The sequence below is a fragment of the Vulpes lagopus genome, chromosome 2 (genome assembly GCF_018345385.1).
Source record: "Vulpes lagopus strain Blue_001 chromosome 2, ASM1834538v1, whole genome shotgun sequence".
Taxonomy (NCBI): domain Eukaryota; kingdom Metazoa; phylum Chordata; class Mammalia; order Carnivora; family Canidae; genus Vulpes; species Vulpes lagopus.
Window position 1 is genome coordinate 43,058,795 of NC_054825.1, and position 555,593 is coordinate 43,614,387.

At 51.5% G+C, this 555,593-nt stretch overlaps 13 protein-coding genes and 2 long non-coding RNA genes across 37 annotated transcripts; 7 read left to right on the forward strand and 8 right to left on the reverse strand.

Annotated features, from left to right (window-relative positions):
• Window positions 1–12,099: 12,099 nt before the first annotated feature.
• On the reverse strand, window positions 12,100–56,560 carry LOC121485499. The gene is made up of 3 exons (XR_005986300.1): window positions 56,504–56,560; window positions 36,024–36,139; window positions 12,100–12,553 (listed from the first exon to the last, which is right to left on the reverse strand). It is a non-coding gene; the product is annotated as an uncharacterized LOC121485499 (long non-coding RNA).
• Window positions 56,561–107,795: 51,235 nt separating this feature from the next.
• On the reverse strand, window positions 107,796–110,944 carry ODF3L1 (outer dense fiber of sperm tails 3 like 1). Its single transcript, XM_041742342.1, has 4 exons — window positions 110,824–110,944; window positions 109,916–110,026; window positions 108,888–109,001; window positions 107,796–108,277 (listed from the first exon to the last, which is right to left on the reverse strand). Exons 1-4 carry the CDS (start codon window positions 110,942–110,944, stop codon window positions 107,796–107,798), a joined length of 828 nt encoding a protein of 275 aa, XP_041598276.1.
• Window positions 110,945–121,780: 10,836 nt separating this feature from the next.
• CSPG4 (chondroitin sulfate proteoglycan 4) lies at window positions 121,781–154,966 on the forward strand. The gene is made up of 10 exons (XM_041743595.1): window positions 121,781–121,980; window positions 139,111–139,274; window positions 140,863–144,402; window positions 145,452–145,934; window positions 146,283–146,459; window positions 147,968–148,166; window positions 148,244–148,378; window positions 148,503–148,669; window positions 151,926–152,109; window positions 152,266–154,966. Exons 1-10 carry the CDS (start codon window positions 121,896–121,898, stop codon window positions 154,053–154,055), a joined length of 6,924 nt encoding a protein of 2,307 aa, XP_041599529.1. The 5' UTR covers window positions 121,781–121,895; the 3' UTR covers window positions 154,056–154,966.
• A 7,660-nt stretch (window positions 154,967–162,626) lies between these two features.
• SNX33 (sorting nexin 33) lies at window positions 162,627–178,991 on the reverse strand. 5 transcript variants are annotated; one of them, XM_041742568.1, is made up of 7 exons: window positions 176,568–178,991; window positions 170,722–170,927; window positions 166,322–166,500; window positions 164,932–164,960; window positions 164,002–164,240; window positions 163,731–163,892; window positions 162,630–163,500 (listed from the first exon to the last, which is right to left on the reverse strand). In XM_041742568.1, the coding sequence occupies exons 1-5, from the start codon at window positions 178,045–178,047 to the stop codon at window positions 164,134–164,136; spliced, it is 2,001 nt and encodes a 666-aa protein (XP_041598502.1). In that variant the 5' UTR covers window positions 178,048–178,991; the 3' UTR covers window positions 162,630–163,500; window positions 163,731–163,892; window positions 164,002–164,133. The 5 variants fall into 5 exon arrangements, with proteins under 5 accessions (XP_041598501.1, XP_041598504.1, XP_041598502.1 ...); XM_041742567.1 differs by having other exon boundaries at window positions 162,627–163,500; window positions 163,731–164,240; XM_041742570.1 differs by having other exon boundaries at window positions 162,628–163,391; window positions 163,731–164,240.
• Window positions 178,992–186,039: 7,048 nt separating this feature from the next.
• IMP3 (IMP U3 small nucleolar ribonucleoprotein 3) lies at window positions 186,040–186,921 on the forward strand. Its single transcript, XM_041742572.1, has one exon. The coding sequence runs from the start codon at window positions 186,090–186,092 to the stop codon at window positions 186,642–186,644; it is 555 nt and encodes a 184-aa protein (XP_041598506.1). The 5' UTR covers window positions 186,040–186,089; the 3' UTR covers window positions 186,645–186,921.
• A 6,884-nt stretch (window positions 186,922–193,805) lies between these two features.
• SNUPN (snurportin 1) lies at window positions 193,806–217,550 on the forward strand. 5 transcript variants are annotated; one of them, XM_041746528.1, is made up of 10 exons: window positions 193,816–193,908; window positions 195,781–195,834; window positions 197,271–197,433; window positions 200,964–201,111; window positions 208,182–208,286; window positions 208,542–208,638; window positions 210,005–210,102; window positions 212,346–212,423; window positions 215,032–215,112; window positions 216,972–217,550. In XM_041746528.1, the coding sequence occupies exons 3-10, from the start codon at window positions 197,276–197,278 to the stop codon at window positions 217,281–217,283; spliced, it is 1,077 nt and encodes a 358-aa protein (XP_041602462.1). In that variant the 5' UTR covers window positions 193,816–193,908; window positions 195,781–195,834; window positions 197,271–197,275; the 3' UTR covers window positions 217,284–217,550. The 5 variants fall into 5 exon arrangements, with proteins under 5 accessions (XP_041602463.1, XP_041602462.1, XP_041602460.1 ...); XM_041746526.1 differs by lacking the exon at window positions 193,816–193,908 and adding an exon at window positions 193,915–194,137; XM_041746530.1 differs by lacking the exon at window positions 193,816–193,908 and adding an exon at window positions 193,915–194,137 and having other exon boundaries at window positions 208,230–208,286.
• A 12,249-nt stretch (window positions 217,551–229,799) lies between these two features.
• On the forward strand, window positions 229,800–305,116 carry PTPN9 (protein tyrosine phosphatase non-receptor type 9). 3 transcript variants are annotated; one of them, XM_041744066.1, is made up of 13 exons: window positions 229,800–230,300; window positions 270,317–270,460; window positions 273,680–273,769; window positions 274,464–274,588; window positions 278,811–278,916; window positions 283,362–283,472; window positions 285,192–285,520; window positions 289,832–289,925; window positions 295,291–295,357; window positions 299,504–299,582; window positions 300,785–300,935; window positions 301,365–301,572; window positions 302,373–305,116. In XM_041744066.1, the coding sequence occupies exons 1-13, from the start codon at window positions 230,238–230,240 to the stop codon at window positions 302,585–302,587; spliced, it is 1,782 nt and encodes a 593-aa protein (XP_041600000.1). In that variant the 5' UTR covers window positions 229,800–230,237; the 3' UTR covers window positions 302,588–305,116. The 3 variants fall into 3 exon arrangements, with proteins under 3 accessions (XP_041600000.1, XP_041599998.1, XP_041599999.1); XM_041744064.1 differs by lacking the exon at window positions 229,800–230,300 and adding an exon at window positions 235,453–235,676; XM_041744065.1 differs by lacking the exon at window positions 229,800–230,300 and adding an exon at window positions 253,048–253,083.
• Window positions 305,117–307,432: 2,316 nt separating this feature from the next.
• On the reverse strand, window positions 307,433–315,771 carry LOC121484613 (basic proline-rich protein-like). 2 transcript variants are annotated; one of them, XR_005986081.1, is made up of 3 exons: window positions 315,376–315,768; window positions 311,572–311,811; window positions 307,433–310,295 (listed from the first exon to the last, which is right to left on the reverse strand). XR_005986081.1 is itself a non-coding variant. In XM_041744067.1 (2 exons), exon 2 carries the CDS (start codon window positions 314,005–314,007, stop codon window positions 312,658–312,660), a length of 1,350 nt encoding a protein of 449 aa, XP_041600001.1. In that variant the 5' UTR covers window positions 314,008–315,044; window positions 315,376–315,771; the 3' UTR covers window positions 312,000–312,657. The 2 variants fall into 2 exon arrangements, 1 of the variants encoding a protein (XP_041600001.1); XM_041744067.1 differs by lacking the exons at window positions 307,433–310,295; window positions 311,572–311,811 and adding an exon at window positions 312,000–315,044 and having other exon boundaries at window positions 315,376–315,771.
• Window positions 315,772–315,901: 130 nt separating this feature from the next.
• Window positions 315,902–386,404, forward strand: SIN3A (SIN3 transcription regulator family member A). 3 transcript variants are annotated; one of them, XM_041744062.1, is made up of 22 exons: window positions 315,902–316,891; window positions 322,319–322,497; window positions 333,479–333,700; window positions 338,847–339,023; window positions 344,078–344,184; window positions 344,895–345,177; window positions 346,226–346,477; window positions 347,356–347,508; window positions 347,650–347,808; window positions 349,572–349,661; window positions 352,333–352,451; window positions 353,045–353,255; window positions 353,561–353,677; window positions 356,603–356,841; window positions 358,265–358,448; window positions 360,076–360,649; window positions 363,401–363,570; window positions 367,330–367,503; window positions 373,913–374,005; window positions 374,798–374,892; window positions 382,736–382,943; window positions 385,210–386,404. In XM_041744062.1, the coding sequence occupies exons 3-22, from the start codon at window positions 333,512–333,514 to the stop codon at window positions 385,438–385,440; spliced, it is 3,825 nt and encodes a 1,274-aa protein (XP_041599996.1). In that variant the 5' UTR covers window positions 315,902–316,891; window positions 322,319–322,497; window positions 333,479–333,511; the 3' UTR covers window positions 385,441–386,404. The 3 variants fall into 3 exon arrangements, with proteins under 3 accessions (XP_041599996.1, XP_041599995.1, XP_041599997.1); XM_041744063.1 differs by lacking the exon at window positions 315,902–316,891 and adding an exon at window positions 317,772–318,139; XM_041744061.1 differs by lacking the exon at window positions 322,319–322,497 and having other exon boundaries at window positions 315,903–316,891.
• On the reverse strand, window positions 383,039–387,590 carry LOC121484615. Its single transcript, XR_005986082.1, has 3 exons — window positions 387,450–387,590; window positions 387,248–387,353; window positions 383,039–383,911 (listed from the first exon to the last, which is right to left on the reverse strand). It is a non-coding gene; the product is annotated as an uncharacterized LOC121484615 (long non-coding RNA).
• Window positions 387,469–400,014, forward strand: MAN2C1 (mannosidase alpha class 2C member 1). Of its 6 annotated transcripts, none has more exons than XM_041744060.1 (26): window positions 387,472–388,118; window positions 388,362–388,487; window positions 389,092–389,215; window positions 390,556–390,626; window positions 391,891–392,068; window positions 392,378–392,567; window positions 393,818–393,924; window positions 394,108–394,218; window positions 394,584–394,676; window positions 394,812–394,928; window positions 395,130–395,225; window positions 395,336–395,481; window positions 395,818–395,941; window positions 396,194–396,315; window positions 396,419–396,504; window positions 396,635–396,790; window positions 396,947–397,057; window positions 397,155–397,296; window positions 397,545–397,649; window positions 397,730–397,886; window positions 397,975–398,118; window positions 398,436–398,545; window positions 398,636–398,715; window positions 398,858–399,006; window positions 399,115–399,224; window positions 399,322–399,536. In XM_041744060.1, exons 1-26 carry the CDS (start codon window positions 387,487–387,489, stop codon window positions 399,467–399,469), a joined length of 3,735 nt encoding a protein of 1,244 aa, XP_041599994.1. In that variant the 5' UTR covers window positions 387,472–387,486; the 3' UTR covers window positions 399,470–399,536. The 6 variants fall into 6 exon arrangements, with proteins under 6 accessions (XP_041599990.1, XP_041599989.1, XP_041599994.1 ...); XM_041744057.1 differs by having other exon boundaries at window positions 396,960–397,057; window positions 397,202–397,296; XM_041744055.1 differs by lacking the exon at window positions 399,115–399,224 and having other exon boundaries at window positions 387,470–388,118; window positions 396,960–397,057; window positions 397,202–397,296; window positions 399,322–400,014.
• NEIL1 (nei like DNA glycosylase 1) lies at window positions 399,966–405,148 on the reverse strand. 3 transcript variants are annotated; one of them, XM_041744071.1, is made up of 11 exons: window positions 405,092–405,148; window positions 404,499–404,579; window positions 403,739–404,188; window positions 402,098–402,217; window positions 401,945–402,008; window positions 401,676–401,775; window positions 401,293–401,420; window positions 400,955–400,982; window positions 400,717–400,778; window positions 400,418–400,583; window positions 399,966–400,266 (listed from the first exon to the last, which is right to left on the reverse strand). In XM_041744071.1, exons 3-11 carry the CDS (start codon window positions 404,170–404,172, stop codon window positions 400,199–400,201), a joined length of 1,170 nt encoding a protein of 389 aa, XP_041600005.1. In that variant the 5' UTR covers window positions 404,173–404,188; window positions 404,499–404,579; window positions 405,092–405,148; the 3' UTR covers window positions 399,966–400,198. The 3 variants fall into 3 exon arrangements, with proteins under 3 accessions (XP_041600005.1, XP_041600002.1, XP_041600003.1); XM_041744068.1 differs by having other exon boundaries at window positions 404,499–404,667; window positions 405,092–405,125; XM_041744069.1 differs by lacking the exon at window positions 405,092–405,148 and adding an exon at window positions 404,952–404,973 and having other exon boundaries at window positions 404,499–404,667.
• Window positions 405,149–405,331: 183 nt separating this feature from the next.
• On the forward strand, window positions 405,332–406,240 carry LOC121477069 (vegetative cell wall protein gp1-like). The gene has a single exon (XM_041731275.1). The coding sequence runs from the start codon at window positions 405,332–405,334 to the stop codon at window positions 406,238–406,240; it is 909 nt and encodes a 302-aa protein (XP_041587209.1).
• Window positions 406,241–410,067: 3,827 nt separating this feature from the next.
• COMMD4 (COMM domain containing 4) lies at window positions 410,068–416,073 on the reverse strand. 2 transcript variants are annotated; one of them, XM_041746578.1, is made up of 8 exons: window positions 415,967–416,073; window positions 412,185–412,256; window positions 411,895–411,960; window positions 411,704–411,743; window positions 411,295–411,414; window positions 411,047–411,127; window positions 410,383–410,559; window positions 410,068–410,297 (listed from the first exon to the last, which is right to left on the reverse strand). In XM_041746578.1, exons 1-8 carry the CDS (start codon window positions 415,967–415,969, stop codon window positions 410,257–410,259), a joined length of 600 nt encoding a protein of 199 aa, XP_041602512.1. In that variant the 5' UTR covers window positions 415,970–416,073; the 3' UTR covers window positions 410,068–410,256. The 2 variants fall into 2 exon arrangements, with proteins under 2 accessions (XP_041602512.1, XP_041602511.1); XM_041746577.1 differs by having other exon boundaries at window positions 411,047–411,148.
• Window positions 416,074–437,614: 21,541 nt separating this feature from the next.
• Window positions 437,615–446,558, reverse strand: C2H15orf39 (chromosome 2 C15orf39 homolog). Of its 2 annotated transcripts, none has more exons than XM_041746140.1 (3): window positions 446,383–446,558; window positions 440,794–443,503; window positions 437,615–439,069 (listed from the first exon to the last, which is right to left on the reverse strand). In XM_041746140.1, the coding sequence occupies exons 2-3, from the start codon at window positions 443,450–443,452 to the stop codon at window positions 438,702–438,704; spliced, it is 3,027 nt and encodes a 1,008-aa protein (XP_041602074.1). In that variant the 5' UTR covers window positions 443,453–443,503; window positions 446,383–446,558; the 3' UTR covers window positions 437,615–438,701. The 2 variants fall into 2 exon arrangements, with proteins under 2 accessions (XP_041602074.1, XP_041602075.1); XM_041746141.1 differs by having other exon boundaries at window positions 438,936–439,069; window positions 440,742–443,503.
• Between the last annotated feature and the right edge of the window lie 109,035 nt (window positions 446,559–555,593).

Genomic DNA, 555,593 nt, shown 5'->3' on the forward strand with positions numbered 1-555,593 from the left:
AGGCCAGCTCTGGCCTGGCCTCCCCACGGGGCCTGGGGCTCCGTCCCATCTTTCTGACAGATGCCAGGGAAGAGAAAAAAGCCAGTGTTGGATGGGAAAGATTACAGGCTGAGCAGCGAGGCACAAAGGGCCCACCGACAACTCACGCCTATTGTCACTTCTGGACGAAATCGGCCATCTCCAGGTAAAGGAGGGAAGGCAGGGGGGATGGGGGTGATTCAGGTGCAGGCCGGGCTGGAGAGCCGAGGCGCGATTCCAGGGTGCCCATGGTGATGGACAGCCTTCCCTTGTGCCCGCAGGACAGAGACCGGCCCCGCGGCAGGGCCACTGCCTACCTGCCCACGCTCAGCGCCGCCAGTTGCCGTAAGCCCATCGGATGAGCTTCTCGCCACCCCCACGCACGCAGGTGGCCTCCTGCCAGCCTCCTCTCGGGTGACCATGTTGGTTCCCCCTCCTTTCTGCCTCCCCAGGCTTGGTGCCTCCTATTTCAAGGGGCCTTCCTGGCTACTCCATTCTGCTCTGCCTCCAGTCTCCGGAGCTCTTCTGGGCCCCACAAAATCAAGCCCATGGCCCTGTAGTGTCTGCCGTGCCCAGCTTTCCCTGTGGTGGCTCTGGTTCTTGACCTGCAGGTCCTGATGTGGAAGGAAGAGAGATCTGGCCTCTTCGCTCCCTCGCCGTCGTGGAGTGTGGTGTAGGGGCAGACACACGGTAGGAGCTTGAGAAGCGGTGCTGACAGACCACCAGGAAATCCTTCCAAAGCCTCCATGCACTGCAGTGGAGGATATTTGGGGGGGGGGGGTCAGAGAGCAGGGCTGCAGTCAGCCCTAAAATGAGAGTCTGTGTGCTCTTGGATCAGTCCCTGGCACCCTCTTGGCCTCAGTGTCCTGGTCTGTCAAGGCAGGGTTTGAGTTAAAATGACCTCTGAGGTTCTGTTCACCTGCTGGGGCCGTGCTGAGCTGGACGCACCTCATGGCCCAACCGTCTGCAGGGGCAGGGAGGGAAAGCAGCAGAGGGCTCTCTGGGGCCGGGCACTGCCGGGCGGCACAGGGCCTGGTGCCCACGCGAGCAGAGGACGCCCAGCCGCAGCTCGGCCGCTAGGGGATCAGCAGTGTAGCCGGTGAGCCACGCGGAGAACACGGTCTGGCGGAGGAGGGGCTGGGAGCGCACACACGCCACCTGTGCACACGCGAGTACACACACAGCGATGTTACGTCAGCGAGGAGCGGCCAAGCCTCACAGGCGTCGAGCTTCTCAATCCAAGTGCCTTTCCAGGCGCTGCCACGCTTGCCTCGCCACCCCCCACCCGAGGAGGAACAGGGAACCCCTCACAGCCCTGTTTGAGATGGGTTCCTGGATCCTTCTCACTTCCAGAGTGTGAGAAGTCATTGCCCGATCCACGTCTTCCCCAAACTGTGCCAGGTGCTTGTCTTCATGAGAGATGAGACAAAGAAGGCATGTGCTATGGAGGAGCGGGCAACGTGCCCGGAGCGGAGAGAAAGTGGGAGCAGGAGGGATGGCAGGAAGAAGGACAGAGAAAGGGAAGGAGGAACAAAGGGAGGAAAAGAGGATGGGAGGAGGGGAAAGAGGTAAGGAGGGAGGGGGAGGGGAGAGAGAAGGATGGGGGAGAGGGAAAAAGGAGGGAGGGGAGAGGGAAGGAGGGGGAAGGGGGGAGGGGATAGGGAAGGAGGGGGGGAAAGTGGGGGGAAGGAGAGAGGGATGGAGGGGGAGGGGAGAGAGGGGAAGAGGGGGGAGGGGAGAGGGAAGGAGGGGAGGAGAAGTGGGAAGAAGGGGAGAGGGATGGAGAAGGAGGGGAGACGGAAGGAGGGGGAGAGGGGAAGAGGGGGAAGGGGAGAGGGAAGAAGGGGGAGGGGGAGGGGGAAGGGAAGGAGGAGGAAAGGGGGAGGGAAGGTGGGGGAGGGGGAGGGGAGGGGAAGAGGGATGGAGGGAAAGAGGGAAGAGGGGAAGAAGGGGGGAGGGGAAAGGGATGGATGGGGAGGGAAAGGGGGAAGGGGAAGGAGGGGGAGGGGAGAGGGAGAGGGATGGAGGGAGAGGGGAGGTGGAAGAGGAGAAGGAGGGGGGATGAAGGAGGGAGGAGGGGGCAGCAAGGGGAGGGGGAGGGGAGGCAGGAAGGGGGGGGGGAAGGCAGGTTCCACTGCTAGTGAAGAGCAGATCTTGGCAGGGCCCGTGCTGGCCCAGCCACCGTCCGCTTCTGAATAATTTCTCCAGCAGAAACTCCGTAATTATGGGTAATAACAATCACTCTGATTTGCATGTACGGAGCACCTTTCAGCCCCAGATCTCCAAGTGCTTTGCCAACATTAATTAAATCATTAGGCACACCCGCCTCCCTGGGACAGGGCGACATGCTCCGCCCAGGGCTCCGCGGGCTCCCGGGCACCCCGTGGCTGGCAGTCCCAGCCTGGCGCATGGGGTGTCCCGGGCGGGGAGCTCTGAGGAGCACGGGCCAGCCGAGTGGCCCCTCGGGCTCTGGGGCCGGTGTCTGGCTGCCCCGTCCATGGGCCAGGGCCGCCCTCTCTGTGCCGGGAGGTGCAGCCTCCCTGCCCCTGCCGAGTGCCAGGCCGTAGGCAGTCAGGTGCCCGGAGGTGGCTCGCCCCGGCTCTGCCCCCGGTCAGCATACACCTCGGGAAACTCAGAGGCTTCCAAGAAACGGTTTCTTCAGCCACAGAAAGGGTATGGAGAGAATCCCCAAGGTGGCTGTGAAGCTCGAGGCAGGCAGTGTGGGTGGCAGGGCTTCGATCCGAGCAGGGCTGTGCACGAGGAGGACATCCCCTCGCCTCTGCTGCCAGGCCCGGGGGAGGGGGGCCGGAAGGCCACAAAGGCACAAACTGTCCTCAGTCCCCAGCCAGGACCCCCTGGACCGTCCTCAGTCCCCTTCAGGAGTGCGGAGATGCCCCAACGAGCTCTCAACAGCAGCCCTATTGCCCAGCCTGGGCCAGGGTCCACCCCGGCCTCAATGCCGGCGGCCCTAGGGACCTGACCAGGCACAGAACCAGGGCCGAGAGGGGACACTGGGGGCGGCAGGCTCAGCCCCAAGAGGCTCAGGCCCCAAAGCAAGGCACAGCCCCTACTCCCGGAGAGTGGCCAAACCCAAGATCGTCCCCTCCCAGCCGGGACAATGCAGATGGGCAAACCAAGGCAAGGGGGGGGGGGGGGGGACTCAGGCTTCGAATTGAATCCTAGCACACTGCCATTTACTTGTGCTGTCACCTTGAGCGAATCACTGCCTCCCGGAGCCTCCATTTCCCGATCTGGGAAGGGACGCAGCAACACCCCCGGCTCGCTCTGCTGCCCACACTCTAGGTGCCAACAAACACAACGGTTCCCGTTAGTTATGCTGTAGTCACACTTCCCATCTAACGCCTTCCCTGAGGTCACACTGAAAAGCCCTTAATTAGACCCTCTGTCTCGCAGCACCAGTATTTACTGAGGTTCTAGTAGGCGCCGGGCTTTCTGCTGCCCACCTTGCTGACTCTCCTCTTCCATGAGGACCCCGGCCCCAGCTGGCCGGCCTCCTTGCTCTGGCCTCCTTCCTGATGCCAAATGTCTGCTCCTGCTGTTCCTTCCACCTGGATCGCCCTCTGTCCTCCCCTCTGCAAAGCCAAAGCCACATTTCAATCTGCCAAGGCCTGCTCCAGCCCTGTCACCTCCAGGGAGCCTTCTCCGACCGGCTCCGTGTGGTTGAACACTTACCCGCCGTCCAAGTTCCTTCTCCCGTCCCTAGGGTGGGACCAGGGGCCCCTCCAGGGCCAGGATAGGCCTCCTCCTTGTCCTGTCTCCACAACGTGACCGAACAACAGCCAGTAGGAAGGTCTGGGCTGCTCCAGGCTGGGGTTGGGGAGACAGAGCCCCGGAGACAAGGAGTGTGCCACCCCGTCCAAGGAGAGGGCCAGGACAGGCCCCGGGCCAGACCCTGCCCGGCCGGGCCCACTTTCTGCTCCGAAGGCTCCTGATCTCCGCGTGGACATCTCTTCGTGTGCTCGGAGCAGATGGCCCCTGCGTGCAGGCATGGAGCACGGTCTCACTGGGGTCCCTGAGGAACACGGGCCCCAAGGTGCTCCGACACTCTGACACCCTCGCTCACAGTCACACACACAGGACGCTAACACATAACAGTCATGCACACGCGTACACACGTGCTTACACAAAACACACAGAGACGCTCGCTCACGGACACACTGACACACAGTAACAGCCACGCGCCTCCGAGCACATGCACACATCGTGCAGGGAAGGCCAACCCGGGGTGGCAGCCCAGGGTCAGCTCCCCCAGTTGAGGCAGCGAACTCACAGCCATTTCCATCCATCTCTCTCTCTCTGTGTCTGGCTTTCACCTACTTCTGCACGTTTTTAAGTCCTAAGAACACTTATGTCCAAAAAAATAAAGAAGAACACTATGTCACACACTAAGTCGAAACATGACTGCAAAGGTGCCACTTGAGGGGCCCGTGCCCAGGGAATGGCCCTGCACCCATGTAGGCTCAGGCCGGGCTGCCCCGGGAGCCCTCTCCACTTCTGTGCCTTTTTCCTCATCAATGGGGATATTGTGTAGACCGAGTCAACATGGTTTTTGACCTCAAAATGCCAAATGGGTATTAGGGTCTCGTGGTGTTTCCCTGTGGGGTGTCCTCAGGGAAGTCTCTATTCCCCCCACAACAAGGGTCCTCGGTGGACCTGGAGCAGCAGAGACGTCACGCCGAGCGCCCAGAGGGAAGGACAGAGGGTACGGAGGCAGCGTAAAGAGGAGTCGCCCTAGAGAAGGAGGAAGAGGAGACAGACAGCCATGGGCCTCTTAGCAGCAAGGGCTGCCTCGCACCACCCGGAACCCGGGGCTCAGCCTGCACCCCGGGCACAGACTCCAGGGCGCCCGCCCCTGGCAAGGAGCCCAAGCTCCAGCTCATTAGCCGAGACCTGCTTATTAATCACCGGGGGCCGCCTCCCCTACCGAGGCTGTGTCAGGCCATAGTAATGCAGGAATAACATTCATTTATTCACCAGCTTCCCACTCAGGAAAAGAGATATGGCATTGTAGGACTGGATTTATCCTGACACCCGGTTTTCAGCAAAGGGAGGCTAATTTAAACATTTATGTCAAAGGCTTGCCCCTCCTTTTTTTTTTTTTTTTTTTTTACTGTGGGAAGGTGAAGGATGGGAGGAAAGTCGAAGCCGCACAAGCCTGCACGGTGTGAGGGGCAGAGGAGACGGAGGGAGAAGGATCTCGGCTGGGTCTCCCTCTGGCATCACCCCCAGCCTCCACCCTGGCCCCGTCCCTGAAGTGGAATCACCACCGGTGGGTGCACAAGCAGGAGTGCAGACCAGGAGGTCCAGCGCCCCCTCTCCAGCCCCGTTCCCTTGTCCAGGGAGCAGGGGCCCGGGCAGACGAGACGCTGTCCAGGTCCCCTGCGGCCGCTGCAGCTGGGTCCTGCGGGCCTCCCCCGGGCATCTCCTCACCCCCCGTCCATCTGCGGGCTCCAGGGAGACAGAAGCCCGCCTGGGCTCTGCTGCAGACACAGCAGAGGGACAGACAGCTGCACCGGAGGGAGCTCGGAGCAGGCTGGGGCCGTGAGGGAAATAGCCCGGCCCTGAGCTCCGGGCCGAGACGCCTGGACTCACACCCCTGTTTTCCCATCTATTCTGGGGACTTGGCCGATTGCTTATCCTCCCTGTGCCCCCATTGCCTCATCTGAAAAACGATGACATGGGTGCCTACCCCACAGGGTCATCGGGAGGACCCGATGGGGACACCATCCATGAGAAGCCCTGGCGCGCCCCCTTGGCACAGAGAAGCTGAGCAGCGATCCCAGCATCGCCGTCACCGGGGGTGGACAAGCAGGAACGGGGCGGGGGGGGGAATAGCTGAGTGAAGTCACTCTGACCTGAGTCCCCCCGGGGCTCATCCCTACTTCTGCTCCGGCCCGGACCTGTCCAAGGTGTCCCAGGGTGGCATCTGCTCCACCCAGCCCACAGCCGTCCCTCAGGTCCCTGCCCCAGGCCGTGAGAGTTCTCCCCCAGAGCCCTGGCAAAGCTCTTCGCAGCAGGGTATGCGGGAAAACAGCAGGTGGGGGTGCGGCCGGAGTGGGTGGGGGGTGCAGCCGATGAAATACGCGGCCCTCGTGTGCACACACTCGCACACACCACCTCTCCCACAGCTTCCTCTCCCCTCTGCGGCCTCCAGCCTGAGTTTACAAGCCCCTGGCTACCCCCAGCCCCCCGGGGCCCCAGAGTGCACTGACACGAAGGGCCCCACTTAGCTCGATGACCAGAGGGCAGCAGAGAGGGGGCATAGCGACCCTTCGGGCCTGCTAACCCCGCACTGCCAGGGCCAACCTGCCCGAGTGGGCCTGGGGTCACAGGTCACAGCCAGGTCACCCGCAGAGCCCCCATCACCTCTTCTGGGGTGCCTAGGGGGCTCGGTCGGGTCATGACCTCAGGGTCCTGGGATTGAGCCTGCCACTCAGGGCCTCAGGCTCCTGCTCAGCGGGGGAGTCTGCTTCTCCCTCTCCCTCTGCACCCCCACCCCAAATAAATAAAATCCTAAAAAAAAAAAAAAAAAGGAACCAATGATACCTACTGCACAAAACGGTTGTAAAGATTAAGTGGGGCCTATGCAGAAGCAGCAAGGGAGAGGCCCGCAGAGACCCCCCAGCACCCCCGCAAGCCGATGCCCCTCCCCTGACCCCATAGTGCAGGGAGGACTGAAAGCAGCTTCCATCCCATGTCCTGCTGGAACGGGAGACCCCATGAGGCAGTGACAGATTGCAGGCAGCGTCCGAGGGAAAGGGACCAGCTTCCGTGGGGGCGTCCACTTGCTCAGAAACCCCGCTCTAACTGGGCGTCCTACTGAAGCATGCTGATTGGTTAACTCTGCCACGTTACCGGAACTCTTCCATTGCTCCTGTGTCATTTATAAAAGTCATAGCTGAACAAACATGCCGAACCCTCTTCCCTGGCCACACCTTCGGGGACCCTGGCATCGGAGCCACAGCCCATCACTGAGAGGACCTGGGTGATGGGGTCACCCCAGAAAGTGACCCCCGGGCCCTAAAAGCCCCCTCCCTCTGTCCCCAAGCCTGGGTGACAGTTCTGAGGCAGCTGATTTTCCTCTTTTTTCCAAAGAGAGCTCGGCAGTGACTCATGCCTGTCTTCCCGGGGCGCCTCCTTCTGTGTGTCACTCAAGCAGGCCTCTCAGGACAGCGTCACCCCGTGGCGGGGGGCCGGGGCCCACCGGGGGTGAGGAGAGGAACACCCGACAGCCCAGGCTGGGTACGGGGGAGGCAAGGAGCTGGTGGGAGCCTGGCCCCTGAGGGGGTCCCAGGCCCAGCCCCCAGCCCCACTGGGTGCGTCTGCCACGGCAAACGTTCGGCCAACCGTAGGGGTCACAAACCCTCCACCACGCCGGTCACTCGCCTGCTCCGTGGTTTTTAAAAGATTCAGAGCAGTCGCCAATTTTTTTACAAATCGCCTGGAAATCTGGATTTCTGGCTCCTCTTGGGAGAAACCTGATCTGGCCACACAGGACCTACAGTGGCAACTATCAGCCAGGAGCCGGGGCCCTGGTTCCCCACAGTCCCACCCGGCCCGCTTCACTCATTTCCATCCCCAGCCGGGCTTCTGGGGCGTGAGACTGCCAGGCATCTGGAGCTGGGGCTGCAAGTCTCTCAGTCTCTATCAGGCCCCCTGCACTCAGCCTGGGACTGGGGAAACCGAGGCACAGGAGAAAGAGGAAGTGAATACATCTGCAGCAGGGTGAGGGGGGCGGGGATGAGGCGCTCGACCCAAGCTAGGAATACAATCCAGGAACGTACAAACCACAGAATTTATTGTCAAAGGTTTTATTCACAAGTATCCATTTTTAATTCATGCCATCCCAGGAGACCGAACGCCTGCTCCGGTGCATGGGGTGGGACCGGGCTCGGGCCCAGCACCGCACTGGGAGGGCCGTGGCCACGGCAGCCGGGGCCAGACTTGCGGGCTGTCCCCGGGGCCTCGCTGACGCTGCAGGACCCAGGGCGGACGCGCTCTGTTCTCATCTTTGGGGACGCGGTGACCGGACTACAGGCCTGACGTCGTCTCCATCCAAACACACGTGATGAGCTAGAAGCTTTCCCGTGCTACGACTACTCTCTCTGGTTTGATATCTATGCTCTAAAATCCCGTTCATTGGGTCCAGGTCAGACACAAGACACGGGAGGTAAATTATCCTCCACTGTCATTAAGGGCTAGAAAGCGAGATTCCGACAGGGCACTGGGGGAGTGGCTGGGGTGGCCCAGGCTGCCTCCCGGCCTCAGGGCCCGGAGCCGACCCCCTGCTTAGCTGCCCGCAGCCCCTGTGTCCGGGAACCGCCCCCCTCCTGGCCCAGTGGTGCCCGAGGAAGTGCGCTGGGCGCGCTCACTGTCACCTCTGCCACGCGCCCAGCCCCGCGGGCTTCCATCACGACGCACGACCTCTTTGTGCCTTGGTTGTCCTGTCTGCAAAGTGAGTATAAGTGATGGAGTGAGGCCGGCCAGGCAGGCTTCTGCCTCCACTTCTCTCACTGCCCCTGAGACCCAGTTCTCGGCTAGGCCCTGCGCCCCAGGCCGGGCCCTTCCCTGCACTGGCTTCACGCCCTCCATCTGTGAAATGGAGCTTTGTGTCCTCTGGAGTCTCTGGTGCCAGCCCTGAAGTCACCTGGGCATGCTTGGCAGTGGCCGCAACAGCCCGAGGCTTCCTGGTCCCTGGCGTGGAAGAGGACAGGGAGAGGGCGGAGGCGGCCCCAGGTGGCCTTGTGAGGTGAGGGGAGGACAGGCCTCCAGGCCCCTGGTGGTGGCCGTTCAGCCCGGGTGGGAGGGGCCGTGACACATCCAAGCGCATCTTGCGCCCAAAGACTCAAGTGCGAGGGCAAGACAGAGTCTCACTCCAGAGAAGCCTCCTCCAGGAGGCCTCCCCTGACCTCCTCCCTCCCTGCGCGGGGACCCCAATCCCCACAAGCCCGCGGGGTAGGTGAGATGGAGCAGACACCTGCGCCTCCGGAGACGAGGCTGAGCGGCACTGTCGGGGCAGGAAGGCCTTGGGGCAGGTCCCCAGTAGTCAAGCCGCCAAGCGCAAGGTCTTTGCCCAAAGGAGCCCCCACCCGAAGCCAGGTGTCTGGCCTACCTGGGGGATGCCCAGTTCCTGGGCCCCCTCTTCCACGAAGCCCCTCTGACCCCTCACCCCAAGAGCCGCACGGCTTCCTCCCGGGGGCCACGCTCAGGCCAGGCAGGCCTGTGCCTACACCTCCTCCCCAGCCCCGCGGGCCTCCTGCGCCTTCTGCGCACACAGCTGCCACCCCCGGCTGGGAGCCCCCCGAGGGAGACCCTCTCTCCGGCCGGCACCCCAGCACCAGCTTCCAGGATGGCGCCCGGCGCCCAGAGGGTGCTGAGCCTGCCCTAAGGGGCGAGTGGGGGACCCAGGGCGCCAAGCACCGGAGAACCGCCCCGAAGGGAGGTGCCAGGGCACCCCCCCCAGCAGGCGGCACCACCCCACCCCGCCCTCCCCCGTTGGCACAAGCTACAGAATTAAGCACAAGTTATAATTAAGACGGGATGTTTGAAGAGAAACATAATCTCCGTTTCCGTGGGATCCGCGGGCACAACAGTAATTAACGTCTCATTAACATTCGCCTAATTAAGCAGTTTATGAAAGTGTATAGATTTGCATACCGCCACACCAAGCTGCGCAGGCGGCAAAATTAACCCCTCAGGCCCGGGCACCAGGAGGCAGCAGGCGGGGCGGCCTAGGGGCACACGCAGGGGGCGACACCCCGCAGCAGAGGCTGGCAGGGGCTGGCCTCCCCCCACCCTCAGCCCTGCCTATGCCCTCCCCACTCCAGCCCTGTCCACGCCCCCTCACCCCCACCCCTGCCAGTGGACAGGTCATTCCTGCCAACACCTTCCCGGGGCCCCACCTCCCCAAGCCCCCACCCACCCCCCCAGCCCTGCCCATGCCCTCCCCACCCCCACCCCTGCCCACTCCCCCACCCCTCGCCCCTGCCCACACCACCTCACCTTCACCCCTGCCAGTGGACAGTTCACTCCTCCCTTCTGGCACCTTCCCGGGGCCCCACCTCCTCCCACCCCTGCCCACACCCTCCCCACCCCCACCCCTGCCAGTGGACAGCTCACTCCTCACCTCGTATATCTGCCCACTCACTGGGCCAAGGTCAGAGTTTCTCAAAAGGCCCTTTCATAAGGCAAAGGTCCCACCCAGCACCAGCCCAGGCTTTGCCTGCCCCACGGACCAACCTCTGAGCGTCGACTCCTCCCCACCCCTGACTAGATCCCACTCCCGCCCCATGCCCCAGCGTCCACACTCTCCCGCTCCAAGCCAGGAACGGACCTTCCACCTAAAGAAACCTTTCCAGCTTCAGGTACTTTTGCCGCCATCGTCTCTGGGCCCTCCCAGGTACCCGAGGGCTGCTTCAGCCTCATTCCCGTTCTAACCAGGAAGGGGAGGCTCCGCGAGGCCCACGCCGTGCCCCCATCACACGCTGCTCAGCGGCAGCACCCCAGGCTCTGTGACCCCAGAGCCCCCTCAGCTCGCCCAGACGGCAAGGTTCCGGAGGCACAAACCCTCCACCGCAGCAGCACCACAGGGCCCCGGCCACGGGAGAGGCGGGCTGCTCGTCAGACCTCTCCTGGATGCTGGTGAACCACCCTCCCAGGGCTGCCTTCACGCCCAGCCCAGTCGCCACCGCTGGAAACAGCCACCTGTGCCAGGAGCACTGCGGCCATCTCCGTTCTCCAACGGAGAAAAAGAAAAGGGCCTTTTAGGATGGTGTCAGGAATCAAGCAAAGCATTTCCATCTAAAGCACTTTGAAGCCTTGAGCAATGCACGCACTTTAGCTGCTCATTAATTATCCTGCTCCTTGATCCCTGCTCCCCCTGCAAGTCCTGCCCACCACTTGCGCACCTATCGACTCCCTGCCCGTTCCAAGAGCAAATTAGGACAACTTTCCTCACTGACAATGTAGCAATCTATATCAAAAGCCTGAAAAATGCTCATTCCCAATAAGCCGTAAAAAAGCATAAGCCATAAAGGTGAGAAATTTGACTTTGTTACAACTTAAATCATCTGTGTGACAAAAGACATCACAAAGGGGAAAGACAAGCCATGGACGGACCAGAAGAGTACACCTGCAGTACAAGCAGCTGACAAAAATATTTGTTTCCAAGCTACATAAAGAACTCAGCAAATCAATAAAAAGACAAATCGCCCCCTTTTTCTAAAAGGCAAAGAACAGCAACAGGCACTTGGTGGATGAGGAGACCCGGAGGGCCAACAACCATGACAAGACCCGCCTCAGCACGAAAGAGTTTCCAGAACCGCCAAGTGAAACTACACAATCTGTGCCCCGCGGTGGGTGGGGACCTAAAAAGGCAGTGCTGAGCGCTTGTGGGGCTGCGGGGCAGCAGGACCTCTCGGGCATCGCCGGGGGCCGAGGACGCCGCTACAGGCATCCGGAGAAATCATCGGGCCTCACCTTGTAGAGCTGAGGATGCACACACCCTGCCACCGAGCAATGCCAGTCCAGGGAAACCCTCCCACAAGCGCACAAGAACACACAATGCCCACAGCCTTATCGGTGAGAGCGATATGGGGAGATGCTCTGAAGGTTCACCAGGAGGAGACGGCCAACTGGGGGGACAGCTCACGGCGGCAGACTGGGCACATACATTCACCCTCACTGCTTTCCAAAACCCCGTTACACCCATAAAGGATCTCTTCTGTACATAAACCCACAAGGACAGGGGATCCCCGGGGGGCTCGGCGGTTTAGCACCACCTTCAGCCCGGGGTGTGAGCCAGGGGTCCCAGGATCGAGTCCTGTATCGGGCTCCCTGTGTAGACCCTGCTTCTCCCTCTGCCTGTGTCTCTGCCTCTCTCTTTGTGTGTCTTTCATGAATAAATGAATAAAATCTTAAAAAAAAAAAAAACCACAAGGACAAAGAATGGAAGAAAAAACAGCAACATGACTTTGGAAGTCGGCAAAGCAAATGGGTGGGTGGTGATTGATTTGGCATAGCTGAGACTGCGGCATCCCAGGTCCCCGTCCTGTTACCTGGCTCAGGAGCTGGTGGCCCCAGGTAAGTAGCAGGTAAACCCCAGGAGCTTCCATCCTTGGTTCCGCCCAGGGAAGGCTGGAAACACCAGGCCAGGTGGAGGGAGGGGCACCACAGAACGGAAGGGGCAGGTGAAAGTGCAGATGCTGATTCCAGGCGGCTGGGGTGGGCCAGCCACTGGGAAGCACGGCTGCAGGGCCACCCACACGCGGGGATGCCAATCAGCCTCTGGTGCCCACTTCTAAAAAGGAGCCACCATCTGACCATCCCCAGACATCGCCAGACCAGCTCAGGGACTTCTGACCATTTTGTTCAAGGCTGCAGAACAGGGCTGGCACACCGCAGGCACTCCATAAATTTCTGCCGAGTGAATTAACTGAGGAGAGCTCTAACAGGAAAGAAAGAGTCCCAAACAAGCCAGCCAACAAGGAAACAGGCAGTGCAGACAGAAGGAAGCCTGAACAGAAAAAAAAAGAGAGAGAGCTATTACTATCTTCGCAGAAATAAAATATAGTATCCCTGAAACAAGAACAGGGTACAGCATGTTTTAAAGAGAACATTCAGCAAATAAAAAGGAATCTCTGAAATTAAAAATTTATGTACCACTCTATGAGAAGGGTGGAATGGTGACACAGGGGAGACCTCCCCGAAACAGCGACAGGAAGATACACAGAGGTGACGAAGGAGGGGAGAGATGAGGAAGTGAGGGGTCCCTCCAGGAAGCATGACACCTGGCTAACTGGGGTTCCAGAGAGAACAGAGACAGGGGAGGTCAGGAAACCACAGGCTTTCCCGGAGCTGGAGAACAGCTCGGTGGATTATCAGAAGCCGGAGATACAGCGGGTCCTACGGGCTGCCAGAAAGACAAAGCCCAGGTGGCCCGCACAGAATCGACGCCCCAGCAGCGGTGCAGCACCCACACCAGCCCTGTAAGCACCAGCAAAGCATTGGCTTTGAAGGGAGGGCGTCCAGTAAAGTTCTGGGGTGCAGAGCTCCAGCTGGAGTTCTATCCCCAGCCCAACTATCACTGGGTGGGGGGAGGGGCGGCACCAGAGTCTCCAGACAGGCGGCTCTCCCAACACCCCTCCCATGCACCTTTTCTGCAAGGCGTTGGAGGGTGGGTTCTGCCAAAGTGAGAGTGGGATCAGGAAGCAAGAGGTCCAGGCCCCGAGAGCTGAGTAACGGACCCCCGGACCCCCGAGCAATGGAGGTGGGCCACCCGCTGGGCCTGCAGCCCGGCCACCCTTCAGGTGCACTGGGTAGGAGAGGTCAGAGGCCTCAGGGAGGATCCTCCAAGGCAAAGCTGATAGAGGACCGCATGTGTTTACTAACATCGAGCACTTTATATTCACTAAACTGAGGGAGAGCGGGGAACTGAATGAGCGGTAAGCATAAAAAACAAGCGCTAAGCCCCCTCCCGCACCCCAAGAAAAATACAATTATCAATGTCAGGGAAAACAGCTAATCAAGAAAGAAAAGTAGGAGCCTCTGGGTGGCTCAGAACTTGAGCATCTGCCTTCGGCCCAGGGCATGATCCTGGGGTCCCGGGATTGAGTCCCACATCGGGCTCCCTGCATGGAGCCTGCTCCTCCCTCTGCCTGTGTCTCTGCCTCTCTCTCTCTCTCTCTCTCTCTCTCTCTCTCTCGAATAAATAAATAAAATCTTAAGAAAGAAAGAAAAAAAGAAAGAAAGAATGGAAGAAAGAAAGAAAGAAAGAAAGAAAGAAAGAAAGAAAGAAAGAAAGAAGAAAGAAGGAAGGAAGGAAGGAAGGAAGGAAGGAAGGAAGGAAGGAAGGAAGGAAGGAAGGAAGGGAGGAAAAGTATCAGATATTGTACGTGGCTCGGCTAGGAGGCTCAGCCAATCAAAAACATGGTGGTGGGGGGAGGGGAGGTGGTCAAAGGGACCTAAATCCTCAGCCTCCACGGTAAAAGTCATTCAGTGACGCCTGAAACTGGAGAAATCAAAGATCAGCTGTATAAGCCGGTTATTTAGAACAAGGGAAGCAACGCACACAAGCAATCCACGAAAAGAATTGAAAGGGTTTGCTCAGAGGGGTGGCAGGAGGCCAGTGAAGGGCAGGGGACTGCAAGGTGTGTCACAAAGCAGTAAAACTGCCTCCTCCCACCTGAGCGGGGCCGTGTCCCCCCAGAACCTCCCCCTGCCCCATCCTTACCTGTGAACCTTCAGTGTCCTGAGCTCCCCCACCCACCTGCGGCCCAGGCTCCTGGTCGCCCCCACCTCTGCCCCTGCTAGGTCTCAACACCTGGCACCCGGGCCCCAAAAGGAGACAAAGCAGGTCCCCGAGTCCTTTCAACAGGGAGACACTCCTCCTCCTCCCCCTCCACCTCCTCCTCCCCTGCTCCCTGGGTGGGGGTCTGCTTCCTGAAGTCAGGGGCCTGCCCAAGCTAGCAGACTGACAAAGAGCTGCTGAGCATCTCCTCGGTCCCAGGTACCAGGGACAGGCCCGGGAACAAGGCGGCCGTGCAGGAAGCAAAGCAGGAAACACAAATTGAAGGGCCACGAGGGAGGAGAACCAGGTCTGTGGAAGGAGACCTCTGGTTCCTTCAGAAACAGTGACGCTGAGGGACCGGCTGGGATGGTGGCAGCGGCACGATGTCCGGGCTTGGAAAGGACAGGAAGGGAACGGGCGGCAAGGAGGGGCGACAGGGAGTCTGCACCCCAGCCTCCCGGCTTTTGCTCCCTACCCACGGCCCTGGCCACGCGCGGAGCCAGGCTTGTCAGAGGGCAGCAGGAGAGAGAAACCATGGCCCGATCCACAAGGGGCGAGGGGTGCAGGGTGTGGGTGCAGGATGCCCTCAGGCGTCTTCGTGCCCTGTCCTTCCTCCTGAGCGTGGCTCTCACTCAGGCCTCTCCTGCTCAAGACCCTTCGGCGGCTCCCGCTGCTGTCAGGAACAATCTACGGGTCCTGCCGTGTGGGCCTGGCCAGGCTTCCGGAGGCACATCGCCGGGTCAGGAGCCGAGGACCACTCAGCAGCGTCCCGATGGGCACAGAGGAGGCCGTCCCAGAGGGAGGCCTCTCCCAGCTGCCACCCGGCCAGCAAGAGCCTCCAGGGGAACCTGCTGCAGCTGGCCTGGGAGGAGCGGGACTCTGCTAAGGGCTCACAGACAGGAAGGGAACCCCCCTGGCCTCTTCCACCCCCAGGCTCCTGCTAAGGGGCCTCCCTCCCCCAGCCCAGTTCACCTGCTGCACGTCCCCCTGAGGTCAGTCCCTCAACCAGCCTCCCATGACCTCGCAGTCTCCCCCGTGACTTGGGCCTTTTCCTTTCCTCCTCCCCCCACTTCCTGCACATAATGGGGACTCTGGGAGATCTGCTGGCCAACAGAGAGGGGACAGTCTTCCCCCCACCCAACTATACCCCAAAATTGGGCTGAACGATGTCAAAACCAGCTAGGGACAAGCATGGAGGCGGAGGGACTGCTGTGGTGATAGGGTGAGTAAGGGAGCCAGCTCCTCAGAACCCCCACTGTGGACAGTGCCCTTGGCCGCCCAAGCTGGGCAGCGCCATCCACTGGCCTTGTGCACCCCCACCCTCACCCCCATCAGATATAACCCCGGGTGCTCTCAGCTGGGGAGGAGTCCGTGGCACCTTTCGCCAGGCTCACCCCCAGAGAGGCAGGCCCTGAAACCAATGCCTTCCTCCCAGGGAGAGAACCCACTAAGTGCTGAGTGCTACGTGAATCTTCATGACGCCCGGAGGATCTGCTCACTGCCGCACTTATCAATGGGGAAACTGAGGCTCCGAGGGGCTAAGGGACTCAGTCGGGTAATACACTAGGAAAGGCAGATTCAGACCCAAGCCCGACTCCACACCCAGAGGCCCTTCCCACGAAGGACACGTCCTCCGCACTCGGCAGGCCCTCGACTTGGCCCGGCGGGCACAGGGCTTAGCTATCCAGGGCCAGGGACACGGGAGGCTGGCACTCCCAGCCCGGCCCAGAGGGGGCACCCAGACACCCACCACCTTCCCAGCCCAGCCCAGCCCAGTCAGAGGGATGGACCTCAAAGGAGTGGACTGGTCCCCATCCTCAGGTCCCCGAAGGGATAAACTGCAACCCTTCCCTGCACTTGGTCACCCAGGAAGCTGACTCCTACCCCAGGCCCTCCCCTCTCCGCCCACAGATACCTGGGTGGGTGAGCCAGGGTCAGAGAGAGGGGAGGACAAGCAGAGGTGGGATGAAAACATCACAGGCCTAAGGGATGGGCAAGCCCCCTTCTAGAGCAGGGTTGAGCCAGGGGCTCAGAGGCTTCCTTCCAAATTCCCTGATGTTTGCAGACCCCATACCTCCAGAGGTCCCTGATGCTAACATCCCACGCTTCTGGAAATCTCATGCTACCAACATGGCACAGCATCCTGTATACGGCCTCCACACACACACCCCAGCAGGAGGCGGGTTTTAACCCACTTTTCTCCTGGAGGACAGGGATCTCAAGGGCCCCAGGGATGAGCGGCGGGCTAGGGTCTCGCTGACGCCCCGACTACGGCCGCTGCGCACACGTCCTCATGCTCACAGTGTCCCAGGTGGGCACAAGTGGGTTTGGGGGGTGGGGGCTGTAATAACAGATTCCTCCGATCCAGCTCTGAGAGCCGTTACTTCCCAGTCCCAGGATTCTCCACGGAGAGCTCTGACAGGGCAGGAAAAATCCCCCACCCGGGCCCTGCCTCCAAGACCCTCACTCTCCAAGCTCGACAGACAAGAGCTCCCAGTTATCCACCGACACCCCCAAGCAGCAGCTAGTGAGGCTGACCTCTGGGCCCTGAAAGCCTGCAGTGGGGCCCAAGAGGTGCAGCGGGCTGGCACTGACCCCAGAAGACGCTGCCCGCCCACCGCCTCCTCGAGAACGGTGTGTGACTGGGCCCATTCCACAGATGCGGTAAGTCAGGGACGAAGACTGCAGGCGTAGCTCCACATCCCGGTACGAGGCGGCTGCCCTCAGCCCGGCTCTGGCTCTAAGCAGCGGTGGGGGCCCGGGCAGGCCACCTGTCGCCTCGACCTTGAGTCTCTCTGTTCAGTGCACAGGGTCATGCCCCGCCAGCCAGGTTTCCAGGTCTGGTGTTAACAACCCTCAGAGGGGCCGCCCTCCGATTCAGGGGCCACAGGGAGATGGGGAGCCCACCTCCCCTGTGAACCCCACCTCCAAATGCCTTTCAAGCAGCCTCCTCCATGTGGAAAGAGGAACCCCGGGGCCCTCCCCTGGGTCGGGGTGACCACAGGTGCTCTGGGGCCGGAGTGGGCCGGCCTTCCCCAACCTGTGCTCCCTGCCCCACTCCTGGGAGTGACCTGGTTGGACTCCCACGCCCCCGAGGTCAGGCAGGAAGACGGGGGGTAAGAGGACACCACTTGGTGTCAACCCAGATTCAGATGTCACACACCAACCGCATAAGCAAATAGAAAATATCATTCAGGGCAGCGCGGGGGGGCTCAGCGGTTCAGCGCTGCCTTCCATCCAGGCCGTGACCCCGGGGTCCCGGGATCGAGTCCTGCCTCGGGCTCCCTGCATGGACCCTGCGTCTCCCTCTGCCTGTGTCTCTGCCTCTCTCTGTGTGTCTCTCATGAATGAATAAATAAAATCTTTTTAAAAAATAAACATGAATGTTTAAAAAAAAAAAAGAAAATATCATTCACGTTTTCCTTCGCCACTGAAGTGGTGGAGGGGGCAAGCCTTTGAACTTCCCTCTACCTCAGTTTCCCCTCCCGTCAGCAGAGGCCATAAGCACGCCCCTAAAGGGAGGGGGACGTGTGTGAGCCGAGGAAACAGGAGGCCAGGAGGGGACCTCTTCCCAGGCCTCCCTCCTCCCAGCCCAACGCCTTGGCTTCCACTTTCGATGCCCCGGATCCACAGACAAGGAGGGGGTGACATCTGGAGTTTAAAGCAGAATTCGCCTCTCATTAAAATGAAGTTTGTCACCTCTGTCATAAACTGTCCCTCTCAGCTGCAGAAAAAGGTCCATTAACACTTTTTTTTATTTTCCTGCTCCAAATGAGGTGAGAGTGGGTAGGTCTGAAAATCCCCGTGGGTGGTATAAAAGCCAGAAAAGCCCTCTCCCCAACCATCTCCAGCTGCCCCCCCCGCCCCCCTCCGCAGAAGCCAAAACCTCATTGTAATTACCTGTCTGGGAGCGGTGGGGAGAGGGCCTTGGGGTGTTGAGGTGCTAATTAGAGGCACCAGCTTGGCCCTGGGGGTCGCCCCCCCCTGCCCGGAGCGGGCTTCCATCTCTCCCTCCCCTCCCCCTCTCCAGCCTTCACAGCTCAACCTCACCTGGTTGTCACAGGGGCCCGGTCCCCGCGGTGGTGGCTCTCCCTCGAGGCCTCGATCTCCACCCCTGAGCTACGGAGCCCGGCCCACATGACTGTGGGCCCCACGGAGCCCTGATACTCTGTTCCAGGGAGGCTCCAGCACAGACGGAGCAGGCCGGCGGGGGCGGGGGGTCGCCTGGAGCCCCAAGTACTCTCAATTCTGAGATTATAACGATGACGGACATTTAATGAGCACCTGCTGTGTGCAGGGCTTGATCCAATGGGCTCGTTCAATCTTGACACCAGAGCCCTGTGGGGCGTCCCTCCCAAAGTCCTTAACAGATGGGGAGGCTAGCCCCAGCCAAGTTAGTGGGAGCTAAGAGGTGAAACCCACACAAAGGCAGCAGACTGAGCCCCCCTCCCACCCACCCACCCACCCCAGAAGCCCAGGCACCCCAGCCCCTGACTCCGGCCCCACCCAGGAAGGAACAGTGATTCCCCAGCTCTCGGCACCTTCCAGCACAAGAGGCCCTGCGAGATGGGAAATATCATCACACAGCGATGCGCGATGCGAAGGGGCAAAGGCACTCGCTGGGGCACGCAGCCCAAGGGAATGAGGAGTTTAAGGAAAGGGCTCTTGGGACGCCCGGTGACTCAGCGGTTGAGCCTCTGCCTTTGGCTCAGGGTGTGACCCCGGGGTCTGGGATCGAGTCCCGCATCCCGCTCCTTATGGGAAGCCTGCTTCTTCCTCTGCCTGTGTCTCTGCCTCTCTCTTTCTCTCTCATGAATAAGTAAATAAAATCTTTAAAACACGTATATATAGGAAAAGGGCTCTTGACTCCACTCCACACTCCTGGAAACTCACTCGGGGCGGCCAGCCCCCCTTCCGAGGCCCTGCCCAGAGCAGAGCTCCCCAACGTCCTCACCCTGAGACCCTACCTGAGAGCCGCTGTGCCCCCTGTGCTCAAAATCCCCCTCCCCAACCCGTGCCCACACTCACACTGCCCAGTTTCCTCAGTTTCCTTGGTGGTCAAGCCCCACCCACCCCTCCCTTACATCTTGAGAGCACTGCTCAGGCTCCTCCAGCCCCCGCAAGCGTATCCCTCCTCGGCCCCAGAGGGATCACGGAGTCATGGGTGGGCGCACGACCCCTCATGAACTCTGCTGGAGCAGCAGGTACACGGCCCCAGACGGGGAGCCCTCCCGGGCCCACTGCCCCTCAAGCACCTTCCAAGGGTCTGGTGTGGGTTTGGGTTCTTTCGGGGGGGTAGGTAGGGGGATGGGTGAAGTAGGTGAGGGGATTAAGAGCGCGACGGTCATGATGAGCACCGAGTAACGAGTAACGTACAGAAGCACCGCAGCGTCAAATCCCTAGATTGTACAGCTGACGCCGACGAACACTGGCCGGTAAACAGCAGTTTAGGTTCCACTCACACCCCGGACAGCAGAGGCCGGCTCCAGCCCCGGACACCGCGCACCCCACACACGGTGCAGTGCCCCCCCCTGGCTCGGGCCACTCGCGTCAGGAAGGCCAGCAGGTGATGGGGCGGACCGCTCCGGGGCAGCCGATGAGGACCAGCTTGCTGACGCCAGGCCGCACCCTGGCCCTGGCCACAGAGACCACGGACTGGCACGCCCGGACTCCAGCCTCACGCTGCACCACCCAGCCCCAGGTGTGCACACAGCAAAGCGGCCCAGGGGGTGCGGACTCAGTGCCCAGCGCCAGGCCGAGCCCCAGAGAGGCGGAGGGCACCAGCTGAGGTCACTCAGAAGCCGGGGCCACACCGGCACCAGAACAGTCATACGCAGCCTGCCCATCCGTGACTCTAATCTGAATCCCCTTCCTTGGACCTGGGGCTCAGGTGGCGGAGCAGAGCCACAGGCCCCAAGCTCAGGTCATGGGCCCGCGGACCTCCTAGAACTCAGGCTGCAGTGCCTTGGGCCTAGAAGGCCAGGCCCCAAACCTGCCCCTCTCTCCATTTCCTCCCCAGGGATCTCCCTCTCAGTCTCCCTGGCCATGCCCACCAAGCTCCGGCTTGCACACTTCTGATGACAGCAAGTTCACTACCACCCGAAGCAGCCTGTGCATTTGTAACTCTAATTGGAATCCCCCGCCCTGGACTGGGCTCTGCTCCAGGGCAGCTGGGCCTCATTGCAGGCCAGGCTTTGGGGGCAGGGTTCTGGCCCCTCGGAGACTTCTGGACAGCAAGAGCTGCCCCCAGCCTGCCATTTCCAGCTTGCAGATCGCAGTCCTCGTCCTTGCAGTGGCTCTCCAGCACCCCAACCGGTGTCTGTGCCTCTCTAGCCTAGAACAGCATTCTGTGGGTGGGTGGTCCCACTCCGTCACTAGAGAGTTAGGGAAGGCCTGTAGCTCTGAACCGTCTCCCTGCCAGCTTGGCTTATCTCTGAGGTCGGCCTGGGGCCAGAGCCCGGAGCCTGGAGGGTCTCCCCCAGACCCCGGCCAGAAGCGGGCACCCTGGTGTGCCCCAGATGCCCAGTTCCCACCCCCATCAGTCCATCAGCATCCCCACTGTGCCCTCACTATACCCGGCTGTCCCTGAGCCCCAGGCCTGGTGAGCTACAGCCCATCCCTCCCTCCCAATGTCCCCGCCACTGCCACCGCGGGCACATATTACCGCGTGCACATCTGTCAGCCTGCGCCCGCCGCCACCACCGTTTCCAGGGAGACAGACTCCGTTTATGACATTATCAGAAAGTCCGGCCCCTCCCTCCCCCTCCCACCTCCCGCCACCGCCTCCCTTTATGAGGACGGAGATTTGGTCTGTAAATACCACCACATGTTTCCCTGAACAGTCTAACGGGGCCTGAGTCCATCGCTGCTGCCGCCGCCGCTGCCACTGAACCACAAACCCGCAACCACGGCAGGTTAACAGATGCATTAAGGCCTCACTCTGGCTGCCCTGGCCAGCCCCTGCCACACCAGGGCCATGAGAGAGGCCCGGCACCCCCCTGACCATGCACCCCGCCCCCCGCCACCCCTGGAGCCCTGAGAGGGGATCTGCTCCCAGCAAAGGCGGGCGAGGGGATGGGTCGCCTGCCCAGGGCTTTGATGGGAACCAGGGAAGGGAGCTGACCCTGGCTGACCACAGCTGCGGGCCCCAACATCACGGCCGCCTTCCTATCCTTGGAGCCACCAAGGCCTCCTCCCAACCGCCCTGCGGGCAGCCAGCGTGAAGAAATACAAACAGAGCCACTGAGGTCACCCAGCTGGTCTGTGAGGGAGCAGGGATTCGAACCCCAAACCACAGACTATAAAGTTCCTCACCACAGTCCTGGCTTCCCCAAGGCCTGAGGGTTAAGCCCTGACATGTTCTAAAGGTTTTCGCGTGTTTCTACGTAATCACGTAATCACGTAAGCCTCACGATGGCCCCAGAGGCCACCACTGATGCACCCAGTGCACAGACAGGACAGTGAGGCACAGCCAAGGCCACGCAGCTCGCAGGTGGAGGAGCCAGGATCCAAGGCCGGGCGGGCTGGCGCAGAGCCTGCGTCAAGGGCTCTGCTTGCAGCGGCCTTCCAGCCTGGCCAGCTGAGGCAGCCCCACCGCCCCCGGGAGACTCCCAGGGCCCGCCCGGCAGAGATGTCCCTCCCCGCCGAGATAAGAGTAGAGGTCCAACACGCTGAGGGCGCTCCCTGCAGCCTTCCCGACCCCCCACGCCCACCAGCACTCCCACCCCTCCCAGGGTTCGGGGAGCACGGAGTGCAGGGCAGGCAGGCGGTGCGCTGTCCCTGCTGGGACTGCTGCCCTCACAGTGGGGTGACCCCGCCCCAGGGGCCTTCCTGCCTCCACACCCTGCAGGAGGGCACGCACCCCGCTCCCCCTGGGCCAGGACACTGAGGACACTCCGCTCACCGCCCCTCCAGCCCAGGCGACTCAGAACAGGAACCTACCCTCCCGCGGTTCTGGAGGGCCCAACTCCAAAACTGGTTTCCGTGGCCCCAAATCAAGGCGTCAGCCGGCTGGTTCCCTCCAGAGGCACTACAGAAGGATCCGGCCGGTCCTTGCTTCTTCCAGCTTCTGGCGACTCTCAAGACCCCCCGGCCTGTGGCCACATCACACCAGTCCCTGCCTCGGGGGTCACACGGCCTTCTCTTACCTATGGTCAGCTCCCTCTGCCTCCCCTTCTAAGGACACAAGTGATTGCAGACGATCAAGACTAATTTTCCCTGGGATGCCCGGTGGGGGCTCAGCGGTTTAGCGCCGCCTTCAGCCCAGGGCGTGACCCCGAGGTCCTGGGATCAAGTCCCGCGTCGGGCTCCCTGCATGGAGCCTGCTTCTCCCTCTGCCTGTGTCTCTGCCTCCCTCTCTCTCTGTCTCATGAATCAATCAATCAATCTTTAAAAAAAAAAAAAAAGACTAATCTTCCCATCTCAAGATGTTAGACTTAGTCACGTTTGCAGAGACTTGTTCCATCCAAGGTAACTTGCCCAGGTTTGGGGGACTAGGACCTGGACACGTCTGGGAGACACCGCGACCTATGTCAACACCCCTCCTAGAAGACCTAGAGGTGCATCCCACTCCCATGATCACAGCTCAGTGCCTCATTTTACCCCAAGCCTGATCCTGCCAGCTTCTCATCTCAGGTAGTACAGTCCGCAGCTACCCAGCCCCCACAACCTGAGGTCAGCACTTAGCGCCTCTCTTTCTCTCACCCCCACATGGACCCCTCCCCGCCCCCCACCAGCAAGTCTTGTTGGGTTTACCTTCAAAATCTATCCAGAATCTGAGCACCCCTCAGCACCCCGACAGCCACCACCCCAGGGCAAGGCCGCAGCCCACCCTCCTGGATTACCGCAACCGCCTCCCCCTTGGGTACCTGCCTCCCACAGTAGCCGGAGGGACCCTGAAAACCCACAGACGTCACTCTGTCCAAACCCTGCAGGGACTCCGGTGTCCCTGAGAATGAAAGCAAAGTCCTTACAGAGGTCTGCAAGCTCTGATCCCGCCTGCTTTCCCATAAGGATTCTCAGCCCTCTCTCCCCTTCCCCTTCCCCTTCCCCTTCCCCTTCCCGCTACGGCCACAGCCTCCCCCCTGCTCTGCACACAGGCCAGCACGCTCCCACCCGGGGCCTTGCTCCCTCCGCCTCGAACGTTCTCTCCAGGTATCCTCAAGGCTCCCTTACCTCCATCAGGTCGTCATCTAAAAGTCACCTTCTCGGTGGGGCACCCCCACCCCTCACAGTTCCCTTCCCCTCTTCCTTGATGTTTTCCTACTTGACATCATCACCAACGTGATACATGTGCCGCTGATGCATCTCATTGAACGTAAGCTCCCTGGTGACAAGCCTCCCAGGGCCAGCCCCCCACGGCTAGTAGGCACACAACACATAACCACCCGTTCATTCGCCCCACAGATAACAAAGAAGCCGGGCACTGAGGACATACTGGGTCCCTCGGAGGACCAGGCATAGCCTCTGACAAGGTCCAGGGTGTTAAGCACAGGGGCAGGGAAACCCAGAGCGTCATGGGAGCTCAGAGCAGAGCGGGATCAACTCAGCCTATGGGAAGGGGAGGTGTTGGGGAGGGCCGTGCTTGGGGGGGGGGGGGCTTTGCAGGATGAGTAGGAGTTTCCCGAGTGGATGAGGAGATAGTTTATGCCTGGCAAGAGGAACAGCAGGTACAGAAACAGAGAACTAAGTAATAAGACCTGTTTGGGGACAAGGGAGAGGACAGGAAAGGAGGCTCCGCAGGGGGTGGAGCAAGGGCCAGGGTCAAAGGGTCTGGGAGAGCAGGGCCAGCGGGGCTGAGCAGGGGTGGGCCACTAAAGCAAGGCTGTGGCAGGTGAGGACGTCGGGAGGGCCCCCTACCTCCCACAACCAATCCCAAGGGGACAGGAGAGCAGAGACAGCCTTGGGGACCGCTCTGGGGCCCCCGAAGTTCATACGCTGAACCCCTAACCCCCAACATGACTGTGTCTGGAGAAAGGAAATAATCAAAGATAGAGGAGGCCGTGAGAGCAAGTCCCCGTCTGAGAAGATCAGCATCGTACAAAGACAGGACGGCAGAAACACGTCTTCGTCTCTGTCCTTCTCCGTCCCGCGGGCACACAGAAGCAGCCCCCGCTAGCCAGAAAGAGGGCTCGTCGGAAGCCGACCGCTGGCACCCTGTGCACCCCCGTGTCCGACCTCCAGCCTCCGGAGCCGCGAGACCCCAAGGGCCGATGCGACGCCTCCCGGGCCGTGGTATTTCGCAAAAGCGGCCAGGCAGGCTAAGACACGGTGAAGTCAAGGGGAGCTTCCTGGAGGAGGCAGTCAGGGGCTGTGCTATGGCTGAGACAGGCCAGACCCCGGCCAGCTGGAACCGCGGCCACACACCGGGCCCCAGCCACAGCTTAGCCTCCCCCCGCCACACAGGGGTGGCTGCAGGACGGATGGAACCTTGCATCTTCCATGAAGCATCGCCAGACTCTCAGAGACGGGGTGGGAGGTTGGAATTTTTTTTTTAAGATTTTATTTATTTATTCATGAGAGACACAAAGAGAGGCAGAGACACAGGCAGAGGGAGAAGCAGGCTCCCTGCGGGGACTCGGGGGAGGTGGGACTCGATCCCAGGACCCTGGGGTCACCCCCTGAGCTGAAGGCAGACGCTCCGCCGCTGAGCCCCACCCCCAGGCGTCCCCGGAAGTTGGAATTTCATGGCTCCTGAGCACAGGCTCCCAGCTTCCCCTTCCCGCCACCAAGAAAGGGAACTCGTCGTCGTCGTCGTCGTCGTCGTCGTCGTCATCATCATCGTCTGGCGGCCCAAGCAGCCAGAAGGCAGTGTGCAGGGGTGCCCCCCACCCCCGGTTCCCACCCTGCCTGCACGTGGAGGCCTGGGCCGGGCTCTGAAGGACAGAGATGATTCGGATACACAGACAGAGAAGGGCTATAAATACACATACATTTTTATAAGACATTTAATTAAAGTGGATTAAAATTAATTTGCTTTAAGAAAATTAGAAGTGCCCTGGAGGATTTCAGAAGTGGGGCCAGAGTCCCCGAATCCAAAGGCTCAAAAGAAATGCCTGGCAAGAGGGCAAGGGGGGCACCCGCTCCCTGAATGTGGGTGGCATCGTCAGGACGAGGTGGCTCGCGTTTACACGGCACCCTGTGCACCACAAGGTGTGTCCACGGGGATGGCGGGCGTGCTCACACCCACTCTCCGGGGGGGACTCTGAAGCCCAGAAAGGGCAGCAGCATCACAAAGTCACTCAGCAAGCCCCACAGGGCTTGGCGGGGCTTGGCGGGGCTTGGCGGGCCGCTCGGGGCCCCTGGGCATTTCACTCCAGCTCAGCACACCCCAAGTCCTGGACCCCGTGCCCCAGGCCCCCCTACGGGGACGGAAAGGCAAGGAAAGCAGCGGGGGGTGGGGACAGGAGGCAGAAAAGGAAAGGACCCGGAATCAACACGCATTCCAGAATTTTAAGCAGTTTTTGGAGGAAAATGAGGCGCAGGTTCAGCTGTAGCAATTTGCTCCAGGGGAAAATTATGTTCCCGTGCTCTATTATACAGAACAGAAGGAACATTTGGTGGGTTGAATACTTGTTAATTTATTTCTCTGTTTGTTAATGGGCCTGACACACCGCGCATGCTCACGGGCGCGCACGTGCGTGTCCCCCCCACACGCACACGCACACGCGGGGCATCAGCGGGAGATGGTGCAGGCTCCCCGGGCCCCGTGCCCCCGGGCCAAGCTGAGCGTCTCCTCCCAGTGGGTCGGCACCGAGCCTGCGGCCTGGACGGGGGCGAGCGGGGCCAGGGGAGCTTCGCCAGGCACGGGGGACTCCGCGCTGGCCCAGGGAGTGCGCACCACTGGCGGCCCGGCACTGGTTCCCCACTCGGGACCGGGTGCCCCCACCCGTGCTGCGGCTCTGGCCAGGCCCTCGGCCCCGTCTACCCACCCAGCCCCGTCTCACCGCCCGGCAGCCACTCCGGCCTGACCCAGGCTCTCCTGCGCCACGGCCACGGCCCCGCGGTCCCTGCCACGGGAGCTACTTCGCTGTCCCGCGTGGCCGCGGGCCAAGAGCACGAATGGCTCCCGGCGGGCTCCTGCTTAGCTCTGTCCAGGCCTCCCCAGGCCCCTGACACCCCCCGGAGGCACCTCTGACACCCTCCGACACCCCAGGCCGTCCGGCCCTGCCCCCTGCCCCCTGCCGCGCCCACTGCCCCCTGTCCACCTGTTCCCCGCCCAGAATGCTGTTCTCAGACTTGAGGTCTCGGCTCCAGTGTCACCTCTTCTTTGAAAGACCCACCTGGACGCCTCCTGCTCCAAAGCCACTCAGCCCCCCAGCCACTCCCTAGCTCGGGCCCTGCCCCCCCCAGTTTCATCGCAGTCTGACCTCATCCGACGCATCTGCGGCCCCCGCTCACCATCACTCCCACGAGAGCAGAGCCCCCCCGCCCCGATGGCAGAGGCGGCGCGTGTGCCAGTCCAGGACCTGGGGCAGCACCCCGCGCTCGGGACGTGTCCCCTTAACGCGCAGGAGGCAAAGAGCGGGACAGTGAGGACCGAATGGGCAGGTGGGCTCTGAGGCAGCAGCTGGTGAGGGGGGCCAGGGCGCCCCCTGCCCAGTACCTCCCGCCCCCGCCTCGAGCTGCAAGGGAGCAGGTGCACACGAGCCCTGCAGAACCGCACCCAAGACCCAGGCCCCTTCCTCTAAACAACTTCAGGAGCCAGTTCCAGGGACCCCAAGGCCCAGAGGTGGGCCCCACAGCCTGCACCACTCACCTGGCCTGTCCCCGTGGCCGCCTGACGGGGTGGTGCAGGGCGGCTTCCTAGGGCCACCGCGGGGGGGGGGGGGGGTGAGCCTGTGTTCTCGGAAATGGGGGACGGGGGTGGGGAAGCTGGGGAAGACCTAAGACTCCGGCGCGGCCTGGGTGCCCGGGTGCTCCTGTCCCTGCGTGGGCCGCACCACAGCCCGGGGTGGGAAGTGCAACCCAGGTCTCCATGGCCTGCACCTCAGAGGGGATGTTCCAGAGCGTGGACTGGCTTCGCCCCCCGCCCCCACCAGGTTGGGCACAAAGGGAGGAGGCTGGGAGAACTGGCTGGGGAGAGCAGCGCTGCCCGCCACCCGGTGCCCAAGGCCAGGCCTCTGGGGAGAAAGCACTTGCCCCAGCTCTGGCAGGTAACTCTGTGAAGAGACTATTTAGCCCCTCCCACCCGTTCAAAGGCCCTGGGGTAGGAGCTCGAAGGCCTCACCAGCTGCCCACCTCCGCATCAACTGGCTCCTGGGGCCGTGGGGCTGGGAGGTCGTCCCTGCAGGTGCACAGGCCTGGGGGTAAGGCTGCCCTAGCAGGACCGCTCAGGACCTCAGCTAAGGAGCGGCCAAGGTGCCTTCCGCTTACAGCTGGCGCACATTAAGAATTATTTCTCTTGCGAGCAAACAATTTGTTACAATCTCCACCGCACGCTCTTCCCGGCTGGGCGCCCTCCCATACATCCTGGATTAATCCCCAAGTCACTCTATTCATTTAGGACATGCCTGAGTGCGCCTCCTCTTTTATTAGGGAAATTTTTTATTGTTTTGAAGCACTCATAGGCTTTAATTCGAGGCTGAGATTTTAAAGCCTCCCTCGGTGACAGTGACGGTGACGAGGAGGCCAGAGCAGGCCTGCGGCTGGAAGGCTCCCTGTGCAGTCCACAGGTCTGTGGGGCCCAGCGGGGGCCACCGGCTCCATGGAGGACGCACGTCTCCTGTCCAGGGAGCCGGGGCTGCAGACCCCAGTGCTGGTGACACCTGCACACACCCTCAACTCTGAGCCTCCCCGAGAGACAACTCCCCACCTCCCCTCCCACACCAGGGCTCCAGGACTGGGGGCTCTCTGGGCCTTGACCTAGATGCCCTCCCATGCCTCTCAGAAGCTCACAACCTGCCCTGTGCTGCTGCGTGCTCTTCGCTCACACCCCCCCCCCCACCACCACGTGTGTCTCTATAGTCCTGCCTGCCCCACCTGCTTCCCGAATCCTCCTGAACGTTAAGGTCTGGCCTCCTCCGGGAAGCCCTCCCTGACTTCCCCAGCTCTTGTCTCCCTTTCCTTGGGTGCTCTAACTTTGCTACCTAAAAGCAGGGACTGTGTCACCTACTCACTCTGCGGCCACCAAGTCCAGGCGAAGCCCACCGGGTACTCCAAGAATGGGCTCATCGAGTGATCCAGGGGGAAGGGCACAGAGGATCCCCACTGATGGAGGACACACCCCCGTGAGAAGGGCATCGTTCCGCCTGTTACACGAAAGCAAAGAGAAGTGAACCAGCCCCACCAAAAGGTGTCCACACAAAGCCCACAGATCCACATTCCACACCGGTCCTCTGTGCCCCTCGCCACCTCAGCTGCACTGTCGTCTATGCCACCCAGGGGGAACCTGAGGTCCAGAGAGGCATGTCACCTGCTCGGGGACACACAGGCAGTACGTGGCGGGGCTAGAACTGAGCCGGCTGCCGGCTGGTCCGAGGGCAGACCCGGGACAGCCCCTGTGAGGTCTGTAGCATCCACCCCAGTCTCCCCGGGGGCCCGCCCCGTCCCCACCCAGAGCATCACTCTCTCCCAATTACTACCCAGACCCAGGGCTCCAGGGAGCCCCTACGGGGCCGGCTGCCCCTTCCCGGGGGCCTGGCTCTCACAGTTCTGGGTATGTGCAGACAGCCTCGCCGCAGCAGCTCTCAGAAAGTAGGACACGCGGGGGAGGGGGACGGCAGGTGTGGGCTAAAAACACTCCGGCCGCCCTCCGCGCCGCCCGGACAGCAGAGCCATGGAGGCAGGTCTCCTCAAATGACCTTGGAGACTCCTGGGGCAGACCCTCTGGGGCTGGGGGAAGGCCCGACCACCCTGCCGAGGGGAGGCCTCACCCAATGTTGCCCGCAGCTCCTTTCTGCTCAGTGTCCTGGAAGGTTGGTCCCCAGACACCCGGGAAGGCCAGCCCTGTTGAGCGAGGACGCCTCTGTGTCAAGGGGCCACCTCACTTTGCTGAGCCTCCGCTCCCTCATCTGCAACGGGGTTCGGGCAACAGCTGCCTCCAACATCCGAGGCGTTCAGGTAAGCCAGGCGGCCTGAGGCTGGCAGGATCTGAGGATGCTCCCCTCCTGGGACCCCCACCACACACTCAGCCCCGCCCAGGACGCCAGCAGGGCAGGTTGGGTGGGGTGCCAGGCTGAAAGCCCAGGGGACACGCCCACCCAGCAGCACACAGCCAAGATGTCACCCGGAAAGCCCAGATCGGGGCAGCAGCCTTGGCACAGGCCCTAGGGAACCTGTGGTCCCAGAAGCCAGGAGGACTCTACCCCCATGTGGCGGCCCCTGCGCATAAGGTTGGGTCCACATGGACCATTCTGGACCCGAGCCTCCTCCCAGCTCCACCTGGCTAGGGAGCAAGGCACGGGATCGGCGGAGGAAGCCGAAGGGGTCCGGGTGGAGGGCACTGGGGGCTTGGGGCTGAGGGGCTTCAAGAAGAGACAGGTGCCCGGCCTCTGCCTCCCCCTGCCAACCCCCACCCCACTGCAGAGCAGAAGGAGCTATAGCCTCACCTGACGCACCCCCCGCCCCAGGGCCACTGCTCCCGGCATCTTCGGCATCTTCGGCATCCAGACCCTCTCCTGGCTGAGCTCAGGCTCCACCCGCCTCTCCAAACCCAGCTCAAGCCCTTCTCTTACTCAGAAGAGCCTCTTGATTGAAAAGGCCTCCAAGGCATCTCGCAAATAAGAATCCTTTAATTGGGAAGTTGTTCACTTCTCAAAGAGGAATTTTAATTTGGCTTCCCCACCATCTTCTCTCCTCGAAACCTGTGGACTGAACACAAAGGCTAGCGAAAGTACCAAGTACCCCGGTGCCCCTTCCAGGACTGCAGGGCACGCCAGGGGCCACCCCCTCTACCCGCTCAGACCCCCAGACCCCCAGCATGACTGTCAGAAGGCCCGGAAGCTCCCCCTTGGGGCCCACCTGCCCCACATCCCTCTCACCACCCCGTACTCCGAGGACAGGGTGGCAGACGGCTAAAGGGTCAGCAGGATGACGGGGCCCGCAGGGGGCAACGTCTGCTGAGTGCCCAGAGCCCAGGACTCTCCGCACAGCCCCTCAGACCCCCACTACCACCCTTCATCACACTGTCCCTGTAGCTGATGACTCAGAAAGACGTTTACCGAGTATTTACTACGTGCCAGACCCTCACGTGCACCCGGCTACTGCTTCCACACAAGGCGGATGCTATTCTTATTCCCAATTTGCCGACGAAAAGACTAAGGCCCAGAAAGCTTAAGTAAACAGCCTGAACTCACATCTTTTGCAGGAGGCAGAGCTTGGACTCGGTCGAAGGCCTTCGACCTTTGCCCGCCTGCCCCACCCATGGCCTGTGAGCTCCTCGAGGGCCAGGAGGGTGACCACCTCATCTCTGTGTCCCTGTGACAGCACCGGGCCTAGCAAGGAGCTGTACTTAATTAAAAGCCTACAGAGTCAACAAATGAAAATGAACAAAAGCAAAGCACCTTCCTATCCATCCTCTCCTTCAAGCCTCACCAGAGGCTGGTGACAAAGTCGGACAGGTAAGATGGGTCCCCTTTCAATCAGGTAGACTGAGGCCCAGCGAGGAAAGCAACTGGCCCAGGTCACCCAGCCAGGGGGTGCAGAGGCCGGGGACTTCCTCCCAGCCCCGACTGTGTATACCTGCCTTCCAGCCGGAGTGCACAGGGACAGACTTGCTGGAGGCACACACAGGAGCCAAGTGCCTGGGTCCCCATCCTGAGCTGAAATAAACCTCAAGGAGCCCTGGTCCTGGTCCTGATGTGGGAAACTCCCCCTCTGTGTCCCTGGCAGCTTGGGGCAGCCTTGACCTCCCCTGGCACACCTCACCCCGTGGCTGGAGATGCTCACCACGGCCACGGCTGCCTGGCCCACTGTGGTCACGCTGTGGAAATCCCAGGCCACCTGCACACCCTTATGAGTTGAATCGTGTGTCCCCCCACCCCGCCCCCATTTACATGCTGAATTTCTAAACCCCAGTGTCTCAGGATGTGAGCTTATCTGGAAACTGGGTCATTGCAGGTGTAATTAATTAATTAGGGTGAGCCTACAGCAGAGTAGGGTGGACCCTTAATCTCAGATGGCTTTGTGCCCTTTAAAAATAAAAGGAGATGTGGACAAGACTCAAGACCCACACAGAAGGAAGATGCTAGGGCGAGACACAGGAAAGACGGCCATCTAGGCCATGGACGGGTCCTTCCCGCATGGCCCTGCAGACACCATGCTTTCTGACTTCCAGCCTCCCAGACCCGGAGACGACAAATTTCTGTGCAGGCCCCACCCGTGTGTGGGACTTTGTGCACCGGACCTAGCAACCTGCGGCACAGACCTACCTGCGCTCTTGTGCTGACCCAGGCCCACCGCAGCAGTGGGGCTCTGGACGGGCCCCGCCTTCCCTACACCACAGTGGGTTCCCGTCCTCCCCAGCACACCGCTCGGCGCACAGCGGGTGCCCGATGAGTGCCTGTTAGAATCAACAGGATGCCAGCATCCACCTTCCACCCAGCCGTGATAAGGATGAGACGAGGAACGTGCCCTGAAACACCCATGGTGATGGCTAGGTCCGCAGAGGTGCACAGAGAGCCAGGCGTGGGGCCGCGACCACGGTGTGAACACAGCGGGAGCTGCTCCTGGCAGGTGGAGGTGGCGGGAGGTGAGCCCTCCATCAAGCCACAGACATCGCCTGAGTCCCCACAGTTTGCCAAGTCCGCCCCACCCCCGGGGCCCTGGGAGTAGGAAAGGAGAGCTTCTGAGTGCCAAACAGCTCCTGCCCCATGTGGAGCCGAGACCCACCCACAGAGGCTTGGGGGAGGCCGGTTCACAAGGAGGGGCTATGTGCACAGCAGAGCTGCCTCCAGGGCCCGGGCTGGCCTGGACAGAATGAGGTCCCCATCCCTGCAAGACTGCAAGGATCGGTCAGAGGCCATGCTCCCGGGCCACCTGCACGCCCCCCGCCTGAGTCTGGCTTGGGCCGGCACATCCCAACCTGGCTGGCCCTCAGAAGTGACCGTGAGGCTTATTGACTATCCAGGTTCCCGGGTTCCCAGGTTCCCCCAGCGACTCTGTATCAGAAGGCCCTGATGGGCCCCCCCTGGGTGGTCCTGATGCAGAGCCAGGCTGGGGGCCCTGGCCCAGAGAGCTCCAGGCGTGGAGCAGGATTCCATTTGGGAAGAACTCTGGTAATGAGCATGGGGCAGGGGCAGTCCTCGGGCAGGACTGAGGCAGGAGAGGATGAGAAGAGCAAAGATCAAGACAAGGGGGGGACGATGACAGCCAAATGACAGGGTAGTGCACGAGGTGAAGGCACCAACGGGCATTCAAAGGGGCCCAAGTGGGCAGGAGAGCTGGGGCGGCGTTCTGGAAGGCGTGGGACTTGGCTGGTGGTGACAGGCTTGGGTCCAGTATCAGCACCTCAGTCCCTGCCCGCAGTGGCCAGAAAAGTGTCACAAAAGAGGGTGCCAACCTTTAGGCCATTTGGGAGGAGTCGCTGGGAGGGGAGCTGGTGGCAGTTTCTCCGGGCGGGTCATTCTGGAGAGCTTGTCCGCAGGCCTGGAGTAAGGGGCACCCCATGGGGGGGTGGGCTGGATCCACCCTAAGCCCTGAGGCCCCCGTTTGAGACCTGGTCCAGCCTCAGGAGCTTTCCGACACCCCCAGAGCACCACCGACTCCCTCTGTCACACACCCAGCCCAGCCCAGCCCAGCCGCAGCCTTACGTGCCCATGTGTGCGGCCGCCCGGGTGCCTGCATCTCGAGCGAACCGCCTCGGAGCACCACTCTTCGTCACCCCTCAAACCCATCCTTGGCCCTCGTTGCTTAGCTCGGTCAAAGGCTGCCCAACCCACCCTGCTCCCTGGCCCTGATCCCTCCCAGCCGCAGCCCATCCTCAGGCTGCCCCAACCAGCCACTCCGCACCCCAGGCCTGGCCCGTTGGCTCTCTCTGGGCAACGCTGGTGCCTCCCCAGCCTTTCCCCCGCGAGCCAGTGAGTGGTAGCCTCAGCCAAGCTCTCGCCGTCCATACTAACTCGAGGCCCTATAAGCCCTATTTCTCAGCCCTCCTCACCACAGGCTGCCTGCAGCCCAGGGCTGGCCGCTCTCCCGGGCCTCTGCTCAGGGGTACCTCAGCGGACGCGCCTCTTCTGAGCACCCTGCAGAGGACCTCTTCTGAGCACCCTGCAGAGGACGGCTGCCGCTTGCCCGCTCCCGGGTTCTGCTCTATTTTTCCCCATGACACTTATTACTCCCTTATGGGAAGTATTGGCTTATTACAGGTTTTTTTTTTTTTTTTAATTTTGTCTACTCTGGAGTCCTGGGGATGGGCCCGGAGGTAAGAGAAGCCTCCCGAAAGTGGCACCCCAGGCCCAGCCTCCCTCCCTGGCCCCCCAGGGTCAGGGGCCATCCCCCACTTCCCACTGAGGGTTAGTTAGGCTCGGGGGACCGAGGGAGGCTCTCGGATTCCGGCGTCATTAAACATTCAGAAGGTGTGTGCGTCCTTCCTGCAGGACAGAGACCAGGCAGGGCTCACCAGAGACAGAGGGCTTGATTTCAATGCCCTGATCCAACCAGTGGGCGGGAAGTCCAGGCCGCGGCATCTGGGCCCCTCGACCTTGCCCATCCTGCCCGCCCCCGCCGCCGCCCCAATCACAGGGGCATGGAGGAGACGACGGGGGCATGGGCACGAGAGGCAGGAGGCAGCAAGGCAAACCCTGGCCTCCTCTGGTGCTTGGAGCTCTGCTGGGTCCGGTGCCAGCCCCTCGGCGCACGTCAGAGGCGCCCTCCCAGCCGTGGCCCTGCTCAAGTCCCCCGAACCCCCCCACCTCTGCACCTTTGCTGAGCCCGGGCCCCCCCCCAACCTTTCTGCCCAACCCAACTTCACGCACATCATCCTGCCCCAGCAGGTGCTCTGTAATGACACACGACCAGAAACAATCAAAATACGTAGCGGAATAGTCACACCCGCAACAGCCGCGCACAGGCTGGAACATTATGCTTCCCTCAAAAATCACATTACAGACGAGCATTTCATGATGGGAAAACGCTCCTGGTGTGGTATTAAGGACAAAAAGCAAGATAGGACATAGAAAGTACAATCTGATCCTAATTATGTCATAAGTACATATTTGGTAAAAGACTGACATGCAAAACACCCAAATGCTCGTGTTTTCTATAGAAAACACATGCTCTTGGTTTTTTGTTTGTTTGTTTGTTTGTTTGTTTTATAACCGGAAAAATAGAACATTTTAAAAGAATCCATTAGCCTTCAGGGCTCAGCCCCAGCAGGCCCTCCGCTAAGCCCCCCAGCTCCGCTGAGGCAGCAGCCTGCACCCCACTTTACCTCCCGCATCCACCCCTGCCCGCTGGGATTCCCACTGCCCGGTACAGTCCCCCCGAGCAGTGCTGTGGCCCCTGATGAGCCTGCGGGTAGGGCCCAGCCTCCCCGCCTCTCTGCCGCCCCTGCCCACAGCCCTCCTACCGCCCTTGGCGGCCTTGCAGATAACCCTGGCCACATCCCCGCTCCCGGGCTCCTGGCAGTAATTACAGGTTAAAGCAGAGGGGCTAATTAGCTGTTCAACCCACCCAGAACTGACTGATTAGCAGGAATATTCTGATAGAGATAACTGGACTTCAAAGCAAGGCCCGGAGTCCAGAAGGAAACCCAGCCATCTGCTCCCCGCCACACCCCACCAGCTTCCCGGGTGGCAGGACAGGGTAGGTTGAGCCTTGGCCGCACCAGAACCGCCACCTAGTCCTTCAGGAGAAGGGGCCTGAGGCCCACTGCCCCGTGGAGCCTTCGAGGGGGCTTCCCCTGAAAATGGCAACGACGCTCCATCCAACATGCCCCAGCCTTCCCTGGGGCTCCTTCTAGTTAGCAAAGTCCCTCCACGGCCTTCGCCTGGTCCCAGAAGCCTGTCAAGAACAGTGGGTTGGCTCAGATAAGGAGAAGTCACTCGTCCAAGGTCACAAGCCAGCCAGAAGACAAGTCAGGAGCACGCCAGGTCCCCCTCCTTGCCCATCCACCGCTTCTTCGGTACTCGCCCCACGTGGGACACGGGAGAGGGCCCATCGCCCCCCGCATTCTGGGAGTCCCGCTCCGCATGCTACAGTCCAACAGGCCACCCTCCGCTCACACACAGCCAAGGTCACCTGGCTGCCCGTCCTCGGCACACGGACACACCTGTGAGCCTGACCCCGCCCGACGGCGTCGGATCTGCAGGCGACTCCGGCAGGAGCTCTGCTACGCTGCGCACGTTGGAGTCCGTGCCAACGTCTCTTGACAGCTTCTTGGCCCCTGACTGTCTCCATCGACACGTCCCCTCTCCCCTTCAGTCATGCACACATCTGGCCACGACGTGACAGTAGCAAGAACAGAGCCCCCCGGCTCACCACCAGTGACCTCCCACACCGCACGGGAACCCAACAGCCGGCGCGTGAACATCCCCAGCCTCTGACCTGCTGTCAGAGCCTCGCCGTAGCAAGGGCCAGCGGAAGGCGGCACTGCCACATTGAACCTCCCAGCCCTCGCTTCACAAGGGGCGGGAGGGGGGGGCACCCCCAGAAAGACTGCTCTTCCGTGGCCTCCCTACAGCCTCTCCCCGGGGCCCGCACCTGCCGCCAAGGCCCATGCTACCCCCAATCGGCCCTGGTCCCCGCAGCGGCCTCTTACCTCCGGTCAGGCAGGCGTTTGGGGAACACAAGTGGGCTGGGGTCAGCCTGGATTTGACTCAGTCGCCCTCTCTGCCCTGCCGGCATGGGAGCCTCAGGGCCTGTGGGCACAGGAGGCTGTAGGAAAAAGAGGAGATGAGCCGTCAGCCAGAGCCAGGCCACGGGGGCAGATCGAGGGGCAGTGGGAGGCCAGGCGCACAGATGGGTCTGACTGCACCTGCCAGGAGGTCAGCAGCCCCCACACACACATACACACACTCACATGCCACCAGCTGGGCCAGGTGGGACCTGGGAATGGGGGGTCTCTGGCCCCAAGTTGAAGGTTATGCCTCCCCACCCATTGGCTCTATGACCTTGGGATGATCAAGTCTCTGAACCTCACTTCCCTTCTTCATAAAATGGGGATACTGGTGCTCCTGCCTGGTCCAGGAGGAGGTAAACAGAGAAGGCCACGCGGCCTGGCACTCAGCGGCATCCAGCCAGCACCTGCCCGGAGGCAGGCCTGAGGCCCACCCTAGAGAGGGTGCGGCCAGAGCAGTAGGGGGCAGGGGCCCTCTCCTGGGGCCTGAGCTCTCAGTGCTGGTTCCCAAGGACCCACCCACCCACCACCCCCTCCTCTCCACCTCTCCTGGTTCTTTTCTTCACCAAAGGTTCTCCAAGGGCAACTTCCCATGAGTGGGGGGAGGGCACTAGCGGCTCCATCTCCTTGGCAAGGTCCTGCCAACAGGCCTGGGGCTGGAAGGCCAAGGAGGCAGGCCACGGAGCCGCTCTCCTGCGTGCCAGCTGTGCGGCCCGGGCTGAGCTCCCTGCCTGGCACTGGTTTCCCCCACCTCTCAGATGAGGCCCCGAATCCCTTTCTGAGCTGTTGCCAAGAGGCGCCCATCTCTTCAGCGCTCTCCAAGTGTGGGACACGTGCCACCGTGAATGCAGGCTCAAGGGGAGCCTAGACGGTGCACGGACAAAGGCTTGTATTCTCCTGGGTATGTGTTTATTCTCCCGCATATTCAAAACAACAACCAGGACTTCACAGATGTGTGGCTTGGAGAGTGCGGGGAAACCCACCTTCAAATGCGACTCAACACAAAGACAGGGATTAGGAGCAGGGACAAGTGGCCTCCAGCACTGGCTCAAGCTCGAAGGTGGAGGGAAAGGCAGAGAGTTGGCGTCTCAGGGGGCCTGGCTCCCAGCAGCCCCCCTTGCCCCTGGAGGGCCAGGATGGCTCCTCCCTTCCCTCCGGGTTCCCCACATGGCACCGTCCATCACAGGCCCACGTCCCCAGGAGGACTCGCGAGGCCTTCCGGATGGGACGCAAGGATGGATGGGGTGCAGAGGTGGTTGCCATCATGTGGGCAGGAGACAGCAAAGGCCTCCGGTCCTTCCCAAAATCAATACCCCATCCAGTCTAAGCTGTGAAGGCTGCCATTTCCCATCTACAAGGCAGGTTAAGACGGAGGCCTCCTTGGAGGCAAGAGTCGTCTTGCTTCAGGGCTGCCCACTTCTCTAAGAATGGGGCTGAGAAAGGGGCCCCGAGCAGGTTTCTGGGCTCACCTGGCTGTCCTAACCTGATAACTGAGCCATGCGGCAGGTGGCCTCTGCTGTAGGGGACCAGCCCTGAACGCTGCCCCTGCTGCCCGCAAGCCCCAGCAGTGCCCTCCAAAGGCCGCTGTTCCTAAAGGACAAGACAGGACACAGCGGTGCCAGCCTAGGACGGTGGGTAAGCGGAGCTTGGGCTCTCTTGGGCCGGGGTCCTCCAGGCCAGGCCCAGCCAGGCAGGGGTGCCCTCGGCGGCCGCCCAAGCTGGCACCAGGTGGACTGGCACAAGCCAGCCAGGCCCAGGCCAATCTGGACAGCCCTGCTCCTGGCGGGCCTCCAGACCACCTGGCTGCCAGCCCTGAGCCCGGTTCCACCTGAGCTTGGCATGGCAAGCCATCCCACGGCGCCGCCCGAAGCCCCTGGCTGCCGTGTTCCAAGATAATGAATGGGCCTCCCGCTCCCTTCTCCCCAAACCTCCCCGAAGCTCCCACTCTCCTCCGTGGCATCACAAGGAGTTGCTATGGAAATGGGACCACAGGCAGAGCATGACAATGATTTGGGGCAGGGAGACGCAGTGGGAGCCAAGCGCTCCCCCAGACCCGGGGCCTGCTTGCCTGCCGAGTTCCTCAAACGACAGAAATCCCAGCTGCAAGGCCCCCGGGCCAAGGGGGGGAGGAGACCACCACAGAGGCTCGGGGCTCCCCCTGCCCTCCCAGCTCCTTGCGTGTTCAGCAGAGCCCGGGGGCCTGCAGGAACCGAGGTCTGGGTGTTCAACAGAGCTGCTCTGTGCCCTGGGGACGTGAGACCTCCACAGAAACCGCCACTCCTGGGTGCCACCAAAGGGGCAGCACCCGGCAGGTGCTGAGCAAACACTGCCATCAAAGACAACGGCACTGGGGGGGGAGGGGGAGACACAGGGGTACAGGCCTGCGCCTGCTCCGGTCAGCATGGTCACAGAGCCGCAGAGCTTGAGGGACCCACGCCCACTGGACAGATGGGGAGACTGAGGGCCAGGGTCACCCAGCAAGTCAGCCAAAAGGTCAAGCCCAGAACCCACATCTCTTCTTCCCCAGACCTGAATCCTCTACCCAACATCCCCAGCTTTCCATCCATCTGTTCATTCACTCATTCATTCATTCTAGTCTTGGTAAGGGCCTATTCTGTGCTTGGTGATTGGGATAAAGAGACGTAAAGGACACCGCTCCCACCTACCACCAGGAGCTCAGAGAGGAGTCAGGGCATCATGGGCAGAAAGAAGGTGCTGGGAGAACCAGGCTTCAAAGCATCTCCCTGGCTTGTCTCCCAGCGGCTCCCTCAGCCCAGCCCCGCCGGACAGCCCACACGGAGGCAACACCAAACCCACCCGGGGCCCCGAGCGCCAGACATAAGTAGGCTGCTCCCCATGAGCACCCCCAGTCCCTAGGGGTGGAGGACAGCGCCCTGCCACACAGAAGGAGCTCCCAGAATGGCCCCGGCCTGCCCCCCCTCCCCCAGGCTAGGCAGCTTCCCTCCTTGTTCCTGCTTTCCTGGGAGCCTCCCTCGAGCCAGACCTTGCACTGGGCTGGGGCCCTGCACAGGGCCGAAAGCAAGTGAGCCCGGGCCATCGGTCATCGCCCTCGTGAATGAAGTCCCCATCCGTGTCCATAACACAAAGATTCTCTCCTGTGGTGTCTGGGTTCCTTGGAGGTGGGCTGGTAGCAAGAGGGCACGAGGGGACACATTCCAGAGCTCGGCTGCATCCCACATGGGCCACGTCTCTCAGGAGCTGGTGCAGACTCCCAGGACCTATTTTACCCAGAGGGAAGCCAAGATCGTGAGGGGTGGCCCCAGGTTGCTCAGCGCCGAGAAGGCACCAGTGAGGACCAAGAGCGGCAGGACGTGAGCGGCCCTGAAAGGGAGAACTGGGCCAGGGCCTGCCTCACCAGCCCCCAAGACTCAGGGTGAGGCTAGGGGGGCTGGTCACATTCCCTGCAGCTTCTCAACCCACTGAGGACACCAGGGCTGCCCCCCTGCTGTGCAATGCGGAAACCACCTGGGGATAGAAAAGCAGAAAGGAGGAGGAGAGCACATGAGAGATACCGCATGACCACGACCCCAAAGCCAGACAGACCGAGGGAAAGGCAGTGATAGAAAAGGAAGGACGGACGGGCCATCCCTTCCTCCCCAGAACCAGTACTGCAGCTGCCAGGGGAAGCTCGCAAAGCAGAGCTCTGCAAAGATTTTTCAGCAATAAAAATCCTTATTCGAAATGAAATCTTATGCAGTGGAGGAAGCCTTTCTATGCCAGACCTTAAATCCAGAAGCCATAAAGTGAAAATTTGATAAATCCGAGTCCATAAACACCTAAAACATCTGTAGAGCAAAAGACACTATGCGCAAGTTAAAAGGCAAGCGAGACACTGGAAGGAAACATCACTAATATACAAAGAGCCGCTACAAATCAATAAGAAAAAAAAAAGACAAAAGAAGAGAAAATTGGCAGTGAATTAGAAATTCACAGAGGAAGAACTCAATTGGCCAATAAAGGTATGAAAAGATGTTCTATCTCACTAGCAATCAGGGAAACGCAGATGAAAGCAACGCGATACCATTTTTTGCCCATTAGATTGGGAAAAATTAAAATGATTGATAACAACCAGTGCTGGCAAGGATGCAGGGAAATGAGCGCTCATAGACCATTAGAAGGAGGGGGGAATTGGCTCAACCTTTGGGAGGGTAATTTGGCACTATAGGATAACGCTTTAAACCCACACGCTCTACAAACTAGTTTTCCCACTTCTAGGAGCTTCTCCTATAGAAACTATAGCAGAGACAGTCACATATAGTCAAGGATGCTTACAACAGTATCACTGGTAAGAGGAAAAAAGAAATTGGAAGTGACCTCAGTGCTCACCAGTAAGGGAATGTTCATCTAAAATACAGCACATCTAAAAAAATAAAAAATAAAATAAAATACAGCACATCTATGCTCGGGAATACTCCGCCGCCCGTCGACAGAGAGAGGCATATCTATATATAACAATACGAAAAAAATCAAGCTGTACGATGCTATTTCAGAACGAGCCCATTTTTATAAAAGCAATTTGTTGGTATATGCCCCAAAAGGCTGGAAGACAACACCCAGATGTTACAGGGAACACCTCCCAGGAGGAGGAGGAGGAGCTTTCACGGGCTCTTATCCACAAATGGTGTTGTTGGATTTTCTTTTGTAATCAGGAAAACAAAATCAATAAAGAGTTAATGGGTTTTTCCTTCAAATCCTGCCTGACCCTTAATATAAAATGCAGATCTAAGCAGTCCTGCTGCTGCGGCTGAAAGGGAAGGGGCCCATCCAGCTCCACCTCTGCCTCCGGAGCCCCAAGGTACCCTCCTGGACGCTGGGGCTCTTGGACCAGGCTGGGAACATAGGCTGGAAACGAGGAACCCGTACCCCCGCCCCCCAATCCAAGGCTGACAAAGCAGAAGGTTAGCCAAGGTCACACAGGCAATCCAGACTGTCTGGGGCGAATGCCAGGGCCCCTGGCTTCTCAGCAGGGCTGCGGCCCTCCGGGGCTGGCACGGGAGGTTTCCCTGGGTGCCCTGGGAGCCTAGGCCGAGGCTCAGGGGAAGCCCGGGGGGTAGGGTGACACCTAAGGGTCTTTGCACAAAACTCCAGGGACGGAGTCTTTGAGGCTCAGCCCCAGGCTCTTACAGGGTTCGCTGTACAAAGAAAAAGGATGGGTGAGCCCGCGGCTACAGGCAGAGGGGCCTGCTGTGTGCGGGTGTGCAGTGCTCACTGGCAGCCAGGCCAAGGTCTGTGGAGATGAGCTGTGGGGGGCGTGCATGCAGTCATGTCTGCATTTAGAGTCAGTGGGATTGTGTGTGTGTGTGTGTGTGTGTGCGTGTGTATTAGGGCACACGAGCAGTCGGCAGAGCTGCACACAGGCCGGAAGCAGGTGCAAAAGGCAGAGACCCATCCGCAGCCGGCCCTCAGCCTCACGCCTGACCCAGTGCCTCCCGGGCTCCCCTTCCCCAGCAGACACAGGCCTCCAAGCCTTTGCGCTTGTTGCTTCCTTTGCAGGGCTGCCTCCCCTCCCTGACCATTCCCCGGGGTCCTCCAAGCGGCCTCGCCCAACAGGCTGGGGTGGGGGCACCTCTGTCCTGCCCTGACCACCCCCTGCCAAGCTGTCAGTGCTGACGGACATGACTTCCCAGGGCCCCCGGGGCGGGTCTTGCTCTCTTCTGCAGCCGGAGCCCAGCCTAGGCCTGGCACAGACAAGGCGTCGGGCTAACGTGTGTGGAGAGAACGAGTGGGCAAGCATGGCCTGGGGACTGCCTAGCTTCCTGTCCTAGGTCAGCAGGAAGGATGACATTATCCAAGTCACATGGGGAATGATTAAAGCGGAAGTTTCTAACTGGGGTCCCCAGGGAGAGGGGACTTGGGAGTCTGTGAGCCTTGAAACTACACAAAACTAGATGTGAATGCATGCAAGTGGCGGCGGGGAGGGAAAAACCTCCTTGGGGCAGAGAGGGCACGGCTGCCCTGGGAGGGGGTGACCTCCTCACGGAAGGGTGAGGGTGTAAGCACGGGCTGGACCAGCGAGGCCCCAGGGAGCAAATGGCAACCCCGAGGCTCCCTGGACTCACCAGGCCTGGCTTCCCCCATCTTACAGCCCAGGCTACACAGGGTATCCTTGCCGGTTCACTCTGCCAGTGTTTTCAGAAGTGCCAAGGTCATGCTGGGGTGGGGGGAGGCTCCAGACCACAGAGCTGAGTGTACAGTCCTGCAGCCCTCCCCCCTGGTGGTGGCCTGTCCTCTCTCCTCCTTGGGTGGGGAACAGGCTTCCCTGATTGCCCCATACGACTAACTGGGGCCCTTCTGGGATGTCCCAGTTACCATCTCCCACGTGACAGTGACCCCAAAAAGGACAGGGCTTCATCATGGGCCTGGCCTGGAGCCAAAGGAGCCCAGAGACCAGCCGGAAATACTGAGCAGGGCTGGCAGCCAGTCCAAGGTCACCCAAGCTCAAGGGAGTTGGTGGCACATGTGGGCCAGGATCCCAGGCTTCCTGCCTCCAGCTGGGCTCACTCTGGGCATAAATGCACCCCGGCCCCCTCCGGGAACTCAGTGCACACCTCAGCACCCCCATGATCCTGCCAGAAAGAGGCAGCTGGCACTGGGGCCCCAACCGATTCAAACACAGGCGTAAAGTGTCCCCCGAGCCTGTTTCCTCCTCTCTAAAACGAGGTACAGGTGCACCCGGGTGGCTCAGCAGGTGGGCACCTGCCTTCGGCTCAGGGCGTGACCCCGGGGTCCCGGGATCGAGTCCTGCACTGGGGTCCCCGCACGGAGCCTGCTTCTCCCTCCACCTGTGTCTCTGTCTCTCTCTGTGTGTCTCTCATGAATTAATTAATAAAATCTTTAAAAAAATAAATAAATAAAAATAAATAAGACGAGGTACAAAAACCTGCCATCCTGCCCCTGTTGTGAGGGTTATGCCTGCATGGATGTACAGTCTGCGCAGAACAGAACAGGAGCTCCTCCTCACCACCCGTATCTGGGCCTCAGTTTCCCCAGCTCCAAGCGGGAAGGTTGCCCCATGTTATTCCCTGGGTCCCGGGGCCTCCAATGCTGGATAGGAAGCCCGCACAGGTGTCCAGCCTACACTGGTGTCAGGGACACCAGCCCTTTGGGAGCTCCCCGCTGGTTTGTGGATGACAGCTCTGGCCTTGGAGCTCCGGCTACCCAGAGCCGAGTATGAAAGCTCCCTGGGGGGCTCCCAGGCTGTGCCTTCCCACTGCGGGCCTCTCGCCTTCGCTGCTGGATCTTGCCCAGCCTGCCTCACTCATTACCTGCCTGTCCCCTCCAGGCACTAGGTTTGCACCCTCTTCCAGGAGCCACAGAAGCCCCAAATGGAAGACCCAATGTGAGCTGGGCAGCGATCCAAGAGGGCTTCCTGGAGGAGACAGGGCAAAGGGCCTTGAATACCCAGATGAGGAATCCAGACCTGGAGGAACCACTGGCAGCTTCAGCCGTCCCTCCCCTACCCCAGTGCGGCCATGGGTGCCCAAGCCCACCCAGGTTGGCCCCAGTGCTGTGTGTCCAATCAAGGGCTTGAGCGGGGAGGGGACTGGGCACGGCTCCCCCTGCCCCTTGGCTGGGTGGTGACTCCATCCCAGAGGAATCTGCCCTGGCCTGGCTGCAAACAGTTTTGCTGCTGGTGAGTGCCTGCTGGCCTGGGAGGAGGGGAGGGCTCCCCACAGATCAGAGCGGCCTCATTCATATTCCGCTGGCCGCTGGCTTCAATATGCTGAGAGACGGGCAGAGGCGGCCCTCCGAGAGGCCCGGGATGATTCCTCTCCGATTCCAATTCGTTTTCTATCATTAATGCTTTTGAAAAGCCCCACATGCTCTGCAAACAGGGAAGGAGCGCAGGGCAGGGGTGGGGAGGGCACCAGGCGGCCTGCGACCCAGTGTCAAATGCCCCCACCTCACCTGCCTGCAGAGAGGGGGCAAAGCCATCCGATTCCCACCTGCTGTGTGGCCCAGGCGGTCCCTCAGGTCACCTGCAGGGTCAGAGGCCGGCAGGCTCTTACCTTGTGAAGGGCCTTGAGGGGGTGAGGGCAGTCAAACCTGGGTGACCACTGCAGCAGAAGGTGAGGAACCGGATGCCTATCCTGGGGGCCCTCACCCGGGTCCAGGAAGGGTGGGGGCCTCTCGCCACAGCAGGAGCAGAGGAGCCGAGCACCGGGGCTGGGGTACTCTCCCCTGTCTGCCTCAAAACCACGCTGCCATCCTCATCACCCCCCGGGCACCAGGACCAGCCTCTCAGTCAGCACCCCGTCCTCCCCCATCCCTACTGCCGGCTCCCCTCCTCACCCTCGGGACCTCATCCAAAGTCCCCACCTCCACGGAAAGCCCTTCCAGGCAACTTGGGCCCACGGGGCAGCCTCCCTGCCTCCCCTCCTCCCCGGCCTGACTCCACCCTCTGGGCTCCAGTGCTGACCACCCACCCCTACCCCCACCCCCACCCCCACCCCGTCTTTGCACAGGTTTTCCTGTCTGGAATTGCCTCCTCCCTGGCCCCGTCCACCTGTCCCACCCCCCCACCCCCACCCCGCTCAGGATGCAGCCCAGGACCCCCCTGGCAGCTTTCTGCACTCCCCCCCGCCCCGTGCCCCTAGTACCCCAGAAGCCACTGCCCTAGGACTCCTAGGACTCAGTAACGCGGCAAATGTGCTGGCCTGGCGGGTCCTGTCCACTCTCTGACTCTCGAGGCCGCCCCGCGCCCCAGGGCCTGGCAAGGTGCCCGGCTCACAGCGTTGCTACCGATCAGCCAACTGAGCTAAACGGAGCGCGGCCGGCGGGTCAGGCTCTGTGCTGGGTGCCGGGGACGCACAGGCCCTGGAGCTGCTGCCAGGGGAGGTGCCGCAGAACGTCTCTTGGAAGAATGACACACGAGCACCTTCTAAATGGGGAAACCGAGGATCAGAAAGGCAAAGGGCCCTCTCCAAGGATGCTTCTGCTTCCCAGCCCACATCTCTCCTCTCTTCCGTTTCTCTCCCAGAATCTTAGCAGCCGCGAGGAGGAACTCAAAATGAAAGGTTAGAAAAAAAAAAAAAAAAAAAGGAAGAAGAAAATGTGGTGGATTTTCCCCCTTTCTCCATAATGTAAAGAAAATTGCTTTTGCCAACTATCACAGCTTAAAAGCAATTAGAGTTTTTGGAGGGGACTCTGGGCACAAGCAGACGCGAGAGAGTGAGCGCCCAGCACAGAATTTTTCCAGCATTCGTTTGTATCAAGCGAAAGGGAAAAAAGGTGTTAAAAGCAGCAATTTCCACAGCAGAGATGGTGAGATAAAATATTTACAGCCTCCAAGGGAGGGGCCTGGGAGGGGCAGGGACCCCCAGCTCCCCACCCTCACTCCACGCTCTGGGAGACTGGAGAAAGGGAGAGCAAAGAACAGAGACAGGGAAAGATGAACGCCCCCCCGCGGCCCTCGGCCTCTCCTGACGGAGGGGAGAAGCCTCCAGATGCCCTCTGCTCTCTCGCCCTGCCCACCGCCCACGGCCCACGGCCAGTAACCAGCCCAGCCACTAGACAGCCGCCCCCCCAGCCTCAGACATGGCCGGAGAACGTCCAGCGCTCCAGGCCGGCCCTGGGGGCCTGCCCAGCCGGGCCTCCCCTCCACCCTCAGCCCCGGATGCCGCCGGCTGCCCTGCGTCTGAGGAGCCTTGCTCTGTTGGCCTCCAGGCCCAGATCAGGAGCCGGAAGGAGAGCACACCACTCCCCTGAGGAGGATACAGACCCAGAGCCGAGGACATACAGCTCTAGGATCCCCACCACGCCTGGCCTCTGAGCCACCCCTTCCTCACCTGGACCTTCCTCCTGACCCTTGGCCTCCTCTCTCCAAACACAGAGCCTCCTTCCTAAAATCCAACTGCCCTCTTTGTAGCAGCAGCACAGACCTTGGTTCATTCCTAGGTTCAAAGCCCAGCTCCTCCCCTCACGAGCTGCGTGACCCCTGCAAGTCCTGCAAGCTCTCTGAGCCTCGGCTCCCTTACCTGGGAAATGGGAATAGTAATCGCACATCCCTCCCGGGGCTGTTCTTAGGATTAAGTGAGGGAACGCATGGGAGGCACCCCACACTGTGACCAACGGGGGGTGTGCAACGAACCTACCCCTGTCCTTCTATGCTCAGTCCTCAACACACCTCCCCAGGCCTCGGGATGGCCCACTTATGTGCACACGGGACCCCCTACCACCCTGCAGTCACCTGATGAACGCACAGAAGGCACACGCCAGCTAGGAGCAAAGGGTGTGGGAGGCTCTGAAGGGCTTCGCACACCCCCAGAAGCCCAATCCTCAGCGCAGCACCAGGGAGCCTCTCACTTGGCTTGCCTGACAAGGATTCCTCCCAAGAAGCCTCCAACAGAACCTCAGCACCTACCAGTCCAGGTACAGCCTCGGTTTCCTCATCTGTAAAGCAGACTCCAGGATGTCCACCTTGCAGGGCAGCTGCGGGCACTAATAAGGGTAACACTGTTGTGCGCCCTGCCCCAGCTGCAGCAGAGTCAGTGTGGGGACGTAGGGTGGCTCTGTCCCACCTGCCCGCCCCCCGGACTCCAGGCACCGTGCTCACCCCACCCCTACAGCATTGGAAGAGCAGAGGAAAGGGCTGGGGAGAGGGTGGCGAGCACCTGCCCCCTCCTTGCTCTGACCTTCCCAGCCCACCTTCCCCACACACACGGGGGCTGAAGGTCCAGCCACAGGCTAACTGCCAGCCCAGACCCTGTCCTCCCGGCCTCACTCTTGGGGCGGAAGGGGCCCCTGACCTGCTCCATTGTACCAGGAGGGGTGATGACACAACCCAGGTCAGCAGCCCCCATCCAGCCGCTCCTCCAAGGCTGGGCTGCTTTCCTCTCCTTCCCCAACTGCAGAGAATGTGCACACTTGACATACCTCTGGTAGCGCCACAGGACCACAGGCCAGGGGTCAGAAAGTGTTTTGATGTCTCAGTCTCTTGCTTTCCCAGGGGCCCCTCCTGCCCCACCTCCCGTCCTCAAGAAATAAGCCCAACAGTAAGCCTGGCACTGATCAGGGCTCTCCCCGTTGTGGGGCAAAGATGGGAGAAGCGCAGGCCAGTCCCAGGCCTGGATGGCTGGGCCTCAGGACACCCCCTTAAGGCCTTCTTCCTGACCCGCACACCCATCCTCCCCTCTGGTAAGTGACTAGATGCGTGTGAACGTGTGTGCGTGTGCTCAGGTGTGGGGGCGGCGCACACACGGGAGGCAGGCCCTGAGAGGGGACCCTGGACCCCCTGGGCTGGCTGACAGCCCTTCCCCAGCTGGACCCGCCTCCCCCCCTTTGTGCAGCGGGAGCGCTGGTCTGCCTGAACCATGAGCCCAGAAGCAGGTGATCCTGGGATCGAGAAGCCAGACACCTGCCTATTGCCAAGACCCTACGATGCTTTTCACTGTGAGCCCTGAGACAAGGGTAACCATGCCTTGTGCCTCGGCTTCCCTTCCTGTAACCCGTAGCAAGAATGGGATCGCCTCTGGGGCTGCCTTCCGGTTCTAACTTCCTCCGATTCCAAACCTGGGACCCTCTGTGATCCTTGCAAAATCAAGAGATACTAAGTCACCAACAGCAGAATAAGGAGTCCCAAGCACTGTGGGTTGCTGGGGGCAGGAACCCCCGACCCCAAGGAGACAAGGAAACCCAGCCCTGCACCTGCCCTACGCTGGCAGGAGACACCCCCCCACACACCCGTGCAGGTGTCCCCAGGGAAGAGTGGGCCCAGCAGGAGAGCAGGAGAGCAAAGGCAGCTCCTCTGTATGGCTAGAGGCAGCCAGGGGCTCCCCCTTTTCTGCACACACGCCAGGAGCTCAGCCCTCTGCTGCCTCACTTCCCATCTGTTCTGAGGATACAGAGGCTGTAGCCCAGCCCAGATCTCAGGCTCAGCCCCGAGCACATCACACACGCCCCGTTCCCTCAGACACCCCCTGAGAGTCCAGACTGGGACCCTAAACCCTCCTACCGGGCCACCCCCTTGCCTTCCCCAGTGCCCCTCCAGGGCGGCTAGTGGGGGGGCAGCCCTGCTTCTCGCGCCGGCGGGAGCTCCCCTTGCTTGCATGGCCAGAGCCTCATAACATTCTCCTAAATTAAACAATAAACAAGAAGTTGTTTTAGATTTTCCTGACGCTGCAGTTCCTGATTAATCCCCGCAGCAAACAAAAGGAAGACAGCAGATTAACCTAAAAGACAGTCACTTCCTGTTTCCAGGAAGAACCCCAGCCTGAGCCAGAGGAACGCCCCCCAAAAAGGGGGGGATCCTGCTCCAGGCAGGGCCATCCCCCTCCCCTCCCTACTCTGCAGTCCTGGGCAGACACCTGGGCTGACTCCTCTAGGTCCCACCTCTCTTCCCTACACCCCCCACCCTGGCCCCCCACTCTGCCGTTCTGTGACCTTGGACAGGCCACAGCCTCTCAGGGTTCAGCATCCTCATCTCTCAAGAAGAAAATGAAAAGAAACCATATGACCAATTGAGGTTAAACAGAAATGCTCTTATTTTTTAAAAGACAGATGCTGAAATGTTTAGGGGTGAAATGGCATGATGTCTATAATTTACTTTAAAATACTTTGGGGGGAAGAAAAGGATAGGGCAAAATGTGGCAAAATGTCAACAATTGTTAGATCTAGGTGAGGGTATATAAGGCTCCCTATTCTATTCTATCTCTCTGTATGTTTGGAAACGTTCCTAAGAAAAAGTCAAAAAAATAAAAAATAAAAAAAGAAAGCCTCGGTGATGTGAGCGAAGAGCCCCACAAACAATGCCCCTTGCTCCTGGGGAGCCTGAAAGGCAGCTAGGTCTCTCAAGTAGGTTAAACATCCCCCCCGCCAGTTCCTTTATGTGGTTTCCCTAGAAATCGCTTTTGCACGAATTCCACAGAGTCCTAACTGCACACGGAGAGGCCTCAGCACATCCAGGAGCCAGACACAGCACTTGGGCGAGGCAACCGTCCTCTCCCACCCACCCCCCCGCCCCCCACCTGCCATCTCCCTGTCCCTTCTGCAGAGCAGGCTGGGGACTGTGATGCTAGCTCGGTCCTCAGGTGGTCACCGCCCTCTCCCAGCCTCAGAAGGCCCCCACCCATTAAGCACCAGGGAGGACAAGTCAGCAACGGCCTGGCCATCCCACTCAAAGGCACAGGGTTGCCCTACAAACAGGCTGAGATCCCTGCCTAACGGATGGGATCACGGAGCTTCAGGGCCAGATGAGCCTGGAGGCTGACCCGAGAAGGCGGGGACGGAGGGAGGCAGGAGTGAGCAAGACTGTACCCCAGTCACCCCTCCTCTCCAGCCCTCCACCCCCACCCTGGCGGCTCAGACAGAGGGTAGCCTGCACCCCCTTTTCTCTGGCTCTTCTCCATGGAGCTTCCGGGACAGGAGTGAACGACCGTGGTCACAATCTCCCAGCCAGGCCCCGCCAACCCACACCAACGCCGTGGGCCCACCTCTACCGACCGAGGGTAGAAGAGTTATCAGGGCCCCAAATAATCGATCACCAATTGCCGAACGCCACGCAATTCACTGGGGAGACTTACATCTGGCCAGTGACAGGGCGCCGCTGCCCCAGCCCGGTGGAGCCTCCAGGGGCAGGAAGGGCTGTGTCTGTGGGGAGCACCTCAGCCGAAAAGCCACCCATCACTCAGGTGCCTTCCCAGTAGATCCCCGGGCCCGGGAGGCAGGACCCAGCGGCACCTGAAGGACGCACCTCATTCCTCTGAGCCCATCTGGCCCCAGCTGCCCGGACTCGCCAGGGACCCAGGATGGATACGCTCCACCCCTGCCACCAAGGCATTCCCGGGCCATGAAGGGCCATAAACCACCGTGGGTCACGGGCCTCCCGAATGCTAGGCCTTGCATACAGCAGGTGCACAGCTCGGAGGAAAAAGCAACTACCTCGAGCCGGGGATTTATACACGGCACATGGGCTGAGTCCCGAGGCGGGTGGGACCTGCAGGAAGGCCCCCCGGGAGGGAAAGCCACAGCCAGTCCTGGGGGAAAGGAAAGCCACAGCGCCCGTGAGAGGGACGGCAGGGCATCCGGCCGAGCGCACAGAGGAGCCGGAGGGAGGTGGCTGGGCGGAGGGCCGGGAGCCCCGGAAGGTGCCGCGTGCCAGCGTGGGTCGGCGTGGGCCTGGGAGTGCGCGCTCCCTGCGGCTGCACGGCCCTGGGGGATGGCGAGGGCTGGCTTGCTCCTCTCTATCCCCGCAGAAGCGACGGCTGCAGCCCGCACAGCCAGGCCCAGAAGCAGCGCCCATGAGTGAATCACTGGACCATCACAGGACCATCAGCTGCAGGACGGCGACTCCCGCATCCGCGTGGAGCAACATGTTTGTAGAAAAATCTGTATTTATGGTTGAGCCTCAGAAACAGCCTTGGGAGGCGGGCCCGGAGATAACCATCCCCAGTTTACAGAGAGGGAAGCTAGGGTCCCAAGAGGGCCAGACGCAGACGGGCCGAGGTCGCAGCGCTGGCCAGGGGGAGAGCCTGCGCCCTCCCACCGTCCCCAGAAGGCTGAGCCCTGCGCCCGAGCGCGGTCCGGGCCTCTCCACTCCTCTCTACTCCGGCCTGGAGGGCGACGGAGGAATGCTGCCCCACGGGGTGGCACCCATGCCACCCCAGCTGCGACCAGCTGCTTGTCACCCTGAGGGCTATCCCAGGATCTGCGACCAAGGCAGAGCCGGGTGGGGGATCTTTAGAACTGCCAGGCTCGGTCCACACGGGCTTCGAAGATAGACCTCCTCGTCCCCAGCCTCTCCCCCCAGGTTTGGGAGGAATACCCGTGAGCAAGCGTCCTGGACCATGAGTCCAGAAACCGGGCAACTCACGGGCCGGCTCTAGAGAGTTCCTTGCCGGTGTCCTCATCTGCGGCAGGGCCGGGCTCTCGACTACCATGCAGCCCCGCCGCCGCGAGAGAACGCCTCTGAACGAGGGAAGGAGCACAGATACGGAAAACCACAAAGCGCATTTTGTTCTGGAAAATAATAATAAGGTTTCTCTCTACTTCAGGACTCACTTCCTTCTCCCAGCAGAGAACACACACGAACCAACGCTTGCTGAGATTCTTGGACGCATCAGGCTAGAGCTGCTACACGTGTTCCTTCCAGGTATGACAACGCCGCACCTACGAGGTGGGTATCCTTCTCCCAGGGTACAGATGAGGAAACCGAGGCTCAGGAAAGTGAAGGGCCTTGCCTGAGCTCACCCAGTGTGGAAGCAGCTAAGCCAGGATTCAAACCCAGGTCCATGCCCAGGCCCTTTAACCACACCAGGCTGATTCCGGGGACCCATCTCCACATCAGATGCACTGTAGCACCCCACGACCTGAGGGCCGCAGGGCCGTCAGAGCTAGGTGGGGCATGCAGGGTGGCTGGCACAGCTGGCCTGGACTAATTGGATCAGCCCTGGGCACGAAGCCGCCTGTCTGACTGCCCTGGCAGATGGGTGCTAGGACTGGGCCATCTGCCAAGACCCAACGTGGACACTGAGGTTCCATTCTGGCCTCCCCTACCCTGACCCTGATGGCTGGCAGTGCCCACATAGATCCAGAAGGCCAGGATGGCAGCCGCTAACCCTCCTTCAGCGGCTGGCGCCTCCCCTATGTGGCCATATGGCCCCATATGCTCCCTGACAGCTGGACTGCCGAACCAACTGCCTGAGGACGTCTTCTGCAGAGGCCTCGAGGCCGTGGCCACGCCACCCACCCCTGCCCGGCAGGCCACAGGCCCAGCCGGGAAAACCCCAAGCCGGAACGCCCTGTCCCCAACCTGATCTGCCACCTCATTCAAGTCGCCCCCCCACTCCCTGGGCCTCAAACTCTTCCTCTGTCAGACAGCAGTGTGACCAGCCCTCGACCCTGTCTCTTGGTAGCCCACTTCAAAGGTCACAGACTTCTATCCAAACTCACCTCAGGTCTCCGGGGAGACACACTTACTCATTTTACAGACATAGAAACAGAGGTCCAGGGTACCTCAGAGACCTGGTCAAGCGCACACAGTGGGAGGGCCAGTACTAGGGGCTGAGTCCTGGACACCTGACACCTCCCTATGCCCTGTGACATACTCGAGGCCTTGCCCAACCCTGGAAGGATGGCCAAATCTCTCCATCTTCTTGGGGTAGGAAGCCAGGCCCCGCCCCTCGGCCATCCTCAGAAGATGCACTGGGGCCTGTCCCCGCTGCTGCCCTCACGACCAGCCAGATTCCCACAGCAGGTGGCCTCAGGACCGCCTCCCTGCCTCTGGCTCTCTCGGGCCAACCCCTCCCACAGCCACCAGAGGGAGCGGTTTAAATCACCAACCTCCAGCACTTCAACCCTGCAACCCCCAATATGGAATCAGCTCTCACTCCTCAGTCGGGCAGTCAGGATCCTCCTGTCTCATGCCAACCTGCTCCATGCGTGCTGCGCCCCTGCACGAACTACTGCATTGCAAACACGTTCCACCCAGGCCTGGTGCTTCCTGCCACGGCGCCATGCTAGGACTGTGCCATCTGCCTGGAAAGCCCTCGCTGGTTCATGTTCTCCATTCATTCGTGTAGTCAACGTATTTACTGAGCTTCTACCAAGTGCCAGAAACATCCGAACAGGTCAAAATGCACCAGCCTCCCAATCCACCTGCGATAACCAGCCGCCAACCCCTCTCGTGTACCTCTGCGGCTGCCCAGCCCACTCGGTCTCATACCCAGGGGTTGGGGTGGGGATACCTGAGTCCCCTTTCAGAGCCCAACCAGGGAAGGACCCAGGCTTGTCATCAGAATCCCCAGTGCTCAGTCTGGGCCTCAAACCAGGAAATGCCCCTAAACGTGGAGTGAGCCCCCACTGCGGGATTCTAGGCAATGGTTCAGTCCTAGAACGGTTCAAGGAATAAGCCCGGGGCATGGTTCTCAAGAGCAGACGTCTGCACCCCAGAAGCCTGTGGAGGAGACTCTGGGTGGCCAGAGCGGCTCCCAGTTCCCCCAAAAGGAGGCTTGAGTGGTCAGGGGATTCTCCCCCACAAATCACCCCAAGGCTCAGCCCACCCAACGACTTATCACTGAATTTATTAGAATATAATATCTTTCTAATGTAAAACATCCCAATGGCAGGATCAGGGACTGGCTGGACAGCAAAAGGAGGGGCCACACTGGACAGGAGGTTTGAGGGGGAGCGGCTCTTCCTGGAACAGGCAGCAACTAGGGGCTGGAAGCACCTGGCTGGGATTCACACCCCTGATAGCACAGACCACGGGCCAAAGGAGTACCCTGCTCTCTCCGTCCCCCTGGCCTGCAACCCCCAAATGGTGGGCTTAGCCTGCAGGAATCCTTTGGTGGGAAGGGGGCCAGAAGAACCAGGGTGGGGCCTCAGGCGAGCCTGGATGGCAGGGGTGGGACCAAGTGGGCACCTGGCCATGCTCCAGCCACCTGGGTGTCAGCCGGAGCATCAGTGGACACACAGGAAGGCAAAAGTCCAGAGCTCAGGGAGCCATATGGGGATGGAGAGGGAGAGAGAGAAACAAAAGAAACAATGGGAAAGAAAGGCCACTGAGCGAAAGCAGGGCAGAAGGGGACTGGGAGAGGCAGGGCGAGGCTCTCTGAGCATGAAACCAGCAAAGAGGCTGAAGGGTCCACTGGCACCCCGACCCCAGAAGGAGCTCTGGTCACTCCTGGGCAACAGCTCTCCCTGCCAACGTGGCCCTGGGAATGAGTCCCGGCTGCCATCAGGTCGGGGGGGGGGGGGGTGTCACAGAAGCCTGAGTGGGGCTGAGAGCTACTCTAGCTTCCTGGACCTAAGGTGGGCCAGCCGGGAAGGAAGTGGTCCCAAGAGCCACCAGACTCCATTCCCCCCAGTGCACATTTACACCTCTGTGGGGGACCCCATTTCCCTGCGAGTGAGCTCCCTGGCCCGAGTGAGCTCCCTGGCCCGCCTGGGGCTCTAGGATGGAGATCTCTAAAGGTCAGGAAGGATTCCAGGGCCCACGCAGGAAGGCAATGCCAGGGCCTAGCCTAGGGTGCCGGTGTGGGGGTGGGGGTGGGGGTACCCCTCCGACCCCCAGAACGATACCGACATCCCAGTGCTGAGCTCCACACAAGCCAGGTTTGCAAACCAGCAAGCAGAGCCCAGGAAGACCCCAGCCCCAAATCCAGGAAGCAAAGGTTAAGGAAGCCGGGATCAAGAGGCGCCGGAAGTCAAGGCAGGGAGAACGAGGCCAAGAGTGGCTGTGCCCATGTTCCTGCCCACCCGGGAGGGCGCTGGTCACAGGCGGCAGGACAGCTGCCCCAGGAGACTCCCAGCGGCAGGCAGCCGGAGCCCTGCTGCCTGCGTGCCCTCGCAGACCCTGTCCACCGCACCAAGACCCAGGGCTAAAGGGTGCCTTCCTGGCACCAGGGGCTACCCTGACCCTAGAGTCCTCCTCACTCCATCTCGGCCCAAAACCCTCCTCTGTGAAATGGAGCGGAAATGTGCCCACGGGCCTTGCATTCTTGCAAGGGGCTGATGGATTCCAGGGGGATGAGCAAGCAAGGGCAAGGCTTAAGCCTGAAAGCTGGTCAAACAAAATCTTACCATCCCCCCGAGAGAGCCGGGTAGGTCCTAGTCCAGCATCACACCCCACCCGCTGACACGCAGGCTGAGGACTCGGCTTCTGACCCCCACCGGCTCCCACGCTGAGCCGGGGGGGGGGGGGGGGGGGCACAGAGCAAGGGCGGCTGGGGAACCCGGCTGCTCTGACCCAGAAACCCAAGCTGGAAGGATGGATTCAAGGGGCAATCAGGGAAGACTTCCCAGGGGAGGAAGAACCTGCCCTGGAAGCAAGGAGCGTTTGTAGAGGGGCAGTCCTGGCCTCCGGGGTGGGGGCCTCCGGTCCACCCTCTCCGGGACACCGTGCAGGGCCGGTCTTGCGCAGGGGTAGGGCTGCCATGTGGGGAGGGGGCCTAGGAAGTCCCTTGCGGCGGCCAGCACCGGCCGGGAGGGGCAGGAGCGTGGGGGGGGGCTCCAGCGTGGAAGGGGCGGGGGCACGGTGGGGGCACAGCCGCGCTACCCTGGAGAGCGCGCGGGGGCACGTCTGCAAGTAAAGCGGGCAAGGGGACGGGGTCGGGGATGGGGACAGGGCCAGGAATGGGGACGGGGCTGGGGATGGGGCCAGGGCCAGGGATGGGGACGGGGATGGGGGACGGGGATGGGGCCGGGAACGGGTATGGGGATGGGGATGGGGACGGGGACGGGGACGAGGACGAGGACGGGGATGGGAACGGGGCCGGGGCCGGGGCCGGGGCCGGGGATGGGAACGGGGACCGGGACGAGGCCGGGGCCGGGGATGGGAACGGGGACGGGGACGGGGACGGGGACGGGGCCGAGGATGGGAACGGGGACGGGGACGGGGACGGGGCCGGGGCCGGGGCCGGGGATGGGAACGGGGACGGGGACGGGGACGGGGACGGGCGCCTCCCCAGGGGCCGAGACGGGCCAGGTCCAGCGACCCCCCCCCCGCGGTCCCACCCGTCCGGCCGCCGGTCCCCGCAGCAGCAGGCGCGGGCGCACACGGCCAGGCAGGGCACGTCTCCGCGCTCCCCGCCCCAAGCCCCGCGCCCTCAGCCCCGCTGCACAGACGACCTTGCGGCCCCGCCCGACCCCGCCGGAGTCACCGGAGCCCGGGCCCGGGAGCCGGCGGAGCGCGGCCGCGGCGGAGGGGGGCGCCCCGGGCCCTCGCTGCGGGCGCTGTCCCCCGGGGCGCGCGGCCGGAGCCCCGCCCTGGGCCGCCCTCCCTCCCCTCCCTCCCCCCGCCCCGAGCGGCTCCGAGTCGCGGGGCCGGCGGGGCCGGCGGGGCGGCGCGGCGGGCGGGAGCGCGGTCACGCACCCGGGGAGCGGGCGCCCCTCCGTCCCCGCGCGCCCCGCCCGCGCGCCCCCCGCGCCCCACCCCCACCGCGGCCCGCGGCTCCCGCCCAATCAGAGGCCGCGCACGCGGCGCCGCCGCCGGGCACCCCCCGCGCCCCGGCCTGCGCCCCCGCGGCCCCCGCCCGCCGCCGCCCGGCCCGGCCGCTCTCACCGTCCGGGGCGCGCACCGGGCGCGCCGCTCCGCTCCGGGCCCGCATGCCCCGGCTCCGGCTCCCGCTCCCGCTCCGGCTCGGGGTCCGCTCCGCAGGGCTCGGCTCCGCGGCGGCGGCGAGGCGGGAGGGCGTGCGCGCGTGTCCGTGCGCGCGCCGCGTGTGCGTGGGGCGGGAGGGCCCGGCTCCCCGCTCCCGGCTCCCCGGCGCCCCCGCGCGCCCCCGCGCGCCCCCGCGCCCCGCGCCCCGCGCCCCGCGCCGCCTCCCGCGCCGCCCAGCCCGGAGCGCGCCGCCCCCGCCCCCGCCCCCGGGCACCCGCCCCCGCCCCCCGCGCCCCCCGCGCGCCCCGGCCCGCCTCTCCCCAGCCTCCGGCCCTCCGCGCACCTGCTCCGCGCCGCGTCCTCCGCCTCCCCGCCGTCCGTCCGTCTGCCCGTCGCCGCCCCCGCCGCCCCTCGCATCCCCGCAGGACCCGGGGCGCCGCCCGCCGCCCGCCGCCCGCCGCCCGCCGCCCAGCCCGGGTCCGGGCCGGGGTCCGGGAGCTCCGCGGGCCGCTGGGGCTCTGGGCTCCGGCCTGGCGGCGGCTGAGCATCGCGCCCGGGCTTAAAGGGACAGCGGCCCGGGAGCACCCGCCCCGCCCGGCCGCAGGTGGGACCCCGGGAGGGCGGGGCGGGCCCTGCTGAGGACACCTGCCGTGCGGAGGGCGGGGTGGAGGACGGCGACCCCTCCCGCGCTGTGACCTTGGACAAACCCTGCCTCCCTCCGGGCCTCCGGGCCTCCGGGTACCCTCCCCTGGAAGGACGTCGGCTCACTTGTCTCCGAGGCCGAGGCCGACACCGGGTCGGATCCACCCAGAGGGAGTCCCCAGGCCGCGGGGGCACGCAGGCACCCCGAGTCCCGCCCACTCTGAGGCTACACTCCTGGGCCCCCCTGCACCGTCACCCCCTCACCGGGCCTGGGCCGCCCCCCTCCTTCTCTGATCTTTCTCTCCTCCCTGGGAACCAAGGCAAAGTTGAGAGGTACGAGGGCGCACAGGGACCCCACAGATGCCCGGAGCTCCTTCACAGCCAAGACCTCCTTGGAGCCTCCTGCCCCCCCCACCCCCCCCCCCCCCCCCGGGAAGTGAAGTTTTAGGTCACCCCTAGGGCTCCCTGGGCAGGCCTGCAGCATGAGCCTTTCATCTTCTGTGTCCCCCACACCTACTTCCACCCCACAGAGTCGCTCACCCTCCTTCCTCCACAGAGGGATAAGTTTTGTCCATTTGCTTACTAAGTACCTATCGTGTGCCGCATCCTATTATGCACCAGGTACTGAGAACACAGGTGGTTTCCACACATGCCCCCCCTTAAAACAAAAAATGAAACAATAGGGGACGCTTGGGGGGCTCAGCAGTTGCAGGTCAGCCTTTTGCCCAGGGGGTGATCCTGGGTCCCGGGATCAAGTCCTGCCTCAGGCTCCCTGTAGGGAGCCTGCTTCTCCCTCTGCCTGGGTCTCTCTCTCTCTGTGTCTCTCATGAATGAATAAATAAAAATAAATATTTAAAAAAATGAAAGAACAGGCGGTATAATGGAGCTTTTAGGGATGGAGGAAGTCCAGGAAAGCTTCTGGAGGAGGCGACATTGAAGGCAGTTATTGAAGGACGGCGAGGAGTTGGCAGGGGAGAAAGCTACCAAAAGGGCAGCCCAGGCCAGGAGAAGAGCACTTGTAAAGACACCGTAGTGGAGGACGAGGACAGGTGGTGACGCGGCGCAGGAGAAGCCGGCAGAGCCTTGATTGAGGAGCTTTGACTTTCTCTGGGCCTCGGCAGGGCTGCCACTTCGCCACCCTAGGCCAAGGGCTCCCAGATCAGGAGCTTTGGAAGCTCTCCTCCTAGACCCGCCCCCAGCCCCTGCACCCAGGGCTGCCGCCAGATGCAGCACAGCCTCCCCCTGCTGACCGGAGCTGGAAGTCGGAGCCCGGGCTTCTGTGCGGCCGTGATGGGAGTCCGGGGAGGGCCAGATCTGGGCACCCACCCACCCAGGTGCCCTGCAAAGACCCCATGCCAGGCACACCCAGTGCCTCTTCCAGCCTCGGTGTCCTCCTCTGTACAATGGGCCACCAAAGAGGCTGGTGACGAATTTGTTAAGAATGATGCACACAGAAACACCTGGGTGGCACAGTCCGATGAGGGGTCTACTCTGGGTTTCACCTCACATCGTGATCTCAGGGTCGTGAGATCCATGTCGGCTCCCTGCTCAGTGAAGACTCTGCTTAAGACTCTCCCCTCTCCTCCTCCTCCTCTTTCTCCTCTTCTTCCTCTCTCTCCCTCTCAAGTAAATAAATAAATCTTGGGGGAAAAAAAAAAAGTTGGGTTCCTGAGTGGCTCAGTTAAGCACCTGACTCTTGGTTTGGGCTCAGGTCATGATCACGCAGCCTCGTGTCAGGCTCTGCGACACGAGGTCAGGCTCTGCGACACGTGTCAGCTTGAGATTCTCTCTCCCTCTTTCTCTTGCTCTGTCAAACAAATAAACAAAATCTGGGAGAAGAAGAAGAAGAAGAAGAAGAAGAAGAAGAAGAAGAGGAGGAGGAGGAGGAGGAGGAGGAGGAGGAGGAGGAGGAGGAGGAGGAGGAGGAGGAGGAGGAGGAGGAGGAGGAGGAGAAGGAGAGGAGAAGGAGAAGAGGAAGAAGAGGAAGAAGAAGAGGAGGAGGAGGAGGAAGGAGGAGGAGGAGAAGAATGCACGGGAACGACCCAGCACACAGTAGGTGTTCAGCGAGTGTCTTTCTTCCCCAACCTGAGCTTGGCTTCACGGCCTGGCCCAAAGGCCCGTGCCATCTTCCCATCCCCTCCTTTCCCGACCTTTTCTCTTCTGCCTTCGCCCCAGACTTCCTGGGGCCTCAGGGGAGATGAGCTCACGGCTGTTGCCTGCTCCGGCTCCGCACACCTCCTGAGGAGTCTTCCCAGGGCCTCCAGGTGGCCCCCAGGGGGGCCAGAGACAAACAGCCTTTCCCCAGAGGGCCTGACATCCAAGCAGAGCAACAATTCCAGTCCGTTTCTCCCACTTCACTGTTCTGGGAGCCACGCGGCCTTTGCGTCTCCGCCCCCAGCCCTGCTGTGCAACGTCAGATAAGCAGCATGCCCTCTCTGAGCCTCGACTTCCTCCTTAAGTATGGGGGCAAGCACGTGAGCCCCAGAGGGGCAACTAAACGCAACCGTAAGTCACTTGTTTTCCCTCAGCAGCCCCAGGCCTCAGCCCTCTATCCGAGAGTTTTACCCAGAGGCAGGCAGGTACAGAGGTCCCTTTGGGACCCCCTTGGATCCTGCCCTGTGCACGTGGCCAGGACCTGTTGCCACCTCCGGCTCCCAGCAGGCTTCGCAGAGAGGCACAGCACGAATAATGAACAGACCCACTCGGAGGAATCAGTGTCCCCACCAGCGCAGCAGCGACTGGAGGCAGGGGCCAGAGGCGGGGGAGGCCAGCGTGGGCAGCCCATGAAGGAGCTGCTGCACCGAACCCCCTGCATCGGGCTGCCTCCTGCCCCGAGGGCTGGGTCCGTGCCCCTGCCCAGGGCCCCTCCTCTGCTCTCCTCAGCTATCTCCGTAGGCCGGCGGGGGAGACCTTGGCAGTGTCCCAGACCCCATCGCCAAGCCAGATCCGGCCGGGGCTGAGTGACCCGCATGGAGTCCCCGGAGGCCGCGGGCATTTCCAGGTTGCCCCTCAGCCAAGCCCAGCGGCCTGAGTCAGGCTGAAAATAGAGAGGGTCACCAAAGATTCAGGGAACTGCCCCCGCCTCCACCAGGCTATTTCTCCTTGCGTCTCACATCCCCACCTCCCCACCTCCAGCCTTTGCCCACAGATGCCTACATACCGCTTGGCTGACACAACCCATCCACCTCTCAAGTCCTTCTGCCCCTAAACAGCCTTCCTCAATGGCCCCCTACCCACCCCAACCTCTCCTCCTCTTGGCTCTTAACTAACCACATGTCGGGAGTCTTCATTCACAAGTTCGTCCTCACACTGATCCTGGCGTCATCATTCCCATTTCGGAGACGAGAATGTGAAGTTCCGATGTGAAGTTCCAGGATTTTAAGTGAGAGCTGTTGTCCTTCATTCTTTCCACAAACATTTCTTTTAAATATTTTATTTGTTTATTCATGAGAGATGCAGAGAGAGGCAGAGACACAGGCAGAGGGAGAAGCAGGCTCCACGCGGGGAGCCCGATGTGGCACTTGATCCCGGGACCCCAGGATCACTCCCTGAGCCGAAGGCAGGTGCTCAACCACTGAGCCACCCTGGTGTCCCTCTGCAAACATCTATCGAGGACTTCCTCGCTGCCAGGTGCTGTGCCAGGTTCTGGGAATACATCCCAGAGCAGTTAGAGTCTCGAGGAAGAAAGAGAATTCAAACCACCATGCAAAGAGATGTGGAATCCCGCCTCAGCCAGTGCTCTGAAGAGTTGTGGGGCTAGTAGGTGGAGGCCCAGGCTGGGCTTGGGAGTCAGGAAAAGGCAGGATGTGGCATTTGACCTAGCACCAGAAGGTTGGATAGACATTAATTTTTAGGAGTAGAGGCTCCAGAAAGAGGGAATAGCATGTGCAAAGGCCCTGCAGTGAGAGGAAGGAGAAAAAGCCCATGTGGTCAGAGCGTGAGAAGAGGGAATTGGAGATGGGACTGCAGGTGTCATGGGGCCGGGACAGCAGGTTCTGGTGGGCCCCATCGGGAGTTGGGAGTTTAGCCTGGTGGCTCCGGGCTGGCCCTGGAGATTTCAAGCAGAGGACGGTGTCCCACAGCTCCTCCAACTGCCTCCCAGCCCATCACTCAGCAGCCTGCACCTACGGACCATTTCTAACCCCTTTTGCTGATGCCCAGCCCCCAGCACATGGTAGGGCATACCGGGGACCCAGACCTGACAGCCAGCTGGCAGCATGGTGGGGGGGACAGGAGACCTCAGCTCAGCTGCCACTCAGATCTAGCCAAATAACTGGGCAATACCTGCCCCGCTTTATCCTCCATAACTGTACAGCGGCGACTGGGCTGCTCCTCTCTACCATCTCTGGTTGGTTCTGGTCACACACACCCTGCCACAAGGGGATGGAAAAAAGATAAAACAGCCAATTGATACCCCCCCCCCCCCCCACCGAGAGCCAGATTCTAATTCCTGGAGGCCCGGGGCCTAGGGTCCAATTCAGCTCTTACAGGCCAACAGTGACTCCCAGACGTGTGGTGGGGGGAGTGGGTGAGGGACTGAGCGGGGGGGGGGGGGGGGGGGAGGGAAGCCCCTTAGATACTCCATTTGGGAAGGGTTGGGGAAGATGAGCTCAGGACCGGAGGAGGCAGAAGCACGGGACCAACAGCAGGCCCCAGGCTGAACTGGATCCTTGGGCCTTTGGTTCTCCCATCTGCGGAAGGGTATACTTCTCTACCCCTCCTAGTCCCCGGGTAGGAGAGAGGAGAAAGGAAGCTGGAGGCCACAGCTCTTCGGTTGGGGGCCCTGACCCCTTGTCAAGCATACCCCTGGGAACCTGACATCAGCACCGTTGGCGGAAACAGACACACACAGCAGGACGGGGGGAGGTTGGGGGTCTGGGCAGAGAGATGGGATTGGAGTCGCAGTTTGGGAGGCCAGTGGGGTAGGGGGGGTATGGGGGCCTGGGGCGTTGTGAAGCTATGGCAGGAGGAGGGGAGCAGACCCACTCTTCAGCTCCCACTCACAGAGGGCGTACTCTGTGCCAGGCCCACCGGCCCTGTCCTCGGGACCCTCCCAGGCCGCGCGCAGACAGGCACTGAACAGCCACATGCAGAGTAAGGCCCAGGCTCCAAGTTCTGGAGTGGGCACTGGTTGGCATGGGGGTTTAGAGGCTGGCGCGGTCATAGAACTGAAAGTCCAGAGCCCCTAGAGCCTGGCCTTGAGCCTCAGAGGTGAGTGGGGAGCCCTGCATTCACCCAGGCTGGCGTCAGCCTGACCTGGCTCTCCCCAGATGGTGGAGGGATGGCTGCCCTTGAAGGAGCATAGGAATCCATGGCGGGGGGGGGGGGGGGGATGTGGGGGTGGGGTGGAAGGGCACAACTGGGGCCGGGTCACCTCTGATTCCCTGGCCCCTGCCACACCCACCAGCACAGGCCTGGCCACTGCCGGGGTCCGGGGAATATATGTTGGCTACATGGATGGTGGTCAAATGCAGAGCGGGAGGGAGGCGGGGGTGTGGAAAAGTGAGAGAGCACCCACACTGTGGAGGGGGGTGCGCTGCTGGGAGGTGGGAGGATGGGGGTCAGGTCTGGTCACCAAGGTCCTTGGATGTCATGGGAGGACTTTGAAGGGCTTTAAGGGGGAGGCAGGTGATCAGATCCGAATTCGTGGATACTCTCTCCAGGAGGTTGGGCTGGAGGGGGTGACACTGAAGGCGGAAGCCTGGAGCAGAGGCTGTGGGGTCGCCCCGGTGAGAAGGTGCAGGTGAGGTGCAGGTGCGGTGGAGCAGTCCAAGGGGTAGACCTTAATGAATTCGAGAGACCGGGCTTGGTGAGCATCTGGAGGTGAAGGCAAGGGAAGCGGGGAGTCCCCAAGGCCTTTTCAGCAGAATAACGGCGGCTTAACTGTGAGCAGACTCCTGCCAGGCTCAGAGCCCTGCTCCAGGGAACCCCCTCGCCAACCTCCCTCCACAGTCTGCGGGGTATGGAGGGCAGCACAGGGCCCTGCCCAGACCCCCGGCAGGCTGGACCCCTCCTCCCTGCTGCTGGGCAAGCAGAGGTCAGGAGGCCACAGGTGAGTGCCTTCCCCTCGGCTGAAGCGAGAGGTCCTCCCCCGAGGCTGGCCCTTCCGTGAGCAGCTGTATCCAAGAGCCGGTCAGAGAGGGGCAGGGGCGGGGGGGAGGCCTGACCCTCTCGCCCCAATGCAGGCCGACCTCGCAGACAGCTCAGGCCCAGGGATGCCCAGGGATCTACGCCGTGAAGGTGTCGCGGTCTGTTGTGCTCCCCTCACTGCCTCCCCACCACGGCGCTGATCCCCATGAACCACTTGCACGCTCATCTCCCTCCACACACTGGTAGTAGCATCCTTATGTTACCCAGGTGGAAGTTGAGGCTCGGGGATGCTAAGTGACTCGGCCACCGTGGCACAGTGGTGAGTGGCAGTCAGGACGGGGCTGGGGAATGAAGGAGATCTGACCCCAGGGAAGGCTGGTCCGACCACAGGCCAGTGTAAGAACTGGGGGGCCTTTCTCCATCAGCCTCTCTCTCCCCATTCTACATATGGGGAAACCAAGATCAGAGAAGGGACCGGACACCCGGACTCAACATGTCAGTTGACAGTGGCCCCCCGAGTATTCCCTAGGGTTCTGCTTTCTCCGACGGAGTGACCCTGTCTTCTGCTGGCCCCCTCTTTCCAAACCCAGCCCCGGGGCTCAGGCTCTAGGACCCAGTTGGACTGACCCCTACCCGATTTCCCAAGGTGGGAATGAGGTGCCTGAGCTCCTAGTTGCAGGGGCCTCTGAGCTGCCCAGAGCTGGCCTGGAGTCGGCTCAACCGGACCAGGCGGGCAGACAGGCATCCGACTGGCACAGCAGAGCAAACAGACGGGAAGGAAATCAATTTGAGTGTTTGATTAATTTTAATTTTTAATTTGCACGGCGAGCAATGCACCCCATTTGACACTGCATACTCCTGCGAGCTGCTGGCACTCCCCGGTGCTGCCACCACTGCAGCTCGCTGTGCCCGGTGCCCTGCCCTCCTGTTAGGCGACGTCTGCTCCAAGGTCGGGGGCACTAATGGGCTTCTGGGTGTGGTGACCGACCAGTTAGGCACCCGAGGGGGGTTCCACGTGTACCTTAGCTGGAAGGTGCTAAGTAGTCACCCACACCACCTGCACCCAAGGGCAACCCTGTACCTAGAGCCAGGTCCGTCTTAAATCCAGGAGTCCCAGCTCTTGTGTTCCGTGAATTCAAGGGTCAGAGCTCTGTTGTCTCTTCGCGTATCTGGAATTTGACCCCACACACGTGGGCTGGGGGAAATGGGTCTGAAATGAGAGAGACTAAGTCCATCGCCTTGTCTGGCTTTTGGACATCCCCTCCCCCTGCCCTGAGGAGGCCTCATGCCCTGAGAGCATCATTCTCTGGGGTATATTGATAACAGAGACCGTGGAGTAAGGCTCACCTGGTCGGAATCTTGACTCTTCCATTAGCTGTGTGACTTTGGGTAAGTCATGTCGCTGAACGTGGCCTTCAAGGACCCTTCTGACTGTGCTTCTGTCCTGTTCCCCTTCAGACCTCACCCTCTCTTGGCATCTATAGAACATGACATTCAGGGGCCTCCTCCAGGAAGCCCTCCCCGATTAAGCCCTCTTTTCTACCCCCCCCCCCCACTACTATTCCCAGCTGCTGGCCCTGCCCTGAGCCTGAGCCCTCTCTGCCCCCTCTTTGGCCCCAAGTACCTCAGCTGTGCCCTGCACCTTCTGTCTGGGGTGGTGCGCTAGAGAGAACGTGGCCCTTGATCCAGATAGCCCTGGTTCAAATCCAAGCTCACCTCCACGCTGGCTGCTTGGGGCCATCCCTTAAATACCCCAAGTCCAATAGATCCCAAACTGAACTCATGATCCCTCCCTAAAGCCACTATTGCCTCTTTTTCTTCCCTTCCTCAATAAACAACACCCTGATCAGCCAATTGCTCAAGCCAGAGAGCCAAGAATCACTGAGACTCCTCCCTCTGCTTCATTGCCTGCATCCTATTCTACCCCAGGTCCTCCATCCCCAGCCTCCACTACATATCCTCTGATAGAGCAGGCAAGGGGGGAGAGGGATTCTCTGTAGTATTTACTCCACTCCGTGACAGGGCTGGGTGAGCCTTCAGAGAACAGCCGGTCCTACCCTCCCGTTTTACAGATGAGGACACTGAGGCCCAAAGAGGAGCAAAGGCCTGCCCTGGGCCCGATGGTGGGCTGCCCATAGCAGAGCCACACAGAGAAGCCAGGGCTCCTCTGTGGCCAGGTGGGTGTCTCAGAGAGGTCATGGTCAAGGCCAGGCCCTGTGACGGTGATGGAAGGGAACCTGAAGCCCTGGAAGTCCTGGCCCACTTGCCCCACAGCCCAGTCCCAGAGAAGCTGCAGGGGAGGAGTGAGGGGCTGGAGCTGTGTTCAAATTCCCAGGCATAATGAATAATCCATTAGTGAGAGTTCATGACAACCAGACATCACTTTGTGATGACTCCATGGCCAGGCCCCTGGACATCCTGCGTGGACATGGCCACAAGACCAAAAGGGAAGGAGCCTTAGCCATGACTGGAGTCAGTGGCTAGTCTGAGTCCCCCTCCTCACCCAACTCGCAGGGCCTGAAATGCCACCATTGTGCCTAGCTCCACTGCAAGGTAATGCGTTCCTGACCCTTAGAAGAGCTGGTACAGGGGTGGGAAGGAGGGCATGAGAAGGGCTCATCTCAGTTAGGGGCGCTGGAGAGGAGCGCAGGGTGCACAGGGCTTTTATTGAGCACATTCTTCCTGCTGGGCACGGTGCAAAGTACTTTACAAATGTCCTCCCTGTGTCTTTGAGGCCCCTTCCGTGTGACCCAAGCATCACTGAACCCCCCTCCAGGGCTCAGTTTCCTTGCCTGCAAAATAAAATTAGTAATAAGAGCCACCTCTAGAAGCAGTTGGGTGGTTAAATAAGGAAAGATGTGTAAAGTGCTTCCTACATTGCTAAACACAAAGTAGATGCTAATTAAAAGCTAATTATAAGTGAGACGACTCATGTGCTAAGACCTAGAACCCTTCCAGTTCACACTTGTCAAATCTTAGCTGTTTATAGAATAAATGTTTCATCACTTGCTACTAGAATGGGGCAGAGCCAGAAGTGGAGAGTGGTGTCTGCCCAGAGCTATGGGATAAGAGTCGTCTAGAAATCCAGGGCATTTCGGCGAAGGCAAAGCCTAGGGAAGGGGTGAGTCTCCAAGAAATGGGCCACCAGGGGCCAGCACCCTCTCTTATCCTTTAAAGTCCTCTCTCTGAGGTTTGGGCCTGGATGAGCTGCCTCCAGAGATTCCCCCACACCCTCTGGAATGGAGCAAGCCAGGAAGTCGAGGAGAAGGGGTGAGAACCTCATCCATCAGGAGAGAGGAGGGAGCGGCAGAGGCCCAAAATGAAAGAGACATTAGGAAGACAGCATGCGACAGCCGCCGCCACGCAGCCCTGACAGCACATGAGCTCAGCCTTCGCCTGCGTGTTCTTATGTCATCCCCTGCACAACCATGCCAAGGGATCATCATCGCCAGACACAGATGAGTCTCTCACATGCTAATAATGACCAAGGTCATTGCCTGTAAGCCCCAGAGGCAAGATTTGAGCCTGGGTCCTGCTGGCTCCTCAAAACCATGCTTGGAACCACCATGAAAAAGGAGCAGGGAGGGAGCTGGTGCCAGAATCCAGCTCCAGCTCAGGGTTCCAGAATCCCTGATTCAGTGCCAAATCCATGCTTCCTCAGACACTCCAACAGCTTACAAGCCCATGAAACATTTGCCTCTTCCAAGTCTGGCCCTACAAGCAAGCTGGGGGGTGCCAGGGCACCTGGGCGGCTCAGTCAGCTAAGCATCTGCCTTTGACTCAGGTCAAAGGAGTCCTGGGATCGAGTCCTGCATGAGGCTCCCTGCTCAGCAGAGAGTCTGCTCTCTATCCCCCCTTCCCATCCCTCCCCACTGTGCTCCCTCCCTCTCTCTCTCTCTCTCTCTCTCAAATAAGTAAAATCTTCAAAAAAAAAAAAAAAAAAGATGGCAGTACCATGGGAAGAATCTGGTCAAAGATTGTGTCAAATAAATAAGTTAATTAATTAATTAATATCTCTTTTTAAAAAAAGAGAGAGCTGGGGCAGAAATGCCTAGATTTAAAAATAATAACAACCAACTGGACTCATTACGTGAAGAAGATTCCTTTTAGTGCTTTGTATATTATGTTTAATTCTCACAGTACCCTAAGACGTAGGTGTTTATCATACCCGTTTTATGGATAAGGAAACTGAAGAATAGAGAAGTTAAGCAATGTGCCCAAATCTGCACAGCCTGGGAGAGGCAGAGCCAAGACTCAGTTTCCAACAGGGAGGCTGCAGAGGCCGTGACTGTGACCATTCACTGCATTGTCCATCCAAACAACCGACTGCTGCCCCCAAGGCCAGAGCCAGCCAGGATGGTGCTGGGGGTAGGATCTGACTTACAACATCCCTGTTTGCACACACTTCTCAGAGTGCAGAAAGTGGCACCTGCGTCTTTGCAGACTCCGCACAGAGAAGCGTGCCGGACTGCCCCTACTTTTGCTTCTGTTCCAGAGGACACAGTCCCTGACAGGCCACATGGAAACATGAGGCCACTGACTTACGAAATGACTTGGGTAAGCCATGTCCCCGGGGCCTAGGCCCAGGTCCCACGCATGCGATGACTTCCCGGGATGAACCTGTCTTGAACTGTGCCCACCTCGGCCACCCACCTCCGGAGTTCGGGGCACTCTCCAGGGTCCTGAAGTACCTCTCCTGCCTTCGGACAGGATGTCGGCAGACCCCACAGGGCACTTGGTTCTCTGAACACGTTCTTTAAAACCAGACAGATGCGTCAACATTTTAGACATGGACCATTACCATAAACACACATGAGGAGCTATGCCTTAGATTCACCACCATCACCACCAAAGAAAATCCTTCTGTGAAGTTCACAAATTAATGCACCTCTCCATCTCGCCTGTTGGTGGCTCCGTTCCCATCTGAATTTTTATGTAAAGGTGGTGCTTCATGAGGTGGCCTGGTCTACTGCCCTGGAATTGGGGTGATGGTGGCAGGAGGAATGCAGCCCAGGTGCTCAGGAAATGTCACCAGCTGCCATTATCACTACCATTATCGTCATCTTTCCTGGGGAGCCCCCGTCCTGCGGGACCCAGATGTGAAAGCACATCCAGGGAGAAGGCAGTGGTCTCCACTGCTGTGCTTGAAAGACGGCCAGAGGACAGCCTTAAGGAGAGGAGGAGAGAGGCCCTCCTTTCAAAGGCTATTCAGCTCCTCTCTCTCCTGAAGTGCCCCTGTTGGAGGACCTGGAAGAGCCCCGCCCTGCCTGTGCTTTCAAGTTAAAAAAGTAGTGTCTTTCTCAGTCTTCACACCCACCATTCCCAACTCTTGATGGGGCAACCTCGTGAGTTAACTCCAGGCCCAATTGATTATGGGGCCATCTGTTCCCTCGACACCTTCCTTCCCTGGGGCCCCCACACTCTACATCTCAGTTCAAAACCAGGCAGCCAGATTCTAGTGATTGAAGAAGGCAGGGACCCTCCCCATTCAAGGAAGGGGCCCAGCCCATGGAGAAAGAACTGTGCCCCCCTACAAGAGTAGAAGATGGGGAAAGAGAAAGAGCTACGCCTTACCTTTTGCTTCCCCCTCCCACATTATCCCAGTTATCCCAGGCTGGAAAGGGCAAGGTCCCAAGGCAGAGGTCCCTTACTCTTGTCAGCACATCCAGACCCAGCCAGCCACAGGACACTGTTAGTCGGTCTCCATTGTGCTCAACTGTGCAGGCTTCCCTGCTAGGCCTGGGAACGTTCAGCTTCCCCTTTCAGCAGACACCCATTAAGTCCTTACTGTGTGCCTGACCTGTGTCAGGAAGTCCACTTACACTTAATCCCAGTTGAGCCTTACGACAGTCTGTGGAAGTAGGTATTTTACAGGCGAGGAAACTGAGCCCAGAGAGATCAGGTTATTTCCCCAAGGTCACACAGCTGAGAAGGGGTGGATCAGGAACTCCCTCTTCCAGCCTGATGAGAGCAGCTCTCCTAGCCCTGCCCCAAATGGTTGATTGCACAGAACCGGCCACAACACAAACCTTTGCCAGAGCACAAGGGACCCTCACGGAGGTATTAAGGAGAAAAGAAAGGTCTGGCCCGGATTACACCTGCTCTGGAAGAAACTGCCCAGCTGGCTCCCTGGGGTTTGGAAGGATAGGCCGTGTGGGCAATGGTCAAGGCGATGGAGGAGGAAAAGCAGTCACACCCAAGACTCCATTCCATCCTTGCTCCCTGCCTAGTAGGAAATCAGGTTCCCGGAGCACAGTTGGGGCGAAGGGGTGGGGAGCAGAGAACGGGTGTGCACCAAGGGGTCCAGGAGGCAATGCGCCCTCCTCCCCCACCTGATCACAGGCCACTCACTTGTCTGGGCCACTGGGAAGACCCCTTCTGAAATGCCAACCTTTCCTCAAGGGGCCAGGGGTTACCTCACCCAGGGGTCAGGTAATGAGAAATGAGCCTGTTGATTTTGCAAGAGAAGCCAAAAGCCAGCCTTTGCTCAGAAACTGCCCCTTATCAAAATGTTAGCCACTAGTTCGATTTTTTCCAAAGTACTTCTTGGGCCAAACATTCACCACCTCTGGCTTATGCCCTTAGATGCTCCCACTGACCAAGGCCCCAGTGGGCACCAATGTAGCAGTTCACAAGCCACAGAGACCCTGCCCATCTCCCCTCATCTGAGCCTCAGGGACTGGAGTCCCTTTTTACAGAGGTAGAAACTGAAGCTTGCAGAGGACAGAGCCCTTGGTGGAGCTGGACCCTCGCACCAGGCCAGGCTTCCTCCTGCCACCCCAGGCGAGTGAAATGACTCCTCGATGTAGCCCAGGAACACATGCAGGCCGTTGGATCAGGAAAAACCTGGGCTCTGCCCAGATGGGCCCAGCCTGAGCATAGAGGGGGGCACCAGGCTGCCCAGAGGAACAGGCCCAAGAGCCTGGGCCCGAGGGCATGCTGGTCTTATTCACCCCCTATCCTCTCCGGGCCCTCTTAAGTGACATTCTATGTGATGGAAAACACACAGGGCCCAGAAGAAGTAAAACTGGGTGGCATGTGGGCCGCCAGCCACCCTGGCAATGAGAACATATGATGGATTGAGTTGGATTTTCTCCATTTGGAGGTGATGCTGGCTCTGCTGTATGTTAGTCTCATCAATATTTTCATCAAGAAGTCACTGCATTGGATACTCTGGGGACTGGCTAGGGACAGGGCTCAGGGACCCGAGGCTACAGGGAGCTGGATCCCAGGACCAAGACTCCAGGTTTGTCATGGGAAGACTGCAGGGAGGTAAGAAAACCCCCGAGTCCAGGACAAGGAGGCACCAACCGGTATCCCTTCTTGGCATGGAACACCCATGCTCATGTGTGCTCGAGGAGTGTGCACGGAAGCACCAGCATGTGCACACATGGTGTGTACACAGGCAGACAGACATGCATACTCTCTCATACACATCCCCAGGCCTTTGCTCACAGTGACCCCACCCAGGACACCCTCCCCTTCTCTCTGAAGTCCCCGTGTCATTTTGAGGGTCCCCTGCTTTCCCAGCCTCTGGAGCCAGAGAGGAGCATCTGGACCATTACTCAGGCCTGAGGGTAATACAGATTCCCAGCCCTGGGCATGAGCCCTGAACGTGCGCAAGAGAGAAGACAGGGTGGGCCCCAGGGACCGGGACAGTGCCAGGACCAGCAGAGGGGCAGGAAGACATCCCAAAGCTTCCGGGGTGGGAGTGCTGCAGACTGAGGAGAGCACCCATCCCGCAAAGCTGGGTCTGAAGGGCCCTCCCTCGGCGACTCCCCTCGGAAGTTCTCCAGAGCTGCACCGGGCAAGGCGCTCTGTCCTCCTGAGTTCCGGCGGCCCTGATTGCAGAGCCCGCTGGACACGCGCCCAGGAAGTCTTAAATCCATCTTCTCACAGCCCCCGACCTCCTGGAGCAGCTCCAGAGCCAGGATTAGACTTTTAAACCCCAAGCCTTTGGAGGTGGGAGGAGCCTCCAGCTCCTAGCAACGGAGAAACCAGATTGAGTGTGATTGGCCAGCTCCGGCTCAGAGGAAGAAACCGGGGACCACGAGGTGGCAAGTCCCTGCAAAGGAAGGTGCTAGGGCCTGTCTGAGCTCCGTTCCCGCCGCTCAGAATCCCCCACACACACACCCAAGCAGGCCGGAGAGGACCATGACCCCGGGAGGTGTCCCCTTGCAGCAGTGGCGGCAGATCCCAGGCAGGGAGGCCCGCCTCAGAGGCAGAGCTCCCTGCAGTAAAGCAAATGTTTTTAGCACCCAGATCCGAATGTTTGCGATCCACCAGGACACACCTGTAAGTACTCCCCAGAGGGCCCCAGCGCCTGTTCACCCCGACAAGTTACTGGAAGGGTGCCCGAGAGCTTCCAAGCTGGAGGGACTTTGGGGATAAAGTAGTCCAGTCCCCATTACACAGATGAAGAAACTGAGGCCCAGAGGACGCAAGGAGGGGGCGCAGGAGGGATTTGTCCTTGGTCACACAGGTACTTTACAAGCAGAGTTGGGACTGGGACCCTGTTCTCCCGACGTCCGCTCGGCCTTGCGCTCTTCCCTCTGCCCGGCACGGGCCTGCAGATCCCTCCCGAGGCCGGGCTCTAATGCACCCGTGCACCTTTGCGTGTGCACCTGGAAGGCTTTTCTCCCGTCTATCCGTCCTTCAGTTTCCAATCCAGAGGTCTCTTGTCCAGGAAACCTCGGATGCGCCCTCTCCAGCCCAGTGCCCCGTGGCTTCCTCTATGCCGTCTCTCAGGGCTCTGGCCGCACCGGAGTCTCTCTGTTTCCCTGCCCGCCCAACCCCAAGGCTGTGACCCCTCAGGCGCAGGGTCCACCTGCTGCATTCTCCCATCTTCACCCCCCGGGGCAGGGCCCAGGGTGCAGCTGGAGGCTGAGAAGGCAATGTCTCTTCAAAAGAGGAATAGGACTTTAGGATTTTAATCTCCTAGTTTGCCTCCAACATAATTTCCATTTTCCACGTTCCCAGTCCTGTGCTTGGTAGGAGAGAAGGGAAATGTGGAGGCCCAAGCCCTGCCCTCAAGAGCTCCCAGACTGCTGCTGGGGAAGAAGAAGATGCGTTAAGTCCTGCTCGGGCATGGTGCACTGAGGGTTATTACGCAGAAGCCTGGGCAACGGTGGGGCAATAGCCCCAGGCAAGGTTAAGAGGGTTTTTGCCCTGGCCTCCGTGCCATGCAGCCCGCAGATCCAGGCAGGGGGCTGTCTGTTCCCAGGTCTTCCCAGCAGTCACGGAGCTAGGAGACGGCTCCCCTGCAGCCCCCAAGTGCCAGCTGCAGGCCTCCAGGGGGCATTATTCGTGTTGTTTTCTGAGTCAGCACTGCCCCTCTGGAGCCCAGCTCTACAGACTCCAATGTGGGTGGCTTCCCTCAGAGCTGGGTGCTGGCACTGGGTGCTCAGGGCAGCCGAGCTGATGGTGGGCCGCAGCAGGAGCTCTTAATCTCACCCTTGCGGCGTCCCCAGCAGTGCTCACGCTGGGCCTGACTGCTGATGGCCAGCTCTGATGCCCCCGCACGGAACTGGACGCTCACAGCTCTGAGCCTCGCGCCTCCGCTGCTAGCCGGCAGCTCCCTGCACGGGCCCACGGTGGCGGGTCTGCAGCACCTGCCGGCAGCCAGGCAGTTGTTAACCAGAAGACCCCCGTTTACTGCAGGCGGGGATTCACATTCCCTAGCACCAGGCGAGGAAGAGCCAGTGCAACAAAGATGAGGGCGGAGGGCCTCTCCACATAGCGTGGCACCATCCGAGGAGTGCCCTCTGCGTGCCACACACCATGGAGCATTTCTCATTCTCATTCTCACAAAAGTCTTGAGAAAGAAGTATATTTGTCCCATTTTGCATATGAGGACACAGAATCAAGGAGGCTCAGGGACTCATGTCCTGCTGACCCTGGAGCTTCCCACCTGTCCCTATAGCCCAGTCCCCGATAACCTTCTGTCCCCAGGAGGTTGTAAAGGCAGCAGCAACTCGTGTCTGGAGTAGCTTCGGCTGAGCCAGTGTGACAACAGGACCGCATTATAAGTGTCCCCTGCCCAAGGCCATGGCCTATCCTTTCCTGCAGCAGACAAGAGCTGTCGCCTGTTGCTGCACACGTGCCAGTGTGGCTACGTGGGCTTCGTAAGACAGTCATGCGGCCTGGTCTTAAACAGGCCTCAAATCTCAGTCATTTGCACAGGAGCTAAGAGCTTGGACCCTGGGGAATCATGTCTCAGCTTGGCCACTTGCCACCTGCGCGACCCGGGGTGAGCTACTTCACCTCTTTGCGCCTCTTCATCTCGACGGTGGGATGATGATGACATCTTTCTCAGACGTAATGGACTTTATATAGAGCATCTTGGGCGTGGTCAGTTCCATAGGAGTGTTAATGTTTTTGCAGCAGGCTTAGTGAGCACCTACTGTATGCCAGGGAGCATGATAGGTACTCAGACTATAATACTAATGAAGACAGGCACAAGTCCCACAAGGGAGTCACAGTCTATCAAGGCTCCTCGTAACTGCGTCTTTGCACAAAGATATACTGACCGAGGAGGCGCCTGGGCTGCTCAATCAGTTGGGCTTCTGACGCTTGGTTTCAGCTCAGGTCCCATCTCAGGGTTGCGGGATGCAGCCTTGCATTGGGCTCTGTGCTCAGCAGGGAGCTTGCCTGAGATCCCTTTCACCAGGCCTACGCTTGGGTCACCCAGATGCTTGCGTGCTGGCTGCCAACGACACAGCCGCCCACAGCAGGGGCAGTGGTGGTGGGTTGTGCCCACAGCCAGTGCTGACAGATCCAGGCGCGAAGGCCAGCCCGAGCCTCTTGCCAATACTGGTCTGGTGCCGTCCAAGCTCGAAGGCCCTGAGCGCCCCGGGACGGGGGCTGGGAGCAGACTTCAGTGGGCCCGTTTCCTTGCCTCACTTGCTGCCCATCCTATCCTGCCCCCACCCACCCACCCTCCTTGGATATCATTCATTTAATAAATCTCTAGCCCTCAGACCTCCTATTCTGGCTACTTCTCAAGAACCCTAAGACATCATCCCCCGTGTGGGCCAGCAGAGCTACATATCCTGGCTCCCCAGGGAAAATACCTGGGGCACAGGTGGGGCCGGGCTGGGGCAGGGACGCTGGGGGTTCTGAGAAGGGAATGTCAGGAATGGGCCAGATCCTCCCTACCCATCTTGGCTCTGTTGGCCCGAAGGAGCCAGGCCAAGGCCCACCTGACCTCCCAGACGCTGTGATTAAATTTTGTGCCAGAGGAGAATTGGGAGCTGGTGCTTTCCCTCCTCCCTTTTTTCCTTTTTTACTTCCCTTTTGCTTTATTTTTTTTTTCCAAAGGCTGAGCCCAAGTTAATCAGATAAATTCCTCTCCAGTCACACCAACAATTTTTCTAAGGTTCAGTCTCCCCAGAGCGACTCATAATTACTCCAGACTGAGACATTAAAGCAAAAAGGAAAGAAGAGAGGGAGAAAAAGATGTTTTTAATTAAAAAATTAATTTTTCCAACAGACCCACTGACAGCTGCCCGGCTGTGGTGCCTCACTACCCCCGAGACAATCCCTCTCCATCCCTTTCTTCCTCATTAAACCTTGAGAAAGGAGCTGGGCCTGGAGAGAGCAGCCCCCTCCTCTCAGCAAAGCTTCCTCTCCCTCCACCTAAACCCTCCAGCATTCTGGTCTCCTAGAAAGTAAGTGGTTGGATTGCAGGATTCTCAGTGGGCACAGTTAGACACAGAGCACTGGCTTTGGAGTCAGGCAGACGCAGGTTCCTATTCACTTAGGACTTGGGCAACTTGGCCAAGCTCCCTGGCCCTTCCCTATTCAAGTGAGGTCCTTAGGCCAGCAGCGTCGACATCACCTGTTAGAAATCAGAATCTATGGTTTCTAATGCCCAGATCACCTGAGTCTGAATCTGTGTTTTAATAAGATCCCTGGTGATTCATATGCACATTACATTTTTAAGAAGCACTGCTTTGGTGGCTGAAGCTCAGCCACCTCCTTTGGAAAATCAGGATAATTACAGCCTCTGCCTTGAAGCTTAGTTTGCAAAGATTATGAAGATGTATAAGAAAGCAGTTCGGCAAACTGTAAAGCAAGAACCACAAACAACACTCACTGCTTATTACTCTGAGCCGTTCTGTTGTGCGGTGTCTAACCTCACATCATCAGTCAGGATGGCTAAGTCCGTGCTCTGCGGACCTACCACGAGCTCCCTCCTTGGGTCTGCAGACCTATAACAGTGACAGAGAAAATTTTTAAAGAAAAAAAATGAATAAGGTGTAACGTAAGGAGGACAAAGGAAACTGGTCCAGCAAAGCCACATGCTGGCTCAGGGACTGGATTCGCAATGCCTCCAAAGAAACCAAAGAAACCTAGGAGCCCTGAGCAGAGTATTAAAAAAAAAAAAAAAAAAAAAAGGAAGGATAAAACCAAAATTTTGGACAATAATAAAAAAAATTGTAAGACTCGGTTTTGCACATGGGACTTCATGGCACTAAAGGAGCAACTGCAAGATCAATGGTTGTAAGGACTAAAGGAAGAAACTACCCTCCCTTCAAGATGAGCCTGCAGAGCACAATTTTAAAAACATCAAGACTGTTACTAAGACAAAATCAACAAAATGTATTGCAGACAAAATAGATAATGGAGTAATCGCAAAATGATTTACCATAAGCCCATTCAGAACCCTTAAGAAACAAAAGGAAAGTTAGCATCTGCAAAAGGGAACAAGAACGTATGAAACAAAAATAAGCATAAATGTAACAAGAATAGATAGATAGATATGAGACAATAACCAATTGGAAATCTTAGAAATGAAATAATATAGTCATTGGAGGGGGGAAGCCCTCAATAATCAAATGAAGTCTAGACATGACCAAAAGAAATTTAGTGAATTACAAATTAATTCTAAGAAATTGACATAGAGAGGGACGCAGGGGGGCTCCGCGGCTGAGCGCCGCCTTAGGCCCAGGGCGTGACCCCGGGGTCCTGGGATCGAGTCCCACATCGGGCTCCCCACTTGGAGCCTGCTTCTCCCTCTGCCTGTGTCTGCCATTCTCTGTGTCTCTCATGAATAAATAAAACTTTTTTTTTTTAATTTTTATTTATTTATGATAGTCACAGAGAGAGAGAGAGAGAGAGAGAGGCAGAGACACAGGCAGAGGGAGAAGCAGGCTCCATGCACTGGGAGCCTGATGTGGGATTCGATCCCGGGTCTCCAGGATCGCGCCCTGGGCCAAAGGCAGGCGCCAAACCGCTGCGCCACCCAGGGATCCCAAATAAAACTTTTTTAACCCTAAAAAGAAAAAGAAAGAAAGAAAGAAAGAAAGAAAGAAAGAAAGAAAGAAAGAAAGAAAGAAAGAAAGAAAGAAGGGATCCCTGGGTGGCGCAGCAGTTTAGCGCCTGCCTTTGGCCCAGGGCGATCCTGGAGACCCGGGATCGAATCCCACGTCGGGCTCCCGGTGCATGGAGCCTGTTTCTCCCTCTGCCTATGTCTCTGCCTCTCTCTCTCTTTCTCTCTGTGACTATCATAAATAAATTTTAAAAAATTAAAAAAAAATACTTCGGAAAGAAAGAAAGAAAGAAAGAAAGAAAGAAAGAAAGAAAGAAAGAAAGAAAGAAAGAAAGAAACTGACATAGAAACCAACTTAGAAAGGGAAGGATATAAAAGATCACCAAGAAGAATAGAAGGTGAGAAGGATTGGGAGGTTCTAAAAAACACCTAGTGGGAATTCCAGGAGAAGAGAGTCAAGAGGTAGAAAAGCAATGATAGTCAAAAATAGAAAACCAGATTCTTTCTGGTTTTAATTCTCTAAAATTAGAGGAAAGGGTAGCTTCTCAGAGTGAAAGTAAACACTGAGAGCCCAGCCCCCTGAGTACGGTCACATCACACCCAGGCACGTGGCAATAAGCGTGCAGAACAAAGGTGAGAACAAAAACCGAAAGGTCGCCAGAGATAAGAGAAACCTCACTGCCCCAACTGACCACGAGCCAGGCAGGCCCTGGCGACAACAGGAAGAAGCCTGGAACCAAGGAGCGGGGCCCACGGTGCAGGAGTGAAAACACACGGAGGGTAAAATTCCATTGGCAGCTAAATAATCACTCAGGATCAAAACAAAATAAAGCCTTTTCAAATATAGAAAGACAGGAAAGTTTATATTTCTTTAAGATTTTATTTATTTATTCATGATAGAGACACAGAGAGAAAGAGGCAGAGACACAGGCAGAGGGAGAAGCAGGCTCCATTCAGGGAGCCCGATGCAGGACTCGATCCTGGGTCCCCAGGATCACGCCCTGAGCCAAAGGGAGATGCTCAACGGCTGAGCCACCCAGGGATTACTGACTGAAGAGTTTATACCTGAGAGACCTTTACTGAAAGAAGTACTAGGAGATGTACTTCAGCAAAATGTAAAGTAAACCTAAGGGACAAAGTGGATATAGAAAACAAGAATGAATGCGGAAAATTGTTTAAAACAAAGTGGGGCAAGGGGCTGCCCAGCTGGCTCAGTCAGTAGGGCATGTGACTTTTTTTTTTTAAGATTTTATTGATTTATTCATGAGAGACACACAGAGAGAGAGAGAGGCAGAGACACAGGCAGAGGGAGAAGCAGGCTCCATGCAGGGAGCCCGACGTGGGACTCGATCCCAGGACCCCGGGGTCACGCCCTGGGCTGAAGGCAGACGCTCAACCACTGAGCCACTCAGGCATCCTGAGCATGCACTTTCTGATCTTGGGATTGTAAATTTGAGTCCCACGTTAGATGGAGAGATTACTTGAAATAAAATCTTTAAACAAACAAAAAAATATATATATGTACACACATACATATATATAACTGAACCATAAAATAATAATAATGACAATAACAACTAGAATTGTGTTTTTCAGAAAATGAATAAGGTGGGCAGCCCAGGTGGCTCGCAGTTTAGAGCTGCCTTCAGCCCAGGGCATGATCCTGGGGTCCCGGGATCAAGTCCTGCATCAGGCTCCCCGGAGGGAGTAAATATATCCAGTAAATATATCTATATTAAAATGTGAGATTAGGGGCACCTGGCTGGTTCAGTTAGTAGAGCATAAGACTTTTGATCTCAGGGTTGTGGATTTGAGCCTCACATTGGGTGTAGAGATTACTTACAAATAAAATCTTTTTAAAAAAATAAAATAAAATGTAAAAGTAACCACTAAAGATTATAAATACAACTTAATGGCTTGTGAGATGCAGCTAAAGCAATATTTAAAAGTAAATGTATAGCCTTAAATGAATTTATTAAAAATATAAAAAATTTCACATGCCACATTGAATTATTTAGCTCAAAAAGGAAAAAAATGACTGCTGGTTGGCAAAGGGGAGGTGGGTGGGAGGATGGGAGAAATAGGGGGTGGGGATTAAGGAGTGTGCTTGTCCCGAGCACACTCGGGACGGTGATTTATGGAACCGTTGAATCTCTATATTGTACATCTGAAATCAATATGGTACTGTATGTCACCTAAATGGTATTTAAATTTTTAAAAAAGGAAAGAAATGGCACCTGGGTGGCTCCATCAGTTAAGCGTCTGCCTTCCTCGGCTCAGGTCATGATCTCAGGGTCCTGGGATCAAGTGCCGCGTTGTGGGAGGGGGAGGGGGGGAGAGTCCCTGCTCAATGGGGAATCTGCTTCTCCCTCCCCCTCTGTGCTCTCTCTCTCTCTCTCATAAATAAATAAATACAATCTTTAAAAACTATGAAAAAAAAGTTTAAAAAGGAAAAAAAAAAGAACAAAAGAATAGCCCAAAGGAAGTTGAAGAAAACAGTAGAGATAGGAATTATTTATAATAGGAAATGAAAAGCAGCAGAGACGTGACTTCACGGATCACATCCACACCGCACGCTTGCAGCTCTACCTGCTATAAAAACCTTCGCTCTAACCTTGCCTATTTTTGAAAGTCATAACTTGTTTGGGGAGCTTTTTCCGAAGGTTTGATGATGGACTTTAGATTCAGGCCTGAATGTTTTGACTGGGGGCAGGGGAAATACTTCTAGGATTCCTACCTCACTCAACGCCCAGTGAGGTGGGGAGGGGAGGGCTGTCACCGTGCACCCTGCGGGACAGCAGCGACTTATTCAGGGTCGTGCAGTGGTTAATGGTGCAGCTAGAAAAAGAACCCAGTCTCCATCCCCCGGCACACTGACTCTTCCCGTATCTCTCCCGGCCCCCTCCAAGCTGCAGAGGAATTGGGAAGTATCGCTCCCTAATGCCTCCTTCCTGGGGCCGATTCAGACCAATATGTGACCCCCCGGGAGATGCCAGAGGTGAGACAACCTCAGTGCCTACCCGGGGGTGGGGGGAGGCCGGAGCATTTTAGGGCCCCTGCACTCTGCACTGGGAAGTGTGCTGGACCTTGGAACCAGGAGAGGGACACACTCACCACAGCACAGTCTTCATCACCTGGTGTTTGCAGGCTCACCTTTGCAGGTAGTCAGAAGGGAGGGGCTGCCTTGCAAGAGCAGAACCTTCTCAGGTGGACAGAAGGAAAGCTCTCGTGCTCCGGATCTGCTTCCAATGAAGTCCAGCCATTCTTTCATTTAAATTTGCCTACTTGGGAAGAAAGGTAAATTGACAGCAACTTCTCACTGGAATGACTCGGCCCCATATTGTGGTTATAAAACCCTCGACTGTAATTCCCTGAGCTGGGAAATGTCCTTCCCCAGAGAACCTGTAGAGCATGGTGGACATCCGTCCGGAGTGATGGGGCTAGAGGTGACATCTGGGCTCTCTGCCCGGCCTGCTTGGCCACCTTCTCTCTGGAGAGGCTGCCCCTTATCAGCTGTGGCCGGGTGGCCTCTGATGTGCCCACAAGGTCTGACCTAACAGTTTGGACTCCGAAGCAACCTTGAGGACAGGCACCAGGCTGCTGCTGGCACAGGGCTGGGGCCAGTAACGTGTTTGCCCAGAGGAGAATGATGCCCCTGTTGCCTGGGGGCCTAGGAGTGAAGGGAAGACAGGCTCCCACGCTGCGGCTGCTTCCGTTCCACCCGGTCCCCTCATACCGTCATGATCCTGGAAGAAAATGCAATCTGCTTTGAAGTCTTCAGAAAATAATAAGCCACAGAGTTGTCAGAGTTGAAAGGAACCTCAGACCGCAAGGGCCCAACCCTGAAGGACCCGAGGCCCAAGGTCACACAAGGAGGGGGAAGCCATCCTGAGTCTGTGCCCCTGGGCTCCGCACAACTCACACAGAGGCCCGGGCCTGGGGACCCAATCTCCGCTGCCTACAGGAGGGCGGGGGGCGGGGGGGGGGCTGCACAGAGGAGGAGGAGGAGGCAGGGAGCGCAGACACAGGGGCAGGAGTGGCATGAAGCCGGGTAGTGGCGTGATGGATGGGGTTGGAGGGGGGGGGAGCTGGAGCGGCTGCTGGAACCACAGCTCCCCTGAGCCCCGTCCCTCCGCGATACGATAATCAAGTGGCCAGGGCTGCAAAAATGCTACGAGACTCCAGAGACATCAGTCTCATCCCGCTGGATTACAGCCCTGTTACCGGCCCCCTGGGGCTACTTCTGTCTCCTTCAGCCCCAGCTCTGGAGATGGAACCTGCCCGGGGCTGGGGGTGCAGTGGGACCGGAGGGATACAGCGGCTCCAGCCCGAGCTGGGAGACAGGTGGGCGGGTGGAGGGGAGACTCACTGCCCCGGGGCCACTCCTGCCAGGGATGTCTGGGGCGACTTCTCTCCCTGAGTCCCAGCCCCAGGGTCCCCTGAGGCTTCGGCCCCCAGGGAGGGGGACAGAGGAAGGAAAGCCTGGGGGCCCAGCACGAGGGTGCAGGAGTGCTCTGGGGCACAGTCCTCACCGGCCATAAAATTCCCCGGTATCAGACGTTGCGTGGCTTCAGCCAGTGATACTCAGAAAACAGGAAGGGCCAGCAGGGTTTCTGAGGGATAGAAAACCTGCCTGGGGGAGGGGAGGCTACACAGGCCTGGAAAGGTTGTCATTCTATTTCTAAACCATTGCACAGGCTCCTGCATGCCCCGGCCCTTCTCCCCATCCTCCCACACTAGGCTCCACCAACACCCTAAGCAGCAGGTGCCGCTCCATCGTTCCACGGAAGACTCCTGAGCATGCCAGCACTTCCCGGAGAAAGTCAAAATCCCACCACGTAATTATAATACTCAGCCATAAACAAAAATGAAATTATTTTTGTTTAAGATTTTATTTATTTATTCATGAGAGAGACAGAGAGAGAGGGGGGCAGAGAGAGGCAGAGGGAGAAGCAGGCTCCATGCAGGGAACCTGACACGGGACTCGATCCCGGGACTCCAGGATCACGCCCTGGGCCGACGGCGGCGCTCAACCGCTGGGCCACCCAGGCTGCCCAGAAATGAAATCCTGATACGTGCTGCAACATGGGTGAAACTTGAAAACATTGTGTTAAGTGAAATGACCCAGACACAAAAGGACCAATTTTCCACTCACATGCGGGACCTAGAACAGGCGAGGTCTCGAAGACAAGTAGAAGCCAGGGGCTGGGGGCAGTGAGGGGAGCAGGGAGGTTACTGCCTCCTGGGTGCAGAGTTTCTGTTTGGCAGGTTGAATAAGTTCTTCAACTGGGTAGTGGTGGTCGTCATACGTCATGGGTACACTGAGCGCTGCTGACCTGTATGCTTTAAAATGGGCAGCCCGGGGGATCCCTGGGTGGCGCAGCGGTTTGGCGCCTACCTTTGGCCCAGGGCGCGATCCTGGAGACCCGGGATCGAATCCCACATCAGGCTCCCGGTGCATGGAGCCTGCTTCTCCCTCTGCCTGTGTCTCAGCCTCTCTCTCTCTCTCTGTGACTATCATAAATAAAAATAAATAAATAAAATAAATAAATAAATAAAATAAAATGGGCAGCCCGGGTGGCCAGCGGTTTAGCGCCGCCTTCGGCCCCAGGGCCTGATCCTGGGGTCCCAAAATTGAGTCCCACGTCGGGGTCCCTGTAGGGAGCCTGCTTCTCCCTCTGCCTGTGTCTCTGCCTCTCTCTCTCTCTCTCTCTCTGTCTCTCTCATGAAAAATAAATAAATAATATCTTTTAAAAAATTAAAAATGAAATAAAATACAATGGTTAAAATGGCAACCTTCACGTTACGTACATATTTTACTATGATAAAATGAAATCCATCATGTGCTGCATGCCCTGCCCCTGCTGCCTCTAATGTTAAGAGGGCATGTGCCTAGAACGGGGGGGGGGGGGGGGGGAGCCGGAAGTCTTGCTGAGCACAGGTAATGCCACCACCACAAGCACACATCTCATCCCCTGAATGACCCTCTGTCCCAGACACTGCCTCCTGTAGGCACCATGACTGGTCATGCCCCCGTGTGTTTGCAGATGCTGTTGCTTTGACCTGAGGTTCCAGCCTCCCCTTCTCTTTCTGACCAACATCATCTGGTTCTTCCAACTCTGCAGATGTGCCACCCTCTCTCTGAATTGCCCTCACCATGCTCCCTGCACAAGCAGAGTCAGGCCCACCCTCCTCTGGGCAAGCACATCTCCCAGCATGCCTGCATCCAGGTACCCATGCTGACTTGTGCTGAATTTATGGGTGAAAAAGATGATGCACCCCCGTGAAGTAGGGCTGGACGGGGCAGCCCAAGACATCAGAGCAAAGGCTCCAATGTCGCTTCCTGTAGGTATTCTTAGTTAAAGCAACAACAAGCCACATGGCTGATCAGAGGTAGAATTTGGGTTACTTCCCCAGCATTTTCCATTCAGATGTAAGGTATGGTTCAAAAGTAGCTGAGGTATTGCTGTAACGTTAGGGTCAAGCTTAATATTAACTTCCCAAGACAATGCAGTGATATTTTGGTCTACTGGCAACTGAGAAAAAAAGGAGGGAGGTAGGAACTTTGAGAAAATCAAAAGAGCAGCTAAAAGCTTGGAGCTGCCCCATCTCTCTAGGGGAATTTTTAAGTGGTTCCAGCTAGAATTTACAACATGGATATTAGTTTAGGAACTTTCTAACCTATAAAAATGATAATCTACAAATCAAGATCTGATTTTCTGTTCTACTCCAGTATTGAGGATCCTGAATTTACATAAATAAGATTACATTCATCAGAGAGATGATGGATGATAGATAGATGATAGACCCATAGAAATAGAGGCCCATATATATGACTAAAAACACTTAGATTTTTTTAATCCTCATAAAATCATGATGAAATCGGCACACCTCCACATCCTATATAGTCGTCAACCCAATACCATATCGGTATCCCTATTGTCCCATCTAGACTGTGAGCTCCTAGAGGGCAGGCCTCCTTGTTTGGCTCAACCCAACAGAGTCTGGCACATAAAAGTAAGAAAATAAATGTCTGCTTTCTAAATTAGTGAGTTAGTCTGTTTCTCCAGCCCCCACCCCAGTACATGGTTCACAGCCGAAGCTTAACATGCACTGGGAAAAAGAAAGGACCTGGCCACCAACACCCTATCCTTAGCTGTAAAATGGCCCTGCCTCCTGTTGTAAGACAAGCACTTGAAAAAGCAGAAGTAGCTGCCCATGGGAGAGCCGCTGTGTCCTTGCTCACTACTCAGCCAGCCAGGGTAGATGGCGGGAAGATGAAAACACTCAGCAGAGTTGCCTCCATTGCTGAGAGGCGATGCTGCCTGGGTTCTGGAGCCTTGAAGGATGAGGCAGGAGCAGAGCCAAACTCTCTGTGAGCTGCAGGTAGCTCACAATCTACTGAAATGTGGGATGATGAAATCCAAGTGAAGGGGCACCTGGGTGGCTCCACTGGTTAAGCATCTGCCTTTGGCTTAGGTCATGATCTCAGGGTCCTGGGATCAAGCCCCACATTGGGCTCCCTGCTCAGTGGGGAGTCTGCTTCTCCTTCTGCCCTTCCTCCTTGCTCATGTGTTCTCTCTCTCTCTCTCTCTCAAATAAATTAATAAAATCTTAAAAAAGAAAAGAAAAGAAATCCAAGTGACATTTCAGGAAGAGATTGTTCATGGTAGCAGTGTTCACAATGGCAAAAAAAAAGTCAGATAATCCAAATGCCCTTTGAAAGAAGAATGGATACATGGGGGTAGAATCATTCCATAAACACTGGCCCCACGATGAAACACAAGAAACCACAGTCACGTACAATAGTACAGATGAATCTTAGCAACATACTATTGAGTGAAGAAATAAATCTCAGAAGATCACTTACAAGAAAAGATCAATGAAACTAAGAGCTGGCTCTTTGAAAAGATAAACAAAATTGACAAATCTTTAGCCAGACTCATCAAGAAAAAAAGAGAGGGGACTCAAATAAATAAAGTTAGAAGGGCAGCCCGGGTGGCTCAGCAGTTTAGTGCCACCTTCAGCCCAGGGTGTGGCCCTGGAGTCCCAGGATCGAGTCTCGCATCGGGCTACCTGCATAGAGCCTGCTTCTCCCTCTGCCTGTGTCTCTCCGCCTCTCTCTCTCCCTCTCTCTCTCTCCATCTCTCATGAATAAATGAATAAAATCTTATAAATAAATAAATAAATAAATAAATAAATAAATAAATAAATAATCAGAAATGAGAGAGAAGTCATAACTGATACCACAGAAGTACAAAGGATCGTAAGAGCCTACCATGGACAATTATGTGTCAACAACTGGACAACTGAGAAGAAATGGATAAATTCCTAGAAACACACAATCTCCAAGACTGAATCATGAAGAAACAGAAAATCTGAATAGACCAATTACTAGTAAAGAGATTGAATCAATACTCAAAAAACTTTCAACAGAAGTCCAGCACCAGATGGCTTCACTGGTGAGTTCTACCAAACATTCAGAGAAGATTTAATACCTATCCTCTCAAACTATTCCAAAAAATTAAAGAGAAGGAAGCTTCCAAACTAATTTTACAAGGCCAGCATCACCCTGATACCAACACCAGACAAAGACCCCACAGAATTAGAAAATTATGAGCCAATACTCCTGATGAACAGCCTCAACAAGATATTAGCAGGCCAAATCCAATAAGATATTAAAAGGATAAGAGTTTTTCCAGGGCAAGGAGGTTCAACTTCCACAAACCAATCAAAGTGATGCACCCCATTTTAAAAATGAAGGATAAGGGATCCCTGGATGGCTCAGCGGTTTAGCGCCGCCTTCAGCCCAGGGCATGATCCTGGAGACCTGGGATCGAGTCCCACATCAGGCTTCCTGCATGGAGCCTGCTTCTCCCTCTGCCTGTGTCTCTGCCTCTCTCTCTCTCTCTCTCTCTCTCTCTCTCTCTCTCTGTCTTGAATGAATGAATGAATAAATAAATAAATAAATAAATAAATAAATAAATAAGATCTTTTTAAAAATAATAAAATAATTTAAAATGAAGGATAAAGGGCACCTGGATGGCTCAGTTAAGTGTCTGCCTTCAGCTCAGGTCATGATCCCAGGGATCCCTGGGATAGAGCCCTGCATCCGGCTCTCTGCTCAGTGGGGAGTCTGCTTCTCCCTTTGCCTCTGTATCTCCCCCTGCTTGTGCTCTCTCTTCCTCTCTCTCAAATAAATAAAATCTTTTTTTTAAAATGAAGGATAAAAATCATATGGTGATCTCAATAGATGGAGAAAAAGCATTTGACAAAATTCAATACCCACTTAGGATAAAAACTTTCAACAAAGTTAAGTTTAGAGGGAACATACCCCAACACAACAAAGGCCATATGTGACAAACCCACAGCTGACATTATACTCAAAGGTGAAAAGCTTCCAGAAGCTCTAGGATCAGAAACAAGACAAGGATGTCCACTCTTGCCACTCTTATTCAACATAGTACTGGAAGTTCCAGCCAGAGGAATTAGGCAAGAAGAAGAAAGAAAATACATCCAAACTGGAAAGGAAGAAGTAAAACTCACTATTTGAGGATGACATGATACTATATATAGAAAACAATACAAACCACACACGCACACACACACACAACTGTTAGAGCTAATAAATATATTCAGTAAAGTCGCAGGATACAAAATTAATATACAGAAATCTGTTGCATTTAAATATACTAATAATAATCTAGCAGAAAGAGAAATTAATACAACAATCCCATTCACAATGGCCTCAAAAAGAATAAAACATGGGGCATCTGGGTGACTTGGTCACTTAAGTGTCTGACTCTTGGTTTCAGATCAAGTCATGATCTCAGGATGGTGGAATCAAGCCCCCCATTAGGCTCCATGCTCATCAAGGAGTCTGCTTGAGATTCTCTCTCTCCCTCTCCCTCTGCCTCACCCCCCTGCACTCTCTCTCTCTCAAATATATAAATAAATCTTTTTTTTTTTTTTAATAAATCTTTTTAAAAAAGAATAAAACATGGGGATCCTTGGGTGGTTCAGGGGTTTAGCGCCTGTCTTAGGCCCAGGGTGTGATCCTCAAGTCCCAGGATCAAGTCCCACATCAGGCTCCCCGCATGGAGCCTGCTTCTCCCTCTGCCTGTGTCTCTGCCTCTCTCTCTGTGTCTCTCATGAATAAATAAATAAATAAATAAATAAATAAATAAATAAATAAAATCTAAAAAAAAAAAAAAAAAGAATAAAACACTTAGGAATAAATTTAACTAAGGAGGTGAAAGACCAGTACTCTGAAAACTATGAGACACTGGGGTACCTGGTTGGCTCAGTTGGTGGAGTGTGCAACTCTTGATCTTGGGGTTGGGAGTTCAAGCCCCACACTGAGTGTAGAGATTACTTAAAAATAAAATATTAGAAAAATGTAAGACATCAATGAAAGAAATTTTAAAAGATGCAAATAAGTGGAAAAATATATTGTGCTCATGGATTAGAAGAATTAATATTATTAAAATGTCCATACAACCCAAAGCAATCTACAGATTCAATGTAAATCAAAGCATCAACAGTATTTTTCACAGAACTTAGAACAAATAATCCTAAAATGAGTATGGAACCACGGAAGACCCTGAATAGGCAAAGCAATATTGAGAAAGAAGAAAAAAGCTGGAAGGATCATGACACCTGATTTCAATCTACACTACAAAGCTATAGCAATCAAAACAGTATGGTATTGACATAAAATCAGACACATAGACCAATAGAATAGAATAGAGAGCCCAGGGGGATCCCTGGGTGGCTCAGAGGTTTGGCGCCTGCCTTTGGCCCAGGGCACGATCCTAGAGACCTGGGATCGAGTCCCACGTCGGGCTCCCTGCATGGAGCCTGCTTCTCCCTCTGCCTGTGTCTCTGCCTCTCTCTCTCTCTCTCTCTCTCTCTCTCTCTCTCTCGATGTCTATCATAAATAAATAAATAAATCTTAAAAAAATAATAATTCAGTTTGACATAAATACAAGTATTTAAAAAAGAAGAAGAAGAATAGAGAGCCCAGCAATAAATCCATACATATGTGACTAATTAATCTACAACAAGGGCGGCAAGACTATACAATGGGGAAAGGAAAGTCTTTACAATAGTGTTGGGAAAACTGGGAAGCTGCATCCAAAATATGATACTGGATCACTCCCTTAAATCACGTACAAAAATTGACTCAAAATCAATTAAAGACTTGAGTGTAAGATCTGAAGCCATAAACTCCTAGGAGAAAACTTAGGCAGTAAGATCCTTAACTTCAGTCTCAGTGATATTTTGGGTGACCTAACTCCACAGGAAAGGGGTGAGAAAAGGAAAGTAGGGGCACCTGGGTGGCACAGTCGGTCATGTCCGACTCTTGGTTTTGGCTCAGGTCATGATCTCAGAGTCATGAGAGGGAGCTTCGTGTCAGGCTCAGCCCTGGGTGTGGAACCTGCTTAAGACTCTTTCCCTCTGCCCCTCCTCCCTCTCTCAGATAAATAAATTAAAAAAAAAAAAAAGCAAAAGTAAGCAAGAGGGACTACATCAAACTAAAAAGCTTTTGCACAGCAAAGGAAACTATCAACAAAATGAAAAGGCCAGCTACTGAACTAGAGGAAATATTTGCAAATTGCGTATCTGATAAGGGGCTAATATTCAAAATGGGTAAATAATTTATACAACTCAATAAAAAAAAAGAAATCAATCTGATTTTAAACGGGCAGACGATCTGAACATTTTTCCAAAGAAGACATGCAGGTGGCCAACAGACACATAGAAAGATGCTCAACGTCACCCATCATCAGGCAAATGCAAATCAAAACCACAATGAGATCTCACCTCACACTTGTCAGAATAGCTGGTATCAAAAAGAGAAGAAAAAGGAGAGAAAAAGAGAGAGAAAGTGAAAGAGAAACAAGAGTTGGTGAGCTTGTAGAGAAAAAGGAATCCTTGTGTACTGTTGGTGGGAAGGCAAACTGGTACAGCTACTAGGAAAAACGGTATGGAGAGTCCTCAAAAAATTAAAAATAGAACTACCATAAAATCCAGCAATTCCACTCCTAGGTATTTACCTGAAGAAAACAAAAACACTAACACAAAAAGCTACATGCACCCCTACGTTCACTGTAGCAGCATCTACAACAGCCAAGATGTGGAAGCAGCCCAAGTGCCCATGGAGAGGTGGATGGATAAGGAAGATGGGATACTACTCAGCCACAGACAGAATGAAATCTTGTTGTCCGTGACAGCACGGGTAGGACCTAAGACTATCATGCTGAGTGAAATAAGTCAGAGAAAGACAAATAAGTGATTTCACTTTGACTGTGGAATCTAAAAAACAAAACAGGGACGCCTGGGTGGCTCAGTGGTTGAGCATCTGCCTTCGGCTCAGGGCGTGATCCTGGGGTCCTGGGATCGAGTCCCACATTGGGCTCCCTGCATGGAGCCTGCTTCTCCCTCTGCCTGTGTCTCTGCCTCTCTCTCTCCCTCTGTGACTCTCATGAGCCTGGGCTCAGTCGTCAGGGGGAAGCAGAGGACAGCCACTTATATTGTACTTTTACAATTTGGATATATGAATCTGACCATAAAAGTCTCAACTGGGAAAAAAAATAAAGGAAAAAGCATGTTAGATTCAGTCATGTTCTTCCACATATGTACTTCGGGGAGCTCATGACCCTAGAAATTTATCACATATAATAAACATATAAACACAAATCATGTGTCTCTCATGAGACACACAGAGGGGGAGAGAGAGGCAGAGACACAGGCAGAGGGAGAAGCAGGCTCCATGCAGGGAGCCTGACTTGGGACTCGATCCCGGGACCCCAGGATCAGGCCCTGGGCTGAAGGTGGCGGTAAACCGCTGAGCCACCAGGGCTGCCCTAAATATAATCTTTTTTAAAGAAAGGAAAGAAAGAAACTGCAAAACTTTTTTTAAAAGCTTAAAAAAAATAAAAATAGAAAACAAAACCAAACCAGACTCATGCATACAGAGAACAGACTGATGGTTGCCAGAGGAGAGGGGATTTGAGAGTAGGTGAAATGGATGAAGGAGTTCAAGAGGTACAAGCTTCCAGTTATAAAATAAGTGAGCTATGGGGCTGTCCTGTAAGCACAGGAAATATAGACAATAATAATGTCATAATTTTGTATGGTGACAGATGGTAACTAGACTTATTATGGTGATCATTTCATAATGTGTATAAATGTCAAATTACTATGTTGCATACCAGAAACCAATATAATACTGTAATATTGTATCAATTACACTTCATTTTTTAAAAAGATCACTTATAACATGACACCCTTTCTGTAAAGTTCATGAACAATTAAAATAAAAGGTGTACTGTCTAGGCTGCACAGATACATGGTTGTGGTGACATTACCCACGCTCCATAAGACTTCTGGTTTTTCCTTCTTTCTAGGTCCAGGCCCTCTTGAAATTAGGGATAGTTTCAGAAGAGCTTTAGCCAATGAACTGCCGCTGAAGTGCTCAGTCACTTTCAGACAGAAACATCAAAGAACTGGTGCATAGATTTTGGTTTTGTTTTGTTTTTAAAATTTTTATTTATTTATTCATGAGAGACACAGAGACAGAGGCAGAGACACAGGCAGAGGGAGAAGCAAGCTCCCTGCAGGGACCCTGATGCAGGACTCCATCCCCGGTCTCCAGGATCGCTCCCTGGGCCGAAGGCAGACGCTCAACCGCTGAGCCACCCAGGCGTCCCTGGTGCATAGTTTTTATTCCCCTGTGACAAAGCAAACCCCAGAACTTAGTATTGAATAGCAGCTATCCTAGGATGGTGGCCATACCCAGGTCCTGTGTCTGCAATGGGCAGAGGTCTCTGCCAATCTGCACTGGTCATGTAGCATAAGCAAGAAATAAGCTCCTGTTGAGTTAAACCACTGAGATTAGGGGTTATTTGTTACGGCAGCATAACCTAGTTTATCCTGACTGATACAGTAATAAGATTGTATTTAGAAAGGCTAGGGAATGATAAACACATAATTCAGCGCAGTGGATACTCTTCCACTGATGGGGAAGCAGGGGGATAAGATAAAGGAGGAGCACAGGGTAGCTGCAAATATTATTAAGGCTCTAGATCTCAGGTTGAGTTCTGAGTTCATATGTGTTCTGCTGTCAAAAAGAAAGCCACAGGCCCCAAATAGAGTCATCTATAGGCCACGTCACCAAACCAGGACTTAATACCTAACCTAACAGCACTCTCAGTCTCCTCCAGAAATGTAGTCTTACCCAATGGGCCAGAAATTTTCCGGCATAACCACAGGGTGATCTGTCACACAGGCCCTCTCCATGCCTCGGAAGAAGATGAGGTAATCCGACCAATAAGTCCTTTCTATCCCCCCAAAAGAAGGTGACCTGACACAAAATCATCCTTTTTCCTGTTTACGACGTCCTTGACCTGCCTTTAAAAATCTTTCCTTTTCTGCAGTTCGATGGAGTTCCTTTCTGTGTGCTACATGGGATGAAACCTGGTGGATAAATCATTCGATATAGCCAGTTTGATCTTTTAAATTACTCAGTTGATTTTTTTGTTGTTTAACATCACTGTTATCGCAAACAAACATATAGCTTCGTAATTAATTAAAGTGGCTCCGCATGGGCCAATAATGAGGGTGTGTCGTAGGCAGGGTTGTGATTAATCCAGTTCTGTGTACCTGGGCTCCATTTAAAAAAAGAAAAGGATGTTGCCTGGGTGACTCAGACAGTTAAGTGTCCTACTCTTGACCTCAGCTCAGGTCTTGATCTCAAGGTCATGAGTTCAAGCCCTGCACTGGGCTCCACATTGGGTATGGAGGCTACTTAAAAATGATAATGATAAAGAAAAAGGAAAAAAAAAAAAGGAAGTGTCATTTGGATACGAGCTGGAAACCCGGCCACAGTACCTGCCCAAGGGGTGCTTGCCTCTCATTTTGTAGACAATGTACACAAAGGAACCAAAGTGTATGAAGAAAGGCAGGATGAGCTCAGAGATGTGTTTCTTTTCCTAATTCCCTGAGGTCCAGGGCCTCAGATTCCTGTCAGCCCCTCCTTTAGCAGTCCCCCTAAACTGTCATTCAAGCCAGCTGGTTGGGAAGGTGGGAGACAGGAGAGTCACAGAGCCTTTGTTCCTGGCAGCTTGTCAAACTTGCCCCAAAGCCTCATTTCAATACATTTGCATGAAATGGTTTCATCCTGGAGGCTCCTCCTCCCCACCTCACCCGAACCCGACCCTTGCAGGCCTGGCTGGGCTGGGCAACCTCACCGGCCCCTAGACCCACCCCAGGCCCCCTCTGAGGATGTCCTACTTACCACAAAGACCTCTGCTCTTTCTGTACGCTGGGCATCATGAATCTTACATGACTCTGTCTCTTTGACCTTGGTGCTAAAATCATTGCATTCAATGAGGAGCCACTCATTTAAGGAAGTTTAAGGAAGAGTTTAAGTTTAAGGAAGAGCAGGTATGGCGGTATTTGCAACTGGAAAGTCACTCTGGTGACCAGCGAGGGACAAAGGTGGAAGTGGTTGGGGTGGGGAGGGGCAGGCCCAGGTGTCGGAGGCACTTGGCGGACCCAGAGCCACTCAGAAGGCGGATTCAGGAAGATGGCAGGGAGTTAGAACTTCAGGGTCCCTGGGGGCAAATCAAGAACAGCCCCACCCCTGCTCCCAACACTGCTGGGGGCAAAGCGGAGGGTCCAGTTCAGAGAGAGACGGACGCTTGGGGGGAATGGCTATGGGGCTGCAGCCTCTGGAGGAGCCTGGGCTCAGTCGTGGCGGGGGGAGGGGGGGGACAGAGGACAGCCACTTATCTTCTCACTTTTACAATTATTTGCATACATGAATTTGACTATAAAAGTCTCAACTGGGAAAAAAAAAAAGGAAAAAGCATGTTAGATATAGTCATGTTCTTCCACATATGAACTTTGGGGAGCTCATGACCCTAGCCCTAGAAATTATGCACCAAGTCCCGCATACAGGTTTCTTCTGAAAAGGGGTCTATATGTTTTCTTGAATTCTCAAGAGTTTGTGACCTGGTAATAACAATTGACATTTATATAATACTATGCTTCAGTCTCTGACCCCCTCCAACACACACACACACACACACACACACACACACACACGTCCTCACAATAACCATATAAGAAACATCCTATTGTGTTAAATAGTAAAAATTCAACAGAGTACATTTTTAAAAAAGATTTTATTTATTTATTCATAAGAGACACAGAGAGACAGAGCGAGAGAGGCAGAGACACAGGCAGAGGGAGAAGCAGGCCCCATGCAGGACTCGACCCCGGGGGTCACGCCCTGGGCTGAAGGCAGTGCTAAACCACTGAGCCACCCAGGCTGCCCAACAAAGTGCATTTTAAACATCTAATTTGCTTTATTGACTCATGGATCAGGCAACATCACATCTATCAAGCAGAGGGGGCTCCAAGGGGTTACAGAAAGCTAGACCAGTGGCAGAAAAAGGAAAATTTTAGGAAAGAACCCATTGTTTTAGGTAATGTCATCCTCCTAAGGAGACCAGAAAGGGTCAATCAGTAAATTTCCTAATTCTGACCAGAAAATGTCGACTGGTTACACGTGCATTCCTGGGGGTCCAAACTACAACAAGCAAGGTTAACCTGATTTACTAGCGTGGGCCTTAACCTACGTGAAGCCATTCGGGGCTTCTGGTTTTCTTTTTAACAACTGTCTTCCCCATTTTACAGATGCAGGGAGTGAGGCACAGGGAGGTTAAGTAAACTGCCGGCGCTTGCTCAGTTCGTCAGATCCGCATCTCCAGAACGTCAACCACTAATCTGGCCTGGGTCCCATCCAATACTGACTGTGCCTAGACGAGCAAATAAGGCCCGGGGATGCGGAAGCCTTCTCCCGGGCCCCACAGACAGACCATGCTGGCCAGCCCGGACGTGTGGCCTCTGTGCTCACAACGCTTCCTACGCCCCTCACCCCGGGAACAGCGGGAAATCCTGGGCCCTCATGGTCACCCCTGCCCACAGCAGGGAAGACAGGCTTGCGCCAGGGCCATCCCAGGAACCAGCTTGGGGAGGGGAAGCCCGCCCTCCTGCCCGCACCCCAGCCACTCCGGGCACCCCAGGCCCCTCTGCAGAGGCTGGCCTGGCCTGGCTGACCCCTCACAGGGACAAGGACCCACGATCTTCGGAAACTAAACCCTGTTGTCTCCCTGGCCTCCTCCGCACTTGTGCCCTGAGCTCCATCAAGGCTGGGGAAGAGCATCGAGTTGGCAACTCAGGTGAGACCCAGCACGTCTAGCCTCAGTCTCCCGGCTCTCGTCCCTGTAGTCCTGCCCTGGCGTGGATTGGTCTCTGCCTCATGGATTGCCGTCCGAGGCCTCCTCCCAGGAGCATGTGAGCCCCTGGGCCAGGCCAGAACCCTTCCCCCAAGGAGCTGGGGGCAGAGGCAGGACCCTGGAGAGGAGCCGCCCGCAGGGTGCCCCCCCCCCAGGAGGCCCGTGAGCACAGGCTGGGTGGCCAGGCATTTGGGACTAGAGGTCATACCCATGTCTCTGATTTTCCTGCCCACCCAGGACTTCGCGCAAGGTCTGCTGACATCACAATAGGATACACGATGGGCTCCCACCAGCCGGGCCTCGGGGCCTGCTCCTTGGTTCTCGGAGGCCGGAGACGCCCAGGAGCTTGCTCAAGGCGCTGCGGCATCCTGGGCGGTGCCAGCGGAAGGGAAGCTCCACACTGGATGGTGGGGTGGACGGGGAGCTTGGAGGGAGGCCTGGTACCTTGAACAAAAGGATCAGAGGGTGTTCTGAAGGAGGGAAGCTGGGTATGAGCAGGCCTCAAGCTGGGGAAGGGTTGAATAGGCTGCGAGGGGGGTGGGGGCGAGGGGGCAAGAACAGGACACGTTCGGGCAAAGCGGGAGATGGCTGCAGTCAGTGGCCTGACGGGCTCCGGGCGGGCTGCAGACGAGAATGCCCCGCTGGGTACGAGTGTCCCCTACTTGTCTCCCCCGGCCCTCCTAGGACGGGAGCCTGATCCAGGGCCAGGTCTCAGCCCCAGAGGGGACTTCGTCACTCATCCTAACCGTGGGAGGGTCAGGAGGCAAGTCTGGGCCCCCTTCCCCCCCCCCCCCCCACCTCCACCGTCAGGCAGGAACCACCGAGTCAGAGCTCTGTTTCCCTACAGTCTTCCCCGGGGTCGAGGAAGAGGCTCCCAGCAGGCTGGCCCTTGTCAGCTCCGCCAGGCCAGCCCACCTCTGGGCACTAGCAGGTGGCACAGACACAGGAGGGGCGGCCCAGCCACCCCTCCGGAGCAGGATTTTCCATGGCTCCAGTGTCAGCCGGGAGTGGGCTATTTTTAGCAAGCTCTCCACAGCAGCAAGCTGTCTCCGAAGTGCCAGCGCGGTCGGTCCCACACTGTTCTCAGCTTTTAGCTCTTGCAGGGAGTGATTCTCGCACTCAGCACGCTCCGATTACTGGAGTGACCTGAGCAGCTGCTGCAGGCCTCCTCATCAGCTGAGCCCACGGGCAGGTGACACAGGAGGAGGCTGCAGGCAGGCTTGGCCCCGCCACTCAGCAGCCCCCCGGGGACCACCCACGGCCAGAGGGGTCGGAGAGGGGGCTGCACTGGCTTGATTTGCTTGATGTACCCGGTGCTTCGGGGGGTGCGAGCACATCCGGGGAGCCCCACCTGCCGCACGACAGCCCTGGAGGGAGGCGGCTGGGATGCACCAGCCAGTGAGGAGGAACTCATTGAGAAGAGCCCCACTCACCCCTTGACAGGGGCGGAAACTCAAATGTGTTCAGAGGGGCTGGGCAGCGCGGGTGGGCTGCTCTGCTTGGAAATGCTTCCCGCAGTTCTCCAAATCCGCAGAGGGTTATAAGCTCACTGCGTGGCTAGGTCTTAGGCAATGTTCAGATTCAGAATCTGTTACGGAATCTCACAGGTTTTAAATGCTGGCAACTAGGTCAAATTTTTAAAAGAATGTTGTGTGGGGCAAACAGAACACATCTAGGAGCCCTGCCTGACCCACTGGCCAGGAGGTGGAAAGGCTGCTGGGAGAGGGTCCGGCTTCCCAGCATCTGCTTTGCTCCATACCAAGATGTGGCTACATGGAGGCCCCTCTGTACCAGAGGGAGCAGCCTCAGGACCCCAGATCCCAGAGGGCGGGCACCACGCTTCGGGCCCAAACAGCATTTTTCAAATGGTTGTCCAGGGAAACCGGCTCCGAGAGCTGTTCCTAGATGTCCCTTATTTATGAGCAAACACTCTGGAAATCTCTGGGCTCAACAAAGCGAAACAGATTTCTGTATTGCAGGCCTTGCCCAGGCCTGTACGGGGTGACAGAGTGCCTTGTGGGTGGCCAGGAGGTGAGGCATATGCAGCACTTCTCGAAATATTTCCACATGGAACTCATTTTTGATGCACACCTATTAACTGTGCAAAGACACTACTACCAACCCATAGAATGTGGTTCTGGAAGTGTGACTCACCACACTAACCCACCCATTCCACAGGTCTGACATCCCCGCGTGGCGGTAGCACAAGCATGGCAGTGGGGCCCGGGGCAAAGGGGAAGCCAGGACCAGGAGGCACCAGTCAAGAGCATGGCTTTGTCTTGAGGGCAGTGGGAGCCACCGAAGGGCTGTAGGCCGGGAGGGACATGCGGACCTGAAAGGTAAGCACTCACTGCTCAGAGAGCTGAGGACAGGGACCAGGCCATGGTGGGGGAGGTGCCGCAGATGCCAAGTGCCAAGGATATTTTGGAAGTGGAGCAAATGGTCAGGACTCTGTGGCTAGAAGGCTGTGGGAGTATGGGGGAGGGAGGAGGTGAGCACGGGGCCAAGAGATGGGCCAGATGGACAGAGCCCAGAGGGAGGCTCCCCTGCACGTGACCTGCCCCACTGCCCATCTCAGAAGGGAGGCAGCTCAGGCGAACTTACACCACCTGTGGTTCCCATGGCAACCATGGGAGAGAAGCAACAGAGCACCTGGGAGAGAGCAAAAGCAGGAGAATCGCACTGGGAGGGGCTGCTGGCCTGATCTGTGCCCTGTGGGCCCCCAGGGCTTCAGAGCCTCGCCACCCCTTCCCCCAGCAGCTGACAGTGGCCAACGGGTGGCCAGGAGAGAAAGGCAGGGCGCGCCTCCCAAGGCTCCTGCTCCCATAAGCCAACTTGGGAGGGTGGCCTGAGTTCTCGCTGCTGCGGTGAACCCCAACATCACTCTGGGTCCTGACCTGTGCCCACTGACTTTCAGTAGCCCGGGCCACTACCTCTGGGAGGAGACGCGGGGCCAAGTCCCAGGCTGCCTCTCCTGCTGCCTCCACAGCCACTAGGCTAATTTTAGCCCTGACTCAAGCTGCAGCCAGGGCGTGGGGTTGGCAAGGGCTGTGTCTGCCCAGCTCTAAATTCCGGCCCTGGGAGCCCAGCGGGAGGGCCGGCTGGCTGGCGGTCCCTATCCCCAGACAAACACAGCACAGCCAATCAGGCCCCTGACACTCCCACCCCCGCTGCCCACCTCCCTCTAAGACTTTCTGCTCTCAGGGGGACCCGTACCCGACAACAGCCACACCCTCAGACACAGGCCCTTCAGGAGCTGGCACTGCCCGCTTTGTGGTCCGTCTGGTTAGGAGTCAGCAACCCCCGCCCGCACACACGCCAATGTATGCCGCAGCATCTCCACACCGTACAAACACAGGGTGTTTCCAGCAGCCCAGAACCACTTGCTAAAATCCTACTGCGGCTCAGATGGAAGCATGCCCGTGGCCTCGGTCACAGCTACTTTCACCCTCCTCCGCGAGCCCACGCTCCTTGCGTGCCCTGTGTGGCTCGCTAGGCACACGGTGTCCCATGTGAGACTCTAAGCACCTGAGAGCGAAGATGAGTCTTGTTCATTGGCTTCCCCATAAGCCCGGCACGGTGCTTGGCACACAGTGGGCACTGCTGGGGTCTGGAGAGGGCGCAGGGGGAGCGCCGCCTCCCAGAGGGGAAGAGGCTGCCCATCTCAGCCACCAGTTTGCCCTGTGGTGACGGGGTCCCGCCCACTCCCACCTCTTGGGAGAACACTGCGCACTCCGGCCTGGCTCCAGGTCTGAGCCCAGAGGACATTCGCTGAGCCCTGGCCTGGGGGGAAACGACTCAGGCCACATTGTCCCACTAAGTGACCTGGCCTGAGACCTTCCACTGATGTAGCCAGTTCACGACAGAGGCAGGAGCTCAGAGCATGTGTGGAGCGGCCAGGGTACAGGGGCCCTGCCACGGCGGAGCCGCAGGAGGGGAAGATGAGCAGACAAGGACAGAGGAAGGCCTCCCAGCCCCAGGCTCAGCGGCAGCCTGACTCCCCCGGAGGCCCCGCCCCCGGAGGCCCCGCCCCCGGAGGCCCCGCCCCCAAGACCCTGCTCCCAGAGGCCCCTCCCCTCGGAGACCCCGCCCCCAAGACCCTGCTCCCAGAGACCCCTCCCCTCGGAGGCCCCGCCCCTGGAGAACCGCCCCCCGGAGACCCCGCCCCTCGGAGGCCCAACCGCCGGAGACCCCGCCCCTCGGAGGCCCCGCCCCCGGAGACCCCGCCCTCGGAGGCCCCGCCCCCAAGACCCTGCTCCCAGAGGCCCCTCCCCTCGGAGACCCCGCCCCCAAGACCCTGCTCCCAGAGACCCCTCCCCCGGAGGCCCCGCCCCCGGAGAACCGCCCCCCGGAGACCCCGCCCCCCGGAGGCCCCGCCCCCGGAGACCCCGCCCCTTGGAGGCCCCGCCCCCCGGAGACCCCGCCCCTCGGAGGCCCAACCGCCGGAGACCCCGCCCTTCTGAGACCCGCCCCCAGAGAGACCCCGCCCCAGAGACCCCGCCCCCACAGGCACCCCGCCCACTGGTCCATCCAGGCTCACCTGGCCCCACCCTCACTCCCCGCTCTAGGTCAAGGCCCTGGGCCAGGTTCCCTATGTTGATGCAGTGTCATCGACCCCCATTAATCCCATTAATCGTGCCCTGCAGGCCGCCCAGGTGAGCCAGGTGAGTGCCCAGTTCCAGGCAGGGAAGCCCAACCTCAGCCGGGACCCTAGAAGGATGACAGCGTGGAGAACTCTGCGCTCTCCCAGGCTCCGCTCTGCTGTGGGAACGGGGCGCCCTGCACCCCAGCCCATCGGACACCCCGTGGGAATACAGGCCACGGGGATCGGGGACCTTGAGGCCATGTTCAGCTCCAGGTGAGGCGGGGAGTCGCCTTGGGGCCTCCACTTGGCAGCGCACAGAGAAGGGTCCAGTAGCGCCCGCCTGAGAGCAGCGGCCTGCACTCCCCGGTCTGATGCAGAGGCCCCCGCTGAGGACTGAGGACCTGCTAAGCTGAGGCAGGTGTGCGGAGACCACCCCCCCCATGACTCTTCTCTCCAGGATCCACTTCCCACTCGCGAGGGTTCCTGACCTACGGTGGCTTCTCTGTCCCCTCCCACAGGCAGGGCCAGAGCTCCCCTGCCTCTACTCAAGTTCACCAGGGCTGGGTACACACCAGGCCTGACACAAATGTGTTTGCTCCCTCCCTCTCTCTGGAGTCAGAAGATTCTAGAAAAGGAAAAGATGGGAGAGGCCCCCCGAAGGCCTAGGATGGAGCAGGCCCAGGAATGACCAGCCCTGCCCGGCCCCCCCACCCCCACCCCGCAGGCAGCCATCCCCGAAGAGCCATTTCTCTGAGAGAAGGGGCCCAGGTGGCAGCCGGCGGTCATAAAGCCATCTCAGAGAGTCCTGATGGCCGAGCGTAAGTGCCCGCACCACCGGGAGAGGCAGGGATGGTAAATGACCGCCGAGGGCTGCGCACCCCCCACTCTGTATTTATATCCGCCTCGGTGCCTGGAAATGGATATTTATGCATTTTCAATATTCAGGGCAAACGCTCCATCACTCAGCGCTGCGGGGCTGCAGCACATTGCAGCAGCCCCGCGGAGACGGTCCTCCCCACCCAGTTGGCCAGAGCAGGGGCTCCCAGGGGAGCCTGCACCCAGAGGTCCGCAGAGCCCCCACCTCCAGCCCCATAGGCCCCCAAGCCAGGGGGAAGCAGGGGGAACAAGCGCGGGCCGGCTTCCCCTTGCAGCCTTGGGACTGACCAGGAGACAGGGTCAGTCCCCACCCCCCACCTCACGGACCAGGAGCCAAGGCTGGGGGAGGGGGGGTTGGGGGCCCAGCAGGTCACGGAGCCTCCTCTCCAGGCCAGGAGTCCTCCCTCCGCGTCCCCAGGCGCACTGACGTCCTCCCAACCAAGCTAAGTGGGGAGTTGGGCCATCTCCCCCAGTCCCCAGATCTTCGTGGGCCTCCTCTGGCCTGCTCCCCTAGAGTCCTCTCTGGGTCTTCAGGACCGTCCGGCTCTCACTGGCTCTGTCACAGTCCCCCACGTTTGCTCCGTCTCTTTCAGCTTTGGCCTCCAGATCTCGTCTCCCGACTGCGCCCACCCCGTCTCCCGCTCACGTCCTCTTTGCCCCCCGACTCCCCGTCTTTGTCCACCCGTGTCTCCCTGATTTGGTCTTGGGGCTGAGATCAGGCATGGGTAGGTAGGGGTGGCTGTCCGGGTGTCCCTCCATGCTGACCCTGAGAAAACAGAGCCCCCCGGCCCCCGGCTCCCCGCCACGGCCCGTGCAACGCAGGTGGGGCCCAAGTCGGGAGGCTCCAGGAGCAGATTTCCACTCAGCAGAAGCCAGTGAGACACGGGGTGAGTCCCCCACCCCCAGAGCTGCGCCAGGGGCCCTGTAAGGACGGTCCTACATTGACCCAACCCTCTGACCTGGAAGGGCCCATCCGGTTTTGGGGTCAGGGCTGAGCGATGTGGTCCCCGGGCCCTGAGAACTTGCCCTGCTCCTACTCCTGCCCGCTGCCCCTTCTCTTCCCTCTCTCGGCATCCGTCTGTCTGTCTGTCCATCCACCCATGCCTCTCTCCCTCTTCTCCTCCCTCTCTCTTTCTGTCAGGAACGCTAAGAATTAATTAAATGTGTCCTCAGCAACTGTCTTCTCGCCTCCCCCAGGGAATTAAGCAGCCCAGCGCCTCCAGCCTCGGAAGCTTCCAAGAAGAACCTCACACTGGCGCCCTGTGGCACGTATGTGTGCGGGTGGGAGCCCCGCGCGCCAGGGAGTCTGCGGAGCCCCCAGGCCTGTGCCATCGCTGCCTCGTGCTTCTGCGGTTCTGCTCTGCTGGCTCATCCACATGTCTGGGCTGCACCGATCTCACCTGCACCTCTGAGTCTGGAGACACATGCCAGGATGCCCACGTGGACACACGCATGGGTGAGTGTCCACGTTCCATCCAGGCATCTGCATGCATGCGTCGTGTGTCCTCAGGCACTTGAGCCCAGGTGTGCGTACACCTCGCTGTTGAATCTGTGTGCTTGTGCAATGCACCCGGGCAGTTTGCTTCAGCGCAAGAGTCTGTCTGGATATAGACATGTACGTCCCTGCGTCCTGCTTGCGTGTGTGCATGGGCGTGCACCTAGGCTGCACATCTAACGGTACGTGTGCACCGGTGGATGACAGTGTCTGTGTGCTTGTGTGTACATGAGTGTGGGTGCCGTGTACATGCACGCTGGCCGCCCCACACACATCTCCTTCCTGTCTCCCCGGGAGCCAGCAGCCTCGTCCCCAGCAAGGACTGTTGTGCTGCATCTCTGGGGTGACGACGGTGGTTGCAGCAGCAGTGGCAGCACAGGTGGCAGGAGCCCGAAGGTAGGAAGCCGGAGGTTGTGCAGGGGAAGGCGCTGGCTAATGAGGCCACCTTCCTTGCCGGCCTGAGAGCTGGTGGCGGCACTAATCATCGCCTCGGTAAGCAGCTCCCCAGGGAAGGCTGCTGCCAGCGTCCTGCTCTCTCCCTCCCCTGGGGCCCCTTTCTCCACCTCTCCGCAGCCCTGAAGATGCTGCAGGAGCCCCGAGTGCCACGAAGAAAGGCAAACGGAGAGGGGAGCCAGCACCTAGTCCCCCCAGGGCACCCAGGATGCCCGCCTGCCCGCCCATCGGCCTGCTGCCAGCAAGCCCACCTTTCAACATACCCCTCTGCACTAGGGCACCATCTCCAGACAGCCCTTGGGGAGGCAAATGTTCTTCTGGGGAAAAGAAGGCCTCCCCATCCCGGCCGGTTATTCCCTTCACAAACAAGCTTGTGACAAACGTGTCTTTTTGAACAATACTTCTGCAAAATGAGCACTAGGCTGGGAGTCAAGTGGGCTGGATGGTAATCCCAGCGCGGCCGTCTCAGAGAACGGTCGCCGGTGAGACCCAGGACTCTCCGCTAGTACACAGAGATGTGCACCTGCTGTTTTCACCATGTGTGTCCGTGCATATATTCCCACATCTGCGTGTGTGTGTGTGTTTGACTAGCACACTGGACCCCTGGCTTCACAAATATTGCTTAAGACAAGGCTAAAATATACATTTAAAGTTTTTTAACGATTTTACTTATTTATTCATGGGAGACACAGAGAGAGGCAGAGACACAGGCAGAGGGAGAAGCAGACTCCATGCAGGGAGCCCAAAGCAGGAGTCGATCCCGGGACCCGGGGATCACGCCCTGGGCTGACGGCAAGCAGGCGCCCAACTGCTGAGCCACCCAGGCGTCCCTCACACATTTGAATTTTAAAGTGAGCCAGTTTCAAGAAAAACATTAAGTAAGTGAGAGTAAAGACTGGCACCTGAGTGTGATAAGAGTCCTGGGAAGCTGCCAAATGACTGCTGCCCTGGGTCAGAGGGTCTCTGAGACCCTTCCATCTCCCTCAGGCAGTGGGTTCAAGGCTCCAGGCCTCTCAGAACAAGAAATACACAGAGTGACCCCTGGTTCCCACTATTGTCCTCGTCATCACCGCGACAGACTGTCCCATGGAGTGGCAGGAGAAGTTGCCAAGGGGGAAGTTGGATGCTCCCTCCTGGCCACAGGCCCCCAAAGACCTCAAAGGACACAATGTCCACAGCTGTGTCCCCTCGGGTGATTCAGGCCAGATCAGGCTAGGGCACGGGGGTGCCCCAGATTGAAGGCGGACGTAGCCAGGGTCCAAGCAGAGATGGCTCGGGAGGGGCCCGAGATGTCCCAGGGGGCCCAGCAGCCACATCCTGTGGGACCCGGGGAGGGCTCTCTGCACCCGCCAGGCCGGTGATTCAGGGATCCCCCTGTTCTGCTCGGGGAAGAGCAGCCTGTCCCGCAGCCCCGAATGTCTCTGTCCTCCGAGGCCGGGCGTGAATCACAGGAATTTACGGCGCAGCCTGGACTGGGATTTATGAGTCTGCCGCAAGCCTGGCCAGCAGGGAGTGGCCGCTGTCAGCCCCCCATTGCCTCTGATGGATGAGGCTGTTTCCTGCCAAGAAAAACTCCCCTCCGTGGCAGGCAGCAGAGGGGAAGGCTCCCAGGCCCAAGGGCCAGCCTGTCCCCCACACCTGGCCCGGACCTGTCCCCTCTCCTGCTCTCCTGGCGCGCGCCTTTTCACACACTGACCCCCCAGGAGGACGTGCACCTGACGGGCTCCACCTTTGCAGACCTGCCCCTGACTCACCCCTTCCCTGTGCCCTTCAAGATAGATGCGTCCCAGGGCCCAAGGCTGGACACACCCGACTCCAGAAGGGACTCTGAATGTAGCGTGCGCGCACACACACACACACACACACACACACACCGCGAATGAGCCTGAGGTCCATGTCCGCTTGCCCAAAACCACACGGCAGCAACGGTGACTCGGGAAGTGGCTGAAACCCGACCCCTCGAGGCCCTGGACTGGTCACGTCAGTGTGGGTCATAGCTGATGTTCACGGTGCCACAAGGATACTTTTCATCTCCCAAATACTTTTTGTTCTCTAGAGAGTGGACGGACTTGGGTTTGGATCCCTCTCCCCCTACTTTGTGTCTGGAAGTCACAACCTCTTTGTGCTTCCTGTCCTGAAAAATGGGCTCAAAAGTAATCCTGACTTTCTGGGGTTGTCGTGAGGTTCAAGTGATTTGATGCAGGAAGAGTCCCGGGACAGAGCTGGGCCCCTTGCAGGTGCTCCCTGGGGGGTGAGGATGGCCCTCCATCATCCCTGAGGACGTAAGGGATCCCACTGCCTGATTTGCTAGGAGAGGGAGCAGTTGAGGGCAGGTTAAAGCCAAAGGAACAAGGAGAGGATGAATACAGGGCCGCGCCGTGAGAGTGGGGCTGCTCCTTGCTGGAAGAAATCCTAAAAGGCTCCCTGGAGGAGGCGGCTTCAAGCAGAGGGTTCAGAGTCCACCTCTCTTGCCCTAAGGCCGCTTGGGAGCTCCCTGAGCAGCACAGGGCTGAAGGGAAGCCCCCTGCCCCAAAGCCAATACCAGCCCAAGCTTCCTCCCTGGGTGCCCTGAGGCCAAGCCCCTCCCCTCTCCAGGCACCTGCCAGAGGCACCTTCCGCCCTGACCCTCCTCAGGCTCATCCCCGCATTACCCAAATCTTGCCACTGGGCCCAGCAGGGAGGGGACTGGGAGCCGCCGCCTTGGAGCCTCCCAGGCCCGGCCCAGGAATGCCCCCTCCGCACCCTCAGCTCCTCCGGGAGCCAGAGCTGGCAGCCACCCCTGGCCAGACGCTGGGTCCTCCCCCAGCCCCCAGGCCAGCCCGAGTTCTCTGCACTTTTCAGACGGGGAAACTGAGGTCGAGAGGTCCCAAGGTCCCAAGGTCCCAAGGTCCCAAGGTCATGGCAGAGCCAAGTTTCCGGCCCTCGTTCCCAGCGGCCAGTGCTCCACGGAGGCCTCGGGAAGAGCAGAGGGGCTGGAGTCCTGGCTCCAGGCCCTGCTGGGGGGCCCTGCTGGGGGGGCCTGGGTGGGCAGCCCACATGCTTGGACTCTCGGCTCTGCAGGTGCCTGGTGCAGGGGCAGCGGTGACCTGCTTCGCATCGGGGTTTCCACGCTCCCCAGGAGCAGCTACCTTATAGCCTGCAGGGGCCGGATGCTCGGAAGACCCTTGCTGCGGGGGGGGGCGGGGGGGGCTCCCCCCGCCCCCGCCTGCACCCCTGCCATGCACAGGTCTTCCTCCCGGAGCACCCCCCACACCCTCAGTCTCTCCATCCGCCGCCCCCCCCACCCCCCACAGCCCAGCCTGGTGCCCCCACGCCCCCTGGCCCGGATGGCAGCCGCTGCTCTCCCCTGCTCACAGGCTCACAGCTTCTCTCCCCCTTCTCTCCTTCCCTGCTCTTCCCCAGCCCGCCTCCTCCTGTGACCCCCTCCCTCCCCATCCTGGGTTTACAATGATGACAGATTTTTTTCTTTCCCTTTTGTCTCTGTTCCTCCCCTTCAGGGAAGCACGTGCCCCTCTCTCCGGACAGACAGACGGACCAAAGAAACAGAGGACAGTGGCCCGCGCCCACGCCCACCAGCGGGCTGCGCACTTGCACACAATCCTCCTCTTGTCAGGCCTCCCAGAACTGCTCTGGTATTTGGGGGGGAATTGGAAATGTCGGCCTTTATTCTAGAGGCTGAACAGGGCTGAGCGGCTGGCGGAGCAAGAGGGAGCAAGAGGCGAGAAGAGGACCAGAGGGAGGCAGAGGGACTCAGCGGGGGACAAGCCGTACAAGGGGACCCAGCACGCGCCCTGCCTGCTGTGGGCCCGGCGCTGGGATCCATGGGGATAGGTGCCCGCTGCACCCCAGCCAGGGACCAGCAACAGAACTGCCGAGGGCGGCGGTGCCTAGCCCAGCCCCGCCGTCCCCGGCGGCCCCTGCAGCGGGCATCTCTGAGCCCTTATCTGAAGGCAGACAAGGGATGTGGCTTGTCTTCATGGCTGGGGGCCCACCCCCAAACGCACCCCGTCCAGAGGCAGGACCCCCGATTGGACGGCTGACCCCCAGCTCACATCCAGATGCTTCCTCAGTACGGAGACCACCCAGCGTCCTCTCCACAGCCCAGCCCACCCCTCTGCACCTGTACGTCGGGGTGCAGACAGGAGGAGGAGGGTATTCTCATTGTTTAGGTTCTTTCTCCAGGGGAGAAAGGGCATGAGTGAGCCTGAGTGGACGGGGGGATAAAGAGGCACCTGGAGGGGGGGTGTGGTGGTAAAAGGTGTACAAGTGTGTGGGGTGGTGTCTGCACATGTGCAACGCGTCTGTGTCCGTCTCTCCAGGTGAGTGCGACATAAGGCCTGTGTTTGAGTGTGTCCAGTATCAGCCGTTACGTATCAAGAGTGAGGTGTGGTATCTGCATGCATGCGTATGCCCGCGCAGAACAGGGCCGCCCAGCTTGTCCAGGAGAGCCACGTGACTGCGACCTTACCACCTTGCCCAGCAGGGGTGACCCGTGGAGGCCAGGCTTCTGCTGCCCCTGGAGAGAAGGGGGGAGCTCTGGTGGGCACCCCACCATTCACGGACCCTCAGCGGCCGTCCAGAGTCTGCTCAGGGTTGGAGAGAGCTGCTTGTCCTCCTCCCACCGAGCCACTGTCTGAACACCTGGAGGGCACGGCTGGGCCTCCACCGCCTCTGGAGCCCGCAGGTGCGGCCAAGGCCAGGTATGGGGCAGGAGCTCAGCAAACGTTTATCAACTGAGTGAAGGATGGTATCTGTGTGACTCGCGTGCCAGCTCCAAAGTCTACAGGAATTCAGACCGCAGACCAAGTGAGCTGCCTCGGCCGCGAGTCAGAAGGGCTATGGTCAGCCCTCAGCCAGGCCCGGAGGCCATGCCCACCAGCCTCCTGCCAGTCACCTGCCCCGTCACCACTGGACGTGGGGACTGCTTTACCGAAGTTCGATCTCAAGCTAAATGACCTTGTCATTCTGCGGGCTGAGGCACAAGAAAAGGCCCATCCATCTTCCCCAGAGGCCTCATCCACTTCCTGGCGGGGCCGTCTCTCTTCCAAACATCTTCATCCTCCAAAGGCTCATTCTGAGTCCTCCAGCTTCCTTTCCTTCCCTTGGGATCACAGACCAGGGGTCAATTCTAGCTTCGAGGCTGATATGCAGGCCCTGCCCGGGTCTGGTGGCAGACTGAGCCCGTCTGTCCCGGACCGGGCCCTGACTCTAGCCACACCCCGAGCCCTGGGCCTGCTCACACACCGAGCCTCGGCCTTGATTTGGAGACAGGCCATTCATCCTTTCCCTGGCTCTGGGCCCCGGTTTCCTCATTTTTCCAATGGAGAGCCTTGGAATAGGATTGGCACTAAGTCCCAAAAGCCCCATTCAGAGGTTGGCCTGTAGCTTACCTGACCCGGTAACACCGGAGAGCAGCAGCCGCTGCCACCTGCTGGCCCCCACCCCCACCCGGTACTTTCAGCCAAGCATCCCTAATTTTTGCAGCCGCCTTGATAAATGGCATTGTCGGCAAAATGACATCTTTCTAATCTGCTGCAAGACAGATGGGTCCCCAGGCTCACTCGCTCTCTCCGGAGCCTGCCCAGAGCAGCCTTCCCTAGGATCAGGATCGGAAACGACAGGACAGGACACACGCCATACCCCAGGCCTGGGGCCTATTGCGGGGTGCGGGTGGAGAGGATTTCTGCACCCAGAGTCAGGTATGGACCCCGTGGGCTTTCCTACAAACCCCCTTTAAAGATACTCAGGGTTGTGACTGTGGTTTTAATATTCCGAAGATAGTCTCTGATCTCTTCCATCCAGAGTTGGTTCTGCAGTTTTTGTTTTTCGATGAAAACCTGAATCTTGCTCAAGTGGACCCCAGCCTCCCCAGCAGGCACCTGCCTGCCCCAAGCCTCGGAGCTGGAAGGGGTGGGGCGGGGCGGGTGGGCCAGGCCTGGACCCATGGGTGAGGCAACACCGCCCCCTCCTGGCTGCCGCGGCCCCTTCTCTCCTGCTACAGGCGCCGAAGGGCGAGGCTGCGTCTGGCAAGCTTAGGGGTGGGGGTGGGGGGCGTGCAGACCCCACTCCCAGCGGTCTGCTCAGCCTCTTGGCCTCTTCCCGGGCGGAGCGCAGCCCCCGCTCTGCTCATCCTGCCCAGGCCTCTCTCACTGCCCAAAGCATCCTGAGAAGAACGCATCCTGTCCAACCGCATCAGGCTGAGGCGAAGCCAGAGCGCCCTCCAGCCGCCCAGGACCTGGCCCCTGGTCCCCCTGCTGGCCAGCCTCCCCAGGCCCCACCCCGCATGCTGTGGTCCCCCCTGCATGTCCTTGCTCCCATCTCTGCGGACCAAGAATAGCCTCCCTCCCACACTGTCTCCACGTGTCCTCTTGTGTCCCTCTGCCTGGAAAATCTCCCTCCACCCCCAACCCCAACCAGGCGACACCTCCCTCCTCTGCCCTGCTCCGGTCCTGGGCTGGGACCACTGTCAGGGATCAGAGTCACCCCGCTGTGGAGTGGCACCTTCCAGACCGATGCTCCCCCCTCATTGTCCGAAGGGCGGGGACGGGAGCTGCACAGGGCCACAGAGCAGAGCAGCAGCAGAGTTCGGGCCCGCACACAGCCGTCCGGGTCCCTCCCAGGGCTCCTCGGAGGACATGTGGCCGCCTCCCCTGGTGAGCCGGAACAGACCTGCCCCCGCACAGAGACCCCTGCAATGCCTCCCAGCACCCCGGCCCCTCACTACCCAGGGCAGGCCCCAAAGGAAGCAGCCGTGTTTGCAAAATGAAAAATTAAATAAGTGAAAACATTTATCTGATGCCTTCTGTGCGCTAGACACACCGGCTCTGCTACGTGAGACCTTAGCAAGCTGCTCAGTTCAATATAGAAAAATACCTTCTGCGGGGAGGGGCGGGTGCAGGCAGCGGGAGGGCCCTAGTCCTGAATGTCGATGACCAGCGGGCACAGGTGGGGTGAGTGCTTGATGCCCATGGAGAAAGCGGGGGCGCAGGGCTTGTGCACAGTCACCTGCTGGGCGTTGTGGGAGCCAGGGCCGGGCCGAGGCGTGCGGTCCGTGGGGTACGCAAATTGCTTGGCCATGCTGTACGTGGGGCTGCGGTTCTGGTAGACAGAGGGCTCGGGCCGGGAGTACGCAGCTGGCCCAGGGCCCCCTGCCACGTTCTCCTTGTAGAACCAGCTCTTGTGCTCCGAGGAAAGACTATAGCAAGGAGCAGCTCGGCTGACAGGGTTGCTGGGCCCCAACAAGAGGGGCAGCTGGTACTGGTTGGGGGCTGGATTGGGGTCCAGCACTCTGTATGGGCACCGGTGGCCGAAGGCATACTGGGGAGCCCTGCGTTCCCCAGGTGGGTGGATCTTCTCCAAGTAGTAATGGCAGGAGGCTGGGTTGGGGCTCAGGCCTGCAAGTGGATGAATGGAGGGGAGGGTTTCAGGTGGGAGCCAGGCTGTCTCCTGGTGTCCGGCTGATGGTGGAGAGCCGAGTGTCTTGGGTAGCCTGACGTGACTTTCCTATAGCCCCTTCGTCGTCAGGCAAGGACACCACCGCCCCTGCATAGGGCTGTGGGCAGGGGAAGGGACCTTGGCCACCCTGACGTGAGGACTGACGCTGTTATCATAATATGAAATCACAAGTGTCATCAGAACGTCACCCTTGGAATGTCCGCATCCTGTTAGCATCCCCGTGATGGCCTCCAGAAAGCATCCTGAAATCACTAGTCTGTGAGCTCGTTAGCATGATGATATCCCTGATGCAACAGGAGCCCCGTGACAGTTTTATCATAACATCTACCCAGTGACATATACGTGTAACGTCGGCTTCAAGACGTAAGCACTGTGATGACACAGACATGGTGACATCAGTGTCTTGATGAAACATTGCAGGAAAATGCCAGGGTCAAAAGACACACCTGGCAAAGGGGAGTCAAAACCCTTTGTCCCTGCTCAGGTGCTAAGGGCGGCCCCCATTCCCCATCTTCCCAACCCCCACGTCCCCCTCCTATCCCGTCTCACGCAGGTTAGAGATGCGCTCCTCCATGGGGACTTGCGGGCAGCTGGACATTCCAAACCGAGTTATTTTGGGATCCAAGAAACAGCAAGGCCCAGAGCTGCAAATGTCCATGATCCCTGCAAGGCAGCCAGAGAGGCGCGGTCAGCCCCAGAGGCCACCCTCGGGTGAGCCGCGACTGCCTCCCTGTGAGATCCCCTGGCCCAGTAGAGAAGTGAGGGCTCCCTTCTGATTCCCTGGACTCCTGGGTGTTTCCCAACCTTGATTTCTTCATCTGCAAAATGGGGCTTTTAACGAGTGGCCTACCAGCCTCAAGAGCTTGCTCAGAGAAATAGATCGGAGAACAGCTGCTCGGCAGCGTGGTCAGCCCCCATCAGGGACTGGTGCCAAAGGGCATAACTGGCACGGGGGCTATTGTTAGTACTAAGAAGGGGCCCAGCCCAGGGCAGGGGCTTCCCTGCTGAGGAGGCCACAGCACGCCAGGGAGGGACCCAGCTGGCCTCTAGATCTCAGCGCCCCGGGTACACCCCTCGACGCCCCCGCACATGCTCTCCTCTCCCTGGCCTTGACCGGCAGCCAGAGCTCTTCTGTGGCTTCCTGCTCTTGCCCTTCCAGCTGGTTCTAAGCCACTGGGGAGCCACCATTCCCACCAGTTCCCCCACTCCCCAGCTATTTCTGCCCAGCTTCTGTGGCAAGTGAACCCACAGCAGCCAGAGCTAAAGGGCCCCAGCCCGAGAGAAGACTCAGGCGTCTGGACAGTGCCCGTGGCCCCTCTAGCTCCCTCCAGGGCCCAGCTGGGAGCTACCCGCAGAGTGGCCTATGGAGGGATGCGCCACCTGAGCAGCCCTGCTGGCTTCCTTCTGGCCCCAGTGGGCCTCCTGGGTGTCCTCTTCAGGGTGACCTCGGTTCCCAGGGTCCCCTGGCTATGGACAGTGGCTCCCTGCCCCTCACTGCTGCCCCAAACATCCAACGATAATAACCCTAAGCCTGAAGGGCTGAAGGGCTGACTGGCACGGGCATGGCGAGCACGTACGCTTCTCCGAGTGCCTGGCATGCAGAGTACAGGCCGGCTCCTGGAACATGGAGATGTCATGGTCTAAGTAGCCCGTGCAGGACGGCCGGAGGTACTTGGCAGGGCCCGGACCTGCAAGGATGGACAGGGCAGCCCTCAGCCTCGACCCACTGGTGAGAGGCAGGGGATGCCCCAAAGGCAGTGTGCCATGAGAACACCAGGGTCCTTGCTCTGCCGACCCACACTGCCACAAACCCCACCATCGAGCTTCCTTTAGGGAAAGACAATGCTCCCAGACAATGCTCCCAGTGTGCCTTAGGCGGGCAATGTGTGATACAAAAGATAAGAGTCACAATTAACCGAGAACTTACTCTGCACCAAGCACCGCAGCGAAGTGTTTTACACCGATTATTTCAGCTAAGCCTCCTAACAGCTCCGTAACGCTAATAGTATTGTGTTTCCCATCTTACAGATGAGAAAATTGAGACTTAGAAATAGTTCACCCAAAGTCACGCAAGCCTGGTAATGTGAAAACCCTGAGACAATCAGCCAACAGAACCCCAAATATAAAATCACGTACTAAACCACCTCCCACGTAGACCAACAATCAGTCATTAACAATGTAGTAAGAATTAGTTTGCTTTCAGTTGAGAGTAAGATTTGAGACACGTGAGGCCGGCCAGCTGCGAGTGAGCTAAATGTTCCTTTGACTCCCTTTTTCCCAGAACTGGCCTCACTTCATACGCCATGCTCCCTCCCACCCCTAGCCCCCTGACAATTCCCCGCAGCCAATACTGCCTCTCGGGTTAAGCTTGAAGGTATGGATGTCTGTGGGCATGGAGGAGAGTCCTGAGGAGCTCTGCGGCTGGGCTACCTTCGGGGGCCTGCAGAGGGGAGAGGCCAAGCTCAGGGCAGGGGCCTGCTCTCACCTCTGATCATTGCCATGATCACGGGGCTCTGCTTTATCTCCTGCCACGAGGGCACCTGAACTTCTTCCTCTGGGTGCTGCCCATAGAACACCGAGTTCCTGGCCCCCTTGGGCAGTTTCATGGCTGCGGCCCAGGAGGGGTCCAAGTGGTCAGCGAGGAGCTAGGCCTGTATGAAGCCTGTCCCAGATGCCCCCCACCAGGCCCTGTGTCCACTCTCTCCCCCACTCGGGAGGCTGCATGGGGGTTGGGAAGGAAGTGGAGCCTCTGGCTTGAGCAGCTGAGGCCGTCTGGGGTGCAGCCAGCCACAGGACCCAGCAGGCTAGAGCTAGGATGACATCATCGCAGAACTTGGACTGTGAAACCCGGAGTGTTTATTTCCCCCAGTTACCGTGGCAGCTCAGCTATAGAACCCTGAAAACTAGGCCCCACGGCTCCCTACTCCCAACCAGGCAACACAGCCTGAGGGTGCCCAAAACCCTGGGTCAGGGAAGGAAAAGGGAGGGGGGTGTGACAGAGCCAGCTTTCCACTCCTGGTGGGTGCTCTGAAGTGGGAGGAAGGAATGCAAAGTGTGCGTGGGTCCTGGGGGAAAGGTTTCTGCAGCCCAGATATTCCCCTGGGGTGGCCCTCTATCCCCTGCCCCTCCCACCTATCCTCCCATACACCCCCCCCCACTCTGGACACGCCCTCCCTTCCAGCTATTTTTCCTTGGAAAAGGATCAAGCCAATTATTTCACACTAAGGTGTGATTGTCTGATAGCTTCCCAGACTCCCACCCCAGGGCATGGTGTCATTAGAGATCCAGTTGGCTCAAGGAAGGCTTGCCCGCTGCTGGCACTTCAGGCAGGGAATGGGAAGCAAATAAGGAGGAGGGAGGAGTGGCACGAGGCCTGGAGAAGCCACTCCCTGTGCCTGTGGCCCAGAGCACCTGGGGTAGGGCAGTGTGAGAGGGAACGTTGAGGGGTAGAGAGGATCCCCAGCTGCCAAATGATTGCCAGATGAGCCCTCAGGCGGAGGAAATGCTGGGGGTGTCTTCACCCCTAAAAGCCCAGGAGGTCTGGGGGCCCCAGGGCCTGCTTGCACCCCCAGTTCATGGCCCGGCCTGGGGATTTGACCCACACCCGCCGGGAGGGGTTTCCGTCTTGGGAACGGATGACTGCTGACTACAGAGGGATGCCTGTCACAGCCCCAGTACATGAATAAAGAAACTGAGGCCCCGGAGGGGGCAAGGGCTTAGCCAAGGTCTCCCATTATGTGAGTAGCAGGGACAGAACCGGGACACAAACCCAGGGCTCTCTGGCTCGCAGCCTCCAATCTAACGGAAACCAGGCCCCACTCGGAGCTCGGGGCGGCCGGCAGGCGCAGTGAGGACGGAGCAGACAGGCCAGACGTGCTGGGCCCCCCAGAAGCCTTGTGGGACTGAAGGGCCCGGAACAGAGGGAAGCCCCCCCACCCCACAGCCGGCCGCAGACCTGCCCTGTGCCCTTCCCATCACCCAGGGGGCAGCTAAGCCTCTGATTTCTGGAACGAGGGGGCCGGAGAGGGCCGGGCAAGGCAGGGACTGGCCTCGGGCCACGGGCAGTGCCTCCTCCTCACCCCAATCCTCGTCAGCTTTTCCTGGAGGAGGCTGCGGGCCTCCGGGCTCAAGCCCTGACGGTCCCCTCAAGGCTGACCGGGGCCCCATGTGGGCTGAGGCCCCCACCCTCGTGATCCAGGGCGCCAGGCGGACTAGAGTCCCAGGATTTCAGAGCCGGGGGCCCTCCTACAACACCCAGCCCTGCTCCTGCCTGCCAGCCCCACGCATGGCTCTCCTGGGTAGCCGGGCAGCCCCGACTCCCGCTCCAGAGGCCCTTTCCTTCCAGTTTAGCAGAGAACCCCCGCCCCCCCTCCAGATGGCCCTCCGTGCTCTGCAGAGCTGCTCCATCCGCCCCTCAGAGTCCCAGGTGAGCGCACCCCTGGCCTCTTTGCTCCCCACCCAGGCAGGGTCCCCTCCCCATCAGATACCACTCCCTGAGGGCTTCAGCACCCAGGGTGCCCCTCTCCAGCCATCATCTCCTCAGGGGGCCCTCTGTCCCGACTCATAAACCTGGAAGCCCTGAGCTCTCCCCCGGCCCGCAGCCTGTCACCCTAACACCCTGGCTGGACACCTTGCGCTGAGGCCCATCCCTACCCAAGTTCTTTGTCCCCACTGCTTGGTCCCCTCCTGCTCCCACTGCCCTCCTTGGCCAGTGGCACTCCTAGGAACCACCACCTCCTGCGGCCCGGCCCCTCCACCAGGTCCCTGGCCGGGAAGAGCGGCTGGTCAGGACCAGGGCCTCTAAACCCCGGCCTTGCCGCCAGGCTGCCAGCACCCGTCTCTGCAGAGGTCACTTGGGTCAAGCCCAGCCCTCCCTCAGCCCCGTGCGCCCCCCTTCTCAGCACAGGGAAGGGCCGCACCAGACCCCAACCCAAACCCTCCAACCATGCCTTAGGCACCCACATTCCCTCCTGGGGTTCAGGAGGACCCACCCAGACGGCCTGCCATCCCTCTGCCTAAGCAGAGCCAGTCCCGTGGTCCCCTCCTGTCATGCTCTGGGGCGGGGGGGGGGGGGGGGGGTGTTGCTGGGGCTTAGAAGCCATCTCCCCAGCCTACGCTCACACCATCTCTCCGTGGCCCCTGTCCCTCTTTCCTGTCCAGACCTCCCCCTGGGAAGCGTTTTCCTGGTTGTCCCTCTCCTGGGCCTCCTTTCACACCTCAGCACCCCAGGGCTTCAGGCCAGCGCCCACCTGGACCCCGAGCTGCCCGGGGAGCTCCCCCACCAGAGGAACCTGCTCCCTCCCTCCCTGGGCGCCTCTTCCGGGCCCCATGGCCCCACGCCCCTCCGCCCCTCCACAAGCTCGCCTCCTGGCTCCTGCTCCTCCTCCTCTCGTTGGCCTATGCCCACTAATCGCAAAGGGAAAAACGGTGACTTTCAGGGAGGAGCGAGGCCGGCAGCCCTCTTCGACCAAGTGAGTGATGGGAGTTAACATTGTCGATGGTGGGGGGGGTGGCAGGAAAATGCAGTGGTCCTCTGGGAGGATGCACCAAGCGGGGCGCAGCATCCCTTCAGGGCTGCAGGTGCAGGACCTGAGCCCAATTGTGAAGAGACCACATAAGCTCAAGTCAAGATGCATTTTACAAAAAAAAAAAAAAACTGGTCTGTACCTGCCGAAAATGGCAATGTCACGAAACACCAAGAAACACCGAAGGAAAGCACTTTCCCCGACTGGTAGAAAGCCAAGAGGGAAGACAATGAAATGCGATACGGCGGCCAGGATGCTCTCTGATTATCAAGGATATTATTGGGGAAATCGGCAAAACAGGATGCAGGTCTGCGGCTGGTTACAAATACGACACCAAGGCTAATCTCCTGACGGCGGTCGCTGCTCGTCTGGTTATGGGAGAGGAGGCCCCTGCTCCCTTGTTCCGAGGAAAGAGAGGAGTGTGGACAGAGGAAGGAGCGTCGTGTCCGCAGCTCACCCTGGAACAGCTCGGGAGAGGTGATGTATATACATAGAAAAGAATTTAGTATCTGGCGAAATATTAACGTTGGGGAAATCTAGGTGAAGAGAGTGGGAAATATTTGTAACGGTCTCCTTGCTTTTCTGTATGTCTGAAATACGTCAAAAAGCTGAAAGAAAAAGTGTTAGTGTCTCAGAGTTCAGTCCTGGGCCTTCCTGTCATTTTATTTATTTTTTTTAAGATTTTATTTATTTATTCATGATAGACATAGAGAGAGAGAGGCAGAGACACAGGCAGAGGGAGAAGCAGGCTCCATGCAGGGAGCCCGATGTGGGACTCGATCCTGGGACCCCGGGATCACACCCTGGGGGGAAAGTAGGTGCTACACCGCTGAGCCACCCAGGATCCCCTTCTGTCATTGTAACCCGCCCTCCTGCCACCAGGGCAGTTGGCCTGCGGGTTCTTTCAGTCCAGGTGAGTCTACTCCAGCGATGCCCAGACAGATGTGCCCCTGGCCCAGGCCCGCGCGGGGGCTCGCAGCCCACCTATCCCGTGTCCTACACGGGGCCACTGGCTCTCTCACAAGCACCCAAAATCAACACACCCAGAGCTTTTCTCCCGAGATGTCACCTGCCCCCCATCTACCTCAATGAATGACGCCACCAGCCGTCCACAAGCCCCAGCTGGAAACCTGAAAACTCGTCACCAACATCTCCCTCATCCTTACTCTGCATATCCAGTCACCCCATCACTCTGGGGAGCCTGGGAGCTCCCAAGGCTGGGCCCTGCCTCTTAGTCTTGTGTCCCCAGGGCCCAGCAGAGCGCCTGACATATATGGTGAGTACTTAAGAAGTATTTGTTGCGCGCCGCCTGGGTGGCTCAGCCGGTTAAGTGTCTGACTCTTGATTTCAGTTCCGGTCATGATCTCAAGGTCCTGGAACCAAGCCCCGCATCGGGCTCCAGGCTCAGTGTGCCGTCTGCTTGTCCCTTTTCCCTCTGCCCCTCTACCTACTTGCCCTCTCTCTCTCTCTCTCTCTCAAATAAATCTTTAAAAAAAGAAAGAATGTTTGTTGAATGAATGAATGAATGAATGAGTCCATCCATTGACTGATGAAGGGAAGGCCCCTCTTCGTGAGAGTAGAGTCCTCCTCCTGGAGCCCCGGTCCCGCACACAGCTGGGCCCCCTGGACTACCACTTACACGTTTATAGATTCTCATCAGTTATCTGCTGCTGCATAACAAGTTATCCCCAAAATGTAGGAGTTTAAGGTGGCCATAAACATTTACTATTGCACGTGGTTTGGGTGGGTCAGGAGTTCAGAAGCAGCTCAGCTGGATGGTTCTGGCTCCGGGTCCCTAAGAGACAGCAGTGGAGGTGTCAGGGCTGCAACCATCTGGAGGGCGATGGCTGCTGGCAGACCCACGTCCAAGATGCGTGGTGAGCTGGGGCTGGCTGCGGGCGGAGGGCCTCGGCCCCTCCCCATCCAGGGCTCCCCGGGCCCCTCCGGTCTCGGTGGCTGGCTCCCCAAACAGGGAGAGGCTGCTATGTCTTCTACAACCCCGCCTAGCTGCTCAGCCCTGTCCAGCGTGGAGGTGGGTGCATGAGGGCTGAACCCCAGAAGGCGGGGACCGTGGAGGCACATCGTGGGGGCTGGCCACCCCAGGGCTCTCGCTATCCAAGGACAACAAGCCGGGGCACGCAGGTGACTCAGTCGGTTAAGCATCTGCCTTCGGCTCAGGTCATGACCCTGGGGTCTTGGGATGGAGCCTCGCATCAGACTCCCTGTGTCTCCCCCCACCAGCTGCTCCCCTGCTGTGCACTCACTCTCTAGGCCAAATAAATCTTTAAAAAGAAAACAAAAAAGGACAACAAGCCAGTAGGGGCTGAAGGGCACGCCTGAGCACCTACGGAAGGCGCACGCCCGGGCCACAAGGCCGCCTTGGGGTGTCAGTCCCGCCTGTCCTTCAGGGCCCCGGCAGTTGTGTGGAGGGCAGGCCCCTGTCAGCCACGGCCGGCCTCGGCCTCACGACCGCCAGGCCCTGCCCTCGGCCGTCTATAAAGCTGCGGCACCTCTCTTGGAAACCGTCGCCCAGACAGCATCGCGGTTGTACGATGTAGGGCCACGAGGAAAGGTGCGGGGACGCGAGCCTCACCTGAGGCCGCGCGGAAGGGGCTGGGCAGGCCCGGCCTCAGCCCCGCTGCCCGCTCAGGCCCATGCCGCGGCCCGCACGCCTCTTCCCCGCCCGCAGGTGCTCACCCCCTCCCGGGGCCCTGCCGTGGCCTCCAAGGCGCCAGCACGCTCACAGATTGTCCATCCAAATGGCTCTTGCACCCCGCGGCAGGCACACTGGGCAGGTAGCCACCACGTACCCTGCATACCCTGCGTACCCGAGGAGCACAGCGAGGGTTAACAGCACGAACCAGTATTTAGAAATAGAACAGCCCCCGGGGAGTCAGCTGTGGCCAGCTGCTCCGAGCCACTGGAGCCACAAGCGTTTGTGGACCTGGTGTGGCCTGCCCAGTGATCGGAGACTCTGAGGGGATCCTACCACCCCTCGCCCCATCTCCCCAGTAGGGCTTGGGGGTGACTCGAAACCCACCCCCAGGGAGGGCAAAGCCCTGCCACTGGGCTCATAGCCACAACTGAGTCCTGAGGATGCCAAACACCACTTTTCGGCTCCTGAATTGTGTAATTGTTGGGAATAGCTGCCTCTCCCCCACCCGCACCCCGGGCCTGGCTGCCTGCCCTTCCAGGAGCCCCGTGGATGCCTCCAGCCAGGAACAGAAGCAAGACCGCCCCTAGCAGAGGCCTCTGGTCAGAAGCCCAGGCCGGGGGAGCCCCTGGCCATGAGACTGCAGGGCTGTGGAACCAAGGCCCAAAGCCTGTGTACCCCCGCAAGGGAGTGGCCTAGGTCCTGTGTCCTTCGTGGCAGAAAGCCAATCCCCTAAGGGCGGGACCTGGACTGCTAGAAGCCCAATGCGGACACCACCCCATCCAGGGCATAAGCACCCGCCACTTACCAGCAAGCTGGCTTTGGCCACAGGTTCCCTGGGTGGAGCCCATGTGGTCAGAGTGCAAAACACAGAGGAACTCGGAGTGCCAGGTGCTGACCAGGGGCAGGACCAAGCCACGGCTGCTGGCCAGAGCCGGCACTGAGCCCAGGAGGCACCGAGGGTGAGAGTGACCAGGAGCGCCTGGCCAGCATCTCAGCGGAACTCACCTGGCGGGGGAGTGCATGATGCCGGGCTTGCTGTTGTCTTGTTCTCACAGAGGCAGATCACTTAGAGAAACTGAGGCAGCACATACCGCAGGTCACTGAAGCTTCAGAACGCTGGAATCCCCCTTCCGCTGAGTGGTGGCCATCCTCCTTCGTTCTTCAGTGTGTCCCTCCCCTGCCCCGAGCGCTGCCCGGGGCTTTGCTGAGGAGTTAGGCTGGGGCGGGGGAAGCACTGGGTCACACCCCCTGACCCAGCTGGTGTGCCCCAGGAGGCACAGGAGAAGCTGGAGATCACTGTTCTGGGGTGTCTGTGGGTGGCATGGAGGACTGGGAGGGCTTCCTGAAAGAGGATGAGATAAGGCCAGGGAGGCAGGGGCAGTGAGGGATGGCCAGCCACCAAGGGCACCTGGCCGGCCCAAGCCAGAGGACTGGATGGCAAAGGTTGGAAGGCAGAGGGGAGGAGGCCTGGGCCGGGGAGGATGCCAGAGAGGCTCTGGTCAGCTCTGCTCAGGTCCTGGCCGTCTGGGCAAGAGACCAGGTGAATGCTCTGTTAACCTGGGAGCCCCGGCAGAGGCAGGTGCGGGTGAGGCCCGCAGTGCGGTGGCGGGGGGGGGGGGGGGGGGGGGGGGGGGGGGGGGATTGTGCTTCTGTCTGGGGCCTGTGTTTCCCTCCCTAGCGGGCAACAAGGCGGGAGGGGCTGCAGCTAATCCCAACTCCAGCCTCGGCTGTGGGCAGGAATCCGTCTGCAGGCTCCACAGAGAAAGGACTCCTGGTTGTGGTTGGTGAATCTGCGTGGTGGAATCGGGAAGATGGGAAGGGGGAAGGAAGGGAGGTGCGGCTGCGGGCTGGTGGGAATCTCCACCCAAGTTTTTGATTCATAAAGAAGCGGAAGCCTTGTCTTCTCTTCTTTCATTTGTAAAAAGAAAGCTCTTTGCATCCAAACAGTGTCTTCCCAGCAGCACCTCAACCCGAGGCCCACATTTGGCCAGTCATTAACCCCTAACGAGGACCAGGTGCATTGCTGACTCGGGGAGAAGGAAAAGCGGTGACAAGTTGTGGCATCAATGGCTGGATCACCACCGTGGCCGCCACCCCACCGCCACCACCGGAGATGAGCTGAGCACAGCCCCGCCCAGGCCTCCTAGGGTGAACCAGATGGGAGTTCTTCCTTTTGCCAAAATCCCCACAGAACAGCAGCACTGGCTTCTTAGTCAGCCCCAGTGCACATTTATTGAGCACCTACTGAATGCAGCTGCCCCTGGCAAGGAAAGTTCAGCCCTCAAGGGTCTGACTTTTCATCAAGGGAGGTGGTGAGTGTGGAGCTGTGTACAAACTGTGAAGGGCAGGAGGGAGGGAGCGCTACAGAGAAGGAAAAGAAAGGACAAGCGTGTGTGGAGCGCCTGCTGCATGCCGGCCTGGGGGGAGGCATAGGAGGTACATGAATGCATTTAATCCTCACTAACCCAGTTCTGCAAATGAGAAAACTGAGCAGCTTGTTCAAGGTTAGACAGCCAAGTAGGAGGGCTGGGTTTCAAACTCAGGGCCCAGGTTCGAGATCAGCTTCACAACCGCCGCACAGACATGACACCAGCACGCTAGCTGTGGTGGTAAGAGCGCCGGGCTTGCCCTCAAAGACCTGGCTCCACCTCTTCATGGCCATGTAGACCAGCCCAAGGCCTTCAATCTCTCTCAGCCTCAGTTTTTTCACCTGCAAATGGGGCTCAATTCTGTTGCACACTATGAAATGTTGTACACATGGTGGCATAGTCACTAGTCAAAGAGAGAGAGCCCAGAGTACTCTAGAAAACAGTATGGTGTTTCCTCAAAAAACTAAAAATAGAAGTAGCATAAGATCAGGATTTCCTTATTTATTTATTTATTTATTTATTTATTTATTTATTTTTAAGATTTTATTTATTTATTCACGAGAGACAGAGAGAGAGAGAGGCAGAGACACAGGCAGAGGGAGAAGCAGGCTCCATGCAGGGAGCCCAATGTGGACCTCGATCCCGGGTCTCCAGCGCATGCGCACACACACACACACACACACACACACACACACGGTGGAATATTACTCAGCCAGCAAAAGGAATGAAATCTTGTCATTTGCAACAACACAGACAGAGCTGGATGGTATTTTGCTAAATGAAATAAGTCAGCCAGAAAAAAGTGAATGCCGTATTGTCTGGCTCATAAGTGGAACCTAAAAAACAAAACAAGCGAACAAACAGCAACTGTAGAAGCAGAGTCATAAATACAGAGAACAAACTGAGGGTCACCAGAGGGGAGGGAATGTGGGGGGTGAGCAGAATAGGTGAAGAAGATCAAGTGGTACAAACTTCCAGCTATAAAATAAATACATCACAGGGATGAAAAGTACAGCATAGGGAATAGAGTCAATAATATGACAACTTGGGGGTCCCTGGGTGGCCCAGTGGTTTGGAGCCTGCCTTTGGCCGAGGGCGTGATCCTGGAGTCCCGGGATCGAGTCCCGTGTCGGGCTCCCCGCATGGAGCCTGCTTCTCCCTCTGCCTGTGTCTCTGTCTCTCTCTCTCTGTGTGTGTCTATCATGAATAAATAAATAAAAATCTTAAAAATAGTATGACAACTTTGTACGATGATGGATGGTAACTACACTTACTGCGGTGAGCATTTTGTGATGCATACATCACTATGGTCTACTTCTGAAACTGATATAACAGTATATGTTGATTATGATTTTTTTTTTTAGATCTGAAATAAAAAATAAATTAGGGGCACCTGGATGGCTTCATCGGTTAAGCATCTATGTTCAGTTCAGGTCACGATCTGGGGGGCCCTGGGGTCAAGCACTGTTGCCCTCCCTGCTGTGTGGGGAGCCTGCTTCTCCTTCTCCTTTTGCCACTCCCCCTGTTTGTGTGCTCTCTCTCTCTCAAATAAATAAATAAAATCTTAAAATTAATTAATTAATTTCAAAAGTTTTAAGGTGAGGAGGAGCTGGGAAGAGAGTGCTGGTGGGGTGGAGTTGGGGTGGGCTGAAGCAGGCAGGTGTGAAAGAGAGTTTTTTTTAAAGATTTTATTATTTATTTGAGAGAGAGCATGAGCCAGGGGCAGGGGAGGGGGAAGAGGGAGAGGGAGAAGCAGGCTCCCCACTAAGCAGGGAGCTGATTGGGACTCGATCCCAGGACCCTGAGATCATGACCTGATCCAAAGGTAGATGCTCAACCACTGAGCCACCCAGACGCCCCTGAAAGAGGGGCTCTGACGAGAGAAGGGAGGGGAAAGCACTCTAGGGGTGCTCTTCCACCTGCCTCCTGAGCAGAGATGCGGAGACCAGACGATGCCCAATGCTGCGACTCAGGGATGCGCGGGCAGTCCTGCAGAGGTGTTGGCCTTTCTCCTCCTGTTTGGGCCAAGAGAGATGCTGTTGCCTAGGAGGGAGTCACGAGGAGCAGGGCCCCAACCTGAAGCTGTTAGGTAGGAGCTAATCCAGGACCAGATTTCCAGGAGGCAGCCCCGGGAAGACCAAACACCCGGATTCAGGAGTTAGGAGGCCGGGGGTCCTAGTCCCGAAGGGCCAGGGACCTATACTCCACCTGGGGTTTTGTAAGAACCACTTCCATCTCTGCACCCATAAAATGGGGCGGTGGGGAGTGGGGGAGGGAAAGAGAGGGAGTCACGCATCTTACAGGGTTATTTTGAGGCAAATGACACCATGGGGTTGAGAATCCCTCCTGCCTTTCGGGAGAGTCTAGAACATCTCTCCTTTACAGACCAGGGAGCAGAGGCTCTGCAGGACAGAGGGCCAAGGTCACGATGCCAGGGGACACAGCAGTGCAGGACCTCAGGCCAGTGCTCTCTGCCCAAATACAGTCCCCAGGAGACCTTAGAGGAAAGCAGCCCCAAAGCAGTCTGTGTAGCCGTAGGCGGCTGTCCTCCTGGGCATGGAGCGTGTACACACACAGGCACACACGCGCGCACACACACACCCCAGGCCTCGCGAGGGCAGGAGAGAGAAGTGAGGGGCTAGCCCAGCTCGGCTCTCCCCCAGAGTAGGTCTCCGGGAGCCCTGGGGTCTGAGCGCGGGGTCCCGGCTCCCCGGGGGCTTGGTGCCAGGTCTGCAGGGTGGGCCGCGGGCTGACGGAGCTGGCGGGGTCATCCCAGCCCTGCCCAGGGAGGAGCAGCCCGGCTCGGGCCCTTTAAGGAAGTTGGGGGCGAGGGGGCCGCGGGGGAGCCGTCCTGAAACCAGAGCGCGGGCTGGCCCTGCCCCGCCCCCGAGTCAAGGAAGGCGGCCCCGCCGGCCCCAGCGCCCGGCCCCAGTCGCAGCAGCCTCCTCCGGTGCCTTCCGTGGGCTCCCCGCGCTCCGGCTCCGCCCGGCCCCACCGACCTGCCGCGATGCGGGGTCAGCAGCCCGTGCCCCCGGGCCCCGCGCTGCCCCTGGCCTTGGCCTTGGCTCTGTGGGCCGGCGCCTCCTCCGCGGGTGAGTAGGGGCTGCGGCCGGAGCGGGTGCTGGGCGGCAGGGAAGGGCACCCGAGGGCCCGGAGGCGTCGGGTGAGGGCAGGGGCCGCGCGGCTGCCACCCCAGGCCGCCCGCAGGGGTCCCACCCGGGATGCAGGCGGTCCCGCGGGGCTCCCGTGGGCCCACTGAGGCTGGCCCGCCAGGTCAGGGTGTGGCTTGTGCAGGACAGTGGGTTTCAGGGGCGCCTCCCGGCTGCACTCCCCACTCCCCACTCCTCGAGGCTTCAGGTGCCCGCGCTGGTGCCCAAAGGACGCCTGGGGACAGCAAGCGGCCAGCAGCCCAGCCTCAGCCGCCCAGGCCAGGAACCCCTGTGCTTGAGGTGGGAACGGGAGAGGGGGCCACCCTGCCCCACCCGCGCAGGGCCCCGCGGGGCCCCAGCCTGCAGCCTCCCCTGCCCCCTGCGTGTCCTTTGTCAGGCAGGTCGGTCGGTACAGTCCCTTCCCCACCTTCCTCCTGCTGTCCTCTCCAGCTCCTGACTCCCCTCCCTCCCCTGCTGACCCAGAAGGCCTGCTTGGTGACAGCCAGGAGCACCCACTCCTCAGCCTCCTGGCACCTTCAGAGGGTCCCTCAGACAGCCCCGGGCAACCCGTGCCACGCTTCCCTGCCCTGGGCGTTGGCGCTTGACCCCAGCAGAGACCGAGTGACAGTTGACCTTCCGAGTGCACTAGGACTCGTCTCCTCTGTGTTACACTCCCAGATCCCTCCAGGGCAGCCTTCTTCCCAGAGGCAAGGCAGGGTCTCCTATGCCCTGGGAACTGTGGCCTCAGGGCTCATCAGTCACTACTGCCCAAGTATGAATCAGTGCTCCAGCCTCCATCTTTCGGGACCATTCCCAAAAGCAACTCTGAGCAGAGGAAGGGCCGGAGTCTCCCTTCCAGGGGCCGGGCCACACCCTTCTCCCTGTCCTATGGGGAAGCCAGCTCTAACAGACAGCATCACGAGGTACCCAGAGGGAAATGAGTCAGGGGGGACCCCCTACTGGGGTGAGTCAGAGCTGGATCCCCAGGCTCTCTGCTCCTCTTCCCAGGGACCCCTTCCTTCAAAGTGTTGGGGCCTGGGTGATGGGCTGGGCCTCTGGAGAGGTGGGCAGGGGCCATCTGAGGTGACTGGAGTGGGCCGCTTAGGCAGCCTGCAGGCTCCAGCTGAGTGATTCCAGCACCCCCTCTCTTTGGGCTTCGACGGGAAGCCACTCTCCAACATCTTCTCAGCATCCACGCTGTACGAGCATTGTGCTGGGCAACGAGGGGTACACAGAAATGGAAGGGCTGAGCGTACACGCATTCCGGAGGCAGAAAGGCAAATTAAAACCCACACAGCAACTCCTGTCATGTCTGCAAAGATCCAGATGAGGAGTATGGAGAAGAAACGTTGACAGGCAAGCTGGGGCAGGCCGGAGGGTGATCCCGGAACCAAGCCTTGGAGGACAGGAAGGGGGTCCATACTCTAGGCAGGAGCTCGGCCTGAGCAAAGGCACTGGGGTGGATACAGGAAGAGCATATAGAGACAGGAAGCCCAGCAGCCTGGTTAGAAGATGTATTGTGAGCACGAGCCAGGAGGAGCCATTGGGCCGGGGCACAGAATCCTTAAAGATCAGAATACAGCCCCAGCTTGTGCCTCCTGGCAATGGGAGCCACCGATGTTAAGGCAGGGGAGTGGCATGGCAGCAGGGGCTTGTCATGTTCAGCCCACCTCTGCCCTTGGGAAGAATTGGGAATGCGGAGGGTATGGAGAGCTGAAGCCTCCCCCTCCAACGAGCCCTCTCTGCACCCCCCCCACCCCCCCCACCCCCCCCACCCCCCCCACCCCCCCCCCCCCGTCTGGCTCAGCCCCATGTCCTGCTCTCTGCACAGGGGTCAGGCCCCTCTTGAGGAAGGCATCACTCCCGTCCCTCCTGGACACCCCGAGCCCCAAAGGCCCTAAAGGTTTCAGGTACCAGAGTGAGGCCCGAGGGGATGCTTTCCCTGCATTTGTCAGCATCCCAGAGCATCTGGGTCATGAGGCCTGGGAGTCGAGCCCCCTGGGAGCCCCCTGGGAGGCGTTGGGCAGAGGGACACGTGGCGGGAGAGACTGGGTTCGAGCCCATGTTGGCAGCCGGGCTCCAGGGAGCAGCAGGAGTCCAGGAGAGCGCAGAGGCCGCAGGGCCAGCGGCTCCCACACCTCTCGCCCCACCTGGCACAGCCGCTCTCAGAGACGGGGTGAGAGGGGGGAGTCTGACTTGGGCTGGGGCAGGAGGACCTGTAAGGGGGGGCCCCTGATTTAGCTGGGTGCGGCCTCGGGGCGTCTGAGAGAACAGGACCATGGAGGCATCCAGGGCAAGGAATCAAGTCTGAGTAGATTGCCCTGCTCCTAGGGATCCCCTGGGGAGCAGCGGTGTGGAGGTGTGTGTGCAGCGCAGAGGCCAGGCCCTTGGCTCAGCCCACCCAGATCTGGAAAAGCTGTTCCAGGAGTGTAGCTGAGCCACCCTCCACTCCACCCCCAGGGCGGGACAGGAGGGTCTTCTGGTGCTGCCGCCTGGAGCCGGGTGGCCAGGTGGGCCAGGCTGCTGGCGCGGTTGCGGGAGGAGAGCGGGTGCGCATGGAGCTCTCAGAGGAAGTGCACAGGCTGCTTCTGGGAACTGGGCGTGCTGCCCAGGAGGGGCAGGCAGGGGAGGGGGTTGGAAAGAGCCCGCAGCACACCCTCACTGGCGCATACAGATGTGGGTGTGCGCACAAGTATGAACAACCGTGTACAGGGCCAGCTGCGCTCACGAACCTGGGCGGGGGCGCCCGGGAGAATGAGGTGTGGACGGGATGGGGGCAGGGGTTGCTGCGCCGTCTGTGGCCCCTATACGCCCTATACGCACCAGGAGCAGGTGCCCGAGGGGCCCCTGGGCCTGGGCCTGCTCCCCTCCTGCTCCCTCTGCTCCTGCTCCCCCAACTCCTGGCTCCACCCAGCTCCCCTCTTGCCTCCAACATTCCCCCTGCCCCAACGTATGCCCAGTTCTGCAGAGCTCTCTAGAGTTAAGACTCTTTCTCCGGGTGCAGCTTCGGATGCGTTTCAAGTTATGCTGTTATGGGTACCACCGACTGTAGATGAGTGATTCGGAATGAACGACAACGGAGCTTGTATGGACGGTTTCTTACTTGGATTCCCTAGAGGAGGGGCGCCTCAGAAGGGTGGGTCGTTCCCAGCGGGGGAGGAGGAGCGGGGCGGAGCTATCGGCTACTTGGACTCCCACCTGCAGAGGCATCCCCAGGGGGAGGCCCACCGTGTGTGCACAGGTGTGTGCACAGCCTCACAGCACCCCCCCCCCCCAGTCAAGAAACATTCCTATTTTAGAGATGTGGAAACTGAGGCTCAGAGAAGTGCAGAGGCACGCTCCGGGCACATAGGTTGCAGTGTTGTCCCTCACCTCCACAACAGCCTGGGTGGGGCCATCACCCACCGGTGGGCCCAGACCCCACCAGCAGGGGAGACACAGCTCACTGAGGAGCCTAGATCTCTGCTCCTGTGTCCCCCTACCCCACCTCTCCAGACACCCCGTACTTTGTGGCAGCACAAGCAAATCCTTTTCAAGAAAGTCCCCGACCCCTTTCGATGGCCTGGATAGCACACAAAGCCGCGTTCGTCCTAGATGTAGGGCAGTAGCACTGAGGTCTGCCATCGAGGTGGCCTGGTGGCGGGGCTCCCCACGCTCTGCGGACCATTCCTTCCCCCTCTGGGCCCTGACCACATTCCGCTGTGCATCCGCCAGGCCTCGGGCCACCGTGGCACTAACCTATTTCCGAGCATGTCTTCATGGCTTGACTGTCACGGTGGGTCATTGAGGCTGCCTCCCCTCCCAGACCTTACCGCAGAGGCCCCCCCCAGCTCCAACCAATCTCCCCATGGTTCGTAGGGAAACAGGGGCCCAGACAGGAACAGCTAGTCTCTCGGGGTCACACACCAAGTCCGTAGCAAGGTGGGGGCTGAGCCTCCCTGCTCTCTGTCCTTGAATCCTGTTTGGGTGGCGGCCACAGCTCCAGCAGCCTCCCACGGGCCCACCTCCCACCCACTCTCCCCAGGGGTCTCCACCGTCTTGCTCCACGCAGGACTGAGCCCAGAGGGGCATGTTGATCACTGAGTAGGATGACACCAAGGGCCCGGAACATGTCCTTTCCCAGATGGAGTCAGGTCAGGAGGCCTGAAGGCAGGGAACAGAAGCCAAGCCCACCGTCCTCCCAGCGAGGCCGTGGACCGGGCCTCTCCTGTCCCAGCATCCCCCTCCTGCCACTCCCTGAACCAAACGGGATGTCCCTGAGCCCCCAGCAGGCAGGAGCCTCCTGGTGCCACACTCCCGAGGGCCCCAAGATACCATGACTGTGCCGGGCCCCCTCTCCCCCTCCGGCCTCTCGGCCTCTGCATTCAGGGCGAGCCCGTGTCCCACGGGCGGTGGAGGAGCTCGGCCATCAGGTGAGAATCCATGAGCCCTGGCACCTGGTTTCTCTTCTCATCCTTCACAACCCGGCTCCAGAACCACCACCCCGGGAGCCTTTCCCAGCCCTTCCTGGGGCCCTGCCCTCCTTCTCCGTGGGCCCGCAGGCCTTTCTGCCCAAGCCGTGACCTCCGTCAGCGTGATGCCCTGGAGGTACACATACGCACATGCGTGCACATGCGCGTGCAACAGTGTTGCTCAGCAGCCTGGCCCAGAGCCTAGCAAGGAGAGCGTCCAGCCCCTCAGCAGCCGTCCCGGGAGAAACCTCGGACTCAGGATTCATGGCCCCCAGCACCACGGCCAGGCAAGCGAGGCCTCTGGAGGCCTGCCTCCTCTCTGGGGACAGGACAGGGCTGGAGAGAGGACACCAACTTCCTTTCCCACCTAAGAGCAACCGCCGCCCACGGTCCAGGAGGGGCCAGCTATAAATATCAGTGGGCCCTGGGCCCCAGACGCTGATTCCCACGACTTGGACCCCTCCCTTCCCCTTCCCTGCGCACAGCAGCTGGGCCAGCCCGCTCCCCTGCAGTTGGAGGCCGGCCAGGCAGGCCTCAGGCGCACACATCCACACAACTTCCCACCATGGTCAGGGAAGGAACAAATCACCCTTTTTGGGTGCCTGGGAGCAGCTAAGAGCGAGCCCCTCCTGCCCCTCGTCCTGACTCAGGCCCACGGCTCCCTCCTCTGGGCTGCGGGGAGGCAGGAGGTCAGGGACACTGGGGAAGGAACATGGCATTAGAGAGCCAAGGACCTCACTCCAGCCCTACCCCTTGATGTGTGACCTTGGGAAGTGACTCAGCCTTCTGAGCCTCAGTCTTCTCTCTCAATGGGGACAAATGATGCCTGCGGCCCATGGGTGTTGAGGATCAGAGCCCTTTGCCAGAGTAAGCCCTCAGCAGGTGCCAGCCCCTGAAGTCCCTGTCTTTGGGTTACTCCCATTGTCCTCTGGACTGGGGGCGGGCCCAGCAACCTGGCGATCTTTGAGAAGGGTTCCGAGGTCAGGGATTGGATGGGGTGGCCTTGTGAGCAGGTCTGTGTGGGACTCAGTGACATGGAAAAGCAGCGATGAGTCCCCAAGGGTCCACCAACCAGCTGCTGCGGGCCAGCTGGGGACCCCTCAGGAAGGGGGAGGGGGCTTTTCAGCCGAGGGCTCACTGGGCTGAGCACCGACCCCCCCCCCCCCCCACTGTAAGGAGAAGCCAGCCCTCCCAGCCCCTCCCCGGCCTCATCCCTAAAGGGCCCTCAGACAGAGATCGTGGCTCCGGGTAGGGCACAACCAGGATGTATTGAAAGAATAACAAGATGAACCCCAGACTGTCCGGAGAGCAGAGGGGTGGGGATGAAGAGAATGAGCAGCGGGAACTGCTGTAGGGCGGGAGCCTAGACATCCACCTCTGCCCTGCCCCCGGGCACACCTGGGGCCCCTCCGGGGTGGGGTGGGGGCAGGGCTGGACACGTGAAGGGACCACCCGGGCTCCCACGGGGCGTTACGGGAGGGACTGCGCCACGGAGGAAGCCCAGACTGAGGAGGCCCCTCCGCCCTGAGCCGCTGGGACCCTTTGGGGGCGCTGGGGGCGCTGGGGGTGCACGTGCACCAGATCAGAGTCCCTGGGGGGAGAGTGATTCCTGGAGACTGCGGTGGGGTGGGGGCCGGTGGGGGGGAGCGTTCCAGCTGGGGGGCGCTTCAGGTGGGGGCTGGGCAGGTCCAGGCCCCAGCTTCGGAGAAGGAACCCCCATCACCAGTCACCGAGCTGGGCTCCGCTCCCCGGATGTGCATGTGCGCCAACGGCATCCAGGCGCCCGCCCCCGCCTGGGCCCCGTGTCCGGGCATCTGATGCCCACGTGCTTCAAGCCATCCTGCTGAGGCCCAGCTGAGCTCTTCCAGGGGCGAGGACTCCGGTGAGGGCCTGACCCCCCAACCGCTCACAGTCCTGGGGTGGGAGAGCCGGCTGGGGACCGCAGCCTTCAGGGTACCTGGCCTTGCTGTGTGGCCTTGGGCAGTCTCTGGCTCCGGGGTCGCATAGCCAAGCCCCAAGGTCAGCTGTAAAGTTCAGAGCTCCAGCTCCTGGAGAATGGGACGGGGGGGGGGGGGGGGGCCTGCCTCTGTGCAGAGAGCCAGCGGCCTGTCTGGGGACGTACAGCAGAGTGGGTTGGCCTGGAAGGTGCTGAAGGGGCTGCCTGGCCTGCCCACGCGGCCTGGTACCTAGAAACCACTCTCCCAGTCCGCGCAGAGCCCGGGGCTCTCCCAGGATGAGGGTAGGGCTCTGCTCCACCCCCGGCTCCCGTCTTCCACCCCCTTGCTCGAGCCCCACCCTACTAAAAATAAACCCAGACCACCCCATCTTGTACCAGCCAGACCCACCCAGCCCCTCCAGAGCCAGTTGAGTCACCGCTCCAAGCTGCTCCTTTTTTTAACCGTCTGAGTCACTGGCTGTGGCTACAGCTACAGCTCCATGACACAGGCCCCAGGCCCCAGGGCCCAGCCACGCCACGGCCTCCAAGGGCACAACCCACAGCGGAGGGAGAGGTCTGGGTAGAGGGGACAGCAGGTGAGGCCAGGCCCCAGCCTCTGCCGTGGGTGGCTAACCCCTAGCGGGTCCCACACCACCTCACCCATCCCCCGGGGACTCCTCTGCGCAGGCCCTGCCCCTATAGCATTTCTCTGCCTCCAAGCAGGTCTGGGCACCCCCCCACATCCCCCCGCTCCCCCGCCCAAGACAGAGGGTCTCCAGGCCCCGGGCCCTGTGGGGCCGGAGTGGGCACGGCCCAGCCTTCTGGGGTGAAGGCAGCAGAGACACCTGCCCCCTGCGCCTCCTCCGGCCGCAGCTCAGGCTCTGCCCACACTGCCCAGAGCACCATGAAGACTCCGCGGCCCAGAAGCCTCCACCTCCAGCCCCTCCGGGCTTCCTTTATCCTCTCCACGCAGACGGCCAAGCTCTCCCCCCATCCCCTGTCCCTTCCCCATGGCTGTCTCTCTGTCTTCGGCTGCCCCGGGTCTCTGACCCTGCCTGTTCCCTTTCCTCGACCTAGTCCAAGTCCGGGGAACCCAAAGTGCTGCGTGCACCCAGCCCTCCGCACACGTGTCCTTCCCTGGGCCTTCCCAGCAGACACACCTCACCTCCACTCATTCCCATAAGGGGCTCTGGGCCCCAGAGACCAACCCTGAGAGGAACTTTCCATCCTCTCACCCAAGTCCCCTCCTTCCCCCGCCCTGAAGCACAGGCTACATCCTGTCGTCCTGTCCCTGTCTTGGGGATGTCAGGATCCCACAGGCACTTCCGTGGAGGCTGAGACAGGGGGGCAGGGGGCCTGGGAATGGCGCCACCCCCGGCCCCTGCCTGAACGGAGCCTGCATAGCCTCAACCCCAGCCCTCTCCTGTCTGGGGCTGCGGCCTCCAGCTATAAATAGGGGCTCCCATTCTATTTTCTTTAAAAACAAGCACCAGACTCTGTCACCATAGGCCCAGAAAAGCACTCCCTGGCTGGGGCAGCCTCCTGCCCCACCCCGAGGCAGAGGAGGACTGAAGGGAAGCCTGGAGGGAGACCAGGCTGGGTCAGCTAGGAACGGGGCAGCTGCCCTCTGGCCCCTTCCACTTCCCACCTCCCTTCACCAAGCGCCGCCAGTCTTGTTCCCAAGACACGCGCTATTAGCAGGGAGCGCGGTGACAGTAGCACAAGTCCCCAGGGCACGGTTGAGAGGTGCTGGCGCCCCAAATACAGAGCCGGAACTGTGGGCTGTGGGGAAGGGCGGGGAAGGCTTCCTTCCGGAAGGAGCAGGAGGGCATTCGCAGGCGGAAAGGAAAGAAGAGCTGGCCCGGCGGGAGGCCCAGCGAGCCTCCTTACAGGTGGAAGAGAGCCCGAGGCTTAGCGAGGCTGGCACGTGGGGTGTCGTCGAGGGAGGTGAACGGGAAAGCCTGGCAGGGCTGGGGCAGGAGGGCCTAGCACCCTCGGTGCCCTCCTACAGTTGGGGCTTGATCCTGGGGCAATGGGGAGCCATCGAAGGCTTCCAGACCCAGGGAGATGACAGAGTGACTCTCATGTGGGGTTAACAGTGGTTGCTGGTAGCAAAACAAGGCAGGAAGTTCATTAAGCCCGGAAGGGATGGTGACCATCTGCCTTGTGGGATGGCACAGAGGAAAAAGCGGGGGAGACGAATCCGAAAGAGAATTCAGGGGCAAGATGGCTGGAACACGGGGAGAGACGAGACAGACTGTCCAAAAGGACTTTGAGATTTCTGCCCGCCAATGGGTGGGTGGTGAGGCCTTCCCTGGAAGGCAAGCAGGTATGGGGAGAGATGACACTGAGTCTGGCTTGAGATGGGTGGGCTTGGGTTTGCAGGGCCCCATGGGTGTTTCTGGTGCAGGGGCCTTGGGGGCATTGGCAAGAGGGCCCAGGGCCCCGGAGAGTTGGTGCTGGAGACAGAGACATGGGTGCCAGAGTGGAGAGCCGGTGCCTGAGGCCGGGGGACAGGAGGCGGGCTGGAGACGGCACAGCGGTGGGCCGAGCTCGGCGGTGCTGACAGTCGGGGGGGTCTGCAGGCCCGGAAGGTGGGGAGTGGGGGGACAGGAACCTATCCCAAGAGGAGCTGGGCCTGCCCGTGGGAAGAGGTCTCAGGCTAGGGATCTCGGGGGGACCGGTAAGCACAGAGGCCACTAGCAAAGACTCTGGGGTTTCCCGGTCCACCCTCCCAGGCAGGCATCCCACCCACGCTGGAAGCTTCTTGCTCAGCCTGCCTATTGTCGGCCGGTAGAAAACCCCCATATGGGCCAAGGGCCACCTCCACGTGATCCCTGTACCCCCTTCAAGCCGATGTTTCCTTCCTCAGCACACACGTGTGGGCCCCCTGGGCGGCAGGTGCCCTGCAGGGATACGGGCACTCCGTTCCGTCCTCGGGAGCTTCCAGTCTGGCCTCTTAGGTCAGAGATGGCCCTGCTGAAGTGAGCACAGCTCTCCACCAGCCACTTCCTGCTAGGCTGGGCTGGGCAGGCCAGGTTTGTTGGTCCCCCCAGCCAGGTGCCCTCCGCACGGGTGAGAAAGCAGAGGCCCAAGAGAGCAGGGCAGCATGGGGCTGGAGGGGATCGTGGGGAGGGCCTGTCCCAAGCCCCTCCTTCCCCCATGTCCTGGACATGGGCCTGCCATCCTGAGATTACCCCGCCACTCTTCCTTGCATTTTAGATGGGGGATCTGCGGGGCAGCCATGGCTTCTCCAAGCACACAGACTCTTGGCCCCGGCCTATGTCCAGACCAACAGTCATTGCTTCCGCAACCCCCACCCCAGCTCACACACTCACTGTCTCCATGTCCAGGCTGCCAGGCTGGGGGAAGCCCCAGGACACCTCCCCAAGGGCCCTGCCCTTAGCAGTTTCTCATCCCAGAGCTGAAGGGGAGCTCAGCAAGCTTCCGCTTGCTTCCTGGCTCTGGTCCAGCCTGAGAGAGGGGGTGGCCCCAGAGCGCCCCGGGGCGGCTTCTCACCCCAGGCCTCTGCCCCTCCATCCTCTTCCCTGATCTCAGAGACCCCAGTGGGTACGCCCAGCATTTATCACTGGCTTGGGGAACGTGCCACACTCAGCCAGCCCTGAAAAAGGTCCCTCCCTGATCTGGCCAAGCCCCCGAATCAGACCCATCCAGCCGCCCCAGGAGAGGCCAGCTGCCAAAGCAGCCCAGGAAAGCAGATGCTCTTCCCTCCCTTCCTCTGCCTTCCCGCCCGCCACTGCCCCCCAGGGAGCCCCGGAGGACAGGAAGGGAAAAAGTGTGTCTCCCAGGCTCGGGGCCAGCTCTCACACCCTCCTGCTGCCGGAGCCTGCGGCAGATGCCCCACTTCCGATGCACACGCAACAGCAGCCCCACACTGCTCCTGTGCACATGTCCCTCCCTGACACGAGGCCCAGTGCAGAGCCCGGCCCAGGAGCTCCAGGCCAGCTCTGCAAGGCTCCTCTGGAGGACTTAGCGCAGGTACAGGCCTCCCCTGGCCTCATTCCCTCCACTATAAGATGGGCTCCCTCCCAGGGCAGGGGGGAAGGGGGAAGGGGCTGCTGAGGGGGCCCAGCGCAGGTGAGGAAGGTCCCTTGCTCTGTTTCTTCCCTCCCAGTCACCCTACCTAGGCCTGGGCCACTCCCATCAGGGTCCCCTGTCCCCCCACCCCACCCAAGGCCAGAAAAGCAGGGGGGGGATGTGGGGGAGGGCCTGGCAATCCACTCAGATCCCTGCACCGGGAGGAAAATTATAAGGTGGAAAAGCCTCTCGGGATTGCTCCACGCTGCAGCACCCCACCCCTCTGTGCCTCGGGCCAGGGGAGCGGCAGGCTTCCACAAAGACTCCATTGAGGCCCTGCTTCCTCCCCAGCCCAGCCCTCCAGCCTGGGTGGATGAGCTGCTCCTCCAGCAAACCGCTCATTTTCCTCCCAGCTTCCTCTGTGCCGCACAAGGCCCAGACTTGGCCTCCTGGCTGGGAGCCCGGAGCACCAGTCAGTGTCCTGTACCAAGTTTAGTGTCACCTCCCCGCTGGTCCAAGGGGTAATCGTCTTTCGGAGGAGATCTCCACATTGGAAATGTTCCCCAACACGTGCCCCTCGGCTTGGGTGGCCAGGAAGCTCTTGGGCAGAGGAGCAGCAGCGAGGCCAGCGTCCAGAGGCAGGACTCGGCCATTAGCTGAGGAGTCCTGTAGCCCCGGGCCTCCTTGGTCTTGCAAAAGCCAGAATGGGAATCAGACAGAAGGGGCCGGCAAGGCGGCTGAAGTCCTGAGTGCCCTGGGAGCGAGGCTGCTGGCTCGAGGGCTCCTGGAGTGAAGAGAGACGGGCCCACCTTGGCCCCAGCTGGGGTCTCCAGTGTTGAGAGATGGGATGTGGCCCATGAGCCCAGATCGGGGAGGCAGAAGAGCCGGGCAGGGGCGCTGCAGGGGTGCAGGGGTGCGGGCATCCCCCAGGCAGCTAGCCCTGGCAGGCAGTAAGCGTCTAGGCCCTCGGGATGCCCTTGTCACCACCGTGAGAGGGGGATGTGGTCTCTGGGACCTGACCTGAAGTCTGTCCCTGTAGCCCTCCCCCCATTGTTCCCTTCAGAGATACTGGGGCTGGGGGCAGGGGGGAGGGGACAGCTCAGTGGAAAGGGCTGAGCCTTGGGCCGGGCTAGGGGGTGCTGACACCCTAGTAGGCTCAGTGTCAGGATGGGACCCACCACCCCACATCCTTGCCCGGCCTGCGCTCACCCCAGCAACTGTGACAGGTGGCTGTGCTCTGGGGGACTGAGTTCTCGGGCCACCTCAAGGCACTGTTTCCCCAGCTCTGAGAAGGGAGTGGGCGTGGGCGCTGCAGGGCGCTTAGCCCCATCAGCCTTGGGGTCCATGAGCCTTGGGGGCATAGCTCTGGTTCTCAGGAAGTTTCCCCCCCTCCCACCCTGCTCAGACCTTCCCTGGCTTGGGGGCAGAAGCTGGTGGAGAAAAAGCGCAGCCTTTGGAGGCACAGGGGGCGGAGGAGGGGGGCATCTGACCTGGGTTCTGGAGGGCCCGAGTGACCCGGGGAGGGCCCAGCGGCTGGGGCAGGCACCTGGTCCGTCCTGCCTTCACCCACGGCCACCCACATGCACACCCACGGGGGAGACAGAGCCCTTCCTCCCTGCCTTGGCTGCCCTAGAGCACTCCCCCACGGCCCCCGCCAGACTTCTCAGGAGGAGGCCTCTCCCAGCCTGCCCCCTGCCTGCCTAGGATGTGGGTCTGGAACGGGAAGTGCACACCTGGTGCCAAACCGCAAGGAGCTGCGGTGAAGTCCGGCTTCCCCCAGATCAGGACCCCTTGCCCTCCCCAGCCGGCTCCCGGTGCCCCTCCTCACCCTCCTCACTCCCGCCCACGGCAGCAGCCTGGCAGCCAACATCCCGCTTTCTGGGGCTCTCTTGGTTTCTCCTTCTTCCGGCCTCTGACTGGACTCCTGAGTTCAGTTTTTATGGAGTGGGGGGGTCTTCATTTCTCATTCTCAGTTTTAACATCTTTCTCAGGCTTTCTGTCTCCCCCCGGTGGGGGCTTCTTTTCCGTGGCTGTGTTACCGTATTTGCAAATGAAGGAAGGAAGGAAGGAATGACTGGATCCCCTTCTCTCCCCATCCATCTCTCACCTCCTGCTCCATCTCAGTACCACTGGGTTCACCTCCCAGCGTACGTGCCCGGGTCTCCCTCCGCCCCCTTTGCCCCAGACCCTGGGCACTCCCCCGCCCCCGGCCCCGCCCCGCCCGGCCGCCAGCCATCCTGCCCAGGAGCTGGGCTTCCAAACTTCCTCCCTTATAAAGTCAGGCAGCGGCAGACACCCAGGAATGCTGCTGCTCATGACGCACGCATGCTGACGGTGGGGCCGCCGGCTACCCCCAGGCTACCCCCAGGCAACCGGGAATGGGCGGGAGCAGGGCACCAGGGGACTGACTTCCGGGGGAGGGGGCGCTCAGACAGGTGGCTGGGCCAAGACCCACAGGCTTTCTCTTCCCTGTCAAATCGCAGCTGCCCTGAAGCCTCAGTTTATGTGTCTGGAAACCCCCCTGAATGCTAACCCTGTAGAGAACTTTGGTGTCGTGAGACCCAGCACCCAAGGAGTGGGGGGCCTGGGGGTAGCTCTCTAGACCGTCCTGGGGCGGGGGTGCTCCCGGTTCTAGCCAGGGGAAGGCAGGGGAGAGGAGCCAAAGGCAAAGAAAGACCAGGGGAGACACAGATAAGGCAGTGAGGTGGCCTAGTGGCCAAGCCAGAGACAAAGGAGATATGGCAGAGAGACAGGGAGAGACAGTCCGGTGGTGTGGGAGGATCGGGGTCTGCAGCACCCCCACCGCCCCCACCCCCGACACTAGAAGAGGCCCCGTGGCTGAGACCCGGCCTGGCCGCTGGGAGAGCCTGGGGGGGGTGGCTGTGCGCAGAGATGCTCCCCAGCCGCTGACAGGTAAGAGCAGAGCATCTTGAGGGCAGGAGTCACACGCCCCAGGGAGGCAAGAGACGCCCGCCCCACCTGTGCCCTGCCAGTGGGTGGCCTGCTGGGGACGGTGGCCCAAGCTTGTCTCCCCACCTGAAAAGAGGCTTGGCAGGGACGGACACAGGCTCCTCTGTGCCCCAAACCCTCGTCTCAGGAAGAAGGACGGAGCCACTCTGCCGGACCCAGATAGACGCGCCCTGTGCGTGGTCAGGAAGGCCGGGAAGCTGTGGGATGCTCCACCTTCAGCAAACCTCGGGGACGGCCGGGCGTCGGGAGGACGGGTGGGAACCGTCCAGGAACACATGGCCCCTTTCACGGAGTCGGGCCCAGCTGAGCCACGGCGGCGGCCCCAAGGCCCAGGGCAGGCGCGGGCACAATCGCTGCTCTGTCCTGGCAGCTCCCAGCCCACACGCGCACACATGCACAAACACACAGCCTTATGCAAACCCCAAACACCCCCAAGCAGCCACCCACATGCCCGAACACACCCGCAAGTAGACTCTACGTAGTCCCGGACACCCACCCACGGCAGTCTCCCCGGCGGAGAAACCCAGGCGTGCAGTATCCCGCTGCCCCTCCCACTGACCCCAGGGCCCTTGCGGCAGCCGCCCCTGGGCTGAACGCTGGGCAGCACCCGGACGGCCCACACTGCGAACCCCCTGCACAGCTGTGCACAGAGCGGGCTCCCGGACCAGCACAGGACCTCCGGGGCTGGGAGGGAGGGAGGAGGGATGGGGAGCAGCACCCATTTTTACAAAAGGTGACACAGAGGCCAGACCGGGCCCTCTCCTAGCCCAGAGGGCGGCCCACACAGCTGCTGCAGGCCTGAACTGGTGTTTCAGTGAATCCTGTGTCTTCAGCCAGGAGGGTCAGGGCAAGTCTCCAAGCAGTGAGGATGCCTCTCTCCTCCCTCGGCCGCCCTGGGACCCCAGGCAGGCCCCTGCGGCTGGCTTGGCTGCTGCTTCCTTCCCTCCCCTCCTCTGGCTCCAGCTGTTCCAGAGCCCGCACATCTCTGCTTCAGTCTGTCACTTGGCCTTGCTGCCCTTTGAAACCCCCGCCTGCTCCTCTCTCCCAGCGTCACCTCCCCAAGGAAGCCCTCTGGAACTGACTCCTAGCTCACGGCTTCATCCTGTCCTGCCTCCCCACTCACAGCTCGTCTCCAGCTGTCTCCCAGGACCGGGGTTCTGGGTCCTTGCAGCTGCAGCCCATCAGAGACGGCGAGGGGCAGCAGCAGGAGACCAGGACGTGGGGGGAACGGCGCTGTCAGAGTTTCCAGAACCCTGGCCAGCGAGGCCTCAGAGGCCTCTGTTAGGACGAGGGGGCCGCCTGGCCTGTGCACTTCCAGCCGCACAAGGCGGCTTGTGTGAGCGCGTTCCTGCCCAGGCCCACAGGAAACGGCAGGGCCCAGCCCCTCAATAGACTCATTCAGACCCCAGCTCTCTGGAAAGTACCTCTACTTCCTGCCACCCTCCCACTCCGCCTGGAGGACAAGGCTAAACAGGCCGGGCCTCTCCTCTTCTGCGAGGGGGCTAGGGGCAGGTGGTTCAGGGGTTAGAGCCAGCCAGCGCCTTCACTTCCAGCCTGGTATGGCCCTGAGGCCCTGACTATGACGATGTCCCTGCATCCAGCTTCAACAGAGGGCCCCTCCCTGTGCACCCTAACAGGTAAAGGTTGAGCAACAGGCTTTCTGGGAGAAAGGGAACCCCGATTTGTAGCACTTGCCTCTTCCAGGGTAAAAATACTGCCACCCGGCCACATCGCCCGGAGGGCAAACTCCTGCAAAGTTAACACTCAGCTCTTGCCAGCAGCTGTGAGCTCCGGCCTGCCCTGGTGATGCCTCCAACCTGAGGAGGCCACACGTCCTCCCCTTCTGTCCTGGGGCTGCCCTCAGTGCCTCGAATCAGTGCCCTTGGGGCACCTGGGTGGCTCCGACAGTTAGGCATCTGCCTTCCACTCAGGTTGTGATCCTGGAGTCCTGGGGTCAAGCCCTGTGTCCACCTCCCTGCTCAGTGGAGAGTTTGTTTCTCCCTCTCCCTCTGCCCCCCTCCCACTCGTGGTCTCTTTCTCTCCTTTTTCTCTCTCTCTCAAATAAATTAATTAAATTTTGAGAGAAAAAAAGGAATCAATGCTTTTGCAGATGAGGTGCCAACCCCATATCCATTCTCTGGTCTGCCCCTCACTGGCACCGAGGTCTGCTGGGTCTGCTGGGCTGGTGGTTCTGCTGGGCCTGGTGGTTCTGCTGGGCTTGCTGGGTCTGCTAGGCCTGGTGGTTCTGCTGGGTCTGCTGGGCCTGGTGGTTCTGCTGGGCCTGGTGGTTCTGCTGGGCCTGCCGGGCCCATACCCACCCAGACGGTTTTGTAGCTCTTATTCGATTCCTTTACCCTGTCAGACCAGGTTCTGGCGTCACCAGCCACTGCTGGCCAGAGGGCTAACTGGAGGGATTTCAGCTCAGCCCAAAAGGAAGAGCATGATCTTTCTTGGCCATCCCCTGGACTCCTCCGGTGGCAGCCAGTGCCACCTCCTCAGGCCAGGGACCAGTGCAAATGTGGCTGGCGCCAGGTCATCCCCAGCAAGGCCATCAGCCTGCACACAGTGCTCAGGGGAAGCCCCACAGAGACGAATCACCTTTTTAACCCATTCCAGTCTCCTGCCTTTACGAGCCCCGGACCTCTAGGGGACCAAGTCAAAGTTATAATTGGCCCTAATCTCTGCAAAAGGAACAAACCAGAAGTTGTGGCAGCTGGTCTGAGGTCAAGAGAGGCTAATTTGGGGAAACTGTCTGGAGGATGTGGCCTCTTAAAAAGAGGTAGTGTCCTGGGGTGAGACCAAAGGGGCCCTGCACAGCCACCACCAGCCACGGATGGAGGCCCTCTGGCCCTCTCAGCAAACCTCCCACCCTCCCAGGCCTTGTCTCTAGCTACAGACCCAGGCTGGGAAAAGTCAGCTGTAGTCAGCTACGGCTTCCCAGCCATCATGGGAACAACAGGGCCGGATCTGACTGCCCCCCAGGGACAATCAGCAGCCCTGCGGCAGGAAGCAATACAGCGTGATGCAGGAAGCTGGGGCCCACTTGGGGTCCAGTACGTGGTCTCCATCTGGCCTCAGAGCCTTCGCTCTTTGGTGGACTCGGGCTGGCGACTGCACCCTTACCCCAAAGACACCTGGGAGAGAAGTGGGGATGGGTGGGCTGCTTGTTTCAGCACCACTGCCAGGCCCCAGCCGTGGCCCCAGCCTACCGACAGAGGGAGGGCATGGCATGGAAAGCGTTGTCCAAGAACCAAAGCATGGGCACTGAGGGATCCGACTGGGGTAGGGATGATCCTCCTGGAATCCCATTCCTGGGGGCAAAGACCACCAGGCCAGGTGACCCGGTCAGGGATGGTTTTCCATTAGGCCCAAGAGGAACTCGGCCAAGGATGGAGAATCCTCTGGGGCCCCCGGGAGGAGAGGCAGAGCTGTCAGAGGGCCCAGGCCCCAGGAACTCCTGAGGAGGAAACCTGGTTGCTTGGAATAGGTCTGGCCTCCTTTGGAGCTAAGGCCTCGGATGCACACAAGGTGAGACTGTGCCTTCCGGCGCCAGGACCGGACAGGTGAGGGGGCAGTGCCACCCAGGACCGTGAAGCTGCGCCAGCACAAAACCCGCATCCTCCGCAGCACCTCTCCTCTTCCAGGCAAGGGACTGACCCAGCTCCGTCTCTCACACAGCCTCCTTCTTTGGGGAGAACCACCTGCAGGTGCCGGTGACCACAGCTCTGAGCAACATAGACCTCCGGCTACAATTCTCCACGTCCCAGCCCGAAGCCCTGCTCCTCCTGGCAGCAGGCCAGGCTGACCACCTCCTCCTGCAGCTCCACTCGGGATACCTGCAGGTCAGTGGCCTCTCCCTGCTGGACCCCTCTAGCTTGGAATGGCCCCCAGCCGGTGACCTTGCGTGAGCCCCTTTCGCCCTGGGGTCTCTAGGTCTCCGCCACGAGGTGAAGGACAGCGTCTCCCAAGGTGTGACTCCCTGGTGCGCCGGCTGTGCCCTGCAGCCTTCCACCCACACTGCCCACCACCAGCCCTGGCCACCCCCCCTCACTGTGGGCCTGTGGTGGGCCAGCTGGCCATCTCTCCAGTCAGGTTCTCGCTCCCCGCCCACCCCGCCTCGCCTTGAAGTCCCAGCGTAGACATCCCTTCCCCCAGGAGGTACCTACCCCCTGGCACTCCCCTGGGCTGGGTGCCCTATCCTGGGGCCCTGCAGCCCCTGTGAGCCCCCTGCTGAGCACCGGTCACCTCATCTGTCTGTGATGGTAATGACCAGTATTGCCAAAGCCTCTCCATTTTCCCATTTCGTCCTGCCAGTCCCACTAGCTTTATCAGCAAGGAGCCTCCTGGCTCTCCTGAGGCTCCCCCTTAACCATGACGAATTTGAGAGCCTGAGGTCTCCGCCCAAATTCGGGAAAGCCAAATTTCGGCTGCTTCCACACTTGGGGGCTTGTGGGGAGAGGACCGGGCCTGAGGGCGAGGGTCCACCTGCCGCTGCCATGGCTTCTCTCTGCCAATAGGCGGCACTGTTGAGCGGGGCCCGGGTGCAGCCCGGGGCCGGAGCCCTTCCGACCGACAGGTGTGACAGGGACAGGTAGGGCGATGCCACAGCCCAGGGAGCTGGGCTCCCAAGGCCGCCGTGCCCAGGGCTCTGCTCTTTCAGTTCCCATACTCTGCCTCCACCCATCCTGCCATCCAGTTGTGGCAAGGCCACCCCAGGCCCAGGTCTGGTGCCAAAGTCCTAGAGACAGAACAGTTCTCCTCTCCCCGCGGATGCCTCACCCCAGGTCAGGGAGCTTTTCTTTACTTAACCCTCAAAACAGAGCATCTGGAATCAGGCTCCCCACCATGAGCCTGGCTGCCCCGGTGACCCCAGATGCCCTCTATGCCCTGAGTGAATCTTCTGGAGGCCAAGGTGGTTGTCTGGTGGCCCTGTCCCGTCGGAAAGCTGGCGAGGGTAAAACATACAGACTGAATCCCTAGGAGAGCATCTTGCTCTGTCACTTCTCTGATTCACATCAGAGACCCTAGAGCCCATCTGGACCCATGTTTGGGGGATAAGTAAAGAGGTGGCAGGAAGGAGGGGCCCCGGGGTGGCTCAGCGGTTGAGCACCTGCCTTTGGCTCAGGGTGTGATCCTGGGGTCCCAGGATCGAGTCCCACGTCGGGCTCCCTGTGTGGAGCCTGCTTCTCCCTCTGCCTGTGTCTCTGCCTCTCTCTCTCTGTGTGTCTCATGAATAAATAAATAAATCTTTAAAAAGACAGAGAGAGAGAGAGAGAAAGGTGGCAGGAGGCAGACAGGGGTGGCATGAGAAACCTTTGTCCCAGGACGTCTGCTCTGGGGACTCCAATGTGGCCGACCAACTATATTCTTACAGGAGAAGCAGATCGTCTGAAGTGCTGTCCCCACTCCCATCCCTCCATCTCTCCCCAGGTCAGACTCACCCTGGGCCAGGAGGAGCTGAGGCTGCAGACCCCAGCTGAGACTCCGCTGAGCGACTCCGCTGTCCACTCCGTGGAGCTGACTGTGTCAGACAGCGAGGCCTCGTTGTCCGTTGATGGGCTGCTGAACGCCTCAGCCCCCGTCCTGGGAGCTCCCCTGGAGGTCCCCTATGGGATCTTTCTAGGGGGCACTGGAAGTCTGAGCCTGTCCTACCTGATGGGAGCCAGCCGGCCCCTGAGGGGCTGCCTGCACACCGCCACCGTCAACGGCCGCAACCTCCTCCGACCGCTGACCCCTGACGTGCACGAGGGCTGCGCTGAAGAGTTTTCTGCTGATGACAGCATGGCTCTGGGCTTCTCTGGGCCCCACTCGCTGGCTGCCTTCCCTGCCTGGAACACTCGGGAGGAGGGCACCCTGGCGTTCATACTCACCACTCGGAGCCGACAGGCGCCCCTGGCTTTCCAGGCGGGGGGCCGGCACGGGGATTTCATCTACGTGGACATATTTGAGGGCCACCTGCGGGCTGTGGTGGAGAAGGGCCAGGGCACCGTGTTGCTCCACAACAGCGTGCCCGTGGCCGACGGGCTACCCCATGAGGTCAGTGTCCACGTGGATGCTCACCAGCTGGAAATCTCTGTGGACCAGTACCCCACACGGACTTCCAACCGTGGGATCCTCAGCTACCTGGAACCCCGTGGCAGTCTCCTCCTGGGGGGGCTAGACACAGAGGCCTCCCGCCACCTCCAGGAACACCGCCTTGGCCTGGCCTCGGGGGCCCTCAACGTCTCCCTCCTGGGCTGCATGGAGGACCTCAGCATCAACGGCCAGAGGCAGGGGCTCCGGGAAGCCTCGCTGACTCGCAGCATGGTGGCCGGCTGCAGCCTGGAGGAAGACGAGTACGAGGAGGACACCTACGGCACCTATGAAGCTCTCTCCACCCTGGCACCGGAGGCCTGGTCCGCCGTGGAGCTGCCCGAGCCCTGTGTGCCCGAACCGGGGCTGCCTCCCGTCTTTGCCAACTTCACCCAACTGCTGACCGTCAGCCCGCTGGTGGTGGCCGAGGGGGGCACAGCCTGGCTTGAGTGGCGGCACCTGCAGCCCACGCTGGACCTGAGCGAGGCCGAGCTGCGTAAATCCCAGGTGCTATTCAGCGTGAGCCGTGGGGCCCGCCACGGGGAGCTCGAGCTGGACGTCCCGGGAGCCCAGGCACGGAAAATGTTCACCCTCCTGGACGTGGTGAACCGCAAGGCCCGCTTCGTCCACGATGGCTCGGAGGAGACCTCCGACCAGCTGATGCTGGAGGTGTCCGTGACCGCCAGGGGCCCTGTGCCCTCCTGCCTCCGGAGGGGCCAGACTTACATCCTGCCCATCCAGATAAACCCGGTCAATGACCCACCCCAAATCATCTTCCCCCACGGCAGCCTCATGGTGATCCTGGAACACACACAGAAGCCCCTGGGGCCCGAGGTCTTCCAGGCCTACGACCCAGACTCTGCCTGCGAGGGCCTCACCTTCCAGCTCCTTGGCACTGCCCCGGGCCTCCCCGTGGAGCGCCAGGAGCAGCCCGGGGAGCCAGCCACTGAGTTCTCCTGCCGGGAGCTGGAGGCGGGTGGCCTGGTCTACGTGCACCGGAGCGGGCCCGCACAGGACCTGACGTTCCGCGTCAGCGACGGGCTGCAGGCCAGCGCTCCGGCCACGCTGCAGGTGGTGGCGGTCCGGCCCAGCATCCGGGTCCGCCACAACACGGGGCTGCGCCTGGCCCAGGGCTCCGCCGCCCCTGTGCTGCCCGCCAATCTGTCGGTGGAGACCAACGCGGTAGGGCAGGATGTGAGCGTGCTGTTCCGAGTTGCCGCGGCCCTGCGGTTCGGGGAGCTGCAGAAGCAGGGCGCGGGGGGCGCCGAGGGCGCGGAGTGGCGCCCGGTGCAGGCCTTCCAGCAGCGGGACGTGGAGCAGGGCCGCGTGAGGTACCTGAGCACTGACCCGCAGCACCGCACGGAGGACGCCGTGGAGCGCGTGGCCCTGGAGGTTCAGGTGGGCCAGGAGACCCTGAGCAATCTGTCCTTCCTGGTGACGATCCAGAGAGCCACCGTGCGGCTGCTGCGGCTCGAGCCCCTGCGCACCCACACCACACAGCAGGAGGCGCTCACCGGCGCGCACCTGGAGGCCGCTCTGGAGGAGGGGGTGGGCCCCAGCCCCACCACCTTCCACTACGAGCTGGTTCAGGCCCCCAGGAAGGGTAACCTCAGGCTGCAGGGCGCCCGGCTGTCCGAGGGGCAGGGCTTCACCCAGGATGACCTGCAGGCCGGCCGGGTGACCTACGGGGCCACGGCGCGCACCTCGGAGACCGTGGAGGATGCCTTCCGTTTCCGCGTCATGGCTCCGCCACATTTCTCCCCGCTCTACACCTTCCCCATCCACATCGGGGGTGACCCCGACGCCCCCGTCCTCACCAATGTCCTCCTCTCTGTGCCTGAGGGAGGCGAGGGCGTCCTCTCCGCGGAACACCTGTTTGTCAAGAGCCTCAACAGCGCCAGCTACCTCTATGAGGTCATGGAGCGGCCCCGCCACGGGCGGCTGGTCTGGAGGGGGGCGCAGGACAAGGCCACCGCGGTGACGTCCTTCACCAACGAGGACCTGCTGCAGGGCCGGCTGGTCTACCAGCATGACAACTCCGAGACCACGGAAGACGACATCCCCTTCGTGGCAACCCGCCAGAGTGAGGGCAGCGGCGGCCTGGCCTGGGAGGAGGTCCGGGGAGTCTTCCGCGTGGCCATCCAGCCCGTGAACGACCACGCTCCCGTGCAGACCATCAGCCGCGTCTTCCACGTGGCCCGGGGCGGGCGGCGGCTGCTGACGACAGAGGACGTGGCCTTCAGTGACGCTGACTCCGGCTTCGCCGACGCGCAGCTGGTGCTGACCCGCAAGGACCTTCTCTTTGGCAGCATCGTGGCCGCGGACGAGCCCACGCGGCCCATCTACCGCTTCTCCCAGGAGGACCTCCGGAAGAGGCGCGTCCTGTTCGTGCACTCCGGGGCCGACCGTGGCTGGATCCAGCTGCAGGTGTCCGACGGACAGCACCAGGCCACCGCGCTGCTTGAAGTGCAGGCATCCGAGCCCTATCTCCGCGTGGCCAATGGCTCCAGCCTCGTGGTCCCTCAGGGGGGCCAGGGCACCATCGACACAGCCGTGCTCCGCCTGGACACCAACCTAGACATCCGCAGTGGGGATGAGGTCCGCTACCGTGTCACAGCCGGCCCGCACTGGGGGCAGCTGCTCCGGGCTGGCCAGCCGGCCACAGCCTTCTCCCAACAGGACCTGCTGGACGGGGCCGTCCTCTACAGCCACAACGGCAGCCTGAGCCCGCAGGACACCCTGGCCTTCTCTGTGGAGGCAGGGCCTGTGCTCACGGATGCCACCCTGCAGGTGACCATTGCCTTGGAGGGGCCATTGGCCCCACTGCATCTGGTCCAGAACAAGAAGATCTACGTCTTCCAGGGGGAGGCAGCTGAGATCAGAAAGGATCAGCTGGAGGTAAAAGGCCGAGGGGCGAGTGGAAGTCATAGGCCAGAGAAAGGGGGCCCCTTCCATCCAGCCTTCACGCCCTGTGCGTGTGGATGTTTGGGGGGTACCGGTGGGGACTCCTGGGTTGGGTGCATGTCCGTGCTTTGGGGATGTGCCTGTACACGTGCCTGTGGCATGCCTGATGGTCTCCGGGGAGTTTGCCTCAAAGTTATGGGGGCCTCCACCTGTCAGGTGCACACATGTGCATGCTACGGATTCGGAGAATCTGTTTTCTAATAAATTCATTCTCTGGGGGATTCTCCTGGGCACCTTGAGGACCAGGCCTCAGGACCTGGAGAGAGCCGCTGACCATCCAGGAATCAGAGGGCAACCAGGCCTACTGACTCGGTGGCACACGGCCGATTTCTGAGCCCCTGGTGGGTCCAGCTGCCTGGATTTGGGGCAGACGGTGGCTGGCCCTGTCTGGCATCAGAAAGGCTTGGCCTTGACGGAGGCGGCACTGGAGTCCGGCCTTGCAGAGTCTGGGGTTTCAGTAGCAGGGGATGAAAGGACACCCCTCCAGGCAGAGGCACAGGATCAGGGATGTGAGCTGGGGGTGGTGTGTGGCCTCCTGCGGCGGGGCCATCAGGTGGGGGCCCCAGGCCCTGTGTGCAGTCTGCCTCCCGAAGGGACGGAGCGCCCTCTGGTGGTGAGCAGTGGCCCCCGCGGAGGCCGGGCGGCCCGTGGGCATGGGCGAGCACGCGGGTACAGGGTGCGGCAGCCGAGCACGCGGGTACAGGGTGCGGCAGCCGTGAGGCCTACGTGTGTGTATCCACATCAGTGCGTAGAGGAATTGTGCATCTGTGTCACCGAGTCTGGGGGTGTGACCGCATACACCCCTTGGGGAGTGTGCATGAGTGAGCAGCCGGGGGCGGGGGGCGGCCGGCTGCACGTCTGGGTGTCTGAGTGAGCAGGGGTGTCCGGGGACCTCCTGGGCAGGGGGCTGGGGGGCCCGGCGCTGAGCCTGCTCTGGCCGCTTGGGGGCCGGCGGCCTCCCTCCATAACCCTGTGTCACGCAGGCAGCGCAGGAGGCAGTGCCGCCCGCCCAAATTGTGTTCTCGGTGAAGACCCCGCCGCGGGCCGGCTACCTGGTGATGCTGTCCCGCGGTGCCTCCGTGGCCGGGCCGCCCAGCTGGGACCCCGTGCAGAGCTTCTCCCAGGAGGCGGTGGACGCCGGCAGGGTCCTGTACCTCCACTCCCGCCCCGAGGCCTGGAGTGACGCCTTCTCCCTAGACGTGGGCTCAGGCCTGGGTGCGCCCCTCGAGGGCGTCCGCGTGGAGCTGGAGGTGCTGCCCGCCACCATCCCACTGGAGGCACAGAACTTCAGCGTCCCCGAGGGCGGCAGCCACGTGCTGGCCCCCCCGCTGCTCCGAGTAGCCGGGCCCTACTTCCCCGAGCTGCCCGGCCTCGAGCTGCGGGTCCTCGAGCCGCCCCTGCACGGGGCCCTGCGGAGAGAGGAGGCCCCTCAAGCAGGGACCCTCAGCGCTTTCTCCTGGAAAGAGGTACTGCTCTCAGGACTCGCTGGGGGCCGGGGGGCAGCTGGGGGCTCTACGGCTGGGGGCGTCCACCCAGAGGAAGCAGGGAGGTCGCGGTCGGGGAGGCCTCTGCTCTGGGTGCCTGCTGCCGTTCCTTCCCCTCCAGGCAGTCGGAGGACAGCCCCATTCCCGTTCCTCCTGCGGCCCTTCAGCCTGGGAGGAGGGGTTGTCCCCGTCTCCACCTGCGGGAATGGAAGCGCGGAGGGAGCCCGTCCCTCCCACACCCAGAGGCAGAGCACGAGGGGCGCCAGGGTCGAGCCCGCACCGCCCTCAGGCCTGCTAGGGCCTGGCCTTCAGCCTCAGGCCTGCCCACAGGTAGAACAGCAGCAGATCCGCTATGTGCACGACGGGAGTGAGACACTGACAGACAGCTTCACCCTAGTGGCTAATGCCTCCGAGCTGGACCGCCAGAGCCACCCTGTGGCCTTCACCATCACCGTCCTGCCTGTCAATGACCAACCGCCCATCCTCACCGCAAACACAGGCCTAACGGTGAGAGCAGCCTGGGATCACCTCCCACCTCCCGCCCAAAGAGAGGCCCAGCACAGAGCTCCCCGCCCATGAGCCCCAGTCGCTTTCTCCAAGTGGGGACCGTGCCACATGCCTCTAGGTGGTGGGGAAGAGCTATGGCACTGAAAGTAGGGCACAGGTGTGAGACTTGGTTGTTGAACACTTAGAAGTGCGGCAGGCAGTCTCGTGAATGGCCATCCTTGGCCCTGGCCTTCCCTGGACTCACCCTCAGCTGCAGGCTTTTTCTGTGGCTCAGGACCAGACCTCCTGAAGAAAGTTCTTTCAGGCCTTAAAGGGCGGACTCCAGATGAAGGGTGGTTAAGCTCCCCGCTTCCACCCACAACAAGGGACGGCCACAGCTTGGCTTCCCGAGCCCCTGCTCCTCACATCACCCCAGAATGGTGGTGCTGTCACTCAGCAGAAGCCAAAGCTGAGGCCCAGGCAGGTCACAGCATTTCTCCACGGTCACAGAAGTAGTTACGGGGGAACAGAAAGGGCACGGCATGGCCAAGATCACACGAGATGGTGGACGGGCAAGGCCTGATGGGCACCAGACACCTTTGATGGCAGAGGGTGTGGCTGTGGGGAGTGGTCCAGGGGTGGGGCAGCCCGCAGAGCAGTGGGGGTGCGGGCTCCGGGCTGCCAGAACCACAGGCCGGTGCTGCTGTGTTGCCCCTTGGCCACCAGGTGATGCTGTCCACAGCGTTTGCGCAGGAGCCCGCACTGAAGCCCCATCTCTGCGCACCGCACCGTGCTCCCCCTTCCAGGGCTAGCCTGGGACTGAGAGAAGGTCCCTGGGATCCCAGAGGGCTCCGTTTCCTGGGGATGGGAGCCCCTCCCCAAGGCAGCCCAAGGTCCTGACCCAGCTGAGGCCCTGTAACAGGATCCCAGAAACGGGATCCTGCCCTGCTGGCAGGTGGAAGGCCCGACGGGGGCTCCTCTTCCCTCTGAGCCTGGGGTGGGGCAGCCCGCACCCTTCCCTGACCTGGGTGGGCCTCGTGACCGCGCTGGAAACATGCGAGCCTTTGTCACGTGCTGCTTCCAGGCCACAGACAGGGGCCAAGCATCAGCCTTTCCCACCCCGAGCCTCCCATCCTTCCCTCACCTGGAAAGAGAGTGCGTTTAATCAGCGTCTTGGGGACGCGAGCCTCACCATTCCTGTAGTGTGCCCAGCCCGTCCCCAGACCCACGTGCCCAGGAGGCAGGGCCAGATGGTCGCGGCGCTGCCGTGGGTCGGGGCTGGGGGCTCTGCGGGGGGGAAAGCCTGGTGAGGGAAGAGCCGGGGGCTGGCCTCGCAGGACAAGCAGGTTCAGGGCGGAGAAAAGGAAGCCTGGGCCCGGGGTGGCAGGGGAAGGTCACTGGGCTGGAGGGGCCCTTGGGAGGGGGAGCCCAGGAGGATGCGGGCCTCAGTGACCGCCCAAGGCCTGAGCTGAGCCAGTGGGAGTGCTCCGCTCGGTGGGGACGGAACCCTCACGGGCCTGTGTCCCCAGATGTGGGAGGGGGCCACCGTGCCCTTCCCTCCGGAGGCCCTAAGGGGTGCAGACAGCGACTCGGGCCCAGAGGACCTGGTCTACACCATCGAGCGGCCCAGCAATGGGCAGGTGGTGCTGCGGGCGGCGCCAGGCACCGAGGTGCACAGCTTCACGCAGGCCCAGCTGGACGACGGGCTCGTGCTGTTCTTACACAGAGGTGGGTACCACCGGCTGGGGCGCCTGCGGACGGGGACCCGCGGGGTCCAGCGAGACCCACTCTACGCCCATCCTCAGGAGCCCTGGACGGAGGCTTCCGCTTCAGCCTGTCCGACGGCGAGCACGCTTCCCCTGGACACTTCTTCCGCGTGACGGCCCAGAAGCAGCTGCTCCTCTCCCTGGAGGGCAGCCGGACGCTGACCGTGTGCCCAGGTGGGTCTGCCCGGCGCGCTTGCCTTGTGGGCTCGGGGCCCGGCCAGTCACGCTGCCCCCGCAGGCGCACAGCCTCGCCCTGCCTCCCAGTCCGAGGCCAGCGGGGTCCTGATGTGTCTCACAGGGTCGGTCCAGCCGCTCAGCAGCCAGAGCCTGAGAGCCAGCTCCAGCGCCGGCACCGATCCGCAGCACCTGCTCTACCGGGTGGTGCAGGGCCCCCGGCTGGGCCGCCTGCTCCGCGCCCAGCAGGGCGGCACCGGGGAGGCCCTGGTGAACTTCACGCAAGCTGAGGTAGGGCCCCGCCTCTACAGCCGCCACTAGACTCCCTGCATCCTGGGAGCCACTGTCATCGGATTCCCAGGAGGGGGAGGGGACAGGACCAGGCCTTCGGGGTTCCTCCCCCCACCCACGGAGCTTTCCGTGCACCCCAACAAGATGGGATGAAAGGGAGTGGCCACCAGGGGGCCAGGCTGGCAGTGCCACCCAGGGAAGCTGGGAAATGGCTTCGTGGCAGAGACTTTGTCCTGGCTTGGGGGCAGGGGACAGGGCAGGACTGGGTAGTGTCTCGACAGCACCACTGTCCTGCAGTATTGAGTTGGGTGGGGCAGGGATCGGGTGTCCCGTTTTGCAGATAAGGAAACTGAGGCTTACGGAGGTCAGGCGACTGTCCAGAGCATGTGGCCAGTAAGAGGCAAAACCAGGATTCCGGCTGCTAACTACTAGTCCAGGCTTTCTCTCACCAGGGCATGCTTGCTCCTGGAGCTCAGAGACCCCTCCTCGTCCTGCCTGTGACTTGGCTCACCCCAAGACACTTCCCCCCCCCCCCCCGGGCGTCCATCCTCCCACCCCACTCCTGGGGGTCTGTCTCCACTTCCTTCCTGCCACCCTTCAGCCTGGGCCAGAGGTTACAGCTGACAGTCCTTGTGGGTCACATCTGGCCCACAGATGTGTTGTATTTGGCCTGCACAAGACATTTAGTCTTTTAAAATTAATGGTCAACATATAACCTTTGGAGGAGTTCACACACACACACACACACACACACACACACACGCAAAAACCTGATCTCCAGTTTCTTAAAAGGCTCTGTTCCCTCCTACAGCAATCAGCTGAGGAGCAACCTCCCCTTTCCCCCAGGTTCTGCTCCCTCATTAGAAGGATGGTGATCCCCTATTAGCTGGTGATCCCCCATTAATGTGTGGGTGGCTCCCCCTTAGATGGGGCACTGCCCTCCAGTTCCTCACTACCCTGCGGTCCTAGAGCCTCCCACACGCTGCGACCCCAGTTTCCGTCTTAGTATTGTGCAAGCCCTGTTTTTCTTCGAAGCAATAGATCCCCCTCTCCTAAAAGGGGAAAACAAAAGATAAGCAAAGAGGACACATTTGGATTAGCAGGGGGAAGGGAGCATACTTTTTTTTTTTTAAGATTTTATTTATTTATTCATGAGACACAGAGAGAGAGGCAGAGACACAGGCAGAGGGAGAAGCAGGCTCCCTGCAGGGAGCCCTACTCGGGACTGGATCCCGGGACCCCGGGGTCACGACCTGGGATGAAGGCGGGTGCTCAACCGCTGAGCCCCCCAGGCTGTCCAGGAGCGTACTTCTTTATGGAAGTGAGGAAGAGCCCTAGGTGTGTAGCGTGCAAAGAGCCCCGGAGAACAGCAAGTGTGGCAGGATGGTTAGGAGGTGAGGTGGCAGGGGCAAAGGGTCAGAGTGGGATCTTTGCGGTCAAATGAGGAGCCACTGTACTCTCTGAGGAAGAACAGTAATCTCACATCTTAAAAGGCTCGCACTGGCTTCTGTGTTAAGAACAACCATGGGGGGCGGGGGGCGCCTGGGTGGCCCAGTCAGTTAAGCATCTGCCTTCAGCTCAGGTCATGATCCCAGTCTTCCCAGTTCACGGGATGGGGTCCTGGGGTGGAGCCCCACATCAGGCTGCCTGCTTCTCCCTCTGCCCCTCCCCCTGCTTGTGTGCTTGCGCTTACTCTCTCTCTCTGTCAAATAAATTAAAAACAAAAAAACAAAAACAAAAACCGCAGGGGGAGGGAGCGGGGCCCACGCTGGGACACAGGAGGCTGTGGCGATAATCTAGGCCAGAAGTGATGGTGTGTAAGAGAGGGAGGAGTCAGGCATGACTCCAGGGGTTTGGGACTGAGCCACTGGAAGAACAGGGCAGCCATCCCGTGAACTGGGAAGACTAGGAGAGGCGCACGGGTCAGGAGCCTGCGTGGTGCAGGCTGGCTTGGAGAAGTCCCTTGGATATCCCCACGCAGCTGCCGGGAAGCAGACACGTGAGTCTGGAACCTGGGAGAGAGCATTCCGCGGTGGAGGTTGACAGGGGTTATCCACAGAGCTGACCTGGGGGGCATGTGGCTGAAGGAGGAACACGGGGAATGTGCCCGTAGGTAGAGAGGACTCTAAAGGCCAAGGTGTAGACGTTGGGGAGAAGGGGGGGTCGCCAACAGAGGCAGGAGGAACCATGAGGGTGGGACGCGCTGGGAGCCAGTGGCTGTTAGAGGAAGGAAGGCACGATGATGCCAGACGCTGCCAAGCAGGAGAGTAACGCAAGGCCCACGGACCCACCAAAATCCTGGACAGAGTGCACTCGGGACAGCATGGGGGAGATCACAGACTATTCTTTTTGGAGTTTTGCTGTAAAGGAGAGCAAAATGGGGGGAGGCATGACAACATTGGTGGAAAAAGCAAAGTCACAAGTCGTTAAGATGGAAGAGAGGGGGCGCCTGGGTGGTGCAGTTGGTCAAGCATCCGGGTCTTGGTTTCAGTGCAGGTCCTGATCCCAGGGTCCTAGGATGGAGCCCATCTTGGGCACCGTGGTTGCTCTCTCCCTCTCCCCCTCTCCCCTGCATGTGCCCGTGCTCTTGTGCATACGCTCTCTCTTTCTCAAAAAATTGAAAAAAAAATTAATCTTTAAAAGAAAAAAAGATGGAAGAGAGAACAGCATGGCTGAGTCATGATGGCAATGTTCCCTTTTGTGGGGAAATCGTCACCATAGAAGAAAGAAGGGCGATGGTAAAACTGGTGTCTTCAGGGCGGGAGACAGGCAAAACGGGAAGGACCAGCTGTGGAGACCCTCGCCCATAGGGCATCGCTTTCCCTAGGGGCTCAGAGAGGCCAGGTGGTTTGCCTGAGGTTGCAGGGCCCAGAGGTGACAAGGCACCTGGCTGCAGAGCCAGCCTCCTCACTGCTAGTGGTGACCCAGCAGGCTGGTGAGGGCAGGCTGGGGTTAGGGACCCAGAGCCAGGTATAGGCCGGAGAGCGGAGAGTGAGGCTGGACACCGGGGACCTGTGGGCGCCACGCGCGGAACCTGCCTCTCCTTTAAAAATGCACCCCCGGGATCCCTGGGTGGTGCAGCGGTTTGGCGCCTGCCTTGGCCCAGGGCGCGATCCTGGAGTCCCCGGATCGAATCCCACGTCAGGCTACCTGCAAGGAGCCTGCTTCGCCCTCTGCCTGTGTCTCTGCCTCTCTCTCTCTGTCTATGATAAATAAATTAATTAATTTTTAAAAATGCGCCCCCGTGTCCCCGCAGGTATACGCGGGGGATGTTGTGTATGAGCACAAGATGCCTGCTGAGCCCTTCTGGGAGGTCCACGACGCCCTGGAGCTCCGGCTGTCCTCGCCCCCCGCCCCCGACGTGGCCGCCACCCTGGAGGTGGCCGTGTCCTTCGAGGCCGCCTGCCCGCAGCGCCCCAGCCGCCTCTGGAGGAACGAGGGTGAGCAGCGGGATGGGCCGCACAGCGGCGGGTGAGGGCGGGGACGCGGGCGCGGGCGCGGGCGCGGGCACGGTCAGTCCCCAGGGGCGCGCTGGAGAGGGGACAGGACCCCTGTCCTCCGGGGCGCCCGGTCCGACGGCCCGCGTCCCCCCGCAGGTCTCTGGGTGGCCGAGGGCCAGCAGGCGGACATCACCAGCGCGGCCCTGGACGCCTCCAACCTGCTGGCCCGCGTCCCCGCCGCGCTGCGCGCCCGGCACGACGTGCTGTTCCAGGTGACGCGGTTCCCGGCGCGGGGCCGGCTGCTGCTGGCGGGGCGGGCGCTGCACGCGGGCCGGCCGCACTTCCTGCAGTCGGAGCTGGCGGCGGGGCGCCTGGCCTACGCGCACGGCGGCGGGGGCGCGCAGCCCGACGGCTTCGGCTTCCGCGCGCAGCTGCAGGGCCCCGCGGGCGCCGGGCCGGGCGCGCTCCCCGCGCTCCCCGCGCTCCCCGCCGAGGCCTTCGCCGTGCGCGTGGGGGCCGCGGCGGCCGAGCCGCTGCGCCTGCCCCGCGGCTCCCGCGCGCCCGTGTCCCGCGCGCAGCTCCGCGTGCAGCTCCCGGGCGCCGCGCCCGCCGACGTGCAGTACGAGGTGCGGCGCGCGGCCCCCGGCGGCTTCCTGAGCCTCGCGGGCGCGGGCGCGGGCCCGGTGCGCCGCTTCTCGCAGGCCGACGTGGACGCGGGCCGCCTGGCCTTCGTGGCCAACGGCAGCAGCGTGGCGGGCGTGCTGCAGCTGAGCGCGTGGGCCGGCGCCAGCCCGCGCGTGCCCGTGGCGCTGGCCGTGGACGTGCTGCCCGCCGCCATCGAGGTGCAGCTGCGCGCGCCCCTGGAGGTGCCGCAGGCGCTGGGGCGCGGCGCGCTCGGGCCGCAGCAGCTGCGCGTCGTGTCGGACCGCGCCGAGCCCGAGGCCGCCTACCGCGTGACCCGGGCGCCGCGCTTCGGGCAGCTCCTGGTGGCCGGCAGGCCGGCCGGCGCCTTCAGCCAGCGGCAGGTGGACCGCGGCGACGTGGAGTTCGCCTTCACCGACCTGACCTCCCCGCGCGACCGCTTCGCCGTCCTGGCCCACGCGCGGGGCGCCAACGCCACGGCCACGGTGGACGTCACGGTCGCGGCGCTGCTGCGGGTCGGGCCGCGGGGGCCGTGGCCGCAGGGCGCCACCCTGCGCCTGGACGCGGCCGTGCTGGACGCCGCCGAGCTGGCCAACCGCACGGGCGGGGAGCCGCGCTTCCGCCTGCTGGCCGGGCCCCGGCTGGGCCGCCTGGTGCGCGTGGCCCGCGCGGGGCCGGAGCCCGTGGAGCAGTTCACGCAGCGGGACCTGGAGGGCGGGAGGCTGGGGCTGCAGCTGGGCCGCGCGCCCGGCCCCACGGGCGACAGCCTCACGCTGGAGCTGTGGGCGCCCGGCGTCCCCCCGGCCGTGGCCTCCCTGGACTTCCACACCGAGCCCTACGACGCCGCGCGACCCTACGGCGTGGCCCTGCTCAGCCTCCCCGAGGAAGCCGGGGGGCCCGACAGCGGCGCCGCGGCCACGGGCCAGCCGGGCGCGCCAGGCCCCAGCCCCGGGCCCACCGCAGCCAGCGGCGGCTTCCTGGGCCTCCTGGAGGCCAACATGTTCAGCATCATCATCCCCGTGTGCCTGGTGCTCCTGCTCCTGGCCCTGCTCCTGCCGCTGCTCTTCTACCTGCGCAAGCGGAACAAGACGGGCAAGCACGACGTCCAGGTGCTGACCGCCAAGCCCCGCAACGGCCTGGCGGGCGACACCGAGACCTTCCGCAAGGTGGAGCCGGGCCACGCCATCCCGCTCACGGCCGTGCCTGGCCAGGGGCCCCCGCCGGGCGGCCAGCCTGACCCAGAGCTGCTGCAGTACTGTCGGACACCCAACCCCACCCTCAAAAACGGCCAGTACTGGGTGTGAGGCCTGGCCCCGGGCCCAGATGCGGATCAGGCCAGGGATAGGCTCACTCGGGCCCCGGCCCCATCGCTCCCGGGCCCCCCGGGGCCGCTGAGCATCCCCCAGAGCCAGAGACACCCGGGGACGTCCGGGGCGGGCGGCGCCGTGAGGCAGTCCCAGGGGCCCGGCACCAGGCAGCGGCAAGAGCCAGGGTCTCCCCAGCCTTCCCCACGCCTGGAGAATTGTGAGGGGGCCGAGGTCAGGGCCTGGAGTCCGTCCCCCTGCCCAGGAGCCAGGTTGAGCTGTCAAAACCAGGGTGACCTCCTAGATATGTCAGGACTCTGGATCCTGGGCCTGTGATCTTCGGTAAGTCACAGCTGACCTGGGCTGCCGAGAGGGCAAGGAGAGGACAGGGCGGGGGGTGGGGGTGGGGGGACAGACGGGGACTCCCGGCTTTCCCACGCCAGGCCAGGCCTCCCTTTGTTTCTGTCCCAGAGTTGACGGGAAAACTTTTTCCCCTGGTTTTTTAGGGAGATGGTATTCCCTGGAGCAGAGGGCAGGAGGAGGGAGCCCCTCCCCTCTCTAGGAGACATAAGCCAGTAGAATAATATATTCAGGGTGCAAAACGGGGTGGGTTGCTCTGGGGCTGGGTTTATTTAAGGGGGACTGCCGGGAAGCTATTTAACACAGTGTCGAGCTAGCCCAGACCCATGGAGCCCCTGAGAGTGTGGGATGGAGGAAGGTCTGAGGCCGCTTCATACCCAGAGCCCCACCTTGACAGGCTGAGGGCTCGGGAGGCCCCGTGGGTCTGTGGCCATACTGGGGCCAGGCCAGAGGCCACTGTAATGCCTGCGCTCCCCCGAGGACGGGGTGCAAGCAGTTGGGCGCACTCAACTCCATGAGGCTTGGATAAATGGTGCTGTGGAGGTTCTGGACAGCTGTGTGTTGTTTGTCTGACCATGCACTGGGCCCTTCCTTGCCCACACCGGCCTGCACTCCCCTGGGGCAGGCCATCCCCCCAGGCCTCTGCTGGCAGGCTGCACAGGGCCACAGAAGCCCTCAATTTCCACCTCCGGGGGCCTTTCAAATCCCCTCTGCCCCCACCTGTGTAGGAAGGTGGGCTAGTCTTTATGGGATGGGACTAAAGCCCTTTGGTTTAGTAGAGAGAAGCTAGGCTCCCTCTGAGAAGCTCAAAGAAACCGTGAAATCAGGAGATGTATTCAGTGTCCCGGGCACAGATTTCTTGGCCTGAGTTTTGGTCCACAGCCTCGACCCTTTCCACCTACCTCTCAAGAGATTGGAGCAGCAAATGTCAGGAGACTGAGGGGGACGAAGGGATCCCACGGCTGGGACCTGGTGTGTGGGGGAGGCTGCGGGGACCGCCACAGGTGCCTTCCCTTGGTTCCCCGGACGTGTTCACAAGGAAGATTTCTATTGTTCTCCACCAGCACAACAAGACCGAGGGTGCTCTTTCTCTAAGGTAGGGTAAGCAGCAAGGATTCTGAAAACCCCACTGTCCCGAGAGGCCATCATCTGGCTAGAGATGGGTTTGAGATACAGGGTCCCCAGAAGACCCTCTACAAGCTGCTAAAGAGCCACCACCTCCTGCCCCTCTTCCTTCGAGGGTTGTGGGCAAGAAGGACAGATTCTGGATCCCAGGTGATCCCGCCCCAGCAGGAAGCTGAAGTCCTCAGGGGAAAAGCAGCATGGGAGGTGTCTGAGCTCTGGGGTCGGGAGCCCAGGGCCTGAGCACAGTCAGATTGGGGGTGGAGAGCCCCAGCCAGCCCCTGACAGCTGAATGGTGCCTCTATCTGTAACATCTGAACCAGGAACTAGGGCAAGAGAGGAAATTCCCTCTACCCCCCTGTGCTGCCCCTAGCGTGCCCTGCCAGGAAGCTTCCCAGCACCCCCTTCACATCTCGGCATCCCCAGAGGCCCTCCTCCGCTCACAGGATTTGGGCAGGTCACACATCACGGTATATATCACTGCTCAGAGGGCCCCCGGAGGACCAAGGGCAGGCTGAGAATCAGAGTGGGTTGGGTGTCGTCCAGCCACACCGCGGGGCAGCCCTTAGAACAGACCAGACCTCAGGGCCCAGCCGACTCTTCTTGCCACACTGAAGAGCCTGCCCCCAGAGACCGTGGCCAGGAGTCCCCATAGATGGGGCGGCTCGAAATCCTGGCCTGGCTCCCTGCTACAGCCTAGGCTCCTCGGCACCCCTGGGGCCAGCCTCATGCAGGGGGCCCTGCCAAGGATGTCTCCGTACCACACCCCACGTGCTCCTGGAGCTTGGGGCCGTTGGGGCCGGATCCTAGGGCCCCAGTATCTGGCACCAGTCTCCACCAGGGCAACTAGTTTCCCCGGGAGTGTAAGCAGAGACCCGGGTGACAGACCCGCCAGGCAGGATCCGGCCTCATCTCCAGTTTCCACCCCCCGGGGACTGACGACACCCTCTCTGTTGGCCCAGCGCGGCCACCCCCCCCCCCAAAGGGAGCTGGCACAGGCTGACACTGCTCCGGCTCCCTTGCGGCCGTGCTGGACAGGGCTGGCACGTAGGGCGCCATGCTCGCGGCTCCGCAAGGACCGGGGACGGGGTCTTTCACCGGAACAGCGGCCTTGGATCCCACTCCAAACGTGGGGCTCAATTTCTGTAAATCCCTCGCAGGCTTCAGATGCGCTTCCAGGGCCTAACGGGATTGCTATCCACTCTGCCAAATAACCGCTGCCCCTCACTCTAAGAAGCCGTCTCCTCCCAGGCACGGAGAGAGGAGCCCAACCTGTGCACAAGTGTTTAGGGATGTTTGGAAGCCGCTGACCCTCTTACACACACACACACACACACACACACACACACACACTGCACTTCTGCACGGCTGGGTACCTTTAGACCTTCAGACATAAACACCCGCCTATGCCATAGGTACACGCACACGTATGCAGGTACACACCAAACTTCGGACACAAGTACTCCACTCGTGGCCCGCAGTCCGCAGAGCTGGCCGCGTGGAGCCGAAGGCTAGGTAGGAGTCCTTGACCATCCAGAGACCCAGCCCGACCTCAGCAGAGCCAAGAAGTGGAACTACAGCAGGAGGGGTGCTAGTGGAGGGGTGCGGGGAACAGGGTAGGGAGGGCCCAGGTCTTGGAAGTCCTGCCCACCACCCTAAACGCTTGCTTGAGCCTCTTAGATGCTAACGAAGGGGCTCCCTGTGAGCCCCCCTCCTCGTACTAGGAGCTGGCCCTTTAAGTGGAGTTGCTATGGCAGCTGTGAAACCCACGGAGCCAGAACCATCCGCCTCCAATAGGAAGCAAGAGAACTGGATCTCTCCCCCGCCCCTGCTCCACCTCTCCCGACAGGGGGGAAAGTGCCAGGGCGCTGGCATCTTCCTCTGGGCCCTGCAGATTCAGGACCCTAAAGGAGTGGAGGCAGCGGGGCAGCCCCCAGACTTCTCTGGGCAGGTCCTGCTACTTGCCAGAACACGGGAGGAAGCCTTGGATGGAGCCAGGATAGGAACCTGACCTGCTGGGCCCCTGTCCCCACAGCCCACTCCTAGCCGAGTCCTCCTGGTCAGCGCCATCCCTGTACAGTTACTGCTAGGATTAGGCGGGCATTGGCGAGGGCATCCTATGCCCAAAGATGCTGTGGGAGGTGCACCCCCAACCCACCGAGTCCACCCAGACGTGCCCATGGGTAACTAGCACCCCGTGGTGTGTGCCCTAACCCAGGCATGCCAGCTGGCCGCCGAGAGAGGCCCGGAGTGGGAAGGCAGCTGGCTCTGAGAGTGCTGGGTCTTCTCGCGGTGGGGCAGCCACACGGCTGCCAACGCTGAGCATGCCCCCTCCCTCCTGGCCAGCGCCTGTGCATCCCGAGGTACAGTGTCTAACTCATTAAGGACGCCAGCTCCGCAGGGGCACCCGGGTGGCTCAGTCAGGTAAGCATCCAACTCTGGATTTCGGCTCAGGTCATGATGTCAGGGTGTGAGATCAAGCCCCAAGTCAGGCTCCACGCCGAGCACGGAGCCCGGTTAAGATTCTCTCCCTCTCCCTCTGCCCTTCCCCCTCCACACATGCTCCCTCTCTCTCTCCAAAAAAAAAAAAAAAAAAAGCAAGCCACAGCCTCAGAGGGCCAGCAGGATAAGTGTGGGTTGTGCTGCATTCCGTCACAATGCAGAGGTCGCAGGACCCCCTAAAGACAAAAGTAACTCTTGGTTAAATCAACCAGTGGCCAACAAGGGACTTTCCTACCCAAACACAGCCTCAGCAGGGGGCTTGAGGGGCTCCCATGCCCCCCCAACCTGGGCACTCCCAGCTCTGTTAGCCCAAAGCCTAGAGCTAATACCAAGGCCTCGTGAGGTCACAGAGGGCTCAAGCGACTCAGTCTCTGGGTCCTGAAGGCCTAAACTAGATGGGTTGTCAAAGGCTTTGTTGCTTGAAGTGCAGTCCATGGACCAGGAGCATCAGAAGCAGATGGGAACTTTTAGAAATAACAACTCCTAGGACACCGGGCTGGCTAGTCAGATGGGCATGCGACTCGATCACAGGGCTGTGAGTTCGAGCCCCACCTTAAGTGGAGAGATTACTTAAAAATAAAATCCTTAAAAAAAAAAAAAAAAGAAAGAAAGGAAATGAAATGAGGTCGCTCAGGCCTCACGCCAGGCCAGATCTGCTGAATCAGACTCTGCATTTTAACAAACAGTAGAGTTTAAGACACATGGACTTAAGTCCTCCCTCTTGACCTCTAATTGAAGAAACGGAGCTGCAAGAGGCAGGGACCGGGCCAAGATCATAGTAAGTCAGTGACGGAGCTACAAGGAGGTCAGACCCCGTGATCCAGGGCCAGAGTTCTGTCTGCCAGTGTGAGCTGTCCATCCTTCTTCCCCACACTCTTCTGAGGTCCCTATAGCCCCTGCAGATTCGGGGGATAGGGTTCTGCTGTGGGGGTTCCTGCTCTAGGGGCCTCCACTGACAGCAAGACGGAAGCAGAGGACGAGGCTGGTAGCCAGGTCTGATCCAGTGGGGAGGGTCTGCAGAAGAAGCCCGCTCCCTTCCTTACCTCCTGAAGACCAGTTCCCTGGAGAGGGCGGGAGCCCCCTACCACCCTGCCTTCTGCAGTGCAGTTGGTCCCTCCCTCCCCACCTGTCCGGGCTCTACCTGCAGAGGGAGGGGCAAGAGGAGGTGTACAGCCAAGGTTCCCAGTAAGTGCAGCGGGTCCCCCCCTACAGTAGAGCAGCAGCAGCCAGCAGAGGAGGGGGAAAGGAGCTGCCTGTCAGGCCACTGCCCAGGCCTGGCCAACAAGGAGGGGAGGGGCTTCCGAGAGCACCCTGTCCTGTCCTGTCCTGCAGAGGGGTGGGAAGGAAGAGAGGCTGGACCACTGACTGTCCCTTCTGGCCCCTAGAACAAATGCTGCCTCCCCCAGCCCTGGTGCCGTGAGTGCCTTGGCAGCCCCTAACTGCCCTCCCCTCCCAGGTGGCCGAGTCCCCAGCAATACCCATAGTTCAATGCTGTGTGCCCATCAGGGCAATGTCCAGCCAGACCCAGGGCTAGGTACACAGCAGATGTCCAGTAAACATCTCTTGCCAGAATACAGCCCCTCCCTCCCCGCAGTCCAAGAGGTCTCTAACCATCAATCCCCCCAGACCCCGTATCCTGGCTTCCCTCATCCCCAGGGGTGCTAGCACGGCTCCCAACTGCTGCTCTGGCCCCCAGGGCCCTTCCAGGGCCCTGGCAGGCCTGACCCCAAGTCCTAAGTTTCTAAGGAGCAGTCTGTCCCTGCCAGGCTCTTCAGCACTCACCCCTCTCTTCCTCTGTACTCACCTGTGATGCTCTCCTGCCAGATACCTGGGGCCTAGCTGCTCAGAAGCACCTGGACAGAACATTCTGACCACACTGTATGTGGGAGCCCACCCCCTATGGGATCACACTGATTCCATGGGACAGGAGGAGGAGACAACCCAGACCCCCTTACACTCAGGCTTCCCCGGCCAACAGCTCCTCCTCAGAGCCTCCAGGAGCCCCAGGCCACTGTGCCAGCTGCTCTAACTACCGGAGGGCTCACCTGATGCCAACCTTCAGGGGCAGCAGCAGAGCTGAGCCCCAGGTGCCCCCACCTTTACCTGACCCAGAGGACCCTGCATTCAATCAGAGGTCTGGGTGCCATCCTTAGAGGAGTGAAGGGAACCTTCACAATCACACAGCAGACCTCCTGGAAGCTCAAAACCCTTCTGGATGCCCAAGATGCATCTTTCAGCACTGAGATTCCAGCCCCTAGAGAGGCATCAGGGCAAGTGTGTGTGAGCCAGGGATGCCAGACAGGCTGGCGGGGGCACAGACCTCCCAAGAACCGGAGAGCAGCAGGGCGAACCCTGTTGCATCTTGTTGGAGAAGGTGGAGCATCTTCTACAGGACTGTTGAGCAAGCAGGCAGGGGGGTGAGGCTGCTGGAGCCGAGCACTCCTGGAAGGCTGTGAGTCAGGGCGAAGGCCTCCTCCTGAGTCAGCCCTGCTAAAGGGTTGCCCTGTGGGCGCGGCTCCTGGACTAGGCAACTGGGGCGGGGCCTGTGGACCCCGGAAGGTTCCAGGCCCCCGGACTTCAGCCCCTCTGCCCCATGAGCTGCCCTGAGAACCTCAGTCTGGGGATAAAACCCATAAACTAAAGGAGGGAGGGCACCAATGGTGATTGCGTCTGCCCGAGGAGCTTGGACAAGTCCACCCCCCTGTGGATGGGATGTGCGACCCTGGAAAGCACGCAGCCAGGCCTGGGAGAGCTGCTTTCTGCCCCCAGCCCCGCCTCCTGTCATCACTGGTGCCCTGAATGGTACGAGATTGGTCAGCGTCCCCCCACACCCACCGCCCCGCACCTGAATCAGACCCCGTGGAAGCAGTGCGACCGACCGAGGCTGCTTTCCAAAGGGTCAGTGTTGTGGCAAAGCTCTTAGAACAGCACCAGGCACATAGTAAATGCTCAATAAATGCTGACTATTATTATCAGCACTGCTATAATGGTGGTTATTATTGAATTGCCTGGCATATTATAGAAGCTTAATAAATGTTCAAATTGACATTATTGTTATTACTACAATTTATTACAGCCATCGCAGAGCCTGGCGCATAGTAAGCGCTGGGTCCTGGAGGGCCGAATGCATCCCCCCCGGAAGAGGGGCAACAAGGCACTCTCCTCTGCTGGACTCTGGCAGGGAGAGTGAGGTGCATAGGAGGGGTCGAGTTCTGGCTAGAAGCTGGCACCTCCCTTCCTCCACCCACCCCCACTGATCCGGACCTCCTCCGCACGGTGGAGCCTTGACCGCAGGGAACCTGCTGGGCGGGTGGAGGAGGGCAGGGTGGGAGGCAGGGTGGGCCTAGGGGTGCCCAGGACACAGGGGCTTCCCAGGGAGGGAAGGACAGGGAGTGCCAAGCTTAAAGCGGACACGAGGGCAGGGCCAAGGAGACGTGGGGCCAGAGGGATGGGACGAGGAGACCAGCCCTGAAGCGGACCGGGGCTCAGGGGAGCAGGCCGAGAAGCTCCTGGGGAACTCCGGGTCTGACCGGGAGTAGCCCCCTGGAGTCCAGCTCCTGCGGGGCTAGGAGCAAGTTCTTCTGCACTGGCCAGGACTCCGCGCCCAGGTGCCCCCCCCCCCAGTTTGAGCGGCTTCAAGACGGGGATCACCCGGGCAGCAGCGTCGGGAGTCAGCCTGGTGGGAATACCACCGCCCTCCCCCGGCTAGTGCCACCCAGCTAGGCGGGGCTTCGGGGCCAGGGCGGGAGGAGGCGGCCTGCTGGCGCCTGGGCTGGCACAGCCTCGAGCCAAGCCGGGAAGGCCACCCTGGCCTCAGACCGGCCCCCTGGAGGAGTGAGCGGGGGCTGGAGCTTGCATCTTTCCCACCCTCTCTCACACGCCCCGCAAGAGCCAGTCCCCGGATTCTGGGGGTGTGGGAGATAGTGTCAGGGAGGAAGTGCGCTTTCTGCCACCAGCTGCTGCAGCAACGTGCACACGCACACACAAGCACACGCGCCGTGTATTCGCAGGACCGCGGCAGCGCACTCGGCGTGTACGGATGCCCTGACGGCGGCCAGCCTGTGCAAACCACAGCCCACACGCCACCGTCCCCAGAGATCTGAGCCACAGCCCCGCCACGCCCCCGCTGGCCGTGTGAGCCAAGCACCGTGCTAGGCCCCGGAGCCACGGCACCAGCGAGATGGGCACCAGCTCCCCCGAGGCTGCTTCCTAACAGATATATTTGAAATCTAACTTTTGCACAGAAGCACTTATTTGCAGATGAGAACGTGTGATGCCTGGAGTTCGCCGGAAGCAAAGGATGTGGGGAGTAAATACATTGGCCAGGGTTACCCATTGCTGAAGCTGACATACGGACACAGGGGAACCTACTAGTTTCTCTATTTTTGTGTTTGTTTGAAATATACATGTAGGGGACCCCCGGGTGGCTCACTGGTTTAGCGCCGCCTTCGGCCCAGGGTGTGATCCTGGAGACCTGGGATCAAGTCCCACGTCGGGCTCCCTGCATGGAGCCTGCTTCTCCCTCTGCCTGTGCCTCTGCCTCTATGTGTGTGTGTCTGTCTCTCATGAATAAATAAATTTTTAAAAAATTTTTAAAAAGAAATATACATGTATACAGTTATCAGTTGGTAATAAAAGGAAGAACATATGGCATGGCAAGGGGACCAGGACGGGGAAGACTCTAGATGGTCAGAGGCTTCTCCAAAGAGGTGACATCTTAAGCAACGGCCTGAATTAACTGAGGTTCGAAGCACACAAACATCGGAGAGGAAGACCATTCCAAACCCAAAGGGCCGGCAAATGCAAAGGCCCTGAGGTATAAGCATGCTGGGCTTACGTGAGGAGTGGCCAGGAGTACAGCGGGTCTGGAATTCTGCGACCAAGGGACAGGGGTCCAAGGCGCCATCAGAACAGGCCCTTGGAGGCAGGAAGCCCTAGAGGTTGAAAGCAGGGTCAGACACGATTGGATTTGGAATAGTCTTTTTTTTTTTTTCAAGATGTTATTGAAAGAGAGAGTGCACCCACAAGTTGGAGGGAGGCTCAGAGGAAGAAGCAGACGCTCGGCTGAGCAGGAAGCCCAACGTGGGGCTCGGTCCCAGGACCCCGGGATCAGGGCCTGAGTCGAAGGCTGATACTTAATGGACTGAGCCCCCCAGGCGCCCCCAGAATACGGTCTTAAAAGATCACCCTGACCCCTGTTGGACCAGCAGGGGCTGGTCAGGAAAGCAGAACAGGTTGAAGGCCGCGGCAGTTGCCCAGACTGACATGGCGGTGGCCTGGGCCCGGCATGGAGACGGTGACACGGGTCGCTTCGGAGGAGCTAACAAGGCTTTTCTCAGGGACCGACGTGGACTGTGAGAGAAAGGAGCTCAGCCCGACTGCAAGTGTGGCCCCGAGCCTCAGGGCGAGGGGTGCGGCCTCTTCCACAGGGAGCACAGGGAAAAGCACGGTGGCTCAATGCCTGTGGGGACAGAGTTCCACCCGGGGACCCGCACACGAGCACGAGGCCACACAGTGCCCGGAGCTCAGCGGCCACACGGGCAGGTGCACGCACTCTGGGATGCCAGGCACGGGCACAGACACCCACTCCCCCCGCCCACCCGACCCCACATGGCAGCCCCGGGCCAGGGCCCCCCATCCTCTTCAACGCAGCCTCGGCACTCCCCAGACCCCGTCCTAGCATTTCCGTACCCAGCCTCACTCTCGCCCCCCACGCTGGCCCCTCAAGCAAGGAGGCTCCTGACTCCGTTCCTTTGCAGACGCCTGCGTCTTGTGCTTGACCCCCACTCCTGGTTTATGTGCCCGGCCCTCTCCTCCATGGCCGATCCTGCTCCCACACTCCAGCCTGAGGCCCTACAGAAAATTATCAGTCAACAAATATTTGCTTGGCGCTCTCTGCGGGCCAAGCCCTCTGCCCTTCCACCTGCTGACCCGAAGGCACGCAGCCACCACCAGCCAATACCTGCCACTCGCCGCCCGTCTCCGCGCTCCCCTCCATTCCCAGCACTCGTGCGTCACTCCGAGGCAGGACAGCTGCCCCCAGCTTGCCCAGCCTGTCAGCCTTGGAAGGGCACGGCTCTGTGCCCAGGAGACCTCAGCCTCTGTGTGCTGAGCAGCCGCACGGCCTTGCACAGGTGACTCTGTGCCTCTGAGCCTCTGTGTGCTGGGAAACGTTGGCAGTCACTCTCACCTTGCAGGCACCTGGGGACAAGATAACTCGGGGGAGTCACTGAGCCCGACACCCAGCATGTAGTACCATGTAGCAGCCGTTAAGCATGAACCGTTGTGCTGGGACCCCCCCGCCCCTTGCCAGCCTGTGTGGCTTTGAGGGTACGGCCCACCCAGAGCAGCCCCGTGCCTACACTTGTGAACTCATGCCCCAGTATAATCGTGACAACCGTCAACATCAGTTGAGGAAAACTAAGACTGAGTAGTGGCCTTGCCTGAGGTCCCCGAATCTACCCAGGGAAGGCCTACCGCGAACCTGCATCTCTTAACTCTCAGGCCATTCTCTCCTGCATACTCACAGTGTATGTGACAGCCAGCGAATGGCCCGATGGACTCCCCGCCCCTGGACTGACAACTACCATTACGGCCAGGAAGCCCCAAGGGGTCCGCTCCCCGTGAAGTCATGGTGGCACCATGGGGCAAGGCTCAAGGTCTGGAGGAGTCCCCGGCCCAGCCCTGCCACCTACCCATTGTGTGGCCTTCGAGGGCTCACTCACTCACTCACTCACTCAGTTTTCTCACTTATCAAGTGGGGTAACAATACTCTCGGCCCAGCCTTTCTCTGGGGCTGCTCTAAGGCTCTGCTAAGAGGCTGGTATCCCAGCTCCTCCTTACTGAACACCTGCCACGTGCGGGCACTGTCCAGCCGATGTGTTTCACTCACGTAATCCTCCTAACAGCCATCTGGAACTCCTGTTACAAATAGAGAAATGGAAGCATGAAGCAATTAAGAAAATATTCCCAGAACATCCCAAGTACATGTAGGGTAGGATTCGCACCAGGGCTCAGCCACTGCAGCCAATACCAGGGCCCTGCCTCTGGGTGGTGGAGAGAAAGGAAACAGGGGGCTTGTTGCTCTCTGGGGGCAGCAGGGCTGTCTAGGGGAGCTTCCCACTGCCCTCGCCCATCACATTCCTGCCAAAATAGCAGCAAGGGAGACCAGGTCAGCCCAGAAGAGGCTCCAGGTGCCTCCAGAAGGCCAAGTCCTACCTCAGGCACCAATGATTTGCCTCCCAGCTGGGGCGACCCTGACCTGGGTACTATCCTACACCAGCTCGGCCACTCTAGCACCTCCCTTGCAGGGCCCCATTTCCTGCTCTGTAAAATGATGTTGATAATCTCTTGCATGCAGACTGGTTGCGAAATACTCGCTGCCCAGTGTTTGCCTCGGTGCTGCGGGTGCTAAGAGAGTGCAGAAGCCCCAGAGGCTGGGAGATCCAGGAGCGCCGGGACCTGGGCCCCTTCCCAAGTAGAGCCCCGAGGCGGCGGCCAGATCCCAGATGACAAAGGGTTGCATAGGACCTCTAGAGCTTCCCAGAGCTTCTTGTGCTTGAGCGTGTGCTGGGGGCTATGGAATGCTGGCCATGAGTCCCGGGGGGACCACAGGCCACAGAAGGGACTTTAGGCAGTTCCCTGAGGTTCCCTGAGGTCTACAGGTATAGGGATGATTGAGGGGGGCCTACGTGCTCAAAACAGAACTAAGGCCAGACCCACAGAGGCGTCAGGATGGGGACCTAAGGAGCAGACGGTAGGAAGAAAGAGAATAAGGGTACGATGGCCAAAGGGTCCAATGCTAACCTAGGACCATGGTGGGTACCACAGGCCCCATGCCACGCTCCAGGAATCTGCAAGAACCCACAACAACATTTGCAGGGGGCAAAAAAAAAAAAAAAAAAAAAAAAAAAGTAGCAAGATACAAAAAGACAAGACAAAATCAAAATTAATAAAATGTAAATATCTGCCAGACAAGGCATTGCCAAGTAATGAACCGAAGCCAACTGAAACAGGTGTATCTGAATAGCCTTTGAGGCGGAAAGAGGCACAGTTTCGTGTGTGTGTGATGCGCTGTGGGATTCAGCCTCTAAAATTCAAAGAGCCGGAGCCCCACCCACCCTCTCCAAATGTGCCATCCCCCCAAAACTTAAATGCACCCCCTAAGAAAGGAGGGGCCCCCAAACTGATTTGGGATTCCTCTTGAACCATGTGAGGCCGTGAGAACGCAACCCAGAAATTCTGGTCAGTCTCAGAGAAATGAGGCGACGCCGCTCACATACGTTCCTTTGTAAGGAAGGGGCGATCCCGGGTCAAGGCCATGGCCACCGCGTAGGGCTGTCGTCAGCCTCTTCGTCCCTGGGGCGGCAGGACTCGCCCCACCCGCCAGCCCTCCGCGTTTGCCAGCCTTCCATTCCTTCACCTCCGGAGCAGAGCTCTTGCGGCCCCTTTCCATTCGGACCTAAGTGAGTCAATAGAGACTTTGAGGAAAGATGTCAGGGAGCTGGGTTCGAGTCTAGCTCCGCCCTGTCTCACTGTGTGATCATGGGTCGGGCCCATCCCCGCCCCCAGCCAAGCCTCAGTCCTTTCATCTGTAAAATGGAACAATGATGCCTACCAGGGCTGCCGGGAGGACCAAAAAGGCTTTTTCAACAGCCCAGACTGCACTGGGGCTTGACTAACAAAACAGAACCAAGGGGGAAAAAAGGTTTGTGTTAAACCATCCTGAACCCTGGGACCAGGCTGCACGATGGGCCCTGCTGAGCTCCATCTGGGGGAGGCGATTGTCATCTCTCTCCACAGCTTTCACCAGGGCTCCTCGTCGCCAGCCCAGCCCCCGGAGCCATCCTGGAGCAGAACTGGAATGGAAGCTGACTGGGGGGGTTGGGGACAAGCAGGCTTGGCTCCTGGAGGCCTGAGTCAGCGGGCAGGCAGGCAGGGCGGGCCCGGTCCTTGCATGCTTGGGGAGGAGATGGTGCAGGAATGTTCCTCCCGCCCAGGCCTGGGCCTGCCCACTGTGTCCTGGCTCCTGCTCACACGGACGCCACGGCCCCAGCTCTGGCTGGACAGACCAGAGCTGCATGAGCTTTGTCGGGTAGTTCAGTCAGGGGCCTGCCCAGGCAGTGGGGACCGGCCCTGGGACCGGCCGCAGAGGTCCCGGGAGCTGGGCTCAGGCCCTTCAACATCCTCTGGCCTCACTGGGTGACACAGCCAGCTGCCACCTCTCCCTGGACCTCAGGTTCCCCGCCTGGACAGTGCCAGTGGCAGATGATGGCTGATGCCAGGAGGTGCTACAGGTGCAGGCTAGAAGCAGGTCCACGTGTGACACATTTGCTATGAGCATGTGTGACTTGTGGCTGTGCGTCTGAGTGTGTGTGTGTGTGTGTGTGTGTGTGTGTGTGTGTGTGCCACTCTGTGTAGGTAGGACCGGGACGAGGTCATGAGTGAGGACACGTGTGACCAGTGAAGGGATGACACGTGTGTGGACAGTGCCATGGCCGGGAGTGCATTCTCTGAGCACAGGACTGTGCCTCTGAGTGCAGACGGTCAGGTGTGGCCTATGTCCCCCTGCAGGGTGTGTGGCTGCATGTGGCTGTGCCAGCTTGGGGCTGGGTGGCCCTCTCTGTGACCATGTGGACGTGTAGAGGGCGGTACAGCGGTGCCACCAGATGGAGGAGTGGCACTGAGCAGGCTCTGGGGCGACCCGGCTGCTGGCCACCCCTCTGGTCGTGGTGCAGCCATAGCAGGTGGCATGGTGGTTCCCCCCCACCCCCGGGCGCCCGGGCTGCCCTCCGTCCCCACCCCCTCATGTGGCCACAAAGCAGACTCCTTCCACAGCTGGGCCAGGACTGGGCATCAGAAATTCGGGTCACCTCCACCCCCAGGTCCCGATACTGCCCCGGGCAGGAAGAGGCCATGCTTTCCACCCCTCGGAGCTGGGGGGGAGGTGCTGGAGGCCGCGGGGCCCGCTCAGCCCAGAACACCCGCCTGGCAAGCGGGGAGGCAGCCGGCAGGCCCGCCATGGCCGGGATGCCCCGCACGCCCCTCCAGAGGGGCCCCAGCCAGCTGCCCCCGAGACCTGCAGCAACCCCAGGGGACGGCGCCGGCGCAGGAGCCTGCCCCGGGCTGCACGGCCCCGATGCCACAGACCCAGCCAGTCCCCAGACTTCACTTCGAGACTCTTCTCCTAGGCCGCAGGCCCTCCTGTGTAAAGTGTCAGACCACCTCCCTCACCTGAGGCCGGAGCCCGGGCAGTGCCCCCCCGCCCCCCCAGGAAGGGACACAAGAGGGCAACGCCACTCCCAGGGGACTGTCCAGGCGCTACGGGATACGCAAGCCATGCCCAGCACCCCTCAGCCCTCCGTGAGGAGACTGCCCCACCGCGAGGAGGGCCGCAGAAGGCCACCTGGAGGCCAGAGCAGAGGAGAGGTTCGGGCAGGAAGGTCCTTGGGTGGGTGGGTGGGTGGGTGGAAAATAAAGGAAGGAGGGCCAGGAGGAGGGAGGGGAATTCCACAGAAAGTCCCAAAGCTGACCTAATTTTGACCCAGGGCCAAGGGCCTGTTCCAGAAGGTCCTCTGAGGATGCTCTGCCCTGAACCGGGAGGCTTGGCGGCCCTTCCCCACCGCACCCGCCGTTCCTCAGCCCTCTCACTGCTCCAGGCCCTGGCCCCAGGCCTGGTCACCGCGTCCTCTGACGCCCAGACCCTGCCAGCCCTACCCTCCACCGGCCCCCCTGGCCCCGAAAGACAGCCAAGGTTTTCCCAGCTACCTCTCCCTCCCGCGCGGGAACGGGCTCCTGCCCATACTAACTGGGACCCCGTTGAGGGCCCGGCCTGCGGGGAGGGGTTCTCCTCAGTCTCCATCACAGAAGCCACCAGGAACTGGGTGCCCTGGACCGCCTGGGGAAGGACATGGGCTCCGAGCCCCTCCCACCTCTCCTGGAGCAGGGCTTTCCTGGGGGCCTCTGCCCAGGGAGAAGAGCCCCATCGGGGAGACTGTCCTGGAGCCTGGCCTCCACGCTCTTGCTCAGCAGCCCTCGAACTCCCAGCAGGACCCCACCCATATGAGACTGAGTGAGGGCTGGGAAGGATGTGTCCAGCCGGGGTCCACCTCCAGCTCCCCAGCTAGCACCTGCCAGAAGCACAGCACCCCTCCACCCAAGTTCAGAGGTTTTGTCCTCACGGAGACCTCGTGGTCTAAGAGCTCCCAGGGACACTCAGGATTTCATCCTTCCCCCCACCCTAAATCCCTTTGGGATCCAAACAAACAAAAAAAGCCATGTTGTTGTTGTCTTCATTGCAAAAGGTTTATCAAGAAAACAAGAAAGAAAAAAGATTGAAGCAGCAGGAGCCAGGAGTGGCCATGACCTCCTGGGGAGGCCAGCAGTGGCACCTGTCAGTTCCCCCAAGCCCAGTGGCCCACACCCTGGCCTGGGGGGGTGGGGAGCAGCCCCCTTAAGGATGTAAACATGGGTGGGAGACAGCACACGCTGGCTGAGGAGGGAGCCGGGGCTGACATCACAGTGAGGCTGGCCATGGGCATGTGGGCCCAGGACTACTGGGGCAGTGGGCAAGGCAGACCCTGTCTTTTTTCCTTGACCTTCCCTCTGTGCAATAGGAAGGATCCCAGGATTCACTGGGGCCAAGGACCTTGGAAGCCTGGAGCCCGAGCCAGCTCGGAATGTGGAGAGCTGTTGCTGGTGAACTCAAATATCTGGTAACTTCTGGGTGTCCTCTCCAGAAAGGTGCCACCGGGGTCCCGGGGTCAGTGGCTTGTCTCAGCACCTTGAGCCCAGGGAAAAGATGCTGCATGGTCCCCTAACCAAGGGCAACTGGAGGCTCAGCAGGTGCAGGGGAGTCGGGAGGGAGTTGGCTTGCAGCTCCTCCTGGGGGGACAAGGTGAGGCAGGGACAGGGACTTGGGAGGAAGATCCCTCCCCTCTACGAGGCCACAATCCCCACCAAGGGGCATCAAGTTGACTTGGGGAGATAAGGGAGAGTAGAGGGGGTGTTTTCATGTCTTCACACACTATTCCTCTCCTCTGAATGCCCCCACTCCCCTGCACCCAATCTACTGTCCCCCTTCACTGTCAGGCAGGTCCTTGTCATTCTCCAAGACACAATGCACATGTCACCTACTCTCTGGAGCCTTCCCTGGCCAGCGGAATGAGTGGCTCTTTCTTTACGCTTCCAGGAGGCCTTTATTTATCATCAGTCCCTGCATCTTGCCCTTGTCTGTTTCTGTGTCGGAGCCCACCTTGACTCCCTGAGGGCAGGCATGTCGCAGCCCTGTTACCCAGCATGTGACACAGGGCCGAGCGGGCCCCGGGACCTACTGAGTGAGAGAGGGGGTGGCGGCCAGGCGAGCGAGTACTGTGGGTTCTAGGGGAGGCTAAGACCGTGGCCTGGCCTCAAGCGCCTGACCAGCAGCCCAGGCCTCGGCCTAGAAGGTTCCCAACCCCGATCTCACCCCTGCCGTGCCCCTACCTCGAAGCGCTGAGGGACTTCCCCAGGGGGACCCATGACTCCTCCAAAGCCCGCCCCAACCCTCCCAGCCTACTAGTTGTGGGAGGTCTAGAGAGCAGAGTGCACTGCAGCGACCAGGCCCGGGTGCAGGGTGGGGGCCGGGTACACATGATCAGAGGTTGTCATACATGCGCAGCGTCTTCTCCAGCTGCTGGCCTACCCGCTGGTAGAAGAGGATCTGCTGGCGCAGGTAGTTCTGCATCATGTGCTTGAAGTCGAGTTCGCGGCGCTGGTGGAAGTGGTTCATTTCGGCCTGCAGGGCGAAGCCCACCACGCGGCAGCGCCTACGAATGCCATCTGCCTCGTCCTGCGCCATGCGGCCCTCGTCACTCATGCGTTGGCTCTCCTTCACCTTGGCGAAGGCGCCTGGCACAGGTACAGTGGAGGAGGACAAGGGAAGTTAGGGCTCTGGTCTCCCGCATTTGCGCCCTCTACCCTCCGTGAGCCCCCTCGGTAACAGCTGCCTGGATGTCTCCACCAGGACATCTCCCAACCCTCACCTTTGGCACATCCTCCCTCCCAACCCGGGGCACTGCCAGCAGCCCACAACCACAGCCCGTCACTGCCCTGCGGGCTGACCCGAGGTCCAGGACGGGGCTGTCCTTCCCCAACCCAGGCCTCGGCTCTCACACTGGCTCCTAATCAGCTCAGACATCAGCTCCTCCAGAAAGCCTTCCCGAGCCCCCTCTGCACAGGGTGCGTCCGGTGTTCCCGGGGCCTCCACCCGCCCCAGCTCTTACCAGCCTGCGGTTGCTCTGCCTGCCTGCCTGCTCTGGCCTGTGAGCTCAAGGCCTGCAGTGCCCGGACCAGGCCTAGCCCACGGGAGAGCGAGGGCCGCGTCTGCCCAGCTGATTCACCCTGTTCCCCACTCCCTGCTGCAACAGGCCCCCAAGGGGCTCCCGCTCAGGCCCAGCCTCTGAGAGCCGCCCCACAGTACCTAAAGGACAGCCACCCCAGGCACCCAAAGCTCCAGACCCTCCCTGGCCCCCTGCTGCCTGCAGACTGAGGTCCCCGCCTACCTGCCTAGCTGGGGGCCCTCCGCAGGCTGCCTGTGCACCCCTCCCACACCGACCCCACGTTCGTCAGACTCGCCCTGTGCCTCCCGCCACATCTTAGCCTGCTAGGTCTCTATGCATGATTTAAGGCCCCCAGCCAGACTCAGGCCCCTCCTCCACACGAGAGCCCCCTGCAGTGCCCCTAGGTGGGGTTCCCAGCCCCTCGCCACGGTGCCCCCCCCCCATTACACTGCTGATTCTGAAACAGCACCTGTTATCCTCCTTTGTGTGGGTCTCCCCATGAACAGGTCTGCCCCTCCTCACGCCAGCCGAAAGGGACCGAGGGGGCCCGGTAACAAGCGGGTGACAGATGGGGGGCGGAGGATGATCCTGGGCAGGGGACCCAATTTAGAAGAGTCTGAATGAATCAGCAAGCAGTTGGTGAATGGATTTCAGCTCTGAACTAACAGGCACTTGACTGTGCATCGAAGGCGGTGGCCGCTGCTGCCGGGAGGGGGGTGCGGCTTGCCTGTGTCGGGCAGGCGCTCCTCGCGGGCTGTAGGGACCCCACTGCGCAAAGCGGAGAGAGGCCGTAGGAAGGTGGGGCAAGCTGGACGACCCCCCCCAACAGCGCGGCGGGGCCTTCAAGATGTGCCCCTTCTACTCTCACTCAAGGTGTCCGATGCATTCAAGATCCTTTTCTTGGCCATTTATGGTGCCAGGCCCAGGGCTCTACGTGTTAGAAATAACTCCCGAGGCCTTTAGAAGGAGCAGCACCCATAATGGCCAGCAAGTGCTCAGCTAGGGCCTAAGGGGGGCATCTGGGGCAGACAGACATGAGTCTGCGGACTCTCCAGGGCCACTCACACAGCTCTCAAGAGAGCTCTGCACTTACCAGCTCTGCACCCACACAGTCCTGCCGCCTTCCTCAAACCACCTCCTGCCTCCTGTTTCATCCCAACTGCCCAGGTCTGGGCAGCAAAAGAGAGATCAGCCCAAGGCCCAGCACGAGGACCCAACAAGAGACTTCAGGGCTAAAGAGGTCCTAAAGGCCAGATGCCACCCCCCACCTTGTACAGAGAAAACTGAGGCCCCGTCCGGGAAGGCCTGCCTAGGGGCCCCCAGCCTCTGCCGTGCCCCATACATAGGGGATGCCTGGGGCAGAGGTAACTCTCCACAGCTGGGGGGCGGATACCACACCTACTGCATGGAGCCCATGCCAGGTCACCCAGGTCACCCTATTTGTGTGGGGCCCCCAGATAACGGAAAGAACCTACCTGAAGGGGAGCCACTAACTAGCTTGGATTCCATCTGCCTAAAAACTCAGGGTGCGGTGGGGATGGATTTGTATCCGAGAGGGCTTTTCTGGCTCGGAAGAAGGAAAGCTTCCTTTTGTTGATGAGGAAACAGAGGCCCAGATAATAGAAGTGAACCTATTGCAACTGCTAGGTATCCACAGACAGGCAGGGGGCCAGGGATAGGGGATAGAAGCTGTGGGGGGCGGGGGAAAGCGGAGGTCCCACCCTGCTCCTCATCACCTCTCCACCCTGTGACTCAGATCTGGGGCTGGGACCAGCTAACACTAACGTACCCCAGAGACAGGCTGGGAGTTAGGGCTCAGGCCTGTCCAGCACCCCCCCTAACACTCTGTGTAGGACTCGACCTGAGAGCTCAGGACCCAAAGGAGCCTCGGCCCTGGCAGGTGTCCTATAGACTGGATCCTAGGAACCAGGAAAGGAGATTGGTGCCCCAGAGCCCCAGGGTCCCAGGCATATTCCCTAAGCTCAATTCATCTTGTCCCCGCCTCTCTGAGGTCAGGAGTGAGAAGTCTGAGTCCTGGCCCCAGCTGTGTCACCTGCAGCAAGCCACTGCTCTTGCCCGGGCTAGAAGTCACCCAGCTGTCAAATGGGACAGGCTAGACCAGGTCTGATGTTGCTGGCAACTGCTCTCAGTGCGACAGTGCTTCTGAGTCTCCATATCTGGAACACAGGACGATGGTGCCACCCGCCCTATAGCGTAGTTAAGGTTCCCTCGAGCTCATCTGTATGGAGTACTTAGGACAGCACCTGATGGAATAAGGGCCCGAGATGCTACAGGTGACGTGTGCAGACTGCTTCTCAGTCACAGCAAGCACCAGCTGGTAGTGGCTGGTTAGGGTTCTCTTTGCTTACGGAAGCCTAGGAGGGGAGGTGGAGGGAGGATGAGACGATGGCCCAGAGCACAGAGTTCAGACCCACTTGTCCCCCAGGCAAGCACTGGTCCTGCAGGGGACATTGTGCCTTGGCCAGCCTGGGAGTCCCATGGCCACTGCAGGTGCGTTCTGCGGCCCTGGGCTGCTGCCAGCCCACCAGGCCTGCCAGCCGAGTTAGTGGTGCTAGGGCACCCAGCCTCCCTCGTCTCTCCCGTGCACCCATCCCTTGGGGAGCTCCTCACCCCATCTGTCTGGCACAGCTGTGCAGTCAGACACCCCTGGGCGTTCCTGCCCATAATCCCACCTCACTGAACCCCGTAAAATGCAGGGAACCACGGTCATTCCCCTGCCCTGGCTGGCTCTCAGGGTGGGCCCTGGACGCACACCATTTCCCTTTGTCCCAGAGTGACTATTCCTGGGGCCCCTGGCACCCCCAAGACTGGTGACTTCTACAATCCCTCTTCTCCAAGGAGACCCACAGACAGAGCTCCAGGCGCGGTGCCGGCGGACAGACAGACTGTGGCTTCATCTTGGTGCCAAGCTGACTCCATGATCCACCTTACCAAGGGGGACCCTGAGGCGTAAGAGCCCCTTGGTCATCTCAGGGGCGGCATCTGTCCCGACCGGCCTCCTGACCCCACCGAGCCTCCCACCTCCTTCCTCCCACGGCCGCCGCCACACACTTGCCATCTTTCAGGCGTCTGGACGGACAGACAGAATTTTGGAGACCCGAGGCCCAGCTTCCCCGCTCCTTCCTCTGAGGAAGGGCCCCCGCACACAGCCAGCCCGCAGCCCCGTGGCCCCCATCCGGCCCGGACCCCCAGACCGGCCGGCTCTGCGTCCGCCAGAGGCCCAGCCGCAGGCCTGCAGTGGCCACGCCAGGTGCGGGGACCATGAGCCCCGGTGGGGAGGGGCTCTGGGGGGGGCGCTGGGGGGGAGCGGCTCTGGGGAGGGCCCTGGGGGGGGCGGCCCTCAGGGTGGGGGGGCGGCCCTGTGGGGGGGACCCCACCTCTGCCAGCGAGGATGCAGCAGCCCATGGGACCGCCGGCCGCTCCGGGGAAGCCTCAGGGGGGATGTCGCAGCTCCGTGTCCACCGGAGTCAGAAGGGCCATGACCTCACTTGTTTCCCGGCAAGGCAACCCTGGGGGCCCCCGGGGCCGGCGCCTTCTACCCCCGTGCGCCCCGCTTCCCGCCACCGCCCACAGAAACATGCCATCCAAGCTGGTTGAACCAGCTTTCCTAGGCCCCGCACACTTCCGCCCGGCACACACCTGTCACACCGGCCAGTGGGCAGGCCACCCCGTGTACCCTGCCCAGAGCTCGGGGCGCTCTAATGCATCACTCGGTCTCACCAGATGCCCCCCCAGCAGTCTCCCTTGTGGGAGCGCACCCGCTCTCTCCTCCCTTGTTTTCTAGATCAGGAAACCAAGGCCCGGAGAGGGGAAGGCGCTTCCCGGGAGTGCACAGCAAACTGGGGACACAGCCAAAACTCAACGCAGGGCTGGTGTCTCCTGAGGCTGAAAGAAGAGGGAAAGGAGGAGGACAGTAACATGGAGGTGAGATAAAAGGGCAGGGAGGGGAAGGAGGAAGAGAAGGCGAGGGGAGAAAGGAGCCTGGGAGACAGAGAATTCTAGAAGGCACCCTCCTGGTAAAGAAGAGGAGGGCTGGCTTACTCCCGGCTCTCCTGCACACCATGGCAGCCGGTGGCGTCTGCTGTCCCCCCAGGCTCAATCCAGAGTCTGCCTCCATGCCCCACCCAGAGGAAAACTCTGCGAAGCCAGGCCTGACCTCAGGGCCTAGGGGCCAGGGAGCCAGCCCCACGCCTTGCAGGGCCCTGCAGCCCTGGGGAGGACCACACCTCTCTCCTGACATCTGCCCTGCCTGTTGTCCCCGGGACTCAGCCACCTGCCAGGTCCGCCCCTAACTCACTGCTCAGGCAAGAGAAGCCAGGTTCAGGAAGGGGGAGTTGGATGGGCCAGGAGGGTAGTGCCCGGAACCCTCATTCTTCCCCAGGACGAGCCCGGGCACCCCTAGGTGACCCGGGATGAGTCACTCCCCTGGCAGTTCCTTGACAGCCCAACAGTGACAGACAGAGGCCCATCCTGCCTCTGCCCCCACGCACGGGGCGGGGGGGGGGGGGGGCGGGGGGGAGTGGCTGAGAACTGAAAACACAGCTGGGCTTGGGAATTAGCCAACACGGATGGACGTGTTCTCATGTCCTTGGGGAGGCGCAGGAGGAAGGGACAGTCTCAGTCAGGACACGGGCTCCCTGTGCAGCCACCTTTCTGTGGACACCAGCTCCTTCATCTGCAAAATGGGGACGGGTGCCTCCCGCACACAGATAGGGTGTAGGGTGGGAAGAACAGGCTCCAAAGCCACCAGGAGCTTCAGAGGAGTAGGAAGACAGGCCGCACTCTGTGCTCCTGTTATCTGTGTCCATGTCCCCCACGGGCCTGTGGGCTTCTCAAGAGCAAGGCCTGGGCCCCAGTCATCTCCATGTTCCCAGACTCACGCTCTGCGCGTAACGCATAGATGAGCAAATGAGACAGAGACGGGAAACATGAACAACGCACAAAGAAACAGACAACAAAAGGTAAAGCAGCGAGCACCGTGAGGCCAGGGACCAGAGCCGCCCACGACAGCACCCGGGCACCTAGACTAGCCGCTGCCGGGTAGCAGGTGCCCGACACGCCGGCGGCGGACGAACGAACGAGGCAGGAAGACTAGGTGGGCTGCCCCCTGCCCTCGGCCATCCTCACATCCCCGGTGCCCTGCAGAGCTCGGACTCCACAAGGGTGTCCCGCCCACGGTGGCTCTTACCTTTCTGCAGGTGGATGATGTCAGGGAAATTTGAGAGCAGGCCCTGGTAGAGAGACAGCGTGTCGAGCATCTGGAAGAGGTCATTCTTGGGCTGCTCGGCGAACATCTCACCCACAGCTTCATAGGTGCGGCCCGTGTGAGAAATGGCGCTGTTGAGAGCCTCAGAGCTGAAGGGGGGGTCCATCTGGAAGGCATGACTGATGGCCTGGAAGGCATTGCCCAGCTTCTGGAACTCCTTGCGGAAGCCCCCCACATGCTTGCGCACCAGCTCCGACGCCACGGTGCTGAGCTGCAGCACGCTGTCGTCCATCTTCTTGCTGAAGGCCTTGAAGGTGTCCACACGGTCCTCCACATCTTGCAGGTCCTGGTGCTCCGTGGGGATCTGGAAGGTGAGCAGGAAGCTGGCACCCACCATCTCATCCTTCTCTGCCCTGCGCTTGCCCATCTTCCACTGCTTGGCGTCCAGGCAGCTGAGGAAATGCTGGAAGCCCTCATACTGGGACAGCACTGGGTGGCTCGTCATGTGGTCCATCCAGAGGATGAGCCGGCGCTTCCGCTTCTCGATGAAGTCTTCCTCAAAGCGGCCTGTGGCCTGCTTCTCCGGCAGGTGGGGCACCGAGATGACCGTGAACTTGTGCAGCAGGCGGTTGTAAAGCCAATCAAAGTGTTTGTAGCGCCGGTAGACCGGCGAGCTGGCGTGGGTAGGCGTGAGCTTGTAGGAGATGTAGCTTTTGATGCCCTTGAATTTGGTCTGTTTGGTGGGGTCCTCCACTGAGCAGGCGAACGGGTGGGGGTTGGCCTTCCACTGGGGGCCACGAGGGCCCATTTCAATGGAGTACGTCTCCGCAATCTTGGCCATCATGGGCACGTCACCCAGGATGAAGGCCTCCACTCCGGAGCGAACAAAGCACGAGAAGCGGTTGAGGTTGCGCCCCACCACACTGCCGCGCTTGGCAGACGCCAGGCTGTCCTGCCGCTCCAGGGCCGGCTTGGGCCGGAAGGCCATGTGCTGGCTGGGGTAGGCACCGGGATATGAGAGGTTGAGAGGGGGGTGCCCGTTGGTGCCCAGCCCGCCAGCCCGAGGCTCCTCCACCACTGTGCATCCGTCGTCCCAGTCATCCCAGTCATCATCATCGTCCTCCTCGAAGCTGCCCTGGTGGGAGAGGAAGCCGCTGCCCCCGGCGCTCCTGGGAGGGCTGGCCGCGCCGGAGCCGGAGCCGGAGCCGTCATACGAGCTCACCTGGGTGCCCAGAGGGCCTGGGCTGCCGGGGTAGTTGGCAGGGCTGGAGCCGGCGCCGCAGCGGATGATCTCCACGTAGGAGGCAGGGAAGAGCCCGGTCTCGCCGCGGCTGTTCTGGCCCTGCAGCCAGCCGTCCAGCGAGGTCTCACTGAAGATGACCAGGTCCTCGTCCTGATGGATGGTGATTTCCTCCTTGTTCTCGCTGCGGAAGTCGTAGAGGGCTCGGCCTTTCAGCGCCATGGCTGGCCCAGCGGGAGAGGGAGGAGGACCGGGTCCTGGCCAGGATGGAGCTCCTGCCAGCCGCTCAGGCCTGTCACAGCAGCCCAGTCTCTTAGCTCCGGAGCTGGGGTCTTGGCACCCCCAGACGCTGGATAGCCTCCCTCTATTCAACGCAATGTCCTCGGCCCTTCGCCTGCCCTATTAAGTCTGCGACACACTCCTGCGAGCAGGGAGGGATCATGTCCACGGTCCTCCTCCCCTCCTCCCCGGCAGCACAGACCCGGCACCCTCTCCTTCCTCCCACTTGTAGAAGAAAAGTCAAGTGACTCGGAGAAATCAGCTCGGAGAGGGCAAGAACTTGACACTTTCCACTGGAACAATGTTCTGAAATAGAAGCGAATCACCCCGAGACCGCTGCTCCAGAAACCCAGGCAGCTCTGGCTCCCGGCTCCTGGCTTCTCCGCCGGGGAGGCTCTCACATTCCTCTGCAGATCTGCTCCTTCCTCCTTCCTCTTCCTCCTCCTGGGCCACTGGGCTTTCAAAAATCCAGAAAATCCAAGAGGAGCATGGAGAAAACAGCAGCCTCTTGAATCCAGTCCAAGGGTGGATGTGTCCGGCTTCACAACGAGCCGGGCGGGGGGAAACAAGCACTGAGGCTTACACAACAGGCCGCCACCTCGGCGACCCGGCGCCCTCCCCGCCCGAGCCCCCGACTCCGAGGACGGAGGGGGCGCGACGAGGCGCCCCGGCACTTCTGGCCACCAGCTGAGCGGCCTCTTTTGTCCGCCCGGCTCCCCAGCACTTGCGGGCCCGCTCGGAGTCGGAGCCCGGCCCGGGGTCACCCCGCCGCGGGCGTCGGAGGGCGCGCCCCGGGGGCGGCAGTGCGCGGGGTCCCTGGCGCTCCGGGTCCGCGCGGCCGGGGTCCCCGGGGGCGGCGGCCACTGCCCCGGCCCGTGCCCCCGCCCGCCTCCGCGTCGCGCGCCCGCGGCCCCTCGGCGCCGCCAGCGAGGACCTAGCTCCAAAACAACAGAGAAAAGGGATTCCGGGAGGCGGCGTCCGGAGAGAGGAGGGAAGAGCCGAGGGGGCGGCGCGGGGTGGGGAGAGGCGGGAGGGAGGAGCGGCGGCCGGGACTCGGGCGAACTCCGCGGCGCTTTGGCCCGGCTCCGCCCCGCCCGCCGGCCCCCGCGCCCGCCCCGACCCGCCGAGGTTAGGGGCCCGAGCGCCTGGAGCACCCCCACCCCGCGGGGACCCCTCGCCCGAGCGCCTGGAGCACCCCCACCCCGCGGGGACCCCTCGCCCGAGCGCCTGGAGCACCCCCCCGCCGCCGCCTCGCCCCCGGGGCTCGGTCACCCGCCGCCTTCCCCTCGACGCAGTGGAGGAAAAGTCCGAAAGTTTGCAAAGTGAGGGCTGGCGGGGAGGCCGCGGCGGCCGAGCCCCAGGGAGGGGCCGAGGGAGGGCGCCCGGACCGCCGCCGCCGCCGCTCTCCCGTCCCCCTGCCCCTCCACCCCCACTCGGGCGAGACTGGGCGAAACTGGGCCGGGGCGCAGCCTGGGGATCGCTGGGGGGAGGGGGGGGGCGGCGGCAGGGTGAGCTAGCCCCCGAGCTAGCAGCGCCCTCTGGGAAGAAGCTTGAGGCTCTGATCCCGTAGCCAGGCAGGCTGGAAGCACCCCTGCCGCGGGAGACCTTCTTTGGAGGGAAGGACAAGACCCTAGGTATGTAGCCACAGGGGACAAGCTTAGGCACGCCCCGGTTCGGGGGTGCCCTGTGCCGCCCGGGGACTGGATTTTCTGTGGCGTGAGCAGCAGCAGAGCAAGGGGGCAGGGTGGTGTGCGTAGGCCTGCAGACAGGCAAGGGGCACTGGAGGCTTGGTCAGCCCACCTGGAGCACTCTGGGCACTGGGTGCCAGGTGCCACGCTCGGCCCTGGGGATTAGGACACAACCCGCAGGAGTGTGCCCTCTCGGGTGTGCCCCATGATTTATCTGTCCTGGGTCGAGCTCATGCATTCAGTCGTGCACTCAAGGGAGCGTTCACAGAGTTATCATTCTCTATCAGGCCCCCTGGGCTACAAAGATAAGTAAGATGTCATCCCTACCCTTCCAGAAGTCAGGAGAGGTAGGCAGGTAACTCCCTACTCAGCGGGACCAGTGCCACGAAATGTGCCTGGGAGGGCACCTATTCCAGCCTGGGTGGAGCAAGGACCAAGGAAGGCTTCCTGGAAGAGGAGGTGCCTGAGGTGAGACCGAGGCTTTAGCCCCTACTCCTCTTCCAAGCCATGCCCTGGAGCCTTGTTCTAGCTAGAACTTCCTTCCTCCTCATTCTGACTTTTCCTACTTGTTGCGGATTAGCTGGCGCAAGGGGGAGCTGCTAAACATGAGCGCCTTCGGCTGTTGGGAGGGGTATAAGGCTCCAAAACCCAATTTCACTGGCACAGCCAGTAGATCCAACTCCCTCTGCAGGGCTGACATGTGACCTGAATAAAGGCTTAGGTACAAACCCCAGAAGGCCAGGTTTTAAAGCTTTATTTGTAATTGTAGTTGACATACAATATTATATTAGTGTCAGGTGTTCAACACAGGGATCGGACAATCACATACGTTACCGAATGCTCACCGTGGTGGGGTAGTTACCAGGCCAGGTATTCAATTGCACACAGAAATGCGACTGTCAGGCAGACCTGAATTTTTGCACCAACGGATCATGGCAGGCTGGGCCACCCCTTAGGAAGCCCAGTTACCAGGTTAGCTCAGTGGACCCCAGTGCTCATCTTGTTGTGTGCCCTCCTTAATGCCCGTCACCCAGTTACCCCATTCCCCCACCTACCCCCTCTTCTGCAACCCTTTGTTTCCTAGAGTTAGGAGTCTGTCATGGTTTGTCTTCCTCTCAAATTTTCCCCACTCAGTCCCCCCCCCCCCCCCCCCCCGCCAAACCCCATGAGAGGATGAGGAGATGGTGTAACAAGTCTTTCAGCCAAGAAACACTGAGATCTCATCCTCCACGACAGGGCCAGCCCTGATTCTAAGCATTTGGGTCATCGTCCTCCTCCTCCTCCAACCAGAGCTGGAGTAGGTCTCCCCCAGCTACTTTTGGGACACCCCTTCTCTGTGATCTCTCCTCATTCACATAGCCTCTCCCCAAGCTGAGCCTAACAGCAACTGCGATGTTAGTGCCACACACTGTTGTACACATTTTACCTTTATTAGCTCCCTTAATACAATCGATAGGACTTCTGCTCACCCAGCCAGGATCCCAGTCCAGCCACCACCCTGATGGCCTTTAGTTGGCTCCCGAACACCTCAGCCACACATTCACAGACCAACCATCTTGAGCTTTCTCCCACATCTGTTCTGGGTGGGTTTTTCTAACTCTTAGGAGCCATACTTATTTCCAGGTTCTTGGGGAAAATTCTCTTGAGCCTCTCAGACATTTCCACCCAGTACCAGCATCTTCCATTCCCTCCCTTCCAGTGACCCTCTTCAAGTCTAGGGGTAACACAGCCCCCAAGTTGCTAGTCTCAGGAAACAGCACTAATCTTTGTGGTTTCCCTATACCCTGCCCGTTCCCTTAGGACAAAGTCTCTTTATTCAATTCTCCTTACATTTTTTTTTTTTTCCTTACATTATTCTAATTGGAGTGTGTTCTCTCTTTCCTGCCTGGGCCCTGACTCATGCTCTGCAAACAGCATCCATTCTCCATCCAAGTGCCCAACTTTCCTCCTTTAAGAAAAGAGTAAACAAGGGAGAGCTGCAGCCAGTGGCTTCCCGTCTGACCCCACTGGTGGCAAAATGGGTACAATGCAATACATGCACATGAGATGATGAGAGCCTGAGACAGTACAGGGTACTGGCTGGAGAGAAGTAAATATGGGAGTTTATGGAAGTAGAATAGACTGGAATGGCATCCAACAAGCTGTGGGTACTGAGGAAAGAGTCAACCCACATCTTTAAAAAATAGATTCTCCACTCTAGTTCCCCCCACCAACTACTGCCCCATTTCTTTGCATGCATGAGCAAAATTCCTCAAAATAGCCATCTATACTAGCTGCCTGAAATTTCTTTCCTTTCTCTTAAGCCCCTCAAGCCAGTCTTTCACCCTCACACTCCACTGAAACTATTTTTTTTTTTTTAGATTTTATTTCTTTATTCATGAGAGAGACAGAGACAGAGACACAGGCAGAGGGAGAAGCAGGCTCCATGCAGGGAGCCCGACATGGGACTCGATCCTGGGACTCCAAGATCATGCCCTGGGCTGAAGGCAGCATGAAACCACTGAGCCACCTGGGCTGCCCAACTGAAACTATTATTATCAAGGTCAAAGTCATTAATGACCTAATGGTTATTCTCAGTTCCCCTCTTACTCAACCTCTTAGTACCATATGACCAGGTTGAGGACTCCTTCCCCCTGGATACACTTTCTTCACTTCCACTGGGGAAACCATACTCTCCTGGTTTCCTCTCTACCTCATTAGTTCATCTTCCTCTCTCCAATAATTTGTAACACTATAGACTACAGAAAGTGGTCCACTTGTCCACTTAACATATTCACTATTTTGATGACCCCACCCAGACTCATGGCTTGACATACCATCTCTCTACCAATAACAACTCAATTTTTTATTTTAATCTCCAGCCTAGGCCTTTATCTAGAATTCCACGCTCAAATGGCTTTCTCTTTGACATCTCCCCTAGGATGTCTAATAGACACCTCCAACCCAAGATGTCCCAAGCAATACCAGATACTGCCCCCCCCAAACCTGTTCTACTTGGCAGCCTTCCCTACTTGAGTGATGAGAAGTTTCTACCACTTGCTCAGGCCAAAAACTGGAGCCATCCTTGACTCTCATCATTTGTGGGACTCCTCTCACATCAGATTCTTGCTACTGTGGAGCACCTGGGTGGCTCAGTGGTTGAGTGTCTGCCTTTGGTTCAGGTCATGATCCCCGGGTCCTAGGATCGAGTCCTGCATCGGGCTCCCCAGAGGGAGTCTGCTTCTCCCTCTGTCTACATCTCTGCCTCTTTCTGTGCCTCTCATGAATAAATAAACAAAATCATAAAAAAAAAAAAAAAAGATTCTTCTCTCCTGGTCCCAGCTACTGTCTTTCTCACCCAGATCACTGCAACAGCTTCCTAATGATATGCTTCCACCCCTGCCTCCTGACAGTCTATTCTCAACATGGCAGTCAGAGTGATCTATTTAAAACATAAGTTATGGGACGCCTGGATGGCTCAGCCGTTGAGCATCTGCCTTCGGCTCAGGGTGTGATTCCAGGATCCAGGATCAAGTCCTACATCGGGCTCATTTCGGGGAGCCTGCCTCTCCCTCTGCCTGTGTCTCTGCCTCTGTGTCTCCCATGAATGAATAAAAAATCTTTAAAAAGCAACAAAAAAACGTAAGTTAGATGTCAATCCTCTGCTCAAAACCATTCAGTATCTTCATCTCACAAACATAAAAACCAAAGTCCTTAATTACTCAAAGGTCTATGAATTTCTGTCATCAGAATCCCCTTTCCTCCCCTCCTAGCCCACTGCTCCAACCAAGATGGCTCTGTTACTCTTCTGATATGTTGGGCACATTCCTGTCTTTTTTTTTTTTTTTTTTAAGATTTATTTATTCATGAGACACAGAGAGAGACAGAGACACAGGCAGAGGGAGGAGCAGGCTCCATGCAGGGAGCCCGACGTGAGACTGGATCCCGGGACTCCAGGATCACGCCCTGGGCTGACGGCAGCGCTAAACCGCTGAGCCACCTGGGCTGCCCCACATTCCTGTCTTAAGGCATTTGTAGACTGTGTCTCTTTCAGAAATACTCTCCCCCTAGATATCTACAAATCCCTATAAAATATCACCTTCTTAATAAAACCTACCCTGACATGCCCTATGTAAAACTACAGCCCTTCATCAGCCTAAGCTCTCCTATATCCTACTCAGTTTTGTTTCATAATATTTATCACTTGCTAACACATATGGTTTAGTTTTTACTGTTTATTGTCTGGGGAGAAGGAAGTTAACCAAGAGTCCTACTGCAGACATGCTGAGCAAAGGCTGAGGATGGAGTGAGGCTGGGGGGACTATGAAGGGTGGGGATGCAGCACAAGCTGGGAGAAGATATTTGTTCTATATATAACTGGTTAAGGATTAATATCCATAATACATAAAGAACATCTTCAAATCAATTAGGAAAAAAGAGGAAATTGTATTAGTTTTCTATTGCTGCTGTAACAAATTACCAGAAACTTGGGTGGCTTAAAGCAACACGGGTTTATTGTTTTATAGAAATCCAAACTGGATCTCAAGACTATGTTCTGGAGGCTTTAAGGGAAAAATTTGTTTCCTTGCCTTTTCCAGCTACTAGAGGCTGCCCACACTCCTCTGCTTTGGGCTCCCCGTCATCTTCAAAGCTCCCTCTCACATATTCAGATTTCTGCTTTCATCATCTATCTCCTCTGATTCCTCTGCCTCCCTCTTTCACTTATAAGGACACTTATGACAATATGAGACCCACCCAGATAACTGAGCATATTCTCACCATTTCTTTTTTTAAAAATATTTTATTTATTTATTCATGAGAGACACACACAGAGAGGCAGAGACACAGGCAGAGGAGGGAGCCCGACATGGGACTCAATCCGGGGTCTCCAGGATCATGCCCTGGGCTGAAGGCGGCGCTAAACCGCTGAACCCACTCAGGTGTCCGTATTCTCGCCATTTCAAAATCTTTAATTTAACCACATCTGCAAAATCGGTGTGTATACGTGTATACAAATTACCTGGGGAATCTTGTTAAGCAGTGGCTGTCATTCTGTGGGTCAGGAATCGGCCTAAAATACTGCATTTCCAAAAAGCTCTGTGCCACTCTACTGGCTCCAGTTTGAAATAAGAAGGTTCTCAACGTATTTAGAGATGCATGTGCAATGATAAAACTTTTTTTTTCTTTTTAAGCAAAAGGGGAAAATGAACACAAAAATCCAGGTACATAGATACCATTACCTCTGGCTGGAGAAGTGGCCGGAGTAGGTCGATGGAAGTGGTCCTGGTGACATTTTTCTTAAGCTGGCTGTGGGGATCCTAAGTATCCTCATATACTTTGTACCTTAACATGTATAACGTACACTGACGTGTATCGTTTCCCACATAGTAAGTGTCGTACTTAAAAGGACAATGAAAGCCCCGTACAAAACTAAAAATGACCAGCGAGGAAGCTAGGTGGCGTCAAAGGCCCAGGCAAACAGACCGGTTTCGTGTATGTGACTTACAGACCGAAGGAGCCGAAGAGCGTTGAATGTATTCAGCTCGGTGCCGGGTGACCAGAAGTCCACCCGGTCGGGCTAATTCGAGTGAGCTCGGGGTGTGTACTTGAATCCAGGTGTCTCGGACCTGCTAGGTTCGATGAGTCACCTGGCACATCTGCTAATACAGCTTTCGGGGAGGCCTCTGTGAGGGCGAGGAAGCGGCCGGGCAGTCGGGGTTCCCTGCAGGCTCGCCAGCGTCGGACCCCCCTAGACCGGGCGGCGCCGGGAAGCTCCGAGCAGCTGGAGCACCGCGGCCACCGGGAGCACCGGGAGGACCGCGGCCGCCGGGAGCATCGCGGCCACCGGGAGGACCGTGGCACCGGGAGCGCCGCGCAGCCCGCCGAACCAGCACAGCCGTCACCTGTCTCCGCCCGGCCTGACCTCAGCTTCCCGGAGCGGACTCACCTGGGAGACTCTAACAGGCATAAGTCCGAGTGGGACTGAACGACTGCTGCACGGGGGATACAGTCCTCGTGACTGAACACCACGAGGGGGTTTAAAACAAACAAACAAAAAAGATCGAAAAGAAGAGCACCTGCCCGGGCCGCTGCCGCGCCAGCCGCCCCACCGCCAGCACTTCGGCCCTACTTCCGGCAACGCGGGAAGCAACGCGACCTAGTGACGTAGCTGGCGGGGGGCGTGGCTCCGGCCTGACCAATGGGGGCGGAGGGCGTGCCCGAGGCCGTCCTCTCATTGGGCCGGCCTGGGCGGAAGTCGCGCGGGCGCTCGGCGGCGCCGTCGAGGCGACGGCTTTGGAGGCCCCGGGAGCCGCCATCATGGTGCGGAAGCTGAAGTTCCACGAGCAGAAGCTGCTGAAGCAGGTGGACTTCCTGAACTGGGAGGCCACCGACCACAACCTGCACGAGCTGCGCGTGCTGCGGCGGTACCGGCTGCAGCGGCGGGAGGACTACACTCGCTACAACCAGCTGAGCCGGGCGGTGCGCGAGCTGGCGCGGCGTCTGCGCGACCTCCCCGAGCGAGACCCGTTCCGCGTGCGCGCCTCGGCCGCGCTGCTGGACAAGCTGTACGCCCTCGGCCTGGTGCCCACGCGCGGCTCGCTCGCGCTCTGCGACTCGGTCACCGCCTCGGCCTTCTGCCGCCGCCGCCTGCCCACCGTGCTGCTGAAGCTGCGCATGGCGCAGCACCTCCAGGCCGCCGTGGCCTTCGTGGAGCAGGGCCACGTGCGCGTGGGCCCCGACGTGGTCACCGACCCCGCCTTCCTCGTCACGCGCAGCATGGAGGACTTCGTCACCTGGGTGGACTCGTCCCGGATCCGGCGCCACGTGCTGGAGTACAACGAGGAGCGCGACGACTTCGACCTGGAGGCCTAGCGCGCCGTCCCTCCCCGGGGCGCTCCCCGGGGCTCTCCCCGGGGCCGCGGGGGCCCCGGACGCCGACCGCCCTCCGACGCCTTCCCGTTGCTCGACCCCTTTTGATTCGAGTACTCGCTCTTGTTCGGGGTTAAGCTGCGCACGGACCCTGGAGAATTCGAGCTCGAGTTTGCAGAAGATGCGGGGCGGGGGCGGGGATGGGTTAGTGCGCTATGCGCCCTCGCGCGCGGAGAGGGGCCGTCCAATGCCAGTAAAGGGGCCAGCCGCTCGGAGCGTGCACCTTTGTGTCTGTCTGACTTTCTCGTACGGGCTCACATCTGGGTTCACATCTGGGCTCCTTGGCTCGAGAACCCAGTAGGGAAGAGCGGAGTTAGTGACCTGCCCGTGAGCGAGGCCGGCCACCGGGGTGGGGGGTGGGGGGTGGGGAGGGCGCCTGCGGAGGTTGCGGCAGATTCATCAGGGCACTAATCCCTTGCTCGGAATGACTGTCTTGGCCGAGCTCTTCCCCACAGGACTTCCTGTTGATATTCCAGCCCCAGGAAGTAACCGTATTAGAGGGCTGCAGTGTTTGCTCTTGGCTCGCCCAAGGAAACAATCACCCTGTAGCTTGGCCAGCTAGCGGTTAGAAGCGGACCAGGAGGTTCCTGGAAGCATGTTCTTCGCGGTGGGGAACTGGAGAAGGGGGAGGTTACCTCTTTTTACCCAAGACTTAGACGAGGAGACTAAGTATAGAGTGCCAAGACCTATGCATTTGCTAGAGAAATAAGGGAAGGGGACACTGGAGATGTTAATAGCAAATGCGTCTGCTGCGTGTCAGGCACAGTTGGAAGTGCATTACATGGATTAATCTGTTTAATCCTCCCAATGTGCTATGAAGTGGGGAATCCAATTATCCTCTACTTTTCAGATGAGGGAACTGAGGCAGAGATGGGTCAAACTGCCCCGAGATTGCATAGCCAATAATTGGCGGAGCTGGCATCGTGCTCCCTTTAAGAGGCTGTCAACGTTGGCACATGTAGGGGTTTAGAGAGAATCCCTGATTTTGAGTTTCCAAATCAGCAGAGAAGCAGCACCAAGCAATAGGATTGGTCCCCAACAAGGTGCTGTATAAAGGTGTTTGTTTGTTTTGTTTTATTTTTAATTTTTATTTATTTATGATAGTCACACAGAGAGAGAGAGAGAGGCAGAGACACAGGCAGAGGGAGAAGCAGGCTCCATGCACCGGGAGCCCGACGTGGGACTCGATCCCGGGTCTCCAGGATCGCGCCCTGGGCCAAAGGCAGGCGCCAAACCGCTGTGCCACCCAGGGATCCCTGTTTGTTTGTTTTTTAAAGATTTTCTATTTATTCATTCATGAGAGAGGCAGAGGGAGAAGCAGGCTCCATGCTGGGAACCCGATATGGGACTTGATCCCAGGACTCCAGGGCCACACCCTGGGCTGAAGGCGGGCACTTTAACTGCTGAGCCACCCAGGTGTCCCTAAAGGTTTGAACAGGCTCTGAACTTCCAAGGCTTAGTGCTCACTGAGACCCTCCCTGTGCTAGGTTGCCATCTTATCTTCCTAACAACTTTGCAAGGTAGGTGGTGGTATCCCTGTCTTCAGTTTGGGAAATGAAACAAGAACTTTGTCCCAAGATTGAGGTTCAAGTCCAGGCATATGTGACTCCAAAGACCAGGTTTATTTCAGTGCCATTCCTTTAGAAGTGGAAGGTGAGAGAATCCTACTCCTCAGCTCTGGTGGCTGGGCATAGTCGTTGCCCTTGGGAGGAATATCCTCAGGGCTCCCAGGATTGGGGATCTCACAGAGAGGTTAGGGTTCTAAAAGCCACCTCTGGCTCCTACCCGATCCCACAGGGCAAGGCAGGTAGACTGGCTCTTTGGAGTAGTTGGGAGCCTGCACTTAGCCCAAACAGATACAACTTCAAAACTCTTTAAAAGGAAACTGGGTTTAGGAACTTGGGAGTAAAATACAAGGTTCTTTAGAAAAGCCTGTCAGGACACCTGGGTGGCTCAGTGGTTGAGCATCTGTCTTCAGCTCAGGTCATGATCCTGGAGTCTCATGAATAAATAAATGACATCTTAAAAAGATACTCTCCTTCTCTCTCTCCCCCTTTACCCCTTCCCTGCCTCGTGCATGCAGGTGCACATGCAGGCACACTTTCTCTCTCAAATCTGTTTTTTTTTTAAGAGTTTATTTATTTATTCTTGAGAGATACACAGAGAGAGGCAGAGACACAGGCAGAGGGAGAAGCAGGCTCCATGCAGGGAGCCCGACGTGGGACTCGATCCCGGGACTCCAGGATCACGCCCTGGGCTGAAGGCAGGCGCTCAACCACTGAGCCACGCAGGCATCCCTCTCTCTCTCTCAAATCTTTAAATATAGATAATAAAAATTATTGTAACAAGATGCCCTCCAAGTTTCTGGCTCAAGTCTGGAGTGGGCCTGAGGTGCTGTTGATCACATTTTGAGAAGCATGAGCCTTGTGCCTAGCTTGGCATAAAGCGAGCACCTCAACAATGTGAGATCATCTCCCAACAACTAAGGGGGCAAAGGCTGGATTGGCTACAGGCAAGCATGGGCAGGAAGAGGCAGGGGCCTAGCTCTGCCGATGCCTTGTGACTTGGAGCATATCCTCCTGCACTGGGCATCACTCCCTCTCCCTCTCCACTCTAATAGGAGGAGGCTGAACCAGATGGCCTCTAGTTTCTGCTCTGAAAGTTTTTTATTTGGAGGAGAGGATGTGAAAGAGTACAGTCAACATTTTAAAAGAGGCAGAGAAGAAATTACAGGTGCTTTGCCTGGCCCAGCGATCTGTGCTGACTCAAGATGAAAGCCGGCTAGCTTCAGGACAAATCTGAGAATGTGCCCCCACTGTCTGACCCCAGGGAAGTTTCCAGGGGACAGCTCTCCCCTGACCACCATCCAGGGCTGGGAGGGCAACACTTGACTTGGCAAGATGAGCCAAGTCACCCATTCAGTTCACCAGCTGAAAAATCAGAAGAAGCAAAACGAGACACACACACACACACACACACACACACACCCTAAAATACATGGCAGGCAACGTCTCATGGGCTAAGGATCAGGAACTGTGGACTCACTGGGGCCAGGATTAAAATCATGGCCCATCACATTCTGACTATGTGACCTGGGCAAGCAGTTTTATCTACAGGGAAGAGACCATCTTGGGCTCACCTAATTAGAAGTTGACATACTTATAAGTAAATCAATAAGAGAAAGGTTAAAACAGGAAGTTAAGTAGTAATAAAACAAGATTTTTGAGGATGTGTTCTGTGCCAGGTACTGTCCTGATCACCTTACCTGGATCATGTTACTTAACTATAGCCATCTTGGACAGTATGTGCTATTATTAGCTACATTCTGTGGAGGGGGAAACTGAGGCATATGTAGGTGAAATAACTCACATAGGCCACACAGCCAGTGAGTAGGTGAGTCTGCATTTGGATCTAAGCCATCCAGCCCCAGAACACAAGACCTGAACCACTCTGACATGCTTCCTCTCACCCAGAGCCGTACCCTAGGGACCTTGTGGGAGTGGGGGAGAAGAGGTTTGACCCTTTAGGGTCTCCTGTGCCTGCAGTTTCTGCATCCTGGCTCATGTGACACCTGTTAATAAACGACTTTGCCACCCTCTCAAGTCAGAGTCTCCTCCTTGCCACAACTAGCTGAAGAATCCCTCGCTTACCGATGGGCAGTGAGAAGCACAAGCGGTCAAGATGGCTTTGATGGTACAGGCCCTCTTTTCTTTTCTTTTTTTTTTTTTTTTTTAAGATTTTATTTATTCATGAGAGACAGAGGCAGAGGCAGAGGGAGAAGCAGGCTCCATGCAGGGAGCTCGATGCGGGACTCCATCCCAGGATCATGCCCTGGGCCGAAGGCAGACACTCAACCACTGAGCCCCCCAGGCGTCCCGAGCTGTTCCCTTTTCAATTCTCCTTGAGTTCCAGTAACCTCAAGGGGAAGGTCCTGGCTAGGAACTAGTCTTGACACCTGTACAACTCCTGCGACCTCCTCCCCCCCTTGCAGAACAGTAAGCCCTCCCAGTTTTCCTTCTGGATATATTCCAAAGCCAGCCCTTCCTGCCACAACTGTAGTGCAAGCCCTACTCACTGGTCTCCTGATCACCACTCATGTTTCAGTTCTCTACTGAGCTGCCAGCAGGAGCTCTTTCAGCTCAAATTTTGTTATCTCATAACTTTAAACAACTCCATCTGCAATGCAGGTAAAATCCAAACTCCCGGCTGTGGCCTACAGGCTTCTGTGTCCCACCAGCCTCCGTGACCCCATCTCCCTACTGCCTCCTCCTCCTCCACGCCTTCTCCCCCCAACACACAAAGCCTCTTAGGAAACACACGCAGTCTCCCTGTCCTCACAGCTGGCTCCTTTTCATCATTCAAGTCTTGCCTCAAATTTGTCACCTCCTGGGAAGAGTTCTCTGAATACTGGCCCCAGCAGCTCCACCCTACTCCCTCTCAACCCAGCCACCTGAGCTCCTTAACACTAGTCTGCACCTGCCTACAGCACCTATGTCTTGACTTTCCCTACCACACAAATGGGCTTCAAGGCCCTGGAGGGCGGGTGGGGCCTGGGTCCATCCCGGTCATTTTGCTATTTCTTGTGCTTGGCTCAGTATCTAACCAACAGTAGGCATTAAACACATATCTGTTAATTGGCCAGGGACAGAGTGACACTCTGGGCTCCTACTGAGAGCCTCCTCTTTTGGAAATGGTTGGCCACCTTCCTGCTCTCAAGGTCCTCCATTTTAAGGAGGGACTCTCCCACCTGTGGCCACTTCCCAGATAATTTTAGAGGATGCACACATTCCGCTTTCAATAAAACTGAATCCTGGAGGGAGAAAGGGGAACTTCCCTCTTCTGTTCTCTTTGAATTTTGCTTATTATACAAAAGAAAAATTCTGTTGGTGTGACTCCTTATCACTTCTCCAACACTTGCTGATCTCAGATTCCTATAAAATCCTGTTTCAGTTTTTCTGCACATGCTGGCATTTAGCTAGATTACAGCACCATAGTATTTTCACTGTGTGTATATTTCATAGGTACTTTGTTAAAGTGGGAAGTGACTTAAGGTAATGCTATGGTATTCCTCTTTTAAATGTGTTTAGGTTTCTTTAACTAGCAAACTGCCTTCAAGACAGACACAGGTGTATGTGTCTGTGGCCAAGGTTGTGAAGGTGGGGTGCCACTGGTGATAGTTGGGGAACTGCTCCCTGTTCCAGGCAGAGCAGGCCCTCATGGAACACAGACTGGCTCCAAATGAGACCCTGGGCCAAATGCCATCTACTTTGTTCAGTGATATGAGAAGTTATTCAGCTGGGTATGAATGAGCCTTTCCCCTGGACCTCAGTGCATGAATTTGGGGCGGGTACCTCTTTGTCAATCTCAGTCTATTTTGCTTTAATGTGTAGGGCCTCTGTTCTTTTCTGTGCGGGTCTGATCACTTGGTATATGACCTCCACGGCCATGAGTAGAGAATGAGGGATCTGGGACACAAAATTCTTAATATCCTGATGTCAACGTTCCTTAGTGAAGTAAGGCCCTGGGCTTTTCTTTATTCAGCTCATAACCCAGGCAAGGAGTTATTACTTGTGAATGCGCCAAATAACCTAGTACACAGCTTTGCTCAGCCCAACTATTAAAAGACAGAACTCACCTACATAAATTCTGAGGTCCAAAAAATTGGGTCTTCCAGGGCCCTAAACACCCTTTACTCTCGTCAGTCGGATCTCCTGGATTTTTTTTTTTTAATCCAAATGGATGGTGTTAAGTATTTAAAATATGCAAGTATAAAGCAGCCTGGGTGGCTCAGCGGTTTAGCACCTGCCTTTGCCCCAGGGCATGACTCCAGGGTCCCGGAATCCAGTCCCATGTCGGGCTCCCTGCATGGAGTCTGCTTCTCCCTCTGCCTGTGTCTCTGCTTCTCTTGCTCTGTGTTGCATAAAAAAATAAAATATTTTTTTTAAATGGAAGTATAAAGCAGCCCGGGTGGCTTAGTGGTTGAGCGTCTGCCTTCAGCCCAGGGCGTGACCTGGAGACCCAGGGGAGCCAGCTTCTCCCTCTGCCTGTGTCTCTGACTCTCTCTGTGTCTCTCTCTTTTTTTTTTTTTTTAATTTTTATTTATTTATGATAGTCACACACAGAGAGAGAGAGAGAGAGGCAGAGACACAGGCAGAGGGAGAAGCAGGCTCCATGCACCGGGAGCCCGACGTGGGATTCGATACCGGTCTCCAGGATCGCGCCCTGGGCCAAAGGCAGGCGCCAAACCGCTGCGCCACCCAGGGATCCCTGTTGTCTCTCATAAATAAATAAAATCTTAAAAAAAAAAATGCAAGTATACATCTCGGCATTTCTTGGACTCTAAGTGTGCCAGCTCTGTGTATTTTCTGTACTGTACTAACAGCCAGCTTCTCTGGGTCAGACATTCAGCAAACGCAGATACTTGGCTCGAAAGCTCTGCGACTTCGGCCAAGCAGGCAACCTCTCTGAGCTGCAGCCTACCGGTCCGTGTTACTGGAGGACTAAGGGAGGGAGCACGTGTGAAGCGGTGTCGGCTTCCTACCTTGACCCCGCATCCGTCAGCCCCTCGCCCGAAGAGGCCGCCTTCCTGGATGGCTCTCTCCAACCCCGGCTGCCCCCGCCCCTGCCGTTGCTCCATCCCTGCGACCCCGAGGGCTCGAGTGCCCTGCTTTGCACGTCGGCAGGAGTGAAGGCAGCCCCCCGAGCCGGGTCAGCCCGACCTCCACACCGGGCCGCCGCCGCCGCCGCCGCCGCCGGGGGTGTCCAGCTCAGCCTCGGGGTGCCAGCCGGGCACCGGGCACGGCCCCCACGGAGAGCGCAGGCACCGGAGGCGGAGCGGGCTGCCGGCGCTGGGTCCTCCCACTGGCGCAAGGAGCCGCGGGGAGCTGCTGCCCGGCCCGGCCGAGCACCTCGCAGGGCGGGCTCCGGACCGCGGACCGCGCATCCCGGAGCGAAAACCCCGACCGCCGAGCGCGGGAACCACCGCGGGAGAGCTCCCCGACCGCGCCTGCGCGACAGGCGCTCACGGCGGTGGGCGGGGCCGGAAGCTGCGGGCGCGCGGCGGTGGGCGGGGCCGGAAGCTGCGGGCGCGCGGCGGTGGGCGGGGTTGCGCGGCTCTGCCGAAGGCGGGGCCCCGGCCCTTTCCGCGCAGCTGATTGGTCGGCTCCGCCAGCGGCGCGGCGGCTCCTGGAACTGTCATCTCCGCCGGGTGAGTCCTGGGTTCGAGTGTGTGTCCCGGCGTCCCGGGGCTCCCGAGGTGCCCCCACACACACCCCGGAGAGGCAGAGCAGGCCCAGGCTCGCCTTCCCCGTCGGGCCAGGAGCCCTCAGGGAGCTTTAGTGCGGGGCCACGCGGGGCCTGCGCGACCTCGTCCCTAGAGAAGGGCTGAGCTGGGCTGCGGCGGGGAGGACCGGCCGAGGGCTACCAGGTGCTACCAGGTGCGTGCGCGGGGCCGCAGCCCGTGGGGCCGCAGAGGAGGCTTCCGGCGGAGGGGGGGGGCGGGAGGGGCTGCAGGGGGGTGCTGGGAGGGGAGGCTGCAAGGGGGGCTGCGGTGGGGGCTGGGAGGGGAGGCTGCAAGGGGGGCTGCGGGGGGGGGCTGGGAGGGGAGGCTGCAGGGGGCTGGGAGCGGGGGCTGCGGGGGGAGGCTGGGAGGGGAGGCTGCAAGGGGGGGCGGGGGGGAGGCTGGAGGGAGGCTGCAGGGGGCCTGGGAACGGGGGCTGCGGGGGGAGGCTGGGAGGGGAGGCTGCAAGGGGGGCTGCGGGGGGAGGCTGGGAGGGGAGGCTGCAAGGGGGGCTGCGGGGGGGGCTGGGAGGGGAGGCTGCAGGGGGGCTGCGGGGGGGCTGGGAGGGGGGACTGCGGGGGGAAGCTGCAGGGGGGCTGCGGGGGGGGCCACCCGGGGCGTGGGGGGGAGACAGCATCATCCGGGATGGGTTGCAGGAGCAGGAGGCCCCAGGAACGGAGGCCCCCCGGTGTCCAGGGCGGGTTTAATGGTTTTGTGATTCTTGGCGGAGCGGGAGGCCACACCGAGATAAAGCATGATAGATACATTCTAATATTTTAGATTTGGACATTACTTTGATAAGCCGAAGACATAATGCACTAAAAGATTTTGTTTTAAGATTGTATTTATTTATTCATGAGACACACACACACACAGAGAGGCAGAGACACAGGCAGAGGAAGAAGCAGGCTCCCTGCAGGGAGCCCCGACTCAGGACTCATCCCAGGGCCCCGGGGTCATGCCCTGGGCTGAAGGCAGATGCTCCACTGCTGAGCCACCCAGGCGGCCCTAAAAGAGTGTACTATGGAAGTGTTTACATGTATACAAAACTCAGCAAAACACGGAAAATAGCATTCCATTATGGGTCTCAAGTACTCATCACCAGCCTCAACCACAAACGGCCAGCCTGGTTGCATTACAAATATGTTAAGATTTGCCTCAAATCCATCCCGATAATATGTTAACCTTATGTTACCAAAAACAAACAAAAAAAATCCCGTTCACGCTCAATGGGTGTAGAGGTTCAGTGTTGCGAGATGACAACAATACTGGAAGTTGGTTGCACAACAACCGAACTGCAGCTTAAAAATGGTTAGGATGAAAAAGCAAAAAGGAAAAAATGGTTAAGATGGTAAGTTTTATTGCATGGGTTTTAACCACAATTGTTTTTTTTTTTTTTAAGTTCCTTTCAAATTAAAAAAAAAATGCTGCAAATTAGGGAAAAAGATCTGATTGCAAATGTGCAATGGAAAGTAACTCATTGCCAAGTGGAGGCCGATAGAGTTGTTTTTAACTCATGGAGGCTCTGAAAGGAAGCTCTTGGTTTTGGGGGCTCAGAGCAGTGGGATCTGGCTTTGGGGTGGAGCTTAAGCACTGGGATGGCCTCTGGTTTATATTAGACCTGAAGGGTAAGGTGAGCCCAGCTTTGCCAGTTGGATTTCTCCTAAATGTTCCTGTTCTCTTACACTCTGAGCTACACCTTTAACCCTTAGCTAAGCTCCTATGCCACTGTGTACCTTCGTTTACAGGAAGGTGAGTTAAGTGTGAATTCACCTTTTTCTTTCCACTCTCATTCTTTAGGGCACTTCTGGGTACTCTGTCTCCAATCTACTCCATCTCCCAAATGTACCACAGGTCAGTCTTTCACACTCCTTGGTGTTAATTGGTAGCCTAACCTTCAGCCTTCTAGCTCTACCTTCTAGCTTTCTACCTTCTACCTTCTAGCTCTGGTCCAAGTGAGTCCTACATGGATAGCCCTGAAACCTTCCTTTTGCCCACCCCCAAACAAACTATAAAATGAGAAAGCAGGGATCCCTGGGTGGCGCAACGGTTTGGCGCCTGCCTTTGGCCCAGGGCGCGATCCTGGAGACCCGGGATCGAATCCCACATCAGGCTCCCGGTGCATGGAGCCTGCTTCTCCCTCTGCCTATGTCTCTGCCTCTCTCTCTCTCTCTATCATAAATAAATAAAAAATTAAAAAAAAAATAAAATGAGAAAGCAATTGCCAGTTTTGGGTTTGGGGCTCATTTTGTCTTGCTCTAGGGGCCCCAGGACCCATTAAATTTTCTTAATGTAAGTTGGCATTTATTAGAGAGTTAAACAATTGGATAAAATTTGCACCAGAAAGTTGTATTAAAGGGTTGCCTGGCCAGCTCAGTCAGTGGAGCATGTGACTCTTGATCTTGGGGTTGTGAGTTCAAGCCCCACATGAGGCATCAAGCTTACTTTAAAAAATAAAATAGGGGGATCCCTGGGTGGTGCAGCGGTTTGGCGCCTGCCTTTGGCCCAGGGCGCGATCCTGGAGACCCGGGATCGAATCCCACGTCGGGCTCCCGGTGCATGGAGCCTGCTTCTCCCTCTGCCTGTGTCTCTGCCTCTCTCTCTCTGACTATCATAAATAAATAAAAAATAAAATAAAATAAAATAAAATAAAATGTGTGCATTTTAAAAAATATGTTATTGAGTCATGGCTACTTAGGACTATTCAGGACAAATTGGATACTTGATCACATCAGTGATGGTGAGATGGAATTAGTGACAGGGCTGCTGGTAATGAATGACAAAGCAAAAGCTAGATTCAATCAGAGGGGAAATTTGCTTAGTGTTTGACCTATAGATTTATTTATTTTTTTAATTAAAAAAATTAAAAATGAAACAATAAAAATATTTAAAAGACTTTATTTATTTATGAGAGACACAGAGAGAGAGACAGAGGGAGAAGCAGGCTCCATGCAGGGAGCTCGATGTGGGACTCGATCCCGGGTCTCCAGGATCACACCCAGGGCTGAAGGCGGCGCTAAACCACTGAGCCACCTGGGCTGCCCCTCGATGACGTATAGATTTATATCTGTTCACTGAGCTATAATTATTGAAGTATCCACAGGAAATAATGTTATTGTGCATATATAGCTCATTTACTCTTTAACTTTCTCTTTCCCCATAGAAAAGTTGTGATTTTGGATTATGTGAGGTTTTTTTTAGGAATGTAGCCATCATGTTACATCATAACTGCCTGTACACAGGAGGTAATATGAAATCAATGAACTGTTTTCTTATGTTTTTCTTTGTAGGGAAAATGGAAGAGCTGAGTCAAGTCCTGGCTAGTAGCTTTTCTGTGTCCCAAGATCTGAACAGCACAGCTGCCCCACACCCCCGCCTGTCCCAGTACAAGTCCAAGCACAGTTCCTTGGAGCAGAGTGAGCGGCGGCGCCGGTTATTGGAACTGCAGAAATCGTAAGGCTTGCTTTAACTCTTTGGCTACTTTCTTCAGGCTGGGAGCTGTGAACCAATGAGGAGGCTCTAGGTTTGATTCTTCAAAGTAGACCTTTTGTAGGTACATCTTGCCCGTGAGGTTGGGAGGGGTAAATCCTGGCAGAGGTAGACTTCCTTTACACTGCAAGCTTAGGAAAAGATGGAAATGTAAGAAGAGACTGAAGTTTGAAAGCAAAAACTCAGTTATTTGGTTAAATTGTTCTTTTTTTCCTGGCAGCAGTACTGAGCTTTGCAATTTAGGGACTTGTGAAAGCCACACCCAGACTCCACTCCCCACATTCCCTGTGTGGCTTCTGCACTCTGAATCCTGGCATCGTTGTGGTCTTCCTGTCTGCCTGCAGCCTGAATGTTTCTATGGAGCCCTTGAGAGTTCAATACAAATAATTCCACAGGGAATCTGAGGAAATGTCTTCCATACACTGACTTCTCAATGCCAAAATGAGCAAACAGGGGAAGAGAACAGGGAAAGAGTGTTTGAGGCCAGGCTGCTCTGAAGCCAGAGCCTGTCCTTTTATCCTGAGTACCACATGGGCCTCTTCTGGGTAATAAGGAATTGAGGATTTGAAGGCACTGCTAACAGCTGCACAGTTTCTCTACTGTCTACATTCTGCCCAGTGCTGCATTATTGGATGTACTTAGCAGAAATGGTTCCCTGTGGCCTCTGGGTTATTTGCAGATTGCATTCTCAGATCACCTCCCCCCTCCACACTCCCACCTCTGTTGTTTAAGAATTATAATTAATTATTTTGAAATAGGGAACACATTTATTTTATGTATTCATATTCAAAATTCAAAATTTGTAAGAGTATATGGTGAAGTCTCCATCCTAGTATGACGCTAAGTGAAATAAGTCAGCCTGAGAAAGAAATACCGTACAATTTCACTCATATGTGGACTCTGAGAAACAAAACAAATAAACAGAAAGTAGAATCAGACCCTTAAATACAGAGAACAAATTGGTGGTTGCCAGAGGGGAGGAGGGAGAATGGGAGATCCGGGCATCCAGTTACAGAATGGCTGAATCATGGGAATAAAAGGCACAGTGTAGAGGATACAGTCAGTGATACTATAAGTGGTGTGGGATGGTGACGGATGGTAGCTCTACTTGTGAGCGCAGGATAACGTAGAGAGGTTGAATCGCAGCATTGTACACCTGAAACTAATGTAACACTGGGTGTCAACTATACAATAAATAAACAGACAAACCAAAAAATCTCCCTCCCAATTCTGTCCTCTGGCCATTCACTTCCTCTACCATATTAGTTTCTTTAGTATCTTTGCAAAGATATTCTGTGTATATAAGAGCAAGTGTGGCTTTATGTATATATACCATTTTTTAAACAGAGGGCAGCCCTGGTGGCTCAGTGGTTTAGCGCCACCTTCAGCCCAGGCGCGATCCTGGAGACCCGGATCGATTCCCAGGTCGGGTTCCCTGCATGGAGCCTGCTTCTCCCTCTGCCTGTGTCTCTGCCACTCTCTCTCTCTCTCTCTGTGTATGTCTCTCATGAATAAATAAAATCTATAAAAAATATTTTTAAAAATAAAAATAAACAGAAGTACTGTACAATACACTGTTCTGTGCATTTACTTAACATTTTTGGGGAGAGATTTTATATCAGTACCATCTCATTCCTTTATTGTGGGGCCAAGTATTCCATTGGATGGATAATTCATAATGGAATCTACCCAATCCCCTACTGATGAGCATCTGGGTAGTTTTCCTTCTCTGGTGCTTTCAAACAGTACATGGGAAATGACCACAGGTGTGCATCCTTTCACGCAGGTACAAGTACACCAGCTCTAACTTATTCTTGAGATAAAAGGCCATGGTGCTTGCATGTGCTTTCTCAGGTGTGCACCTTCTCATGAATGTGCCCGAATTTGTGTGTGTGAGACGAAACCAGCTGAGTTGGTCTCACTGCCTGAGTGGTGGATCTTTCTTAAAAGCATTCAGGAAACCAAGTGTGGGAGGTTATATTGTATCTACAAATCACTTTGAAACAATCAGGTTCCAAACAGTTCTTATTCTTTTTCCCTTTTTTTTTTTTTTTTTTAAGATTTTATCTATTTGAGAGAAAGAGCATGAGCTGGGGGAGTAGAGGGGGACGAGGGAAGGGGAGAGAGAGAAAGAGAGAGAATCTCAAGCAGATTCCACACTGAGCACCGAGCCCACATGGGGCTCAATTCCACAACCTGGAGACCGTGACCTGAGCTGAAACTAAGAATCAGACGTTCAACCAACTGAGCCACCCAAGCACCCCAGTTCTTATTACTTCTTAATTACCCAACCTTTCTAGAACATGTAGTAATTTTTTTTTAAAGGAGGATAACGATACAGGGAAATAAGTAAAAGATATATTAAATTTAGGGGCACCTGGATGGCTCAGTCAGTTAAGCATCTGCCTCGTGTCATGATCTCAGAGTCCTGGGATCCAGCCCTGCATTGAGCTTCCTGCTCAGTGAGTAGTCTACTTGTCCCTTTCCCTTACCCTTCCCCCTGCTTGTGCTCTCTCTGTCTCTTAATTAAATAAATAAACTATTTAAATAAAAAAAAAAAAAAAAGAAAAAAAAAAAAAAGATATTAGGGATGCCTAGGTGGCTCAGTGGTTGAACGTCTGCCTTCCACTCATGGTGTGACCCCCGGGTCCTGGGATTGAGTCCCACATCGGGCCCCCTGTGTGGAGCCTGCTTCTCCCTCTGCCTGTGTCTCTGCCTCTCTTTCTGTGTCTGTCATAAATAAATAAATAAAATCTTAATTAAAAAAAAAAGTCAGGAAGAAGGAAGGCCTGGCTGCTCCTCAGAAAGCTGTGTAAATTAGGGGCACCTGGGTGGCTCAGTCAGTGAAACGCCCCACTATTGATTTCAGCTCAGGTCATGATATCAAGGTCAGGTTCCACACTCAGCGGGAAGCCTGCTTCAGCTCTCTCCCTCTGCGTGTGTGCGCTCTCTCTCTCTCTCTCTCTCCCAAGCAAATAATCTTTAAAAAAGAAAGAAAGCTGTATTAATTGAAAAGTCCCAGAAGTGGTCCTTGTTGTTGTTGTTGTTTTGAAGTGGTCCTTGTTTTAACCTGCTCACCGCATCTCACTGATTCCTCTCTTCAGTCACTGGGGGGCCTTTTAACAGATACCTGTCAGGCAGGAAGGTCAGCTCTCAGGGTGGGGGAGTAGAGATGGGAGTCTGGAATGGGGTGAACAGCAGCAGGGTCAGCCTCTCCAGCCAGTGAACGTCAAGAATTCCTTTCAACATTTTACTCTGCCTGGTTTTCGGGAAACTGAGGAAGGCTGAGTGTGTTCAGAAGGGGGCTCCCTATCTAGGACAGGTGAAGGGCCGTCACTAGTTTAGCCTTTGGAAGGAAATTTCTACCGTTTCTTCCCCTAGAATCCCCAGGGTGCTCCTAAACTCGGAGCCTTTCAGTTAAACTAAACTGGTCACCTTGTAGGGGGTCTTCATAGGAGACATAAAGGGCTGTCCTTTTGCCTTCTTCTCTCCAGCAACCGGCTGGATTACGTGAATCATGCCAGGCGACTGGCTGAAGATGACTGGACAGGGATGGAGAGTGAGGAAGAGGAAGATAAGAAAGACGATGAAGAGATGGACATTGACGCCGTTAAGAAGTTACCAAAACGCTATGCTAATCAAGTGAGTAGTCCAGGGAAGGTGAGGCCCGGGTCCAACCCCACCAAGGTAAGTGTTGCCATAAAGAGAGGAGGAGGAGACAGGAGGAAGGAATGGGCAGGCTGCAAAGAAGCTGTGGATATGCATTAAGTGTATGGACTAAGAGAAGAGATGGCTTATGGTGCCCTGTGCTGACCGGGGGTCACTGAGGGAGGCTGTAGGTGGTGCGCTGGAGAACTTGTACGTCATACTATAACCCGAGGTCGCTGGCCTGCTGCAGAAAGCCGCCAAGCTCTTAATACACTAACAGAGTCCATGCACTTACTTAGTGGTCATTGTACAGCAATGCCGGATTGGACCTGCCCAGCCTGCACTTCCCCGGCCCCACTCCTAGGTTGGTGGTCTTTCCTGAGCAGTGGACTAACATGTCAGTCTTGGATCTTCACATTCAGATGGTGGGGGATCCCTGGGTGGCGCAGCGGTTTGGCACCTGCCTTTGGCCCAGGGCGCGATCCTGGAGACCCAGGATCGAATCCCATGTCGGGCTCCCGGTGCATGGAGCCTGCTTCTCCCTCTGCCTATGTCTCTGCCTCTCTCTCTCTCTCTGTGACTATTATAAAAAAAAAAAAAAAAAAAAAAAAAAAAATTTCAGATGGTGGAAGGTGGGGAGTGCAGTTGCCCTTGAGTATGGCCACTTGCCAATAGGCCAGCCAGTTGGCCTCCATGAGGCTGAGGCTGTGAAACAACAGATGATTGTAACATACTTGACTAAGTGGCCTGTTGGTTGCAGAAAGAAACCGGGGTGGTCTGTGGAGCCATAGGGGAAGCAAGCGTGGAGACTGTTCAGTGCTTCTGGCAGGCCAGGTATTCCAGAAGGCAGGGTATGGGTCCAAGGGGAGCCAGGGGCCTACATTGCTATTATATTGTTCTCTCTATAACCCAAGTGTCTTGTCATCTCAGAATCCTCTCTTACCTTTAGAATATGGTTTCTGAGCACACATATTCCCATCTTCTTTCTGTGTCCCAGATACAGCACAGGCAACATCATCTATGACAAAATACAATTCTGTTCTGTTCTGCAAGTATTATTGAAGGCCCTGCTCCGTATTCAGCTGGGCCATATGTGGGAAGATGGACAAGGGTCAGAAATGGCCCCTGTACCCCTGCAATAAGTGGAGGTGATGGTTTTTGCTATAAGAAAGTGAGATTATGGACGCCTGGATGGCTCGGTGGTTGAGTATCTGCCTTCAGCTCAGGTCCTGATCCTGGGATCCAGGATCAAGTCCTATGTCAGGCTCCTTGCAGGGAGCCTGCTTCTCCCTCTGCCTGTCTCTCTCTCTCTCTCTCTCTCTCTCTCTCTGTGTGTGTGTGTGTTTCTCATGAATGGGTAAATAAAATCTTAAAAAAAAAAAAAAAGTGAGATTGGGGGCACCTGGGTGGCTCAGTGGTTAGGAGTGTCTGCCTTTGGTCAGGTCATGATCCTTGTGTCCTGAGATCGAGTCGCACATCAGCTTCCCACAGGGAGCCTGCTTCTCCCTCTGCCTGTGTCTCTGCCTCTCTCTTTGTGTCTCATGTGAATAGATAAATAAAATCTTTCAAAAAAAAAAGAAAGTAAGATTAGAGTGGGGGGTGGGGTAACTGGGTGACAGGTGATGAGATGAGCACTGGGTGTTATACTGTATGTTGGCAAATTGAATTTTTTTTTTTTAAGAATTTTATTCATTTACTCATAGAGACACACAGAGAGAGAGTGAGGCAGAGACACAGGCAGAGGGAGAAGCAGGCTCCATGCAGAGAGCCCGACGTGGGACTTGATCTAGGGTCTCCAGGATCACGCCCCGGGCTGCAGGCGGCGCCAAACCGCTGTGTCACCGGGGCTGCCCGGCAAATTGAATTTAAATAAAATTCAAAAAAAAAAAAAAAAAAGAAAGATTAGCTTCCAGCAAGGAAGGAAGTAGGGTTTGGGGAAAAAAAAAAAAAGGAAGTAGGGTTGTGAAATCAGGAAAAAGTTAATGAAAGAGGAGGCAGCTTTGAAGCATGGGTAGGACATGGACAGAGGTGCAGAGCATTCCAGGGTCTTCAAGGCAGCAGGAAGAGTCTGAGCAAGAGCCTCAAGGTGGGAGGAGTACGCGGTGTGCTGAGAACAGTGTGCAGGCCAATGACGGTGGAACAGCATAGGGTTGGGGAAAGGAATATAGTAGAAACGTGCGGGAACGCAGACTGTCTTTTAGATTGTGGAGGACCACCAAGAATTTTTGAGCCAGGGACAGAGTTGGGAATTTGACATGCACGTCAGTGTTTAGAAGGGCCTGGAAGAGAGAAGCTGGAGTAGCTTAGCTTTGCGAAAATGATCTGCTGTCGGTGCTGAGAGCAGTGAGGGTGTGAAGGAAATTAGGTCACACGTGTGAGAAGTGTCGCCAGGATAAATGGATAGAATCTAACAGGGATTGGATAGAAGAGGCAGTGTGAAAAGTGGTTGAGTGTTTAAACTCTGAAGTCACATTGACCTGACCTCAAAGCCAGGCTCTTTGTTGACCTTGAACAGGTTACTTAACCACTCCAAGGCTCTGGTTTCTTAGCTGTAGAATGAGGACAGTTACAGTACTATTTCACAGGACTGTGACAAGGATTGAAGGAGATGGTATGCCCACAGTACTTGGCCTACAGCCCGTAATAAATGCCCCACAAATATTAGCTACTATTTTTTTTTAAACAGCTATGTTGAGATAAATTCACATACCACACAAATCACACATTTCCAGGGTACCAATCAGTGTTTTTTAGTGTATAGTCACGGGGCTGTGCAACCACTACCACTGTATTAATTCCAGAACACTTTATCACCACCAGAAGGACCCTCATACCCATCAGCAGTTAACTCCCAATCTTCCTTTCCCCTGGCCCTTCGCAGTCAGTAATCTACTTTCTGTGTCCCTGGCTTTGCCTTTTCTGGACATTTCCTATAAATGGAAGCATGTAAGATGTGCTGTATCTGTTTTCTTTCACTTAGCATAAGGTTTTCCAGGTTCATCTGCGGTGGAGCATGTGTTAGAATTTCATTTCTTTTTATTCCCAGATAACGTTCTGTTGTCTGGATCCCCCACGTTTGGCTGGTCCACCCATCAGGTGGTGGCATTTGAGTCACTCCGACTTTCTAACTGCTGTGAATAATAATGCTGGACAGTCATGAACAAGTTTCCGTGTGAATATGTTTCCATGTCTCCTGGGTAGGTACCTGAGAATGAAATTACGAGGGCGTGTGATCATTCTATGTTTAATGTTTTGAGGAGCTGCCAGACGGGTTTTTTTTTTTTTTTTTTTAAGATTTTATTTATTTATTCATGAGAGACAGAGAGAGAGGCAGAGGGAGAAGCAGGCCCCCTACAGGGAGCCCGATGAGGACAGACTTGATCCCGAGGGACTTGATCCCGGGCCTCCAGGATCACGCCCTGGGCTGAAGGCAGCTCTAAACCGCTGAGCCACTGGGGCTGCCACTGTTTTTGCAAAATGACTAGAGCATTTTACTTTCCCACCAGCAGTGGGAATGAGGGCTCCAATGTCTCCACATCTTTGCCATAGCTTCTTATTTTCCATCCTTTTGAGTGTAGCCATCCTAGAGGGTGTGAAGTGATGTCTCATGGTTTTGATTTGCATTTCCTTAATGACTGATGATATGGAGCATCTTTTTATGTGCTTAGTAACGTTTTGTATACCTTCTTTGGAGAAATGTCTGTGCCTTTTTTTCTTTTCTTTCTTTCTTTTTTTTTTTTTTCTTTTTTTTCTTTTTAGAGAGGAGGAAAGAGAGAGAGGAGGGGCAAAGGGAGAGGGAGAGAAAGAATCTTAAGCAGGCTCCATGCCCAGTGTAGAGCCTGACATGGGCTCGATCTCATGATCCTGAGATCATGATCTGATCTGAAATCAAGAGCCAGACACTTAACCAACTGGGCCACCCAGGTGCCCCCAGACCCATTTTTTAATTGGGTTGTCTTTTATAATTAAGTTGTAAGAGTTTTTTATATATTCTTGATACAAGTCTCTTATCAGATACATAATTTGCAATATTTTTCTCCCATTCTGTGGGTTGTCTTTTTACTTTCTTGATGGTGTCATTGGCAACACTAAAGTTTTAAATTTTGAGGTAGTCTTATTTATCTATCCTTTGTTTTGGTGCTTGTGCTTTCAGTGTTGTATCACTATCATTCTTTAAGGAAGTGTTGATTATGGTTGGTTTAAGATTCGGTAACAGATGAGCTGCCTGGGTGGCTCAGGAGGTTGAGTGTCTGCCCTTGGCTCAGGGTGTGATCCTGGGGTCCTGGGATGAGTCCCACATTGGGCTCTCTGCATGGAGCCTGCTTGTCTCTCTGCCTGTGTCTCTGCCTCTCTCTCTCTCTAATGAATAAATAAAAAAAAAAAAAAAAGATTCGGTAACAGAATGGTGTTGCCATTAACAGAGCTACAGGGTACAAAGGGGAAGTAGGGGATTTCAGGGATGGAAGGTATTTGGGTGATCGAAGGCCGTGAATCCTGTTTTGGGTACAGTGAGTATAAGGTAAAGAGAGAGCAAGCAGAGGAAGAGATACTACGTGGATGGCTGAAAATGTAGGTCTGGAGGAAAGGAAAGCAGTCTGGAGATGAAAAAGAAGGAGAATTGGGGTGCCTGGCTGGCTCAGTCAGTGGAGTATTCAACTCTTGATCTCAGGGTCATGAGTTCAAGTCCCATGTTGGGAGTAGAGCTTACTTAAGAAAAGAAAGAAAGAAAGAAAGAGAGAGAGAGAGAGAGAGAGAAAGAAAGAAAGAAAGAAAGAAAGAAAGAAAGAAAGAAAGAAAGAAAGAAAAAGAAAAGAAAAGAAAAGAAACAGAAGGAGAATTGGGGGATGTCCTCTCAGAAGTGGCAAATGAAGCTGCAGAAGTAGATGTGACCCAGCCCCGACCAGGACAGCATCTAAGAGAAAAAAAGGTGGGGGGGGGGGGACTTAAAACAGCCTTCTGAAGATTCTCTACATGTTTTGGGGGAGTATGTGGAGGAGTGTTTGGAGGAAAAAAAAGAAGAATAGCACTGGCTCACATGGCCAAGGGAACATGTGTCAAGGAGGATGAGGAGGTGGTGACCAGCAGCGTCACACAAGGAGGGGAGCACAGAGGATAAGGGAGGAGAGAGGGAAGAGGGAGACTTGGCAGCGAGGAAGTCATGGCCTTCGGCAGGGCGGTGGGGTAGGCAGATCTGGACTGAGAGTTCAGCAGCAGCGAGAAATAAGAAGTCGTTTTGAAAGGGACAAAGTACAATAGTTTACCAGAAATGCAGAGTGATAAAAGGTTTTCATTTTTGTTTTGTTTTTTAAGGTTAGGGCTTGAGCATTTCGTGGGCCAAGGGAAAGGAGAGATGAAGTTCTGTGGGGGCAGTTAGTTGATAGGCCAGTCTCTGTGTCGATGGGAGGAACTGTGAGCCACGAGTGGAAGAGTTAATCTTTGCAAAATTCATTTCACCACTACCACCACCACCCTTCTGTTTTTGTTTTATTTTTTAAGGATTTTATTTACTTATTCATGAGAGAGAGAGAGAGGGGCAGAGACACAGGCAGAGGGAGAAGTGGGCTCCGTGCAGGGAGCCCGATGCAGGACTCAATCCCAGATCTCGGGATCACGCCCTGAGCCGAAGGCAGACGCTCAACCACTGAGCTACCCGGGCGTCTCCCCTCTCTTTTAATTTAAATTTTGTTAGTTATCATTACAGTGCAATATTGGCTTCTGGAGTGGGATTCAGTGATCCATCACTTACATACAACACCCAGTGCTCATCACAAGTGCCCACCCTGACGCCCATCACCCATCTAGACCATCCCCCACCCAACTCCCTCCATCACTCCTCAGTTTGTTCTCTATCAGTAGGAGTCACTTATGGCTTGTTTCCCTCTTCTTTTTTTCTTTTACACTTCCCCATATGTTCATCTGTTTTCTTTCTTAAATTCTACATATGAGGGACGCCTGGGTGGCTCAGTGGTTGAGTGTCTGCCTTCGGCTCATGGGATCCAGGATCAAATCCCGCATTGGGCTCCTTATGGGAAGCCTGCTCCTCCCTCTGCCTATGTCTCTACCTTTCTCTCTCTCTGTCTCTCATGAATAAATAAATAAATCTTAAAAAAAAAAAAAAAATTCCAGGGCAGCCTGGGTGGCTCAGCAGTTTAGCGCCACCTTCAGCCTAGACTGTGATCCTGGAGACCCAGGATCGAGTCCCACATCGGGCTCCCTGCATGGAGCCTGCTTCTCCCTCTGCCTGTCTCTGCCTCTCCCTCTCCCTCTCTCTCTCTCTCTCTCTCTCTCTCTGTCTCTCATGAATAAATAAATAAAATCTTTTTAATAAATAAATAAATAAAAACATAAATAAATAAATAAATAAATAAATAAATAAATAAATAAATAATTTTTTAAGATTCCATACATGAGTAAGATCATTTGGAATCTGTCTTTCTCTGACTGACTTATTTCACTTAGCATAATACCCTCTAGCTCCATCCACGTTGCTGCAATGGCAAGATTTCATTCTTCACCGCCCCCCCACTTTTTTGAAGCAGATTTCCCAACATTCTTAGTACAATATTTGGGGTAACCAGTTTGAGGAATGATGATTCAGATTGAGAGCATCTCAATGTCAGGGGCCTGATTCATCTCTGAGGAATAGCCTCTGGCATATAATAGTTCTGAGAATGGCAGGTGGGTGGACAAAGTAAGGTGAGGAAGAAGGTCCCTACACCCAGACACAAGAGGTACGGTAGTAGGAGTGGGATGGATGAAGATGAGGAGAGAAGTTGAAGTTCACAGTGAGCAGCCTCCATCCCGTCAGTTGAGACAAGTTGACTGAGGGCAAGTGGGGCGGAGGTCTACCGTCAGCCTTGGGGGGTATTCCATTATATAGAGAGGATGTGAGTTCTTTGTCCTTGCATCCACTGCAGCAGCACACCCCTGTTGATTTTCTAAATAGTCTCTCCACCCAGCGTGGGGCTTGAACTCACAACCCCAAGATCAAGAGTCGCAAGCTTTCTTGCCTAAGCCTGCCAGGCATCCCCTGTTGATTTTCTATGCCATTTGTATGTTCCCAGTTGATGCTGTCTGAGTGGTTAATTGACGTCCCTTCGGATTTGGGACAGGAATGGATTGTGGTCGTGTGCCCTGTGGGAAAAAGAGCCCTGATCGTGGCCTCCAGGGTGAGTAGCTGCCTCCTGCCTTGTCCAGTGCGCCTGGGCTATAGCAGGAGGGGTTCTTTGTACTTCGTGCGCCTTCCCTGCTATAGCAGCTATGCCTGGCCTGGGGATTGAAACACTTGCCCGCGGGAGGGATTTGTTGAGAGCTGTCTTTGGGCTAGTGACACGCCTGCAGATTGTGGAAGCGAGAGGGTGAGGTGGACCTTGATGCCTGATGGGATGGCTAACTGTCCCGGCCCCCCCTTCCCCCCACCACAGGGATCCACCAGCGCCTACACCAAGAGTGGTTACTGTGTCAACAGGTTTTCTTCCCTTCTGCCGGGAGGCAACAAACGAAACTCAACCACAGCAAAAGGTATCTGCCTAATATTGTCCATTTATTAAGTTTGTTTAGAAAGATATATATTTTTAAGTAATCTCTGCACACAATAGGGGCTCAAACTCACAACCACAAGATCGAGAGTCACATGCTCTACCAACCGAGCCAACCAGGTGCCCCTTTTTAGTAAGTTTTATAATTAGTAAAAGGGGAAGGTTCTTGGTTACTTGCTTTAAAGACTCCCTTTGAAAGCGCACCTTTGAAACTGTACGTCTGGATTCAGGCCATCATTTTCAAGGTCAGGCGAGTCCTGTCCCCGGGATTCTGGCCATCTTCAAGGTCAGGCCTCCTCAGTTGCAGGAATGATGCAGCCCCTGAGGCCTGTTGGGCAACAAGTCCCTGAATTAAAGTTGGTGCACCTTTCCCACGAATGTCCGTTACTGGGTGACAGTGCAGTTTGGAGGCCATAGGTCCCCCAGAAAGCTGTTGCTGAAGCTTCCTGCCAAATCTGTCTTCTCCCTGTGGTTGTGCTAACCGCAGCCTCTCCCTGCCCCCGAGGCTCAGCTGAGGAGACTAAGATCATAGAGGTGAAATATCTTGCCCAGTCACTCGCCCGGGAAGGGGTCCGGGAAGGGGCCAAGCTGGGCCTCAACCCCACTCTCGTCCCTGCCTGTTCAGGCTCCTCACATGCTTGGTATTGAGCCTAGACTTTTCTGTTGGCTTTCAGAGCGCATCACATGTGAACACTGGCTCACCCATGCCTCTCCCCAACTCCTCATACCCGCGTCTAGCTCTCTTCTGCTGGCTTATTCCCCACATGTGCCCACTTCATTCCACCCATTGGCCTTTGCTCATGCCACATCCGTATTCCGGCCTGACATCTCCTCCCACCTCCCCTCTACCCTATTGTTTTAATCCTCTGATCCCAGAAGACTGTTCATGTGCCAGCTCTCCCGGGAAGTGTTTCCTGCTCTTCCAGTCTCCCTCTTCTAGAACCCCTGTTGCTCTTAGCTTGTGTTGTACACTTCACCTCTTGGTTCTTTGCTCCGTAATCATTTGATCCCCTTAACTGGATTGTAACTTCCTTAAAAGCAGGGACTACTTATAGTTAATGTTCCACACAGAATAGACCACCTATGATAGGAACTCAAAAATGCATGTAAAATGGAAGATTACCTGCTTTTGGGCTGGAGCTTTTTCTAAGGTGAGCAAATGTCCTAGTTTATCTAAAAGTTCAGAATTCCCATCTGGCTGAAGGGTTGCCTTGGTACCTCGCATGCCGTCCTACTTGCGTACCCTTAGCTGCACCAAAGAGTTAGATAAGGGCCATGGAGAACTTTCTCCCTAATGACCTCTGATTGGAAGGGGTACCCTGTACTGACTTTCTGCTCTGTGACCCCAGACTACACCATTCTGGACTGCATTTACAGCGAGGTGAACCAAACCTACTATGTTCTGGATGTGATGTGCTGGCGGGGACACCCTTTTTATGACTGCCAGGTAAGGACTGATACTCTCCTCATGTATTCTTCTGTTTTCTCCTTTCTTCCTGGGAAAGTGGCTCAGCATGTGGGTTTGGTACGTGACCAGCTTCTTGGTGTGCACAGGATGTGGTATATCAAGTACATTATCTAATGTTCCTTACATTTTTGAGTGTGTTTAAATTAGCTTCGTTTTTAAAAAAAGAAGTAGGAGGAACTAAGGGAAGTACAGCAATTCTCGAGGGGAGGAAAGAGTGAAACAGCAGAGGGGTAGGCTGGGACTTTGTGGAAGCTGCACCCGCCCCCTCCCCTCTCTCTAGAGTGTGGGAGGATTGCTGGCAGGGGAGACGGTGGGCAATGGGGATGCCACCTTGTGCAGGCTGCACAAGGAAGAGAAGGTGGAATGAAGTTACCAGCAAGGAGTCTCTGGCCAGCTCTACTGCTTCACCAACCATATCCTGATGCTGAAAACAACAGGACCTCCTTAGTATGATACAAAGGCTCGAATCTCTGAGGGGCCAGCTCTGGAAGGAGATTTTCCAAGTGAGGAGAAGCCTCGGTATTCTCCCCTCGAGGGTCACCTTCCTCCAACAATTTCCAGGTGATTCCTATGAATGACAGTAGCAGTCATCAGAGTGAGTCTAGGTCAGCCCCTCAGACTCCATTTCTCTTCTTTACACTCCCTCACCTTTGTCTCAGGTTTCTAGTGGTGACTTTTTTGTCCTCCTCGACAATTAGTTTATCACAGTTAGAAATGCAAATTCCTGGACCTACTGAATCAGAAACTTGGGTAAACTTATGTTTTAACAAGCCTACGGGCAATCCCCAGGCAGGCCTTGAGGGCTGTCACCATAGGCTGCTGCTTCTCTGTAGCCAGTAGCCAAAGCATGATTTTCCAAAGCTAGGCGGTGGGGCTGCAGAATTCAAACACACACCTCGTTCTAACCTAATAGCTAAGACTTGCGTTGCCAAACACTCTGTGAACATTATCTCACTGAAGCCCTTACAGCAACTCTATAAGGTGAGTACTGTTGTTATTCCCCATCATAGGTGTGGAAGCTGACAGCCACAGATCTTAAGTACTTTGCTGTAGTGCAGAGCCACACCTAAAGCTCAGATCTCATAAATTCAGTCTAGAACACATCTTCCTCAGGGACCTGGGTGCTCAGTCCGTTAAGCATCTGCCTTCAGCTCAGGTCATGATCTTGGGGTCCTGGGATCAAGCCCCACATAGGGCTCCCTGCTCAGCAGGGAGCCTGCTTCTCCCTCTCCCTCTGCCTTTGCCCCTCTCCACCCCCTCATTTGCTTGTACTCTCTGCTCTTTTTTATGTGTGTCTCTGTCTCCCAAATAAATAAGTAAAATCTTAAAAAAAATAGAATATATTTTCTTTTCATTCTCCTGAAGTATGTTTCATAACATGTATTCACAAATTATAAGTTTGGTAACTAAAATTACCTGTATTTTTATAATATATAGGATAGACTGTCCTTTTTAATTTTTTTTAAAGATTTTATTTATTTATTCATGAGAGACACAGAGAAAGAGAGGCAGAGACAGGCAGAGGGAGAAGCAGGCTCCATGCAGGGAGCCCAGTGTGGGACTCGATCCCGAGTCTCCAGGATCACGTCCTGGGCGGAAGGCGGCACTAAACTGCTACTGCTGAGCTACCTGGGCTGCTCTGTCCTTTTTAATTTTTAAAAGGAAAATAATATACAAGAAACAAAAGGCACTAAATAGCTACAAAAGGGTATGGATCAGTAATTCAGAGAATAAAGTAGTTTATAAGTTACAACTATAAAGTAGTTTCTAATCCTCAGAATGAAACCTAAATGAAGATTAACATAATGTGCTTTGGAGTCAGAGTCCTGAGTCCCCTGTATTTTCTGTGGCTGAATGATATAATCTCTCTGAGCCTCAGAGTCCTCACTTGTAAACTGGAGATAATGGTAATCCAACTCTCAGAGGGTGGGTGAGGATCAATGATTAGGTGAATAAGGTCCTTAGCATGGAGCCTGACACATAGTAGGCCTACAGTGATACATGTTGGCTCGACTGCTATTAAACATCCTATTGGGTTTTAGGAAAAAATCTTCAAAGATTTTATAAACATCTTCCTGACCATATGGCAGTGTTTGAAGGGACATGATAGAAGGGCTTAGGTCTTCATAAATTAGGTGGTTATTTAGAATGGGGTGTTTTTGTTCATTCTACAGTTTGAAATGAGCAGCATTTCATCTTTCTGTTTCCCTCCTCTGTGGCAGACTGATTTCCGATTCTACTGGATGCATTCAAAGTTACCAGAAGAAGAAGGACTGGAAGAGAAAACCAAGCTTAATCCCGTAAGACCTGGTGTTAGGACTGTGGGATTCTTTAGGGGGATTGTTTTGGATTGTTCTATTATCTAAATGTAATAATTGTGAATGAAATGATCTTGTTTTTGAGATAGCATGGGAAGGATGTGGGCTTAACAGTCATCCAGATCTGAACTAGTTTTGGCTTTAACAATTACTAGCTAAAATTAATAACCTCATTTGGCCTTAGTTTCTTCATCTGTGTAATAGAGTTCGTAACACCTACTTTACTGGATTGTTCTAAGAACCAAGTAATACAAACGTGCACGTTCTCCTAACATGATACTTATGGTAGGCACTCAATAAACAGTGGTTGATATAAAATGCTAATAACTGCTTTTATAAATAATGCTATTTAGGGATGCCTGGGTGGCTCAGCGGTTTGGCGCCTGCCTTTGGCCCAGGGCGCGATCCTGGAGTCCCGGGATCGAGTCCCGTGTCAGGCTCCCGGCATGGGGGCTGCTTCTTCCTCTGCCTGTGTCTTTGCCTCTCTCTCTCTCTCTCTCTCTCTCTCTCTCTCTATGTCTATCATAAATAAATAAATATTTTTAAAAATAATGCTATTTAGAAGTCTAGTACAGTGGCTCTCAAATTGTAGCATTCATCACTAGTATATGGAATCCTGGTAAACCTAGATCCCTGGGCCTCCTCACTGGAGTTTCTGATTTACTAGGTCAGGATGAGCCTGAGGATTTCTTTTTTTATTTTTATTTTTTTTATTTTTAAAAAAAGATTCTATTTATTTATTTGACAGAAAGTGAGAGAGAGAGAGAGAGAGAGAGAGCATGCAAACAGGGGAAGCAGCAGAGGGAGAGGGAGAGGCAGGCTCCCCACTGAGCAGGGAGCCTGATGTAGGCAGTCTTAGGGTATCTTCTGACTTTGCTGTGTCAGAGCATCAGAAAAGGGCTAGAAGCCGATTCCTGGGAAAGGATATGCCGCTGCCCTTCAGAGCCTCAGCTGCACCCTGCTAGATAAGTCAGAATGCCAGAGCTGGAAAGGCCCTGCAAGGATAGCTCATCTACATCCTTCATTGTTCAGATGAAGAGGCAAAGGGTCAATCCCAGGACCTGGGGATCATGACCTGAGCTGAAGGCAGATGCTCAACCACTGAGCCACCCAGGCGCCCTGAGCCTGAGGATTTCTAACATGTTCCCCAGTGGCGCTGGCACTGCTAGTCCACAGACCACACTTTGAGAACCTCTGTTCTTGTGACTGGGCTGAGAGGGACCTCATTTTACAGATGAGGATGTATGCTCAGAGGAGACTGCCTTCCCCAAGGTCCCACAGTCCAGGATGACAGCCTATGTGTCTTTGCTTGCCACTCAGTGATTAAATATGCGACAGCTATGTTCAGGGCATTTTATTATCAAAACCCGATAGATTGGCATTTGCTTGGATTGGTTACACTATTAAAGGCATTCAGTAACCACTTACAGGACAATAAATGGGGTCAGTATCCAGTGATGTTACAAAGAAGGTCCTGGAATAACATATATTGAGGAAGGGAAACACAGGAGCAGGTCTGTCTGAAACGTTCTAAGTGCTCTACATATATTACCTCACTGAACCCATGCAACAACCTTATAAAGTAGATACTTGTATTATCCTGTTTTACAGATGAGAAAGCAGAGGCACATAGAGATGAAATAATTGGCAGAGTTGGGAGTCAAACCCAAGCAATCTGACTTCAGAGCAATCCTAATCACTTTGTTATAGTGTTCAGTGTCCTTGCTAGGGACACCCGGGTGGCTCAGGGTTGAGCATCTGCCTTTGGCTCAGGGTGTGACCCCGGGGTCCCAGGATTGAGTCCCACATCAGGCTCCCTGCACGGAGCCTGCTTCTTCCTCTGCCTGTGTCTCTGACTCTCTCTCTCTTCCTCTCAGTTTCTCTCTCTCATGAATAAATAAATAAAATCTTTAATAAATAAGTAAACAAATAAAAATCCTTGCTGCTGTGAAAGGAGCTGCACTAGCCCTTCCTCAAGATTGTCATATGGCTTCGAGAATAACATACAGTAGAAGAAAAAAAAAAAAAAGAATAACATACAGTCCCTAAACCTAGCAGAGAACAGTTATTCTTAGTCTTGGCTGTGTGTTAAAATCAACTAGATAGCATTAAAAAAAAAAAAATGCCTGGGACCCATCCCTGGCCAATTCAGTCAGAATCTCAGGGTGGGGCCTGGGCTTCAGTGGTTTTTAAGAGTTCCCTGGTGATTTTTGTGGATAAAGCAAAGTTGAGAACAACCAACCCAGTAATTCAGAGGGTGGGGGGAGGTGGGAAGGATGAGACTGAACTTTTCGGGATCCCTGGGTGGCGCAGCGGTTTGGCGCCTGCCTTTGGCCCAGGGCGCGATCCTGGAGACCCGGGATCGAATCCCACGTCGGGCTCCCGGTGCATGGAGCCTGCTTCTCCCTCTGCCTGTGTCTCTGCCTCTCTCTCTATCTCTCTTGACTATCATAAATAAATAAAAATTTAAAAAAAAAAAAAAAGAATTTTTTTTTTTTTTGAACTTTTCTTCTTTGATACAGTTTATCACTTGCTGGAACTCATATTATTTGTAACATATACTAATCCTTTGTTCTAATTTATGTTTTAGTTTAAATTTGTGGGACTGAAGAATTTCCCTTGTACTCCTGAAAGCCTGTGTAAGGTGCTGTCTATGGATTTCCCTTTTGAGGTAAGTAACAGCCATTGTCTTTATTGCCCTGATGTCTTTGCAGGACATAGGGAGGCTTGGTTACGCAGTCTTAGGGTATCTTCTGACTTTGCTGTGTCAGAGCATCAGAAAAGGGCTGGAAGCCGATTCCTGGGAAAGGATATGCCGCTGCCCTTCAGAGCCTCAGCTGCACCCTGCTAGATAAGTCAGAATGCCAGAGCTGGAAAGGCCCTGCAAGGATAGCTCATGTGCATCCTTCATTGTTCAGATGAAGAGCCGGGGGCCCAGGGACGGGGAAGGCTTCCACTCCTAGATCCTCCTTGGGTACCTGTTTTCTGCTGCGAGCCTGAGAGGCCAGCCCCTTGTTTAACTGCCATAGCTGATCGTGCAGGTGGGGACAAGGGATGGACAGGCCAAGGGGGTACGAACTCCTTATCCTTCCTCCTAAGAGCAAATGGTCCCTGGGGTGGTGCTTGCTGAGCAGTGGCATGGGAGCAGTGTGACCAACTTGCCCCAGTTTGTCCAGAACTTCCCCAACTTAGCACTGAAAGTCTCATGTCCCTAGAAGTTCCTCACCCTGGACAATCATTTGTCATCCTCAGAACCTCTCCAGGCTCAGCCACAAACTTGCCTTTGCTCCTCATACCCTTTAAAATGGTGCCTAGTCACTGGGACGCTGGGTGGCTCCGTCAGCGTCTGCCTTCGGCTCAGGTCACCATCCCTGGTCCTGGGACAGAGCCCAGCACTGGGGCTCCCTGCCCAGGGGGAGCCTGCTTCTTCCTCCACCTCTGCCTGCCACTCCGCCTGCTTGTGCGCTGTCAATAAATAAATAACATCTTAAAAAAAATAATAACATTAAATTCTTCCCAGTCACCCACAAGTATTTGCTTGAACTCGATACAATTTTGCTAAAAGGATCAGTTTCCCAAATGGGGAAATGGCAAAGGCCAAGTTGCCTTCATTTCTGGGAGTCAATTAAGAAGGTGGTAAGAACAAATCTTTATTTATGATCCTTAGGCCCCAGTGACAATAAATGCTTTTTAGAGATGAGTCACTGAATCATGGAAAAGAAAATGTGGAACCGTAGGAGGTCTTCCCGTTGAGAAAACCTGAGTTTCCCAGAACATAGCTTGCAGATAATTTAGGAGGAGGTTGGGCAGCCGGCAATGGCGTGGGGAACAGGGCTTCCTGACAGCCTGTTGCCCCTGTGCTCAGCAGCCCAGCATCCTGGGGCCTGTCCAGTTCCCCTGCTTTTTCCCTGTGTGGGACACATTCCCTGTTACAGAGCCCTCAGAGTGATGAAAAGTACGTGGGCTCTGGGACAGAAGACCTGGGTTCAAGTTGAATTTCTGCCTCATACTGTTTTTATTTATTTATATTTTAGATTTATTTTAGAGAGAGAGAGAGAGGATGAGTGGGAGGGGCAGAGAGAGAGAGAATCTCAAGCAGACTCTACACTAAGCGTGGAGCCTGACGTGGGGCTTGATTTCACAACTTTGAGATCACGACTGGAGCTGAAAGCAAGAGTCAGATGTTCAACTAACTCTACCACTCAGGCTCTCCCCTACTGTGTTTCCAGGGAGGCCCCCAGAACTACCCTAGCCCCATTTCTTAAACACCTTCAGTGGCAGGTATGAAGATAAAGTAGTAGATAGCAACACCCTGTAAACAGGAAAGTGCTACTTATGTTTTTATCTTCCAACGTTTAGTTTTCTAGACCATTTCTTCATTTAGAGAAATTGCACATGTGAGAAACAAGGATTCTTTTTCCTGTGGCAAGGAAAGGGAGTTGGCCCACTAGAGCTGCCCCTGTGTGCATCGGCTTTCCTGGAAACACGTGGCCCAGAAGTCATTTTCACCCCTGGTTTCCTCTTTTGTAGGTAGATGGACTTCTCTTCTACCACAAGCAGACCCACTACAGCCCCGGAAGCACCCCTCTGGTGGGGTGGCTGCGCCCCTACATGGTGTCAGATATTCTCGGCGTAACGGTGCCCACCGGCCCGCTGACCACCAAGCCAGAATATGCTGGGCACCAGCTCCAGCAGATTATTGAGCACAAGAGGAGCCAGGAAGGCATGAAGAAGAAAGTCACACACAAGGCATCTGACTATGAGTTGGAACACCTGTCTACTCCTAAGCTGAAGAGCCCTCCCCATAGCCTGGAACCTCCTGGGAGCCTCATGGAGAACTAACAGGGCAGCCCCTTGGGGAGTCACAGGATGGTGCTTCATCCGAGAAGTACGGCTGGAGAGGAGGACAGTGACACCACCAGGTTACTTCATTTTAGAGTGGACTTTGCAAAGCCACTCCAGCTGGAGACAGCTTATCTCCTATCTGAAGTGCTGGCTCAGGCAGTTGAGGGAGGTTCCCAGATTGGGTGGTCTTTGGATCTGAGCAGTAATTTGGGTGAAAAGTGTATCCCAGATATCCAAATGTAAATATATGTAATTCTTACGAAAGAAGTTGTTTGTGGTTCTTAAACTTTAGATGGTCTTGACCCTTCCCCCCCCCAGGCTACCTAAACCATGACTGTTCAATCTTGGCCCATTTCACTGTTTTTAGCACTTAAGCATTCTGCTGAGTTTCCAGTTGCTGCTGTTAGTAACGTCATTTTCTAAAAGGTCTTACCAGGAACTGCAGTTCTTGGTATTTGAATATGTTCCCTCTTCTGAGAAGTGTGATTTTCTTTGGTTTAGACAATGCCAGAGATAAAATGTAAGTGGAATTCATTCACAGCTTCAACAAACGTTTGCTCTTCCAAAGATAAGCCTTGTGCTAGGCCCCAGTGGTTTATGGAGACAGGCGGCACTCAGTCCCTGCCCTTGAGGAGTTCACAGTCCACTTGAGGATAGCAACCCACCAGCAGGGCCTAGAGAAGATTCCTTTAGGGCTGAAAGATGCTCAGCCGGAAGCGGGAAAGCAGAGGGAGGTTCCATCCATAGAGGAGGGTGGAGCTGGGCTGAGGCTCAGAGCCCGACGAAAGTCCTCTGCAGAGGAGGAGGGCAGGAGTTTCTCACAGAGGCGGGAGGGTCTGCAGTTGCACATCCCACCCCACCCCCACCCCACCACCCCCACCCCCACCCCACCCCCATCCCGGAGCAGAGCAGGACTTGCTCTGGGACCTGACGCTGGCTCAGCCTGGTTCAGGCTTAAGGGAGGGATCTGGAGCTGCCCAGGAGGGGGCTATAGAGAGCAGTGGGCTTGTGTATTCCGTAGAGGTTTTAGATTTTATGTCATGGAAGAGCTTTGAGAGGCCAGATCCCTTCAGATTTGTAAGCTAGGGCTCTTGCAGCTGTGGCAGTGGAAGACCACTGTCTAAAACTAACCAACTGGGCAGCCTCGGTGGCTCAGTGGTTTAGCACCACCTTCAGCCTGGGGCGTGATCCTGGAGACCCTGGATCGAGTCCTGTTTTGGGCTCCCTGCATGGAGCCTGCTTCTCCCTCTGCCTGTGTCTCTGCCTCTCTCTCTCTCTCTCTCTCTCTCTCTCTCTCTCTCTCTCTCTCAGGAATAAATAAATAGAATCTTAAAAAAATAATAAAACTAACCAATTGATTTCTGCTCTGTGCTCAGGAAGTGCGTCCCATTTCCCTTGGCCTCAATCTGCTGCTCACGTTGCTTTCCACCTTTCAAGGATTTGGTTTATTAGACAAAAAGGCTCCACTGTTCTACTCCAGCAGCACTACTGTCCCGTGGACAAAATTTCTGAAGGGTGCAGGTCAGATCTTGTCTGAGTTGCAGTTGGTTCCTTTGTGTTCATTAACTCTGGGCACAGATCTGGGCAGAAGTTGTGGTTTAAGTGGAGCCCGGTTACAGAAATTCAGCCCACCAGTGGAACCGGCCTCTTGTTGGGCTCTCCCAGAGATGCTCAAGCTGACTCTGTAAAATCAGAGGAGGAAGACAACCCCACCCCCCATAAGGATCCTGCTGGCGGCTGATTTGAGCATGCCTACATCAGTATGCTCCTTCCTGAATTTGGGTCAGTTCTGCAATAGGAACATTATGTTCCTCTCGCCAAGGAGCATATTGCTGGCTGCCTGGATGCTACATGATCTTCCCAAGGAGAAGGCACTAGTCTGTGCCCTCCGCAGGCCCACTGTATCATTTCAGAGCTGGGCAGGCTAGCCCGTACCACCAGACTTGGCTGGGCTCTGCTCCGAAATAAGCAAGTCAGGAGGGACTACTTCCACAAAGGACACTCCTGGGAGACAGATGCATGAGTCACAGAACATACCAGGCAAACTTATTGCCAAGCACAACTTGATATTATTGAATGATAGCTTGAAGGATGTATTTCAGAGAGGTGCCCCTTCCTTTTTAACTGAGGAGCCAACATTATCAATCACTGAATTTAGCCTGTCTCTGGTCATACTTCTTGTGAATTATAAAACCACTTCCTGGGGCGCCTGGGTGGCTCAGCAGTTGAGCATCTGCCTTTGGCTCAGGGTGTGATCCCAGAGTCTGGGGATCGAGTCCCATGTCGGGCTCCCTGCATGGAGCCTGCTTCTCCCTCTGCCTGTGTCTCTGCCTCTCTCTCTCTCTCTCTCTCTCTCTCTCTGTCTCATGAATAAATAAATAAAATCTTAAGAAAAACAAAACCACCTCCTGCCACCTGTTTCAAAGATGGCTGTGTAAAGAAGTTGTGAGGGCAGCCCAGGTGGCTCAGCGGTTTAGTGCCACCTTCAGCCTAGGGCGTCATCCTGGAGACCCGGGATCAAGTTCTACATCAGGCTCCCTGCATGGAGTCTGCCTCTCTCTCTGTCTCTCTCTGTCTCTCATGAATAAATAAATAAAATATTTTTTTTAATATTTTTTTTTATTTATTTATGATAGTCACACACACAGAGAGAGAGAGAGAGGCAAAGACACAGGCAGAGGGAGAAGCAGGCCCCATGCACCGGGAGCCCGACGTGGGATTCGATCCCGGGTCTCCAGGATCGCGCCCTGGGCCAAAGGCAGGCGCCGAACCACTGCGCCACCCAGGGATCCCAATAAATAAAATCTTAAAAGAGAAGTTATTGTGATTGGATATTAGTTTTCTGGCCACCCTTCTGAATAGCAACCATTTCCTTTTTGTGGAATTATATCTTCCCCATGCAGTGGGGTCTGCTGGAGCTGTAGTCTGGGGGCACTGCCCTCCTTTAGCTAAACATCAGGCTCATGACTCAAGATGGACCGATCATATTCTCCTCACCAAGAATTTGTATCTTGAGCAGAGGAACAAAGAAAGTAATCCCATTGGAATTCATTTATTTTGCCCTCGGAAAGTTAGGGGTATCGCTTGTTCTTGCTGTGAAACCAGTGAGCATCCGGTAAACTCCGTCTTTCTTAATCACCCAGAGCGGATCTCCGGGCTGGCAACCAAAGAATCCTATCTGATACCACTGCCCTGTGTGGACTACCCTGCTCGCCTTGGCTAGAGGGCCAGCTTGGCATGAGTTGCCCAAGGACCACTAGTTGAGATCACCTGTTTCATCTCAAGTGCCACTAGGACCGACGCACCTGGGAAGAGTAGGCCTTGGCGTATCTGCCCAGCCTCATAAATTACCTTCCTTCCTTTGTTGTCTCCTCTCCAGTGGTGCTACTTTATAGTTCCTTGTACAAACACACGTGTTTCATACTACCCCCCCCCCCCCCCCCCCCCCCGCCAGCCACCGCGTCCCTCCTCACTCTGATTTCATTCATCTGATAAACACATCTACTCATCTTTGGAAAACTCCATTCAACAACTATCTGGATAAACCTTTACCTCTGCAGGTAGAAGTAGCCGTTCTCATGTTTGGCCCCTTCCCATCCCACTGCATGTATCTCCCAAATTTAGGGATAGTCCCCAAGACCACACTTAGGTTTGATAATTCTCCAGAAGAACTCGCAGAACTCCCTGAAAGCTGTTATACTCACAGATAGACTTTGTCACAGTGAAAGGAAACAGATTATCAGTTAACCAAGGGAAGAAGCGCATGGGGCAGAGTCCTCAAAGTTCCAAACATGGATCTTCTCGCTGTCCTCTTCCATTGGAATAACAAATAGCAGTAACTTCCTGGGAGCTGCGTCTGAGAGAACTCACGGAGTACTGCCAACCAGAGACTCTCACCTGGGCCTTGTGTCCCAAGTTTTCGTTGGGGCCTGGTCATTTAGACCTCAGCCTCCAGCCTCTGGAGGTCTAGTTGATAACACATGATCCACAGCACTCCTTTCCCCCAGTCACGTTGTCAGTCTATCTGGTGTGGCTAAAGACCCCCAGGTAAACAAAGAAACTTTTTTTTTTTTTTTTTTAAGATTTTACTTATTCATGAGAGAAAGAGAGGCAGAGACACAGGCAGAGGGAGAAGCAGGCTCCATGCAGGGAGCCCGACGTGGGACTCTATCCAGGGTCTCCAGGATCACGCCCTGGGCTGAAGGTGGCGCTAAACCGCTGAGCCACCCGGGCTGCCCACAAAGAAACTTCCTTAGGACATTTCTAAAGGCTTAGGACATTTCTAAAGGCTTTCCTAGGAGCCAAGGGCAAAGGCCAGCTTCTCTCTGAGCAAGGCTAAATTCTTTACTACACATTCCCTCTATTAGATTGCAAGCTCTTTCCTGTCAGAGACCTGGTCTTATTGATCATGCCAGTGCCTGGCATTTATTAAAATGTCGGTTGGGTGGATCAAATGATGAGCTGGGATGAGAAGGCAGCCAGAGGGACAATCCCTCTTTACTGCACAGAAGAGTGACCGTGGAGAGGAGGCTGAGTGTGTGTATGGTGGACTACCAATGGGTGGTTGGATATGCTGCAGAGTTCTAAGAACAAGAGCTATATTTAGTTCTCTGAATGTGCTTAAAAGGACAATCTAGGGGCAGCCCAGGTGGCTCAGTGGTCTAGTGCCACCTTCAGTCCGGGGTGTGATCCTGGGGACCCGGGATAGAGTCCCACGTCGGGCTCCCTGCATGGAACCTGCTTCTCCCTCTGCCTGTGTCTCTGCTTCTCTCTGTGTGTGTCTTCCTGAATAAATAAATAAATAAAATCTTAAAAAGAAAAAAAAAGTTAAAAAATAAAAAAGGACAATGTAGGGCAGCCTGGTGGCTCAGCAGTTTAGTGCCAACTTGGCCCAGGGAGTGATACTGGGGACCTGGGATGGAGTCCCACGTCGGGCTCCCTGCATGGAGCCTGCTTCTCCCTCTGCCTGTGTCTCTGTCTCTCTCTCTCTCTCTGTGTCTCTATGAATAAAAAAATGAAATCTTTAAAAAAAATTTTCTTTCTAGTAAGGAAATGAGCAAAACCTCACAATGCATATTTTTAAGCAGATGTGGTCATTTGTTTCATGCGTTCTGATATGTAGGGCAGGAAAAGTAGACAAAAAAAGCCTTGAGATTTTAGCAAGAGTCTGACTGACGGCTTGTTTTGGTAAAATGAGCTGATTTCTGAGTTCCACCCTGTCTTAGGATTCTGTGATTACACCCAGTCTTTATGTCAAAAAAAGAACCAAATTTATTTTTTAAATTAATTTATTTATTTTAGAGAGAAAGAGCAAGCGTACAGGAGGGATGGACGAGCAGAGGGAGAAGGAAAGAGAGTCTTAGGCAGACTCTGCACTGAATGTGGAGCCATTTGCAGGGCTAGATCTCATGACCCTGAGATCACAACCTGAGCTGAGACAGAGTCAGACGCTTAACCGACTGTACCAAGCAGGCGCCCCTAGAATCAAATTAACTTTTTTTTTAAAAAAAAGATTTTATTTACTTATTCATGAGAGAGAGAGAGAGAAAGAGGCAGAGACACAGGCAGAGGGAGAAGCAGGCTCCATGCAGGGAGCCCGACGTGGGACTCGATCTCAGATCTCTAGGATCACGCCCTGGGCCGAAGGCAGGGGCTAAACCGGTGAGCCACTCAGGGATCCCCAGAATCAAATTAACTTAAAAATTTTGTTTCCCCACCAAGTCCTGAGAGGTTTGGTCCTGGGTGTTGCTGTGACTGGGCCTCACCCCTGCACCCCTCCCCAGTGGGTCCACCGCAAGGCGCAAGGCGAGGCAAGGAGGAGAGGCCTGGGAGAGCTGCAAGGTCGGCAATAGTGAAGATGAATGAAGAGTGGCCTCAGGCAGCAAATGTGTGAGGGAAGAGACCGAGTCCCTAACCTGGGATGTGCCCATCGGTTTCTCACAGGCATTCCCATTCCTGGTGAGAGTGATGGTTTTGAAAAGTGGACTTTTGTGTCTGTTTTGAGGCAGTAAAGTGGCCAGAGGCAGCCTGGCAAACTAGGAGGTAGGCCTCAGGATGGGGCCCAGCCCAGGGGATTCTCCTCATCCTGAGAGACGGCGTGGAACCAGAAGAGACAACATTTGGCAGCCAGAGCCTTCTTCCATCCAGGCCTGGGCGCAGCCACTAGCGTCCATCGCGAGCGGCCTTTCCAGCAGGCTGGCTGTCCCTTCGAGCCTTCTGTGTCTCCCTCTGCTTTGGCCCCGCGGGTCTTGTCTGCAGTCCAACTGGGGAAATACAAGATGGAACTCAGCCTGTCAGTTCTGCTTCTCATGGGCAAATTTAACAAAAGCTTTTGCAAGGGAGGAAGTGCAAACTGGTTCAAGCAAGGTTCCATTCGTGGACCTAATTTATCCATTCTGCCCTGGACTCGTTAGCACAGAGGAGTCAAAGCGAGGGAAAGCAGTGCACCTCCGATGATGGTTCCTCCTTCTTCATATTGAATCTTTTCTCACAAGCCACTACGTATCCAAGGTAACCAAACCAGTTGGGTATTCTTTGATAAAACTGGACCTTGTTGGCTAGAAAAGTACAAACCCAGTATTGCAGCCAGCATTGACTGGGGACCACCTCCCGCGTACTGTCCATCACACTAGGTCCTGAAGGAAGAGGAATGGCTAAGACATGGTCCCTGCCCCCAAGGAGCTCACGGTCTAGTGGGAGAAATGGGCAAGGAAGCAAATAATTGTCACCAGAGCATTTGGTAAACTGTCGACATGGGTGGCAGGTAGAGAAATGACATAGAATCGTGACTGATCAGCCTGTGATTTAGGAGTGGTGCACAGGGTGTCAGGCGAGAAAATTGCGGAGAGAGCCAGCTCATGGTTGAGGTTACAACAAAAGCAAAAACAAAAATGGCCAAGAACCACAATAGGTAAGGACTGGTCCCCAGAGTATTTTAGGTAATGGGAGACTGTCACCTACATGGGTAAGATTTTTCATCTTCCCTGTGGAGCTTGCCTTCAGCCGTTCTCGTGCTGAGAGATGTAGCCTGTGAGTAAACGAGAAGAAAATGTTCACCTTAAAAAAAAAAAAAAAAGAAAATGTTCACCCTAGACGTTGGTTAGCAGTGTGGTCTTATTTACTCTGTATCTGTTTGCCTTTTAGAAAGAAAGCCAGGGTGGCTCAGCGGTTTGGTGCCTGCTTTTGGCCCAGGGCGCGATCCTGGAGACCCGGGATCAAGTCCCACGTTGGGCTCCTTGCATGGAGCCTGCTTCGCCCTCTGCCTGTGTCTCTGCCCCTCTCTCTCTGTCTCTCATGAGTAAATAAATAACATCTTTAAATAAAAAGTAGAGACTCAGAGTTAAGGTCTTTTTAAATTTTATTTATTTTTTTTTAAGGTGGCTGTCTTCAGTGATTCAGTCATTCAACACATTTATAAAGGCCTGCGTACTAGATACTAGGCTCTAGATTCTGGGGGGCCAGGGGCCGAGAAGACAGAGGTGCTTCCTGCCTTCTTGAGGCTTACAGCCTACTAGAGCGGGTAGGGAGACCCGGCTGATGGGCATAGAAACAAGGGCATAGTTAGAAACTGGGATTGGCTCACTGATTAAAAATAACAATAAGAAGTGAGACAGAGCTGGACAAGGCGTCTAATTCAGTTTAGGGAGTAGCCAAGGAAGATCCTGCTGAGGAAGTGACTTGAGCTGAGATTTAAGGATGAGTCAGACTTGCCTGGTGGAGATGGTAGGAGGAAGGGGAGGATAAGCTTTCTAGAAAGAGACCTGAAACCGTTGTTTTAAAAAAGTAAAAAACTGGGGCACCTGGGGGCCTCTGCAGTGGAACATCCGCCTTCGGCTCAGGGTGTGACCCTGGGGTCCCGGGATCGAGTCCCATGTCAGGGTCCCTGCATGGAGCCTGCTTCTCCCTCTGCCTGGGTCTCTGCCTCTGTCTCTCTCTGTCTCTGTCTCTCATGAATAAATAAATAAAATCTCTTTTTAAAAATATGATTTTTGTCTGTTACTTACACTCCCCCAACCCTACTCTCACCTTCCTCCCAAAGCCCTGTAGCCACACATTACAAAAATCTGAGGAGGCTATGCCAATACATGTGGACCTACCTTGATTTTTTATTTTATTTTTAAAAAGATTTTATTTGTTTATTCATGAGAGACAGACAGACAGACAGACACACACACACACACACACACACACAGAGGCAGAGACAGGCAGAGGGAGAAGCAGGCTCCATGCGGGGAGCCCGACGTGGGACTCGATCTGGGGACCCCAGGATCACACCCTGGGCTGAAGGTGGATGCTCAACTGCTGAGCCACCCAGGTGTCCCCCGATTTTTTTTTTTAATGAGGATAATTTCAGCGCTCTCATAGTGTGACGGGAGATTAGATGAATGAAAGTCATGGGAACAGTGCCCGGCACGTGGCAGGCACACACTAAATGTGAACCTCGCATTTCGGCACTCGCGTGCTCTCTAGTCTACTTACTGAGTCTTCTCCGGATGGGCCATCGCATGGTTTCCAGTCTTTTGCTACAAACGTACGAGAAGCCCTGTGGCATCTCCAGGACTTGCCCGAGCCGGTGACAGCACCTTGATCTGGAAGGTTGGTGCGGACGCTTGGGCCAGGCCAGCCGGCTCCCTCCCCCGGCCGTGTCACCCGCGTGTCTGCTCAGAACCTTCCCAGCGTGTCCTGCTGGGCCTGGGGTGGGCCAGTGGTTCTGGAGCACGTCCCCCACCAGCCGCACGCTGGCACTCGGCTGTGCCTCCCAGAGCGTGGCCGGTGCTGCCACCGGCTCACCGCACTGAACCCCGGCCTTGGCAGGTTCTGCTCTCCAGACCCCCACCGAGGGACCCAGCGCCTGGAGCCTCGCCCTCGCCCACACTAAGCACCGTGACCTGGGATGCATCACTGACCTCCCGCGTCCTGATGATCACCAGGCAAAAGCTCTCCTGTCTCCTGCCACTTCCTACTTCAGCCTTGTCCCGGAGCCATTTGTCTGCTCCAGGAGAAAAACTATATTTAAGATATTATTAAAAAAAAAGATATTATTAAAAGTTTGGGGGGTAAGGTTATACAACCACATGCAAAATTTAAACATAGACACGCTATACCGTTAGAAGCCAAAACTATGGTTACTCTTGAGAGTAGGGACTAGGAAGGGACATAAGGGGGACTTTGGCAAGTAGGGAATGCTCTATTTCCTGATCTGTGTACTGGTTACATGGGCATGTTCAGTTTGTAAAAATCTATTCATGTGGTATACTTACATTTTCTCCTTTCTGTACGTATATTAGGCCTCAATAAAAAGTTGAAAAAAAACCAACAACCCAGCAACGTAAAATTTACAGAAGACCAGCTAGGGAAAAATCGCTGTCTTCCTTCTTTCCTCTTGAAAGACATTCAATGATTGAAGATTTTATTTATTTGACAAAGACAGAGAGAGAGCGCACAAGCAGGTGGAGTAGCAGAGGGAGAGGGAGAAGCAGGCTCCCCACCGACCACAGGCTTGATCCCAGGACCCTGGGACCTTGGTCTGAGCTGAAAGCAGACGTTTCACTGACAGAACCACCCAGGTGCCCCCTCCCAGGCCTTTTCTGTGTAGCAATAAGTTTATATGTTCTTTATTCTTCTTTGTACAAATGACATTATTATGGACACTATTTGAGTCTTGCTGTTTCTACTTCACAATATGGCCCAGGGATCAGTCTAGAGCCTTACATGTGGAAGAGACCATTGTCTTGTTCATTTTGTAACCCCAGTGCATGGCATAAAAATATACTTGTTTAATAAATGGGGACAGCCTTGGGTGGCTCAGCGGTTTAGCGCCGCCTTCGGCCCAGGGCATGATCCTGTAGACCTGGGATCGAGTCCCATGTCAGGCTCCCTGCGTGGAGCCTGCTTCTCCCTCTGCCTGTGTCTCTCATAAATAAATAAAATCTTTAAAAAAAAAATGGACTGTCTTCCAGAGGAGTATTTGGTTGCAATACTCAAACTAATTCTTGTATGGGGTGATGCACTCAGCCTAGAGTCACAGCCTTGTTGGTGCAAGTAACCTGCCTGCGATAGAAACAGATCCAAATAGCAGGGATTACTTGTTTTATTCATAGCAAATTATGCTCAGAGACTGAGATTACCTTTGTCAATAATTTATTTAACACAGGTTCACTGCAGGAATTATAACTTCTAATAACACTTCACAAGCCAGTGGCATACAGGATGTTTCTTAATAAATCAATAAAGAAAAACATACTCTAAACCAATGATATAGTAATCACACTATTGTTTCAGGCAAAGTAACGATGACAGAAATGAAGTCCAAATCTAGATGATGTGTACATTTCTACCAGTTGGTTCCTGGTGGAGTTGGCCCTTCCAAATAACAGCGAGCTATCAGCTGTCAGCTTTGGTCCCCCTCTGCTTGGGGCATGTGGCTGGCAGGCTACGGCGCTAGTGCTGGCAGGCAAAGTGGACTGCTTGGAAGGTTATGGCTCCAGGAGTATTTACATGCCTTGTGCCACTGCCTACAAGGGGTAGCCTGGGCATATCCCTTCTTTTCCTCAGACTGCGTACCGCTTACCACCACTGCTAAGCAAGAGGAGCATGGCCACAGTAGGAGCAAAGTGCCTCAAGATCTTTGGAGAGCCATTTAGGTCAGCAAAGAGTAGCCTTGCCCAAACTGAACACTCTAGAGTCACTGGTCAAACCTATTTTTTTTTTTTTTTTTTTTAGATTTTATTTATTGGGATCCCTGGGTGGCTCAGTGGTTGAGTGTCTGCCTTCAGCTCAGGGCGTGATCCTGGAGTCCGGGATTGAGCCCCACATTGGGCTCCCTGCATGGAGCCTGCTTCTCCCTCTGCCTGTGTCTCTGCCTCTCTCTCTGTGTGTCTCTCATAAATAAATAAAATCTTAAAAAAAAAGATTTTATTTATGTATTCATTATTTATTCACAGAGGAAGAGAGAGAGGCAGAGACACAGACAGAGGGAGAAGCAGGCTCCATGCAGGGAGCCCCACTGGAACCAGGGACTCCAGGATCAGGTCCCCGGCCTAAGGCAGCCGCTCAACCGCTGAGCCACCCAAGCTGCCCCAAACCTCCTGGTTTTTAAAGTTGCAAAGTCCACCATCACACGATGGACAGCACTGCTGTTACTATGGTCAACGTAATGGTCCTCTCCACTCCCAGCGCAAGAGTTCGATCAGGAGGTCCTAACACCCAACCTCAAAACCATTTCATCAAAACAAATTCAAACCACAAATAATGTTGTCCACAACAAGCTTTCAAAACCTGGATTTGAAGGCACAATACTTCTCTACGCAAGGGCCACCTGACGTTCTCACTGCAGTGATGGAGAAGGGAGAGGAAACCTGAGGGAGGTCCCTTCTCAAGTCCTAGAGGGAGCGTCAGAAGCCAGAGCACCTTCCTCGGTGTCCGAGGACCCCTCTCTGGGTCTGTCCCCAGCTCTGCGGGGCTTTGGCCCCGGGGGTCAGCCGTTGCGGGTGGGCTGGACCGTTTCTGTACTACTTTTTGGTCTGAAACGATGCAACAGCACAGCGGGCCGCCCGCTTCCCGGTGCCTCCGACCGACCGCGGGCTCCGTCCTGCCGCACCGCGAAGCCGCACTGGGAGCCCCGGGCGTGCAGGGCCGCGCCGTTCCTGGGTGAGGTTTGACCCGCTGCTGCTCCCCTGCGGGACTGAGCGCGGCTCCCGCTGAGGGCCGCAGGTGCGGGCGCCCGTCGGTTGGCGGTCGGCGGTCGGCGGTCGGCGGTCGGCGGTCGGGGGGCTCCGGGTCCCCAGGGCCGAGCCTCGGGGGCGAAGGGGGTGCGGCCTGGCGGCGGAGCCGCGGAACACCAGCCGCCTCCCCCCCCGCGGCCCTCCCCCCGCGGGGTTACCCCCCACCCCAGCCCCGCAGCAGCCCTCCCTCTTCCCTGCGGCCCTCCCTCCTCCCCCCTTCTCCCCCCCCCCCGCAGGCTTCTCCCCAGTCGCCCCGCAGCCCTCCCTCTTCCCTGAGGCCCTCCCCTTGCCGCCCCCCCACCCCGTCCTTCTTCCCCTGCCGCCCTTCCCCCACCGCCTACCCCCCCAGTCCTCCCTCCTCCCCCCCGCCGTCCCCCCCGCGGGCTTCCCCCCCACGGCCCCCTCCCCGCAGCCCTCCCCTGGTGGCCCTCCCCTCCGCGGCCCTACCGCCTCCCCTCCTTCCCCCCACCCGCAGCCCCTCCCCCTCCCCCCTCCCCCTCGCAGCCCTCCCTCTTCCCTGCGGCCCTTCCCCCCACCCCCGCGCGTCCCTCCCCCCTCCCCGCAGCCCTCCCCCGGCGGCCCTCCCCTCCGCGGCCCTACCTCCTCCCCTCCTCCCCCCCTCCCCCCTCCCCCCCCCCCGCAGCCCTCCCTCCTCCCCCGCCCCGCCCCGCCCCGCCCGCCGCGCCGCCGCCCGTTTGTGAATGAGCAGCCGCTTTCTGAATGGAGCCGCGGGGCGTCGGGCGGGCGCTGCAGCGCGGGCGCTGAGCCCGGAGGGGGCGCCCAGTGCGCGGCGGGAGCGGGGGCGGGGGCGGGGGCGGGGGGCAGGGCCGCGGCCCCGGGCTCGGGCGGGGGGGCGCGCGGCTCGCGGGGGCCCGCGGCGTGGGGAGCTCCCGCCCGACCCCCGACCGCCCGGGGCGCTGCGGGCCGGCACCTCGGGGCGGCGGGGCGGGCGCGTTCCTTCGGGAGAGGAGGGGCGCGGGGGAGGGACGGAAGCCGGGATTTCCGCCGAGCGGGCGGCGGCGGCCCTTCCTCCGGGAGCAGACGCGGCGTTGGCGGCCGCCCGGCCTCTCCGCCCCGCCATGCGCCGGCCGGGCCCGGGCTGCTGAGACGCGGAAGCGGCGGCCGCGGACCCCGCCCCGGCTCCCGGCTCCCGGCTCCCGGCCCCCGGCTCCCGGCTCCCGGCCCCCGGCTCCCGGCCCCCGGCTCCCGGCTCCCGGCTCCCGGCGGGATGGAGCCCGCGACCGCGCCCCGGCCCGACATGGCGCCGCAGCTCACCCCGGAGGAGGAGCAGGTAAGCGGCGCCGCGGCGGCCGGGCGGGCGACCCCGGCCCAGGACCCCCGCCCCGCGCGCCCCTGCCCCGGCCGCGCCCCCACCCTGCCCGCGGGCCGCACGCCCCCCGCACCCCTACCCCCTCCCCACCCGCGGGCCGCACGCCCCCCGCACCCCTACCCCCTCCCCACCCGCGGGCCGCACGCCCCCCCGCACCCCTACCCACTTCCCCACCCGCGGGCCGCACGCCCCCCCGCACCCCTACCCCCTCCCCACCCGCGGGCCGCACGCCCCCCGCACCCCTACCCCCTCCCCACCCGCGGGCCGCACGCCCCCCGCACCCCTACCCACTCCCCACCCGCGGGCCGCACGCCCCCCGCACCCCTACCCACTCCCCACCCGCGGGCCGCACGCCCCCCGCACCCCTACCCACTCCCCACCCGCGGGCCGCACGCCCCCCGCACCCCTACCCCCTCCCCACCCGCGGGCCGCACGCCCCCCGCACCCCTACCCCCTCCCCACCCGCGGGCCGCACGCCCCCCCGCACCCCTACCCCCTCCCCACCCGCGGGCCGCACGCCCCCCCGCACCCCTACCCCCTCCCCACCCGCGGGCCGCACGGCCCCCCGCACCCCTACCCCCTCCCCACCCGCGGGCCGCACGCCCCCCCGCACCCCTACCCCCTCCCCACCCGCGGGCCGCACGCCCCCCCGCACCCCTACCCCCTCCCCACCCGCGGGCCGCACGGCCCCCCGCACCCCTACCCCTCCTCACCCGCGGGCCGCACGCCCCCTCCGCCCTCCCCTGCCCACCCGCGGGCCGCCCCGCCCCCCCGTGGCAATCTAAGTCCCCCCCCCACCCCCCACCCCGGGGATGCTCCGCTACTTTCCCCGACGCTCCGCGGTTCCGGCTCGGCGGGCACGGCCTGGGGGGCGGGGGCGCTGCGGCACCGTCTCGGCTCCTGGTGCGCCTCCGCGGGCCGCCCGGAGGGTCGCCCCGCAGCCCGCAGCCCATTGTCCCTGAGCGCCTCTGCCCCCCGGTTCCCAGAGGCCGCGGCTCGCGGCGCCCCCGGGACCGGGTGGGGGAGAGCCCGGGGCCCCAGCCGCCCGCTCGCCGACCTTGGGGCCCGGCGCTGCCTAGACCCGGCCTCGGGTAGGCTCCGCAAGGCCACAGCCGGACTTCATGTTTTTAAGAAAAAAAAAAACAAAACCCTGAACTCAGAAAAAGACGAACCACACGGGCGCCCTGGCCCAAGCTCCCGGGCCTGTCCCCAAGGACGCTCGGCTGCGGCCTCGGGGGTGCGCGGCGGGTCCCCAGACTCGTCGTAGTCCGTGGGCGCCAAGGCCTGATCTTTAGAAAGCGCTTGACTTTTCTCCTGGTTTGTGGAGAGGACATGTTTCACATTTGGCCCCAGACCACTGCCCTGCCTCTTCACGCCCTGAGATAAAATCAGCATTGGGAGGGAAGAAAAAAATGAAAGAATTCTGCTCTGCGCGAGCCGTGGTCACATCCTGGTAACTGCAGTTGAGTATTAATAAAATGCTTGTCAGGGCCCAGCCAGGCAGGTGGCCAAGGGGCCCGTCCACCCAGAATTAGGGAAGTAAATGCTTCGGTACTAAGGTATGATGCGTTAGGTTGATTTTATTTTATTTTATTTTATTTTATTTTATTTTATTTTATTTTATTTTATTTTATTTATCTTATTTTATTTTATTTCACTTTATTTTATTTATTTTATTTACTTTATTTTATTTATTTTATTTTGTTTTACTTTATTTTATTTTATTTATTTTACTTTATTTTGTTTACTTTATTTTATTTTATTTATTTTATTTTATTTTACTTTATTTTATTTTACTTTATTTTATTTTATTTTATTTTACTTTATTTTATTTTATTCTACTTTATTTTATTTTACTTTATTTTATTTTAATTTTTTTCCGTTAGGCTGACTTTAAAGAGGCAAAACTCATTCACTTCTTTTCATTGGATTAGTCAGATTTAGAGTTTCTATGTTTCAAATACTTCAAGGCATTAGTATTCTACTGCAACAATGGCACTAGGGTGCCTATTAAAAAATTAAGACCAAGGAAAGTAAATATTTTTTTTTAAAATTTTTTTTAAAATTTTATTTATGATAGTCACAGAGAGAGAGAGAGAGAGAGGCAGAGACACAGGCAGAGGGAGAAGCAGGCTCCATGCACCGGGAGCCCGATGTGGGATTCGATCCCGGGTCTCCAGGATCGCGCCCTGGGCCAAAGACAGGCGCCAAACCGCTGCGCCACCCAGGGATCCCGGAAAGTAAATATTTAAGTATTGTTAAAGTCAGTGCTTTAGTCTGCATAGAGTATATACATATACGGGTGTGTTTAGTAAAAATCTTTTACAGTGAACAATGTGATGGGCATTAACAAGAACTGGATGGGAACAGTTAAATATTTATTTTTTTAAAGATTTTATTCATTTATTCACGAGAGAGAGAGACAGAGAGAGAGAGAGAGACAGAGACACAGGCAGAGGGAGAAGCAGGCTCCATGCAGGAAGCCCGAGGCAGGACTCAATCCCGGGACCCGGGTATCAGGCCCTGGGCCAAAGGCATACACTCAACCACTGAGCCACCTAGGGATCTCTTTTCTTAAATTTCTTTTATTTAAAAAAATATTTTAGGGATCCCTGGGTGGCGCAGCGGTTTGGCGCCTGCCTTTCGCCCAGGGCACAATCCTGGAGACCCGGGATCGAATCCCACGTCGGGCTCCCGGTGCATGGAGCCTGCTTCTCCCTCTACCTGTGTCTCTGCCTCTCTCTCTCTCTCTCTCTCTCTCTGTGACTATCATAAATAAATAAAAATTAAAAAAAAAAAGAATCTCTTAAAAAAATATTTTATTTATTTATTCATGAGAGACACACAGAGAGAGTCAGAGACACAGGCAGAAGGAGAAGCAGGCTCCCTGCAGGGAACCTGATGCTTTTAAATATTTATTAAGATCAACAAGGATAGGGATGCCTGGGTGGAGCCCAGGATCCAGTCTCACATCAGGCTTCCCTTGGGGAGCCTGCTTCTCCCCCTGCCTGTCTCTTGCTCTCTCTCTGTGTCTTTCAAGAATAAATAAATTAAATCTTTTTTTTTTTTTTTTTTTAAAGATCAACAAGGAATGTGGGTTTTTAAAAATCATATCTTTTCCTACAAAATGCCAAGTTTTCAGGATGCCTGGGTGGCTCAGCGGTTTAGCACCTGCCTTTAGCCCAGCTCAGGGCGTGATCCTGAAGTCCAGGATCAAGTCCCAGTCGGGCTCCCTGCATGGAGCCTGCTGCTCCCTCTGCCTGTGTCTCTGCCTCTCTCTGTGTGTCTCTCATGAATAAATAAATAAAATTTTTTTTTTTTAAAAAGTTGCGTTTTCTACAGGCATTTCAAAATGTTTAAAAAAAAATAAAATAGCATGATTCCTTTTTTTTTTTTTTTAATTCCTTTTTAAAATTTGCTAGAGAGAGCAAGAGCGATCAGGAGAGGGAGGGGCAGGCTCCTCACAAGCAAGGAGCCTGACCTGGGCCTCAGTCCCAGGGTCCTGAGATGGGACCTGAACCAAAGGCAGATGCTTAACCAACTGAGCCACCCAAGCACCCCAAAAGTAGTGTAATTCAGATTATTGTAATGCATGATAAAACTTTCATATTTTAGTTTAATATCTCATAAGAGCACTCTGCACTGTTAAGATTTATTTAAAATGTTTACCTTACGCAGCAGCAAGCTCGTGTTAGTCCTATCTCAGTGTAGTCATCATGGGAAATGACACATTCATTCCATAATGCTGCCCCACTGCTCAAACCAATTTTAGAACTCATTTGAAGTTGATTCTAAAGCTTGTGGCCGAATCTTTGAAATATCTTCAGTGTTGGAAACATTTTGTACGTTGGAGAGTCAATTTGACTTTTGGACATAGCAAAAAGTCTTGGCGGTGTCCTAAGTAAAGTAGGGGATCACCGTGGGTTAACACGGGTTCAGGGCACAAGTGAACTGCATTTATGCACTTCTGTCCTTTCGGGGGGTAGGTAACTAACTGCCCTAAAGAGGTTTCTGGAGCACATCCCTCCTGAATATAGGTGTCCTTCTCTACAGTCCTGTGAATCAGAAACCCAGAAGTTTTCTTGGACACTTTGCTCTCCCTCAGCCCCTGTACATGACACATCATCAGATTTTCCTGAATATCGCTTGAATTTATCTACTTCTTCCACTACCACCGTCACCCTACCCCCCAAGCTGTTGTCCTAGCCTGACGAACTTTTGTTTCCTACTTTGGGATCTAACTGAATTCCTTGCTCTGTCCTGAAGGCAAAGGCGAATTGCGAATCTGATTGCAGCATCCTTTCAGCCTGGCTACTCATAAAGTAAGCAAGTGTTTCTAAAGCCCTTCGGCGGCTTTTCATGACTCTGGGGATGTTAGAGCCCTTTAACACGATCCACGGAGCCTCAGCCGCCCGAGCTCAGTCTCACACTTCATCTTCCTCCACGCACACTGGCCTTTTGGTCTTGCGTTCTTGCTGCTTTCTCCTGCTACCAGGTCTTTGCACAAACTGCTTTCCTCCAAGGTCAAATCCCTCTTCAGCCCTCACCTTCCTTGATCTCCCCAATTAGGTTAGATCCCTGTTAATGGCTCTTAGAGTACCGTGTACTCTCCTTTATCTCACAAGTTGGCACTGGTGGGGCTGCATGACTGGAAGCGCCACGAGGATCGGAGCCCTGTCTGCTTTTGCTTCCTGCCTTATGTCCAGGCCCGGCGTCGTGGCCCGCCATTGGTGTGTGGGCATTCGGGAGGTACGGGAGGTACCTGGGGAACGAAGGGTGATTCTGTACGGGAGCTGCACCCAGGCAGCATCATCTCCTTTCAGGGGGGCTTATAAAAATAAGGACATTGTTAATTGGGATATGCTAAGGATATTGTTGGTTTTGATATATATGTCTGAAGGTCATTATTATTGCTTCATAGTCTCCTTTCCCATCTAGGCCTGTGTTGAAATGATATTATACCAGATCCTCATTTGTGACTTTGATGTTCCTTGCCTTTATTTTCTTAGTTTTCCCTAATTACAGAGCCTACAATGGACTTACAAGAGTGTGCTTTGCCTTTAAGCAGCTTACGTGAATAACAACAGGATCATAACAGTAACTGTTTCCTGAGCTCCTGCTTTGAGTCAGGCTCTGTGCTGGGCATTACACATAGAGTTAATCCTCATAAGATTGGAATTATTACCTCATTTTGCAAGTAAAACTCAGCCTGAGAGAAGGAAGTTGCCCAGGTTCACATAGGTGGCCAGCCATGGAGCCATGATTTCTACTCAGATCTGGATTACTTTGCCTCTACTGCAAATGTTCCCTCTGTTATACTCCGTAACTTTTCATGAGGTGATTAGTCAACCTACTAAGATGTCTACATGGGCATATGATAGCTAATTTTTTGGTTTTGGTTTTGATATATGTGTGTGGGTTTTGATGATGATGCTTAAAATACAGTTTAAAAAAATGCACAGGGCAGCCCGGGTAGCTCAGCGGTTTAGCATTGCCTTCAGCCCGGGGTGTGATCCTGGGGTCCTGGGATCGAATCTGACATGAGGCTCCCTGCATGGAGCCTGCTTCTCCCTCTGCCTCTGTCTCTGCCCCTCTTCTGTGTCTCATGAATAAGTAAATAAAATCTTAAAAATAAATAAAAATAAAAAAACGCACAGAAGAAGGGCGCCTGGGTGGCTCAGTGGGTTAAGCATCTGCGTCCAGCTCAGGTTGTGATCTTGAGGTCCTGAGATGGAGCCCCATGTCTGGCTCCCTGCTCAGGGGGTGTCTGCTGCTCTCTCTCCCTCTGCCCTTGTGCTCTCTCAGTCTTTCTCTCTCTCTCTCTCTCTTTTATTTATTTATTTATTTATTTATTTATTTATTTATGATAGTCACAGAGAGAGAGAGAGAGAAATAACTATCCATGGAGCCACATTTGAAGAATATTATGTCTCCAAACTTTAAAAAGCCAGATGCTTCGTGTCAGGAATACTTTTTTTTTTTTTTTTTTTTTTGGTATCTTTATGTTTAAATATAAAAGCCTTAATGGGCTGGCAAAATTGTAAATTTGGCAGTGTGAAGGTAATTTCTACATATCAGTACTAATCTTCATTTTTACTATGTTGTTGTCTTAATTTCACTTTCCCAAAGCATGTACTAACATTTGTAACTTGACCTAAAGTTGGTAATTTTATTGAATTTGCTATGTAATTACAATTAACTTGACCATCAAGGATAATTAAGGTTCTCTTAATTTATCTGTTCTATGTCTAAACCCTACAAAAAGTTAAGTGGATCTCCGTGGGTTACATCTGTTTGGGCACAAGTTACAAGAACTCCTTTATAATAAACCATAAGATAAAGACTCAACAGGGATTCTAAGGATATTTGAATTCTGCAATTATCTCTTTTTAGGGTCTTTTGGTTTTGCATGGATTTCCCAGTAGTGATCCATAGGATAGAATAATAGAGTAGTTTTCCAAAATACATATGCATTTATACCTATTTTCATTTTAGGCCAAAGATAGTGCTTCTCTCACATTAAAAATAATTCATCGGGCAGCCCAGGTGGCTCAGCGGTTTGGTGCCTGCCTCCGGCCCAGGGTGTGATCCTGGAGACCCAGGATTGAGTCCCATGTCCGGCTCCCTGCTGGGAGCCTGCTTCTCCCTCCACCTGTGTCTCTGGCTCTCTCTCTCTGTGTTTCTCATGAATAAATAAATAAAATATTTTAAAAAATAATTCATTAATTTCTTTAAAGTTGCGGTAACAAATAATATTTATTTTTAAAACCTCTAAAGAAAAAAAAAAAAAACCTCTAAAGAAAATTCCTATCTTTCTATCTATCTATTTATTTATTTATTTAAGATTTTATTTATTCATGAGAGACACACAGAGAGAGACAGAGACATAGGCAGAGGGAGAAGCAGGCTCCAAGCAGGGAGCCCGATGTGGGACTTTAACCTGGGACTCCAGGATCATGCACTGAGCTGAAGGCAGATGCTTAACTGCTGAGCCACCCAAGTGTCCTTATTTATTTATTTTTTTAAAGATTTATTTATTTGTTCATGAGAGACACAGAGAGAGAGAGAGGCAGAGACATAGGCAGTGGGAGAAGTAAGCTCCATGAAGGGAGGCTGATGTGGGACTCCATCCTGGATCCTGGGATCATGCCCAATTGCTGAGCCATCCAGGCGTTCCGAAAATTCCTATTTTAGAGTTAATGTAGTTTGGGGCATTGTTGTAAGGATTAATAAGCTAGTCCATATAGAACACTTAATAGTAAGCACTTAGTGAAGTTAGCCATTATGATACTCTGTTTTTGAGTAGTGAAAGATTTTAGAGCCAAGTTAGCTTAAACTAATCCCAAGGGGGAAGATATTTATATTCACCCTGGGGACTATCACTTAGCATGGATTCACACGAATGTCAGAAAATAGTTATCTTGCAAGGCCAGGAGTGGTTCAGTCTATTGAGTGTCTGACTCTTGATTTCTTTTTTTAATATATTTTTAAAGATTTATTTATTTATTTATTTATTTATTTATTTATTTATTTATTTATGAAAGACACAGAGAGAGGCAGAGACATGGGCAGAGGGAGAAGCAGGTTCCCCACAAGGAGCCCCGTGCAGGACTGGATTCCAGATCCTGGGATCAGACCCTGAGCCAAAGGCAGACACTCAACCCCTGAGCCACCTGGGAGTCCCTGACTCTTGATTTCAACTTACGTCTTGATCTCAGGGTCATGAGTTCAAGCCCCGTGTTGGGCTCTACACTGGGCTTGGAGCCTACTTAAAAAAAAAAAAAAAAGAATAAAATTCCAAAAATAGGTATCTTGCAACTTTATAATGTAGTTTTCAAAAATCTAATTTCATGCTGTGGTTTGTGTTCTTATAACAGAGATCATCTAAAGTTGAAAATTTAACTCCCTTGCAGTGGACTTCAGAGATTTTTGGCATTTTTCCCAAGGGCAAGGGTTTTATCCTGGTTCTTGTGGCCAAGAACTTTACTTTTCCCACAGCCTCACATGTCCTATGCTAAATATCATGTGTCCCCCTTCCCGGAAGTAGCCATATGTCAAGGACCGGATGATTCATAATGTTACATAGAAGCTTTTTGCCAGTAACTACTGATACTGTAATTAACAATCAGATAAAATCTCATCTGGATATGAGAATTTTACTCTGTTAAAATTTTTGAGCACATCAAAGGTCTTGGACTTCACTTTTATGAAAGCTAAGGAACCTGAAGTTATTCCTCAAAGGAACCTGACCTTTATTACTTGTTAATGGATTGAAAAGTAAGACTCTGCTTTGGAAAGGAGCTGAACTGTTTTACAGACGTAAAAGTTAAAACTACATTTGAGTCTCATTCTCTGACCTGTATACCTGTATTATATTGGAAAAGACCGTAAAGTTGGGATACTGCAATTTTGTCTTCTAAATATTAAGCCTCAGGGCACCTGTGTGGCTCAGTTGGTTGAGGGTCTGCCTTTGGCTCGGCTCATGATCCTGGGGTCCTGGGATCCAGCCCTGCATGGAGCTCCCTGCTCAACGGGGGTCTGTTTCTCCTTCTTCCTCTGTGCTCTATCTCAAATAAATAAATACATTTTTTTAAAAGATTTTATTTATTTATTCATGAGACACACAGAGAGAGAGAGAGGCAGAGACACAGGCAGAGGGAGAAGCAGGTTCCATGCAGGGAGCCTGATGTGGGACTCGATCCCGGGTCTCCAGGATCAGGCCCTGGGCTGATCCAGGCTGCCCAATAAATAAAATCTTAAAAAAATAAAAATAAATATTAAGCCTCATTTCATTTTAAAATTTTATTTATTTTTATTTATTTTTTAAGATTTGTATTTATTCGTGAGAGACACACAGAGAGGCAGAGACACAGGCAGAGGGAGAAGCAGGCTCCATACAGGGAGCCCGATGCAGGACTTGATCCCAGGTCTCCAGGATTGCGCCCAGGGGCTGAAGGCGGCGCTAAACCGCTGAGCCACCCGGGTTGCCCAGTTTTTATTTTTTTAAGTAAACTCTACTCCCAATGTGGGACTTGAACTTATGACTCAGAGATCAAGAGTCACATGCTCTACCAACTGAGCCAGCCAGCTGCCCCTGGTAAGCCTCATAGCAGAATGGCTTTCCACTGCAATGTCAGGATTGGATGCCATTGCCCTAACTCTGTTCACATACTAAAACCTGCAGTGCAATTTCAGCCATTTCACACCTGCCCTACCATCCTCCCTTGATGTCTTACTCAACTGGGGTTATTTTCTTTTTCCAAATCAGTCATTATCACATTTGTCCCCCTATGCATATCTCTGTACAAGAGCATCTTGGTTGGGGCACCTGGGTGGCTCGGCGGTTGAGCATCTGCATCTGCCTTAAGCTCAGGTCATGATCCTGGGGTCCTGGGGTCATGGGGTCATGGGATCGAGTCCCACATCGGGCTCCCTGCAGGGAGCCTGCTTCTCCCTCTGCCTGTGTCTCTGCCTCTCTCTCTCTCTCTCTGTGTGTGTCTTTCATGAATAAATAAACAAAATCTTTAAAAAATAATAATAATAGAAAAAATCTCCTTTGTTGCTCTTTCCAGGCAGAGGGAGAAGCAGGCTCCATGCAGGAAGCCTGACGTGGGACTCGATCCCAGGACTCCAGGATCACATCCCGGGCTGAAGGCGGCGCTAAACCGCTGAGTCACCCAGGCTGTCCTCAAAATTATTTTTTTTTTTTTCAAAATTATTTTAAAGAGAGCCATCTATGACTTTAGTACTGAGGTTTCTACGGACATTAATTTATGAATTATTTGTTCATTTGTTGAACAACTGGCTAATCTTTACATTTGCTTTTATATACATCATTATTACATGATATACATCATTATTAAAATAACTGTTGTAGGGACACCTGGGTGGCTCGATTGGTTAAACATCTGCTTTTGGCTCAGATCATGATCCCAGGGTCCTGGGATAGCCCCTCATTGCATTCATTGCTCAGCAGGGGAGCCTGCTTCTCCCTCTCCCTCTGCTGCTCCCCTGGCTTGTGTGCGCTCTCTCTCTCTCTCTCTCTGTCACATAAGTAAAGTCTTTAAAAAATAATAATTAAAAAAAATAGTCTTTTTAAAATTCTCTGCAATGGCCATGTATCTTTTATAATTAAAACCAATAACAACTTGTAAGAAGTGCTGCATGCTCTATACAAGTTTGGGATTATGTTACTAAGTGCTGAAATCCCAGGAATTAAAATTAATGCCAGTCTGGCCTTTTTCTAAACACAATCATTTGCAAATGAAACCTTGGCCTTTTGGGAGGTGGTGGCATCGGGTCTTAGGTAAACATCAGGAATTCCCAGCTTCCCTTGTGGCTCTGGGAGTTTTATTTTATATTTTTGAGTTTGTTTTATCTTCTTTCTTTAATGAACTTTTAGGAGACAAACTTAATTTAAGTAAGTAAAATTCCTTACAGTTACAAAATGCTCAGTAAATATTTGTGATAATGGTTTGCTTGTTCCCTATGGTACAGGAAACATTTTTTTTTTCAGATAAAAAATAGGAAGAAAAATTAATAATCTGAGTTTGTAGCAGTGAGCTGGATGATTTCAAGATTGTGGAAGACTTGTGATGGTTACTGTGCACGAGTAAAGTATCTACGGGCTGCTAGCAGGGCTGCATGTAGCTCATTTTATCCTGTCAGCTTTCTGTACCATCCATTGGTTTACTGATTAAGTTCTTCTTTCTAGGTTATACATTACCTTTTGCTGCATTGTCTTTTTTTTTTTCAGATAAAACTTTAAAAGTTTGATCTAAAAATGACTCATATGTGGAGTACAAAGAATAACGATTTTTTTAAAAAGATTTATTTAGGGATCCCTGGGTGGCGCAGCAGTTTGGCACCTGCCTTTGGCCCAGGGCACGATCCTGGAGACCCAGGATCGAATCCCACATCGGGCTCCCGGTGCATGGAGCCTGCTTCTCCCTCTGCCTGTGTCTCTCCCTCTCTCTCTCTCTCTCTCTCTGTGACTATCAAAAAATAAATAAATAAAAATAAAAATAAAAATAAATAAAAAGATTTATTTATTTGAAAAAAAAAAAAGATTTATGTCTTTGAGAGAAAGAGAGAGCTCATGAGAGCAGGAGCAGGGATAGAGGCAGAGGAAGAAGCAGGCTCCCCTCTGAGGAGGGAGCCTGATGCGGGGCTCGATCCCAGGACTCTGGGACCATGAACTGAACCTAAGGCAGAGGCTTAACCGACTGAGCCACCTAGGAGCCCCTAAAAGAATAACAATTATATCATCTGACATATCTTTCTTAAACAGCATTACAGCCTTTGTGAAAACATTCTCATTCCATTGTTTATCTGAGTGGTTCTCAACCAGGATGTTTTCCAACCCCCGTCCCCCCCCCACCCCCAGGATAAATGTCCATGTCTAGAGAGACATCTGATTATCACAGTTGGAGGGTACTACTGAGATCTGTTGTTGGGTAGAGGCCAGGAACGCTGTCAGACATCCTGTAATGTGTAGGACAGCGCACCACAACCAAGAATTACTAACCCAAACTGGCAGTAGTGCTAAGGTTAAGAACCCCTAGTTTATATCTGAAGGATTTTGTAGTACTTAGGAACAGAGATACAAGTTCCTACTCTTTAGCTGAAGATAGGTCTTCGGTTAACAGATTTAGTATTTATTCAAATATGTGTCCCCAGACAATGATTTCAAGGATTAACTTTATATACTGAAAAAATGAAAAACTCCGGTCTGTTATTTTATTGCATAACTATCCCAGAGGATAAAATGAGCCATTTGCAGGAGTTTTCAGAGATGGGGGGATTTCACAGGCCAAGCAGAACAGTGCTGAGCCCTGCCACGTAATGATACTAATGGGAAGTGTCATTTTTGCTTCCCCCTCTGAATGTTTGAGTTTCTGTTTCTCCAGTAAGTGAGGTGATTATTATGTATCAGTCTCTTCCTTTTCATTGTAATATTTACTGAGAGGAAGATTATAAATGAAATGCAATTTGTTCATTCTTTCAGCAATCATTTATTGTCCACTGTGTACCTAGTTCTTGAACACGGATGAGGGGCTCTCTGTTTTTGAGGAATTGCCCTCTAGTTCTCTCTAATCCGGTCTTATATATGTATGTATGTATGTATTTGACAAAAAGAGAGAGTGAGCACAAGCAGGGGGGGCAGCAGAGGGAGAGGGTGAAGCAGGTTTCCTGCTGAGCAGGGAGCCCGATGCGGGCGCGATCCTAGGACCCTGGGATCATGACTCAAGTCGAAGGCAGGGCCCCGCCCAGCGCCCCTAAGCAGTTCTTGAATCACAGGGGCCCCCCAAGGAAGAAGACCTCTTCTACATAGTGAGGACGGGGTCTCAGTCCTCTCTGCATCCTTAGTGCACATTGTGAGAGTTCAAATACATTCACTGAAGAATGAGTGAAACTATATTGAAATGATTCCTTACACAACCCATGAAGCTGGTGTTGTTTTGCTCCAGATGGTAGTCTTTGTGATAATAGGGAGATGTTCAGAAGCTTCTGGTAACTTACCAAGGAGGCAGCAGTGGGGCTCAGACTCTGGGTAGGTGCAGTGCACCGCCTGGTAAACTTCATCTGTCACTGACATGTTTCTACCTATGACATACCTACATACATACGCACCAAAAATGGCTCTCTTGGCCTTTTGGGAATTGAACATTCTGGTTTCTGCCATTCACAAGCTCTCCTACAGAGATAGGGCTGTACAATGCACAATAGCTGCTTATTGTACATTTATTCATAAAAGAAATTATATGCTTTAATGGGGTAGTGAACTTGGGGGTTCATATAGGCCTCTGGCGGTACATACCTCTCAGAATGTCCTAAGTCTCCTTGTTGCATATATATATATATATATATATATATATATATATATATATATAATGTTTAAAGATTTTATTTACTTATTTATGAGAGACACAAAGACATAGGCAGAGGGAGAAGCAGGCTCCATGCAGGAAGCCTGATGTGGGACTCGATCCCGGCGACTCTGGGATCCCGCCCTGACCAAAGGCAGATGCTGAACCGCTGAGCCCCCAGGTGTCCCACGTTGCCTGTATATAAAGCCAGGCTCTAGTCTTCTATATGTGAAGTCGAATCTTTCATATATAATTATCAGCATAATGGGGAAGCATATATAGTAGACTTGCCCACTAATAACTAAGATGAAACTACTGCTTTTTGTTTTTTATTTATTTTTATTTTTTAAGATTTTATTTATTTATTCATGAGAAACACACAGAGAGGGGCAAAGACGCAGGCAGAGGGAGAAGCAGGTTCCCCAAGAGGAGACCCATATGGGACTCAATCCCAGGACCCAGGGATCACAACCTGAGCCAAAGCTAGACACTCAACTGCTGAGCCACCTAGGTGCCCCTTATTTCTCAATTCTTGCCAAGTGTAAAGGTAGAGGAAAATTTTTCCTGAAAAAAAAGGAAAAAATTCTTTTCCTCCTGGTTTTCACCTTCTAAATGCACACATTTTCTCTTTCTTAGATTCTTAAAGGAAAAAAGAGTTATTGAGAGGCAGTCCTGAAACTTTGAACATAATACATGAGCACAAGAAAACAGTTTTATTTGGGAAAAGTCGTTTGTTTCACTGAGAGTTTAACACTTCCATGCCAGGAAAACCCCAGAAGTAAAGAGAAAATGGTATTTCTGATGAGGTCAGGGACTTAAAAGTGATACAGTTAGCAAGATTAAAATATATAGGATTTCCAACATACTTTTTTTCAGAAACATAGCCATCCATCTTTTTTTTTCCTTTAGCCATCCAAAACATCATTATCTGTTATTCTTTTTTTTAGATTTTATTTATTTATTTGATAGAAAGTGTGTGAGAGAGAAAGAGCATGAGCAGGGAGGGGGCAAAGGAAGAGGGAGAAGCAGATTCCCCACTGAGCAGGGAGCCTGACCAACTCTGGCTGGACTCCGCTGGCCGGACCCCAGGACTCCAGGATCAGGACGTGAGCCGAAGGCAGATGCTTAACTAACTGAGCCACCCAGGTGCCCCCAGAGCATCATTTTCTTTCTTGGTTGATGTCAAACTAAGGAAATGCTAGCTTTGGAGATGATTTTTGAAAAAATTAGAAGCAACTGGAGATTTGTGTTTTGAATGAAAATGCTTGGAAACTCTAGTCAGAACCTCGTCTTGTAGTGGTGCTATCCTTGCCGTGCTACAAATACTGGTAAAAGTCTACATCAAAACTTGTGGTAATAATAGTGGCTAAGCAGTACCTATTAGGCTAGCTATAATTTTTTTTTAAAAAGAAAGAAAATAAGAAGTATTGGCACTGTTGGTGGGAATGTCAAATGGTGCAGCTCTTGTGGAAAACAATTTGGCGGTTTCTTAAAATATTAACCATACAACTAGCATGTAACCAGCAAGTTTCCTGCTAGCTGTATGTCCATGTCATAGCAACATTATTCACAATAACCCAAAGGCAGAAGCAATTTGAGTGTCCATCGACTGATGGATAAACAAAATGGCTGTGTACATACAATGGAATATTATTCCCTAAAAAAAGAATGAAATTTTGATATGTGCTATAATGTGGATGAACCTCAAAACCACTGTGCTTTTTGGGGCACCTGGCTGGCTCAGCTGGTGGAGCATGTGACTCTTGTCTCAGCGTTGTGAGTTTGAGCCCCACATTGGGTGTAGAGAATACTTAAGAATAAAATCTTAAAAATAAAAGGGACGTCTGGGTGGCTCAGTGGTTGAGCCTTTATTGCCTTTGGCTCAGGGAGTGATCCCGGGAGTCCTGGGATGGCATCAGCCTCTCTGCAGGGAGCCTGCTTCTCTTCCCTCTTCCTATGTCTCTGCCTCTCTGTGTGTGTCTCTCATGAATAAATAAAATCTTTAAAAAAAAAAATCTTTAACCCCCCCCAAACCCCAAATCCACTATGCTTATTGAAATAAGCCAGACACAGAAAATATAATTGTACTTAGAAAAGGTATAGCTAGAATAGGCAAGTTTGTATATAGAGAGTAGAGCAGTAGGGGCTGGGGGGAGATGGGAATGAGGATTGTTGTTTAATGGGCACAGCTTTGTTGGGGCTGATGACAAGTTTAAGTATAGATTATGGTGATGGTTACCCAACATTGTGACTTGATTTCGATGCCACTGACTTCTATACTTATGAACAGTAAAAATAATAAATATCATGTGTGTATTTTGCCACAATGAAATAATGGCTAAGCACTATTCTAAGTGTTTTACAGGTGTTAATTCATTTAATTAATAATGTGCTTGGTGAGGCATAGGAAAGAGCATAGGTGTTCATTCCACTTCTGGTTTGGCTGCTGATTTTGGGCCTAGAATCACGTATGTAAGTGCCATTTCTTGGTTACTGAATGTATCTATGTTAATAATTTGTTAGGATGTAAATTGTAATCTGTTTTAAACTTTTTAAACTCCTGGATGTTTCACCTGTGAGATCCAGTTCAGGTCTAGTCTGTAGGAGGAGTTTTCTGTGTAGGACAAAGCACTGAATGTTACGATGGAAACCGACCCAATTTGTATAGCATCTTCGTCTCCCCTCACCCCAATCGCAATATAGTTCTGGGAATGATGTGAAATAGTAATGATTTAGAGCAATGGTTTTCAAAAAATTTTTTTTTAATTTTATTTATTTTATGATAGGCACACAGTGAGAGAGAGAGAAGCAGAGACATAGGCAGAGGGAGAAGCAGGCTCCATGCACCGGGAGCCCGACGTGGGATTCGATCCCGGGTCTCCAGGATCGCGCCCCGGGCCAAAGGCAGGCGCCAAACCGCTGCGCCACCCAGGGATCCCAGAGCAATGGTTTTCAAAGAGTGGTCTCCAGACCAGCAACATGAGCATGCCCTGGGAGCTTGTTAAAAATGCAGATATTCAGGTCTCACCCCAGACATACTGAACCAGTAAGGTACAACAATCTGCATTTTAACAGGCCTCACTCAAGTTTGAGAACTAGTGATCTAGAGAATAACTAGTGTTGTGTTGGTGGGGGAACCATCTAAAAGTCAGTTTAGATACCCAGGCTCACTTCATGAAGAGAAGACCTAGATTTATAAATTGAGTCTAGTACTGTAGGAATAGAGCTGGTCTGCACTGGATGGAAGCTCCAGGAGTTATCTGATTCTGGACTAGATCTGTACTAGGCCATGGTAAAGGAAGAGTGAGACAAAACTCTCAAAAGATCAGCATTTACCATGGTTTCTCTCAGCCATAGAAAGCGCCTGTATCTACTTGAGAAATAGAAATGGAACCGCAATATCTACATGGTTAAAACAACAGGGCATTGAGACACCTGATGTCCACTGCAGATGGCATTCCCTAGAGAGACGCTTGGCTTCCAAGGGAGTACTGAATGAAAGGAGACGCAGGCTGTTCTGATTCAGCCAGGAAAACCTGCCAACTCCGACAAGGCCATTCCATAGGGAAGCTCATGTTACTGCAATGTCAGTTGCCCTGATAATCTGGACCTAGGAGTTACTAGATTTTACTGTCTGCGTCCTGCCAGGAGCTGAGCCCAGTTCTAATTGGAATTGAAAGTGGGGCGCTGCAGTGAGGACAGCCAGATTGCGGGCAGCTTTTCTGGGCCTCGTCCTTTGTAGGTTTGCAAATGGCCTCTTAGGTACAGTAAGCTGTTCTACCGTTTTATGTGCATGCATACATTTGCCTGGAGTTGATCTGATAGCTTCCTTAGGTTGGGAAGTACTGATCCAGTAAGTATGAAATGGTTGAGGCCTGAGATGGCTGACATTGCCAAACTGTTTTCTGGCCAGCTGTATTCCTTTTGGGGGTAGTGGAGCTGCAGGTTATGGAGACATGTATGGAAGGAAGAGTCCCAGGTTTTTGAGTATGTGATGAAGACTCAGGATTTGGTTACCAAAGCACAAGGTGTGGGGCCTATCTCAGGCAAAAAGGCAAGGGGCTAGTTAAATCTGATGTAGATTAGCAGTAGCAAGTCTAATCTATAGGCTAGGGCCAGATTAGCAACAGGTCTGACATCCCAGGTCCTAGAGTTTTAAGCTAGAAATCATCTGGTTACTCCTTGTCAGATCCGTGTGCCATTGGCAAAATTGAATTTGAGGTGCATTTGGGAAGAGATCAGAGGGGAAGGGGGAGAGAAAGATGGAGAAAAGGAGATGAAGATAAAGGGAGAAATGTTTTAGTTATTGAGAAACAGAAGCAGTTGATGAGTAATTTCTGTTGTATGAGTGGAAGAACCAGAGAACTGGGAAGGAAGGAACTAGTTACTGTGTTTTTTTTTTCTTTTCCCCTAGTTTCTATGTTTTCCATATTCTGATCTTTTCCTGAATTGATTCTAATTTGCCATTGACCTTAAAATTTAGCACTCAGGACTGAAGACAGCCTTACAAATAAAGTCTGATAGGCCTCCTTGTTTTGGGCTTACTTGCTTTGGACACTGTGCTTCTGTAATGTGTTCCAAATTCGCAATAATTTTGGCAGTCTTAGCAAACTGTTGACTCATAGGTTCAAGTCAACTGAGATCCCTAAGTCTTTTTTTTATGTGTTTCCGTTACATTTTTTCTGGTGCTTCTAAAATTGACTTTCTTGCTCTTATTCTATATAAATTTTATTTCGTTAGATTTCATGTGCACTGTACAGTTTTTGAACATTTTGTGCCCAAAACTTTACAAATACTACCTTTTCTCCCACCTTACAATGATTCTGTGAGGTAGAATTCTGCTTTTATAGAATAGAAATTAAGGCTCAAAGAAGTTAAGTAATTGGCTTACATTCAAAACAGTGAAGTGATAGAATCTGGTATATAGATCCATCTGACTCCAAAGCCTCTTGCTTTTTTTTTTTTTAAAGAAATATTTATTTATTCATGAGAGACGCACACAGAGAGGCAGAGACACAGGCAGCGGGAGAAGCAGACCCCATGCAGGGAGCCCCATGCGGAACTTGATCCCAGATCCTGGGATCAACACCCTGAGCTGAAGGCAGACAGTCAACTGCTGAACCATCCAGGCGTCCCATCCCGCCTCTTGCTTTTATTTTATTTTATTTTTTTTTAATTTTTTTTTTTTTTATGATAGTCACACACACACACAGAGAGACAGAGAGACAGAGAGGCAGAGACATAGGCAGAGGGAGAAGCAGGCTCCATGCACCGGGAGCCCGACGTGGGATTCGATCCCGGGTCTCCAGGATCGCGCCCTGGGCCAAAGGCAGGCGCTAAACCGCTGCGCCACCCAGGGATCCTCGCCTCTTGCTTTTAAATACCAGTCTTGGCCATTGTTCCATCCTGTTTGGATCTTTTATTTTTTTATTTTTATTTATTTTTATTTTTTGTTTTTTTGTTTGTTTTTTTGTTTTGTTTTGTTTTGTTTTTTTGTTTTTTTTGTTTTTTTGTTTGTTTTGTTTTGTTTTTTGTTTTTGTTTTTTTGTTTGTTTTGTTTTTTTGTTGTTTTTTGTTTGGATCTTTTAGATCTGTGTTCTATTTTATTTTATTTTATTTTATTTATTTTTTTTTTTTTCTGTGTTCTATTTTAAATGTTATTTGTTCTCTTAGCTAAAGTCTCTCTCATATGGTCAGCATGACCCAATGCTCTTACCTAAGTCATTTATAGCAGTGGGACTGGGCCAAGGATGGATGCAGAGCAAATCAAGGGAAAGAGCATGGCCTTGAAAGTCAGATTTGGTTTTGGAATCTTGGTTGTATCATCACAAGTGGTGTGACATGGCAAGGTCCTTAACTTGTCTGGGCCTCTGTTTCCTTATATGTGAAATGCCTTAACACCTACAATGGATCTGTTGGAATGGGTGAATAAAGCATGGATGCAAAGTGCTTTAGGTTATGGCCCATCCTAGCATACTGTAAATAAACATTAGTCTACTTGTCACCCTCCTTTCAGGGAATTCCTTTAAAATTTTTTATTTTGGGGGTGCCTGAGTGGCTCAGTTGGTTAAGGGTCTAACTCTTGGTTTCAGCTCAGGTCATGATCTCAGGGTCCTTCTATCAAGCCCCAAGTTGAGCTCCCTGCTGGAGGAAAGCCTGCTTGAGATTCTCTCTCTTTCTCCCTTAGCCCCTCCCCCAAATGAGCACTCTCTCTCTCTCTGTCCCTCTCTCTCTCTCTCACACACACACACATTATATATATATATATATATATTATATTTATATTTATATTATATTTATATAAAATATTTTTTATTTTTTTATTTTTTTTTTAAAGATTTTTTTTAAAATTTTTATTTATTTATGATAGTCACAGAGAGAGAGAGAGGCAGAGACACAGGCGGAGGGAGAAGCAGGCTCCATGCACCGGGAGCCTGATGTGGGACTCGATCCTGGGTCTCCAGGATCGTGCCCTGGGCCAAAGGCAGGCGCCAAACCGCTGTGCCACCCAGGGATCCCTATAAAATATTTTTCAAAATATCCTTTAAAATTCATCCTACTACCCCAGTCCAATTGATTTTTTTTAAAAATATTTTATTTATTCATGAGAGACACATAGAGAGAGGCAGAGACATAGGCAGAGCGAGAAGCAGGCTCTTCACAAGGAGCCCCATGTGGGACTCCATCCCGGGTCTCTAGGATCATGACCTAAGCCAAAGACAGATGCCCAACCGCTGAGCCACCCAGGCGTCCCTTGATTTGTTTTTTTTTTAATGGACTGTTTTGGGGTATAATGTTTAGTTTCCTTCAGGGCTATCGTATGCCCCATTTGTGGCAGCACATGTAGCTATAGAAAGTAGTGGTTAAGAGCTATACCACAGGGACATCTGGGTGACTCAGGGGTTTAATGTCTGCCTTTGGCTCAGGTTATGATCCCCAGGGTCCCAGGATCAAGTCCCACATCGGGCTCCCTGCAGGGAGCCTGGTTTTCCCTCTGCCTGTGTCTCTGCCTCTCTCTCTGTCTTTCACGAATAAAGTCTTTAAAAAAAAAAAAGAGCTATATCACAAATTTCCATGTGATTAGAAGTAAGTTGCTTAAAACTTTTTGCCTCAGTTTCATCACGTGTAAAAAGTGGGTAAAAATAGTACATACCATAAAGAGTTGTTATAAAATCAAATAAGTTGATATATATAAAGTCCTTGGAACAGTGCCTGGCAGATAGTTCTGTTTATTTTATTATTATTTTTTTAAAGATGTTATTTGTTTATCTGAGAGAGAGAGTGCAAGTGGGGTGAAGGGCAGAGGGAGAAGCAGACTCCTTGCTGAGCAGGGAGCCCAGTGTGGGGCTCAGTCCTGGGACTCCAGGATCATGACCTGAGTGGACGGCAAACACTTAACCGACTGAGCCACCCAGGCTCAGTACTGCTATATAATCTCTGTTATACTAATATCTGTAGGTTACAGAGAATAATGCCTACCTTGTAGGGTTATTATGGCACATAAATGTGTCAACTGCTTAATATTTTGTCAAGCAAATAAATGTAACAAATGGATAGGAGGAAATCTCACTGTCCACAAAGAGATTATGAAACACTTATCAAATACCTTGCTGAGATGTAGATCTCTTCTATGTATCAGTGATTTTCAAATTTTGTCCTATATAAGAATCACCTGGGGAGGGGAGCCTGGGTGTCTCAGTCAGTTAAGCACCTGATTCTTGATTTTGGCTCAGTTCATGATCTCAGGGTCCTTGGGTTGAGCCAAGTCCGACAGCGGAGCCTGCTTAAGAGTTTCTCTCTCTCCCTCTGACATGCCTCCTCCACCAGTGCGCTCTCTCTCTCTCTCTCTCTCCAAAAATAAACAGATAATTTTTTTTTTAGATAGATAAAATTAAAAGAAAAAATTACCTAGGGCTCTTGTTAAAGTGCAGATTCTGATCGAGCAGGTTTGTGCTGAGGCCAGTGCTGCAGACTTCACTTTGAGTAGCACTGCTATATATTCCATTACTTTGTTTTTCGGTCTAGTTGTATTTTTTTTTTTTTTTTAAGACTTGTTTTTAGTAAATCACTTCTGGTAATCACTACTCCCCTTTCTAAAAGCTCAAAGCCCACCTTTTTGGAAAAAGACACTAAAATCCATTGGCCAGGGCCAGGTGTGTGTGCATGTGAAAGATAAATTGTGCACTTCACCAGATTGATGCCAGGCCTGTCAGAGCCTGGGAACTTTTGTAACCCTCAGTAGGTGTCCCCTCTTTGAAGTGAGGACTGTGTTTGCTCATCCTGCTCATCCTCAAGTTTTGATACTTTGCTCATCCTTAAAGTTCTGCAGCACACGTTCACCAGGCTCCCCTGGAGTTCTCCGGATTGTTAGAGTTTGCAGGTCTGTAGGCTTGAACTGATGTGGAATAATTAGGGGCTCTGCTGTGTAGAGCTTTCCACAAGGCTTGTTCTTCCCCTCTTCAAGGTGAAGATTGTGCTAGTTGATAGGAAGATGGAAGAAGAGAAGTTGATCTCGACAGCTTTCAGAGTCCTTTTCGTTAGCCTTAGCTTTATTAACAGGCTTTGCCTCATTCTGGGCAGTAATTTTCCCAGCACTTTTCCTTTAGATCAGAACCACCGTCCTATTATCTTTCTGACTGTGCACTCTTCCTTTGCACATACGTACGTCGGGTGTCTTTTTAACATCTGTACTCAATGGACTATGCTGTGCAACCATACTAGTCTCTTCAGATTGTTCTCTTTTTAAATTCCTATTGATATAATTTATAATTAATTGAATAATTGACAGAATCTGACTTTTGAGAGTTCTTTAAGAAATACTAGTGTTAAAAAAAAAAATACGAGTGTTGGGACAATTGGGTGGCTCAGTGGTTGAGCATCTGCCTTCAGCTCATGGGATCCAGGATTGAGTCCCACATTGGGCTCCTCTTGCATGGAGCCTGCTTCTCCCTCTGCCTGTGTCTCTGCCTCTCTCTTTCTCTCTGTCTCTCATGAATAAATAAATAAAATCTTTAAAAAAAAAAAACAACCAACTTCCAGGATAAAGAAGTAGGATTTAGAACTGACACCTAAAATGATAAGGAGTCACCAGGTTTCAGTGTAGGAGAGGAAGAATGTTCTAGTATGATCTGGAAAGTCAACTCCAATTTATTGACAGACATTCACATTCCTCCTTTCTTTTCAAAGGTCTCAGCTATCAATTGGGAACAGAGATAAATGTTTTTACCAAAGGTGTCCCTCACCCAGCAGGTGCTCCAAATCCTTTAGATTTTGTTTCCCCTAGAAAGATTTTTCAGGTTTCTTCCGGTGGTTTTTTTTTTTTAAAGATTTTATTTATTTATTTATTTGAGAGAAAGTGAGACTGAGCATGAGCAGGGGCGGGGGTGGGGGAGAAGGAGAAGCAGGCTCCCCACTGAGCAGAGCATGTTGCAGGCCTTATCCCAGGACCCTGAGCTCTTGACCTAAGCTGAAGCAGACGCTTCACCACTTCACCGGCTGAGCCACACGCGCCCCTCTTCTGGTTGTTTACTTTGCCTCTTCATTAACCAACTGAAACGGGAAGCAGCTGGCAAGCTGCCTTAAGGTTTTTCCTTAAGAAGAGTGACCACTGGGCCCCCCGGTGGCCCAGCAGTTTAGCGCCGCCTTCGGCCCAAGGCCTGATCCTGGAGACCCACATGGGTCCCACATGGAGTCCCACATGGGGGGAATGGAGTCCCTGCAGGGAGCCTGCTTCTCCCTCTGCCTGTGTCTCTGCCTCTCTCTGTCCCTCATGAATAAATAAAATTAAAAAAAAAAAAAAAAGAAGAAGAAGAAGAGTGACCACCTATTCCCCTCGACTCCATCTGGGAACCTGGATGATCGTGCTCTTGCTGATGGTGAGGAGCTTTCTGCTTATTCTCCAGATCTCTATTTTCTTCTTTTCCTCCTCTGTGTTATACTCTTCTGTCCCTCAAACTCTTGACATGAATTTTCTCTTACGACAATTGAGAAATGTTTACTTCCTTATTTTCTTGTTGAATCATTTCCTCCATTGTCTCGGGGAGTTCTTCATTCTCCTTGATAACTTTTATCTGGAGAGTCAGGTTTTTTGTTTTTTTAAATGCTCAACATTTTATTTTTTTATTTTTTAAAGATTTGATTTGTTCATGAGAGACACAGAGAGAGAGGCAGAGACATAGGCAGAGGGAGAGGCAGGCTCTGTGCAGGGAGCCCGATGCAGGACTCGATCCCAGACCCTGAGATCACGCCCTGAGCTGAAGGCAGATGCGCAATCACTGAACCACCCAGGTTTCCTGAGAGTCAGATTTTTAAGTCTGAGAGGAGCGATGCCAGCCTGTGTTTACTAAACACGCTTGTGACAAATGCTTTCAGCAAGAAAGTGAGAATGGCATAATTCCAGCAGTGCCTTGGAGCATCCCCCTGTTTAGGACTAGGAGTTCCTAAAAGCTGCTATAATTGTTTATTCCATTGTAGAACTCCCTAACTTCTTCCCTTTTTGCTCTGATATGAAGACTTATCAACAAACTGATCATCTGGTGGCATAAAGCATTATATTCAGATGTCCCATATATCATATATATATAAGTCTGGAGTTTTGGTACCATTCCCATTTTTTCATCAGCAAGTTGGTGTTAAGCCTTTCTTCATGGTATCTGGCTTTTATATTTTTTAAAAAGTAAACTGTAATTTTATTTTTTATTTGTTTTTACTAATCTCTGCTCCCAGCATGGAACTTGAACTTGACTCTGAGTTCAAGAGTCACATGCTCTACGTACTGAGCCAGCCTGGTGTACCTGGCCTTAGCATATTTGATAGGATTTATACAGCTTTAAGTTTGAAGTTCACTTGGATCTCTTAATGCATAAAAGGAAGAGATTTTATGTCTCTTGCAATACATGCATACCAGAATAAAGAGACTTCATAATGCGGGGATGTATTTTTTTTTTTAATTTTATTTATTCATTTGACAGAGAACACAAGCAGGGGGAGCGGCAGGCAGAGGGAGAGGGAGAAGCAGGCTCCCCACCAAGCAGTGAGCCCGATGTGGGGCTCCATCCCAGGACCCTGGGATCATGACCTGAGCCAAAGACAGATGCTTAACTGAAGGAGCCACCCAGGCACCCCATGGGGATATTTCTTAAAGTAAGATGATTTTTGAATATCCACTGTGTACTATTCTATGATGAATATTGTTTTAAGATGCTAATTGTGAGCTCACAAAATATTGTTATCCAGATTGCTGAGAGTAGTCCTATTGATTTATCTTACAGAAACAAATACATTTACTGTGTCCTCTGAAGGGACTTGGTATTTGAAATATTGATAGAACCTATGTGGGGAACCATGTTTGCCTACTTGAATATGTCAACCTAGGAATTGTATGTCACCTTTTAGTTTTTAGGAAGTGAGATACAGAATTTATCATAGCTAGTACCTGCACAAAGCAGAAAAATTTTCAAAAACATTAGAATACCCAGTTTCTTGAACTTTTTGAAGGAAAGCATTAAAAAAAGAAAGGATCACCTGGATGGCTCAGTCGGTTGAACATCTGACTCTTGATTTCGGCTCAGGTCATGATCTCGGGGTCGTGAGATGGAGCCCCGCATTGGGCTCCATGCTCAGTAGGGAATCTGCTTTAGGATTCTCTCCCTCTGCTTCTGCAGAGGTGCTCTCTCTCTCTCTCTCAAATAAATAAATAAACAAAATCTTTTAAGAAAATGAAAATAATTTTTAAAAATGTCTTATCCATGGGGGGCACATGAGTGGCTTAGGTGGTTAAGTGTTGGGGTCTTGATTTCAGCTCAGGTTGTGATTATCGGGTTGTGACGTTGAGCCCCAAGTCAGGCTCCATGCTGGGTATGGAACCTGCTTAGATTCTTTCTCTCCCTCTCCCTCTGCTCCTCCTCCCCTCCAAAAAAGTTTTATCCATGGGGAAAAAAAATAAAAACTTTGGTTCATGGAAAAAGAGCAATTAAATAAAGACAATGAAGGAAAAGTGAGTGAAAGAAGACTTCAGCTACCTCCCTCGTGACCTCAAAATTTCTAAATTTTGATTAAGTTCTTTCCAGCTTCTCTTTTTTCTTTTCTTTTTTTTTAATTTTTATTTATTTATGATAGTCACACAGAGAGAGAGAGAGAGAGGCAGAGACATAGAGGCAGAAGCAGGCTCCATGCACCGGGAGCCCGACGTGGGACTCGATCCTGGGTCTCCAGGATCGCGCCCTGGGCCAAAGGCAGGCGCCAAACCGCTGCGCCACCCAGGGATCCCTTCTTTTTTTTTTTTTTTTTTAAGATTTTATTTATGAAAAAAAAAAAAGATTTTATTTATGTATTCATGAGAGACACACAGAGAGAGAGGCAGAGACACAGGCAGAGGGAGAAGCAGGCTCCATGGGGGAGCCGGATGCAGGACTCAATCTTGGGACTCTGGAATTGCCCTGGGCCAAAGGCAGAGGCTCAACCACTGAGCCACCCAGGCATCCCTCCAGCTTATCTCTTAACTCAGGCAAAAGACCCTGTGGGCAAAGCATCCAGCAGAAGGAACTGAAACTACCTCCTGGAGCAGTAAGGACTGCCCCGAGCAGCAAGACAATGTGATGGACTCCAAGACAATGATCAGCTTGACCTTTACTTCCTACCTGCGTGTACCCAACTGACCCTTGTCCCATACTTTCCTGAGATAAACCTGGAAGTCTTTTCACCATTCGGGAGACAGTCTTTGAGCCCTGAGTCCACGGCCTTCCGGGTGGGGGCCTCACTGCGATAAACTTCTCTCTGGTTTCACCACCATTCATCTCTCTGCCTCTGGATTTGGTCAGCGGCAAGGGGCTGAACCTGGCCTGGTCAGGTCCCCGGAGCCTGGTGCTCTTGCACCCCTGTGCACTCCCCCTTTACATGAGTAGAAGCAATTAAACCTGAGCACACTATAAATACTTTTAACTTATTTATGTTTTAATTTTTAAATTTAAATTCAATTAATTAACATGTAATGTATTATTGGTTTCAGAGGTAGAGTTCAGGGATTCATCAGTCTTACATAACACCCAGGGCTCATGATTTCATGTACCCTTCCTAATGTCCATCACCCAGTTACCCCATCTCCCCCCCTCGCTCTCCTCCAGTGACTCTCAGTTTGTTTTCTATAGTTGAGTCTCTTATAGGGGACCCCTGGGTGGCTCAGCGGTTGAGCGTCTGCCTTTGGCTCAGGGCATGATCCTGGAGTCCCGGGATCGAGTCCCACATCGGACTCCCTGTATGGAGCCTGCTTCTCCCCCTGCCTGTGTCTCTGCCTCTCTCTGTGTGTCTTTTATGAATAAATGAATAAAATCTTTTAAAAAAAAAGTCTCTTATGGTTTGTCTCCCTCTATGATTTCATCTTGTTTTATTTTTTTCCTCTCTTCCCATAGTCTCTATGGTTATCTGTTTTTTTTTTCTTAAATTCCACATATGAGTAAGACCATATAATAATTGTCTTTCTCTGATTGACTTATTCTGCTTAGCATAGTACCCCCCAGTTCCATCCACATCATTGCAAATAGCAAGATTTCATTTTTCTTCATGGCTAAGTCATATTCCATTGTATATATGTACTACATCCTTATCCATTCATTTGTCGATGGACATCTGGGCTCTTTCCATCGTTCAGCTACTATGGACATTGCTTCTATAAATACTGGGGTGCAGGTGCCCCTTCAGATCACTACATCTGTATCTTTGGGGTAAATGCCTATTACTGCAATTATTGGTTCATAGGGTAGCTCTATTTTCAACTTTTTGAGGAACCTCCATACTATTTTACAGATTGGTTGCACCAGTTTGCATTCCTACCAGTAGTGTCTTAGGATTTCCCTTTCTTCTCATCCTTAGCAACATATACCGTTTTTGAGTGGTTAATTTTAGCCATTGTGACTGCTGTAAGGTGGTATTTCATTGTGGTTTTGATTTGTATTCCCCTGATTGCCGAGTGACGTTCAGTAGTTTTTCACGTGTCTGTTGGTCATTTGTATGTATTTGGAGAAATGACTGTTCACATCTTCTGCCTATTTCTTGTTTGGATTATTTGGTCTTTGGGTGTTTTTTTTTTTTTTTTTTTTTTTTATGATAGGCACACAGTGAGAGAGAGAGAGAGAGGCAGAGACATAGGCAGAGGGAAAAGCAGGCTCCATGCACCGGGAGCCGGCTCACCGGTTTAGCGCCACCTTCCGCCCAGGGCCTGATCCTGGAGACCTGGAATCGAGTCCCACGGCGGGCTCCCTGCAGGGAGCCTGCTTCTCCCTCTGCCTGTATCTCTGCCTCTCTCTCTCTCTCTCTCTCTCTCTCTCTCTGTGTGTGTGTGTGTTTCTCATGAATAAATAAATAAATTCTTAAAAAAAAAAAAGAAAAACAAGAAAAAGTAATGTGAAGCAGGTCTGATTGTAAGCACTACCTCCACTGCCTTCCTGTGTATATTTTTTTGGCAGCTGTAAGAATGATCCGGGAACTGATCCCAGCTGGAGGTAGACTAGAAATGCACATGATAGACCACTGAAATGTTAACAGTTTCATACTTAGTTAATTGATCTATGGTATATTCATTTTTTATTTAATTTTTCTAATTAAAATTTTTATTAAAAATTATACTTTTTTCTTTTTCTTTTTTTCTTTTTTCTTTTTTTTTACTTTTTTTTTACTTTTTCTTTTTAAAAGTTAAATTAAAAATACCTGTGGGAGTGGCTAAAATTAAAAAAAAAAAAACACGGGGATTTCTGGGTGGCTCAGCGGTTTAGCGTCTGCCTTTTTCAGCCCAGGCATGATCCTGGAGACCTGGAATCGAGTCCCATGTCAGGCTCCCTGCATGGAACGTGCTTCTCCCTCTGCCTGTGTCTCTGCCTCTCTCTCTCTCTCTCTCTCTGTCTCTCATGAATAAATGAATAAAATCTTTAAAAAAATAAAAACAATAAAAAACACAATAAACAAAAAGTGTTGGCCATGATGTAGAGAAATAGCAACACTTGTGCACTATTGGTGGGAACGCAAACTGGTGCAGCCACTGTGGAAATAGTATAGAGAGGTCCTTAAAAAATTAGAAATAGAGGTGCCATGGGGATCCCTGGGTGGCTCAGTGGTTTAGCACCTGCCTTTGGCTGAGGGCATAATCCTGGAGTCCCAGGATCAAGTCCCACATCAGGCTCCCTGCATGGAGCCTGCTTCTCCCTCTGCCTGTGTCTCTGCCTCTCTCTCTCTCTCTGTATCTCTCATGAATAAATAAGTAAAATCTTAAAAAAAAAAAAAAGAAAAAAAGAGGTACCTGGGATGCCCAGTCAATTAAGCATCTGCCTTCAGCTCAGGTTATGATCCCAAGATCCTGGGATGGAGCTCCTTATCAGGCTTCCTGCTCAGCAGGGAGTCCACTTCTCCCTCTGCCCCCCTTGTGCTTGCTCTCTCTGTCTCTCTCTCTATTTCTCTTTTCTCACTACTCTCTTAAATAAATAATATCTTTAAAAAAATAGACCTACCCTGTGATCCAGTAATTGCACCACTGGATATTTACCCAGAGGATATAAAAACACTAATTCAAAGTGATACATGTCACCCCTGTGTTTATTGCAGCATTATTTACAGTATCCAAAATAGGGAATCAGCCCAAAGTGTCCATCAGTTGGTGAACAGATAAAGAAGATGTGTGTATACAAACACACAGGAAAACTATTCAGCCATAAAAAAGAATGAAATCTTGGCATTTGCAACAACATATGGATGGATCTAGAGAGTATTATGTTAAGTAAGCCAATCAGAGAAAGATAAATACCATATAATTTCATTCATATTTGGAATTTAAGAAACAAACAAAGAAAAAAAAAGACAAACCAAAAAAGAGACTCAGAACTATAGAAAGCAAATAGGCAGAGAGAGAAGCAGAAAGCAAATGGTCACCAGAGAGGAAGTGGGTGGGGGATGGGTGAAATAGGTGATGAGTATTTAGAGTACACTTGTCATGATGAGCACTGAGTCACATATGGAATTGTTGAATCACTGTCTGATACACCTGAAATTAATATGTTAACTGGCATTAAAGTTTTATAAAAGGAAAATAAGTAAAAAAAAAAAAAAACAGTAATTGCCTTTAACATGAGAATCATTTACAGTTAGAAATGGCTGCACAGGGATCCCTGTGTGGCGCAGCGGTTTGGCGCCTGCCTTTGGCCCAGGGCGCGATCCTGGAGACCCGGGATCGAATCCCACGTCAGGCTCCCGGTGCATGGAGCCTGCTTCTCCCTCTGCCTGTGTCTCTGCCTCTCTCTCTCTCTCTCTGTGACTATCATAAATAAAATAAAATAAATTTAAAAAAAAAAAAAAAAAAGAAATGGCTGCACAGACTTGGATTTAATTTTCAGTGTAAGTATGTTGATAGTAATTTAAGCAAAAAGCACTAATTTGGATTTAATTTGAAGTTCATGTATATTTTTCCTTTTTATTTTTTCTAGAAGAAAATTTAAAATGTGGAAACAAAAGGATAAAAGGTTTTGATTCAGTGTTTTACAGATTAATGCCATATTTGAGGTGTCTTAGTGCTTTTTTTTTTTTTCAAAGATTTTATTTATTCATGACAGACACACACACACAGAGAGAGAGAGAGAGAGAGAGAGAGAGGCAGAGACACAGGCAGAGGGAGAAGCAGGCTCCATGCAGGGAGCCCGACGTGGCACTTGATCCAGGGTCTCCGGGATTACTCCCTGGCGCGAAGGCGGCGCTAAACTGCTGAGCCCCCTGGGCTGCCCTGTCTTAGTGTTTTTAACAGAAAAATGTGATGTACTTTGGCCACATAGTGGTCTATTATATGGACATTCCCTGATTTATCCATTTTCTTATTTATTGTTGATCATTTAGGTTATTTCTACCATTTTGTCATTAGAAACAATGCTACAGGGATCCCTGGGTGGCGCAGCGGTTTAGCGCCTGCCTTTGGCCCGGGGCGCGATCCTGGAGACCAGGGATCGAATCCCACGTCAGGCTCCGGGTGCATGGAGCCTGCTTCTCCCTCTGCCTGTGTCTCTGCCTCTCTCTCTCTCTCTGTGTGACTATCATAAATAAATAAAAAAAAAAAAAAGAAAGAAACAATGCTACAGTGTTGCCTGGGTGGCTCAGTCAGTTGGGCAGCTGACTCTTGATTTCTGCCCATATCTGGCTCCATGCTCATTCAGGGAGTTGGCATGAGAATACTGTCCCTCTCCTTCTGCCCCTCTCCTCTTCTCTCTCTCTCATAAATAAATCTTAACCAAAAAAAAAAAAAAAAAAAAAAAGAATGCTACAGTGACTATCCACATATCTAATATCACTGCAACATTGTTTCTAATGGCAAAGTATTAGAAACAATGTGAGTATATATGTATATATATGTTGGCTTTGTACCTTCATGCTTATGTTTCTGTGCACTGGATTCCTAGAAGGGGTGGTGTGGATCATAGGGCTTGCACTTGTATTTTTTAAAAGATTTTATTTATTCATGAGAGACACACAGAGAGGCAGAGACACAGGCAGAGGGAGAAGCAGGCTCCATGCAGGGAGCCGGACGTGGGACTCGATCCCGGGACCCCAGGACCCCAGGACCCTAGGATCATGACCTGAAAGCAGGTTATGAGCTGAAGGCAGATCCAGACGCTCAACCGCGGAGCCACGCAGGTGCCCCCAGGGGTTTGCACTTTTAAAACTGTGCTTGGCAGTGCCCAATTGATAGAGAAGTGGCATGAGGGACACCTGGGTGGCTCAGTGGCTGAGCATCTGTCAGATTACCAGATTAAGGTAATTCCTCCATTCCTAGTTTGGTAAATTAAAGACAAAAAAGGTATTGAATTTTATCCCATCATTTTCATCATCTGTTGAGAAGGTTATATCCTCTTTCTCCTTTAGTGTCCGTTAATAATAAAAATTGCTTCGATCTCTTAATAAACTGCCTCTTCATTCCTGAGATAAACCCTCTTGTGTTATGAAGTGTATTTCCTCTATTATACTGCACTTTATATAACATGAGAGCTATTTGTCCCATGAAGGTCTGAGAACATAATGTAAAAATAATCTGAGTCTGTTTTATAGATATTTGCCAACTCTTGTTTTTTATTTATTTTTATTTTTTAAAAAACTCTTGTTTTTTAATTTACATTTCTTTGATACTCCGTGGTCACTGATATTTTTAAAAGTAAATCTTAGGGGCAGCCCGGGTCGCTCAGCGATTTAGCGTTGCCTTTGGCTCAGGGTATGATCCTGGGGTCCTAGGATCGAGTCTCGCATCAGGCTCCCTGCATGGAGCCTGTTTCTCCCCCTGTGTCTCTGCCTCTCTCTCTCTCTCTCTCTGTGTCTCTCGTGAATGAATGAATGAAATCTTAAAAAAAAAAAAAAAGGTAAAAAAAGTTCCTTGGTTCTTTCTCCTCTTTCTACTCTCTAAATGTTAGTGTTCTTCAGAGTTCTGTTGTTCATTTACTTGTCATACATACTTGTTAGGAGATGTTATTAGAGCTACTTATTTGTGCCAGGCATAATGCTAGGAACTAGTGAATAAAATAGACAGTGATCCACACAGAATTTGCCTCCCTGCTGCTAAATTGTCATTTTCCAGTTTGGCTTCCCTACTGCTAACAGTAATTTTGGGGAGGACAGGAGGACCAAAGTTATCATCTCAGTCCTTTGCTTAAAGATTTCTTTTATAAATTTTATTTATTTATTTATTTATTTATTTATTTATTTATTTATTTATTTATTTATTTGCTTAAAGATTTCTGTTGACTCCTTCATGTCTATAGGGTCATGCCTGGAATCTGGAGCATGGTATACAAGGGCCTTCCCGTTGTGACTTAGCCGGGCAGCCCCAGTGGCGCGGCGGTTTAACGCCGCCTGCAGCCTGGGGTGTGATCCTGGAGTCCCGGGATCAAGTCCCGCTTGGGGCTCCCTGCATGGAGCCTGCTTCTCCCTCTGCCTGTGTGTGTCTCTCTCTGTGTGTGTCTATGAATAAATAAATAAAATCTTAAAAAAAAAATCCATTGTGACTTAGCCTTCAAGTCAGATCATTCACACCATTTCCTGTCATACAATCTAGGCACACACCAGCTATGCTGTGTCCCCAGTAATTCCTATTCTTTCCTCTTTCTCTACACATTTTGTTTTCTCCAGTTAGAATGCTTGTGTCTGCTTGCCAGATTCCTACTCATCCTTCAAGGCACTGCTCTAAAAAGATTAGAAAAAAAAATTCTCCTAGAGATTGAATTCCATAGCACTGGGACACTGGGGTGGCTCAGCAGTTGAGTGCCTGCCTTCGGCCCAGGGCATGATCCTGGAGACCCGGGATCGAGTCCCACGTCGGGCTCCCTGCATGGAGCCTGCTTCTCTCTCTGCCTGTGTCTCTGCCTCTCTTTGTGTCTCTCATGAATAAATAAATAAACTCTTAAAAAAAATAAAATTCTATGACCATGACTTTTTATCTACATTTTTATATGGCTGTAAACTGCTCGGGGTAGAGTCTGTATCTCTCTGAATTGTGTCTCCTGTACAGTTACTTACACTACTTAGCACAGAGTAGGCCTTCAGCAAATACTTGTGCATGTTTGCTTGACTACATGACTCGCCGCCTGAAAGAGCTCTACTGTTGGCTGCCTTGAAGGGACACTACTGCTGCTAGTGATGGCAGCTTGCCAGAGAGGCCAGGATTCTCAACTAGAACAATATACACTTGAATAATCCCTCTTTCTTCTTTCCACTCCCCAAGGTTGTGTGTGTGTGTGTGTGAGGAGGTTGTGGGACATATATTTAGAAAATTATGTATTTATTGGTATTTTTCTGTTGACTTTAATTTTTAAATTATTAAAACAACTATAGGATGATGCAATCATGGATATCCTTTCCTTTTTCTGCAAATTTCCTTTATTACTTTGTTGTAAAACATAACATCAGAAATTTTCCTTAAAACTTTTTCCTTCCCAGATGTAGTAAAATCCTACTTAAGAGAGCACTGGCTCCGGGTCCCTAGGTGGCTCAGTCAGTTAAGCATCGGACTCTTGGTGTTGCCTCAAGTCATGATCTCAAGGTTGTGAGGTTGAGCCCTGTGTTGGTGGTGTGCTCTGTGTCTTTGGGCTCCCTGCCCAGTGGAGCGTGCGTTGTCTAAAATAAATCTTAAAACGGAAGCATTGGCTCCTTGAAAATTACATTTTAAGGGGCACCTGAGTGGCTCAGTGGTTGAGTGTCTGCCTTTAACTCAGGTTGTGATCCTGGGGTCCTGATTTTGAGTCCTGTATGAGGCTCCCCCGCAGAGAGCCTGCTTCTCCCTCTGCCTGTGTCTCTGCCTCTCTCTGTGTGTCTCTCATGAATAAATAAAATATTTTTTAAAAAACGTTTTAAGGAAAGGCAAAATTTTCCTGATAAAGTGAAGATATTTGAGATAAATGAGTAAATATTAACTCAAAGGAACTGGGATGCCCGGGTGGCTCAGCGGTTAAAGTGTCTGCCTTCAGCTCAGGGCGTGATCCTGGGGTCCCGGGATCGAGTTCTGCATGGGGCTCCCTGCGTGGAGCCTGCTTCTCCCTCCCTCTCCCTCTCCCTCTTCCTCTCTCTCTCTCTCTCTGTCTCTCATGAATAAATAAAATCTTAAAAAAAAATAATTCAAAGGACCTAGGTTTATTTCCGTATTTGGCATAATAACAAAGGGCTAATGGAAAGATGATAGTTTTCAGTTTAGAAAACCGAATGGCAGCAAGCTAGTTTGTCTCCCCTCAGATTCGGTTTCCTAGCATATGGATATGAATTGACGGGATTAGTAGGCTTAACAAAACAACAGTTCACAATGAGGGAGAAAGAAGAAAATGGGCATAAGAGAAAGATAGTTTAGTAATGCATCGGTCACTGAAGCTAATGAGGAAAAATCATGTTTGATAAGGTACAGAGGTAACCTCAAAAATGTGTTTCAGGGGTAACGTGCAGACACAGAGTCGTCTATTGAATCCCTTATTTAGGTATTCAGTGCAGGGTAAGTGCATTTTTTGCATGGTGTGTGTCCTGCACAGAGTTGTTCCTTTATTTTAATGAGAAATAGTTTCTTGTCAGTTTAATGCTCAGGATGGCAGAGCTAATCCCCAGAGCTGCCAGTGTAGTCTGAAAGTAGGGACAAAAGGATTTAGACCAAAAAAAAAAAAAAAAAAAGAATTTAGAGATGGGGGGGGCGGGGGATGAATACTTCTCACCCCAGCTTCTGTGTTACCCAGAGCCTGGAGTGAGGAGTTGCTCCTTTAGAGACTTTTGTCTTGCGATTGAACACATATTGGAAGTTTCTGATTCAAATTTGTGCTTTTTGATAAAGTAGATTAGAGAGAGTGAATTGCTACTGGCTAAGGAGAAAGAGAGCACTTGATTCTGAGGAACTCTAACTTTTGAAATAAGTTTTAGTGCGAAATGACTGGAATAAAGAAAAAGAGGGATCCCTGGGTGGCGCCGCGGTTTGGCGCCTGCCTTTGGCCCAGGGTGCGATCCTGGAGACCTGGGATCGAATCCCACCTTGGGCTCCCGGTGCATGGAGCCTGCTTCTCCCTCTGCCTGTGTCTCTGCCTCTCTCTCTCTGTGACTATCATAAATAAATAAAAATAAAAAAAAAGAGAAAAAAAGAAAAAGAGAATAAACATCCGTTCAGAGACTACCTACCACTTGCCAGAATCTGTAGTGCTTTTCTGTCCGTCGTCTCGTCCGTGCTGTATGTTTATCAGGGAGGTTAAATGACTCGCCCACATATCCCACAGCAGTGAGTGAGAGGATGGGTTCTGCTGCATCTCAAACCCACTGGACCCCTGTTCTTTGGTGGTTCACTGGCTGACATCCCAGGAGGCTGAAGTTTTCTGTTTCTTTCAAAAGCAGGTTTGAAAAAAAAAAACAAAAACAAAAAAAAACAAAAGCAGGTTTGTTATAGGTCTGGTTTTTACTCTCTCCTGTTTGTGCTGGAACACAGGATTTAAGATACTGTGCAACTGAGTACGCCAGCGCGTTTTTCTTGATCTTTTGGTCGGCTAGCCCTTTGTCTAGAACTCATTTCAAAATTGTAGCTGCTCTTGGGAGTGTGAGGTAACATGAAGACTGCTGTTTTTATTCTCTCCAGTGACATATTTAACACCAGTGGATAGTGTCCAGGCCATAATCCACTTAATTGACAGATTTCTCAGCCATTTTATAGTGGGTTCCCTATATCTTTATCCTCCTGGCTGTCATTAAGAAACCTGTATGTATGTATGTATTTATGTATTTTTAAAAGATTTATTTATTCATGAGAGACACACAGAGAGAGGCAGAGACACAGGCAGAGGGAGAAGCAGGCTCCATGCAGGGAGCCCGGTGCAGGACTCGATCCCAGGACCCCAGGATCACACCCTGGGTTGAAGGCAGGTGCACAACTGCTGAGCCACCCAGACTGTCCCTGTCTTTATTTATTTAAACATGATTGTGGGAGTAGTATGTATTTACAGTAAGCTTTTGACAAGGCTGAAACAAATCTTACCTGTACCTGAAAGTGGGTTGAGGAAGGTCATAAGTGATAATGTTAGTTTTTCTGAACATCAGTTCAGACCTTCTTCCCAAAGGACGGCCGCAGCTGTTTGAACTGTGACCATGCCTTAGCTGCCAGGTGTTAACAGTTTACAGTTAACTCATAAACCTAGATAGATTCAAACCGTTGACCTTGAGTTGAGATCTTTTATAAGCTGTGACTCATCTTTTGGCTCATTCTTTTGTTCACCAGGAAATAATATTAATTTCAGGAATTTCAATTATCCCTTATGAAGAGTGTGTTGCTCATTAAAATTGCTAGGACTTGTTTTTCTGGGTACCAATAGGGCCAAAAATTGTTCTATATTTAGTTGTTGTGCTGAATTCATGTGTAAACAGAGGAAGATGCCTGATTAACTTTCTAGACAAAGGCTGTTGAAGCTGAGGCCATCTTTAAGAGGTTCATCTCTTGCACAAGAGGGATAGGGATGCAGGATGGCGAATCCGAGGCTGAACGTGATGGACGGCCGTGTGTATGCGTATTTGTATCTGTAAATATCACACGCTGTTTACAGTACCCTGGACTCTTCTCATGCTAGGCCGAGTGGGGCCAAATCAGGAGGAATTGTTCCCGAGCTTAAAGCCAAGAATAACATCCTGACCAGCAGGGGACAGAGGTCAGGGCAATGCAGCAGCTCTTGGGAGCTACAGGACATTAGAAACTTTGAGAGAACGGAGTTTAAGAAGAAGGAAGCCAATGTATATGCGCTGTGAAGGGCGTGTGTGAAGCCTTTTGTACTCTTATCGAGGCGTGGCTATTTACGAAAAATGAAAAAAATCATCCTAGTAATTGGATGTGTTATGAGTTCATATCATCCTCTCGCTATTAACTGTATTTCCTCCTCCTACCTGTATATTGATTTGTCTGTTTATTATTTTTATTAGAAAAGGGGGAAAAGTATGTTCTGCTGTTACTCTGGTGTTTTATTCTCCAGGCAGCTTCAGCCAAGCCCACAAGAGGACTGGATTTAAAGATGATATGTTAATTAAAAGACAAATAACCCTTTATAAAATCTCCTGGGGACCTTCCGGGCTGGCTGAGGTTTTGTTTCTGGGATCTTTCTCTGCCCACTTCTCTTCTTTTCCCTTCTGTCTTTCCTCATTCTGATGCTGGCCACTCACCCCACAGAGGCAACTCCAACTGTTTTCTGGTGGAGCATTCTAAGTTTGTCCCGTTGTCTTCCCTGGGACTCATTTCTCTGGTGTGACTTAAACTGGTTCTGGGCCAGAGGGATCATCTGAAGGCTTTTCTTCATGGCCTTTATTTCTTGGCTTTTTTAATGCACTTTGCCTGATTAGTTTTTTCTAGTTCTCTCCTTTTCCAGGGGTATAAGTTATATTGCCCCGGTTGAAAGGTTCTAAGGGTCAGGTGCAGCTTTTTACTCTGGTTTATAAAGTGTCTTTTTCCTTTCCTAGAAATTGGGGGAAGAATCAAGTGCTCTCATGTGAGGTTTTGCTGACTTCCTGGGGCTCTCTAATTTGCTAGTTGTTTAAACATGTATGTAGCAATCTGAATTGTATTTGAAAGGTAGGACTTGTTGCCAAGATTCTGCAGTAGGTCAATTGCTTGTTACCCTTTCTCCCGTTTGTTTTCCTTCCTTCCTTCCCTCCCTCCCCTCCTTCCTTCCCTCCCTCCCCTCCTTCCTTCCTTCCCTCCCCTCCTTCTTTTCTTCTTTCTTTCTTTCTTTCTTTCTTTCTTTCTTTCTTTCTTTCTTTCTTTCTTTCTTTCTTTCTTTTTTCTTTCTTTCTTTCTTTCTTTCTTTCTTTCTTTCTTTCTTTCTTTCTTTCTTTCTTCCTAAGTTTTTATTTATTTATTTGAGAGAGAGAGAATGAGTGTATGAGCGGCAGGGGAGGTCTTGAGGGAGCCAGACGTGATGCTCCATCCCAGGACCCTGAAATCATGATCTGAGCTTAAGGCAGATGCTTAACCTACTGAGCCACCCAGGCACCCTTCCCTTTGTTTTTCAATTGGAAAATCAGAGATGAAGAGAGAATTACCTTGTCCATGGCCATATAGTAGTTTAGTCTTAGACCTTTTAAAGCAGACCTTTAAAAAAAATAATAATTAATTAATTAAAAAAATAAAAATAAAGCAGACCTTATTTTTAGTATTCCTTGTATTTCTTTTTTTTTTTTAATATTTTATTTATTTATGATGGACATAGAGAGAGAGAGAGGCAGAGGCACAGGCAGAGGGAGAGACAGGCTCCATGTCGGGAGCCCAACGTGGGACTTGATCCCGGGGCCTCAGGATTGTGCCCTGGGCCAAAGACAGGCGCTAAATCTCTGAGCCACCCAGGGATCCCCCTATTCCTTGTATTTCTTAGCACAGATATTAACAAGTAGTTAATAAATATATAATAGTTTAATAAATATATCTTAACTGTGGATTGATTTGTTGATCAGTTAAGTTTCAGAATTCTCATGAAGTTGGTCACATTTTGGATCAACATGTGAGAAAAGTTTCTGGGTGGAAGGGACCAGATTGCCATGCAGAAAATGTTCAGCAATTGAGAATATGTATGCAAAAATTCCCAGTGTAGGGGCGCTTAGCTGGCTCAGTCAGTAGAGCTTGCAACTGTTTTGTTTTTTTTTTTTAAAGATGTTATTTATTTATGAGAGACACAGAGAGAAAGGCAGAGACATAAGGAGAAGCAGGATCCCTGAAGGGAGTCTGATGTGAGACTTGATCTTAGGACCCCAGGATCATGACCCGAGCCTAAGGCCGCCACTCAACCACTGAGCCACCCAGGTGCCCCGGGCTTGCAACTCTTGATCTTGAGGTTGTTAGTTTGAGCTCCACATTGGGTATTTAAAAAAAAATTAAAAGGAAAGAAAAAATCCTGATGTAAATCCTATTCAAAAACTGAAGAAACATGGGGATCCCTGGGTGGCACAGCGGTTTGGCGCCTGCCTTTGGCCCAGGGCGCGATCCTGGAGACCCGGGATTGAATCCCACGTCGGGCTCCCAGTGCATGGAGCCTGCTTCTCCCTCTGCCTGTGTCTCTGGCTCTGTCTCTCCTTCTATCTCTCAAGAATAAATAAATAAAAAAAAATCTTAAAAAAAAAAAAAAAAAAAAACACTGAAGAAACAGAAGAGTAGTTTGGCCAGAGCAGAAACTGGTTATAAATGTCAGGAAAAATAGGTTGAGAGAGGATAGAAGGACATGGGTTAATCAAGAGATAGGGGGATCCCTGGGTGGCGCAGAGGTTTAGCGCCTGCCTTTGGCCCAGGGCGCGATCCTGGAGACCCGGGATCGAGTCCCACGTCAGGCTCCCGGTGCATGGAGCCTGCTTCTCCCTCTGCCTGTGTCTCTGCCTCTCTCTCTCTCTCGCTGTGTGACTATCATAAATAAATAAAAATTAAAAAAAAAAAAGAGAGATAGGGACAAGAAACAGGCACCTTGCCAGCTTGGGATCAGATAGTGAAAATGAAAATTTCCTACTCCTCCCTCAGTGTGCGGCTCTCCACCCTTCCCAGGCAACCACTATCCAAAGTGGTTAATGAGTCTGGGCACTAGTGTCTGGTTTTGGGGCTGCCATGTGAAGCATGAAGAGGTCCTGTGGGGTCAGTCAGCCCAAAGAACAGTTGGCCTTTTGTTTTGTTTTGTTTTTCTCTTTTTTTTTTAATTTTTATTTATTTATGATAGTCAAAGAGAGAGAGAGAGAGGCAGAGACATAGGCAGAGGGAGAAGCAGGCTCCATGCACCGGGAGCCCGATGTGGGATTCGATCCCGGGTCTCCAGGATCGCGCCCTGAGCCAAAGGCAGGCGCCAAACCACTGCGCCACCCAGGGATCCCCAGTTGGCCTTTTGATTTGTTAAATTCTTCTTAATAGCTTTGCTGCTCTCTAATAGTATTGCTAATTCCAAAGCCAAAACCATTTTCTGATGGTTTTGCTGTATCCAGTTGGCTTGCAGGACCCAAACAGCAGCTGAGACTGTTATACTGTGATACACATTATGCAATAACCCTGCAAGGGGTCTATCCACCTTCTTTTATTTAAAAAATAGCAACAACATGGGCAGCCCAGGTGGCTCAGCGGTTTAGTGCCGCCTTCAATCCAGGGCTTGATACTGGAGACCCGGGATAGAGTCCCACGTCAGGCTCCCTGCATAGAGCCTGCTTCTCCCTCTGCCTGTGTCTCTGCCTCTCTCTCTCTCTCTCTCTCTCTCTCTGAATAAATAAATAAATAAATAAATAAATAAATAAATAATAGCAACAACAAAAAGTAAACTGGTTTTTTTTTTTTTTTTTGCTTTGGGGTCACTAATTTGCATCCCATTTGGGTGCCTTGCTTTCCTCCCTCATTTTTCCTTCCTGGATCCTTATGCTCAGTCCTGCCCTCTGAATGTGGCTCTGGCCTCTGGCCTCATTGAGTAGTATGAATTTTCACTATTTCTACTTTCAGACCTGTTTTCCAACTTTTGTCTTTCCCTGCTCCCTATAAGAAACTTTGGGTTCAGGCTTGCTTGAGGAAAGGATAAATTTTTTTTTTTGCTTGTTTGTTGTATATGTAAATATGTTCTTGACTAATTTTTCTTTCCTTTCTTTGTCAAACAGGCCACCAAGCAGTTTCTTGAAGAGATTAACAAGTGGACGGTTCAGTACAATGTTTCTCCTCTGTCTTGGGATGTCGCTGTCAAGTTCCTCATGGCCAGGAAGTTCGATGTGCTCCGCGCCATAGAGTTGTTCCACTCCTACAGAGTATGTGCGTGGGGCTAGACCGGGCCTGTGGCACATGGGCCCTCTGCTTTGCTGTTTTCGATGCCACACACTACACACAATAGTTCTCTGAGTGTTCTCCCTGCTGTCATTAAAAAGAAAAAAAGCAGGTCAATATCTAGGAGCCCTACTTTGCAGTCAGAAAATCCTTCCGAAGAGATATAGAACCTCTCTAATTAAAAAGGGAGGATGAAAAAAAAAAAAAAGGGAGGATGAAGCATGCTAGGATTAGTTCAAGACTTAAAGCTCACTTAGATCTCTCTTGTGGGTCATCTCCTACAATATTCACTCATTTGTTCAGCAGATGTTTATTGTATATATACTATGTTCCAGGTGCAGAGATTACTATTTAGAAAGAGAAAATAGACACACAATTATAGAAAATTACGATAGGTCACTACTTAGTTCTGTGGAAGCACATTTATTTAGAAGGGCCAAGGAAACTTTCTTTTTTTTTTTTTTTTTAATTTTTATTTATTTATGACAGTCACACAGAGAGAGAGAGAGAGGCAGAGACACAGGCAGAGGGAGAAGCAGGCCCCATGCACCGGGAGCCCGACGTGGGATTCGATCCCGGGTCTCCAGGATCGCGCCCTGGGCCAAAGGCAGGCGCCAAACCGCTGCGCCACCCAGGGATCCCCCAAGGAAACTTTCTTGAAGGAAATGATTTCTAAGTTAAGATCTGAAGAATGGAGTAGGAATTGGAAAAGTGGAGTATGGCAGAGAGAACAGCAAGTTCAGATTCAGACAACAGAGAAATTAAGCTGAGTGAAAATGCTCATTGGGAACAGGGACATGTCAAGAGATTGAGTAGCAAAAGTAAACAAGGCCAGATCATAAGAGTATCTATTTTTTTCTTAAGGACAGAGAAATTTATTGAAGGTAATAAGAACAGTAGAATAACTTGATCAGATTTGCATTCTGGGAAGATTTTCTCACTGTGCTTTATTTTTATTTTTATTTTTTTTAAAGATTTTATTTATTATTCATGAGAGACACAGAGGGAGAGAGAGAGACAGAGACACAGGCAGAGGGAGAAGCAGGCTCCATGCACCGGGAGCCTGATGTGGGACTCAATCCCGGGTCTCCAGGATCACGCCCTGGGCCGAAGGCAGACGCTAAACCGCTGAGCCACCTGGACTGCCCTCACTGTGCTTTAGATAATAGATCAGCAGGGCTATACTGGAGACAGACCAATTAGAAGGCCATTGTAATTATGGAGAGTCAGATGGTCGTGGTGTCAAAGTGTAGTGTCGGGATATAGAGGAAAAAATGGGAAGATTCTAGAAGTAAAAGTGGTAAGACAAGGTTGCTTAAACTGGTGTTTAAGGAAAAAGAGTCAAGGGTTCTAGGTCTTTGACTTGGGTTGCAGGGTAAATGGTGGTAGCATTCACTAATTTAGGAGACACTGAAATAGTGCAGGTGTGTGGAGAGACAAGGCCATGAGTTCAGTTTGGCCATGTTAAGTCTGATGTGCCACTGAGATATCTAAATAGACATGTTCTCTGAGAATTGGAGTGTGAGTCTAGGGTTCAGAAAAAAAAATCTGGACCTGAAGTAGAGATTTTGAGTGGCCAAAGTAGAGCTGAATATTGGAGCCATGAGAAAGGGTGAGGGCCTTCCAGGAAGTATGAGGGGAAGATATATAGGGCTGAACGTCACCTCAGACTTTTTGCTATCTTTGGCTCAGTATTGTCTTAAAAGTTGAATTTGAATGCTTTGGTAGCATACACACTCTCCTAGCACTAATACTGTCTTCACTTGCTCCCTACCTCTGAAGATACTTGAATTTGATTTTAGGGATGATTTGGGTGAGAATATAAACAAAGACCTAGTTTGTTTCATTGACCAGTGTGTGTTCCTAGCACTTAGCTCAGTGCCTGGCACATAATAATTGCTCTACAACTATTTGCAGAATAAATGAACGAACCGGTGAGTGAATTGAGTGAGCAGATAAATGAAAAAAAAAAAACAAAACAACAAACCAAAAGGGGCATCTGGGTGGCTCAGTGGGTTAAGCATCCAACTTATTTTTTTATTTTTTTATTTTTTTAATTTTTTTTAGCATCCTACTCTTGGTTTGGGCTTAGGTCAAGATCTGAGGGTCATGAGATCGAGCCCTGTGTCACCCTTCCTCTCTCTCTACCCCAACCCCCATGCGCTCTCTCTCTTTCTCTCTCTCTCTCAAAAAAACAAAACCACACACACAAAAAAACAAAAAAAACAAGAACAAAAAAGAGACTTAGGAACAGTCGTTGAGGACATAGGAAAACTGAGAGTCTTGTCTACCTCTGATAGAGAGTGTCTCTGGAAAAAGGGAAGATGAGTGGTCAACCTTGTCATGTAAAAGGAGAGCTGAAAATGCCTACTGGGTTCACTGACGGGAAGGCAGGCCTGGCGCTGGAGTAGGAGCTCTCAGTGCAGTAGTTAGATTAGAAGCAACGAGAATGCAGTGGACCAAGTATGAGGATGAGCTTAAAGAGTCATACTGTGGAGATAAGAAAACTGAGGTCATGGTAGGTCTTGTTGGAGAACATATCCAGGGGATTGATGGCTCCTTTTTTAAGTGGGGAGAGGCCTCAGCCTTAAGGATGTGTGACGAGGTCTGCTTCCAGACATTTTTTGGGTGCATGTATAATATCTTGCTGCAATATCACTGCTGATGGGGCAGCCCTGGTGGCACAGCGGTTTAGAGCTGCCTGCAGCCCAGGGTGTGATCCTGGAGACCCTGGATCGAGTCCCACGTCAGGCTCTCTGCATGCTTCTCCCTCTGCGTGTCTCTGCCTCTCTCTCTCTGTGTGTCTCTATGAATAAATAAATAAAATCTTTAAAAATCAATAAATAAAATGTAAAATTAAAAAAATAAAATAAAAAAATAAAAAATATATATATATATCACTGCTGATGTATATTTTAGAACTTTGACCCTGCACTCTAGCTATATGTATTAGCTGGTCTTCAGGGAAGGCTTCTCACTGATTTAAAGGAAAATATGATACCTAACAGGCTGATAGGTGGCGTTGGATGAGAATTCAGGTAATACTCAGTTGGCCTGAAGGATGTTACAAGGGAATTTGTGATTCAGTTTATTCAGTGATTTTACTTTAAAGTCCCTTATCTCTGAGATTTGATGGTTACATAGAGCTGTCTTCGATACACAGTATTTTCACTTTAATTTATCTTGCTATGTTTTATTTTTAGGAAACACGAAGGAAGGAAGGCATTGTGAAGCTGAAACCTCATGAGGAACCTCTCCGTTCTGAGATCCTTAGTGGGAAATTCACCATCTTAGTGAGTCGTTATGTACCCTTCTTGTTCTCATTATTTCCTTTCATAGCTGTTGTCCTCTTTGGATTTTGTTCCTAGATACCTTATCCTAAGTCTAGAGAGTGTCAACATTCAAGAGCAGACATAAAGCAGCTGTGCAGTTTGCACAAAATTATTCTAGTAACAAATGAAATTATTGAGAATCAGTTGTACAGTATATCGAGCAAAGTTTCTTCATTGGTCCATTGTTAAGGTCTTTAGGTGCATATGTAGTGTTTCAGAGGCCCATCCTTATTGGAGTCAAGTTCTCTCCTCCTAGAGACCACAGCCTTTTGAATAAGTATACGACGCTACTTTTAAGGCAGAGCATGGAAACCATGGTTGTCTTCTGTGGTTTCCCCCTGCTGTGTGTTTTGCCATCCTACCTGGGAAATTAGCTAGGCAGCAAGTGTAGACCATCCTTTAATCTCTCTGCAATTGACAAGTTAAGGGAATGTAGTTTTTTTCCTGCCACACAAATACAATCCGGGGGTGCTAAGAATCAGGAGTGGGATGAAATAAGCTTTCTTCCCTTCCTGGAGCAACTGATGAAGGTCAGAGAAGTATTGACAGCATCTCTTCTCTCCGTGTGAAATTTTTGTCTAGGATATAAGAAGCCTTTGTGATTGTTGTGATTTTCTATTTAGTTTATAAATGTTTCTCATTTGATTTGCTCTAGAATGTTCGGGACCCAACAGGAGCTTCTATTGCTCTCTTCACTGCCAGATTGCATCATCCTCACAAGTCAGTCCAACATGTGGTACTTCAGGCTCTGTTTTACTTGCTAGACAGAGCTGTGGATAGGTGAGCATGATGATTATCTTTCAGTTGGTCTGCATCCAGATAGGGAAGTATAGTCCTTGACTAACTTGATGAACTCAGCAGTGCCTTCGCCATGCTTCTAGGATGTGCCCTGGGAAATGCTATGAATAGAAAACATTCCATGTCCTTAAGGGCTTGGCATATTTCCAGGTACTATCAAGATGGTGAGTATTCTATATCTTTACCTGCTTGGCTCTATTTTAGGATCACAGAAGCTGAGAAAACCAATTAACTAATTATCCTCAGTGTATTGAGAATTACTTATTGAGAGAAAGTGAAGGGGAAATGACATGTACTGGCTTTTTGCTCATTTGCCCTGAATTTTGATTTTCAAAACACTCTGGAACCTTGGTATGTTTGTAATATAAAAATAATGCCATTTAGGGATCCCTGGGTGGCGCAGCGGTTTGGCGCCTGCCTTTGGCCCAGGGCGCGATCCTGGAGACCCGGGATCGAATCCCACGTCAGGCTCCCGGTGCATGGAGCCTGCTTCTCCCTCTGCCTATGTCTCTGCCTCTCTCTCTGTGTGTGACTATCATAAATAAATAAAAATAAATAAAAAAAATATTTAAAAAAAAATAATGCCATTTAGTTCAGGATTTTGAGAATCAACATTCAGGAGAAAATGGCCCAAAAGTACAAAGTTAAGCAAAATCATCTTTATAAACAGACCAATGAGCAAAAAGAATCAGCTCAGGTCATTTCTCCTTCCTTCTCCAAGATCAATGGTATTATGATCTTTTATGGGCAAAGAAACCAAAGCCTCAAGAAGGTACCTGACTGTTATAGTCATCACATATCAGTCCAGTTAGGCCTAAGATCCTAGTTGCTTTGCTGTTAGCCAGAGCTGTTTGTACCCTATTATGTTGTCCTTTTGCCATACTTCCTTTATTCCCTGGTGATTGCCATTTACAGTTTGTTATCGTACTGGATGTCATTGGCTAGTCCCAAGGGTTGGAAATGATACATTTAAGGCTGAAACCTAAGATAGTGAAAGATAGCTGTGCACAACTTTAGTCATACTGTGGACTTAGAGGGTGCAGAGAGCCAAACGACTGTCCAAAGTGGGCCTCTCTGTCTAATTCACTTGTTAATGTTACTTCCATAGTATTTATACAGCATTATTCTGAAAAAGAGAAGTTACTAAGGGAAGGAGAGGACCAGTGGTCACAGAGGCCGTGTACTGCCCAATCAGAAGTGTGAAATTTCTCAGTTCTTCTTGCCAATTATGGTTGTGATTGGTCTTCAGACATAATTTCCAGATCATAGGTTCCTTTGAAATGCTTTAGTTCAGGAGAATAAATGAAAGGCTCCTTTACCAGAAAATTCACTGGCCTTCCTTCTTGGGCAGCTTACAGTCAGAGCCCTCCTATAGGCATGGCAGTGGTCAAAGCTTGCTCTTTCCAATGTGAGTATTGATTGGATCCCACAGGAAGACCACACAGGTAAACATACTTCAAACTGTTTTCATGATGTCCACCCTTTTCTTGAAAACCCTTAGTGACTCCCCATTATTCAGAAGGTGCATGTAAGATAAATAAACATGAAACCTTTTCTCTAAGCAAAATATTCTCACTAGTGAGCAGAAATTTTTGTTTTCCTGTGTTAACTTTCACCAAGATAGAAGAGAAGGAAACCCTCTCCTCACTGGGATAAAAGAGGAAGGTTTCCTTCTCTTTTCTAAATCTGGCCCTTTCTTTAATGGTCAACTTTCTATGACTGGGTTCCTCACTCCTCCCACCTGTCATAAATAAAATTCTTTTTAGTCTGACTTTAACAGCAGTTATCTTTTTTTAAAGGTCTTATTTATTGGAGAGAGCACATGAGAGCACGAGTAGGGGGGCAAAGCGGAAGGGAGCAGACTCCCCATAAGCAGGTAGTGGGACTTGATCTCAAGACTTTGAGATCATGACCTGAGCTAAAGGCAGACCGACTCAGCCACCCAAGCACCCCTAACGGCAATTATTATTATTATTATTTAAAGATTTTATTTATTTATTCATGAGAGACAGAGACAGAGAGAGAGAGAGAGAGAGAGAGAGGCAGAGACACAGGCAGAGGGAGAAGCAGGCTCCATGCAGGGAGCCCAATGTGGGACTCGATCCCGGGTCTCCAGGATCACGACCTGGGCCTAAGGCAGGTGCTAAACTGCTGAGCCACCCAGGGATCCCCCCCTCAATCATTTTGAAACAAATGTCAAGGACTGTGTTTTAAACATCTTGATGTTCCCAGGTAGCATCCAACTTAGGAATCAAACTCAATCGGAAAACAATTATTCTTAGTAAGGAATTATCTATCATTGTAAACCTCATTCTGTATGCAGAAAAACAAAGATCCTACCACATTTGTATTTATTTCATGTGCCTTTCTTTACAGGATGAGCGATTTTTAGGAATATAGAATCTACATCATTGTGCACCATAGCTTCTTTTTATTAAATTCTCTTTCCCCTGGCACTGACTTCTCTTTGTTTCAGTTCCCTGCCACAGGCTAGTGCTATGAAAGGAAAACCTATAGTTCTTTGAATTTGGCCCTTGATGGGATGCCTGGGTGGCTCAACGGTTGAGCGCCTGCCTCCAGCTCAGGGCATGATCCTGGAGTCCTGGGATCAAGTCCCGCATCGGGTTCCCTGCGTGGGGGCTTGCTTCTCCCTCTGCCTGTGTCTCTGCCTCTCTCTGTGTGTGTCTCTCATGAATAAATAAACAAAATCTTAAAAAAAAAAAAAAAAAAACCATGGAATGTTACCAAATTTGGATAGGCAGATTCAGAAACCTGGGAGGAAACAGTTCAGATTTTGATAACCTAGATGTTCTGGAACATTCTCTACCTAGGAGTTTGGTACTTGGTAAACATGCATCAATAAGGTTTTCTGCTGCACCTCCGAGCAATTCCCTGGCACCAGCTCAGGGTTTTAGTTCAACTCAATTCTGACACTATCTGCCTGATAGATGAGATCCCACAGGTTAAAGGTTTTTTTTTTTTTTTTTTTTTTTTTTTTTTTTAAAGGTTTTATTATTTTTTTTTTTTAATTTTTATTTATTTATGATAGTCATACAGAGAGAGAGAGAGAGGCAGAGACACAGGCGGAGGGAGAAGCAGGCTCCAAGCACCAGGAGCCTGATGTGGGATTCGATCCCGGGTCTCCAGGATCTTGCCCTGGGCCAAAGGCAGGCGCCAAACCGCTGCGCCACCCAGGGATCCCAGGTTAAGGGTTTTGAATCCTACAAGACTTGTCTCCCCCAACCCCCGCACACATGCCAGTGGCCAGTTCAGGTCACCTGTGCTTCTTAACAACAGGCTGGATTGAAGATTCCAATAACTCTCTTCGTGGGTGCAGTGCATTTACTAGAGTGGCTCACACAACTCAGGGAAACATTTTACTTACTACGTTGCCAGTTTATTATAAAAGGATATTATGCGGCTAGTTGGAAGGGTAGCATGGGGAAAGGTATGGTGAAGGGGGGCTTAGAGCTTCCATACCCTCTGAGAGGGCCACCCTTTCAGCACCTCCATCTGGAAGCTCCAAGCCCTATCCTTTTGGTTGGTTAGTTGGTTGTTTTCTGAAAAGATTTTATTTATTTATTTATTTATTTGAGAGACAGCTGGAGCCTGGCATGGCGGACAGAGGGAGAGGGAGAAGCAGGCTCCCCGCTGAGCCGCGAGCTTGCCCTGGGGCTCTATCCCAGAACCCTGGGATCATGACCTGAGCCAAAGACCTTTAACCGACTGAGCCACCCAGGCGCCCCCCTTTTGTGTTTTTATGGAGGCATCATTACATCAGCACAATTGATTAAAGCAACAGCCCTTTGAGATTCACCTCAATCCCTCCCCTTTCCTTTCCCTGGAGGTGGGGGAGGGGAAGTACCAACCCTCTACAGTCCCTGGTTGGTTCCCCTGGCAACCACCCCCTTCCGTTGGTGACCTGTGGGCCTTCTAGTTGTCTCATTAACATCACAAAAGACACTTGAAACTCTTCACTTAGGAAATTCCAAGAATTTTAAAGGAACTCGGTGCCAGCAACCAGGTTGAAGACCAAATATTTATTTTTTATTGTAATATCACAAGAAGCATAGCAGATACCAAAGATGCCAGTGTTCAGAGAGGCAGTTATTTTGGTCCTGCATGTGTCCTATACTCTTTGCCCTAGGCTTTCAGCCTGCCTCCTCCATCTTATAAGTGTGTTTGTTCAATGGTTGGTTTACAGCTTCGAAACTCAGAGGAACGGACTGGTGTTTATCTATGACATGTGTGGTTCTAATTATACCAACTTTGAGCTGGATCTTGGCAAGAAAGTCCTAAACCTGCTGAAGGTAAGGCTGTGAGAGGACCCTTCAATTCTCTTTCACTTTTTAGGATACTTTATTCTTTGGGAGGCTTAGGAATGATGTAAACTGCAGACATGTTGAGTGTAAAGGTCACCTGTAAATGATGACTAAGATTGCTTCCTCCCAATACAAAATAGTCTTAAAAGTGAAGTGGGAGGAATTTAAAAACGAAGTGCACAGCAACATTCTGAGTCAAAAAGGTGGGTTGTCCCTTTCCTGGAGTTTTGTAGAATAAGAATTAATGAAGCCCTAGGTATGTCCAGTGTCTGAGAAATGTCACCTAGCCAATGACTTTCAGACTATTTTGTCTCATTCTAGTCAGAAATAGGTTTTACATGTTGACTTCGTACACAAGAGTATATGTACATTAACCTATACACATATGTATGGAGTTCTGTATATAGAGAAGTTCTTACTCTCTTATCCCACACTCATAAATCCAGAGGTATTTTGTAATATTTTGAACTTTAAAAGATAATATGGTATATATGCCACTTTATAATCAAACACATTAATATTTTTGCAATAAATAAATAAATAAAATCTTTAAAAAATTTCTTTTTCTTCTCATATACTTTACTCAATATTTTAAAGACATATATTTATTTTAGAGAACACATGCAAGAGCAAGTGCACATGAATGGGGAGAGGGACATTATTAAGTATGTGTTAGCATTTTTTATAGTTTCCAATTTATTCAGTTTTATGGTGTCTTTTATCATACTGCTGTTTTCTTTATTTTTCTTTCTTTCTTTCTTTCTTTCTTTCTTTCTTTCTTTCTTTCTTTCTTTCTTTCTTTCTAAGATTTTATTTATTTATTCATGAGAGACACAGAATGAGAGAGAGAGAGAGAGGCAGAGACACAGGCAGAGGGAGTAGGAGGCTCCATGCAGGGAGCCCGATGTGGGACTCCATCCTGGGACCCCAGGGTCAGGCCCTGGGCCAAAGGCAGACACTGAACCACTGAGTCACCCAGGGATCTCTTTTTTTAAATTTTATTTATTTAAAAAATATTTTATTTATTTATTCATGAGAGACACAGAAAGAGAGAGAGGCAGAGACACAGGCAAAGGGAGAAGCAGGCCCCATGCAGGGAGCCCGACGTGGGACTCGATCCCTGGTCTCCAGGATCAGGCCCTGGGCTGAAGGCGGCACTAAACCACTGAGCCACCTGGGCTGCCCTATTAGAGTCTTAAATAAAGTTTAATATCTCGTGGGACAAGCTTCCTCTCACACTCTTTTATTTCTAAAAGTTGTTTTGACTATATTTTTTGCATTTTTATTTTTACATGTACTTTTGTGTGCCTTCTTTAAATTTGTTTTTTCTTTCTTTAAATTTTTTTAAAATATTTTATTTATTTGAGAGAGAGAGAGAGAGAGAGAGAGGAAGCAAGAGAAAGCACTAAGTGGAGGAGTGGCACAGGGAGAGGGAGAAGCAGACTCTCCATTGATCAGGGAACCTGCTGCAGGGCTCAATTCTAGGACCCTGGGATCATGACTTGAGCCAAAGGCAGATGTTTAACTGACTGAGCCTCCCGGCACCCCTTACTTTATTTTTAAGTAATCTTTACACCCAACATGGAGCTTGAACTCACAACTCTAAAATCATGAGTTGCATGCTCAGGGGTGTGTGACTGGCTTAGTTGGTGGGGAGGGTGTGTAATTCTGTATCTTGGGGTTGTGAGTTTGAGTCCCATGTTGAGTGTAGAGATTACTTAAAAAAAAAAAAAAGAAAAAGAAAAATGTGTATGCTCTACTGACTGAGCCATCCAGATACCTCCTAGTTCCTTTGTTTATTATAAAAGCAATTAAAAAGCAATTCAAGGAGAAGTCTGATTCCCCTTTCTCAGACACTCTGGTGCCATTGCACAGAGGATAACCACTTTCCAAATTTTAAATCTGATGAGAAAAAAAATTTTTTTAAATATCATCTTTGGTTTTTTTGAAGATTTTTATTTACTTGAGAGAGAGAGACATAGCTAGAGAGAGAGCACGAGCAGCGGGGAGAGGGAGAAGCAGCCTCCCCAATGTGCAGAGATCCCAACGTGGGACTCTATCCCAGGACCCTGGGATCGTGACCTGGGCTGAAAGCAGATGTTTAACTGGACTGAGCCATCCCGGAGCCCCCATCGGCATCTGTTGATTAGATGAACTTTAGAGTCATTCAGTCAATTTCAGGGAAATAAAACACTCTGGATTTTATTTGGATGTAATGAATTAATAAATTAATTTAGGGAGAATTGACATCTTTATAATGTTATTATCTCCCATCCAAGAATGCTATACTTTTTGGGTCGCCTGGGTGGCACAGTCCGTTAAGCTTCAGACTCTTGGTTTCTCAGGGTCCTGAGATCACAACCTGAGTTGATAAATTTTTTCATAATTTATATTTTATACTTAAAAGCTGTTATAATAAAAAATTTTTTCATTATAGAAAATTTTGGAGAACTCAGATTAATATATATTAAGAAGAAATACTGTCTTTGGGGCACGTAGGTGGCCTCAGTAGGTTGAGTATCTGCCTTCAGCTCAGGTCATGATCCCAAGGACCTGGGATTAAGCCCCACATTGGGCTCCTTGCTCAGTGGGAGTCTGCTTCTTCCTCTCCCTCTGCTGCTCCTCCTGTTTGTGCTCTCACAAATAAATAAAATCTTAAAAAAAAAAAAAAAGAAATACTGCCTTTGATATTATGCAGAATTAAACACTGTTGACATTTTGGTGTATGGCACTTTCTTCTAGATGTTTTTCAATATGATTTGAATTATATTCATACAATTTCAATATACAGTAAGCTCCAGCAAGTTTATTTTATGAATATTTGTATTTGCTGAATAATAGTCTATCCTGTATTTACTATAATTTATTAAACCATTTCTATATTGTTGAATACTTTTCCCATTTTTTACAATAAATAGTTTTTTCAACAAACACTTTTATATTCATATCTTTATTGGCACATAAAATAGTTTATTTGAAGTAGATTTCTAGAAGTAGGATGATCGGATCAAAGGATATGAACATTTTACTGGCACCTCGTTGGCTCAGTCAGTGGAGCATGCAACATTCAATCTCTGGGTCCTGAGTTCAAGCCCCATGTTGTGTATAGAGATTACTTTTTTTAAAAAAAGGATATAAACATTTTAAATGAGGTTCCAAAAAATGGAAGTAATGCGAAGTATTATAGAAAATAAAATAAGGGACACCTGGGTGGCTCAGCAGTTGAATGTCTGCCTTTGGCTCAGAGCATGATCCTGGAGTCCCAGGATCGAGTCCCGCATTGGGCTCCCTGCATGGAGCCTGCTTCTCCCTCTGCCTGTGTCTCTGCCTCTCCCTCTCTGTTTCTCATGAATAAATAAATAAAATCTTAAAAAAAATTTAAGATTATAGTTTTGATCCTGTGTAGCTAAGATTATATTATGAGCATTTTCCAAAGTTTCAAAAAAAATCTGAAATCTTCATTTTTTAATCTTCACTTTAAAGGTTATAAAATAATCTTTAATTTTTAATTTTTAAATTTTCTTATTTTTTTAAAAGATTTTAAAGGCAGGCACTAAACCACCGAACTACCCAGGGATCCCCTAAAATAATCTTTTTATAATACCATTTTTGTTAACCCCTACCCATTTTCAGACATATATATTCTTTCCAATTTTTTTTTTAAGATTTTATTTATTTATTCATGAGAGACACAGAGAGAGGCAGAGACACAGGCAGAGAGAGAAGCAGGCTCCATGCAGGGAGCCCCATGCAGGACTCGATCTTGGGACCACAGGATCAGGCCCTGGGCCAAAGGTAGTTGTCCAACTGCTGAGCCACCCAGGCGTCCCAATAAGCAGAACTTAAAGATGCACACGTAGACGCTGACAAAAGTCAGTGTAATTTTTGATCCATAAAGCTTATGTTCACAAGAACATGACATTGTAACTTTTAAAAGTAAATCACCTTTTAGTTTTTTATTAAGTTTTTAATTTTAATTCCAGTATAGTTAACATATAATGTCATATTAGTTTCAGGTGTATAATTTAAAAATTAAAAAAAATAGGGGATCCCTGGGTGGCGCAGCGGTTTGGCGCCTGCCTTTGACCCAGGGCGCGATCCTGGAGACCCGGGATTGAATCCCACGTCAGGCTCCCGGTGCATGGAGCCTGCTTCTCCCTCTGCCTATGTCTCTGCCTCTCTCTCTGTGTGACTATCATAAATAAATAAAAATTTTAAAAAAATAAATAAAATAAAAATTTAAAAAAATAATAAAAAAAATAAAAAATTTTAACCACTTCTGTAGTTGCTGAAATGACACCTGAATTAGGCTTTAGACTCCCCCTGCTGGGTAAGGATGGGGAAAAGAGCAGAAAACCTGCACTGAGTTTGAATAGTCACAGGTTCCAGTGCCTTAATTGATATCTTTAAATTTTCATGTGTGTTCTCCACAGGGAGCATTTCCTGCCCGTTTGAAAAAAGTACTGATTGTGGGAGCACCAATATGGTTCCGAGTGCCCTATTCCATCATCAGCCTCCTCCTAAAGGACAAAGTCCGGGAGCGGGTAAGGCAAGCTTTATTTTATTTGTAGGTGGAGGTGGTTATTTGGAGGAGGTGCTAAACTTCCCATTTCTACTGTTGAAACCTAACAATTAATTTTTTACCTTCAATAAAATCCTTCTGGCCTGTCTCCTTAAAGTGCTCTCTGCTTCTGTTAGTGTATCCACTTACATTCTCTGCTGTGTTCTTTATTCAGGTCAATACAGGCTGCCTCTCCCACTCTACTACAAGTTCTTTGAAGTTAGGAGCTAGATATAATTTGTCTGGCAGTTTCCTTCCATGGCACCTCGCATAAAGATAGCACTGAAGGCATATGTCCTGTGGATAACTTACAGTAGCTACTCCTTCCAAAATCTAGCCTAGTGAACTGATGGTTAAATTTGTTCAATTGGAAATACTAATCCATCTCATTGACCACCAGGGTGGTAGAGGAGAATCTCTCACTGTATCTCTTTCTAAAACTTCCTTTCCTGGCATTTTCTCTTAAAATAGCTTGTTGCTTCCTGAGTTCAAAAATGTTGTCTAAAATTATCTTCATTCTGTTACTATCCCTTGAGTGGGAATTAAAAATGGAGTGAGGTGGGCAGCCCAGGTGGCTCAGCGGTTTAGCTCCACCTTCAGCCCAGGATGTGATCCTGGAGACCTGGAATCGAGTTCTGCATCGGGCTCCCTGCGTGGAGCCTGCTTCTCCCTCTGCCTGTGTCTCTGCCTCTCTCTCTCTCTCTCTGTCTGTCTGTCTCTCATGAATAAATAAATAAATAATCTTTAAAGAAAAATAAATAAAAATAAAAATGGAGTGAGGCTTTCCTTACCCTTGAGGAGGTTATGGTCCTGATAGAGAACACAGAAGTAGACGTGTACAGAGACGTGTACTATGGCCCTGCAGGAGCACAGAGGAGGATATTGTATCCAGCAGTCAGGGACAGGCTTCACAGAAGAGGTGAGCTTTATAAGCTGGTCTGTGAAGAAGCCGAGGAGAAAAAGAGAGCATTCCAAGAAGAGGCAACAGCAAGAGAGACCAGCATTCCCATTTTACACAGATTTCATGGAAAACCAACTAGGCCAATTTGGTCCAGTAAGGCTGCGTCTAAGCAAAGAGCAGAATTAGGATTTCTTTTCTGGCCGTTTTCCTGGGCTATCTGTATCTGGGTGACTGGTCTTGTGTTACTTCCTTAGAAAGCTATCTTTGAGAACATCTCTGCTGAGCTGTGAGTAAAGAACCGAGCTTAGAGTTGGTTACCTTAGTATGGGGTTGACCAAGAAGAATTACTACCTGTGTATTCTTAGTAGTCAAAAAGCCAAATACCTGCATGAGATGTCACTGGGAAGCCTTGTTAATACCATAAAGGCTTTGTTCACTGTACCTTCCTTTCAAGGATTATAAAAGGGCCCTTGGGGCACCTAGGTCACTCAGTCAGTAGAGCACATGACTCTTGATCTTGAGGTTGTGTATTTGAGCACCACATTGGGTATAGACATTACTTAACAACAAAATCTTAAGAAGGGTGGGAGGCAAATTCTAGGAGTGAAACCCTTGGGGAAATTATAGGACTTCAATACTGGGTGGATGCAATGCAGTCTCCTTCTTTTATAAGTATACCAAGTATTTCAAACAAATCTCATCCCATTCTTCAAACTGAATATAAACACATTTGTTCTTTATCTTCATTGTCTATATATTTTTTTCCTGTCCATACTCACATGGTTCTTTCTGGCCTTCCAGATTCAGATATTAAAGACATCTGAGGTCACCCAGCACCTGCCCAGGGAGTGCCTTCCAGAAAACCTGGGTGGATACGTCAAAATTGACCTTGCCACTTGGAATTTCCAGTTCCTACCCCAGATGAACGGCCACCCAGATCCCTTCGATGAGATCATCATGTTCTCCCTCCCTCCTGCCTTAGACTGGGACTCAGTACATGTTCCAGGTCCCCACGCAATGACCATCCAAGAGTTGATGGACTATGTTAGCACCAGGCAAAAGCGTGGGATATATGAGGAGTATGAAGACATCCGCCGTGAGAACCCTGTTGGCACTTTCCACTGTTCTATGTAAGTAGGAAAGGTTTGGGCCGACAGTGGGTTACCAACATGCTTCTGGTGTGTGCTGTCAACAGCTCCTTCCAGATCTCATTTCCATAACAGAGGATCTTCCTTATGTCAAGGAGCATCACTTTCACATAGATGATGGTTCTCTCATCCAGAAAGAGGTACTTCCTGCTTTGGTATATTCTGAATTTCTGAAGGCCTTTAGTACCAACAGAAGAACGATGTAATAATGGATGCATTTTTTTAATATTTTCATGAAATGCAAGGGATTTTAGGAAAAAAAATAAAAATGTATGTTCAGTGTGATCATCTGTCCTTTCATGTAGGCAGTTTCTCCCTAGAGCATTTATAATATACCATTACTTTCTGAGGGGAGGGGTGCTAGTGTGTTTAAAATAATCCACAGTAGGAGAAAAGAGTTAACTCTTAGGAGTTTGGTCTTGTGCGATTTTCCTTCTATCCAAATCCTACTATAGAATTACCTGGCTAGTTTATAACTGGTTCATAATTACTTGGTAACTATTGTTGGCCATAGGGTGTAGATCATTTCTCTTACTGTTGCTCTTATTTTACCCTGTTTTCACTGGCTGCAGCAGAAATTTCTGTCTCTCTGTTGAAAATTAGAGAAACCTGCCCAGGCTCAAGTTCCAGTACAACCAAACATCCCTTCTGCGATTTGTGCAAGTTATTTCTCTTGCCTGCACTCTAGTTTTTCTATTGTAATAGGTGATGTTAGACTCTGATATCCACCTGCTTCTGTAGCTTAAATGTTTTAGGAATCCATGATTCTGTGAATACCTCCTTTTACTCATAATTCCTGTCCAGCTTAGTCAGTCGCTGGGGAGAAGCTGCAGGGAGAGAGACTTAGCAAAAGGAAAGAGGGAAAAGAATGAGTTAGGAAAGAGAGAAGAGAGAAGAAACATTTGAGAAGAAAGGCAATAGGCAGAGCAAGAATGCAAAGGAAAGTAAGAGGAAAAAACAAAAGAAAGCAGAGTGTATATCAAAGTGGAGGGAGTATCATTCCCCCCCCCCAGCTCGTTCGTTCGTTCTTTCTTTCTTTCTTTCTTTCTTTCTTTCTTTCTTTCTTTCTTTCTTTCTTCTTTCTTTTTTTTTTTTTAGATTTTATTTATGTATTCATGATAGACACAGAGGGAGAGAGAACTCGGAACTCGATCCCAGGTCTCCAGCATTACGCCCTGGGCCGAAGGTGGGCACTAAACCGCTGAGCCACCCAGGGATCCCCCAGCTGTTTCTTTCTTAGCTCACAGCCCCCATATGCACCCAGTCTTTCTCCCAAAGAGTTTTCTCCCCTATACTTTTGAATCAGGGAAGTATTATGGAGCAGAATATTACTGGGCTGCTCCAAGAGGATGCATACTTGTCTTGGGGATTCCTAACTTTGTTCTGGTTACTCCTGCTGTGAGGCCCTTGAGATGGCATTTCTACCATCTTCCTCCTCCCACCCCCCATTAAAAAAGCAGGTTTTGATTGTCCTCTTGGCATCACCGAAACCAGCCCTCATGTTATAATCAGAGAACACTTTCTGGTCCTATGGAAGGACTTCTTAATCCTGACTGTATTGGATGAATGAGCCCTCTGCTTCAGGAGCTGGAACCCAGAATCCTCATCAGCTCCAGGTCTCTGTCCTATACTGGGTTCCAGTAAAACTACTTACACAGAACAAACTATGTCCCCCTTGGAGTTCTAGATTATGGAGTAGATATCACTATTCCTTGTTGTCCAGAATGTCCATGGACCAAGAGACTTTCTCTTTTTTCTTCTCCCTTACACCGTTTTTTCAAAAAGTGGTTTTTAAAATTTATCTTTTTGGGATCCCTGGGTGGCGCAGTGGTTTGGCGCTTGCCTTTGGCCCAGGGCGCGATCCTGGAGACCCGGGATCGAATCCCACATCAGGCTCCCGGTGCATGGAGCCTGCTTCTCCCTCTGCCTGTGTCTCTGCCTCTCTCTCTCTCTCTCTCTCTCTCTGTGACTATCATAAATAAATAAAAATTAAAAAAAAATTTAAAAGTGAAAAAAAATAAAATTTATCTTTTTATTATAATTTAAGATTCACAGGAACTTATAAAAAGTAATACAGAGAGATCACATACCCTTTCCAAAGTTTTCCCATGGTGACATCTTTTAAAAGTGTAATATAGTATCACAACCAGGATATTGATATTAATATTACCCACCAGTCTTATTCAGATTTCCCCAGTTTTAGGGCGAGTGTGTGTGTATTTAGTTCTATGCAATTTTTAGCCTGCATTTTACTTTGTGTATCAGTCACCACAGTCTTTATAGAAGTACATCATCACATACCTCAGTTTCAGCCCTCCTCATCCCTAACTCTTGCAAGCACTAAACTGGTCTCCATTTACTATATTTTTTTCATTTTAAGAATGTTATAGGGGATCCCTGGGTGGCTCAGTGGTTTGGTGCCTGCCTTTGGCCCGGGGTGTGATCCTGGAGACCCAGGATCAAGTCCCACATCAGGCTCCCAGCATGGAGCTTGCTTCTCCCTCTGCCTGTGTCTCTGCGTCTCTCTCTCTGTCTCTGTCTCTCTCTTTCTCTCTGTGTATGTGTCTTTCATAAATAAATAAATAAATAAAATCTTAAAAAAAAAAAGAATGTTATAAAAATGGAATCATATGTAACCTTTTAGGTTTGGCTTTTTTCCTCCCTCAGTATAATTCCTTGGAGATTCACCCAAGTTGTTACATGTATCAGTAGCTCATTCCTTTTTGTTACTAAGTAGTATTCCATGGTATGAATGGTTTGTTTAACTGCTCACCTGTTAAAGGACATCTAGGTTATTTAGAGAGTTTTTGGCGCTTGCAAGTAAAGCTGCTATGAATGTTTGTGTCTAGGTTTTGTGTGAACGTAAGTTTGCATTGCTCTGGGACAAATGCCCAAGATGGTTAGGTCATATGGTAATTAGAAGTTTAGTTTGAGGGCAGCTCTGGTGGCTCAGCGGTTTAGCGCCGCCTTCAGCCCAGGGTGGGATCCTGGGGGCCCAGGATTGAGTCCCAGCCCAGGGTGGGATCCTGGGGGCCCAGGATTGAGTCCCACGTCGGGCTCCCTGCATGGAGCCTGCTTCTCTCTCTGCCTGTGTCTCTGCCTCTCTCTCTCTGTCTCTCATGAATAAATAAATAAAATCTTTAAAAAAAAAGAAGAAGAAGAAGAAGTTTGGTTTGATGAGAAACTGCCCAGCTGTTTTCCAGAGTGGCTGTACCATTCAAGGTACACCCAGCAGTGTATGAATGACCCGGTTTCTTGGCATCCTCAGCAGCATTTGCTGTTGTCACCACCATTTTTTATTTTAACTGTCCTGTTAGGTGTGTAATGAAGTCCCATTGTGGGTATAATTTACATTTCCCTAATAGTTAATGATATCGAACATCTTTTCATGTGCTTATTTACCATCTGTATATCCTCTTGTAAAATGTCATGCCTTTTGCCCATTTTCTAGTTGCACTTTTTTTTTAACTGTTAATATTTGAGTCTTTTAATATATCCTACATATGGGTTCTTGGTTGGATACACGATTTGCAGATATTTTCTTCTAGTCTATAGCTGGTCTTTTCATCTTCTTAGCATGGCTCATGATGAAGCATGAGGTTTTATTCTGATGAAGTCCTTTAATCACGTTTCCCTTGTATGGATCACACTCTTGACGTCAAGTTTAAGAACATCTAACCCTAGATTCCAGAGATTTTCCTCTTTTTTTCCTAAACGTTTTGTAGTGCTATGTTTCACATTTATTTGAGTCTGTGATCCATTTAAGTTAATTTTTGTATAAGGTTTAGGGTTTAGGTTGATGTTGATTTTGTGTGTGTGGTTTGTGTGTGTGTGTGTGTGTGTGTGTGTGTGTGCACGCCCTTGCACGTGCCTGTGGATATCCAATTGCTCTAGCACTGTTTGCAAGAAATTCCTTCTTCCATTGAATTGTTCAATGACTTTGTAAAATATCAGCTGCGCTTATTTGTGTGGGAAGAGGGAATTGTTTTTCATTCTCTCTTTCCTTATGTCAGTTCTCTCTTTCTGGACTATTTCTGTCAGTCTGGTTGGATCTCATAGATCTGAGATTGACAGACTTTCTCTTGAAGGGCAAACATTTAACATTAAAAATGTTCAGTGAAAAAAAATGTTCAGTGATACATACAGTATGGCTAGACTAGGCAATGACAGCCCCACGTCTCCAACACTGACAGTAGCTGACACCTTTGCACGACCAGACTTTGTATGTACACATACATGTTGCTTCCACCTTTTCTTGTCTTTGTTTTAGTTTGCCTGCTTCATTTTCTTCAGGTCTCCAGGAAACCTAGAGAAGAACCGCTATGGGGATGTACCCTGCCTGGACCAAACTAGAGTGAAGTTGACAAAACGAAGTGGCCACACTCAGGTACATGGATAAATGCTGTCTTTTCAGGAGCACTGAGGGAAATTTTCCAAAGTGAAGCTTACTAATACCATAGTAGAAAGAGCATGGACTCTAAGCCAGAGAGATCAGATTGGAGTTTTAACTTTGCTATTTATGAGTTAGTCTTTTACCATAAGCAAGTCCCTATAAACCCATCTCACAGTACTAAGTGAAAATTAAATGGAAAAATTTATGTAAGTGCTAATAGTGCAAGGTCTGGTATATTATAAGTGCTTGATAAATGTCAATTATTTCTCCTTTTACTCCTTAGTTGTAAAATTATAGTCCTCTTACTGTCCATCATATTAGTGAGTACATATGTATCAATACAAGGCAACTCTAGTTATAAGTGACCTATGATTCTTTTATCTGGAAGATCTAAAAATAATTTTAGACAACTAATGTACACATAAATAGGAATAGAGTTGAAATGGTCAAATGATTATATTATTTAATATATTAAGTTGATCATATTTGTTCATATTAAAAATCACATATATAATATACTAGTATAGATATTTAGTGAAATTCTTCACATGTAACTCTTTAAAAATTAATTAATTAATTTAAAAGATTTTATTTATTTATTCATGAGAGACAGAGAGAGAGAGGCAGAGACACAGGCAGAGGGAGAAGCAGGTTCCCCATAGGGAGCCCGATGTTGGACTCGATCCCAAGTATCCAGGATCACACCCTGGGCCGAAGGGAGATGCTCAACCTCTGAGCCACCTATGCGTCTTTTTTCTTTGTATATATAATTCTGTCTGGTGCCCTCCATATGCATCAAAAAACCAGCATTGATTCAGGCTGTTATTCAAAGTAAAGGAATTTAAATAGTGCCCCTTTAACTTTATAGGGACTTGTTATATCCTGTCTCTTTTTTTAGGGGAAAATCATTGCCTTGTATTGGAGTGTATATGATATATGAGTTGAGACCCTAGGATCATGATTTTAATCTCTTGACCCTACTGTTTCAAAGTACATAAACCGAATTCATAGCCCTATCTAGGACCCTTACAAAGGGTTTTCCTGCAGGAGCATTAGCTCAGAGCCCGGCTGACTTAGGACAAGCTCATCACTGTTCCTGAGATCTTCAGGTATATACTCTCAAGAAGCGAAGTGTAATGGTTGAGCTGGGGCTCTGGAATCAGATTGCTGTATTTATCTGTCTTCTTGACTGCTCTGTCTCCAGTACCTAGAACAGTACATATCAGACTTTCAGTAAAGTTTTTAAAAAATATTTTATTTATTTATTCATGAGAGACAAGAGAGAGGCAGAGACACAGGAAGAGGGAGAAGCAGGTTCCATGCAGGGAGCCCGACGTGGGACTTGATCCTGGGATTCCGGGATCATGCCTTGAGCCAAAGGCAGACGTTCAGCCACTGAGCCACCCAGGCTTCCCTTCAGTAAATTATTTGTGAATGAATAAGTGAATCCCAGTGTACCAGCAGACTATTCTAGCCATGCTATAATTAATCTAAAGATTGTCAGTTGAGTTAAGCTTGTTTCATTACTGCAAATATTGGCAGAGGCTTTATTTCCATAGTAAATGGAGGATTCAGGTTTATTAGTGAATTGTTCACTAGATTTACTCCTAGAATTATAAAGCTTTTAGTCACAGTTTCTATTGAACCTGGCCCGTAACATAGTGCACTTTGCTTCTCTCTGGTATTTCAGTTTGCCCCCAAATCTATACTTTATCTCTGAGGTCATTTTCAGTTCCAATTTCTGATGATTCTTCTGAAATTGCTGGTTTTAATTCCCAGTGCTCTCAAGGACATTGAAAACTGGTATCCTGGGCAGCCCTGGGTGGCTCAGGCGGTTTAGCACCACCTTCGGTCCAGGGTGTCATCCTGGAGACCCGGAATCCAGTCCCATGTCAGGCTCCCTCTGCCTGTGTCTCTGCCTCCCTCTTTCTCTCTCTTTCTGATGAATAAATAAATAAAATCTTAAAAATAAATAAAATAAAAAATGAAAGGTGATATTTCTTTTCAAAACATGAAGGCAGTTCAAGAGTAACAGCTTATACACTACTTATATAATAGCATCAATTGGCATGTACCAGGTAAATCCTTTGTATTTTTCTATGCCTTCTCACCCAAGTCCTGTAGGGTATACCACTGGAATGTGCCAGGCTGAGCAGAGTATAGCTTTGGCTGACCACAGTGGGCCCTGGTATGAGCAGCGTGGCTGGGAGTGAATGAGATTCTTAACCTGCTGGGTCCTCTGGAGATGGTCCCTTAGCTCAGCGAAGATGTCTCAGTCCGAGTAGAACATAGTGGTATGAGGTCAGTATTGACTTCTGTGGAAGGAGAAAGCAGGAAACTCTTGACTAAATAATTAGTGGTCGTCTAAGTTGATAGACTGGCTAACAGACACATATCCAAGGAACATGGGTTTGACCATGAGACGGAGAAAAGAGTCTTCTCAGGGTGGCTGTGGATACTGACAGGTCAGACTGTCCTCCCAGTGATAGAACCCAGTGAAAAGGTGACAGGTTAGGGGTCACTCCAACCTCTGTAGAGTGGAGTGGAGTATGAGTTTCCTCTAGTTTGACATTGAAACTTTTTGTCTTTTGTCCTTCTGTACCCCTCCACACCCTCTGCTATTCATAGCACCTGGTAGATACTCTCAACTGGTTATACTATGACTTGACACTGTAGCTGCATCTGTGTTTCTCTTTTATCAGCTTGGATTATCATCAAGGATGTTGGCAGAGATCTTGTGAGAAGGTATAATAAAAATAATAAAAATTAAATTATATTTAATTTCCCTGATAGCTAATGATGTTGAAATAAGACTGAGGAGACTAGGAGATGAGAGAGGGCCCCCAGAAGAGAATGAGTCAAGAGCTGTTCATTGAGACTTTCTGAATTTGTCTGGCTGTTGCTTAGTAAAGGAGGGAGGATGTTTGGCCCATGCTGTTGATGGTGCAAGATATGAGGTATAGCTTTCTTCCTTCTCTAGTCACACTTTGCTTTTTGTGTGTGACAGCATGGACAGGATGTTCCCGCTCAGGTTGCTTGGCTTGCCTCCCTTTTGGTTTTGAACCAGTGCTGCAAATCCTGATAGACTGCTTTTTTGGTAAAAGCTTTATTGAGATGTAATTCACATACCATACAATTTACCCATTTAAAGTATATAGGGGTGCCTGGGTGGCTGAATTGGTCTAGCGTCTGACTCTTAATTTTGGCTTAGATCATGATCTCAGAGTCATGGGATTGAGAGCCACGAATCAGGCTTTTACTCTACAAGGAGTCTGCTTGAGATTCTGTCCTACCTCTGCCTCCCCTGACCCCATCACACACACAGTGTCTCTCTGTCTAATTAATAAAATCTTTAAGAAATAAAATGTATAATTCAGTGGTTTTGTTTTTCTTTAAGATTATTTATTTATTTATTGAGAGAGCACAGGCTTGTGTAAGTGGGAGAGGGGCAGAGGGAGAGAATCTTCTACAGACTCCCTGCTGAGCATGGAGCCGAAAAGGGGCTCATCTCATGACTTACGATATCATGATCCGAATCGAAAGCAAGAGTTGGGCTCTTAACTGACTGAGCCACCAGGCACCTCTAACTCAGTGTTTTTAAATATATTCATAGAGTTGTACAACTACCACCACAATCAACTTTTTTTTTTTAATTTTTTTTTAATTTTTATTTATTTATGATAGTCACAGAGAGATAGAGAGAGGCAGAGACACAGGCAGAGGGAGAAGCAGGCTCAATGCACCGGGACCCCGATGTGGGATTCGATCCCGGGTCTCCAGGATCGCGCCCTGGGCCAAAGGCAGGCGCCAAACCACTGCACCACCCAGGGATCCCCACAATCAACTTTAGAATGTTTTTATTACCTGAAAAATGGCCCTTGGCAGTCACACCCCTTTTTCTCCTAGTCTGTGTACTTTCTGTCTCTGTAGATTTACCTCATTTGGACATTTCATGTAAATGGAATCATATAGCTTATGGCCTTTGTGTCTGATTTCTTTCATTTTGCCTGTTTTCAAGGTTCATCTGTCTTGTAGCATATATCAGGACTTCATTTTATTGCTAAATATATGGATATGCCTCTTTTATTTATCAATTCATCAGGTGAATACTATTTAAGTTGCCATTTTTGGCATTATGAATAATGCTGTTATGAATATTTGTGTGTTTTTCTGTGGACATATGTTTTCATTTCCCTTGGGAGTAGAATTGCTGGATCATATGGTAACTCTGTGTTTAACCTTCTGAAGCATTGCCAGACTGTTTTCCAACATGATTGCACCATTTTACATTCCCACTAGGGGTGTATGAGGGTTCTAATTTTTTCACATATTTGCCAACATTTGTTGTCCTCCATCTTGTACCTGTAGCCATCCTAATGGGTACGAAGTGATATCTCATTGTGGTTTTGACTTTTCACTTTTTTTTTTTTTAATAGGCTCCATGCCCAGCATGGAGCCCAGTTTGAGCCATGGAGCTCAAACTCATAACAGTGAGAGCAAGACTTGAGCTGAGAACAAGATTTGGATGCTTGACCTGGATCCCCCACTGGAGTTTTGATTTGCATTTCCTTGATGGCTAATGATATTGGGCGTATTTTTATGTGTTTATGAGAAATGGCTATTCTGATCCTTTGCCCATTTTATTTTTAGTTATTTATTTATTTTTACTAGACTTCATACTCAGCATGGAGCTTGGTGCGGGGCTTGAACTCACGACCCTGTAATCATGACCTGAGCTGAGATTAAGAGATTAACCGACTGAGCAACCCAGTCATCCCCACCCCCACCCCCACCCCCATTTGCCCATTTTAAAATTGGGTTGTCTTTTTACTATTCAGCTATGAGAGTTCTTTATATATTCTAGATACAAATCCCTTACCAGAAAGTGCAACTGTAGATTTTTTTACTTTCTTGATGGTGTCCTTTAAAGCACAAAAGTTTTCAGTTTTAATGTTGTTCAACAAATCTTTTTTCTTTTACTGCTTGTACTTTTGGTGTCATATCTAAGAAGGCTTTGCCTAACTCAAGATCACAAAGATTTAATCTTATATTTTCTTCTAAGAGTTTTATAATTTTAGTTCTACATGAGGGCTGTGATCCATTTTGAGTTAGTTTTTGTGTTTAGTGTGAGGAATAGGCCAGCTTGATTTTTTCCTTTCCTGTATGTGCATATCTAGTTGTTCTGGTAACATTTGTAGAAGTAAAGTTTTGAACTGATCCTTTTGCTCCTCAGTTTCTGCCTGATGAGAAGAGAATATCTATCTACACTTTGGGTTTTATCCTAGTACCTAGTACGTAATTTTCCCACCCAAATAGTATATTCCACACAGCTGCAGTGATATTTCTTTTTTATCATTAGACAGATTACATCAATGCCAGTTTCATGGATGGCTACAAGCAGAAGAATGCTTACATTGGTACACAAGGTAAGTTAGGGTGACCCTTACAACTTGGTTTTCTGTCATCTCTCTGTGATTTCTTGCACCAGATGATTGTGTAGTTTTTGAAGGATATGGTAACTTGAGGTGATGTTGGCCACTAGATCCTGGCCTTTTATAAAGATTGGGGGCTATTTAGGAAGGCAGAGGGAAGGTATGGAGTTTCTGTACCAGATATGCCTGGAAACTTGCTGCATAGACATAAACTGGAGATTTGAACATACAACACTACTACAAGTTTTTGGACTGTGTATTGCCAGCCTCAGAGAATGGGACATGAGAATGGACTGGCCATGAGATGCTCTTTTTGTCCATTAGGAGGCCAGGAATGGCAGTGGGACTTCTCAGAGATTGAGTCCAATCTGAAAGGGTGTTGCTGTCCTAAGAGACTCTTGCTGGTCCCTGTACCATCAGAGAGCACTCAGTGCTCCTGTGGGCCCCAGTAGTCCTCTGCCTCTGCCATCTCAAGGAGAATACGAAGTTGCCTTCCAAGCAGGTAGGAAGAGATCACAACATAGGAGGACATAAAAGGCCACTCTATGGGCTTTAGGCCCTTGGACCATTGCAGAGCATGGCCACCAAAAAATCAGGCAAATACCTCTTTAGCAAGTGATCAAACTTAGAATCACCAGTAATGGACAAACAAGTATTATGCCTCTGTTGTGATAGAGCGAAAACTATAAAACATAACCTGTATTTTTTGTTGCCAGTTTTTAAGTCTAAATCTAATCATGACAAATAAACCAGACAAATCCAGATGGCAGGACATACTATAAGAAAACTGGCTTAAACTCTCTTCAAAGGGATCCCTGGGTGGCGCAGTGGTTTGGCACCTGCCTTTGGCCCAGGGCGCGATCCTGGAGACCCGGATCGAGTCCCACATCGGGCTCCCGGTGCATGGAGCCTGCTTCTCCCTCTGCCTGTGTCTCTGCCTCTCTCTCTCTCTCTCTCTCTCTCTCTGTGACTATAATACATAAATAATAAATTAAAAAAAAATAAAAAAAAAACTTTAAAAAAAACTCTCTTCAAAGTTCATGCCATGAAAAACAAAGGCAGGGAACTTTTCTAGATTGAAGGAGACTAAAGAGACATGATAACCAAAGGCATGTGCCCATCATTGGAGCTTCAGTTTAGAGGAAAACCTGTTAAAGACAAACTTGGGATACCTGGGGACTCTATTAGATAATATCATCATATCAACATTTAACTGCTTCAGTGTGATAATGGTCTTAATAGTTCTATAGGAAAGTCATTGTTCTTCTAAATACGTGCCCAAGTATTTAGGAATAAAATGTCATAACAGCTGGAACTTTTAAGTAGTTCTGTAATAAAAAGTATGTGTATGCATATATAGAGAAAAAAATGTTGTATAATGATAGCTAAAAACGATAGCTTTAGGGCTGAAGAATATGTGAGTACATTGTAGTATTCCAACTTTTCATTGGTTCCAAATTTTTCAAAATAAAAGTTTAAGGAGAAAAAAATGGATTCTTGATATATTGTTAATTGGTCTCATGGTCACAGGTTTATATTTTCCCCCTAGGAGGGACCACTCCCTCCAAAAGGAGTCCTTTCAACACCCTAAGAAGAAATGAGAATTATCAGGAAAAATTTGGGGCATATAAGATATGACGTGATCTGCCTGAGAGTGGAGGCTTTGTGGAGGAGGATGGCCTTGGCAGGGTGGGCTTATAGAGGGTAAGGATTGGCTCTAGGGTGCCTGAGAATGCTTCCTTCTCCGGATTTAGAAGGCAAAGCCATTGCTCAGAGTTGCTAATTATGCGGGATTGGATCCTTTAGGGTGGCTTTGAAGGCCCTGTCCAAAAGAAGAAGAAGCTCCTCTAAAAGTATGAGAGATATTTTGAGTCTAGCACGGATCACCTTTAGACAGTATCAGCACTCCCTTAGGACTGGAAGAGGGGGTCCTGTGGTGTGGAGAAGGCTCATTTGATTTGCCTGGCTAACTTTCTTGGCTGTATTCAATATTTTGATTCTTATTAATAATACTATTTCTACAAACAATATGTCATCTATTGAGAGTATCCATTATACATCAGGTATATGACCTTCTTCTATTACAGAGACTCTGCAAGGAAGGTTTATTAACCCATGAACAAACTGAACCCAAAGAGGTTAGGCAGTTTGGGATCATACAGATAGTAAGCGGCAGAGCCGGTATGTGACTGTATGTCTGCTCGATTCAGAAGTCCTTACAAGCCAAGTCAGTGGCTTGTGTTGTTTCCTCCATGTCCGCATAAACCACTGACTTGAGTGCTTCAGAAAAGTTCACTGTTAAAAGTAATCTGGGAAGAAAAGCTTTCTCTTCTAAATCTTTCTTATGCCTTGGGGGAAATTACGACCCCTTTTGGCCAAGCCTGAGTCTGAGTGGTAGCTAGGTTGTCAGTTGCTCCGATTGGCAACACCATTTTTGCCAGTGATGTGAATGTGGAAAATAAGGCATATGAGTGCTGCTGTGGTACAGGACGTGGACAAGGCCCCGGGGTCAGAGATGGGAAAGGGGGCTCGTGTTATCTGCACATGCGTACTACAGTAATGTACGTGCACTGTAGAAGACTTAGAAGATGGAGATGAAACTCACTCATAACCCTGAGACCCAGAGATAATGTTAATATTCTGTAGCATCTCCTTCCAAGCCGTTTTCTGTGCAAACAAATAGATATAGACATAGAAGATCTCTAACAAGATGGGCTCTTTCTATATGTTACCTCTTGTTCATTTGATGGTATCTTGCGAATACCTTTCCATAGCAAAAATAACAGATCTTACAATATCACCTTTATGGGCTACTTAAATCGAGGATATGCCATCATTTAATTTATCCTCTCTTGGTAGACATTTAGCTTATTTCCAAGACCTCACGTGCTTTTGGCAGTGTCCACTTCTGCCAAGAGGGAATTCTAGAATCGTAAAACACTAATGCTGCTTAAAGCCTTTAGCAAAAATGGTAGTAAAGCCAGCAGACTTCCAGGACAAAATCAACCCTTTTCCGCCCTTCTTCCCTGAAAGCAGAGAGGAAAAAGGACTGTGAAAGTACAGGGAATTATCCCAAGTTTGTTACTTCCTTGATTGAAGGAGAGTTGGTGATGCACAAGTATCTTCAAAGTTTCCCCGGATGCCCAGCCCTGTGAAGGTTCTAACTGTAAAAGAAGAGCTCAGCAACGTGACTCTTACCCTTAGCACCATGTTTGCTGAGACATGATTAATTCTCACAAAGTAAAACAACTGATGTAAGACCACATACATTAAATGATTAAGCTGTTGTGATCCAGTTGTGCCATCAAGAGCTTGCTATATTACGATGAAGCAAGTTTTTAGAAAGCTGCAGCTGGCCAGGAGTATCCAGAATAGACTGGAAGAGAAAGAGTCCTATTCAGAAAAATAAACCAAAATGGTATTACAGTAATTTAGACAAAAATGATGTGGTCCTTGTGGCAGTGAAATTGGGTCAGGAGACAGGGAGAATGATAAAAACTAAAAACAATCCAAAGGCAAAAAATCTCTAGGACTTGGTGGCTGCGTCACGAAGATAAAGGAAATGGATAATTTAGAGTTAACTCCCAACTTTTTAAGACTGAGTGATTTAAGAATGCCAGTACTGTTAACAGAGATGGGAAAGTAGAGAGGGAAGGAAAGCAGGCAGAGAAGGCTAATTTTGATGAGAGAGAATGAACCGCAAGCATGTTGAGTCTAAGGAGACCCATGATGGAACATTGAAGGGGAGTGGTTCTGTAGGCTACTCATGACTGGAAGGCTCTGGGGAGATGAAAACAGCTAGAAGTGTGAATATAGGTGACACCGTCTGGATGTGACATCAGCTGAAGCCCTGATCGTAAGGCTCTTGAGAAGGTATATAACAGTATTTCTCAAACTGTAACCTACCTACAACTGCACCTGGGATCATGTTAAAATGCAGATTGCACATTTCTAACACTCTCTCATATAACGCTGGCGCTGGTGGTTCAAGGACCACCCTGATTCAGCAGGGATGGAGGGAGAACAGGGAGCCAGCGTCTGTGCTTTGGAGATACTAGTTGGGGAATAAAACCAGAAATGCCTGAGAAGGAAAGAAGAGCTTCCCAGGGTTATGATCTTTGTCTTATCCTTTCATCCCAGGCCCTTTGGAGAATACCTATCGTGATTTCTGGCTCATGGTATGGGAGCAGAAAGTCCTGGTGATTGTCATGACCACCCGGTGAGTTCTTCCCCTTTCTTCCCTCTGCCCCCACCGTGTCCCCAAGCATGGGGCAGTCAGGAGGGGAGTTTAGCTTGTAGAACAATGAAGATTAGGAGAGCCATGGCAAAGAATTTGAGATGTTTTAGCTTTTTCTTAGTTGACCCAGAATTAACATAGGTTATGGTGGAGATTGATAGATCTAACTTGTCACAGCTTTAATCTAACTTGTCGAAGTTTTAATCCTTGGCTCTGGTGACCCTGTGCCAGTTACAAGCTATTCTGAGGTCCTGGCCTCATCCACTAAAGGAAGTATCGGGAAATGTGGGGCAATTCACTTTTAATTTGTTCCCCACTTCCAAAAGGCAGCTGTCTTCCTGGCTTCTGAGTTACCAGTTCCCCTTTGCTCTCCCCTTCCCTGCTACTTCTGACAGTTTTCCAACTCATTTGTATTTCTACCTAGAAGAGAACTGCAAAAAGAGAGATGGAACATAATAGGTCAGGCAGGAAGCTCTTGATGAAAGGAATCCTTTTGAAATTTTGGTCTACGTACCTGCCAAAACTTGAGGAACTAAAAGTTCATTAGTATCATCATTATCATTATGATAATTATAACCTATTTCAGATGAGGAGGAAAAAATTAATGAAAATGTTTGCTCAGTTCCCTTTCTCATGGCACAGTTACAACCACCTTTGCTTTAGAGAGGTGATAGTACGGTACCACCTTGGAGCACGTTGGAGCCACCTAGGAGCAGTGAGGTGGATTTTAGGCCTTTACACAAACCTCCTGCTGGCTTCCCAGGAACTGTGTCCTTCCCACTTCTCTCAGTCAAGGGCCCTTACTGGGGAAGAGAATGAACAGTGGCTGAGATACAGGACAGAGAGTTCAATCTGGCCCCCCATATTGGCTCTGCTGTCTCTTTTTGTCCACCCAGTATTTATCCTGGATAAGTGAGGAGTAGCAAGAGGTATCAGAAAAGGTGCCAGATGGTGTAGCAGGCACCCAATAAATGTCTTCTAAATGAGTACATGCAGAAACCTTAGCTGTTGCTGCATCTGTTTAGAATGAAGGTTTCCGCCTTTTCTGCCAAGAAGCAAGGTGTAAGTTAGAAACGATGCAAGAAATGACATTGCTGCTTGGGGTACAGCAGATCACAGGGACAGCAGCTCCTGGCTGTGGGGACGAAGGGTGGAAGGCTCACCTTGCTCTGTGTTGTCTTCAGCTTTGAGGAGGGTGGCAGGAGAAAGTGTGGCCAGTACTGGCCGTTAGAAAGAGACTCTCGGATCCGATTTGGCTTTCTCACGGTGACCAATCTAGGCGTGGAGAACATGAACCATTATAAGAAAACAACGCTAGAAATTCACAACACAGAGGTAAATCCTGGTTTCTGTTATCTCCCTTTTTTTTTACGCTGGGGGCTTTGCTGTAAAGAAAATCCCCAAAGGGAATAGGCAAGAATCCAGGCAGCTTATACATTACTTTCGTTTTTCTGGGAACAGGATCAGAGTATTCAGCTAAGAGCCAATATAGCCATATTGTCTCGATGCAACAGTGACATTACTTGGGAATAAAAACATAATAGGAATCTGGGTCCTACAATATAGGGAATTCCTATATTGTCCTCTCCCGACATTTAACCTTTTCTGGGTTTGCAGAGAAGCAATTGTGGAGAAAGTTGAGGGTGGTAGGCAGGCGCCTGCGTGGTGAGGATATCAGAGGGTTGAGAATCTAGAAAAGCTAAATGTATATGGTCAGGGGCAAGCAGAAATGACCTGTTAACTTGGCTTCTTTTCTCATCCAAGGAGCGGCAGAAACGCCAGGTGACCCACTTTCAGTTCCTGAGCTGGCCAGATTACGGTGTCCCTTCCTCAGCAGCTTCTCTCATCGACTTCTTGAGAGTGGTCAGGAACCAGCAGAGGCTGGCGGTCAGCAGCATGGGAGTACGAGCCAAAGGGCAATGCCCTGAACCACCCATTGTCGTCCATTGCAGTGCAGGCATTGGCCGGACAGGTAATGCACCTGACGTTGGGGCAGCTCTCGGAGCATCCAGAGGTAATAAGGGTGGGGGAAAGACAACAACACTCTTAGTTGCCAGTTTGCAAGAATTTGATCCATTGGCAGTGAATTGCCATGAAAAATTCCCCTTTAATGGCCGTTTGGCATCCCTAGCACCAGCTGTGTGGGCTAGAATGTACACTCCAGAGGCCAGTCTCCTGGGGGTTGGCACATCCCATCAGCATGATTATCTTCTGACCCCCTCACTGTCGTCTGGGTGTTCCAGAGAGCTCAGCTGGGCTGTTGCTTCCTTCCCATCCCCCTCCCTAAGGAGATCCCCACCTGACCTGTGCTCTCATTGTGGAGCTAGTTCGCAGCTTTTACCTCAGGGGCATGTGCATTGCAGGGACTGCTGGGCTTTCTAGTTCAGAGGCCCCTTTTGGACAAAGTCGGGAAGAATAGGTTTCTGTGAGGTCTCTGTGGAAGAGTTTTGGATTCTCTGAAAATTAGGACCCAAGAGTGGGAATGTTGTCATTCTGTCTGAGATTGAAGCAGGCAGTTCCTCTGTGTCACCTTCCCACCTACTCTTCCTGTTACCTCCATACTATCCTGAGAGCCAAGAGGCCTTGTCACTTCTCTGGGCTCCCAGCACTCCAAAGTGACCTCCTCTTGAATCCTGTCAGGCCTAATGCCCGCCGGTCCATCATGGGGCCCCTTGCTTTTGAGTGCATTCATCCAATCTGCCTGGGTCATTTGGTAGACGGAGGGATGGAGGAGAGATAAGTCAAATGTGACCATTTCTTTCCTTCCTTCAGGTACCTTCTGCTCACTGGACATCTGCCTGGCACAGCTGGAAGAGCTTGGCACCCTTAATGTATTCCAGACAGTGTCCCGCATGAGGACCCAGAGGGCCTTCAGCATCCAGACCCCTGAGCAGTACTATTTTTGCTACAAGGCAATCCTGGAGTTCGCAGAGAGGGAGGGCATGGTGCCCTCCAGTCACAACCTCCTGGCCATGGAGGGTCAGTAACTGTCCCACGATCCTCCTACGTTCTGGCCAGCCTTCCTTAAACTACCCTGGACACCGCTGAGCCTATAGGTTGCCATCAGTTACGCTGAAGCAATGGACCAACCTCTTTCTTGTGTCTCCTGGCGCACTTGTGCACGCAAGGCAGCCTTTCCCTTTGGCTAGATAGATGTGGTGAAACTGCCACTAGAAAGGGCCAGCAGCAACGTGTTCTTAATTCCTAGCACCTGCTATTGAACTGTGCCTTATTAAAACCAAATTGTGGCTATGGGTTTTTGCCAGGGGCCCCGAGGTAAGTGGGGAAGGAACCTCCCTTCCCCCTTTCTCGATGCCATTTTCCTTCTTGAGGTCTCGTTCCCATTCCTTCCCTTTGCTAGGATTTGATGGGGAGGTTTGAGGAGTATCCACCTTCCTTCCCAGAGAGCTTGACCAAGTTACATACTCTAGAGAACGTCCTGAGTGCCAAGCACGTTTATACCTAGGGCGTGTATTCCAGTCTTTTCTGTCATTCTGTGTGTATGTGTGTGTGTGTGTGTGTGTGTGCACACTTACGTGTATGGGTCCATATGTACGTGTGTATATAATATATATTGTATGTGATAATATGGTCGTATTCTATAAATACATATACACAGAGATACTCCTTTGTAGAATTTCCTGGGGCTCCGTGTTGCAGTTCAGGCCTCCTTGCTTCTTGGACCCTACTGTTTATCCTGGACTGGCTGGGGTTGGGGATCATCTCTCTTGTTGTCAGACTGCAGAGTGGTGGAAGAGGACACACATGCATTCACTCTTCGTGCTCCTGCCACAGGCCTTCATTCTTGCATAATGACTTCTCTCTCTCCAGGATACTGCCTGTTGGAGCCGAGAATTCTGATTTGTGGTGACACTGGTTTAACTCAGCATGAATTGCCCTTATCTAATGATTTTACTCTGTTTACTTTGCCAATTTGGGGAATAGACCTCCACTGTGATTCCAGACCCCCTTTTCCTCTCCCTGTCCCTTGAGGGTTGGGGTCTGGGAGTGAAGATGATCTCACTGAGCAATTAGAGCCAAGAGCAATTGGTACGAAGTCTTAAAAGGAAAGGGAGGGACCCCAGGTATGAGAGAGAGAAAACTACTAGGAGAATCCCTCCTTCGGAGAATGAGCTGGGACCCCTTTTTCTTTTGCTAGAAAGTTCCTTTCCTTATGCAACTTGGCCCTGTCCACTCAAATGCCCATCTCTTCCTGCCTAGCAGCCTGCCAGATCTTGGACTCAAGCTGGGTGGGCTCTGTGTCAATAAAAAGCTTAATCCCCCCCCCCCCCCCCCCACTGGGTGAGGCAGTTGCCTGCCTGCAATCACTGTTTACTCTCTACTCACCCATCCTGTCCCTGTCTGCTCCCAGCCTCCCCTACCTGATGTGCTAGGGATAGAATCAAGAGTTCCCAGCACTCCACATCCCTGAGAAAATCCCAGGAAACCCTAAACCTTCTCCCATCACAGATGAGGTTGGCAGCTGATCAGACCTCGATAATTTTATACTGTAATAAGCTCTTTGAATGTATATATTCTTATTTTTACAATCTTTTCATTTTGTATTTAACGTCAATGGACTGAGTCAGATTCAGAAAATAATTGTAAATGTTCATATTCAATATCTTATAGCGATACAGTTTTGTATTTACATATAAATATACCGACATGATCAAACCCTTTTAGCTTCATCAATTTAGTAGCAGTCTGGGCCGGGAAGGTGAGAAGGGGGTCCAAGAGCTGGTTTGGGAGGGATGGGGAGGCAGGGAGGGACCCAAGGCCTGGTTATCTGAGACTTTGAGTTCTCAGAGACATCTACTTTATCCATAGGTCATGGCCCTAGCTCTGGACAAGCAAAGGGAGCCACCAGTTGAGTGCTTGCTGGTGCCAGTCTCTATGCTTGGTGCTTCTCCTGCCCATTACCTCATTCAAACCTAACAATAATCCAGTGAGATTATTAAGCTTACTCCCTCCTATTTCTATATAGATGAGGAAGGTAAGGTCCAGAAGGTTATGGTGATTTGCTCTGGAACTGGAGCTCAAGTTGGTTTGCTCACAAAGCCTTTGGCCTCTTCACTGTGTTGCTCTCTTTCAAAGATCAAGATAGTGTTTTGTCCTTAGAAGCCAGAGGGATGTTTTTTTTAATTTTAATTTTAATTTTTTTTTAGTTCTCCTTTCAGAATATGAACAGTTCTTAAATTTGACGCAGTTGATCCTGAGCCCATGCTACATGTAGAACCTCCTGGTGTAGGGTCCTGAGGTCTACAGAGCACCACAGGGATCATTGTCCCAGGGAAGCGCCATATATAGGGGTACACTGGTCTTTGTGGGACGATCTTGAGTCATTCATGTGCATCTCTCTCTTAGGATGGAACCAGAAGCTTTGTCCCTGTAGCACCATGCTCCTTGCCATGTAGCTACTCCCTGTTGACCAGTGACAGCCTGCTCAGTTGGGGCAGTTCTGGCCTGGAGTGTGCAAATATTGGGGTGTTGTTTAATAAAAGTGTTAGCTAACATCTACTGGGTCCTTAATTCTATTCCATAAACTGTTCAAAGTGCTTTGTAGATTCTATTCACCACCCTCAAAGCAGTCTTTTGAGGTAGGTATTGACAACAAAACTCAGGCACAGGAAAATCTGATTAGCCAATCAAGAACCCAGATCATCTGACTCGAAAGGACCTGTTGTTAACTCTTTTAACTAGACTCCCTCTAAGGATCCACGTCAAGTTTCTTACTTCAGTCAAGAGCTGAAGTGTAGAACAAAAGATTAAGCTCTTTCTCTGGATGAGTCTTTGTTCTTTTGGGGGCAAGCAAGCATAGGAGGTGAACAGAGATACTTGGAATCTGGGAAGTCAGAGGGGTTTTGTGCAATGAGGAGGAGCCAGGATTAATGATAGATCTGAAGGAGATAGCCTTGAACTATCTTTCGTTTGAAGAGGCTGTAACCAAACTGCTCTGCAAATTCAGAAGTTCTATGGGAATTGCACATCTGAGGATTGGTGAGGTTATGACTTGCAAGAGCTCCATTAAAACACCAATTCCTGTGTCCTGCCTGGTAGCTGGTTGAGTGACAGCATGAGCCAGGCCAGAAGCACTGTCCTAGTCTATGTTCCTGACTCAGGAAGGTTAGCAAACTGATGTTTCCTAAATCTGAGAGCAAGAGAGAACTGGCTTTCCCCTGCTGCCATAGTTTACTTGTACCTTTTACCATTGTTGAGTGACTACCCAAAGTGTGAGCCTACCTGTACTAGGTATTTAAAGAGGGAAAGAAAGGGGAGGACAGAGAAGGAGCCTGGGTCTGTTCAGGAAGTCAAGGCTCTCACACAGGAGATTTGGTGAAGAAACTAAGAGAACCGACTATCAGATGCTGGACTCTGCAGTTGAGAACAGAAGATCAAGGGGAGGAGAGGATTGTGGGCCAACCCAGGCTTCTTCCCATTTGACTGCTATTTTTTCACCTAACTTTTTGCCTCTAGCATTGGTCCCCTCATCCTGCCTGTCCCCGGGAGTGAGGATGGCATTCCTGAGGTGGGCCCTGGCATCCTCAGCTTAGGAGGCCCACCATTGTCCATCTCAATGTCACCACATGCAGGTAAATGACAGGTTGGGACCAGTTCTTGGAAAACTGGACTATTTAGCATTGTAGCGGGAGGGAGAGGAGACTTCTCTTCAAAGCTTCTCTTCTCTAGGGACAAGCAGACTCGCATATGGAAACTCCCAAATCAGAGATCACGGGGCGGGGGAGTGGGGGGGTGAGAGAAAGCCTTCCTAGAGTCACTGAGCTCTTTGGTAGTTTTGAGGTCACACCACTCAACTCAAACCAACTCCTAGCTTCCTTTCGTAAAAGAGGCTGCATTAAATGATCCTACCCCAGGCCTTCCAACTCTTAAGGGGCTAGTTCTTTGATGGACAGTGTGAATTCCTATAGAGGAACCATCAGGCCTTTCTCCGGTTAGGTCAGCTCCCACTCGCAATCCCTAGTTTTTAGCTTGTTTTCAAAGTCTCTTCTTTCAAGCTGCTGCCACTTCCCTATATCGTCTCAGGTCCCTTCCCACTTGGCCCTCAACTTGGGAAGCAGGTCAAGTTTCCCCAATAATCCGTAGGCCAAGGCCTAGGTCTTTAAGGCTTCTGTGCTGCTCCATGTGGGACTGACAGGGTGAGTCAGAGTCAAGGAATGAACCGACCAAGGTCCTAGGGTTTACCGCCAAGGTTTTAGATTTGTCTCAGGCCTTGGTTACTACCCACAGACCACTGTTCTCTGACCAACGGCAGGAGCTAAAGCTCCCACCACAGAGGGAACCAGATTTTCTCTTGGGAGGTACCCGTCCTATAGTTACCATCGCAACAGTTGGGAATCAAGTGTTGTGGATTGCTGCTCTTAACTGACCACGGGGAAGACTGGGTCTTCTCTACAAAAAGACGGATCGCACTCAGAAATCTGTTGAAGTGTTTAATCTCCCTCCACCAATTACTGTTACTTTCATTTTTTAAAGATATTATTTATTTATGGGATCCCTGGGTGGCACAGCAGTTTAGCGCCTGCCTTTGGCCCAAGGCGCGGTCCTGGAGACCCAGGATTGAATCCCACGTCAGGCTCCCGGTACATGGAGCCTGCTTCTCCCTCTGCCTGTGTCTCTGCCTCTCTCTCTCTCTGTGCGACTATCATAAAAAAAAAAAAAAAGATATTACTTATTTATGAGAGAAACAGAGAGAGAGATGCCGGCAGAGGGAGAAGCAGGCTCCGTGCAGGGAGCCCGACGCGGGACTTGATCCCGGGTCCCCAGGATCAGGCCCTGGGCTGAAGGCAGGCGCCAAACTGCTGAGCCACCCAGGCTGCCCCCGTTACTTTTATTTTTATTTTTTTCCCCATTACTTTTATAAAAGTCAACTGAGCCTAGGTCAGCCTTTTCATCCTGTGGGGTCTCCTTTTCTTCCTCGACCTTGAGCGAGTACCTGTTCTATGGCCAGCGGCCAGTGGATGTATGCCGTCTGACGTTCAGGACAGATATTAGGCTGAGATGTCAACTGGGGACTTAGTTTAGGTAAAAACTGGAGGCCTTGGAAGTGAGTGAGAACAGAAGGAGGAGGGCAAGAAGAGAGGAGAGACGTTTGAGTTACCAGCGTCAAGGAGAGGATAAAAAGGCTGTGGAAAATTCTGATTAATAGACAAGCAACAGAGGACATGGCCAGCCTGTGTTCACCCAGCCTGGTCAGTGGAAGGGAGCAGTTAGGATGAATGAACAGGATTGGGAAATGTAGCTTCAGGGTGGTCCTCCCAGGGCAGGGGCTAACAGGGACATGAAGGAGGAGAGACTACAGCACTTGGGCTGTCTCCAACCACAGCAAAGCCCACATTGATCTCTCCCGTATTAGGGCTCTGAATAAGATTGTAATCCAACAAAGGAACCTGCTGCTTAAAAAAAAAGTCACAAAACAACTGACCTACAAAAAACATTTTGAAAAGGTAAAGCCAGGTAAATTGGGGAACGTAGTATTAGACTTATTTTCTATTAATGCTCAGTGAAGGGAAGACACCTTATGGCAGTGAGCAGCAATCTCAAAACCCACTAAAAAATGCCAAGCTTCCAAACCACCCGGAAATCAGGAATATGGAACATGGACAACCTAAAAGCCAGCTGGTTCCCAGAGAAATGGTTTCTTCACACAATGGGATTGTTGGGTCCTTTTAGGCCGGTCCTGGGCTCTTCTCTCAGACTGCAACACCAGGGACTTGGCATGTGAAAGGCCAGGAGGAAAGGGAACAGAAGGAGATAAAGGAGGAAAGTCTGTGAAATCCTAACAAATACTAGGAATACTTTTTTTTTAAAGTATTCCATGCCCAACGTGGAACTTGAACTCAGAACCCCAAGATCAAGAGTCACATGCTCCACAGACTGAGCCAGCCCAGAACCCCAGGCAACTTTATTTTTAATCTCACAACAGCCCGCTGAAGTAGGTATCCTCCTTCTTAGTTACTGAGAAGGACACTGAGACAGTAACTTGCAAAAGACATCCAGTGGCTCAACTGGGATCCTGACCAATAGGTTGGGCTTTTTCCCTTGAAGCTGTAGGGTGGTCTGGAGTGGAGAGCAAGCCTCAGATGCCCCTCACCTGGCTCTTCCCAAACTGGCAATGGTCTAATATGGCTGGCGGAGGTTCTGTGGGCAGCAGAGTGGCACTGATGTCTTTTTGGCAGAGTCACTCGGGTGCAGACCCTCAGTGTCTCGTTCACCACCTACCTCAAGCACCCTAAGGAACTAAATGAGTCCTTTTTGTGAATGAGGATGTGTGTGCGCATGCACATGCATGATGCCTATGAGACGGTGTCAGTAGGTGTGACAGTTTTTAGTGGGGCGAGGTAAGGACGCATGGTTGTATGTGATTGGGAGAAATGTCTTGCTTCTTTAAAGATAGTTTTTGGGAAGGGCCAGAAATCATTTAGAACTATCTGGGCACAAACGGCTCCTGAGTTAGGGAGGTAGGGTGGGTAGAGCAAGAGGGAGGCTGTTTTTCTCCAGAAGTCCCAACCCGGATCATGGGCCCTAGTGTGTATAGAGACAGCACATGGGGGAGTAGACAAAGCTCACATTTTGGGTCCAGGCCGACTTGACTTGGGCAAGGCACTCTACTGCTCAGTTTACTCAACTATAATTAGGATAATAATCCCTAACTCACACAAAAGAGGCCTCCTGGGAATCAGAACCTGGCTTCCCAATGTGACTTCTCCAAGAAAGGCCCTCCTCCATATCCACCTGCTGTTTGTCCTGATAGAGTAGGGGAGCGGCGGGGTGGATGTAACCAACGCAGCTGGATGGTCACTGTCCCCAAATCAAATACTTTCCCAAAGAGTCTGGGACTGGTTCTCCCATGTAGGCATCAGTGTAAGGAGTCAAAAAACAATAACCCCTGGATCCAGGATGCCTGGGTGGCTCAGCAGTTGAGCACCTGCCAGCCTTCCACCCAGGGAGTGATCCTGGAGTCCCGGGATCGAGTCCCAGTCGGGCTCCCTGCATGGAGCCTGCTTCTCCCCCTGCCTGTGTCTCTGCCTCTCTCTGTGTTTCTCTCATGAATAAATAAAAAATCTTAAAAATGAAATCCCTGGATCCCTTCCAAGAGGCCTCCTGTGCCTGATTGCTATGGGCACTGGGTGCTCAGAGGTGAAGTAGATAGAGTGGCTATCTTCAAGTTCTGTTCAGGAGGGGATTGCCACCAGGCTGGTGCACTTCAGAGGTATGAAGTGTCTGCGAAATCTGGTTCTCTGAGTGCAAGTAAACTACTCTGGTTGCCAGTGTTCCATAAGTGACTTCATCCACCGTATACCGCTTGCTGTTTAGGCTCACAGTCAAATGCCTGGTCTTTGGCCTCCACAGAAGCTCAGAACTTTACTAGGTATATTATTTTTTTTTTAAGATTTTTTATTTATTCATTTGAGACAGAGAAAGAGAGACCATGAGCTGGGGGAGAGGCAGAGGCAGAGGGATAAGCAGGCTTCCCGCTGAGCCAGGAGCCGGACATGGGGCTCGATATCAGGACCTGAAGATCACAACTCGAGCTGAAGGCAGATGCTTAACCATCTGAGCCACCCAGGTGCCCCTTTAGTAGGTATATTAAAGCATGTTTTATCATCACATTCATCTTCCTAACAGGGCACAGTTTGCTGTTACGCTCTTGTACAGGACAGGAGGCCGGCGGACCTATGGATATTAAGAGACTGAGTGAGAAGCATGGCCTTCAACTTCCAGACTAACGTTCTTTCTGGTCCACTCCTCTGCCTCATCTCACATTCACACAGTACCTGTTATGCCTTCATGTAGGGAAGAACCTCTTGGGAAATAGAATAGAAACCCGAGATGGGGCTCCAGACCCCAGGAGATCTCTGTTCTGAATTAGAAAAACTTGTTTCTCACCCCCAGTCTGAGACTGAACCTTGACCTCCATGGCCTTGCTAGGTGCTGGGCCTCCTCCTGAATACACTAGTCCTTATCTCCTGGCCTTGGCCCGTCCACAGCCTCCTCCTTCAGTGATCCATCAACCAAGCTACCTCCCAAATTTGAGTCCCCACTTCAAGTGGGATGACCCATTGCCCTTCCCAAATCAGTGTTTCTTACCACCTGTCCTCTTTCCTTAGTGGCAAGCTTCCCTCCCCATCAGAAAACCCCCTTCCCTATGGACCCTGAGTAAGGGAAGGGTCCTTAGAGCCTTTCTACTAACAATTTCCACCCCCATTTCACAGGAGGGAAGCAGGCCCACGGTAAGAAGTACTTGCCTAAAGATATATCACCAATCACTGGCCAGGCTCAGTCTAGAGCCCAGATTACCCAACCACTAGCCGCAAACCCTACTACCTCTTCACATACCGGGCCTCGGACTCCTCCTTTCCCTCCATCACGCAAACAGCATTAATCACCCAGGCCCCTTGAGTCTTTCTCAAACACAAAAATTCTTTTCGCTTCCCGTTGCCACTGCTCTGGTCAAGTCCTCATTACATCCCACCAGAATTGTTGGGACAGCCTAACGAGCATCGGGCCCCCACCCTGCCCGCAGACCCTTCATTTTCTGTACACCCTGCATCGGCCACATGAACTTCCTTTCCTGGATGCCTCAATCAACAGGTCCTTCTTGCTCATGGTGTGCGCTGGCCCCAGGCTCAGCTCTGTTAAGCACAGAGATGTAGGGTGGCCCCTTTCAACTTCTGGTTGAAAGTTAGGACAAACACGGCAAATTATTGAAGGATCTGGGTTAGAGTTTTTGACTTGAAGTTAGGCAAGGCTTTCTGGATTGGATGGCCACGAGAGAGAAAATAAATTTTCCCTTGGCTCCACCATGTACCCCTCCCAGCAGAAGATAGATCTCTCTTGTCTCCAAACCGAGTATTACAACAGCCTTTGTGCCTCCCCTTGCCCCCTACAGGCACCCCTCACTCAACCAGTCCCAGAACCAATCCCACTACTGGGATGTTGAGCATCTTACCCCGTAGCTTTGAGCCTGTGGTCCTGTGAACATGCCGCCTGCACATGATGCCGGGCCCGTCTAAGAACTTTAACCAGGTTTTAAAGTCTTCTGCTGGGATCCCTGGGTGGCGCAGCGGTTTGGCGCCTGCCTTTGGCCCAGGGCGCGATCCTGGAGACCCGGGATCGAGTCCCATGTCGGGCTCCCGGTGCATGGAGCCTGCTTCTCCCTCTGCCTGTGTCTCTGCCTCTCTCTGTATGACTACATAAATAAATAAATAATAATAATAAAAAAAACTGTACCATTAAAGTCTTCTGCTGTTTGGTTCCATCTTTCCAGCCGTGATTTCCTTTCCTTTTTTAAAGATCTTATTTATTCATGAGACACACACACGAGAGAGAGAGAGAGAGAGAGAGAGAGAGAGAGAGAGAGAGAGAGAGAGAGAGAGAGGCAGAGCCACAGGCAGAGGGAGAAGCGGGCTCGGTGCAGGGGGCCCCATGCGGGACTCATCCGGGACCGCGGGGTCACGCCCTGGGCCCAAGGCAGACGCTCAGTCCCTGAGCCCCCGGGCGCCCTCCATCCTACCCTGCAGCCGCCCTCGAAGCTCCTAAACGCTGTCCTCCATTTACCCCTCCGTGCCCTCCCCAGAAGTGACTTGCCCCTTCCTTTCTGCCTGATGAAAGCCTTAGGACCCTGCGGGGCTGCCGCGTCCCCCACGGAGACTTTCCCAGTTCGCCCCCCTGCTTTGGGCTCCCAGGTCTATTTTTCTGCACGTTGTGGCCTCGCCTGGCGCGGCCGTGGGCGCGGCACACCTGGGGCAGGTGCGGGGCCCTCGAAGGGCACCGGCGAGCCGGTCCCCGGGGCCGCCGCGGCTCTCAGGGCAGGTGCCTCCCCGCGCCCCGGGGGCTCGGCCCCACTCCTGCGGCAGCCGCCTGGCCGAGGGCCGGGGCGGGGGTCCCCGCCAGCTCCCAGGGCCCCGCAGCGCGGAGGGAGGGGGCCCCGCGCCCAGGTCGCCGTCCAGCCGCGGGCCTCCGGGAGCCCCAGGGGGCGGCCCCGCGGGAAGGGGCCTCGGCCGGGGCCGCGCTGCCCGCTCGCCGCCACTTTAATTTATTTATTTGATGTTGTCGGGAGCGAGGAGCGTTCAATGAAGGGAAGGGGCGGGGCGCGGCGGCGGGCGGGCCCGGGCTCTGACGCGGGCGCCGCGCAGCCAATGGCCCGCGGGGGGCGGTCCCCCCCATTCAGGACTCCTCGCCTGCTCGGAAGGTATGTTAAACAGCTGCTTTTAATTTGGTCTCCCCAATGTCGGGCGTTTGGGGGGCTGGCCGGCCGGCCCGCCGCGGTGCGGGGCTGGGGGGCGCCGGGCTCCGCGCGGGCCGGGGAGGAGCGCTCCGCGCCGCCCGCCCGAGCCCGTGTGCCCCCGAGCCGGCCGGGTCCGCGGGCCGGGGGGCGGCCGGGGCGCGCCGGGCAGTCGGCCTCGGTAGGTGTCGGCGGCGGCCCGGCCGGGGAGACCCCCGCCCCCCGCTCCTGCGGCGCCCGAAGAGCGATTCCTGTGAAGGGCGGAGGGGGGCGGGGGCGCGCCGCCGGGGGCCGAGCCGGGCGGGCCGGGCCCACCGCGCCGCGCCGGAGTTGCCGCGAGCGGAGTTGGCGAGCGAGCGGGAGCCCGCGGCTGTCCCCGCGCCGCGCCGGCAGCCGCCCCGGGGCTCGGCTCCGGCCGCGAACTTGGAGGGGGCGGCGGGCGCGCTCCGGGGCCGCGGTTGTTATGGACTCTGGGGGCGGGGGCAGCGCCGGCCCGCGGGAGGGGCGCCGGGGGCGGGGGCGGCACCGGAAAGAGCCCCGCGCGCCGGCCCGGGCGCCCCGGAGCCCGCCAGGCCGCGAGCCCGCGCGGACCTCGGCCCGGGGGTGTGGGAGCCCCGCGGGCACCCGGGGCGGCCCGGGCGGATGCCTCCTTCCCCGCCCACCCGAGGCCGCGGCGGCAGCGGCGGCGGCGGCGGCGGCGGCCCCGGCCCCTGCCCCTCCCCCGGCTGCGCTGCTCGCCCGCCGACGGGGCGGGGGCGGGGGCGGGGGCTCGGCGTGCGAGCGCGCCCGCGAGGGGGTGGCCCGACTGGGGCGGTGAAGGTCGGGAACTGGGAAAACAGTCTGCACGCTCGGAATCGGGAAAAGGAAATGCATCAGCGGGCGGGGAGGGGCGCGGGGGGCGCGCCTGACAGCCGGGATGGCGGCCGCGGGCTGGAGGGCGGGGCGCCGGCGCGGGGCGGGGGCCGCGGGCCGAGGAGGCGCTGGGCCCGGGCCCGCGGAGCGCCGCGCCGGCCCTGCCGCCACTCCCGGGCCTACCCTGTTTACTATGTACTCCAGCCGCCGCTTGTGCAACCCGCCCGGAGGGGAGCCGGGGGGCGGGGCCTGCCCGCGCTCCCGCCCACCGCGGGCCCCCCGGAGGGCCCGCCTCCTCTTGTCTTCCATTGGCTGCGCGAGGCTCCCCTCTCTCCTCCTCGGCCCGCCACTGGACGACGTGCTCGCGAGCTCCGCCTATCGGAGGCCGGGCTGAAGTTTAAGTTGCTAGGATTTTTTTTTTTCCGTGAAGGGCGGAGGGAGGAGCCCTGCGGCTGACGTGCGGCGCAAGGTCCCGCCCCCGCCCCTGATTGGCGCGGCGGGAGGCCCCGCCCCCCGGCCGGGCGAGCGCGGAGGGGAAGTCCACCCCTGCTCCCCGCCCCCTCCTCCAGCTTGTGTGCGCGCTCCGCACATGTGGGAGTCCCGCCTTGCTCCTTCGAACTGTCCTCCCGCCCGGAAGTCCTGGGTCTGGAGTGCTCGGCAGGGGCGGGGCGGGAAGGGGGCGAGGAGAGCCGGGGAGGCACACAATGATGCCTCTAAGGCCGGAGACGGGGTAGCTTTGCAGTGCAGGGAGGGGTTGCAGGCAGCAGTGGGTTTAGGGGTCCCGGCTTCAGGGGCTCTGCGGGGGTCGGGAGGACACGGTGGGGTCTGGCCTCCCGGGCCAAGTACTTAATTTCCGACGCTGCGGCCTGGCCGTCCCCCGCGCCCCTTGGCTTCCCGGAGGTCGCCCTAGGCTTAAGCTTGAGAACACCGCGGACGCGGGCAGCCTGTCGCTGGGTGGCTTCATCGGAAACCCTGAGTGACCTAAGAATAGCCTGGGTGCCTTAGGCGTGGTCCAGGGCGGCTCACCCCCAGCTCCCAGAAGTCGGGGGCGGCCCATCCTGCTCGGATTCCAAGTGGCCCTTCAAGGCCAGGGGCATCGTCGCGCGGCACCCAGTCCAGGGAGCAGGGAAGGACGAGCGCCGCTCGTCCTCGAGCAGGCTGACTCAAGGGTCCGCTTTCGCTGGCGTGACTTATTTTCAGAGCTCCGTCCTGGGGCAGGGCTTGGCTCTCCTCCGTTCGCTACTCATGGAGCCCACGGTCCACTGCCTTGCTCTTGCGGCTTGAAGCCATCCTTGCAGTCAGGCCCACCTGTTGCCAGCGCTGGTTGCCGTGCCGTCTCCGCGGGACTGCAGAGGGACGACGAGATAGCACCTGGGCGCAGGTTCCCCGGGGCCTGCCACTTGGGGACTGGTAGGTTGGCTTGGGGGAGTCGCCTTTTTTGCTGGAGAGCGGGAAAACTCTGGTCCCGCCCCCTCCTTTCCTGGCGCTCCTTGAGCGCCCCCCAAAGCAGGGCCAGCGTCCTTTCTCCGCCCCATTTGGGGACTTTAATAAAAGCAACCTCGGCACTGCAAGCACTTTGTCTCTGTGTGTTTGAAGCACTATAACATACACAGAGAAGGCCTAGGGGCTGCCACGAACACTTGTTGGCCAAAGGACTAGCTGAACAGCCATTCTTACCTTTCGTCACCAACTGCAGGATTTTTATCCTTTGTACGAAGTGTGGGGTGAAGGTTTATTTATGCCGAGGCCTGTCTGCTCTCCTCTTTCCGTTGGAGCGAGCCTCCAGGTCTCCCCCGGAGGTCGCAGACGCCTCACACCTCACGCTCCGCCTTCCGGAGGCTTGCCAGGGCGGTGGCTGTTAGGGCCCTGCCTCCATTTCGGTTATCTCCGCCCTTTTGGAAAGACTGCATACTCAAGTTTAGGGCTTGTCGGCGTTGGAAGTGTGCAGCCACTCCTAGCTCGGGGTGGCAACCCCTGGGGCTCTTTTTCGACCGTGGTTCCCCAGCTCTTAATTCCGTACGCATTGGAAGCAGCCGTACGGATCCGGTTGCTCTGGATATTTGTGTTTACAAGGCGGCAGCGTGCGGAAATGTAAATTGTAGAGAGAACTGGATAGGATGAAGTCTGTTTTTTTTTTTTTAATTATTTATTTATTTATTTATTTATTTATTTGTTTGTTTGTAAGGGGTCCTTCACGGTTGGTAGTGCTGCTGCCGCCTCTCCCTTTCAAGTCTCAGGGCTCCGGCTCCCAGCTGCTGAGCTCCGCGCCCCCTCCTGTTTCGGGCCCTGGAACTCTCTGCACTTCAGTCTCTAGTGTAAACATTCCACAAAAGGACTGCTAAGGCTCAGCCTCCCCGCGCGGGGCGGGGTCGGCTCCTTCCTCGACGGGCGTCCTGGCCAATGGGGGCCGCTACCGGCGCCGCGCTGTCCAATCGGGTGGCCGGGGGGCGGGGCCTGCGTCGCTTACGGACATCTTACCCCACATCGGTTACTTGCCTTCCTGGGGCAGCCAGGGAGCCCGGGTAGCCTTCCAATGCGCTGCCCGGCGAGGGCGGGAGCCGACTTGTTGGGCCTGTGGCTGCGGCCGCGCGGGGCGGGATGTGCGGGGCCGGCCAATGGGACGCGCGGAGCTCCCCTGCTTCCTCCAATAGTGCGGAGGCGTGGGGGTGGGCTTCAGCGACCCGGCTCCAATAGGCGGGGTTGAGTTAGGGAAGCTCCCCGCCAATAGGGGCGTGGAGAAGGTGAGCGGCTCCCCCGCCCCTCCCGGCCGAGGGGGAAGGGGCGGGCAGCCGGCAGAAAGGGCGCGGCGATTGGCCCGGGCCTTGACGGACGGGCGGGGCGGCCAGTGGCGGGGCGAGGCTGAGTCTTCCCTCCGCGGGGCGGGCCGGGGGAGTGGGCGGGATTTCCCGGGTAACAGAGAAGCGGCCGCGGCGGTAGAGGCGGCGGAGACGGTTTCTCCATCTTTCCCCCCCTCCCCTTCCCCCCTCGGAGTTTCCCTCCCTCCCTCCCTCCCTCCTTCCCAGTCTGGGCCCCGGGGCCTGTGACCGTTCGGCTGGCGGGGAGGAGGCTGCCAGTCCGCCCCGGCGGGCCTGTGCCCGCGCCGTTCTCCGGGCCTCCCCGGTGAGTCCGAGGCGCACGCCGAGAGGGACGCGCGGCGAGAGCCAGAGCGAGGAGCGGCCGGAGCAGCTTTGCGGTGAGAGCACGCCGGGCCGGGGGCGAGGGCGAGGCGGGGCGCCTGGCGGCGGGGAGCGCTGAGCGCCGCACTCGAGGGTGTGTGTACGGGGGGGCTGACCTCCGCGGCTTCCCGTAGAGCAGGCGGGCGGGAGGTGTGTGGCCGGGCGAGGGGGGCGGGGGGCGGAGCGGGGCAGCGCTCGGTGCGGGAGGGGGAGGAGAGCGCAGCCCCGGTGCGCGCGGAGGGGGCGGGCTCTCGCGCCGCCGCTCAGGGGCGGGGCCGGCGCGCGCGTGCGATGGTGGAGAAAGGGGCGGGGCCGGCGGCCGGGGGCCGCCCGCGGCCGGGGGGCGGGGCCTCGCCCCGGCGGGCGGGGGGTCCCGCGTGCGCCCTCGGGGCGCGGCGGGGAGGGGGCGTGCGGCCGGCGTCCCCCCGCCCTCCCCGGATCCGGTTGGCCGGAGGGGCCGAGCGGAGCGGGGATGCCACTCCCCCTGGCCGTCCTCCCCTCCCCCCGGTTTCCGCCTCCTTGGCGAGCGGGGCTCGGGAAAGCCCGCTGTCCGGGCTGGCGGGGAGCCGCGGCGCCCTGCTCGGCCCCGCCCTGCGCCTCGGCGGGGTGGGAGGGGCCCCCGCCGCCTCGGAGCTGCGGAGGTGTCGGACTTACTCCGGCAGCCTGGCCGCGCCCGTCGCCGGGCCCGGGGCTGTTGTCTGGGCTCGGCTCCTCGCGGCGCGCGCGGCTCGGCCCCCGGCCCCGCCCCCGCCCCCGGGTGCTGGGCGCCGGGGCGCGGTGCCCGGGGCCCCCCGCTGGCGGCTGCAGCCCGGCGGCTGCCCGCGCGGCGACCACGCTTCCGCAGTGGGGACGGTGGGGGAGGGGCGGAGAGTCACCGGGGGCGGCAGTGTGGCCGGGGACAACCTTTCTTGGAGTTCCCTCGACGTTCGTTACTGTGGCTGCACGGGGCGGGGTTTCCCCGGAGCCAATGGGGTGGTGGGTACTTAGACTTGGCCGCGGCTAGGTGCCCTAGGACTTCAAACCCAGTTTAGCCATGGGGAAAAAAAAAAAGTCTCTAACTAGGCTGAGATTTTAGAAAAGGGAACGGTTGCATTTACATTTTAACGATTTAAAAGACGATGGGTTTATAAAAGAGGGGATTCTCATAAAAAAAAATAGAAGAAGCGAAAAGACCTCGGACTGGATGCAATACTCTTGATTTCGTCAGCTTTTGCATTTCTGAATGTACAGGTGGTTCTGTGCATGCTTAATTTCCCCCCGAAGAAGTAAGTTGCGATTTACGGGACTATAGGTGTTCTTGAGAGATCTTCTTTTCTGGTTTTATGTAATTCTGTTAGAACATCTAGACCATTTCTATTTATATTCTATAAAACATGATGTCCTTGGCCCTGTTTTGTTACGGACAGGGTGAGGTCGGGGACTGATGTAGTTTTGTCTATGTGACTTTCCTAGCATTGCCCTCCAACCTGTATTGGAGAGTTGCCTTAGGACATTTCATGAAATACTTTATCTTTTTTTTTTTTTAAGATTTTTATTTATTCATGAGAGGCATACAGAGAGACAGACAGGCAGAGACACAGGCAGAGGGAGAAGCAGGCTCCATGCGGGGAGCCCGACGTGGGACTCGATCCCGGGTCTCCAGGATCAGGCCCTGGGCTGAAGGCAGCGCCAAACCGCTGAGCCATCCCGGCTGCCCTAATGAACTATTTTAGATGAGATTTTTGCTCTGACTTTATACATTCTCTTAAGAGAAATTACATGTTTTTGATACTTTTCATGAGAAAATAAACAGAGAAGGAATATATTTATAGACTAATATCTGAGCAAGTTCTCTGACATTAAATTGTAGATTTGTGCTTTGCTCAGTTGGGACTGAGAACTTGCTGCCCTGTTCTATACTCATGTGCGCAGTGTAAGTCTCATCTCAGTTAAGGAAGTAGCAGTGGCAGAGGTAGCTTATTCATTTGAGTAATGGTGACTGTATTGGAATTAGCATGGAGACAGGAAGCCTGGGTGTTTTTTTTCTGATGCTGTCAAGTGACAAAGTGAAGATATGGAGAGTCTACAACTGAGGAAGGTTTGATCAACACATAGTTGTTCCCACCATTTGCAATGCTGTCTGCTGGGAAACATGGAAGACCTAATTCATGCCCTTAAAGAATATGTTATTTCTTGGTGCACCAGGGTCAGAAGTCTCACATAATGCTTGAAGGATTCAAGTAAGAACTGGGTTACACTGTATTAGGAAAGTTTTTGTAAATGCTTTTTACCTAAGTATTAGTATGATATATATTATAGTTTTGTCAGAGTTGAAGACTTTGGGTAGTGTAGCATTTTGTAGTTAAGAAGGTTTTACTGTAAGAGTAAGATTTTTTTATTTCTTAAGGAAAAAGGTATGTATATGGTAATTTGATAAGATTCTTGGCAAAGCATAGTCCTGTTTACCTTTTAAGTACAAACAAGATAACTGGAGATCTTTGCAAGGCATATGTTAATGGTTGCGAATTTTAGTCGGGATTACAAGATTATGTCCTTGGCATTCAGTAATCTAGTAAAGTGCTTTAAAAGGCTGAGGCCTGGGTGGCTCAGTGATTGAGCCGCTCCATTCAGCCCAGGGCATGATCCTGGAGACCCAGGATCGACTCTCACGTCGGGCTCCCTGCTCCTGCACGAAGCCTGCTTCTCCCTCTGCCTGTGTCTCTCTCTGCCTCTCTGTGTGTCTCTCATGAATAAATTAAAAAAAAAAAAAAAGGGGCTTTCTCTTGTGATTAATACTACTACTAAATTAGTACTAATACTACTAGTTTACTTTCTGTAGATTCTCCTAAAAATGATAGTTAACATGATTTTATTGTTTTAAAAATTTATTTATTTGAAAGAGTGCGTGTGCATTAGGCGGCGTGAGGTAGAGAAAGAAAGAATCCTCAAGCTGAGTTCCCTACTGAGTGTCAAAACCAGTGCACGGGTGGGGTGAGGGGCTCCATCCCAGGACCCTGGGAGCGGGACCTGAGCCGTCATCAGGCGCCAGCCACTTAACTGACTGAGCCACCCAGGTGCCTCAGTAACATACTTTTTAAAACTATGCCCTTGTCTACTTGAATAATAAGAACTGTCATTTTCTTCGTAAAGATGTATTTATATATCCTAGACAGAGGGAGGGCACACTAGCTGGAGGGGCAGAGGGAGAGGGAGAGAGAATCTCAAGCAGATTCCCTGCCAGGTCAGGTCAAGATCACTGACCTGAGCTGAATCTGAGAGTGGGAAGCTTCGCTGACTGCCCCACCTAGGCATCCAATAAGAATTTTATTGAGCCCTTATGCTCCAGGCACTGAGTTGGGCACTGTACATTAATCCACTTAATATTCATGATAACCCTGTCTAATGGATACTATAAAGTCTGTGTTTTAAAGATGAGACAGTGACACAGAGAGGTTAGAGACCTGTGGTTAAGTGGCCATGCCAGATCTGAACCCTAGCATCCACTTCCAGAGTCCCTGCTCTTAACACTACTCGACTGTGTCCAGTCTGAGGGTAGTAAACAGTGAAGGAACAGTGTCTGTTAAAAACAATTGTGTTTACAAATATATATGTATATATATATATATATGACAAAATTTAATGTTTTAACTATTTTTAAGGGTAAAAATTCAGTGGCATTAAGTACACTCACTTTGTTGAACAACCATTATGCCTGTCCATCTCCAGAACTTTTCATCTTCCCAGATTGAAACTCTGTACCTATTAAACAACAGCCCCTTTATTTATTTTTAAAGATGTATTTATTTATTTTAGAGCGTGAGTGCATGCATGAGGTGGGGGGGAGGCAGAGGGAGAGAGAGAAGCATACTCCCCACTGAGTGCTGCAGATCCCTTCATGGAGCTGGATCTCAGGACCCTGAGATCATGACCTGAGCCTAAATCAAGAGTCAGTTGTTTAACCAAATGAGCCACCCAGGCACCCCAACAACAGCCCCTTTAACTCTCTACCCAGCCCCTAGCAACAACCATTCTACTTTATCTCTGTGTGAGTTTGACTACTTTGGGTATCTTACATAAGTGGAATCATACAGTATTTGTCCTTTTGTGTCTGGTGTATTTTACTTAGAATAACGTCTTTAGGGTTCATCCGTGTTGTAGCATGTGTCAGAATTACTTTCCTTTTTAATGGTGAATAATATTCCATTATATGTATATATATCACTTTTTTTTTTTTTTTTAAGATTGATTTATTCATGAGAAACACAGAGAGGGGCAGAGACATAGGCAGAGGGAGAAGCAGGCTCGATCCCAGGATCCTGGGATCACAACCTGAGCCAAAGGCAGATGTTCAACCACTGAGCCACCCAGGCGTCCCTATATATCACCTTTTCTTTTTTTTTTTTTTGTTAAATTTTTTTTTTAATTTTTATTTATTTATGATAGTCACACACAGAGAGAGAGAGAGGCAGAGACACAGGCAGAGGGAGAAGCAGGCTCCATGCACCGGGAGCCCGATGTGGGATTCGATCCCGGGTCTCCAGGATCGCGCCCTGGGCCAAAGGCAGGCGCCAAACCGCTGCGCCACCCAGGGATCCCTATATCACCTTTTCTTGATTCATGTATCAGTGGACATTTGGGTCGTTTCCACCTCTCAGCTATTGTGAATAATGCCGCGAAGAACATGAGTATATAAATACTGCTTCAAGTACCTGCTTTGAATTTTTTTGGGTATATACCCAGAGGAATTGCTGGGTCAAATGGTAATTCTGTGTTTAAGTTTTTGAGGACCCACCAGTGTGCTTTTGAAAGCAGCTTTGAGGGAAAAGATTGGGACTCAGATTCTAAAGGGGAATTGAGTCAACACCCATTTCTTGACCACTTTCTTGAATAGGTCTGGGCTGACACAGGAAGAATCTTTGTCCTGGAAAAGTTTACATTCTTTGAAGGAAAGGCAAATATACACATGATGATTTTTCTACACGTCAGTATAAGTTGAGTGTCATGAGAGTCAACTAAAAAGAGCTGAAAGGAACTCAAAGGAGGGAGAGCCTACCTACCTTTGGGGTGGAGGTAGAACACTGAATGAACAAGAGGAGGGTGAAGCCTGAAACCATAGATCCAGTTGAAGCAAGTTATTTTTTTTTTTTTAATTTTTATTTATTTATGATAGTCACAGAGAGAGAGAGAGAGAGGCAGAGACACAGGCAGAGGGAGAAGCAGGCTCCATGCACTGGGAGCCCGATGTGGGATTCGATCCCGGGTCTCCAGGATCGCGCCCTGGGCCAAAGGCAGGCGCCAAACCGCTGCGCCACCCAGGGATCCCTGAAGCAAGTTACTAATTGAATAACCTTAGACATCTCAAAGTACCCCAAGAGAGTGCTTTGGGGTGTTAGGAGTGGCATTATGTTGAAATTCGCACATGAATTGTAGTCTCTTACAGAGTTTGTGAATCCTGTTCTCTTCAGTTTGCAGACCTGATTGCTTCTACTGCTTTGGAAGGTGTTTAAGAATCATAGTGAAGAAATTATGGATTTGGCACATATGTTACTGCTACCCTGTCAAGCTCAAGATACATTCATATGGCCAACTATTGTTTCCTAATACTTCCTTTCCTTCACATGTCTTCCTATTTCTACTTCAATAAGTGAGTAGTAGAAGTAATGTCTTGGAATTTTTATCTTTTTGTGGTTACAGCTTAAGTAAATAATTCTGGATATCTGTTTTTTTGTTGCGGTTACGTTTATCGAGTAACATACCCAGCAAGGTAGTCTGTCATTCTGCCTTTATTGCATTATATTCTTTACAAATATTTCAAAGATTTTTGTTTTGTGCCACCCTTTTTTTTTTTTTTTTAAGTAGGTTCCCTCCAGCGTGGGGCCTGAACTCACGAACTGGAGATCAAGACCTGAGCTGGGATCAAGAGTCGAGCATTTAACTGACTGAACCACCCAGGTGGCCCCTGCCACTTTTTTTTTTTTTTTTTTTTTTAAGATTATTATTTATTTGAGAGAAAAAGTGCAGGGCGGGGGTAGGAGCAGAGGGAGAGGGCTGAGCAGACCCTGTGCTTAGCGCAGTGTATTGTGGGGATCAATCCCATGACCCTGAGATCATGACCTGAGCTGAAATCGAATTGCAATGTGCAACCGACTGAACCACCCAGGCGGCCCTAAATATAAATTCTTATTGTCAATAAATAAATAAATAAATAAATAAATAAATAAATAAATAAATTCTTATTGTCTTTAGACAGTTACCTGTCTTAATTGTCTTTTAACAACACATTAAAGACAAAAAAAAAAAAAACATTAAAGACACTGAAAAACCTTGGCTTTCTTTATTTATGTAACTTTGTTTTGGAGTCTCTTTGTTCAAAAGACCTACCTAGTGAGATTTGTTATCATGTATAACCAAACATATAGAGGTTTTTGTCCCTGTACATTTGTGGGGCTACTGGTTTTCCTCACGGAGGGCTATGCCAATGACTTAGTCCATCTAGACCAGGACTTAACTTCCATGATAGGCTCAGTGTGTAGGATACTATTGGCACATAATAGGTGATATAAAGTATACAAACTGAACTCAAATTGCATCTTAAAGTTTAACTAGAGGCTACTACGTCTATTTAGTGGCAGTTGGCTTCACAGTTTGGCATTTACTAACAGCAGTTTGGAAGGCAAATCTCTCTCCTTTGCTCCTCCATTCTTTTGCTTTTGTACCACACACCACCTTTCCATCTTTTTTTTTTTTTTTTTAAGATTTTATTTATTTATTCATGAGAGACACAGAGGCAGAGACACAGGCAGAGGGAGAAGCAGGGTCCCTGCAGGGAGCCCGGCGTGCGACTTGATCCTGGGTCTCCAGGATCATGCCCTGGGCTGAAGGCGGTGCAAAACCGCTGAGCCACCCGGCTGCCCACCACTTTTCCATCTTGTGTGTGTTTGTGTTATTTGTACTTAGAGCATCATGGATGCAGGCACTTCCTCAGCCCTGCTGATACGATATCCTTGCTGATTTGTGGGCTGTTTATATTAAAGGACATACAGGTCTATAGTCCCTAGTCTGCAGCTCTGAAGCACAAGAATTTTTGTTTGTTTTTTGGTAAGTTGGTTTCCACAGCTAATTAAGGGCCACCAGGGGCTCCTGGGTGGCTCTGTCCATGAAGCATCTGAAGCATCTGCCTTCGGCTCAGGTCATGATCCCAGGATCCTGGGATAGAGTCCCACATTGAGCTCTCTGCTCTGCAGGGAACCTGCTTCTCTCTCTCCCTCTGCTGCTCCCTCTGCTTGTGCTCACTCTCTGTTTCTGTCAAATAAATAAATAAAATCTTTTTTTAAAAAACTAAGAAAAAAATAATTAAGGGCCATCAGCCTGGTTGAGGCTGGCTCACTTGGTGCAGAAATGTGAATGTGCTTAATTAAGGATAGTTACCTTGTGTACTATATCACCTTTCTAAAATCCAAACAATGCTAATAACTCCCAAATTTCTCTAGCTGGAGACCTCTCCCCTGTACTGTAGACAAATAACCAGTGGCCCACTTCATATTTCCTCTTGGATATTTAATAGGTGTTTGACTTCTGTTTTTCCGTCTTTCTTCATATTTGATTTTCAGCAAATCCTATTTGCTCTATATTCAAAATATTACCCAGATTTTGGCCACTTAATACCACTACCACCACCTTCCTCCCAGCTATACCAGTGAATTCAACGGCATCTCTAGCTTGGATTATTTCAGTTACCTTAACTGTTCCTCTGCTTTGTTACTGCCATTCTTTAGTCTGTTCTCAGCACAGCAGTCCAAGTGAGTCTCTTAAAGCTTAACTCAGATCATGTTGCTTTTCTGCTTAAAACCCACCAATGGCTTCCCATTTCAGTCTGATTATCAAGCTTGGGTCCTTATGACATCTGAGAACAAACATCATGTGCTCCTTTGCCTACTACCCTCAGCCTCGTTACCACTCTGACTTCATTTTCTACCAGTCTGTCTTTCCTGCATTCTGCTCCAGCTAGACAGCCTTTTTGCTATTCTTGGAAGATATTAAGCACATATATGCATCAGGGTCTTTGCATTTTCTGTTCCCTCTGCCTATAATGCTTCCCCTAACATGGTTAGCTTTTTATTTCCTTTACCCAAAAGTTACCTTATCAGTGAGGTATTTTTGGATATTCATATCTAAAACTTCAGAAACCCTTCTCTTCTTTTTCTTCTTAGCGCTGTCACTGTATAGTGTTCTGAATACCTTGTGTACTATCTTTTTTTCCCACTAAAAGGTAAACATCATGAAGGTGGAGATTTTTGTTTGCTTTACTGCTATATCCCTAGCTCCTAGAACAATGCCTCGTGAATATTAGAGGGTGCATGCATGAATGAGTGAATGATTTGATTTCTACCGTAGACAAGACCGTTGGCTACGCAGTGGAGGATACAAAGCTGGTTAAAGGTATACCCAGACCTGTTGGGGGCAGACATATAGCCAATAGAATAAAGGTAGGATGAAGTTAAGTGACCCATCTGCCTACCCCCTTTAACTGTCTTAAGTCCTTTTTTTTTTTTTTTTTTTTTTTTTAAGAGAGCAAGACAGTTGGGGGGTGGTAGGGCAGAGGGAGAGGGCCAGATACAGAATCTTAAGCAGGTTCCACAGTCAGCACATAGCCTGAAGGGGGCTCCGTCTTATGACCCTGAGGTCATGATCTGAGCCGAAATTGAGAGTTGAATGCTTAACTGACTGAGCTGCCCAGGTGCCCCTGAAGTTCTTTTCTTTACAATGCTTTCTTTATAGCTGTAGCTAGTTTATCTTCTATTATTTATGCTCAGGCTGTTGTTTTATACCGTTTTCAGTTAATTTATAGAAACCTTGTCACATAAACTAAATGTCCGTATCTTTTAGAACAGGGTTACAGGATGATTTTCTTCTTTCATATTCCTATATTATTAATACTTAAATTTTTTTAACTCTCCATTTTGAAATAATCTTAGACTTCAAAAGAAGTTGCAAAAATAATACAAAGAATTGCCATATAACCTTCACCCAGATTTCCCAAATGTGTCTTACAAAACTGTAGGTCAGTGATCTGGATCATTTTCTGCCTACAGAGTCAGTATCATTAGGACCCACTCTTAGTTTTGAATTTCTTTTTGAGCTGTACTAACTACTTGTAAAGAGTTAATTCATGACTTTTATTTATTGTAGGTCTTTAAAAGAACAATGAGACGGGCACCTGGGTGGCTCAGTCAGTTAAGCATCTGACTCTTGATTTCAGCTCAGGTCATGATCTCAGGGTTATGAGATGAAGCCCCCTCTCCAGGCTCCACACTGATCATGGAGCCTGCTTAAGATTCTCCCTCTTGTCCTCCTCCTCTACACACGCCCCCCAACTCTCTGATGCTGCTGTTCTCTCTCTTAAAAAAAAAAGAAGAAGAAACAGAGATTATTTACTTACTTTTTAATGGTATAAACTCATTTAGCGGGCAGCTTGGGTGGCTCAGCGGTTTAGCGCCACCTTCTGCCCAGGGCCTGATCCTGGAGATCTGGGATCGAGTCCCACATCAAGCTCCCTGCATGGAGCCTGCTTCTCCCTCTGCTGTGTCTCTGCTTCTCTCTGTCTCTCTGTCTCTCATGAATAAATAAATAAAATCTTAAAAAAAAAAAACTCATTTAGCTATTAGGGTTATACATGTAAACTATATTGTGGGATCTTAATATTTGTAGTTTTCTTGTAGCTTGAAACATTCTGGTATTTCATCATCCTAGGAATTATTTCATTACTGCTCATCAGTTATTCCCTATTATGTTAAAAAAGACTAAAATAGTAAAAATAGGGAAGAATTATGGCATTGCCCAGAAGGAGACTTCAATGGTAAAATAAATCATCACTATTACACTTCAGTTTTCTTACTGCTTTGCCTGAAGCATTATAGCATCTTTCAAGAAAGTGTACACGAAGTTGGGAGATACCATCTTAAACATTCTGTAAGACATTAGCATCTGGGGAATATGACCATATTTTATACTATTTTTACAACTTTTTTAAGGTTTCAGGAAACATTTGGTAATCCTTAATTTTTTTGCCTCCTGTAATGGCAAAGAGAAGAAAACTAATGGACCCACTAGAGGAGCTACTAGACAAACTACTAGAGGAGCTAGTAGACAAGCAGTTCAGCAGACAGCAGCAAACTAGACTGGGGTGATGATGGTAAAATTGACTATAAGCCAGTTTGCAGACTGTGTAGTATGTATGTATGTATGTATTTATTTATTTATTAAAAGCTTTTATTTATTTATTCATGGGAGACCCAAAAGAGAGAGAGAGGCAGAGACATAGGCAGAGGGAGAAGCAGGCTCCATGCAGGGAGCCCCATGCGGAACTCGATCCCAGGACTCCAGGAACACACCCTGGGCTGAAGGCAGGTGCTCAACCACTGAGCCACCCAGGCGTCCTGACTATATAGTCTTTAGATGACAATATGATGAATTTTCTCAGAATGAAGAATTTATGCGTGCACCATGTATTTTTGAGGGACGGGTAAGAAAAAATGATGTCCTCATCCAGGTAGCCATTCAGCAAGAAGGACTTCAGAATGAAATATTTCAACATGAATCAGAACCATTTTAATCTGCTAAAAGGGTGTACAATTGTATTCTTTAATCTTTCAGGATGTTTATGCACCAAAATTGACTTGTGAGTGGACACTTGCTAAAGGCGGGTGTACAGAGGTGATTGGAAGGAAACAAGATACAGAAATGAAAAAAACAACATTGGATTGGTCATTCTAATTGGCATTTATTAGCCTAAAACTGAGAATGCCTACAGTTATGGAACAAAGACGATGATTGTTCTCTCCAATAAAATTAAGAATTAAGTTTTCAAAGTATTGTGTTTGGTGATGAAAAAAAAAACTCCAAAGTGATGATAAGCTAGAACTTTACTAGAGATGTATCTGAAATCAAAATATACAGAGTGGCTGTGTTCCAACTTCATGGGTGATAGTTGGTGACGAGTCAGTTGCGTTTTAAAGGATATTGCCTATTTTGGGTATTTATATCTTCAAAACCAGGAAAAAAAACCCCAGGAAAATAGAGAATAAAAGTTTGGATTTGCAACTTAAATTCTTTTTTAAAAAATTTTATTTTTATTTTAGAGAAATGGGAAAAACAGGGAGATCATCTCAAGCAGACTCCATGCTGAATGTGGAGGCCAGTGAGGAGCCAGGGGCTCAATTCCACAACCCTAAGATCATAACCCCCACTGAAATGAGTCAGTGCTTAACCAAATGAGCCACCCAGATGTCCCTGCCTTTTTTTTTTTTTTTTTTTTTTAGGATTTATTCCCTTACTTTAGAGAGAGCGTGCATCTGTGGGCACTTGGGAGTGAGGGGGGAGAGGCGGAAAGCGAGAAATCCAAGCAGACTCTCTTGAGTGCAGAGCCCAACTCAAGGCTTGATCCCACCACCTAGACATCATGATGTAAATTGAAATCCAGAGTCCAGTTCCTAATGGACTGAGCCACCTGGGTGCCCCTAGGCACCCTTGCTATTTAAATTCTTACTAAAGTTTCTAGTAAAGTTTTTCACCAACATGGTAAATGATATACTGAAGGTTCAAGGTAAATCATGTGTTATAAAGAAAGTAGTGATGTGTTTTGGTCAACCAAGATGACTGTTCTGAGCAACCTTGATAAAAAATTGTTGTCATACCACAGTATAATGTAATCCCACCAAAGCTCACAAAAGGTTATGTGCCAAATGGGGTTAGCATTATATTAGATAGAGGTTTCTCAACCTGGCATTATTATATTTTGGCCAAATAATTCTTTGTTGTGGGGATTATCCTGTGCATTGTAGGATGTTTGGGAATTCGTGAGATGCCAGTAGCACTCCTGTCCCCTGACAACCCAAAAATGGCTTCTGACATTGACAGATGTGCCTGGGGGGGCAAACTCTTGTGATTGAGGCCTACGTCATTAGAAGAATGTAAAGCTGATTCAGGGAGGCATGGGTATTAGGTCTTGTGTTTTAAGAAGAATGGGTTGTTTATTTTGTTTTGTTTAAGATTTTATTTATTTATTTTTAAAAGATTTTATTTATTTGTCAGAGAGCACACAGAGGAGCAGGGGGAGCCGCGAGCAGAGGGAGGAGCAGGCTCCCCGCTGAGTAGGGAGCCCAATGTGAGGCTAGGTCCCAGGACCCTGGGATGATGACCTGAGCCGAAGACAGAATGTTTAACTGACTGAGCCACCAGGCACCCCTAATTTGTGAAATTTAATTTAACTGAAAACATAAGATTCTTTAAAGTTGGGTTTTCCATTTGGATTTTTTTCTTTTTAAAAATATTTTATTTATTCATGAGAGACAGAGAGAGAGAGAGAGACAGGCAGAGAGAGAAGCAGGCTCCATGCAGGGAGCCTGACATGGGACTCGATCCTGGGACCCCAGGATCACACCCTGAGATGAAGGCAGATCACTTTGCCACTCAGGTGTCCCACCATTTGGACTTTAATAATCATGGAGAACTGTCTAGATTTCTAGGAGGCCAACTTTTTACTGTGATGAAAGACATTTTAGGTTGTAGAACTAGAAAATTTGTTTTTATATTTATCATTGTGAAAAGGTTAGCTTTTACCTCTGCCCTTCTAAGATTTGTCTAAGTGTGACACGTTGGCTTGCCAGCTGTTTGCCCTATTCCAGAAGACTGTCCTGCAATATCCGAATTATCCTGCTCTGCTTGCTTTATTTGGGAATTATGATTTCTTTGCATGATGATTTGGAGCTATTCCCACTTTTTATTCTAACACAAGGCCAGATGACTTTTTAGTGTTCTGCTGCCATTGTTTGTTCACATTAGTCTTTCTTCACTAGTTTCTGTCCCTCAGAGTGCTTTTTCTCTTGTTTAAATTCTGTCTTCATAGACTAGAGTTCTGATAACAGTGTAAACTCCAAATCTGAAGCAGTCGGAGACCATAGTGGCAGATGAAAATCATGTCAGCTGAAAGCAGGGCTTGAAAGTAGCTTTGTGTCTGATTCTTGTGGCTCCATTATTTGGCATTCAAATACTTTATAGTTTGGAATTTCACTGTACCTCTCTGCAAGCAGGATACTATTGTCTGTCCGTATTTCTACTCCAGATTGGTCATGCATTCCAAGGAGAAAGTCTAGCTTCTTGCCATGTGACTTTGAACAGGTCACTTAATTTCTTTTGAGTATCAGTTTCCCCTCTAAATAGTGTTCTGGGTGTGCCCACCTGACAGGTCTGTTGGGAAGAGCACACTGATTTATAGCAGTCCTGATTGGAAGACTTGGTTGTTGTAGGGCAGGAAATCTGTCCTATTCAGTGCTGGACCCCCAGCACAAAGCACAGGGTCTGGCTTGTATAGATCCTTGGGAATTATTTGTGGAATAAATGAATTGGCAAAGACTATAAATGGCTCATTGTCACCTGCAATTCCAAAGTTACTGTAGTAATTTAATCTCATCCTGTGTAACCCTCATGCCCTAATTCATTCCTAATTTTCAAGATGTAACCAGACATTTACCTTCTCTGTAGAGTTTTTTTCCAGTATACACATTTTCTACTCTTTACCAAATTTCTTTTTTCTCTTTACCAAATTTGTAGTACTTGTACCACTCATGAGCTGGTTTGTATTGTTAGCCTTCTCTCCCAACATTTTATTAAGAACAATTTCAAAATATACAGCAAAGTTGATAGAATTTTATAGTGAACACCCATATGTATATATATATACACACACAAGATTTTACATTACCATTTTATTTTAGTAGTATTATTTTTAAAGATTTTATTTTATTTATTTGTGTGAGACACACACAGAGAGAGAGGGAGAGAGAGAGAGAGAGGCAGAGACACAGGCAGAAGAAGCAGGCTCCATGCAGGGAGCCCGATGTGGGACTTGATCCTGGGATTCCAGGATCAGGCCTTGGGCTGGTGCTAAACCTCTGGCCACCCAGAGATCCCTACATTACCATTTTAATAGTACTTGCTTTATGTATCCATTCCTCCATCCAAACTAATTTCTCGATGTATTTCAAAGTAAATTTTTAGTACACTTTCACTGAAGTCCTTGAGCATGCGTATCCTTAACTAGAGTTCAGTATTTGTTTATAGCTTTTTCCTTCTGGTGCAAAATTTATAGCGAGATGCACAAATCTTAAGAGTACATTGTGTGTGGGTGTTGAAATCACACTGTATTTACTCTGTAGCTTGTTCTTTTCACTTAATAGAATGTTTTGCAGGGTTTTCTTTATAGGGAACCCCAATCTTTCTAATTGCTGTATAGTTTTCCCAATATGGATATATCAATTTCATTCAGTTATTGATAGACATTTAGATTTTTCATACTTTGCTGCAGTAAATATAATTGGCAGATATAAAGGATAGACACCTAGAAGTGGAATTTCTAGATGAAAGGGTATGCCCATTTTAAATTTAAAAATTTAATGGATGCCACAAATTGCCAACCACATAGTCTATACCAATTAAAACTTCTTTTCAGTAGTATTTTCCTATACCCTCACGCCACACTCAGTATCATCATTCTCTCTTAATTTTTGCCTCTTGCTTTGGGGATATCATTTTACTTTATATTTCTCTGATTACTAGTGAGGCTATATACAGTCTCCCCAAGTAGTTTTTGTAGGACACCACCTTTATATCTACTCTCTGAATATTTGCTAATTGAAAGAGTGAATGCTGCCAAAGCCTTCCCGCTCTGTTGGGTTGAGACTGAAAGGATGAATGAGCTAAGTGTGGGAGAGGTTAAAGATAGCTGAGGTTGCTCATTGCATGTGTGTCTTAAGTAAAAGTAAAGTTTTCTTCTCCCTTTATTTCTTCTTCTGTGAGAGGTCGGAGATACTGAGGTGGTTAAGAATTCGGGCTCTGGAGGCAGATTTGGTGGATCGATATTCCAGCTTTGCCTATTAGCTGTGCAGCCTTGGGCAGTTTACTTTATCCTCGTATTTCAGTTTCTTCAAAATAGAGAATAACACCACCTTATAGGGTTGTTGTGGGGATTATAATAATATTTATAAATTGTGTAGAATGGTGCTTGCAATTTATTATATGCTAACTATTATTATATTAACCATTACTCTTGTTCTTTCCCTTCTGCATGGTCAGTATTTGTGTGTGATATGTTAGCACTGTGCAGAATGCAGACAAAGTGGAAAGAGACCCTGCCTTGAAGAAGCTTTAGATGTTGGAAAAGCCCTAAAAAGACCAGACTGGATTCCTAGCCAGAATATTACTAGACTTTTTGCATCCTGCAGGAAAGAAAATGTTCCTTCATAGAGGAATATTATTAATAAGGGATTCTGGAATCTCCTTAGTGTTTTTTTTTTTTTTTTTAAGATTTATTTATTTATTTATTCATGAGAGACACAGAAAGGCAGGCAGAGACACAGGCAGAGGGAGAAGCAGGCTCCATGCAGGGAGCCCGATGTGGGACTTGATCCCAGATCCTGGAATTCCGCCCTGAGCCGCAGACGGACGCCCAATCGCTGAGCTACCCAGGCGTCCCAATCTCCTTAGTGTTAAGGAATATTAAGAGTCAAAAGTATCCTAAAAATGATCTTTTCCGACCTTCTCATTTTATAGTTGGAGAAACAAACTCACAAAGAATGAGGAAGTTGTTGGCAAGTCTAGAACCATTGTCCTCTTACTCCTAGCCTATTACTCTTTCATGATACCATTTAATTGTTGAAACAATTGATATGGGATCCCTGGGATCCCTGGGTGGTTCAGCGGTTTAGCGCCTGCCTTCAGCCCAGGGCGTGATCCTGGGGTCCCGGGGTCGAGTCCCATGGCCCGTGTTGGGCTCCCTGCGTGGAGCCTGCGTCTCCCTCTGCCTGCGTCTCTGCCTCTCTCTCCCTCTCTCTCTGTGTGTCTCTCCTGAATAAATAACTAAAAATCTTTAAAAACATATTTTAAAAAAAGAAACAATTGATATTTTAAAAATTAGACCACAATGATAGTACTAGGTTTTGAGAGGAGTTAGGAAGAAGCCTTGACTGTTTTTGTAAGCTTGCGAATATGTAATGAATGTTAGGAATGATGGCATTTGAAGAGAAAACTAGAGAATAAGAAAAAGAAAGGTGTATTTTCTTGTTTTTACTTTAATTAAAAAAATTTTTTTTTATTTTAAAATTTTCTTTTAAAGATTTATTTATTCATGAGCGACACACAGAGAGAGGGGGAGAGGCAGAGACACAGGCAGAGGGAGAAGCAGGCTCCATGCAGGGAGCCCGATGTGGGACTCGATCCCGGGACCCCAGGGTCACGCCCTGAGCCAAAGGCAGACGCTTAGCCACTGAACCACACGGGTGTCCCATATTTTCTTGTTTTTAAATTGGAGGTTATTTTTCAATCCTGTAGTCCCAAGTTAATTCAGACCATGTTTTTATTTAAACTTCAGTCGTTCAGTTATGATATGCTTTCCACTGTGGGGGCTGTGTGTACAAGCATCCACTTAAACTAGCCAGTGATCATATCCAGGATGAAGTAGATATTCGGTCTGGGAGTTGAGCTTCTAGTAAATGCACGCAACTGGTCCTAAATTGTACACATCACATTGCAGTGTGGACTGGTTTGCATGTTGATGCTTTTGGTTTCTGCAGGTTTTGTGGTGCATCCCTGAGCATGAACGCAGAATGAAGCGACGTTTGGATGACCAGGAGTCACCGGTGTATGCGGCCCAGCAGCGTCGGATCCCTGGTAGCACAGAGGCTTTTCCTCACCAGCACCGGGTGCTTGCCCCTGCCCCTCCTGTGTATGAAGCAGTGTCTGAGACCATGCAGTCAGCTACGGGAATTCAGTACTCTGTGACACCCAGCTATCAGGTACGCTGGAGCCCAGCAAGGGACTTGGTGTAAGGGAGGATCATGGTGATTTTGTCCAATTAAAAAAAAGTTGTATTAAGCATCCAGTTAGATATAAAATTATATTTATGAAATATCCATAAGTAAGATATAACAAATAACAGAAACAATGTATACTTGTGTGCTCACTGTGCAGGTTTTTAATTCTTTGTTATCTTTTAATTATTTCTATTTTAAAAATGTTTTTAAGTAATCTCTACACCCAGTGTGGGTCTCAGACTCACAGCCCTGAGATCAGGAGTCATGTGGTCCACTGACTGAGCCAGCCAGATGCCCCTAAATCATTTTGTTTATACCTCTAGACAATAAAATTGTTTAGTTTGGGTATTTTTGAACTTTTATGTAAATGAAAACATATATTTTTATTCTTTTTTATTTTAAATTTTTATTCTTTTAAAGGATTTTATACATGTGAGTGTGTTTGTATGTAATCTCTATATCAAAAATAGGTCTGGAACTCAACCTTGACATCGAGTCACGTGCTCCACTGAGCCGAGTCAGCCAGGTGCCCCTTAAAGATTTTATTTTTAAGTAATCTCCATACCTACCTTGGGGCTCAAATTTACAGTCCTGAGATCAAGAGTCATATGCTCTACCCATTGAGCCAGCAAGCCACCCACCCCTGTATTTTTTTCTTTAACTCACTTTTTTTCACTCATTGCAGTTCCCAAGACTTACCCATATTCTTGTGTATAAATAATTGAGTCAATTCCACTCTTTTATGAATTATATGAGTATATCCTGTTTACTTATCCATTTTTCTGTTGCTGCATGTTCAGGCTATTACCACATTTTTCACTGTTGTAAAGGTGCTGTGTGACTATTTTTAGGTATTTCTCCTATTGCAGTGGTACAATGGCAGTCCGTGACAAGATAAGCTTGCACCAGAATTTAAATCAATGTGCTACTTTTTTTATAATCAAAACAGTCTTGTCATGGGGAAACGGAGGCAGCTGAATTAAACAGTGTGCTTATTATTAGTGAAACAGAGTTGGTTTACAATCTGGTGCAAACTCCTTATCTTCTTATAGACCACTCAACAGGTTTGGGCACATGAGGAAGAGTTTTTCGGATATCTAGGAGAGGGTTGCTGGGTCATAGGGTGTGTGTGTGACATCATTGCCTTTAGTAGGTAATGTCAAATTGTTTTTCAGAGTTGTACCAGTTTACATTTCCACCGCATTGTGTATTCCTGTTGTTCCAGTGCTGATCTTTCATCTTTTCCGTTTACTGTTTTGTAGAAATTGAAGAAATGTGTTTTTTGCCCTTATTATTTATGAAAGTAAATATCACCATGTTTTTGGCTTTGTTTTGTTTTTTTATTTTTATTTTTTTAAAGATTTTATTTATTTATTCATGAGAGATGGCAGTGAGAGAGAGAGAGAGGCAGAGACACAGAGGGAGAAGCAGGCCCCATGCAGGGAGCCTGATGTGGGACTTGATCCCAGGTCCCCAGGATCAGGCCCTGGGCTAAAGGCAGCACTAAACCGCTGAGCCACCAGGGCTGCCCTTTGTTTTGTTTTAAATGATATAAGATGACTTCTTTCTCTGACCCTTCAGACTTTAACCCACTTGTGCATTTCTTGGGTATCTGTATTTACCTGCCTACCTATCGAGATACACTTCTCTTTTCATGTAATTTGAATGATACAGTGTATACTGTTCTCCTGTTGGTTCTTTTCACGTAATACATAGTGGGCCACTTTTCACCTGAATACTACGTAAGTGTAGGTCTACATAATCTTTAAAACATCACTGCATTTATAATATTCCATTCTAGGTCAGTTTGAACCATGATTTATATAAGTGGTCTGGAGAGGCCTTCTTCAACCTAACTTGTTAAGTGACTTTTTTTTTTTTTTTTTAAGATTTTATTTATTCATAGAGACACACAGAGAGAGGGAGAGAGAGAGAGAGAGGCAGAGACACAGGCAGAAGGAGAAGCAGGCTCCATGCAGGGAGCCTGCTGTGGGACTCGATCTCGGGTCTCCAGGATCATGCCCTGGACTGAAGGTGGCGCTAAACCGCTGAGCCACGTGGGCTGCCCTGTTAGTGACACTTAAAAGGTAGGGCTTGTACCAGGAACATACATTGGTGTAATCTTTTTTTTTTTTTTTTTTAATTTTTATTTATTTATGATAGTCACAGAGAGAGAGAGAGAGACGCAGAGACAGGCAGAGGGAGAAGCAGGCTCCATGCACCGGGAGCCTGATGTGGGATTTGATCCCGGGTCTCCAGGATCGCGCCCTGGGCCAAAGGCAGGCGCCAAACCGCTGCGCCACCCAGGGATCCCTGGTGTAATCTTTCTTGAGAACAATTTGACAGTTTGCGGCAGATTTATTTTATTTTATTTTTTTAAGATTTAATTTATTCATGAGAGACACACAGAGAGAGGCAGACATAGGCAGAGGCAGGCTCCCTGAGAGGAGCCTAATGTGGGACTCGATCCCAGGACCCTGAGATCACGACCTGAGCCAAAGGCAGACGCTTAACCAATGAGCCACCCAGGTGCCCCTGTGGCAGATTTATTAATTACTTTTTGACTCAGCAATTCCATAAATCCATAAATTTCTCAGAATTTATTAGAAGAAAACAAAAGGGAAATCCAGGGGAAGTAGGAGATGGTGATTCCTTAGGTGTCATTCTTAGGAGTCCTTTTAGAAGCAGTACCAAGCCCTCCTATGGGGCTGAGGGCCACAGTCATAGGACTGCTACAAACTGAATCTTTAAATTAGATCTTGGAAAAAAGTAAGGCTCCTTGTTTTCCTTGGGTGATTACTTTTATTTGAACAGATTGATGACTTTCCTATACCTGGGATAGTTGCATCTATATTAGAAGCTGTAATACAAAATATAAAAGCTCATATAAAACCTGTCATCTCAAGTGTTTACAAGTTCCAGTTAAGCCTTTTAAAAAACTTCAAAACATGCATGTTGGAATATAGAAGCTCAGAATAATAATAACCCTTCTTGCTAGAGGTATATTAGAGCTTTTAGAACTGTCTAAATAGTTTCTTTTTACTCCTAATATGTAACTATTGTTTGGGTAGGTTTGTAAGTAATTGTCTATTTCCCACCCTCCCCTATAAATTTGTGGAGACTTGAAAAAAAAAACTTACCCTCTCTTATGTTGTAGTATACAACTTCCATTATTTAGATGAAGTCTCATGTTATTTAGTCTTTTTATTTGACTTGGCAAATCAAGTATATTGTCCTTAGTTGTTTTCTGTGGTGATTAACAGTTCTGAAATAGGAAAATTTAAAAAAAGCTTTGGAAATTTCATGTAGCATTTTTTTTTTTTTGTAATAGAAATGGAAGGAAAGGATCTTGTGCTTTATTTCACTCTAAGTTTATAAGAGGATGAGAAAAAGCATAGAAGATAATTATGTTTGAGGCCAAACCACTAACAATTTGGAAGAAAGTTTTGTTTAGCAAATAAAGATAAGCAAAATAAACAAATATGGATAGAAGTAGAAAATAAGGGTCATAAGCAAAATAAAAATCTTCTCTAATCCCACCACAAGCTAAATTGCTAACATTTTGCTGTATATTTGTTACCTAAGGTTTAAAAGATTTTTTTGATTTATAGATACTGCTTTGTAATGTGCTTTCTAAAAAAAATTTAGAAGTTTAAATCCATATGTAACACATGAATGCATTCAGCTTACAGATTGTGAACGTATTATTTTTTAATTTTATTTTTTTAAAGATTTTATTTATTCATGAGAGACACAGAGAGAGAGAGGCGGAGACACAGGCAGAGGGAGAAGCAGGCTCCCTGCAGGGAGCCCGACTCAGGACTCGATCCCGGGACCCCGAGGTCACGCCCTGGACTGAAGGCGGCGCTAAACCGCTGAGCCACCCTGGCTGCCCAATTGTGAACATATTGTTAAAATACATGCATCTATATCAGTGCTATTCCAAGTGTGGTCCACAGATGGCTGATGTGTATACTTTCTTATTAATCTATAATGACCTTGAGTATAGAAAATGAGAATATTTAGAAACTTAGAGTGATTTGGACATGGACATAGTAATTTTGTCATATATCTCTAAAATGTGAGAATGGAAATTATGGGCTTACATATTTTTCATTTCACTTCTCTAGTAATTCATTTTTATCGTATCTTATAAAAGTAGTGGCCCATGATGGATTGGAATTTAAGAAAAAAAATAAAAACGTGTCCTTTGCCGTAGATAGTTTGAGAAGTGTTGAGCCATATAGTTTTCAATAGTGGCAGAGAATTCTGTTGTAATATGGGTGAGTTATAATTTATTTCACCAGTTCCCTTTGTGGGAAATTTGGGTTTCTGAATACAGATGGTCCTGAACTTAGGATGGTTTGACTTCCAATTTTTCAACTTTATGATAACACAAAAGTGATGTACACTAAAAACCATAGTTGGAATTTTGAATCTGGATCTTTTCTCAGGCTAGCAGTATGAAGTACTGTACTCTCCTCTGATGCTGGGCGGTAGCAGCCTCAGCTCCTGGTCAGCCACAGGATTACGAGGGTAAACAACTGATAGATACCCTTATGCCATTCCATTCTGTTTTTCTCTTTTTGTATAGTTTTTAGCATATTACATGAGATTTTTTTTTTTTTTTAATTTTTATTTATTTATGATAGTCACACAGAGAGAGAGAGAGGCAGAGATACAGGCAGAGGGAGAAGCAGGCTCCATGCACCAGGAGCCTGACGTGGGATTCGATCCCGGGTCTCCAGGATCGCGCCCTGGGCCAAAGGCAGGCGCCAAACCGCTGCGCCACCCAGGGATCCCTACATGAGATATTTAACACTTTCTTGTAAAATAGGCTTTGTGTAAGATGATTTTGCCCAACTGTGGCTACGCTAAGTGTTCTGAGCACATTTAGGATAGGCTAGGCTGAGCTATGATGTTTGTGAGGGTAGCTGTATTAAATGCATTTTCAACTTAGGGTATTTTCAGCCTAAAATGGATTTATCAGGATGTAACCCCATTGTAAGTCAAGGAAGATTCGTAATTCTCTGTGTGTGTGCAAAGATACGCATGCATGTATTTTAGATGAATCTGGGGAAGAATGCAGAAGCCTTGAAGTTTCTTGTCTGCATTTTGTCCACCCCAGGTTTCAGCAGTGCCACAGAGCTCTGGCAGTCACGGGCCCACCATCGCAGCGGTTCATAGCAGTCATCATCACCCAGCAGCTGTGCAGCCCCACGGAGGCCAGGTGGTCCAGAGTCATGCTCATCCTGCCCCACCAGTTGCACCAGTGCAGGGACAGCAGCAATTTCAGAGGCTTAAGGTGATATTCAGCTCCTCTTCTTTCATTGAGAAGTTTTCTCTCTCAGCAGGAAGCATTGGCTTCAGCCTATTCATAGTGGCATTATAACTTTTAACATACTAGACTAGGGATTGAATCCTAAGAAGTTTTACTTTGTTTTTGTTTTGAAACCTACTTAGATTTCCCCTCTTACTGTCCGTGCCTGATCCAGAGAATACATTCAGGAAATGTTTTTGGAATGCATGAATGCATGGTACTCAGACGTGTCAGGATAGCAGGACTGTTTCCATACGAAATAAAGGCCTTTTTTTTTTTGATGCCTCCTATTGAACTCTTAGTTCTTAGCATGGCATAAGGTTTTGTTGAGTGTACACATAGTTGGCTACAGTCCTGTACAGTCACTGGGTCCAGTATTACCTTATGATTTACTCTTTTTATCCCTGTTTATAAATAGCTGAATGGGCTGCCATCTTCACGTCCATCCTTAGTAAAACACATGCTCCTTTTTTGGGAACCTTAATAAAGATTGGGGAAGACTATAATTGTGAATGAAGTGTCAGTGTTTTCATCTGTTCTGCTGAGTATGTGCTGTAGGTTTTTAGTCCTTTTGAAATTCATGAGGCATCTGTGGAGAAGTGGAGCTTGTGTTCCCAGCTAACCCCCTCTCTCTCTGCTTACTTGAGTGTGACTTCAAGATAAGTGATTGTTGCAGTAAGTGTTTCAGATTTGTTTTTCTTATTTTACATTTATATAAAATTTAAAATCAAGTGCAAGAAATACAAATTAAGGAACTATAAGGAGATAAGATGTTGCGTCTTCATTTGGTCCTATCAGCCTAATTAAATAGCTTTCAGGTAGGAATAAACAATATACCCCTGAAGGATACATCCATGTGTAGCAAACATTTTGGCCTTCTGTTTTTCTTGATACTTAATGTAGTTCTCCTTGATCCCTGCCCTCATTACTTTGGGTACTCAGGAACTTGTTTAATATTGGCCTAAGAAAATTGAATGCTAAAAAGAGTTGACTATACTTAAGCATAGTCTTTAAAGAGAGTCAAATTATTTGGGCCTGAAATTTTCACTCTGGGCTCTGTCTTTGGGAAAATTTGTATAAGCTATATTGATGTTTTTCTTAAAACATTTTGGTTGTCTGCTTGTAGAGTGATGGCTGTATACCAAACTGTATTATTGCCATGAACTTAGTACCTCACAAAGTCCTGATGAAAATATTTTTTTAGAGTTGGTTTGGTATGATTTAATTCTATATTAATACTGTATTCATCAGTTAATACCTTAATCTTGCAAAAGGGCTTCTAAACTTGCTATTAAACTAACAAAAATATACATTTTTATAAGCTTTTTCTGCCAGTCCTGTCAAAACACAGCAGCTATTTTACTCATCTCCCTCACTTGAGTATAACTATACAGATGTGCTTTGTCTGTTTTACAGAAACCATCAAGAAAGTAAGAAAGGGTTCTAGAGTTGGGGTTCTAGAGTGAATTATGGACAGAGTTAGGACTTCTTGCTCTGTTCCTTCTCTTCTTGCTCTTGAGTATGATTCCTGGATGCAAGAACTTGTTGAATTTCTGTTCTGATGAGGAGGGGTAAAATGCTTTCTCATGCCTCCATTGTAGCTTCATTCAGTATTCCCACATTGCCAGCCATTTTTGGATCAGTCTTAAAATGCTTTACAAGCATTTGAATAAACTTCAATAAGCCATTTATATTCTATAATGAGGAAGTATTCAGTGAAAATCCTTAGGTTATTTCAAGCATCATTGTCTATACTTTCTTTTTTGTCTCTGGCAGATTGATGACAAGAAAGATTTGAATAATTTCAGGCATGTTTAGTGTGATTTAGCTACTTGTTGAATGCTAGCAGCATCGATATTTAGCACATCTTTAGCAAGTTCTCTTTACAGTTGTTCATGTTTGGCTCCCCAACAAGATTGTGTACTTCAAGAGGTTAAGGACCTTGGTAATAAATGCCTGTTGAAGTGAACCAAGAAAATACATCGGCAGATTCAGGGCTTCCCCGAGTTCTTCCCTGAATCCACAGTTTCTGAAGGACCAGCTCCAAGTTATTTTCTGAGTTGTGGTTTCTATGTACGTTTTTATAAAGAATTGAACTCTACTTTAGGTAATGAGAGAATTTCCTCAGTATGCTTACATGCAGGTAGTTTATTTACTTATTTATTTGTTGGGGTGGAGGGGCAGAGGGAGAGAGAGAATCTTAAGGAGACTCTATGCCCAGCGCGGAGTCTGACATGGGGCTGGATCTCACCATTCTGAGATCATGACCTGAGCCGAAATTGAGAGTGGAACTGAGCCACCCAGCGGCTCCTCCCTCGCGCCCCCCCCCCCCCCCCCCCCCCGCATAGTTCATTTACAATGTGGTTGTTAAACTGGGCATTTTAAAGCATAGTGTTATTTTGTAACTAATTTAAATAGCAGTTTACTATGACCAGTACCTTTTTTTCCCCAGACATAGACACATCACATTTCTTTCAGTCAGACATCTGCACTTTTTCTTTCTCTGTAGTAATTATTATACTATAGCATGTTTTCTTTTTATTCAAAATTTCATGTTTATTTTTGATAATTCTTCTTTGTCATGTGATTGTGAATGCTATTCTTAAATATCTCCCAAAGTCTTTACTTCTTCTGCAAACTTAGTTTTATATTCTATCACCTTGGTCATTATTAATGAGACATTTCAATATAGAAAGTTCTGGATATGAATTATAAATAGTTCATTGAATTTTAACAGATTGTTATGTTATTTCTAAAAGTACAGAAAAACCAACCGTGAAATGAATGGGTATTGACAAAGTATACAAACTACTCTTGCAACCATGAAATACTCTGATTAACTGTGGGATAATGGTTCCCATAATGGAGCTTCCCATAAGGGAAGTTTGGGCAACTCTGGAAATATCATTTAATGGTTTATTTGAATATAAATGTTCTACTTCACAGTATATCACAAGAGTAGGGCTTATCAAATCATATGTTTATTTCTGAAACTTCCCTAAGCTTCTATTTTGTATAATTTATTTATTTATTTAAAAGATTCATTCATTCATTCATTCATTCATGAGAGACACAGAGAGAGGCAGAGACATAGGCAGAGGGAGAAGCAGGCTCCATGCGGGGAGCCCAATGAGGGACTTGATCCCAGGACCTAGGGACCATGACCTGAGCTAAAGGCAGATACCCAACCACTTAGCCACCCAGGTGCCCCTATTTTGTATAATTTAAAATATTCCCACAATATATAGGAAACATCTAGTAGGTAATCCCCTTGGATATCTCCTAAGTACAAATTAAGTTGTCCCAAATCAGACTCATGACTTTCTAGACCTTCAGTCTTGTTCCTCTTTGTGAATGGCCAAGTAATTCATAATTTAGTGAATGTTCCCTCTCCCTTATCCCATATCCAATCAGTCCTGAATCTCTGTCATTTCTACCTCCTAAAAAGCTTTTGTGTGTATCCCATTCTCTTTATTCTTTTGGCCAGTACTACAGTTCAAGCCACTACGGATTGCATGCTGAATTTAGTCTTACAGCATAATTGGTTTCCTGCATGCTTGCTTGCTTGCTTTTTAAGATTTTATTTGTTTATTTGAGTGAGAGAGCACGAGTAGGAGGAGCAACAGGCAGATGGAGAGGGAGAAGCTGACTCTCCTGAGCAGGGAGCCTGATACAGGGCTTGATCCAGGGGCCATGACCTGAGCCAAAGGCAGATGCTTAGCTGACTGAGCCACACAGGCACCCCTCCTCCTGCCTCCTTTTAATTTATCTTCCTTTGCATCAATTTGTTCTCAACACTGTAGCCAAATTGAGTACACTAAAACGCAGATACTAAAAATCTAAACTGCCTTTTTTTTTTTTTTTTTTTAAAGAAAAGAGAAAGAGCGCATGTGTGAGGAGGGGAAGGAGCAGAGGAGGGAGAGAATCTTAAGCAGGCTCCTCTTCCAGCCAGGGCCTGATGTAGGACTCAGTACCCTGAGATCATGACTTGAGCCAAGATCAAGAGTCAGACACTTAACCTACTGAGCCACCCAGGCACCCATAAACTTCCTTTTTCTTTGTTTCTGTTTTGTTTTTAAAGATTTTATTTATTTGAGAGAGACAGCATGTGCAAGAGTATGAGCAAGGGGAGGGGCAGAGGGACAAGTCGACTCCCCACTGAGTTTGGAGCCAGACTAGAGGCTTATCCCAGAAACCTGAGATCATGACCTGAGCTGGAGTCAGACGCTTAACTTACTGAGCCACCCATGTGCCTCTCCCCTAAACAGTTTTTTAACAAGATTTACAGGACATTTTGGGATCTAGGCCCTGCTTCCTCTCCTGTCTCCTCTCTTGTCACTCTTCCTGCCACCGTTCTTCCCCTTCACCACAGATCCTTCAGCCAAACTAAACTGTTTTCAGTTTTCCCAGTGTACCAGATGGTGTCCTGTCTGGGATTATGCTTATGCTGCTTCCTCTGACTTTGTAGGTCTGTCTTCACTTTGGCTAACTTGTACTCATCCTTAGGACTCAGTTTAGACATCACTTCTTGGGGAAGCCCTCCTCCTCCCTTATGTGCCCATAGGTTTTTCTTAGTGCAGAAGTGCCCTTCCCATGTGCTCTCTGGCCATTTTGTGATCACCCACGTACCCTACTGTATCAGGATTCCCAGCTAGATGTGAATGAACTTCTGTAGAGCAGGGACTGTGCCTTGTTTGTCATTGATTCCTTAGTAACTCGTGTTGGGCCTGGCACAGTATGTTGTAGCTTAGTAGATACTTGTGAAATGAATAAGTGAATGATATTAATGTGATGATTTTTCACTAATCATTCTCCCCAAAATTATCTAAGGCAAGGCTATAAATTTTATGAATTGATTTTTATTTTAAGCTTGAGTTTTATGGGCATCCATACTAATGTTTAATACTTTCCTGTATATTTATTATATATTTTTATTTCATTTTCTTTTCATGTTAATTTTGTTTAGGCATAAATCATTTGTTTTTAATAATTCTTGGCTTATTTTCTTTTTATAACTTTGAGATTTATCCCTGCCTCAGGTGGAGGATGCGCTGTCCTATCTTGACCAGGTGAAGCTGCAGTTTGGTAGTCAGCCTCAGGTCTACAATGATTTCCTTGACATCATGAAGGAATTTAAATCTCAGAGGTAAAAGATCTGTGTGGTTGTATTCAAGCTTTGTGCTTGAAATGTTGCTTTTGGAGGGAGGATATGGCTTATTTTCGTATGCTGAAAGATAAAGGATGCCTCCTTTTGGGGAATTTAATTTTTAGGATCATGTCTTTATTTCATTATTGCTTTCTTGATGACGATTATGGGTCCTGGACTTTGTATTCACCCTGTTGGTTAATTTTCCTTAGCACTTCATCTCAATCAGGGAAGTAGAAGGATAGTGATGAGGCACCTGGTCTCGGAGTTGACGTAGGGTACCCTAATATTCTGGCGTGGTTCACTTGTTAGAGTAACTCGTGAAAACTGTGAACACACAATGATTTATCCTCATGTGGTAGAGAGTGGGTCCTGCTTGGTAGTTACTGCTTTAGATATGCTGTTGAGGATCTGCTTGTTAGGACTGTTATCGTGAATATATATTGTGTTCAACATTGTGACCAAACTTCTTTGAATATGAGGCTAAAATTGCTTTGGAATTTCAGAGTTCTTTGTATTTTGTTGATTTGGTGATATGCAGGTTGATTTTACCTGTTTTCCTATTCAGAGAACCTAGTAGAATGTGCATTTTTTTCTTACTAGGGTATTGGTAAAGCTTGCCACTTTAACTTTTTGTGGTGTGTGTGTGTGTGTGTGTGTGTGTGTGTGTGTGTGTTTGTATGTACATGTTTTGTTTTTGTTTTAATCAGCATTGACACTCCAGGAGTGATTAGTCGTGTGTCCCAGCTGTTCAAAGGACATCCCGACCTGATTATGGGCTTCAATACCTTCTTGCCCCCTGGCTACAAGATTGAGGTGCAAACCAATGACATGGTGAATGTGACAACTCCTGGCCAGGTTCATCAGATCCCCACCCATGGCATCCAGCCCCAGCCTCAGCCACCACCCCAGCATCCTTCTCAGCCTTCAGCCCAGTCAGCCCCAGCTCCTGCCCAACCAGCTCCTCAACCCCCACCTGCCAAAGTCAGCAAGGTGAGCACTTGGAATACGTTGCATCAGGTTAAATGCATACCTAGAAAGCACCCTCCTTTGATATTTCCCCTTTATATAGAATTTAGAGACATCAGTTGTGGTGATTTCATCAGAGAAGATGAAGTAGTCACATTGGTATAAGATGGTTCACATTTACCTTCCACATACTTAGGTTTCTGTTTAGATCAACACATCCATAACTTATAAAGAACTTGTTTTGTCCCCACCTCCTGCCTTGTGAACCCATGAGCATCCCAACAGATGGCAACTTTATTGTGTAGTAGTACTTTGATGGCACAGGCAGAAATGATCATCTGATAATCAGATTATGTTACTGCCCACGGGGTCATCATTTTATAAAAGTCACTCCATTTACCAGATTAGGTCATGGCAAGCCAAGCAGAAGATCCCGTTGCTGGTGGTGATGATGGTGGTGGTGTGTACTTGCTCTAGAACTGCACTGTCTGATACAGTAGCCTCTAGCCACATATGGCTGTGTTTAAATTTAAACTAATTAAAATAAATTCAGTTTCTCAGTTTTACTGGCTACATTTCAAGTACTCAGTAGCCCTGGGTAGCTTAGTGGCTATATTCTATAGGACAGTGCAATATGAAAGAACATTGCCATCACTGGAGTTCTATTGGACAGAGGTGGTTTAGAAGATTTTTATGTGGAATTCTGCAACAAGTGTCTTTTGACATTAAAGATCTATGGAGAGTAAGGGTTGATTTTTTTTTTTCTTATTCTGTTTGCACCTGTTGAGTGAGCTTAAAAATTGCATTAGAAAAATTCTTCCCTGTAATTCGAGATGTAGCCACTTCTCAGGTTGTATTTGGAAAATTTGAGACAAAAATATCTGTATTAGAGAGTGTGAGCCCTTTGCACTCCCCATGCCTGCCCAGTGTGATTTGAGTTGGGCCAACTGGCCTGGTCAGAGTAAATAAAGTACATTTGTTGATCAGACACCTTGTTTCTCTTTAGTTTGACCTTTCTTTCCTATGTCAGACCATCTGTATTTCTGAGGAGAATGACTTTTTTTCTTTTTAGCCTTCCCAACTACAAGCACATACTCCAGCCAGTCAGCAGACACCCCCTCTCCCACCATATGCATCCCCACGCTCTCCACCTGTCCAGCCTCATACACCAGTGACAATCTCGTTGGGAACGGCCCCATCCTTGCAGAACAATCAGCCTGTGGAGTTTAATCATGCCATCAACTATGTTAATAAAATCAAGAACAGGTTCCAGGGCCAACCAGACATCTACAAAGCATTTTTGGAGATTTTGCACACATACCAGGTAAGAGAGTTGCCCTTTCAGCGTGTCTTAATTAATCAGGTCACATGCTGAGGGCATCTGGTCTGAGAACTTGAATAACCATTATTATGTTCCCTAAGTTTTACTGGAAATCAACAGGTTAAAACCTGTGTGTTTATAAAACTAGTTTGATTTGCCTGACTCTAATTGCTTTGTAACAGCTAGGCAGGATTTTTAAGTTACTGCCCTGTGAAGCAGATGCTTATTATCTGGGCAGTTTAGAGGATGGTTTTTGTAGTGTAGTTCATCTACAGGAGAAGGAGGAGACATTTCTCTAATGTTCTGTGTGTTATTAGTTGGTACTTGTCCCCTGAGCCTTCACATATAATGTCCTACTTTTATTTATTATTTTTTAAAATTTTATTTAAGATTTTATTTATTCATGTGAGAGAGAGAGAGAGAGAGAGGCAGAGACATAGGCAGAGAAGCAGGCTCCATGCAGGGAGCCCGATGTGGGACTCCATCCCGGGACTCCAGCATCACACCCTGGGCCAAAGGCAGGTGTTAAACCGCTGAGCCACCCAGAAATCCCCTATTTTTTTTTTTTTAAGGTTATTTATTTGTTTAGTCTCTGTACCCAGTGTGGGGCTGGAGCTCATGACCCCAAGATTAAGAGTCACAAGCTCTTCTAACTGAGTCAGCCAGGTGCCCCTCTTCGTAGTTTTGAAAAAATTATCAGCCACCATTTTTCACTCACTTTTCAACTTAAAAGCTTGCAGTTAAAACGGTGCTAAGAACATAGATCTTTCTTAGGCACAGCCCTTAGTAGATATCTAATGTCCCAAAAAGTGTGACGAAGGGAGTTCTTCAAAACAGTGACCCTCTAATTTGCTACCTTCCCATTTGCAATTTCCTGTCAGAAAGAGCAACGAAATGCCAAGGAAGCTGGAGGAAACTACACTCCGGCATTGACTGAACAGGAGGTTTATGCCCAGGTGGCTCGTCTTTTTAAAAATCAGGAAGATCTGTTGTCAGAGTTTGGACAGTTCCTACCAGATGCCAACAGCTCGGTGGTAAGTTTTATCTAGAAAGAACTACACTGTTAGAATTATTATCTTCAATCAGTTAGGAAGCTGGAAACAGAAGGGGACTGTTTCTAAATTATAGTGCTGCTTTGGGTAAGAGAATTAATGTCTTGGATGTGTCTTACTTAGCTTTTAAGCAAAACAACAGCTGAAAAGGTTGATTCTGTGAGAAATGACCATGGAGGCACTGTGAAGAAGCCCCAGCTGAACAACAAGCCTCAGAGGCCCAATCAGAACGGCTGCCAGATCCGTAGGCACTCTGGAACGGGGACCACCCCCCCGGTAAAGGTGAGCATAGGTGACAGCGGCGCACTTGGGACTCTAACGAGCCCTGCCCATGGACCAGCTCTCTAGGGCTGTTCGTGTGTTCTGATCCTAAGCATGTTGCGAGTTGGGTCTTCGATAGTGAGTTGGTGTATGTCACAGAAACTTGATGCAGAGCTGCTTATCTGGCTTTGCAAAAGAAGGGTAGAGTATCACTGATTACACAAATTACCGAACTTTCTGAGTTTTTATTGTTTTCTCTGTGTTTTCTCTCTTCTTTGCTACTAGCCATTATGTCTTTTTATTTGCTGCCCACGGTTTCTGAGACATACTGATTTTTCCCTTCGTCTGATTTGATGCCTTCAACCTGCCCTACGATAATAAGAGGGAAGGTTATTAAGCTTGATAATTATTTCAGAAATAAGTCCGTGGTCTCTAAGGTCCTCCTGTGAGTAAAGTATATATACTTTGTGAGTTCTTTGGTCTAGAGGCCTTTGTAGGGTTGTCGGATCTTAATCTGTATCCCCGTAATCTCCAGGGCAGGACCCGACCTTCAGGCTGTAGCAGAGGGGCATCTTAAATTTGTTAGTGACCTATCACAGGATGCTTCTTGTTCTAGTGAACACTGACATCCTGCCTGCAAAAGCTAAGCCTGTTCTCTTCCTCTTTGATGTAACGCAGCTGTGCTAGGGAGAGAGCTAGATGCATGTTCTGAATGTTGCTTTAATGAATTCTAAAGCAACATGTAATGTGGAAGAGGTGGACGTGTCTGCAGAATCTAATTAATGAATAATAAAAGTGGAATTTCTAACAGTAGGTGAACAAGCAGACAACTGCAAAGACTGCCATGTTTGGTATTGCTCACACTTTTGAAAGACTATTGTTTAGTGTTGGTAATGGCTTTTCCTTTTGAAAGCAAGTTGTACATAGTAATAGTTTATATCTCTTTACTTTAGGGAAGAGCGTTACATGGGTAGCAAGAATCAGGTTGGCAGTTAAGCTCCACTCACATCAGTCCCCTCCCACACTGATCACCCTCAGGTGGAAACACTAGAAAAGGGGATGAGAATTCCCTACCTGCTTTTCTCCTTAGGCAGCATAAGCAGTAGAGGCTTTGGTTCTTAGAGAGTGTACTCTGGGGTGGTCAAGGTAAATGTGCTGCTTTTCTCAGAGTTTGTACATGTCTTCACAGGTAGGTGAGAGATGGCTTTTTAAAAGTGAAATTTTGCCTGACAGCTATGTCACGGCTTATTCATTCCCTTTGAGAAAGGAAGCTTAAATTGGTCCGAGTGGATATTGCTGACAAGAGAGAGTCATTCCTTCTCTTAGGAAAATAAACTGCTTCACTTTTTCATGAATTTTTTAAAATTGAATTATAATTAAAGGTTGAGGACTGATTTCTATCCACTTGTGGCAGTGTGCTCCAACTCTGCCTCCACTCTAGGATGAGGTAGCAGCGCTAGGTTCTAAATACAGTTACTTTTGGCTAATGAAAAAAGTAAGGACAGTCTGTTATCACAGTAATGCTGTGACCATTGGTAGAGATTATTTGGGAAATAGAATGATCTTAAGCCTGGGGCAGAGGGGACCCAACAGGCAAACTGTGAGATGGAGAAGGTGGGTGGAAATCCTTTAGGGTGTAAAGTGAGAGAGTGATTTGAATTCTCTCATTTGTTTCAAATTACTAATCAGTGATCAGTGATGGATCCACTGAACACAGATGAAAATAAAACCCCAGGAACGTCACTCTTTGGATCTTACATGTTGGTGTTTTTCCTTTTTTGCAGAAGAAACCTAAACTGCTCAGCCTAAAGGATTCCTCCATGGCAGATGCCAGCAAGCACGGTGTAGGAACTGAATCCTTATTTTTTGATAAGGTAATGATTAAATTAGATTTGATATAGGCTACTAATGGCAAAAGAAAATCACCCTGTCCCCAAGAAGACCTTGTTTTAGAAGCTTCAAGCTGATTAGGACTTTCTCCTTGTTATCATGGTTTCTAAGTTGTAGGGTCCTTTCAGGCCACTGGAACCGTAGCATTGTCTGTTTGGGTTTTGTGAAGCAGTTTACGGCATTTCCTATAGTGGAAGACTGCTTTTAAAAATGCATGATGTTACTCTTGAAAGATGTTTGGGGCTCCCAGTTGTTGATAATCCAAGTCTGTCCAGTTGTTGAGGACTTCAGATGACTTGTAATCTTCTAATTGCTTGTGGCATTTATTTGTGGTATCATATATAGGGTTTGTGTGAGTTTTGATTTACTTGTATGTTTTCAAAGTTCCCTAGGTGATCCTGAGACGTAGCCAGTGGTGCAATGACTGGTGTAAACAGTGTGTGTGGTAGATTGGTTTAACTCTCCTCCTGTGTCTGACTTCCTCCGTGGAGTCAACTTGATTAGCAGGCTGCTTTTATCGGGGTAATTGATAACTGTCAGACTTCTCACTGGCAGGAACCAGCCTGGATTGATCTGGTGCAGATTTACTCTATCTTGCACCTTTGTGTTTTTGCAAAGGGCAGGTGTTTTTAGCATATCTGTGATTGGCTTCTCCTGGGCTGTCTCCAGCCTGCTGTGCCTGAGTGAGCTGTCCTGCCTAACAGTTGAATCCCTGGCTCTTAGAATGGTTTCCGGGGGCTGCCTGGGCACTTGGAGGGAAATGCTGACAAGTGACAATGAAAGACTGGAGGGGTGCAGCATAAATAAGTTAAATTTTTATTTTTTTTAACATTTAAATTTTTTTTATTATTATTTATTTATGATAGTGAGAGAGAGGCGCAGAGACACAGGCAGAGGGAGAAGCAGGCTCCATGCACCGGGAGCCCGATGTGGGATTCGATCCCGGGTCCCCAGGATCGTGCCCCGGGCCAAAGGCAGGCGCCAAACTGCTGCGCCACCCAGGGATCCCTAAGTTAAATTTTTAAAGAGTGATGATATTTGTTTGTTCTTGGAGTACTTCTTTCTCAGAGGTAGATGCTGATATGTAGTTGACCCTTGAATAATGTGGGTTGAAAACTTGAGTGTAACTTGTGGCTTCCCCAAAACTCACTGTTAACCAGAAGCTTTACTGATGATATTTAATACTCAAGTAACACTTACTCGGAATGCTCTATGTATGATATACTGTATAATAAGCTAGAGAAAAGAAAATGTTATTAAAATCAGAAAGGAAATACATTACAGTGCTGTATGTCAAAATTCAGGTGTAGGCGGACACAGTTCAAACCCATGTTGTTCAGAGGTCAGCTGTATAGATGAAATGTCTGAAATTTGCTTTAAAATTCAGTGGTGGAGGAAATGGTTATAGATGAAATAGAATTTACTATGTGTTGATCATTGAGCCTGGGCCAGGTAAATGGGGTTCACTACACTGTTTGGTCTACTTCTGTGTGTGTTTAAAGGCTAATAAAAATTTAAAAGTGAGTATGATGTATAGTACCAAAAGTACAGTTTTCTTTCATCTTTAGCTTTGAAAACTAATATTCCATATAGTGTCTACTGACAGTTGTAAAAGTATACAGGAGCCTGGATAAAGGGTTATTGCTAAACTACTTGGTTTGGTGAGAATCTGTCTACAGTCCTCATTAAAGGACCACAATATTAAATATTTACTCATTTACTTGGCTGGATTGCTCATCTAGCCAGGCTAGTTTTACCTTGTGTATGCTATTGGACATTTTTAGGTTTTTGGACATTAAAATGTTCAGGATTATAAGTGGAGGAAGGAAAAGGATCAGGTCAGAGGGCAGAAGTGTCTTACTTAAGAAATTATTCAGGGCATCTGGGTGGGTCAGTGGTTGAGGATCTTTGGCTCAGGTCATGATTCCAGGGTCCTGGGATCAAGTCCCGCATCCGGCTCCCCATGGGGAGCCTGCTTCTCCCTCTGCCTCTCTAGACTCTGTCTCTCTTGAATAAATAAATAAAATCTTTTAAAAAGAAAGAAAAATTATTCAAGGTTACCAGAGTTTGAAGACAGTGTTGACAAAGAGTCTTGTTGTAAGCATCTGTTAGAAGCAACAAAAACTAGGTTAACTCGTTTTTGGTAGGGTAACTAGGTATCATCAAATAACTGTTTAAATTTCCCCAATCTTGTGGGACTCTTGGGTGGCTCAGTGGTTGAACATCTGCCTTTGGCTCAGAGTGTGATTTCCAGGTCCTGGGATCAAGTCCCACATCAGGCTACTCTCCTGGAACCTGCTTCTCCCTCTGCCTGTGTCTCTGCCTCTCTCCCTGTCTCTCATGAATGAATAAATAAATAATAAAATCTAATAAATAAATAAATTTTCCCAATCTTTTATTTTTTATTTTTTAAGATTTTATTTATTCATGAGAGACACGGAGAGAGGCAGAGACATAGGCAGAGGGAGAAGCAGGCTTCACACAGGGAGCCCCATGTGGGACTCGATCATGGGACTCCAGGGTTATGCCCTGAGCGAAAGGCAGACACTCAACTGCTGAGCCACCCAGGCATCCCAATTTGCCCAATCTTTTAAAAGGAGTCCAGGATCTTTTGATGCCCCATCTAACTGTTTCTCTTCTGATTGTCTCCGTAAGGTCCGAAAGGCTCTGAGGAGCGCAGAGGCCTATGAGAATTTCCTGCGTTGTCTTGTTATCTTTAACCAGGAGGTGATATCTCGGGCTGAGCTTGTGCAGCTAGTCTCTCCTTTCCTGGGGTAAGTGGAGTGAGGGGCTAAGTCCTGGTGTGCGGTATGGAGGTGGGGGTATGTGATAAGCAAAAATAATTTTGATCATCCTAAGTCAGTTAGTTGACTCATAAAATGTCAGTGTCATAGGAGTCCTCTGGGAATTCTTCTAGTTTAACTCTACAGATGGAAAAATAGGCCAAGAGGGCATTAGCCAAGACCAGTGGTTTCCCAAGGCGCTGACCAGTGTTGGATGTTTATAGAGACCAGTCTCTTCTAGGGTTCTAGAATTTTGACTGTATTTGATAACCTAAGAATGATCTGAGCATTAAAGTGGTCTTCTCGATTAGAAGAACAGCGGGTTATTGCTTAGTTTCAGTGTAGCTCTTCCATCAGCACCCTGACTGGTCTTGGAGTGCTCTATAAGAAGAAGGGAAGCCAGATACTCAGAAGCAGGACTTCTTAGGCAGGAAATAATAATTGTCATTGGAATTAGTCCCTGGTAGCAGAGGGGACCAAATTTGTCCCTGGTAGCAGACCCAAAACCAAATAGTAGCAGCCATACCTCAGGATAACTGCACCATGCTTCTAATCGCTCACCAGTTTTTGGTTTGATTCTTCAGGAAATTCCCTGAATTGTTTAATTGGTTTAAAAACTTTCTGGGCTATAAGGAGTCTGTACATCTGGAAACCTTTCCAAAGGAACGAGCCACAGAGGGCATTGCCATGGAGATAGATTATGCTTCTTGTAAACGGTTGGGCTCCAGCTATCGAGCCCTACCAAAGAGTTACCAGCAGCCCAAGTGTACAGGACGGACTCCTCTCTGTAAAGAGGTAAGGCCTTCCCTAGAAAGGACCAGCCCTGAATTTTCTGCTTCCTCCGGAAGGGAGTGACACCAGGGTTCGAGAATTTATGTGAATGAGGAAATCAAGACCCTTCTCTGTCTTTTCTCAGAAGAAAATGTTATGTGCTTCTATCCAGAACCTTTTCCATCTTTTGCAAACTTGCTAAAGGTGAAAGCTGTAATGTTAGTAGTTTTTCCCCATCCCCTAGGGTTGTGTCTGTCTTTACTGAGAATGCTTAATCACGAGAAAGCTTTGTTACACTTTGGCTTCAGTTTCTCTTCTTTTACCCAAAGGTTTTAAATGATACTTGGGTTTCCTTCCCTTCCTGGTCTGAGGACTCCACCTTTGTTAGTTCCAAGAAAACCCAGTATGAAGAACACATCTATCGTTGTGAAGATGAGCGCTTTGAGGTACAAGCTCCTTTATCATTTGAAGGTTGTGGAAATGAGAGGCACTAGATGCTAAAATATCTTAAATATAACTATCTGTGAGGCTTGGCTTTTTAAGACTGAAGAGCCAAAAGCTTATGTTCTTCAGTAGTAAATGCTTTATGAGTTCATCAATATATTAGTAATATCTTAGGGCAAATGTGACCTATCTAGGCCACTTTAACCCTTTTAAAGTTATCCATTGATGGCTGAATAATAATTCCTTGAATTTTTAATGGTGTTTTAAAGGTTATTGTGTTTTACAGGGTATATGAAACAGTATCTTAAGGCTGACTAGACTTTCTTAAAGAGGTTTAATTATTTAAAGTGTGTATTATTCTTAGCGGGTATCTTGACATGGTTAGCAACCAGCTCTCCTGTGAGAACTGGAATTCTTCTCTCTGTATCTGCTATGGATTTGGCTCCTTGTGAAAGAAAGCGAAATTAGGGCTTTATTTCAAAGTAGTTGGGAGGGTAAGAGGCTGGAGTAAGGGAGGTGATAGTCTGTGTACCAGGAGTAGGAGTACTAAGAGTGGGCTTAGAATCCCTGGTGTGTTAAAACGTCTAGCTCACTGATCTCATCAACAAAAAATGTGTTTGAAGAGGTAAAATGATGTGTATCATATTTAATGTATTTATTATATAAAAGTGGCCTCACTTACACATAAAAATGAGAGAGAGAGAGATCTTGCTCTTTTTTTAATCCATGCTGATTTAGCTCTGCCAGCCATCCCCCTTCACACTTTACTCAGCTGTTTCTGGCATGTCTTGAATGAAAGGCCACATGTTGCTTGGCTACTGGCAGGTGACTAGCCCCAGTGTTCATGAGGAGTTTCAGCCATTTGCACAAAATAAAATCATGACATGCTAACTTCCATGGAAAGTTTTATCAGGCTAAAGAAAGCATTTCCTTGTTTACCTATGTTTAGTAAGGTTAGATAAGGAGGTAGAAGGCAGAGATTGGCATCTTTTTTCTGACAGGATGTTCCTATTCTCAGCTGGTGTGCCTGTGAAAGGCAACCACTGCATTTCCCATTTGTGATTACAGGAATGATGATGAAGGTGTGCGTGCATGTGCTTAGGATGGGCTAGTTTGAAGGAGCATTCCATTATACATCAGGATAAGTTACTGATCCTGCAGTGTGGACAACCCCCAGATTTCAGTGGGCTTGAAAAAACATGCCTTTCTTGATCATGCTACATGTGCTTTGATATTTGGTAGGAGATCCTGCTCATCAAAATTACTTTGGGGACCTAGGCAGACCAAGTATCATCGTCTTGAATATTGTGAGTCACTGAAGGGAAAAGAGCTCAGAAGTCTTACCCTCTTAGATGCTCTAGCTTAGAAGTCACAAACATTACTTCAACTCACCTGTCCACAAACTCATTGCTATAACTAGGTAGATGACTCTCTTCTACCACAAGGGAGCCGGGAAGTTCAGTTCATCACTTGTCCATAATCAGGTGAAAGGGACCAGAAATACTGGACAAAATGAGTACCACAGTCCCCAAGCTAGATTTTTTTTTTTTTAAGATTTTATTTATTTATTCATGAGAGAGAGGCAGAGACACAGGCAGAAGGAGAAGCAGGCTTCCTGCAAGGAGTCCCATGTGGGACTCAGTCCCGATCCCGAATCCCAAGATCACGCCCTGAGCCGAAGGCAGACGCTCAACCACTGAGCCACTCAGGCGTCCCCCAAGTTAGAAAATTTAAGGAACTCTCTTCTTCCTTCTTCTTCCTTCCTCCTTCTTCCTTCTTCTTCTACCTGAGAGAGTGCACACACCTGAGAGGGGGAGGGGCAGAGAGAGAAAATCTCAAGCAGATTCCATGCTGATCCCTACCTCGGGCTCAATCTCACAACCTAGAGATTCTGACCTGAGCCAAAACCAAGAGTTGGACACTCAACTGACTGCACTACCCAGGCGCCCCTAGGGAACAATTCTGTAGACAGTTGGTTTATAGGGCCTCGAGACTTGCTGTTTACTTCATTTTCTGTTTCTCATTTAGAAAATCTTGTGTGAAGCCTAGGAAAAGAGTTATTAGAGGTTGCCAGTCATATCCTTAACCAGATATGGCTAGGCCTTTGCCAGAAAGTAAGTGCAAGGAGTTCTGTTAAAATTTAAATGATTACCCACAAATACAACGTTGAAGTCCTTAAGGAATGATAGTCACTGCTCTTATTACTGGATATAGAACAAGGCTATTAAATATTTAAATATTTTAAGTTACCCTGAGAAACCTTACACATAATAATGATTTATCTTGGGCAGCCCTGTTGGCTCAGCGGTTTAGCACTGCCTTCAGCCCAGGTCGTGATCCTAGAGACCCAGGATCGAGTCCCACATTGGGCTTCCTGTGTGGAGCCTGCTTCTCCCTCTGCCTGTGTCTCTGTCTCTCTCTCTCTCTCTGTGTCTCTCATGAATAAATAAATAAAATCTTTAAAAAAAAAAAAAAAGACTGATTTATCTTGAATGGTCTTCTGAGGATTGTTGTGTGTTTTGTTTCATTTTATTTTATCATTTGTAACAGGTCTTAGCAATCCAGGAAAGGTCAGGGGAAAGTGTCAGTAAGGTTGCCTCCTGTGAGGTCCCTCTGATTTGGGGTCAGTAGTCCTACACAAAGCACATTGGTGGTGTTAGAAGTAACGACTACCACTTTTCTATCATTTATTGGATATTATGTGCCAGGCCTTGCACTAAACCCTTTATTTGGGTTATATCATTTCATCTAGAAAATAGCCTCTGAGAATAGGTGGTGTTATCCCTACTTTATTGATAAGGAAATACAATTTTGTGTGGCTGCTATGGCAGAGCTAGGATTCAAGTCCAAGGAATTTGACTCCGTACTTCATACTCCAGACCGCTATTCTATTCTAAATCCTGAGCACACTTTGTCTTTTGCTTTAGCTTGATGTAGTTTTAGAGACCAATCTGGCAACGATTCGGGTTCTGGAAGCAATACAGAAGAAGCTTTCTCGCTTATCTGCTGAGGAACAAGCCAAATTTCGCTTGGACAATACCCTTGGGGGCACGTCGGAAGTTATTCATCGAAAAGCACTCCAGAGGATATATGCTGATAAAGCAGCTGACATCATCGATGGTCTGAGGAAGAACCCCTCCATTGCCGTCCCAATTGTCCTTAAAAGGTAACTGAATATGTTCTTCGTGCTTTAGTGTGCTTCGTGGCAGATTCGGTGTCCCCTTAAATACGGCCTTCATTTTCAACCTGGTTATTCCATGAGGCCTCTATTTCACCTTAATGCTGGTGGTTGGAAATTAGGTGCAGCATGGGATAGTGGAGCTTCTTGAAGGGTTTCTGTGTAACCAGCAGTAGAGAACAAACCTTGAAAGTCCACAGTGGAATGCTCTGTGTGTTTAAGGGAATATTATTTTAAAATACAGAAAAGAACAGAGCAGAATACAGCCACCCACATTCCTGCCACTCAGTACTAACCATTGTTAACATCTTTGTTTTTTAATAAGAAAAATCTCTTAAAAAAAAAAAAAAAAAGAAAAATCTCTTTGTCTTTGTAAAATTGATGGTTTATTTAAAAAGACTTACTAGCTTGGCATTTACCAAGAACATCTTACCTCCTGACAAGCCTTCGGCCTGAGGTGTACAAGGGCTGTTGTACCCACATAAGACCAGGCATCAAGGAGGAGGCCAGACCTAGGGTGAGCCCCAGGCTCCTTTAAGTCCATGGCTCTTTGGACCACATGGAATCCCAGCTAACAGCTGGGTCCTCTTTCAGTTCCACCTGAGATGGTGGTGCCACCTGAGACGGGTGGTGCAAAGAAACTCTTGTCTGCTGCACAGCTCACAGATGCCCAGATTTTATTGTTCCTCCCCAGATTTCGCTCAAGAGCTGGCACAGGCTTTTCCTCTTCTTGCCATGCCAGCAGCATTTAACTTTGGCTTTGAGACTTAGGATATTCTTCAGTTCTAGTGCTGGTTTTGATTTTACTCTCCTCTACACTTCTAGAGTGTTAAGATCTGTTGTTACCATCAGAAATTCCCAAATTGTGTGCAAAGGAGCATTACTGTGCAAGTTCTTTGCTCTTGGACTTCCGCATTTATATTAGCATAGTGAACATTCTTAGCAGTCCTGCAGCAAAGAGATGTGCTTGTTTTAGCCGGCCAAGAAAGTAAACCCCCTTTTAAGGGTATTGGGTGGAATGATATTGAGAAATAACTATTCAAGGTAAGATTTCTGACTTTGGGACAAATCACTTCCCCTAAATAAGTCCTGGAGGAGTAATTTCCTCATGTAACAGTTCAAGCCTGGATTGAATAACAATATAACAATTTGAGTAACAGTATCTCAAGTTGCCGATAATTTTGACAGACCTGTTGTATCTTTTGACTTTTGAAAGAAAGTAAGTCTGACACATTTCCCACTTGGAAACCCTTAGAGAGTAGGCGCTGTCATCCCTATTTTCCCAATAAGGAAAGAGAGTCTAGTATGGCAGAGCCAGGATTCAAATCCAAAGAGTTTAACTCCCTCCCTTAGAACTCCCACATCCGAATTCCCATGTCTTGTCGTTTCCACACCCCCCACCCCTCACCAGATTGAAGATGAAAGAGGAAGAATGGCGAGAAGCTCAGAGAGGATTTAACAAGGTGTGGAGAGAGCAAAATGAGAAATACTACTTGAAGTCTTTGGACCACCAGGGCATCAACTTTAAACAGAACGACACCAAGGTCCTGAGGTCAAAGAGCTTACTCAACGAGATTGAGAGCATCTATGATGAGGTGAGTGGGAAGTTTCTCTATCTGTGAGAGGACCCCAGTCTTTATGTTCAGCCTGGCTTTGATTCCTGGAAATTATCTTTGTTATATGAAAGAAGACCCTCCGAGACAAGGTGATTCTTGCTTCAAAACTGTCACAGACTTCTTTCTATTCCTGATTCCACATTTTAAATCTAAGCCTCACCTTTATTCCTAAGCTGCTTTACTAGTTTCCCAGTTTACTATCCTGGCTTCGTCTGTGCCTGCTGCCTCCCTCCTCCACTTGTCTTCCCGTCTGTTTCCCTCAAAATGATACCTTGTCTCCATTCACGTAGCTCCTCTCAACTTCCCACAACTGAAACACTTATCATTAATCTCCAGACACTTTCTAATCGTTGTTTATTCAGGATGCTTACCAGGAGTGTATATAGTACTGGGAGTCAGGGTACAGAGATGATTAAGAAATTAATCCTGCTTTCTTGGACAAGCTCACAGTCATGGGGTGGGGATAGAGAGACACATAAATATAGTATGATCGAGAATTCCTAAAAGTTATGTGATCTTGAGTTTAAAAAAAATGTTTTTGGACAGCCCCGGTGGCACAGCGGTTTAGCGCCGCCTGCAGCCTAGGGCATGATCCTGGAGACCTGGGATCCAGTCCCATGTCAGGTTCCCTGCATGGAGCCTGCTTCTCCCTCTGCCTGTGTCTCTGCCTCTCTCTCTCTCTCCCTCTCTCTCTCTCTCTCTGTGTGTGTCTGTGTGTGTCTCTATGAATAAATAAATAAATAATCTTTTAAAAAAGTAAATAAAATAAAGTAAAATAATGTTTTTTATCATGAAAATGTCAAACATACGTGAAAGGGGAGAGAGTAGTAAAATGAGCTCTTCTATAAGCTTAAATAAGCATCTCTATTTTGCCAATTGTTTTAAATCTGTCACCTTCCACACCCCTACCCCAGATTCTTCTTTTTTTTTTTTTTTTTTTAAGATTTTATTTATTTATTAATGAGAGACACAGAGAGAGGCAGAGACATTGGTAGAGGGAGAAGCAGGCTCCCCATAGAGAGCCTGATGCGGGACTCGATCCCAGGACCCCAGGATTGCAACCTGAGCCAAAGGCCAGATGCTCAACCACTGAGTTACCCCAGTGGCCCTCACCCAAGATTATAGACCTCAAGTCGTAGGCCTCATGTTGTATCCTCCATATCCATAAATACTGATACAGAATTTTATTTCATTTATTTATTTTTAAAGGTTTTATTTATTTATTCATGAGAAACAGAGAGAGAAGGAGGCTCCATGCAGGGAGCCCAACACGGGACCCGATCCCAGGTCTCCAGGATAATGCCCTGAGCCAAAGGCAGGCGCTAAACTGCTGAGCCACCCATGCCTCCCCACTAATACAGAATTTTAAAAGATGGTCCCAATTTTGTCCGATTGTCCCCAGTAAGTCTTCACAATCTAGAAGAACCACTAATTACGGTGTTAAACCACACCTCCCACATTATCTAGATCTGTTTCTGCAAGTTTCAGATTAGAAAACAGTTGCCACTATGGTTGATAATGGCATGTACTGCTGGCGCCATCTCGTAGGTCTGTTTGTTGTTGCTGGAGATATGTCATATAATACTTTGCGTCTCTCTCCTATTAGAGGCAAGAGCAGGCTACAGAAGACAATGCTGGTGTACCTATTGGCCCGCACCTCTCACTTGCATATGAAGACAAACAGATTCTGGAAGATGCTGCTGCTTTGATTATCCACCACGTGAAGAGGCAGACAGGCATTCAGAAGGAGGACAAGTATAAAATCAAGCAAATTATGCATCACTTCATTCCAGATCTGCTCTTTGCTCAGAGAGGTGATCTCTCAGATGTGGAGGAAGAGGAAGAAGAAGAGATGGATGTAGATGAAGCCACAGGGGCAGCTAAGAAGCACAATGGTGTTGGGGGCAGTCCCCCAAAGTCCAAGTTACTGTTTAGTAACACAGCAGCTCAGAAGTTACGAGGGATGGATGAAGTGTACAACCTCTTCTATGTTAATAACAACTGGTATATCTTTATGCGACTGCACCAGATCCTCTGCTTGCGGCTCTTGCGGATTTGTTCCCAAGCTGAACGGCAAATTGAAGAAGAAAACCGAGAGAGAGAGTGGGAACGGGAAGTGCTGGGCATAAAACGAGACAAGAGCGACAGCCCTGCCATCCAGCTGCGTCTCAAAGAACCTAGTGAGTGGCTTAGGCTCTTGGTTTCTGACAATGTGAGGAATTGGGGGCCCTCAGAGCCGAATTAGACTCGAGACTGCTTTCTTTTAGACATATAGAGCATGAGCAGGCAGGCCTAAGAGCCTGACCAGGGTTCAGATCCTAGCTTGGCAATTGACTGGGTGTGTGACCTTACTTCAGCTCCCCATCCTGTGTGCCTATAAAATGGAGGTGCTCCTTTATACTTTGTGGGTTTGTTGGGGGAGTTGGGGAAAGTATGCAGCACCCTGTGCAGTGTTAGGATCATGGACGTTCAGTGGCTGCTACCATGGACACTTGGGGAGGGGCTGGCAGTTGTCATCAGTTTCCCAAATGGCAGATCTTTGGTGTTTTGCAGAGTGTATTCAAGGACAGGGTGGGACTCAAATGTCACAGTCCTTTCTGCTTCATGACAGAACATAAATTCCTAGTTCATGCCTAACAGATGCAGATTTTCTTAGATATGTTTGGGCAACTTTAGCCACTGGAGTCCATGGCTCTTAATAAATAGAAATAGTTTATGGAAAGGAGATTGGAAGTCAAGAGATGGTGTGAGAGAGCAGATCAGACAGGACAAGAATGAAGATAGCAGAGGAAAAGGAAAATAAATGCAAACTGAGGAAGCCACTACATGCTTTACATAATTCTAATTCTCTGTTGCCTGCTTCTACTTCTAGATAATATAAATTACGTGTTTGAGCTGTGAGCCAAAAACTTTTTTCATGGAGCCTTTCTTCTGTGCCATAGAAGAAACAGCCAGTCTGTGGAGTGGATTATTTTATTTTACTTTATTTTATTTTATTATTTATTTAGATTTTATTTATTCACAAAAGACACACAGAGAGAGGAAGAGACACAGGCAGAGGGAGAAGCAGGCTCTATGCAGGGAGACCGATGTGGGACTCGATCCCCGGGGCTCCAGGATCAGGCCCGGGGCTAAAGGCTGGCACTAAACCATTGAGCCACCCAGGTGCCCCTGGATTATCTTTTTTTTAAAAAAACTGTTTAAAACAGTTGCTGATATAAGAAAACCCATGTGTGGCCCTAACTTCCTATCTGCTGAAGAGCTAGTGACACTGGATATTAATGTTAAAAGCCTTTATTTTGATAATCCTAACCTGAGAGAGACAACTTTTGGATCTCAGGATGGTGGTTCCATCTGCTTATGTAGAAATGAGAGCAAATGGCTTATTAATCCTGTCTTGACCACTGACTCAACCTGATTTGAGGCTTACATTGTTGGGTCTTGAACAGTGACACCAAGCCTTGCACTGATTATAGCTCGTGCGCTCAAGTCTGGCTTAAAGCTCCTAGCTTTATTCTGGCACAAGGGCATCTGTCTAAGTAGCACAGCCCGTGCCTTTGCTATGGGGTCTGAACAGGTGATACTCTGATGGAAGTTAAGCCGGTTGCTTTTAAAGCATTTTGTATGTCCTTGATGAACTCATCAAACTTGAGATAAATGGAGATGGACTTAGCTTTTGCTTTTCAGAACTCTTTTTGCCTTGAGTTCTGAAGCAGACTCCCTGCTGAGCAGGTAGCCCAACATGGGGCTCCACCCCAGAACTCTGGGATCATGACCTGAGCTGAAGGCAGACGCTTAACTGAGTGGACCACCCTGGCACCCCTCGCTGAGTGAACTTTTTTTTTTTTTTTAAGATTTTATTTATTCATGAGAGACACACAGAGAGGGGCAGAGACACAGGCAGAGGAAGAAGCAGGCTTCTTGCAGGGAGCCTGATGCAGGACTCGATCCCAGGACCCTGGGGTCATGCCCTGAGCCAGAGGCAGACGCTCAGCCCCCAGAGCCACCCAGGCACCCCTAGTGAACTTTTTCTTAAGGTGCAACATACGTACAGAAAAATATACAAATCCAAATTGTATAGCTCAGTGAATTTTTACAAAGTGAACTCACCTGTGTAACCTGTACCTGGATCAAATATAACCAATACCCAGTGGCCCCGTCATGCCCCCGTCTTGATTGCCAGCACCAGAGATCAGTAAATACTTCTTAGAGAAGCAAAGGCAGAGTCCTTTCATGCTTCCTTTTGCACTCTGCTAGTTGCCAAATGTTTAACAACTGATAAGATTCTAGCTGCTGGTTGAAGTGATTCATGTGCAGCAAGTACAGATCATTTAATGTAATTTGTGAAGTACAACGTTGGGAATCCATTTTTAAACAGAAGGACTTTGACAAATGTAGATTACTTCATTATTCATAGGGGATTTAATTTGGGTTCCTATTTCTCTGTTCCTGAGAGGTTTCCCAGGGCTGGAGTGTGGTGCTGTCTGCCTTTTCTCATCTGCACTTTATGCTTCATTGAAATAGCTTTATGAGCAAGTGACCCATGTGAGGAATGCTCTCTGCAGGCTGGGAGGGCAGGTTCCTCTCAGCAGGAGAGCCAGCAACTTTATGAAGAAACTTCTTCCCTGGGATGTTCTGCTCTCCTGTCAAGCAGAGCCCCACGGTACCGTAACGATGTGTCTTTTTGGCACGGACACAGCGTTACAGCCCCTATTAAAGTTACAGGGTCACTCTTGTCTGAGAGACCGCACTGGCCATTGTAGCCACCTGTCAGATTTCATCACTGCCTACGGCAGATTGAGTGTGTGTGTTTGAATACCTAGGGCTTGTTCTTGCAGTTGCTCTTTAGGCCAGCTGCAGGATCTTGCCCTGCCCTCTCCTCTGACCTTCTCGAGCAGCGTAAGGCCTCACCTCTCCCATCTCTCCCACAGTGGATGTTGACGTAGAAGATTATTACCCAGCTTTCCTGGACATGGTGCGGAGCCTGCTAGATGGCAACATAGACTCGTCACAGTACGAAGATTCTCTGAGAGAGATGTTCACCATTCACGCCTACATTGCCTTCACCATGGACAAACTAATCCAGAGCATTGTCAGACAGGTGAGGGCACAGTGGAGGCTGGGTTTGGTGAGGGAAGAAGTACTTACCTCAAAATGGATGAAGGAAAGAGAAAAGGCAAGATTTCTGTTGGAGGAAAAAGGGCAGTTTGCTCACACAATGGTGTTTATGGACATCCGGCTCTTGAGGCAAGGGGGAGGTCAACGTGATGTCGGATCTGTCCTGTTAACAGAGTGGGAGTACTTCAGCCGCTAAATTGACTCCTTTGCTCTGCTCGGTAGGCCCTCACAGTTGCATGAGCCCACCGCCGACCCAAGGCGTCACCTCGTCCCTGCTGCCTACCCGTAGAGCGTGCATTGGTGCTGGCCCAGCCCCTAACCTTATCTCCCAGCGGGGAACTCTCCCCGGTAACGCTTCCACTTCTGTAGGTGTTGGTAATTCTGTGTGCTTTCCTCATTTAATATTTGAAGTTCTTTTTTGCAGGAAGGGTTTCATACAACATCTTTTATAGTACTGTGTCTACCTCTTTATCTGAGGTTTCACTGGACTTAGATTTGTGGTTGATTTTGTGGTTTGTGCCTGTAGCCACCCTGTGAGTTTGTAAATACGTTCTTTAAAGCAATGATCATTTTAACAGCAAATACGTAGTCAGGTTTCCACTCTTTTTGCCTTGAGTTCTGAATTTCAGAAAGGATCATAATGTATTATTGATGTGTCACTTTAAAGTGTGAAAACTTGACAAAGAAAATTTTATTTTTTAAGATTTTATTTATCTGACAGAGAGCATGAGCAGGGGGGAGGGGCAGAGGCAGAGAGAGAAGCAGACTGCCTGCTGAGCAGGGAGACGGAGGCAGGGCTCAATCCCAGGAACCCGGGATTATGACCTGCGCCAAAGGTAGACATTTAACCGACTGAGCCCCCGGACGAAGAAAACTTTGAGAGTCCTCATTGCCACTGTGGGGGAAAAAACTTGTTGCTCAGTGTTTTCTTGGAGTAAAATATGGAATTCTTTGCAAAGTATGCAGGCTTTTTTGCCTTGAGTTTGGAAGGACTCGTGGCTCTAAGTGTGCTGCTGCTATAGCTAGAAATAGTCTTTCCTACTGCCAGCATAGCAGCTGTAAAAATCCAGTAAAATTAACTTTTTCAAAAACCAAATACAGGTTTATAAACAATAAGATACAATTAATCCATTTATTTATTTATTTCAATTAATCCATTTATTAGAAGCTCCTGGTTATGATTTTGAGTAATACATAACATCTAATCTTTTTTTAAAAAACTGGTTTTGTTCAGAAACCCAAATACAGTGTCTCTTTTTTTTAAGATTTTATTTATTTATTTTAGACACACACACGAAGGGCAGAGGGAGAGAGAATCTTAAGTAGACTCCACACATCATGGAGCCCGAGTCAGGGATTGATCCCACAACCATGCGATCACATTCTGAGCCAAAATCAAGAGTTAGACACTTAACTGAAAGCCACCTAGGCATCCCTGCCACCCAGTGTTTTTAGAACATATGTTCATGCTTTGCATCTTAACTCCTCGATTGGAGGCATATCTTCTCTCATTCTCATCTTGATTGATATTCTCCCAGAGTTCATTGCCGACTGGAGGTAGAACATATATTTCAAGGTCAAGCCATATATTTACCTTTTCCAGAGTACAGTTGATAGTTGAACAACAGGGCTTTGAATTGTGCTGGTCCGCTTACATGTGGATTCTTTTCAGATATAGCGCAGCACTGGAAATATATTTTCCTTATTAATAGTACTTTCTAGCTTTATTATAAAAATATTTATAATACACGTAACATACTTAATATTTCACTGTTTATGTTATCAGTAAGGCTTATCAGTCACTAGTAGGCTATTGTAGTTAGGTTTTTAGGGAGTCAAAAGTTATATGCAGATTTTTGACTATGTGGAGGTTTAGTGCCCTTAACCCTCACGTTGTTCAAGGATCAACTGTAGTTTAATAGGGATTTGTCTTAACAGGCGGTCTCACAGATGTCCAGTATAAAACTCAGAAAATGGATAATGTAGGGATTAGACTGGGAAGGTTTTTTTTTCCTCTCTCACATGCCCTCTTTCTGGAAATCTGCTTCATTCTCATTCTTCTCTCTGTAGATGGAAGTTTGGCTACATACCCAAGGCTACTCTAGCCCCCTGGGGCTTTGGCTTGCCATGGCAGTGCCAGTGGCCTCAGCATTGTTTGACCTTTCCATCTAGATGTTCCTCTGTAAAAAGTCTACTGAACACATTCATTATATCATTTCAAATCAGCAGGAGAGAGAATCTGAGCAGCCTTGCTTGGGAGCATGCACTGTCCAGTTGTCTCTGATTTTATGGGGCTGCCCTTTTCAAAGACTCTAGGAGGGGCCACATATCTAAGGGGGGTGGATGGGGACAGTGGCATGGTCCATTTCAGCAAGAAGGTCTTAAGCAGAAGTGTTTACAGGGTAGGGACCATGCTTTAGATACACTTTTTTTACACTGCTTCCCCCCGCCCAACCCCTCCCCTTAAACACTATATCTTAAGCTTTTTCCTATGTTACCAGGCATATGTTATCATAGGCATTATTTTAATGGCTGCATTAGAACCCATTGTCTGGACTAATTGTAATTTAACCATCTCCAGTTGCTGGCCTTTCTACCACTGTCAGATCAGCCACCCTTCTGACCTTGTACTGTGTCCATTTATCTACAAATACACATACTTGTCATTTAAGACTTTTTTAAATGTTAAAAATAAGTAGTTGTCATAGTTACTAGCACTTCAAAAAGGATGTATCTTCCTAAAAATAGAATGGCTTAGTGGTTTTTGAGAATTTTAAAGTAAAATAGACATTGATATTGCAGTTAACATTTTGCTTTCTTGTATATATTTTTTACATTCTCTGGCATTTTTATGAGTAAAGTTTCATTTGAAGGAATTTTTATTCCGTAATAGAAATAGTCGTAACCTATGAGAATGGAAACTCTAAAAGGTTCAACTTTCTAGTCATCAGATAGTTAAGAACATAGTCGCAATAATTAACAACAGTCAGTCGTGACTGACTTGTGTTGAATGTGAGTCAGTTAACGTTTACAATTTAAGTACGATATTATCAGATGCAGAAAAATAAGCAATATATTAAAAAGAGTATTGGCCTAGGGGTCAGGAAGCTTAGTCCTAACTCTGTTCCTTCAGCTGAGAACCCCTGGGTAAGTGATTTAACATCCAATTCTTAAATACCTAGTGAGTTTCAGATTTTGTACTTGGGTTGGGAATATAGATAGACACGGATCTATCTTTCATGGTTCTCCAGGGGCCCTGCCCTCACCTTGGCACACAGTGAGTGTTCTCATCCAAAATGGAAATTTGTCTTCTGTGTAACAGGGCACTCTTCCCAGGGTAGTTGTGTAGATCAAATGAGAATGTGTATAAAAGCAAGCTGTAAATGGCAAAAAAAAAAAAAAAAAAGGCACCATAAAAACAGGAAACTATGAGAATTTTCTTTCACGTAAAAAAATTTTTTACAGTTCCTTAGAACTTTAATCAGCACACTAACATGAGCTGCCTGTGGTTTTGCTTTTAAACAGATAGGAAAGCTTTACTCATGGACCAGTGATACTGTTGAAGATTTAGGCTTAGTTATTCTCCAAGAATATAAAATACTGGTTTTGTGTGATTTCATTTTCTAAAATAACCAACCGAAAAACTGAGCTGAATAACCGAAACTATCAAAGGAAGGGTGAGTGTCTGAGAGGGAGAAGTATTTTCTTGGTTCACTGATGATTTGCCTTTGCTTGATTCCAGCTGCAGCACATCGTGAGTGATGAGATCTGTGTGCAGGTGACTGACCTTTATCTGGCTGAAAACAATAATGGGGCCACCGGAGGCCAGCTGAACACGCAGACTTCCAGGAGTCTCCTGGAATCAACATATCAGCGGAAGGCTGAGCAACTCATGTCAGATGAGAATTGCTTTAAGGTGAGAGTTACTCGTGTAGACAAGGACCATACTGGTGACAGTATAAGTTGTTGGAACTATCTCCATGAGAAATCAAAGCCATACCAGCATACTTTGATCCAGTGATTCTGCTCCTGGAATTCCTTAGAGTTCATGTGAGCTCACTGGAGGGAATGAAAAACATGGAAAAGTGGAATTCTCCATGGGAAGCCTGTTATTTTCTTGCCTTTTATAATTTTGTATTCTGCCTTTTTCTCTTTGAATATTTTGTTATAGTATAATGCTTTGTGAATATTATAATGTTTGGTTTAAAAATGTTAATACAGAGGGGCACCTGGCTGGCTCATTCAGAAGAGCATGTAACTCTTGATGTCGGTCGGGGTCATAAGTTCGAGCCCCACACTGGAGGTGGAGATTACTTAAAAAAAAAATACTTAAATAAATAAAAATGCTAATACATGTAATCCATGATCATTGTAAGAAAGAGAGAAAATGGAGAAAAAAGAAAAAAATTATCACCCATAGTGCTTCCCAGAAATAATTACTAATGACATTTTTAGGCTTTTCTGTGTTTTTATAGGATTTGAAAGAGGGTATACTGAGCAAAATGGTCTAAGTTATTTTGCTCAATTAACAATACCTGGATTTCCATCTCTTCATGACTATTTGATATTTTATAGAAAATTAGGACTGCCTTGTTGGGCATTTAGGTTGTTTCCATTTTTCACCATTACTTTGCTGTCATTACTAGTTACTAAAAACAAATAGTTGGGAACAACCTAGATGTCCGACCGGCTGTGGGAATGATTAATAGCAGCCTTTATTTTTTTAATAGAAGCCTATTGTGTGAATACCAGGTAGCATATTTTGCAGCCCTTAACAGTTAAGTATAAATTATAAAAATACTGAAGTAAATAAAAGGATACAAAACTATGGGTACTATGATTACAGCTGTGTAATGAATATATGTGATTGAACAAAACTGGTATATATTTACATAAGGATGGGTTCCAGTGGCCCAGAATAAGGTTTGTAGTTGACCAAACAGAGAACTAATATATCCTTACTGGATATTTCACATGTACTTAAATGATCTGACCCCAAATCGTCTACTTAGTTGCCTGCTTTGGCTTTTAGCTATTTCTTTAGTTTCTTTTTCTTTTCTTTTTTTTTTTTTTTTTAAGATTTTATTTATTTATTCATGAGAGACACAGGGGGGTGGGGCAGCAGAGACACAGGCAGAGGGAGAAGCAGGCTCCATGCAAGGAGCCCGACGCGGGACTCGATCCCCAGGTCTCCAGGATCACGCCCTGGGCTGAAGGCAGGCACCAAACTGCTGAGCCACCCAGGGATCCCCTATTTCTTTAGTTTCTAATCCATCACTTATACTGTTTGCAGTACAGAAGACATTTCCTAAGCTTATCAGGGTTTTGTTGTGTTTTTTCTTCAGGGTTCTGAAAGTGTTTGTTAGAAGTTTACTGTGTGTTGTTTGGTGGTGAGCAGAATTACCATCCCCACCCACAATGACTTAACAATGCATTACATTGTGTGGTGAAGGCTGATGAAGGAATGGGTAGACTCACCCTATGGATAAGAGTAGTTTTCAGGGGATGCCTGGGTGTCTCAGTGGTTGAGTGTCTGCGTTCAGCTCAGGGCATGATCCCGGAGACCCGGAATCGAGTCCCACATCAGGCTCCCTGCGTGGAGCCTGCTTCTCCCTCTGCTTGTGTCTCTGCCTCTCTTTCTCTCTGTCTCATGAATAAGTAAATAAAATCTTTAAAAAAAAAAAAAATAGTTTTTAGACTGGCACAGGGAATAGCATGTACAAAGTCTTAGTAAGCAGAAAAATTATGTCACATCAGTGATCCTTTAAAATGTTCACATGGAAAACAAAATTCGATACTATTAACATTAAGCTAAGCATAAGTAGCCCTTCAGAACTCCTGCCCACCCCTGAGCCCCAGCCTCCTCTTCATTTTGTTTCTGTGTACATCCTACACTGCTTTTTATTTAATTAATTTATTTAAGATTTTATTTATTTATTCATGAGAGACACAGATGCAGAGACACAGGCAGAGGGAGAAGCAAGCTCCCCATAGGTAGCCCGATGCAGGACTCAATCCCAGGACCCAGGATCATGACGTGAGCCAAAGGCAGATGCTCAACTACTGAGCCACCCAGGTGTCCTTTGTATACTGCTTTTTAAAAACTCAGTTATGTTTAACTGTGTATACATTCATTTTTTTTAAGGTTTTATTTATTCATGAGAGACACAGAGAAAGAGAGAGAGAGGCAGAGCCACAGGCAGAGAGAGAAGCAGGCTCCATGCAGGGAACCCGATGTGGGACTCTATCCCGGGACCCCAGGATCACACCCTGGGCTGAAGGCAGACACACTCAACCACTCAGCCACCCAGGCGGTCCCATATGTGTATCCATTCAGACCTTCTTCTGTGCCTTTACATACATACATGTGTATATGTGGAAATAAATATTAGGCTGCAGATTCTATATCATGCTTTTTTCACTTAGTATGGCTCAGAATTTCTGTTTTGGTTTATATAGGTCCAGCCCTTTTTTTCAACTGCTTTGTCATACTTAAGAGTAAGAATGTACCATAATTTAAAAATATACCATCGTTATAAAAAAAATCATTCCAAGGACATCCGAGTGGCTCAATTAGGCAATTTTTTTTTTTTTTTTTTAATTTCAATTAGGCATTTGAGTCTTGCTTGATTTTGGTTCAGGACATGATCTTGGGCTCGTGAAATTGAGCCCCATGTCAGACACCACATCTGCTTAATTCTCTCTCTTCCTCTATCCCTCCCGCCATTTGCGCCCCCCCCCCCCCCCCCCCAAATAAAGATCATTCCCTTCAGGGTGAACATTTAAACAATTCCCATCATTTACTTTCTCAAATAGTGCTGCATCCTAGTGCTTATATCCTAGTGTACATGTGTTAGTAGTATTTGAGGTAGAGACAAATGAAATCACAGGGTGAAAGGATGTGTGTAGGGGATCCCTGGGTGGCACAGCAGTTTGGCGCCTGCCTTTGGCCCAGGGCGCAATCCTGGAGGCCCGGGATCGAGTCCCACATCAGGCTCCCGGTGCGTGGAGCCTGCTTCTCCCTCTGCCTGTGTCTCTGCCTCTCTCTCTCTCACTGTGTGCCTATCATAAATAAATTAAAAAAAAAGAAAGGATGTGTGTATATTAAATTTTAAATAAATAAATATATAGACATATATTCTTTTAATCGTTGTTTTAAGCTCCATACCCAACATGGGGCTTGAACTCATAACCTTGAGATCACAAGTCACACGCTTCTCCACCAACTGAACTAGCCAAGTGCCCCTGAATGTTACATTAAAAAAAATTTTTTTTAATTTACTTATAAGAGACAGAGACAGAGGGAGAGGGAGAAGCAGGCTCCATATGGGACTCGATCCCAGGACTCTAGGATCACGCGCTGGGCCGAACACAGGTGCTAAACCACTGAGCCACCGGGGGATCCCCTTGAATGTTACATTTTAATGGAGACCGCTATTTCACTCTCTACAGCCACAGGCTATATACACTAGTGTGCACTTTTCTTTTTTTAAAGATTTTATGTACTTGTTTTTGTTTTGAGAGAGAGTATGCAAGCAGGGGCAAGAGCAGAGGGAGAGAGAAATTCTCTTGATGCAGGGCTCTATTTCCTGACCCTGAGATCATGATCTGAGTGAAATCCAGAGCCTGATGCTCAACTGAGCAAGCCCCCTACGCTCCCCTAGGATGTACTTTCGTAAGAGCATTTATTTCCCCATCCTTAGTCAACACCGGTGTTATCAAACTTTTGTATTTTGACCCTTTGGGTGGCACGTTATTCTAATTCATATTTCTCCATTCTCTACCATTGACCATTTCTGTTTCCTTTTCTGTATATTGCTTATTCATATCCTTCACCCTGTGTTTGGGAGGGGTGTATAGCTCTTTTTGTATACTTCTAAAAATAGGGCTTTCTCTGGTGTAGTTTCTCTGAAATTTATTGGACTTCCCCTCTATCCTTCAGTGACCACCTGAGTGTCACTTGAGTGATGTGTGAAATCATTCTCAACTCAGTGAGAAGCAATTGTTTATTCCCATAGTGTACTGTCCATGTCTCTAGAATGTACCTTGGTAGTTACCTTAGTTTTAATATAAATAATACCTGTTTATATTCCTTTTTTTTTTCTTTTTTTAAGATTTTATTTATTCATGAGAGGCAGAGAGAGAGAGGCAGAGACACAGGCAGAGGGAGAAGCAGGCTCCATGCAGGGAGCCGGACATGGGACTCCATCCCAGGTCTCCAGGATCACGTCCTGGGCCAAAGGTGGCGCTAAACTGCTGAGCCACCTGGGCTGCCCATCCCACTGGATTTGAACTTTCAGGAAGATCAGTTTGGTAGCACTGAGTAAAGAGGAGTATGAAGAATAGGAGGTGTGTTCACAACTGGTGGCAGTTACCATTTGGGTGATGGTTGTGTGCAGTCAAGTAATGAAACTAGTCAAGACTAGGGGAGTGCTTGCAAAATTGGGAGAGCCAGGGTAAACACATGTTAAAGGGCCTAACAAGCCAGGTGACAGGTGGAGGAGCCTTTTGGAGGAGCCTTTTGGAGGTGAAATTAAGTTGCATTTTAAGTAGAGAGGAGATGATCAGTATCACTTTAAAAATTGATTTCCTTAAGCAATAGGATAAATCTTGACACTCTAGGTCATCCTAGATCGGGTAGGGAGCAAATGTTTAGGGACAGTTTTGTTTCTTTTCTTTTCTCTTTTTTCTTCTCTTCTCTTCTCTTTCTCTCTCTCTGCATGCCTGCCTGCCTTCCTTCCTTCCTTCCTGAGACACCCAGAAGCAGAGACACAAGCAGGCTCCCTATGGGGAGCCCGATGTGGGACTTGATCCCAGGACTCCGGGATCATGCCCTAAGCCAAATACAGCCAAAGACATTCAGCCCCAGAGCCACCCAGGTGCCCTGAGACAGTTATTTTCAAATCTGTTTTGGAAGTAACTTGTTTGTACTTACGTTACATGTTTTATGTTCTTTTCATGTTTTAAATTTTACTGGCATGTAGGAATTTTTAAAGCTTCTCTGGAAGAACTGGCTTCTAGTCCGATTAACATATTGACCATGTGGCCTTGAAAAGTGAGAACTCTGAATTTTAGATTTTTCCCTGTGTAAAATGAAGCAGGTTGAAATACATGATTCTCAAGCTTCCTTCTGATCTTCTGCATGTGATCGGGACAGTGATCTTGTCTGCAGTAAGCTGTTAGGATAAGGGCATTGAGAATCTTGGGATTCTGACAGAGGTCTCATGTGCCACCACCATTTAATAGTTCTTTTATGCAAAGCATGACTTGTTTTTGCCTTTAATCAGTGTATTGCTTTTACATATGAATTTTTTAGGAAATCATACAAATAATGTTAGAACTCAGAATTATAAGAACTTCAAATATGATTGATACTATTACAGCAGATCACTTGTTAATATATTGATGCTTTGTGTTCCTTACACCATAGTGGATGTGATGCCTTGGGTATTTTATTTCATTATTTTATTTTATTATTTTATTATTTTATTTTAAGATTTTATTTTTAAGTAATCTCTACACCTAACATGGGGCTCAAACATACAACCAGGATATCAAGAGTCACATGGTCTACCAAGTGAGCCAGGCACTGCCTTGCGTGGTAGTCTTCATAGCAGTAGAATTGATTGATGCTCTTGGTTGGGTTTGATGTTTTTCACTTCACTTTGGCATAAGAAGTTTCCTTTTCTTTCTTTCCTTCTTTCCTTTTCTTCTCCTCTCTTTTCTTTCATGCTATCGGCTTGTTAACGTTTTTGTATTAAGTTCCAGAAATGGGGAGATCCCTGGGTGGCTCAGCGGTTTGGTGCCTGCCTTCGGCCCAGGGTGTGATCCTGGAGTCCCGCGATCGAGTCCCACATCGGGCTCCCTGCATGGAGCCTGCTTCTCCCTCTGCCTGTGTCTCTGCCTCTCTCTCTGTCTGTGTCTCTCATGAATAAATAAATAAATCTTTTAAAAAAAAAAAAGTTCCAGAAATGGAATTATTGGGTGAAATGGCATTGACATTTTATGGTCCTGGCTTTATGCCATATTTCTTTCCAATGAACAAAACAAGTTTAAAACACTCTTAAATTGATTATTGCTTCAGCTAATGCAAGGGGTATGAAGCATGAAATGGTGCTTTTTGCTCTAACCTTTCATTGTGCTGGTAGCAAGATTGGACTTTGCCTTTTTATAACCTGCCTCCTAAACTTTGGAGTACCTGCCTCATCTCTTCAGTTAAAGTGAAGTTTTATAACTTTATTGCCTCCCTACCTCCCAACCCTTGAGCGGCTAGTTTATAGCTTTGGAGATGATCTTTTGTTTACACTCTGCTTCCTTATTTGCAGCTTATGTTTATTCAGAGCCAGGGCCAGGTTCAGCTGACCATTGAGCTCTTGGATACAGAAGAGGAAAACTCAGATGACCCTGTAGAAGCAGAGGTATGGACAAGTATATTGCAGAAACTGTGTGCTTAGAGAGCTGTCATATCCTGAGACTGCCTAGTTGATGGTCTTCTAGAAGGCCAAGACAGCCTCAGGCATGTTAAGAGTCAGAACCTGATGTTTAAAGTGCAGGCCATTCCAGCCATGTGTTCAACGGAAGGGACGGGCTGCCTGGTGGTATATATTTAGGGTTCATGGCAGTCTTATTTAGCCATCAGGAAAGCCATCTATCAGGACATCTCATGGTTGGCAGCCTTTCTATTTTTCTTCTAAAGTATAAGAAACAACAAAAGAGGTATCATCTGCCCAATATCAATGTTAATGAGAGATGCAAGCCATGTGTGGGATATTGAGGGGATATGGAAGGGAGATTGTTGTTCTGTGGGAATATTGACTCCTAGTTGCCAACTCTTTGAAAAATATTTTTCAGATGCCAGAAATCCAGATTTTAATGTGAAAGATACTGATTTTCAGACATTTGCCATTGTTTATTCTTTAACAAAACCCTCTGTGGGGAAATAAAACTTGTCAGTGAGCCAGTCTCTACCCCTTTCTGACTTTTGGTAACTTTTAAGTATCTCAGACAAACTTTGAGTTTTGTTACCTAACAGGATTTTAAAGCTGTGGGTCAGTACCGGGTAACAGCATGTTATTATGGAAAGATATTTTTGATGTTAAAATATAAAGGTTTCTGACATTTTAGTCCTAGAGCTTGCTAGACTTCCTAAGGAGGATGGAGTCCAGTTTCTGTTCGCTTTCTCCATTCCCATTTTGTGTTTATAATCCTAGCGTTGGTCAGACTATGTGGAGCGATACATGAATTCTGATACTACCTCTCCTGAGCTTCGTGAGCATCTGGCACGGAAACCAGTATTTCTCCCAAGGTGAGTGAACTGAGTCACATATTGGCAGTATATACTTGCACAGCGTTGAGGAACAGAAAGTTAAATGACTTTCAGATCCTTGGTTTTTGCTTACTCAATTGGCTCTTCTGTCTGCTGAATAGCAAGGTCACTGAGGACACTAATTCAAGGTTTCTGTGGCTGTTATAACATACGCTTACCTTGGATCATGTGCCAAAGCATCGGAGAATCCAGAGTTTTGAGAATCAGCAGTAACTTTCCTATATTGGTTAGGAGTGTGTGTCAGTCTCCAAACTTTGATGATTCACTAAGAAGAGACTCACAGGACTCAGCATGTAGTCATACTCACAGTGATGATTTATTACAGTGAAAGAATACAGAGCTAAATCAACAGGGGGAAAAGGCGTCTGTGACAAAGAGGAAGCCAGATGTAAGTTTCCAAGAGTCCTCTCCCATTGCAGCCACATGGGATGCTCTTAATTCCTCCCAGCAACAAATTATGACAATATGTTAAAATGCTGTCTACCAGGGATGCCTGTGTGGCTCAGTGGTTGAGCATCTGCCTTTGGCTCAGGGCATGATCCTGGAGTCCCAGGATTGAGTCCCACATCAGGTTCTTTGCATGGAGCCTGCTTCTCCTCCCTCAGTCTGTCTCTTAAGAATAAATAAATAAAATCTTTAAAATAAAATAAATAAAATGTCTACCAGGGAAGCTCATTAGGAGATTCAGTGCCAGGGTTTTTTATTGGGTGATAGTCATGTAGGCATTCTCTCCCTAGCACATACAAAATTCTAGACTCCCAGAAAGCAAATTTTCAGATTAAACCATATATTTATGTGAATAGTTTAGATACAGTGATCCACTTTTATTGCTTAGGGAATGGTGGTACCTCTCCCAAAATCCAGGATTCCAGAACCCAGCCAAGCAACAATCTTTAAAGCAGACCTTTCAAAAGATAGCAATCTTACCAAAAATAGTAAGATAACTAGGAATAAATGTAACCAAAGAGGTGAAAGACTCATACTCTGAAAACTATAAAACATTGATGACAAAAATTGCAGAAGACACAAAGAAGTGGAAAGACATTCCATGCTCATGGATTGGAAGAAGAAATATTGTAATGTCTATACTACCAATGCAATCTATGCATTTAATGCAATCCTTATCAAAATACAGCATTTTTCATAGACCTAGAACAAATAATCCTAAAATCTGTATGGAACCACAAAAGACTCTGAATAGCCAAACAGTCTTGAAAAAGGAAAGCAAAGCTGGGAGGTATCATGACTCTAGACTTCAAAGTGTATTACAAAGCCGTAGTAATCAAAACTGTATGGTACTGGCACAGAAATTGGCATATAGATCAGTAGAACAGAATGGAAAATCTAGCAATAAACCCACGATTTATGTGGTCAATCTTTGACAAAGCAGGAAGAGAATATACAGTCTTTTCAACAAATGGTGCTGGGAAAACTAGTCACCTACATGCAAAAGAATGAAACTGGACCACTCTCTTACACCATATACAAAAATAAATTTAAAATGGATTTTAAAGACCTACATGTGAGACCTGAAACTATAAAAATCCTAGAAGAGGGGATCCCTGGGTGGCACAGTGGTTTGGCGCCTGCCTTTGGCCCAGGGCGCGATCCTGGAGACCCGGGATCGAATCCCACGTCGGGCTCCCGGTGCATGGAGCCTGCTTCTCCCTCTGCCTATGTCTCTGCCTCTCTCTCTCTCTCTCTCTCTCTCTCTGTGTGACTATAATAAATAAATAAAAATTTTAAAAAATCCTAGAAGAGAACACAAGCAGTAATTTCTTTGACATCAGCTGTAGCAACATTTTTCTAGATAAATCTCCCGAGGCAAGGGAAACAAAAGAAAAGTAAACTATTGGGACTTCATCAAAATAAAAAGCTCTGCACAGTGAAGGAAATAATCAACAAAACTAAAAAGCATCCTACAGAATGGGAGATTTGCAAATGACATATCTGATAAAGGGTTAGTATCCAAAATACATAGAAAACTTAAACAACTCAACACCCTCTAACACAAATAATCCAGTTAAAAATGGCAGGGGTGCCTGGTGGCTCAGTCAGTAAAGCATCCAACTCTTGATTTCGGCTCAGGTCATGAAATCAAGCCCTGCATCTGGCTCCACTCTTAGTGGGGAATCAGCTTGAGATTTGTCTCTCTCCTTCCCCCTCCTTCCCACCCCTTTCATGCATGAATGTACACTCTCTCTCAAATTTTTAAAAAGGGGGGGGGCGGGGAGAAGACATGAACAGACATTGCTTCAAGGAAGGCCTACAGATGGCCAAATGAAGTATGAAAAAATGCTCAACATCACTAATCCTCGGGGAAATGCAAATCAAAATTGTAATGAGATATTGCCTTACACCTTCAGAATGGTTAACAACATAAACACCTCATGCTGGCAAGGATGTGGAGAAAAAGGAACCCTCTTGCACTGTTGGTGGCAATGCAAATTGGTGTAGCTACTGTGGAAAACAGTAAAACAGTATGGAGGTTCCTCTAAAAGTTAAAAAATAGAGCTACCCTGTGATCATACTACTGGGTATTTACCCAAAGAATACAAAAACAGTAGGTCAGAGGGATACATGCACTCCTATGTTTATAGTGGCATTATCTGCAACAGCCAAGATATGGAAGCATCCTAAGTGTTATTGATAGATGACTGGATAAGGAAGATGTGTGAGATGGAGATAGATAAAATGGAGTATTATTCAGCCATAAGAAAGAATGAAATCTTGACGTTTGCAACAATATGGGTGGAGCTAGAGTATTATGCTAAGTGAAATAAGAGAAAGATAAATACCATAGGATTTCACTTATATGTGGAATTTAAGAAACCAGCAAAGGGGAAAAAAAGATAAGAAACACTCGTTTAACAATAGAGAACAGGGGATCCCTGGGTGGCTCAGTGGTTTAGCGCCCGCCTTTGGCCCAGAGCGTGATCCTAGAGTCCCGGGATCTATTCCCACATTTGGCTCCCGGCATGGAACCTGCTTCTCCCTCCTCCTGTGTCTCTGCCTCTCTCTCTCTCTCTCTCTCTCTCTCTCTCTGTGTGTGTGTGTGTGTGTATAATTAATAAATAAAAAATAAATAAAAACAACAGAGAACAAACTGATGGTCACCAAAGGGGAGGGAAGTAGGGGGTTGGGTGGTATAGGTGATGGGGATTAAAGAAAGCACTTGTCATGATGAAAGTGTTGAATCACTATATTGTATATCTGTAACTACTACAATACTGTACGTTAACTATATTAGAATTAACTTTTTAAAAACAAAATATAGCTCTCTTTTGAAGATAATAGGAAAAAACCCACAAAAGATAACAGTCTTAGGTTTGCTATATTCACTTCACAGAATTTTAAAACTTTCCTTCCTATTTAAAGGCAAAGCCTAGCCTATTGTTGGTCCTTTATCTGAGGATGAAAAAGGAGTTTCAAAAGTAGAAAAGAGGTTTTGCTCTAGTAAGGTGGCTTTCTTCCTTCCCAAAAGCTTGGAATTGAAATCTCATGTCTTACCTTTCCGGGAAGGTATTACTCCAATATGGACAGTCCCACACTTACAGTAGTTTGACTTAAATGATTTCTGGACTTTGATGCAAAAACAATACACACTCACTAGAAATCACACTTCGAATTTTGAATTGGGTCTTTTTGTAGGCTAGTGATTTGTGGTATGATCCTCTTGTGATTCTGGGCAGGAGCTGCAACTCCCAGTCAGCCTCATGATCGGGGGTCCAGAACTGATACACGTAAAACAGTTCTGTATCCACACAACCACTTTGTTTCCATTTTCCATACAGTAGTCGACAGATTACATGAGATCTGCAACACTTGATCATAAAATAGGCTTTGTGTTAGATCATCTTGCCCCATTGTAGGCTAACGTAAGTGTTCTGAGCACTTTAAAGTAGGCTGGGCTAAGCTGTGATGTTCCTTCAGTAGGTTAGGTTTATCAAATGCATTTTTGACCTACAGTATTTTCAACTTCTTATCGAGATGTAAACCCAAAGTCAAGGAAGATCTGTGCTATTACTAGATTGAGCCCTAATCAGAACATGGAAAGGGGTGTGAACAGAAGGGTCCCACCAGTCTCTTCATTCTTTGATTCATTCAGCAGGCTTTGAGCAGCTGTTCCATGCCAGGCCTCTCTTCAACAAAACAGACTTAGTCTGCGGCCTTATGGAATTGTACAATAAACATATCATGTGTTTCTCCCCAGGTTGGCCAAGTTTTTAAAAGATTTATAACCTGTGTTGTAGAGGGTGCAGGCTAGGAAGTCACTTTGATATTCTCTGAGGGAAATATATATAAATTGATAGAATCATTCTGGGGCCAGGGCAGTTAAAAGGTATGGGACTTTTACCCTACAACTTTGGTTTCTAATAATTTGCCTTACAGCTGTTATAGCTGAGGTTCTCAGGTCTTTTTGGCCTTGAGATCCCTTATATTCTTAGAGACTGAATAGTCCAAAAAGCTTTTGTTTATGTGGATTATATCAGGTAATACAGCTTTTTAAAAGATTTATTTTACAGGGCAAGAGGGATTGCATGCATAGGCAGGGGCAGGGGGAAGAGAGAATTTTTTTTTTTTTAAGATTTTATTTATTCAAGAGAGACACACAGAGAGGAGGGCAGAGACGTAGGCAGAGAGAGGAGCAGACTCCATGTAGGGACCCCAATGCGGGACTCAATTCTGAGACGGACTCCAGGATCATGCCCTGACCTGAAGGCAGATGCTCAACTACTTAGCCCTCAGCCGTCCTGAGGAAGAGAATCTTAAGCAGACTCCCTGCTGAACATGAATCCCATGACCCTGAGATCATGACCTGAGCCAAAACCGGGAGTCTGACACCCAATCACCTAAGCTACCCTGGCACCCCTTTATCTAGTTATATTACCATATTAGAGATTGGAGCTGAGTAAACATTTAAAATGTTTACTTGAAAAACACTAAACCCATATAATATAAGTAACACTTTAATGAAAAGCTATTTTAAAACATTAGTGGAAAGAGTGACATTGCTTTGTATTTTTCCAGATCTGTTTCCTGATTTAATAGAAAATAGCTGGATTCTCATATCTGCTTCTATATTCAGTCTATTCCACTGTGTTGTTTGATTGAAATATGTGAAGAAATGTGGCCTTACTTAAATACATAGCTAGAAAAAGAATTTTCATATGCTTTCAGATAATCATGGATATTCTTTGACATGACATCAAAAATCTTCCAAGTGGTAATTTCTTAAAGGTTTGGGGTGTGTGGGTGGCTTAGTCGTCTAAGCCTGCCTTTGGCTCAGGTCATGATCCGAAGATCCTGGGATTGAGCCCCACATCAGGCTCCCTGCTCAGCAGGGAGCCTGCCTCTCCCTCTCCCTCTGCCTGCTGCTCCCCCTGCTTGTGCTCTGTGAAATAAGTAAATAAATAAACAAAATCTTTATTTTTAAAAAAAATGGATATGAAGGGGAGAAGCAGTCACTCCGATGAGCAGGGAGCCCGGTGTAGGGCTCAATCCCAGGATCCTGGGATCATGACCTGAGCCGAAGGCAGATTTTTAACTGACTGAGCCACCCAGACACCCTTTTATTGTTTGGTTTGTTTGTTTGTTTGTTTGTTTTAAGATTTTATTTATTTATTTATTCATGAGAGACACAGAGAGGCAGAGACATAGGCAGAGAGAGCAGGTTCGGTTCCATGCAGAGAGCCTGATGTGGTTTTTGATCCTGGGACTCTAGGATCACGCCCTGGGCCTAAGGCAGCGCTCAACCGCTGAGCCACCCAGGCTGCCCATTATCATTCATTTTTTGAGAAAGTAGCTGCCAACACATACTCCAGGATGGCTATAGTCCATTGTTCTTTCAGGTAAAAATAGTGATCCATTTGCAGCTCAGGCAGTGCTCAAGTGCTTTCCTTTGAGAATCCCTTTGTGCTTTGGCACACTAGGGAGCTGTATGTATAGTTCCTATTTTACTACACAATATATTAAAAAAGACATGAACTAAGGGACTGGGATTTGACAAGATATGTTACTTTTTCATCAAGGACTTCTTTTTTTTTTTTTAAAGATGTATTTGAGAGAGAGCGAGCAGCACAGGTGGCGAAAGAGAGGGAGAGAGAAACTTAGACTCTGCTGATCACAGAGCCTGTCACAAGGCTCGATCTCCCAACCCTGAGATCATGACCTGAGCTGAAACCAAGAGTTGAACACTTAACTGACAGCAGCACCCATCATGGACATTTATTCATGAGAGGCAGAGGGAGAAGTGGGCTCCCTATAGGGAGTCTGCTGCAGGCCTTGATCCCAAGACCCCGGGATCGCTCCCAGAGCCAAAGGCATATGCTCAACTGCTGAGCCACCCAGGCGTTTCCCCCATCATGGACATTCTTAAACCAGCTTGCCTTTTTAAATTTATTTGGGAGAGAAAACTAGAGAGAGCAGGGGGAGAGGGAGAGAGAGAAGCATACTTCCCATTGAACTGGGAGCCCGATAGGAGGCTTGATCCCAGGACCCTGGGATCATGATCTTAACCAACTGAGCCACCCAGGTGCCTCCAGCTTTCCTCTTTTAATGGCCAGAGCATAGCCAGAGAAGACCACAAAGATTTCTAAGGAGAGTTTGGTGCTACCAACATTTGTATTCACCATTACTTTTGCACTACCAGTATAAATGTAAACATAGGAAAAAAAGGTTTTTTATATGTTTCAATGTTACTATGTTTTAGTATTATAATAAGAATAGTTTTTTGTTTTTTTGTTTTTTTGTTTTTATAATAAGAATAGTTTTGATCTCCTCAAGAGAGTCTTGGTACACCCCTTGGGGGTCCTTGGGCCAAAGATCTGCCATCCTACAGAAAAGTATACAAAGATACAAACTGAAGAAATGTTTTTCATAGCAAAGTATTAGAAACAATATCACTGTCTAGCTGACAGCCTTTCTCAGCTTACTTCTGGAGAGAATTCAGCTCTTATATACCTGCCAAGGCATCCATCGATGTGAATTATCTTGTTAACTTTGTATGTAGAAATCAGGAGTTATGTACTGTTGTTGCATGGGGGGTGGGGGGTGGGAGGGATTGAAAAAATAGGCGTTCAAATAATCTTCTTTGTCCAGTGGTTCAGATGAGGATCTCTGGTTGATTTCTGTTAAGGAATGGTTAAATTGAGGCATGTTACTCTGTAGCAAATCAAGAGAATGTGACAAGTCTTTGTGTGGTGAAATGAAAGGACTCTTTACACTAAAGTGAAAAGTTGAGAATAATAGGATAATATTTATAGTATATTCCTGTTTTGTTTTTAAAAACATCCCAAAGCGGAACTATGGTGAATGATTACGTATGTGGAGACCTAGAAGGTTTTATTTATTTATTTTTTTTTAATTTTTTTTTTTAAATTTATTTATGATAGTCACAGAGAGAGAGAGAGAGAGAGGCAGAGACACAGGAAGAGGGAGAAGCAGGCTCCCTGCACCGGGAGCCTGATATGGGATTCGATCCCGGGTCTCCAGGATCGCGCCCTGGGCCAAAGGCAGGCGCCAAACCGCTGCTCCACCCAGGGATCCCGACCTAGAAGGTTTTAAATCAAAACTACAATCAGTGGCTACCTCTGCCAAGACATGTGGCCCGGGGATAGGAGATGGTTAAAGATTTCTGCTTTTTATCCAATGTATCTCTGCATTTGAAACTTCTTTTTACAATGAAGCCATTAGAGTCATATGTAACTAAAATTGTGATAACTGCTTTAAAGGCATATGATAAGGAAAACCCCTTTGAGGGGACTCTTAGGAATCTGCATCTAGATGAGCTCTGATCCTGCAGGACTTCTCTGATTTGTAGGAACCTTAGACGGATCCGGAAATGTCAGCGTGGTCGAGAACAGCAGGAAAAGGAAGGGAAGGAAGGAAATAGCAAGAAGACCATGGAGAATGTGGATAGCCTGGATAAACTGGAGTGTAGATTCAAGTTGAATTCCTACAAGATGGTGTATGTAATCAAGTCAGAGGACTACATGTATAGGAGAACAGCGCTGCTCCGGGCTCATCAGGTAAGAACCAGTTACTGGAACTTCTCTATACCTCTCCCTCCCCAGCCAGTCCCAGGTCTAACTCACAGGTTTCTTTTCCTTTTTTTTTTTTTTTTTTTTAAGATTTTTTTTTAAACATTTTAATTTTTTTTAACATTTTATTTATTTACTCTTGAGAGACAGAGAGAGAGAGACACAGGCAGAGGGAGAAGCAGGCTCCGTGCAGGGAGCTAACTCACAGGTTTCTGATGGTTTCTCTCCCTTTATGAGAACCACCTCTTGGATTTGAGAAGTGCTGAGTAAGCAGGTGTATTAGTCTATTAAAGATGTCAGAACAAAGGACCATAGACCGTGTGCCTTAAACAACGGAAATGTATTGTCATGTACATTCTGGAGGCTAAAAGTCAGACATCGAACTGTTGCAGAGTTGGTTTGAACAGGGCTGTGAGGGAGCCTCTTCTCCGTGCCTCTCCTGGTACCCGGTGTTTTGCTGGCAGTCTCTGGCTTGCCTTGGCTTGCAGGTCTCCGCCTTCCTCTTCCTCACGCAGTGTCCTTCCTTTGTGCCTGCGCCCAGCTTTCCCTTCTGAAAGGGTGCCAGCCATCCTGGACTCCAGGTCCACCCCGCCATAGTCTGATCATACCCTACTAATTATGTTACTGGGGTGAGGACGTCAGCACAGTGATTTACAAGGGACACAGTTGAACCCACAGTAGCTGGTACCTCAGCGAGGCTACTCCCGGCTCTTTTGCTTTCCAAGTGGTATTCTTGTATGAGTTCTGTTTGCATATGCTGTCTCAGATGTGCAAGCTTCCTGGTGGTTTCGTAGCAAATACTGTGCCAGGCCCTGGGCTATAGCCATGAAATGGTGTGGCACGCACCATCAAGGGAAGAAACCAGTTGAAGTGACCGTGGGTAGCTGGTGTGCAGGCCCTATTTAGGGGTCCTTTGGATGTGATGGTTGAGGTCTGAACAGTGACAAGGATCCAGCCTGGTAAAGAATTGAGGGTTGGTGCTTTCTAGGTGAAGGAAACTAGCAAAAGCAGTGCCAGAAGAGAGGAAAGAACTCGGCATGTTTGAGAAACTAGACGCATCAGCATGGCTCGAGCCAGAGGGCGGGTGGCATACTTGGAGTTAAAGGGCAGGCAGACATATCATTACTAGTCTTATAGACTGTGGTTTGGATTTTGTTTGTGATACATCAGGATGTTGTTGACAAGGATGGCTTGGACTGCTGTCCATCCCAGTGCGGATGATTTGGGGCATGAAATTGGAAGGGCAGAGACTGCTCAAAAGACTGACTGCTCTTGTCCAAGTGAGATGTGACCTGGTGGGCTACCAGGGTGTCGGTGGGGAATTGTAAGAATTAGATCAAAGGTACAATTTGGAGATAACAGTTGCCCGTACTAATGTGGTACTAATGATCGGAGGTGAGTAGGTAAGAGAAGGAATGTCAAGAATGATGCCTGGTCTTTTTTTTCTTTTCTTTTCTTTTCTTTTTTTGGTTTTATTTGTTTCTGCTTGAGTAAATGGGCAGTTTAGGGGTGTAATCTGTTGCTAGGAAGAAGGGTTGGGGGCACATCAAGCCCTGTGTTTTGAACTGGTTAAGTTTGAAAGGACTACAAGAGCATTCAGGCAGGAGGTGTTAATGGACTTTTCTCAGGATGCTGTGGGTTGTAGGTCTGATGAATTATTTGGGGAGCGGGGTAACACCTAATTCATCTTTGTATCCCCTCCTCTGCCTCACACATGGGCACCAAAAAGTATTCACTGGATGGGTAGGTAGGGGCGTAAGCCTGCCCTGAAGATTTCCTGGGCAGCGTTACATAATACTGTGAAGGGAAAATGGGTTTCATGCCTTTCATCTTACGCTGCCTGACGGAATGACCTAATAGCTGCAACTCATTGTGTCTCATTTGGGGTACATTAGAAGCAGCTGGGCTGCTAGTTTAAAAATGCAGATTGATGAAAATGAGGAAATCTGTATTTTTATTCGGTTCCCTAGTTGATACTAATGAATACTAAAAATGAGAAGTACTGAACTAGTTCTGCTCGACCCCGTGTTGGCATTTCTTCAGGGGCTTTATGGGTTCTGACTCTTTACGTGCTCTACTCTCTAGTCTCTTTCAATTTTCTTCTTTAAACAGAGAACTCCTAACTAACCAGTAGTATCAAAGGCTTGACCCCATATCTTTTCCTCTGCTGCTTTAAGAGAAAATTAGGCTTTGTATTTGAAGGGGTTTCTATTATCTTACTTCATGCTTTTTTCCTCCTTCTTCTGTTTTGCAGTCCCATGAGCGTGTAAGCAAGCGGCTACATCAGAGGTTCCAGGCCTGGGTAGATAAATGGACCAAGGAGCATGTGCCCCGGGAAATGGCAGCGGAGACCAGCAAGTGGCTCATGGGTGAGGGGCTGGAGGGCCTGGTGCCCTGTACCACCACCTGTGACACAGAGACCCTGCACTTTGTGAGCATTAACAAGTACCGTGTCAAATATGGCACAGTGTTCAAAGCCCCATAACTGCAAAGCCAGAGCAGATAACTTGAGGGGAGTGTGTGTGAGGAGCACGTGCACTCACTCACACTGAAGAAACAAGGAAGATGCCTTTCAAGCCTCACTGGGCCTCTCTGGGACATGGCCACCTGATGAGTGTGTGGCTGGTGTAACCTGGCACCAAGTGGGCTACATAGAAGGAACGTGGATACCTTACAAAAGCCAGAGCTGGAACTTTTCCCAAGGGGTTTGGAGTATTAGCCTTCCCTGGAGGGGAAGGAAATCCATGCAAGCACAGAGACATGCAGCTTGCTTGCACACACCAGCAGAGCTAAGACTGGAGTCTCCTGGGGCCTGCCCTTCGATGAAGGAGCCAGATGCTGTTCACACCTTGACTGGATGGGCGCCACTGACAGCCTGGGGAAGGGCCCACCGCTCAGATGGATTGTAACTCTGATGGCCACTGCTCCTCCCCTCCCCCCAAAGGAAAAAAAAACTGGATTGGATTTTTTTTTTTTTTTTTCCTGGTCACTCGAGCACATCTAGATCACCCATTAGATTTTATCTGGGACCTGCAGTTTGGCTTTGGGATTGATCATCTTGTGGGTTTTTCCTGACGAATCCCTCGCTGCCCACCCTTTACTCTCCTCTGGTTCTCAACCTCAGCAACTTCAAATCCGTCGTCCTTTTTAGCTCCCGTGGAACTGTTTTGTACCTGCTTCTTTACTAGTCTACCCTAGTGCCATCCACCAGCTTTACTCTCTGACACACACACACACACACACACACACACACACACACAAATTTTAACTTGGTTTTTCTTTTTTTTTGTAAATAATGTACATACTGTCGATTTTTTATTAAAAGAAATATGCTTTGATGTGCTAGCATAACTGCTCTAGCTTCTTGTGTACCATAGTTCTATGTGGCTTCAGATTTAGTACCTATGAACAGATGTACAAGACATTTATTACACTTTTTACCAAAGGGAGTTACTGTTGTAGTACTTTTGTGTAAAACTTGTCTTCCCCTTGCCCCAACTTTCTTTCTTTCGTTTTTTCCCCTTCTTTCTTTATTTTTTCTTTTCTTCTTCTTTTTCTTTTTTTTTTTTCTTTTTTTTTTTTTTTTTTGTAAATAAATAAAGCTTGGTTCTTACTTAAGGAATGAACTCTCAACCCAAGTCCCTTGTCCTCACCAGACTGACAACTATTGTGGAGTGGGGATTTGGGCTTCAGTTCCTTAATCCTCAGCACAAATGAATTTGCTTTAAATAGTTAACAGTTCATTGCATTTGTCCCAAGTCAAAATATTCCAAATTTCTAAAATAGAGTACTTCATTCTTTTAGTACATGTTTTCCCCCTTATTTCAACTGTTTGGAAGTATTTTCTATTTGGGTAGTTGTCCAGCTATTTAGTTTGCATTTTTTGTGTATTGTTTTTCTTATCCTTAATTGGAAATGGGGGTGAACAACTTAAATACCAAACCAGTATTTGAAAGAAATGTGTACAGGTGTGTGGTATAAATGGGGTTGGGAGAGAGATTTGCTACTGCAATATATTTTTAATTACGTAGGTTTAGAGCGGCAGACCAGACATTTAAACAGTGATGTAGGATTTTTGTCTTCAGCCTGGAGTCTCTGAACAGAGACCAACTGAACCCCTCCCAGTACTGTGATAGATTTATTCTCCATCAACCATTAACCCTCGTCTGTTGTAATCAACAGTGTTTTGTGTGGGTTTGGTTTCCTTAATCAAACCCCTACTACCACCACCACCACCAAAGACTACAAATTTGGGGGCTTCTGAACTTCAAAAACACATGGTATAGACTTACCCAATCTTAGACTTTTTTGTTGCAGGGGGAACAGGAGAGTCTGAATAGGGGTGGTCCGGGAGCCTTGGAGGAGGAGGTTGTAGGGGGAGGCTGGGCCAGTGCCTGACTTGGAGACACAGCAATACATTACGGGGAAAGATGTTGCGGCTCTTCCAGCAGCAGCTCACCACCCCCACCCCACCCCCCCACCCCCCGCGCTCACTCAAGGTCAAGCCGACTTGGAATCCTGGGGGAAGGTGATGGGGTCCGGCGGGGGCCGCCCCAGCTGCCGGCGCTCCTGGGGTCACGTGCAGACCACCCGCCTGCAGGTCGGGAGAAACCCGGCCCGCCAGGACCGCCCGAAGAGGGGCCCGCCCTGGGGGGTATCCCAGCCCCGGGCTCGGGGCGCAGCGGCCCATCAGCCGGGCCTGCGGGGGCCTCCCGTTCGCGTTCTGCGCTCCGCCCGCTTTCCCTGCGATCTGCGCCGGAAATGTGAACGTGTCCGTGTTTCCACTAAAATAGCAGGGCTGAGGAGTGAATTTCTTGGTCACGGTCTCCCGCCCCGCAGCGCTTGGAGGCCCGCGGGGCGGCGCAGCCCGGCGAGGGGCCGCGGGGAGGGTGCGCCTGGGGGCCTCTGGCCTCGCCGCGCCGCCCCGCGGGCCGGTGCTCCCGGCAAAGCCGTCCGGGCGGGGGGCCGGGCGCCGCCGGAACCTTGGGGCCCCGGCCGTGCGCTGCGCCGGCCGCCGCGGGGCCGCGCCTTCCGGGGGGCGCGGGCGGCGGCGGCGGCGAGGGCGATGGCGGCCCCGGCCCTGAAGCACTGGCGCGCCACTCTGGAGCGCGTGGAGAAGTTCGTGTCGCCGCGCTACTTCGCCGACTGTAACCTCCGCGGCAGGTGGGGCCCGCGGGGAGGCCCGGGGGGCGGAGGGCGGGGGTCGGCGGCGGGGCGGGGCGGGGGGGGAGGGGAGGGGCGGGGAGGCCCGGGGGCGGGGCGGGGAGGGGAGGGGCGGGGAGGCCCGGGGGCGGGGCGGGGAGGGGAGGGGCGGGGAGGCCCGGGGGCGGGGGGCGCGGTCCGGGACGACCTGCAGCGCGCGCCGCGGCCCCTCCCTCCCTCCGTCCGTCCGTCCGTCCCGCACAGGCTCCTCGGGGACACCTGCCCGCTGGCCGCGCTGTCCAGCTTCCTGACGCCCGACAGGCTGCCCTACCCGGAGGCCGTGCGCCAGCACTTCCGTCCCGCGCAGGTCGGCGACAGCTTCGGACCCACGTGCGTGACGGGGCGGGGGGGCGGGGTCCGCGGGCCGCCTCCCCCCCCCCCCCCCCCCGCAGACACCCGGCCAGCGGCGCCCGGCTGGGGGCGGGGACGGGGGCTAACTCCCCGCCGCCGCCTCCCCCCTCCTCCCCCCCCTCCCCCCTCCTCTCCCCCTCCTCCTCTCCACCTCCTCCCCCCTCCCTCCCCCCTCCTCCTCCCTCCTCCTCCCCTTTTTCCCTCCCCCCTCCCCCTCTCCTCCCCCTCCTCCTTCTCCTGCTCCCCCGTCTTCCTCCCCCTCCTCCTCCCCCTCCTCCCCTCCTCCTCCCTCCTCCCCCTTCCCCTCCTCCAACTCTTCCCACTCCCCCCCTCCTCATCCTCCCCCCACCTGGTGCACCTAGACACCCCTCCATCAGACACGCAGGACGGAGATCAGACCCCTGACACCTCTGCCTTCCCGTCACCCTTCTGCCCACCATGTCGCTCTGTTCTTGCCAGTCCGAACTGCATACCTGGTGATGCTGCTGCAGATGCTTGGTCCCCGCTGACCCTCAATCCAAGGGAGTGTGGCGGAAAGGCAGAGCTACCACCCCTTAGGTCCACCACGATGGCTGTCTTGCAGATGGTGGACCTGTTGGTTTCGGGTAGAGCTGACCATCCCAGAGGCATGGGTGGGTCAGGAAGTTCACCTTCTCTGGGAAAGTGATGGAGAAGGCCTGGTGTGGCAAGACGGACAGCCTGTCCAAGTGAGTAGCCGTAGCCCAGGGACAGGTGTTGCTGCATGCCAGCCCAGGCCTGTGAAGAAGCCACAGTGCAGTGGCTCTGCCTGCAGGCTATCAGGATTTCGAGACTGGGGAGGTTGCCACTTGGGCCCTCATGTAGTAGGTCCCTCTCATATTGGGAAGCTGAACGGATGGCTAGGGGCCCTAACACAATCAGTGCTAAACCAGCGCTGCCACTGACTGGCCACTTGCCCATTCTGGCCTGAAAATACTTGCTAATCGGGTACAATGATAAGAGATACAGCAGATCCATCTATTAATCCTCTCCTTGGTGCCAGGTGCCAGACTACTGGCTTTGCAGACTTTTTATTTTTAGTTGATTTTTGTTTTTTTTTTTTTTTAGAGGCGGGAGGGGCTGAGGGAGAGGAAGAGAATCGCAAGCAGACTCCCAGCCCAGCGCTGAGCCCCACAGGGGCTCCACTCCCAGCCCTAAGCTCATGAGTCAGACACTGAACCCACTGAGCCACTCAGGCACCTCTATTCTTAGTTTTTAATAAACCAGTTTTTAATACATGTAGCATAGACTTACGGAGGGAAACTTTCAAACAGTTCCGGATGATATGAGGTAAAAGCTTAAGTCCTCTTCCCCTTAAGTAATTAATCTCTCCGTCACAGCTTCTCCAGTTCCTCAGACAGAACAACTATTAAGTGTCTCCTTTATGCATTCAGCCACACCAGGTTTAATCTCTATAATCATATGTGGTGGGTCTTTATCCCCATTTACAGATAAGGAAACTGAGATACATAGAGGTCAGTTCACTTGCACCGCTTCCATTCCAATTAGACTAACTTCCCATCTCAGGTGAGGACTGTTGTTCTTTTTGTATAGAAAGATAGCAAACCCTTCCCTCTCTCTCTGTCTCCTTCCACTAGCTCAGCTGAAGTCTCCTGAGTGCCAGGCCTATGAGTCTCTTGGCCAGGCCCTATACTAAGCACTGGGGATATGGCAAAGAATGAGGCAACCCTGCATCTGACTTCATATAGTTCCCCTTCAGATACTCATTCAGCGGTACAGAGGCCCAGAAGCCATACCCAGACCTCCTGCTACCTCCCTGAGACCCTTCCCATGAGAACAGCGGCTTTTCTGCTGGCAAACAGGTGCCATTTGGTGATCATGGCACTCTGGCTGCCATCGGAGTTGGGCACTGGCCACCAGGGGTCCGGGATTTGTCAATCTTGGCCTTTCTTAGGAGAGAGGAGCCATGGCTGTGGCCTAGGCAGAGAGGCCTGACTTTGCTCGGCTTCTGTTTCACCTGAACTGTCCAAAAGCCTCAGGGCCTCTCTTTCACTCCACTCCTCACCAGGGTTTGACCAAAGAGGGGGAGAAGACCAGCTATGTCCTGACTGACAAGCTAGAGGAAGGAGACCCCCGGAGGTGAGTGAGTCCCTGTGCCCTGCTTGACCCCCTGTGGGGGCGGGAGGGCCCCAGTGAGTGAGCAGGAGCTGAGGCCCTCAGTGACCCAGCAACGGCCACCTCCAACACAGGCTTCCTCTGATCTCATGATCTGTTTTTAAAGAGTAGGGTTTTTTTCCCCTTACTAGAAAGATACTGTCTGCCTTCTTGTGGCCAATACAGGAAAGCACAAAGAAGTTAATGACTCCCATTATCCCACCACCGAGAACCTAGAGATGACCATTATTAATAGTTCAGCATTCGCCTCAGAAACCCATTTAGGAATAGTTCTTCCTTAAGGTTGTATTTCTTTGACACTTTGTATCCTGGTTTTTTCTTGTCCCATATCATAACATGGACATTTTATGCCACCATTCAAAACTCAGAGGGGCACCTGGGGGGCTGGCTCAGTGGTTGGGTGTCTCCTTCAGCTCAGGTTGTGACCCCAGGGTCCCGGGATTGAGTCCGGTGTCAGGCTCCCTGCATGGAGCCTGCTTCTCCCTCTGCCTGTGTCTTTGCCTCTCTCTCTCTCTCTCTCTCTCTCTCTCTCTCTCCCCCCCCCCCCGTGTCATAAATAAATAAATAAAATCTTTAAAAACAAAACAAAATAAAAAACAAAGCTCAGACATCATATTATTGTTTTTTCTAATATTTGTTGAGTGCTGTATCTGATGCTTCCAGATATCGGCCCTGCGAGTAGTGTAGTCCTTGACACGGGGGACTCACAGATACTTACATAATTGCAAAACCAGGGGGCCTCTGAAAGCAATACCCGGAGCTCGATATGGGAAAGCTGTCCCAGACTTGGGAGAGGGGTGGGAGGAGGGTAGGGTGGGCCTCTCCAAGAAAGTCCCCGTTGCTCTCTGAAGTCTGGGTGGAACACGGCACAGGCTACCGCGCCGCTTCAAAGAATGGCCCACCCTCTTGGCCACTGGGTCTTTGCCCTCAAAGACTAGACCTGGGGATCCAAACACGTTTTTAATAAGTGAAGATGGTTCTGTAAAAACAGTTGTGGAAATGGAAATAAAAGGCTGAACAGCAGCTTAGTTCACACGGTTCTCAGCTTGGTTATGAGGCAGAAGGCTCATCAGCAGGACAGGACCCTCTCGCCCAGTCAGCCTGACATGTGGGATCTTCTGGGTGGTGGATCCTGGGGGGTCGGCGGATGCCTCCGTGGTCCTCCCGCCCCGAGCCCTCAGGGTCTTGTCCGGGCCCTCAGCCTGAGGCTGCCTCCCCACCTTTGTAGCCTGACCCTCTATGTGGAAGTAGCCTGTAATGGGCTCCTGGGGGCCGGGAAGGAATCCATGATCGCAGCCCCTGACCCAGAGAAGATGTTCCAGGTGAGCCGGGCTGAGCTGGCCGTGTTCTACCGGGATGTCCACAGTCTCCTGGTGGATCTGGAGTTGCTGCTGGGCATAGCCAAGGTACTGGACATCCCTGCCCCACCAGCTCACTCTAGAGCCCTTCCTGGCCCCTGGGGGCAGGCCGTTCCTTGGATCGGGCAGTTGAGAATCTGAGAATCCAGAACAGGGAGGCGGCTCCTGCCTGCCTGAGTACTGAAGGGCTTCCTATGCAAAGGGGAGGAGGGAGACTTAGCAGGGGGACCCAGGAGGAGCAACAGGTGGGAGGTTGGGAGGAGCTCTGCTGAGACCTGTTGACAGACCAGCTGGGGCCTGATTCTGGAGACCCCCGCTGGCCCCAGCCGGGGACTAAGGGGCAGAACCCCGCTGCAGGGCCTTGGGGAGGACAACCAACGCAGCTTCCAGGCCCTGTACACAGCCAACCAGATGGTGAACGTGTGTGACCCTGCCCAGCCCGAGACCTTCCGCGTGGCCCAGGCCCTGGCATCCCGGTTCTTCGGCCAACGCGGAGGAGAAAGTCAGCACACCATCCATGCTGTGGGGCACTGCCACATTGATACAGGTAGGGCTGCAGCTGGCCGGGCTGGCGGGGCGAGGCGGGAGTGCCCCTGAAGTCCTGGCCCTGCCCTGGAAGCACTATCTCATCCCCAGCAAGCCCTTGCCCCACCTGGACCTCAGTTCCCCCATTTGTAAAATGGGGCAAGGGAACTGAACTGCGGGCTTTGCTAGGTGTGGCTGCATTTATTTCTTTCAACAAAATCTGATGCCCCGTGTGGCCCTTGCTGGGTACTGGGAGGTAAGATTATAGAGACCAATGACTGTAAAATAAGCACTTAGCCTGATGGGTCAGGAGGACTCCAGACAGGCTTCGTGGAGGAGGTGACCTCTGAACCGAGTGAGAACGAGGGAGAGTTTGACAAGTATCTCCACATCCTCAGAGAGGAGTGATGTAGAAGTCATGGAGATGGGGCTACAGCACAGGGGCTAGTTTCCAGGGCAGGGGTACCAGGAGTTCAGCTTTGAACTTGAGGAGTTTGCAGCATCTGTGAGGTTTATGGGAAATCTGCATTTTTAAAAAGATTTTTAATTTTATTTTATAATTTGAAAGAGAAGGAAACATGACCAGGGGTAGGGGCAGAGGCAGAGAGAGAACAGACTCCTCACTGAGCAGGAAGCCCGAGGCAGGGCCCCATCCCATAACCTGGGACCATGACCTAGACATTTAACCCACTGAGCCACCCAGGCGCCTTGGGAAACCTGCATTTCTACCAAGCTCTCGAGGTGCGAGTTCTGACACAGCCAACCTCTCCGAACCGTAGAACAAGGGTTTTCTGTGCTGTGTCGAGGTCCGCAGTGGACTGTGGCAGTTCCACGCCAGTAAGGGAGGAGCCAGGGCCTAGCGGTCAGGATGGCTGGCCCGGGCACACCCATGTGGGGACGGTGTGCGCCCTCTTCTGGGATATCCATCAGTGTGCTAACCCCTGCCACATTTTGTAGGATCCTTTCGGGAGTGGGTGTCTCAGCCTCAGGGTGAGGCTATTCCAGAGCCTGGGCCTCCATGTTCTGACCTTTAAACTGACCGCCTCCTTTGCCCACCCCCTACTCCCACCTTGCAGGAGTGTCTTGAAGTGAAAGCTCAGGAGGGATGCCAAAGGGCCTTGCTGGGAAAGGGGCCCGGGTTGGGGGAGGATAGCCCTCTGGAGGTCTAGGCCGGGCCCGGCAGGGTGCTGGGGGGCAGAGGTGAGGCTGGAGATCTGTGGGGAGCTGGGAACCCTGCTGCCCTCCTTCCACCTCCTCCCCCCCTCCCACCAGCCTGGCTTTGGCCCTTCAAGGAGACTGTGCGAAAATGTGCCCGGAGCTGGACGACAGCTGTGCAGCTCATGGAGCGAAACCCGGACTTTGTCTTTGCCTGCTCCCAGGTCAGAGCGCAGCCGTGCGGGGCACCTGGCCCCCGAGGGGTCTGAGGCTGAGGTCCTGAGGGCTTGTCTCACATCTGAGGAGGAGGACTCTTCCCCACCTCAGCTGCCCAGTGCTCCGGATGCTCAGGCTTGGGTGGGGTCCTTGTCACCCCCGACCCAGCATGGGCCCCACTTGCCCCGCAGGCACAGCAGCTCGAGTGGGTGAAGAGCCACTACCCTGGCCTGCATGCCCGGCTCCAGGAGTTTGCCTGCCGAGGACAGTTTGTGCCTGTAGGGGGCACCTGGGTGGAGATGGTAAGTGCAGTGTGTACCCCTCGGTTGTGGCCGCCCGTCCTTGGCTTTGCCAGCAGGTGGCTTTCCGCAGGCCCTTCATACCCTCCCTGAGGCAGCACTGTTAGTTCCTGGAATCCCAGGGCCCAGGGCCCAGGACCCAGGGGGACAGAGGGTCTCAAGCATGGTGGCAGGGAAGCCCGCCTGGGAACCCCCTCCAGCAGGTGGACTGCTGGGCCCGCAGCGGAGAGCCAGACGTCCCTGGGCACAGGCCATAAACCTGTGAGAGCCCCGGGTGTGCTGAGCGGGCTGGGCCTGGCCCCAGCTCTGGCTCCTGGCCATTCCCCACCTATGTGATGTGCGCTGCCTGCGTCTTTACTCACTGCCAGGATGGGAACCTTCCCAGCGGAGAGGCCATGGTGAGACAGTTCCTACAGGGCCAGAACTTCTTCCTGCAGGAGTTTGGGAAAATGTGCTCGGAGGTAGGCCGGGAGCTGCCGCTGCCACCGGCGGGTGGGACTGAAGCATGGCATGAGCCGTGAGAGGCCGACGCCTGGGGCTGCTTCACCAAGAGCCCCAGGCCTGGGCTCCATGTCCCAGAGGCCTCCTCCCCACAGTTCTGGCTCCCAGACACGTTTGGCTACTCGGCACAGCTCCCCCAGATCATGCGTGGCTGCGGCATCACGCGCTTCCTATCCCAAAAACTGAGCTGGAGCTTGGTGAACTCCTTTCCGGTGAGCAGACTGCGGGGGGCCTGGGTCCCCGCCTGGCCTGGTCATGTCTCCCCTGGCTTACAAAGGGTCCTGGGCTGGCCACCCAACCCCCACCCGAGGGGCTGTGCCTTCCCCACGAGCATGCGACAGGAAGGGCAGGTCCGGAGTGCCCAGCCCGGCCTCGGCCCTGACTCTGGCCCTCACCTGTCCCTCTGCCCGCAGCACCATACTTTTTTCTGGGAGGGGCTAGATGGCTCCCGCGTGCTGGCCCACTTCCCACCTGGTGACTCCTATGGGATGCAGGGCAATGTGGAGGAGGTGAGGGGGCACCCCGGCGGGCGCCGGCGGGGATGGGGGGGAACGGCAGGCTGGAGAGGGCTGGGTGTCCTGTCCTGGGCTGACCCGTGTTGCCCTGTGCCCGCCTCCAGGTGCTGAAGACCATGGTCAAAAACCGGGACAAGGGGCGGACCAACCACAGTGCCTTCCTCTTCGGCTTCGGGGACGGGGGCGGTGGCCCCACACAGACCATGGTGGACCGGCTGAAGCGGCTGCACAATACAGACGGGCTTCCCAGGTCCGGCCTGGCCCCCCAGCAGCCTCAGCGCTCACCTTGCCCTTGCCCACAGCCCCGCTTTCCACTCAGACGTTGGGCCCCTCCTCCCCAGACCTTGTCCAGCTCCCACCCTGCGCGCAGGGCCGGGGAAGAGCTGCAGTGGGAGGGAGCTTAACTACCACCCCCAGAAGTCTCCTGGTGTGTCTGGAACTGGCTCCATGTGGACAGGGAGCATTAGGGGGGGGCAGGAGGGCCTCCTGTCTGTCAGGGCCAGATCTCTTGTCCCCTCTGACATGGTGGGAGGGTGAGCCACGTGGCACCACAAGGCCTGGCAACCCAGGCTGTGGGCTCCCTCAGGGTGCAGCTGTCTTCTCCGGGGCGACTCTTCTCTGCCCTGGAGGGCGACTCAGGCCAGCTGTGCACGTGGGTCGGGGAGCTCTTCCTGGAGCTGCACCAAGGCACCTACACCACCCATGCGCAGGTCAGGAGCTGCTCCCCAAGCCCAGTCCCAGCAGCAGCAGGCTCCCGGGGAGGAGTAGCGGGGCCAGGTGGGCCAGGGGCCCAGGAGGTGGGCGGAATATCCCTGAGGAAAGCGGCCACGGGACGAGGGGAGAAGCGTGGGGCCAGGCCAGCCAGGAGAGGCTTTATGCTGGCAGTCCCAGGGAACTGCAGGGCTCTGAGCACCTGAGGGCTTTGGAAGGCGCCCTGGGACAGATGCCCTCACCCTGCCCAGATCAAGAAGGGGAACCGGGAGTGTGAGCGGATCCTGCACGACGTGGAGCTGCTCAGCAGCCTGGCCTTGGCCCGCGGTGCCCAGTTCCTGTACCCGGCTGCCCAGCTGCGGGACCTGTGGAGGTCAGCCCGGCTTCGGCCTGCCGCCACCCTGACCTCCCCCGACACCTCTGTGGCTGCCCTCCTGGCTTCCCCGCATTCCCATCCCTGCGCTTGGCTCCTGCAGGCTCCTGCTCCTCAACCAGTTCCATGATGTGGTGACCGGAAGCTGCATCCAGCTGGTAGCAGAGGAAGCCATGTGCCACTACGAGGGTGAGGCCGATGACATTCCCGCTGCTGTCCCTGTCCCCGACGCTCAGGGCAGAGCCCAGAGTGTCCTGTGGGATCCTCAGGGGTCATCCCAAACCTACCACCTGCCCCTGACCAGCCAGCCTGTCCTCAGATATCCGTTCCCGTGGCAACACACTGCTCAGTGCCGCAGCTGCAGCCCTGTGCATGGGGGAACCAGGGCCCGAAGGCCTCCTCATCGTCAACACGCTGCCTTGGGAGCGCACCGAAGTGTTGGCCCTGCCCCGCTCTGGTGGGGCCCACAGCCTAGGTGGGAGCCGGGGGAAGGCTGTGGCTGCTGCAGGAGGGTGGGGGTACCACCCCGGGGTCCCTCCACGAGAGAGGAGGGGGCGGGAGGAGCCACGTGCCCCACCCAGCCCTCAAGCTGGACCCCCCAGAGGTCAGGGAGGGCTGCACTGATGCCCAGGCATCATGCCCAGCCCTGGTGACAGTGCCCAGCATGGGCTATGCTCCTGCTCCTGCCCCCACCTCACTGCAGCCCGTGCAGCCCCAGCAGCCTGTATTCGTGGTGCAAGAGGTGAGTACGGCCACCTGGGCCATTCCTAACACGTGAGGGTTCTGAGCTCCCCAGGCGGAGCAAGCCGTGAGGGTGGGTGGGACACGGGTGCTCTCAGCTGTGGGAAGACCATGCAGACTCAGCTGCAGGACCTCTCCCACCAAGACTGACGGTTCTGTGACTCTGGACAACGGCATCATCCGAGTGAGGCTGGACCCAACTGGTTGCCTGACGTCCCTGGTGCTGGTGGCCTCCGGCAGGTGCTGACTCCTCACTGCCCTCTTCTGCCTGGCAGGTGGCTCCCAGACCCCGTTCCTTCTGTCCCCAGGCCACAGCACTGCCAGAGCAGCCCTCGGCGGCTCTGGACCCACACTGGTCAGGGCAGGCTGGGCCAAGGACCCTGGTACTACTCTCCTGGGGCCTACTTTCCTGGCCCCTGCCCCACCTCAGGCAGCTGGAGAGACCACGGTCATAAAGTTCTGAAGCACCAGTCTCTGCGTCCTTCCAGGGAGGCCATTGCTGAGGGCGCCGTGGGGAACCAGTTTGTGCTGTTTGATGATGTCCCTCTATACTGGGACGCGTGGGATGTCATGGACTATCATCTGGAGACACGGTAAGGTGCGGGCAGGACCAGGGTGGAGTGGCCCCTGCCCCCGCCTGCCCTGGCTCAGCCCCGCCACCCTACACCCTCAGGAAGCCCGTGCTGGGCCAGGCGGGGACCTTGGCGGTGGGCGCCGAGGGCGGCATGCGGGGCAGTGCCTGGTTCCTGCTGCAGATCAGCCCCAACAGCCGGCTCAGCCAGGAGGTTGTGCTGGACGTCGGCTGCCCCTATGTCCGCTTCCACACCGAGGTAGCAGAGGGCCAGGTGGCGGGCTCCCCGGGGGGTGCAGCTGGCGAGGAAGGATCGCCCGGCCTGCGTGTCTGTCCTTCTGCCCCAGGTGCACTGGCACGAGGCTCACAAGTTCCTGAAGGTGGAGTTCCCTGCGCGGGTGCGGAGCCCCCAGGCCACCTATGAGGTCCAGTTTGGGCACCTGCAGCGGCCCACCCACCACAACACCTCTTGGGACTGGGCTCGATTTGAGGTCTGACTTGGAGTGCGGGGTGCGGGATCCTGCCTGGTGGAGAGGAGACTAGCGCAGCGTGGTCAGGAGGGTGGGAATCCATGTTTGCTGGGCCTGTGTTAGGTGCTCTGTTCAGTCTGACACCCGTGCCCATGGGTGGGGTGACCCCTTTGACGGAGGAGGACCTGAGGCCTAGACAGGTGGGATGGAGTGCCCAGCCTCCTGCGGTGGGAACCGAGCCCCTGTGGGGTCCCAGAGCTGGCCCTCACTGTAGCGACAGGCGCCCTGGGCACGGGGAAGCCGCGGGGCCACCGAGCGGGGCCTGGGTCTGCCTCCAGGTGTGGGCGCACCGCTGGATGGACCTGTCGGAGCACGGCTTCGGGCTGGCGCTGCTCAACGACTGCAAGTACGGGGCCTCGGTCAGAGGCAGCGTCCTCAGCCTCTCACTGTGAGTGGGGCCCGCGGGGGCGGCGGGGCGGGGCGCGGCGGGGCGCAGGTCTTGGGGGCTTGCGGCCCATGCGCGCCCTCCGCACCGCAGCTTGCGGGCACCTAAAGCCCCCGACGCCTCCGCCGACATGGGCCGCCACGAGTTCACCTACGCGCTGATGCCCCACAAGGGTGAGCGAGGGGCCCGGGAGCCCTCCCCCCCTCCCCCGCCCTCCCCTGCCCTCCCCTGCCCTCCCCTGCCCTCCCCTGCCCTCCCCTCGAGCCTCCTCTCCACAGCGCACCCACGCCCCCCCACCCCCCACCGCGCTTCCAGGCTCCCTCCAGGACGCGGGCGTCATCCGCGCCGCCTACAGCCTCAACTTCCCGCTCCTGGCGCTGCCCGCCCCGGGCCCCGCGCCCGCCGCCGCCTGGAGCGCCTTTTCCCTGTCGTCGCCCGCGGTCGTGCTGGAGACTGTGAAACAGGCAAGGGGCGGGGTGGGGCGGGGCCCGCGGCGGGGTGGGCGGGGCCAGCGTCGGGGTCCGCCCACCGGCCGGCCCCGCCCACCGGCCGCCCCACCCCCTTCCCCGCAGGCGGAGAGCAGCCGGCAGGGCCGCACGCTGGTGCTCCGGCTGTACGAGGCCCACGGCAGCCACGTGGACTGCTGGCTGCACACGTCGCTGCCGGTTCAGGAGGCGGTCCTGTGCGTGGGGGCCCGCGGGGGTGGGAGCCCCGCCCGGTGGGAGCCCCGCCCTGCCCTTGCGGGGCCCTCATGCCGCCACCTCGCCTCTGTTCTGCAGCTGCGACCTCCTGGAGCGGCGCGACCCTGCTGGCCACCTGCCCCTTCGGGACGCCAGTCTGAAGCTCACCTTTTCTCCCTTCCAAGTGCGGTCCCTGCTGCTGGTGCTGGGGGCCCCCCGCACCGAGACCCTGCCCCTGGGGTTGTGAGCGTGGAGGGCTTTGGGGGTTCCTGGCTCCTGCCTCCCCTCCTGAACAATAAACCCGTGACTCAGGAGCCCCGCCATAGTAGTGCCTGCGCACTCCCCCAGGGCCTGTCCTCAGGGGGCAGGGGGGTAGGGCACGATCAGAGCTTAGCGTGTGCAGGGTCTGGGTTGCAGACAGCCCCCCACCCGCACCCCCAGAGATTGGGGATATCGGTGACCACAAGCTGGCTGAGAGGAGGCCCAGATGGGGGGGGGGGGTCCCTGGCCTCCCAACAGTTGAGCAGTGACTGGTGGCCATGCTGGGAACTCTGGACTGGAAAGGCTGTGGGCACTCGCTGCCTGGGCCGGGGTGTTTACACCACCTCTGAGGCGGTACCGTCCTCCGAGAGCTGGCCTCAGGGACTGGGATGGTCTACCCCAGTGGCTCTCTGGTCTCCAAGGCTAAGCAGCAGGTGCTCCCAGCTTGGCCTTTCCAGACCTTCTGCAGCCAGCCCAAGAAGTGCCACCAAGAAATTCAAGTTTATTCATTTATAAAAAAATCACAGCATCTTTTGCACAGGCTTAAAAAATGGAGAAGGTGGGGGTACACTCAAAAACATCATAGCAGGGCAGGGAAGGGCTACATGGCCAGGGGCCCCCGGCCCCCAACAGCTAGGGCCTGCTTGCAGCCAGCTACCAGGGTCCCAGGGCTCCACAGGGGCAGGAGGTGGACGCCAGCGGGGAGGCCCTCCTGCTAAGAGGCTGACATCCCCTCCTCCAAGGACGGGGTGTCGGCCTTGATCCTTTGGGGTCTTCGGTGGCCTGGGAGGAGGACAGGTGGGACAGCAGCTCAGACCAGGCGGAGGACTGCTCCTGCGGCCTCCCCGCCCCCACCTCTGTGCCTCCCTGCCCCCACCTCTGTGCGCGGGCCACCCCCTTCTCTCCCCAGGGGAGCCTGCTGAGGAAGGCCCACCCAAGGCTGCTGGTTGCCTCCTCCTCCTCCCCTTCACGGGGGCCGGGGGCACTTCTGGGTCCTGCTGGAGGCTGGTCCCCTCCGGCTGCTGGGCTGTACCTTGCTCAGGAGGGCCTCTCCGTGCCCCACGTGACCTGGAACGGGCCACGCTTGGAAGGAGAGGGTCCTGAGTAGAGGAGACACAGGTCCCCAAGGGGCTCAGTGGGCAGTCCAGAGGTGGGTTAGGGCCCACGGTTGCCCCTCACGGGCAAGGGAAGGCGGGGAGGGTGCGGGGAGGAGGTAGGAGCAGGGAGCCATACCTCCGTCCTGTGCTCCAGCCCCTGCTGCGCTCCCTTGGATTTTTTCTTGCAGGACTTTACTCCTGTAGGACACAAACACTGGGGTTGGAGGGTCCTGTGGCCTCAGCCCCTTCTGCAGACTCCCACTATGGGGTGACTCCCGGGGGTGGAGCAGGGACTGGGATGGAGAAGGGTGATGTAGCTCCTGCAAGCAACTAGTCCTTCCTGCTCTCTGAGCTTATCGCGTTAGGGGTCTTACCTTTGGGTGCCAGGGGCCCAGGATCCCCCTAAAATGGAATGAGAATTCAGGAAGCAACCTGGTTGGGGCAGGGGCAGTTTTCCTGGGGGGTGGGGTGGGGCAGAGCTCACACCTGTCCTTCCAGTCAGCTCCCTCTGGCCGCCCGTGCTCTCCAGGGGCTGCGCTACCAAGGAGGAGGGGCCTACGTGGGGCAGGCCTGGGCCACCAGGCACAGTGTGACCCTTGGTGGCCTCGACAGACCCTGGACGTCACCTGGGAGACCCCAGCTCTCCTGCCCCCCCCCCCACCACTAGCTTCCTGGGTCTCCATTTGCCTATACGTGAGATGAGGCCCCAAACCTGGAACCAGATGGTCCGGCCACGCCGGTCCCGCAGAGAGCTCATGCCCGGCACGCCGTAGCACCGCAGCCATGCTCGAAAGGCAGCAAAGTCCTCCTCTCCACTCTCCGGCCCGTACCCTTTGCCCCCTGTGGGACAGAGCGACCAGGCCAAAGTCGGAGGGTGGACCCCGGCTGCGAGGAGGGGGAGCCTGGCCGACCTGGCCCAGACCTCAGCCCCATAGCTGATGGGCTGAGTCAGGGGCCAAGGCTCCCCTGTCCAGGCGCCCTTGGGCTGTGGCTCCCGGCTCCAGCCGGCGCAGGCAGGGCAGCAGCTGCCGGCCACCCAACGGCCACCGACCTGCTGAAGCAGGGGTGGCTAGCCCCCGGGGCTGCGGGCCTCACCCAGCTGGACCACTTCCTTGGGCACCGAGTGACACAGTTCCAGCAGGTCTGGGCTCTGCAGCTTAGCCCTGATCTTCTGGCTCAGGGTCTGTTCCGGGCTCTGGAGGAGGGGCAGAGGCAGCTGGGCTGTGGGGGTGGGGGGGACTGGGGGACCCACCATCAGCCCCCCACGGAGTGGACACAGGGCAATGGGCCCGAAGCCCAGAGGGGCCTGCGTGAGCCACACTGGAGACCACAGCCCACTGGGCCCTGCGTGCCCGCGCCCTCACCGGCCTGCGCTGCCGCAGCGTCTCCAGCACCGTGCGGGCCTTCTCGAACGGGGGTATCCCCAGGCTGCAGTGGGCGGAGAGGGGGCCAGCTAAGCAGCAGGCACGTGGGCACGCCGCCCCCCCCTCCCCAGGGCCTGGGGGCGGCCCGCTGACCGGTGCAGGATCTCCGCCCGGAGGTAGTTGCCGATGCCATTGAAGAACCTCTGGTCCAGGAGGGCCTCGCAGATGGGCTGCTCAAAGGCCTTGTCCGCCAGGTTTCGTAACACATTCTCCCTGGAGGGACACAGCCGGGGGCTGCTGCGCGTGCGCGGGCCTGGGAGCAAGGGGAAGGAGCGTGGCGCCCCCGCCCCACCTCAGGGCCGCTCTGGCAGCGGGATCCACGCCCTGGCCCAGGGGAGCACCAGCACGAGATTCGAACTGGTTACAGAGGTGAGGCTGCCAGCGAGCAGCAGCGTGTTCCAGGAAACGCCCAGTCGTAGACCCTGCGCGACAGGCACCAAAGGCCGCAGGGCCGCTCCGGAGCGGGGCCCAGGGCACGGGGTGCAGCCCCTGGGCCTCGAGGGGTAGGGCGGGGCGTCGGGCCCTGCCGGGCGCCTTCTCTCAGGACGTTGAGGACCTGCAGGGAAGCTAGTAGCGGCTCTGAGCAGGGCTGCGGTGACAAGTCCTGGCTCCGGCGCCTGCAGGGGTCACAGATCACTCCCCACCCACGACAGGAAGCGCATCTAGTTTCTTTGTGGGAGGGGATCGCGGCGGGGCCGGCTCAGCAGCAGGGGCCAGAAGCCCAGAGTTTGGGGGACAGAAGAGTGCGACAGGAGCCTCGGCGGCCGGCCGCGAGGGGAACAGAGCCCCGGTGCTCCCCAGCTCAGAGAACAAGAGGGCAGCCCGAGGGCTTGTCACGTGAGACAAACCTCAGGACGTGGCCGGGGCATGACTCCAGGAGAGAGGATGGGAGGAATCCGGGACTACGGATGCTTCCCTGTGGTGCGCTCGCAGAGCCTGGCAAGGCGGGCAGGAGCCCAGTGGCCTCCGTCGTGCTCAAGAAGCCGGAGCCACCGGAACCGGCGGCAGGTGTGGGGACAGAGGCAAAGCCCGGCAGCGCTGGGTAGGGCGGGCCTGCCGGGCCCACGCAGGCCTCCGAGGGGGCTCGTCGCCCACGGTGCTCCCCCTCTAAAGCTTTGCAGGGCTGGCTCCTGCTCCTGGGCCGCCGGTGTCGCCCAGAGCGCCATCCCCACCCAGTCACTCTCTACCTTCGGCTTTTCCTTCAGGCATGTGTCTACTTGAGTCCATCTACTTAGTTTCCTCCTTCCCTGCCCTCTCTGCACTTCAGCCGGTGGCAGCAGGGTCCCCGTCCATCCCGGTCACTGCTGCCCCCCAGCACCCGGAAGAGGGCTTGGCCCGACACAAAACCCTACACGCTCCCCCTTTAGCGGAGGGGAAGGGGCTGGCACCTGCCCTCCTTAGTGGCCGCATCCTGTCCCAGGTGGGGCTGCTTCCCCTCGCAGAGACCAGGGGACTGTCACGGACCGGGGCGGGCAGAGGATGGGAGACCACAAGCCCGCTCAGAAGCCGCAGCTGCCCCCTGCGCTGCCTTCAGCCTTCCTGCTCCGGGTCCGCCCTCCTAGGCTGTGGCAGCCCCGCTGAGCGCCCTGGACTCGCTGCAGGTCTCGTCTTCCCCACACCCGTTAGCTCAGGGAGTGGTCCCCAGAGTCACACGAAGGGGCTGAGGGGGGGGGCAGAGCCGTCCGGGACCGCGCGTGTGCTCCTGGCACCTGGCGCCGCGCCCCCCGCGCGCACCTGAACCGCTCGTACTCCAGCAAGACGCAGGGCCCGCGGCCTGGCTGCCACTCGCCCCCGAGGTGCCAGCGGCCGAAGCGGCGGGCGTCCACGAAGCAGAGCGCGAGCCGCGGGCCCGGCGGCGCCGTGTAGAAGCGCAGGTGCGCGTGGGCGGGCAGCGCGTCCCCGGGCGCCAGGCGGAAGGAGCCGGTCATGCCGAATCGGAAGACCAGGGCCAGCGGCTCCCGCGCGGGCCGGGCCCCGGGCAGGGGGCGCAGCGCCAGGCGCAGCTCCTTGCCGCGCGCCGAGGCCGAGATGCGGTAGGCGCTGCTCTCGAAGGGCACCGCGGGGCCGCGGCTGCAGCGCGACGTCTCCACGGCGCCGCCGAACACCAGGCCCGCGCACGCCGCGTTCACAAAGCGGCTGGCCAGGTGCAGCTCGGGGCCCTCGGGCATCCTGGGCGCAGGCCGCCTGCGGGCAGCACCGGGCCGCCGTCAGCTGGCACCGCACCTCACAGAAGGAGCCGCGCGGGCAGGGGGTGCGCCGGGCGCGGGGAGCCCAGGCCGGGAGGGGTCCCCCTTGCTTAACCCGAGCCCGCGGCGTTCAGTACAGCCCGGGGCGTTCCGGGGCCACACGGCCCCGCAGTCACCCGCCCCCCGCCCCCCCGACGAGCTCCAGGGCTCCGGGCTGCACTCCCAGCGCCCGCCTGCGGCCGATCCACAGCAGGGCCCCGACCCTCGACCCCGGGAGGACCCGCGAGGACCCCGCCGCCGCCACCCACCGTCAGAGCCGAGCGAGGACGCGGACGGGGACGAGGGAGACGCGTCCAGGCGCACCTCGCGGGGAGCCGCAGGCCTCGGTCCTGGGGGCGCAGGGAGGGCCCAGGTCAGCGCCCAGGCCACGGGAAGCTCCTCCGGCGAGCGGGACAGTCGGCCGCTCTCCTCCGGGGCCTGCCCAGGTCAAGGCCAGGTTGGGGGGGGGGTTCCCGAGGGAGGCACCGAGCCAGGGAGGGCAGGCCCCGCACCCCTGTCCCCTCCTGGCTCAGAGCCCCAAAGGGTTCGATCCTCTGGGACAAGGTGCGTTCCTCTCCTCTCCCAGCCCCGCGGCCCGTCCTCCGCCAGCCCGGCGCCCCCCCCCCCCAGCCCCGCTGCACCCCGGGCCCCCACCTACTCCCCGCCTCGTCCTCCGCCAGCCCGGGGCGCCCCCCCAGCCCCGCTACACCCCGGGCCCCCACCTGCTCCCCGCCTCGTCCTCCGCCAGCCCGGGGCGCCCCCCCCCAGCCCCGCTGCACCCTGGACCCGCACTTGCTCCCCGCCCCGTCCTCCGCCAGCCCGGGGCGCCCTCCCCCAGCCCCACTGCACCCCCGGCCCGCACCTGCTCCCCGCCCCGCGGTCCGGGCTCTGAGCCCTGGGCGGGTTCCCTGGGGCCCCGCCGCGCCGAAGAGCACGCCGGGAGCCGAGGTCGCCGCGCGGGGCCCGCCGGGAAGTGTAGTTTCCGGGCGGGGCGGGCGCCCGGGAGCGGGAAAGGCCGCGGGGCAGGCACCCGGCCGGGCGGTGGCCCAGGAACCCGGCTTCACGCTGCCCGGCGCCCGCGGGGGTCAGGTCTGAGGTTCGGATGGCGGCCGTGCAGTGGCGGGGCAAGGCTCCGGCCGGTCCCCGACAGGACAGGGTGGGCGCCCCGCCCGGACGCGGCGGCAAGGTCCCCAGGGCGCCCAGGCCGAGGCACCTGCAGCTGCAGGCCCTGGGGACCCGGCGCGGCCCCCGACGGTCCAGGCAGTCAGACGTGACACGTCAACAGAAGCGCCGTCACCGCCTGCCGGCGACACCCCCTGCGGGAGCAGAGCCCACCGCAGCCGGCCCGCTGGGGCGCCCCACCCGGGCTAGGGCCTCGCAGGGGCAGCAGGTGGAGCGGCTGCAGGACAGCCCGCAGTCGACCCCGCAGCCCAGCCCCGCAGCCCGGCCCGCAGCCACCCCGCAGCCCAGCCCCGCAGCCGAGCCCACAGCCCAGCCCGCAGCCCAGCCCCGCAGCCCAGCCCCGCAGCCCAGCCACCCCGCAGCCCAGCCCCGCAGCCGAGCCCGCAGCCGGGCTCCGCAGCCGAGCCCACAGCCCAGCCCCGCAGCCCAGCCCCGCAGCCCAGCCCCGCAGCCCAGCCCGCAGCCACCCCGCAGCCCAGCCCCGCAGCCCAGGCCCGCAGCCCAGCCCGCAGCCCAGCCCCGCAGCCACCCCGCAGCCCAGCCCGCAGCCCAGCCCCGCAGCCCAGCCCGCAGCCCAACCCCACAGCCACCCCGCGGCCCAGCCCGCAGCCCAGCCCGCAGCCACCCCGCAGCCCAGCCGCGCAGCCAAGCTCCGCAGCCCAGCCCCGCAGCCCAGCCCGCAGCCCAACCCCGCAGCCACCCCGCAGACCAGCCCGCAGCCCAGCCCGCAGACCAGCCCGCAGTCACCCCGCAGCCCAGCCCACAGCCCAACCCCGCAGCCCAGCCCCGCAGCCACCCCGCAGCCCAGCCCCGCAGCCCAGCCCCGTAGCCCAGCCCCGTAGCCCAGCCCTGCAGCCCAGCCCGCAGCCACCCCGCAGCCCAGCCCCGCAGCCCAGCCCCGTAGCCCAGCCCGCAGCCCAGCCCTGCAGCCCAGCCCGCAGCCACCCCGCAGCCCAGCCTGCGTCTGCCCACCACATACACCCCCCACCTGGCGGCTTTATTCCCCTGAGGGGCCCTGCCTCAACCAAGAATTTAACCGGGAATTACAAAGTGGTGCTTCCCTCGTCCTTTGTACCCGGGCTGGAATTCTCCGTAAAGAAGAGCTCTCTGGTTACCCTGCAGCGTTACGAAGGCAGGATAAATTCTGAATTCCTTCCCGCTAGTGATCGATTTTCAGACTAAGAATTGGGTGCAGTAACAACCAAGAGTGACAAAGTAGGACTCATTTGGGATTTTTTTCAAGGGGGGGGAGGGTCAGGACTTTGTCTCTTTTAGAGTCTTTTCTATTACAGACTCCTGGATTTTTTTTACATTCAACATCTGTAAATCCACCGCCGTCTCTATCTTCCGCCCCATTTACCAAAGGAGGGCTTGGTAGGCGCCAGGACTCCGCACACAAGAACGCAATTCCCATTCTTAAGAAACTCAGGAGGGTAAAAGTGGCAAATGGGTAAACGCGATCACAATGTCACGTGACGACAGTAAGGAGAGAAGTACCTGTGGGATTCTGTGACACCACAGAAGAGGGGACGCTACCTGGGAAATCCAGCTAATGTTAAACGTTTGAGGAGACTTACAATTCCCTTGTGACTTTCTGCTACTTTATTTCTGTTGATTCCAACTTCTCATTTTTTGTCGTCTTCTTGCTCTCCCGCGGGCTACCTGAACGTGCAGGACCCCAGTAGGACTTCTCAGTACTGTTTTTGAGTGTAGTGCATTGCACAGCCTTTGAAGTCGTTGTTCTAGAGGTTACACACGCATACCTGTCACAGTTCACTGGTGTGGACATTCTAAGTGTAGAAACCTTACCTTCCTTTACCCTTTCCTGTTTACGATAATCTGACCTATTTCCTCTACAAACTTGGAGAACCACATCCAACAACGTTATAGGTTTTGCTCCAACCGTTGAACAGAACTTAAAATGCTCAAGGACAGTCTGTGTCCATAACTCCACTCCTTCCGTTGTTCTTCCTCCCTGATGTTCCAAGATTCCTTATCATTTCCTCCTTTCGCCTTTTGATTTTTAGGTTAGGTCTTCTGGTGACAAATCCGTTATCCTTCATCTGAGCATATCCTGGTTGCCTCGGACTCCTGCGGTTCTGTTCGCTGGACACAGAATTCCCAGTTGACACTTTCAGGACCTGAAAAATGTTGTTCTTCTTCCTTTTGGCCTCTGTGGTGTCTGAGAAGAAATCCACTCATTTGAATTGTCTTTTCCCCTGTAAGTTATTTCTCACTTGCAGCTTTCAAGATTTTTGTCTGCTCTTTAGTTGTTTTTTTAAGATTTTATTTATTCATGAGACATACACAGAGGAAGGCAGAGACACAGGCAGACGGAGAGGCAGGCTCCATGCAGGGAGCCTGACATGGGACTCGATCCCGGGACCCTAGGGTCACACCCTGAGCCCAAGGCAAGCACTAAACCACTGAGCCACCCAGGATCCCCTGTTCTTTAGTTTTCAGAAGTTTGTGGTATAAGGTACCTTGGCATGATTTCTTTGGGTTTACCCTGTATGAGATTCATTCAGCTTGACTCTGTAGGTTTAGGTCTTTTGCCATAGGGGGGACATTTTTAGCCATCATTTCTTTGCATACTTTTTCTGTCCCACCCTCTTTCTCCTTACCTCCTGGGACTCTGATGACGTTAATATTAAATCTTACTTACAGTCCTGCAGGCCCCAGAGGCTGTTTTATTGTTTTCTGTGTGTCTATTTTCCAAGCTACTCTCTGTTGTTCATATTGGGTAATTTCTACGATTGTCTTCAAATTCATTCATTCTCTCTTCTGTTCAGTTCATCCATTCATTTTTACTTTGATGATTGTAGATTTCAGTTCTAAAACTTCTATCTGGTTCTTTGTATCTTTTATTTCTTTAAGACTTGAGGCATTTTTATGATGGCTACCTTGAAATCCTTGGCATAGAAGTTGGAGTTCTCTTGGTGTTGGTATCTGTTGTCTTTTCTCGTTCAAGGTGAGATTTTCTTGGTTCTCGGCTTTTTTTTTTTTTTTTTTTAATCCTGGACATTTGAGGTATTGAGGCTCTGGATCTTACTTAGAGCTTCTTGGAGCATTTGGATGGCTCAGTTGGCCAAGCATCTGACTCTTGATTTTGGCTCAGGTCGTGATCTCAGGGTCATGAGACAGAGCCCCAGGTCAGACTGCACTGAGGTGGAGTCGCTTAAGATCCTTCCCTCTGCCCCTCCCCCACTCCCAAGCTCTCTCTTAAAAAAAGTAAAAAATCTTCTTTTTTAGGAGGGCTCCTCTGACGCAGTGACGGTGGGGTGGGAGAGGTTGCAGTTCTCTGTGGTGTGACTGGAGGACAGCAGTCACCATCTCTAGGTCTCCTGTCTTGCCAGATGGTCCCCTTCCTGGTCCTTTGGCTCAGGGGGCATGGTTGGGGCTGTGTGTGTGCGGGTGTGTCTCGGGTTGCCAGTCTCCAGCACTTGGCCCAGGCCACATGCAGCAAAAAGAAAACCGAAGGACTACTCTGCCCTGTTGTTCTTCAGTTCCCGAGGATCTTAGCCGGTCTGTCTTTCCTTCACCTTTTAGAGTTTTAGTTTTGTTTTCTAAGTAATGTCCAGGTGTTCAGCTGTGCCTAGTGGGAGAAAGAGAGGCAAGTGCGTGTGCTCCGTTTCTCCAGCAGCCGAGGTCAGGACTGGAGTCGGTCCTCAACTTTTTGCTGCTTCAGCTGTCCCACCTTAGGCCAGTAGGACAAGCTGGCTCCTTTTGACAGGGCTCAGGGCTCATTCTCTGGTAGCTTCCCTGTCCGCCAAGATGTTCTAGGCCCGTCTCAGTCAGCTCAGGGTGCGAGAACAAAATCCCACGGACCGAGCAGCCTAAAGAACATTTATCCCTCATAGTTCCAGAGGCTGGGAGGCCCAGGGTCACAGAGACGGCAGGTCTCATTCTCGTGGGGCCTATTCTGGGTACATGTTTGTGGAGTCTCTTCGTATACTCCGGTCACGAAGCTCCCACTCTCATAACCTCATCTGAACCTGGTGACTCTCCAAAGGCCCCATATCTCCTAAAACTATCTCATGGGGAGGGGGATGGTGGTGAGGGCTCTGACATATGAATCTGGGGGGGGGCGAACATTCAGTCCCGAACCCCACTCCTCTTGCCAATGAGTGGTTCAGGCAGGGACCCTCCTCTCTTCCAATCGAGGATGGCAGGAAGAGCAGGGCTCTCTCCTTTCTCTACGGGGCGCCTCTGGCCAGGGCCACATGCTTGCGGCCAGCTCGCGGACGAGGCAGTGCAGGGGGCAGAGCCACGAACGTCACAGGACTGGCAGCAGGAGTCCTGGTTTTCTGTCTAGAGACAAGCTGTGCCATTTCAGTCCTCGTCCACCTCGACCAGCAGTCGAAAAGAGAAAATGAGGAACGGGTCAGGGAGGTCTGCAGGCCACTTGGTTTCTCTCACAAAACCCCTTTTTTTTTTTTTTTTTAATTTTATGATAGTCACAGAGAGAGACAGAGAGGCAGAGACACAGGCAGAGGGAGAAGCAGGCTCCATGCACAGGGAGCCTGACGTGGGATTCGATCCCGGGTCTCCAGGATCACACCCTGGGCCAAAGGCAGGTGCTAAACCGCTGCGCCACCCAGGGATCCCTCTCACAAAACCTTTCATCTGAACCCAAAAAGAAACCTGTGCACACACTGCTTTACACTAGTTTATTCTTCCTGCTTGTGGAAACTGCTGACAAGTGCCTTTTGTGGGGGAGGGAAGGCAACGTGGAGAAGTCCCCGGAATCCTTATGCTGCGTTCTCAGGGGGGAACCCAGCCAGCCAGGCCTCCAGGGTCCCGGAGCCGGGCCAGCTGTGGGGAGTGGGGAGGGAGGCCTTCTCCTCAGCCCAGGTTGTTCATCAGGGTCTGAGCCTGCTTCAGTTCTGCAGGGGAAGAGGTGGGCAGGTGGGTGGCAATCAGCGGGGGTCCGGGAGGCCCCTTCCCCCTCCAGGTACAGCCGAGTCTCACCTGCCAGGAGGACCTGGAACTTGTCTGCTGAGAGGGACATGGCCACAGGCTGGGCCGGGGCACCCGAGGAAGCCGCCACCTCCAGCCTCAGGTGCACCATGGGCTCTTCCACGGACCGGAGCAGGCTGGAGCTCAGGGTGTAGTCCACCCGCCAGCCCACACCTACCAGCCTATTCACTGTGACACGGCGTAGGGCTTTCAGGATCACGGGCCGCTAGGCTACGCAGCCCTCAGCCCACACCTGGCTCAGCTCTCGGTTCTTCAAGGCTGTATGACCTTTGAAAACCTCTCCTCCCTCTGACCCAGGGAAGGTGCTCAATGATCAGAAGTGAGATTATCCACAGCAGATCTCAGAGGCAAGAGACCAGGGTGAAGTCTCCTTTCTTTCTTTTTTTTTTTAAGATTTATTTATTTATTTATGATAGACATAGAAAGAGAGAGGCAGAGACACAGGAGAAGAGAGAAGCAGGCTCCACGCCAGGAGCCCGACGTGGGACTCGATCCCGGGACTCCAGGACTGCGCCCTGGGCCAAAGGCAGGCCCTAAACCACTGAGCCACCCAGGGATCCCCTGAAGTCTCCTTTCTGAGGACAAGAACCTCCCACACAGCATGCACCTTCCAGAATGGAGCCCAGACCGCACCGGGGCTCCTTCCCCCACTCACCTCGCAGGCTGCAGGCCCGCAGGTGCTCCTGCAGGGGGCTTTGCTTCTCTTCATAACATCGACAGAGGCTGGCCGCGTGCTCTGGGGACAGAACGGAGGTCCCTGGACATAGCAGGTGGGGGCTCACAGGGCGGGTCTCAGGCTCCTGGCCCAGAGGCCAGGGCACATCTCAGAGCCACTCGGCCTGGCCTGCTGCCCAGCAGCCCCTGGCACGCAGGTTACACCCCTGCCTGCCTGCATGCCCATACCTTTGGGAAGCCCCAGCTGCTGCAGTTCACTGGACAAGGACTCGCCATCCACACTGTGCTTGGCCGCACTGGAGAGGATGAAACTCAGCACTGCCACCGTAGCCTTGACATCGCCCGACTCTGGGGAGACCCACGGGTGGGGTAGGGGGTGTCACCGTGGCCTCAACCACCTCCTTGTCACCCTACTATCCTCAGCTCAGAGCGCCCAGGCCTCCTTGAACCACGAGCACAGCTACCGCCTCACCGGGCACTGGCAGAGGGCAGGACTGTCAATACGTCTCTTCCCTGGTGCTCCTCTGCTGAGGCAAGTGGGTCAGGACAGGCTGCTGGGCAGAGGGGCCTCTGCGCTAAGCCCCAGGCCCAGTACCCACAGTGGCCCAAAGGTCTGCAGACTCGGTGGGGTACTCACCAAACCTGGCGTCAGCGGTGAGCTTCAGGATCTTCTCGTACTATGGGGAAAGGAGGCCCTCAGGGGGTGCCAGGCCCCTGCTCACCAGCCACTTGCACCCCAGCCTGCATCCTGATCGCCCACCTCCCTAGGTCTGGGCAGTAGGGGTCACAGGGTCATGAGGCAGTGGGGGTGCCGGGCCCTGCACTCACGTCAATCCCCTGTCCCAGAAGTTCCTTCAGCACCTGGCTACACAGCAGCCTCAGCTTCACGGAAGACTGGAGGGAAAGGCCTTGCGTTAGCACACTGGCCCACCCCACCCCTCCATGCTGGGGGGCTGGCTCAGAGGGGGCTGGCCACATGATTAGAGTCACACAGCAGGCTAGGACAAGCGGAGGGCACTGAGGCCCCATCCTCAGAGCCACCTCACCACCCTCCATCCCAAAGCCCCACCCCCAATCCCTGCCTCCCCCCACCCTCAGGAAGCCCCCATGCACTCAACAATCTTGGCCAGTGTGCTGATCTCCGCCAGGACCCAGTCGGGACAGTCCAGATCACCACAGAACCGGAACCTCTGCACAGGAGCGAGGCAGGCGGTCAGGATGGAGGGCTGAGGCGTGGCCAGGTGTCTCCCACATTACGCTCTTCACGGATCCCTACTCCCTGTCCAAGATGGATGCCCCTGGCCACTTGTTCTGTCCTATTAGCAGGCTTTTGAGAAAACCCTCTCACAGACCCACCCGCCACCAAACCTTGCTCTGATGCCTATCCTAGGCATTCATGTGCTCAGGTAACATGGACTATGGCAAACTTCATTGGGGCAGATTCCACTCTAAGCACTGGGGGTACAGCACAGCACAGAACAAAGACCCTGTCACGACATCACTGACCTCTCACTTCCTCCTCCTTCTCCTCCCCAGTTCCAGCCACACTGGCCTCCCTGCTACTCCTGTTACACCAGGCACTCTCCTGCCTTGTCCTTGCTGTCTTGCTCTCTCACTTCATACTCGTCTCCACTCAAATGGGCCTCCTCTGACCATATTCTTTCTTCCTTTTTCTTAAGATTTATTTATTTGAGAGACAGCAGGAGAACACAAGCGGTGGGGAAAGAGGGGGAGGGAGAGAGAATCTAAAGCAGACTCCGCACGGAGTGCAGAGCCCGACTGGGGCTCAGTCCCAGGACCCTGAGAGCACGACCTAAACAGAAACCAGGAGTCAGATGCTTAACCAACTGCAGGCACCCTGACCGTACTTTCTGAAACAGCCAAAGGGCACAAGGAAGTTTCAGAGGCCAGTGGTATGTTCATTATCTTGATTAGAGAACTGTTTTCACGAACATATACATTTCAGAACTTACTGAACTATCCATTTATATATGTGTGTTTTGTTTATTTTATCTCAGTAAGGCTGTTCAAAAAATAAAATAGCTCTTCTCCATCATGCTATAGCCCCTATCCTTCTTTCTTGATCTCCACAGCGGACCTTACATTTATTATTTATTCGAGGTCTGTCTCCTGTTAGAATGCAAACCCGTCCTATCAATCATATCTTGCCAATAACCTCCATTCCCCAGATCAACTGTCCTTTGTCCTGTTTGCCTGGCAAAGCTCTCATGCACAGCAGTATACATGCCATCTTTCCATGCCTCTTACATGGGGGCTGCTTACAGATGCTGGAACAAAACCCTGCAAACTGGGGATACCTCACACCCATGTTCTCATTCTGCTGGGCCCTGGGTACAGCCTAGCAACACCATGCCCCCTGCTTAGCCCTACCAGTCACCTTCTCAGCCACTTCTCAGCTCCACCACCCTTCAATCTCCGACTATCTTGCTCCTTTTCACCTCACCCCAAGGCACTGGTGCTTCTATGTGGGCCTCCAATGAAGTCCTCTAGCCATGGTCACAAATGACTGTACTGAATCTGGTCTTCCTCTTCCTCAACTCCCCAGCAGCATCCCACACAAACCCATCCTTCCTGGTAAAGAAGCATGCTCTCCTGGATTTCTCCCTGTCCTGGCCTCGGTCTCACGTGCTGGTTCACCCTCCTCCCCCCAACCCACAGATGGTGATCTCTGCACACTGCCTGCTATCCTTACTGTGGAGCAGGTACCTCAGACAACTGGTGAGATGATGGAGTATTAAAGACAGTCTTGCACTTCTGTCTCTATTTCAGGGGTTTTCAACATTTTCGTTCCACAGCCTCATCTGCCATCTGGTGAAGATGATGGGCCTTTCTCAAAACAACGTATGTATGTATGTATGTATGTATTTTTAAAACAATGTTTTTAAATGCATAAAACAGGGGCACCTGGGTGGCTCAGTTGGTTAAGTGCCTACCTTCAACTCAGGTCATGATCCCAGGGTCCTGGGATCAAGCCCTGCGTTGGGCTCTCTGCTCAGCAGGGAGCCTGCTTCTCCCTCTCCCCGCTGTTCTCCCTGCTTGTACTCTCTCTCTCTGTCAAATTAATAAAATCTTTTTTAAAATGCATAAAATACAGAAGTTGCAAAGGAAACTAAGTTATCAAAATATTCAAATTGGTGATGTGGTGTATGTTTCAAGTCCAATGCCCATCGTGACTTAGAAAAGACCTGCATAAATACGTGAAGGATGTCAACAGCTGTAACGTGATACGAAAATGTCTCTAATCTCTACTGGTGACAAAGTCAGAGGCACTGTTAATACGGGGGTTGGCTGCTGACATAATTGAAGGAAGTGCTAAAAATCAGTCTGAAGTTAGTGCAAATTAAGATGTGAGATTCAGGCAGCCCTGGTGGCACAGCAGTTTAGTGCTGCCTGCAGCTCAGGGCGTGATCCTGGAGGCCTGGATCAGATCCCACATCAGGCTCTCTGTATGATGCCTGCTTCTCTCTCTGCCTCTCTCTCTGTCTCTATGAATAAATAAATAAATAAAATCTTTAAAAAAAAATAAGATGTGAGATTCCCCCTAAGTTCACCGGCCCCTGACTTCCACCCACAGAAGTCTTCTCCCATCTTTATATTAGTCACATCTTTTTACTCCAAGACTGCGTTCCTTGTGTAATCTCTTTAAATGCTCGCGTTTCTCTAGGTTCTGCCTTAAGTCCTTTCTTCCCAACTCACATCACTGAGATGTTACATGTTTTGAGGCTTTCAAGGATCATCCTTGTGCTGATGACTCCTATAGCTGCACTGCAGCTTCTCTTCCGAGCTGCAGACCCTTGAATCTAGAGACTGCCTTCTAGCCAGCTGCACCCGGTGGCTCACAGAAACCTCACATGGTGCCGCCTACCAAAGTTAACTTTTGCCCTTTGCACTGAAACCTGCTTCCCCTCCTGTGGTTCCCACTCCACGGAGCAATACCCCCCCTCCTTCACGCACTTAGTCCTTGGGCCCTGATGATTGCCCCACTTCTATCCCCGCTCTCTGCCCTAACTCAGGCCACCACCACCTCCTGGGAGGTCTGCTGCCCCAGCTTGGGCTCTCTGCTCCGCTCCTGCTGCCTCCACAAGTCGGCCAGGAGGACTTTCCTAGCTTCCCAGTGCCCTCTTATAGTCTACACTGCTTTCCCTGCTTGAAGACCCAGCAAGATCTGGCTTTTGTTGCCTGTCGAGCCCCCTGTTGCACTAACTTCCAGCTAACACCCTTCCAGCTGGGAGAGGTGCGTCCATGCTAGGGGGCCATGCTCTCTCTCACCTGAAGCCCCCGAACACGCGGTTCTGTCTGAAGATGGAGCCCCGCCCCCCAGCCTCCCAACCCCTGGTACACAACTGCGCCGCGGCCGACGCTCAGGCTGCTGTCACCCTCAGGAAGCCCTCCTAACTGCACACGGGGCACAGAACCTTCCCCTCAAGTCTGCACTGTGACTGCGAGGTCAGGCCTCCTGCAGCTGCAGCCCCGGGGCCTGGCGCACGGCGTGGGCGGAGGCGGCAAAGGCGGCGGGAGGAACGAACGGGTGGACGGGCGGGCAAGCCCCAGCGCCGCGGCGGCTCTGGGAAGGCCGGGCCCGATTCCGCGCACGTCTTCTCCGGGCCGTACAAGAGGGCCGGGAAGAGGGCACCTCTGGGGCCGTCCCGGGGCCGAGGAGGGCCCGGCAGCGCTGCCCCGGGGAAGCCCCACTTCCTGCCCGGGGGTTGCGGGGCCTCCCTTCCCGCCGAGGAAGCGCCGCGGCTCCGAGCGCGTGGCCCGCCCGCCGGCCCTGACCGCACCCACGCGTCTGCCGCCACCACGCCACCCGCCGCAGACCAGAGACTCGGGGACCGACCTGCCCGCCCGCCCGGCCGGCCAGTCACCCCGCGGCCCTCACCATAGCGCCAGAAAGCGGGTCCCGCCCGTCTCCTCCCCGCGCGCCCGGGTCAGCTGACGCGGCGGTCACGTGGCGCGCGCGGGGCGGGGCCTCTACGGACGGTCCGGGGGCGGGGCCTCTACGGGCGGGCCTGGGCCGGGGGCGGGGCCTCTACGGGCAGGGGCGGGGCCTCTACGGGGGGCCTGGGCCAGGGGGCGGGGCCTCTGCGGGCGGGGCGGGGCCGGGGCTGGTCCGGGGGCGGGGCCGGGGGGCGGGGCGGAGCCGGCGCAGGGCGAGCGCGGAGGTCCAGGCGCTGAGCTGCGGGGGGGAGTGCTGGTCCTTGTCTCCCCAGGACCGCTACCCGGGAGCGAGCGGTGCCAACTCCCCCACCCCGTTTAGCTAGTAAAGAGGGAGTGGGGAGCCATCGGATGTGTTCAGCTTAAGGGAGCAGGAGCCCGGGAGCCTTTTCGGGCACTTGGAGCGATCGCCGTGGAGGGGTGGATCAGGGGCTCGCTGTTGCCCGCGGGTGAGCGGTGCCCAGACAAGCCAGCTACGGGCCGAGCCAGAGGCATTTGGAAAACTCCACTGAAATATGGTACACAGAGAAAATGCAACTTAAAACAACCTATTTTTCTCCCATTCGATTGAGAAAAACGAAGCTACATCTAACGTCGGTGAAGCCACAGGGAGAGTTGTGAGCAAGGCAATTTCTACAGCCAACTGTAACTAAGACAACGAAGGGGAATTCATCAGGATGAAATAAAATATGCAGGCACTGGAAGGAGCTCTGCGGGTTACTAGTAGTCCCCCCCCCCCCCCCCCCCCCGGCCTTTTCCCCTTTTTTAAGATGTTATTTATTTATTCATAAGAGACACAGGCAGAGGGAGAAGCAGGCTCCCTGCAGGGAGCCTGATGCAGGACTCGACCCCACCCCCCACCCCCCACCCGGACCCTGGGGTCACGCCCTGGGTCAAAGGCAGGCGCCCAACCGCTGAGCCACCCGGGCGTCCCTAGTAGTTTTCTTATGAGTTCTGGACATGTGGGCTGTGCAGTTTATGAAAATTCATTTAAGCTTTATATTTACAATATGTACAATTTTCTCTGAAAATCAGTGGAGCTCCACATGGAGGCCCCTGCTCTGCGGGGAGCCTGTTTCTCCCTCTCTCTGCCCTTGTGCTCTCTCTCTCATGCTCTCTCTCTGTCAGATTAATAAATAAAATCTTTTTTAAAATTTTTAAAGAGGTAAAAAAAAAAAAAAACCAGCAACAGCACCAAAAATATCCTAGAGAATAGACTAATAACCAAAGAAGAAACTGAACAATTTGAGAACTCTTTTTGATTACATATCCCACCCGGAATAAGCCAGGCCCAGCTGGTTTTATTGTTGCAGCCTTTCAGGCTTTCAAAGGACAGAACCCATTGCAATTCAACTGCTCCATAAATAGAAGAAGATGGAAAGCTTCCCAATTCATGCTCAAATCAATCTCACTTATCAAGAACTTTTAAAAAATCATGAATGTCAGCATGTTGAAGTCAACAATGTGTTAAAATACTACACTAGGCCAAAAAAAAACTTTCATCTTAGGAATTATAAGACCAGTTCAACTTCTGTTTCATCACATCAGTAGGTTAAAGAAGAAAATAGTTTAAAAAAAAAAAAAGAAGAAGAAAATAGTTGACAGACTTAGAAAATAATTTTTGATCCAAAAGGTTAAAAAGAAAAAATTGGGAATAGGTGGAAACTGCCTTAAGTTGACAGAATATTTGAAAAGCAAAAGAGCAAACATGAGACTTAATATCAGATAGACAAACAATTATTTAAATCTGGAAGCAAGGCAAAAAGGTGGGTGGCATGTCCTTTTAATGTTACATTGGAGCATTGTCTCACAGATTTGTTTCACAAATAGACATTATTTAATTATTTAGAATAGTGGTTCTTAGACTTCACAGAGCATCAGAATCCCCCACAGGGCTTGAGGAGACAGAGGTCCTTTCCACCCTCAAAGTTTCTAATGAAATAGGCTTGGAATAGGATCCGAAAGTGTGCAATTCCCACAAGTTAGCAGGTGATACTGATGCTTTGGCTTTGGAGACCCTATACTTTGAAAATCACTAATGTAAGGAAATGTACCTGAAAAGTCCTATGTTAACTTGTAGATTTCTGTCCAGTAGAAAAGGTAACTGCAAAGATTACAGTTTTATCACCCTGCGAGACATTAACAGGTTTTCTCTCTAATTTGACACATACTAGAAATGTTTCTTCCCAAAATGTTACTTGAACTCGCTTTACCATCTTACTGATTCCCTCACTGTTTAAAAATTTGATATGCATTCTTTCATTATTTGTATGACAGTCATGTTTTTTACTTTATGCAAATTAAACTTTGATGCAGTACACTGGCCCTGAGCAGGAGATGCTGGTATGCTTCAGTCCTAGACCACTCCCATAAAGTCCTAGACCACTCCCGTAAAGTCGTGTGCCAGCATTACTATGACCCAACATCGTTCTAGATGCTTAGGCCAGCGTTTCTCAGCTGGGGGTGATTTTGCCTCTCCGGGGATATTTGCTAATGTCTGGAGATATTTTTAGTATCCTAGAGAGTGCTCCTGGCATCCAGAGGACAGAGGCTAGAGGTGCTGCTAAACGTCCTACAACGTCCTACGAGGCCCAGGACAGTCCCCCATAACAAAGAATTATCTAGCCAAAAATGTCAATAGTGCTGGTGTTGAGAAGCTCTATTCTAGATAAATAAAACATGGGAAAATCGATAACATAAATATTGGAAAAGAATAAACTCATAATTGCAGATGACAGTCTATCTAGAAAATTGAAGAAAAACTGGAAGGCACGGAATGCCAGCTGGCATGGTGTGTGTGTGTGTGTGTGTGTGTGTGTGTGTGAGGTGGAGCATTGTGTGAAGCTCTCCAGGCCTACCTGGGGCAGAGGAGTCAGGTGAGTGCTCTCTTGTCCCAGCCCCATTGACCTCAAAGGTGGAGAGATACAGGCAAGCAGGGGAGCCCAGGCCACAACAGTCTGACCTCCTGTCAGCCCGAGAGAAAGCCAGAGGTCCGAACTGGAAGGTCTTGAGAGCCCTGGCCCAGTCCCAGTTTCCCTTACAGAGACAAGGCTGGGGGAGGGGCAGGGTCAGCCCAAGCCACTGAGCCCATAAAGGGAGGACCCCAACCAGACCCCAGGAACCCTAAGACGAGCTGAAGAACATATTCCTTTGCTTCACAGACGGCAGTGGGGAACCAGTCCAGCCTCTGGCCAGGATGTGTTTTTGGCTTCTAACACCAAGGCCTACCTCACCTTTCCCTCTCATCTGCAGCTGGCTGCCACAGTTGAGCAGCTGCACATCAAACAGGGGTGTCTCCCTTAGGGGATCCGAGGGACTGGGGACACAGGCACCAAAGTCAACTCCTTGGGCTGAACCAGGTGGCAGTCACAAATAAGCCCCAGTGCACCTACATCATCAGCTGGGCCCTCCTGGACCGCATAGCCTTGACTGGGGGCAAGGGAGCTTTAGGACACCGGGGGATCCTGCAGGGACTTAGGGGATGAACTCCTTCTGATACTGGCCGCCTCTTTGCAGCATCCACAGCAGCATGACCACCCTCAGACTCACACTGCAAGCCTCAGTGTGAAAACATTGAGCTTTGTACCCACCCCACCTCTCACACTTGGGTCCCTGCCCAGGGGCTGCTGGAAGGGGAACTGGTCTCACCAGTTGGGGAAAGGTTTTAGGCAGTCACTGTTTTCAGGATTAGTCCTCCCTCCCTTCCTCCCTCCCTACCTTCTCTCCTTTCCTCCCCACCTCCCCACATACTCCTGGGCTCTGTGCCAGGCTCTGGGGTAATAGGTCAAGCAGAGTGTCCTGAAAAGTTCCCCTCTCTGAGGCCATGCTGTCCTCAAGTGGGCACCCAGGGCTGGGGGAAAGGGAAGGGCCTCCCTCATAGGAGGTGATGGTGGGTGAGAATGTGGAGGGGGCAGTGGGAGCAAACTTAAGGTGAGGCTGTCCTGGCAGAGGGCCCAGCTTGTGTACAGAAGGCTTCTGATCCTGCCAACTATAGTCAACCTTGGCTGAATCACAAGTAAAGGCTTCGTGTTCTTAAAACTGATATTTAATACATTAAAATTATGTAATTAGGGCTGCCTGTCTGGCTCAGTCAGTAGAGCATGTGACTCTTGATCTCAGGGCTGTGAGTTCAAGTCCCACATTGGGTGTAGAGATTACTTAAAAATAAAATCTTAAAAAAAAAGTAAAGTAAAATAAAAAAGAAAATTACATAACTAAACATGATTGTCAAAATAAAAATGACAGGACAGCCCGGGTGGCTCAGCGGTTTAGTGCCGCCTTCAGCCCAGGGCCTGATCCTGGAGACCCGGGATCGAGTCCCATGTCAGGCTCCCTGCATGGGGCCTGCTTCTCCCTCTGCTTCTCTCTCTCTCTCTCTCTCTCTCTCTCTCTCTGTCTCTGTCTCTCATGGATAAATAAATAAATCTTTAAAAAATAAAAATAGCAAAATACAACTAAAAGGCAACCTACAGTATGGGAGAAGATATTTGCAAATGACATAATCAATAAAGGGTTAGTACCAAATTATATAAAGAACGTATACAACTCAACACCCAAAAACCAAGTAATCCAATTAAAAATGGGCAGAGGACATGAACAGATATTTCTTCAACGAAGACTTACAGATGGCCAACAGATACATGAAAAGATATTCATCATCACTCTTCATCAGGGAAATGGAAATCAAATACACAATGAGATACCACCTTATACCTGTCACTATAGCTAAAATCAAGAACACCAGAAACAGCAAGTGTTGGTGAGGATGTAGAAAAAGGATCCCTCTTGCACTGTTGGTGGGAATGCGAACTGGTGCAGCCACTGTGGAAAATAGTATGGAGATTCTCCTAAAAGTCAAAAAGAACTATCTTATGATCCAGCAATTGCACTACTGGATATTTACCCAAAGAATACATTAACACTAATTCAAAGGGATTATGCATCCCTACAATTATAGCAGCTATTTATAATAGCAAATTATGGAAGCAGCCCACGTGTCATCAATTTATTAATGGATAACGAAGATGAGAAGGGGAGCTTGGCTGACTCAGTCAGTGAAGAATGAGACTCTTGACTTGAGTTACAAGTTCAAGCCCCACTTTGGATGTAGAGATTACTTAAAAATAAAATTTTGAGACACCCGGGTGGCTCAGCGGTTGAGGGCCTGCCTTTGGCCCAGGGCGTGATCCTGGAGTCCTGGGATCGAGTCCCATGTCGGGCTCCTGCATGGAGCCTGCTTCTCCCTCTGCCTGTGTCTCTGCCTCTCTTTCCCTTTCTCTGTGTCTCTCATGAATAAATAAAATCTTGAGAAAAAAGAAAGAAAATTAAAAAAAAAAAGAAAGAAAATTATATATATATGTATATATATTACTTAGTTATAAAAAATGAATTCTTGCCGCTTGTAATGACATGGATGGAGCTAGAGAGTATAATTCTAAGTGAAACAAGTCACTCAGAGGAAGACAAATACCATATGATTTCACTCATATGTGGAATTTAAGAAATAAAACAAATGAACAAAGGGACAAAAAGAGACAAACCAAGAAACAGACTCTTAACTATAGAGAACAAACTGATGGCCACCAGGGAGGAAGTGGGGAAGGGGGTGGGGGTAAAAGAGGTAATGGGGATTAAGGAGTGCGCTTGTTGTGGCGAGCAATGGTGATTAAAAAATAAAAACCTGGGGTGCCTGGGTGGCTCAGCAGTTGAGCATCCGCCTTTGGCTCAGGGCATGATCTCGGGGTCCTGGGATCAAGTCCTGCATTGAGCTCCCCACAGGGACCCTGCTTCTCCCTCTGCTTGCGTCTCTGTCTCTCTCATGAATAAATAAAATATTAAAAAAATAAAAACCTATACACATTTCATTTTAAAATAAACACAAGGGCAGCCCGGGTGGCTCAGTGGTTTAGCGCCACCTTCAGTCCAGGGCCTGATCCTGGAGACCCGGGGTAGTCCCACGTCGGGCTCCCTGCATGGAGCCTGCTTCTCCCTCTGCCTGTGTCTCTGCCTCTCTCTCTCTCCCTCTCTCTCTCTGTGTGTGTCTCTCATGAATAAATAAATAAAATCTTAAAAAAAAAAACAAACAAAGGAATGGAGAACATTGAAATTATAAATATGTGGAAGAATATAAAAGATAATATTTTCTGGGGACACTTGGGTGGCTCAGTGGTTGAGCGTCTGCCTTCGCTCAGGTTGTGATCCCAGGATCCTGGGATCAAGTCCCACATCGGACTCCCCGCAGGGTGTCTGCTTCTCCTTCTACGTCTCTGCCTCTCTTTGTGTCTCATGAATAAAACCTTTATTTTTAAAAGATTTTATTTATTTATTCATGAGACACAGGCAGAGGGAGAAGCAGACTCCATGCAGGGAGCAGGATGTGGGACTTGATCCCAGGACCCTGGGGTCACAACCTGAGCCAAAAGCAGATGCTCAACCGCTGAGCCACCCAGGCATCCCTGCTTTGAGTTGATTGTTGACTAAATCAAGTCTATCAAGTCTGCCATTCTATCTATTTAGAAAACAAAAAAGTTACCTTTGGGGTATTCTCGTGAACCAACTTTTATTGTAAAAACTGGTAAGTAAAATGGAAAGAATCAAGTATTTTTTTCTGCCTCTCTTATATAAATTATATTTTAGGATTACCAAATATGAGAGTTGGTGAGGGAAAATTCTTTTTTTTTTTTAAGAGTTTATTTATTCATTCATGAGAGACACAGAGACACAGGCAGAGGGAGAAGCAGCCTCCATGCAGGGAGCCCGATGCGGGACTCGATCCCAGGACTCTGGGATCATGACCTGAGCCAAAGGCAGACACTTAACTGCTGAGCCACCCAGGCGTCCCTCTTTTTTTTTTTTTTTTTTTAAGATTTTATTTATTTATGAGAGTGAGGCAGACACGGGCAGAGGAAGAAGCAGGCTCCTCACAGGGAGCCCGACGCAGGACTTGATCCCTGGTCGGGGATCAGGCCCAGAGCCGAAGGCAGGCGCCCAACCGCTGAGCCACCCAGGCGTCCCGGGAAAATTCTTCTTTATTGTGATGAAATACACATACAATTTACCGCCTTAACCATTTTTCTGTGTTGAGTTCGGCGGTATTAAATACATCCACATTGTCGAGCAGCCATCACACTGCGTCCACCACTTTCCATCTTGTCCTGCTGAAAGTCTGTACCCACTAAACAGTAATACCCTAACCCCCCCTCCCCGGCCCCGGGCAGCCACCATTCTGCTTTCTGTGTTTATGGTTTTGATTACTGTAAGTACAGAAGTGGAATCATACGGTATTTACCTTTTGTGACTGGCTTGATTGATGTCCCTTAGCATCACATCCTAAGGTTCTCGTGTGTGTAGCAGAATTCCGTTCCTTTTTAAGGCCGTGCAATAGGCCATCGTGTGCATATGCTACGTTTTGCTTTTCCAGTCCTCTGCCCACGGACACTTGAGCTGCTCCCATGCTTAGCTCCTGGGAATAATGCTACTACAAACACGGGAGTCCAAATGTCTCTTCAAGATCAGCCTTCAGGGCGCCTGGTGGCTTGTCGGTTGAGCATTTGCCTGTTCAGGTCACGATCCCAGGATCCTGGTTTGAGCCCCACCTCAGCCCCCCTGCTCAGCAGGAAGCCCGCTTCTCCCTCTCCCTCTGCCACTCCCCCCACTTGTGCTCTCTGGCTCTCTCTATCTCTCTTTCAAATGAATAAATAAAACCTTTTATTTATTTATTTTTTAAGATCCTGCTTTCAATTCTTTTAAATATATACCCAGAAGTGGAATTGCTGGATCATATGATAATTCTATTTTTAATTGTTTTACAAAACTCATACTGTTTTCCATACCAATGGTACCACTTTCTGTTGCCGCGACAGTTCACAAGGGCAACAATTCCTTCACACCTTTGCCAACACTTGTTTTCTGGTTGTTTTTCTGTAGTAGCCATCCTAATAAGTGTGAAGCAGTACCTCAGTGTAGTTTAGATTTGCATTTTCCCTAATAGGTAGTGATGTTGAGCGTCTTTTCATGTGTTTATTGGCCATTTGTATATGTTCTTTGAGAAATGTCTATACAAGTCCTTTGCCCACTTCTTTTTTTTTTTTTAAGGTTTTATTTATTTATTTATTCATGATAGACATAGAGAGAGGCAGAGACACAGGCAGAGGGAGAAGCAGGCTCCCTGCAGGGAGCCCAACACGGGACTCAATCCCGCAACTCCCAGATGTGCCCTGGGCCAAAGGCAGGCGCCAAACCGCTGAGCCACCCAGGGATCCCCCCTTTGCCCACTTCTGAATCAGGTTGTTTTGCTGTTGAGTTTTAGGAGTTCTCTCTATAGTCTAGATACTAACCCGGTGTCAGATGTATGATTTGCAAATCTTTCCCTCCATTCTGTGGGTTGAATTTTTTATTCCATGGATACTGTCTTCTGAAGCATAAAATCTCTTAGTTTTCATGAATCCAATTTGTCTATTTTTTTGTTTGGTTTAGTGTCATATCCAAAAAATCATTAAGGAATCTAATATCATGAAACTTTTGTCCTGTTTTCTTCTAAGAGTTTTATTAACTTAGGTCCTACATTTAGGTTCTTGATCAATTTTGAGTTAATTTTTGTATATGGTATAAGAAAATATTCAACTTCATTCTTGGGTATGTGGATACACAATTTTCCCAGCACCATTTGTGGAAAAAACTATCCTTCCCCCATTGAATGGTCTCAGCACCCTTGTCAAAAATCATTCGACCATATATGTGAGGGTGTATTTCTGGGCTTTCTGTTCTAGTCCACTGGTTTATATGTTTATATTTATGCCAATACCACAGGGAGCCTGTGGGGAGCCTGATGTGGGAGTCGACCCCTGGTCTCCAGGATCACACCCCTGGGCCGAAGGCAGATGTTCAACCATGAGCCACCCAGGCATCCCAATATCTGTCATTTAACTGGAGAATCTAACCCATTTATATCTGAAGTAATTACTGATGAGTAAGGATGTCTGTCATTGTGCTGTTTTCTGTATGTCCTATAGTTTTTTTGCCCCCATTTCCTGCATTCACATCTTCTTTTGGGTTAAGTTGATTTTCTTTTTTTTTTTTTTTTTTTTTTTTTTTTTTTTTTTTTTTATAAAGGTATCTTTTTTTTTTTTAATTTTTTTTTTTTAAATTTATTTATGATAGTCAGAGAGAGAGAGGCAGAGACATAGGCAGAGGGAGAAGCAGGCTCCATGCACCGGGAGCCCGATGTGGGATTCGATCCTGGGTCTCCAGGATCGCGCCCTGGGCCAAAGGCAAGCGCCAAACCACTGCGCCACCCAGGGATCGCCCTGATTTTCTTTTTGTAGTGAAATGTTTAAGTTCCTTTCTTATTTCCTTTTGTCTATATTGTAAAGCTGTTTTCTTTGTAGTTACTGTGAGAATCACATTTGACATCTTAAAGTCAGAACTCTCTAATTTGAGTTTATACCAACCTAATTTTAATAACATACAAAAATAGTCTGGGTGTCTGGTTGGTTTAGTCAGTAAAGCATGCAACTCTCAATCCTGAGGTTGTGAGTTCAAGACCCATGTTGGGCATGGAGCCTACTTACAAACAAAAAACTTCTGTTCCTTTACAACTTTATCCTCAATCTTTCTGGTTGTTGATGCCACAGAATTACATCTTTATACATTATGTGTCCAAAAACATAAATTAATGATTCTTTTAAATGCATTAGTCTTACAGATTACATAGAAAAAAGATTTGGAATTACAACAAAGTTGTAGTATACTAGCTCTTACACTAATAATTGTGCTTTTTCATAAATGTGATAGTCTCTTAAAGTGGGTAGAAACCAAAAAATACAGGTTTTTTTTTCATCCTTTTATATGATAAAAAGATAGGCTGAGTAATATTCCATTGTATATACTTATACAATAAAAAGATATTTTAAAGAATCTTAATTTGCATATTCATCTGGGAAAAAAGAAACAAAAATTAGGAACTGGGAATGATGGACTTCTGGACATTTGATAATTTTAAGGAATTGTTAATTTTACACTTTAGGTCTAATAATAGTCATATGTTTTTGTTTAAAAAGAATCATTACCTTGAATATATATATATACTGAAGAATTACAGATGATGTTATATGAAGCTTGGGATTTGCTTCAGGTAATTGAGTATGAACAGGGTATGGAGAGTACAGACGAAATAAGATTATCTGTATCTGGTAGTTATTAAAAATGAGTGATGGGATCGTTATTTTCTTTACCTCTGTATAGATAGAAAATTTCCATAAAAAGGAAATAACCATACTCATTTAGACGCATGTATGTGTGTAGTTTTATATATGTATACAGCAGTTCTTCCCCGCCCTCCCCCCTGGCCCCACCATCCACAGTTTCACTTTCTGTGTGTGTGTGTGTTTGCTTTTTGTGGTTTTACCTGTAGTCAAGCATAATCTGGAAGCAGATGATCCTGCCATATGTCAGAAGGTCACTAGTAGCCTAATGTTACATCACAGTAGCTGTGTCCTTCACCTCACTTCATGTCATTATTTAGGCATTTTGTCATCTCACATCATCACAAGAAGGGTGAGTATAGTACAGTAGGATATTTTGAGACAGAAAGACCACATTCAAATAACTTTTTAAAAAATTACAGTTGAGGGAATCCCTGAGGGGCTCAGTGGTTTAGCGCCTGCCTTCGGCCCAGGGCGTGATGCTGGGGTCCCGGGATCGAGTCCCACATCGGGCTCCCTACATGGAGCCTGCTTCTCCCTCTGCCTGTGTCTCTGCCTCTCTCTCTCTCTCCTCTGTGTCTTTCATGAATAAATAAATTAAATCTTAAAAAAAGAATATTATAAAAAAAAATTATAGTTGATACCCAATATTACATTAGATTCAGGTGTACAACATAGGGAGTCAACAACTCTGTTATGCTCTGCCCACTGCAAGTGTAGCTACATCTGTGACCAGACAACACTACCAGACCATTAACTATATTCATTATGCTGTACCTTTCATCCCCATGATCTATACATTCCTCCGCTGGAAGCCTGTATCTCCTACTCTCCTGCACCCGTTTGGCCCATCCCTGCAGCCCATCTGGCAACTATCAGTTTGTCCTCTGTATACATGAGTCTGCTTCTGCTTTGTTTTTTTTAGATTTCACACCCAACTGAAGTTTGGTTTTGTCTTTCTCTGACTTATTTTGCTTAATATAATACTCTCTAGGCCCATTGATGTTGTTTGCATATGGCATGGTCTCATTATTTTTATGGATGAGTAATATTCCGTTGTATATATATATATATATATATATATATATATATATATATATATATATACCACATCTTTGTCCAATCATTTATCAATGGACACGTAGGCTGCTTCCATATCTTGGCTATTGTAAATAGTGCTGCAATAAACATAGGGGTACATATATCTTTTCAAATTAGTGTTTTCATTTTCTTTGGGTAAATATCCAGTAGTGGAATTATGAGATTATATGATATTTCTATTTTTAAATTTTTGAGGAAACTCCATACTGTTTTTCACAGTGCCTGCACCAGTTTGCATTTCTACCAATAGTGGACAATGATGGTTCCTTCTTCTCCATATCCTTAGCAACACTTATTTCTTGTCTTTTTAATTTTATTTGTAGCTAGCCATTCTGACTGGTGTGATGTGACATCTCATTGTGGTTTTGATTTGCATTTCCCTAATGATTAGTGATGTTGACTTTTTTTTCTTTTCTTTTTTTTCTTTTGACTTTTTTTTCATGTATCTGTTACTATCTGTATGTCCTTTTTGGGAAAATGTCTATTCAGGCCCTCTGACCATTTTTTAATTGAATTAGGTTTTGAGGTTTCTTTTTGGTTTTGAGTTGTAGAAGTTCTCAATAGATTTTAGGTATTAAGTACTTTTTAGATATACCATTTACAAATATATTCTCCCATTCAGTAGGTGTCTTTTAATCTTGTCAATGGTTTCCTTCACTGTGCAAGCTTTTTATTTTAGTACCAAAAGTTCATTTTTGCTTTTGTTTTCCTTGCTTGAGGAAACACATCTAGAAAAATGTTGCTAAAACCAATGTCAGATAGATTACTGCTAGTGTTTTCTTCTAAGAGTTTGTTTTAGGTGTCACATTTAGGTGTTTTTGTGTGGTGCAAGAAAGCAGTCCATCTTCATTCTTTTGCATGTAGCTGTCCAGTTTTCACAGCACCTCCTATTAAAGAAATTATCTTTTCTCCACTGTATATGCTTGCCTTCTTTGTCATAGATTGACCATGTAACTGTGGGGTTTATTTCTGATCTCTCTGTTCTGTTTCATTGATATATGTGTCTGTTCTTGTGCTAGTACCATACTGTTTTGATTATTATAGCTTTGCAGTATATCTTACAATCTAGAATTGTGATACCTCCCACTTTGTTCTTTCTCACGGTTGCTTTGGCTATTCAGGGTCTTTTGTGATTCCATACAAACGTTAGTATCATTTGTTCTAGTTCTGTGAAAAATGCTATTGGCACTTTGATAGGGACTGCATTGAATCTATAGATTGCTTTGGGTAGTATGGACATTTTAACAATATGCTCCCAATCCATGAGCATGGTATATCTTCCTGTTTGTGTCATCTTCAATTTCTTTCATCAGTGTTTTATAGTTTTCAGAGTACAGGTCTTTCACCTCCTTGGTTAAGTTCATTGTCAGGTATTTTATTCTTTTTGGTGCAATCACAAATGGAATTGTGTTTTTAATTTCTCTTTCTGCTATTTCATTATTAGTGTATAGAAATGCAGCAGATATATATTAATTTTGTATCTTGCAACTTTACTGAATTCATTTATTCTAATAGTTTTTTGGTGGGGTCTTTAGAGTTTCTAATGTATAGCATCATGCCATCTGCAGGCAGATTTGGTGACCTTCAGGTGACATCCAGGTGGGAAAAGGCCTTGATTCACAAAAATCCAACAGTTCCTGGCCCCATTGGGTCATGAAAGAGATTTGGCAGCACAGGGGGATGGACTTTGAATTCAAGACCTGGAAGGAAATGGGGACTCAGATGTAGTCCTACTCACACGATGAGATGAGCACTGGGTGTTATATGTTGGCAAGTTGAATTTAAATAAAATAAAATAGGGATCCCTGGGTGGTGCAGCGGTTTGGCGCCTGCCTTTGGCCCAGGGCGCGATCCTGGAGACCCGGGATCGAATCCCACGTTGGGCTCCCGGTGCATGGAGCCTGCTTCTCCCTCTGCCTGTGTCTCTGCCTCTCTCTCTCTCTGTGACTATCATAAATAAATAAATAAAAATAAATAAATAAATAAATAAAATAAAATAAAATAAAAAATTAAAAAATGTAGTCCTACTTTAGGCTCCTCCACCTACAGAAGAGCCAGCAGGCCTCATGAGGTGTCCCAGGAGCCCAGGGCCCAGCCAAAGATGGCAGCCAGAACCAAGATGCCAGAGAGGGTCAGCAAGAAGGTCACCACACAGGGGTGTTCCAGTCACATGACTTGTTACATGTTCTTCTGTGCTCCATCCATACCTCTGAGGGATCCCTGTCCCCCACGTTTTTACTCCAGCACCTCAAAAATCAACCTGATATATGTACATATCCTGAATCACTCCTCATTCTCCACAATTTCTGACTAAAGGGCCAGGGGAGGCCAAGGGGTCAGAGGGATCCCTGGAAGATGCTCCCCCAACTGTTAGAATGTCTAAAACATCCCCATTAGGTTTGTCTTAGGGATTGTTCTCTTGAGCCACCTCCATTACCATGGGAGTCCTCCTAGCTGACCTGAGAGCAAAGTAATGGGATAAATGGGGACAAAGCCTGGTGGGAGCTGACCCCTCCCCTCTTTGGGCTTTGGTTCCCTGGCCCTCCACAGACCAAGCTATGTCAAGCCTCATGTGAGGACTTGCATGAAGATATAGTTCAGACACATTGAGTGAACCCTGTGGGTTCTGGGGAGGTGGCACATACCCTGGGAGGGGGGCAAAGGGAAGAGAACCCACGCACCTGCATGGCCTCTCTGGAGATGACATGATATACCCGCAACATGTAAGGAGAAAGGGTCCACTTGGAGAGGTGAGTCAGCCAGATGGCCATCAGGCTGGACGGCCATCACCAGCATCAGGAGGATGGTGGAGAGGTCTGGCCTGGGGCTGGGAATACCAGCTCCCCCGTACAGATGAGTGAGTCTTTCCTAAACCGGTCTTCCCTGTGGGCAGGATGGGGCTGCAGGATCACTTTCCACGGCCCACACCAGCAGCACACGCACCATTCTCACAGCAACACTGACACCGTGCAACCCCATTCTCCAGATGGATAAGAGGCTCAACCACTCTGCCTACTGCCTCCTCCAGAACTCTGTTCCTGCCAACAACCTACTGCTCATTCAGTACCTGTGAAAAGGTGCTACTGTCCCCATATAAGGGCCGAGGAAAGGGAGGCATAGGAGTTAAGTGACTTGCCTGAGATCACAAAGTGACAGGGCTGGGCTCAAACCCCAGCTGTCCAAATGACTCCAGCCTGCATTCTTAACCACCACAACCCCACAGTAGTGGCTTTATTAGGATCTGAACCTGGAAGGTAGGAACTCTGCCTTTCTTCTGCCCACACTGAGGACAGAGCATGCAGCCCTAGGTACTGGGAGATGACAGTGTGGGAAACAAGCTGGCTAAGGCTCTCTTGGGCCAGTGGTTGTCCAGGCCCTGAAAGTCAGGGGCAGTGCTGAGTCCCCCCTCATTGGGGACCTCAATATGGAATCTAGAGGGGAAGTCAGGGAAGGGGAGGTAGGCAGGGATGGACGCCTTACCTCCATCAAACCTTAAACTGGGGAAACAGAAACAGAGCTCTTGCCTGACCTTCCTCCCCACTCTCCTGCCCCTGTAGGGTGCCCTGCACTGGAGAAGGGGCAGCTGCCCATCAGGTAGGTCTTTGCTCAGATGGAGAAAGGCCTACAGGAGCCACTGGGGCCAGGTCCTAGAAAGAGAACATGACTTCTGGGTACCTCAAGCCTGGCCCCAGGCCTACTGAAGTGGTCATGTCTCTGGCAAGGGCCTGGTAGACAAAAGACATGATGTCTGAGTGGCTCTATACAAGGAAATAGGCAAGACAGCTGCATTCAGGTGAGAGCCAGGCAGGCAGGCAGAAGAGAGGCTAAAGGTAGATAAAGGTCAGGCGGGGCCACACCTGGCCCCCAGAGGAACAACAGGCTGGGGAAGGGTGGTGGGTGTCATCAGCCGCAGTGAGGGAGCTTGGAGCCATGGCTGGTTGGCCAGGGCCATCAGCATCAGCACCTGGGGACTATTCACCAGGCCTGGCTTGCTGTGCACTTGGGCTTCCGCCTGGAACCACAGGTGCCCTGACACTGGCCTGAGATAGGGAGGGTGGGAGGAGAGGCTCTTGTGGCCATATGTAGGAACCTACACATGATAAGGTGTCATGCCCAAAAGAGACCACCGGAGCCAAGAACTTAAGCAGATGTCCTGGGACATCTTGTCCACTTACATCAGATTCCACCCCTCCCTACCCTCAGCTCAGAGCCTGCTGGGGCCTCAACAAATAGATCCCACTGCTATGGGGAGATGGCCTAGACCAGCCTAGGACATCCAGCAGAGCTGTGTCCAATCTGCCAAGACGATTCATCCAGGACAGAAGGACTCAGGTCTGACCGAGGGCCCAGGAGCTATAGGCTGAGTGTCCCTCCAGGGGCAGGAAGGTAGCAGGGCAACGGCCTGAGGCTCCAGGGGGAACTGCACTGACCAAAGCCTGTCTTGGTGTGGCAGCCATGGGGATGGCTAAGCCCTGGGATCCTCCAGGACTGGGAGCGGAGAATGCTCCAGGGCTGGGGGCTGAAGACCTCTAGTGAGACAGACCTAAGGTTCTGGGCATCTGCCTCAGGAGGCACACATGAGCACTCTGCCCAGGGCCCCGTGATGAGCCAGGGGATGCCTTGTCTAATGCTGCAGCCCAGATGACATCTGTCCTCCAATGAGAGAAGAGGTGGCAGGGAAGGCAGGGCTGGAAGACCCTACCTATTCCTTCCCAGCCCTCCCAGATGTAAATGAAGGTGAACTCTTCACTGGACAGGCCACCCAGGTCTCTATTCCCTGGAGACGGAGGGGAGAGAAAGCTGTATCTGAGCCAGCGTCCCACTCTGCCCGTCCTTGCAGGGTGACCTTGGACAAATGCTCTTTTTTTGGAGCCTGGAGACTCACAGGGGAAGGGCCAGGGTCAGAGGTCCCATCCCTGGAGCCCAGAGCTTTCCCTGAGGAGGATGGCCTATGGAGCCTTGGTGTTGAGATGTCCTGTCCTCCTGGTCTGCTCCCATTCCCTACACCTCTAAGAACAACATCCTCCAGACTCAAAGGCTGTGGAAGGTGTAGGGGCTGCACCTGCTTTCAGGTTGCTCAGCAGGTTGGCCTTCACCATAAGCAGGGTGTTGATCCCAGGATCACCAAGGTGATGGGCAGCCTCACGGGCTCCGGGTACTCCAGGTATACCCTGTAGGACACAAAACTAGAAGGGCATTAGGACCCTGAACGGAGCCCCCAGGCCACCTTGTGCCAAGGCCCAGGCCCTGCTGTGGTGACCCTGACCTAGTCAGGACCCTGTGGTGACCTGGGACAACCCCTGCTAGGCCAGTCTTCCCTTCTGTCTTCTGGGGATGTCAGTATTGCCTTGGAAGTCAGATCAAGCAAGGACAACCCTAGCTCCCAGCAAGCCCAAGACCAAAGGAAACAGGGCATTGAGCTGTCCTGGAGGGTGAGGCTGGGCAGAGGAGGGTCTGGCCCTGTAGGAGTTACAGCTATCTGGGCCCTCCTCTGGACCCTTCTAGGCCATCGCCTATATCCAACCCTAACATGCACCCCTACCAAGAGCTCTGAGGTGAGGGGGCGTACAGGAGGAGGATGACCCTTCAGGAAAAGGTTCTGGTGGGCAGGGAAGGCTTGAGCTGGGCCTCCAGGCAGTCAGAGGTAGGCGACAGGTCTACCAGGAAGGGAAGCCAGGAGGTACAAAGAGGGGCGGGCACGTGTTTGAAGATGGCAAGCATCCTCCCACTCCCCACTGGGGCTGAGCCAGGCCAGGGCCGTGAGCTGGACCGTGTTGGCTGCCACCGGGCATAGGTTCAAGCTGGTGGGCGGAATCTGCCCCTCGACCTCCACTCGGCTGTGCCCCCAGCCCGACCTCTGGCTGCAGGGAGCAGGTGTGGAGAGGAGGTGGCTCGTGGGCATCGGTAGCAGTGGAGGCCCACGTCTCTCCGTCATCTGGAAGGGGCTTGACAGGCAGGGCAGGGCCCTAACCCTAGGCCCTAACCCGATCCAGCCCCATGGAGCCAAGAAGACTCAAGAAAACAGGCTCTGGCTTTTAGGAAGCTGGGCTTGAGGACAGCACATGCCTGAGTGGAGAAGGCTGGTAAGAGGGAGGCCCCTAAGCTTGGCACCCGCTGGGCATGACCACCCAGAGAGGGGCTGGGGCCGAGGGGGAGCCATTTCATCTCTCTGCCTCAGTTGACCCTCTTTGATGAGGAAAGCAGGGAAAACCACATTTCACGTGGACTGAGGGCAAAACAAAGCTGTCAGTCCCACGGGGAAAAGGACGATACCCCTTCTAGGGAGGGAAAGCGCGGGGCCGTGTGGTGCGTGCTGGGGCAGGGGCGGAGGCCTAAGTACCTTCCTCCAGGGCCGAGGAGAAAGGAGGGCAGGCAGGAGCTCCCGGACATCCTGCCTCGGGCCCTCCCCACGCACCCCAACCAGGCTCCCCGCTTCTTGACCAACGCTCAGCTGGTCCCGTCCTCCTCTCGGCCGGTGTGCCTGCCAGCCGGGCTCGTCAGGAGCGGTGCGCAGGTGACCTGGGGACACGGGGCCGGAGAGGGGCACGGGAGCCTGGGCGTCAGACGTGTAACCACCCCGGTGCGGGACGGCTCGCCTGGAACCTGCCAGGTGTGACTAACTCAGGGTGTCCAAATTCTAGGCCAGAACCGGAGCCAGACTCCCCTCAGGGGCAAGGGACATGGGCCGCCTGACACCACGGGGACTTCGGTCTGCAGACCAGCTGGAGGGACAAACGGGGCTCTGCCTGAGGGCAGGGCTGGCCTGGAGACTCCGGGCTGACTCTACAGACAGGGGCAGTTGCATCCCCGGGCTGTCCCCCAGGGGTTGGCAAGAGAGGAGCTAGAGTCCCCTCACAGAACCTAAGCCCCTTCTGCCCAAGTGGCCCCATAAACGGGTGCAGAGGCCCTGGGTGAGCTGGGACAGGGACCCAGCAGCCGGCTAAGAGCTGGGTTTCCGACGTGGGATATCGGACAGAAACGCGGCAGGGACTGGGGGTGCTGGCTCCTCAGCCCCAGCCCCTCTGCCCTGGAGGCCCGAGCCCTCCCGCTGCCCAGTGCAGCCCAGGGAGCCTCTCTGCTTGGCAGGAACGTCCCGGGGGTCATCAAACCTCTGCCCAGAGGCTCAAGTGCCCAGGTTGTGGCAAGACCAGCAGTTGGAAAGGGGGCTGTGGCTCTGGGCTCCCCAGCAGGCAGCGGCCTGGGTGGACACGGAGCCCCTGATGGGTGAGGAGGAAGGGGGCCTGCGCTGTGCCAGGTCCACGGAACCAGGCTCGGGGGGTCCCCGGGTGGGAGCCCAGCATGAGATGAAGTGTTGCCAAAGCCTCGTCACCTCCTCTGCTTGGGAGGTTTAGGGCCCCCGTGGCAGGCGGCTGCGGTCCCCAAGGGAAGGGGCCACCTGCTGCAGCTGCAGGGAAAAGCGGGTCTGGCGCAGACAGCGTGGCTTCGGCTGAGCTGGGAGAGGCCTGGCATAGCGGGCACCTGGGACCAGAGGTGCCAGTGAGACCAGAGGGGTCTAAGCCAGTTCCAGGTGGGACGGCGGCGCTCCCGGATCCAGGCAGCTCCAAGCTGGTGACGGCTAGGAAGGACTGGGCACCAGAAGCTGGGTGGCGGGGGTTGGGGGGAGCGCGACCCCCCGAGCTGCAAGGCAGGGTGAGGGAGGCAACGGGCGGATCTGGGGAGGACCAGGCCTCTAGTGGCTGGGGCCAGGGGCAGGGGTTGGGGAGACCGGGTGTGTCCTCAGGGCCACAAGTGCCAGGCTAGGGGGCGGCAGTGAAGGCAGCACAGGGCCACCGGGCTCTCAGAAGGGAGAGAGGTGTGAAGCCTCCCGGAAAGGCAGGGGTCCCGGGTTGTTGGGGGCCCCAGGCCTCTTGGAGTAGGGGCTTTCCCCAGAGATCTCTTGCCCACTCAAGGTGGATGGGAGCCCAGCCCTAAGGACACCCAGGAGGAAGGGCAGAGGGCAGCAGAGGCCTCTGGGAGGAGGGGCCCCAGGCCAAGGCTCCAGTTCTGACAGAGAGCTGGGGTCTGGGAGGTTTACAGGGTTGGAGAAGCAGCCGCCAAGCTTGGGGCCCAGGCCCTGAACTAGAGGTAGGAGAGGAGCCTGCTCCATCCCCACCACCCCCCTCTGGGAAGAGGCCTGTAGAGGACTATCTGGTGCCTAGTGGAGGAAGCAAGGGGCCTCCTGCCGGGTCTAATAATCATAGGGGCCTCTCCCAAGGGGCCCAGCACCCTCCTCCCAGCAGCCCAGGCCCTCGCTGGCCTGAGAAGACACAGAAGCCTGGGAGTTGGCCTCCTCCCGGACAGAGGCAGAGGCTGGAGGCACAGGGGCCAGCAGGCTGGGGGGCGCGAGTCAGTGTAGCCCTACGGCTGTAGAGGCCTCCGAGGGGGCAGCAGCCAGGACACCCGGGGTCAGGGGCCCCAGAGGCAGCCCCTCTGCCTGTCAGCCTCAGTCCAGTCCAGGGGCTTCTGCTGGCTAGAGAAGAGGTAGGAGGGGGCAGGGGGGCTGCACTAGGCTGGGCCAGGAGGGGTGCCCAGGAAAGGGGTCTGGAGAGCACATGGGAGAATAGAGTCAGCGGCAGGGCTCAGCGCCCCCCACCTGGGGCGTCCCTGTGGCCCTCCTCGGCCAGGGCCGAAGGGGCAGCAGGCTGGGCTCGGGGTGGTGGCCCATGGGCTGGAGGCACTACCCCCACCTCTAGCAGGGCTGTGGGGTCAGAAGAGGCATGTTCAGGGAGGGGAGGTGGGCCTTGCTCCCTTCCCCCTGTGGGGGTTTTGGGAGACCCAGCCCTTCCCCACCAACCCCTGACTGAGAACAAGGCAGGGCAGAAAGCACCTGGAGGCTACCAAGGGGGTCTTCATAAGCCCCTGGTCAGCCATAGCCCTGCCCTCCTCTTCCCCCCATCACAGGTTCCAGACAAAGCTGCCCCTGTCACTTACCTTGCAGGCTTACAGGTGGCAGGGAGGCTAGTGGGTTGGGCTCCCCTGGGCTGCAGTGCCAAGTAGGGCAGCCAGGAGGCAGGGCCTCCCTTGGTCAGGCTGCAGGCTCACCCAAGCGCCACCCTCCCTTTGCTGACTTAGGCTAGAGACACCTGTTACCTCGTGAGGCCATCGGAGGTAGACAGAAGCCTGGCAAGCAGGGCTGGGCTCAGCCCGGGGACGGAGCAGGTGCGGAGGGTTCTTGCCTCCTGACTAGCCCAGAGGACCTGGGCCTCTTGACCCAGCCCAACTTGACGTGACCAGCAGCAAGTGCCTGGACCTGTTTCCTCCCGTAACCTGAAGGAAGTCGTCAGTGTTTCTCCAAAGGATCCCTCCACACTGGACTCCATCACCTTGGGAGCTGGATTCAAATCCAGCTTTCTGGGTTCTGCCTAGGGCCGTTCTTGACGGGGCCTGGCAAAACATTTTCGAGATGATTCTGAGAAGGGTTACCTGGGCTCAGCCCAGCAGATGCCTTGGACCGTTACAGGGGGACCCTGGGGCCAGAAGGGCCACATTTAGCCCAGACGGGGCACGCTGTGTCTTCCCTTTGCCCCAACGCACACCCTTCCTTGCCCTCAGCTCTCAGCCAGCAACACCCTTACTGAAGAATGGAGTGGGCCTGCTGAAGAGCCGGAGAGGGGCAGGAGCGTGGCCTCATCACACGGGAGCCCTGGGCGGCACATTCCCTGCCCCACCCGGCACGGGACGCAGCTGTCCTCTGGGAGCAGCACCTCTCCCAGCAAGATCCAGGTCCACGCCCCCCCCCCCTCCCGAAAGCCAGTGTCTGCGCCCCGGGGGTGGGGGGCGTGGGGCCACAGGATGCCCTCAGGTGCTGAGCAGCTCTGCGTCTGCCCGGGCCCCAGATCTGCTGAGAGGTAGGCGGCCTGGGGGCAGGGACACCGGGGCTGGGCAAGGAAGTGCAGGAAGACGGCAGGGAGGGAAGAAGGAGGAAGGAAGGGAAAAAACAGCCAATCCAGCAAGGCCGTGGCAACGAGGTGGATGAAGCTGCACTTTTATGTACCTGTTGGCGGACATGTCCTTGGTGCTGGGAGAGGGTGACTGGCATTTCTCACCGGGCAGTGCACTACAGACCCCAGAACCATCAGGACCCACAAGGTCTCAGGAGGGAGAGGCTGTCCCTGAGCAGGGATGTGGCTGCCCACTAGGTGTGTGACAAGGACCCGCACGGCACAATGGTGCCAGACAGCCTCAGCACCTTCTGCACTGGGAGCAGGGACAACTGCTAAGGACTGGAGGATGGCCTATTAAATCTGCGCCCCTCCCCTCCCCTCGTCCCCACAACACACAGCCAGGCCTCAGGTCCAAAAACAACCCAAATGCTTTAATGTTTAATGGCCTGCCTCCAGGACCCTCAGCCTTCTTAGAAACCTTAGCCAGGCCAAAGGCCAAGGTTGCCAGCCTCTGGCTCAGTTTAGCACTCTGCAAGGAGGTAACTCACAGCAGGCATGACCGATGGGGCTCTGGCTTGGGGAGGGCTGAGGCCACCAGTCCAGATCTTCGGAGACCTCCCAGGATTGAGCTGTCATTCAGCCTGTCTTGTCTCGTCCCTGAGTCCCTGCAGCCTCTTGGCTTCCAGCAAACGTACAACTTTCTTGGGAAAACGCACCGGGTGGAGGAGGCAGCTCAGGGAAGTCATGGGTGTCGATTCAGGACCAGCCTGGGGCCCCCCCAGAGGTAAGAGCAGCAGGCCCAGAACACAGATGCCAGCCCCAGGCTGCATCCTGGCACCCCCTGTAGTGATGGAGGGAAGGGGCAGGCTTCCCCAAGGAGCTCCAGGCTGGGGGTCAGGGCCCAATCCCAGACGCTGGGGCACAGTCCCAGTCTTTCCCGGGAAAGGACTCTAGGAAGTAGAAGTCATCCACACTGTACACTGTACCACCCTAAATGACCTATGACACACGAAGACTTTCTAGAAGGTTCTGCTTGCCTTAGCCTCCTATCCCAGGCCCTGGCTGAGATCCAGGCCCCTGTCCTGGGGAGGGAGCAGAGAGCAAACCTGAATGGGTGTGTGCCAGGCATCACCCCCACAACAACCCTGTGAGGTAGGCTGCGTTGTCCTATCTTACAAATGGAGAACTGAGGGCTCACAGGAGGAAGTGACTTGCCTGGTCATACAGGAAGGAACACCAGAGCCAGGATTGAGCCCGAGTCTGGTGAGCTCCAAAGCCCACACGTTTTCTCTCAGGAAGAAACAGGAAGTTGTCCTAATAATAAAGGCCCTCAAGTTAAAAGTTCGGGGGCTCTCAGCCCCATGGGGTGTGAAGGTGGCAGCGAGAGAAGCTCCCAGGGCATGTCTGCTTCTGGCCCTGGGCAGCTGGGCCTATAGCAGGTAGGGGTACAGAGGGTGACCCCACACGGCAGCTGTCCAGACAGCAACCAGCACTACAGGGGATGGCTCTGGTCGCCCAGCGCCTGTGGCTGGGGCATGGACCGATCCGGCCCTGTGGCCTTGTGGCCCCAAGTGGGCAGTGCCAGGCCATTGAGCCAGGCAGTTTCTAGCAGGCTGCGGAAGCGGGCCCTTAGTATGGGGCCCTGGGGGCAGGTGCTGGCGGCAGGGGCAGGTGAGGCACCGCGGGCCCCTTCCTCAGGGGCTGCCTCTGCTTTCTCCAAGCCAGGGGTTGGTGGCTTCCTCCCTGGCTTCCTGGCCTTGGGGACGGGTGACTTCCAAGCCAGGGCTAGGCTCTCCGGCTCGTCTCTGGCCATGGTGGGTTCTGAGGAGGGCACAGATCCAGCCTCAGTGTCAAAGTCACCTGGAAAATGAACACACAGTCAGGCTGCAGACCCAACACCCTCAGGTCCCATCTCCTGGTTTCCAAAGCCACCTAGACCAGTGGATGGCCTCAGGCCTGGATGGCCCCAGCAGGGTCACAGCCTGCTGTGACCTGTCCCCACATGTGCCGGAGGCCAGACCATTAAGCTGAAGGGGGTGCTTCTCCCAGGTGATGCTGCAGCTCTAGTAGGTGACAGCGCCACTCAGAAGCATCTGGTACATGAAAAGGAAACGAGCCAGGAACCATGGGCCTATACAGCCGGGAAAACTGAGGCATGGGGAAGAGGGCTCTGCTACACATCAGTGCCATTGTCTTTCTGCCAGCTCCAGAGCCCAGAAGTGGAGGACCCAGCAGAGGGGACAGGACATCCAGATGGGCGGCGTGCCCCCCCGCCCCACATCGGGGAAGGACTCAGCTCAGGGAGGAAGCGGGGACCAGGGTGCCAAATCCAGCCAGGGGCAGGAAGAAGCTGAGTCCCTCAGTTCTGCACTAGGCCCCAGGGCCCCGCGGGCAGCCCAGGAAAAACAGTCCTGTCCTCTCTGGGCCCAACGGCCCCGCTGTCCAGGGAGAAGACGGGGTTGGAGCCTCTGAGCCATGTGAGAGGCCCCCGCCCCACCATGCTCAACAATCCTGCTGGCGTTTTCTCTGCACCCATTAGGTCAAACGCTCCAACTTCTCAAGTGCTCAAAGGCCCCTATACTTGTCACCCAGATATTCCACACTTGTGCCTCACTGCCTGGGGCACCTTCCTCATGCTGACCTGGAGCCAGGACAGGGTCAGAGGCTGGGACAAGGCTGCCAGGATGGCGAGGGAACAAGAAACCATTCCTGTGGAGACACAGCCCAGACAGAGGCTTGGTGCAGGATGGCGGAGCAGTGAGCAAAGAAAGACTCCAGAGTGGGTCACAGGCCTCAGGCCTTGATACGCCAGACGTCCTGTTGCAGGAGGCCACGATGGGCACCTGGCACCATCGCTGGCGTCCCGGGCAAGGAAGTGAGTGTACACGCCTTGAGACCCTGCAGCAGCTCCCGAGAGCAGGGCCACAGCCTGAACCAATGCATGTGATGCTCCAGGACATCAAAAGAGCAAGTTGAGAACAGTATGCACGAGATGTCATTTAGTAGGGGAAAAGCAAACCACAAAACATCGCTCTGACTCATGGGTGCACTTCCGTGAATATAAATACCGGGAAGACTGAAACCCTGCACATTCATAAGACAACCGTGCTCGGGGGGGAAAAGGGGATCCTTGCCCACCTTCAGGTCTGGGAGGAGCTAAGGGTTGGGGAGATGGCAGGTGCAGAAGGCCAGCAGGCATTCAGTCACCTGGGGTCAAGCTCAGGAGGGAGGCTGGGTGGGACACAGATGCAGGGGAGACAACGTCACACAGAGAACAGGGCCTCGGCGAACCCCAGACCCCAAAAGAGAAATCTGCCCTGAAGCCGGACTGGGCATAGCAGAGGAGGGCGGCTGCAAAGCCAGCGCACAGGGGAAGGCCAAGAATGTTTCCATGGGGACAGAGCCATGGCTCAGAGGCCCAGTGGTGCCCAGGTGGGGAGGGATGGGGGGCGGCCCACAGAGCCCCCCCAGGGCCACCCCGACCGTGGCCCCGCAGCCCCCAGCCCCGCCGACCACTCACGCAGCCACACACCTGGCACTCGTTCATACCGCTCCGGGGGCTCCCGGGGACGCCCCGTGCTCACCCAGCTGGCGGCGGACACAGTCCCGCCACTGCAGGCCCAGCAGGTCCGGGTAGATGTCGGGCAGCTGGCGCAGCGCCAGCAGCTTGAGCATGCGCGATGTGCAGCCGTGCAGGGCCCGCTCGCGCAGCGCCCGCTCCTCGGACAGCGTGGTGGGCCGCAGCTCCACGCGGTGCTCCTGCAGCACGTGGTCCACGGAGGCGGGGGGCAGCCTCGGGAAGAGGCGCTCCTTCACCAGGTGGATGGGCACGAAGATGGCCCCGGCGCGCACCACGTGGGGGAAGGGGCACTGCTGGGTGCACACGAAGCGCTGCAGCTGCGACAGCAGCTTGCCCAGCAGCCCCTGCACCGCCTGGCAGTCCTGCCACGCCGCCCGGCCCCAGGGCCCCGCCGTGGCCAGCCACTCCCGCAGCTTCTCGGGCGGGGAGTGGGCCACGGAGCCCGAGATGGCATCACACAGGGATGCGTGCAGGCCCGTGAAGTGCTGCTCTGGGGAGCTGGCGGCGGGGGCGGCTGGGGCCGGGGCCGGGGCGGGGGCAGGGGCCAGGGCCCGGGAGGCCAGGGCCACGGCGGGCGGGCTGGGCAGCGCCAGGTTGAAGCAGGCCACGGGCAGCGGTGGGCTGAGAATCTGCAGCCCGAGGGGCACGGACGTGGTGGGTGGCGCAGGGGGTGCAGCCGCGGGGGGCGTGGCCGGGGCTGGGGCCGGGGCCGCAGGCAGGGGTGCGGGCCGGAGGATCTTGAATTTTCGGAACATGAAGGCCACGGAGCTGTGGAAGTTGGTCCTGGGGGCGGCCTCGTCGGCGGTCGCCGGCACAGGGGACCCCGCGGCCTCAGGGGCTGCCTTTGCCCGGTCTGGCAGCTCCGGGAGCACGTTGCCCAAACCTGGCGCCTCGGGGGCTGCAGGTGGCTGGGCAGGCGCGGCGGGACTGGGGGCCCCGATGGGCGCCTCGGGCACCGGCCTCTTCACGCTTAAGTCCAGCGCTACCTCCTCTCTGCGGGAGCACAGGGGCTCTGCGGGTGCCTCCCGGGCGGCCAGGGGCGCCCCACCGTCCTTTGCAGGGCTCCCGTTGGGGGCTGGGGCCGGGGTGGGCTCAGCGGGGTCCTCGGGGGCCTGCACATCCAGGTAGTCGCGGTACGGGGCCAGGCTGAAGACATTGTCAATGACAGGCATGGGTGGCGAGCTGGGTGGCAGCGTGCTGTCACTCTGCAGAAGAGCCCGGCGCTCCTGGGCACAGGGCGCGAGTCCCGGGGGGGTGTGGGGAACTGGACTGTCGCCGATGACGATGGGCGCTCCGGGGCGCTCGTCGAGTTGGGGCTGGAGCTGCTCTTTCCTGCAGCTCGGCAGCCACATCTTCTCCTCTGCCTCCTGGGCTGGCTTCTCCACAGGCCTCCCAGGCTCGGGGCATGGCTGGCTGGCAGACAGAGGCTGGCACGCCCGCTGGAAGGCACTGGGCTGGGGTACAGCCTGTAGGCTGTTTTGGGAAGGTGGCGTCCCTCCAAGCCCGGGGGATGCTCCATAGAGAGAGAGGTCATCCCGGGCATAGGGAAAGCTCAGCGTCTGGGGGGCAAAGTCCAAGGGGCACCGGGGAGCGAGAGGCGGCTCCAGCTTGAGGCCTGGTGAGGGTGCTGGCGGAGGGGCAGAGGGGCAGGAAAAAGTGTCCAGGCCCACTGGGGGCATATAGGGTGTCTGGGCTGCCTGCTGCCTCAGGTAGGGACTGCTCAGCCCACCAGCCGGGTACCCAGCCCCCTTGTGGGCTCCCAGAGGCTGTAGTGGGAGCACTGCGCCGTAGCTGCCCTGCTTCTCTGGGTGGCGGCAGGCTGATGGGCAAGGCAGGGCCTCGGGGGGGTGGGGGAGCGGGTAGTGGGTAGGCACTGTATCCTGGCAGGCGGGGCCCAGGGGTTGGGCCAGCTGGGTCCAAGGGCTGGGGGGTCCCTCGGAAAACACCTGCTTGGAGTCCCCAGAGTAAGGACCTGCATACTTAGAGGGCAGGAAGCCCGTGCCGTGGATGGTCCGGTACTTCTCCAGGAAGGCCTGGCACGGGGAGAAGCTTACGGAGTTTTTGCCGGGTCCCTCAGCCGGCACCCCACGCAAGAAGGTGCCATCCAGGGACGGGCCCTTGCCAGGAGCCGGCGTCAGGGAACAAGGTGGGTCAGCCGGGGGTAACAGAGGTCCAGTAACCATTGTCCAGTCGACATCCAGTGGCCTCTTCACTGCCCCTTCCCCCAGGCAGGGTGAGAGCCCGTAACACAGAGGGTTGCGGTAGACAGGTTTGGGTGCCGCCAACGGTGGGCCTGGGTAGGAATGAGACTGGGGACCGAAGGACAGGAGCTCAACAGGGCCAGGGTCCTGCACCTTCTCAGAGCTCTCCGCTGGTGGGCGGTAGAGCAGACAGCTGGTCAACAGGTTGTCTGTCCGCAGAGGGGGGCCTGCCACGCTGGCAGGGTACAAGGGTGGATATGGGATCCAGGATGCTAATCGCTCAGACCCTGCCTTGGGAGCACTCCCCATAGGGCAGGAGAAGTAAGCACCCTTGTAGCTGCAGGGGTCCTGGTTGCCGGCAGAGGGGGTCAGGCTGTGCCCGGGCCCGGAATCTGCCTCTAGACGGGGCAGCTTGCCATACATCACAGGCCCCAGGGTCCCCAGTGGCCGCTTCTCTGCCATCACTGGGAAGGCTTCAAGCCCTCGGGGGGCCCCAGCTACTCAACTGCTGACCTGGGAGAGGAGAGGGAGAAAGGGAGAGGCTGTCAGAAGGGCTACAGACAAGCTGCTCTCTGTGGCGCATCGCCACACTGAAGAGCTTAGCACTTAGTAGATGCTTGATGAAGACGATGAATGAATGAATGCATGAGTCATACAACACAGAGGTTTCCAACCTCTACCCGCCACCCCCATTCCAGAAGCCCCTTCTGTTCAGCTCCCTTCCATGGGACTCCCAAGCCCCTCTCCTGGGGTTTCACACTTTGCAGGGCACCGACTGACGAGGACCAATCCTCTTGGCTCCCCCCGTTCCCCATATACAGATGAGGAGACCCATTCATCCCAAAGTCACTGATAAGGGAGATGGGACAAGAAGCAGGCTTCCTACCTCCCACCACAGCTCTTATTCCAGATGCCATAGGGATCTCAAGATGCCCACGGCAGCTAAGATGTGGAACTGGACGCTGTCTATGAATTCAGGTGTCCTGAGACATTCTTGAGATCTCACTCTCGGACTTGCCAACCTTTGTCAAAAATGGCAGAGCCAAGCCTGGAACCCAGGTCCCGAGGCCCAGAGCAACACAGATCCTGGGCTTGGTTCCACAGGGCAGGGCTACTCCCCCAGGAGAAGCGGTGGGAAGCCTGGGAAGCCGAGGCGCGTCCAGGCCTGGCCCCAGCCGGAGGCGCGGCCGCCAGCAGATGGTGCTGTGGCTCCGGCAGGAAGGTCCCAAGAGCGGCAGCCGGAGAGCCTGTGTCTCAGCCCCAAAGCTGCCGCTGCCTGTTCTAAGGCATAGGAGGGCAGCACGGCACAAGGACCAGCAGGTGGGGAGGTGGAAGGATGTGAATGTCCAGGGAAAGAGTCCCCAGGGGCCACAGGCTAGCTGGCAACTACCCCTACTGCACTGATACAGACGCAGAGCAAGACTCAGGCCCTGAGGCCAGGTGAAGCTAGGATTGGGACCCAGGCCCAGAGAGGCCACGCATGGGTTTCCTCAAGGCAGCAGCTACTCAATGACCCATGAAGGGTCATCTGAGGCCAGTCTTCTAGGACCACACTGCCCTGCTTCTACCTCCCCTAGCATCCTGTTCCCCGAAACCCTCAGGTGGCTTAGAAAGGATGAATCCGCTCACTCTTGCTATGATTAGGCCATGGCCCAGGTGCCACAAGTTTCTATCACTAACCAGCCCCCTCTTCCCTTCTGCCCGGTGGCCAATGCCCACCACAGGCTCAGGAGGAGACTAACGCATCTTGGGGACAAGGAAAGCCAAGGGTCGTATGAGGGCCAATGCCCACTCCCATCCCAGCCTAACTGCATCAAGGAAGCCAGGCAGGATTCTCAAAAAGTTGGCTCATCTCCTGGCCAGAATCCAACACCTCAGGCCAGCCTAGACAAGGGGATGTTCCCTAGAAAAGACCGGAAGGGACAACAGGGTAACGGTGCTGATAGCAATGCTCGCTCTAGGACAGGGATAGACGGAAAGCCCCATCCTGTTGCACAGCAACCTTGCCAAGAAGGAGTTGAATGGTTTCGGGGGCGCTGAGCCTCCTGCACCCATCCCAACCACCCTGGGGAGCTCTGGATTAATTGCCGACTGTGGTCTCACCTCCCCACATGACTCCTGGGGCCTGCTCCACACCCACCCCAGCCCCCTGAGTCTTGTCTCCTGGGCTCTGCCCATTTCGAGCCCTTTGCCCTGGAGACTTCCTGGAACCCAGCCAATAGAGGTGAAGCCACTCGGGACCCTGGGGAGTCTTTGAGGGAGAGATGGGGCTCTAGGGAGTCAGCAGAGGGCTATGAAGGGTATGAGGCTGATCGTACTTCCTGCCAGTACAAAGAGCCCAGTGCACAGTCCCTTGAGGGAAGCCCTTCCCCACTCAAGACAACAGCCAAAATGTTGCCTCCTTCCCACTCCCCCCAACCCCCCCCACCCACACACTGGGGAGGCAAGCAACTGCTTGGAGCAGGGCGGGACCCCAGGGAGCAGGGTCCATCACCCCTCGGGCGGCCAGGCTGTTTGCTGGCTGGGGCTGGGAGGGCCAACCTGGCCAGGGCCCAGGGCAGGGTGCAGGAAAGGAGCCCCCACCCCTGCGCCATCCGTGCCCTCTTCATCTCCCCGCGGCTCTCCCGGAGGCCAGCGGGCGTTGGGAGCTGGGAAAGGCCCGGAAGAGGAGAGCGATCCTGGCGCGATCCTGGCGCGATCCTGGCGGGATCCTGGCGGGCCGCGGCGAGCACCCGGCCTCCCCCAAGGGCTGCACCGCCCTCCCCGAGCTGAGGCCGCGGCCCTGCTGGACCCGGCGCGGCCGAGGCGCGGCTGGAGGGGGAGGGTCGCAGGCTCCGCCCCCGCCCCCCGCCCCCCGCCCCCCGCCCCGCCCGGACCCGCGCCGCCCGGGGCCCTCGCCAGCCGGACTTGGGGCCGCCGCGCGCCTGCCCGCGGGCTTCCGGGTGTCCCCGCGCTCCGGCGGCGGGCGCTGGGCGCACGTGCACCCCGGGGCCCCGCACAGGCCGCGGCCGCGCTCGCCCCCCCGCCCGCGAGCGCCGGCCAGTGCGCCACGGCCCCGGGCCTCGCCCCGCGCACGTGCGCCCCCGGCCCCCGCGGCCCGCACCCAGAGACCCGCGGGGGCCCGGCCGCGGCCAGCGGGGGGTCAAGCCGGGGCGCGGGGACCGCGGGGCCGCCCCGTCTCAGCCGCGCGCGCCGAGCCCCGGGCGCCCCCGCCCCCCGCGCGCCCCCCGCCCCGGCGTCCACGTGACGCCCGGCCCCCAGCCGCCGCCGGGACCCCGCCGCGCCCGCGCCCCCGCCGCGCCCCGGCCGGCCGGTAGGGGCGCCCTGGCAGCGGCTGCACGCGCCGCCCGCGGAGTCGGCCCAACTTTCGGCGCCGGAGCGCGGGCCCGTACCTGCAGCGCCCCGGCTTCCCGCTGCTGCAGCCGCCCGGGCCGCGGCCGCATCCTCCAGCCCCGCGGCGCCGCGTCCCGCAGGGCCCTGCGCGGGGGGTCGCGGGGGTCGCGGGGGTCGCGGGAGCCCGAGCCGGAGCCACCCTCCTCGCGGCCGTTCGCGCCGCCGCTGGGCGCCGTCTGCGGTCCCGCGCGGGGCGGGGCGGGGGCGGGGCGGGGGCGGGGCGGCCGCGCCGGGGGCTGAGCCGCGCGCGCCTCGGGGGGTGCCGGGCGCTCGGCCCCGCGGAGCCCCCCCCCCCCCCGCCGCGTGCAGCGCCTCCCTTGACCCTCCGTCCGTCGCCGCCTCCCAGCTACGCGGCCCCTCGACTCGACCCCGCTGGGCTTCGGGTTCTTTATTATTCATCAGCGCCGGCGGCGGAAGGCTTAGAGGAGGCCGCATCAGGGTACCTGGCACACAGTAGGTGCTCGGGCTCCCCTGGCCAGCACGCGGCGCAGCAGGGAGCTGCAGAGGGCTCCTCAGTCGTCCCCACAGCTCACCCCGTGGGTCAGATTCCAGACAAATATATCCCCCCCCTGCTGGGGCGCTGCGTGTATCTCAGGGAGGGGTGAATCCTCCATCACCGTAGTGGGCCAGGAATGAGGGTGCTTGGGGTTGCCAAGTGGCCTCAGTGGGGAGCCTTTTCCGCAGACCTCCCTCCATGAGACAGGCCTGAACCCCTGAAGCCTGGGAGGTGGGATGAGGTGGAGCACTCCCAGCCAGGAATGGTCTGTTGCAGAGAGAGGGGCTGGAGGGGTGGACAGGCTGTCCCCGTTGGTCCTGACCCTCTGGGGGGCCGTCTGATCTGGGATGGGAAGCCCCTGGATGCTGCTACCTTCTCTAAAGAAACCTGGTCCCTCAGTTCCTGGGCTACCCAGGGGCTAAGAACAGGTGTGTGCAGTTGAGGGGGGAGGCAGGTGGACATGCCGAAGGTCAGAGCAAGTTCATGGGGCAAAACCACCCAGGCTACCTGCTCAGATCCCAAAGGTCAGGGCTGCCTGAGTCAGAGGGCAGAGCAGGCCTGAGGCCACGGGTTCCAAGAGGAAGCAGCTGGAGCTGAGGAGGAGGGGCTGGACACAGCAGGTAAGAAAAGGAAGAGGAAGCGGCAGTTACCTGGGGGGAGGGGAGAGAGTGTCACTTAGCTGAGAGTTGGAGGGGGGTCCTGAGGGTCTGGACAGATGACGGAGCAGAGCACGGAGCGGCAGCAGCTCGGGGTTGGGGCTCTCCCAAGGTTACACAGCAGGCTGAGATAAACCCCAGATCTCCTGGCTCCCACGCCTTCTCATCAGGACAGTACACCCATGTGTGACAAGTGGGGGTCATGGCCAAGCCTCAGGTCACAGGACGTTGGTCCCTACTCCTGCTCCTCACCACTCTGCCCTCCCCATCTCCGTCCTGTTCACCCGCTGTGCGCTGCTGCTGGAGTGGGAGGAGGGGAGGATGCTCGATTCCTAAGGCCTAGCACTCTCAGGTCGTGCGCTCAGGTCACCTGGTGTTCTCTCCAATCTCTCGGGCCCGAGTGGGACCCACCCAGGCCAGGATGAACCCATGGAGACCCTAAGGGCCCTGTTCAGATTCTGCGGCCCTGATGAGTCTTGCCTCAATTCAGGGACACTTCACAAAGACAGCAGCCCCCTTAATCGGCGTCTTACCTGTCTTACCCCCCTCCCTTCCTCTTCAGCATCACCTAAATACCTTGCACTGCAAAAGAGAGGTACCCACGGGGTGGGGAACTCGGGAGCCGCTTTGTAACTTTCTGGGCCTCAATTTCCTCATCTGCAAAATGGGAACCCGTGAGACCTACCTCACAGACTGAGGTGAGGGTCGCACAAAATCAGTGTGGGAGTTTGCTTGGAAGTGGCAAAAGGCTGTGTAGCGTGTGGGCTGTGAGCTCCCGAAGGCCCTGACATTGTTTTTCTTCTCTACCCGGAGGGTCATGTATGGGCAGAGCCTGTGAAGAAAAGTGGCTCTCAGGGGTCTGTTGGATGAAGGAAGGCAACCGATACAAGGTGCCGTCCTCGGGAGGCCCTGGGGGGCTTCCTGGGGTTTATTAGGCTGTGGTCCTGGTCCTGGAGAGGAGAGCTGGTGCCATGGCTGGAAGGGACAGTGCTAACAGAAGCGGAGAAGGGAGCAGTCTGGCCTTCTGTGGGCTTTCTGGATGGGATTAACAAAGGAAAATAGCCTAGAAAAGCCTGGAAGGGAGGTTTCACACTCCCCCCAGGCCCCAGCCGTCACCCTGCCACCCCCGGTCTACACAGGCTCCACACTCCTTGTCCACCCCACCCCGGACACCGATCATTCCTCCCACCCCAGCTCTCGGGCACATGAGGTAAAAGGTCAGCTCCCCAAACCTCAGCAGGACCTACCGCCACTAATACTGTCGTTCCCTCTAACGAGGCCACACTTGCTATTTACAAATCCTTTCCTTCCTCCGAGGAGCTTCTTCTCGCCCCAGAGGAGGGAGGTGTGGCGCTGGCAGCCGGTACAGGCAGAGAAACAGGGAGGTCTGGCGCTTTCCCCTAAGACGCCCAGCAGTGCTCTTCTGCCCCTTCAGAGCCAGCCATGCACGCGCCCCTTGCCGTCTGCAGGGAGGCCCTCGGACGCTGCTGCCGCCGCCGAACCCCCGGCCCTTTCCGCTTCCTCCTTCCTCACAGTAGAGGAGTAGCTCGGAGCCGGTGGGTGGGCGAGGTGAGGAGTTCTACTTGGAGCCTGGCCCCGTGCAAGTCACTCGTAGACATCTCACTTAATTCTTACAACAGCTATATGAGGCCGGGGCTTGAGCAGGCAGACCGAGCTCTGTGACCTTAAGGCAGCCCCTCAACCTCTCAGTTTGCTCATCAGTCAAATGGGCATAATGAGAACATATCACAGGCCTCCTGCAGACCCGATGAGTTCACAGCTTGCCTGATAGTAAGACCTTTACCGGTGGTAGCTCTAAAGGAGAAGGGGGAAGTGGCTTGCCCACAGAGCCAAGAAATGGAGGATCTGGGACTCCCCCCGAAGAACTGTGTGACCCCAAACTGTTCTGAGAGAAAACTCAGGTACAGTTGGTGGCCAGGATCTCTCTAGCGCTCAAGCATACAAAGCCTGAGGACTGGGGCCATCATCCTGGACTCACAATGTCTTAGCCTGGGTTGGATAGGACTGGGGTGGGGGGCAGGGGCACGGGACCTCATCAGACTGAGCTCAGCCCTCTCCTGAAGGCAGGTGGCAAACCAGAGCTTCCCTCTGCAGGGAGGGCAAGGGGGGCGGTAGCCTGTGATTCTGACAGGTGGGCAGGGAGTGGGAAGGCCCCAAACTCCGGAGGAGCCCACTCTGCCTCCAGAGGAAATCAGAGCTTCTCCAGAGGGGGAATCCCAAAGATCAAGAAAGGGAGATGGGCTTTCACTGGGCCCCTCTGGAGGACTGTGCCCCTCTGGAGGACTCCTCCTGGCTAGAAAGAAAAGCCCATCTACAGAAACTCGGGGGGGCCTTAGTACAGGGGACGGGGAGGACTCTGATTCAGTAGGGGCCACGGTGGGCTAACCTTCCTTCCCGTCCTTCCCTCTAGTACAGTTTCTCAGTGCAGTGAAGGACACAGATGTGAAACAGACCACGACGGTCCCGTGTGACGTGTGCTCGTGTAGGGACGAGGCCTGAGGAATAAGGCACCGGGCCTTGAGTCAGGGTAAGGTCCTCCATTCTGGCTATGCTGAGCCCACTGGCTCGGTGCTGGAAGCAGTGGGAAACATTACCTTCCTACCTCCAGAGAGGTCTTTCTAATGCCCACGTCTGAGCCTGTCACCTCCCAACTGAATGGGATCCAACTTCCCACAGGCTCCTGTCTGCCTCCTGACTGGCTCTCTCTGACCACCTGCCCCCAGAGCCCCCAGACCCAGCCCAAGGTCCTCGCTGGGGCATACCTCTGTGCTCTGGAACACGCTCTCCTTGGCTGAGAGCACCAGCCTCTGCTGCTTGTCCAGCTCTTTCTTGGCTAGCTCCTGCCTGTCTCTAAGACACTTCAGACCCACTCCTCCAGGAAGCCTTCCAGAGCTCTAGGCTGGGTTGGGTCACCTCTTCTGAAGCCTCACAGCATTCCAAACTCCCCTCTGCATTAGCCGGTTAGCCCAACCGCAGCTCCCTGTGCTAACGTGGCCAGGTTACACGCCCGGCTCCCCTGCTAGACTGGGGAGGGCTCTCTCCCAGGGCAGGGCCTGGGTCTGCCCCGATGCTGACACTTTAGTACCCAGCACAGGGTGGATTCGGGCCATGGTTAGGGAGTGAAAGAGTAACGGCAAAGGAGAACTCAGCTCACCTGAAAGGAGAGAAAGGGGCCTCTAGGCCAAAAGCTCCCCTAAAGCCCCTGTATTTCCACCTCTCAGCCCCTCAGGACCCATGATAGCAAACCTCAGATCATCAGCAGCCCGCTGCTGCCAGTACCCATTTCAACATGGAAACACTGAGGCCCAGTGAGGAGCAGCTACATGCCCGGGTCCTCGGGCCTGGGGCCGGGGGCCTCGAACCCAGGTCTCCCAGGGGCCTGTCCAGCTGCACACCGCTTTTTTCTTGTTTTGCCACTGCTCCTCCCTCTCCCTCTCCATTCCCAGACCCAGGATGGAAAAACACCTGGCTGATCTCCACCTGAGCTTCCAGCTGCCTGCAGCCCCCTCCTTGGAGGCCCCTAGCCTGTTGGGGGGGTGGCGGTGAGGAGAGGAGGAGAGGGAGCTCAGTGGAGAGGAGAGGCTGATGCATTTCCCCCTCAGTGTTGCAGGAGACTGCTCCCCCTAGCCCGAGCCTGGACTCCTGCCAGCCTCCCTAATCACCTCCTTTCCTTTCCCCATCCAGGGCCTCTCTCTGGGGATCCCCTCCCCCCACCTCCGTGCCCTGGGCAGAGCAGCACAGCTGTTTCCAGGATGGTGGTTTGGGCCTGGGCGGGCTGTACCCACAGCCCCGACTCCTGCCCAGCGCCCGCCTCACTCGGGCTTCCACTGGGAATTACCTTCCCGCAGCTCCCCAGTTCAAAGGTCTTGGGGGGCTGCCCACAGAGCTCCTCCCCGCCCTGCCTGGCCCCCTCCCCCTCTGCCGGAGCACATCCCCTCCTACCGGGCGGGCCTGCGCACTGTCCATCGGAACCTTCCTCGGGCCACAGGGGCAGTGAGGTCTGGGCCAGGTGCCTGGCGCTGCCCCCGTTAGTGGCCTGCTGGGGTTTCCGTCACTTAGGGCTGGTTACCAGGCAACCGCGTCGGGAGGGCTGGCTCTGGCTGGGGCTGGCACAGGCGGCTGCTGCAGGGGAGGCTGCGGCCAGGCCGGCTGAGGCCAGGGTCACCGTCGTCGGCAGGGGGTGGGGCCTCGCTCTGCAGCTCAGAACTCCTTGTCATTCCCGTGGCTTCGACTTGGGCCCAGCCCCGGGAAAGGGGCCTCCTGGCCATCCAGGGCCCTGCACACCAGGCTCAGAGCCCTCAGGTTTCCGGGAGGTTGGGGGAAGCCGAGTGGGAGCCGAGAGGCGGGCCTCCCTCTTCAGGGACCGGGGTGTGGCCTTAACCTTACTGACCACCCCCCTGTGGCCCAATGTGGGAGACACAGGAGTCAGATCTCCCGGCCTCCGGGTGGCTGTGTGGCCTTGGATGTGTTGTTGCTTGTCTGCGCCTCAGTTCCCTCCTCTAGAGAACGGGACGACGCTAGCCCCGTCTCATGAGGCAGCGCGCAGTGTAGAAGATGCTCAGAGCAGCGCCCAGCCTCTCCGTACCTGCTGGGTCTCCTCCCCCGAGCCCCTGGTTTCCCACATTGGAGGGGGGCAGATGTTACAGATGCTGACACGCTGGCCGCCCAGCATTGCCGGGTGAGTCGGAACGTGCCATCGTCATGTCCAAGAATAGACTTGCACCCCCTGCCCTTCGCTCCCCCCATCCCTGCCGCCTTGTGTTTTCAACTTACTACTCTTTGCTAGGTGGCAGGCACTGGTTTAAGTGCTTTACAAATATTAGTGCATTTAATTTATTTAATCCATTTAATGGATTAAGTGACTTAATCCATTGATTAATCCGTTTAATGGTTTAAATGAGGTAACGTTGAGGTATACCTGGGGAGCTGTGGTGGGACAGGGACCCAGACACGCCTCCTTGCCCTGCTGGGGTGGCTTCACTGTGCCACTGGGTTGGATGCCAGTCCCGCCTCCCGCCACAAAACCAGGCTGGGCTGCTTGTGGTGTAGCCGTGGGGCGGGTCAGAGTTTCAGGAAGAGCAGTGACGGCTAATTAAAACTTTGGCTCAGGGAGGCCCCCTTGGGGCAGGGATTGCCTCAGTCAGCTCCCTTGGGGAGGCCCCCTAATTGGACCCGGGGGCCCCAGTAATGATGCAAACTCACCAGGTAGAGGATAACACGCTGGGAAGGAGGGGGAAGGGGGAAGGAAACAGGTTGGCAAAAAAATAATAACAACCCCCCTGTCATTGTGAGGCGGATGACGTTGGAGTTGTCAGGCTGTCACTTAGTTGCTGTGTGACTTCCAATAAGTTGCTTGGCCTCTCTGAGCCTCTGTTTTCCTCATTGGAAAGTAAAGACAAGAAAAGCTCCTGGAGGGTTGCTCTAAGAAGGTACCAAGCATGATGTGTGGCTCAGAAGTAGGGATTTATAAAATTGGAGCAAGTATCACCGTGGTAGAGAGCCGGTATTACTACTAAAGGCCTTTCATACCCATCATCTCTTTTGGTCTGGGGTGGGTAGCCTCCCAGCTCTGTCTCCTGGTTATGTGAGTGTGGGTCCTAGGCCGAGTGAGAAGTGTAGGGGAACAGGAGGAGCAGGGGCTGGGGTGCGGGTCAAGCAGGGGGTCATGGAGCAGAGGGAGCCGAGCAGAGTGGAAAGGACCTTACTAGGCAGCCAGGAGTGGAGGAGGAGGGGTGCTTGGTGGGGTGGACAGCCTTATAAAGGCCTGGAGACCTTAGAGAATGCAGGAGCCGTGGGGCGCCGGGGCTAGAGTTGGGGTCTGCTGAGATACCCAGGCCCATGTGAGTAACAGCTGCATGCTGCCCTGCTGAGGCTGGGGTCTGGCCCCAAGTGACCAGGGTGCCCCCTAGCTCCCGGGTGCTAAGAACTACCGGTCTGTGCAGGGGGGCCCTGAAGCAGGGAATCTGGGGGAGGGAGGTAGGTGCCACTTTTTTGTCCTTCTGGGTGCAGCACAATGGCCACACTGACTCCTCTGCCCTCTCTCCGGGGGCCAACCTCATCCCTGATCTGTAAGGTCTCTATGGTCACGGGGCACAAGTCCATCTTCCCAGGCTCTCCGGCCCCTTAGGAGGCCTTACAGGCCTGTCCTTGGGACAGGGCCCAGGCCAAAGTCCAGAAGGAGGCAAGGCCCGCGTGGGGTGAGACCCAGATGCCTCCAAAATGACCCAGCTCCGTGATGTCACCGCTGTGCTCACAGGCCGCCTCCCGTGGCACCTAAGCCGATGTGTGCCTGCGGCGGGCCTGGAGGCCCCTGGACCGGGTGGCGGGGCTCCCCTCTCCTTGCGCACGCCCCAAAGCAGAGCACTCTGCCCCCGCAAAGCGCTCCATGAAACCTGCCGACAAGTAGGGCCTCGGAGCGTGAGTCCTGTGGAGAGAAAGCCAGAGCCCAGGTATGGGGGGGGCTGGGCCGCATTTCAAAGCAGCCGGTCAGCACGGGTGAGCCCATGAGCCCGCAATTCGTGAACAAACACATAACAGGGCCTGCAGGACCTAGGCCTGGCTCCTTACCCTCGAGGGCAGCCCCTCCCCTCCCCCCGGCAGCCAGGCCATCTGCAGCTCACGTGGGCTCCAATTAGCTCAGTAATTAGCACCTCATCAGGCCTGTCTGCCTCTGAACCGCTCCCCCGGGAAGGGGTTTCAGGAGGTCTCTGTGACCTCAGGGGCCCAGGGCGAGGGCAAGTCCAGGCAGGCCTGGGGCCAGACCCCAAGGCCCCTGTTGATTTCCCTGCACCTACAGATGCCCCCTGGCACTCGCTGGCAGGAGTTTCCCACACAGGGCAGTGCCCCCCCCCCCAAGAATCCCTCGGGGACTGGAGCAGGGCGGGGGGTGGGGGCGGCGAGGAGCCCCAGGCAGGATGGTGGCACCCACACCTTCAACACACCTCCTCAGCAGCTCTGCTTATGTGGGGACCCCCGGCCCGCTAGGCTATGGGGACACGGCAGGGCAGCAGGGAAGGGTAGGAGGACAGCCGGGTCCCTAAGTTCCCCTAGGGAAGGAGGCAAAACCAGCTGGAGTCCATACGGGAGCCAAGGGCAGGGCCGGGGTGGGGTGGCCTGTGGCTGCTGGGGTCGGAGGGTCCCACAAGAGCCCGGAGGCGGTGGTAAGTCCTGAGGTGCTCGCAGTGTGGGGTCAGCGTGGCTCCAGGGGCCAGGCTGGCAGCGAGGTCCCCTGACTGAGCTCGGTGTCCCCAGCTCTAATGCAGGGACAGTAAGACTCACCGCCCCCAGGGCCCAGAGAAGATCCCAAGAGGCAGGGTGTGGGGTGAACAAGAGCGCTGCGGGGGTGGGAGGCAGGTGGCAGTGGCACCGGGCCACAGAGCCAGAGGCGAGGGCCAAGGGAGGCCAAGGGAAGCCACATCTCGTTCCCTCCCCCGGACTCAGCAGCACAGGCCCGGGGCGGCGGCCCTCAGGCTGGGGAGATGGAGTGTGTGTCAGGCCTGAGTGGGAAAGGGGGGACCGAGGGGGCAGGAAGTCAGGCCCACCCACGCCCAGGCCTGTAGCCTGAGACCACATGGGGCCGCGCGGACCCTGCGGAGGCTCTGCAGGCGCAGGGGCGCAGGGCAGGGGTCGCTCACATCCTGCTTTCAAGCCCTGCTCTCTGCCCTCGGTGCCCCTGCCCGTCCTGCCCATACTCACCGCCACGGGTTCCAGTCCCACCCCATCCTGAGGCAACACCCAGGAAGCACACCAGGACAACCCAAGAGGGACAAAAGGCCGGGGGGGGGGGGTGTTCAATTAAGGGAAACGCCCATGTTTCTGTCCCTAGAGGCCCCAGGCGGGGTCCTCCTCCAGCACAGCGACCCTCTGAACGGCGTCCCGGAGTCTCTGGGCCTGCCTGCGACCTGAGAGCGCAGCACAGCCCAGGGGAGGCTGCGGTCTGCCCCAGCCCTGCCTGTGACCAAGTCCCTGTTTGTCCCCGGCAGTGGCAGCATGAAGCCCTTGACGTGGGCCTGGGCTTGGCGGCGGGAGGCAGCTTTCTCCAGGCACAGCCCTCTCAGCTTCTCAGCAGCTGCCGGGCCGGGCCCCCTCCTGCAGCCCCTCAGGTGGCCAGCACCCCCCGGGGACTTTGAGGGGCTCCCTGATTGAGCCCACGCTCCAGATTCAGTGGGGTGGAGGCAGGACCGGCGCCGTGACCTACTGTGCGTCCAACAGGATGCCAGGCTCCCCACCCCATGACAAGTCAGGACAGGCTCACGGAGCAGCATGAGGGCCGTCCCTGATCTCAGGAATGTGCTCCTGGGGCCAGGGGACCGGGGGAAGGGGCCCACGCTCCGGGCCGGGGCAGCCAGGAAGATGGGTGCTTTTCCTTGGCTCCCATCCGCCCCTGCTACTTCTTGACTGTGTCGCCTTAGGCGAGTCACTTCACCTTCCTGAAGTTCATGCAGGTATAAAATGAGGAAGCCGTCCCCGCTGTCACGGCACAATCAGGCAGACAGTGAGCCTGTGAGCACGGGGAACCCGCGTGAGCTCGGACGTGGCAATGCCGGTGCTTCCTGGAGGAGGTGCGCCGAGGGCTGGGGGCCCAAGTTGGGCTGCGCCGCCAGCAGCACCCATGCCCTTGGGGGACTGTCGGCCCGGGACGAGCAAGGGCGCCGCTTCTGGATGAGGGGCCCGCCTGAGGCGTGTGCTGTTCTCCAGCCGGCAATGCCCCTTCCTCTACCTTCCCCGCTTCTTGTCCGCCCCGTTCCCCCCCTGGAGACTCTGTCCTGGGGTGTTGACTGGTCTTCTAAGGAGGACGGCGGCGGCGCAGAGACTCTCAGTTCATGAAGCTTGGTGGCTGTCACGCACAGCTGTCTCCTGAGCACAGGGTCATAGGTCTGCGTGCAGAGGAGGAAGCCGGGGAGAAGGGACTTGCCTGAGGTCTCCCCAGCAGGAGCCGGGCAGGCCCGGGGTCCCTCACTCCCAACACTGGGCTCCCACCACCTGCCTCTGAGCGGAGGCCTCCTGCCCGGGTGGGACTCCCAGGCGCTGAGAGGACCAAGGACAAGGCTGTCACGTCCACGGAGCAGCACCCTGTGCCCAGCCCTCCATGCGTCCCTGCCCTCATCCGCTCACCGGCTTTCTCCGGCTGCCACACTGTGTGGGTGACTTCTGTGTCGCCCACAGGGGCTGCTGGTCACCTAAGGCGGGAGGGCCCTCCAAGGCCCTGGCTCAGAACAAGGAGCGGGGAGGGTGGGGGGGGGTGGGGGTGTTCAAGCACCCCTTCCCCCCTCCCCAGCTTGGCTCCCCCGCCTCATGCCTGGCACTCATCACTTCGGGGTTACACCAAGTTCCTCCACCAGACCGGCAAGGGCAAGTGTGCCTCCGGGCTGCACCCTGGCCTAACTCTGTGACCTCGGCTGTGTCACTGTACACCGTCAGCCCACTTTCTCATGGGCTGAAGTGGGGCTCATGGCTTTCTTGTGTTCTCAGTGGGAGAAAGGGAGGAAGGAGGGGATCTTGAATGAAAAGTATCATGCAAGACACTGCTCACGTGCTCATCCACTCCCACCTGCCCGGGACGGAGGTGGTCCCCCCGCCCAGCAGCTGCCCTGGACAGTGCCTGTGGATGGGGGAAGGCCCAGCTCACCCCGCTGGAGTCCCTCCCTCCTGTGCGGCTTAGAGAAGACCTGGGCAACCCACCCTGCCCTCGAGGTAGCCCTTCACTTCATGCCAGGGCACCTCTGTGGGGCGGTTCCCACTGGGCGTCCGCCAGCCTCCTATCTGTGCAGCCTGATCTGCTTCCACAAGGCCCTGAGAGCACCCTATCCCCATCCCCCCCACTAGTTCCCATCTTTGTTCGAGCTCCAGCTGTGTTTCACAAGCTCCCCTTTGTCCCGCGTGGCTCTTCTGTGGGTCTGTGGTCCACAGGCGCACCCTGCTCCCCTCATCCCCTCCTTCAGTCCAGGGTTGAACCCTAGCCTGCCCCAGCCTCACCCCTGCCAAGCTGGAAGACCCCACCATCCAGACAGGGGTTGAATACCAGCTACCTCTTGCCTCTCAGTTTCCTCATTAGAAATTTGGGAATAGGGATGCCTGGGGGGCTCAGCAGTTGAGCGTGTGCCTCTGGCTCAGGATGTGATCCTGGGGTCCCTGGATCGAGTTCCACATGGGGCTCCCTGCATGGAGCCTGTTTCTCCCTCTGTCTGTGTCTCTGCCTCTCTCTGTGTGTCTTTCATGAATAAATAAATAAAATCTTAAAAAAAAAACAACAAGAAATTTGGGAATAAAAATACCCAAAGATATTAGGGCGCCTGAGTGGCTCAGTTGGTTGAGTGGCTGGCTCTTGATCTCAGCTTGGGTCTTGATCTCAGGCCTCGCACTGGGCTCCACTCTGGACTCCACTCTGGACGTGGAGCCTACTTAAAAAAACAAAAACTACAGCTATGTTGTGACAGTAGATTAGAAAAACCAATGTTTCTGGTGTATACGTCAATATAAACAACAGAAACCAAGGGATAAATAAATGAACTAACTCTTGAGTCTGCTCTAACTTCTTAAAACAATACCAAAAGCCTAGTTAGCAAACTCAGATGCTCTGTTGGTCATAGCGTATTGCTAGGGACCCCCATCATGGGCCCCAGCTCTGCGTCTGAGGTCCCAAGGACAGCATACGCTTGCAGAGGCAGCCTCAGAAAAAAGTGGGAGGCTGAGTCTAAAGTCAGGATAAGGAAGGCCTGGAAAAGCCCAATAGGGCTTTCTCTTACTCTGGAGGGTCCAAAGCAGAAGCCCAGGACCCACGCCATGTGTGGGGCCCAAGAGACTGCTGCCCGAGGGGCCTCAATTCTCTGGCTTTCAACAGGGGCTCCCCACAGGGCCGCCGCCAGCCCACATGCACTGGGCACGGGACCCACTCCCGGCACACAGAGCCCTGTGCCAGGACGCCTGACTTGGGAGCAGAGCATGTACTGGATTTAGGGGGCTAGATGCCATCCTGGCAATACACCCCTTGTGCGTCGCCCAACCTGCAACCGGCAAGGCCCCAGGGACCCCGGTAACTCTGTGGATGGCAGAGCAGTTTACGCATTTCTCCAGGCAGCCTTCCCACCCAGCAGCTCCCCGTGTGCCCATGGCCTCCCAAGCTGAACCCCTCTCTCCAGCCGCTCAGTCCCTCAGCACTGGCTGGCACAGGGTTGGCGTTAGGCTTTGACCAAAGGTCAGGAGGATGAGGAGGATCCACATCCCCACTCAGAAGGAGCAAGGCAGACAAGTGGTGGGCGTTTTGGTTTCACCCCCCCGCCCAGCTATTTCCTGTTCAGCCACACCCCACTCAGGTTACAGCTTGTTGGCATCTTCCTTTTGGGACCCCCCTTCCCCCCTGCTGCGACACTTGTCCTCCTGTCCTCGTGCATGGCAGTTTAGCCCTCCGCCCCCACCCACATGTGCAAACCAGATATGACTGCGGGTTCCTGAGCCTGACCAGGCGTTCTGCTAAGCCGGGGGCCTCTAGTTACCTAGCACCCTTCAGCTCGGGTTTACCTTCTCACAGCTGCACCCATCCTCGGTTAGGGCACCTTGCCACCCATGTAGAGAGATGGACAGAGGATGATAGAAATTTTCTTCTTTCCCCACAAGTCTGGTCCCTGTCCCATCTCATCACTTTTAATCTGCTAAAGCAATCTCAGACACTTTCTAGATCATGAGCGCGTGTCACAGGTTTATCATAAACGGGCTAGCAGGGGAACCAGTCAAAGAGAAAAAAAACAAAAACACAACAGAATCCTCCAGCATCCAGGGTGAGGCCGTGTAATGGAGTGACGTGAGCACAAACACTAAAGCCAGACTGCCTGGTTTCTACTTTTTTTTAAAAAAAAGATTTTATTTATTCATTCATGAAAGACACAGAAAGAGAGAGGCACAGCCACAGGCAGAGGGAGAAGTAGGCTCCATGCAGGGAACCCGGGTCTCCAGGATCACGCCCTGGGCCGAAGGGAGGCCCTAAACCACTGAGCCACCCAGGGATCCCCTAGACTGCCTGGTTTCAAGCCCACTCTTGCACCTTCCTAAACTCCTCTGTGCCTCAGTTTCTTTCATCTATGAATGATGGAACGATGGTTGGTAATAGTACTTCCCTCACGGGCCTGTTGTGGTACCTGAAATCTAACCGAATTCAAATTAAATGGCTTCATCTACGCAAGCTACTAGCACAGTACCTGGCACACTATACGCATGACAAGAGCATCAGCTATTGCTGTTATAAGCGAGTTTATATAGAAGCAGGAATGTTAGATAAGGTTGTTTAATTAGGTACAGGTCTGGTTAGCTTTACAGGGCTGTAAAGCTGTCACATGGGTATCAGCTGCATGGGTTAAACCTGGGTCATACCAAGCAGGACCATCCCTCCAAATTGCTAGGTTTGGGCTGCTAATCAGAAACACCAGCTGCAGTTTTGGTGTTGTGGGGTGTTTTTTTTTTTTTTTTTTTTTTTTTAGTCTGGGATATCTTTTTTCTCCAAACTACCCCTGAATGATTATCAGGAACACCTTTTAATCAAGTGGAGCCTGTGGGGAGCAGGAGGTGGCAAGAGAGACGGAACGGGCCAGGGGCCTATTCCTCACAGCCAGGTGGTGCTGGCAGGGCTGGTGGAGGGCTCTGCGGCCACGAGGAGACAGCCAGAAGGTGCTGGGCGGTGAGGCCTGGACTGGGCCGCTGGGTGGCTTGTCTGTGGTCCTGGCCATGGGACAGCTCTCGAGGGCCAGCTATGGTTCCTGGCCACTGACCACACTGTCTTCTGAACCCTTGGCCTGTGTGAAGCTCCTTCCCTAAGTTCCCAGAGCCCTGGCAGGCCCCAGAACCCTCTGCCCAGCCTTCTGCTGGCCTGAGTGTCCTGTGGAGGAGGGGAGGCAGGACTGCAGGAGGACCCAGCCAGCCTGAGCTGAGAGCCAAGAGGGGCTTGGCAGCTTCCCCGAGGGCTGGCACGGTGCCTCCTCCGCCTCTACCCCCCCCTGCTGCCGAAGCTGCTCCGGACCTGACATACAGCATTCGGTTAATAAAGCCTTGAGGGGCTGCCTGGTAAAAGTAAACCCAAAGGTACAAAGTTACCTGACAGTTAGTAGTTCTTTCCAATAGAAATATATAATACCAACCACATATTTTTAAAAGTTTTTCTGGTAGACAATGGAAAAAAGTAAAAAGAAACAGGTGAAATTAATGTTAACAATATATTTTATTTAATCCAATTTATCCAAAATATAGCACATGTAATCAATATATGGAGTTATTGATGATATATTGACATTTTTTCCCCAAAGTTTTATTAAAAAAATTTTTTTTAAGATTTTATTTCTTTATTCATGAGAGACACAGAGAGGCAGAGACACAGGCAGAGGGAGAAGCAGGCTCTTCGCAGAGAGCATAATGCAGGGACTCGATCCCCAGACCCTGGATCAGGCCCTGAGTCAAAGGCAGACGCTCAACTGCTGAGCCACCCAGGCCTCCCACCCCAAAGCCTTTTCTGAGTAATCTCTACATCCAACATGGGGCTCGAACTCATGACCCTGAGATTAAGAGTTGCATGCTCTTACCACTGAGGAAGCCAACTGCCCCTATATTTTCCATTCTTTTCTTTCATGCTGTCTTTGAAACCCTGTGTGTGTTTTACGCTTCTTGCACTTATCAATGGGGACTAGCTCCGTAGGTGAGGAAAAATCTTTCCCTCCACCCTCAGAGGTGCGGCCGCTGGGGCTGTCCCGTTAAAGTGACAAAAAGAAACTAACCTGAGAAAAAAAGAGTATCTCCTATGCATACAGGAGCCAACAGGGGAAGCAGCAGCCCCCCTGAACAATTCCAGTTAGAGGGTTACAAACCTTACTAGGGAAAAGGCAGCAGGGAGAAATAGTTCAATGGAAAAAAACAAACAGCTTTCTTTAGGAGGAGGGACAAATGGGTTTTTAGGAGAACATAAGAAAGAGAAGAAAGTTTGGGATCATATTTGTGTATACAGATATGATGGTGTCTCATCCTCTTCCAGGCCATAAAACTCCCTTGAAGAGGGGGTTTATGTAGCCTTACTTCCCAGAGTTTCATCCTTTTAGATAAGGGAAGCTCGGAGGGAGCTTTTTTTTCTAAATTGGTTGAATCTCAAATGTCTTGAAATAATCAGGCCAGCTCTGGGGTGGGGGGTGGGTCCTCACCCTAGGCTGCAAGTGCTCAGCAGCTCCGTGGGGCTCGGGGCAGGGTCACCTGTCCTGCAGCCCCAGCGCATCCAGCCACATCCTCGCTGCCGCCCCGGACCAGCTCCCGCCCGCGGTCGCTCCAGGGCGTTCCGGCGCCTCCGGGCTCCAGGGGGAAGCTGCGGAGGCTGCGCGGGGCGTCCCTCCGGCCCTGAGGCTCTCCCAGGCGCCCTTCCTCGGCTCGGTGAGCGCCCCCTCCCGCCCCCTCCCGCCCAGGGCCCCAAACCCCTCCCGGCCCCCTCCCGCCCCCTCCGGGGGGCCCCCTCCCGCGCCCCTCCCGCCCAGGGCCCTGGCCGCCCCCTGGGAGCCACACTCAAGGAACCAGCCCCTGGTTTCAGACGGGGAAACTGAGGCGCAGCTCCTGCACGAGGTGCCGGGCGGGATCTCCAGGGAGTCCCGGGGAGGCTCCGGGGACACCGGCGGGCGGGCAGCTGCAGGGACCGTGATGCAACCCTGCGCCCGGCTTGCGGGGGAGGAAGCCCCGGGGGTCACGGTCCCCAGGGGCGCCGCCGGGTGGGGGGGCGGGGGCACGGCCAGGCGCGCTGCCCAGTCCGGGGCATCGGAACCGAGCCCGGAGGTCGCCGGCGCCCGCCGGGACTGCTCCTCTTTCGCCCTAAGGCCCGAGCAGGGCTGGTGCCAGGGGGCGACCCCGAAAGGGCCTGAGCCCCGAACCGAAATCCACTCCAAATAACGTTCAAACCAGAGAAGACGCCGAGCCTGGCAGGTCCATGCCCTCAAGACCAGGGCCCCCCATGGCACGCACCAGCGACTCCGCGGCATGGTGCCAAGTCCCCTCATCTCTTGAGGGCTCAGTTTCCCCACCTGGACCATACCGGGCTTTGCTGTGACAGTCTCTGATTCTAAGCCTTGTGGGGAGCCCTTCTTTGGGCTTCCAGGAGCCTGTGGGGGGGGGCAGCGTTCCCCAGGGGCCCTTGTTAACACCCTGGTGGGCAGGACTACTAGGGGCTGGGATGACATGTGGCCCCCCAACTCCCTTGCTGCAGCACCCGCCACCAACCCCTAGCCCCGTGCCCAGGTCTGGCTCACTGGGGTCGGTGGAAGAGAGCAGGAGAGCAGGTGCCTACCCCAGCTGAGCTCTCAGGCCAGACACAGCAGCCCCCCGACCCCAAAGAGGCAGAAGTCAATAGAAGGTGTGGCTGGATGACAGCATTCCTGGAAGGAACCCAAAGTTGGGACGATGTGGATGCCAACAAGATCTCCAGTCGCTGGGGCCTGTATCCACTGCCAGGATCTTCCCACCCAGATTCTCAGTTCCCTGGTGAGGCAGGAGAGCGGAGTCTAGACAAGCGATCTGAGTGAGGCTCAGAGCAGGGGAGCCCTAGGTCACCCGGCGAGCTGGTGACAGGGCCGAAACTAGGATCCAGATCGTGCTTCCCCGCCCTTCAAGAGCCCTGCGATAGGAGCAGTGCAGAAAAGCTTCCTGGACCGGAGGTCTGGGCAAGGTGGGAGGGTCAAGCCTAGGAGAGAGTGAGGGGCTAGGAGGACCCCCTGAGCCGGGAGGTAAGAAGAGAAGGAGCAGCCCAGGGAGCTGTAAGAAGCAAGGCCACGGGAGGTCTGACCAGAGAAGATGGTCTGGAGGTGGGTCAGTGACTCGCAGGGAGCCCAAGCCGGAGAGGCTCAAGGCAAGTTCTTGAGCAGGGCAGCCGCAGGCCCCAGAGCAGTGGGAGACTATTGTGTCGGGTGTTAGCTTTCTGGTCCTGTCTCTACTTCAGGCTCTCCCATTGCCTAGCCCTTTTGCGTATTCCCTTCCCTCTGTGGGCCTGTTTCCTCATCTTTAAATGGGGGTCAGCTCTCTGTCCTGCTCAGGCTCAGAAGGTGCTTTGCGATAGCGCTTTACGTACTTATAAGTTTGTGAAACTCATAGCGGGCCCAGGGCCTGGTCCTGGAGACCCCGGATCGAGTCCCCACATCGGGTTCCCTGCATGGAGCCTGCGTCTCCCTCTGCCTGTGTCTCTGCCTCTCTCTCTCTCTCTTTCTGTATCTCTCATGAATAAATAAATAAATAATCTTTAAAAAAAAACCAAATATGACAAAGAGAATGGGGTCAGGGGACACCCCTTCGAGGGGCTTCTCTCCTCTCTGGATCCACTTGCCCCAGAGGGAGGGGCTCCACACACTTGCTTTCCCCAGGCCTGCCAGCATGTCTGGGAGGCCCCTGGACTTAGCAAATATTTGTGCCTCTGATGTAGTCAGTGGCTGCTGGAACGTTCTGTCCTGTGGCTCATTTGTCCAGGCCTCTGCCTCAGGCCGTGAAGATCCTGGAAGAGGACAGAACTGCAGGGTTGGGACTTCTGGGCCCTTCCCCCCTTCCCTCTCCTGCCTGCTCCTTCTGAGCACCCTCGTCTCAGTTTATTCCTGACACTCAGAACCCTGTGCTAAGCACTGTGTGGGGACAGGGGCCGTGTGGCTCTAACGAGCCTCTACCCAGACCAAGGACTTGGGCTCCAAACGTGAGCTCAGCAGCTGTGTGGTTTCAGGTGAGTTCCATGACCTCTCTGAGCTTACATCCTCATCCCTGTGACAGTGGTGAAGTGATCTGGGTCAGTGCCTGGCACTAAGCGTTTCCTCCCTAGCCTGCTGTGCATGGCTCTGCACTGTCCCCACAGAAGTTTGGGCCTACAGGTTTAGTCAGTAAGAAGAACAAGAGTAAGAAGTTTCCAGAGTTATTTAATGCTCTGTGCAACAGTGTGCTGGTAAATGTTTAACAACCAGTTCTAAAAAAAAAAAAAAAAAAAAAAGTCCTGTTTTGCAGCATTTGCCTGATTTCTGTATTGTTAATATTATCACCATGGCTCTTTCAAGCTTCTAACGTGACGTCATGATCCTGGAGTTGGGAGCCAGTGAGAGCCGGCCCCAGCACAACCCTGCATACAGGATTGGCTCGGCTCCATAATTTGCCAGGCCAAGTGCGTAATGAAATTACAGGGTCCGTTGTTCAAAAAGGAGAAGGAGAGCGTTTTCCTTCTTCCTGTGATTTCTCTGTCGATCCACTATAATGTCATTATTATTTATTGAACGTTGCACTCCTTGCAGTGTGAGGATACTCACAGGGCAAGCGAGGACCTGCCAGGAGGGGCTGGAAGTGGACAGGCCCCAAGACGGCACCTCACAGGGTGCCCACCAGTCACCAGCTTGCCCCTCCTGCCAGCCACCGGACAGGTGCCCCAGGAGGTCAGGCCAGGCATCTTCCATTCCCACAGGCCTGGGGTCCCCATGCAGGTCCCAATCTCCAAGCCAGGGTATGCTTAGGCAGCCAGTGGCAGTGGGAGAGAGGCTCGCCCTGTCCTCGATGCCAAGCTGGACACACCATAGCGCTGTGTGTCTAGGGAAGGGAGGCCAGTGGCTGTGGGGTGGGGAGGAGTGGGGGGGGGCAGGTGCCCCAGGGGGGAGGGAGCTGCAGCCAAGATCTCAGCCAGGGAGACTGGGAGGGGGCAGGAGGTGGGCCCACTGTGAGCAGGAGGCCCTGAGCCCCTGGCACAAGCTCCATCACCGCCACTGGACTTCATTTACACAAGTTCAAAGATAAAATGGTGAAGAATTCTGAAAGGCCCATGACCCCAGTGCATTGAACCAGGGGCCCTGGGTGGGACCCTGAGTGTGTCACCCAAGTAAAGGAAGGATGCCACTACAGGATCCCCCAGGAACTGCAGGAGATCCTTGGGATCCTGGGGGGGAGGAGAGCCCCAAGAGATTCCCAAAGGGTTCTCCTCAGCGAGGAAGCTCCCTCACCTGGGGAAACCACTCGGCGCAAGTGGACAAGAGCTCGTTAAAGAAACAAAAAGATATGGTTTTGTTATGGACCGTTCATCCCCAACTCTAGGCATCATCTCCTCCATGTTATATTTGCATTGGGCCGCTTTGCTCTTTTTGAAAATACTTTCTAAAAATCTGCCCTTTGCTTCTAAACAAATGAAAGTTGACATTTGCAGACGCCCAATTCACTGCCCACCTGTGCAACATGCAATTGGTTGCATTCCTTGGTCTATAGAGTATCTACAGCTATAAAACCTTTCTCCATCCTGATATGTGTCCTGGGGATTAAAGCCAAATATTGACCCAGTTTTAGCAAAATTTAGAGCAGCAGTGTCGTGGCTTAAAAAAGTATTTCCACGTACCAGGAAGGGTCATTTGTTCCCTTGAGGGGAATGGCCGTGGTGTCCCAGGCGTCTTTCTGATAGAGAGGATTTGGAAGAGGCACTCTTCAGACCACACTAGCCCCAGAGGCTCCAGGCCAGCTGCTGTACGGGGCGTCTCACCAGAGAGGAGGGCCGCAGAGTGTGGGCGAAGGACAAGAGGACCCCAGAGCCTGATGACAAAGTTCGGCTGAGCTGTGTGCCCCTGAGCTCTGTCTGGATGATGACCCACAGTGGGGGCCCAAGCTCAGCCCTCTAGCCACTCAGCCTCTGTGCTGCTCTGAGGAGGGGGAAGGGCCCGACTGTTCCAGCTGAGCACTGGCACGCACACACAGCTATCTAGACAGGAAGCCGCCAGGACCTTTAGCCCGAAGTGTGTGACATTGGCCACAAACCAATTTATAACATATTGAGAAAACCTGTCTGATTAAGGAAAAATGGGCAACCCTCTAGCATGTTCCTCAAGTGGCTTCCCCATAGAAGTTCAAACTACAGAGTGTTTTGAGTAGTTTGAGTACCAGGCCCCTCTCCCTCTTGACGATCTTGGGCAAATCCCAGAGCATTGTCCAAGCCTTAGTTTCTCCATCTGCAGAATGGGAAAGTGGGGCCTGTCTCCAAGGTCGTGGTCAGGATTAAACAAGATTCCTGTGTGTGTGTGTGTGTGTGTGTGTGTGTGTGTCCCTGTTTATGTGCCAGACACAAAGCTGTTGCTACAATAACAGATGGTACTGGGGGGACCACTATGATTATTAGCAATCAAATAGTAGAGACAGGGTCTGAGTCACTTGTGAGTCCATGGTGTACAGCAGGCAATATTGGGGAATGCGAGTTCCATTATTGGGCCTTGGCTGGACTGTGCTGGGAGATGGCTTGGGGGGAGGCGTGGTCACAGGCAGCAGAAGGTGGAGGTGGGCTTGAGCTGTGCTGGGCCCTGGTCACCTTCCTCCCCAAGAAACTCACTTTACAGATGGAGAAACTGTGTGTCAACCTGCAGTGAACACATTGCATTAATTCTACCGGCTTTGGAATAACTCGGGAACCCAAACAGCACAGTATCCGTAGGTGCAGACCTTGCGTGCTTGCTCGGCTTCACTCCGCAATCAGCTTCATTCTTGTCTGGCACGCCACCAGCACTGGGCCACACTCCATTTTTAGAATTGGAGAAAATACCACATCACAGGCATGGATGTCCCCCCTGAGGAATGTGGTGATGAACCCCTAAGTATGGGTGACCTCATTCCAACTGAGGTCATTCCCACTGGATCAATGGGAAATAGGAGATGGGAAACAGCTGGGCAGATGAATTCTCCTTCCTTTGTCCCTCCTTGGACTGCTCCAAGGTGTCATTCCTCCATGCAGGCCTCCGGCCACATCCCTGCACAGAGCACCATGCCTGCTGGTCGTGAAGCTGCAGGCTGCACCAGCCACAACTCCCACGCTGCGGCCCACTGGCCTCCTTCCTTTCCCTTTATCTCCGAATAAAGTATTAGCACCTTAGTCCTTGCACCAGACTCTTGTTTTTCAGGGGACCCAGGACAAGATGGGTAGCATTTCCAAATTATTCACATTTATTATATGATTATTCAACATAAAAGGTCCTAAAATAGAATTACTCCATCTATGTAGATAACAGTCTCTATTAATACATCTGCACGCGTATGCATTGCTTTGGAACAGAAGTAAAAGGGCTGCGGGCTCCAGGAGGATGCCTGTGGTGTCTGCTTTCTGGGATAGATGCTCTCTCTCATTAACTGTGGTGGCTGCTTAGAATGTTCTTCTGCATCAGCTCTGGTTTGAAGCTCTTCATAGCAACACACTGAGTCTCCAGATGGAGTTTTGCTTCAAATTTCCTTGTGCATGTTGCTGAGAGACGGGATGCGGTCAGCATGAGGGCGAGAGAGCTCGGGGTTCTTACGCTTTGCAGTGGAGAACTTCCCCTCTCCTCCTTTAAAGATTATTTATTTGAGAGAGAGAGAGAGAATGGAGGGGTCAGAGGGAGAGAGAGGATCTCAAGCAGACTCCCTGCTAAGCTCAGAGCTCGACACACAGGGCTTGGGGCTCAATCTCCCATCATCCAAGTACTAACCGGGCCCGATCCTGCTTAACTTCGGAGATCAGACGAGATCGGGAGCTTCCAGGGTGGCATGGCCGTAGGCGGGGCTCGATCTCATAACCCTGAGATCACGACCTGAGCAGAAATCAAGAGTCAGATGCTTAACCTGAGCTACCCAGGCGCCCCGAGAACTCCCTTTAAATGATTGTTTCCTGTGTGGAGATTTTCCACACCAACAACCATTTCTCCAACTGGGTGTCCAACAGGTCAACTCAGTTGTGACATCGACTCCCTGGAGTTGGTGTCAGATCTTTCAAGTTAAAGGGCTCAGTCCCACAAAACGACCCCCACTTCAGATACCAGTTGCAAACGGGGTGCCTGGGCTCCCCACAATTCTGCTGGGCCAACTAAAAACTCAGGGGTTCCCACAATCACCCTCACCCCCCCCCAGGTTTAATAATTTGCTTGAATGACTCACGGAACCCCGGAAGACACTACCTTCACTTATACTGGGTAATTATAAAGGATATAAAGAAACAGTCAAATGGAAGACCTGCCTAGGGCAGGCGATGGGGGCGAGGCTTCCATGCCCTCTGCAGGTGCGCCACCCTCCACCACCTCCGAGTGTTTACCAACTCAGAAACTCTCTGAATCGCATTAAGAGTTTTTATAATGCAGTAGCCAGCCCCGCCCCCTCCTCCAGGGGCAGGGTGGGGGCGGAGCTGAAAATTCCCACTCTAGTCGCTTATTTGGTGTTTCTGGTGGTCAGCCCCCATCCTGAACCATCTGGGGGCCTCCCCACGCCAGGTCACCTCATTAGCATAAATTCAGGAATAGTGGAAGGGCTTGTTGTGAATAACAAAAGACACTCCTATCAGGAAATTCCAAGGGTTTTAGGAGCTCTGTGCCAGGAACATATATAGTGTAGATATACATTACATATATCATATCACATGGAAAATGTATCACGTATAATCACATGTATATTTTTTTATCTTACCACAGTTCCCCTAAGGGAGATGCCATTCATTTCTTCACTATGATTGGCAATATGCAACCTGACACGTTGCTCTTGAGAGGATTGGCGGAAACGCAGGCTTCATGACCCCCTCAAATCTGGCTGTAGTTGGATAACTATGCAAATTAGGCAACCACCATACGTTGATGCTGAGAGGTGCTCACAATGTCCCTGGGACTCACAGTTCATGCTCCGATACACTCCACATTTTGAGTATATTCTATATAGTTTACACTCCCTCTTCAGATTTTCAAGACTGAAGACCAAGTAGAGAGAGACATTGAAACTCAAGAGAGGACAAACAGGTGGGCCAAAGGTCCACAGTAAGGCAGTGGCAGAGATGGGGGGGGCACACCTGAATCTCAGGGCTTCAGCCCAGAGTCCCTCCCTCTGCAGCCAGTGGCTTCCTCCTGCGGTGGCCTGACGTTGCCTCTGTGGGCCACCTCCACAGATCACACTCAAGCTGGTCCCTTCCTTGCCAGCCCTGATGTCTTGGGCCTGAGGACTGACTGTCAGAGCTAGGAGGGACATGACAACCCCCCTGTGGAGACAAGGAAACTGAGGCCCTAAGTTACAGAGCTGGTGGTGGCAGAGCCAGAAGCAGGAGTCATAGCACTTATGGCGTAATCCCAACTCCTAAACCTTGAGCTCTGGGTAAGACTAGGTTCAAATCCCAGCTCCACCGCTTATCCTCTGTGCCTTGGGCAGGTTAATCTCTTTATGCCTTTATTTTTGTTTTATAGCATCTACCTCAAAGGGATATTGGGAGGATTAAATTAAATAACACATATATAGGTTTAGGACAGGGCCTGGCATATGGTACATGGCCAACGAATGTTACCTAGTACGACTTTTATTATAATCCTGTTGGGAAGACAAGCTTTTCCTCTACCTATTTAGTTTCACTGATTGAGGACCCACGAATTAAAGTGACAGGCTACAAGATTAACAGGAGAAAAGATAAAGTTTATTCATGTACTAATGCAGGAGCTCATGGAAAATGTGACTCAAAAAAGCTGTTAGAATTTAGAGCTCATATACCATCTGTTTTGTTTTCCAGCTTTATTGAGATATAATCGACATATCACATTGTGTAAGTTTAAGCGGCACAGTGTGTTGATTTAATACAACTGTGTATTGCAAAATGATGACCACCATAGGTTGCCTAACACCTCCAATCACGGCTTATAATTACCTTTTCTTTTTTGTGGGTGATAACAATTAAGATTTGCTCTCTTAGCAAATTTCAGTATATAAAACAGTATTATTTTTTTAAAATTTTTAAAAAAATTTATTTATGATAGTAACACAGAGAGAGAGAGGCAGAGACACAGGCAGAGGGAGAAGCAGGCTCCATGCACCGGGAGCCCGATGTGGGATTCGATCCCGGGTCTCCAGGATCGCGCCCTGGGCCAAAGGCAGGCGCCAAACCGCTGCGCCACCCAGGGATCCCTAAAACAGTATTATTAACTATAATTACCATGCTGTACATTAGATCTCCAGAACTTATTCACCTTATAACTCAAAATTTGTACCCTTTGACCAACATCTGTCCATTCCCCACATCCTCCCAGCCGCTGGCAATCACCACCGTATTCTCTTGTTTCTATGAGTTCTGCTTTTTATTTAGACTCTACATATAAGGGATATCATATAGTATCTGTCTTTCTCGGCCTAACATTTTATTTAGCATATGCCCTCCAAGGTCCACACAAGATGCCACAAATGGCAGGATTTTCTTCTTCCTCACGGCTGAATAATATTCCATTGTATATATGTACCACATCTGTATCTATTCATCCATTGATGGACGCTTAGGTTGTTTCTATGTCTTGGCTATTCTGAATTACGCTGCAATGAACATGGGGATTCTCTTTGAGATCCCGTTTTCATTTCCTTTGCATTTCCTTTGCATCTATGCCTAGAAGTGGGGTTGCTGACTCATATGGTAGTTGTATTTTTTTTTAAGTAGGCTCCATGCCCAATGCAAGCCCAACACGGTGCTTGAACTCACGACCCTGAGATCAATATCTGAGCTGAGATCAGGAGTCGGATGCTTAACCAACTGAGCCACCCAGGCGCCCCAGTAGTTCTATTTTTAATTTTTAATTTAATTTAATTTAATTTAATTTAATTTAATTTAATTTAATTTCTTGAGGAGCCTCCATACTGTTTTCCATGGTGGCTGTGCCAATTTACATTCCCACCAAACAGTGCACAAGGGTTCCCTTTTCCCCACATCCTCGCCAATGATTGTTGTCTTTTTGACAACAGCCATTCTGACAAATGTGAGGTGACTTCTCATTGTGGTTTCCATTTGTGTTTCCCTGATGATGAAGGATGTGGAACATCTTTTCATGTGTCTGTTGGCCATCTGGATGTCTTCTTTGGAAAAATCTCTACTCAGTCCTTTTGCCCATTTTTTAGTTGGATTGCTTGTGTTTTTTTGCTATTGAGTTTCATGAGTTCTTTATGTATTTCAAATACTTACCCCTTGTCAGGTATTAGATACTATCTCCATAGGGGGAGGGTAAAAATGACAGCTAGGGGAAAACAAATGACTTTTAGGGAAGATAGATGGGCCTCTAGAATAGATGGAAGATAGAGTCGTTTTGTGATAATGTCTGTTTAGGTGATTTGTTATCCTAGTCTCAGGTGACAGGGGTCAATCTTCGGTGGTTGTGAAACTCCTGGGGAGGGGATTTATGACACCTGAATTCTTTTGGGAGGCTCTGATTTTAGGCAGATAAGGGGAGGTTCAGAAGAAAAGCCTCTTCCTGTATGTGTTGATTCTCAAATATCTTCAGCTCAAAATAATCTTTATGACACAGTGGCATATTTTATACCCATCCAATCACGCAGGGGAGAAGGTGGGGTAGGATAGGAGATGCAGGCCAAAGCCGGAGGGCACCTATCGGTTTTCTAGACGCCTTGCAGGATGCCCTCCCTGGCTGAGGTTGGGCCACTTGGGGCCTTTGCCCTTATCAGAGCTTGCTCACGGCTAAGCTGGAGCCATTCCATTCTCTGCCCTTTGACCTGGTCCATTGGGGTGGCTCCAGGCTACACTACACCCACAGCTGAACCGGAAGGGTGGCTGCCTACTGCTGGGAAGGGCAGCGCAGGCCATTTCTCTGTCTGGGGGGGCTGAACGCTTTCTCTGCCCTCCCTGTGGGGTCGGGGTCCCCCAGGTGGAGAAGCAGCGAAGTCAATCTCTGCAGAGCTGCTGCAGCTAATGGCATCTCAAGTACATCTGACTCTCAGGGGATCATTCTTTAATACTTGCCTCCTCGACATGATTATACCATAAAGATGATGAAATGAAACGAATATATTTCATAATGAACTAAAGTTTGCATTTATCAGACAAAAATGATTACACCTCTTACTTTGCACAGCTTAACTAGCTTAAGTATTAAACAGAAATACAGTCTCCAAGCTATCACAGAGTGCGGGAATGGAAGACACGCAAGCTCTGTTCCCTCGCCTTTGCAACCCCCGGGGCAACCTTGCTGATGTAGGATCCACCGCTCAAGCACAGGACTGCGTCCCGAGGCACTGGGGACAGGAATGGCCCGGCCAGGGCGGTGAGACCGGCAGGAACTGCAGACGTGTGCTGGCAGCTCGGTCTGCACGTGTGCAGCAAGGAATTCTGAGTCAACTTCGATGAATGACACAACAGTCATGAGTAAGCAGTGGAGGTGCTAATGGGATGCGTATTTTATTTATTATAAAAATTCAATAGTAATTGTAGCCGTTGCTTGGAACTTTGACCAATAGCGGACTTTCAGAGAGGAGTGTTTTGCCACTGACATGGTTTAAAGCTGCTAACATGGGGTGAAAATAAAAGCCAGATAGACTTTATAGTATTATTGTTCTTAAATTCTCTGCATGTGGTGCCCCCCACCCTTACTGCCTGCACTTGGGGTACACAGCTCCCACCATCCTGACTTGTATATACCACTAGCACAGGCTGTTCTCACCCTGGGCCCATCAGCTCTCCCCTTTGAGCTGGAGGCTGGCCGGCCACATTGCTGGGATGTCAGGCCCTAGGGCCGAGACTGCTTCCTGCCTCCGCTGGCCTCCAAGACCTCCCCGCCTCCTTCGCCGCTCACCCCAAGGCCTGGCTGGACAGCCTCAGTTCACCTGAGCCAAGCTCTCTTAGACGTGGCTTCATGTGGGGAAACTGAGACTTTGGGAAGAAAGGAGCCTGTCCTGAGGGTGAGACTGAGGGGAAGGCCTGACCCAGCGCTGAGCCTCCTTGGTGGCTGCTCTCCGACCTCGTGTGGCTTCCCCTGGGGCCGGAGGAAGAGGAAGGGCTAGTGGGGGACTGGCGGGGACACTGTGGGGTGATTTGCATCTCATTTGAATGGATCCCTGCTGCCTCACACCCAAAGCAGGCCCCCCTATAGGATCCTAGGATTCAGGAGGACCCCTTCTGGCCCCCCAGCTCCCCCATGCAGTATCACAGAGCCCCCTTCCCTACTAGTCAGTGCCTGGCTGTGAAGCTCTCCTCGGGAGAGGCCAATGCTGGCAGCACGGGAGGGGCAAGGGCTGTGGATCAGACGCCAGACACTTCACTGGAGCCGCAGGTCTGGGCTTTAGGAAGGAAGGGCCCTCACTTACCTACTTACCTAACTCCTCCCAGGGGGGGGCGTAGGGGCGGGGGAGGCCCAGCCCTGAAGAATCTGAGGGCACCGTGGTGCTCTGGTCTACGCCGGGCAGCGGGGGGTTCCTCAGCAGTCCTGCCTTACCTGGCTACAAGACTGCTGGGTCTTGACGGGAGCTGGGATAGAAGCAGAGCTGGGGAGGAAGGCAAGGCAGGCTTTGCTGGCCAGAGGAGAGCCTTGTTCCGAGAGCAGGCTGTTCAGGCAAGGCCCAGGCTCCACCGCTCGTCCCTCCACCACAGCCCTCTCGCAGACAGGCCAGCTGAGGTTTGGGGAGGAGGTACCCTCCTGGCCATCTTCCCAGAGTTGTGAAATAGGGAAACTGGAGGGACTCCTTTTCAGAAAGTCTCTGCTTCTGCTGCTTCTTTCCTAAGTCCCAGGGACTCGCGCTCTATACTCCGCATCCGGGTAAACCAAAGAAGCCACGATCCTGCTCCAAGGGGAGACAAGAAAGTTAACCATTCTCCAAGTTTCATCCTAGGCCCCCAAACACCTGATCACATCTAAGAGGAACTGGATCCCACACGTATTCCAGGACAGAAGCTTCGAACAAACCTCGGGCAACCCTGGCATTGATACCCCCCACCTTCAGTGACTGGTGGGAAAACACCTATTGTTTATCTGACACTCGCCTCCGACGGGACCCCCACCCTGGATTCCTGAAGGAACACGTACCAGACCCCTCTCCAGTAGAGACCCGTGACCCGAGCGGCGGGGAGACACCCTTCTCCTCCTGAGTCTCCCAGACGCCCATCTGCCGGGCTCTCGCTCACACTGTTCAGGAAACTCTGGTCTCACCTCCTCCCACTGGCATTTGATTTCTATCAGGTGTGAAGCCAAGGACCTTCTTGGCTGGTCCTACCAGGACCCTCGGGGGCCTCGAACTGGGCCGACCTCTGTCAGTAGGGTCCTGTCCCCCCTGAGGGCCCTCTGGAAGCCACACAGCTCCGCCTATGGGCTACTCTCCACTTGTTCTCCTTCCGGGACAGAGAACTCCTCAGTTTCCCGGATCCCTGGCCTCCAGTTCTGCTGAGAGGAGGGCTTCCTTCTTCTTGAGCTGGGCTCCTTCTCCCTGGGACTTAACTTACCTCATTGGCTAGCAGGCCCCAGACACCACTGTCGGGTCAGAAAATGTTCTCCTTCTCCTTCTTTGCCCGGTCTAATAATTAAATTGACATAAGACAGATTAACACATTTCATATATACAGGAACCCCTTAAAGATGCGAGACTCCCAGTGGTAGTCAGGCAATTGAGGCTTATGTGCTATCCTGAGCTCAGAAGGGGGTAGGGGTCTGGGACTTCAAAGCGGAGGAAGCCCATTCCGGGGAAGATGGGAAGAGCAAATGTTTGGTAAACAAATGTTTGCCATGCCCCTCAGATCATTCTTTCTGATATAAAAAGTTATCTCTGGTTATAGCTTTCTTCTTGGTGCAGGCTCCCTATCTAAATTCTTTTAGGCAGTTAAGGAGGTAAAAAGCCCTTCCTGAGTCTGCTGGCCCTGATCTCTCCAGCTTCAAATAATCCGCACACCAAAGCACATTCTAAGGTGGCGTATTCTGTTTCCCTTTACTGTCAAAGCTGCAGGGCCAGTGTTGTGAGGTCGACTTGACCAATTCAGTCTATACACACGTCCTCTAGCCTCCCCAGGTTACCACCTCTCAGTCTGTTTCCAAAGTCTGTTCTGTTTCCTTACCCCGTCATATTCTCTGGGGCACAATGAGCTCCCTGTCACTGGAGGGATGCAAGCTAAGGTGAGGCACAAGCCCACCGATCGGAGGTCTCTTGAATGTCAGGGGGGAAGCTTGGGTCCAGATCCTCCCAGGAGCTTCCCAGCCCCAAGGAAGCTGGGAGGAGAAACAGGGGAGGCAGGGAGTTTGGGATCACATCACACTCTGGTCGGTGAGGCTCAGAATCCTCAGTTATCTTTGTTTTTACCTTTTCTCAAACAAAGTGAGGAAGCACCTCCTGGAAACAATACCCTGCAGGCCAGCTGCCAGGGTGCTATTTGTCTAGTGAGCTCAGGCCTTCCAGACATGCAGAGAATGTAGAAGGCCTGGACTAGAATAATCCAGGGGCACCTACACACACGCACACACACACACAGAGCCCGGCTCTGGCTCAGCATCTCCCCAGACCGAGAAGGACAACTCGCCCTGCCCTTGGTTTACCCGGTCACCCCCTGTCCCAGTCGCACAGGCCTGTAAGACCCCTGGCGCCCAATCACTAGAAGGGGCCAGGGAGCCGGCCATGTCCTCCTCTACCAGACTCAAGAAGATACTTCCTGAGACCACAAATAACGACCCAGGCACAGAGAGGGTTTCTGGCTTGGATGCACTTTGAAAGTAGGAGGGTTACCTAAGAGCTCGGGAATGATAAAGCTCTGCTGAGTGAAGAATGGGCGGGGCTGGGGCCACCCCAGTGCCTGGCCAGGTGCAGGCTCCTGGGCATGCAGATGGGGGACACCCTCCCCTCCCCCCACCATGTCCACACAGTCAGGGGACCTTTACTGCTTGTCTCTGCTGGTGTCCCAGTAGCCCCCCTTTCACAGCTAATTCTGATCAGAGACCTGGGATTTAAACCCTGGCCTTTCCCGAGCCCTTCAGACCCTTCTGGGGCCGAGTTGAACTCAGAGTTCTGGCTTTCACATCAGCACTGGTCCCAACCACAGCCTGGCCAGTTTGGCTTCTTCTGCAGGCAAGTCACTCCACGATTCCTTCAGTTTCTGGGGGTGTGTGTGGGGGGCTCCCTTTGCACCTCTGATCCTTATATTCATCTTCCAGTCCTATACCTACCTCACGTGCTCTTCCCACCTGTTCCAGCTCTCCTCCAAGAGGGGTCAGGGGCCAGGGAAGGAGCGCCTTGGCGCTGGAGCGCCAAGGCCATTGGATTCCGGGCCCCTGAGGCCAGAACACTCAGCAGGGGCTCAGGTAAGGCCAGTGAGGAACCTCGAGTGCAAGATTTAAGGAAGCACTCACCCTCAGAGTCTGGCAAGTGCAGGGCTGGCACCTGAGAGTGATCGCCTGCTTACCTTTTGTTTTCACCGTAGTCACCTTTCTGGCCTTACCCTGGTCCCGGCCTGGACCCCAGGAGGAAGGCTTGAGGCACCTTGTCCTACTGAGGCAGATAGGGACATAGTAGAGCTCTCCTTGGACCCCAAATCTAGGAGTTCCTGGCTGGCTCCAAATGAAGCCACCGGCAAACAGGGGCAAGATGCTATGCAAACCAGCTTCTGGGAGGTTTGCATGGGGTGGGGGGTGGGAGGCCAAGTGACAGAACACCAGGAGCCAGACTGCAGCAAGGGGACATAGCAGGTGCTGCGCCCACTGCACAAGGGAAGACCACGGCTCTGATGTGAAGGGGAGCTGCAGAGGCAGTTGTCTGTGGGGAGGGGAACACGCGGGCAAACAGGGCGAGAGGATACAGAAATGTCACAGGAGGCTGGTTCTGCATATTGCCCCTCCAAATGCCCATCCTGCCCGGCTTGTCCTCGCCCGAGGCCCACAGAAGCTCTCTTCTGCAAGGAGCTCCTGCTCCGGGCTCACCCCACCCGAGACTTAGCCTGCAGGATACTGGGGCACAGGAGTGGAAGAAGACGAGCAGGGGTGAGCTGTGTCCTCTTCCTTCCCCTGACCCAGAGCCCCAGCTAGGGTCTGTCCCACCTTCCACCTCAGCCTACTTCCCGTGGGAAGCATTTCTTCACTTACGCTCCCTTCTCCACTGACTTCAAACTCGGTGCATGTCCAGGGGAGAAGGGCCTAACTGGCTGCAGCCTGGGAGCTTTAGAGTGTCTCTGAGTGCTGGCAGGTGGCCTGTCCCCCCTTCAGACCACGCCAAGCAGATGTGATATCGTGGATGTCCTCCCATCCATCACTGGCCTCTCACACCAGCCCTGGGAGACAGAGCTTTGCAGATTCCCCCTAGGCTGAGCCCTCCTCCTGCCTGTGGGTACCCACAGAAGACCCCACGGAGCTACCCCCCCACCAGTGCTTCCCATTGGGCGTCCTCCTGAGCCACAGCCTTCTTCCCCCCTCCCGCTCGGGACCAGTCGGGGAAAGATGGGGACAGGATTTCAGAGAAGTGGCCCTGAAACCAGGGGCCCAGGGAGCCCGGCACGGGCCTGGTGTGTAGGTGGCCACTGCGGTCCCCTCAGGGCCACCGGGCCGGAGCTGCAGGCTGACTCCTCACTGGGCTCCTTGCTGGGCATTGTGTCTTACCCCCGAGGCCAAATTCCTAACCCGCCGACACACGGGCCCTGCACACAGGACAGCTGGCCCTATGTGGATGGGGACTCCGCCGGGCAGGGACAGGGACATGTGGACGGGGACAGGGGGACCTCCAGAGGCACAGGCTGCGGTGAGGCTGCCACAAGGCCAGGCCAGCTCTCGGTTGCACAAAGCAACACCGTCCACGGCCCAGTTTCAAATGGCTCTGTGGTCATTTGCTCACAACTTGGGACGTGGCCCAGAAGTCTTTTCTTTCCTTGAATTTAGAACATGGAAATCTTTTATTTTGGCCTCCGTCCCCCCTCCACCCCCGCGCGCCTCCCTTCTCGCTCCTGAGCACCTGTGCACTGATCATCTGTGCTCAGACTGTCCTGAATTAGAGGCTGCCCAGCCCAGTCATCGTGTCTCCGATAGCTCTCCCCCCGGGTGCTCTAAGACACTGGGGGACCAGAGCTCTGGAAGGCAGACTTCCTTCCCTTATGGGGCTGAACATACCCTCCTCAGGGTAACTGCACCCAGAGCCGGGCAGCCACACGATGTTCAAGTGTTTGTTGGCGGCTGTGGCCCATTTTACCTCCCAGGCCTCCAGGATGGGCAAAGGAGACCTGGTGGCTGCAGGTCTGTTCTCCACTAGTGACTGGTCAGATGGGGCCCAGGGCCGACTGGGTGAGAACACTGCTGGGGGAGGAGAGAGGGTGCCCTGGCACCCAGGGGGAAGTTCAGAGCACAGTGCAGCGTTGCCTGTTGCATGCTTAGATAACCACTGGCCCTGACCCAGCTTCTGGACCTGGGCCTGGGTCCCAGAGCAAGGAGAGGACTGCTATTCAAGACAACAGAAGCCTGGAGGGTATTTCCGTGGAGCTTCTGTCCAGTGCAGGGAGCCAGATGGGCACCGATGGCTTGTTTCCCCCCCTATTGTTTATAGACTGCCGTATTCCAAAGAGGATTGGAACCAAAGCATTAAACAGGTTGGAACCTGTTTTTCTTCCTCACTAGCACATCCACTGCCAGATGGATTGAGGGATGGATGGATGGATGGATGGATGGATGGATGGAAGGCTGTAAGGGGACTGTGTGGTGAATTTGGCAGACTTGGTCTAAGCCTTACCCTTCCTTTCCTTGCTGCTGTAAAATCCAGCTCCAGCACTGGCCACTCCTCCTGCCACACACACACACACACACACACACACACACACACGAGTGTGGACTGCTCAGACCTCACCAGTTCCTCCTGCCTGGGATCCAGTTTGAGTCCCTCGTGACCCAGCAGGGCTCCCAGTCCTCCTTGGGTGGTAATTTGGTCCTCACCCCACGTCAACCCCCCCCCCCCCATCCTGGATAGTTGAGGATGTTCTAATGTTCTGGATTAGTTGATTTTAACTGCTTTAGACAATGGCGCAGTACCTTTGGGAAAAACAACATACATTAATTTGGGTCCTAGGTCAGAAAAACAAATTTATATTTGGCTTTGGTCTGGGTTGGTTTTGGCCTTTAGCCAGTGGTCAGGAGAGCAGGAGGGCAGGGAGGACTGCCTTGGCTCCAAAGCAAGAGAAATGGATTGAAGCCCAGCTCTGGCCAGAATCATATAGGGAAGTGGGCCAGGCCGTCGACTATCTGGACTGTTCACTTCAACATGCATTTACTGAGCACCTGCTATGCGCTAAATACATATGGTGTGGGGTACATGTAAGCTCTGCCCAGCCCTCCAGGGATTTGGAGACTTATTTGTCTTGTGTGTCTAGTGGGGAGACAGATAAGTGAGTAGGGGCTCTCAATGTAAGGTGATTGGGCTGTGAGTGAGCAGAGGGGTTGTGTGGGCTCAGGGGAGTCACCGGACTCAATTTAGGGTGAGAAGTGACATCAGAAAGATATTGTTGGAGGCAAGACCACTATGTAATTTGTACAGCCCAGGGCAAAATGAAAATGCAAGGTCGTGTGTTCAGATTTCAAGGTGACCATAGCAAAGCACGGGACCAGGCACAGGGCCCTTCCCAGGACCAGGCCCTGTGTGGACTGCGCAGAGCTCACGTCCCTGAATCTGCCTTGCCTGGAGGAGGACATGCCTGAGCTGACTCTGAAGGATGAGTGTGAGCCTGCCAGGGGAAGCATCGTGAGCAATGGTGGAGGCCGTGAAAGAGCACAATGTGTGCGAGGACCTGGCAATGCCGTAGAATTCCCAGGGCCTCGTGTCCTCAGATCTGGGCCTTAATACCCGCCCAGGGGCTGATGCAGCCGAACAAGGTTTTCCCAGGCCTCGGGGGTCATGTGAGGATGCCAGCTGTCCTTTCTCGGCAGGAGGTGGGGCTGAAAGTGGGGGGACACAATCATTTTAAGCTGACATAATAGCCTTCCCACTCGATGGGAATTAAAATGTCCTTTCTTTGTTAAGAAATAAAAGAAGCTGCTTTTTGTAATGTATTTGGCAAATAAATAAACATATGTACAAAAGTGAAGTGAGAAGCCTATGTTGGTTCCCCTAATTAAAAGAAAACGGGTGCTCTGTGAACTCCTCAAATCTAGGCTCCGGCTGGTGTCCTAGTTCCCTGGAGAAGCCACAAATGACGGCTAGCCAGCCTCGGTGGGAGCCAGGCAGGTCCCGGGAGCTGCGAGTCTGCTCTCGGGAGGCTCCCTGGCCTCTGCAGGGTGAGGCTGCAGCTCAGGGCAGGAGCGCTGTGAGGGCAGCTTTGAAACCAGCAGGGAGATAACAGGAGACAGAGAAACCAAAGCCTCCCCTGATAACCCTCCAGGAAGCCAACACAGAACAAAACAGAGAGATAAGGAGTAGACCGCCTCTCTCAAGGCCAAACGGTTTTAAAAAACACTCTTGGGCTGGGGGGTGAGGGGGTAGGGGTGGAGGGGGTGGGGGGGAGGTGGACATTGGGTTTAAAGGCTGCACAGCCCATAAAGAGAGCCCTTGGTGGGAGCTAAAGAGATAAATGAGTCTCTGCCAGCTTGTTTGATGACCTCCAACAGGACCGGACTTCTGGCTGGACCGCTGCTGATGCCCCCAACCCTCTGAGTTCTGGCATCGTCTTCCAGGGTCAAGGCTGGGTCCTATTTCAGGCTCCCTGGGCCTCCTCTCTTGGTCTAAAGCTGTTACAGTCTTGTTTTGTTTTAAAGCAAAGATAAGTAGATTATATTGCTAAGAAGTACTCAATCAAGTGACTTGTGAGCCAGGGAGGGCCTTGGAAGCAGTGTGGTGCAATGGAGAGGGCCTGGCCTTGGCCGAGCTGGTGCGCCCGCGCCCCATGACCCCGTGCGCCTCTGTGTTCTCTTGTGCGTGATGAGAACAGTGAGCCCAGCAGGGCAGGGCTGGGGGAAAATGAAGAGCTGGTGCAGAGGAGGTGCCGGTCAGCACTGCCCCAAGCTGGTGGCGGCCCGGCCCCACCTGGTCCTTCCCTGCCTGCCCCCACCTACCCGCAGGGACCAAGGGAGGAGCCAGGTGGAGCACAGCCCTCTTCTTGGCCACACTCTGAGTCCCCCGCCCGCGGGCACGTCCTGGACCTGAGCTGGCCTCGGGTCCACCTTGTCTTCCCGAGGGCAGAGAGACAGCGCATGTGGGCCCAGGATGGAGGACCACCCTGGATGTGGGACGGAGCCAGGAGGTAGTATGCACCAGTTGCTGCTGTGTGAACACCCCCACCCCCACCTAACTTAGTGTCCTAGAGGAGGAACCATCATTTTGCTACCATCACTCATGGTTCTGGAGTTGGAGCTCAGCTAGGCTGTTGTCTTTTGGAGTCACTCTCTCTGTCTCTGCAAGTTTATTTATTTGTTTATTTGTTTATTTTAAAAAATTTTGTTCATTCATTTGAAAGAGAGAGCGCGCCAGTGCGGGTGCGAGAAAGGCGAGCAGGGGTGAGGGGGAGAGGGAGAGGGGGAAGCAGACTCCCCCCTGAGCAAGGACCCGAGGCAGAGCTCAGCCTCAGGGCCCCAGGATCATGATCTGACCCAAAGGCAGACGCTTAACCTGACTGAGCCACCCAGGCGCCCAATTTTATTTATTTTTAAGTAATCTCCACACCCAGCATGGGGCTCGCTTAAACTCACCACCCCGAGGGCAGCCCGGGTGGCCCAGCGGTTTGCCACCGCCTTCGGCCCAGGGCATGACCCCGGAGACCTGGGATCGAGTCCCCCGTCAGGCTCCCTGCATGGAGCCTGCTTCTCCCTCTGCCTGTGTCTCTGCCTCTCTCTCTCTCTCTCTCTCTCTGTGTCTATCATGAATAAATAAGTAAAATATTAAAAAAAAAAACTCACCACCCCGAGATCAAGAGTCACATGCTCTTCCACTGCGACAGCCCCGGGTCTCTCTCTCTTTTTCAGACTGACATACAACATCCTATTAGCTCCAGGGGTGCACCATAGTGCTTTGGTATTTCTCTACATTATGAAATGGTGCCCACCGAAAGTGTGGTTGCCATCTGTCACCATACAAGGCTATTACAATATCACTGGCTATATTCTCTGTGCTGTACTTTTCGTCCTCGTGACTTATTTATTTCATAACTGGAAGTGTGGCCCTCTTGATCCCCTTCACCTGTTTTCGTACACCCTCCATACCCCCTCCCCTCTGGTAACCGCCAGCTTGTTTCCTGTATCCGTGAGTCTGTTTTTGTTTTGTTCCGTTTGTTCATTTGTTTTGTGTTTTTGGATTCCACATATGAGTGAAATCATATGGTATTAGTCTTTCTCTGACGGACTTACTTCACTTAGCACAATGTCCTCTATGTAGGTCCACCCATGTTGTCACAAATGGCAAGATCTCATTCTTTGCTCTGGCTAAGTATAATTAATATAGTTAAAATGTCCATAATACCCAAAGCAAGGAACGCCCGGGTGGCTCAGCGATTGAGCCTCTGCCTTCAGCCCAGGGCATTATCCTGGAGACCCAGGATCAAGCCCCATGTCGGGCTCCCAGCATGGAGCCTGCTTCTCCCTCTGCCTGTGTCTCTGCGTCTCTCTCTCCTCTCTCTGTGTATTCTCATGAATAAATAAATAAAATCTTAAAAAAAAATGCCCAAAGCGATCTACAGGTGCAATGCAATCGAAACACTAATGGCATTTCACAGAACTACAACAAAGAGTCTTAACATTTGTGTGGAACCATAAAAGACCCCAAATAGCTGAAGCAATCCGGAGAAAGAACAAAGCTGGATGTATCACACTCCCTGATTTCAAACTACACTACAAAGCTATAGATTCCAAAATCGTATGGTACCGTGTGAGAACAGGCACAGCAATCAACGCAATAGAATGGAAAATAACCCTGCGCATGCTCAATTTATCTGTGACAGAGGAGGCAAGGATGTATCATGGGGAAAAGGCAGGCTCTTCAGCAAATGGTGCTGGGAAAACTGGACAGCAACATGCAAAAGAATGAAACAGGGGGGCTATCTTACACAGACACAAAAACAGACTCAAAATGGCTGGAAAACCTGAATGTAGGACTGGAAACTGTGACACTCTTGGAAGAAACCAGAGATGGTAAGCTCTCTGACATCAGTTTGGCAGTATTTCTGGACCAGTCTTCTACTCAGGCAAGGCCAACAAAAGCTAAAATAAGCAAATGGGATTCTATCAAACTAAAAAGCTCTTTTTGCACAGGGAAGGAAACCACTGACCAAATGGAAAGACATCCTACCGCATGGGAGAGGACACTTGCAAGTCATGCATCTGATAAGGAGCTAGCATTTGAAATAAATAGAGAACAAACACAATGTGATATCGAAACACTAAACAACCTGATTTAAAAATGGACAGGGGGACTTGGATAGACATTTTGGGGTCCATGAGGTAGCAGGGAGACGCTGGCTGGGGTGAAAGTCAGCCCCAGAGTCGCCGGCTGTGGTCAGGACACCTCCACGTAGGTTGCGTTGGCCTGGGCTCTCTCACAGCTGGGGCCCCAAAGCAAGAGGCTCAAAAAGAATTGGGTAGAAGCTGAATTGCCCCTTGTGACTCGGTTGCAGAAGTCGTATAACACCCGTTCTGCTGCCCGAGTGAGAGGGGACGGTGTATAAACTCCCCTTTCTCATGTGGCAAGTGTCAAAGTACATGGCAAGAAGAGCAAAGGGACTGGGATGTATGCTGGCACCACCTTTGAATGCACAATATGCCGCAGAGGAGAAAGGGAGGCAGCCGAGGGTGGAAGCTCCATGTGTACCCTTGCCCCAGGCCCGCCACTTGTCAGGACGGTGGCAGGCGGGTGGCAGCCAGTTCCCTCGGGTCTAGCCCGCCTAAGCCAGAAGGCACCTCGCGGGCACCCTGCAGCCTGTCTCTGAGCCTTGGCCGCCTGGATCCAAGAGCAGTGGCTAGATTTGGGGCCTTGGAGGGGACGTATGGCTCCATCAGAGAGTTTTTTCCAGCGTAAGACTTGCCAGAAAGCCCCATCCTTTCCATGCCAGGAGCCCGCAGGCCTGGGCCCTAGGCCTGCCTCAGTCACTGTCAATCTGTGAACCTGGAGGCCAGGGCTGCGGGCCGGCGCTCAGACCTCTCCCCGCTCCACCCCAGGCAGGGGGGCCACACGGCCTGGCACAAGCCACAGCATTGCTGTCGCCTCCCCTAGGACGGCGCGTTCCAGAATACACGCATCCCTGGCTCCGCGAGCTTTGTGCAAATCTGAGCCGGTTTGATGGCCTCTGGTGCCCTCAGTTAGGCACGCGGGGAGGCGGTTGCCGCTCTGCGTGTCGCAGCCGTGTTGCAGCCGGGCGGAGTTAGTAGGGCCTCAGACCTGTGCACACACCCCCTTGGGCTGGCGCAGCCCTCCCCGGGGCTTATCTTCAGAGGAAGCCCGGGCTGCAGGCGCCGCGCCCCATTCAGCCCCACGGTCGGCAGGAGGCAGTCTCGGTGTCTGCGGGACCGGGCTGGCCCGGACGCAGGGACGGACGCAGGGACAGACACAGGGATGACAGCTTCAGGATATCATAGTGGAGCTGTTCTCTGCACCGAGAAGAGGGTCAAGGGCATCTGCATCAGAGGAAAGTCAGGGCCTCCCGCAGGCTGAGGCCTGAGGGTACCCTCCCACTCTGGGATCTCTGGAAGGAAGGCGTCCTCCCAGCAGGGGGAGAGTCTGTCCTCAGGTCCTTAAAAGGAGAAAACTGGAGGCCGCTGTGGCTGGTGGAGAGGTGTGGGTGAGAGGGAGGACCCAGCCCCCTCCCCAAGCTCTGCCCAGAGCCGACCCCACCAGGGGGACCCCAGACAGCCTGTGTTCAGCGCTCTGTGGGGAGGGGTGGCCAGTCTCGTGAGGGGAGAGACTGCAGAGACTCCAGGCCTGGACTGGGGGAGAGGCGAGTGGGGGGATGGGAGGGAGACAAGTGGGGTGGGGAAGGAGCTTGTGTCCCCATAGGTACCCCAAGAAGGCTCAGGCTGAAAGGGAGAGCTCTCTTCTGCAGGGAGAGAGAGTTACCCAAAGCCGTGGCCTTGCTCCTCTTCATACTCATCCAAGCCCCTCCGTGTGCCTCTGTCCCCTCGCTGGTTCCAGGCTGCCTTGGGACTGTAAAGGTTCCTTTCAGTAAGGTGTACAGGCTTCCCATTGAGGCAGCAAGAACTAGGTTCAGGAAAGACCCAGCTAATGTGGGCTGAAAGAGAGCTCACCTTGCTGAGGGCACCGAATAGTCCTGGCCTGGCCCAGAGTTGCCATATTTAGCAAATAAACATACAGGACTCCCAGTGATTTGAATTATAGATAAACACTGATTTTTCTTTTTGCATAAGTTTGTCCCATGCAATATTTGGAATATCCTTATGCTAAAAAGAGCACATAGTTTATCCAAAATTCAATTTTAACTGGGCCGTCTATATTTATTTGGCAGCCCTAGGCCTGTCCCACCAGGGTCCCTGGTACCACTCAGGAGGACCATCCGGCAACGCCCAATCCCTAAAGCACGGAGAGAGCCGGCACCTGGCAGTAGAAAGGAGTGGCCTTCCTCCGTGGTGCCCTCCTGAGGTCCTGGCAGGCCACTCTCACCCCAGCACCTGCCCCTACTGCTCCGCCTAGATTTTCGGATCTGATGCCACAGACCCTATGGCAGACTAGGCCCCAGGAAGACGTTTGGCTGTTTGCATGTCATCCTACCCCACTGGGCGTCCACCGCCATTGACTGAGCACTGTGGCACTAGCCTCATCTTGAGAGGGTCAGGGGAGATGACTGTGGGACTGGGTCAGAAAGAATGCTTGAGAAAAATGGAGCCCGACAGGAGGAAAGTAGCACCTGCCCATACATTCTCAGAATTGTGAGTCACTCCCTTAGCGTGGCTGCCACTCTGACACTGTGTGAGGCTCCGCAGATCCCTGGGGGACGGGAGCCTACAAGGTAAGACCAATCATGCTTTGGATCTTATGCCAGGGCGTTTGTACTTTATCCTTGGCAGTGGACATCCGTGGAGGGGTACTTTACAATTTATTTATCAGTAAAGGTAAGCAGATAAAGAATACAATATGGATGGCAGCACTCTCAAAGTGCGGCCCGTGGGCCTATGAGGTCTCTAAGGTCCTTTCAGGAGATCCTTGCGGTCGTGATTATTTTGGACTAATGCTAAGACATTATCTGCCCTTTTCACTAAGTTGCCATTTGACTAATTACTCAGAATGATGGGAAGGGGCACCTGGTGGTGGAGTGGGCTGGTCAGCCTCTGAGCTCGGTGCAGAGTCTGCTTGAGACTCTCCCCCTCTCCTTCTGGCCTGTCTTCCTCTTATTTTTTTTTTTTAATTTTATTTATTTATTCATGAGAGATACACAGAGAGAGAGAGAAGCAGAGAAGCAGGCAGAGGGAGAAGCAGGCTCCATGCAGGAAGGCCGATGTGGGACTCAATCCCAGGACTCCAGGATCACGCCCTGGGCCGAAGGCAGGCACTCAACCGCTGAGCCACCCCGGGATCCCCACCTGTCTTCCTCTTAAATAAATAAATAAATCTTTAATAAAAAATGGTGGGTAAAACTGAACACTAAATTAAGGCAGTGGTGCCTCAGGGGCTCAGCATATACCACCCCCAAATAAGCCACTTTGGCATAAGGATTATTTGGACCTGAAGGCAACAGAGAATCAGCAGATACAGGAAGATCCTGTATCTCCCTACGTCAGACTAAGGCAGGGTACCAGTTTTTCTTTGTGGAAGTGTTTTCGCCCACACCAGGAAGGGAAGAGCCACCTTCCACACTAGGGACAGAATGTGGACACCAAGAGGAGTCTGTGTAGACAGACCTTCCCGAAATAAGCCTTATCTTTTATTAATTCCCTCATAGAAGTCCTAGCCACTTTCCCACCGTCTATTGTCCCTTGAAGACCAGACCTGTTTGTTAGAATGGAATATAAAGCCTCATGTCCAACTGCTTCTTTGAGCTCACCCTTCTGTGAACTCTCATGCATGTAAATATTAATGGAAATTCCATGCCTTTCTCCTGCTAATCTGTCTTGTTGGTTTAATTCACAGGTTCCCAGAATTCAGCAGTTTCCTCTATCTAAGAGGATAGAGGAAAATTGTTTTCTCCCCAGCACATCAAACTGTACTAGTAGTCATTATATATCTTCACTGTCATGTATTTACAACTTAAAAAATGTTCGTTTATGAATGTCTGTGATGAAGCAGTAAAAGATATTAATTTTATTAAATCTCAATCTGTGAGTAGTGCACATCTTTGTCTTTTTAACATTCTGTGCAAGAGAGGGGAAGTATACATAAAGCACTTCTGCTGCTGACCAAAGGATGTCAGTTGTCTTAAGGAAAAACACTGGTGTGATTCTCTGAGTTGCCAGCCGAACTAGCGTTTTTCATGGAATATTATTTTTACTTGAAAGACTGACAAACATTGGAGATTCAGACTCTGATAACTGGCAGGCATTTTCTCAAGAATGATGTGAAGTGAGGCTCTCACTCAACAAGAGACAATTGACATTATTTGCTGCTTATGATAAAATTTGAGCTTCCAAGCAAAAACTAGAATTTTGGAAAATTTGTATCAACTATGGTGAGATTGACAGCTTCCTAGTTGTGGTACCATGAGATAATAAGTACCGTGTGTTTGGTCTTCCTCCCTGTTCTGGGCACAGACTCCTAAAACCCTTGGAAATTCTCAAGAGACTGAGGAGTGGAGGGTCTTTTGTTATTCATAATAACCTCTTTTCAATGGCACCTGAGTGTGCTAATGAGGTGACTCTCCTAGGATGGGGGCTGGTTGCAAGAGGAATCAGTCATGGGATTAGAGGGTTGGAACTGTTGGTACATCCCCTTACTCCTGGGAGGGGCCAGGAGCTGGAGATTGATTGATTGATTGATTGATTGATTGATTGATTTTTATTTTAAAGATTTTATTTATTCATTCATGAGAGAGACAGGCAGAGACACAGGTAGAGGGAGAAGCAGCCTCTCCGAAAGGAGCCTGATGCGGGACTCGATCTCGGGTCCCCAGGATCACACCCTGGGCCGAAGGCAGATGCTCAACTGCTGAGCCTGAGAAAATTAAGGCCGTTCCACCTCAAGTTCAGCGTTAGCACAGGTACAGCCATCTCAGGGCCCTGTGAATAAGAGCTGCACGCCCTTGAAAGCCCCAGATCGGAATGAGAACAGAGCTTAAGAAATTCCTCCCCCCTTCTGGAAATCCCCTAGACCAGACCATAAAAACCCAGCTGGAAGCCCCTGGGGGTCCAAGTCCCTGCTCAGCTGTGCTGCGCATACCTGGACCCGAGCTTGCTAATAAACCCTCCTCGGTGGTTGCTCAGATGCGCAATCAATCATAGGCACAACAAGCCACTCAGGCGTCCCTGGAGCTTGATTTAATCACCAGTGGCCATTGATGCAATCAATCCCACCTACCTAATGAGGCCCCCGTAAAAACTCCAACCAAAGGAGAGTGAAAATATCCATGAGCCGGGAGGTGGGACACCCCAACTCCAAGGGGACAGAAGCTCTTGCCCTGGGGCCTTCCAGGTCCTCATCCCGCTGGTGTCTGGTCTTCTGTCATCCTTCGCGATCAACCAGCAAAGGCCCCTGAGCCCAGTGGCCCACAGGGGAGCGGGGGAGCCCACGAAGGAGTCAGGAAAGCCACAGCCATTTATTGAGCAAGGACACAGGAAGCTCTCAGGAGTAGGAGGTCCCGACAGCATTGCCACTGAAGGGTTTTTTGGCTGGTGTTTTCCAGAAAGTCTGACTCGGGAGTTTACAGCCTTGAGACTTCTTATGCCTTCTTGGGTGGAGGCCTTAGGACTGTTTTGAGCCTCAGTGATTACTTGACAACCATCAATGGAAGATACTCCCTAACATTTTGGAGCTAGGGGCCAGATTTACTTTCTTATCTCTGTTTCTGTTGCATCTCAGTGCCCTTGGGATTTATGGGAGCCTGACCCTGGGGCCTCTTGCTGTCCTTGGGATTTATGGGAGCCCAGAGATTTCTGGGAGCCTGACTTTCCCTTATCTTTTTCCCTGCCTAGTCCTATCTGTCCCTAACTCAATAGCGAATTATGAAAACTGAAAATGAGCTGTGGAAGCCCAGATTTACAACTGATTGGTTAAAAGAACAGGTGACAACCTGGGACTTGTGGCCGGGATCTGAAGTGGAGGCCGTCTTGTAGGACTGAGCCCTTAACTGTGGGGGTCTGCTCTAAGTGCAAGAGGTTAGTGTCAGAGTCGACATGTAGGACACCCAGTTGGTGTCCAGAGAATTGATTGATATGGGAAAACCCTCACACATTTGGGGGTCAGAAGTGCTATGAGTAGAGAGGAAACAGCAGGGTTTTTTTCCTTCTACTAGTACTTAAAGACTTGTCTGATGAGACTAGTAGTAGCAGTAACAAATGTGATTTTTTTTTAAAGATTTATTTATTTATGATAGACATAGAGAGAGAGAGGCAGAGACACAGGAGGAAGGAGAAGCAGGCTCCATGCACCGGGAGCCCGACATAGGACTCGATCCCGGGTCTCCAGGTTTGCGCCCTGGGCCAAAGGCAGGCGCCAATCTGCTGCGCCACCCAGGGATCCCCATCAAATGTGATTTTTCAATATTGTATAATGCAATGTGTTAAAGTCTGGAAGATCTGCACATCTCAGTCAAGGCTTTCCAAATGTCAAATGCATGTTTGTTACAAAATCATGCATGTATAGGTTCCCCTGGGTGGCTCAGTCACTTGAGTATCTGACTCTTGGTTTTGGCTCAGGTCCCGATCTCATGGGTCGTGGGATGAAGCCCCGTGTTGGACTCTGGACTCGCGCTCAGCAGGGAGTCTGCTTGGGGATCCTCTCTCTTCCTCTCCCTCTGCGCCTCCTCCTGCTCCTGTGCACTATCTTTCTCTCAAATAAACAAATCTTCTTTTTAAAAAATCATGCATTCGTGGAAGATTTGTTCACAGTGCAAGAGAGTATAATAGATTTTAATGTAATAGAGTATGAAAATGCCATTGCTTTGGTTTCAGATTCTACATTGCAACTAACCTTTAAGAAACTGCCACTCATCGAATTTTGATGTGCTATCAAAGAATAATCCACAAAAGGCTATAAAAATACTCCTCCCTTTTCTTTCTTTTTTAAATTTATGATAGTCACAGAGAGAGAGAGAGAGGCAGAGACATAGGCAGAGGGAGAAGCAGGTTCCATGCACCGGGAGCCCGATGTGGGATTCGATCCCGGGTCTTGAGGATCGCGCCCTGGGCCAAAGGCAGGCGCCAAACCGCTGCACCACCCAGGGATCCCTTCTTCCCTTTTCTAACTACATATCTTTGTGACACTGAATTTTCTTCACATACTTCAAGTGAAACAATATATTGTAACAGAATGCCGATATGAGAGTCAAGCTGTTTTCTATTAAGCCAGACATTGAAGAGATTTTCAAAAATGCAAAACAAAGCCATTCTTTCCACTAAAATTTTCTGTTATGGAAAAAATAGTTACTTTTCACACACAAAAAAGTTCTTTAACATATAAATGGTTTATTACAGTTATTTTTAAATGAATTAATATATACTTTTAAATTCTTTTCTTAGCTTCCTTTTTTTTTTTTTTGAAGATTTATCTATTTATTTTGGTGGGGGGAAGTGTAGAGGGAGAGAGAAGGCTCCATGCTGAGCGTGCAGCCCCATGTGGGACTCTATACCACGACCCTGAGATCATGACCTGAGCCAGAACCAAGAGCTGGACGCTTAACCAACTACACCATCCAGGTGCTTCTAGCTTTAATTTCTAGTAGGCCTCATTAACAAAAGTGCTTTGGAGTCCTCAATGATTTTTAGGAGTATAAAAGAGTTCTGAAACTAAAAGTTTTGAGAACCACTGCAAAACAGAGATAGTGAACAAGACTTCATCTCACTTCTGAATCTCAGCCTATAGTTCGTTTCTCTCCAAAGGCAATTGCTGTGACCAATGTCTTATACATCCTCTTCTACATTCTCTCTTTATGGCCAAAAGGTACCCACTATTCTCTACCTGGCTCTTTTCAGGATGAAAAGAATGGACCATAGGAACCAGTCCATCTCTGCACATATACAGCTGCTGCATTCTTTTTAGTAGCTGCACTGCATGCCTGCAATATGAATGCAATACAATCTATTAAGCCATTCCTCTGTTGTTGAACATTGGATTCTTCTCTCTCTTTTTTTAAAGATTTATTTATTTATTTATTTATTTATTTATTTATTTGAGAGAGAGAGAGTATGAGTGTGAGCAGCAGTGAGGAACAGAAGGGGAAGGAGAGGGACAAGCAGATTACACTGAGTGGAGCTCCCAACTTGGGGCTGGATCTCACAACCCGGAGATTATGACTTGAGCTGAAACCAAGAGTCAGAGACAACCAACTGAGCCACCCAGATGCCCCTTCAATTTTTAAAAATTAGTTTATTTATCTACGTATTTTTTTAAGACTTTATTTATTTACTCATTAGTGACACAGAAAGAGAAGCAGAGACACAGGCAGAGGGAGAAGCAGGCTCCCTGCAGGGAGCCCGACATGGGACTCGATCCCGGGACCCCAGGATCACACCCCGGCGCTAAACCTCTGGGCCACTGGGGCTGCCCTTAAATACTAATTTAAACAATGATGCAATGAACACCCTTGGAAAGATTTAAGGCAAGTCAGTGATATGATCATATTTGCTTGTTTAAAAAAGATCATCCTGAAACATATAAACTGGTGAAATCTGAGCAAGTTTGGTGGATTGGTATCAATGTCAACTCCTTGGTTGTGAATATTGTACTGTTGCAAGATGTGAGCATTGGGGAAAACTGGGCAGTGAGAACCAAGTGAATGGGCTCTCTCTATTCTTTCTTTCTTTTATTTTTTTTAAAGATTTTATTTATTTATTCATGAGAGACACAGGGAGAGAAGCAGAGACATAGGCAGAGGGAGAAGCAGGGTCCCTGTGGGAAGCGTGATGCATGACTCAATCCCAGGACCCCCAGATCAAGACCTGAGCCAAAGGCAGACACTCAACTGCTGAGGCACCCAGGCTCCCCTCTCTCTATTATTTCTTATAACTGCATGTGAATCTACAGTCATCTCAAAATAAAAAGTTTAATTAAAAAAAAACTGACACCATCAGGATGGCTACTGTCAAAAACAACAGAAAATAATAAGTGTTGGTGAGGAAGTAAAAACGTTGGAATTTTTGTGTGTTGGTGGTAGGAATATAAAATGGTACACCCTCTAGGAAACAGTATAGAAGTTTCTCAAAAAAATTAAAAATAGAATTTTTAAGAATTACCATATGATCCAGCAATTCCACTTTTGGGTATATACTCCAAAGAATTCAAGACATGATCTCAAAGAGATATTTGAACTTTATTTATTTGCTTACTTATTTATTGCTAGGCTCCATGCCCAACGTGGGGCTCAAACTCATGACCCTGAGATCAAGGGTCACATGCTCTACTGACTAAGCCAGCCAGGCGCCCCTCAAAGAGATATTTGTTTTCCCACGTTCATAGCAGAACTATGTACAACAGTTAAATCATGGATGCAACCCAAGTGTCCCCGTATGGATGAATGGATAAGCAAAATGTGGTATATACAATGAAATATTATTCAGCCTTAAAAATTCTGCAGAATGCAACAACCTTGAGGACATTATGTGAAATAAGCCAATCACAAAAAGACAAACAATATGTGATTCCATTTATATGAGGTTTCCAGAATAGCCATATTATCAGAAAGAGAAAGTAGAATAGTGGTTGTTAGGAGATGGGTGGGGAGTTGTTTAATGGCTATAGGGTTTCAGTTTTGCAAAATCAAAAAACTCTGGAGATTGCTTGCACAACAATGCAAATACACTTAACACTACTGAACTGTACACTTAAAAATGGTTAAGATGGTAAATTTATTTATTTATTTATTTATTTTAAGATCTTTAAATTTTATTTGACAGAGACAGAGAGAGCACAAGCAGGAGGAGCAGCAGAGGGAGAGGGACAAGCAGCCCCCTGCCCTGAGCAGGGACCCCGATGCTGGATCCCGGGACCCTGGAATCATGACCTGAGCCAAAGGTAGCCAGCTGCTTAACCAACTGAGCCACCCAGGCACCTCAACATGGTAAACTTATGCTATGTGGTTTTTGCTGCAATTTTCTTTTTTAATTAGGAGGGCTAGTAAAAAAAAAAAAAAAAAAAAATCACTCTGGCTGCAGCAAGGTTTGAAAAGGCCAGACTATGGGATCCCTGGGTGGCGCAGCGGTTTGGCGCCTGCCTTTGGCCCAGGGCACGATCCTGGAGACCCAGGATCGAATCCCACATCAGGCTCCCAGTGCATGGAGCCTGCTTCTCCCTCTGCCTATGTCTCTGCCTCTCTCTCTCTCTCTCTCTGTGACTATCATAAAATAAAAAAATAAAATAAAAAAATTAAAAAAAAAAAGAAAAGAAAAGGCCAGACTAGAGGCAGGGAGGTCTGGTAGCAGAATGTTCCTATTGTCCAGTCCTGAGGCTTGAACCAAGGCAGTGGCATGGAGCTGAAGGGGCTGATAGATTGAATTAGAGACCCAAGTCTTTGCTCCACTGTAATAGAATTCTCCATCCACATCTTTGTCATAGTGGATAAAGAACATTTTCCCGGGATCCCTGGGTGGCGCAGTGGTTTGGCGCCTGCCTTTGGCCCAGGGCGCGATCCTGGAGACCCGGGATCGAATCCCACGTCAGGCTCCCGGTTCATGGAGCCTGCTTCTCCCTCTGCCTGTGTCTCTGCCTCTCTCTCTCTCTCTGTGACTATCATAAATAAATAAAAATTAAAAAAAAAAAAAGAACATTTTCCCACTTTTGACTTCATGTTTGGCCATGTGATTTGCTTTGGCCAATAGGAAGTTTGTGAATCTGACCAGAGAAGCTTTGAAATGTGCTTACTTGGGATGCCTGGGTGGCTCAGTGGTTGAGCGTTTGCCTTCGGCTCAGGTCCTGACCAGGGTCCTGGGATCAAGTCCCACATCAGACTCCTTACAGGGAGCCTGCTTCTCCCTCTGCCTGTGTCTCTGCCTCTCTCTGTGATTCTTATAAATAAATAAAATCTTAAAAAAAAAAAAAAAGAAATGTGTTTGCTCAGTAGGACGTGACCTCTTGAGCTTCAGTAATCTGCCCTAATATGAATATACCCCAGAGAGTGCTGCTCTTTCCTTCTGTATCCTGGAATGAGTCTCCAGGATCAGCCCATTTGGCCGGGATACCACTGGTCCAAGGAGAATGACAGCCATGTCGAGCACGCCTGAACTCAGCCTGTAGCTTGGAGCATGAAGCTAGCCCAGTCGAGGGACCGCTGGCCTACAGACCCATGAGCATGACAATTTGTTTGTTTGTTTGTTTGTGTTGGGTATAGCACAAATAATCATTTTATGATGACATTTAGCAGGCTTTTATAACCTCAACCATCATTTGGCTAATAGCAGTTTTCCATCCGGAAACATTCAATCCCAAAGACAGAAGGTTTTCCAGAGTGCCGAGATGGTTTCAACCCACAAACATTCATGTACAGACTATGGGTGAAAGCAGAGTAAAGAATCCCAGGATATCATTTCATAGATGGGAGGGAATATAGTACCTAAGACCTAAGCTCAGTCGGGATGGGGGTATGATCTCTATAGGAAAACATGATTAACAGCTCTTAGTACACATAACCTTTCTGGAGTGACTTGAGTCTGGAGATTGAAATGAGTAGATTTCTTACTGGTTGGTATTATTTGGTTAAGATGCTGTTTGGAATAAGTGTTAATCCATAATCCAGTAAGTGTTAATGAATCACTGGCCCTTGCAGGATGGAAGCAGCCCAGAATCATTAGCTTCCCTTCTGGTTAACATGCTACTGAGGAGGCGGTTGATCTCCTTGAGGAATAGTACTAAATGGGGGACGAGGTGGACGGTCTTCAGCAGCAGTAGCTAAGTCACCCTTTAGTGGGTGCCTCTGCTGTTTGTTGGGTCCATGCATAGCCTCTATCCCTCTGACTGTGGCTACTTCCCTTATGCATCCTTTATGCCAGCATCAGAGTGGCCAGTGATGTCAGATGGCCAAGTCATCTTGATAGTTAAGCATCTCTTTAAAGATGGACAAACTTCTGAGTTTTGGAGGGCCGGTTGTTACACAGTCACATTGCAGCTATAACAGACTAATACAGAAGTGTTAAAAAACTTACTGTGGAAAATCTCAGACATATACAAAAATAGAAGAAATAGTATGAATCTCCAGGCACATCTGTATCAAATGGCCAATCTTGTTTCACCTATACCCTTACCCACACCTCTTACAACCCCTGGATTACTTGAAGCAAGCTCAAGACATCATATCATTTCATCTGTAAATATGTATGTAGCTTCAAAAGATAAGAAATTTTATTTTATTATTTTTAAAAGATTTTTATTTCTTTATTTATTCATGAGAGACACCCAGAGGGAGAAGCAGAGACACAGGCAGAGGGAGAAGCAGGCTCCATGCAGGGAGCCTGATGAAGGACTCAAACCAAGAACTCTGGGATCACACCCTGAGCCAAAGGCAGACGCTCGACCACTGAGCCACCCAAGCGTCCCTTCAACATTGGACAATTTCAGAAGCAATATTAAAGTACATATTAAGCATTTTGAAAATAGTGACATTACTTCTGTTTCGGGCAACATGCAGACTAGTTGAATAGTGAAATCTCTTCCTAAAAATGCTGAATATAAAATCATGTTTGTTAAAGCACAGACGAACTGGTGTTAAGAAAATCAACCAGAAGCCAGAATAACAGGAGAAAGTGATCCCCCAGGGGTAGGCCTACACTAGATAGAGCCTGTGCTCCTCTGTGGTCCTGGGTTGTAAATGGTGTCCCCTCAGCACTACTTCTGTCCTTTCGGCTTCCACTCTGATTCTGCCCACTGCAGAATTTTACCCACTGCCCACTTTTGTATGGATTTTGACCAGCCTCATGCAGGTGCCACCCACCTCACCTTGGGCACTTGTGTTCTACTTCTCACTTCCTGCCGGAGTCTATTCTGACTCCACAGGGTAGGGTCCCCTTGGGAATCTCTTGGACCTTCACACCTGTACAACTGGGGAGGTTAATGTCTACAGGGCCACTCTTGACTGATGGGTGACAAAAGCAAACAATAAATGTTTCTCCCTTTAAACCTCCATTTCACAAGGCTCCTCAGAAGGTCCTGTGATAATCAAAAAATATCAGAGGTCCCTTGATAAGGTGACCTTGTACTGGCTTCTCTTCTTTCTTTGTTCCACTCTTCCCATCCCTGACACATGCTCTCTGGAACCGCTTCCCAAATTAACTATATGCAAACTTTTGTGTTAAGCTCTGATGTTAGGAGAATCAAAACAAAGAAGGAAAAAGAAGACAAAGCCTAGGTTGGCTTTTTAGCCAGAAGGAACCCTACACCTTCTGATTCCCCAAATTTGGGGCTTCTCAAAAGTCAGTGCTCTAGGGGAGAAACGGGGGGGTGGAATTCACCCACACAAGCCTTTTCCATACCTACTTAGCTTTGGGTGGAGTAGGAACACAGGGAATAAAATAAGCTAACACAAGCTAGCACTCATACAGAAGGAAGGCCCAAATCATATTCCCCGTGTGTCTAGATAAATCCCAAGCCAAAAATTCACTTAAAAGTAGTTGTGAGTAAACTATAGAACACTTCTGAAAGAAATTGAGGAAGACACAAAGAGATGGAAAAATATTCCATGCTCATGGATTGGCAGAATTAATATTGTGAAAATGTCAATGTTACCCAGGGCAATTTACATGTTTAATGCAATCCCTATCAAAATACCATGGACTTTCTTCAGAGAGTTAGAACAAATTATTTTAAGATTTGTGTGGAATCAGAAAAGACCCCGAATAGCCAGAGGAATTTTTAAAAAGAAAACCATAGCTGGGGGCAATACAATGCCAGATTTCAGGTTGTACTACAAAGCTGTGGTCATCAATACAGTGTGGTCCTGGCACAAAAACAGACACATAGATATCAATGGAACAGAATAGAGAACCCAGAAGTGGACCCTGACCTTTATGGTCAACTAATATTCGACAAACAGGAAAGACTATCCATTGGAAGAAGGACAGTCTCTTCAATAAATGGTGCTGGGAAAATTGGACATCCACATGCAGAAGAATGAAACTAGACCACTCTCTTTCACCATACACAAAGATATACTCAAAATGGATGAGAGATCTAAATGTGAGACAAGATTCCATCAAAATCCTAGAGGAGAACACAGGCAACACCCTTTTTGAACTTGGCCACAGTAACTTCTTGCAAGATACATCCACGAAGGCAAAAGAAACAAAAGCAAAAATGAACTATTGGGACTTCATCAATATAAGAAGCTTTTGCACGGCAAAGGATACAGTCAACAAAACTAAAAGACAATCTACAGATGGGAGAAGGTATTTGCAAATGACATATCAGATAAAGGGCTAGTTTCCAAGATCTATAAAGAACTTATGAAACTCAACACCAAAGAAACAAACAATCCAATCATGAAATGGGCAAAAGACATGAAGAGAAATCTCACAGAGGAAGACATGGACATGGCCAACATGCACATGAGAAAATGCTCCGCATCACTTGCCATCAGGGAAATACAAATCAAAACCACAGTGAGATCCCACCTCACCCCAGTGAGAATGGGGAAAATTAACAAGGCAGGAAGCAACAAACGTTGGAGAGGATGTGGAGCAAGGGGAACCCTCCTGCACTGTTGGTGGGAATGTGAACTGGTGCAGCCACTCTGGAAAACTGTGTGGAGGTTCCTCAAAGAGTTAAAAATAGACCTGCCCTACGACCCAGCAATTGCACTGTTGGGGACTTACCCCAAAGATTCAGATGCAATGAAATGCCGGGACACCTGCACCCCGATGTTTCTAGCAGCAATGTCCACATTAGCCAAACTGTGGAAGGAGCCTCGGTGTCCATTGAAAGATGAATGGATAAAGGAGATGTGGTTTATGTATACAATGGAATATTCCTCAGCCATTAGAAACGACAAATACCCACCATTTGCTTCAACGTGGATGGAACTGGAGGGTATTATGCTGAGTGAAGTAAGTCAGTCGGAGAAGGACAAACAGTGTATGTTCTCATTCATTTGGGGAATATAAATAATAGTGAAAGGGAATGTAAGGGAAGGGAGAAGAAATGTGTGGGAAATATCAGAAAGGGAGACAGAATATAAAGACTCCTAACTCTGGGAAATGAACTAGGGGTGGTGGAGGGGGAGGAGGGGGGGTGGGGATGAATGGGTGACGGGCACTGAGGGGGACACTTGAAAGGATGAGCACTGGGTGTTATTCTGTATGTTGGTAAATTGAACACCAATAAAAAATTAATTTATTAAAAAAAAAAGTAGTTGTGAGTTGGAAGTAGCCCTAAGTGACTGGGCAGAAGCAAACAAAATTCTCTCTGGAGTAATAGATTTTAAACACAATCTCAAAGAATTCCAACGAACATAAGCTCAAAATAAAAAAATCAATAAACTCACGAGGAGGGATCCCTGGGTGGTGCAGCGGTTTGGCGCCTGCCTTTGGCCCAGGGGCGCGATCCTGGAGACGCGGGATCGAATCCCACGTCGGGCTCCCGGTGCATGGAGCCTGCTTCTCCCTCTGCCTGTGTCTCTGCCTCTCTCTCTCTCTCTCTCTCTTTCTGTGACTATCATAAATAAATAAAAATTTTTTTAAAAAATTTAAACTCACGAGAAAAAAAACACAGGACCATGAATTTGTGGAAACAACACATAACATGGTGAAATCTACAAATGCTGCATAAAATGGAAACAAAACAGGAAAAAGTTCTTTAATATGTTTTTAAAAGTTTTAAAAATATATTGAAAATACAATGGCAGAATAATAAACTATCAAAATTAACTAGACATATTTGAATACGAGCCAGATAATACTTCTAGAAATGAGAACTGTAATAATTCAAATCAAAAACCTCAAAGGACAAGATCAAAAGAGTAGACAAAGTCAAAGAGAGTTACTAAACTAAAATATAAAGCCTAAAAAATTACCAAAAATTCAATAATGAATGATAAAAATATGAAATATAAAAAAGAAGTTAAGAGGAATAGTTAAGTTAAGAGGGATCCCTGGGTGGCTCAGCGGTTTAGCACCTGCCTTCCGCCTACGGTGTGATCCTGGGGTCCTGGGATAGAGTCCCGCATTGGGCTCCCTGTGTGGAGCCTGCTTCTCCCTCTGCCTGTGTCTCTGTCTCTCTCTGTGTGTGTCTTTCACAAATAAATAAATAAAATCTCAAAAAAAAAGTTTAAAGGAACTTCCTCAATTCAATTAAAGATATCCACTAAAAACCTACACCTACTGTCATATTCTATGGTGAAACATTGAATGCTTTTCTAAGTACAAGAACAGGAAAGGATCTACGCTCTTATCACTCCTGTTGAACATTTAAATGGATGTCTTAAACAGTATAATAGTCAAGAACAAGAAACAAAAGGCATATAAATTAGAAAGGAAGAAATAAAACTGTCTCTGTTGGCAAAGAAAATAATTGTCTATGTAGAAAATCATAAACATCTACAAAAAAGCTACTCTAATAAATGAGGTTACCAAAGTTACAGGATGCAAAGGCTACAAGAAAAATCAATTGTATTTATACATCTGCAGTGAAAAATTCCACTAGAAATTTTTTAAATAGTACCATTACAATAGCATAAAAAGCACAAAATACTTGGTATAAATTAACAAAATATATGCAAGCTTGATATACTGAAAACAACAAAATAAGAGAAACTAAAGAAGACCTAAATAAATATTTATGGATTGGAAAAATCAGTATTGTTAAGAGGTCAGTCCTTCCCAACTTACTTAATTTATTTTTTTCTTCCCAACTTAATTTATAGATTTAATGCAATTCTACTTAAAAATCCCAGCAGGGTTTTTTTTTCATAGAAATTAACAAGGTGATTTAAAAATATTGATGGAAATAAAAAGGAATTCGAATACCCAAAACAATATTGACAAATAAAACCCTCTATTTTCAAGATTTACTATAAAACTATAATACTAAACACAATGTAATATTGACATAAGGATAGATACACATGTCAATGAAACTGTTAAGTAATCAAACAAGATGGACATTTGACCAAGGAGGCTCTAATGCTTTGGCATCCTACATAAGCAAGCTGAACCCAATCCAGAGTAAATTCTTGTAACTGCCTCATAGTTAAGAAGTCAAAATTTCAGGAGTATCTGGGTGACTCAGTGGTTGAATGTCTGCCTTTGGCCCAGGGTGCGATCCTGGAGACCCGGCGTCGAGTCCCACGTCGGGCTCCCGGTGCATGGAGCCTGCTTTTCCCTCTGCCTGTGTCTCTGCCTCTCTCTCTCTATCATAAATTAAAAAAAAAAAAAAAATTTAAAAAGAAGTCAAAATTTCAGAACAACCAATTACAAATAGCCAATTAGACTTTCCCAAATAAGGAAACTGAGGTGTCTGAGTGGCTTAGTTGGTTAAGTGACCAAGTCCTAGTGTTGGCTCAGGTCATGATCTCAGGGTCATGAGATAGAGCCCCACCTCAGGCTACTGGCTGAGCAGGGAGCCTACTTGGGATTCTGTCTCTCCCTCTCCTCTGCCCCTCCCCACCACTACCACCACCACCACCACCACCACCTGCCACTGGCACATGTATACAGGCATAGGTGCTTTCTCTCTCTCTCAAAAAAAAAAAAAAAAAAAAAAAAAATCCAAATAAGGCAACTACTTAAGCCATACTGACTCAAACAATTTCCTTGCTTTGTTTCCACGTCTGCTTTATAAAATAAAAGCCTTTCCCCATAGCTCTTGCAGGTGGAAGGTGTCTCACTATTTTCATTTCCAGCAATCTCTTACATGGGCTCCCAGAGAGGGGGAAAAAATACTGTGCCCCTCCCCCATCATTAAAAAATTACAAATGTAGCTTTATTCCTGATGGTCAAATTTCAGTGTTCATATTTCCTTCCTTCTATGAGTAAATGTGTTTATATAATTTGTCCTAAATGTATAAGATATTGTTAAACCACCCAGATGTAATTTTTCTTTAATTAAAAATTTTTCTACTTAAAAAAAAAGGAATCGGTTTTCTGCTCAAATAAACTTTTTTGTTGCTCAAATAAACTCTTCCAAAATTTAATGTACTTCATCTTTTAACAGATTAGAATTGAGAATCCAGAGTTATACTCATACATGTATGGTCAATTGATTTTTGACAAAGGTGCTAAGTAAATTCAATGGACAATTAATATTCTCAGCAAATTGTTCTGGGACATTCATTAAAAAAACTTCAATTCATAAATCATGTCCTATTAAAAAGTTACTTTAAATTGGACCATGGACAGATATATAAAACCTAAAACTATAAACCTTCTAAAAGAAAACAGGGTAGAAAAATCTTTGTGGCCTTGGTGAGGCAAAGCTTTCTTAGATATTACACCAAAAGTACAATCTATAAAGAAAAAAAAACAATCAATAAGCCATATTTTATAAAAATTTTTTTAAGAAAAAAAAATTTTTTTAAGGTTTTCCTCTTCAAAACACACAAGTAGATAAAAAGGCAAGCCACGGCCTTGAAGAAAATATTTGCAACACACATATCTGATAAAGAACTAGCATCCAGAATGCGCAAAGAGTTCTCAAAATTCAATAACAGGAAGAGGGCCTTCTGGCTGAGGTGACACGGAGAGGCTGGCAAACATTCTCCCCACAAAACAAGTCAAAAACGACACATTAAAAAAAAAAAAAAAACCAACCTTAAGAGTTCTGGAGATCAACCAAAGGCAAACCACAAATTGAGAAGCATTTATTCATGAAAAAAATGCTAGAACTTGGAAAAGCAACAATGGAATTTTGCAGTTTTCTTCTCAGGGCTGTTCCCCCTGTCTCCCAGCTCGGTCATTAAGAATGATAATGTTACCAGAGCGAGGATAGTAATGAAAACCAGAAGGATATCCACAAGAGGGGAGATAATTGAAGTAAGTAAAAACTTAAGCCAGCAGCATTGTTAGTAAAAGTAGGAAACAAATGGGAAAAGTCTGCAGCTTTGCCAGCGCCTACCTGAGGTGAGTAGCCAACCACTGAGAAATTTATTTATTTATTTATTTACCACTGAGAAATTTAATGGGGAGACTCTTGAACATTAGGGAGCCATGGAAGGGTTATAGACAGACTCCATACCTGCCTGGCTGACTGAGAAAGCATATACATTCACAAAGGGGATCCATGAGAGGTCTAGTGAAAAGTAAAAGTAAAGGCAGCCTTGACAACTGGGTGAACTGTGAATAAATTCCACAACCCATACACAGGTTCCCTGGCAAAGGGTGAAACCTCATCGATTCGAGGTGTTTGAGCACATCCTCTACCCAAATTCTTGGCTGATCGCTAAGCTATGGAGATGAAGGGCAATCACTAGGAGGCCAGGATAAGCATGAAAATAATAAAGGAATGTGAGAAAAACCCCCTAAGCAGAGATGCCAGTGGAGATACACCACAGGGGAGACCATCTGCAATTTAACTCCAGGTAAATTACAAACACAAGCAAAAGCCTCTTTTAGGAAAAAGTAAAATCATAACCCAGAGTTTCTATAAATTATTATCAATAAAAAATTATGAGATATAGAAATAAATAAGGAAATACAATCCACACACAGGGAAAAAGATGACTAGGAACAGACTGATTGGGTGTGGATGTTGGTTTTATCAGACAAAATTTCAGAGGTGCTATTATAAATGTGTTCAAAGAATTAGGGAAAATATGATGACAATAATCCAACAAACAGAAATTCTCAATAGAAAAAGAGAAACTTTAAAACCTAAAAAAGAGGGCAGCCCTGGTGGCTCAGCGGTTTAGTGCCGCCTTTGGCCCAGGGTGTGATCCCAGAGTCCTGGGATGGAGTCCCGCTTCGGGCTCCCTACAGGGACCCTGCTTCTCCCTCTGCCTGTGTCTCTGCCTTTCTCTGTGCGTCTCATAAATAAATAAATAAAATATTTTTTAAAAAACACCTGAAAAAGCTAGTTGAGTTTCTGAAAAGAAAAATTCACTGTAAAGGCTGAACTGCAGATCTGAGGTAGTAGAAGAAACAGTGGATTTAAAAACAAAAGATCAAAAGATCAAAAGATCAAAAGAAATGATCCAAGCTAAAGAACAGAAAGAAAGATTGAAGAAGATTGAAACTCTGTACCTGTCAAACACTACATTCCTCATTCTTCCTACCTCCCGGCACTAGCGATCACCATTCCACTTTTGTCCCTATAAATTTGACTACTCTAGGAACCTTATATAACTGATATCTTAAGATATTTGTCCTTTTATAACTGGCTTGCTTCATTTAATTTCCTTAAGAAGAACAAAATTATATAAAACAGTAATTACAACACTGTATTTTTTTAAAGATTTTATTTATTTATTCATGAGAGATACAGAGAGAGAGAGAGGCTGAGAGAGAAGCAGGCCCCATGCAGGGAGCCCGATGTGGGACTCGATCCCAGGACCCCAGGATCACGTTGTGAGCCGAAGGCAGGTGCTAAACCACTGAGCCACCCAGGGATCCCCAACATTGTATCCTTAAGATTATTATATATATATGTATACATATATATATATACATATTGTATATATCCCCTAAAGAAGAGGGGAGGTATAGAGTTGTATTAGAGGTAAGTTTGTATATTTTACCAGAGGTGTTTTTTTTTTAAAGATTTTATTTATTTATTTGAGAGACAGAACGAGAGAGAGAGAGAAAGAGAGAGAGAGAGATCGAGAGATCAAGAGCAGAGGGGAAGGGCAGAGGGAGAAGCAGACTCTCCGCTGAGCAGGGACCACCCCCTACCTCCCCACCCTCCCCACCATCCCCCTCCTCACCACCCCCCACCTCACCCCGGCACCCCATGCAGGGACTCAATCCCAGGATGTCAGGATCATAATCTGAGCTGAAGGCAGACATTTAACCAACTAAGCGGCCAAGGCGCCCACAAGGGGCACATTTTTTAATTTAAAGATATAACGAGGTTGAAAGTAGAAAGGATAGAAACAAATATATCATGTAAACAGTAACCATAAAAGAGTGGGAGTAGTTATATTAATATCAGACAAAATTAGACTTTAAGCTAAGAAACATTACTACAGACAGGGAGGTACTAGACAATGATAAAAAGAAATTGCTACATCAGGAAGATAAAACAATTATAAATAAATAACTATGCACCTAATAACATGGTCCCAGCATTTAGGAAGCAAAACCTGACAGAATTAAAAGGAGAAATAGACAATTCAACTCTTATAGCAGGAGATATATTTCAGTATGCCTCTCACAGTAAATGATACAACACATTACCACAAAATATGAAGGATGTAGAAGACTTGAGCAACACTATCAAACAACTTGGTCTAACTTTTACAGAAAACTCAGATCAATAACAGTGGAACAACACATTTTCAAGCAAACATGGAACATTCTCTAGGGGAGACAAAATTTTTAAAAATTGAGATCATACAAAGTATGCTCTCCATATGCAACAGAATCAAATTAGAAATCAAAAAAGACAAAAGAAAAAAAAGGCAAAAAAATTATGAAATCTTCAAGGATTTGGAAATTAAACCAGGCATTTAATAACTCATAAGTAAAAAAAAATTAAAAAAAAAACCTCATGAGTCAGAAAATAAAATAAAATGCAAGTTAAAGAATAAATTGAATTCAAACATAGCACATCAATGTATATAGGATGTCATTAAAGCAATGCTTAGAGAGAAATTTATAGTTTTAAGATTTTATTTATTTATTTATTTATTCATGAAAGACACAGAATGAGAGAGGGAGAGAGGCAGAGGGAGAAGTAGGCTCCCTGTGGGAGTCCTGATGTGAGACTTGATCCCAGGACCCCAGGATCACAACCTGAGCCAAAGGCAGATGCTCAACCACAGAGCCACCCAGGTGCCCCAATTTTATAGTTTTAAATGTTTACATTAGATTGAGAGAAAAATCAGATACTGATAACATAAGCTTTTGCCTCAAGGAGTTAAAAAAAAACAAACAAAAAACGAATCAAGTACAAAATAAGAAGGGAGAGTAAATAATAAAAATAAAAGCAAAAATCTGTGAAATAGCAAATAACTACAGACAACCAGTGAAACCAAAAGTTGGTTCTTTAAAATGATCAACAGAAGTGTTGGGATGCCTGGTGGCCCAGAGGTTGGGCATCTGCCTTGGGCTCAGGGTGTGATCCCATGATCCCAGGATCGAGTCCCATATCAGGCTCCTTGCATGGGGCCTGCTTTCCCCTCTGACTATGTCTCTGCCTCTCTGTGTGTTTCTCATGAATACATAAATAAAATCTTTTTTAAAAATTGCTAAATTGAGGGCGCCTGGATGGCTCAGTAGGTTAAGTGTATGCCTTCGGCTCAGGTCATGATCCCAGGGTCCTGAGCGAAGCCCCACATCAGCTTCAGTGGGGAGTCTGCTTCTCCCTCTCCCTCTGTCCTTCCCCTTGCTTATGCTCTCTCTCTCTCTCTCTCTCAAGTAAATAAATAAAATCTTTTAAAAAAATTGTTAAAGCTGACCAAGAACAAAGTAGAGAATATACAAAGTACCAATATCAGCAATGAAAGAGGGGACATCAAAACACACCATTTACAAAAAGCTTACAAGTAACCTAAAAATGCAAATTGAATGTTTTCCCCCTAAGATCAGGAATAAGGCAAGGATTCTCTCTCCTGCACTTTTATTTATTTATTTATTTTGATTCTCCTGCACTTTTAAAAGAAGTTTTAATTATTTAAGTAATCTCTATACCCAACATGGAGCTCACCACCCCAAGATCAAGAAAGAGTAGTATGCTCTTCTGATTGAGCCTGTCAGACACCCCCATGTCTCTCCTGCATTTCTATTCAACATTGTTCTGGAGGTTTCAGCCAGTACAACAAGAGAAGAAAATGAAATTAAAGGGATGCAGATTGGAAAGTTAGAAGTAAAACTGTCTTTAATTAGAGAGGACATGATACTATTTGTAGATAATTCTAAGGAATGTACTTTACAAATTAATAGAACTAATAAGCAAGTTTAACAGGGTCACAGTGTACAAGATTAATATATATGATTTTTAAAAATTCCCACAAAGAAAAGCTGAGGCACAGATGACATCACCAGTAAATTCTATCAAATGTTTGAAGAAGAATTAACATCAATTCTCTATAAACTCTTTGAAAAATTAGAGAAGGAAGGAAAATGTCCCAGTTCACTCTATGAGGCCACTATTACCCTGATAACAGAACTAAACAAAGACATCACAGGAAAAAAACAGAACAAAACAAAACAAAACTATAAACCAACATCTCTCATAAATTAGATGCAAAAATATTCAACAAAATATTATCAAACTGAATCCAGCAACATCTGAAAAAGATTATACACCATGACCAAATGACATTTTCCTCAAGAATGCAAGGTTGGCTCAACATATGAAAATCAATCAATGTAATACAGTATATTAATAGAATAAAAGATGAAAACCATATGATTATCTCAATGATGCAGAAAAGGCATTTGACAAAATCCAAACCCTTTCATGAAAAAAGTACTAGAAAACTAGGAATGAAAAGTAACTCCTTCATTCTGATATAGGTTTTTCTGTATGAAAAACCCATTTGGTGTTAAAAGACTGAAAGGTTTTCCACTAAGATCAGGCACAAGGAAAGGATGCTCAATTTCACCACTTCCAATCAAATATTGTATTGAAGATAATATCCAGGACAAATAGAAAAGAAAAGAGGAGAGAGAGAGAGATCATATTAGAAAGGAAGAATTTCTATCTCTATTCTCAGATAATATAATCATATATATAGAAAATCTTATCGAAGTCACAAACGCAAAAAAAAACTCACTATAAATAATAACCAAATTCTGCAAGTTTACAGGGTTTAAGATCAGTATACAAATATCAATCGCATAAGCAATGACCAATCCAAAAATGAAATCAAGAAAACAATTCCATACTCAATAGCATAAAAATAATAAATTACTTAGGAATAAATTAAACAAAAGACGTATAAGATGTACACTGAAAACTACAAGCTATCATTGAAAAAAATTAAAGAAACATCATTGGAAGAAATTAAAGACATGAATAAATAGAAAAACATCCCACATTCAGGGATTCAAAAACTTAATATTTGTTGAAATGGCAATATTCTCAGGATGCCTGGGTGGCTCAGCCGTTGAATGTCTGCCTTCAGCTCAGAGCATCGATCCAGAGTCCCAGGATCAAGTCCCTCATTGGGCTCCCTGTGAGAAGGCTGCTTCTCCCTCTGCCTATGTCTCTGCCTCTCTCTCTGAGTCTCTCATAAATAAATAAATAAAATCTTTTTTTTTTAATGGCAATATTCTCCAATATTCTCCAAACTGAATCTACAGATTCAATGGAATCTCTATCAAACTCCCAGTTATCTTTCTTGCAGAAACTGAAAAGCTGATTCTTAAATCCGTTTAGAAATTTAAGAAATCCAGAATAGCCAAAACAATCTTGAAAAAGAAGAACAAGTTTGGAGAACTCACATTTCCTGATTTCAAAACTCCCTACAAAGCTATGGTAACAAAGACTGTGTAGTACTGCTGTAGGACAGACATATAAGTCAATGGAATATAATTGACAGTCTGGAAATAAACCCTTATATTATAATCAATTAATTTTCAATATGGGTTGCAAGACAATTCAATAAGGGAAAAAGTAGTCTTTTTAAAAAATGATGCTAGGACAATTTGGATCTCTATATGCAAAAGAATGAAGTTAATCTATTCATTCCAACACACACAAAAATTAGCTCCAAATGGATCATATACCTAGATATAACACTTAAAACTATAAAGCATTTAGAAGGGAATATAGGCATAAACTATTATGACTTTAGCTTAGGCAAATCCTTTTTAGATGAAAGAGCCAAAGCACAAGTAATGAAAGAAGAAATAGAGAAACTATACTTTAAAAATTAAAAACTCAAAAAAAAATAAAAAAAAAAATTAAAAACTCTTGCAGCACCTGGTTGGCTTAGTCAGTAGAGCATGAAACTCTTGATCTTGGTGTCATAAGTTCAAACCCCATTTTGGGCATAGAACTTACTTTTAAAAACCTTTCTAAAAAAATTCTTGGCTTCAAAGGACAGTACCAAGAAATAGAAAAAAATAAGCCAGAGAATGGGTGAAGTTATTTGTAAATTATACATCTGCTAAGAGACTCACATCCAGAGTACATAAAGAGCTTTACAATTCAACAATAATGACCCAGTTTAAAAATGGGAATAAGATTTAGGTACCTGGGTGGCTCATTTGGTCAAGCATCTGACTCGTGATCCCAACTCAGGTTGATCTCGGAGTTGTGAGTTCAAGCCCCACATTGGCACCCAGATGGAGACTATTAAAAAAAATGGACAAAAGGTTAAATATTTTACCAAAGAAAGTTTCTTAAAAATTTAAACACATACAATCAAGGAAAAACACTCTTAGTTATCTACCCAGGAGAATTGAAAACATATGTTCAATCAAAGACTTATATGTGAACAGTCATAGTAGCATTGTTTGTAATAGCTGAAAACTGGTCACAATCCAAATGTCCATCAACTGATGAATGGATATACAAAATGTGATATATCCTTAAAATGTAATATTATTGAGAAATAAGAAAGGAACAAACTATTGGTAGATGCTATAATATCAAAGAATCTCAAAAACAAGGACACCTGGGTGGTTCAGCGGCTGAGCACCTGCCTTCAGTCCAGGGCGTGATCCTGGAGTCCTGGGATCGAATCCCACATCAGGCTCCCTGCATGGAACCTGCTTCTCTCTCTGCCTATGTCTCTGCCTCTCTCTGTGTGTCTCTCATGAATAAATAAATAAAATCTTTTTTAGAAATCTCAAAAACATTAAAGTAAATGGAAGAAACCTGACATAAAATATTACAAATTGCATCATTCCATTTATTAAAATTCAAATAATGCATCTCTATAAATACATAAAATAGATTAGTTGCATGGGCTTTCAGGTGGGAGCAGAGATTGAGAGCAAATGTGCACAAGGGAAGTTTTGGGGTAATACAAATGTTCTAAAACTGTATTGTGCTGATAGTTGTACAACTTTACACATATGATGAGTTCATTTTATGTCATGTAAATAATACTTCATTAAAGCTGCTTCTTAATATTCAATCATAAGACCAAAAACCAACCTAGTTTTAAAAATTGGGAATATATTTTAACAGAAACCTCCTCAAAGGCAATATATGGATAGCAATAAGCACTATTGTAAATGCTCAAATCATTAGTCATTAGGGAAATGAAAATTTAAGTCACAATGTGATACCATTACACACCTATTAGAATGACTTAAATAAAAATGGAGAGGATGGAGAACATCTGGAATTCTTATGTTACAGAGTGAAATTATAAAATAGTGCACATGTTACTGGGAACATCCCAATACCCACAGAGCTGGGAATAGTTCATGTTCCCAACAGCAGAGTGGAAAGTCCTTCTGACAAACCAGGCATCACACAGGGGTGTCAGAAGGGTATTGCCAAGGGAGTTCTAGATTAGAGACTATCCTGAACACATTTTAAAAAGCTTACAGGGATCCCTGGGTGGCGCAGCGGTTTGGCGCCTGCCTTTGGCCCAGGGCGCGATCCTGGAGACCTGGGATCGAATCCCACATCAGGCTCCCGGTGCATGGAGCCTGCTTCTTCCTCCGCCTGTGTCTCTGCCTCTCTCTCTCTCTCTCTGTGACTATCATAAATTAAAAAAAATAAAAATAAAATAAAAAAAATTAAAAAAAATAAAAAGCTTACAAGTAAGTCTCAAGAATCAGATTGTTTCCAAGTAACTTAACTGCTTCCAAGATCAAAGCTCAAAATGAAAAGAATACAAAAAACTCCAGATACCCAACAACTTAAAATGACAATATCTGATATCTAATAAAAGATTGCCAGGCTAGGGGAGTATTCTGGGATGATGTAAGAAGAGTAAGAAGCACCAAGAATCTGTCTTCTCAAAAAAAAAAAAAAAAAAAAAGAATCTGTCTTCTCACCTAGACAACAGTTGCACTGGCACAACATGTTTAATATAGCCATTGTAGAGCTCTGAAGTCTGCTGAAGGCCTACAGTTTCCAGGGAAGGATTTGGATGGTAAATTGTGGTTAATTCCAGTCAATTTCAGCTCTCAGCACTGTAGCAGCTAGTCATCCTCCACCTCCAACTACATGGCAGGCAGCTGTACACATACCCTGGGAGTTGCTAGCACATAACTTAAGAGAGCTAGAGAGCACAAAAAGGGCCCTGTCCTCCAATGTCAGGGATCTCTATTCTGATTGCTGATTGCTACTTGTAATCATAGAGGTGCAGACAGAGGGGGGCAGCCATTGTGTTTGCAACTCCCGCTCTGGCTCAAGTGACTTTCAAGAGATTTAAAGAGTTAGCACCCTACTATTCCTCCCTTTATTTTTCTCTTTTTCCCCTTCTGAAAACCAGACATTAAAAACTAGGACATTCAAAAACAACTGCATATAGAGGGAAAATTAGAAAGTAATGCAGGGGTACCTGGATGGCTCAGTTGGTTAAGTGTCTGACTCTTGATTTCAGCTCAGGTCATGATCTCAGGGCCATGAGATCAAGCCTTTCTTTTTTTTTTTTTTTAAGAAAGCAACCATGCATGTGCAGAGAAAGGCTCAGAAAACACCTGAAAAACCTTAAGTTTACACCTCAGGCTGACCCTCAGCACAGAGACAGCATATAACAATATAAATAAATAAATAAATAAATAAATAATCAAAGAATAGCAAACCCTGGGAAAAGGAGAGAATCTGACTTTCAAAGGTACCACATTACTAGATTAAAATGTCCATTTACCAACAAAAAAATGACAAGGTATATAAAAACACAAAACAAAAATAAGAAAGGGTGGACCATTCAAAAGCAAAACAAACAAAAAACAAAAGCAAAAGCAAAAAACCCCATAGATACTATTGCTGAAAAAGACATTATGGCACATACACTAGGCAAAAAGTTAAAATAACTGTCTTTTTTCTTTTTTAAGATTTATTTATTTATTTATGATAGAGAGAGAGAGGGAGAGAGAGAGGCAGAGACACAGGAGGAGGGAAAAGCAGGCTCCATATCAGGAGCTCGACATGAGACTCCATCCTGGGACTCCAGGATCATGCCCTGGGCCAAAGGCAGGCGCTAAACCACTGAGCCACCCAGGGATCCCCTAAAGCAACTGTCTTAAAGATGCTCAAAAGAACTAAAGGATGATATCAAGAAAGTCAAGAAAATGATGTGTGAGCAAAGTGGAAAAATCAACAAAGTGATAGAAAACCTAAAAGTAAACCAAAAAGAAATTCTGAAGCTGTGAGCACAATAACGAAAACGAAAAATCACTAGAGGAATTAAAATACAGATTGAGTGGGCAGGAGAAAGACTCCGTGAACTTGAAGACAGGGTAATGGACATTATCGAGTCTAAGGAACACAAAGGAAAAAGACTGAGAAAAGATGAACAGAGCCTCAGAGACCTGGGGGACATCATCAATCACACCAACATATACTTTGTGGGAATACCAGAATACCATAACGAGAAAGGGGAACAGGGAATATTTGAAGAAATAATGGCTGAGAACTTCCCAAATTTGATGAAAGATATGAATATAAACATCCAAGAAGCTCAACAAACTCCAAGAAAGATGAGCTACAAGAGACCACACTGAGGGACATTACAACGAAAATTTCAAAAGACAAAGACAGAATCTTGAAAGTGGCAAGGGAAAAAGCAAAGCATCACATGCAAGAGATCCTCAATAAGATAGATGTAGACTTCTCATCAGAGACTTTGGAGGCCAGGAGGTAGTGGACTAATATATTCAAAGTAGTAAAAGAAAAAAAAAAGTCAACCAAATACACTCTATCCAGCAAAACTTCAAATCCTAGGGGCACCTGCGTGGTACAGTTGGCTGGACATCTGACTTTTGGTATTGGCTCATACCATGATCTCAGTGTGGGGAGATCAAGCTCCATTCAGGTTCCATGCACAGCTCAGTCTGCAGGAGATCCTCTCTCCCTTTCCCTTTGCCCCTCCCACTCATGCTCTCGGTCTCTCTCCCTCTCTGGAATAAATAAATAAATCTTAAAGAAAAAAAAAAAAAAACCTTCAAGCCCTATACCTTCAAAAGTGATGTAGAAAGTAAGAAATTCCCAGAATTTACAAAGAGGTGAGGAAGTTTGTGACCACTAGGCCCATCCTGCAAGAAATATTTAAGAGAATCCTACAAGGTGAAATGAAAGGACATTAGACTCAAACCTGTTAGAGAAATAAAGATCTCAATAAAAGTAGGTGGAGCAATTATAAAAGCTGGTGTTATTGTAACAATAGTTTATAGCTCTACCCCTTGTTCTCTACATGACTTAAGAGACTGATATGTTTAAATAAAATTATTAGAGTAAAAGTTAGTATTAATGTAAATTGGTCTTGTTTAAAGATTTTATTTATTTATTCATACACACTAGAGGCAGAGACACAGGCAGAGGGAGAAGCGGGCTCCCTGCAGGGAGTCCAATGTGGGACTCGATCCCAGGCCCTGGGGTCATGACCTGAGCCAAAGGCAGATGCTCAACCGCTTGCCACCCAAAGTTACAGGTGCCCTTGTAACTTGGTTTTAACTCCAAATCTTGTTTTCTACACAATTAATATTAATGCATTTTATTTATTTCTTAAGATTTTATTTATTTATTGGAGAGAGAGACAGAGAGAAATAGAGGGAATGAGCTAAGGGAGGGGCAGAAGGAGAAAGATAAGCATACTCCCCCCTGAGTGTGGAACCTGACATGGGGCTCAATCTCAGAACCCTGAAATCATGACTTGACCCAGGATCAGACACTGAGCCACCCAGGTGCCCTAACACTAATGCATTTTTTTTTACACTAATGCATTTTAAAGAATCATTAACTTATGTTTGGGGACACGCAATGTATTGAGATATAATTGCGTGATATCAACAACTGAAAGAAATGGGTAAGGACCTGCATAGGGAGAGAGTTTTTGTATGTAATTAAAGTTAAGCTGGTATAAATTCAAGTTAGAGTGTTATAACTTTAAGATGTTAGGTGTGATCCCCATGGTAACCACAAGGAAAATAGCTATAGAATATACACAAAAGGAAATGGGAAAAGAATTTAAACATTTCACTACAAAAAACAAAAAGCCCACAAAAGAAGACAGTAACACAAGAAATGAGTGATAAAAAGGTTATAAGACATGTAGAAAATGAATGACACAATGACAGGATTCCCTGCTTATCAGTAGTTACTTTAAAGATTTTATGGGGAATCCCTGTGTGGCTTAGCGGTTTAGCACCTGCCTTTGGCCCAGGACGTGATCCTGGAGACCCGGTATCGAGTCCCACGTCGGGCTCCCCGCATGGAGCATGCTTCTCCTTCCTCCTGTGTCTCTGCCTCTCTCTCTCTTTCTCTATGTCTATCATAAATAAGTAAATAAATAAATCTTAAAAAAAATAAAGACTTTATTTATTTATTCACGAGAGACACACGGGGAGAGAGAAGCAGAGACACAGGCAGAGGGAGAAGCAGGCTCCATGCAAGGGAGCCTGATGTGGGACTGGATCCCGGGTCTCCAGGTCACCGCTAAACCGCTGAGCCACCCAGGCTGCCCCAGCAATTACTTTATAAGTAAATAGATTGAACTCTCCAAAAGACAGAGATTGGAAAAATGGGTGAAAACACACAGTCCAACTATATGCTTCTATAAGAGACTCACCTGATATCCAAAGACACAGCAGGTTGATATTGAAAGGATGAAAAAAGATGCTCCATGAAAATAGTACCCAAAAGAGAATAGGGGTGGCTATACTGCTATCAAACTTTAAATGAATAAAAATTTTTTGTATATTTTTTATTGGATTTCGATTTGCCAACATATGGCATAACACCCAGTGCTCATCCCATCAAGTGCCCCCCTCAGCGCCCGTCCCCCCATCTCCCCATCCCCATGCCCAACTCCCTTCCACAACTCCTTGTTCATTTCCCAGAATTAAGAGTCTCTAATGTACTGTCTCCCTCTCTGATATTTCCCACTCAATTTATCTCCTTTTTCCTTTATTCCCTTTCACTATTTTTTATATTCCCCAAATGAATGAGACCATATAATGTTTGTCCTTCTCCGATTGGCTTACTTCACTCAGCGTAATACTCTCCAGGTCTATCCACAGTGAAGCAAATGGTGGGTGTTCCTCGTTTCTAGTGGCTGAGGAATATTCCATTGTATACATAGACCACAGCTTCTTTATCCATTCATCTGTGGATGGACACCGAGGCTCCTTTCAGTTGTGGGGTCCTAGGGTAGTTCTTTTTTTTTTTTTTTAAGATTTTATTTATTTATTCATGAGAGACACAGAAAGAGAGAGAGGGAGGCAGAGACACAGGCAGAGGGAGAAGCAGGCTCCATGCAGGGAGCCCGACGTGGGACTTGATCTCGGGTCTCCAGGATCATGCCCTGGGCCAAAGGTGGGCTAAACCACTGGGTCACCCGGGCTGCCCAGGGTAGTTCTATTTTTAACACTGAGGAACCTCCACACAATTTTCCAGAGTGGCTGCACCAGTTCACATTCCCACCAACAGTGCAGGAGGGTTCCCCTTTCTCCACATCCTCTCCAACATTTGTGGTTTCCTGTCTTGTTAATTTTCCCCATTCTCACTGGGGTGAGGTGGGATCTCATTGTGGTTTTGATTTGTATTTCCCTGATGGCCAGGGATGCGGAGCATTTTTCTCATGTGCTTGTTGGCCATGTCTAGGTCTTCCTCTGGGAGATTTCTGTTCATGTCTTTGGCCCATTTCATGATTGGATTGTTTGTTTCTTTGCTTTTGAGTTGAATAAGTTCTTTATAGATCTTGGATACTAGCCCTTTATCTGATGTGTCATTTGCAAATATCTCCTCCCATTCTGCAGGCTGTCTTTGAGTTTTGCTGACTGTTTCCTTTGCTGTGCAGAAGCTTTTTATCCTGATTAAGTCCCAATAGTTCATTTTTGCTTTTGTTTCCCTCACCTTCCTAGATGGATCTTGCAAGAAGTTGCTGTGGCCAAGTTCAAAAAGGGTGTTGCCTGTGTTCTCCTCTAGGATTTTGATGGATTCCTGTCTCACATTATAGATCTTTCATCCATTTTGAGTGTATCTTTGTGTCTGGTGTAAGAGAGTGGTCCAGTTTCATTCTGCTGCACGTGGCTCTCCAATTTTCCCGGCACCATTTATTGAAGAGACTGTCCTTTTTTCCAGTGGATAGTCTTTCCTGTTTGTTGAATATTAGTTGACCATAGAGTTGAGGGCTCATCTCTGGGTTCTCTATTCTGTTCCATTGATCTGTGTCTGTTTTTGTGCCAGGACCACACTGTCTTGATGACCACAGCTTTGTAGTACAGCTTGAAATCCGCCATTGTGGTGTCCCCAGCTCTGGTTTTCTTTTTCAATATTCCCCTGGCTATTCGGGGTCTTTTCTGATTCCACACAAGATGATTTGTTCCAACTCTCTGAAGAAAGTCCATGGTATTTTGATAGGGATTGCACTGAACGTGTACATTGCCCTGGGTAACATTGACACTTTCACAATATTAATTCTTCCAATCCATGAGCACGGAGTGTTTTTTTCATCTCTTTGTGTCTTCCTCAATTTCTTTCAAAGGTGTTCTGTAGTTTTTAGGGTACGGATCCCTTACCTCTTTGATTAGGTTTATTCGTAAGTATGTTATGGTTTGGGGTGCAGTTGTAAATGGGATTGACTCCTTAATTTCTTTTTCCTCAGTCTCATTGTTAGTGTATAGAAATGCCACTGATTTCTGGGCATTGATTTAGTATCCTGCCACACTGCCGAATTGCTGTATGAGTTCTAGCAATCTTGGGGTGGAGTCTTTTGGGTTTTTATGTACAGTATCATGTCATCTGTGAAGAGGGAGAGTTTGACTTCTTCTTTGCCAATGTCAATGCCTTTTATTTCTTTTTGTTGCCTGATTGCTGAGGCTAGGACTTCTAGGACTATGTTGAATAGCAGTGGTGAGAGTGGACATCCCTGTCATGTTCCTGATCTTAAGGGAAAGGCTCCCAGTGTTTTCACATTGAGAATGATATTTGCTGTGGGCTTTTCGTAGATGGCTTTTAAGATGCTGAGGAATGTTCCCTCTATCCCTACACTCTGAGGAGTTTTGATCAGGAATGGATGCTGTATTTTGTCAAATGCTTTCTCTGCATCTATTGAGAGGATCATATGGTTCTTGTTTTTTCTCTTATTGATATGATCTATCATGTTGATTGCTTTATGAGTAACCAGCCTTGCATCCTGGGGATAAATCCCACTTGGTCACGGTGAATAATTTTTTAATGTACTGTTGGATCCTATTGGCTAGTATCTTGTTGAGAATTTTTGCATCTGTTCATCAGGGATATTGGCCTGTAATTCTCCTTTTTGGTGGGGTCTTTGGTTTTGGAATTAAGGTGATGCTGGCCTCATAAAACGAGTTTGGAAGTATTCCATCCCTTTCTATCTTTCAGAACAGCTTTAGTAGAATGGGTATTGTTTCTTCTTTAAATGTTTGATAGAATTCCCCTGGGAAGCCATCTGGCCCTGGACTTTTGTGTCTTGGGAGGTTTTTGATGACTGCTTCAATTTCCTCCCTGGTTATTGGCCTGTTCAGGTGTTCTATTTCTTCCTGTTCCAGTTTTGGTAGTTTGTGGCTTTCCAGAAACGCGTCCATTTCTTCTAGATTGCCTAATTTATTGGCATATAGCTGCTCATAATATGTTTTAAAAATTGTTTGTATTTCCTTGGTATTGGTTGTGATCTCTCCTTTTTCATTCATGATTTTATTAATTTGAGTCTTTTCTCTTTTGTTTTTAATAAGGCTGGCTAATGGTTTATCTCTTATTAATTCTTTCAAAGAACCAACTCCTGGTTTTGTTGATCTGTTCTATAGTTCTTCTGGTCTCTATTTCATTGAGTTCTGCTTGAATCTCTATTAACTCTCTTCTGCTGGGTGTAGGTTTTATTTCCTGTTCTTTCTCCAGTTTCTTTAGGTGCAAGGTTAGCTTGTGTATCTGAGTTTTTTTCCAATTTTTTGAGGTATGCTTGTATTGCAATGTATTTCCCTCTCAGGACTGCTTTTGCTGTATCCCAAAGATTTTGAACGACTGTATCTTCATTCTCATTAGTTTCCATGAATCTTTTTAATTCTTCTCTAATTTCCTGGTTGACCCTTTCATCTTTTAGCAGGATGCTCTTTAACCTCCACGTGTTTGAGCTTCTTCAAATTTCTTCTTGTGATTGAGTTCTAGTTTCAAAGCGTTATCGTCTGAATATATGCAGAAGACAATCCCAATCTTTTGGTATCAGTTGAGACCCGATTTGTGACCCAATATGTGGTCTATTCGGGAGAAAGTTCCATGTGCACTTGAGAAGAATGTGTATTCAGTTGCATTTGAATGTAAAGTTCTGTAGATATCTGTGAAATCCATCTGGTCCAGTGTATCATTTAAAGCTCTTGTTTCACAAATGTTGGAGAGGATGCGGAGAAAAGGGAACCCTCTTACACTGTTGGTGTGAATGTGAACTGGTGCAGCCACTCTGGAAAACTGTGTGGAGGTTCCTCAAAGAGTTAAAAATAGACCTGCCCTACGACCCAGCAATTGCACTGTTGGGGATTTACCCCAAAGATTCAGATGCAATGAAACGCCGGGACACCTGCACCCCGATGTTTCTATCAGCAATGGCCACAATAGCCAAACTGTGGAAGGAGCCTCGGTGTCCATCGAAAGATGAATGGATAAAGAAGATGTGGTTTATGTATACAATGGAATATTACTCAGCAATTAGAAACGACAAATACCCACCATTTGCTTCAACGTGGATGGAACTGGAGGGTATTATGCTGAGTGAAATAAGTCAATCGGAGAAGGACAAACAGTGTATGTTCTCATTCATTTGGGGAATATGAATAATAGTGAAAGGGAATATAAAGGAAGGGAAAAGAAATGTTGGGAAATATCAGGAAGGGAGACAGAACATAAAGACTCCTAACTCGGGGAAACGAACTAGGGGTGGTGGAAGGGGAGGAGGGCGGGTGTTGGAGGGGCATGGGTGACGGGCACTGAGGTGGACACTTGACGGGATGAGCACTGGGTGTTTTTCTGTATGTTGGTAAATTGAACACCAATAAAAATTAATTAAAAAAATAAATAAAAAAAAATAAAATAAAGCTCTTGTTTCTTTGTGTTGTGCTTAGAAGATTTGTCATTTGCAGAAAGGGCCATGTTGACGTCTCTTACTATTAGTGTATTATTATTATCTAAGTATGTCTTTACTTTGGTTACTAATTGATTGATATATGTGGGAGCTCCCACATTAGGGTCATAAATATTCATGATTGTTAGGTCCTCTTGTTGGACAGATCCTTTAGGTAAGATATAGTGTCCCTCTTCATCTCTTACTACAGTCTTTGGGATAAACTCTAATTTATCTGATATGAGGACTGCTACCCCTGCTTTCTTTTGAGGACCATTTGAATGGTAAATGGTTCTCCAACTTTTCATTTTCAGGCTGGAGGTGTCTTTAGGTCTAAAATGAGTCTCTTGTAGACAGCAAATAGATGGGTCTCACTTTTTTATCCAGTCTGAAACCCTGCATCTTTTGATGGGATCATTCAGCCCATTCACGTTCAGAGTTACTATTGAAAGATATGAATTTAGTGTCATCGTAATACCAGTCCCTGTTTTTGTGGATTGTTTCTTTGGGCATCCTCTTTCTTTTACAGAGTCCCCCTTAATATTTCTTGCAGAACTGGTTTGGTGGTCACGTATTCTTTCAGTTTCTGCCTGTCTTGGAAGTTCTTTATCTCTCCTTCTATTCTGAATGAGAGCCTTGCTGGATAAAGTATTCTTTTTTTTTTTTTGGATAAAGTATTCTTGACTGCAGGTTCTTCTCATTTAGGGCTATGACTATATCCTGCCAGCCCTTTCTGGCCTGCCAGGTCTCTGTGGAGAGGTCTGCTGTTAATCTAATATTTCTCCCCATATAAGTTAGGGATCTCTTGTCTCTTGCCACTTTGAGGATTTTCTCTTTATCTTTGGAATTTTCAAGTTTCACTATTAAATGTTGAGGTGTTGAACAGTTTTTATTGATTTTAGGGGGGTGCCCTCTCTATCTCCTGGGTCTGAATGCCTGTTTCCCTCCCCAAATTAGGGAAGTTCTCAGCTATGATTTGTTCAAATATACTTTCTGGTCCTCTGTCCCTCTTGGTGTCTTCTGGAACCCCAATTAAACATAGATTTTTCCTTCTGAGGCTGTCATTTATTTCCCTTAACCTTTCCTCATGGTCTTTTAATTATTTTTCTTTTTTCCTCAGCTTCCTTCCTTGCCATCAACTTGTCTTCTATGTCACTCACTCTTTCTTCCACCTCATTAACCCTCATCGTTAGGACCTCCAATTTGGGGCAGCCCTGGTGGCACAGTGGTTTAGCGCCGCCTGCAGCCCAGGGCGTGATCCTGAAGACCCTGAAGACCCTGAAGACCCTGGATCGAGTCCCACGTCAGGTTCTCTGTATGATGCCTGCTTCTCCCTCTGCCTGTGTCTCTGCCTATCTCACGAATAAATAAATAAAATCTTAAAAAAAAAAAAAAAAAGGACCTCCAGTTTGGATTGCATCTCATTTAATTGATTTTTAATTTTGGCTTGATTAGATCTAAATTCGGCAGACATGAAGTGTCTTGAATCCTTTATGCTTTTTTCTAGAGCCACCAGTAGCTTTGTAATTGTGCTTCTGAATTGATTTTCTGACATTGAATTGTAATCCAAATTCTGTAACTCTGTGGCAGATTCAACTGTTCTGATTCTTTCTTTTGTGGTGAGTTCTTCTCTCTAGTCATTTTGCTCAGTGCAGAGTGGTTAAAAAATGAGTTGTACTTGTTAGAAGTGCAAACTCTTCTCTCTGTAGTGTTCCAGCTGTTCTCTCTTTAAATCTCAGGTTGAATTCATAGGTTTTCAGGATAATTTGAAGGTTATCTAGGTAAGTTGGTGGGGACAGGTGATTGGGGACCCTAGTCCTCCGCAATCTTGCCCCACCCCCAAATGCATAAATTACTAACTAAAATACACTTTAAATAAAAAATAGATTATAAGAGGGGTACCTGGGTGGCTCAATCAGTTGAGCACCCGGATCGTGATTTCAGCTCAGCTCATGATCTCAGGCTCATGGGATCAAGCCCGTGTCAGGCTCCCCACTCAGTGAGGAAGCTGCTTCTCTCCCCCTCCCTCTGCCTCTCCCCCCACTCTCTCTCACTCTCACTAAAATAAATAAATAAAATATTTTTCAAAACAGGTTGTAGAGGAAGGCAGTATATATTTTAAATATGTATTTATTTATTTGAGAGAGTGAGCATGACGGGGGTGGGTCAGGGGCAGAAGAGAGAGAAATATCCTCTAGCAGACTTCCTGCTGAGCATGGAGCCTGACACAAGGCTTGATCCCATGACCCTGAGATCATGACCTGAGCCAAAATTGAGTCAGCGGCTTAACCGACTGAGCCACTCAGGCACCCCATGGGACAGTATATATTAATAAAAGGTTTACTACAACAAGAAAATATAACAATTATAAACATTTATGCCCTTGATGATTGACTATCAAAATACATGAAGCAAAAAAGTGACAAAGAAAAGAAAAGAAGTCTTTAAAAAATATATTAGCATTCTAGCCAGAGCAATTAAACAAGAAAAATAAATAAATGGCATCTAAATCAGAAAGGAAGAAGTACAATGATCTATCTACAGATTCTACAAATAATATAATGTCATAGTTTGAAAACCTTAAAATTCCACAAAAATAAACTGTTAAAATGAATGAATCCAGCAAAGTAGCAGGATACAGTCAACACACAAAAATCAGTTGCATTTCTATACAAAATGTGCAATCTGAAAATGAAATTATAAAAACAATTCCATTTATAATAGCATAAAAAACAGTAAAATATTAAGAATTAACTTAAACAAGGAGGTGGAAGACTTGTACAAAGTCAAAGAAAACTACAAAATGCTGCTGAAAGAAATTAAAGAAAACAAGTACATGGAAATACATCCCACATTCATGAAGTGGAACAGTTGATATCTTTAAAATATCAGAAGTGATCTACAGAGTCCATGTAATCCTATCCAAATCCCATTTTGGGGGGAAGAAATAGGAAAATTCATCCTAAAATTCATACAGAATCTTAAAGGACCCCAATTAGGAAAACAATCTTGTAAAAGAAGATCAAAACTGGAGGACTCATGTTTCCTGATTTCAAGACTAACTATAAAGCTACAGTAGTCAAAGCACTGTGGTATTGGCATAAAGACAGACATATAGACCAACAGAATAGAAGAGAGAGCCCAGAAATAAACCCTCACACATACAGACAAATGATCTTTGACAAGTGTACCAAGACCATTCAATGGGAGAAAGGATAGTCTTTTCAGTAAATGGTGCTGGAAAAATTGGGTATCCACATGCCAAAGAATGAAGCTGAACCCTTATTTGACATTGTATACAAAAAATAATTCAAAATGGATCAAGGGGCAGCCTGGGTGGCTCAGCGGTTTAGCACCGCCTTCAGCCCAGGGCGTGATCCTGGAGGCCCGGGATCGAGTCCCGCATCGGGCTCCCTGTATTCAAGAGAAGCTTGCTTCTCCCTCTGCCTGTTTCTCTGCCCCTCTCTCTCTGTGTCTCTCATGAATAAATAAATAAAATCTTTAAAAAAATAAAAGGATCGGGATCCCTGGGTGGCGCAGCGGTTTGGCGCCTGCCTTTGGCCCAGGGCACAATCCTGGAGACCCGAGATGGAATCCCACGTCGGGCTCCCGGTGCATGGAGCCTGCTTCTCCCTCTGCCTGTGTCTCTGCCTCTCTCTCTCTCTCTCTCTCTCTCTCTCTGTGACTATCATAAATAAATAAATAAAAAATTTAAAAAAAATAAAAAAATAAAAGGATCAAAGAAGGACCTCAATGTAAGACCTAAAACAATCAAACTCAGAAGAAATCATAGGACAGAAGCTTCATGATACTGGATTTAGCAATGGTTTCTTGGATATGACACAAAAGGCACAGGTAACAAAAGAAAAAAATAGATGGATTGGGCTTCATGAAAATTAAAAGATTTTGTGCATTAAAAGACATCTCCACACAGTAAAGGGTCAACTCACAGAACAGGAGAAAACAGTTGCAAATCATATTAATATCCAAAATATATAGGGGATTAATATCCAAACGGGGATTAATATCCAAAATATATAAAGAACCGTACATTGTGATTGTACGGAATACCACTGAACTGTACACTTAAAAATGATGACGTTGGTAAATGTTATGTGTATTTTAGAAAAGGAGGGGTGGGGTCCCTAAGTGGCTGAGTCCGTGAAGCATCCAATTCTTGATATAGGCTCAGGTCATGATCTCAAGGTCCTGATATGAACAGGGAGTGGGGCTCCTCTCTCAGCAGGAAGCCTGCTAGAGATTCTCTACCTCTCCCTCTGCTCCTCCCCCCTTTTCTCTAAAATAAATAAATAAATCTAAAAAAAAAAAAAAGAGGAGGAAGAAACTGGAGAACCCTGGGGACTACAATGGCCACAGGCACCATGGGGTTCATAGAAGACATTTGTGTGAGTAGCTCTGGAAGGACAACTGAGTGATGGTGAGAAGGAGAGAAAGAGCTTGGCTCCTGGAGAGGCTGGGAGGGGAGAGGGCTGGCAGGAGCAGAGGTCAGGCTGGAACACACTAAGAAATTCCATGGCATAGTCACAGCAAGGCCATATCGCAGGCATCACTAGCAGTGATATTCTAGAAAGGTCATCAGAAATACAGCGGGCAGGTGAGCTGGAGCGCACCAGCCACGGGTCAGAAGCTGTGAGCCCAAAGGATTTGAACTAAGGAGGAGCAGCCAAAATAGGGAGGGGGAGGGAAGGAGTAAACAAGGATGGATAGAGGAAAAAAAGGAGAGAAAGGGACTGATTTAGTGAGAGAAGAAATGGTAGGCCTGAAGAAGAAAAAGGCAGAGTCAACCAAGGTTGGCCCAATGGAATCACTGCCAACAGAACAGGCGTCCTAGGGAGCACGAGTAAGACATCCCACCGTGCTCTCAGATCCTGCCATGCCCACAAGAGTGCAAAAGAGAAGCTGCTCATGTAAGAGAGTAAAAGTGCCCCTCGCCCTGGCCCTGGCGGGTGCTATGCCACAGAGCCTGCAGGCTAGCATCCCCAGGCCACCAGGGAGAGGGCAGCGGTCTAACTCGGTGGCACAAAGTGCGTGTGGTGGGTGTGGGGGCGCACAGAGAGGGTGACACTGGCCAGCACTTGGGAGGAGCCCGCCCAGGATCCTGCAGCCCCTTCTGCCCCCCGCAGGGGCGTAGGTCGGAGCTGGGCCTAAGGGCAGGCGGATGGGACCCCGCGAGGCAAAGCCAGGGGCCGGGCGCCGGGGGGCCGCAGGTAAGGACACACCAGAAGCAAAGGGACTCTGGCTGGAGCCAGACCCGGAGGAAGCTTTGATGCCGTCACCTTGTGAGTGGACTGCCTGCAAGAGAGCCACGGGAGTGAACCAGACACCAGTGGCTGCGGAGGCACAGGTGCTGACCGGGCGCAGCGAGGAGTTCCCGCAGAAATGGGGCTGCACGGAGACCCCCCCTTGTCCCGACACTCAGGGATGGGTAACCTGAGCAAAAGCCCTGGCGGTAGGCTGCGCCAGGTTCCAATCCCCTCCTGTCGCAGAGGTGATACCGCTTCCTCCCTTCTAATCCGCCCAGAGACACTCCTGGGTGTTGAGGCCTGTGGGTCCAATTCACACACAATGTGTGCTCATCTTCATCGTGCCTTTCTGCTACTGATGACAGGCACCGCAGGCCACCTGACACAGGGTTTCTCTGTTGACTACTGATAAAATGATATAGACTTCATGTTGCTGCGATCTGGCCCAAAGAACTGCCCCCTTTCCTACATATGCAATGTTCTGCTTAGGCAAGTGTCTATAGCCATACTATTTCACTCCTACTTCTCACACCCTCCCTGAAGCAGCATACTTTGGTCAGCTTGCTGGCTCCTTGCTATCAAGTTAATAAACTTGACATACTCTCAAGAAAAAAAAAAAAAAAGAAACTACTAGGTATATAAAGAAGTAGGAAAATATGACCCAAAAGGAGAAAAATAAGTCCAGAAGACGGACTCAGAAACTACGCAGATGATAGAATTAGTAGATAAGAACATTAAAACAATTATGAATATATTCCATATCTTTGAAAAAGCAGACAAAAGCCTGAGCATAGAGAGAGACACAAAATCTATTTCTAAAAACCCAAATTTAATCACTAGATAAGAAAAATACAATATGTGAGATTAAAAGTACACTTGATAGAATTAGCAGCAGACTAGACAATGAAGAATGATTAGTGAATTTGAAAATATAGCAGTAGAAACTATCCAAAATGTAATACAGACAGAAAAAAAGAGAGAAAAATCTAATATACATGTAATTGAGGTTCCAGAAGAAGAGAAGAGAGAGGGAGACACAGAAAATGGTTGGAAGAAATAATGGCAGCATAAAATTCCCAAATGTATTAAAATTACCAGTAATTGCAAAAAAGCTCAGTGAACCCCAAACAGGAAAAATGTGAAGAAAATTATACCAAGGGACATGATAATCAAAATGCTTAAAATCTTCATTATCAAAATGACCTTCAAGACACTTTACAAAATGAAAAGTCAATCCAGAGCCTGAAAGAAGATATTAATCCAACGTCTAAAAAATAGAAGTCTATTGAATTTATAAACATCAATAAAGTTAGAAAATGAAATAAAAAATTTACAATAGCAATGAAAAATATAAGGTAGTTGAAAATAATTCTAACAAAAGATGTGCAAAACATTTATGTGGAAAATTATAGCACCTTGTTGGAAGATAGAAAACCAAATAGAGGACAATACCATGTTCATTGATAGAAAGTTTCGATACTGTAAAGTTGTTATTTCTCCCCAATTGATTTATAGTTTTATTGCTATTCTAATCAAACCTTAACAAAAAATTTTACACACATAAAACACCCCAAATTTTATTATTATGTAAAGATTTTATTTAGAGAGCATGAGCAAGGGGAGCAGCAGAGGGAGAGGGAGAAGCAGGCTCTCCGTTGAGCAGTGAGCCCAACACAGGGCTCCATCCCAGGACCCTGAGATCATGACCAGAGCCGAAGGCAGATGTTTATCTGACTGAGCCACCCAGGCATCTCCCCCCAAAATTTAGTAGTCAGATCCCATAAATCTATTAGGAAGACAATCAATCCAATAGAACATTTTTCAAAAACATAAGCAGACATTTCCCAGAATAGAAAACACAAATGGCCCATTAAATTTATGAAAGTATACCAAAAGTTATAAATAAAAAGAGAAATGCAAATAAAACCACAAATTACCATTTTATGCCTACTGATGTGAAAAAAATGAAAAGATTGACAGAATCCTGGTGAAATGTAACTACTAAACTGCTGTGGGGCTAGAAGTTAGTGCACTCACTCTGAAGAACAAATTGACATTACTTGGTGACGGTAAACATTAACACCCTAATGATCCAGCAATTCTATTTCTGGAGACGTGAGCAGAATATTCATTGAACATTGTTTATAAAAGCAAAGGTGGGGGGAGACAACCCAAATGCCTATTATAGTAAAATGAATAAATTAGGGCTCAATCATGCAGTAGGATAGTAGTGAAATAGAAAACTATAGCTCCGTGCATCAACATGGATGAGGCCAATTATATATGCCAAAGATGGCCACCACAATATAGCCATCTCACATGCTCTTCTCTTCTTAGATGAAAATGACATGAATATTAGATCTTTTGTTATAGTCCTACAGGTTCCTGAGGATTTGTTTATTTTTATTTTTGGCCTATTTTCCCAAACCAAAGTTGTTCAGATTAGGATTTCTATTGTTGTATCTTCCAGTTCACAGATTCTTCTGTCCACTCTGTTCTTCTGAGCACATTCACTGAGTTTTTATTGTGGTTATTGTATTTTTTTAAATTCTAAAATTTCCATTTGGTTTTCCTTTATACCTTCTATTTCTTTGCTGAGAGTTCCTCTTTTTTCATGTTTCTAATGTTTACAGTTGCTTATTAATGCATTTTATGATGATTGCTTTAAAACCTTCCTCAGATAGGAAATTTTAAAAATACATAGAGAAAATGAAGACACAATGGCCCAAAATCTTTGAGACGAAGCAAAAATTGTTTTAAGAGGGAAGTTTAGAGCAACACAGGCCTACCTCAAGAAGCAAGAAAAATCTCAAATAAACAACCTAACCATACACCTAAAGGAGCTAGAAAAACAACAACAACAACAGCAAAACAAACAAAGAAAAAAACCAAAAAACCAAAAACAAAAACCAGCAGAAGAAAGGAAAAAATAAAGATTAGAGTAGAAATAAATGAAATAGAAACTAAAAAACAAAGGCAAAAACACACATACACACAATAAAACAGATCAATGAAACCAGGAGCTGGTTCTTCAAAAAGATCAACAAAATGGATTAACCTTTAGCCAGACTCATCAAAAACAGAGAGAAGACTCAAACAAAATCAGAAATGAAAGAGGAGAAATAATGACTGACACCACAGAAATACAAAGAATTGTAAGAGAATGTTATGAAAAATTACATGCCAACATATTGGACAACCTAGAAAAAATGGATAAATTCCCAGAAACATATAACCTCCCAAAACTGAACTAGGAAGAAACAGAAATTTGAACAGAACAATTACCAGCAGTGAAATTGAATCAATAATTTAACCCCCCCCCTAAAAAAATTAAAAACCCCAACAACAAAAGTCCAGGACCAGATGGCTTCACAGGCAAATTCTACCAAACATTTAAAGAAGAGTAAATACCTATTATTCTAAAAACATCCCAAAAAATAGAAGAGAAAGAAAAGCTTCCAAATTCATTCTATGAAGGCAGCATTACCCTGATACCAAAACCAGATAAAGACACCACAGGAAGAGAGAACTACAGGTCAACATCTCTGTTGAATATAGATGCAAAAATCCTTGACAAAACATTACCAAACCAAATCCAACAATACATTAAAAAATCACTTACCATGAGCATGTGGGATTTATTCCCAGGATGCAAGGGTTGATCAGTATTTGCAAATCAGTCAACATGATACATCACATCAACAAGAGAAAGGATAAAAACCATATGATCATTTCAATAGATGCAGAAAAAGCATTTGACAGAGTGCAACATCCATTCATGATACAAACCTTCAACAAAGTATTTTTAGAAGCAACATATCTCAACACAATAAAGGCCACCTATGAAAAACTGACAGATAACATCATACTCAATGGTGAAAAACTGAGAGCTTTTCCCCTAAGGTCAGGAATAAGACAAAGATGTCCATTCTCACCACTTTTATTCAACATAGTACTGGAAATCCTAGCCACAGTAATTAGACAATAAAAAGGAATAAAAAGCATCCAAACTAGTAAAGAAGAAGTAAAAATTTCAGTATTTCAGATGACATGATATTATACATAGAAAACCCTAAGGACTCCATCAAAAACTACTAGAGCTGATAAATGAATTCAGTAAGGTGCACAATACAAAATCAATTTATAGAAGTCCATTGCATTTCTATACACTAATAATGAAGCAACAGAAAGAGAAATTAAGAAAACAACTTCATTTACAACTGTACTAAAAACAACAAGACACCCAGAAATAAACCTAACCAAGTAGTGAAACACCTGTACTCTGAAAACTATAAAACATTGATGAAATAAATTAAAGATGACACAAACAAATGGAAAGATATTCCATGCTCATGGATTGGAAGAACAAATATTGTCAAAATGTCCATTCTACCCAAAGTAATCTACAGATTTAATGCAATCCCTATCAAAACACCAACAGCATTTTTTCACAGTAAAACAATTCTAAAATTAATATGGAACTGTGAAAGACCCTGAGTAGCCAAAGCGATCTTGAAAACGAAAAGCAAAGCAGGAGGCATCATGGCTCCAGATTTCAAGTTATAGTACAAAGTTGTGTAGTCAAAATAGTATGGTGCTGGCACAAAAATAGACACATAAATCAATGGATAGGATAGAAAGCCCAGAAACAAACCCACAATTATATGGTTGAGTAATATTTGACAAAGGAGGCAAGAATATGCTGTGGAAAAAAGACAATATCTTCAACAAATGGTACCGGGGAAACTGGACAGCTACATGCAAAAGAATGAAACTGGGCTGTTTTCCTACACCATACACAAAAATAAATTAAAAATAGATTAAGGACCTACATGCGAGACCTGAAACCATAAAAACTCTAGGGGAGAGCACAGGTGGTTATTTCTCTGACATCAGCCATTGCAACATTTTTCTCAATATGTCTCCTGGGACAAAGGAAACCAAAGAAAAACTATTGGGACTACATCAAAATAAAAAGCTTCTGCACAGCAGAGGAAACAATCAACAAAACTAAAAGACAACCTATTGCATAGGAGAGGATATTTGCAAATGACACATTCCATAAGGGGTGAATATCCAAAATATATAAAGAACTGATAAAACTCAACACCAAAAAAAACCAAATAATCCAGTTTAAAAATGGACAGAAGACGTGAACAGATATTTCTCCAAAGAAGACATATGATGGCCAACAGACACATGAAAAGATGTTCAGCATCCTTCATCATCTGGGAAATGCAAATCAAAACTGCAGTAAGATATCACCTCACACCTGTCAGAATGGCTAAAATAAAAAACACAAGAAAGAAGTGTCAGGGAGGATGTGGAGAAAAAAGAACCCTCATGCATTGCTGGTGGAAATGCAGACTGGTGCAGCCACTGTGGAAGACAGTATGGAGGTTCTTCAAAAAATAGAAATCCCTATGACCCAGTAATCACAGTACCAGGCATTTAGCCAAAGGATATAAAAATGCTAATTCAAAAGGATACACGCAACCCTATATTTATCGCAGCATTATTATTTTTTAATTATTTATTTACTTAACTAATGTCTACAATCAACGTGAGGCCAAACTTACAAACCTGAGATCAAGAGTCACATGTTCCCCAAACTGAGCCAGCCAGGTGCCCCTACAGCATTATTTACAGTAGTCAAGACATGAAAGCAACCTAAGTGTCCATCGGTGGATGAATGGATAAAGATGTGATATATATATATATATATATATATATATATATATAATGGAATATTATTCAGTCATAAGAAAGAATGAAATCTTGCCATTTGCAACAACATGACTGGTTCTAGAGATTATAAAGCTAAGTGAAATAAGTCAGAGAGGGACCAATACCACATGATTTCACTTATATGTGGAATTTAAGAAACAAAATAAATGAACAAGAGGGTAAAGGAGACAAAATAAACAAAAACAGACTCTAAGGGACGTGGGTGGCTCAGTGGTTGAGCATCTGCCTTTGGCTAAGGTCATGGTCCCAGTTCCTGGGATGGAGTACCGCAGCAGGCACCCCACAGGGAGCCTGCTTATCCCTCTGCCTGTGTCTCTGCCTTTCTCTGTGTGTCTTGCATAAATAAATAAAAATCTTAAAAAAACAAACAAACAAAACAAAACAGACTCTTAACTATAGAGAACAAACAGATGGTTACCAGAGAGGAGATGGGTGAAACAGGTGAAGGGGATTAAGAGTACACTTATCATGATGAGCACTGAGTAATGCATAGAATTGTTGAATCACTATATTTTACACCTGCAACTAATATTAACACAGTATGTTAACTGTGTTAACTGGAATTAAAATTAAAGTTAAAAATTTTTTAATTCAGGAAAACAAAAACCTTCCTTAGATAATTGTAACGTTTCTTGTCATCTTCATTGTCTTTTTTCAGTGTGAGGCTTCCCCGGTTTTTGGTATGACAAGTAATCTACTGAAACCTTCACAGCTGATGGTGACTTGGTACCTCGTCTGGCTGTAGAGTGGGCCAAATAGTCTCTTAGGAATTTCATTGGTTTTTTTTTTAAAGATTTTATTTATTTACTCATGAGAAATACAGGAGGAGCAGGCAGCAGGAGAAGCAGGCTCCCCACAAGGAGCCTGATGTGGGACTCGATCCTGACCCCAGGATCAGGCCCTGAGCCAAAGGCAGATGCTCAACCACTGAGCCACCCAGGAGTCCCAGGAATTTCATTGTTATAAAATATTCCTCTTTTCCTCGTAATACTTCTTAAAGTCTTTCTTTTTAAAAGATTGATTGATTGAGGGCAGCCCAGGTGGCTCAGGGGTTTAGCGCCACCTTCAGCCCAGGGTGTGATCCTGGAGACTGGGATCCAGTCCCACATCAGGCTCCCTGCATGGAGCCTGCTTCTTCCTCTGCCTGTGTCTCTGCCTCTCTCTCTCTCTGTGTATTCTCATGAATAAATAAAATCTTTAAAAAAAAATTGATTGATTGATGAAAAGAGAGAGAGTATGTGCATACATGTGCACTCAGCAGGAGGAGAGGGAGAGAAAGAATCCCAAGCAGACTCCCCACTGAGCACAGAGCCCACACAGGGTTTGATCCCATGACCCTGAGATCATGACCTGAACTGAAATCAAGGGTCAAATGCCCAGCCAACTGAGCAACCCAGGCGCCCCAAAGTCTTTATTTCTAATATTAATGTGTCCATATCAGCTTTCTTTGGTTAACATTTGTAGACATGCTGCTCTATAAACTTTCTTTTTTTTTTAAAGATTTTTACTTATTTATTTATTTTTATTTATTTTTGATTTTTATTTATTTATTTTAAAAAGATTTTATTTATTTATTCTAGAGAGAGGCAGAAACACAGGCAAAGGGAGAAGCAGGCTCCTTGCAGGGGCCCGATGTGGGACTCGATCCCAGGACGCTGGGATCATAAGCTGAGCCAAAAGTAGGCGCTCAACCACTGAGACACCCAGATGTCCCTATTTATTTATGTAAAAGAGAGACAGGAGAAAGCATGAGCAGGGGAAGCCGCAGAGAGAGAAGCAGGCTCCCCTCTGAGCAGGGAGCCTGATGTGGGGCTCTTTTTTGAGTTCTAACTATTCATAAAGATTGATGTTTTATAGCTTTCTTTCACAGAGGTCTTCCAAAAACCGAAGTGAAATTTGAATTTCTTTTTAATGGAATGAGCCTATTCTATCTCACAATTACCATATCAATCCATTGGATCCTTTATTTTATCCAAAACATATCCTTTCACAAAGATGGCATTGAAGGTGAAGAGGGAAGTCCCTGCTCCTCCCAAAGCCAAAGCCAAAGCCAAAGCAAAGGCTTTGAAGGCCAAGAAAGCAATGCTGCAAGGTGTCCACAGTCAAGAAGAAGAAGAAGAAGAAGAAGAAGAAGAAGAAGAAGGAGAAGGAGGAGGAGGAGGAGGAGGAGGAGGAGGAGGAGGAGATCTGCACATCACCTACCTTCCAATGCGATGGGCCAAGACACTGTGTCTCTGAAGGCAGCCCAATTATACTAGAAAGAGAGTCTCCAGGAGGAACAAGCTTGACCACTATGCCTTCAAACTACCCCCTGCCTATGGAGTCAGCTATGAAGAAAAAAGACAACACACTTGTGTTCATTGTGGATTCAAGGTCCACAAGTACCAAGGTCAAACAGGCTGTGAAGGAGATGATGTGGCCAAGGTCAACATCCTGATCAGGCCCAATGGAGAGAAGAAGACATATATTTATCTGGCTCCTGACTATGATGCTTTGGATGTTGCCAACAGAATTGGGATCATCTAAACTGAGTCCAGCTGGCTAAATCTAAATATAAATGTGATCACCATCCAAAAATAAATAAAACATATCATTGGACTTGAGTGATCTTTTTTTCCTAGATCTTAAAATATTTTGCTATTCCATCTCCTACCTACTATTTCATCATTACTCATCAATTATTTCCAATCATATTTATATGAAAGAGAGGGAGACTAAAATAATAAGAAAACAGAAGAATGATGGAGATGCCTGGAAGACTGATTTGATAGTGACATGAATCATTCCTATTCCATCATCCTTCAGTTTTCTTACTGTTTCGTCCAAAGCATTAGATCATCTTTTAAGAAAATGTAAAAGAAGTCTGGAGACATTAACTTTGTACCTTTTTTTAGCTTCCATTTCACACAGATGAGAATTCAGAATATTTCATTTTCCTACAAAGAAGAAGAAGAAGAAAATGAACAGAAGAAGACATTTCACACTTAATCCAGGAATCAGTAGATAAATGCAATGTGATGGACGGCAGCTCTCCAGACTGTAATGATGATGGTAAAAGTATCGTATAAGCAAAGTTGCAGACTCTGTGTCTTCAGGTGAGGACATCCTAGATGAATTTTCCCAAATTCAAGAATTATCTCCATTTTCCTGGGGGACCAGGGAGGAGGAAACCAAAGAGCAGTGGTTCTTTTCCCAGGCTCTTGTTCTTGCTCTGTTACACAGAGATCTGTGACTGAGCCATTCTTTGTCAAGGCGTACGATAGGTTATGCCCTGCCAGATGGGACAGGGATGGCTCTCGAGGTGAGGAGACTATCCAAATGTTCATTTCCTGAGTGCTGGCTTTCGCCCAGCTTACCTGCCACCTCTCCTTGAGCCTTGGGGCTCTTGAAGCTGTGGTTTTCCTCTGGGTTGGGTGGTGACTCAGTGGCCAGGGCTCACCCTGCAAATGATCTTTTTCCCTGAGCCTCACTGACCACCCTGAGGAGAAGGCAGCTGTGGTTTCCCCTGAAGCAGCAACCACAAACTGCCAAGCCCACTCCACCTACCCTCCATTTCCCACTCCACCCCTCAATGCCCTAGCCCTAACCTCAGGGTGTCAACTGTAAAAGAACTGAAGGCCCTACATTCATAGGCAGTGGTGTTTTTAATGGGCTTAGCCTTTCACAGCATGAGTGTAGAAGACATACCCACTAAATAGATGGAGAGAATGAGATCAAAAAATTTTTTTAAGATTTTATTTATTTATTCATGAGAGACACAGAGAGAGGCAGAGACACAGGCAGAGGGAGAAGCAGGCTCCATGCAGGGAGCCGGATACGGGACTCAATCCCCAGACCCTGGGATCATGCCCTGAGTTGAAAGCAGACACTCAACCGCTGAACCACTCAGGTGTCCCTCAGGAGTTTCTTTCAAAGTAGTTCATTCATTCATTCATTCATTCATTCATTCATTCATTCAGCACTCCTCAAAAGTGCACTAAAAAGCAGGACAGTAGGCACAGAGATGCAATGTCCATGTTCCCCTTCAGAGAAAGACTTGGTGCCCAAGAGAGGTGAAAGGTCAGGGTGGGGCAGTGGCAGACGATGGGTCTGGTCTCAGCTACCTGGAGGGGAGAAAACAAGGGGCCAGCAGGGAGCAGGTACAGAATCATGAGCTTGATATACCATTGAGTCATAAAATGTCAAGGCAGTCAGCTGTAAGACTCTTTTCTGCTCCTGCACCAGATCAAGAGAGAAGTGAGGTCCCTGGCAGAAGTACTTTCCTAAGATCCCACAGTGACTTAGGAGCAGAGGGGGGGCCCCCAAAGTATGATTATTGTTCCTAAAGATCAACCTTGGAGGGATCCCTGGGTGGTGCAGCGGTTTGGCGCCTGCCTTTGGCCCAGGGCGTGATCCTGGAGACCCGGGATCGAATCCCATGTCGGGCTCCTGGTGCATGGAGCCTGCTTCTCCCTCTGCCTATGTCTCTGCCTCTCCCTCTGTGTGACTATCATAAATAAATAAAAATTAAAAAAAAAAAATCAACCTTGGAAAAAAAAAAAAAAAGATCAGCCTTGGGCAGAGGGGCAGACCACACGGCCCCCAAGGCCAGCTGAGGACTCTTGGAGAAGGTCCAGGGAGACAGAAGGAGGGGACAGAAAGAAATCCTTCCTAATTATCTGACTTATCTAGCTCTGAGACCTCTCCTAGGGCTGATAAGAGATGAGAGTGGTTAAAAGTCAGCCTCCTCTCCCAACTGGCTCTAGACGACTGCCTAGAGGAGATGTCCATCGCTAAGAACAGGGCAGCAGCTGCAACAAGCCAGCCTTCTGGAACCCCTGGAAATCATGTTGAAGAAATGCTGACCTGGTGAGGGACAGGAGTGAAGAGTCCAAGGTGGGAAACAGCCAGTTCAAGGTGGTACTTTAACATTTTGATTGTGAGGTTCCTCCCTTGCCGCAGAGAAGCCATAAAAAGTGCTTTCCATTCCAGACTCCTTTGTTTTGAGCAAAGATGACTCAACACAGAGTGCACAAGGGGCCCCACAGTCCTCCACCACACAAGGAGCAGTGGGAGGGGACAGAAATGGACTGGCCACAGATTGTGGCTTTGATTCTAGTCCAGGATGGAGGGAAACCACGTCAGAGAGTTTAGCCAAGCTGCAGCTGCACCAACTCTGCCCCTGAGACAACACTGGAGAGGGATGGAACTCAGCCACCCATGACTTCTAGGCCAAGCCCAACTCATGTGCAGTTGTAGACACTATTAAGGAAGCTAGTGAGTGGCAAGAAGTGAGGGCTCAGTCTGCAACCAGCATCAGGATTGTCTTTGACCGGGATCAAGGTTTATGGTGTGACCAGGATGAGAGCTCAGTCTGTGACGGCATCAAGGGCCTCGCATCAAGGGCCCCTCCAGGTGGGGCTCAGAGCCAGGGAAGTTGTACACCGTGTCTGAAGACAAGGGGCTGCCAGCTAGCAGGGAGGGGTGAGAAGGAAACATGAGTGCTAAGACGAGGCTGGGCCTGATTGATGTCAGCTGAGTAAAAACAGGACAGGGGGTCAGAACCCCAGCTCTGCCACTACCTGGCTGTGTGATTTGGGGGGGGGGGTCTCTATTTTTGTGTATGTGAAATGGGGATATTTCCTTCTGTCATGCCTGATAGTAACCATCTGAACAACCTGCAATTCCCTATTGTGCAAGTGCCATCTCCTGACCCTCACAAGAACCCTATCAGGGTCTGCCTCCCAGAAACACTTATGAGGGTGAGAATGTGCTTTATGGCACAACTGAAAAACTGGATAGAACTGTTTGCTCAGTTTTAAAGGAAGAATTGCTTCAGAGGACAGGAAACTCTCAAGAGGGAAGACCCTTATTGTTGTCATGGTTTCTCCTCATATGTCTTTTAATTAATTTTTATTTTCCCAAAGTAATACGTGCAAAGCACTTACAGAGTCAAACTGTGCTAAAGGGCTATAACAAAAATAGCACTCTCCTACCCCCCTCCATCCTGTTCTTCAAAAGCAGCCACTCCAACCCATTCTGTTATTTCCTCTGGTTCCTATCTCCTAAATAAAGTATTTATTGCTATTATTGCTATCTCCAGAGAGGTCTGATTTAGATACTGTCTCTCTGGCCTCCCTACCATGACAAGTGAAGTTCACTTACACTCTCTCTCCTCTACTTGCAATATCACAACATCACATTTCTTAATTACATTCTCAATCAGTAGTGTTCACTGCTGTTGAAGCAAAATGAATGAAGCTTTTAGAATTTCTAAAGAATGGGATGCCTGGGTGGGTCAGCAGTTGAGCGTCTGCCTTTGGCTCAGGTTGTGATCCCGGGGCCCTGGGATCGAGTCCCACACTGGGCTCCCTGCACGGAGCCTGCTTCTCCCTCTGCCTGTGTTGCTGCGCCTCTCTCTCTCTCTCTCTCTCTCTCTCTCTCTCTCTCTCTCGGTCTCTCATGAATAAATAACTAAAATCTTTTTTTAAAAAAGAATTTCTAAAGAAAAGGAAGAGTTTTATTGGAGCCTAAGTTAGGACAGCTGCCCAGGATACACAATCTTTACAAAGCAGAGAGTGCTCCAGCAAAGGAACATTTGGGGTAGGGTCATATACATTTTTTACATGAAAAGTTACAAATCATTAAACAAAGGACATTTCCAAAAGATGCAGATTTGGTTTCCAGTATATGCAGGGCTATATGACTCTAATCTTATGGGGATCAGGGAGGTTGACTGCTTTTTATTTTGTGTTCAGAATACTCCTTTTTGGTTATTTTCTTTAATGAAGATGTACAGTGTGTGCTCAGGGTAGATATAGAGTCCATGCTTGGAGGTTTTGCTCAGTCATTCTTTAACTTGGTGACATTTTTAAAGATTTTATTTATTTATAAATATTTATAAATATTGCTTCTATATATTTTTTGACCCATAGTTAAACCTTCCTACATCCTGTGAAAGCCCTACAAAATGACTGTCATTACACATTTTCACTATCAGTTCCAGTTCCTTTAAAATATTTTTTTTTCCTCTGAGACACTCCTCCTGAGCCTTTGGTTCTCCTGCCTCCACCTGAACTAAAGGCTCTCTAGATCAACTACACAACTGTCATCCTGAAATTGAAATTGCTCTTTGCCATATCCTGAAACTTCTTTTTTCTTTACTTTCCTTAATGGATCTCTGTTTTTTCTGGATTCCATTTCTTTTTCTTCTTTTATGTATGCCCTTCTATGGCAGAGCACATCATCCTCCAGTAGCTTCCTGAGGAGGTTTGCTTGGAAGATAACTTTTTCAAACCTTGCATATCTGAAAATATCTATATTCTACTCTTGTGTTGTATTGATACTTTGGCTGGGTATAGAATTCTGAGTTGAAAATTATTTTCCCTCAGCATCTATAAAGCAGACTTCTAGCTTCAAATGTTGCTATTGAGGGGTTTGATGTTGGTCTTATTCCTGATTGTTTGTATAAGATCTGATGTCACTTTCTGGACTTTTCTGGGATCTACTTTCCATTTTTAAAAACAGCTTTAAAAAATATTTTATTTATTTATTCATCACACACACACACACACACACACACACACACACACACACACACACAGAGGCAGAGACATAGGCAGAGGGAAAACCAAGTTCCCTGTGGGAAACCTGATGCAGAACTCGATCCCAGGACCCCTGGGTCATGACCTGAGCCAAAGGCAGACACTCAACCACTGAGCCACTCAGATGCTCCAGAAAACAGCTTTATTGAGGTACAATTCACACACCATCCAATTCACTCATTTAAATTAAACAATTTAATGGTTTTTAAGGTATTCATAGAGTTGTACAACTATCCACAATTGATTTTAGAATATTTTCATTACCCATAAAGAAACTACATCTATTACCAGTCACTCTCCACCTCCCCACAAATCGCTCAGCCTTAGGTAAACTCTAATCTACTTTCTCTATATATAGACTTGCCTATTCTGGACATATATATATAACTGGGATATATATATATATATATATATATATATATATATATATATATATATATTTAACCGAACTGGGTTTTTCAATATTTTGACTATTATAAATATAGCTATTATGAGCATTCCTATACAAGCTTTTGTGTAGACATATATTTTCGTTTCTCTTGGGGATATACCTAGGAGTAGAACTGCTATCGTATATGGTAACCTTACGTTTCACCTTTGGAAAAGCATCCAAACCATTTTTCAAAGCAAGTGTGCCATTTTACGTTCCCAGCAGTATATATGAGGGTTCAAGTTTCTCCACAGCATTGCCAACACTTGTTACCTATCCTTTTTATTATAGTGGTTATGACATGGTATTTCATTGTGGTTTTGATTTGCATTTTCCTAATGGTTAATGATGTTGACATTGTCTTCATGCACTTATTGGCTATTTGTATATCTTCTTTGGAGAGATGTCTATTCATATCACTTGCCCATTTTTAATTGGATTAAATTTGTCTTTTTATTATTGGGTTGAAAGAGTTCTTTATATATGCTAAATACAAGTCCCTTATCAGACCCATACATTTTAAGTACTTTCTCGCATTCTATACATTGTCTTTTTACTTTCTTGACCAGTGTATGTTATGGGTTGCATTGTGTTCCCCAAAAAGATATGTTGAAATCCTAACCACCCAGCATCCCAGGATGTGGTGATCTTATTTGGAAAGAGTCACCGCAGATCATAATACAAGCCTGTGGCATTAAACTTTTGATTCCTGAGGCATCCAATTCAAAGACATCTTGAATAAATATATTTCCAGCTCTATATGCAGCTAGTAGATAAACAACTAGATAAGGAGTCAGACCACCCCCACCCGTGAAGTTTCCCTTTCAGAAAGTCCTGAGTAACCTTGATAATGGACATTTGATTGATCCCTGTTTTTCTCTTCCCATACTCTAATTCCCACTCTTATGTTTTAAATTTTCTCTCTTTTTTTAAGATTTTATTTATTTATTCATGAGACACACACACACACACACATACACACACACAGAGGCAGAGGCACAGGCAGAGGGAGAAGCAGGCTCCATGCAGGGAGCCCAACATGGGACTCGATCCTGGGTCTCCAGGATCACGCCCTGGGCTGAAGGCAGTGCTAAACCTCTGAGCCACCCAGGCTGCTCTGTTTTTAATTTTCCAATAAAAAGCAAACTCATGAAACTCTAGGCACCCACCCTCAACCCCAAGGGCAGAACGCCAGGTCTGCACATTTCCTCTACCTCTTTCTCTCTATCTGCAGCTTTGCTGTGTGACCCTCAGGGAGGGCATGTATCTTCCAAAACCTGCAAGTTATAAGCCTTGTTTTTATTCAAAGTCCCCTAATGGTTATTGCTGATGTATGTCTTGAAATCATAAGACCCACAAGGGCCAGTCTAGCTTCACATTGACTCTAGATGGAGAAATGTTGGTGGGGTGGTGGTGGTGATGGTCAGTACAGTAGTATGGGCCCAGGCAAGTGCCTTGGGCCTTTCTATTCAATAGTATCACTATGAATAGATTGAAACCAACAGAAAATGGTCCTTTGAAGCAAAAAGGATTTTAATTTTTTTTTTAATTTATTTATGATAGTCACAGAGAGAGAGAGAGGCAGAGACATAGGCAGAGGGAGAAGCAGGCTCCATGCACCCGGAGCCCGATGTGGGATTCGATCCCGGGTTTCCAGGATCGCGCCCTGGGCCAAAGGCAGGCGCCAAACCGCTGCGCCACCCAGGGATCCCAAGGATTTTAATTTTGATGGTCTTTGTTTTGTTGCTTATGTTTTTAGTGTCATATCTAACAATACCAAATTCATGATCATGAAGCTTTACCTTATATTTTCTTCTAAGAGTTTTTTATTTTAGCTTTTATATTTGACTCTTTGATCCATTTTGAGTCAATTTTTGTGTATGGTATAAGGTAAGGACTCAATGCCATTCTTCACATGTAGATACCCAGATTCTCAGAACCATTTGTTAGATTATTCTTTCCCCATTGGATGGTCTTGGCACCGCAATGGAAAATCAATTGACCTTAGATATATGGGTTAATTACTGGACTATCAATTCTATTGCATTTACCCATATGTCTATTTTTGTATTTGTACCACATTGTCTTAATTACTATTGACTTGTGTTAAGTTTTGAAATCCGGAAATGTGACTCTTCTAACTTTACTTTTTTTCAAGATTGTTTGATTACTCTGGGTTCCTTGAATTTCCATATGAATTTTATAATCAGCTTGTCAATTTCTGCAAAGATGCCAATTATATTGAATCTGCAGCTCAGTTTGGGGGAATATTACTATCTTAATATTAAGTCTTCCAATTCACAGACACAGGATGTCTATTTATTTAAATCATATTTATTTTATTTAATTTTATTTTTAAGTAATCTCTACACTCAACATGGAGCTCAAACTCACAACCCTGACTTTAAGAGTCTCACACTCCACCAATTGAGCCAGCCAGGTGCTCCTAGGATCATCTTTAATTTCTTTCAGCAATGTTTGTGTTTTCAGAGTATAAAATTTGCACCTCTTTTTAAAAATTTACTCTGACAGGGGTGCCTGGGTGGCTCAGTTAGTTGGGTATCTGACTCTTGATTTCTGTTCAGGTTGTGATTTCAGGGTTGTGGGATCAAGCCCCACATCAGGCTCCATGCTCAATGTGGAGTCTGCTTGTCCCTCTCTCTCTCTCTGCTTCTACACCCATTCTTTCTCTCTCTCTCTCTCTCTCAAATAAATAAATTTTAAGATCTTTAAAAGTAGTAATAAAAAATAAAAATTTACCCCTAAATACTTTATTCTGCTATAGTAAATGGAATTTTTCACGTTGTTAATTGCTGATGTGTAAAAAGACAGTTGATTTTTGTATATTGATACTATACTCTGCAAACTTACTGAACTTGTTTATTAGCTCTAGCAGTTTTTTAGTGGATTCTTAGAATTTTCAACATTCAAGATCATGTCTTCTGCAAATAGAAGTTCCTTTCCAATTTCAATGTCTTATATTTCATTTTCTTGGCTAATTGCCCTGGGAAAACCTTTAGTACCATGTTGAACAGAACTGATGAGAGTAAGCATCCTTGTCTTGTTCCCAATCATAGGGGGATGTTTTCAGACTTTTACCATTAAGTACATAGATACCCTGTATCAGGTTGAGACAGTCCCCTCTCCCAGTTTGCTGAGTGGTTTTTGTTTTTTTTTTGTTTGTTTGTTTTTCTGAGTGGTTTTTTAATCATGAAAGTGTGTTGGATTTTGTCAAATGCTTTCTGTATCTATTGAAATGATTGTGTAGCTTTTGTTCTTTATTCTATTAATATGGGATATTTTATTGAGCAAACCTTACATTCCAGGAAAAATTCCACTTGGTCATGGTGTTTCTAGATTTTTTAAAAAGAATTTGCAAAAGAATCTAGATTCTTTCCATAGTCTAGATCTAGTTTGCTACTATTTTGATGATGCTTTTTCATATCTATATTCAAAGAGATATTAGTTTGTAATTTTATTTTCTCATAATGTCCTTGGTTTTCATATCAGTGTAGTACAGTCTTCATAGAATGAGTTGGAGGTTTTCCCTCTTCTATTTGTTGTAAGAGTTTATAAAGAATTGGTATTAATTCTTCTTAAATGTTTGGTAGAGGGATCCCTGGGTGGCTCAGCGGTTTAGTGCCTGCCTTTGGCCCAGGGCGTGATCCTGGAGACCTGGGATCGAGTCCCACATAGGGCTACCTACATGGAGCCTGCTTCTCCCTCTGCCTGTGTCTCTGCCTCTCTTTCTCTCTGTGTCTCTCATGAATAAATGGATAAAATCTTTAAAAAAATGTTTGGTAGAATTCACCAGTGAAATATGGGCTTGGGCTCTTCTTGTGAGAAGTTTCAAAATTACTAATTCAAATCTATTCATATTTTCTGTTTCTCCTGGAATCAGTTTCAGTTGTTGTCTTTCTGAGAGTTTTTCCATTTCATCTAATTTATCTAACTTAGTGGCATACAGTTGTTCATAATATTCACTTATAACCCTTTTTGTATTTCTAAGGTCAGTAGTGAGGTTTTCTCTTTCATTTCTGATTTTGGAATTTTGAGCCTTCTTTCTCTTGGTCAGTCTAGCTAAAAGTTTGTTCAATTTTATTGGTCTTTTCAAAGAACTGACTTATTTCATTGGCTTTCTGTTTTTCTACTCTCTATTCCATTAATTTCTACTCTATATAATTTCCTTCCTTTTTTTTTTTAAATTTTTTTTTTAATTTTTTATTTATTTACGATAGTCACAGAGAGAGAGAGAGAGAGAGACAGGCGGAGGGAGAAGCAGGCTCCATGCACCGGGAGCCTGATGTGGGATTTGACCCCGGGTCTCCAGGATCGCGCCCTGGGCCAAAGGCAGGCGCCAAACCGCTGCGCCACCCAGGGATCCCTATATAATTTCCTTCCATCTGCTCACTTTATGTTCAGCTTGATCTCCTTTTCTAATGTCTTAAAGTAGAGAGTTGGAATTACGGATTATGATATTTCTTGTTCTTTATTTATTTTATATATATATTAAAGGGGCACACCTGGGTGGCTCAGTGGTTGAGCATCTGCCTTTGGCTCAGGTTGTGATCCCAGGGTTCTGGGATCAAATCCTGCATCCGGCTTCCTGCAGGGAGCCTGCTTCTCCCTCTGCCTATGTCTCTGCCTCTCTCTCTGTGTCTCTCATGAATAAATAAATAAAAATTTTTAAAAAGAGAGGGAGCACACGATGGGAGGGGGGTGTAGGGCAGTGGGAGAAGGAAAGAGAGAATCTTTTTCATTTATTTATTTTTTATTTTTATTTTATTTTTTTTTTTGGAAAGAGAGAATCTTAAGCAGGCTCCAGACTCAATGTGGAGCTGAGCATTGGGCTTAATCTAATGACCCTGAGATCATGACCTAAGCTGAAATTAAGAGTTGGACGTTTAATTGACTGAGCCACCCAGGTGCCCCACTTGTTTAATATAGGCATTTAAAGCTATAGATTTACCTTGAAGCCCTGCCTAGCTGCATCCCAGTTTTTTTTTTAAGATTTTATTCATTTATTCATGAGAGATGCACAGAGAGAGAGAGAGAGAGAGAGAGAGAGAGAGAGAGGCAGAGACACAGGCAGAGGGAGAAGCAGGCTCCATGCAGGGAGCCCGATGTGGGACTTGATCCCGGGACCCCAGGATCACATCCTGGGCAGAAGGCAGATGCTAAACCACTGAGCCACCCAGGGATCCCCCAATCCCAGTTTTGATATATTATGTCTTCTCTGTTATTCACTTTAAAGTATCTTCTAATTTCTCTTGTGATTTTTTATTTGGTTCTTGCGGGGGGGTTTTAGAAGTATGTTCTGAAATGTAGGGGAACGGAGTGAGAAAAAGGTGGGAGACAAACCGTGAGAGACTCCTAACTCTGGGAAACAAAGAATTGCGGAAGGGGAGGAAGGTGGGGGGATGGGGTGACTGGGTGACAGGTACTAAGGAGGGCACATGATAGGATGAGCACTGAGTGTTATATGTTGGCAAGTTGAATTTCAATTTTTTTTTTTAAAGGAGTATATTCTTATTTTCCACATATTGTGAAATGCTCAAATTTCTTTGTGTTATTGATTTCTACTTGTATTCCATCATGGTCAGAGAACATACATTTTATCATTTCAATCTACAGCTACAGAGGCTTGTTTTATGGCCTAGCATATGGCTTACTTCAGAGAATGTTCCATGTGCATTTGAGAAGAATATATATTTTGCTGTTTGGGTGGAGAGTTCCCTAAACGTCTGTTGGATCTATGGGGTTTACAGTATTGTTCAACTCTTATTTACTTGTTGATCTTCTGCTTAATTGTTCTTCCCATTATTTATAGTCGGACATTGAAGTCTTCAACTCTTATTGCTGAATTGTGTATTTATCCCTTCAATTCTGTTAAGGTTTTGCTTAACATACGTTGTTGCCCTGTTTCCAGGTGAATATATGTTTGTAATTGCTATGTCTTCCTGACAGATTGGCCCTTTTATCACTATAAAATATCTAGTTACATATTTGTTTTGAAGTCTATTTTGACTATTAGCATGGCCAGTCCAGCTTTGTTTGCAGCTGTTGTTGTTGTTTTACATAACATCTTCATCCATATTTTTACTTTCAATCTATTAGTATCTTTGATTCTGAAGTGTGTCTCTTATAGACAGCATAGTTAGGTGCAGCTTGCTTTTTCAGACCAGTATGACCATCTCTACCTTTGATCAGATTGTGTAACCCACTCACATTTAGTGTAATTTTTAAAAAATCAGTTTAAGGCTATGTAGCTTATATACACTAATAACCACTTTTTATATATACAGTACAATTCAATGACTTATTTAAAGTTCTGGGGATGCCTGGGTGGCTCAGTGGTTGAGCCACTGCCTTCGGCCCAGGGCATGATCCTGGAGTCCCGCATCGGGCTCCCTGCATGGAGCCTGCTCCTCTCTCTGCCTGTGTCTCTACCTCTCTCTCTCTCTCTGTATCTCTCATGAATAAATAAATAAAACCTTTTAATAAATAAATAAATAATATTCTGATTATAGCTGACACATTTAGTGTAATATTGACATAGTTGGATTTATGTCTACCATTTTACTTTTTGTTTTCTGTATATTTAACCATTTTTCTCTCTTCCTCCTTTACTACTTTGTTTTACATAAATGTATACTTGCTAGTGTAACACTTTGATTTCTTTAATAATTTTTCACTATATTTTAATTATATTTTTAGTTATTTTCTGAGTAGTCACTCTAGGATCTCCATATACATCTTATGAGAATTGATTTCAAATTTATTCTACTTTAATCAGAGTGAGCTATAAGAATATTATTCCTATACAGCTTTGTTCCCATTTCCTTGTATTATTATTATATGTTATATATTGTTATGGATATGTTAATATGTTTATAAATTATGTGTTTACAAATGTCTCTGTAAGTTACAAACTCAACATTACATTGTTGATTATTACATTTATATATTTGTATGTATTTTAAAGAAGCCGAGAGAAGGAGAACCAGTATATATTTACAGAGTTTATTACTTACCAATTTTGATCACATCTGTTCCTGTGGATCCAAGTTACAAGCTGTTGTCAATTACTCCAATACAGCTTTGTTTCCACCTACTTTCTTTCTGCTGTTTTCAAATTTATTACATTTCTATATGTTATAGACCCAATAATACAACTATAGACATATTGTTCTATACAACTGTTTTTAAATCAGTTAAGAGAAGAAAGAAAAAATATACACTTATACTGCCTTTTACATAATTACCTTTACCTTCACTCTGATTTTTCACATGGTTTTGAATTACTTTCTGGGTTCACTTGCTTTTAGCCTGAAAAACTTCCTTTAGCATATCTTGCAAGATAGGTCTGCTAATAACAAATTCCCTCAATTCTTATTTGAGAATGTCTTTATTTTGCTTTCATTTTTGAAAGCTAGTTTTGCTGAATGTAAGATTCTTGGTTGACAGGTTTTTTTTTTTTCCTTTTAGCATTTTGAATATGTCATACCTCTGCCTTGTGGCTTCCATTGCTTCTGGTGAGAAGGCAGCTGTTACTTCCATTAGGGCTTCCTTGGATATGACAAGTCATTTTTCTCTTGCTATTCTCAAGATTTTCTTTGTCCTTGACTTTCAAAAGTTATTTCAATGTGTGTGTGCAGATCTCTTCATGTTTATCCTATCTGAAGTTCATTATGCATCTTAGATGTACAGATCAATGTTTTTCATTAAATTTGGGAAGTTACATTTCTTCAAATATTTTTTATGTTCTTTTCTCTTTCTCCTTTCTCTCTGATACTCCTATTATGCTTATGTTGGTACATTTAACAGTATCCCACTTTTCTCTAAAGCCATGTTCATTTTTCTTAAATCCTTTTTTCTCTCTACTTCAGATTGCATATTCTCTATAAATCTGTTTTCAAGTTTGCTGATTCCTTCTTCTGTGAGCTCAAATCTACTATCAAGCCTCTCTACTGGATTTTTCATTTCAGTTCTTACATTCTTCAACTTCAGAATTTCCATCTGGTTCTTTCTTATACCGTCTATCTCTCTATTGATATTATCTATGTAATGAGATATTATCATTACACCTTCTTTTACTCCTGTATATAGTTTGCTTTGGTTCTTTTAACATAATTTATAATGATTCCTGTGAGGTCTTTGTATGCTATGTTTAACATTGGATCTTCTAAGAGGAAGCTCTGTTGCTTGCCCTTTTTTTCTTGTGTGTTTGTCTTACTTTCCTGCTTCTTTGCATGTTTCATAATTTTTTGTTGAAACTGTAGTTTGTTTTTATTTACTATATAATAATGTAAATGTATAATATATTTGTAATATAAAAATATGTTAACATTTTAGGGGATCCCTGGGTGGCTCAGCAGTTTAGCGCCTGCCTTCAGCCCAGGGTGTTTTTTGGAGTCCGGGGATTGAGTCCTACATCAGCCTCTCTGCATGGAACCTGCATGGAACCTCTCTGCATGGAACCTCCCTCTACCTGTGTCTCTGCCTCTCTCTCTCTCTCTCTCTCTCTCTGTCTCTCATGAATAAATAAATAAAACCTTATATATATAAGGTTTATATAAACCATATATATATATATATGTATGTATATATATATATATATAAACATTTTAGATAATATAATGCAGCAACTGGATACTAGCCTCAACTCCAACACAGAGTTTCCTCTTGCAGTTTGCTTGTTTATTTATTTAGTGATCTGGCTGGACTATTTTGAAAAATATTTCTTTTGCAGCATGCAGGATCTGATGTCACTTCTAAAAAGCACAGTCAGGCATGCACTGTCACTTTGGGATGACAGTGGTTTTAAGAGGGCTTTTTCTCTTTCCTTGACTTTTCTGTTATGCTGTCTATTGTTATCACACCTAGCTGTTAGTCTCCACTAATTGCTGACTGATTACTCTTTTGTTTTCAACAATGCTCTATGGTATAAATTGCTTCACAGTCTAATCCAATTAAATTAAGCCCCTTTGCTGGGGCAGTATTTGAGACTACACTTTGAGATTTTGAACCCAGAAGGGCTATTTTTTTTAATAACTGAGCATCTTCTTTTTCATTTTGTTTTGTTTTTATTGAAGTTTGATTTGCCAACATATAGTATAACACCCAGTGCTCATCTTATCAAGTGCCCTCCTCAGTGCCTGTCACCCAGTTACACCATCCCCCCGCCCACCTCCCCTTCCACAACCCTTTGTTCATTTCCCAGAGTTAGGAGTCTCTCATGGTTTGTCTCCCTCTCTAATTTTCCCCATTTTCCCTTATAATCCCTTCCACAGCTGTCTCTTTCCCTGCTCCTCTCCGGCAATCTTCTAGCTGGTTAAATGTTTAGTTTGTTTTTCTCATGTAGCTACCAGCTTTCTCCTCATTGCTTAACACCAATATTGCCATTGTTTTTGAGAGCACCTGCTGACTTGAATTTCCCCACCCTCTATTCCAAGCAAAGTCAGTTCCTTTGGGGAGAGAATCAGAGTTCTGTTCCAAAGGTCTTCCTCCCTCCCTGTACAAAACCTTTGTGCCACTGCTCTAAAGTGTGTGTGTTGGGGTGAGACCCCTACTTTATTAAAGGTGCTGGGTTGGATCAGTAACCTCTGGTTTTCTAAACTGGCTTCTCCTAGTTTAGAAATTGTGGAAATCCCGTTCTATGAATGAACCAGGGTGAAGAAGATTAGGGCTTCCATATTCTCAGCCTGCTATGCTTGGGGTAGATAGGGGTTCCACCCTATGAGTTGGGGATGTGTTGGGGAAGAAAGCCCCAATCCTCTCAGCTACTCTTCCCTGGAATAGAACTTCTGCAACACAGGGGTAAGGGAAACGGAAATGCTGGTGGTCTGTCACCCCCAGGGAGGTATAGTAGCTCTCAACTGGGAGCCAAGGGTAACAAGAACCCTGTGTTCTTGGCTGTCCCTGCCTAGAAAGGATTTCTGTTACAATCAGCTGGAAGGGGAGAGGGAAGAAGCAAGTCATAGTTCAAATGCTACAGTCTCTTTCTCTTCTTACCAAGTTTTACTAGGTTTTCTTAATGTTTCTTTTCTTTTTCTTCTTTTTTTTTTTCTTTGCTGTGCCTTTAGAATAGATTCTAGACAATTTAAATTTTAAATTAAGTTTCATCAGTTATCTTTGTTTTACTGGGGAGAGGATCTGCAGGGCTCTTGTCACCATTCCAGAAATCATGTCCCCTAAGATCTCTTAAATCTTGGTGTTCTAAGATTGGGGAGAGGTTTAGCTTTGTTTGGTTTTCATTTATTGAGCTGGATAGTTAGTGGACTCTTAATCTGAAAATGTTTATTGTGGGTTTTGGTGGTATATAAATATAGATTTATAATATCTATATATACAATAATATATCTATCTATATCTATCTATCTATCTATCTATCTATCTATCTATCTATATATCTATAATCTATCTATATACATATAGCCACACACACACACAGTTGTCTCTGTCCTCTTTTTCAGGAAATGGTATCAGTCAGATGGTTAATCTCAGATTGATTAAATTTTCTTTCCTTTTTTTTTTTTTTTTAAAGACTTTATTTATTTATTCATGAGAGACACACAGAGAGAAGCAGAGACACAGGCAGAGGGAGAAACAGGTTCCATGCAGGGAGCCCAATGCGGGACTCGATGCCAGGACTCCAGGATCATGACCTGAGCCAAAGACAGATGCTCAACCACTGAACCACCCAGGCATCCCTGATCTAATTTTCTTATCTCTTTCATTCCATTATCTATCTGTTTTTTTCTGTTTAACTTTTTGAAAGATTTTCTTGACTATCTTTTTTATCACTTAATTTACTTGTTCTCAGATTGTTCCCCTTCTTGTGGCATCTTGTTCTTGCCTCAGGATACAGTATTTCTCCCAGTCTCTGAGATTATCAATGATAGTTTATTTGAGGTTTTCTTCTCCTCTTTGCAGCATCCTTGTTTCTGAGATCTTTGTTTCTAAGTTCCTTTTTTTTTTTTTTTGGCCTCTCTTACATGTTGAAGGCTTCCCTTGAATGTCTGGAGATTGGCTCTTTGTTTTGGAGCTAAATATCCCAACCTGAAGACATATTCAAGGCACCTGAAGATCACTTCCCATGGAGGAGAAAAAGAGCCAGCATTGCAGTTAGTCACATCTTCACATCTTCCTGTTTCTTGACGCTGATTGAGTAAATCCCCTGAGCATCAGTTTCTCTTTTAGTAAAATAAGGATAACAATACACCCTAGCAGGTCCCAGCCTTTCCCATTCATAAATTAATCTAAGGTACTTTAGTTAATCCTTATCATCTGCATTAAGCATTGATGTGCACTTCCCCTCCTTTTCTCCCTCCTTTCCTATCTGACGTCATGCCTCTATCAATTATAGAGGGACAGGCCATCCCTGATAAGATTCTGCTGTCCTGCTGCCTTACGCAGAGTGGTTAATAAGATGTTGGTGTTAGGTGGACCTGGGATGCAAGCCCTGTTCTGAGCCCTGGAGTAACAGAGATGATATAAAAGCCAAGATTCAGCCAGGGTCCCCAAGCCTCATGTGAGACATATTTATTACAGTCAAAAAGAGAGGAAATCTGAACAATATAGTCTAAGGGATGCAGAGCTCACCCAAGGGGAAGACCCTCAGTGACAACTGGCATCTGGGCCCCAGAAAAGAGGTCCTTCTCTTTTCCCCCACAGAACTGGAGAGTTGTGTCTTAGAGCAAAGAGCACATCTTCAAGTGTCAATAGCCTGGGAACACAGTTCTCTGGGGCACTGCTGGACTTTGTGTGCCACATACACGTGCTGCCCGGCTTCCACACTTCCCTCCAACTCCTTCCTGCTATTCCCATTTTGCTGCTCAAGCCCAGGGCCAAAGCTCTATTTCCTTGCCGATATCATCTCCCAAGCAAGGTTTTGGATTAAGAGGAGGGAAGCGACAGGCTATCCCAGGAAAAGGCAGCCAGCAGGGGAGGTCTTGGCCTCCCAGTGAGAACCCATGCCCTCTGACCTCCCTCAGGGCATTCTTTTTTTTTTTTTTTTTTTTATTCATGAGAGATACAGAGAGTCAAGAGACACAGGCAGAGGGAGGAGAAGCAGGCTCCATGCAAGGATCCTGATGTGGGACTGGATTCTGGGAATCTGGGATCCGGCCCTGAGCCAAAGGCAGATCTCAACCGCTGAGCCACCCAGACGTCCCTCCCTCAGGGTATTCCGCACCAGGCATTAAAACTCGCCTGAGTTGGGTCTGGCCCTATTCCTTCAGCTCTCTGAACCAGCCAAGGTGAGTGCTCAAACCAGAGGCTTGGGAGCTGCCAGGCTGGGAGCTCTGCTAGCTCCATGCTATTGCCAGTGCCCTCAGGGAAGGGCATTCCATACAGGGTGTTCCACACACCTGAGCCCTCTGTTGAGAATGTGCGCCTCCAGACCGGTACACATCACCCTGGGGTTGACAGGTCACCTGAACCGAACCAGCACACTCAGTGCTCAGGGATTCTCCTGAACTCCAGTGACCCCATCCTCCATCTCTGTCACCTCTCTCACATTTCTGAGGGACAATTGAGCACATAGTATGAGATATACTTGGCAAATTCTACATCCCTCCATCTAATGGGCCTCAAGGGGCACCTCCTATGGGCAAGGCTCTGTGCTAGGCCAGGTGGAACAAGGAAAAACAGTAAACAGGATGCATTCCTGTCCTCCAGCTAGTTGGAATAAAAGGGAACACTTGCCAAGTGTCTAATAATAATGTAGTAGGAGTCTCGAGGATGGATCTCTCTTTTTTTTAATTTTTATTTTATTATTTATGATAGTCACAGAGAGAGAGAGAGAGGCAGAGGGAGAAGCAGGCTCCATGCACCGGGAGCCTGAAGTGGGATTCGATCCCGGGTCTCCAGGATCGCGCCCTGGGCCAAAGGCAGGCGCTAAACCGCTGTGCCACCCAGGGATCCCATGGGATGGATCTCTTTTAAAAGGATAGGCCTGGAAATGTTCTCTAGCTTGATCTGGGTGCTAGTTACATAGGTGCATGCACATGCAAAAATTATCAAGCTGTACACTTAAGATATATACACTTCAATTACAAAAAATTGCAATTGGCCCCAGCTCCAGAACTCAGCAGAGAGTAGACAGGTCAAGTGGGGAACAGAAGGCATGTGGCAGGGCCATGTAGAAGAACAGGTCTGGAGGTTATAGTGGCAGTGGGAAGGAGCAAAGGGCACAGGTTGGAGCTCTTGTCAAGAAAGAAGACAGGTCTGAGGTCTAACAGAATGTCAAAGACAGAGGAGAGGGGGATGTCTGGGTGGCTCAGCAGTTGAGCCTTTTGCCCAGGGCGTGATCCTGGAGTCGCGTGATCCTGGAGTCCCGGGATCCAGTCCCGCATCGGGCTCCCTGCATGGAGCCTGCTTCTCCCTCTGCCTGTGTCTCTGCCCCTCTCTCTGTGTGTCTCTCATGAATACATAAATAAAATCTTTAAAAAAAGAAAAAAGACAGTGGGGATCAAGAATGAGAGTTCCAGGTTATGAGAGCCACAGCAGCCCTCTCTTTAAAGAAACATAGGAGTTCTGGGAAGTCTCAATATGCACACAGTTGGTAGGTAAGTGGAAGAGGGATTTGTTGGCTTCTCTTAGATTCTGACTGAGTGCAGACCATGTGACAGACAACTGGACCGTCCTGGTTAGCAAAAGTACTCCGGATTCTTAAAGGGGTGCCCTGGGAAACAGCTTTAGGTGGCAAACAGCAGCAGCCAGCACACAGGCCTAAGACCACCACCATCCTCGATGCCTGGTTTCCCCAGAGCAATCTACACAGAACAAAGCTAGAGCCCACCCTAGGCTAGCTAAGGTCACCACTGTGATTGTGGCCCAGGACCCTGTGTTCTTGGGACCTGCGTGGTGGGTCTCCAGCTCAGAGGGAGCAGGGGGAGGGCGGACAGTATGGACTGAAGCTAGACCACACATTAAGCTAAGCAGGCTCTTCCTCTATATCTCAGATCCCCCAGAGCAGGAGGCTCAGTGTCTCACAGTAGCTCACTCCGTCTTTCATAAACCTGAAGTGCCGGGATGCTTTGCTCTCTATGGAGTTGAACTGTGTCTCCAGGAGATTCCTCGGAGGTCTAGCACACACTCCTTTTACTGGGGCTGCTCTTCTTGGCACATCCAGCTATTTTTGTATATCTGTTCAGTATGCTTGCTCTTCTCCTGTAGATATTGGACAGCAAGGGCTCTGAGAGGATCACAACCCTTCAGGTGCAGTTTGGGTCAAAAAGAGAAACAAACACCTCCTTTGATCTGCATGCCATGCCACTATTAATGCGGCCCAAACTTTTGGGGACACTACATGCATTGTTGTGTATTCTCATTTAGCTCATGGCAAACAGAGGAAGCTCTCATTTCACACGTGCCTGCCTCGGTTTCCCACAGCTACTTGCCGTGGCCCCCCAGGTCCCACCCCATTAGGCTTCTGTGTACCCTATCCACCTTCACCTACTACCCTCTGCCCTTCTTTTCCCAACTAGCACTCTCCTTCCTACCTTTGCACAGGCAGTAACCTTGGCCTGGAATGTTCTGGTGCATCTTCCCCAGCTAACTACTGGTCATTCATTTTTCCTCTGTTCGTTTCCTCCAGGAAGTCCTCCCTGAAACCCTCCCCTCTCGCCCTCATGAAATTAGGCCCTGTGGTCACCACTCCCATAGCATTCTGTACTTTTTTCTGTGGTGCTTATCAGAGTGCTTCTTCTTCCGCATCTGATAAAGGTCTGTCCCTCCCACTAGACAGCCAGCCCCCAGGGCAGGGAGCATATGTGCTTCTGCTCCCCTGTGTGCCTCCCCAACACCCAGCACAGTGCTGGCATAAGGAATATGTACAACAGAGAGGGAATCCAGCAAATGAATGAATGAAGCACCCTGTTATTTGATTTGATTAGGCCACGCCCCTGCATAGCCGCCAGGCTCCATCCTGCCCAGGTGGAGAAGGCTGCCCGGGGTTTGACACGGCCAGGCCTGGGCCTGTATTCCAGGCACTGCCACGTACCAGGTTATGCCTTTGGTGAGTCACTTCACCTCTCTGAGCCTCAACTTACTCACCGGTAAAGTGGAGATGGTAACAGTGTCCACCTCACAGGATGACACGAAATAGTCATGTGTGCAGGACGCCCGGGGGGCTCAGCAGTTGAGCGTCTGCCTTTGGTTCAGGGCGTGATCTCGGGGTCTGGGATCGAGTCCCAGTTCAGGCTCCCTGCGTGGAGTCTGCTTCTCCCTCTGCCTGGGTCTCTGCCTCTCTCTGTGTGTGTCTCATGAATAAAATCTTTTAAAAAAAGGAAAAAAGAAGAACTACTCATGTATGCAAAGAACCTGATGCTCAGAACACGAGTGTCCTGCCCACGACGCTGGCAGGAGCAGCGCGTTGCCCCTCGGGCCCCGGCAGGTTGGCCCCCAGGCCTGGGAGGGCTGGTCCGCTGCAGGCCCGGAGCGGCCGCTGGGAGAGGCGTCCCTGGGGGGAGGACGGCTCCGGGACTTCCCTACCTCTGGACGTCTTCCCTCCTGGACCGCCTCCGCCCTTCGTCCTCGCCTCTCTTCCAGAATCGCAGGGCAAGGGCACACCTCCTGGCTCCCCTGCAGCCAAGGAAGCAGAGACCCGTCCGGGCCGCACCGGCCACGCGCACCTGCTCCGGGTGGCGACGCCGGTCAGGGCGACTCGGGCCGGGGCGCTGGCTGTGCCTCGGCCTCGCTGCAGACAGGGGTCGAGTCCTGGCCCTCTGGGGTGTTCAGAAAGGGGTGTTCCCTTCTCTCATGCCCCTTCCCTACAACCACCCCCAGGGATAAGGACGTGGAGAAACCCTGACGGGACCTAGGAAGCCCTTCTGGGCACAGACCTGTGCCAGGTGCGGCTTCGCAGCTTCGGGGGACCAGACTGTTGGTCAAGGCTATTTCTGGGCAGAGGGGAAGGGGGCATCGGCCCGTGGACCCTCAGAAAAATGGCCCGTCCTCAAGGGGCTCGCACTGGAGGCATCGGGGAACACCCCGAAAGCATGTTCAGAACACATTTAAAGCCACAGGTTGCACAATCCAGTAGCTGAGTTTTCACAGATTTTTTTTTTAAGACTTTATTTATTCATGAGAAACACACAGAGAGAGAGAGAGAGAGAGAGAGAGAGAGAGAGAGAGGCAGAGACACAGGCAGAAGGAGAAGCAGGCTCCACGCAGGGAGCCCGATGCGGGACTCGATCCCGGGACCCCGGGGTCACGACCTGAGCTGAGGGGAGGCGCTCAGCTGCTGAGCACCCTCCCCCCCCCCCCCCCCCCCCCCCCCCCGCCCCGCGCCCTGCACAGACTCTTTCAAGGGCCTTTGCCGGCCCCTCCATGCCAGTCATCCCCCCTGCCGGCTCTGGCCTACCTGGACTCTTCCTTCTCAGACTAAACCCTTTAGCTTCAGGCTCTGCAGGAAGGGAGTCCTCCTGCCTCCACCTACCACAGCCAGCCTCAAAGCCGGACCCAGAGCCCGGCTCAGATGCAAAGCAGGCCCAGGCCTCTGCACACACTGCCCCCCACTCCGGCCTCCCTGACCTCTTTGCTAAATGCCTCCCCCCTCTTAGAATTCAGCCCAAAAGAGCCTCCTGGAGAGCTCCTCCTTCCTCAGGATGCCCCTGCAGGGAGAGCGCTGTAGGATTACTTACCTCCATCCCTGAGCCCGTCCCGGGCTGGCCTATCTGCCCTTCCATCTACTTCACTAAGCTGGAAGTACCTTGAGGTGAGGGCTGGGCCTCGGTCCAGGACAGTGTCTGGACACAGAGTTCGAAGGATGAATGAATAGGAAGGGGCTGTGCCTGTGTTGGGGTTCAGGTACCAGGGAACTCACTATACTTTCCACACAGTTTTGCAGTGAACCTGAAGCTACTCTACAAAGTAAAAGTCTATTCATTTTTTTTTTTAATGAATGAAGAAACATGATCAGCCTTCGATTATATAACATTGGCTTGCAGAGGCCTCAGGCCATTGCACTTGTGTGAAGTGCCCCAGACTGACTGGTCCTCCCCAACGGAAAGGACTTCCTTCCCTTTGCCAGCCCTGCCAGCCTGCAACCCACCCCGGCGTGGGTGCTAACAGGTGGTGCGGACGGCAAGGCTGGATGACCGGCGGCCTAGGCTGCACATCCACCTGTGATGCAATATGTCAAGGGGCCTGCAAAGGCCATGTGACCTTTGGCCCCGGGCCCTCCACATCTGCGGCCACCCCCCAGCCCCCCGGAAGGCCAGCCTGGCTGGTGAAGGTCAGAAAGAAATAACCCAGAGGCTCACAAACCCTCCACCCATGCATGACCTTACCCACTGCCCATAACCGAGCAAGCGTATGCCTGCATCCCAGGCTACCAGTCTCCCCGGGAGCCCCGGGGGGCCAGTCCTGGCTCTGGGAAAGGTGCCCTGAGATCTCTCAGTGTTCCTATTCACCAATTCTAGAAATGGGCCAACTCAGTGAAGATGTTTTCTCCCCCTTAAAATTGCCTACCTTGGCCACTGCCTCCCTGGAGGCCCAGGAAGCTCAGGGAATGCTACAGAAGCCTTTGGGGCCTTCACCCTGCCCAGCCCCCCACCACACACTCACTCACCTTCCTCAGCCACTGCTCACATGCCAGTCCTGGAAGAGGCCACCCAGAGACAGGGACGGCTTGCCACACAGCCTGGCACACTCGAAGACTCGAGCTTTCTAGCTGCTTCTCCAGCTGCTCTCATCCTCCGGTCACCTCCAAAGGTTCGGGGCCTGAGAGGCAGCAGGGCTTGGAGCCGACTTCAAAGCTATGGGATCTTGAGGAAGTCAAGCCCTAGTTTGCTCATCTGCCAAATGGGGCTAATGTCCACCTCAGGGATCGCCATGAGGATTGCATTATAAATACTGGCGGTCACCCCTGAGCAGTGCTCGCGGGGTAGGGCGACCACACATCCTGGTTCACCGGGGTCAGTCCCAGTGGACGCCTGTTGTCCTGATGTGTTCACTG

Coding starts and splice junctions, on each gene's coding strand:
- SIN3A (XM_041744062.1), top strand. CDS start 333,512: ATGAAGCGACGTTTGGATGACCAGGAGTCACCGGTGTATGCGGCCCAG. Junction 353,678..356,602: donor GTGAAGATGAGCGCTTTGAG/GTACAAGCTCCT, acceptor CTTTTGCTTTAG/CTTGATGTAGTTTTAGAGAC. Junction 367,504..373,912: donor CAGATGAGAATTGCTTTAAG/GTGAGAGTTACT, acceptor CCTTATTTGCAG/CTTATGTTTATTCAGAGCCA.
- MAN2C1 (XM_041744055.1), top strand. CDS start 387,487: ATGGGGTCCGGCGGGGGCCGCCCCAGCTGCCGGCGCTCCTGGGGTCAC. Junction 393,925..394,107: donor TTGTCTTTGCCTGCTCCCAG/GTCAGAGCGCAG, acceptor CTTGCCCCGCAG/GCACAGCAGCTCGAGTGGGT. Junction 396,505..396,634: donor AGCCATGTGCCACTACGAGG/GTGAGGCCGATG, acceptor GCCTGTCCTCAG/ATATCCGTTCCCGTGGCAAC.
- LOC121477069 (XM_041731275.1), top strand. CDS start 405,332: ATGGCGGCCGTGCAGTGGCGGGGCAAGGCTCCGGCCGGTCCCCGACAG.
- CSPG4 (XM_041743595.1), top strand. CDS start 121,896: ATGCGGGGTCAGCAGCCCGTGCCCCCGGGCCCCGCGCTGCCCCTGGCC. Junction 139,275..140,862: donor TCCACTCGGGATACCTGCAG/GTCAGTGGCCTC, acceptor ATCTCTCCCCAG/GTCAGACTCACCCTGGGCCA. Junction 148,167..148,243: donor CGTGCTGTTCTTACACAGAG/GTGGGTACCACC, acceptor GCCCATCCTCAG/GAGCCCTGGACGGAGGCTTC.
- PTPN9 (XM_041744064.1), top strand. CDS start 235,599: ATGATTTCTACTCAGATCTGGATTACTTTGCCTCTACTGCAAATGTTC. Junction 235,677..270,316: donor ACTCCGTAACTTTTCATGAG/GTGATTAGTCAA, acceptor TTTGTCAAACAG/GCCACCAAGCAGTTTCTTGA. Junction 295,358..299,503: donor TGCTTACATTGGTACACAAG/GTAAGTTAGGGT, acceptor CTTTCATCCCAG/GCCCTTTGGAGAATACCTAT.
- SNUPN (XM_041746529.1), top strand. CDS start 197,276: ATGGAAGAGCTGAGTCAAGTCCTGGCTAGTAGCTTTTCTGTGTCCCAA. Junction 208,639..210,004: donor AAACTCAACCACAGCAAAAG/GTATCTGCCTAA, acceptor CTGTGACCCCAG/ACTACACCATTCTGGACTGC. Junction 212,424..215,031: donor AGAAAACCAAGCTTAATCCC/GTAAGACCTGGT, acceptor TTTATGTTTTAG/TTTAAATTTGTGGGACTGAA.
- C2H15orf39 (XM_041746140.1), bottom strand. CDS start 443,452: ATGGCAGAGAAGCGGCCACTGGGGACCCTGGGGCCTGTGATGTATGGC. Junction 439,070..440,793: donor CTGTGTCCGCCGCCAGCTGG/GTGAGCACGGGG, acceptor TTCATTTTCCAG/GTGACTTTGACACTGAGGCT.
- SNX33 (XM_041742567.1), bottom strand. CDS start 178,047: ATGGCGCTGAAAGGCCGAGCCCTCTACGACTTCCGCAGCGAGAACAAG. Junction 170,928..176,567: donor CATCATCCACCTGCAGAAAG/GTAAGAGCCACC, acceptor TACCTGTGCCAG/GCGCCTTCGCCAAGGTGAAG. Junction 164,961..166,321: donor CCCCTTCCTTACAAAGGAAC/GTATGTGAGCGG, acceptor TATTTGTAACAG/GAGTTCCAGATGGCTGTTAG.
- IMP3 (XM_041742572.1), top strand. CDS start 186,090: ATGGTGCGGAAGCTGAAGTTCCACGAGCAGAAGCTGCTGAAGCAGGTG.
- LOC121484613 (XM_041744067.1), bottom strand. CDS start 314,007: ATGGAAGACAAGAGGAGGCGGGCCCTCCGGGGGGCCCGCGGTGGGCGG.
- COMMD4 (XM_041746577.1), bottom strand. Junction 411,415..411,703: donor CACCGCTGACGCCAGGTTTG/GTGAGTACCCCA, acceptor GGGTCTCCCCAG/AGTCGGGCGATGTCAAGGCT. Junction 410,298..410,382: donor GTTCCAGGTCCTCCTGGCAG/GTGAGACTCGGC, acceptor CTTCCCCTGCAG/AACTGAAGCAGGCTCAGACC.
- NEIL1 (XM_041744071.1), bottom strand. CDS start 404,172: ATGCCCGAGGGCCCCGAGCTGCACCTGGCCAGCCGCTTTGTGAACGCG. Junction 401,421..401,675: donor CAAGGAAGTGGTCCAGCTGG/GTGAGGCCCGCA, acceptor TCTGTCCCACAG/GGGGCAAAGGGTACGGGCCG. Junction 400,584..400,716: donor GGCTGGAGCACAGGACGGAG/GTATGGCTCCCT, acceptor TCCTCTACTCAG/GACCCTCTCCTTCCAAGCGT.
- ODF3L1 (XM_041742342.1), bottom strand. CDS start 110,944: ATGAAACTGCCCAAGGGGGCCAGGAACTCGGTGTTCTATGGGCAGCAC. Junction 110,027..110,823: donor GATCATGGCAATGATCAGAG/GTGAGAGCAGGC, acceptor CCATCCTTGCAG/GTCCGGGCCCTGCCAAGTAC. Junction 109,002..109,915: donor TGCCAGGCACTCGGAGAAGC/GTACGTGCTCGC, acceptor GCTGCCTTGCAG/GGATCATGGACATTTGCAGC.